Below are 546,818 nucleotides of genomic sequence, written 5' to 3' on the forward strand. Positions count from 1 at the left end.
CATGGTAAATCGATTTGTGTGGTCTCAGGGGAAGACAAGAAGAGCCCTGAAATATATGTCATTGCCGCGGGACAGGGGGGGATGGGCACTACCAGATCTTAAAATGTACTATTGGGCGGCAGCAATACAACAAATGACTGGTTTGCTGGGAGGAGCTGAGAGGGAAACTGAATACCGTACAGGGTCGTCAGAGGTGTACGGGATAATTCTCGGTGACGAGACAAATAATGCCCTACTTAGATTTTCGGAGCCAAGTTATTTCAAACGAACCAGGTTTAAGACACTAGAAGCGGCAGACAAAATATGGAAATCGTTTAAGAAAAGTTTTGGCTTAGGAAGGTTTCATGCATATACTAGAATAATAGAGGATCCTACGCTGCCACCTGAAATATTCGCCGATACTATATTTAGGGAATGGGCTCAGACAGGAATTAAAAATCTGGGGGACTAAATAGGTGAATCAGGGATACGGCAATTTACAGAAATCCAGCAGGAGTTTGGGGTCAGCAGTAGGAGTTTTTAAAAATATTTGCAAATAAGAAGCTTCCTAGGTAATAAACGGGGGGGAACGATGGGCTTTAAAGGAAATTCGATTCTGCAGATGATTGAGAGGGCAGAATTTTGTACAATTAAAAGATTATATGCAGAACTTATAGAGCATCGAGGGGATGACCTGGAGAGATATGAGACTAAATGGAGGGAAGCTCTAGGAGTATCAGAGGGAGTATTCTTAAAATCATTAAAGTTAGGAAGAGAAACTCTCTGCTCAGCGGCGCTGCAGGTACAACATTACAAGACGATATACAAGTTGTATTACACCCCAGCCAGAATCGCCCAGTGGGGAGGCACACAGGGGATTAGATGCCCAAGATGCGACAGCACGGAGGCAGATGTACTGCACATGTTTGCGGGATGTCCAAACCTTTCTTCACTGATAGAAAGTATTGAGTCATTCTTCGATAAATCATTGGCATATAAACTGAAGCTGACACCAGAAATATTACTATTAGGAGTAGAAGGGAGTAATTCGCAATATCTAAATGAGGGCTTTATATTTATAGCTATGGCAGTTTTACGCCTATGTATAGCGACTGCTTGGAAGGATAAGACACCTCCACCGTTTCAGCACTGGCTGGCTAGGTTATTGTGCATCCATAACCTAGAGAGAGCTATCTACGCCAGAAGGGGGAAAAAGGGTAGAGTACTTGGTTTAAAGCTGTGAAAGCCTATCGCAGAGTGGAAAAGTAGGATGGCAAATGTCTAGGGGGGTGAACAACTAGAGGGGCCAATTTGTACTCACGATTGTACTCATGTTTCCAGTTTTTTGCCTTTTCGGTGTTTTTTTTTTCTCTGCCTTCCCGTTCTTGATGATTTCTGTTCTCGTTCCTTGTTGCCCTTTAGTTTTCTGATTACAGTGCCCTTAACCTCTTTTCTTTATTAATTGTGTTTTATTGATTCTATTATATTGAATTTCATCTTATGCTGGGTATTTTTTGGTTGTTTTTTCCCTAAATATATTTTGTTGTAAAATGTATAAATATACCTATTGTTAAAGGATATTCTCTGGTGCGGGGGGGGGGGGGGTAAAATGTGATGTGAAAATTGTTAATAAAAATATAAAAAAAAAAAAAAAGGAAGATCATAGATTCCTTTAAGTCCTTCTACGAGGACCTCTACAAGGATAAGACACCCTTTAACCCAGCGGCTTGCACTGACTACCTAAGGTCCTTGACTTCATACAAATTATCTGAAGAGGAGAATGCTGCTTTAGGTTCCTCCATTAAAGACACTGAAATCCTGTCCTCTATCAAATCACTTAAGAGCAACAAAGCCCCGGGTCCGGATGGCTTTTCCGCGAACAGGCCTTCGACAACTCCCTTACCCCCATGCTCCAAAAACTCTTCAATTCGATAGCCCCCTCGGGCAGTGTTTCGAAATCCATGAGCGAAGCCACCATAATTGTTATCCCAAGGAAGGTAAAGACCCCCTCCTACCTAAAAATTATCGCCCCATCTCCCTTATAAATTTGGATGTAAGATCTATGCAAAAATTTTGGCGGACAGATTAAACGCCATCCTTCCTAAATTAATAGGTGACTCCCAAGTAGGGTTTTTAAAACACAGAATGTCCAACGACAACACACTACTCCTTTGTAAGCATGGGCGTAAAATCTGTTCCGCTCGCAGAATTTGCGGATTTTCGGCAAATTCGCAATCCGCGAATTCTCGCGAATTTGCCGAAAAATCACAAATTCGCACGCAGCGGATTTTTTTGCTTGGTCGCGCTTGACAAATACAATATTGCGGCGCGCGGCGTTCACTTACCGTCATTCAGCTTTTGAAGAGTTGTTTTTCTCCATGTTTGCGGGTGCTGCGCCATTTTGGATCTTGCTGCGTAATCCCGCGGGAGTTTGTCGACCGCGATTACGTCATCGCGGCCCGCCACCTTGCACAGCGAGAGTTTGTCAACGCGAGTACGTCATAAAGGCCCGTGATCACGCATCGCAGGAGCAAACAATTGCGAACACGTAGATGCGGCGGGCAGCAACAATCTCTCGCTCGCGAAATTGCAAAATTTGCAATTCTGCACAAGAAATCCACCAGCAGGCAGCATAAACCTTCTGAAAATGATGATTTTTATCAGAATAACTCCTCAGGTTGACATTTGCCTGCACTTTTTTTTGTAAGGAGTCCATTTTGGGGGGGTGGGAGGAAGGAAGTGCCCCACAGTCTCCAACTTCCTGTTCCTGTCCAGCAGCCTCCTCCCAGTGCTTTGTTCATGTCCTGGTCACTTTGATTTGGATCTTGACCTGGAAGGATTACTTTTTGTGGATGCTGCTGGATATTTGGATTTGAGGCCTTTTTGACTTTCTTTGGATCACTTTTGGATTAGAAATTTCACAAGTAAGTTTGTTTGGGGCATTACAGTTGCTTCAACTACAATTTTGGAACTTTTTCAGAACATTAAATAAAATATATTGTGGGTAGCCACAGTATCCAGTAGGACCAGGGTTAGTTATGGGTGCATGATACAACTGTTTTGTTGAATTTCAACATCATTTTGGGCATGGATGGCATTGGATTGTGGTGATTTTTGTGTGTTTTTTGATTTTTTGGCTGTTATTGGGGCCTTTTGCCCAGGGGTACTCAGTGGTGCATGGACTGAGTCTTTCTGTGGGGTCTCCTTAATGTAAACATCATGGAGGGCATGGATGGCATTGGATTGTGGTGATTTTTGTATGTTTTTCGACTTTTTGGGGTGGGGTGGGGGCCATTTTGAGGCCTGGTCCAGGCAGGGCCTGGCCATGTGGGTGGGTGTCTAGGGGCCATTTTGAAGCCAGGCAGTGTGCTTTGTTGTGCCATAGCCCTGCACCCAGTCTGCCATGCTTTCATCCATTATACCCAGGGGTACTCGTAGTGCATGGACCGAGTATTTCTGTGGGGTGTCTTGAATTTCAACATGATTGAGGGCATGGATGGCATTGGATTGTGGCGATTTTTGTGTGTTTATCGATTTTTTGGCTGTTGTTGGGGTCTTTTGCCCAGCGGTACTCAGTGGTGCATGGACTGAGTCTTTCTGTGGGGTCTCTTTAATGTAAACATCATGGAGGGCATGGATGGCATTGGATTGTGGTGATTTTTGTGTGTTTTTTGACTTTTTGGGGTGGGTGGGGGCCTTTTGCCCAGGGGTACTCAGTGGTGCATGGACTGAGTCTTTCTGTGGGGTCTCTTTAATGTAAACATCATGGAGGGCATGGATGGCATTGGATTGTGGTGATTTCTGTGTGTTTTTCGACTTTTTGGGGTGGGGTGGGGGCCTTTTGCCCAGGGGTACTCAGTGGTGCATGGACTGAGTCTTTCTGTGGGGTCTCTTTAATGTAAACATCATGGAGGGCATGGATGGCATTGGATTGTGGTGATTTTTGTGTGTTTATTTACTTTTTGGGGTGGGGTGGGGGCCTGTCCATGTGGGTGGGGGCCATTTTGAGGCCTGGTCCAGGCAGGGCCTGGCCATGTGGGTGGGGGTCTAGGGGCCATTTTGAAGCCAGGCAGTGTGCTTTGTTGTGCCATAGGCCTGCACCCAGTCTGCCATGCTTTCATCCATTATGCCCAGGGGTACTCAGTGGTGCATGGACCGAGTCTTACTGTGGGGTGTCTTGAATTCCAACATGATTGAGGGCATGGATGGCATTGGATTGTGGTGATTTGTGTGTGTTTTTCGATTTTTTGGCTGTTGTTGGGGCCTTTTGCCCAGGGGTACTCAGCGGTGCATGGACCGAGTCTTTCTGTGGGGTCCCTTGAATGTAAACATCATGGAGGGCATGGATGGCATTGGATTGTGGTGATTTGTGTGTGTTTTTCGACTTTTTGGGTTGGGGTGGGGGCCTGTCCATGTGGGTGGGGGCCATTTTGAAGCCTGGTCCAGGCAGGGCCTGGCCATGTGGGTGGGGGTCTAGGGGCCATTTTGAAGCCAGGCAGTGTGCTTTGTTGTGCCATAGGCCTGCACCCAGTCTGCCATGCTTTCATCCATTATGCCCAGGGGTACTCAGTGGTGCATGGACCGAGTTTTTCTGTGGGGTGTCTTGAATTTCAACATGATTGAGGGCATGGATGGCATTGGATTGTGGTGATTTTTGTGTGTTTTTTGATTTTTTGGCTGTTGTTGGGGCCTTTTGCCCAGGGGTACTCAGTGGTGCATGGACTGAGTCTTTCTGTGGGGTCTCTTTAATGTAAACATCATGGAGGGCATGGATGGCATTGGATTGTGGTGATTTTTGTGTGTTTTTCAATTTTTTGGCTGTTGTTGGGGCCTTTTGCCCAGGGGTACTCAGTGGTGCATGGACTGAGTCTTTCTGTGGGGTCTCTTTAATGTAAACATCATGGAGGGCATGCATGGCATTGAATTGTGGTGATTTTTGTGTGTTTTTCGATTTTTTGGCTGTTGTTGGGGCCTTTTGCCCAGGGGTACTCAGTGGTGCATGGACTGAGTCTTTCTGTGGGGTCTCTTGAATGTAAACATCATGGAGGGCATGGATGGCATTGGATTGTGGTGATTTTTGTGTGGTGTTTTATTTTTTGGCTGTTGTTGAGGCCTTTTGCCCAGGGCTACTCAGTGGTGCATGGACTGAGTCTTTCTGTGGGGTCTCTTGAATATAATTGTAAACATCATGGAGGGCATGGATGGCATTGGCTTGTGGTGATTTGTGTGTGTTTTTTGACTTTTTGGGGTGGGGTGGGGCCTTTTGCCCAGGGGTACTCAGTGGTGCATGGACTGAGTCTTTCCGTGGGGTCTCTTTAATGTAAACATCATGGAGGGCATGGATGGCATTGGATTGTGGTGATTTTTGTGTGTTTTTCGTTTTTTTCGCTGTTGTTGGGGCCTTTCGCCCAGAGGTACTCAGTGGTGCATGGACTGAGTCTTTCTGTGGGGTCTCTTTAATGTAAACATCATGGAGGGCATGGATGGCATTGGATTGTGGTGATTATTGTGTGTTTTTTGATTTTTGTGGCTGTTGTTGGGGCCTTTTGCCCAGGGGTACTCAGTGGTGCATGGACTGAGTCTTTCTGTGGGGTCTCTTCAATGTAAACATCATGGAGGGCATGGATGGCATTGGATTGTGGTGATTTTTGTGTGTTTTTCGACTTTTTGGGGTGGGGTGGGGGCCTGTCCATGTGGGTGGGGGCCATTTTGAGGCCTGGTCCAGGCAGGGCCTGGCCATGTGGGTGGGGGTCTAGGGGCCATTTTGAAGCCAGGCAGTGTGCTTTGTTGTGCCATAGGCCTGCACCCAGTCTGCCATGCTTTCATCCATTATGCCCAGGGGTACTCAGCGAGTGGTGCATTTCATTGGTCTTTCCATTTGGGGGGGTGGGTATAATAAAAATGCTTACTTGCAAACTATTAATTGAAGCGCTACATATGCAACATTTATTTAACTGATGTTCCTCTGGCTTCGTTTGCTTTTAGGTGCAGAAAGACGAATCATCAGCCTCATCGTTCCTCATCAGTGCCAGGAAGAAGTCCTGCTGTGGTGTGTGCAGCACAACGTCACGTATGGCCACAGACAACTCTGCAACTTGTGCAACTGCGGCCTGCTGTTCTGACATCTGAAGAAGATGACCCCAAAAAAAGTTCCCCGTAGCTCCTCTAGCAAGAAAGTTGCCAGTAAGGAGCAGGAGAAGCAAGTGGCGCCACTTACCAAGGAGACTGGTGTGCCGACCGCCACATTTTTTAGGAAAAAAAAAAGTACGCCTGCAGCAGCAGCGGGGTCTGCTGGGGACCAAGCTGGGAGCAGCAGCTCCGCTCCATTGGGCTCAGTGCCACCACCACCATGCCAACTTAGGTCCAAGCCCTTGAGTGCTGCAGAGGCAGCCAGTATAGTTGTTCAATCACCATCGACCAGTGATGTTGGCTCATCGCAAGAAAGTAGCAGCATCCATCAATCAACACAGGTTGTTGTAACTCATCTGACGAGTGTTCAACAACCACAGCCGCAACAACAACCACATGTGCAAGTACAAGTCCAAGTACATGTGGAAGTAGAGGCGGCGCAAGGAGCGGTGCAAGCAGAGGTGCATGGAGCGGCACAAGTGCCCACAATAGTTGTTCCTCCTAAAGTAGGGGCACATCAGGAAATCGACATTGAAGCCGAGGTTTCATCTGAGGAAGCCACTCCTCCTGATGATTCATTGTCTTCCAGATCCCCAGCAAGGAAAAGATCAAGCATGGTGTCTACATCTTCTTCAAGCCCCCTTCCTTCTGATGATATGGATCAAAATTGGGAACCACCAGTGCTGTCTGAGAGTGAGGCACACCATGATCTGACAAAGGTAGCTAAGCGTAAAAGGAAGGTCCCCAAAAGTCTCATAGTTATGGAGTGTGATGATGACGCTGAACAAGAAGCGGCGTATACTCCTGCTGATGAAGACTCTCACCACGACGACACAGTCATCATAGACGTCACTCCAGCCTCAGCAGGCATGCAGCAAACAGAAATTTTTACCCTATCCCGAAATGCTGCTGACCGTGATGTTGGCGACGTGTTAATGGGACCACCACCAATGCAGTTAACTAGTACACCACCACCTACAGTTTCCATATTTTCTCGCCAGAAGGGACCTCCATCCACCTCGACCTCCATTTCCTCAATTAGTGGTGCTGTAAGTGCACAACGTAGTAAATTTTGGCAACACACATCCTCCACTTCATCTGGCATTAGCATTCCCAGTATCGCCTCCTCGGCCCCCCACAGACATTTGAAGTCCACAGTTTGGGACTTCTTTAGTGTTAGCCCAACAAGGGAAAACATAGCCATTTGTACCATTTGTAAGGTTCGAGTTAGTCGTCGTAAGCTTGGTACCAACTATGGTACCGGAGGCCAGAGAGGTCATCTTGAAAGACAGCACACTGTCAAATGGCATGCGCACCTAAGGGAGATCAAGGCAGCCCGAATTGCAAGTCAACAAATTGTATCCGTTGATGTTTCATCTGATGATGACGAGGAGGAAGAAGCGTCAAACATTTCTTCAGTTACACCCAGTACCCCCTGCAAGATATATGAGCCACACTAAGAGTGTGGGAGAGAGTGAGACACCAATGCGAAAAAGTTCATCATCATCACTGAGCGTAACTGGGTCGAAAAAGTCATCATCATCCCGTAAAATGGTCCAGCCCACCATTAGAAGCATGTTGTTTTCAGATGCGCCATTTGAACGCAACCACCCAACGGCGCGTCTGTATAACACTAAGCTGGCTAAAATGCTAGCGCTGGGTTTTCTTGAAATGGTGGCAACGCTCTGCCCTAAATGGAAGGTTCCTAGCCGGTTCTATTTTGCCAGAGTTGTGGTTCTAGCACTACTTGAAGATGTGCTGGAGGTGATTGGGGCAGCTTTGCAGAAGAGTGCTGTTCACACTATACATCTGACAACAGACATGTGGACCAGTTGCCAAGCCCTTGATTACATGTGCATCACTGCACACTGGGTCTCTTTTTCAGGGGTTAAAGCAAAGCTAAACGCAGGTGTTGACACGGACAAAGTTTATAAAGCTGCTCGGAAACATGCAACAGTAGCCATGTTTGCCATGGAGAAAACTCATACAGCAGAAAACATTGTGCATGAGTTTAACACAAAGGTCTTTCAATGGCTGTCCCCAAGAAAACGCGTGATTGGTTATGTTTCCACGGATAATGGCGCCAATGTAGTTGTTAAAAAATTCTTGCATGAAGAAAGTCCAGTCTACGAGTTACTGACCACCTGCCGAAGAGTGTGCACACATTTCAACCATTCTTTTAAGGCCCAGAAGCAGCTGAGGTGCCTGCAACATGAACGTAAAGTGCCAATGAAAGCACTCATCCAGGACGTGGTAACACGTTGTAACTCAACCTTCTACATGCTTGAGCGTCTGTATGAGCAGTATGCGGTAGTCGATCAGTATTGCTTTAAACTGGGTACACCTATGATAGACCTGAGGATACAGGTGGAGCAATGGGAGCTAGTTAAAAGCCTGACAGACATGCTTCGTCCTTTTGAGGTCTTCACACGTGCAGTCAGCAGGGAGGACTGCAATTTGGGAAAAGCTATCCCATTGTTGCGCATGCTAGAGAACAAACTGAAGGCGGTGTCTTCTACGTTTCAAAAAGATGGAAAGCAAGAAGCATTTGAGTTGGCTGAGAAGTTATTACAGCGCCTACTTCGCGATGAACGTCTTCAAAAGATCCACACAGAACAGCATTACATTTCTGCTACTATTCTTGATCTAGGGTACAAAAAGGCAGTGGCAGGCAGAGTATTCTGTCCTTTTGATGACACAGATGTTACAAAGTACAAACAATGTCTAACTGTGTCAGCCACTCGGTTTGAAAGAGAACTGCAGGAAATTGAAGGAAAAGGCAGTACATCAGCATCAGCAGGCCATCCGGAGTCAAAAAAATCCACTTCTGCATCTGTGGCTGTGGCAGAAGTGAGTGATTTTCCCTCTCAGCCGTTAACGACACCAGCAACCGTATCATCTGCACCAGACACAACAGTAATATTGTGTGAAGAAGAGGATTCGCTAACTCAGCTTGGGTTTGCTTCTCAAAAGGTCCCAGAAAAAAGTAAGCAAAGTGGAGGAACACTGGAGAACCTTGAGTCGATGGTGCAGGCCTATCTGAATGACTCAACAGAGGTCTATGTTCATCATGACCCATTGGCGTATTGGCATGGGAAAAGAGATGTGTGGCCAGAGATCACCAACCTGGCTATAAATTACTTGTCTTGCCCACTCGCAAGCGTGTCTTCTGAACGTGTTTTCAGTGCTGCTGGTGGCATTGTAACTTCCAAAAGGACCCGCCTCTCGCCCAAAAATGTGGAGAGGTTAACAATGATCAAGATGAATCAGAACTTCATACCACCAGATTACAAAATACGAGAATGCACGCAGGAAGAAGACGAGGAGGACATCAACTTAGATGAGGGAAGTTCTTCTCTGTTAACTGACCTACTCCCGTCTGAATTCGCAGAGTTTGAGGACGAGCTCTTCTTCCCTGACACCGAGCCCTGAAAATGAGTCAATGAATCACTAACTTTCTTTTTGGTTCTTATTCACTTTTATTCCTGTGTGTCTGTCTTTCTTTGTTTTGCAAAATCTATATAAAAAAAACTTTAATCACCTAATCATAAAAACAAGCCCATCAGCAGAACTGTCTTCACTTATTTGCTTATTGATTTGAAGGTGCCGCAGTCTGCATTCCTCAGGTTCACAAGTTCACAAGAACATGCTCCTCTATCCTCCTCCTCCAGACTCCTATTTCCCTCAAAGCAGATGGCTGGATTACGCCCAATGAAGAAAGACTCTGCACTTGTGGGGGTGTTCTACTTCTTTGCGGGTGAGTTGACGGGTCTGGGGCATTGCTGTGAAGGTCTAATACCGGATAAAAGTGGTTTGGAGAAAATCGGAGGTGAAAAAGTATATTGCGTTTTTGCTCACTTGCCTGTCTTTGGGGTGCTGTTTGGGGGGCTTCCAGGTTTTTGGGGGTGGATTTTGGGGTCTGGGAGCACTGCTGCCACAGTCTAATGTTGATTGCATTTGTTTTTCAGAAAATCCGTAGTGGAAAAGGAGAGTTAGGGCCTAGCTGCAGAGCTCATTTGGACTGCATTCCAGGTAGGCCCAAAGTTTCCTAAGTGTGGCTTTTCCCGGTTTTGCTTTTCGGCTTTTTGGGGGGGTGAAACTTGTTTTTGCCCGGGTCCACGGGTCTGAGCGCTTTGCTTGGAAGGTGTAATACCGGCTAAAAGTGGTTTGGAGAAAATCGGAGCAGAAAAAGTTTTTGCGCTTTTGATCACTTGCCTGTCTTTGGGGTGCTGTTTGGGGGGCTTTTAGGTTGTTGGGGTGGGTTTTGGGGTCTGTGAGCACTGCTGGCACATTCTAACGTTGATTGCATTTGTTTTACAGGAAATCCATGGTGGAAAAGGGGAGTTGGGGCCTAGCTGCAGAGCGCATTTGGACTGAATTCCAGGTAGGCCCAAAGTTTCCTAAGTGTGCCTTTTCCCGGTTTTGCTTTTCGGCTTTTTGGGGGGGTGAAACTTGTTTTTGCCCGGGTTCACGGGTCTGGGGGCCTTGCTTGGAAGGTGTAATACTGGCTAAAAGTGGTTTGGAGAAAATCGGAGCAGAAAGAGTTTTTGCGCTTTTGATCACTTGCCTGTCTTTGGGGTGCTGTTTGGGGGGCTTTTAGGTTGTTGGGGGTGTGTTTTGGGGTCTGTGAGCACTGCTGGCACATTCTAATGTTGATTGCATTTGTTTTACAGGAAATCCATGGTGGAAAAGGGGAGTTGGGGCCTAGCTGCAGAGCGCATTTGGACTGAATTCCAGGTAGGCCCAAAGTTTTCTAAGTGTGGCTTTTCCCGGGTTTTGCCTTTTGGCTTGTTGGGGGTGTTAAACTTGTTTTCGCCCGGGTTGACAGTTCTGAGGCCATTGCTGGGAAGGTCTAATACCCGAAAGAAAGTGTTTTGGAGACAATCCCTGGGGAAAAAGTTTTTGCATTTTCTGAGATTTCGCTCACTCTACCGTTTTCAGGGGGCTGTTTGTGGGGGTTCCTGGTGTTTGTGGGGGGGGGGGGGGTTGCGAGTCTTGGAGCAATGCTGGGTATGGATACTTTTGCTTGCTTGCAAGTGGTTTGAATACAATCCATGGTGGGTAAGGGGGGATTTGGGCCTACTTTACTTTTTGTCACCATTTTCTACTAGGCCTCTGACAGGTAGCAGTATCGCACGTTTTTTGAGATCTGATTGGGGGTCTTCTACATTTTTGCGACTGGGTTTAGTAAGGGTCTGGGAGCACTGCTGGGAAGGTCTAATTTTGTTCTAAAACACAGTTTACAGTACACCTAGCTTGAGGGGAAAAATCCGCTCAATTAATTCGCCCATACTTATTTATCCTTCAAAAGGAGACTCAGACAGAGTACGCACTTTCAAAAATATTGTACTGTCTATTAGGAAACTCAAAGTGTGACTTTTTGCACTACACAGCATACATACCTTATATTTATTTGTCAGTGGTGTTCTAATATCACTTCCTGTTTTTCCATCAATAATTACAGGCCGGGTTTCAGCCTGTGCAATGGGAAAAAAAGGATGAAGTCAGGCTTCACATTAGCGAGCCGCAATTTAGCATCCGCCAGGCAGGCAGTGGACAGGGTGTCTTCTGGTCACCAACATTGATGGACAGAGCGTCAGATGGAATGGAGGAGTCCCGCTAATGAGAGGAATGGTTGGATGCATGCAACTTCCCAAATTCAACAGGACAACTACAACAACATACAGATACAGTATCCGTTCTTTTCTAATTATCTTTTAAGTAATGTTATTGCTGTGAACTTCTATGAGTGTGACTCTGCATTTCTTTGATCTCTGCTTCTAAATTCATCCCTACAGCCATTGTATAGGTTTTACTTCTGCTATTTTTCAAACCTAATTTAATGTACGACGTGTTTCTCTGAGTGCAGAGATAGGCAAGTGAAAATGCATAATTACTGCAGCCCTGTACTGTCGCATTCTTTCATTCACGGTTGTTGAAAGTACTACTTACTTTTCAGTAACCATGCATGCAGTAGTGCATGCACTTCCTTTATGTCACTTAAAAGATTTATGGACAGCTTTGTACCCAAAGATTTGTTTATCTTCAATTATTGTTTGTCCATGCTGTGCTTTTTTTTTCTTCTCTCAACAAAACTTTCCCAAAAAACCCCATTCCCATCCATTTTCCAAACCCTAACCCTCTTCCCCCAGGCTGTGTGGTTTTGATTGATGTGTGACTAAATGACAGCAATAATTCCACACACTTGCTGGGGAGGATAAGGTCATAGCAACAGGCTGGTGAAGGAATCCGAGGATATATTCTTACTCAGCTTGACACAGACGCATGATTATTGGCAAATGAAAGCAGATTTTCATGTGCGCCATCAACTTGATTGATCATCAAGAACATCCACCTCCTACACGTGGCAAATGATTATGCTGCTGTGTCCTTCAACTTCAGTACTATTTCTTGTAGTAGTAGCCAATGTCAAAGAAATTCAACGCAAGTAGTAGTTATACTTTCAATACTTTACCATTTGTTAGGCTACATTGTGGCACTGTTCTAGTGTACTGTCACCTGCTATATTCTCTATCGTACCGTTCTAATGCTACGGTAAGGACAAACAAGGTTTCATTTTCTTTTTTTTATATGCTGCAACTGCCACTGTGTAACACCACTAGTACCACCGCAATGATGACATTTCATCAGCCCAGGATTGCCAACCTTAATCGCCATTTCCCGTGCAGCCAGCCCTGTGCCTAGCCCTATTTCCAAACACAAATTACAGGTAAGATAAGCATTTGGGGGAAGGTAGTATAATGGAGTATTAGGAGAGACGAGAGACTGACGGTAGTACTAGTAAAGTCCTAGGACTATTGAATTCACTTACTCTGTGAGAGGCACTTAGTTTTGAAAACATTTGGTCAATTACTTACACAACTTGAATCAAGATGCCACTTAAGTCTCAGGAAAACAAACTTACTGTTAAACCCCCACCAACCAGCCTCAAAAGCAGTAAAAAACACGTATGCTAAGATAAAGTTTAAAGTATATTTATATCCCTAACATAAATAATCTCCCGCAAGACCCAACCCACCCCCCTCCCAAACCCCAACGAATGTCCATGAAAAGTCCAAAAAACCCAACTCCCAATTCCCACCCCCCAGAAGTCTTTAAAAAAGGGGCAAGGGACAGTCTCCTCCTACTGCTGGCTGCTGTTCACTTTTCGGGCCAGGTCGGCATGCTCCTTGCAGAGGGTCTCGAGCAGGGTTTTGGTGTTCAACAGCTCCTGCTCGAGGTAGGACACCCTGAGTGAAAGGCGGTGCAACCTTTTTTTGGTACTGCTGTGGGGGGCAGCTGATTTTTTTGCTGTTCGGCGGTGGCGGGTGGCTGCGGTACCCCGGCTCTGTACCGCTGGAGACCTGCTGCGCTGACTGGCTGACCCAGGGAGCGCGGAGGAGGATGCAGCTGTCCCGGTCGATGTTGTGGTCGACTGCGTGTCCCCCTCCTCCTGGGCCACCAGCCGCCGATATTCGGCTACAGTTGCCTCCAGCCTTCGTTGCCGGGCCCTTTTAGCCAGCTCCTTCCGTGTTGGTTTGGAAGGAGCATCTATATGAAGAAAGAAAGACATACAGCCTGATTCATGTACGGGCCGTTTTGCGTGTCCCTAATAGCGATTAATAGCGACTCGCTATTGAGGAAACGCAAAACGGCATTCATGTACTTTTCGGGGAAAAAATAGCGACTCGCACGCGGGCGCTAAAGCCGTTAGCGACCGACAAAAAACGCAGAAAAATCGCTATTTCCGGCTACCTGCGATCGGGATAGCGACTCGCAATCCCGATCGCACGGGATAGCGACTCGCATTCCCGATCGCACGGGATAGCGACTCGCAATCCCGTGGGATCGGGAATGCGAGTCGCTATCTCGCGGGATCTGGAAAACGGGAAGACGCATTACGAGCACCGTGATGACATCACAACCAGGAAGCAGCCAAATCCCACCCCCAAACAACACAGTGACGCTATCAGTCGAGTGTTGAAGACCGAAAGCTGCCGCTAAACCGCCGTTAGCGACTCACAACCCCGCCGAAATAGCGACCGCCATGTCGGAGGAACCCCAGCCAGGCCCCAGCAACAGCGCTGGCCGCAAGCGCAAACTGAAATTCTCCGAACAGGAGCTGGAGAACCTCATCGAAGGGGTGGTGGCCAACCACGACCAGCTGTTTGGTGCCAACTCCCGGAGGGTCCCAGAGCAGGAGAAGAGGAGGATCTGGGTTGGGATTGCCTCCAGTGTGAACTCTGTGGGCGTTGCGGACAGGTCTCTGGAGGAACTCAAAAAGCGGTGGTACGACCTCCGAGGCCGTGCCAAGGAGAGGGTTGCGGAGCGCCTTGGTGAGGCATCAGGCACCGGAGGTGGTGGACCGACTGTCCCACCCAACACCCCCCTGGAGGACCAGGTAGAGGACACGTTGGAGAGGGAGGCGTGTGTTGGCGTGACCCCTCTGGACTCCTCCCGCCCCACCCAAGACACCCAAGGTAAGTGGCATGCGACTGCGACCCTGTCCCCTATGACCGCCCCTGACCAAATAGGCTCACTCATTGGCCCTTAGTCATGCCTATGTTGTGCATCAGGAAATGCCCTGAAGCATTGTGGGAGACGTAGTATGTCCACAATGTAGTAGTACCACAATGTGGCCAGAAAGGTTCCAAAGTGCGCAAATACACAGCCACCCAGGGAATGACACCCAGCATGCATGTAACATCTGCACGTCTGACAGTCACATGCACCTAATGAGTATCCACTTACCCTCACAGGTGCGGGAGACAGCAGTGACAGTGAGAGGCTGCTGATCGATGAGGAGGCCCAGGAGGAGGAATCCCTACCTGATACACAGCCACCAGCCCCTGCAGCAGCGCCAACACGTTATGTTATGTTATGTTATGTTAACCGGATTTATTACGCGCACAGATGCCCCAGCAAAGGGGCGTCCTGGCGCGAGAACACAACCAAAAACCGGACAGAGACTAAGAACACAACACAGCAGATAAAACTAGGGGACCAGGGGAAAGAGGAAGGTTTTTACTGCCTTCCTAAAAGCAAAAAGCCCCTCAATGGCACGGATATGCACAGGCAAAGAGTTCCACAACTTGGCGGCAAGAACTTGGAAGGAACGTCCGCCTGTCCTGGATCTCTTAAAGCGAGGAACAACAGCGAGATGAAGAGCAGAGGACCTCAGAGTACGAGTTGGCACATAGGGAGAGATTAAGTGCTGAAGGATCGGAGGGGAAGAAAGTTTAAGAATTTTGAAAATTAGGATCAAAGATTTAAACTTTATTCTCTGTGCCACCGGGAGCCAATGAAGATTATAGATGGTTTTCCTGGCTGAACAGAATTTGGGCAAGCCAACCAGAGCCCTGGCGGCGGCGTTCTGAATACGTTGAAGGCGAGAAAGCTCAGCCTGGTTGACTCCAAGAAAAAGAGAGCTAACATAATCCAGTTTGGACAGGATCATGGCTTGCACGATAAGCTGACGAGTGGGAGCGTCGAAAAATTTGAAGGTGGACCGAAGCTGACGCAAAATCCCAAAGCAGGAAGCAGCGGTCTTTTTAGTGTGGGTGGTGAAACTCAAATGGGAGTCAAACCACACCCCAAGATTCTTTACTTCAGCAACAGGGATAGGAATAGGTCCGAGCTCTTGAGGCCACCAGCTATCATCCCACAGATGAATTTGCTTTCCCACAATGAGCACCTCGGTTTTTTTTGCGTTCAATTGTAGGAAATTGTCATTCATCCAATGTGCCACAGAGATAAGTCCCTCACGGAACTTGGCAGCCTCGAGATCGGAAGCCCCACTAATCGCAACCGCCAGCTGAGTGTCGTCTGCGTAGGACACGATGGAGAGGTTCCCACGCATGGCGACATCAGCTAGCGGCTGGACATAAAGATTGAATAGCGTGGGGCTTAGAGCCGATCCCTGTGGTACTCCCTGGGCAATCGCATGTGGTTTAGATTCGAAGGGGGGAATGCTGACCCTGAAGGAGCGATCAGATAAAAAAGATCTGAACCAATCAAGGGCCACCTTATCTACCCCAGCCTCAACCAGACGTTGGAGTAAAATGTCATGGGAGACAGTGTCAAAGGCGGCACTTAGATCGAGAAGCACAAGTGCCGCCGTATGACCCGAATCAACCAACATGCGAAGGTGTTCAGCCATGTACAGGAGCGCAGTCTCGGTACTGTGACCGGGCCTAAAGCCATTCTGCGTAGGATCTAAAATATTCGCAGAATGGAGATGGTTTGCAAGAATGGCATTTACGTGAGCCTCAGTCAGTTTGGCAGCCCACGGGAGGAGAGAAATGGGACGATAGCTTTCAGCTTTACCAGGATCTAAAGTAGATTTCTTCAAAATAGGAATTACCTGCGCCTGCTTCCAGGCGCAAGGTACGGAACCCGAGGATAGAGACAGATTGATAAGCTCACAAAGCGGGGGAAGACAAAGAGAGGAAGATTCCCTAAATTGTGAGGGCCGCAAAGGATCTTTGGGCGAGCCTGATTTCACTCTAATAGCGAGCTTATCAACTTCTTCCATAGAAAGCTCTGGAAAATAGGATAGTGCCATGGAGGTTTTAACCGTAGCCGTACTATACTGCCGAGAGCCAGTAGAGCTGGGAAAAGTGCGATAAATCCCTTCCACTTTATTGATGAAAAAGGTGGCCAAATCCTCGCAATGAGAGGGGGAACTGATCGCCCTATTGGAAGCTCTACAAGTGGCAAGGTCTTTCAGTGCTTTAAAAATAAGTTTGCTAGGATTGCTACTCGCACTGAACTCACGAGAAAAATACGAAGCCCGGGCCCTACAAATGGCTCTATGGTAATTTTTGGTGGTAGTGCGGTACACAGCTTTACTGACCGGGTCGTAAGACTTACGCCACAGTCTTTCGGCTAGTTTACAAGATTTTTTTAGTAGCCGAAGAGCGCCATCATACCATGGACTGGAGTGGTTGCGCTGTTGTTTGGTCAGAGTAAAGGGAATAAGTTTATCCAGCGCATTGGTAAGCCAGCTACAATAAGAATTGTAGCCGGACTCCACATCTGTAAAAGGGGCCAAAGGGACCTCGCCTAACAACTGGTGAAAATCTTGGAGTTTTAACTTTTTCCATGAGCGCCTAAGAATGGCAGGAGTAGAAACAGCTATAGGAGGATCACTCAGTAGAAGATGACATTCAATTAGGTGGTGGTCTGTCCAAGGCATCGGTCTGGGAGGTAATACCTTGGCCGATGTTATAGAGGTGAAGAAAGGATCAAGGATATGACCACCAATATGTGTACCATGTTGGACTAGTTGAACGAGTTGGAGAGCCTCCAGGTCAGCACAGGTACTGCTGGCTCCCGAAGGGCAAGGAGAGTCAAAATGCAAATTAAAATCCCCAATAATATTAAAATTAGCAGTTTTCAAGGCCAGAGAGCTAACTGCCTCAGGAAGGGCGGCTCTAAAAGCTGCATCTGGGCCGGGCGGCCGATAAATAAGTAGACCCGAGAAGGTAAAGTGCGGGTTGACAGATACCGAGAAATAGGCACTTTCACATCCCGCGATATCCATGGCCTTCCAAGAACATGGATATCTAGTTTTAATCGCGGCAGCGATACCGCCTCCTCTAGAATCGCGATTGAGAGCATATATAGTATAATCTGGGGGGAGTGCCAAATTGATAGCTACTGACGCGTCATTATGTAGCCAGGTCTCTGACATAAAAAAAATGTCAGGGGCCTCGTCAAGTAAATCATAGACGTCGAGATGGTGTTTGACCAAAGATCTAACATTAAGATGAAAGATCTTGAAGGTTGTCGGCTCTAAAGACGCAACAGAAGCAGGACAAGGAATAGAAATAGGGGTCGGAGCAGGAAGCACAAAGGAACAATCAGGACAGGTGGAAGGGCCAAGCAAAGGATACAGGGAATGGTTAGCACAGGAGCCGGAGATGGGGCGAAGAGATAACAACTCGGATCTGGAATACATGGCTAATAAAATACACAATGAAAAACAGGCACAACTACGTACCAGCAGAGAGCTGAGCCCTGCCCTAGCGCCTCCTTAGCGCTGACGAGCGCAGACGGGCAGGACTCTGGCTGGACTCAGGCGCCGAGAAGGCGCGACCCGCTGCGCGTCACCGCTGCGCGCAGGAGCAATGCTTAAGTAGGGCTGGCGTAGGAGGGCCGCAAGGCTAGAGCGCTCGGTCCTGCGACTCTAGGACGGCACGTCCTCACCCAAAATGGCGCCTATACAGAAGTCGGCGAGCTAAGAAGCCCACGGAGCCCAGACCCGCTAAGTAGCGGTGCGGGGTACAATTATGTGCGAGTGGGGGCCAGGAGTCCCTATTGTGATCAGGGTAAGATTTAAAAAGATTGCACACAATAACACAAAAAACAAAAGATTAAAATGCGCGAAGCGCTAAGCAAAGAATAGTTGCAGCGTCAAGGTCTCAGCCACGCTGTTAGTCCAGGAGGGTTCTGGCAGGCCAGGTAAGAGTCAGCCTTAAGTAGGGCTGGCGTAGGAGGGCCGCAAGGCTAGAGCGCTCGGTCCTGCGACTCTAGGACGGCACGTCCTCACCCAAAATGGCGCCTATACAGAAGTCGGCGAGCTAAGAAGCCCACGGAGCCCAGACCCGCTAAGTAGCGGTGCGGGGTACAATTATGTGCGAGTGGGGGCCAGGAGTCCCTATTGTGATCAGGGTAAGATTTAAAAAGATTGCACACAATAACACAAAAAACAAAAGATTAAAATGCGCGAAGCGCTAAGCAAAGAATAGTTGCAGCGTCAAGGTCTCAGCCACGCTGTTAGTCCAGGAGGGTTCTCCAGCAGCCAGGCCCCCCGCCTCTGCTGCTACAACACCTGCAGGCCCACCGTCTGCCAAGGCCAGGCCCCCCGCCTCTGCTGCCTCAACACCTGCAGGCCCACCGTCTGCCAAGGCCAGGCCCCCCGCCTCTGCTGCTTCAACACCTGCAGGCCCACCGTCTGCCAAGGCCAGGCCCCCCGCCTCTGCTGCTTCAACACCTGCAGGCCCACCGTCTGCCAGAGCCAGGCACCCCACCAATGTGCCTCCAGTGGCTGCGGCACCTGCAACACCAGCTGCAACAACACCTGCAGCACGGCCAATAAGATCTGGGCCAGCCACATCCGCTACACAGCGGCCCAACAGCAGGCGGGGCAATGGGCATCTCCATGCCTGCATGAGCGTGGAGCGGCGCATGCTCCGCATACACCAGCGGCAGTCCCAGCAGCAAGGAGCAATCCAGCTCCAGCTTCATAAGATAGGCCGCAATGTGGCTGGAGTCGGGGAGAGGATGGACCGCATGACGGCGGCCATGGACCGCATGACGGCGGCTATGGAAGACAACACTGCAGCGCTGGTGAAGCACCGCAGTGTTGCAAGCAGGCGCCACCACCAGTTGCTGAGCCGGCTGTCCACCTATAGCCGCTCCAATTATGTCTCGGCAAATGCCACCACCCTGCTTGCGCGGCGCTCCTTGACCCAGCAGCACCAACTGGTCCAGTGCTGCGAAGATATTACCCGGGTGCTGGAGCATTTGACCACCGCCGTCACCGCACTGCACGCACCTGTGCTACCGGCAATTGTGGGGGGTGATGATGCTAGTGAGGGTGCCTCCAGTGTCAGCAGCCACTCTGCCACGCAGGCCCCCCCACCTAGGCGCAGCACAAGGGCTACGCCTGCTCCAGCTGCCCAGGAGGAGGAAGAGCCTCCCAGGCGCCTGCAAATTGTGCGCCGGAGGCGCCAATGACATTGTGTCAGGGACACAGGCCCAGGCTGAACTTAAGCCTGCCATGGACCGTCTCATGCAGTATGCATGAATACTGCATTTTGTAAATAGTTGTTTCCAAGACCCATTATTTTTTTGTGATTATAACAAATACATTTATTTTGGTGCACACATACGCCTTGTGTAATCATTACAATTTGCATGCAATTGTGATATGTGGGGTGGGGGAAGGGGGTGGGCTAGAAATTGTTAGCTGTGATGTGGTTGCGACGTCTGTGGCCTTCAGCTGGGTTCTCCCCGCGTGCATGGTGCGCATGTGCTGGTGGCCGGTCGTCCCCCTCAGAATCACTGCCTGAGATGTCAACTGGTATCCGGCGCTTGGTTGCAATGTTATGAAGCATTGCACAGACAGCCACAATGCGGCAGCACGCTGCAGGACTGTAATACATGGCCCCACCTGTCTTGTGCAGTATACGGAACCTGCTCTTGAGCAGGCCAAATGTCCTTTCAATACAGTTCCTTGTCCGGATGTGCGCAACATTGTAGCGGCGTTGCTGAGGTGTGGCAGGGTTGAGGTAAGGGGTCAGGAGGTATTCCCGTAGGGCGTAGCCATTGTCACCTGTATGAGAGGAGCAGATGTTGATTGCCTGTGCAGCGCAGTTACTTCATAGCAATGTGACATTGTCGACAAAGTGTACTTACCAAGTAGGTGTCCTTCCCCAAACTCTCCCCTGATCAGTCGTGTGTGGAGTCCGCTGTGCCTGAAGATGAAGGAGTCATGGGTACTCCCTGGGTACTGGGCCACAATGTCAGTGATGATGGTCTTGGCATTGCAGACCATCTGTATGTTGAGGGAGTGGTACGACTTCCTGTTGCGGTACATATACTCCGTGCCAGCTGGTGGGCAGATGGCGACGTGGGTACAGTCTATGCAGCCAAGGACATGGGGAAAATGGGCAACATTATAAAATTGTAGTTTTGTGAGGTCCAAATCCTGTTGGCTCGTGGGAAATGTGATGTGCCGGTGGAGCTGGGTGAGCATGGCGTCAACAAAAGTGTGGAGGCAGCGTGACATGGTGGGCTGGGATATCCCCCCAGCAGCGGCTACTATGCCCTGGAAACTGCCGGATGCCAGGAGGTGCAGGCTGCACAATACCTGCACATGTGTGGGCACAGAATTGTTTCGCCTTGTTGGGTGCTGCATGATGGGGTCGAGTTCTTGTATCAGCCAGGTGATCATTTCCCCATTCAGCCTGTATTTAGCATAAATCTGTTCTCTGGTTTGCCCCAGCAAGGTGACCCGCTGCCGGTAAATCCTTGCCTGCCTCATGCGTCTCCTCCGTGCTGCTCGCTGTAGCCTTCGCCGCCTCACCACCATGTACATCCCAGGCATTGTGGAACGCCTATTGCTGCTGCTGAATGTCCTTATGTGTGATTGGTCAGGCCTGGACCTGTTGGTGATTGGCTAACAGTTTTTCAAATTTTGGTTAATCATGGCTTTTATGGTTACCACCTGCTTTGAGTTGTCCTTAAATTGCGCCGCGCAAATGTGCGATTTAGCGCTTTTTCGCTAATGTATTTCTTTCATGAATGCCGATTGAGACAATATTGCGTTTCGCTATTCAATTCGCAGATTCCGTGGTTGGTCGCTATTTCATTATCGCTAATGCTCGACTTCCCGGAGTCTGCGACTTTTACAGCGTAATCGCTATTCCGCTCGCTATTATTTTTTAGCGATTTCGCTATTTCGTACTTGAATGCCGATTCCGTGTTTTGCACCCGCAATTGCGTTTTCGCAGCCATTGCGGGCGCTATTTCGCTTCATGAATCAGGCTGATAGTCTGTAACCAATGCTCTTTAAGATTAACACAAAATGATTCAGCAGAAAGTTGTGTCACAGTAGAACTAGCAACTTGCAAACGCAGTACATAACTATTGTGGCCAGTATCTATCTAACCTCCCACTTCTTCATCCTTGCTCTAACATTAGTGGGAGTTTAAGGAATCAATTCTACGAGCACTATGGACTCACTCCATTAGAGTCGACTATGACAGTACACCAGTCTTATTCTTCTTCTTCTCTCTTTGTTTAGCAAAATTGGTACGTTAACTTCTGCAAGCCGGCATAATGCCAGCGCAGTCAACTTGCACCCGAGAAAAACAGACGCCCGCCATGATGAGTGAGACAGACTTGCGTTACTGTACCGGTCCAGTACATGCAGGTGGTGATGCTCTTACTTTTCTATTACGTGTGGCACTGAGAATACTCTGTTACAAGGGCTACTGCTTAATTAATTTAACTTTTACCCTACAGTGCCAATGAATACTAGAAAAGGAAAATGAAGAAGATAAATAATCTGATTATCTATCACTGCACATGGTACGTATTTGTTTACATATGGGATGACTTTAGGTGCTTTGCTTTTTATTGAGTGAACAATGATACATCCACACATGAATGACCGAGTTGTACTAAACTTATTAACAGAGGTAGTGAGTGGCCATCGTAATAGCCGGATATATGCTGTGCTTGCAATACAAACTACTGCTATTATTCATGGTAGTATTCAGACAAAATTAAAACTTCTTTTCCTTGCCTTTCCTACACTGGAAATGACGTGCGGGTGCGGTGTTACATGCTCTTCAAAGTAACACTTCGTTCATCCAGTGACCGTCTACTCTCTCTAGATACACATATGCTATCTAAGAGTCAGATAGTAGTACCATGATCCAGGCATCCATCCATTGAAACTATATGTCAATCATTCTTCTTCATGTCTCTCATCTGGACAAACCTTACTTTTTCTCACGGGAAAACAACCTTTTAATTTTATTTGGGAAACCGCAAGCCATACATCCGTGCTTGACTTGCATTTGAATTTCAACCAAAGGATATATTGCGCACACATACAGTTTCTGTTTCACCCACCCAGGCTGTTCTCCTTCCACCCATCCTTGCTTCATCCTTCACCCAGCCATGCATCATATTCCTTCCCAGCCACCTCGGGCACCAATCAAACACGTATCATTCTTCTTTGTCAGTCATCATTACTTTTAACTTGCTCATCCTTCAACACTTACTTACACTCTTCTTTCGCTTTTTGTTCATCCCATCCATCAAGTTCATCTCAGATCTGATTTGGATTCTCGGAAAAAAATTCAAAGTAAATTTAGAGGAGGCTACTACCTGGTTGATAAAAACTGAACTTTAGAACTTTGTTCTAAATTTGAAAGTCTTCTTAACAGTATAGTAACTTAACTGTACAACATATATACTACAGCCGTGCAGAGAGCACACTCTGCAGTCTGCAATCTCAATAAGTAAGGAATATAAGAGCTTACCACTGCCCGCCACTACCGTGGCAACCCTCACAGCAGTTTCCTCCGGCACTTGCATCGCCTCCTCCCCAGAAGTGTCCTCCTCCACCTCTGCGCTGGCCCCGGCACCAGATGTTCCACCTACAAAGTACATTTAAGAATGTTAGATGTCAAAGACATACACCACTCACTAGTATTTTGTCTAGGAATGAAGAAATGTGAATACAGAAACCAATCTAATAATTTGTGACTGTCTACTCTAAAGTAAAAATGTCCCTGTTTCCAGGGAAGGGTGTTGTCCTGCTGCACTTTTTGGCACAACTGATGAATGCTTGCTTTTTAACACGCACCATTTTTCTCATAACAGACAGAAGCTTCACTTCTAAGAACAAGAGCAAGATCAGATCATCATCACTAGGACAGAGTGACCAACGATTCAGCACCAAAAAGAAAAATTAAAGTTCAAACCAGGTGAGGGCTTGGCTCGCCCACAATAAATGTGTGCAATAAATTACTAAGCACTTTTCCATTTTTAATCAACCGTTTATGTTTTATGACAAACTTGATTTTAATGAATGTTTTTACTTTTAATAAAGCTTTAAAACTTAAATAGACTCTGTGGTTTTTGGTCAAGAGTGACTTAGCAAAAGGTTTTGCAATTTGCAAGCATGAGTCCGTGCCTCTGACACTTCTGGACTCTGACTCCGTACTCTTGCCTTGCATTGGATAATCATCATTGGGGATCAATCATCGATGAATTCGGGAGCTAAATGACTCTGCCACACTATCTAGTCAGTAAGGAGATTGGGGGTTCTTCAAAGTCTGTTATCACTGAGGTATGTGGAAAGTCTACCTGCGCCTATTATAATTGATAAACAATGCACTATTTAGTGTCCATAGTTCTGTTTGTGCAGATTTGTCCCTGCAACAGTAGTAGTATGGATTGTCCTCCTATCCAAACCAAAAGTAAAGTAGTATCTTATTCTTTCTTGGTGGTCATTCACATTTTATTGTTGGGAATTGTAAAAGCATAAACATTTAGAAGACTTGAAAAGACATTATGGACAATCCCAGAGGACTGTACTCAGTACATAGAGCTATTGCTGACTAGAATGGGAGTGTCGTTTAACACCTTTTGCCTATGGTGAACAGCCTTTACAACGAAACTTTTACAACGCATTATCTTTACAACGCAACTTTTACAACGCAAACTATTTCAACGCATTGCTCTGGGGGGCGCTCTAGGATAGGGAATAGGTTAATTTACTTTCCAATAACCTTCCCTAGTGTCCACGGGGACTGGAGTTGGAATAGTAAATTAAACTATTCACTATCCAGCACCCCAAAGCACTATGCGTTGTAATGGACTGTGTTGTAATACTTACGTTGTAAAGGCATGCGATGTAAATGCATGCGTTGTAATGTCATACATCCTTTGCCTACTGTGCAATCTTAGTTAGCTACACAGACAGACTAATAAGAATAATCTAGTAATACCACAGGGAGTCATAGTAGAGGCAGGATAAGAATTTAGATACAGTCTACAAGTAGATCAAAGACAATTTAAAAAAAATCGAATGAGGAACGCTCGGAAAAAATAGGTACTCTATATTAAAATGAAAACTTACCGGGGCCAGCAAAGGAGCCCTCGCCAGACTGATCCTGGCCTTCTACAGCAGCAGCCGATACCACCTCCTCTGTCCTCTTGCCCCTTGGGGAGCTGATGTACAACATGAAAGAAAGAAAGACCCGAAAACATGGATGATTGTTGTCAACCAAATCAAACATTTCAAAAGAACAATAACAAAATATTTTGGCGAAATAGCAAATAGACAACTATTCCACGGGATATATTGACCTATCTCATGTGGTCTACTACGATATTAGTATTGCTTGATTTGCGGACCGTCGACTTGGAAAGTTATGTAACTCATTAAACAAACTACTAAAAAGGTGCGCCTAGGACTGGCAGGCAGTAGTCCGCAGCACGCGAAGTGACAGACAAACTCCATCGTGATTGCAGATCAGTGACAACACTAAAAAGTTTCCTACTACATTAACCAGTCATTAAAATACTCAAACTATCAATCCACCACCACTATTTCTTCTTATTGCCAGGTGTACAAAGGAAGGACTGGACTTGAGTCTGTAGGGGCAGATTTACAAGCCCCTTGCGGCGCTTTTGCTCCGTTGTTGCGTGACTTTTGTGACGCAGCGGCAGAACAAAAGAGGCGCCATGATGCGGCGTATATTAACAACGTGACGCATATGGGAGATGCATCACGTTGTAAAGCCCTGCGCCATCAGGGGGCGTTCCGGCGCAAAGGAGGGCGTTCCTGCTCAGGAACGCATCCTAAAAGTGGCTGAGGGAAATCTACAAGATTTCAATCAGTCACTTTTAGGGCAATGATGCGTCACTCAAACCCTGCGCCTGCTTGAAGCAGACGTACGGCTTGACGCAGCATTGGGGAGATAGGGCACCCCAGTGCATTGCTGGAGCTGCGCCATCGTTGTGACGCAACTCCCGCAATGTGCCGCCTTTACGGCAGAGATGCGTAACGCTTCGGTGACGTTTTGGGCCCATGGTGCGCCACATTGTAAATACGGCACACCATGGGTGGTGGTGGCGTGGCGCACAATTACTGGCGCATCCCTGCTACTTTGCAGGGATGCGCCGGTAATGGCAAATCTGCCCCTTAGTGTCTAGCATTACGCAGTTCTGTAAACTACACTCATACATAATTTCTCAGGCCAATGAAATGAACACAAAATCGAAAACAAATAAGCATAGTAGCAACGCTACTGAGAAGCAGAGCAGTGCACCTGAAATGCACAGAATATTTTGAAATATAATTTACCTACAATGTAATCGGCAGCATTATTGCTCTTGGTAAAAAACAAAAATTTGCAATATAATAACACACAGAGCAGGAGAAAACAGAGTAGTGATGAAATAACTACTACTACTCACCAAGCCCGGAGATCTCGACGCCGAGCAGGTCGAGCAGGTCGCGTTCCTGGTCCAGGAGATCTGTCCAACGGTGGGTGGCCTGGTTGTAGGTGCGCCGGACCCGAGAGTGTTCATACATGGCCCGGCACACCTCTCCCACCGCTTCCGGCGCTCCCGGAGCCCGTAGCCGCTTGCGATCCTGCCGCCTGCCGCGATGGTCCTGGGGAGGCGGCGCTGTACATAGTACACCAGTGCGGCCACCTCCTCATCGCTAAAGATCTCCCGTGGCATCACTAGCGCCCCCCTCAAACGCCCGCACGGGAGCCGGGCACGGGGTGCGGGACCCTTCCCCTTCTCGGGCTGCTTCCCGGCTCCCTTTACTATGGTCTAGGCAGAAAGGAAGGTAAATAATAAATAAGAAATAGAATAGGGAAGCAGAAAAGAAAAGAGTTTAAAAAAGTAGTTTAAAATTAACCAAAAATAGCAGAAAACACAAAAATATAGAGCTAGAAAAATAGAGGGATAGATAATAAGTAAAATAGATTAAAAAAAACTTCAAACAAGCAAAGGATGGCAGCGATTGAGAGAGGATACAGAAAGGATGCCCAGAACCATAGCAATGAATGAAAAACAAGATGGCCGCGCCCGTTCACGACCGCGTGGGTGAGTTCGCGCGGGATTTACCCGCGATCACACGCGAACTTGTACTAGCGAGCCGCACACTTTGCGAGATTACACATAGCGCCCGGAAACAGAAATACGTCACGCAAACAAGATGGCCGCGCCCATGTACGACCGCTAGGGTAACTTCGCTTTGTTGCGCTAAAAGCGGCTCGCGAAAACGCAAAAAACTACGGGAACTAACACGCCGCAAAAAAAAAAATTGCATATTCGCGGCTTCCGAATTCGATCTCTGGAAATTTGCGAATCGCGCGAAATTGCAGAAAAACGATTTTTGCAAAACTGAAAACACTCAGCAGGTGCAAAAGTTCAAGCTCATCATTAGTAACCATTCCCTGTAGTGCTTCCTGAGGGGTCCCTCCAGAGTTCAGTTGCCTACTTGCAACTATTCTATGACCCTGCTCTGACCCTCACAGCAGGCTCAGAGAATAGCTACAAGTATGCCACAAAGTTCTTGTTAAAAAAAATTACACTGCAACAGAAAGCAATTACAGATAAGGAAGCAGGTGCCAGACTGGAAGTTCAAATTCAGTGACACATTAATCAGCCCCTAATTCATTCATGTCAGTTGAGGCAGGGCAGGTGTTCTAACGAATTTTGCAAAACTGAAAGCACTTAGCAGGTGCAAAAGTTCAAGCTCATCATTAATCAGGAAGCACTTACAGCTAAGGAAGCAGGTGCCAGCTCAAATTCAGTGACACATTAATCAGCCCCAAATTAATTCATGTCAGTTGAGGCAGGGCAGGTGTGCTTTTCCCCCCATAATCTACAGTGATGAACCAGAGGGTGGCAGTGATGAACCAGAGGTGGCATGGGTGAACCAGAGGATGGCAGTGGTAAAACCGAGGGTGGCAGTGGTGAAACAGAGGGTGCTGTGATGAACCAGACGTAGAAACAACATGTTCGCGACCGTTGCGACCCGACAAGTAAGTTTGCGTTTGCGAACTGGTAAAAAAAACCTCGCAAACTGGCAGAAACCCTTGCGAACACAAAAAAAATCCACACATTTGCGAAAGTTGGTGAATTTTGCGGATTGCGAATTCGCAAATACGCAAATTCGCGAATTGCAAATTTGCAAAATTCGCCCATGCTTACTCCTTTGCCATATTTTAGAGAAAGCAAAATTAACACACGCCCCATTGGTAGCCATAACCCTTGACGCTGAAAAATCGTTTGATAGGGTTTCTTGGCCTTTCTTACACCAGTGCATGACAAATTTTAACCTAGGGACCTCCTACATTAACATGGTTATGGCCCTCTACTCCTCGCCGTCTGCCAGGAATGCCATCAATGGCACCCTTTCAGACTCATTCTGCCCACATCAAGGCACCAGACAAGGATGCCCTCTCTCTCCAGCCCTATTTTTGTTAGCTCTCGAACCGCTGTTGATAGACATAAAACAGAATAAGGATATAGCCGGAGTCCCATTCGTTGGTACTCAGGTGAAGTTAGCAGCTTATGCTGACGACATCCTAATTACCACAGAAAAACCTGAGACCTCCATAGAAGCCCTAACGGATACCATTGACAGGTACTCCCTCCACTCGGGGTACAAGTTAAACCGCGGCAAGTCTGTAGTAAAGCCATTAAACATCCATGGCACCAAAGACATGCTGGGCTCCTCCGGACTTACTTGGCAAACTGGATTCATTAAATATCTGGCAATCGAATTTGGCAGCTCCCTGCTGGAAACGCTTCACCATAACGAAACCCTCATTCTAACCAAAATTAAAACACAACTGGATGGCTGGTCTCCCCACTTTATAACTTGGTGGGGTAGGGCCGAAACAATTAAAATGATGATCGCCCCCTAGTCAATTACCTCATCATGATGCTCCCTCTTACCCTAACCCAAGACTTTCATCATAAACTTGATAAGCTTGTCTATAATTTCCTGTGGAGAGGGAAGAAAGCCAGAATCAGCCTAAAGAAATTGCACCTAGACAAATCCATGGGTGGGATCAATCTAGCATACTTCAAACTATATCAGACGGCCTTCCTAGCAAAACATGGCTCCTATTGGTTAGTGCCACCAGCCGATTACACTCCGGTATGGCTCATTATTGAGAAAGCCCTTATTAAAAATCTCGCCCCAGCTTCCCTCCTCACGGCCAAAACAAATATACCGTGCTGCTCAATGCCCATTTTTAAAAACACGAGACTTGCCCTGCTCAGAATTGACAAACTACTACCGAAAAGGATTCGGGGCTCAGAATGGGAATCGTTATGGCACAACCTCTCCATAAAATATAAGGTACCCCTCCAGAAAGAGACTTGGATTAACAAAGGGATATTCTTTCCCTATCAACTGTTCTGTAACAACTACCCACTATCATTCAGAGATCTCCAAAATATGGGCCCGATTATGATGGAGGATTTTCCGCATCCTCCGGGCCGGCGGAAGCCACCGCCGGCCCGGAGGATGCGGAAAATCCTCTGCGGACCCACCAAAGACCCACCGCCACATTAGGATGGCTGGTGGGTCCTGGTTTCCGTCCGCAGCTTTTCCGCCGTGGTTGGCTTACAACCGCGGCGGAAAAGCACTAATATGGTGACGTTGTCTCTCAGACACCGTCAGCCAAATTAGGATGCCCGAAAAGAAATGCTTTTCCACGGCGGGTTTTCCGCCGTGGAAAAGCATACGGAGCTTCACTGCGGGGGCCCGTTGCGGGCCCCCTGGGTGAAGGGGGGGTGGGGGTGCACATGGGGGGTACCTATGGTACCCCCCTGCATTTGTATGCAGTAATCGGCAGGCACCGCGCGGTGCCTGTCGCTTGCTGCATACAAATGCAATGTATGCATTTTTAACATTGCGGCGGGTGCAGCTTGAAGCTGCACCCGCCGCAATGTTAAAGATTGAGGATGCGACCGCCACCCTGGCAGTCACATCCTAATCTGCACGGAGGGACCGCCGCAGCCCATGCGGACGGTCCCTCCTACTCTATGGTGGCAGATGAACTCAGGTCCGTCCGCCATCATAATCGGCCCCTTAGTACGGTCTAGACCCTGCTGAATTCTATAACTTTCTAAATATTAAAACGGCAGTCACCAAAGCTAAATTATCCAGATATCCTCCTTCCCTTCCGCAATACTTAATTTCCCTCAATAAACTGGGCCACCAGGTCTCCAGACTTTATAAATTACTTCTCCCACAACACTTCAACCTCACTACAGATCTCCAACAGTACTGAGCAGCCCGCTCATCAACACCAATCTCAGAAGGGGACTGGGCCAAAATCTGGGAATCTGCCATAAGAAATAAGATAAGCACTACATTTTCCCAGACAACATTTTGGCTACTCCACAAAGCCTTCTGGACGCCGGCACGTCTCTTTACACACAAAATCAGGGACAGTGCCTTGTGCTGGAATTGTCATGAGAAGGACGGAGACCTAGAACACCTTCTTCTAGGCTGTAAGTGTGTTACAACTTTCTGGGACCAACTCTTTGCTTTCGTAACTAAGGTTTTCTCCTACTCCCCTCCTAGAGAGTTCTCCACCCTAGTATCTGGATTCACTAAAGCTTCCACACTATCGGAGGATGATAAGGCCCTACTTGACCTCATGTTCACGGCCAGCGTAAAAATCATCCTGAATAATTGGAAGGACACCAGCAAGGCCTCCTTTAAATGCTGGCTAAACTGGCTCACATACTTGAGAGGTGCAGATAATATCTCCCTTCAGAGCACCCCGTGGAGACCCCCCACCGACGACTGTGGACGTCTCTAGACAATTACTTCAGCCTGCACAAGCCCCCATGACTTCTCGATCTGTAACCCCTGCCCACCGACCCTACAACCCCTGAGATAGGATGGTGTGTGCTTCGCACCTAACACCTCTAGGAAGTGGCCTAATAGGTATTTAGGGCCCGTTATTGTATCACCTTCGCTTGTATTGTATATGCTCTGTTATTGCTATATATTTTTCCCCAATGTTTGTATAATTTCTTCCCCCTCCCTTTTATTGTATTATATGATACGAGGTTGCTATCTTCATTCTCACTGTATTTTCCCTACCAAACTCTCAATTTTTGTGTCGCCATGATTCTTTTTTCATTGTTCCTTTGATTAACGATATGTTTTGGAAACTAACAATAATAATAAAAAAAATTGTGAAATCAGAAATTAGGAAGATTAAAGGCAAAAATGTAGGGGAAAAACCACATCAAGGATGCCAGGTCTCACACGCTCTCCTTAACAATTTATTGAAACAATTGCACCTGAAAAAACATGTTCTATTTGTTTCTGTTTTCCATTCTTGTACTGCCATACAGTGATTAGCAACTGTGAATACCTCAGCTAAACCTTTCGTTTGCCACTCAGTGCAGACAGTACACAGTTGCTCCTGAACCTTTGATAATAATCCCTGCTCAAAAACATCAACTACAGCTTCCTGTGCTTGCTCTATATGTTGGTCAGTGGCAGAAAATGTTTCAAATACATCCTTTAGTATGCCTAAGTAACCTGCAGACAATGCTATTTTTAGCTGCTGCTAAGGCAGCATCATCAGCAGGTGCATGTCGTGGCAAATTTTTTTCTCAACTAATTGATCTCTCACTTCACTCAGCACAACCAATCTCAACAAGTGATTCATATTCACCAAATTGAGTTTCCAAAAATCAAATGCAGTCTGCAGTCCTTCACGAATTCTCATAGGTTTTTCACAAATATTGGTGAACTGTTTCTTGATAATAACCAAATATGCCAGGGACATTGGATGTATATCCTCATGCTCCTACCCGACATAGGTATTGTCTTACTTGCAGAGGACTTCTTGGGTTTCAACTCTGGTATTGTCTTCATCAGTGTCACCAGAATATGGTTTGTATGGTCGCTCATGGACATTCCATATCGAAGCTCTAGCTAGTCTGCTTGTGGTGCGTCTGAGACAGTTACTTTTAATAGTCAAACGGCAAACTCTCTTTGTTTAGGGTCTAGCTAGGACTGATCATACATGAACTGGAAAAGTTCAGCACCTAAATGAGAAAGCAGCTGAGAAATGTAAGTTATGAGTTATAAGTATACCTTTATCTAGACAATGGTATTACTTAAACTTAAAAACATACATAACACGTTTAAGTAAAACAATTTTTTTCTATTTTTAAACAAAATACAAATCTTTCATTGTCTCTCAAAATGTTAAACTCCTTTCACATACCTTGGCTATACCTACTGTAAAGACCACACTAATAAAGGACATAGCCACCGGAAAATTACAAAAGAGTACTCTGTTGGTTTCAACAACAACAAATAAAGAAATTAAAAGTGTAACTGAGCACAATCACCCACAAAATTTGGCAGAAATTGAAGTACGCAGAGGCCTGAAAGATGCCTCAAACATTTCCCTGCTTCAAGTTAAGCAAACTTGCAAGATTATGCCAATAGAATTCCAATTTATATAATATCCCAATTACCCTATGCTCCTAATTTGAAAAGGATAATATCTACGTAAAGAAGAGCAGAAATATTTATTAACCCTAGAAAAAAAACATTTTCTGTGATAGACAGCCCTCCCAACCACCCAAAACGGTTATCCCCACCCATGTCAAAAAAGGTTTCATAATGAAAAAAGGTGTTTTTATTTTTGCAACTGCCCAATAGCTAGTAGCTCTTACCCAATCACCGATCTGGCTCGTGGATGCTACATTTGAAGCCGTCCCCTGCCCTTATATTGAATATACAACCTTGTTGACAATAACGAAATAACAACATGACCCTCATGTGAGCTCACTACTGAATAACATAAGAAATGCTTACAATGAACTACTACTCACAATTAAAAAGAAAGCAAACAGTTACTCACCCACTAAAATAGTAGTAGACATTGAATATACAATGAAACATACCTTAGAACAGGTATATCCAAATAGAGAAATACACATGTTACTTTCACTTCAATCACATCATCAGCCAAAAGTCAAGGAAATCAACACAAAATACAGAGTACTCAACCAACAATTTAAAAAACTCTTTGTTTTATACTGTGTACCCTCACCTAAATAGGCTCTACGATTTGCTAATAGACTGCATTTACGATTTGCTAATAGACTGCATTCTACTAAAAGGCCATTAATATTAACTGACATAATTTTTTACTAATTTAAGGACATCTGGATTGGAAGTCTTCACATCTGGATGCATGCTTCAACCCAGGTTCTATACAGAGTGTAGAAATATATGCCATAGCTTGCTGAATAAAGATAAAAAACGAATAAGGCGACTGAAAGGGGGCGCAACTTGTTCCAAGCCACTTATGGAAGACTCCGCTCTACACTCTGCCAGTTTACTCAAATCCACCAAGAGGAGAATCGCTGTCAAGATTACAGAATAAACTAATCTGTAGCTCAGACCGTGAAACCCAAACTCTCAAAAATACAGTATGTGCAGGATATACTCAGTAACAAAGTACAACTTACCAAAAAAACTTCAAGGGCTAGGCTATCTAGACTTTATAGCCTACAGCTTACGTAAGATACTTGTTACCTACAAAAACACTATCAAAATATAGTGAAACAAAACATTCTTTTTTCAAAACAAAATTATAAACTTGGAATTAATTAACTTAATCGAAATCCCATTTGTGATAAAAAAATATAACTTGCCAAAACTACAAAAAACTACTAATAAACACCACAAAAAACCCCAAAGCAAAACATCAAACAATGTTCAGCATAATCCTTTAAATAAGCTATACATGCACTATTTCTGTAAGAACATAATTAAAATATATACTTATCCTGTTAAAATGTCCACATACATACAAATCACAAATCTAGATAATAGCATTACAAATACAACAAACATTATATAAGATCCAAAATTAGCAAAAAATACATATTACATTAAATATAACATACAATACATATTACATTTGACAAACCATTACATTCTACCCTAATATATTTCTAAATTAGAATATACTTTCAATTTTGATGCATGTGACATCTTCTAAAATCTTATTCTGCTGCAAAAAATCCAAAGACAAAGTTTAAAAAAAATGCAAAAACAGAATTCTTCCCTAAACAAAATCCATAGTCAATCCCCAAAGTCAAATCCATAAGCAAACTCAAAATATCCCATAAGTATCAAAAAAATATAATTTCAAAAAGTCTGAAAACTGAAAAAATAAAAGAAATGGCACATAACCCCATAAAACAATAGTAGGCATCCGAGGAGGGAATCATCCTTGACGGAAGTTTTCTTTCCTCTCACAAATAAAAAGACAATACAGCACCCAAACCAAAATATTTATGGAAAACCCTCAAAAGAAATAAAACCAATTTAAATATGACATTAAGAAAACATTTACATAAGTTCATATACTACCAAAATAACTACCTACCACAAGCTAACACACTGGAAAATATTAACTAATACTAAACCCCAAGTCATAAAAAATAATTTAGTATTAGGAAATAAGTTTAAAAAAACAACCATAATCCTTCTTCCATTCACCTTTTATTAGTAAAATAAAATGATTGTTTAGTTGAAAGAAAACAAGACTTTCGATACATGTTCTGAAATATCAATTTTAAAACAATTTGTATGAAAGGTACAAAACTTGAAAGAATGTTTTGTTATATGTGATGTGGAGGAAGGCTGGACGAAGATAAGGATGTGGAGGCTGTGTAGGTTTCTGAATTTTGATATTGATAAGTAGTACAAATGAAGAATAGGGTTTTATGGGCCTTTGAAGGGTGTTGATGCTGTCGTCCTTTGGTGGGGTACGACTGATGTCGGGTGTCTTTCCTTCTTTTTAGGTGTCCTCCCTCAGGATGGAGATGCCAGGAGTCCCAGGAAAGAAAGAGTGGTAAACACCATACCCAATTAGTGACTAAAAGGGTGGAGGGGAGAAATCAAGTTTGGCAGAGTCTTATTTCAGGCAGAACAATCACCTGTGATTACTTTGTGAAGGTGCTCATCACTGAAGCCAGTGGTTCCCAAACTTTTTTGACCCGTGGCTCCCATGACCTAATTGGCAGTTGGCCGTGGCTCCCCACCATTTTTTTGTACCAGTGGGCGGGTGGGGGGTATCACCGGGGCACGGTGCACACTTTGGGAACCACTGGTCTATATCAACCCATATATACAAAGGCAACTGCTCTAATGATGGACTGAAGGCTACATCCTGGCAATCAACTGGCATGCCACTATGTTTATAATGCTTTGCGGTAAAAGCAAACAGATGTTCTAATTGAAGCTTTTTTAAGGGGCAGGTCCTGTCTGATACCGACTACCGGCAATTCTTTGCTTTAGAAGGGAGATTTCTGGCACTTCTGAGCACCTTTGCAACAATAGCATTTCATGATTTCCATGCACTGGTAAATATGAGAAAGTCAGGAAATCATTTCTGCACATTTTGTACAAGAATAAGTGACTATTTGTTTTTATGTTTTAGCACTTCCGTGCTTCTGTGACTCGTTTTACTTTCCAAAATATGTTAGCTTTCGGAACTTTAAATACATCTGGACACCATGCCTGAGCTTCTCTGATATTAAAATATAGAACTTACCTAAGCAGGTTCTCCGGGGGCCTTCCTGTGTTCCCCTCGCTATTTCTACCATAATTCATCTGCTTTATCTGCCGTTTTGCCTCGCATTCATCTTGTACTATGGCCTAATCAAGACACTCGGGGTGCACCGTACGCCACACTTCTCAGGGGAAGGGATGGAACATTTCTCAGCCTGCAGTTTCTACGACCCATATCCTGTGCCACGCCCCTTGCATCTCATCACGGCACACCGGGGTGCCGCGGCGCACACTTTGGGAACCACTGACTTAACCCTATACTTCCAGGCACCCCGGGAGTCCATTCCCTATTTTCCTCAGATGTGAAGCTCTACATTGGATATTCTAGTGCTCAGGAGATTTAGGCTGTTCTTCTCATGCAACCTGTCCCTCTGGGTTCTGAGTGCACCTTCAGTGAACCGATTTGTTCCAACCAGAACCGGATCAAGCGAATGGTCCCTTTAAATTGGAAATTTCACGCAATGCTCAATACACTTGTGTCATGCAGCAGCTGTCGGCTAAAGGACCCCTTTCGTAAGTAAGTGACTCAGGTTTCACCAGGTTTGATAAAGAAAAAATAGATGCAATGTGCAGTACATCTGCAGAGTGCAGATTACCTTCACCATGAACAATGCTCCATCCACAGACACGCCATAGAACTCTGGAACCTCCTCGACACCACAGCCCCTGACGTCGCCTTCCTCACAGAGACCTGGATGAACGCCTCCTCAGCGCCCGACATCGCCATCGCCATCCCAGAGGGCTACAAGATCACCCGGAGGGACCGCACCGCCAACCAGACGGGAGGAGGCATCGCCGTCATCCACAGAGACACCATCCGCATCACGACCAACACCGACGACACCCTAACCACCGCCGAACACCTACACTTCCAGATCCACACCGACCCGAAGACCACCCTCAGAGGCACCCTGATCTACCGACCCCCGGGTCCACGCACACGATTCAGTGAGGACATCGCCGACTTCATCAGCCCGCATGCCCTCCCCTCCGCCGACTACATCCTCCTGGGGGACCTCAACTTCCACCTGGAGAACAACAGCGACCGCAACACCATCACCCTGCTCGACAACCTCGCCAACCTCGGACTCAAGCAACTGGTGACCACCCCCACCCACCTCGCCGGACACACACTCGACGCCGTCTTCTCATCCAGCAAAGACGTCACCTTCAGCCACGCAACAGGACTCCACTGGACGGACCACAGCTGCGTCCACTTCACCTTCAAAAGAACGACGATCCACCAACACCAGCAACAGGTTGCCCGAAGAAGCTGGAACAAGATCACAGCCGACCAGCTCACCGCCTCCCTGAGCCAGCACCCTCCTGCCGGCTCAGCGAACCCCAGCCAGGCCGCCGACAACCTCACGAAGTGGATCAGCAACTGCGCGGACGAACTCGCCCCTCTGAGAACCCCGCCCAGCAGACCCGGCAGCAGAAAAACCCCATGGTTCACCGACGAACTCAAGAGCTCCAAGAAGAACTGCCGAGCCCTCGAGAAAGTATGGAGAAGGGAACCAACTACGGACAACATGACCACCCTCAAGCTCGCCACCCGGAAACACCACCAACTGATCCGCGCCACCAAGAAAAATACATACAAGGACCGGCTGGACAACAACGCACACAACTGCAAGGAACTCTTCAACATCGTGAAAGAGCTCTCCAACCCCAACGCCGGAAACAACAACATCACCCCGTCGCAAGACCTCTGCAACTCCCTCGCATCCTACTTCCACAACAAGATCGCGGACATACACAACAGCTTCAGCATCCAACCAACGCACGCCACAACCGCAGCAATGCCACCCGACACCACCCTCCGCACCTGGACTCCGATCAGCACCGAAGACACCATCCGCACAATGAACTCCGTCCACTCCGGATCTCCGACTGACCCCTGCCCTCACCACATCTTCAACAAGGCCGACGCTGTCATCGCACCCCACCTGCGGGACATTATCAACGCCTCCTTCGACACCGCCACCTTCCCGGAGAGCTGGAAGCACGCAGAACTCAGCGCTCTTCTCAAGAAACCTACAGCAGACCCCACCGAACTCAAGAATTACCGTCCCATCTCGCTCCTCCCGTTCCCGACCAAAGTCATCGAGAAGACCGTCAACAAACAGCTGGCCGCCTTCCTCGAGACGAATGGATCCCTCGACCCCTCACAGTCTGGCTTCCGAGACAACCACAGCACCGAGACCGCCCTCATCGCTGCCACCGATGACATCCGAGCCCTGATGGACAACGGAGAAACAGCGGCCCTCATCCTCTTGGACCTCTCCGCGGCTTTCGACACTGTCTGCCACCGCACCCTAGTGCAGCGCCTCGGCAACATCGGAATCCAGGAGAAGGCACTGGAATGGATCACCTCCTTCCTCAACGGAAGAACACAGAGAGTCCGCCTACCACCGTACAAGTCAGAGGCCACCGAAGTCATCTGCGGCGTCCCTCAAGGATCCTCGCTGAGCCCCACCCTCTTCAACGTCTACATGAGCCCCCTCGCGGCCATCGCACGCCAACACAACCTCAACATAATCTCCTACGCCGACGACACCTAGCTGATCCTCTCCCTGACCAACGACCCCGCCGCCGCCAGAGCCAACCTGCACGAAGGGATGAGAGATGTAGCCGAATGGATGACGACCAGCCGCCTGAAACTGAACTCAGACAAGACGGAGGTCCTCATCCTGGGCTCCTCGCCCTCCGCCTGGGATGACTCCTGGTGGCCCCCCGCCCTGGGCACCGCACCCAAACCGACGGACCACGCACGCAACCTGGGCTTCATCCTGGACTCCTCCCTCTCCATGACCAGACAAGTCAACGCCGTCTCCTCGTCATGCTTCAACATCCTACGCATGCTACGGAAGATCTTCTGGTGGATCCCCACCGAGACCAGGAAGACTGTCACCCAGGCCCTCGTCACTAGCCGACTGGACTACGGCAACGCCCTCTACGCCGGAACCACCGCCAAGCTCCAGAAGAGACTCCAGCGGATCCAGAACGCCTCAGCCAGACTCATCCTCGACATCCCACGAAACAGCCACATCTCCGGACATCTGAGAGACCTGCACTGGCTCCCCGTCAACAAAAGAATCACCTTCCGTCTCCTCACCCACGCGCACAAAGCCCTACACGACCAAGGCCCGAGCTACCTCAACAACCGAATCAACTTCTACACTCCCAAGCGCCACCTCAGATCAACCAGCCACGCCCTCGCCGCCGTCCCCCGCATCCGAAGAGCGACAACAGGAGGAAGGTCCTTCTCCTACCTGGCCGCCAAGACCTGGAACTCACTCCCGACCGAGCTGCGCCTGACCCAAGACCACCTCTCCTTCAGGAAGAAGCTCAAGACCTGGCTGTTCGAGCAGTAACGGCACCCCCCCCCCACCTAGCGCCTTGAGACCCAGGTGAGTAGTGCGCTCTATAAATGACTTGATTGATTGATGAACCAAAAAGTCCCACACCCTCCCCCTTGTCAATCAACCGTTACGCCGCAACTCTTCGGTTAATTAGCAGCTCCGGCGACGTCCACCACTCCTTGCTCCCGGTCTCCTGAGTCCTTTCGAGACTGGTGGCATCTGCTTCTTCTGGCTCTGCTGCATCTGGTGGCTCTCCTTCTCGTCTAATGCTGATTCCTTCTTCCTCAAACTTCGATGCTTTCCTAATGGTCTCGTCTCAATGTTCTCTGGCATCCTTTTCCCCTACTTCCTGGGCCATTGATTGGTTCCTGCACATTGTGGCCCCACCCACTTGTCCAAACAGACAGCAATCCATCGTTGTTTGATTGTTTCCGCCCAGTTTAACCTTTGTTCCTTTTTCCTCCCACCGATGTTCCAGTCTCAACAGCGGCCATCTGTGTGGATCAGGGGGCTTCCTTCTGGTAAGTATGGGGGCTCCAGGGACTCGTCCTTACATTATGTTAATCTATGTTAAATATTATTTCATTTTTTAAATTATGTTATCATTTAAAATACAGATCAACACTCCTTTCTCACAAACCCTCCGTGGCCTCGTGGCAATTGTTTACATTTTGGGTGAGAGACAATGTAGACAATGTAAGGCCTACAAGAATATTTCCAATGAGGGCAGGTGTTATCCACCTCTATTGAAAAAGAGTTATTACCAAAGACCTTATGTGCAACTCAGATTTTGTGGTATACATTTTGGTGTGCCCCTGCCAGAAGTTGTATGTGGGTAGAACCATCCAGGCTATCAAAAACAGGTTCCTGTTGCACCGCATTTTGAGATAATATATTCCATTTAGGTACCCTATATAGGCGCAGGTAACATTGCAACCTTTCACCGATATTCTTCCCTACATTACATACTTAACGGTTCTTAGGGACTGACATTTTACCTAGATATGACACTGCATTTAGAACGCAGGTTTTTCCCTAGTTCGAATCTCATACGTAATGCACGAGGTATCTTGGAAGCACAGAGGGATTACCATATCCTGTATATAATCTCTGTATAAAGTTCAGGCCCAACGTCATCCTGTAGGCCGCCACAGTAACACAGCAAGTTGGGACCCCTGGGGAGACCTATGGGTATATATACATCATGTCTTGGTTACGAAGACAGAGGAGACTGTGACTTCCCGGCTGGCACACTGACCACAGATGCTGAGGTTCCTGCATGCAGACACTACAGCTCGCAGTGATCTAACATCCCTTGCTGGGTGTCCAAAACAAGACCAGGAAGGGGTCCCATATGCTCTCATTCTCAGGTAATGGGGTTGACTAGATCCTAGAAGAATTATTGGCATAACATCTACATAGATTCTAGGTTCATTTAGGTACATCTAGTTAGGGAACCATCGTAAGAGTATGCACTTGTTCTCATGCATTTCATGTACTTGTATATATTCATGATTACTGGACAATGGTAGAACTGTACCATCCCTTTACTTTTGTAGCTCTGCTAATCATATATCTCTGCTACTGTCTAATTATTGCGACAGCTCATCTATTCTACACTAGAATAACAATTGCTCAATAAATTCTTCTTGAAAAAATGCCCAGTATGTTTATTATGTGTATCTCTGAGACCAACTAAGTGAGCACAAGTGACTGAGCGAAAGGTAGTATATTGTTTCCACCATTCTGAGGGATCAGGGTTGTCATGTTCTGAGGTTGCCAGAATCTATTCTCTCCTTGGTAAGAGGAGATTATAGTGCCACTGTGAGCTAGCTGATCAAGACAGGTTAACATACCCTGTGGGGGTGCACGGAACCAGTCTGCCACCAATCCCGCAGTTTATGTTATCCAAAAGCGCAGATCCTGTTTCGGTTAGTTACGAACTACACGACAGAGAAATGTCATGGATGCAATTGCAATCTGTTCAGTTTCTTTGCTATTGGCAGAATCCTACCTGATGGGGGTGGTAGCAGGATATTATCAGTGAGAAATCTTGAATCGAGATATATAGTGGAACTGGAAATGAAGACCCCACATGGCCAGAGTAGAAACAAAGAAGTGTGTGTTCATTTGGATTCCTGTGTTTATTTTCATGATGTACTGTTTCAATCTTGTATCCCAGGGATAAATTGTGCTTTAAATATTTGTGTTTTATCTTCTTTTTAGGCTCTAACTGCTCATTACCCCCATTTATTTCTCACACAGAATGTAAGAGTGAACAGTGTGTTTAGATGGCTGGAGGCAGTGAAGCTAAGGATCTTATCAATTATTTGTCCACTTGGGCACTGGAGTATCCAAATACAGATCAATATATAGTAGGTTTTTTTAATGAAACACATGCGGATTATACAATTATAATTATGTGCAAAGCAGGAGGTTAATGAGGTATATGTATTAATTATTATTTTGTTACCTTGATGAATACATGAAGAATCTGGTATATACTTTTTGTATTCTTTAATATATCATTCATGTATCAGAGATATTGATTGATATTTGTTGGACTTGGGCCTTAGGGCAGGTTCACCCCTAATCTTTTTGCTTTTATTTGTGACCCTGTGTAGTGATTTCTGGGTCTTGGCGCACTTTTTCCCTGTGTCCCAGAGTAAAGTGCGTGCGTGTAGTATGGCTGGCCTGCCCTCCCATAGGAATGCATGGGGAATGTGAGTGTCCATGTTAGTTCCTGATGTGTGGGGAGTGCAGGCTCGAGTTTGGTATGTGTGAACTCGTGAGAATGAATGCTGCGCAATGGTATGTGCGGCTTGTATGTGTCTAGAAGGGAAGTGCTACTTCTGGACATTGATGTATGTGTGCAGTGAGGATACTGGAGCGTGATTGGCTGGAGCTGGCTGGCATGCCAGGCTCCAGGAAGTCTGGATGGGTCTGCCCGGTGGTGAGTGTGAGATCAGCATGAGTGATGTGTGGGAGGAGTGCACCTGGGTCCTGGATGGGCTGGGTTTTCCCCACACAATGCTGGCTCCGCCCCCCTGTGGTTTGTCTAACGACCCAAGCCTCCCCAGTGAATGAAAGGGGTGGTTGGGCCATCAAGGGTACTCCCAAGCCAGCTGCAACTGGTTTCCCCCCACCCTGCACCCTGGAAACAAAGGATTTAGCAGTATAAAAATGGGGCTGTGTCCCCACAGAAATTGTTCTACTTTTGGATCCTTGCCAGAGGGGCTGTTGCTGCTGCTGGGGCCAGGAGGACCGCCACTTGGCTTGTCTCCCTGCCTGGAGACCCAGTGTGCTGGCTCTGGCCCTGCCTTGCCCCTCTGCCTGCCTCCAGACCCTGCTGGAGCTTTGCTGTGCCTGGAAGCGCTTTTATTTGATTTATAGCGCTAGGCGCGCTTTATTTTCCTTTTTAGCGCTGAGCGCGCTTCTCTTGGTGCTTGAGAGCGCTTTCCTTTATCCCTGAGCGCTGGGGAGCGCTCGTTGTGCAGCCGGTGCCCACCCGGCATCTGCCCGCTTGGATTGCCGATTTGCGGCAGAGCGAGTGCCCACCTCGCCTTGTCTTTAATTAGAGGCCGGTGCCCACCTGGCATTGCCCCCGAGGAATTGTGCGTATCGAAATCACCGCCGCAGCCCAGGACAAAGAACTACCGGGAGACGCTGCCCAGGAGAGCCGCGCCGTCATTGCTTGACTGCGGGAGGCTCGTCCCGGTGAGCCGCGCTCCTATTGGTCAGGAGCTGCCGTGTCAGGAGGGGCGCGCCTGGCGGTGCTGCGCTGTGATTGGAGGAGAGCCCTGGCGTCTCGGAGGAGCCGGGAGACTGCAGCGGAGTCCCGCCCGCCTCCAACGAAGTCCGGAGCAAGTTAGCCGGTGAGTGAGGCGGGCCCTGTTGGTTCTCCCGGGCGGCCCCATTGCTTCTTAGAGCCCCGAGAGGCTCACAGGGCGCCTAGTAGTTTCGAGCCCAGAGAGGCTCGTGGGGCATTGGCCATTCCTCTTTTTTGGTTCCCGAGCGGCCCCAGTTGGCAGAGGGCCGCTCCAACGATCCTGGGGCATTTCTGTTGCGAGCCTTGCAAGGCTCAGGCGGCCTGTTGATTTACGAGCCAGAGAGGCTCCGGGCATTCCCGTTTTCGAGCCCCGAGGCTCCCCACGCCCGCAGTTGTTCGTCGAGCCCTGAGAGGGGCTCTTGAGGGACAGTGGGTTGTTTTAAGCCACAGAGGCTCATCAAGGCGCCATTATTCTTTGAGCCCCCGAGGCTCCTGCCCTATTTGATTTAGGGCCCAGAGAGGCTGTGGGGCCATTTGCATTGTTGAGAGCGCTGAAGGTCTTAATCCCAGCATATTTGTTTTGCGAGCCAGAGAGGCTCTTGGGACACGAGTGTGGTCAGTAGCCCCGAGGCTCCCACACAGTGTCTCCTCCCCACCAGTGTTCTTGAGCCCACGTGGCTCCAACGTTTGCCTACCTGTTATTTACAACTGTCCAGCACTTAGTGGACAGTTGCTACGTTTAGGCTTTTGTTCTGTGCTGCCTGCGCAGCCTTCCCTGACTTTGAGACTCAGGGCATTTCAGCCCCTTTCGAGGCCATTTGGCCTGGGGGACATTTCTAGTGTTGTGCCATGTGCACCCGGCGCAATTTATGATTTACTGCTCATGTGATTTCTACGCAAATGTTCTACCTGCACCTCTGAATGTGTTTTAATGTTTCATGTGCAATTGTCTATGTTATTACCTTTGCTAAAAGTGACCTGCTTAGGTAATTGTTTATGTTTTATCCCCTTTGCTAAAAGTGACCTGCTTAAAGGATTGTTTGTGTCATTACCTTTGCTAAAAGTGACCTGCTTAGGTAATGCCTTGTGCTTTTATTTCCCTTTGCTAAAAGTGACCTGCTTAGAGGAATGTTGATGTTTTATTGCCTTTGCTAAATGTTACTTGCCTAGGTGATTATTTTAGGTTTCCTTCCCTTTGCTAAATGTGACTTGCTTAGGTGATAGGTTTTCCTTCCATAGGTCCTGATGATAAGGTCCTAGTTCCCTGCGTGATTTCCCTACAGTGTTTAGGGTGGCGTAGGAGGTATTTTCCCTTTACCAGTAGTTACTGGTTGTATGCTACATTAACTATTTTCTGTGTTACAGTCATTATATGTTTATGTGCCAAGTGTTATTTCTAAAAAGTGCATACCCCTGACAGTGGTCCAGGTGGCCCTGTCCTGTACATAATCCCTTGTAAATCTTGCCCGTGCCTGTTGGCACATTGTAAAGTGTGTGTGTTATCTAATGTGTTTTTATTATTATAATACAAAGGCTATTTTTGATATAACCTTGTGTGGAGTTTCCTTTGTGGTGGGCCTTTGGTTGTTGTCGCTGGGGTGCGCGCGCAAACGCTTTACACATCGCCTCTGAGATTAGCCTTGCTGCTCGCGTCACGTTACCTAGAGGGTGAGCGGGGGTTATCTTGGTGTGTGACTCCCTTGCCCTGACCTTGGAAATGGTGATCCCTGACTGACCTTGGCGCGAGCCTTGGCCAGCCAGAGGTCCCGTTTCTAACATTGGTGGCTAGCGGTGCGGATTGGACTTGCGTTTGCGCTGTACCACAGTGGCGACAGGCCACACTTCAAAACTCTGCAATTTTAGATAACCGCATTTTGGGGATTATTGTTTTTTAGGGAAGTTCAGTTTTGCTTCTCCTGAAAGGTGTCATTTTGTAATTTCTGTCCAGTACATTTGTTCCCCGCCCTGCTTCGAGAGTTTGGTACCTGTGTCACTTGTGGTCAGGTTGAGAAAATCAGGGGTGGTAGAAACTGCCTTACCAGTCCGAGGGGAGGGTGTGTGTGAATGAGTGGTGTGTTACACTGGACAGTGGAGTGCAAGTTCTCTGAAATAGGAATCTTGCTGAATTGTGTTAATTGTATACTCCTGTTTAGCTCAGACCCCCAGGTTCCCTGTGTCAAACTCTTCTTGAGAACGTCCGCCAAAATGGAGCCTGTTTTTGATCTCTGTTGTCTTTTTAGGTACAGTAGGTCAGAGCTGGTCAGATTCTGTGAAGAGGGAGGCATGGAGGTGAGTGAGTCGGATACTCAGTCCCAGCTTAGGGACAGCCTGATCCAATGGCAAAAGGGTCAGTGGGATCTTGAGTACAGTGAGAGAGAGAGGGCCCGGGCCGCACGTCATGAGGATGGTGAGTCTGTGGAGAGCCCTGAAGGATGTGAGTTGTATGATGATGACAGTGGATGGGTATCAGCAGATAGTGAGGACCCCATAGATAGGGAGTCCCTTGCTGGGTCCAGTGTCAGCGCCCCATCCCTTTCCCTGTCCCCAGAGGAGTGGTTGGATAGGAAGGAAGAGAGGGCCTTGTTCAGGGAGAGTAGGTTATCCCCTGAGTGTAATTGTAATTGTCTGGATTCCCCAGGGAGGGTGGAGTCCAGTGGTGGCAGCTTTTTAAATATTTGTGTAGACAGTCCCACTCCCAGTTCACCGAGTATGTTGCCTGCTTCCCCCGCAGAAGAGTTTGGGTTGAAGTTCAGGAGACTTAGGAAACAGCCTCATCAGTCTTGGGAAGACTTTGAGGACGAATGTTGTGGAGCACTGTTTGATTGGAGAGAGGCTCACGTGAATGACAAGTCTGGCAGTTTATTTAGCATGGTTGTCACAGAGCACCTGCTCAGTTATTGTTCACCAGGGTTGCGCCAGCACCTGTTGAAGTTTGGATCGTTTACTGCATGTGAGCTTGCAGCGGAAGCAGATCGCTGGGACAGTGCGAGAGGTTCTTTAGAGTCACTAGTGAGTGATTCCAACAATAGTGGGTCAGGTGTCTTCCAGCCCAGGGTGGTGGAGGAGGGTGAGAGTAGCCCAGCTAGGTCCTTGGTTAGTGAGAAGGGTGTAGGGGCTGACTGCCTGTCTCAGTGGAGCGGGAGTGAGTGTGTGACCGAGAGTCCCCAGACGCCCGAAGCCCTGTCACAGAGCCTGGATGGTTTCTTTAGGGAACACCAGGAAGGGAACCTAGACTTGCCTGTTAGTTCACTTGAGGGAAATCTCCTAGTGGGTAGAGGACCTGGAGCATCTGTAAGCGGAGCTTCTATGGTTCTAGAGTCTGGCAGTACCGCTCCAGTAGGGAGGGTACAGGAGTCCAGTACAAGGAGTGATTGGGGGATAGGATGTACGTCCCCAGAAGTCCTGGAGTGCCAGGCATTGGTTCCACCAAAGGTTGTAGACCGGAGGTTGGAAGGCCAGGTTCAGGATCCGCCTGACCTGAAGGGTGGGACTACTGTAATTAGTGTCCTGACCAGTTCTTTTTCCAGAGGTTCCGCCCCGGTTGGGAGGGAGCAGGACTCTGGAAGGGGGTGCAGAAGATGGGAGAGCCCACCTCTGACCCCGGTGCAACCTAAGGGGTTAAACCCTAGGTTGGGAGGATTGTGTTTAGAGGGTACCCCTCGCAGGAGGAGGAGGAACCCTAGGAGAAGAGGTAAGGGGAGGAGAGCCTTCCCTGAGACTCCTGGTCCGCCTAAGGTTATAGACCCTAGGCTGGAGAACCAGTGGCAGTCTAGTCCTGTCTTGCAGACAGGAAGAGTGGAGCATGGCTATTATGTGCCAGGGGTTACTACCCCCCACTTTGTGAGTAGGCAGGATCCAGTGGTACCTGGGTGGCCTAGGGCCTGGTCCTGGCCGAGGGCAGCTGGAGAGTACCAGTGGGGTACCCCAGTTAGTCCCTACAGTAGTTTTAGAAAGAACCCCAGGGGTTCACCGTGGCGTAAAACAGGAGGGTGTCCCTGCAGTTGTGGGCCCGCGTGCTTGTTTTATCGCCCAAGCAGGGAAGTCCATCACGGTGGTGATTGGTCTGCCCTGCGTTTTGGCTGGAAGGGGGTCGTGTTGGATTCGGGCCTTAGGGCAGGTTCACCCCTAATCTTTTTGCTTTTATTTGTGACCCTGTGTAGTGATTTCTGGGTCTTGGCGCACTTTTTCCCTGTGTCCCAGAGTAAAGTGCGTGCGTGTAGTATGGCTGGCCTGCCCTCCCATAGGAATGCATGGGGAATGTGAGTGTCCATGTTAGTTCCTGATGTGTGGGGAGTGCAGGCTCGAGTTTGGTATGTGTGAACTCGTGAGAATGAATGCTGCGCAATGGTATGTGCGGCTTGTATGTGTCTAGAAGGGAAGTGCTACTTCTGGACATTGATGTATGTGTGCAGTGAGGATACTGGAGCGTGATTGGCTGGAGCTGGCTGGCATGCCAGGCTCCAGGAAGTCTGGATGGGTCTGCCCGGTGGTGAGTGTGAGATCAGCATGAGTGATGTGTGGGAGGAGTGCACCTGGGTCCTGGATGGGCTGGGTTTTCCCCACACAATGCTGGCTCCGCCCCCCTGTGGTTTGTCTAACGACCCAAGCCTCCCCAGTGAATGAAAGGGGTGGTTGGGCCATCAAGGGTACTCCCAAGCCAGCTGCAACTGGTTTCCCCCCACCCTGCACCCTGGAAACAAAGGATTTAGCAGTATAAAAATGGGGCTGTGTCCCCACAGAAATTGTTCTACTTTTGGATCCTTGCCAGAGGGGCTGTTGCTGCTGCTGGGGCCAGGAGGACCGCCACTTGGCTTGTCTCCCTGCCTGGAGACCCAGTGTGCTGGCTCTGGCCCTGCCTTGCCCCTCTGCCTGCCTCCAGACCCTGCTGGAGCTTTGCTGTGCCTGGAAGCGCTTTTATTTGATTTATAGCGCTAGGCGCGCTTTATTTTCCTTTTTAGCGCTGAGCGCGCTTCTCTTGGCGCTTGAGAGCGCTTTCCTTTATCCCTGAGCGCTGGGGAGCGCTCGTTGTGCAGCCGGTGCCCACCCGGCATCTGCCCGCTTGGATTGCCGATTTGCGGCAGAGCGAGTGCCCACCTCGCCTTGTCTTTAATTAGAGGCCGGTGCCCACCCGGCATTGCCCCCGAGGAATTGTGCATATCGAAATCACCGCCGCAGCCCAGGACAAAGAACTACCGGGAGACGCTGCCCAGGAGAGCCGCGCCGTCATTGCTTGACTGCGGGAGGCTCGTCCCGGTGAGCCGCGCTCCTATTGGTCAGGAGCTTCCGTGTCAGGAGGGGCGCGCCTGGCGGTGCCGCGCTGTGATTGGAGGAGAGCCCTGGCGTCTCGGAGGAGCCGGGAGACTGCAGCGGAGTCCCGCCCGCCTCCAACGAAGTCCGGAGCAAGTTAGCCGGTGAGTGAGGCGGGCCCTGTTGGTTCTCCCGGGCGGCCCCATTGCTTCTTAGAGCCCCGAGAGGCTCACAGGGCGCCTAGTAGTTTCGAGCCCAGAGAGGCTCGTGGGGCATTGGCCATTCCTCTTTTTTGGTTCCCGAGCGGCCCCAGTTGGCAGAGGGCCGCTCCAACGATCCTGGGGCATTTCTGTTGCGAGCCTTGCAAGGCTCAGGCGGCCTGTTGATTTACGAGCCAGAGAGGCTCCGGGCATTCCCGTTTTCGAGCCCCGAGGCTCCCCACGCCCGCAGTTGTTCGTCGAGCCCTGAGAGGGGCTCTTGAGGGACAGTGGGTTGTTTTAAGCCACAGAGGCTCATCAAGGCGCCATTATTCTTTGAGCCCCCGAGGCTCCTGCCCTATTTGATTTAGGGCCCAGAGAGGCTGTGGGGCCATTTGCATTGTTGAGAGCGCTGAAGCTCTTAATCCCAGCATATTTGTTTTGCGAGCCAGAGAGGCTCTTGGGACACGAGTGTGGTCAGTAGCCCCGAGGCTCCCACACAGTGTCTCCTCCCCACCAGTGTTCTTGAGCCCACGTGGCTCCAACGTTTGCCTACCTGTTATTTACAACTGTCCAGCACTTAGTGGACAGTTGCTACGTTTAGGCTTTTGTTCTGTGCTGCCTGCGCAGCCTTCCCTGACTTTGAGACTCAGGGCATTTCAGCCCCTTTCGAGGCCATTTGGCCTGGGGGACATTTCTAGTGTTGTGCCATGTGCACCCGGCGCAATTTATGATTTACTGCTCATGTGATTTCTGCGCAAATGTTCTACTTGCACCTCTGAATGTGTTTTAATGTTTCATGTGCAATTGTCTATGTTATTACCTTTGCTAAAAGTGACCTGCTTAGGTAATTGTTTATGTTTTATCCCCTTTGCTAAAAGTGACCTGCTTAGAGGATTGTTTGTGTCATTACCTTTGCTAAAAGTGACCTGCTTAGGTAATGCCTTGTGCTTTTATTTCCCTTTGCTAAAAGTGACCTGCTTAGAGGAATGTTGATGTTTTATTGCCTTTGCTAAATGTTACTTGCCTAGGTGATTATTTTAGGTTTCCTTCCCTTTGCTAAATGTGACTTGCTTAGGTGATAGGTTTTCCTTCCATAGGTCCTGATGATAAGGTCCTAGTTCCCTGCGTGATTTCCCTACAGTGTTTAGGGTGGCGTAGGAGGTATTTTCCCTTTACCAGTAGTTACTGGTTGTATGCTACATTAACTATTTTCTGTGTTACAGTCATTATATGTTTATGTGCTAAGTGTTATTTCTAAAAAGTGCATACCCCTGACAGTGGTCCAGGTGGCCCTGTCCTGTACATAATCCCTTGTAAATCTTGCCCGTGCCTGTTGGCACATTGTAAAGTGTGTGTGTTATCTAATGTGTTTTTATTATTATAATACAAAGGCTATTTTTGATATAACCTTGTGTGGAGTTTCCTTTGTGGTGGGCCTTTGGTTGTTGTCGCTGGGGTGCGCGCGCAAACGCTTTACACATCGCCTCTGAGATTAGCCTTGCTGCTCGCGTCACGTTACCTAGAGGGTGAGCGGGGGTTATCTTGGTGTGTGACTCCCTTGCCCTGACCTTGGAAATGGTGATCCCTGACTGACCTTGGCGCGAGCCTTGGCCAGCCAGAGGTCCCGTTTCTAACAATATTTATCTGCGTTGATGGAAACCTAATTTCTCAAATGTTTTATTCAGTTAGAGCATTTGTTCTTTTCAAGAAATGTCACTGCAGTGCCAGTCCCATCACAATTGGAATATGTTTTGACTATAATTTTCCTAATTGTATGATTCTAAAATGATATCTAGGGCCATGTGTAGATGAGTAAAATTACGATAAATGTGTCCGAATGCTGAATGCAAACTCAAATTGTTGTTTGACTATTATGTATTGTTTTGGTTTATTATTCGCCATGGGTACATCACTTATTATTTGCTTTGTTTAAATATTGAATTTAGGAGCACATTTTATCCTTTAATTAATTTTCTGCAGAAATTTCAGAGTAAAATCTACAGAGATGGGGTAAATGTGTAAACATTATGTATATGACTAGTAGAATACAATACTATTATCCATTATCCATTTCAAAATTGCTGTCACTGTTCATTTACTGGTATGTTGACTTGTTCCTTTTGTTATATTGTTGACACTGGGGGTATGGTTTATGTAAAAAGGGTATCTTTCACATGCAAAATGACCCGTGATCAATCAATTTTTTCTGATGCTGAAATGCTTTGAATGTTTTTTGGTGCCTCAGTTGATGGATGTAACAACCACGATGGAATAAGCTGTTTTTGCCTTTACCTCTGGTGTGCATCATCTTCGATCACCAGAAGCTTGGCACAAGCAAAATCATTTAAAATGTGTAACCAAATAAAAATGTAAGTGTTGTTTTTCACATGTGAAAAATCGTAGATCATTTTAAATAATGTTTTTGTATTATATTACAACTGGAAGATGTACAGTCTATGTTATAAGTTTATACAGTTTGTTTATTTTATCAACATATACTAAAACAGAATTTCATGATTTAACTGCCATAAAAGATAACAACTGCTACTTTTTACACATAACATACATTACTTTTATTTTAATATTCAGTAAATGATTAAGTAAATGGAAAAGCACATAAAAAAGTTTCATATATGTTAAGTTAATTTTAAACATTTACTTTTTTTTCAACATTCACAAAAATCTTGAAAAAATAACATTACTATATTTTCTTTTTAACATTAGTAATACTGTATATTTATTGTTAGAATTGCATTTAAAGATATGATTTTTGTGGAGTATACAAAGACTATTCTGAATTCAAATCTAGTAACACAAGCAAAATGCATACTTCTTTTGGAGTGTCATATTTACTAACTTATCTCAGAAGCTGGAAACGGTAAAGTGCAAATTGTGAGGAGGAGGTGTATTTACTATTTTAACTTCAAGCCCTACATAAATTGGGAAACAATTGTGTAAAGGCATAGGTTTGTGTTAGGCACATTTACATTTGTGTTAGGCACATTTACTATTCTAACCCCTAGAATGGCACTAGGATGAAACCCTATTTTGTGACTGCATATATTTTGTGGGGCGGCATAGTTCCTAATTTGTATTGCATTTAAATATTTGATTATATTTACTTATCAAGACAAATTCCTATGTGGTGTTGATATACAAAAAAACAACCATCAAAATACTTTTTTGTATTTTCAAAACTGCCTTAAAAACAGTAGTATGTCAATATGGTACTGTGTTAAGCAAGTAAATTGCCATATTTAGAGTTGTACTGTTCTATTTCTGAAAATGGGACATTAAATAGATTTATGCAGGGATCTAACTATAAAGAGATGCATTATTTCATATTTTACATACAAGATCTTAAATTATTTGTTTGAATTGTCTTCATTATGCCTTGTGTCAGGTTTCGCTGTTCGGTCCCCAGGATTGTATTGCTGCTCAATGGGGGCCCACCTCTAGATCAACCCTAGTCTGGCTAATGTTCACAGACTTTAAAGGAGATCAAGCGGGGGAAAATATGATGTCCGGAGGGGAACAGCTGGGCTGATGAAACCGGAGACCTGCAAGACATACAAAGCACGAAATAAGTGGTATATCCCCTGTGGTACCACTTCCCTATATTGAGAATACTAAGAGCAACACCTCACCTGTAAATCAACAGGATAAACCGTAACAAGAGTGAATCAGAACAGGCTTCTTCCCATTCCCTAGGTATGCCCTAAAACAGGACTGAGGATGACCATGAAGCCCACAGAAGTAGAACAGACCTCCAATTCACTCTTCTCCGAAGTAAACAAACGCAAGTCATAAGATGAACCTACAGGTTCAATCACCAATAGATCTTGGTATCCCCTCCTAGGTGTGGTTCAATCAATGTGTGATTCAGGAGTCCAAAGTAAGGCATACAAATGTCACGCACACCCTTCACGGCTCATCCACACCATGTACTTCAACAAAATAGTATGCTCCAATGTTAGAGCACAAAACCAGCCCAGAAAAATGCAAAAGAAAAGCAATGGCCGTTGCAGATCCGTCTCTGCAAAAGCAACACAAAAGTAAATACTGTTTTTTCAACTGTGAAATGCGAAGACCCCTCTGAGTCCTGAACCAACTGAAATAACAACCCCCACAACGAGACCTGAACCATGGGAACCGGTTACCAGTTTCGGGCGTTTCCTAAGCCCCACCACGTAATCCAAAGAGGTTCACAGGTTGCGGGGATAGTCAGACAGCGGGCGCCTTCCAGCTCGCATCAAGATGAAAGGGCGCGAGGCGAGCGCTCTGCACGCCGTTTTCGGGCATTTCCTAAGCCCCGCCAAAGTATCCAAGAGATCGCAGACAAAAGCCAAAGACCATGAATCCACTCCGACAAGCCAAGAACACAAAATAATCGGCGCCGCTTCCTCTGTTGCTGCCGTATTTGTCAGTTTCCTGTCGCCTGGCGTCATACTGCCGCGCCTACTCAGGCATCATGGGAATTGTAGTCTTTGACCCCGCAGTGCCGTGTCTACCGCAGGCAGTGATCTACCAGCGGCCGGGGAATCCTGACACCTTGAATCTTCCCAGCAGGAAGCACCCCTGTTCTTAATTACAAAAATTTCTCAACGCATATCTCTATCAGGAAGACTATTCAACCAGAAGAAAATGTCCCTAATATATAACTTATGTCCATGATTATGAATGCGCTATGAATATTAACCAGAAGTCGAAACAAATGTTTTTAACTCTTCATCAGTGTAAGAACAACCTTTACCTGGGATTTCCAATGAATGTGACAATTTCTTTCTTTGTGTAGTTTCCTTTAACACTAACAAGTTAGATCATTTTCATAAGTCCACCAACATAAGCAGGCTAGTTGTTCACATATTAGGCACTATTTAACAAGTGTACAGATTTCAAAGTACTTGCTAACAAGTTTCAAGCCGTTGTCTTTAGTTCCAGTCTCAAGGTTTGTATTATTGAGTTGGAGGGGAGTTGGAATAACATTTTCAAACAGGTCTCTTCTTGTCTAAATCAGGTTTATCTTTCATCTTGTACTAATAATACAGCACCATAGAGAGGCTGCAGGATAATTCTACCAGCAATAGTTTAAAGAAAATTGGTAGGTAAAAAGACTCTATATTCCTTATCAAAATGCATAACAACACTATTGTTGCTGCTAAATTCATTGTTCCCACCGTAATAAAATGGGTTTCCCATAACGAGTTTGCAGAAAACATCGAGCTTGAACATTTGTAGGTTATCACCTGCTGGAGTTTTTTATTTGGTTGCCACCATGTATAATTAAGGTCTTTGATTTTCAAGTATTGAGTATTAATTCATCACTACAATATTAGACTTTTCCTGTTTAAGCCTAGTGGACAGTAGTTTATAGTGACTATGCTGGCACCAAACAAAGGCACACTATGTGCCTCTAACCTATTTTAGATGGTACAAGACAAGAAGTGTGGGCACTAGGATGAAACCCTATTTTAATCTATTCTGAACCAATATATGGGCATCATCACATCTGGTCTATTACATTCCACTTACACCCAGTTTCCAGCATGCAGTTGCTGAAGGAGTGCATGTAGAATATTACAATCTTTTAGTTTTGCCCACACATGTCTGACACAAAAGTCTGTGATCAATAAGATCGTACAAACACCAAATGTTCAGAAAGCAGCTGCTCAACAATCCAGCAACCTCTATGGAATTTTGTGCAGCTACACATAGTACAGAACAATGATCTAAGGTTGAGTGGCTGCCTCTTAATCCTCCTGGTTCATGAGGGAACATTGGTCTCTTTTATGCATTCATACAAAATTGCTCATTGATATTTGCTATTGTGTCTAAAAAAGAAATCAATCTATCATGAACTGGATCATCTCTGCTTCACTTTATGTATATAGCATTCCGATCCGAAGCCACCAAAATCACCTGCGGAGTACCCCAAGGATCATCCCTCAGCCCGACCCTTTTCAACGTCTACATGACACCACTCACCAACATCGTCACAATCTTAACATCGTCTCATACGCCGATGACACCCAGCTAATCCTCTCCCTCACCAAGGAGCCCGCCACCACCAAGACCAACTTCCATGAATGAATAAAGGCCTTCGCCGAATGGATGAAGAACATCCGTCTAAAGCTGAACTCAGACAAGACAGATGTCCTCACGCTTGGCTCCACCCCCTCCGCCTGTGATGACTCCTGGTGGCCGACCACGTTAGGAGCGGCACCGACACCCACCGACCACGCCCGCAACCTGGTGTTCATCCTGGAATCATCACTGTCAATGACCCAGCAAGTCAACGCCGTCTCCTCCTCCTTCTTCAACACCCTCTGCATGCTTCACAAGATCTACAGATGGGTCCCCACTGAAACCAGTAGGACGGTCACCCAGGCCCTCTTAACCAGCAGGCTAGACTACGGCAATGCCCTCTACGCGGGAATCACAGACAAACTCCAGAAAAGACTCCAACACATACAAAATGCCACTGCACACCTCGTCCTCAACATCCCCCACCACAGCCACATCACTGCCCACCTGAGAGACCTGCACTGGCTCCCCATCAACAAGAGGATTACATTCAAACTCCTCTCCGACACTCACAAAGCACTCCACGACCCCAGACCAACATACCTCATCAAACGACTCACCTTCTACACTCCCAACTACCAGCTTTGCTCCGCTGACCTCTCCCTTGCCACCGTCCCACGAATCCACCGAACTACCACCGGTGACAGGTCTTTCTCCCATCTCGCCGCCAAGACATGTAACACCCTCTACATCCACCTACGACAGACCCAGGACCTACTGACCTTCAGGAGACTTCTCAAGACCTGGCTGTTCGAGCAGTAGCAGCTTCCTCCCCCACCCTTTGGCGCCTTGAGACCCTCATTGGTGAGTAGTGCACTCTACAAATGTGCTGATTGATTGATTAATTGATTGATTATAGTTTTTATAATTGCACCATGCAAAAATCAAGCAGACTGCCTGTCTCCGTGATCCATGGAAAGAAAGAACATAAAATATTTGCACATCATAAGCAGTTCTAACAGTTTATTGCTGCAGGTATATTATCAAAGCCATTTGCCCATGATTTTATTAGGTTTTGCTATGATTTCACTCACTACCTCTGTTTGAATCAATTTCATTAATTCTAAATCTAAATCAGCATTATAAACCAATAGCTCTTCAACATTGGTAGTTTCATTCTTGTTTCTGTTCAGAGTAAAAATAAAGTCAGATCAAGACTCTTCAGATACAAAATGTTCACATGATTTAGGAATTGCTTTTTTCTTCTCCTTAACTAGTAGCCATCATTCTCCTGGGTTAGCCTTTTGAATGCTTCTCTAAAAAAAAGACTAGTTTGGCAAGGATACCCCTTTTTTGTGGACGCATGTTGCTGGATTTTTAACGATGTTGTCTTGGGCACTGCTGTCTAGTCCACAGTGCATGTACTCTAACCCCTAAAACATGATAACATTGGCTAATCTCCAATTGGCACATTTGTCTTTCCAATAAGGCCATAGTATATGGTGCAGAAAATGCATCAAGGGCTTTTAATTTAAATGTTGCATGTGGACTCCAGCACATATGGCACCATCCACTGGACTTGTACAGGAGAACAGGGATTCAGGAATACTTGTGTACCCTGACGGCAGCTTTTAGATCTGCAAGCGGACCAGTCAAGATAACCCTTTTTTGACAGCAATAAACCCTACTTTTAAACATTAAGTAAGTCCTTCCTAAATAGACATATATCACGATTAACACACCCACTAATCTTGCAAACAAGCTTACTATCTCTGGTGGAGCTCTGCACACCTATCAGCCAGGACACCACAGACTGCAGACTAAGAAGTATAAAAAAGTAAAAATAAGACAACAGGTATGTTTCCTCTATGCACCCAGAATCGTCCTGGTGGAGGGTTTCGAGCTCTAAAAAAGTGACTAAGTTCAAATGTAGATATCTTGCCTAGTTGAAGGCGGGAAAAGTATCCAGCTAATGAGACAACTTCACTGTGTAACAAATTTCAATCTTCCCACTCTAGGTTTTTCCCACCAGAATCAACAGCTTCAGTCGGCCAACCATTAAGCAACTTTGAGTAGATATGGTATTTAATCTGGTATCTTGGAGGATTTCAACTTCTGGAAATAAGTCAGAAGGTAACTTTCTTGACCAGGCCCTTGTTACAAGGCTTAGCCAGCTTCGAATTCATTGCGGTGAGCTTAAACTTGTGCCTAAGTCCTGGTCTCCGGGAGCAGTAAATACTATGCTGTTTCTTAGTGTTTGATAATCTTAAAACTCATATTTCAGTTTCTTTTCATTGGCTCTCAATAATTTGTGTGACTTTTTTCATATTAAATTTATATTAAACTGTTCTTAACTTTTAGAAATTGGTTATGGGACATTTATTGTGTTGTTTTTCGACTTTGTAATTGTTTTGGTACAGCCAAATAATTAACACACTTTTGTTAAGTTAAGTCTGTGTGTTCTGTGACATAGCTACCAGGGGTTTGACTTCGTGTCGTCTTTTGTCTTTTTTATTATTTTGTTACTGCTAAATATATTACACGCTTTGCTAAGGTAGCACTGCTCTGTGCCATAACTAACAAAGACTGAACCCATGTATAAATTATTGAAACTCTGTGCTTAACAGGTTTGTGGAATTATTACTTGCGATGAACTCATTTCAGCCCAACTAATAACCAATTTTCTAACATCTGCCATAATTTTTTGCCAATGAAAGATAGTACATTTGTTTGTCTTTACAAGCAGCTATTATAGGTACTCCTTATTCATTTCAATTCTTGAAACCCCATTTCAATATAATAATCCTCATAATGGCTATGGGCTCTTTGAAATAATATTTTGAACTAAGCATTCTTTTTTTACTCATGGTCTATATTCTTATCAAATTCTCTACCAGTGTGATTAACTGATTGAGAGGCAGTGTCAGAACTACAAGTTACTACCACATTATTAAGACACAACAATCTGCTTTCTTCAGTTCTAGGTGCAAGAACTGAAGAAAGCAGATTGTTGTGGTTTAATAATGTGGTAGTAACTTTCGAGTTTAAATTGGATATTAGAGCGCCTGCTCAGAGCATTTCTAGACAAATGCGTTCTTAGGGGTCGATTAGGATCGCGGACGGAAACGTGTACCGTCCGCCGTGGAAGGTGGCAAGATACTCCGGACCTGTCCGCGGAAAATCCGCTACAGCAATTAGGATAAAATATGCTAAAAACGCCGATCGCGGCGTACGGAGCACACCAATCCCCGTCCGCGGCGGTCGGAGTACACCTGAGTCCGCGGCAGGCGGACGGAACAGAAAGAACACCGACCGCCGCGTACGCACATGACCGCGAATACATCCACTTCCCCCGCGATACCTGCGCAGTGTCCGTGTCCGCAATTAGGATAACTCCGCAAGTACCCCGGTAGTCACCGCCATCCACGTCCGCAGCGGTACCAATGCACCGAGAATCCGTGCTCCACAGCGGAACGCCAACACAAACAACATCCCTACTGTCAAACCAATGCCATACATTGCGACGGAAGTTATCACCAAACACACGAAAATGAACGACCACCCACCGAAAACATCCAAACCAATCACAACACACAATGATCCACTGCCAAGCACCACACAATGCACACCTGGCAACACACCCACCTAGCACCTGACTGCCAATAACCATTAAGACACGGCCAAGACACACACCATAAAATAACTCCCACCCACTCCACAAATCCTCTGCATCACTGCATAGCTGCTAGCAGGATACACGACTTAACTGACAGCAAAGACATATATCATTCACATAACCCACACCCAAACACACCCACCACACAAAGACTCACCACACCATTCCTACACACCACACACCTGCACCTCCCCATTCACGCAAACCCACACCCCGAGCACCACACACCATGGCACCAAAAAAAACCCCAAAATTCACTGACACCGAGTTAAAGGTTATGGTAGATGAGATAATCCGTGTCGAACCCCACTTATTCGGGGCCCTAGTGCAGCAGACCAGCATAGCCAGGAAAAACAGCATGTGGGACCGGATAGTCACCAGGGTGAATGCCTCCGGGAGCGTCCCGAGGACGAAGCAGGATATACAGAGGCGGTGGCATGATCTCAAGACCCGAGTGAAATCCATTCGAGCCAAGAACTATCTCTGGGCAAATCACACAGGCGGTGGAACCCCCCCAGAGCCCTTACCCTACACCGAGTGGGAGGACAAGGTGATGACCATCATCCACCCTGAGGCCCTTGATGGACTTGCTGAGGGAGAAGAGGCCGGTAAGTACAAACCAAGCACCACGAGCACAACTACATGGTGTGCCTCACACAACTGTGAAGACACATCTCCTAGACCCCAACCCATGCATGCAGTCCACATACTCACCAGCGTCGAAATCACTCCAACAGGCCCCCATGTCCATAGGGATGGCGGTGGTGATGGTGGTGGTGGGTGGTGGGTGTGAGGGGACGGAACTACAACTCCCAACAGGCCCCCATGTCCATAGGGATGGCGGTGGTGGTGGTGGGTGGTGGGTGTGAGGGGACGGAACTACAACTCCCAACAGGCCCCCATGTCCATAGGGATGGCGGTGGTGGTGGTGGGTGGTGGGTGTGAGGGGACGGAACTACAACTCCCAACAGGCCCCCATGTCCATAGGGATGGCGGTGGTGGTGGTGGGTGGTGGGTGTGAGGGGACGGAACTACAACTCCCAACAGGCCCCCATGTCCATAGGGATGGCGGTGGCGGTGGTGGGTGGTGGGTGTGAGGGGACGGAACTACAACTCCCAACAGGCCCCCATGTCCATAGGGATGGCGGTGGCGGTGGTGGTGGTGGGTGGGGTGAGTACCAGTGCAGACAGAATCGGCAACAAAATGATAACAACCTGTCAAGTCCACATTACTCATCCTCACATTATCGTTTTGCAGGTCATCCTAATCTGACAGCTGGAACCAACACCCGCCCTCCAGACTCGCCACACACAGAAGTCTCAGGGGACGATTGGGCAGCCACCTCCGGGGCAGAGGATGATCCCGGCACAAGCAGGCAGCCAGGGCTATCTGGCTCCCAGGTCCCACCTGCACCAACGACTACGGCCTCTGCCATTGTCACAACACCGGCCACTGTGACCTGCACAGCCACCACCAGCACCACCTCCACCACCACCACTACTACCACCACTCCTGCCCCTGCCACCCTGCCCAACCCACCGGCCAACGCCGTGCCTGCGCCATCCCAGCCACGCAGGGAGAGTGTGAGGCAAGGCAGAGATGCAAGGCCAGATCCGGCAGGCAGGAGCATAGGCCAAAGACGACATGAGGATACCAACACACACAATGCTGTGCAACAGTCATTGGAAGCACTGGCCAGGGTGGAGGAAGGCTATCAAAGTGGTCAGGCACAGGCAGACCGGGCCCACCAGGACTTTGTTGACAACACTGCTATGTTGGGGGCCATTGAGAGGCGGCTTGGCCAACTAGTGGACATTTTTACCATGACAACCAACATGCGGATGCCATGTACATCCGCCAACACCACCCTCCCCACAACCCCACAAACAACGCCACCGCCACCGCCACCGCCACCTGCGGCGGATGTGGTACCTGATGCGCCAGCGCACCCAGCTGACTCCGTACCGTCACAAAGACGGAGGGGCCGTCCGAGGCTGGAAGTGGGCGAGAGCAGTGTGGAAGCAGCTGGCACACGCTCCAAGAGGAACCGAAAATGACTATAACAGTACCTGAGCATGCCATTCACCCTGCCAACTATCCGGTCCCACCTGCCACAGGCCTGCTGCACTAGGCAGACACCACCCTATGTGGTGTCAGCACGGACATTTCATCTGCCATAACCTTCTACTCTCACTCCCCCACCCCTTCACTCATTTGTAAACATGCACCTACACCCATGCACAATTTGTAAATAAATGCCACTTACTCACTCAATCATGTGTTGCCTCCATGTTTATTCACATGAATGCATCAGAAACAGATGTTACTAGGTACAGGTATCCAACTGGTACAGAATCATGGCGCTGCGGGAGTGACCTAGGGAAAATAGAAACCGCAAAGACACGTCAGGAAACATGATCACACTCATCAGAACACACTGCAGTGCAACATTGAACAACCCACACGCATCACAACAGTAATGGATGAGACGACACACATCATGGAGACGTGCATTGACCAAAAATTAACACACACATGCATGCATCACATTGCAGAACACAGAGATGAAGCACACCACAATGCCACAACACCAGCACACATTCACAGGGCATACCCAAGCAGCACAAGAGGAGCACACTCACAATCAAGGGAAGTAGCGATCAATGATCTGGCGCCTCTAGTCCACACCTTCCTCCTCACCACTATCCTCATCAGTTGACATGGGTGGGTCGGGAGGGCGAGGAACTTGCAGTTCATCAGGGTCCAAGAGCAGTTCAATGTTATTGCGCACAGCCAGGTTGTGGAGCATGCAGCACGCTATCACGATCTTGCATACTTTGCCTGGTGAGTAAGGCAGGGCCCCTCCAGTCTTATCCAGGCACCGAAACCTAGACTTGAGCAGGCCAAATGTTCGTTCTACCACTCAACGTGTCCTACCATGGGCATCATTGTATCTAATTTCTCCAGCTGTAGTGGGATTGCGTATGGGACTGAGCAGCCAAGGCCTGTTTGGGTAAGCCGAGTCGCCTGTGTTGGTGGAAGAGAGAGAGAGAGAAACATCACAACCTGCATTGTGGGGCACACCATGCCACACAGATATCACTCCTGTCACCACAGCATACTCACCAACAAGCCACGCTTGTGCCGGACGCAGATTAGCCATCAGTTGGGGGACAATGCTGCTCCGCATGATGTGGGCGTCATGTGCAGAGCCAGGGAATCTTGCACACCCATGTGAGATGATGTTGTCGGCCTGGCACACCACCTGCACGTTGAGGGAATGGAAGTGTTTCCGATTCCTATACACCTGCTCACGTGCCCGTGGTGCAATGATAGCGATATGCGTGCCATCAATGGAACCCACAACGTGTGGTATACGACCCAGTGCATAGAAGTCAGCTTTGACCGCTGCCAACTCCGCCGCCTGAGGGAAATGTATATAGTCATGCTTGTACAGCATCATGGCTGTCAGTACATCCCGGAGTACCGTGCTGAACATGGCCTGTGACATTCCCCCGGCATGTCCAACTGTGTACTGGAATGTGCCTGTTGCAAAGAAATGGAGTGCCGACATCACCTTTTGCGTGGGTGTCATGGAACCTGGATAGGTTCTTCGCGGCAGCAGGTGAGGAGACAATAGGGTCACAAGGTCCAACAATCGACGGCGATCCAGCCTGAATTTCCGGATCACCTCCTCGTCCACCATATCCTCCAGCACAGTGTATGGGCGATGGACATTTGGAGTCCTCCTGTGTGGGAGTAGATGGAATGGAAGTCAATTCACATACAACGCATGTGTGTGCAACTCACTCACATGTCAACGCCCTCAACCAACATGTAGTATCCAGTGTATGATTGTCATATGTGTGACTTCTCTGATTGTCAGGACAACATGGATTGACGTAGCAACAATGTGCATCCACTAGCAACATGATGTTTAGCAACATGTGCAATGCATAGTGTCTCACCTCAACATTACTGCCAACCACACATGTCACATGACCCACATGTGTAGGCCCAACATCACATGCACACATGCAAGTACATGCACACATACTAAAATAAACGCCCCCCCCATTTCATGATGCACCAATGGCAACACCAATAATGGTGGCCATACGGACATCACATGCATGGGGACACAATAGGCAACACACATGTACAGTACACAAAGGAACCCCCACCATAGTCATCATCTGACACATACCACTCACTGACAACTGATTCACAGGTGCCCATACATACGGGATCTACTGTGTAGATGTGAGGTACGACAAACTTGTGTAGGGTACTACCCGATGTGGACATGCAGACGTGATGGACACTTGTGGCTCACCGATGGCCATGGTATGGACACACATGGGATAGAGCATGACATGTGTAGCCACGCAATCACGCACACAACCGTCAGCAGGCAGCTGCAGACAATGGTACAAGGTGCATCATCAGCGAAGATTCAAACATTGACCCCGCCATGGCGGTGCACTGCTTCCGCTGTTTACGTCTGGGCATACGCGGCCCGCCTTGGACATTCACATTGTCTGCACGTGCACAGACCGTCACGCTCACACACCGGCAAGTGCATGTGCAAGGTTCCGGGACGGATGGTGGATTTGCAACAATGTTGTATCACTGGCGCCAACATGGCGGGGCACGTGTTCGGCGGGGGACGTGCAGGCCAACACATCCATTAGCTGATGTCAATGCACATGGCAGGTCATGCCCCCCCTTACAGTGACATTGCATCATCCAGCCTTCACCGGCCGGCCGGCCGGCCCTGCCCTGCCCAGGACCGCCGTGCCGGCCATGCCAACCACCGCCGTTGCACGGCCCTTCCACTACCGGCGTTCCCTGGCGGGCCGTGCAACGGCGGTGGTTGGCATGGCCGGCACGGCGGTCCTGGGCAGGGCCTGGCACGGCGGTAGTGGAAGGGCCGTGCAACGGCGGTGGTTGGCATGGCCGGCACGGCAGTCCTGGGCAGGGCCTGGCACGGCGGTAGTGGAAGGGCCGTGCAACGGCGGTGGTTGGCATGGCCGGCACGGCGGTCTTGGGCAGGGCAGGGCCGGCCGGTGAAGGCTGGATGATGCAATGTCACTGTAAGGGGGGGCATGACCTGCCATGTGCATTGACATCAGCTAATGGATGTGTTGGCCTGCACGTCCCCCGCCGAACACGTGCCCCGCCATGTTGGCGCCAGTGATACAACATTGTTGCAAATCCACCATCCGTCCCGGAACCTTGCACATGCACTTGCCGGTGTGTGAGCGTGACGGTCTGTGCACGTGCAGAAATGGGAGGTGCGAACAAGGGCGGCGTGTGCCCAATAGAATGTACCGTATGCTGTGCAGCGCAACACCAGGGCCAGTCATTGGCCCATTTCCAAACACGCTTCTAGGGCTGACCAATGGCTGTCGCCGTATGCTACTGACATGGCCACAGGGCCCTATAAATATGTCATGTGCAAAACCACACATTCCACGATGACCACCGACTGCTGCCTGTGACCATCACCTCCAACTGCTGCTGCGGAGCTGACCACCGACTGCTGCCTGTGACCATCACCTCCAGCTGCTGCTGCGGAGCTGACCACCGACTGCCGCTCTAGTGCCCTACTCCGTGACCTTGCCATGTCGAGAGTCAAAGAGATCCGGTCTCGTCCCTTCACCGCCGCGGAGCTGGATGTCCTCGTGGACGGTGTGCTCCGCAACTACGGACGCCTGTACGGCGCACCCGGCCAGGTGGTAAGTGCAGTGGGGGACAAGTTGGTGTGCATGAGGTGTACCATGACACCTGGGCTCTGGGATCTTGGCGGTGTGATGTGGGACCAACACATGATTCGCAATGTGCATGGCTGCTGAGAGTAACGTGTTGCCCCAATCTGTGTGACTGGCCAACTGTCCACTAACTTGCACCCTTTTGTCTCCCATCATGGTAGGTCAAGCTGCACCTTCGCAAGGACGTGTGGAGGAGCATTGCACGTGATGTACGAGCAGTGGGGGTGTCCAATAGACGACATACACACTGCCACAAACGCTGGGATGACATTTCCAGGCTGAGCAGGAAGGTAGCGGAAGTGACACTAGGGATGATTCCAAGAACGGCACGACTGGCCAGACGCTCAATGACCCCTCTCATGCACCGTATCATAGCTGTGACGCATCCTGCCCTGTCCGAGCGGTTGCGTGTGGATGACCAGCAACGTGGCGGTAAGCATACTGTCAGTGAATGTTGCTTGTGAGTGCAATGCATGTTATGTTGGATAGACACATTAGTGACTTCCGTGAATCGTGCTTCTTGTTGCAATGCCATGTTGGTGACATTGGCGCAGTTAAAAGTCACTTTCCGGTGCGGCATGTTGAGACGGCACTCGCTAAGCAGTTGAGTGTTGATGCACATGCTGTAGTGCTCCGTCACCCCATGGCAAGACTGGTGTGCAGATGTAGTTGCTCATGCCCTGTCCGCATGCTGTACATGTCGCACGGACAACGCCACTTATTTCGTGTGAGGATGACTGGTAGGGGTGGCCCGTGTGCAGGTTGGGGGATCGAAGTACATCGTCAGCAATGGCAATAGGGATCCCGTACCAGTACTGTACGTGAGTGTGGCCGTGACTTACACCTCTTTTCTGTGAATTTCAGCTTTGGCAGAGGACACTCAGCCACAGACCGAGGAGATGTTTGAAGCCAATGCATCCGGATCAGACGTCGGGCACACGCAGACTGACACAGAAGGGGGCAGCGCCGGAGAGGGGGACAGGACCGTCCCGGAGGACTCGCATGTGGAGACAACATCGTCAACATCTTCCGACAGTGTTGGTGAGTCAGCACTGTTGTCACAGACTGGGAGTGGGCAATCAACACCTTTGGTCGGGACACAGCACACAGGGCCCACCCTGCCGCCAACTGCACCATGTACTGTTCGTGCACGCAGGAGTAGGGGGAGCAGAGTAGCGTTCGGTGGCGGAACCGCTGCCCCGGCCTCCGTGAGCCAAAATGCTCTTTGTGCTGAGGCTGTTGATCTGCTGCGACAGCTGTGTGTGGGGCAGACCAATATGATTAATGCTTTCCAAGACCACGATAGGAAGTTGGGGCAGGTGGTAGCTTTCATGGAAGGTATGCATGGCGATCTGGCTGCTCTACACAGGACAGTGCAGTCATTGGGGAACAGTGTGTCGTCTGCCATTGTACAGTCGCAGGGACTGGGTGCAACTTCTGTTCCACCATCTACAACACTGGATGTATCAGGGGGGAGTCAATTGTCTGACCAAGACTCGAACACAGGTCATTGCACTAGAAGCAGCGTCAGCCAGCACGTCAAGTCTCGGAGGGCTCAGACACCATCCCCTAGGTCAGCTAAATCTGTTCACAGAGACACCGTCAGAGACAGTGGAGTACAGACACGTGATCCAATAGAGGGTTTGGGTTCAATGGCTACACATGCTGCACAGGCATCCCACACACAAGGTACTCCCAAGGCAAACCTTACTCCCAGTTCCATTGACACTACCTTGGACATGGACAGTGAGAAGAGGAAGGCACCTCATGAGAGCAGGGACACTCCCAGGGGCAGGGAGACTAGGAAGGAAGGAGCCACTCCCAAGGGCAGGGAGACTGGGAAGGAAGGAGCCACTCCCAAGGGCAGGGAGACTGGGAAGGAAGGAGCCACTCCCAGGGGCAGGGAGACTAGGAAGGAAGGAGCCACTCCCAAGGGCAGGGAGACTAGGAAGGAAGGAGCCACTCCCAAGGGCAGGGAGACTAGGAAGGAAGGAGCCACTCCCAAGGGCAGAGAGACTGGGAAGGAAGGAGACACTCCCAAGGGCAGGGAGACTAGGAAGGAAGGAGACACTCCCAAGGGCAGGGAGACTAGGAAGGAAGGAGCCACTCCCAGGGGCAGGGAGACTAGGAAGGAAGGAGCCACTCCCAAGGGCAGGGAGACTAGGAAGGAAGGAGCCACTCCCAAGGGCAGGGAGACTATGAAGGAAGGAGACACTCCCAAGGGCAGGGAGACTAGGAAGGAAGGAGGCACTCCCAAGGGCAGGGAGACTAGGAAGGAAGGAGCCACTCCCAAGGGCAGGGAGACTAGGAAGGAAGGAGACACTCCCAAGGGCAGGGAGACTGGGAAGGAAGGAGACACTCCCAAGGGCAGAGACAAGGACAGTCACAAGACATACGCACCTAAGAAGAGCACGGACACTCCCAGGGGCAGGGACACACACAGGGAGAAGGTGTGTCCTGGGGATGTGTACACCAAAGACAAGTCTGCTGCCTGGGACAGGGCACCATCCAGGGAACAGGGAAGATCCACAGACATCATTCCTCCTACGGAAATAGGACATCCAAGGGCAAAGGCATCTCCCATGGACAGTGGTGCTGTCAAGGACAGGCATACATCACCCCTTGATGCACTGCGGTTGCTGTTTTCTGGGAAACGGAATACAGATGTCTCCGCAGTGGAGTCACCCGTTACCTCCACTCCCATCAAGGCCCGTCAGGAGCGGATGGAGGTTGACTCTGTAGTAGCATCCCCCATGCCACATGTTGCAGAGGCCAGAAGGCAGCCACACAGCAAACGACAAGCTGGCTCAAGCAGTCCCCAGAGAGCATTCCCCCGCCAGCAGATGCACCTCCCATGGTGGGTGATATTTCTACCCAGTCAGGCCCACTTGCCAGTCCTGTCCTGTCCAGGGTGCAGTCACATGTCACCAAGAAACGGAAACACACACCATTGACACATGCCCAACCCGATGTCGGCCAATTGCAACTATCCCCCGCTCCCAGAGCCACCCTGCCGCCTGGCCCATACAGCCCTGTGGCTCATCATTTCAGTGGTCCCAGTGGCGCCGCTGCAGTTGACTCGCATGTGTCAGGTAGTGGCACTGTGTCTGTTGTTTGCTGTCATGCATCATGTAGTGGCACTGTATCAGTTGTGCCTCATCCTGTATCAGGTGCTGGCAGTGTGTCTGGGTGTGTGGCGCATGTGTCGGTCACTCGGGCTGTGGCTGTGTCTCACACTCCTGTTTCAGGTGCTGGCAGTCTGTCTGGGTCTGTGGCCCATGTGTCGGTCACTCGGGCTGTGGCTGTGTCTCACACTCCTGTTTCAGGTGCTGGCAGTCTGTCTGGGTCTGTGGCCCATGTGTCGGTCACTCGGGCTGTGGCTGTGTCTCACACTCCTGTTTCAGGTGCTGGCAGTCTGTCTGGGTCTGTGGCCCATGTGTCGGTCACTCGGGCTGTGGCTGTGTCTCACACTCCTGTTTCAGGTGCTGGCAGTCTGTCTGGGTCTGTGGCCCATGTGTCGGTCACTCGGGCTGTGGCTGTGTCTCACACTCCTGTTTCAGGTGCTGGCAGTCTGTCTGGGTCTGTGGCCCATGTGTCGGTCACTCGGGCTGTGGCTGTGTCTCACACTCCTGTTTCAGGTGCTGGCAGTCTGTCTGGGTCTGTGGCCCATGTGTCAGTCACTACATCTGTGGCTGTGTGTCACACTACGGTTTCTGGTGCTGCCAGTCTGTCCGATGCGGGAACTTCACGCAATCCACCTGATAGTGTGATGTAAGGTGCTGTTGTCTTCACTCACATGTAATTGGACATGGTGTGTGAATTGTCCATTGTACACAGTCTTCCACTGCTGTGGACCTTGTTACGGGTTGTTGGTGATTCGTACTTGTGGTGCCTCAGATACTGCTGTATGCCCTGTGATGTACTGCCTCTGATGTACCTGCTCTGGTGTCCACACTGCCCTGTTGCTGTTCTCATGCTGCTGTATGCCCTGTGATGTACTGCCTCTGATGTACCTGCTCTGGTGTCCACACTGCCCTGTTGCTGTTCTCATGCTGCTGTATGCCCTGTGATGTACTGCCTCTGATGTACCTGCTCTGGTGTCCACACTGCCCTGTTGCTGTTCTCATGCTGCTGTATGCCCTGTGATGTACTGCCTCTGATGTACCTGCTCTGGTGTCCACACTGCCCTGTTGCTGTTCTCATGCTGCTGTATGCCCTGTGATGTACTGCCTCTGATGTACCTGCTCTGGTGTCCACACTGCCCTGTTGCTGTTCTCATGCTGCTCTATGCCCTGTGATGTACTGCCTCTGATGTACATGCTCTGGTGTCCACACTGCCCTGTTGCTGTTCTCATGCTGCTCTATGCCCTGTGATGTACTGCCTCTGATAGACCTGTGCCTTGCCAAGGACTATTGGTGCACTTAGCCCCTCTCATGTGCTGCCTCTGATGGACCTGTGCCTTGCCAAGGACTGTTGGTGCACTTAGCCCCTCTCATGTGCTGCCTCTGATGGACCTGTGCCTCGCCAAGGACTGTTGGTGCACTTAGCCCCTCTCATGTGCTGCCTCTGATGGACCTGTGCCTCGCCAAGGACTGTTGGTGCACTTAGCCCCTCTCATGTGCTGCCTCTGATGGACCTGTGCCTTGCCAAGGACTGTTGGTGCACTTAGCCCCTCTCATGTACTGCCTCTGATGGACCTGTGCCTTGCCAAGGACTGTTGGTGCACTTAGCCCCTCTCATGTACTGCCTCTGATGGACCTGTGCCTTGTCAAGGACTGTTGGTGCACTTAGCCCCTCTCATGTGCTGCCTCTGATGGACCTGTGCCTTGCCAAGGACTGTTGGTGCACTTAGCCCCTCTCATGTACTGCCTCTGATGGACCTGCTCTGGTGTCCACACTGCCCTGTTGCTGTTCTCATGCTTCTGTATGCCCTGTGATGTACTGCCTCTGATGTACCTGCTCTGGTGTCCACACTGCCCTGTTGCTGTTCTCATACTGCTGTATGCCCTGTGATGTACTGCCTCTGATGTACCTGCTCTGGTGTCCACACTGCCCTGTTGCTGTTCTCATGCTGCTGTATGCCCTGTGATGTACTGCCTCTGATGTACCTGCTCTGGTGTCCACACTGCCCTGTTGCTGTTCTCATGCTGCTGTATGCCCTGTGATGTACTGCCTCTGATGTACCTGCTCTGGTGTCCACACTGCCCTGTTGCTGTTCTCATGCTGCTGTATGCCCTGTGATATACTGCCTCTGATGTACCTGCTCTGGTGTCCACACTGCCCTGTTGCTGTTCTCATGCTGCTCTATGCCCTGTGATGTACTGCCTCTGATGTACATGCTCTGGTGTCCACACTGCCCATGCTCGAGCCTACACTGTGATGTTACCCCGATTATGTGTAAATAAAGTTGTCATTCATGTGTCGTGGGTTGTCGGAGTCATTCTTGCGTGTGTGATGCTGGTGTGTATTTGTTTTTCCTTCAAGGCAGTGTGTTCGGATAAATGTCTCTCCCCCTACCTAGGTCACGACTCTTGCAGGTGCTGCCGTCCACACGACTCAGTGGTTTCCGGTACATGTGACTCCCCCCTACCTGGGTGACGACCCTTGCAGGTGGTGCCCTCCACAAGAATCAGTCGTTTCCGCTACATGCCACTCCCCCCTACCTGGGTGACGACCCTTGCAGGTGGTGCCCTCCACAAGAATCAGTCGTTTCCGCTACATGCCACTCCGCCCTACCTGGGTGACGACCCTTGCAGGTGGTGCCCTCCACAAGAATCAGTCGTTTCCGCTACATGCCACTCCCCCCTACATGGGTGACGACCCTTGCAGGTGGTGCCCTCCACAAGAATCAGTCGTTTCCGCTACATGCCACTCCCCCCTACCTGGGTGACGACCCTTGCAGGTGGTGCCCTCCACACGTATCAGTCGTTTCCGCTACATGTCACTCCCCCCTCTCTACGTCACGTCCCTTGCAGGTACTCCTAACCAGGCAGAGAAATGTTTGTAGCCTACCTGCGGCGTCCTCGATGGTGGGCCAAGACTAGGACGTGGTGGATCGCGTAGAGTATCGGGTATGCGTGTAGTGCAGGGTCCATGTCGGCGAGCGGCTCGTGGTGGGTATGGTCGCTGTGGTGAATCCGCTGTGTTCAGGCAGGTTGTTTTTCCGCGGCGCTTTTATGTGTATTTTCCGCTATCTTGATTTGGTGGACGGGCGTGGACGTCAGTCCGTACGGCGGCGTATCTGGATTGGTTACGTCCGCTGCGTGGTTGGGTGAGGTTGTGCGGCGGACCGTCATCTACCGCAGCGGACGGATTTTGACCTCTATTTGCTATCCTGATCTGGCGGACGGAGTGTCCGCGACGGGCGGACGGAGAATAGGCTTGTTCCGCATACTCCGGTGCTGCGGAGGCACTTCCGTCCGCCATCCTAATGACCCCCTTAATGTCTGAGAATACTTTAGCTTCAAGGATGTAAACTTCGAAACCTGCATAGCCGAGGTGATTTTACACATTGTTTTCAAATGTCTGTATTCACTACTGCCCTTTTCTTCAATCTCAAACACTGAGAAAAGTGGAAATTGCTTAACCAATACAAAGATATGATCGTGATCGATAGAGATCTTTCCTTATGCATTACAACAAGAAGTACCTGTGGGGCAATCAGTGTAAAATTGGCGTTTTAGATCGATATGATTAGACTCTACTAATAAGAGTCTATTTTTTTGGCCAGGATTCTTGATTTTTAGACCAATTGAAAGCCCCTGCCATCACTTAATGCCGATGCCGGTAAACAAATAGGAAATTGCCACCAGATGTAGGAATAGGGGGAGGAACAGGGACGGGAGTTAAAGAGAAATGCTGGACTTGCGTCCACACTTCTTCAAGGTTTGTCTGTTTCAAAGAGCACCGGATGGAAGACATAGGGGAAATGGTAAGTAAGCAGTTGAGCCAGTATCCAAAACAATAAAGTAATAATGAAATTATGTTTACCAGTTGTAGCAGCAGGTACTGCTGTTATAGACCCTAAAGCTTAACAGGACATGAGCAGAAGGCTACAGGATACTGCAACAACACACCAGTAGGACTCTAAAGAAAAATGGGGTAAAACACCACAAAACAAGACAAGGCAAAAAAGAAATGCAACAACAGGTGCAAACTAGTGCAAGAGCGAAAAGCCAATCCAACTACATGCACAAAGTCTAACAGTCTATGGGGGATATTCACAAGGACTTATCTCTGATTTATCCCCACCTTAACGCATCAAAAGTAGAGATAGATTTAACACCCCATTTTCAAGCTGGTGCAAACTGCAGACATCTCCTGTATTCCCGCGATAAGTGCCCCAAAATGTATCTCCATGGTTGACACCACCAACTAACCCTAATGAGATGCAGAGTAGGCGTTTCAGTGCAAAACCACACAAAAAATCACAACACCACTTTCACAATGAACTGCTAGATCTGCGAAGGGCAAGAAAAAGATGAGATAAGCAGCGATAGCACCAGGGATTTAACAACTGTCTTTTGCTGGTGCTGAGCTGGATGACTACCCACAGCATGAAAGGGAGCCCAGCCAAGAGCCAAACCTGAAGACCCACAGATGCCATGGGGACAATGATCATGCAGGTCCGATACCCATGAGGGCCACAACATCCCCCGCCACCAACCCCGCCCCCCGGTACATACACATACCGTGCACGACACAAGAGCCACAAAAATCGCATAATGATGCACATTGAAAAAATAAATACACACATGTGTGGCCAGAAGAACGAAAAACAGTCACACAGCACTGAAGTAACAACCAAAAACTTTATTGAAACACAACACAAAACACCAATGCGGAAGACTCCTGTCGGGTCCATCAGGGACAATCTCGACGTCACAGCCTGTAAAATAAAGTACAAAATCAGGACGTGTGTCATGCTCACATCAAAGGAGCGAGACACAGAGAAACAGAGAAGGAAAGTGAGCCAGAGAGAGAAAGAGAGGGAAGGAAAGGAAGGGAGAGAGAGAGAGAGAGAGAAGGGAGAGAGAGTGAGAGAGAGAAGGAAAGGAAGGACGAGAGAGAGAGAGAGGGAAGGGAGAGAGAGAAGGAAAGGAAGGCAGAGAGAGAGAGAGACACCGCCGCCCGTGCACACACAGGCCCCACTGTTCACCTGCTGCCACTGATGTGTCCATCAGTAGGCACACCACATGCCCGTGCAAGCGCCAGGCCCCAGTCAGGCCACCTTGGCATGGTTCACATCATGCGGGCCCGCATCAGGTCTCACACATGACGCTGAGTCCTGAGTCATCAATGACGGAGACCACATCAGTGCACATGTCATCATCGCAGGCTGCACACCCGCTCAGCTAATTTGGGTGCCACTAACCCAGTGCAAAGCCAGTCAGCGCCACGTGGTGGTAGGCCCATGACGGCCGCAAGGCTTCGGGTGCCACTAACCCTGTGCAACGCCAGTCAGCGCCACGTGGTGGTAGGCCTGTGACGGCCGCAAGGCTTTGGGTGCCACTAACCCTTTGCAATGCCAATCAGAGCCACGTGAGGGTAGGCCCGTAACGGCCGCAAGGCTTCAGGTGCCATTAACCCTGTGCAACACCAGTCAGAGCCATGTGGTGGTATGCTCGTGACGGCCGCAAGGCTTTGGGTGCCACTAACCCTGTGCGCAACAAATCATGGGCCCTTTATGATTGAGCACCATGGAGCGTCTGTCATCCAGTCACCACTGGCAGAAGGGAATGTGACGTTGTCAGCCCCTTATATTTGCGGGGTCACATGTCCTGTGACGCCTGTGCCGGATGGGCGTGGTGTGTGTGCAAACCTGCCCTCAGGGAGTAGCCGTGACATGCTGACAACTAGACCAGTGACATGCACACCACCAGTGAGTACGCCTTGGACAGGTAGCTATGTGGGCCACCCCTCAGAGCGTCTGGCGTGGTATATGTCCGACCAGCGCAGGGCTTGCAGCAATGACTCAGGGGCTCTGGGTGTGGTTCAGTCCATGTCCGGACAAGGAGGTGACTAATATGTGTGTCCCTGTTGTAGTCCCCACGGCACCCGGAACACAATAGGTAATGTAGCACACGGTGACTGGCATCCCACTAGATGAGCATCATGGATGTAAAGGAAATCACTGTCCCTACATTCATCCACACATTCATATATGATGAAAGACATGACACAGCAGTGCGTTACTGGATGTTTATTGCACATCCAGTGGGATTATGCAGCTGGAGCGGTCCAGGGCCATGGCAAGCACACCACACAATATGGACCCGTGGAGGGCCAGCCAGAGTCCTGTGGAAGAGGAAGGGTACAGTGTGGTCGCCGTGTCATTGGTCATCAAACAGGATATGGCATTCCATGTCGCGGTCCAAGGTGAGTACAATGGAGTGTATCAGAGTTCAGTGGAAGGTCATGAGGGCATGTGCGGCACCAAGCAGAAACAGGTCAGGTAGCGGAAAGGAATGCTAGTGCCTCCTTCTGACAACAATCCCATCCACGTCCTCGATCTCGGATATGTGCTCTGCCCCGCCCGTGGGTGTTGCAGTACCGGCTGCAGCACTGTGTGCCACTGACACATCAGAAGCTGGAAGAGGATTGTCAGCCGCACTGTGTAGCAGTGGCACATCAGGTGCCGGAGTGGATACGCCTGCCCCACTGTGAGGCACTGACATACCAGGGGGCGGAATTGTGGATGGTGTGGGGACAGCAGCATTCATCGGTGCCACTCCTTGTGGCAGCAATGCCATGATGAGGATCTGCATCGCATGGTAGATCCCAGCTACATATCGCTGATGTGCAGAGGTGGCTGCCATCCTTTCTGCCTCCATCCACACCATGTCCTCCATGAGCCTCCGCATGTGTGTCAGCTCACGGCTGGGATCGCTGGAGCCAGTCTGAGCGGACAGTTGTTCTTCTCTCTGCATCATGACTCCAGCGATGTCAGTCAGGGCTCGTTGGAAATGATGGAGCGGGCCGTGGGTGTCCGTTAAGGACTGGATCTGGGCCCTGATGGGACCTAGACACGCATGGATGGTGTCCAGTTTGGTAGCCATGAGGCCGAACCCCACCCGCACCTGCTCAGCCATCTCCCTCTGGCCCTCCAGCACACGGCGTTGGAAATCCATAGTTTGTTCCTGGGGGACTTGGGAGACTGCCGGGGCTGTGGATGCCTCCTGCTGGGTGGTTTGGGTAGTGGGTGGGGTCTCCTCGATGCATCTGGGCTGCCCTGATCCTGGAGGTGAGTTGTGGATGATGTCCATGATGAGTTGGAGGGCTTGGGTGTCGATGCTGGGGGTTTCCTCCTCGTCTTCAGTGAAGAGTGGCTTGGACTGCTGTGCAGGAGGTGTTGACGGTGCCTCTGCAGTGTGGAAGGGAGATGGTGTATTACAATGTGTCCACATGTATGTAGCCGCATGGTACATGTTGACATACAGACAGCATGGCATTGTACATTGTGACAGTGTGTAGATCAGGGCCATGACCCAGAGTCATTGTGGGTGTGCACTGTGCTCTGCTTGATTGTGCATGTGTGCCATTGTGGCCCTCTTCAACCGTCCCCCCAGTACCTGGTGGTCACTCACCCTGTTGTGGTTGTGTTGTGTCCTGGAGAGCAATGTCCATTCCCCCGACTCCGGCCACAGTCTCCACGTTGATGACTGTCGACACCAGCTCCTCCATGTCATCCAGCATGAGCTGTGGTGCTGGGCTCCCACCTCCAGTCTGCATTGCTGCCTTCTGGTTGGCTGTGAGTTTCTCCTTGGTCTTTCGCTTGATGTCAATCCATCGCATCTTGGCCTCGTCCATTGACCTCTTGTGCTCTCCGACGGCATTCACCTTGTCCACGATGTCCCGCCATATCCCATTTTTAGTGCCCAATGACACACTGAAGGTGACGAACAGTTGTTGATGGTGTTCCATCACCTCCATTATCAGGATCCTGTTTTCCCGCGGACTGAACTTCGTCTTCCTCTTCTTCTTGTCCTTGCCTTTCCCTGTCCCTGAGGTCCCGGGCTGGTCGTCTGCGGTGCTTGTGGGGTTGCGCTCGTCCTCTGCACCTGCTCCGAGTGCCTCCATGGTGCTTGGGTGTTGGTCAGTTTGTGTTTGGGTGTTTTTTCTACTTTTATAGGGATTGCAGGCCTGGCGCTGATTATCGCTGATTTCCTCCGCACTTTGGCCCATCAAATGTTTTTTCACGTTGAGGTTTGTGTTTTTATTACCGTCGAGGTGGTTGTATCACAGACATTGGCCGCGGTTTCGGCAGATTATCGCATGGTACCGCCTTGTTGTGAATTCCACGTTAACACAGGGTTATTTTCCGACGATAGGCTGCGATGTGTAAAGGTGCGTTAGCATTTTTTGGTGATGTTTAGCACACGTTCTTGTGAATATACCCCTATGTCTTTCTAAATAGTGCTCTAGCTCTCTTCTGCAGGAAGTAACCCTAACCCAGTAAGTGAATGACTATTGCTCCACTATTGTTAGCAGTCTAGTGTCCCAGCCCATTGTAACTTCCTTTGGCCCATTCTCAAGTCTCTTTAGCCTCTTGCACCTACTGTTTCATTTGAATCCTCACATACTACCTCAAGGACATTGTAGGCCCTGTGCTTGTCCAGCAATATAATATCAGTTTTGAAAGGATTTAGTTTTAAAATTAAAATCACCAGCTAGTATTACAGGAGCATTTGGATACAGCTATTTTACCATTTCCAAATCTTTCTGCAAGGCAGCCAGACTGTGCTCTTTGCACCTGTAATCCCACGGTAGGTTTTCTACATAGCTAAGATCATACCTGAGACTAACCCATCTCTCTCTGTCCTACCTCTAGATCAAAAGGACCATAAGGCTTAACGTCCTCCTTCCCATATTACCGCCCCAATTGTGGTGCAGCCCTCTCTAATCGTCAGGACGCATCCTTTTGCATGGACAACCACATTCACAATTCTGCTCTTCCTTCTGTGATCAACCAAAAGGTGTTTGGTTAGATCAAACGTGAAGATAGATGGCCCTTTGGGGGCCCAAGATCCAAGACCATGGAGTGCTCTGTCAAACCGAACCGGAGGGCAGATCCAAACCACCTGTGCTCTAGAAAGGGAAGGTAAACCGAAGTATTCCAGCTCATCTTTAACGAAATCTATTTCGCTGGGGGTTCCCATGAAGAATATTGGACAGATTATACTACCGCCGATTGACCTCTCACTCCCCCTTCTTTTCTTCTTATGCACGCTAAAGTAACCGAGAGGCCAACCCAGTGCTCTTCAAACCCCGTCAAGCAATCAATATATAAATACACAAACCATTAAATATTAAAATAATGTCAGACTCTTAAAGAACATGCCAGCCTGTGGTGGTTTTTCTGCAGATACCAATAGGCATATTACTTTTACTGTCGGGGGATAAAAGCGGGCATTTGATTTTTGTTCAATGGGTGCCTTTGGTAAAGTTTTGGGACATTTCTATAGTACATTATAGCTCTTACAAATATTGTTAATCGTGTCTCTAATGGCATTGTAATATGGAATGCAAATATTATCAATGAACACAGCCAGCGGACATTTCCGTGCTGTGCATCGACGTGTGGCCCTGCAACTGAAGACAAACGTCCGGGCCCAATCATTTGCCTATACCTTGGTGGAGTCACCTTGTTGCTGTGTATAGCAGGTGACAGCAGCTGTACTTTTAAAACAAGTATGCCACGTCACTTACTGAGATTGCAACACTGTAGCCTGAAATATGGCCGGAGGCAGCTTTCTGAGCTCCAAACAGAGCCGCACTCTTCACATTTTCCGAACACTTGACTCAAGCTACATGCATGTGGAGCTTCATCATTGGCACTTAACATAATAATGTGTTGAAACCGCTCTCGGGTTGTCTGTTCTCCTCCTGGTGAGAGGGCCTGTTAGTTTGGGCTCAGGTGGTCCTATTGGAGCAGGACCAATTGTGTTTCCATATGGATGGTTCCTGTCTGAGGTGGCATGCGGGGTAAAAACATCAATGTCCTGGTTTGGGGCTTGAGTAATTACCAGTGCCTGAGATTCATTGAAGCACCCCATCTATGTTTTGCTTTGCCCCAGTGCGTTGATCTAATATGACTGCTACGTCCAGTTGTGGATCCCATGCTCACCTAGTCAAAGGATTTAAATGCACACTGCTGAGGAGGCACAAATAGATAAAAACTGGTCTGGAGTTCCTTGTGTTTCCTTTCAGATAGTACCAGGCTTGGCAGTTGGGTTGGACTGGTCTGCTTGGAGACAGACTAAGGCTGATTTGCCTGGGGCTGCTTCCTATCTGAGTTGGGATAGTGGGTTAAAAAAACAAAAACCACCGAAATGCGGCCCAAGTAATTAACACTGATTAAGTCTCGCATTCCGCCTGTCACATTTTTGTTTTGCCAAGGAAAGAGTTAGGCACTCGATTTTTCTATAGGTTGAAGAAAATCTAAACAGCTTCTGACTCCTTACTGAAGCACAGTTCCATCCTATCCTAATTCGTATGTTGAACAGAGAAGCACTGGAAAATTAAGGGCCTATCAGAAACTCAAGTGGAGGATCTAGAAATAATCCTGGTCCCTACCTTCCCATTCTCCACTTCCTGGTTATTTTTTCTGTTGGTGGGATGATTGGGGTGGTGGGCGGAATAATCTAAAGGAGGTGGACTGCTTTTCCCACTGTTGGGTCTGACATCCTTGGTGTGGTTTTCCTGACGTTTTGCCTTCTGACCTCCTTTTTTGCTGACTTCATTTTTGCTGGCTTTAGGATTCTGGGCACTTTACCACTGCTAACAGTGCTAAAGTGCAAATGCTTTGTACTCTAAACATGGTAAAATTAGCTTATCCACAATTGGCATATTTAATTTATCTATAAGTCCCTGGTAAAGTGCAGTATATGTGCCCAGAGTCTGTACATTTAATGCTACTGGTGGGCCTGTAGCACTAATTGTTCCACCCACTCAGTAGCCCTTTAAACATGGCTCAGGCCTGACACTGCAGAGCCTGTATATGCAGTTTTATTGACCTGGCAAGTTAAACTACTTGCCACAGCCAAACCTTGCTTTTTATTATATGTAAGTCACCCCTAAGGTAGGCCCAAGGTAGCCCCCTGGGCAGGGAGCAATGCATTTTAAAAGTAGGACATGTATTTCTAGGTTTTACATGTCATGGCAGTGAAATACTTGTACATTTGTTCTTCACTACTGCAAGGCCTATCTCTCCCATAGGTTAACTTTGGGATTGCCTTAAACACATTTGTGTGTAATTTCCAATTGGGAGCAGATGGAAATTTGAAGTTTGCTGTCTCTGGACTCACAATTCGAAATCATAACTCATGGTGAAGTCAGATTTTAAATTGTAAGTCTCAAAAGGCCACTTTTCGAAAGTTTTTTTTTTTACGTTAACCAGTCTATGCCCCTATCGGGCTCTGAATGCATGTCTGGTTTGGCTGACAGCTGGGTTTTGTGCATTCCCACCAGACAGCCACACAAAGGGAGCTGTGGTGTGACATTTGCAACCAGATGGTCCATCACCAGGCTGAAGGGCCTTCCTGATGAAGATTGGGATGGAGGGGCTGACACTTGCACCTGAATAGGCATGTGCCTGTCCCCACACAAAGAGATGCATACCCCTCTGAAGTGTGTCTGGAGCCAGGGCATAAAAGACAAGGACCTTTGTGATCCTCAAAGACCTCTTTGATGTCTCCCCACTTCTAAGACGCATTTGGGTATATATGTACTAGACCTCTGTCACCACCAAATGAGAACTCTACTGGAACCAAGGACATTCTGCCTGGAAAAAAAGCTGCTGTGCTAAAAGAGGGGCTGCCTCTTTGCTAACTGTACTGCTGTGTTGGCCTGCTGCCTGCTGATTGCTGTGCGTTGAGAGACTGCCACTTTGCCACCTGCTCTGCTGTGTTGGCCTGCTGCTTGCTGCTTCTTGCCTGTGAGTGAGAGGGACTGTGCCTGCTCTCTACATCCTTTTTTTTTTTTTAAACCTTTATTGTACAATGAAGCTCACAAATACGGGCCTACAACCCACCAGGGCTGGCCACCACATGGTAGAAAACATAATAACCGAAAATAAGTTCTTTACAGGATACGATATCAGGAGCATAGGTAAAACAATAAAAGACATCGAGCAATCAGAAAGAACAGGATAATAAAAGGTTAATTTTCTAATACGGGGCGGGGTACAGAAGAACAACGGGCCGTGTAGGAAACAACCAGGGAGGAGGGGCCGCGGCAAGCCGCCATCTTAGGAACACAGAATGAAAAGGAAGCCATACAAACATCGCTATCCAAAATAGAAACAAATTCGGAATAGAAGGAAACGAGAATGGCAATAATCAAACCGCGCCCATCCATCACCGCCCCCACCCAAAGTGAGGAGGCATGATCAAAGGGCCCGCAGTGTAAAAACAATACGAAACGCACCCCGACAGAAATAAAAGGACCCTCATAAAGGAGGAAAAAGGGGAGAGAGAAAAAGGGATAAAAGAAAGGACTCCCACCAAACCATGCACCCCCAGGAGATAAAACAGGATAATAGAATCCGGTCAGCAACGTATCAAAATTCGATACCGAATAACCCAGCGAGCCACAATCAGACACCCACCGGATTACAAGAGTCACAGAAACTCCCCAGGGGGACACAGGAGGAAACGGAGTCCCGAAAAAGTAAACACACAAGAGCCATAGAACAAAAAAAGGGAAAATAAGGGAGGAAAAAGACCCCCCAATGCAGACAGACCCCCCCAACCCACCCCGAAAGCCCACCCTGCACCCCTGCAGAAGGCTACGGCCTACCCCCCGGCAGCGTGCCTGTCGCCCTAAATAGAACCCGAAATATAGCGGAGCAAAGTGAAGTCGGAATCAAAAGACAAAAATGGGAAGGGAGGGAAGGGAACGGGGGATGGGAGACACACACACACACATATACGGGGGAGGGCCGGGAGACAGAAGTAAACGTACCCCATCACCCGCCTGAATGAAGAACCAGGTACCCGGGAAGCCAAAAATCATCGGGTAAAGTCCAGGAGCACAAGCCAGTCATACATAACCATACCGGGACATGTTGACCCTCCAAATCAGTGCAAGACTACCGCACACAGACTCCAGCATACATCAGCCCTGTCCTTGTTTGTCCAAAGTGGAAACTTCCCGATCCAGCGAGGACCAGGCCACGAAGAACAGGAGACAGACAGCAGGAAGATCCGACGGCAGTCCAGAAAAGGAACGGGAAATGAGACACGGAAGATCCAGGAAAGTCACTAAATGGAGCAAACGATGCAGGCACAAGTCCAAGGATATGTCCAGAGAAACCGACCCATCTGGGCCAGAACAGGAGACATCGCCGGGCAGCGGCGGCCGAAAGGAAGCGGGAGAGTCATGAAGGTCCGGCCAAACAAAATCCAGCTCCCGGGCTCGAGAAAAAGGAGAGAGCGCAGGAGGAGGAGGCGCCATTAAGTCCCACACATCCGCAGACGCGGTCGTGACCGGAGCCAATCCCGCCAGGATAATTCCAGCCGCACCCCGCGGCGGCGAAGTTTCAGTCAGCCGTGGGGGCCCCAGAGGCCCGTCGTGAGGAACCACCTCCGAAGCCATAACAGGCGCGGTTGTACAGAGTCGCCAGGAGAGCAAGGCGTCCAGGATCTCATTAAGTGTAGAAATAGCTTTACAGTGTCCGGCACCCGGGTCATGCGGCGGGCCCCCAGCGCTCGCCCAGGCCCGGCCAGGACACCCGGGGCCGGCCGCCATTTTGAGAGTCCAACAAGGCCGCTCGGTCGATAAACTCCGCCGGGGCGGCAGCAAGGCAAGTGAAGTCCCGCCGATCGGCAACAGAGCACCCCAGGCAGGAAGGAGGGCCACCAGAAGAAAGGGGTGCGCCGGCCGCCCAATGCCGCCGGTCCCGTTCTCCGAGCCCGGGCGGCAAAATCAAAATGGCCGGACCGGAGAACAAAGGGAGAGCAAGCCGGACACACAAGGAGCTCCGACAACGGAAGGCAGCGCCTCCAACATAGGTCTCCCTCCAACGGGATGCGGCCAGGAAGGACCTCCGGCCCACACGAACAACGGCCTTCCGACCACCTCCACAGCGCCCCGAAGGGGAGATCCGCAGGCTCCGTCCGGCCCGGGAGCCGGGAAGAAGATCCAGGCCAGTCCGCCCTCCACTCCCCAAGACAATCGGGGAGGCACTGCACCGGAACCACAGCAGCTAGGACAACCGGAGCAAGAGGTAAGTGCCTGCAGAGCGTTGTAGCACCAGCACACAGCAAAAGGGGCTTCCCGGGGCAGGATAACAACAGGATAAATGTGAAAACACAGGTGGGCGAACGGAGCCGAGCTAAAGCGCGGCCATCACGGTCGCGAGCTAGGCTCCTCCCCGCTCTCTACATCCTTAAACCCAAGATCCTCAAGGGCTTGTTGTCTTATCTACTGTTTTCTGAAGTCTTAGGGACTCAAAAGACTTCTTGCAACTCTGCTGGTGAAAAAGACCAATGCATTCTGATCTCGACGTCAATGCTTTGTTCCATGCAAGGTACTTTTTAGCGGACCCTGCATGGGTTTTGTAACCAGCCCACCCTCCAATGTGGCTGTCTGAAGTTTGGATTTGTACCTATCGCTCGCAACCTCAAATGAACTTTTGACCGCTAGTGACTTCTAAGCCCTGTTTTTGCATTTAATCTTTAAACATTCATATCTTTACTTCTACTTTTGCATTTTTTTTCTTTACTCAGATAAATGTTCTCTATTATTCTAAACTGGTGTGAAGTCTTTTTGTGATGTTTTCACTGTTTTACTGTAATTTAAGTGTTTTTTTGTACACATTTTTTTAATCCTCATTTATGAAGCTATGGTGTCAAGAAGGATCTTAAAAGACTGTGGCCAGGAGTGTCCAGTCTTTCTGCCTGGGAGGGATGTAAACATCCCGGAAGGTAAAAGACATCCTGCCTAGTCCCAGGGAGGGCAATAGCTGTATACAGGAACCCAAGTACCTCACAACCTGTATAGCATGTTGCTTAATCATTGGATCAGTAAGATATACATCAGGAGAAAAAAGAAAACAAGTGTAAAAAGACAGAAAGAACAGGGAGAAAAGAGAGGCACAGTGGAGGAGAAATCTAAGGGATCATGTCAGTAACTTGATGTTTACACCGAATATCCCAAATTTCCCAAAGCTTTGTTCTCTTCGAGTGTAATGTACCCCGGTCAAGTTTAGATATTCCTTGTACTGATTGTAAACACTCTATCTCCATGGGAGGGGAAGGGGAGAATCGACTTAATACATAGATCTCCTTGTGCCAGGAGTATTAGAACAAAAATAAGTAATTTACATGCCTGGAACAAGCATTTTTTTATCATCCCCAGTCACTTCCACCCCGAAAATTACCAAAGCCAGGCTCACCTTTATCTCTTGGCCCACAATCGCCAAAAGCGTCTTAACCACTTTATACCAAAAGATCTGGATTGATTGGCACTGCCAGAACATCTGGTCATCATTGGTGTTTTCTTCTCCACACTTAGGGGACTTCTTCACCTCCTGAGTGCCCAGCTTTGAGAGTTTCTGTGGCGTCTGGTAGGCCTTATGGACAGTAAAAAGATGGTTCTTTCTGAGAGGTGCAGACTTCACAGATGACCACAAGTAAGACATAGATACTTGCCAGAGTGCTTTGAGGTCTTGGTCAGGCAGTTCCCTCCTCCAGATCTCTTTGAGCAAGGCTTTTGCTTCTTTTCCGGGCTGGAAATAGCATCCAGTGCCACTCTGAGACTTCCTTCTGCAAGGACGGCCGTAGCCGTATCCTGTCCTCCCAGTACTGATTCCTCTTGCCTTTCCTAGGGCTTTTGTCCAGCTAAATAATTAATAGTATTTAAATTTGGAAACAAAGCTCAGAGAAATCTCAGAGAAATGCTGCCAAGATATTAGCTGATTATCCTCTATTAGTTGCCCCCATCTGTGGATACCACACTCATGTAGGGGAACTGCAAGAGTGTCTAGGAGGCAGGCAGTAGTTCCACATTGAGGGGGAGTTACTATAATAAGGTATTTGCAAGAAACGTCTTTCTTGGTGCCACAGCTTGCATGCACCCACTAGCATCTTCAGTCTACCTTTTTTTTTTTATTTTGGACGTCTAAATTTAAGAAGACGGAAATCTCCATGTCTTCAAAACCCAGCAGTAAGAGCTCTACGAATCGGGGACAAGGAGGAGATGCCCAATAGCAACTGTTGAAAGTTCTTTAAGTGAAAAGCTCGATAGTATTAATAGCGATCTGGGCTTGCGATCCCACCATGTTCCTTCTTTCTACGCAGCTTCCTCCAGGAAATTCTAATCCTTTTATCCCTCCAAATAACGCTACTAAATTCTCATTGTGCCTTCTTAAACCACTTTTTCTTAAATTCTAAAGGGATTGCGTTAAACAAAAAAGTAAATTTGAGGAGAATAGACATTTTCAGTAAATCTACCTATAAATGACAATGGAAGAGCGCCCCACACTTTAAGTAGTTTTCTAGCTCCTGAAACTGCCTTGTTGAAATTATTTACAACAAGGGGTGGTGATGTCCCTCACCACCCCTTGTTGTAAATATTTTTGTCCACCCTAAGCGTGGAAGGGTATACTCAGACATGAGTCCCTTGCTCATTGCACCATCAGGATTCAAGCAAGCCGGGCCGAAGACGGCTGTAATGCCAGAAACCGGTCCCCGGAAGCTTGTTTCCTTCCCAGTGTAAGAATTGGCTTTTGTAGTTTGGTTTGCCCTGTTCCCATCATGCACTGGGACAGGAACAGACTAATTTGCATACAGCCAGGTTCTGAAACTGGGATGGTGCAATGAGCTAAAAAACGGTGTTGGATCTAGCCCTGATCTTTTGACTGGGTGAGAGTATTCTGCTTAATTCAGAGACTCTGTCCCTCACCACCCCTTGTTGTAAATATTGTTGAAATTAAGCGGGGCTATTCTATCAAGATTATGAACTACTTGAACTGCCAAGTACCTTATTTCTTGCCTTATCAGTTCACTCATGTGATGCGTGTTCCATTGCATTATCTCAGTTTTTAGCTGATTAACAGAATATACAGACACCCTTCCATATCTTTCCAAAATCTCCCAAATTTTGGGGAGGGACTTAGGCAAGTCTCCTGTGTACATCACCAAATCATCGGCATATAGACCAACTTTTTTCTCCCATCCATTACAGGCAAAGGGCGAGATATTCCTGCATGATCTCAATGTGCATGCCAATGGCTCGACGTAAAGATTAAGAAGTGGTGGGAAAGGGCACCCTTGCCTAGTTCCCCTTCCAATATTTATTAATTTGTTGAGATTCACATTAACTCAAATCCTGGCTGAAGGGTTTTTATACAACGAGTTAACTGCTGCTAAAAAGGCCTCTGCTAAGCTAAACTGCTGAATCATCCTGTACAGAAAGGGCCAACTGACCCAATTGAAGGCCTTTGCAGCGTCGAAAGTCAATACAGTCAAGGGCTTATTGTATTTCCCAGCCAGGTATATTGCTCCTTGTTAGACCTGGCATCGTTGGCGTGGTTTACCCTGTCTTTTTGGCCTATTTCTCCTGTATTTCTGATGCTGTGCTGGATTTAGTTTTTGCTGGTTTAGATGCTTTGGACACTCTGCCACTGCTGATCAGTGTCAGAGTGTAAGTGCTCCCTGTGTAAATTGCTATGATGATTGGATATACATGATTGGCACATTTGTATCACCAAGAAGTCCCTAGTAAAGTGCACTGAGTGTGCCCGGGCTGGTGATGACAAATGCTACCAGTGGGCCTGCAGCACTGATTGTGCCACCCACATGAGTAGCCCCAAAATGGTGTCTCAGGCCTGCCACCGTAGTGCCTGTGTGCCTGCCATCCACAATGCTGGCTCCACCTCCTGCTGGGCGGCTGAAGACCCTGCCCCTCACTCTGAAAGGAAAGGAGAAGCCAGGAAAACAAAGTGCTCAAGGAACACCCAGAACTGGTTCAGACCGGGCTCAGGGCCCGCTTGCACCAAGAGAACAAAGACTTTTAGGGGTATTAGTACAGGACCCCTGACAACAGAAAATTAGATCATCCTGGAATCAAGAAGGAACCTCTGCCAAGGAGAAAGCTGAAACTGAAGAAGGAAGATTGTCCAACTGTTGCTCTGCTGGATTGCCCTGCTGTTGCTTTGCTGCTAAGGAGAGGGGAAGGACTTTGCTTTGTGCTGCGTCCCCTTGCTTGAAGGAATCTCCAAGAGCCTGAGAAGAGCTGGCTCCCTGTTTTGAAGTCCCAGGAACAAAAGGACTTCACCCCCAGCTTCCCCTGAGCTCTACTGAGAGAGTTCTGTCCTTCCTGGAGTGCGTGGCCCATGTGTGGTGCCTCTGGAATTTGTAACTGTGCTGGGAAGCTGGAAACTAAGCTTGAAAGACTTTGCTACAGAAAAGTTATCGCATCGCTCGCTGCGGAGCGCATTCCCGACAGTGCGAGGAAATTCCCGCCAATACGAAGGCCGAGATCGTCGCAGCGCCTGTTGCCGCTGTCAGAGCCGTAGCATCCTTCGTTTGCGGGATGCACCAGACCGGTGCGGGAAGACTAACACCGCTGCAAGTGTCGTCGCAGAGCCTGTCGTCGCTGGGTGAGATCGCCGCACCGCTTGCTTGCGGACCACATCATGTCACTGCGAACATCATCGCAGAGCCATCGCATCGAGGAGCTGTGAGAGAGAGATCGCCGCTGGATCGCGCATCGTCGCCCCGGAGATCGTCGCAGCCCCTACGAGATCAACACATTGTGCCTTTACGAGAACAAACTTCCTACGGAAGCTACTCACCGGAATCCATACAAATGGCCTTCCTCCCCATACAGACCGGATTCGTCGCAACATGCCCGCTGCTGCAACGGGGCTGTCGCAAACGCCTCCCCAAGGTCTCAGGAGCAACGCATCGCTTGTTTTCCACCGCACCAGCTTCTGCTTTTGGAAATTTGTCGCATTTAAAGGTACTGTTGGCTAAACGTGATGCAACTGTGAACTTTTCACGCAACTGTGGATTATTTTTAACGCAACCGTAAGAACTCTTTTGCAACCATATTCTTGAACTGTGTATGTTGGATTTTTGTTGTTTTGGTCTTGTGTAGTTTAGATTAAATACCTTTATTTTTCTAAACTGTTGTGGAGTCAGTTTGTGGTGTTTTCACTGTGTTACTGTGAGTGTTGGTACAAATACTTTGCACATTGCCTTCTGATTAGCCTTGACTGTTCGTGCCAAGCTACCTAGAGGGTGAGCAGGGATTATCTCAGAGGGCTTCCTCCTTGCCCTGACTAGAAGCAAGGGTCCCTATTTGGACAGTGGTACCTACCTCTGCCAACTAGAGACCCCCAGTTCTAACACTCCTAATAAGTTGTGAGTTAAGTCGTAAAGTTGTCTACTTTTCATAAAGCCTTTCTAATCATTATGAATCAGAGTACCCACCACTTTATCGAGGAGCTAGGTTAAAATCTGGGTGCAAATTTTATAATCGCAGTTAAGGAGAGAAATGGGTCTATAAGACTCACATACCCTGGGGTTTTTGTTTGTTTAAGAATAATATTTCTAGTAGCTACATCCCAGGAAGGTAGAAGATCCTGTCTGTCTAAAAAGGTAGAATTAAAAAGTTGTAGCAGGGGAGGAGCTTCGTGCGCAACCGAGATGGCCGCATGAGCACAGGGCTCCTGAGACCCTCGCCACCTCCCACATCTATCCTGAATTTTATCCTGATCACGACGACGGGTTATTGAAGACGCAACTCAGCTGATATAATAGCTGCTTTCAGAAATTGATTTGGACTCCGGGAACTGCAACTACGATACTTTGAACTTTTGAGGCCTGCTCCACGGAACTACCCAGGGCTCGAGTCATTATGGTGCCCGGGCAGTAGTTGAACAACAACGACTTATGGGGTCCTGATTACAACCTTGGAGTTAACTTTCGGTTTCGTTTTTGGTTCCTCATTCTCCTCCTATCTCAAGACCGCTCTGGCAGCCCGGGATGCAGCCTGACCCTGCAACTTCACCGTGTGCCAGCTGCTGAGTGTTTCTGGTCGTGAGATATCCTGCTGGAATTCGCTTTCGGAGACCCCGGTGGGTGAATCGTGAGGAGTCATTTTTACCAGGTCTCAAAGGCCCCTCTGGGGCGCAACACCCAATATGGCGGGCAAACCCGAAAGCGAGAAACGAAAGACCAAGACCATTCACCGGGGGGGTGCCATTCAATCGAATGTCATGGATCGCTATACTCATCCTAAGGGGTCCCCTGGTGGTGCGAGTAGGTCTCTAGAGGAGGCGGGTGACGACTCAGCCGTGGCGGATGATTTGACCCTGCACAATGTCATGGGCGCCATTGCTAGTATGAAGACCTCCATTGGCCAACAATATGAGTCTCTGGCCCTAAAGCTTGACACTGTGGCAATCGATGTCAATTTGATCAGGGCGGACTTATCAAAGACTAATGAAAAGGTCAAATCCTTAGATTTGAAGACCTCCAGCCTTACGACTGATGTGTCCGATTTACAGACGGAGGTTCGCAACCTACGATCCTCCAATGATCTCTTTGCTCGCCGGCTGGAGGATTTTGAAAGTTGGGCCAGACGCAATAACGTACGTATTATTGGGGTCCCTGAAAAATCGGAAGAAGCAGCCGCAGATCTTCTTGTGGAGGACCTCATCCTAAATCATCTCGCCCCCAAAGGCCTGAGTAACTTCTTTGCGGTGGAACGTGCACACAGAGTGCCGGGTGGGAAGCCGAAACTGGGCGCCCCTCCGCGGCCGATCATTGCCAGAATTTTTAACTTCAGAGATAGAGACGCTATTCTGCAGGCCTCGCGGGTGGGCGGCTCCACGAAGTTTGAAAACACTACGGTGAGCTTCTACCCAGATTTCACCCAGTTCGTTCAGAAACAAAGGATGGGGTTTCAGGGGGTGAAGCGACGACTGCGTGTTGAATATGAGGATCGGACGTTTTTCTTTGACCGCCCTGAGACAGTGAGTGACTGGCTTGATACATTGCCTATGCAGCGTGATCGCTCGGAACATTCTGGAAGAGCTGAAGGTGGCCCGTTGGAACAAGAATAAGAAGTGGTTTCTGGTCTCCGGACATTGTACATAACTGGCAGCTGTGGTTCGATGACTTTTACACTTGCGTTAATCATGGTGGGATACCAAGAGGTGGCGGGGGAGTGGGACTCTTTCCTCCTCCGGGTTTCTTTCTGTAGACTAGTTTAATGTTAGGGCGACAGGCACACTGCAAGTTGGGGTGGCTTTTGAGTCTAACCCAGGGGTGCAGGGTGGGGGGGTGTTTCGGGTGTTTGTTGGGGGTGGGGGGGGTTGGGTGTGTTTCATCTTGTTTCAAGGCAACGCATTGTTTTACTTCTGGATCTGGGTGCTGTGTTCGCTATGGGGTGGATTCCGGGTTGGGGGGGTAGGGGGTTGAAGTTACTGTGCTGGAATGTTAATGGGTTGGGGGATAGGATAAAACGTGGGGTAGTGTTGCAGCTACTGAGACGCCTCTCCCCTAATGTAGTGTTATTGCAAGAGACACATCTGATCGGAAATACATGCCATGCTATGAACCGACGAGGATATCATCTTGTTGCATACTCCGGATTCACTACTGGTTCTAGGGGGGTGGGTATCCTAGTTAGGAGCTCCCTCCACCTGGAGGTAGACGACATAATCCTTGACGACAGGGGGCGCTATGCTGCTCTCACTGGTAGATGGGAGGGGAAGACTGTCTCACTGCTCTCAGTATATGTCCCACCGGGTCTGCAGACTACGACTTTTGCTGATTTGGGGAGAGTAGTTCTGAGGCTTCCGGAAGGCATTCTGGTGATGGGTGGAGATTTCAATTCTGTCGTCTGTGGTAAGGAGGACCGCTACCCCCCCAGGGACCTCACGAGCTCACAGTCTTGGTTGGGTGGCTTTCTGGAAACGCTGGGACTGGTAGATTGTTGGAGGCTACTGCATCCGGGACAGGCGCAATACACCTTCCACTCTGGTGCTCACTGTAGTCTCTCTAGACTTGACTATGTCTTGATGGCAGCAGCGCAGGCCTCTTCGGTTAGGGAAATTAGACACCTGGCCAGGGGTATTTCAGATCACTCCCCACTGTGGCTTTTGATGGACACGAAGATGGGGGCTGAGGGTCGAGTGGCCCCGATCAATCCTTGGTATCTCCATAACCCCAAAACCCGGGTAGAGTTGGTTAAGTCTCTGGATCGCTATTTTGCCGAGAATGTGGGGTCTGTGTCTTCTTCTGTTTTGCTCTGGGAGGCTTTCAAGTTGGTTATCTGTGGACAGGCGATATCGTTAATCGCTGGCGCCAAGAAAAACAAAAATGAGGCGGTGGTCCGCCTCGAGACCGAAATAGCTGAGCTGGAAGGGGATTTGGAGTTGGGTATTACTCATGATAAGGTTCATGTCCTCAATCTCAAACCACCTTGACTATAGGGCGTTGGTAACGGACGCTGCTAGAGTGATGAGTAGAGAGCAGCAGGGACGGCTATATGATGTGGGAGACCAGGCTGGGAAACTGATTGCTTGGTTAGACAGAAAGGAGACGGCGAGTCGTGTGGTTTCTGTGGTTGAGAGAGCTGATGGAGTGCGAGTGACTGATCCTGTTCAGATTGTGGAGTGTTTTGCTGAACATTTTCGAAATGTCTATTCCCCAGTTTCCGATAGACCGGAGGAAGACTCACATCTGATGTTACGAGACATTGCGTTGCCTTGCCTATCGGATTCAGATAGGGATCTGATGGACGCAGCACTCTCGGTTGACGAGGTGGCAATTGCAATTCGTTCCGTCCGTTCGGGAAAAGCTGTGGGCACTAATGGTCTCCCCATCGAGCTTTATAAGCTGTGTCCTGACAAAATGGCGCCGTATCTTCGTGATATGTTCCTGGAATCGCAAGACATCGGCTCCCTTCCCCGTGATCAGCGACTTGCTACCATTGTGGTGATTCATAAGGAGAGGAAGCCGCGGGATCGCTGCGCATCCTACGGGCCTATTTCGCTCCTAAATGCGGAGCCCAAGATCCTCGCAAAATTGCTGGCAAACCGCTAGATAAAGGTGATCGGTGACCTGATCCATCTGGAACAATTTGGGTTCATTCCACATCGAAATACAGCATTGAACTTGAGGCGCCTACATGGCGTCCTTGCGAGAGCAGCGTCATTGCGTGAACCGGCCATCTTGGCTTCCTTGGATGCTACGATGGCCTTTGATACAGTGGAATGGTCATATCTCTGGGCTGCTCTTGCAAAGTTCTGTTTTGGTCCTGGTTTCATCGGCTGGGTAAAACTTTTATATGAGGAACCTTTGGCCCAGATTGTGGTGAATGGTCGGGTTTCTAAATCCTTTGTTCTGGGGAGGGGCACGCGGCAGGGGTGTCCGTTGTCCCCACTTCTTTTCACCTTCGCCTTGGAACCCCTGGCTGCTTGGCTGTGGTGGGAGCCATCGATGAGGGGTATCCAGTGGACCCCAGACTTTGAGGATCGAATATCGCTCTATGCAGATGACATCTTGTTGTATCTCACGTCACCTCGAAAGTCGTTGATTGTATTGTTTGATGTGCTGAACTCGTTTGGGAGGAACTCCGGCCTTGTGATTAATTGGACCAAGTCCTGTGTTTACGTACTCTCGGGTGACACTCCCTCTTTGCTGCGCGGTTGCCCCATACAGGTGACGCAGATGGGATTTAAGTATCTGGGGGTCTAACATCTGACGTTGTGACCTGGCGCAGACTGCCATTGCCCCCCTCGGGCGGGCAGCTCTTTTCAAAATGATGTCTTTGGTTTTTATACGCGCTTCAGAACACATTTGATGTCATTCCGGCGAGCTATTTCCGGTAGGTGGAAAGTTTGCAGAGACGGTTGATATGGGGTGGGCGTCCGCGTATTGCCCTCGCCAAGCTAACGCTTCCCTGGTATGACGGCAGTATCGCACTTCCGGATATTAGGCGATACTTTTGGGCCTCCCAGCTGGGAGCGATTAATCATGGAATGTACGGTCCTGCGTTAAACCCTGCGTTTGAGATGGATAGGTGGCAGCTACCGGGTGGAGATTACAACAGGGCGCTTTATTCCAAATCTGCTGGAGGGAAACTTTCGGGACCCACCAAGATAGCGGTGCGAGTGTGGCAGTGTGCGAATGCGGCGATGGGATGGACGGATCGAATAACCCGGGCGACTCCGCTCTATGCGTCTGAAAGACTGGGCAGCCTGTGGAGGACGAAAGGCTTCGAGAAGTGGGATATGATCGGTATTTGTAGGGTGAGTGATCTTTGGGCCAAGGATAGGATTAAGACCTTTGAGGAGTTGAAGGTAGAGTTTGAGCTGAGTGACAAGGAGTTCTTCCGTTATGTACAGATCCGCCACGCGTTGAGGTCGGTTTTTCCTGCCGGTGTTGCTATCCCGGAATCATCCCCACTCGAAGATCGAGTGCTTGACGGATATGTTCCAGACAGCACTATTTCTTTGATATATAAGAAATTGATTAACGATCGTGTTGACCTGTTGGTACACCTCAGGGAGGTCTGGACCAGTGACGATCTAGAGTTGGATGATGAGGACTGGCAATCGGCGATATCCTCACCCAAAGAGGTCGTGATTCCGGCCCGTCTCCGACTCGTGCAGCTTAAGATCCTGCATCGGATCTATATGACTGGCCCTCGCCTGATTCGTATGGGCTATTCTGTGGATGGGTTGTGTAAGCATGGATGCGGTTCAACTGGTACTTTCCTCCACATAATTTGGGAGTGTCCGGAAGTGGTAGTGTTTTGGAGTCGAGTGCATGCAGTGATGGAGGAGGTCATGGGTGTTATGTTGCTGCCCAAAGCCAGGCGTTGTTTGCTGAATGTTTGGGAACCGACTGATTATGATGTGGCGCAGACTCAGTGTGCGAATCTTGGGAATATGATCGCCAAGAGAGACATTGCACAGTTGTGGGGTTCCCAGAGACCGCCCACTGTTTTGGCATGGCAGGAGAACATGGATTGGTGTATGTTTAGAGAGAAAACGGTGTATGTGGCACGGGCAGACCTAGGAAGTGGGGTAAAATCTGGGGCCAATGGAACTCATACCGGGGTGATATATGTACACCTCCCCTCGCCGATATTCCAGATGTTCCTCTTTCCCCCTGACCCGACATTCCTGGTGTTGTTCAAGCCCCAATGTATTGTGACTCTGCTTTCCCCCCGGCCCCCCCCTTCGCACTGAAGATTTGTACTAAACTGTAATGCACTTTCCTCCCTCCTCGAAAACGAATCCAGATGTACTACCTTTCATTGCCTTGTTTGTTTATGTTTTATCATCAATAAAAAGAGTTACAGAAAAAAAAGTTGTAGCAGAATAGGCACCAGCTCTTCTTTCAAAATCATATATATCTTATTAGGAAGGGAGTCAGGGCCAGCTGCTTTTCCTTTTTTAAGGTTACTGATAACTTTGAGGATTTCTTCAGAGCAAATTGGGCCATTCAGGCCATCCCTAGAGGCCTCCTGAAAAGATGGAAATTCCAGGTTCGGAAGGAAGCTCTCAATTTGGTCTCCCCCCCACCTGCAAGTCTTCTGTATAGAGGTCTTGAAAGAAATGTGCAAATGTGTTTTCAATTCCAGCATCATCGGAGAGTATTTTACCTGTATTTTGACATCTGGCTTCCTTAATCGTGATCCTTGACTGATTGGACTTAACCTTCCAAGCTAACAATTTGCCACATCCCTCCCTTTATTCATGAAGGGGCAGATTATTGGCTTCCCATTTCCTCCTAACTATTACCTCCAAGTAATCTGTAAATTCTGACCTTTCTAATTGTAATGTCTGTTTAGTTTGATTCAGAATATGAGCATTAGGAGCTGAATCGAAATCTAATGGAAGGTTACGTACTAAGGTTTCCAGTTTGCAAATTTCCTCCCATACCATCCTATTTTGGGCAATCGTTAAACTAGTTAGAATACCTCTTAAGAAGGCCTTGTAAGTATCCCATACAATGTACCAAGGGGCAGAGTCCATATTAGAGAAAAAAAATAATTTGTGGCTACCTTCAGTTTTTCAACAACCTGTAAATCTAAGAGTAAGGAACTATATAAAGTCTATTTCCGGGAAGGAGACCCTTACATGAGAGTGATCTCTAGTCTAACTGCCGAATGATCTGACAAATGCTCTAGTACATGGCTAACACTAATGGTGTTCTTACTGATAACAGAGTCTACCAGGAAGGAGTCTAGCCTGGATTGATGACCATAAAAAGTGAACCTCCCCCCTGCATTCTCCTCTTTACTACCCATTAGTCTCCAGATGTCAATGAGTCCAATGTCTGCCATCAGTTGTTTCAGGGCACTTCTCATATTAGGTGCGGCATCAGTTACTCTCCTATGCGATGTATCTTGACCAGGGTCAATAACTACATTAAAATCGCCTCCTCTGGAGGTTAATGTCAACAAGATGTAGAAATAAAGCCCATAGGGGGACAGGGCCATCTAAGTTAGGCCCATAGTATCCTACAAATGTCAGCCAGGAGCCAGCAATGTTGGCCTTAGAATATTGTTGCCCATCTACCTAAGGGGTCAACAACACACTCTCCCAGGGTGGCTTGAATAGATTTCTTAAAAAGAAGCGCCACCCCCTTCACATGCCTGAGTGGTACAGATACAGTGATCTATCCAATTCTGTCCTTTGAGTATCCCCTCCCATTCCTCCTTTTGTAGATGAGACTCCTGCAAAAAAAGACCTCACTGTCTGAAAGCCTACGATACTCCAGGATTCTCTTTCTTCTAGGGGCAACTCTAAGACCATTAACATTCCAGGATAGAATTTTCAGGTGTTTAAGTGTTTCTGTTATCCGGCAAGTCCTCGGGATCAGCGTGATGCAAAAGATAAGCCACCTCCTGATCTATCCAAACCCTGAATGGTATGATAGCCAAAGGTTAAGGAAGGATCAGATGAGGGCAATAAAGCCCGCAGGGAAGGGAGGGAACGGCAGGGAGGGAGACCTGAAACGACAAAGAAAAGGAAGGTGAGTAATCCCTTCTCCCGTTCCTCTCTAACCCTACACCAAGTGTAATACCCCAGAGTACTGTTTCCCTCTGGCCCTGTATCTACCTGGAAATATTAAATAACGAATGGTAACAGTGGAAGATAACTCTCTTCACCCTCATCCACGTCTGGGATGACTGAGAACCATGCTATCCACACCTGTAATACAAAACACACCTCCTTACACACAATCCTGATAAAGAGTTTGATCATGCAAAATATATATATATATCTATATAGTATGAACCATGCACGTACCCCCTTATGAAACAGACTGTACCTCTAAAGGAGCATCACGAATAAATAGCGTATATAGAGGTAAACTCAGAAAAATCAAAATAATCCTGCGTGGGTTGCATCACCCAGTATGTTCACAAGTAATCACAGTACCTCGTTATTCCTTGATGAACCGGTACGAAGAACAGGAACTAACCGATATCCACCAACTTGGAGTTCGCAAACTGAAGCAGAATAAACCAAGGATAATACCCCAACCTGGGTAGCAAGACACTATGATCCTGTCTTGAAAACGAACAATTACCAAGCCTGGTAATGCCTGTGGCGCTATGTAGCGTTTTCGTCCTCCGCACGAGCCGTGGGAAAAGGCTCACCAACGGAGGGCAAACGTTGCAACAACAAAACGGAACAAAGGAAAACACAGCTCAATCGTCCCCCGCAAGAGCCAAGCTAGCTCGTCCAACGGAGGGCAAAGGCGGGTCGGGTAACCCTTTTAGCAGCACAGGAACTTTCGTCCTCCGCATGAGTCAACTAGACTCGCCAACGGAGGGCAAACTAGAGAGTCAACAATCAGACAGCCGTCCGATCGTAGGGCCAGGTACAGAACAGGAAAAGCTTGGCAAGAGGCAGAGAACAGCCAAGGCACGTCTCATCCAAGGTCCGTTGGTACGAAGAATATCCGACGCCATAAACAGGAAGTGCGTCCCTTATGTAAACTTCCTGTGCATCCCCGCAAAGGACTCTGGGAGACGTAGTTCTCCGGGGATATATGCGCCATCACCTGTTCGCTGCAGCGGCGCTCTACGGGAACATGACAGTTTCTACACTCGCCATTCATTAGGTAGGCAAATGTATAATGACCAGGAGTTTCTGAGAGTAAGAATGTTAACCAGGTGAATCTACCAGTCCTACTTGATCCACTTTGATTATTGAGGACTTATTTTTTCACAAATACTCTCCCACACAGGTAAAAGGAAACAAACTAAGGTTATTTGTAATTTTTTCCTGGAGTCTCCCCCCCCACACCTCCCCCTGGGGACCCCTCCAAACTAACTTAAGTTATTGATAGAGATTACCTCTTTGAGCTCTCCCCCTATATCACGGCCATAAGGTCACTTCTGTTGTGCTTTTATTCTGTTCAATTAAAGAACTAACTTTGTTGGGGTCTCTAATAGTATGCATTTTGTTATTCCACGTCACTTTTAGGGCGGCGGGAAAGCAAATGTTAGCAGTAGCACCCAGCCCTCTCAGATCTTGTATGAACTTCCCTAACTCACATTGCCTGTCTTGCGTAACACGCCAGATATGCAATCTGATGCAGAAAGACCAACCCCCCATCTTGTAAGATTCTATTTTAGAGCCACTGCAAGAATTTTATCCTTAAGAGAGTACGACTTGAAATTAACCAGGATTTTTCTGGGTGTCTTCTTTACTGGGCTTCTCAGAAAAGGATCACAGTGACCTCTTTAGATACATTCATCAATATCCGGATCAAATTATTTTAGGAGGCTGATCATAAAGGCCCTAATGTTTTCTCCATCAAGACTTTCTGGAATATTCATAATTCTGATAATATTCCTTCCTGTGCTATTTTCAAGGGCTTCTATCGTGTCGCAGAGTTCTTTGTCCCCATTCTTCAACTTTTGAATCTCGTCTTCATAAGAATCAACGTTTTTAGAAAGGTCTTCTAATAACAGCTCTATTACTGCAACTCCTTCCATCAGATTAATGATTCTTCCTTCCAGGCCTTTGCATGTCCCGTGGATCTTTTGTTGGTTTAATTCAGAGACTGCAATTTTTTCCCAAACTTCTGTTAAGAAAGTAGAAAGAAGTTTCTTCATGGTGGCTTGTTCATCCTGTTTTCCCCCCTCTGAGTGTGACCATTCAGAGTCATGAGACTGAATGGGAGCGGTCAAAGTAATGTGGCTTGCTAGTTCATGCTCTGCATTGTCCATGTTATCTTCTACTGCTAGGGGGCTAAACCTATTATCTAGGCAGATGGGGTCATTAGTTCTTTTATTGACAGCAGAGCCCTCCATTACTTTGGAACAACTGCTGGGTTCAGAGACAAATAAAAGGGCACAAGGGGTCATTGATGGGGGAGATAACTTGCTCTGCCTTAGACTTGGACTAAACATTGAAGTAGGAGTGGAGCAAGGGAGGTATCTTTACTCGATCAGCTTTTTCAGAGACGTTCTTCCTGCTGCTTTTAATAAACATTTATCCACCAATGATTTTATTGGTGTAACGGGTGGGGCAAGAGAGGATTTACTACCTTTGTTCAGGGATGGTTTTCCCCGTGTAGTCTGAGGGGGATTCTTTTTTAAGGTGGCTGAAGATGATTCTAAAGTGTAATTTTCCCAAATGTTTCTACTTCTTAATGTGTATCTGTTTGGAGGGCAAGCTATTTCTCCACATATCTCCTCTGAGGCAGCTAGTTCAGGTTGATTAGCAGCCCCCCATAATATAATGGTCTCCCAATCCCCTTTCCCCTTCCTCACCGGGGTCTTGGGTGGCCTATAGACAGCAACCTCCTCCTCACCACCATGCAGGATAGTCGATTGACCAGGGGAAAAAGCACCATCTCCTTAGCAGGTTGTTGTTCTGCCACAGCAGCTGTCCCAGAAATAAATCCTGGTGGCGGCTCGCCGGCCCCAGCCGACCCATGCTGCAGCCTCCGCCCAGATGATCTTTTGCGGTGGAACCACCATCCTCTGCAAACAACTGACCTTGCAGGTCCGAACTCCTATCCAGCCCGCCAACCCCAACAAAACCTCCTTGTAGCAACTCCTGAAGAAGGAGAAGGAAAACTATCAATTGTCTATCCGTAGGTAAGCATTGCTCAGAAAAATGCAGTGTAAGAGTGAGAGCTCTCGACCGGCACTATCTGTCGGCCGCCATGTTCCCCCTGTAATGTAAGTGTTTTACAAATACTTTACACATTGCCTCTTAAATTAAGCCTGATTGTTCTGTGGCAAGCTACCAGAGGGTGAGCACAGGTTGCTTTAGGTTGTTTTATCTGACTTACCCTGTCTAGGATTGTGGTCCCCACTTGGATAGAGCAATAATGCCTGCCCTTGGCCTTCCTATAGCTCCGCCCACCAGCTTGACCCCTGGATGAACCTGGGAGGGCCAGGGAATCCCTGCCTGGCCCATCCAATATGTGGATGATGCTAGTTGTTCTGTGATTTGCAAATTAGTGAGGCACCTTGGAATTGAGCACCGGACTGCCTCATTAAGAAGTTTGCTGGTGCCTTTAAAGAATTGAGCACTGGGAATCTCCATCCTCCCACACTCAGGCTGTAAAGTATTATCCCCCATTGGAGCAAAAAAAAGAAAATTTAAAAAATGGATATCATGGGCAGGTGTGTTATTTCCTCAGTTGACATACATATATGTCCTGAGGACACAGTTTCATGACCTATTAATACATCAATTTTGTACACCACACGGATTGTCACTAGTAGGTGCAATGGATGTGAGACCAGTTTCACATTTTAGTGGGATTAATTTGCTCTCTGCCAAATCTCCCTCATCAAACAGCACCAGAGATATTAGTAAATTTAATTTTTATTTCCCTCATTTATCTGCGATGTGAGATGGGGCGATGTACCATGCGCTTCACTAGCCGGCCCTCAGTCACAGCAGTGGTGTCGATGACGGTGTGAAGCATCAACATCAGTGAGGCCGGGCCTTTTGTCGCAGTTGATGCATCCTGCAGTGCAGTGACAATTACTTTGGCAGAGGCAGCTGTGTTGATGATGTGATCTGGTTGCTTTTCTTGGAGTTACAGCCAATGTTCCCTCTTATTTTTTTCCTATGTGTGCGGCAGTGTAGGGTCTCTGTGCGCTGCAGCCATGGCTATGTGCGCCAGGAACTAAACCACACGCGTGTGCAGCGCCAAATGTCACTCCAAACGTTTGCTTAAAAAACTGAAAAGACGGTGCATTTCCACCTGCAGTTTATGCATTTAAATCCTAATATAGAACAGTGAGCTATTAACTATCAAAGAGCTGCATGCAAACTGTAAGGTATAGATTAGAACATTATGAATCCGCCCCCCGTCTTTCATTATCCTAATGTTGTAAAAAGGTTTTATTTGGGTACAAATCAATTCTTATCAGTAAAGCTATGGTGTTACGTTTTAAATTATCAGTGTATGCTTCTTCAGGCCAAGAACTTTAAACTATACTGTCTACTAGTATGGATGACTTGTGCCTCCTACATATTGTATTCCTCTGTCTGATGTAACATTTCCTATACATTGATTCACACAGTATGAGTCTTTGTGTAATGTGTATGCGTTGTAAAGTGCTTGATGCCTTACACTGGTATGAGTGCCGCTATTAAACAAAATAAATATGAAAGAGAGAGGGGTTATGGACTTGAGGGGTAGGGTTTATTGTTGGTAATGAGAGTATCCCTAGAGGAGGTGGTCATTGGGGCGCCAACAAACATTGTCCCACCAGGAGCCACCAGCACTGTGGGACCCTGTTCAAATGGCACTAATAATTACAGTGAAATTAGTGAAAACAGCCAACATTGCATTTTGAAACCTTGGCAGCTATGTTGCTGCATTTCTTTTTGTAATAGGGATGGGCTACAGGGTGATTGTGTGCATTTGTTAAGGTTTTCGTGTTAAATGCAGCTCATGATGGGTGCTGTGATTAACATCAAAACTTGCAAAATGCACAGGGACATCTAAAGGATTTTGAGGGCCCTAGGCCAAATTTATTTCTGGGGCCCCTGATCAGAACAGCTTTGGATTTATGATCCGATTTCTACTTTTTCATGTCCTTTTTGGCCAGGTCACCAACACTACAGAGGCACACTGGTCGAAATTCTAAATGTACTTCCATCTAATATTCGGGGATAGCGGTATGTGTTTTCAATGTTGTAACATAGCAGCCAAGATGAAAAGGAGAGGAGACTAGGACGAAATAGGATTCAGTGGTGGAGAAAGGAGGAGAGTGGAACAAGGGAGAAAAAAAAGTAAGGGCGCAAAGACAAGAAATTGAGAAGGGAGTGATAGAGAAATTGGTAAGAGCAGGACGGAAAGAGTAAAGCAGCCACAGGGTTTGGAAAACTGGAAGGGAGAACGGAGAATTGAAAACCGGTAAGAGAAAAAGCAAAGAACAGGCAGCGAGAGTGAAATGGAGACAAGAATGGAATGGGGACAAGGGGAAAGTGGGTAAACGTGCAGCGAGACAGATATGAGGAAGAGGAAAAAGAAGAGAAGGAGACAGGCAGAGAAGTGGAAGAAAAAAAGACAAAAGATATGTCAGAGAAGACAGCGAGTGTGGTATGACAATGCTTCAGAAGTAGCATCTCAGCATATTGATGTTGGGGTTCTATAAGGATCCTTTTTCGCCATCTTGTCATTCCTAAACGCTCGCCCTATGTAAACTTGCTCACCTGAACAAAGTAAGAAGGGTGGAAGGCTGGTTAGACCTTGCCAAGATTTTAATCTTGCCAAGATGCAGTTCTGAGCATATGGCAGCTGCAAGTGTGTAAATGACTCATCCATCTGTTGGGAGTATTCTCTTCACTAACACTTGCTTCCCTTCTCTTTTTGAAATTCAGGGGTAGCAACATTGTTGTGGTGTCATCAGAGCTTTAAGTATAAGCTTTTTCAATTTTATATACAAGCCATAGTTGCTGCTTATTTATCGTATGCAACTAGCAACCATCTACAAAGCCAATAGTCCGCCTTGTTGCATGTTACTTGTATCATACATCTGGATGCCACAACAGAAACAGGAAAATACATGTTGGTGGCACACTCTGCCAAGCACAGAAAAGTTTCAAAAGTTTCAATCACCTCGCAGCTGCACTCTATTAAAAAGAGAAATCCAGCAAGTCTACAAACACGGCATGTGCCTTACTCGCCATGTTTATAGTGTTGTTGCATTTCTTTTCTTAATAAAGCGCAGCTGCGGGGTGATTATGGGTCTTTGTTAAAGTTTTCAGGTTCATTACAGCTCCCGTCTGGAGCTACAATTAACAAGAAAACTTTAACATGGATGCCACAACAGAAACACGAAAATACATGTCGGTGGCACACTCTGCCAAGCACAGAAAAGTTTCAAAAGTTTCAATCACCTCGCAGCTGCACTCTATTAAAAAGAGAAATTCAGCAAGTCTACAAACACGGCATGTGCCTTACACGCCATGTTTATAGTGTTGCTGCATTTCTTTTCTTAATAAAGCGCAGCTGCGGGGTGATTATGGGTCTTTGTTAAAGTTTTCAGGTTTATCACAGCTCCCGTCTGGAGCTACAATTAACAAGAAAACTTTAACAAAGGCACACAATCACCCCGCAGCCCAGCTCTGCTAAGAAGAGAAATTCAGCAAGACTACAAACACTGCGTGAGCTTTACACGCTGTGTTTTTTTACACTTGCTTAATTTAGTATAGCGCGGCAGTGGGCAGATTGTGTGCTTTTGTTTAAAGTATTCATGTTAATCGCAGCTCGTGACTGCGCTGCAATTAACATGAATACTTAAACAAAAGCACACAATATGCCCCGCAGCCGGGCTCTATATTCAAAAGAAGAAAGCAAGTGCCCACAGGCTGCTGCAAGATGTACCTGCCACTCCCTCGTCTTCTGTTGAAGTTGGTATATTCCGTCGCTCTCTGCAACCAGGAAACACCAGTTTTTCGCTCTGCTGCTATTAAAAAGTGGGCGGCGCGAAAAATAGGTGTTTCCTGGGATGTGCTGTGTGTGTGCGCGCAAGCCGCACACTGCACTGCGCCCTCCAGGTAACAGAGGTGCCCGCGCGTGCATGCGCACAACTTATTGGGAGCAATGGTTACAGCACACCCACTCAGTTCCAAGGGCCCAGGACTGGTTTCAGAACCACTTGGCAATGCAGGACTCACAGAAGAAGATTCCCAGTGCTATCAATAAGATGTGGAGGAAGTCTTTGATCTCTCTGTGACTTCCAAGAGGAGGCAAGCACACACAAGCCCATGGAGAACCTTAGCAAGCAGGATGATGAAAACAAAGTCCAGTCCTTTAATGAAAACAAAGTCCAGTCCTTTGACTCTCCAAGACAGAAGCAGCAAGCAGCAGACTAGCACAACACAGCAACAGCCAGAGTGGCAGTTCCCCACTTACAGCTTCTCCAGCTCTTGTTCTTGGCAGAATCTCCTCTTAGTCCAGAATTGTTCTAAAAAGGTGGGGTTACATCTCTAATATTTATACCAGTTTCTGCCTTCGAAGTAGGCAAACTTCAAAGGATAGTATTTGCAGTTCACAAGACCCTGCCTTTCTCTGACCTGGCTTCAGACATACTACAGGGGGGTGGAGAGAGCTTTTTGTGAGGACAGACACAGTCTTATTGAGGTGACAATCACAGCTCCTCCCTTCACTCTAGCTCAGGAAGACCCATAAGCCTTTTGATGGGCCATCGGGATATGCAGGGCACACCTCAGCTCCCTTTGTGGCTGTTCTAGAGTGTATGTACAAGCAGCCCAACTGTCAGTCAAAACCAGACGTGGATTCCACATCTAGGCAGAGGTACAGAATGGAAAATGCAAGAAAATGCCCACTTTCTAAACATTTTGTAAAAGACTAAGGAGTTAGGCCCATAATGACATGGGGTAGGCTGGACCCTTTTATAACAAGAAAAAACACACTGTGCCTACACCACCCTTCTTTATAAACAATCTTACTTATAAAGGTCAACAAAAGCTTTTCTAGTTTGACCAGGTATTTTATTTATACCATTCATTTTTATATTTTCTTTAAAGACTTTTTTTTAAAGCTCATTAGTGCAAAAAAGTGAAACAACTGTACATTCATATATTTACATTAATATACACTGCAATTTACAAACATACATGGAACAATACATACATACATTAAATCATATGAATTTTTAAACATCATCCATCCCAAAAAAAACCTTAAAACAAAACAAGACATTATGTATTCATGTATACTTGATTTCAAAAGATGAAAGACAAAGTCAAAAAGCAAGGAGTTGCGTCAATAAATAAAGACGATCGACAATCTTTAGACCAACTATTGCTCGTTTTTACTGTAGGTGAACATTTACTCCTTTGAATTTGCCGACGCGTTTCGAGACCAGGAAACCAGTTCCTGGAATCTCATCAGGGCTTTGTCATTTATCAGGTTGTTACAGGAAGAGGGGGGCTGCAGGAAATGATTCCTTTATTGCAAAAAGCGATGATTCATGAATTTGTATTTGCTCCACGTACGTCAATGTACTTTTCAGGTCATGCACTGGCTCTCCAGTTTGTATCCCACTCACAAATCTTCCGCTCAGTACTGGTAGTAAATGCGAGTCCTTTTTTGTTTGTACTTGGCAATTTTCTACTTCACCCAACGTTCTGCATCGTGTTACTGTGTCGTTTCGCAGTTTTCTTCGACCTTGTGTCCTTCGAGATCAGAAAAAGAGCCCTTTCGGTCGAGTGCCTCCAACAGCCTGGATCCTGATTGAATCAAGATGGATGACCTGAAAAGTACATTGAGGTACAAACCAGAGTTTCCTACCAGCAGCTGCATTGATCTGAAAAGACAGATCAATGCAGTCTCGTCCACCTCCTTCCTCACCCTTTGCATGCGCCTTAAGATCTTCAGGTAGCTCCCATCAACACCAGATGGACTGGACTACGGCAATGTGCTCTATGTAGGAATCATCTTGCATCTCCTCAAGGGACTTCAGATCATACGGAACTCAGCAACAACACTCATCCTAGACCTCTCTAAGCGGTCCCATATAACCCTCCACCTCAAGAGGCTCCATTGGCAACCCATTCAGAAGAGATGTCAGTTCAAGATGCTGAGCCACATCTTCAAAGCCCTCCACACCCAAGGACCAGCTTACATTAAATACCGCCTGAACTTCTACCTTCCCTCCAGACATCTGAGCTCCGCATCCCACTTGCTCCTCGCTCACACCCTTTGCATACGCCGCAGCAACAGTAGAGGACGATTTTTCTCCTACCTCGCTGCTAAGTCCTGGAACGACCTCCCGTTTCACCTCCAAATCAGCCCTCTTTAGACTACGAGAGCTACGCATAGCTACGCAAACTGCGTAGTGCACTGTGCAAAATGCTGTTCGCACTGATTGCACAGTGCCTGATGCTTGTCTGCACTGTGCAATCAGTGCAAACCGTATCTTGCACAGTGCAAGCGGTCGTTTTCTGCCGCTCGAGTAGATTTCTACTCGAGTGGCAGCTTTCTCAATGCGGACTGGTAGTTTCTCATCACGAGCATACGCGACCACTCGCAATGAGAAACCTAACCTCCCTGTGTTGAGAATCTCGCCAGGAGGTTTATTTTCCTTGTTCGGGATCGGCAACTTGATGTTGCTGATTGTGACCGGGGAAAAAGTCTCGCCGGGATGTCATTTTGCTCGCTCGCGGTCGCCAACTTGCCGTTGAGGACAGCGAGCAAGCAAAAAATGACCACTGCACTATGCTGTGCTACGCTATGTGTGTTTGCACTGTGCTACGTGCAATTCGCGTAGTGCGAAGTAGCGCAAACTTCGCAAACTACGCGAGCGTAGCGTAGTACTGCGCCCAGGGTTACTCAAGACCTGGCTATTCAACTGCAGTAGTATTCTCACCGCCTGGAGACCCTCAAGAGTAATTAACCGAACTTTATAAATCCGGCTTGATTGATCTTTATTTATTTAGAGTTTTACAAACAAGACCCTTACAGGTGACAGAGCGCTTTACAGGACAAGCAAAAGCAGTCAAATAATAACAATATTGTATTGCCTGATATAGCATACATAACATGACATATATCATGGAGAATGGTATTTCCATGTACAGATGGGTAGAAGAGAGATAAGAAGACATAGTCTAACGAAATTCCCATTCTGAACATAGTCTGAGGGGTAGAGGAACATAGTGTAAATGAAAGAGCGATGTGGGAGAGAGAACAATACAAGACTCCAGAACAGGTGGGGAGAGCCGATCAAGAAGAGAAGGTGTAAGTCTTCAATGGGTGGTGAATTTTTTTAATAATAGAACGTTTACTTCTTCCTTGAAGGGGAATGCGGAAGAGTTGCATCTGATCTGGAGAGGGAAAGAGTTTAAGATTCTAGGAGCAGTTCTAGAGAAGGATCGGTTGTATGTTTTCATTTTTTTGAATTTTTGCGGCTTGGGTAGTAGAGAGCTTGTACTTCTGGAAGATCTGTTTCCACCCAAGAGGGCCAGTTTCTAGGCCAAGTTGGAAAGGGAATTGTGGTGTAACACTTTATGAGTCATAAATGCAATTTTGAGTTGGACCCTAGCCTCGTAGGGTTGCCATTTCAGTGATTGGAGGTCCGGGTGATGTGATCTCTTTTTTTATCCGGTGATGAGCCTAGCTGCTGCATTCAGTGTGGCCTTCAGCAGTGCAAGTAATATTTTTGGGAGGCCCGCAAAGGAAGAGTTGCAGTAGTCTAGTTTCAGTAGTACAAGAGCTTGAACTGCTGTTTTGAGGTCTGCCTAGGGGGTAAGAAAGGTTTAAGTTTCCTAAGAAGATGCATCTAATGGTTAGCACCCCTGGTGGTAGCACTGATATGTTTTTGCATGCGTACGGCTTTGCCAAGGTTATACCTAGGGATTTAGAAAAGCCAACGATGTGTGGGGTACAGTTAAAGACAGTAACATGTGTAAGCCTGCCTTTAATATTAAGGACGAAGGAGGGTGCAAGAACAATAAGAATTCCGTTTTTAGAGCATTGAGTATGAGGTGATTTCGAGCCAGCCAGTGTTGTGTTTTTGCCAAGGTAAGATTAAGGATATAGATGTCATCAGGCGAAGTGATTTCCACAGAGAGTTCAGTATTGTCCACATACATATAGTAGGAAATGTGGGTGAGTTTGAGGATTTCCATTAGGGGCTCCAAGTATAGGTTAACCATTGTTGGGGAGAGAGTAGAGCCTTTGGGTACACCCAGTGACACTGGTGACTGGTTGGAAAGAACATGGTTGAGTAGGATGCACTGAGTACTGTAGTGTAGGAAAGGGGAGAACCATTTGAGAACAGTGCCAGAGAGATCTATCCTGTTTTCAAAAAGGTTTAAGAGAGTATCATGATTGATAGTGTCAAACGTCCCTGACAGGCCAAGTAGAATTAGGAGGCACAATTCATTCTGGCCGAGTGATCGTATGGCATTTTCAACAATGTGGACCATAGTGGTTTTGGTGCTATGGCCTGGTTGAAAACGTGATTGCCATTGGTCTAGGAGTTGGAATTGCATGATGTAGTTTTGAAGCTGTAAGTGTACACATTTTTCTAAGGGTTTGGTCAAAGTTGGGATGTTGGAGATAGGGCGATAGTAGTTGGGATCAGACTTTTTTGAGTTGGTTTTTTTTAGGATAGGAGTAACCTGGCTGCTTTTTAGGAAGTCTGGTATGTAACCTTGAGTGAGTGAGGCATTGATTACCATGGTCCATAAAGGGAGAAGGAGGTGAGTAGACTTGTTGAGGAATTTGGAAGGGAGGAGGTCGATGAAGTGGTTGGAGTATTTCAGAGAGTTCAAAAGATTGAATATGTAATTTTCCTCGAAGCTGGTAAATCTAGAACAGACTGCTTTATTTTTAGGTGTGAGAGTGTTTCTCAGCCATACTTCCTGAACGTGAGAGGTTTGAATAAAGGGGGGTTGAGGGGAGGAGCCTAGCTCGCGACCGAGATGGCCGCGTTTTAGCTCGGCTCCGTTCAACCACCTGTTTTCTTCGATTATCCTGTATTTCTCCTGCCCCGGGAAGCCCTCCCTGCGGTGTTTCGGTACCGCGGGCACTTTGCGGACACTTACCCGTTGCTCCGGTGATCCTGGGTGCTGTCGATCCTGTGCGGTGGTCCCGCTCGGTGCCTTCGGGGCGGACTGGCCTGGACCTCCTGGCAGCGACGGGACGTGACGGAGCGCGATGGTCGGCCCTTGCTGGCGCTGTGGATCTGGTTGCGGAGGCTGATTTGCGAATAGGCCGGCTGTGCCCGTTGGTGGACTCGACTGGCCTGGGCCTAGGGGTGCGGACGCTGCCTCCTGCGGGGGAGCCTCCTCATTTATCCGGCTTGGTCCCCCCCTTTGTTCCCCGGCCCGGCCATTTTGAATTTTCCGCCCGGGCTCGGAGAACGGGGCCGGCGGCACGAGGGGGCCGCCGAACATCCTTCTTCTGGTGGGTCTCCTTCCTGCCTTGGGGCGCCCCGCCGCAGTTCGGCTGACCTCCTTTTGCTTTGGTGTTGCTCCGGCCGGGGCCCCCGTCGACCGAGGGCTTGCTGGGCTCCTAAGATGGCGGCCGACCCTGAGAGTCTCTGCCGGGCCTGGGCGAGCACTGGGGGCCCGCCACACGGCCCGGATGTCGGATCTTGTGAAGGGTTTCCTGCACTTCAAGTTGTCCTGGATGCACTATACTCCTGGCGGACTTCCGTGGCTGCGCCTGTTTCCCCTGTGGAGGCGGACCCACTTTTTGATTTAGGCGGGCCCCCATCGTTGGATTTTGCTTCCTTGTTGCAGGGTACGGCTGGTGTGCTCCTGGTCTCTGTGCCTCCGGCGGAGACCGCATCCTTGAATTGGAGACTCTCCGACGCCCTTCGTCGTCCTGCTTTGTTGCCTCGGCCGCTGGTCTGCGGTCCGTTTGCATCCTGTCCAGGCCTCGATGATCCTTTCTGTTTCTCATCGCGTCGGCTCCCCGGCCGGGGCGCCTGTGCCGACCCAGCTGGGCTTGCCTCGTTGGACTTGTCCATAGAACTGTGCCTGCGGTGCGAAGATTGTACCGTAACTTTTTTATATTCTCCGTATTTTCTTTCACGTTTCTCCTCAGGACTGCCGCTGGATTTCCTCCTGAACCCTGTGTCCCTCGTCGTTTGGACTTTGTTTGTTTGGATGATTACAACCTTGGACAAAAGCGGACAGGGCTGAAATGACTTATTATATGCGGTAGTCTTGTTTTTGATCTATGACCGACATGTGCTGTTGTGATGTTGCGTAACTTCGTGGGACTCCTGAAACTTATCCTGATGTCGTTTAACTTCCCGTGGGCTCTGCCTCTCCCCTTTTCACAGGTGGTGGGATGGTTGCAGATTATCCTGTTTTTTGCCCTCTCCCGTGTGTAATGTTCCTTCCTTTCCCTGGCCCTTCTTTTTGCCTTTGTTTCTACCTTGTTTCTTTCTCCTATATTTCGGGTTCTATTTTAGGGCGACAGGCACGCTGCTGGGGGGTTGGCCGTAGCCTTCTGCAGGGGTGTAGGGTGGGCTTGAGGGGTGGGTGGGGGGGTCTTTTGCTGTTTTTGGGGGATCTTTTTCCTCCTTTCTTCTCCCTTTTTGGTTCTATGGCCCTTGTGTATCCCTTCTTTCGGGGCTCTGTCTCGTCGTCTGTCCCCCTGGTGTCTTTCTGGGGTGTTTTTCCGGTATCACGATGATTCTGATTTGCTGGGTGTGTTTTCTGTATTTTCAATGTCTATTTTGTACCGGGTTATGGTTTTCCTGTTTCGTCGCCCGGGGGCGGGTGTTTGGATAAGAGTCCCTTCCTTTCCTTCTTCCCCCTTCCTTTCCCCCTCACCCCCCTTATGCGGGGTTCCTTTCTTTTATTGGGGGTCCGTTTCGTATTGTTCTTGTATTTGGGTCTTTTTCTGTGCTGTTTGGTGGGACGGGTGGTAGCTGCGGTGGGCGGGCATTGAACGGTGTGTGCGATGGCCTTTCCTCATGTCTGTTGTTTTGACCGGTGCTTATTGGTATGCCTATTTCGTGTTTGTTTCTCCTGTGTTTTTACGATCATTGTATTGCTGCCCGCCGCGGCCCCGCCCCTTTGGATTGTCTCTTGGCCCGCCGCACTCCTGTACTCCCTTACCCGTCCTTTAAAAATAAGAAAACTACCTTTCTAATTCTTATCTCCTGTGATCGCTCTAAGATGCTTGTTATTTCTCCTGTTTCTTTGCCTTTGTATACTGTGATACTCTGTGCATTGCTCCTGACATTCGGCTCTGTGGTGGCCAGCCCGGTGGGTTGTAGGCCCGTATTTGTGAGCTCTTTTTGTACAATAAAGGTTTTAAAAAAAAAAAAAAAAGAATAAAGGGGGGTTCATGTGTTAAGAGCTTCAAATAATTTTGGATATTAGTGTGCTTTTCGCTGCAAAAAAGGAGGCAACAGTTTCACAGCTGGGTGGTGTTTTGTTGTCTGAGGACATGGACTTGCTCTTTCTGATCAACTGGATTTTTATGACCTCAAACAGTTTTTTGGGTCAGTTTTGTTGCCGTGTCTAGCTGATTTTGGAAGAAAGTTGGTTTGGATATCCTAATGTGCCTATTGTAGTAGCTACGTCTTTGTCGTAGAAGTTTGAGGTTGGGATAGAGGGGGCATGTCTCCATGCTCTTTCTTTGAGTTTGAGGTGTTGACATTCTTCATTAAGGTTACAATTGAACATCTTTTTGATAGTATTCTCTTAAGTTGCTTGGAGGCAAGTATGTCCATGATATTAGACATGGAATTGATGAAGTGATCAGTGAGGTCCTGAGCATCTTGGATGAGGGGGTATGGGAACAGAGTATTGTTAGTAAGAGCTGACAAGGAGAGCGAGTTGTCACAGACCCAGTGTTTGGCTTTCACAGGTTGGCCCTAAGATATAGGTTTTTTTCTGAGAGAAGGAAGGTGATGAGACGATGGTCAGTTCAGTTGCAGGGTACAATGGATTTGATTTGTACTTTATTCTATTTGGCAATGACTAAGTCTAGAGTGGCCTCTTTGTTGTGGGTCGGGCTGTTGCAAAGTTGGATAAGGTTGAGGTCTGGAAGAAAGGATTTAAAACTGTTCATGAGGCGGTCTTAGGGATTGTTCCATTAGATGTTGAAGTCACCAAGAAAGATCTTGTTCTTAAGGCCTTCATTGTTGGAAGAGATATTCCATGATTTGTATGATGAACATGTGTTTATCTCCAGGCAAGTGGTAGAACGTGTGAAGGGAGCAACTTGAATTATCATTGGTGGTGATGTTGATCCTTAGCTATTCGCAGGAGGGGAGTCACAGAGTGTGTGATTGTTTTATCAAGATTTGGGTGAGGACCTACATATGCAGGCTAGGCTGCCTCCAAAATGACCTGAGCGGTCATATCTCATGATGTCATGACTGCGGGGAATTAATAAGTCATTGGTGTGACTGAAGATTCGTTCATACAGGTTTCCATGAGAATGAGGATGTCCAGGTCATGGGTAAGTATCAGAGGGGATATGTCGGATGCCTGTTTAACAGCTGAGGGGTAGTTAAGCAGCGCGCATTTCAGGGACGTATTGGAGGAGGTTGTATGTGTATGTGAGATGGGAACTTGTTTGAGGTTTGTTTTATTAAGATGCCTAGTGGTAGGGAGTGACATTCTGAAAGGGTGAGTAATCATAGACTTGATTTTTGTAGCCACTGTGGTGTGATCAGTTGAGTTATGATTATAGGTGTCAGGGCTGAAAGTATTTAATTGTTTGATAATTATCTGGTTAGCCTGTTGTGTCGGGAGTAGTGGGTATGGTTAGGTGTGGATCCAGTCAAGGATATGCGGCCCATGTGTAGGCAGGGATAGATGCAGAGGGGGATAAGGACATTGATGTGTTGTTAGTCTGGGATTGTTACAAATGTGAGGGCCGCTTGTGTTCAAGGTTGGAGTTGAACTAGTTTGAGGATGTCCACCCTAATCAATTGCAATTTAGATTGTATACTGTCTAGGGTTGAGTCACTGAAGGGACTCTTAGGAGGATCCAGGTTGGGAGAGCACTGAGGTGTAGGGAATTGGCTGAGAGAGGGCAAATGGCAGTGCCAATGTTGATAGTGTTCATAATCAGAGTCCTGGTAATGACTGGTTTAGAGGAGGCAGTGGATGAATTAGTCCTATAGGTGGGATTATGGGTGTAGTGGGCTATAGAAGAGTGGGAAGGAATGTTGTTGTAGTGGTGTTGACATGAGGGAATGCTAATGTTGTGACTTGGAGGTCAGTGATTGAGGTCAGTGGTGCTCATGGAATGGGTGGGTGACCGCCCAGGTAGTGAGGTTGTGAGAGGAAAAAGTGTGGGGGCGGGGGGGTGGAAGAGGCATGTGAATAATGAGGGGATAAGTTATGTAATGTTACAAGATTTGTAAAGTGCATGGCTGCCCCAGCAACCGGGCCTTCCCAGCGCTGATCCCAGAGACCAACAGAGATAACAGAAGGCAGCAGGGTTAGGAAGAGTAATTGCCCTCTGGAAGGACCCATGATCCTGGATGCTTCTGATGTTACCAGGAAGGGCATTCCAGATTGTGGGAGTGAGGGCATGGAAAGAGCCACGTCCGTCCCGCGCTCTTTTGACACAAGGGACACACTCTAGGTGTTGGTCAGAGGAGCGCAGTAGGTAGTTCTGTACATAGGGAGTAGGAAGATTGGCTATGATGGAAAGAGCTAGAGTGTTCAGAATTCTGTGTGCACAGTACCTTGAAATTGATTCTTTTCTCCACCAGAAGTCAATGGAGCCTTCGTAGGAGGCTGGAAGTTGTGCAAGGTTTGGGAAGGCCGAAGAGCATCTGAAAGGAGGCGTGTTGTGCCCTTTGTAGGTGATGGATCCCTGATTTGTTGGCGCCCAAATACAGAGAACTGGAATTGTCCAGTCTCGAAAGTATGGTAGACTGAATGATGACCTGGTGGGTGTGGGCGTCAAAGAACCCAAGCAAAGGCTTGAGTTCACGTAGAAGGCCGAAACAGACACTGGCGACTGATTTTGTCTGTACCTGATACGTCAGGGCAGAGTCAACCCAGACACCCAAAAATGTTTACGGTCTGCTTGGGCAGGGCAGGAGCCCCTAAAGCGGCAGGCCAACAGCGCTCGCTCCATAGGTGGGTGTTTCTACCTAAGAGCAAAATCTCTGATTTATTAGCATTCAGCTGTAGGTAGTCATCCAATCTGTGATGGCCCTCAGATCATCTTGAAACTTGTCTACTTCTTGATCGGAGTCATTGGATAGCGAGTTACTAGGGAGTTGTGAGAGGGCAGGCGGGGTAGTGGCTGTGTGAAGTTTGTTCTTGAGGTGAGTGAAGAGATCAATGAAGAGTTCTAGCTTTCAGGTCTGGGCATTGTATGAGCACAGTGCCCTTGTTACAGATGGAGATGGTGGCATTAGCATTGTAGAGTTTATAGGGCGCAATAGTACATTTATGGCCGTGAGGAATTTTCTTGGTGATGGTGAAGCTCCCTGAATGTTTTTAGTGTATAATGGTGCCCCTTCCTACGTGGACCACATTCACCTCAATGGCCACAGTCTCCATTGTGGTTTTCCCTGCTGCCCCCAGATGCCGCCTCTTCATCTCTTCTCCTTTTGGGTGACTGTTTATGTGTTGCTAGCAATGGGGGGCAATTGTAGGATGAGCACAACGTTTCTCATATCTAACAGTTTGCTCCCTCCCACGAAAGCATCCCATCTTCCTTAAAGGCATGGGGCCTCTGGATGCAACTTTAACCAGCATTGACAAGGACTGACAAATCTAGGGACATGCACATGCTTTTTGGCAGCCAGGGACTAGTCTTCTTGCCTTTACCTTTGTCAATCTACCATCAACTGCACACTCTTATCTTGACTTCTGGCATAAGTGATTTGATGGACCTAATATTCTTCATGTTGTTCCACTTGTATCAGATGTTGCTTGTCAAGAATGCATGGAAAGCACTTGGATCCAAAGAAAGGCTTCAGAAGAGGCGCATGAAGTGCCAGATGGCATTTGAGGTGTGAAGCTAAGACTAAGATTGATTAGTCAATCCATATTTGAAATGTATTAAATCACTCGTGTATGAAACAAGAGAAGCCAATGGCCATGATAGATGATATGCATAAGAGCAAAAGAAGGGTGATTTTCCAACTGCTGAATGATGATGTTCAGATAATCATTATTAATATTATTATTATTATTATTATTATTATTATTGTTATTATTATTACTATAAATGAGCTCGGCCAGTGCTTGTAGATCACCACAATACATGTCTAGTTGTGTACAAAATCAATGGTAACATTGCTCTACAGTCTGATTTTTTTCTAATTAGCTATCACGCCTCCGCTCCTTTCCCCATTCCTGAGATCTTTATGTAGCAGTGGCTTGTATGCCTGCCATCATAAAAGGTGCATGGCTACAACTTATCAGGTTCCATTCTTTGACAGCATTCCCGCCCTCATTTTGGTACCATATGAATTATATGTCTCTGATCACCCCCTTTGTTCGGTGCACATGTACATTGCACTATGTGGACCCTCTGTCAGGGATGATGCCAGCGTTTTAGCTCCCTTGCTTCAAGGATTTAAGTGGGCCAGGTCCCCATCAGGCTCTATATGTATTTCCTTGACTTTACAGGCCTTAAATTGATTGATGTCTCAATTACTGTAAAAACAATTCAGTTAACTTTTGGCAAAGATGAAGTCCTGTTTACATTTCACATTTCACTTCATCTTACATTCCTTAAGCGTGTGTGCTTTTGACAAGATGTTGTGTTTCTGTGGTTATTTCATGCAGCATAGGACTCTTGTGTAGTGCATACTGTAAACCGGGATGCCTCCAGGTACCTGGGTGAGTTTAGGTTATGGGTGAGTGTTTATTACAGAGAGCGATTTTGCAAGTTCCTTACGGTGTCTTTCGGTTGGTCATGAAGGCAGGCATATTAGATGCGCATCCAATTGTTAACCTCTCCGCAGTGCACACAGAAAGTTGCCTACATATTTGCCAATTGTGAGAAAGTGTGTGAAGGAGATACACAGTTTTTGAAATATGAACAGCACAAAAAAAGAAAGACAATTATCAGCCCAGCAGGCACAGCATGTGGTGCATCTCCTCCAATCCTGGGCCTAGGGCACAGCGGGGAAGTCTCTGTCGCTGCTTCTGAGTTCACACCCCACTGGCAAAGGGAAGTGCTGGGGTCTATGCAAGGAGTTCTTATTTGATCACTTGATGCATCTTTTTTATGCGACCCATCTCAAATACAGAAATACATGGTAAAGCAAGCCTGTTCCTTACCTGTTTATTGCAGATTTGCCACTTAATGGAAGTGCATTGAAAATAGATGCCTTGAGCAATGTGTTTGCTGTGCCTTAGGGCTACTGCAGTCAACTTTTCAATTATTGCAAAAAGAGGCCACAAAAATGCATTTCGAGTTCATCAAACAGATCAAATGTTTGATCTTGTACTCCTTTTTGGGGTGAAAAATGCTTTCAGACCAAACAAGTAAAACTGAAAGCGTTGATGGCCTCCAGTATAATAGTTAAGAAATCACTCTGATTTAAGGGCTTTCTGCTGTGGAGTGTTGGCAGGGTTTGACTGCTCTGTAGGACAATCTGGCAGTGCGCAGTGCCAGAAGGGCTGGTTTAATAGGTCAGTGTTTGGCTGTTTTTTTGGTTGTTTATGGGCCAGTTTTATGGGCTAGTGGCCTAGTTTTTACTGTTGATTTCCCTGATATTACCACAAACATTGCTTGTAGCAATCAATCAATTAATCAGGGAATTGTAAGCATGCTACTCACCCATGAGGGTCTCAAGGTGGTTTGGGGTGGAACGCTGATCTGTTTAGCCGAAGAGCCAGGTCTTGAGGGTCTTCGTGAAGGTGTTCAGGGAGGGGCGCATCTGATGTCTGCCGTTAGCTCATTCCAGCTCTTGGCTGCGTTGTGAGAGAAGGATCTTCCGCCTGCTCTGGCTCCGTGGATACGAGGAGTTTCAGCCAGTGCGAGGTTGAAGGATCAGAGGTTTCTTTTGGGTATGTGGAAGTTGATTTTGCCATTGAGGTATTTGGGTCTGTTGTTGTGTGGGCATTTTCGTGAGTGAGGATTTTGAAGGTGACTCTTTTCTCCACATGAAGCCAGTGGAGTCTTCGTAGGTGTTGGCTGATGTGTTCATGTCAGGGGATGCATAGACGAGTCTTGCTGCAGAGTTATATAGTGTCTGGAGTTTGCAGAGTAGGGACTTGTTGATACCTGCATAGAATGCGTTTCCGTAGTCTAGTCTGCTGGTGATGAGTGCGTGGGTGACTGTCTTCCGTGACTCGAGGGGGATCCATTTGAAGGTCTTGCGGAGGATGCAGAGGATGTTGGAGCAGCTGGATGTGACGGCGTTGACCTGTACGTTCATGGTGAATGTTAAGTCGAGTACGATGCCGAGGTTTTTGGCATGGTCTGAGGGGGTTGGTGGGCTTCCGAGGGTGGTCGGCCACCAGGTGTTGCCCCATGCTGTAGGGGTGGTTCCTAGGATGAGGACTTCTGTCTATTCAGCGTTGAGCTTCAGACAGCTGTTGGTCATCCAGACTGTAACATCTTGCAGTCCTTTCTGGAAGTTGAGTTTGGCGGTGGTGGGGTCTTTGGGGAGGGAGAGGATGAGCAGGGTGTCGTCGGCGTAGGATACGATGCTGAGGCCGCGTTGTCAGACGATGGCTGCGAGGGGGGTCATGTAGATGTTGAAGAAGGTCGGGCTCAGTGGTGATCCCTGTGGGACTCCACAGGTGATATTTGTGGGATCGGAGATGAGGGGTGGTAGTCTGATCCTTTGGCTTCTTCCGGTGAGGAATGATTGGATGCAGTCCAGGGCTGTTCCTTGTATGCCAGCGTCATGCAGTCTGACGACTAGTGTGCGGTGGGAGACAGTGTCGAAAGCCGCTGATAGGTCTAGTAGGATGAGGGCTGTGGAGTGGCCTTGGTCCAGGAGGTTTCGGATGTCATCTGTGGCAGCGAGTAGGGCAGTCTCGGTGCTGTGATTGCTTTGGAATCCGGACTGGGATGGGTCGAGGACTGCGTTTTCTTCAATGAAGCGAGTCAGTTTCCTGTAGACTGTTTTCTCTGCAACTTTGGCTGCAAAGGGGAGGATCGAGATGGGCCGGTAGTTCTTTAGGTCGGAGGGGTCAGCTGTGGATTTCTTCAGCAGGAGCCTGAATTCTGTGCACTTCCATTCATCTAGGAAGGTGGCGTTGATGGCGCGCTGTATTTCGGGGCAATGACCGACGCGGCTCTGTGGTAGATGTGCGGAGGGCAGGGGTCGATGGGGGCCCCCGAGTGGATGCCTTTCATGATCGGGCTGTGTCTTCGGTCGTGATCAGTTTCCAGTTGGAGATTGTGGGTTGGCTGGTGTCTCTGGGGGGTGGCGGGAAGGCTGTGGCCTGTGATGGATGGTCGACAAAGTTGTCGTAGAGGTTTTTGATCGTGAGGTGGAAGTAGGTTCAAAGCTTGTCACAAAGGTCTTGGGATGGGGTGATGTCTGTGGCTGCACTGCGTGGGTTGGTGAATTCCTGAATGACACTGAAGACTTCCTTGGGGTTGGTGGAGTTGGCGAGGATTTTATTGTGGATGAAGAACCTCTTGGTTGTTCTGCTTTGGTTGTGGTAGTCCGTCATGGCGTTCTTTTAGGTGTAGATGCATGCGATCTGCTGTACCCAAGGCCACCTGAATAATGTGATTATGCAGCCGCAGCATTTTTCAAATAATTATGCATTTGCCACATTTGCCACATAATCAATTATCTGCTGCATAACCTGCATATTTTAATGGGAAAAAAGTGCATGTAGCTCAAACAGTTCAAAAGTTACTAAAAATGCAGCGACACGGGGCAGGGCCATACAAGATGGCCGGTGGGACAAGTTTCTAAGACACTCTTTGAGGTCCTGGCATTATTCTTCTAAATCCTGCTGTATCCTGGTCCTTAAGGAGCCTAGCTGAGATGGGGTTGGGTCTGAGCGCAGCCTGCACCCTGTCATGGCCGCTTTGGGGAAAGAAGTGGCTGGTGAGACAAGTTGGTGCCAGACGACTGTGGCGGCATATGAGGACTGAGGAGGGCACACTGGGGACTGGCCTTGTATTCGCGGTCAATCCCCTGGTGCTCTCACAGCTTACTAAGAGCGGTGCCCAGGCCGGACCTAATGTCGGGCAGGAGTAGGGCAACCTAAGCTCGGAGAGGTGCTGTGTAGGAGGAGGTGCCTTGGACTGCTGTGGGCCTGTCAAACATGCTGCAGCCCGGAATGGCGGTGGCCTTGATGCCCGTGGCCTCTGTGTAACTCCTGCGGTAGTGTTGGGGAGCCTGACTGCTGTGCATATCTGCAGAGCGTGGGGGTCAGCTGAGGAGGCAGGTTCGGCTGGTGTGCTGGCCTGGCCTCCCAACCTTGATTCATGGGACTGTCGGCCCTCCCCGCACAGAGCTCCTGAGACACGCTGGTGTGCTGCCTGCATTTGGCCATCCATGAATTTGTGTGGGATCCAAGCCTGATCTGGTGTGATTTGGATGCCATCTGAGTCCTCCTGAGGCCCAGCTCAGGGGCTGACTGGAAGAGGGTGCCCCATGGCCCTGTGTGGTGTCTCAGTAACAGTGGGGGTGACCATCTCTGGAGGCATTGGTTCCCCTGGACTGACCACAGTGGCTGACTCAACATGCTGGTCAGAGGGAGGATTCCATTCCAGGTTCACCTGTCGATGAGCGCTACCGTACGGAGTTGATCACTGCCATACAGGGATCCAGAGTAGCCCATGAGCAAAAAAAGAATAGGTGGCACTTGAAGTCAATGTCTTCTGTGCTGACCTTAGGAGAGTGTCAGACAGGGTCCAGGTGGCGTAGGGCTCCACCTCTGAGCTGCAGTCCGAAGTAGCCACACTGAAGAACCAAATGGGGGTGGTCATTTTTAAGTTCAGGATCCTCGAGGCACGAGTAGAGGATGCTGAGGGCAGGCAACACTGCAATAATGTTTGTCTTCTTAGATTCCCGGAGCGAGCCGAGGGCAGTGGCACAGAGGCATTTATGGAACATTGGATCTGGGATATACTCAAACCTGCCAACTATCTACGATGTTTACAGTTGAAAGAGCTCGTCGGACGCTGGTGGCTCCCCCTCGAATTGGGTAGTTGCCCTGTGCCACAATAGTGCAGATACTGAATTCCAGGGACCGGGATTGCATACTCAGGGCCCCACAGGAAACAGACACTGCCCCATTTGAGAATCACAGAATATTCATTTATCCGGATTACACCAACAAGGCACGAGTAGAGGATGCTGAGGGCAGGCAACACACGCAATAATGTTTGTCTTCTTAGATTCCTGGAGCGGGCTGAGGGCAGTGACACAAAGGCATTTATGGAACATTGGATCTGGGATATACTCAGACCTGCCGACTATCTACGATGTTTACAGTTGAAAGAGCTTGTCGGACGCTGGTGGGTCCCCCTCGGCTTGGGTACTTGCCATGTGCCACAATAGTGCAGATACTGAATTACAGGGACCGGGATTGCATACTCAGGGCCGCCCAGGAAACAGACACTGCCTAATTTGAGAATCACAGAATATTCATTTATCCGGATTACACCATTAAGGTCCAGGGTTCTAGGAAGGGCTTCCTGGAAGTGAAGGCCAAGTTGTGCTTCGTATGTATCCGTTAACTGCTTCTGAATCCGGCTCAACTGAAGGTCCTCTCTGGAGGCAAGTCCCACTTCTTTGACAGCCCAGAGGATGTATGACAAGGGCTAGAAGTGTGGGACAAAGTACCCAAGAGGGGGTCTGATCATGGCTGGTAATGCTCTTGGAGTGATCAGGCAGCAGTCCCAACTGAAGGTTATGTGGGGGATCCGGGGATGAATGACCCCATTCAATCTGGAGGCGAGGACTCCTCTAGGATTGAAATTCAGATAGATGGCACCATGGTGTTGGTGCCTCAAGATGATGTGCTCATTGCAGAGGAGTCTGTAGAGAACTTTGTCGCAGTGATCAGAAGTGTATTGTGCAGGTAGGAGCGGTGGGGCAGGTTGGGGGCAGATTCGACAGACAACTCCTAAATTTACATAAATAATTCACTTTTCCTCATCGTTGTCTGTCGAATACCCCCCACCTCGCCCAACCGCTCTTACCTGCACGGGCCACACCTGCTGGTGATGGAGTTAGGAGATGCTACTCGCTAACCTCTTATCCCTTTGCAGTGTCTTATTATTTCTACAGAGCAATGAAGGAGGGTACAGAGATTCTGATTCTGGATGTTAATTCCTATAGTGCTGGAGGAACTTTGCTCAAGGCTCTGGACCTTTCCAGCCTCGTAATAACAAGTGAGAATAGGGGTGTAAGCATATGTTCCTCTTTTCCAAACAATCTATTTTATCCAATAGGGTGATTCCTTTTCATGAAACAGAACAATAGTCCAAATTGGTTTAAGTGAAAGTAGTTAATTTATTTGCATTCACCCCTTTATAGATCCATTGTGCATGATTACACTCTTTTTTAACTCGTTTTTCTGGAACGTTTTAAAAAAAATGGAAACAGCCGACACGTGTTTCGCAATATGTGGCAAGTAAAGCCAGGGCTTTCTCAAGGCTAATCATTATGTTCAGAAGTTATAGAGTCTGAAGATATTTAAGTACATTCCAGTTTGCTTCAAGGTAACGAATAATAACATCCAAAGTACGAGGTATCCAAATTCTGTCTATGCACTTGAAGGAAGGTCCCGGGATAAGTCAGTGAGCGTGGCACACCGCAGAAGCGCCACGCTCACGGACTTATCCCGGGACCTTCCTTCGAGTGCATCCACAGACAGAATTTGGATACCTCATACTTTGGATGTTATTATTCGTTACCTTGAAGCAAACTGGAAAGTACATACATTCCTTCAGACTCTATAACTTCTGAACATAATGATTAGTCTTGAGAAAACCCTGGCCTAACTTGCCACATAGGGCGAAACATGTGTTGGCTGTTTCCATTAAAAAAATATATTGTAATCATGCACAATGGATCTATAAAACAGTGAATGCAAATAAAATACCTACTTTCACTTAAACCAATTTGGACTATTGGTCTGTGTCATAAAAAGGAATCACCATAATGGCTAAAATAGATCCTTTGGAAGGGAGGAACATATGCTTACACCCCTATTCTCTCTTATTATTTCTACGTCCACCTTTCTCTACTTGTTTCTCTACTCCTCTCCTTTTTGGAGGGTTGCAGGGTGGGTGAGCATATCCTATTTCTAAAATTGTGCATGTCGATTGTGTTCAACATGTCTTGCCTAGCTCTATCTTTTTTGTTTGCAGTGTTCTAGTGAGGGTTTCCATAGTTTGATCAGCTGTGTATTTAATGATTAAGGCTCCTGGTTTTCCATTTAAATGGATTTTTACATATAAATACAGACAGAAAACTTTTTGTATTTTGTCTGTATTTATATGTAGAAACGGGAAAATACTGGCAAAACAAATGCTCCTGCTGCCTCTGCTCCGCTATAAAATCTGTGTCAGAGGGGCACAGGGGCTGTGAAAGAAATCTGAAACTACTGCCGCTCTGGGGAGGGGTGAACAAGTACATCTGGGAGCGCCGTGTCTGCAGAGACCCTCTAGCACCCTTCACAGTGTTACTCATGCAAGGTAAATTGTTGGAGCAGTGCAAGCAGCTGATGTCCATTAAAAGGTGTAGAAACACCCCCGGACATCAGCTGCAGCCCCAGCAACCTTTTGTTGTATGAGATGGGGAAGGAGTTTGGTGACAGCAGTATAATAGCATGTGTAGCGCTTCTTTACTGACCTAGGCAAGAGGCAGGCTGTGTAGGCATGTGGGTTGTGGGCTGCTTTGGCCCTCTGTGTTGTTAAGATGCCAGTGAAATGGGACAGTCTCCCTTCCAGGTCTGTTTTTTGGTGAGCTTGCTGTCTTTATTCATCTTTGTAACAAGTAAATGAGGAAAGAGGACCATGGTAAAATGTGCCTGATGCGTGAGCAGTTCTGTTGCCCTGGTAGACAAATTAAGCCTTCACACAGTGCTAGATTACCCTGTTGTAGAAAAAGATGGATATACCACGCATAAAAGTAAACAAATTATGATCTCTGTACACACAAAAAACCCCGGAGTGACCACGCGTCTTAAATGCTTTACATTTGTTATGGAAGAAATGTTTCCTAAAGACATTATTCTTGCTTTGTCATTATTAGCAAGCAGCAGTTCTGTGAAGGTTCGACGCTGTGGTATTTACCATCCAAGCCAACATCTCCTGTATCTTATCCTTCACCCCGGTTTCCGACGGAGATATTACTATTAAGTGTCTCGACTGGGAAGGGAAGACACCTGGTATTGTCAACTATATTCCAGGTTTGAACATATCCTTCACAAAACTGAGAGTTTGCCAGGCTGCTTATTCTTTCTCACTATGGACTCAGCCGACAAAGTATGCATGTTAATTTAAATAAATGCAGCGTCTACTTTAGCTTGCAACAAAAATATGTGGATACACACAGATAAAATGACCAAGAAATAAATATGGATAAATACAGAAGGAAATGTTAAAAAAAATACCATAAAACAGGGAGCACTATTTATGATGGATATGGTATTGTATTATTGCTGGGCAGGGTTTGCTCCCTTAACAATTGTGGGGGGCTACAGTTTGGGGTTTAGGCAGTGGGTCCCAACAGCAACGATAACGATGGATGTGCAGTATGCATTGTTATGTTTGTTATACTGTCTGTCCCGGGTGGGGAATGTTTAAGGAGTTCCATTGTTTTGTATTCCCACAGGTTGTGGAGTGACTGCACTACACCAAAACCATTGTCTGGGTATTTATTGCCACTTGGAGTGACACATGATAGTGATGACTTTAGATGGGGATCAGGTGGGACCCCTAACGGGTGAGCACCCTGTATGATATAGCTGACTGTACAAATATTGTAACATGGAGTGTGAGGGGTCTGAAAGATTATGCCAAGGGATATAGGGTCCACTCCTTCCTACGACGTCACAAAGTGCAGATAGCCTGTTTCCAGGAGACCCATTTCACGGGGGAGGAAGCACAAGGGCTGGGCAGGAAGTGGAGGGGTCAATTCTTCTAAGCCACTTACTCCACCTATGCGAGAGGGGGGTCCATTTGGATTGCGCCCGGGGTTCCATTTAGGCACATGTATAGTTAAGCTGACATAGAAAGTCGATATCTACTTTTAATGGGTACACTACATGGGAGGGCCCTCACACTCCTCAACACTTACGTGCCCAACATTGATGATAAATACTTCTTTGACCGTATCCAGGATCTGCAGGAGGATAGTGTGGGGAGCCCAGTGATATTAACAGGAGATTATAATTGGATACAGGACAGTGATAACAGTTAAAACGAGCGCACAGCAAGTCCAGGTCAAAGTTCAATGATAATCCGTATGGTGGTGCTGAGGAAAACGGGGATGGTTATCACACCTCCAATAATAAACCACTTGGTAGTTTAATAAACTTAACAATTGTCTTCCGAGCACTCAAAAAGTCGACAATCAGTCTTGGATATATGATTCTTCCAATATTTAATGTCCACAAAATAAATGCACTCCAATCCGAGTCCGTAATACAATTCAATGGAGCCAACACGTGTTTCGTCCAGTCAAATCAGACATGTGACTTCTTCAGGGCTGCAACCCAAATAACAAAATAAATAACATTCTCATCTTAATAATTACAAAGATATCTCCACATCATTCCCTCACATAATGGGAACTCAGGATTAAAAAAGAGAAGGGGACACTGACAAATCTGTGCCCGAGTCACCACAAAGGACCTATAGAGTAATCAAGAGTGTGTATAAGTACCAAACGTCCCAACTATAAAGTAAATAAGAAGAATTATATTACAATTCGTATTGATGCATCAATCAATACTAGTAAAAGTTTCAGGATGTGGTTCTAGGCGACACCTCAACACCCACTACATCACATAAACCAATTACGGGGTTCTATTATATATTATTAGTAGTCACTCACCAGGTAAGATTGTCCAAAAGTTCCACACTTAGCTTTCTTCCTCGTCTACCCTAATATACAGAGAGAGTACCGTCCCACTGTTATCCTAAACAAATTTGTTTACATCAAGATTGTTCTATTACGTTACTCGTGTTAGGTTAGAGCCCTCACCTTAGCCAGGCTCCGTGGTTAGAGTCCGATAATCTTCTCTGATGTCAGTCAGTCACCGGTAAAGTTTGAGACGGGTAACGTCCTACAGGGAAAAGTAAATATGTTGGGTCTCACCAGTACCTTACTGCTAGTATTTTCATGTTTACACTAGATCCTACATAATTTTACACGTTAGTTATAAAGACCAATTTCTTTAAAACTGATCTGAATAGAAGCTACTCGCAATATCGTTATCTCATTATGGTTTCAGAAATGGGGGGTGGGTGAGGGAAAGTAATCATTAGTTATAACGACCAATTTCATTTAAAGTGATCTAAAGAGAAACGACTCGCAATATCGTATTCTCATTGTAGTTTCAGTAATACCTGTCTCTGAATCTGATATTTGAATCCTGTTCCTCCACTCGAAAACCTCCAATACAAAAATATATCTGAAGTATCCCTCACCTTTCACGTGCGTCTGTAAGGGATCGTCCCGTCTCTTCAAGTCACCAAATATATTATTTCCTCCGCACGAGTACGAGTTCTAAAATCTGAAGTTACATAGCCGTGTAAGAATAAACGTACATCTTAACAACTAAGATTTTCTTACAAAATCCCATCCTGCCTCCCGCTTACCTTACTGATGTATCAATGCCGTGTAAATGGATGGCGTTCATCACCGTCGCCATCTTGGAATGGCAATTTATACCATTTTTTGTCCGCGCCATATTGTAGTGGGTTCCCCTCTTACCGAACCCACATTCTTAGTGTTTGTGATATGTAAAGGGAAATAATAGTTTCACTCATGGAGGTAAATAACTGTATATTCCAAGGGTCCGAACAATCTGTGATCCAAGTAGTATTTACGGGCGCCATCATAGATCGGTAACCACGTATCTCTGTATTCATTACTGTCAAGTGCCCTTACTAACATACACTTCGAATTCGTATATTAATATTACCAATATTGGACGCATCAGTTAATACCAGTAAATAAAAGTAAATATAAATAGTAAACAATATAGTTACTGTAAGCGTCAGGCAAGTGATGTCGATCAAATTCATAAGTGTATTAATATACAACCTGTCGGCGCCTCGATGTCGCCTACAAACCACACCTGAGAGAAAATCTTAGATTAGGAAAAGAACAAAGGAAAAGGGAGGTGTCGGTCACGATATTCAGGAATATTATATACTCTCAATATTTCTTAAATAGGTCTCATATTTAGAGTCATCCTAAGGTATAGCCACACATCCTATTCATGGGTATCATTTACATCAACAGTTCTATTGAAATTATTTTGAAATTCACAAGGTTCTCATATTTCATAGTAATTGAGTAAATGAAGCCACTTCACTATTTTAGACACTAACAGATCTAATAGATTTAGGCTGTAGGTATATATACGTTGATAGCCACAATAATCATCATTCCTTACCCAGAAAACAATATTTTATATTCATGTACATTGTTCAGTCTAAGGTTCTCAAATTCTGTGGTAGTTGGATGGATAATACATCTTCACTGATTAAACTGATAACGGATACAGTATGTATAGACTATAAGTATATATACATTGATCACCATTTTACTCATTATTCTTCACCCAGAAAAAATTCATATTCGTGATCAATGTTTAGTCCACATTCCACAGCTCGTAATTTAATCAGCCATAGTACTTCTCTCCTCCTCAGGGTAAAGAGTCTATTCCCCCCTCTGGGGTCCAGTCTAATGTGATCTATCCCATGATAGGAGAAATGGTGTTGCTCTCTCCTATCAAAATTCTGTACCATATGGGATGCAATGGGATACCGAGTATCTCCAGTTTTGAGGGCTCTGTAGTGCTTTACCATTCTTTCCCTCAGTCTCCTCACTGTGCTCCCAACATAACTTTTGCCACAATAGCATACGATCACATATACCACATGCGTGGTGTCACAATTTATAAACATATTGATAGTATTCTCACCTGAATTGTTATAGTTAAATTGTTGTACTTTGGGTTTGGCCCATCTGCAAGAGCTACACCTCCCACACTTGTAGACTCCCTTGAATTTAGACAGCCAATCCGTTTTGTCTGGTTTCTTAGGGTAGCTCGGGCTAACCATATTACCCAAAGTCAAACCCTTCCTAAAAGTTAGGCTAGGTTTGTCCATGAGATGAGGTTTCAGATCTTGATCCATGAGGAGCAGATGCCAGTGTTTCTTCAGGATATTAAAAAGTTTAGAACTGTCCATGCCAAAGTTAGTAATCAGTCTGATCTTGTCCTCTTTATCTCTCTTTATCTCTCTCTTATTATGTCTCGTCAGGGTATTTTCTCGTTTAATTTTCCTGGCTCTTGATGCTGCTGACATTACTACATCTGAACGGTATCCACGATTCCGGAACCTGCTTGACATATCTATTAGGTTCTCCTCGAAATCGGAATCCTTGGCACAATTGCGTCGCGCCCTCAACATCTCTCCATAGGGTATTGAATTAATCTGACTGCTGGGGTGGCAACTTCCAGCATGCAAGATTGCATTGCAGCTTGTGGGTTTCCTGTACATTCTACTCAACACTTTGTCTCCCTCCACAAACAGTTCAATATCCAGGAATGTGATGCATTTGCTATCATAATGTGTAGTAAACTTGAGATTCAGGTCATTGTCATTAAGATAATCAAAGAAACCCTTCAATTCTTCCACTGTTCCAGTCCAAATGAGCAGGCAGTCGTCAATGTATCGACCCCAGTAGTGTATGTGTTGCACCCAGTCCCTGCCCTCAGGTCCCCAGATTCGCTCCGCCTCGAACCACCCCATGAAGAGGTTCGCAAAAGACGGAGCGAATCTGGAACCCATCGCAGTTCCGAGACGCTGCCTGAACCACTGCCCATCAAATAAGAACACATTGTTTTTAAGGACCAACTCGGTCATCTGGAGAATCATCTGAGTGTGGTCATACAATTCTGCTGTTCTCCGACTCAGAAAATAATCTAGTGCTTGAATACCAAGGTCATGATCTATAACTGTATACAGAGATACAACGTCTAGTCTAACAAGTGTCATTCCATCTTCCCAAACTATGTCATTTAAGAGATTAAGTACATGTTTCGTATCCTCTATAAAAGAGGGTAAGTTGTACACATACTGCCTGAGAAAAAAATCAATAAATTGAGATAGGTGTTCCGTCGGTCCACCTATTCCGGAAACAATTGGCCTGCCTGGCGGCTTGTTCCGGCATTTGTGGACCTTAGGTAATGTGTACAAGCAAGGAGCCCTGGGTGACACCAGTAAAAGAAATAGATATTCAACATGATCTAGTAGTGATTGGTCATACCATTCTTTGACTTTACAGTTGATAAGGGAGGTTAATTCTTTCATTGGGTGGGTAGGCAATCTCTCATAATACAGTATGTTGTTGAGTTGCGAAAAAACCTCATCCTTATAGTCACAAGTATCTAAGACCGCTATATTGCCCCCCTTATCTGCATTACGAATAGTAATAGTATTGTTATCAGTCAGTTCTTTGAGGGCTTTCCTTTCACCAGTGGTTAGATTATCCTCTCTCATATTCAGATACCTTCCACGAAAACTGTAAATTTCCTTATCAATCTCAAGATTAACAGCTTTAAAAAATACATCAATGGTATTGCCAATCGCAAGCTGTGGTGTCCACTTGGATTTAACTCTAAATCCACTTGCTTCACTGTGAAATCTTTCAACCTCTAGTTCTACAAGTAATTTGCAAATAGTAACAGGGTCATCCTCCTTCTCAGTCAGTGACATTAGTAACTGTGTGTCTTTTAATCCCTGAATAGTAAGGTTGCTCAGTGTTTTATTTTAAGATTGTTTCACTTTTACAGGTACATTCGCAAAAAACTTTTTTAACTTAAGTTTTCTAACAAACTTAAACAGGTCTATTTTAGTCATACACCAATCTTGTTTCATTGTTGGACAAAATCCTAAACCTTTCTTCAATACATTTGTCATATCTTCAGATAATTCACACTTAGACAGATTAATCACTTCAATGTTACATAAGTCTGAATCCCCACTATCTCTCATTGTTTCCATGACCTCAAACTCCTTATTCTTGCTCCTGGATCTCCTGCCTCCTCTACTCCCTTTCCTGGTCTTTTTGCATACAATTCTCGATTCCTCTTCTCCGTGTCCCGATTCCCTCTCCTCAGTCTCTGAACCTCCTCTAAAAAATTATTCTCAGGTTTCAGGACCGCTGTTAACTCTGGTGTCTCCTCATTTTCACTGCTGGAAATGTTAGAGGATACTTCAGTATCACTGTTATGAGGGGTGCTGCTACTCTATTTAGGTCCTGAAATTTTCTTTACTAAGTAATCAAATCTTTTTGCAAAAGAATAAACGCGACCAGCGCGATAGTCATTCTCGTCTCTCTTAAGTTTACGGGCCTTTCGCCTCTTAATATCCATTTGTAACTCATTAAGTATGTCATCAAGTATAGTATAATTCTTAATGGTTGCCTCAGGTAAATTAAGCTCCTTAATTTCATCTTCAATCTTATTTATTTCTACAAGTAGTTTAGCGATCTTTCTTTCAGCATTCTCAATAAGGATCTGTATGAGATTACGTGAGCTGGTATTCAGTTCTTTCTCCCAAGTATTATATAGATCTGATTCAAGGTCCTCATAGGTCGGGATGATTTGCGACCTAAGCCCGCGTGGTATTCTATTCAAAGTTATATATTGCTTGAGAGTAGCAGCATCCCACCATTTATTAAGTTCTTGTCTTTTGAGTGACTCAAGTTTAACAAATTTGGCTCTGAGCCCTTCCTTCTTATTAGATTTGGGAGGACCAACAGCTGTTCCTATGGTACCTCCAGCTACCAAGTTACAGAATAATAATTCTGCTTCTTTGTCTCTATTCATGTTTAGACCCTGCGGCTGCTCAGTTAACCAAAATGCTTACAAGTATGCACCAGCAGGCCATAAAAACATCAGCCACCTGTTTTGTCGTCTTGAAGTGGCTAAAGAAAATATGCTGGATGCTACCAGCTCACACTAAAAGAACTGTCATCAACGCCCTTATAACATCTCGATTGGATTATGCCAATGTATTATATTTAGGGGCCAACAAAGCCACAGTCCGTAAACTACAGACTGTGCAGAATGCTGCTGCAAGACTGCTAGGTAAAATCCCTATTCATGCACCCACCACCAAACTCATACGAGAATTACACTGGTTAAAAATTGAGAGCAGAATTAAGTTCAAATCATTATGCTTCATGCATAAAATCTCAGCAAACAAAGCTCCTAAATATCTGCTAAATCTGGTGCAACGTTACCATCCACCCAGAACGCTGAGATCTGCAACAGCGAATAAATTTGCTGTGCCTAAAATAAGATTGTCACGCATGGGAGGCAGATCCTTCGCCTATCTTGGCCCCTCCCTGTGGAATTCCATGCCACAAGTTCTGCGCTCAGAGGCCAACTACACCAGTTTTAGGAAAGCCATAAAAACCTGGCTGTTTAACATCTAAGTCAGCTGTCCAAACTCACTTTACTGAATCACAAGCGCCGGGAAACCCTTTGTTGGGTAGCTGTTTGCGCTATACAAACTAAAAATAAATAAATAACAGTTAAAATGAGCGCACAGCAAGTCCAGGTCAAAGTTCAATGATAATCCGTATGGTGGTGCTCAGGAAAACGGGGATGGTTATCACACCTCCAATAATAAACCACTTGGTAGTTTAATAAACTTAACAATTGTCTTCCGAGCACTCAAAAAGTCGATAATCAGTCTTGGATATATGATTCTTCCAATTTTTAATGTCCACAAAATACATGCACTCCAATCCGAGTCCGTAATACAATTCAATGCAGCCAACACGTGTTTCGTCCAGTCAAATCAGACATGTGACTTCTTCAGGGCTGCAACCCAAATAACAAAATAAATAACATTCTCATCTTAATAATTACAAAGATATCTCCACATCATTCCCTCACATAATGGGAACTCAGGATTAAAAAAGAGAAGGGGACACTGACAAATCTGTGCCCGAGTCACCACAAAGGACCTATAGAGTAATCAAGAGTGTGTATAAGTACCAAACGTCCCAACTATAAAGTAAATAAGAAGAATTATATTACAATTCGTATTGATGCATCAATCAATACTAGTAAAAGTTTCAGGATGTGGTTCTAGGCGATACCTCTACACCCACTACATCACATAAACCAATTACGGGGTTCTATTAGATATTATTAGTACTGAAGTACTGGGTTTTTCAGAACCCAGCTGTGCCAGGGACACACCCTAAGACTTCGGGTCCTTCCTGTTTCAGACTACAGAAACTCAGAGTCTTCTAGGTGAAGTCAAAGATCGAGTTTATTGGCTTCAACCAAGTAACAGGCGTCCTAGAAGTACAACACGGTGTATATTCTCAGGAGACTGCTCAATCTTACAAAGCCAGCCTTCTCTTTTTATACAAAATATTATGCTTCAGGCAAACATTCCTTATTTTACAGTTGACCATTCACATATTTTCACTACAAAGAAAAAGCAGAGTCATGATGAGAATCCCACATTTCAGTTTGTTCAGCCCAAAATAAATCACCCGGCAAGGCCCAACATTTTCATCAGATATCGACGGACCCCCAATAAATTCGGGCACCTCCTCCTCGTAAAGCAGGTCATAAAGTAGGAAACAGGGACAGGTGTGTGTAAGATTAGGCGTGGTTTGTGTATGATCAAAGGTTTATGGCAGTTTGTGCCTTGATACTATCTCAATCGGCCACTGGGAGAGGAACTGACCGAACAGGTTTGGCCTTGGGCAGTGGAGTCAGCTTGCCCAGGTTGTGCAGGAGTCAGCAAAGGTGTACGTGTCCTTCAGATTCGTTTTTGGCCTTAGTCACCGGCCTATGTGAGGGCAATCACAAAATGGCTGCCGTTCACAAAATGGAACCCGAGGGTTCAGGACGAATCTCTGTTTTCAGGGTGATCTGTTGACTCGAATACGACGAAAATACTCGTGCATAGTATACTCGTCATTCTCGGTCTGCTGATATCAAAATCGTCATGATACGACGATGGTTATAACACGGGTCCAGAATTTTCAGTACCACAGACCCTCCTTTTGCCCTTACATAGGCAATAACCTATACTCACGCTAGTCTGAGTCCAGGTGTATATTCGTAAAGTCATTGAGATGTTGCTGTAGCATCATCCTATTACTTAGCTCGTCCCTCGATACAGGTTTCCTTACACACGATGTAGCACAGAGGCCACATATAGCAGGAGCACACTGTACGCACAGACAGAACAGGAAAAGAATGGCTAAGATCATCCCAATGACCATCAGAATTTTCCATCCCCAGGCGGATAACAGTTCCCAGAACCCCCCCATCAACGACCAATCTCCTTTATGAATAGATTCAGAGATCTTATGTAGTTTGGAGATGGCCTGGTACACTGTTGGAGCGTTATCTGGAATGAAAACACAGCAACTCGATTGGATCAATTTACATACCCCACCTCGGTCTGCAAGTATGACGTCTAACGCGACCCTGTTCTGAAGGGTCATAAGACGATCCGACTGGAGCTCAGCAGTCAAGTTACTAAGGGCACCGGCAGTTTCAACTACAGTGGACTCAAGCACTCTTGTCATTTGCCTTATGTTTCTGCTGTTAACCATGGGTCCCCAAAACGGCAGAAACCCCTTCACAAAGTCTCCAAATTCTTGTCCTGCAGTGTCTTCTATGCTGAGGACACCTCTAACTATCCTTGTCTTATGGTAATCTGCCGCAGCTGTGTAGGTGGGAGGCAACAGGAACGAAACAAAACATGTGCCCGAGAAGTCAGGGGGCAACCATGTATAGGCTCTATCATGACAGATGAAATAGGTACCCTTAGCTGCTAAGAACGAAGGGGAAGTCTGAGACGCAAAGACATAAGTCTCATTGCAGATACTCTTCCCTAGCTGAGCTCTGGGATTCTTGCCATTACCTTGCAGACATAGGTGACCCTGATGGGGTACAATCCAAATCGGGGAGGATATCTTTGTTTGCTGTTTCTCACTCAGAGTAACTCCATATCCGGTCACGTTCCATCCAATGTATGCTAGTGTCTCATCTCTCGGGATAGTTTCATAGGAAGTATCTTCCCTAATCATGTCTACTATACCCTTGACTAGAGCACTATTCTTAGGATTATCTTTCACAGAACGTAGGGGGTAGACTTCATGTGCGTAAATGAACATTGTCCTGTATGCCCACACAGAACCATTATGGCTAAAAGGCAGGACCAGATAAGGGATACCTTTGTCAGTTGTGTGAGGCATAAGACTACACACCCAACAGTTAGTCGTGTTCATTACTAGTTGGTGTTGGTGTAAAAGCTGAACAAAGGAGTTATTAATAAACTCTAATCTTCTAACGGACTCATGTTCAGAAAAAGGGTGGAAAGAATGCGAGGAAACAGTAGGAGGAGGTATGGGCTGTGTAGTGGGTGCAAATGTCACTCGAAAAGAGTATAAAACATATCCTATTAAAGCATAATTACACTGAACAACATAAAAATGCATAATATCAAAAAACGTTTCTTGGTCATCATTCTGCAAATTGTAGTCTTAAAGTTCATCAGTTTGGCAGGTCCCTCCATCTCGAGAAACTCCATCCTCTCTAATTGCTGCTCACGGTGGTAGGGTGTTCTATGCTAAGGAATGCTTCTGTCAGTCCAGGGCAACTCCCTTAGACCAACCAGAACCGTCGACCTAACGTCTTCGGCTGCACCCCAAAGACTTGGGCAACCGCGACCCTACAGCTGAACCCGGATGGTGGTTCGAAAAACAAAAATAAAAAAGTTTCTCAGATGGGAGAGCTGCACTTTCAAAAATAAAGAAAAGGAATTTTTTTATTAGTCCATATTTCTCGGCCTCAGGTTATAGCGTCTTTTCCCAGGTAATGTCTGATCTCGGAACAGGAGTTCAGGCTCTGTGGTGTCCAATCGGATTGACGGTGGCACAGCTTCCTGCAAAAGATTGTCACTTTCTCGTTCAGAAATTGTTCCTTTTACACGTGCATCGCTGAATGGCAGAAAACGAGGCACAGTCTCAGTCTCAGAGTCAGCAACACCCTCCTGGACCCACCGTTCGTACGGCAGAGGCAAAGGGACCCTCTTGCAGTGTACGCCGTGGATCCAGTTCTTTTCCCTTCCACTCGAACGGCTGATCTCGTTGAGAGAAGGACTAGGTGGGGGCCGGTCCAGCGGGGCTGGTCATTCTTTGTCCGCTGGAAATTCTTGCACAGCACCCAGGATCCAGGTTCGATCGGATGTCCTGGAGCTTCAGAGACCTGAGGCAGAGTATCGTGAACCTGTTGGTGTAAAACACGCAATTTAGCCGTCAATTCGTACAAATAATCAAGCAGTACAGGGTGTTCGATCTCACTGAATTTTGTCGGCCTTGGCACTTCCCATATGTTGGCCGGACGGCCGAACACGATTTCATACGGACTAAGTCCCACTCGCGAGTGCACAGTCATTCTTGTTGATAGGAGTGCTAAAGGCAGAGCGTCAGGCCATTTAAGACCAGAGCTTGCTTGAATTTTGGCCAATTTTAGTTTTAACGTGCCATTGTAGCATTCTACTAGTCCAGCTGATTGGGGGTGATTTGCAGCGTGAAATTTTTGTTGGATGCCTAGCCCTTCACATACTCTCTTCATCACTCGACCCACAAATTTACTTCCATTGTCACTCCAGACCATTCTCGGCATTCCAAACCTAGGGAAAAATTCTTTGACAAGGGCTTTAGCTGTGGATAAGGCAGTGTTGTCCTTCAGGGGGTATGCTTCTACCCATCTCGAAAAGGCACAAACAACAACGAGTACGTATTTTAAATTGTTGCACCTTTCCATGTGGATGAAATCTAGCTGCAAATCCTCGAACGGATACGTTGGAGGCGCAAAATGACCAGATGGAGTTGGGGTTCCCCTACCAGGATTGTATTTCAGACACACCATGCAATTCTTAACCACATTTTCCGCACACTTAGGAATTCCAGCATTTTGCCATACTGGAGCCAGCAACTTACAAATCCCTTTCACACTGATGTGAGCCATTCCATGGGCCATTGTAACCACTGCAAGCACATACGCATCGGGTAACAACCATCTCTGATGCTCTGACAATTCAACCCAACAACCATTTGCATCCAATTTACCCTTACTCTCTCTCCACACACTCAACTCTTTCTCTGTAGCTTCAGCTTGAATAGACTTCACACTCTCTATCGTGTCTTCACACATTCTAATGTCACCAACCCATCTCACAGGGCCTGCAACATACATTCGACTCATCACATCCCTTGCTGTTTCTTTTGCGACTTCATCAGCAAATGCATTTCCACGACCAACATCATCAGTCACCTTCTTGTGTGCACTGCATTTCACAATCGCAACTTGCAATGGCAAGGTAAGTGACACCAGAAGCTCATTCACCAACTGACCGTGCTGTATCTTAGCTCCATGTGAAGTTAGAAATCCCGTTCTTTCCACAATCGTCCAAAACTATGGGCCACACCGAATGCATACTGGCTGTCAGTATATATGGTCACTTTCATTCCTTTTGATAACACACATGCTCTTGTAAGTGCAATCAACTCTGCTGCTTGAGCCGAATTATGTGGGATACGTGCAGCTTCAACAATCGTATGCAAAGTCGTAACAGCATATGCAGCAGTCGTATCACCATTCGGAAGCTTAAAACATGAACCATCCACCCATAAGGTACCATCACACTTCACAAGAGGATTGTCCTGAAGGTCTATTCTCCCTTTCGTTTCTTCCTCTGTCCTGAGAAAACAATCATGCTGTTCAGAAGTACCTGTCTCTGCTACAATCGGCAACAACGTAGCTGGATTCAACGTGTTGCATCTTTTTATGTGTACATGACTTGCTAACAGTGTTAACTCGTAACCTGACAATCGAGTATTAGTTAAGTGCTGTGTTTTGGTCCTGTTCAACAACGTGTCCACTGCATGTGGAACCATCACAATCAATGTATTATTCATCACTAAACCAGCAGACTGTCGAATGGAAACAGCTGCTGCCGCTGTGGCTCTTAAGCAACTCGGCAACGCTTTAGCTACTGGGTCCAAAGTCGACGAAAAATACGCGCATGGACGCTGCTTGTTTCCGAACAACTGTGTCAACACTGATAATGCACAACCTTCTTTCTCATGGACATACAATGTAAAGGGCTTACTGTAGTCTGGGGTACCCAACACAGGAGCCGAACATAATGCATTGCGCAATTCGGAAAAACTTTTCTGACACTCTTCAGACCATGGAATGGGATTCGGTGTATCTTTACAAGTTAATGCCACCAAAGGTTTGGCCAACAAAGAAAAATTCGGTATCCATTGTCTGCAATATGATGTAATACCCAAGAAAGCACGCACTTCTCCCTGTGTCTTTGGCACACTCATTTTCGCAATTGCCTGAATTCTTTCTGGGGTCAGTTTCCTTCCCTCCTTCAATAAGAGATGACCTAAGTAGGTCACTTCTTGTCGACAATATTGCAACTTTGAAAGAGACACTTTGTGATGTAAATCAGACAAATGACGCAACAACGACAACCTGGCTTCTTTACAAATTTCCTCAGTATCTGCAGCAATTAGCAAATCGTCGACGTACTGAATAAGGGTAGCGCCATCAGGTAAAACAATCGTATCAAGTTGTGTTTTCAGAGCTTGACTATATATTGATGGGCTTTCACAGTAGCCCTGGGGAGCGCGTTTGAAGCGGAAGCTTCGACCTCCTAAACTGAAGCCGAAAATATCCCTACTCTCTTCGGCAATCGGGATGCTGAAGAAAGCATTCTTCAAGTCAATCACCGAGAATCAGGTCGCGGAAGCTGGAATCATAGTCAATAGGGCAGTGATATCAGGAACAACTGGGAATTGTGGCACAACAATCTTGTTCACCTCTCTAAGATCAATCACAAATCTGTAAACAGGTGGTTGAGAAGGGTCAGTACGTTTCAAAACAGGCAGAACAGGACTATTGCAAACATTACCTCTTGTCTCTTCAATCACATCTTTTTCAATCAGATCGTAAATGATTGCTAGAAACGCTTTTTCACCTTCGCTAGAAATTTTATATTGGGGAATGCGTGGCATTTTAACATTGGCTTTCAAGGTCACAACATATGGCGGTATTTCCAAGAGACCCACATCATTAGGACCAGTAGCCCAAAGAATATCAGGAAGAGAAGTTAATTCTGTCGGAAGTTTATCCTTCGATAAATACATTGGAGAGACCACTTTCTTACCCAGTGTAAGTTGTACTCCCGAAGGAGTACAATACAAAGTCGCATACAATCTTTTCAACAGATCCAATCCCAACAAGTTTTCACCACAACCTGTTGTCAGAATAAGGGGTGCTTCGAATTCAAAAGGTCCAACAGAAAGGGACATAGGACTAGAAATCGGGTTCCTAACCGGGGCGCCAGAAAAACCTACCGAAACATTCATTTCGCCAGACAAAGGTGCGCCAGGGAGTTTAGAGTGCATAATAGAACTATTTGTAGCACCAGTATCCAACAGAAAAGGCTCTGACACACCTGATGTAATCACCTCAACATAAGGTCCACTCTGATCTACTGGAACTGAAACAACTCCCTCTCTTTGTCTATGGCTGTCCTAGCAATCATTACCTTCCATATTCTCATCTTCTGCATAGTAGTCGTCAGCATAGTACTGAGCTGTCCTACCAGAAGCGTTATGCTGCTGATCAAAACTATTCATTGAGTTCTGTGGCGGAAAGGAACGCGCGTTTTGTGGGAAATTTCCACGTCCTCTACCTCTAGGAGCTTGTTGAACACCTCGACCTCTAGCACCGGAGGCACCATTCATACGTTGTAACAAAATAGGGCAACTATACTTGAAATGACCCTCTTCCTTACAATATGAACACTGATTAGGACCTACAGGAACACACTGTTGAGGATACTCGAACTTTTGCGAGTTCTTCTGAAATTGCTCTGGTTGCTGATAGTTACTCTGACCACCACGAGGCGGGTACGCCTGCTGTAAAAGCACCTTCGTTTTTAACTCTTTAGTTTTCTTGTCTGCTCTATCCTTCTCATCTTTATCTCGATTTTCGTAGTACTGGGCAGTAGCCAATATCTGTGCTGAAGAGGAAACGGCCCAAGAACTCTCTGAATCTTTTAACTTTTTACATAACTCAGGAAGCAAATTATGCACAAACTTGTCAACGAACAACCGTTGACCACCTTCTCTACTCATATCTTGACCACTGTGGTCGACAAACGTTTCTTCGAACCTGGTGAAGAAATCAGACACTGTCTCCTCTTTCTTCTGCTTACATGCAGACAACTTGTCCCAATTCACACGCATTGCAGGCATTAAAGTCTTCATGTAATTTATAATCCTACCAGGAAGGTCTGCTACTAATGGCTCGGGTTTAGCACCACCAACTTGTCGGACATCTGCAGCACTAATATTAGCCCATGTGTCACCTAACTCCTGATCATGATCTGTATGACGAATCTACCCTGCAGGAATTTTACGGGGATCAGGCAATGTCTGTTTAAGAGCCAAGACTTCAGCTCGCTTCCATGGAACATGTACCCAAACACGCTGAAAATGAGCTGGTACGGCATCAATGTTATGTGCGGCATCAGCCTGAGCTGCTTCCTTCCATACAGGAGGAACCTCTCTCATTGGGTATTGTCGCGCTTTTCTTCTAACAGAGGAATCAGGCTCGAACAACTGCTGGGAAATAGCTTCACTCCTAAACGATAACAATGTCGCAACCGCTTTCTCAACATCAGAACCCACAATCGTACCCTTCGCAAACTCGAACCGTACACGGCACAACTCAGGCGGATTGGATTCCAAATCATTGTCCTCCAATTCTTCACAAAGAAAAACACACATTTTCTCAAAAACAAAATCTCTGCTTCGGTGCTTCCCATTGTCGGAAGACATCCATAACAGATTCTAACTCATATCTTGTTGGATCGGTAACCCATTTACGCGCCATACGGTCAAACATTTCTCTTTCTCGAGAATCAGGCAGTTGACTACGCAACTGTTTACGTTCCGAATCAGGGGTCACGCCAGATGACCCAAAGAGAGGAAATATAAGACTAGCAACGGTGTCAGTCATTCTCTGTCGAACAGAAGGAGAAGTCGACGAAAGAACAGGAGTAAAAGCAGAGTGAGGCAAAGCAGATGTAGATGCAGACGCAGAGGCAGTAACAGGAGGAACATCAGGAGAGGCAGTCGAAGCAGTAGGTAAAGTCGTAAGAAGTGCAGGTAGAGCAGGTAGCAAAGTCGGCGGCCCTTGAGGAGGCTGCGCCGTAGCAGTAGGAGCCAGCTGAAGAGGAGCTGGCGGTTGTGGAAGAATCTGAGGCACAACAACCGGAGGTTGCACAACTAAAGGTTGCGGAGGTGCTGTAGCACTCTGCGCATAAGGGGGTGGCGAACTCAATAAATGAGCCATTAAAGGATCTTTTTCGAGTTCCTTCGCTGCATCTTGCTGGAGAAGTGGCAAAACAGGGTAACATTTATCGACTACCATTTTACGTTGCCTGTGCAACTGCTCACTCATCTGTTCTTCTTCGTCATCTTTATACTGCATAGCAGCTTGCATTATCTAAATACCCTTTTCTCTTTTATTCTTTTTAGCTAATTTAATTTCTTTCTGTTTGGCTTCCTTGCGCCATAGGCGGAAAGAGTCAAACATCGCCGGCCGGGCTTTCTTCTTAAAAAGTCTAACCTCTAGATTATCTAAAATTTCCGTGTCAAAGCTACCGTATTGGGGCCATTTTAGAACACCATCTCTTCTGGTGTATCGGATCCATACTTCAATATATGTGATTGAGCCTACGCCATGCTTCACATACAGTTCATACGTTGGAGTTCCAATCGGAGGAACCGGACACGCGTCCTCCAATCGGGAATCCCTATTACAACCAAGACAAAACAAGTTTCCAAGTCTGCTAAGACCAGGCATCTTCGCTCACTAGTCTAGCTTCAAACTTCAAAGGATTATCGAATACGATAGCCTCGTGAATACACGAGTCCCTCGGCTTTGGTACTTGCAAGTTCCAAATCAAAGATCCCAAGGGGATACCCAAACTAAGAACCAACTAAGGACTGGGAGACGCTCCACTTATACTTAACTGAGGTATCGATGACGTCACCAGAAGACTCGTCTATCGTTTCGCTCTACCAACATCAAGGGTCCAAAACAGGGCGATAGTCAGGGCAGCAGTCCTTCGTAGCCGTCGGGAAGCGGGGAACCTCGCAGCAAAGACTTTCGGACCACGTCGACATGCAGGGGTCGATGAAGTGGCGGCCTTCCTCCAGAATTTTCACACTAAGCTCCTCACGAACCTCTGGCTTGGACAGGTACCGCTGAAATCGCCCCACGTTGGGCGCCAACTGAAGTACTGGGTTTTTCAGAACCCAGCGGTGCCAGGGACACACCCTAAGACTTCGGGTCCTTCCTGTTTCAGACTACAGAAACTCAGAGTCTTCTAGGTGAAGTCAAAGATCGAGTTTATTGACTTCAACCAAGTAACAGGCGTCCTAGAAGTACAACACGGTGTATATTCTTAGGAGACTGCTCAATCTTACAAAGCCAGGCTTCTCTTTTTATACAAAATATTATGCTTCAGGCAAACATTCCTTATTTTACAGTTGAACATTCACATATTTTCACTACAAAGAAAAAGCAGAGTCATGATGAGAATCCCACATTTCAGTTTGTTCAGCCCAAAATAAATCACCCGGCAATGCCCAACATTTTCATCAGATATCGACGGACCCCCAATAAATTCGGGCACCTCCTCCTCGTAAAGCAGGTCATAAAGTAGGAAACAGGGACAGGTGTGTGTAAGATTAGGCGTGGTTTGTGTGTGATCAAAGGTTTATGGCAGTTTGTGCCTTGATACTATCTCAATCGGCCACTGGGAGAGGAACTGACCGAACAGGTTTGGCCTTGGGCAGTGGAGTCAGCTTGCCCAGGTCGTGCAGGAGTCAGCAAAGGTGTACGTGTCCTTCAGATTCGTTTTTGGCCTTAGTCACCGGCCTATGTGAGGGCAATCACAAAATGACTGCCGTTCACAAAATGGAACCCGAGGGTTCAGGACGGAATCTCTGTTTTCAGGGTGATCTCGTGACTCGAATACGACGAAAATACTCGTGCATAGTATACTCGTCATTCTCGGTCTGCTGATATCAAAATCGTCATGATACGACGATGGTTATAACACGGGTCCAGAATTTTCAGTACCACAGTAGTCACTCACCAGGTAAGATTGTCCGAAAGTTCCACACTTAGCTTTCTTCCTCGTCTACCCTAATATACAGCGAGAGTACCGTCCCACTGTTATCCTAAACAAATTTGTTTACATCAAGATTGTTCTATTACGTTACTCGTGTTAGGTTAGAGCCCTCACCTTAGCGAGGCTCCGTGGTTAGAGTCCGATAATCTTCTCTGATGTCAGTCAGTCACCGGTAAAGTTTGAGACGGGTAACGTCCTACAGGGAAAAGTAAATATGTTGGGTCTCACCAGTACCTTACTGCTAGTATTTTCATGTTTACACTAGATCCTACATAATTTTACACGTTATAAAGACCAATTTCTTTAAAACTGATCTGAATAGAAGCTACTCGCAATATCGTTATCTCATTATGGTTTCAGAAATGGGGGGTGGGTGAGGGAAAGTAATCATTAGTTATAACGACCAATTTCATTAAAACTGATCTAAAGAGAAACTACTCGCAATATCGTATTCTCATTGTAGTTTCAGTAATATCTGTCTCTGAATCTGATATTTGAATCCTGTTCCTCCACTCGAAAAACCTCCAATACAAAAATATATCTGAAGTATCCCTCACCTTTCGCGTGCATCTGTAAGGGATCGTCCCGTCTCTTCAAGTCACCAAATATATTATTTCCTCTGCACGAGTACGAGTTCTAAAATCTGAAGTTACATAGCCGTATAAGAATAAACGTACATCTTAACAACTAAGATTTTCTTACAAAATCCCATCCTGCCTCCCGCTTACCTTACTGATGTATCAATGCTGTGTGAATGGATGGCGTTCATCACCGTCGCCATCTTGGAATGGCAATTTATACCATTTTTTCTCCGCGCCATATTGTAGTGGGTTCCCCTCTTACCGAACCCACATTCTTAGTGTTTGTGATATGTAAATATGTAAGATGTACGGATCTTAAGGGGACCCACTCAGAGAGTTCCCTGCATGTTGTCTCCCTAGTTGCGATGACGCGTTCATATATGTTCACACCCCGGTATGATCTGTGCTGATTTTGGTGGGCTTAATCACTACCTTTGTGCCGGTGTCTGGGCTCAGGGTCAATGTCTGTAAGTCACTATTATTTCCGCTTGGGAGCCTGGTTGGAACGCTACCAGCCCGATGGAGCTGGGCCTTCGATGGGAAACTTATGGGTTCCGAAACTTGGGCATAAACGTCTCTCATACTGAGGATGTTTTCCAGCACCTGAATGTGGACAACATGCTGGAGCGATTGGAGTCCTCTGTGGCATTCTGGATCAAACTCCTCTTATCAGTGATGAGTAGTGCAGCAGTGGTAAAGATGGTCTTCCTTCCTCTGTGTGTCTATTTAGTCCAGGTTGCGTTGTTCCCACATAGGCTTCTTTCATAAATTGGACAGCCTACTTACCCAACTAGTTAGGGTGGGGCGACGCAGCAGAGTGGCATTTTCGGTCTTTAAACGTGACTTGGAGGATGGGGTACTAGCCCTCCCAGACTGACGTACTTATTATTATGATGCTACATTGCAGGATGTGGCAAGATGGTTGACCAACTCAGACAATTGGAAAATAAATTTTACGCAGGTATCTTGAAAGGGGATACCTGGAGTGTCTATTAATGAGAGGGGTATGCTCTGAACACCCAGTTCCTTATTCCATATGACAGACAGCAAACGTCTGGGAAGCTTTGGTCGTGAAGGTGCTATTCAGGGCCCCCTTTGATAGGGAACTTAGTTTGTGGGACATGGCTCTTTTTAGGGAGATTGATAAAGATATGTGTATGGAACAATGGAGGCTGGGTGTCTTCACAGTGGTGGGTAATTTGTGTCCAGGAGAGGTTTTCCTTTCATTCCAGGTGGCTCAGGAGATGTTTGGGATGGGACCGAGTCACACTCTTCGCTATGCTAAATGGAGGATACTGCCAGAGAGGTATGGGCTGGGTTTCCAGCTGCTCCTCAGTCCTCCTAGGTGCTGAGTGGCCTGCTTTAATGGGGAGATGTGAGACACCTTATCACTGTTTTATGGTCCAGTACAGGTGGATATAGAGAGTGCCTCCTGTGGAGAGCAAGGGGCCTGGACGGGGTATTTAGGGGCGCCAATCATGGATGCGGACTGGTCCTGCGCAAGTGAGTTTGTGAGACGGGTATCCTGTAACCACAGATTTAAATTACTGCATTTTAATTTCTTGCACTGCACCTATGTGACACCAAGGCAGTTGAACAGGATAGATCCACTGAAAGGAGCTAGCTGTGCGCATTGTGGAGATCTGGGAGCCTCTTTTTTTACATCTGGCCTGGACCTGAGCTGGTATATGGGGGTTCTGGAGGGCGGTGGTGCCAACCATAGTGAGGGCTACTGGCATTGAAGTCCCCTCACCCCACAGGCGTGCCTCCTGGCGGTGGTAACAAAAACAATGGTCGCAAGATTCCCTACAATCTCGCCCAGCTTGCATTGTTATTGGTAAAATGGAGAATAGCCATTGGTTAGATGGGTGACAAGCAGCGCCGATGAATTTGTGGCTTAGGGACCGGTGCAAATGGGGTGCATCGAGGAGTCTCATATGCGCCTCTCCCAAACTGATGAGAAGGCCCAGGATGAGATTATGACCTGGGGGCCAGTTCTTAATAGCTTCAACGAGAATGGTAAGACTAGCTCGGGTGATGGCTCGGGAAATGAGGTGTGAGAATCTTGCTTTTACTTTATTCCCTCGTAATGGATGTGACTACCAGGTGTGTTATCATATGTACATGTCTATTGGTTCATGTCTTAGACAGATCTTAGTAAATACAAGTGGTCCATTGAGAGAAACAGGATGACGAGTCTAACATTGTAATACCCAGTCGTGAGAGGTATTGTCTGGATATAAGGAAGTGGTAGTACCATTGACTTGTAATCCATATTTTGCACTGTTTGTTTTTGTTATGTTTACGTGAAAAATTCAAACAACTTTTTTTTAAAACACAGTGACATGTGTAGCCCCGCAGTGGAAGGCCCTTTGCAAACATTGACTGGTCACCTTTCTGTTGCATATTGCTGTACTGTATTTGGATCTTAAACAGGTATTGATGACGTGCAATCAATGCCCAGACAGTGTTAAAAAGTGTAAAATTGACAAAATAATGAATTAATACTATTACAAAATGTACTGCATTATGCTGCATAGTTAGCTTTTTCTTGACGCATAATTTACTGAACTCTGCTATATAATTGTGCCCTTCTCTGCCACATAATTCCAGTGGCCCTGGCCATACCTTGCAAAACACCTATGCAGTGTTTCTTAACATGTGCAGTGCTGCCCTGATTTGCAAATGTTGGCTGCTTTTTTAGCTACCTAATTCGCTACTGGGGACACTTATTTTGGAGCCCGGGTCTGTTTTCTGTCACAGTCTGACTCTGCCTCCACTACTTATTACTATCTTGTGGGTCATGTGAATGTCAAATAGAAATATTCCACTACACCAAGAGACAGGGTTCAAAATGTGATTCAATTATCAAAAATGAATTCTCTTGGAGAGCACCATGCATTCATATATTCTCCTCCAGCAGCTCCTATAAGGTCATACAATCCTCAATATCAGTCTTTAAAGAGACCCACACAACATTTATTAATCGTCGCATTTATCAAAATGTAATATTAGTCATATCAAATAAATCATACAGATGATTAAAAAACATCAATTAAAATCAGTAAAAAACAAGTAAAGCTTTTTTTGTGTTTAAGAATTTTATTGAGTTTTCAGAATTTTAAGAAAAACGAAAAAATAACATCGATATCAGAATAATAAAATAAAGTACAAATATTATATAAGCAAATAACATAGAAATACACTAGTGTTAAATATTGCTAGAAAGAGAGGGGAGAGATAAAAGAAAAGAAGAAGGAAAGAACATAAAAGAGAAATAAGTAGGGGGTAGAAATGTATATGATAAAATAGAATAGTAAGAAAAACAAAAGAGAAAAGGTAAAAAAGTAGTTAAGCATGTGAAGCAAGATAAGTTGTGAAAGGTAACCAAAGAAGGTCAGATTTAATTTTCTGGATTAAAGTGGAAGAAGAGACAGTAACAATTCTATGTTCATCACAAATGCAATTCCACCAAGTCAATGCAGATAATTTGGAATTATCCTTCCAACATGACACAATAACCTAATGCTATAAATAGGTCGAACAATAAAGATATAGAAGAACACTCAGCAAAGTCAGGTGAAGATGAACCAAGAAAAACATTTTACAATAAGGTTATATTACATTTGAAAATGTTCATACATGTAGACCAAATAGAACGCCAAAAATTGAAAACATTAGCCCAATCATAAATTTGATGTTTTAAAGTCCCAGTAAAATTAGAACATGACCAACATAAGGGAGAGGAGGCATGGGAGAACTTGGAAATACAAACAGGAGTTATCACTGCTCTATTATAAATAAATTAAAGCGATTGAGTAATGCGTTCAGCAGCAGAAATTTTAAATAACTTAGACCATAATTTATCTCAATTAGAGGTAGATAATGGAAAAGATAAGTCAGTTTCCCAGGCTAACTCTGTAGGAGATTTAGGTCGTTCAATAACATGTAATGATAACAATTTATAAATTTGAGCTGCTTTAGGTTTATGATCTGGAGAAATGTTATAAAGCGGTGTAGATGGAATTAGTGAGGTGGGGACATTGGAAATATCAAAGGTAGTTAAGTGAAATTTCAAAGCTGTTGATATTAAAATATATTCATCAAGGAATGCATCTGGTAAATGATATTGCATTTGTAATATAGAAAAGGGAATGATAGAGTTCTGATGAATGAGTTGATGGACAAAAATAATTCCCTTCTCCTTCCAATGTTTGTAATAGAATGATTTACTTTTGTATTTAATGTATTTGTTGTACCAAATAGTAGAGGATAAAAAACGTTGAAGAGGGTCAAGGCCGTCAAAACAAAAATGTTATATAATAGATTTGGGGAGTACTTTAAAATAGGATTATTAGCTATGAATGTACAGTTAGACATGTAAATTATATTGCGAAAGGAAAAATCTTTTAATAAGGATCTTTCAAATAAAATCCATCTACGTATAGGAGTGTCACCAAATTCATGGGAAAGGGCAAAAAATTGTCTGATTAAAAATGCAGAATGATAAGCTTTGAAATCTGGAAATCGCACACCACCTTCAGATTTGGTGCATTTAAGCTTGGCAAGGGAAATACGTTGGTGCTTATTATTCCAAAGGAATTTAATACAAATGGAATTAATTTTTGAAAAGTATAGTAAAGAGATACGAAAAGGTAACATTGATAATGTATATAGGATATGAGGGACAATCATAATTTTAATGGTATCAAGTCTACCCCACCAAGACAAATAAAGGGGTGTCCAGGAAAGTAAAAGAGATTGAATAATATTAATTAGTACATTAAACGTATGTATGCTGTTGGGCGGGTCCGCATCCTCGCGTAATTGGAAACTTTGAGCGCCATTTTGGAAGTACTTTGTGCCGCTTTTCGGCGCTAGCAGGTTGGCTGGACGCTCTAGTCGTCAGAAGGACGCTAGGCGTGTACTTAAATCAGTCATGCTGACGCGCAGCGGTTACGCGCTGCGGGGACGCCAGATTGACGCCGGAGTTAGGCCAGAGTTCAGCCCGTCTGCGCCCGTCCGCGCTGAGGACGCGCTGCTGGACAGGCTGGACCCTGGGACTCCCGGCGTCCATGTGCCCCCCATCCGGGAGGATTTGTTTGGTACCCTTCTGTCCCTGAGACCCCCTGCGCTTTGCTGCCATCATCGGTTCAGACCCAAGGTATTGCTTCGTGCCCGTTCGTGTCCTTCTTGCAATATTTTGTTTGCTTGCCCTACTCAGGCCCGTACCCATTCAACTCCCTCCGTGCCTGCTAGCCATATCTCCCAATCCAAACAGGGATTCTTGATCAATGCACGTTCTCTGATCAAACATGGGATCGAATTTTCCGATTTTGTTAGTTCGAGGAATCCCGACTGGGTTTTCGTTACAGAAACGTGGGCTTCTGAGTCTTCTGGCCATGATCTGCTCTTGGCCATACCTGAGGGATACACCTGCTTAAGGTTAGACAGAGAACGCCGTAGAGGTGGTGGAATAGCCATTCTTTTTAAATCGACTCTCTCCTGTACCATAAAACCCTTATCGGTCTCTACTGATCCCTTTGAGGCACTATACTTTTGTATTGTGCACACCCCGGTAAGTTCCTTTTCTGGTATCTTGCTTTATAGGCCTCCTGGGTCCAGAACCAACTTTTGCCCAGAACTTTTTAGAATTTTGGAACCTTATTTTGGCAGACCTCATCTCACCATTCTGGGTGACATTAATTTTCATTTAGAGGACTTAGCTTCGAAAGATACCCTCTCTCTGCTTAACTCTCTGGAGGCATGTGATTTTGTCCAACGAGTTCTCTACCCGACTCACAAGGCAGGGCATATCCTTGACGGGATTTTTTCTAACGATTCTAGACTAGATGTTGGTATACCGGTACCTATTACCTGGTCTGACCATCTAGCAGTCCCGCTGTCCTTAGACATCCCCTGCCTTGATGTTACTGTGGGCATTGGCAAAAAACTATCTAAAAGGAGCTTCATGAACTTTACTAATGAGGCTCTAGCCCCTTTTATTTTTAACATCAATATTTCAACTGAGCGGAAGGTGGATGAGTCGGCTCAAGAACTCACTGATGCTATTACCAGAGCCGCGGATGAACTAGCCCCTTCTTCCTTGAAATCTGCAGCTCGACGGAAGCCAACCGCCCCCTGGTTCTCCGCCGATCTGAGGCTTCTCAGACAAAAATGCAGACAGAAGGAACGTGGGTGGCGTAAATCCTGGGATCCCAAAGATAGAGAAGGCTATAAGATCCTATTACGAGAGTACAAAAATAGAGTCATTAAGGAAAAACAGGACTATTTTTCCAACTTAACCTGTGCCTTAACATCCTCTAAAGAGCTTTTTAATATAGTTGACTCTTTGTGCTCTCTCCAGGTTCTTGACCCGGTAGTTGCTTCCCAGGAGCTATGTAACGATATATCAGACTTTTTTTACAAAAAGATAGATGATATATACATCGCTCTAAAGTCGCAGAGGAACTCTCTTAGTTTTGAGGATTTCTCTCAAATTAAACGACTGGAAGCTTGGAATAAGGATTCCCCTCAGTCCCTTGAACATTTTCCTGCTCTTTCTCTAGAGGATCTTAACAGTCTGTTGGACAAAACAAAATCTTCCTCCCCACTTGATCCAGTTCCTCTGAAACAACTTAAGAACTGCAGAGAGATCATTCTTCCTCCGATGTTGGAAGTAATGAATGGAGCCTTGGAACAGGGCATTTTCCCGTCACTTTGGAAGAAAGCCATTGTAAAGCCGCTGCTGAAAAAGACCACCTTAGACCCTGGAGAACTGAAGAACTTTAGACCCATCTCTCTGCTGCCGGCCCCTGCTAAGATGTTGGAGACCCATTTGAATTTCCATCTTTCAAACTTCCTTGATACCTCGGGCTTCTTGGACGGGTCCCAACATGGCTTTAGAAAGCTACATAGCACAGAGTCTGCCTTGACGAAAGTCATGGATAACATCCGCAGAAAAGTGGATTCGGGTCAAACCACCGTACTGGTGCTGCTAGATCTTTCAGCAGCTTTCGATACCCTGTCTCCCCTTACTTTAACATCCAGGTTAAGGGAGGCAGGGGTAGAAGGACCGGCTCTTAGTCTCCTGAGCTCCTTTTTACATCAACGAGAGCAGCGTGTCATGCTAGGTGAGTACCTCTCCCCTGCTAAGTCCTTGCAATGTGGGGTGCCACAGGGGTCGGCATTGAGTCCGACCCTGTTCAACATCTACGTGGCCCCACTTGCAAGACTAGTAAGATCTCAGGGGATGGAGGTAGTGTCGTATGCCGACGACACGCAGATTATGGTATCCCTGACCCACTCTGTGAATGAAACCGCATCGAACTTTAGGGCCTGCATGCAACTTGTTGCAGAATGGATGATTTCCAACTCCCTAAAGTTGAACGGGGATAAGACAGAGGTCCTGGTCTTTGGCAAAGACCAGGGCATGTGGTCAGGTGATTGGTGGCCTCCTTCTCTAGGTGACTGCCCTATACCTACACAATCTGCCAGGAACCTTGGCGTCATCTTTGACACTAAGCTCTCCATGGAGCTTCAGGTCAACAGAACGGTGGCTACCTGTTGGGGTGTCATCAAGACCCTGAAAAGGATCGTCCACTATTTATCCCCACAGGCTCGGAAACAGGTGGTGATCGCCCTTGTTGGCTCAAGGCTAGATTATTGCAACTCACTGTACGCCGGGGCCAATAAGGGCCTGCTCCAGCGTTTGCAGGTTATACAAAACGCGGCTGCTCGGTTTGCTCTCGCTCTGCCTTGGTTGGCATCTATGACCTTAGCGAGGAAGAACCTCCATTGGCTCCCCATTCCTTCAAGGATCACTTTTAAACTTCTCTGCCTAACATATAAGGCTCTAACCGCAGGCTCGGCTGATGCTCTTGGGTCGTTACTCATTAGATATGTTCCGAGCAGATGCCTACGTTCCAGTGAGCTTAATCAACTGGTAATTCCCAGAGCCAAGAAGGCTAGATGGGGGAGCAAAGCTTTTTCCATACTGGCACCTCAGATGTGGAATTCACTCCCCCTGGAAATCAAACTACTGCCTTCCCTCGACCTCTTTAGGAAGTCACTGAAAACTTGGCTTTTTATTAATGCATATCAGTAGGTCCTACTTCTGTCTGCTAACAGCCTGTTATTTGACTTAGGCGCCTTGACGCCCACTGGGCATAGTTGCGCATTACAAATGATATTTAAATTAAATTAAATTAATTGTGGTAGGTAGGGTAGCGGAAAACCAAATACCAAGGTATTTAATTTTGGTAGGACACCTAGTAATATTAGTATCATTAAACATATATTGATAACGTAAGGAGTTCAACGGTAGTGCCTCCATTTTCGAGAAGTTCAACCCATATCCCGAGGTACTGGAATATAATTTAACCTCTTCTAAAAAGGGCAGGGAAGTAGTAGGATTAGACATATAAATTAATATATCATCCGCGTACGCTGACATTTTGGTTTCTAGACAATTATGTATAAGGCCACAAATATGTGAGTTAACACGGATACGTTCCAGGAAGGGTTCAAGACATAGTACAAATAACAAGGGAGAAAGGGGACAACCTTGACGTGCGCCTCTAGATAGGGAAGAAAAAAATTGAGAAACGGTTATTTACTAAAATACTAGCACGAGGGTGAGAATATAACAATTTCATATAAGAGATAAAAGTTGGGCCGAATCCAAACCATTGAAGTGTTTTAAACATGAATTGCCAATTAATTCGGTCAAAAGCCTTCTCGGCATCCAGGGACAACGCTGCTAGTGGGGATTTAATTTTCTTACTAGGGGAAATGACATTGGCAAACATTCGAGCATTATCAGCAGCCAATCTGCCTTTAATAAAGAATGCTTGATCAATTTTGACCAGTAATGGGATAAAGTTGTCAAGACGGCTGGAGAGAATTTTTGCGACTATCTTACAATCATAATTGATTAATGAAATAGGGCAGTAATTTGTACAAAGGGAATGATCTTTGTCAGCTTTAGGGATAATAACAATCAAAGCTTCCATAAAAGAACCAGAGGCTTTGGATTCAGCAATAAAGGAATTAAAAAGTGCCAAAAGTTTGGGAATGAAAATAGAGGAAAAAGCTGAATAAAATTCCACAGAAAGGCCATCAGGTCCAGGTGCTTTTGACTTCTTCAAAGATTTAATAGCGTCAGTTACTTCTTGTAATGTAACATCTCTCTCTCGCAAATTAAATTCATCAGGTAGGGAAGGGGGAGAAGATAGGCCAGAAAAAAAGGTATCTAAATTTTGAGGAGAGGTATTCGTGTCATCGGAGTATAGTGATTGGTAGTATTCATGAAATGAATTAGCAATTTCCTCATCTGATGAAGCACGGGTATTAGCAGATTCATTTAAGATGGGTCCAATATGTTTACGTTCAGATTTAATTTTTAAATAGTTGGCCAACATCTTGCCAGCTTTATTTTGACCCCCATGATATTTAGATTTAATTTTAAGAAGGATATTACAAGCATCTACGGTAGCCAACTTATTAAGCTCAGATTTGGCCTTAATCAATTCATGAAGCGTGGAGGGGGATTTGGAAGTAAAATATGTGTGCTCCAAAACTTTCAGTTGATGTAATAACATTGCATATTTATTTTGAGTGATTTTCTTTTTCCTACCAACATAAGAGAAAGCTCGAAAAGAAGCCTTGAAAGCATCCCAATTGTTGTAAGTGGAGGTTTCAGAAGGGTTATTAAGTGTAAAAAATTCATTGATAAATTTAGTAGCTTCTGTAATGAAAGAGGTATCAGACAATTAAAAATTATTTAACTTCCATCTGCTAAATTTGGGTGAACTTAAGGAAAGGTCCAAAACAGAAAGGACAGGAGCATGGTCAGAAATGAAAATGGATCCAATGTCTGATGACAAGAGCGATGGGAGAAGGGACTTACTAATCAAAATGTAATCAATCCTAGAACGAGTTTGATGAACACTCCAAAAAAAAGTAAATTCAAGGGAATCAGTGTTACAAGTTTTCCAAGTATCAAATAATGGACGAGAGGCAATGGCAGTATGAAATGCTTTTTGGGATTAATCCGGTTTGAATTTACATTGGGATTGTCTGTCAGAAAAGGGGTCTAACCATTGATTTAAATCACCAGGAACTACAATATTCGGACAATCAATAGTAGTAAGTAAAATCTTGATAGAGTTCCAGGATCCAGGGTCAGGTTTAACAGGGCCATAAATGTTCAAAAGAACGAATTCTTTATTTTGTATAACAACTTTAGCCATTATCCATCGTCCATCAGTATCATTGTGAGTAGACAAAATGTGCACATGTAAAGATTTATGAAACAATATTGCAACACCCCCCCCTATTACCAACAGAAGGAGAAAACACAACTTGACCCACCCATTGTCACTTTAATTTGAGCGATTCAGTGCGTTTCTTGAATAAAGGAAACCTGAGCATATAATTTAGATAAATGAGAGAGTACCTTTTGCTTTTGATGGGATGACCAAGACCGCAAACATTCCACGTGACAAAGTTACTCATAATGGAGGGTAGAGAGGGTGGTACATGGAAGGAGATGACACATTAGAAGGGAACAGCTGTAAGGAGAGAAACACCAAATGTAAGCAAGGAAGAAAAAATACATCATAAGACAATAAACAGTATTGATGAACACATGCAATATATAAAATGTAATTAAAAGGGAGAAACAACCACGAGAAGAATGAAAAGAATAAAAAAAGAATAAAAAAGAAGGGAGAATAGAAAAAAGAGAAGATAGATCAAGGAAAGAGATCCAGAGCTAAGAGAAAACATCAGAGAAAGATGCATGGGGCGCAACTGCACAGACGGAAGATGAAACGACGGAGATGAAGATAGAAAGAATAGAATCATGAACAGCCATCATAGAAAAAAGAAGGAACAGATTCAAGAGATTCAGTGATGAGGAGAAGAGCCAGTAGCTGAATGTTGAGACAGAGTAAGAAGAAAAGCTCTCAGTTTAGAAGGATCATCAAAAGTATGAGAGAAACCCTCATGAGTAATTTTACAAAGGCATGGATGAAGAATGCCATAACAAATATTTAACTGTCTCATTTGAGGACGGAGAGCCAAAAATTCCTTTCTTCATGCATTAGTCGCGTTGGAAAGATCCTGTGATAAATAGATAGTATGACCTGACCAGATGAGACAACGCTTCGTTTTAGCTGCCCAGAGGACACGCATGAGATCAGTAAATTCCCAAAATAGCATAATAATTCCTCTAGGTCTGGTGGCATTTGGTTGAAGACGACCTAGCCTATGAGCACGCTGAATATTTAGGGAAGGCATTGAAGGGAGTTCTAGTAGCTCTGATAGGAATTTCTAGAGGAAAAAAAGCCTGTCCTTGGCTTCAATATTCTCTGGCAAGCCATACAGGCATAGGTATTGCGTCTATTTCGATTTTCCAGGTCCTCAGTGTGGAGTTTAAGACAGTGGATTTCCTGTTCCAAGATTGGAATCTTAATAGAGACATCATGAAGATCACTAATGCATTGTTCCATGTCCATAACCTTTGCTTCCATACTAATCCATCTGTTTTCTATCTGTTGAAGTTTGTCATTTGTTGTAGACATAAAAGATTTCAACCCCCTCACCTCATCTAAAATGGTGTCCAGAATGGGATTTTTAGAAGATAGGATGGGCGAAGGAGGGTCATTTTTAGCTCTTTTCGGTTTAGTGCCTGTAGACATAGCTTTAGCAGAAAGTGGAGCCTCATTAGCCATTCAGGAATGTCGAGAAGAAAAGGATTTGACTCTTAATAACGATTTTAGTCTTCCCATATGCTCAGGAGGAGCACATTTGACTGAAAGAGGCAGAAAAAGCAAAAACAGAGAGGTATGACACACCGCATTTGCATAATAGCACAAGCTACCATGGTGGGCATTTAGTAAATCAAATGCCCATAAACTGTTAGGTACTGGAGGGAATCGCAAAAAGTAACCATAACCTGTATGCCAGGAAAGAAAAAAACATGTATGTCAGCAGGCAAAAATATCATAGTCATGAGAAAGCTCCACATAATATAGTGCAGAGTCTAAAGTTTTATTCATAAACCGATATCCAAGCTTGGCAGAAAGAGAGTTTTCATGAGGTAAAAAATGTGCTGAGGAGAACTTTCCTTGAAAAACAAAGAGTTAATGAAGTTCTGAAGCAAGGGCACACATTAAATAAATTCAGCCGGGAATCACATTGCCAAGCGTTAAAAAAGACTGAAGAGCTCCATTTACCTGAGGCAAGGCACGAAGGGATTCTAGTGAGCGGCGCTAGAATCCCTCACCTCAGCTAAATTTGAAGTTTGCAGGGCATTCTGGGTAGGAAAATATTGGGGGATCCACGTAAGCCATACCTCGCTGGACTCCACCTGGTGTATAGTTTTCAGAAATGTGTGGGTTTTGTAGTTTCCCAAGATGGCCACCGAGCCCGGGGCCAAAAAAACAGGTGACCCCCCCTTGCAAAACCAGGTTGTTTTGTGATAGGTAATTTTGATGTCTCCTCTTTACGTTTTGGGCCCTTGCCTGTAGTGGGTATTTGACCCACCTACGCAAGTGAGGTATCATTTTTATCGAGAAACCTGGGGGAACACTGGGTGGTAGGAAATTTGTGGATACACATAGATTCCAGAACTTTCCCACACAGAAATTTGAGAAAAAAACGTGATTTTTTCAGCTAAATTTGAGCTTTGCAGAGCATTCTGGGTAGGAAAACGTTGGGGATCCACACAAGCCATACCTCTCTGGACGTCCCCGGGTGTCTAGTTTTCAGAAATGTGTGGGTTCTGTAGTTTCCCAAGATGGCCACCGAGCCCGGGGCCAAAAAACCAGGTGACCCCCCTTGCAAAACCAGGTTGTTTTGTGATAGGTCATTTTGATGTCTCCTCTTTACGTTTTGGGCCCTTGCCTGTAGTGGGTAGTTGACCCACCCACGCAAGTGAGGTATCATTTTTATCAGGAGACCTGGGGAAGCGCTAAGTTGTAGGAAATGTGTGGATCCACGTAGATTCCAGAACTTTCCCACACAGAAATTTGAGAAAAAAGTGTTTTTTTCAGCTAAGTTTGAGGTATGCATGGGATTCTGGGTAGGAAAACATTGGGGAACCCACGCAAGCCATACCTCGCTGGACTCCCCTGGGTGTCTAGTTTTTAGAAATGTGTGTGTTTTTTAGGTTTCCCAAGATGGCCGCCGGGCCAGGGGAAAAAACTCAGGTGATCCCCCCTTGCAAAACTAGGCTATTTTGTGATAGGTCATTTTGATGTCTACTCAATATGTTTTGGGCACTTGCCTGTAGCGGGTACTTGACCCACCCATGTGAGTGAGGTATCATTTTTATCGGGGAACACTGGGTGGTAGGAAATTTGTGGATACACATAGATTCCAGAACTTTCCCACACAGAAATTTGATTAAAAAAGTGATTTTTTCAGCTAAATTTGAGCTTTGCAGAGCATTCTGGGTAGGAAAACATTGGGGATCCACACAAGCCATGCCTCTCTGGACTTCCCCGGGTGTCTAGTTTTCAGAAATGTGTGGGTTTTTTAGTTTCCCAAGATGGCCACCGAGCCCGGGGCCAAAAAACCAGGTGACCCCTCCTTGCAAAACCAGGTTGTTTTGTGATAGGTCATTTTGATGTCTCCTCTTTACGTTTTGGGCCCTTGCCTGTAGCGGGTACTTGACCCACCCATGCAAGTGAGGTATCATTTTTATCATGAGACCTGGGGAAGCGCTAGGTGGTAGGAAATGTGTGGATCCACATAGATTCCAGAACTTTTCCACACAGAAATTTGAGAAAAAAGTGTTTTTTCCAGCTAAGTTTGAGGTATGCATGGGATTCTGGGTAGGAAAACATTGGGAAACCCACGCAAGCCATACCTCGCTGGACTCCCCTGGGTGTCTAGTTTTTAGAAATGTGTGGGTTTTTTAGGTTTCCCAAGATGGCCGCCGGGCCAGGGGAAAAAACTCAGGTGACCCCCCCTTGCAAAACTAGGCTGTTTTGTGATAGGTCATTTTGATGACTACTCAATATGTTTTGGGCCCTTGCCTGTAGCGGGTACTTGACCAACCCATGTGAGTGACGTATCATTATTATCGGGAGACCTGGGGGAATGCTGGGTGGTAGGAAATTTGTGGATCCACCTGGATTCCAAGACTTTCCCACACAGAAATTTGAGAAAAAAGTGTTTTTTTAGCTAAGTTTGAGGTTTGCAGGGGATTCTGGGTAGGAAAACTTTGGAGGACCCACACAAGCCATACCTCGCTGGACTTCCATGGGTGTCTAGTTTTCAGAAATGTGTGGGTTTATTAGGTTTCCCAAGATGGCCGCCGATCCAGGGGAAAAAACTCAGGTGACCCCCCTATCAAAACTAGGCTGTTTTGTGATAGGTCATTTTGATGTCTACTCAATATGTTTTGGGCCCTTGCCTGTAGCGGGTACTTGACCCACCCACGCAAGTGAGGTATCATTTTTATCGGGAGACCTGGGGAAGCGCTAGGTGGTAGGAAATGTGTGGATCCACGTAGATTCCACAACTTTCCCACACTGAAATTTGAGAAAAAAGTGTTTTTTTCAGCTAAATTTGAGGTATGCATGGGATTCTGGGTAGAAAAACATTGGGGAACCCACACAAGCCATACCTCGCTGGACTCCCCTAGGTGTCTAGTTTTTAGAAATGTGTGGGTTTTTTAGGTTTCCCAAGATGGCCGTCGGGCCAGGGGAAAAAACTCAGGTGACCCCCCTTGCAAAACTAGGCTGTTTTGTGATAGGTAATTTTGATGTCTACTCAATATGTTTTTGGGGCCCTTGCCTGTAGCATGTACTTGACCCACCCATGTGAGTGAGGTATCATTTTTATTGGGAGACCTGGGGGAACGCTGGGTGGTAGGAAATTTGTGGATCCACCTAGATTCTAAGACTTTCCCACACAGAAATTTGAGAAAAAAGTGGGGGGTTTTAGCTAAGTTTGAGGTTTGCAGGGGATTCTGGGTAGGAAAGCGTTGGGGGACCCACACAAGCCATACCTCTCTGGACTTCCCCGGGTCTCTAGTTTTCAGAAATGTGTGGTTTTGGTAGGTCTTCCAGGATGGACGCTGAGCCCGGGGCAAAAAACCCAGGTGACTCTCCTTACAAAACCAGGCTGCTTTGTGTTAGGTCATTTTGATGTCTACTCAATACGTTTTGGGCCCTTGCCTGTAGAATGTTGGGGGTCCCATGCAAGCCATACCTCGCTGGACTCCCCCGGGTGTCTAGTTTCCAGAAATGTGTGGGTTTGGTAGGTTTCCATATATGGCTGCCGAGCCCCGGGCCAAAAACTCTTGGTACCCCCCTTGCAAAATCAGGTTGGTTTGTGATAGGTAATTTTGATGTGGCCTCAATAGGCTTTGGGCCCTTGCCTGTCGCGGGTCCTTGACCCACCCACGTGAGTGAGGTACCATTTTTATCAGGACACCTGGGGGAACGATGGGTAGGAGTAAATATATGGATTCACGCAGATTCCAGAACTTTCCCACACAGAAATTTGAGAAAAAAGAGATTTTTTCAGTGAAATGTGCTGTTTGCAGGGGATTCTGGGTAAGAGAATGTTGGGAAACCCATGCAAGCCATACCTCACTGGACTTCCCTGGGTGTCTAGTTTCTAGAAATGTGTGGGTTTGGTAGGTTTCCCTAGATGGCCGCCAAGCCCCAGGCCAAAAACTCATGGGACACCCCCTTGCAAAACCAGGTTGGTTTGTGATAGGTAATTTTGATGTCGCCTCAATAGGTTTTGGGCTCTTGCCTGTCGCAGGTCCTTGACCCACCCATGCGAGTGAGGTACCATTTTTAACGGAAGACCTGTAGAACGCTGGGTGGGTGGAAATTTGTGGATCCACGTAGATTCCAAAACTGTCCACCACAGAAATATGAGGAAATTGTGTTTTTTTAGACAATTTTTTAGGTTTGCAAAGGATTCTGGGTAACAGAGCCAGTCAAGTCATCCCACCCTGGATTCCCCTGGGTGTCTAGTTTTCAAAATGTTATAGGTTTGCTACGTTTCCCTAGGTGCCGGCAGAGCTAGGGTTGAAGAACTACAGCTAGGCACTTTGCCAAAAAAGGGTAATTTTTCACTGTGAAATTGAGGTGTGTCCACATTGCATTTTGCGCCTTTCCTGTCACGGGCACTAGGCCTACCCACACAAGTGAGGTATCACTTTTCTCGGAAGACTTTGTGGAACACGGGGTGGGTGGAAATTTGTGGATCCACGCAGATTCCAGAACTTTCCACCACAGAAATGTGAGGAAAATGTGGTGCTTTTGAAAAATGTTTAGGTTTGCAACTGATTCTGGGTAACAGAACCTGGTGAGAGCCAGTCATGTCACCCCATCATAGATTCCTCTGGGTGTCAAGTTTTCAAAAATGTATAGGTTTGCTAGGTTTCCCTAGGTGTTCAAAAACTACAGCTAGGCACTTTGCAAACAAAGGGTAATTTTTCATTATGAAAATGTGGTGTGTTCACGTTGAGTTTTGAGCCGTTTCCGGTCGTGGGCACTATGCCTACACACACAAGTGAGTAACCATTTTTATCGGGAGACTTAGGGTAATTTAGATTTGTAAAGCAACTGTTATTACCTATTGACTTTTGATGCATTTCTGCCTTCCAAATGAAAGACAATGTGTAAAAAAGAGGTCATTTTGAAAAATGACCGATAATTCTCATGCTAGTATGAGTATTCCCAATTTCGGAAATGTGCAAATATCTACTGTTTCTAAACTCTATATTTTTTTCCCATCTCAGAAATACATAGGTGTCTTTCATACCGATTTTTCCATGTATACATTTTCCCACAATAATTGCTATATACCTGGTACATAATAAAAAAACATTGCAAATTGCGGCTCAGTTTTTGGCTCTGGGTTTATTGGGTTCTTGGTGAACCTACAAGTCCTATATATCCCCACAACCAGTAAGGTCCAGCGGATGTAATGGTATATTGCTTTCAAACAGCTGTCATAATTAAAAGAAGTTACAGGTGAAAACGCTAACACAAAAGGCTGTTTTTTTTCAACTCATTTTTTATTTTTCCTATATTTAACTGTTAGTTTCTATAAAAACCTTGATGGATCTACACAAATGACCCCTTGCTGAATTCAGAATGTTGTCTTTTTTTCTAAAATGTATAGCTTTCCAGGATCCATTATTGCTTTTATACCCATTTCTACCATTAACTGGAAGGAGATTGAAAGCACAAAAAATAGCAAAAATAGGCCATGTCCCTGAAAAATGCAAAAAAAATTGTAAAAAAATGTTGGTTTTCTGACAAAGGTCTGTCATTCCCTAAAATCTGGGAAAATTGTGATTTCAGCCTTACAAACCCTTTTTGATACATTTGCAGGGAAAACCCCAGAAGCTTTCATTTGCAGCACTTTTTCCCATTTTTCCCCCAAAAAACAAATTGTTGCTGTATTTTGGCTAATTTCTGGGTCTTCTCCAGGGGAATCCACAAACCCTGGGTACCTTTAGAATCCCCATGATGTTGGAAGAAAAGGATGCAAATTTGGCATGGATACCTTATGTGGTCAGAAAGTTACAGGGGCCTAAGCATGAGCTACCCCAAATTGCCAAAAAAGGCTTAGCACAGTGATGGGGGTAGGGGGTGGGGAGGGGGTAGGCCTAGCAGCAAATGGGTCAATTACCTCTGCCTGTGGGAAAAAAAAGATAGAGAAAAGAGAAGATATATCTGTTTCAAGGCTCCCAGGTCCAGGTAAAGCTCGGACACATTTTTTGAGAGGTCTCTCTACCTTTGTTGTGTCTCTGCTTTGAGCCATTTAGTACGTTTTGTTCAGTATCCAACAAGTCTTTTCAACCACTTCAGAGCACTTTGGCACAATACATTTGGAATATCAGCCTACAGTCAGGCAAGTTACATGTATTCTTCTGGCATAAATCCAGTTAGGCAAGCTACTTGCTTCTCAAAATACATTTGTTGTATTTTATCTCAGAGAGAGTATGTGGTATTATGGCCAGAAATGCCGCCTTTGGAACTGGGGTACCAGGTTCACGTCATGATATCGGCTAAACAGCCTGTGAATCTTGGCAAATCACTTAACCTTCCTGTGCCCCCCCCAAAAAAGGAATGCGATCTTGTGTCATGTAACAGGTGCTGATGTGTAGCTCTCAATTTCCTTTGGGTCCAGTTCCCGCTAATTAAATCTGCAACAACAACAAAAAAGTCCTGTCCCTGCTTATGAATCGCGTACAGTCATGTTCTCACAGCCTAATAGAACAGAAAATTACAGGAGTTAATATTATACAAATCCAGTAGCGCTCATGTATGAACCTTCGAAGGATGAAAAGCAGATCCTGCAGAGATTCAAACTATGACCTCCAGGTTGCCTTTGGCAGCAGACGTCTTGGCTCCCTGAGCTACCGTACATTAGGCTGTGTTTGATAAAACCACACCTGAACGTTGTATAAAAATAGCTTCTTTTAGTATCACTATTTCACTTCAAAACTCTGTGATTGTACAGGTTTACCGGCGCCAGAGGCATGCAGACCACAGGCGATTCGCGCAATAAAGTCCATGTCCACAACTTCTTAGTCAGCAAGAAAGGCCACTTTATTAAGACAGGTTATAGACAAAACATCAAACCACTTCTTTATTTATTTATTTAATTATTAATTCAAATTGCTCTCAGCCTAACAGGTCATTCCTACCCACTGATAAACCCCCCACCAAGTTAAACCTAACCAAACCAGAAGCCCCTAACTCTTATGTATACCCCTTCCTTTCCTACAACTGTCTATTGAGCATGGACCAACCCGCTGCAGGCTGCCCACCCCCCACTAAAATCCGCCTACAAAAGAAAACAACCTGTCTTAGAGTGGCAAAATAAAAAACAACTAACCAGCACGGAAAGCACGGGAAAAAACAAAAAAGGCCTAAAGAAAAAAGGGGGAGGGTGGGTGGGACAGAAACGAACCTCTCCGCCCGCCTCCCTAGTGCGCAGTGAACCCTTGCCTCGCGCCTAGCCTAATTGCCCCACCTGTCCCTCACTAATGAGGACCCCACCTGTCGTGGCCATTTCCTAGCGCGAACCTACCCGGGGAGAGACCGGCTCGCGCACGGCTCTCCCCGGGTCCCCCCTTGTCGTGGGTCCTCGAGGCTAACCCTGACCCCCCCCCCCAAGAAATGTAGTGTCTCCTACGCCCCTGCTGCCTCTAGAAAAGGTAAAAGCACCTCTTTGGTTACCCATGCACAGAGCCAAAAAACTTCCAACAAAGGCTCACAGCCTATACAACACTTTGACAATGATGAACACCCACATGGTATAATATGCTACCTAGGAGTCGATGAACCACGGGAAGCCTGAGCCAGATGATTGGCTCTGGCTCCGATTGAGGTCATCTGGAGCCTAAAAATAAAGAGATGTAATGTGGCTTCTACATACCATCCACACTCTAACTCCATGAACCAACAATGTAAAGCAAAGTATTATTAACCTTTGATGTAAAAACGAGAGAGAAAGAGATACCCATATAGTAACTGAATGTAACAATCTGAAACCAGAAACTGTCAGGCCAGGGGTCCGCCGCACAAGCATTGTGCTGGTGGGAGCCCCCTGGAGCTCCCTGCAGGGACTATTGTATACCGCTGCTCTCAGCGTTCCCACTTCACCAAACCATGTGATGAATATATGATTATACCACGATTTCAATTACCACGCATGGCTTTACCACGCGAATTTTACATCGCAAGTGGCTTTACCACGCTGGTATTTACAACGTAGGATTTTACTACGCCTAGAAACGTCTTACCTGCACGTCTTTCTCTACGAGCCCTTACTTCCATCCTCCATTGAAACAAGCGTCAAAACACGTATACCAAAATAAAAAAAGGACTGCTTTTTTGACGTACACGGCACGTCTTTGGGGGAGGCTCTTTCCTTTTTCTTTTAAATTTATGTTCGTTTTTTTTTAAAGTAAACTGCTTGTTATTTTTGGGGGGGGAGACCCCCCCCAGCCCCCCTCCGAGCCCCCCCCCCTTTGCCCCCCAAGCCCACGCAGAACGACTTGAAGGAATACCACGTCTCCCCCCCAGCCCGTGGTAAAGACGTCGTGGAAGGCACCCTGCGTGGAAGGCACCCTGCGTGGTAAGTGTCACGTGGTAAACGTTAGTAGTGGTAATGCCTTCGTGGTAAATGATGTTTCCCGAGAACCAAAGCAAATATTTTATTTCACTGAGCCTCATTTTTCTTCATTATGAAATAAGAGAGCGCCTTCAAATATGTGAGGTTAATGGGTGTACTGTAAGAAAATCTTGCGTTAGATTTAATAGTATATAATGTTGCTCCATGGATTAAAAATAATCTAGACTATATGTACGCATTTTGTTTGCAGTTTTATATAGCGCAACATTACAGCTTCACAAATAGCACTGTCATCAGTGCGGTGTTGAGGGTACTTTTAGGAAATATCTCAAAATGCAATTATATATTAGTTTTATGTACTAAATTGAAAGGCTCCGCACGTAAAAGAAGTACTTTTTTAATTTTAAAAATAATTAATCATATTTTTAAATGGTGTTTTGATGTCTGTTGGATGATTTATTTGTCAAATATTTTCATTATTCGACTTGTGAACGAGTTAGTCCAACAGGCTCAGCTCTCCCATCTGACTTGAATGCTATTCGGCTTTCCGAAAATGCTTTACTTCTGGCCTCGAGCGATATGGCATCCATCGTTTAAAGGACGCTGCTGTTTATGCGCAACTGGCTCCAGACAAAGTACTAAGAGATTGTGTACAGGTTGTCAAGCTATTTTACTACACCCATGGGCACAGGGAGTGCCCTGGCGCGCGGACTCTGCCCATGGCAACAAAAGCCAGAGTAATTAAGAGTGGCAGCTTCTGCCAAGAGTCCCGTTGTCTGACGTCATCAGGTACCACCAATACGCTAGTAAGAGTCCTCTTGGCTGCAAGTTGCCAGGCAACGGCGTCGCGGAGCAGTGACGTTCAGCCGGCAGCAGCGGCTGTGGCTGAGCTCAGCGATCTCCGCTTGGACATTTCCTGGTCAGAGCTTTACCATCAGCTGCAGCAGCATGTCTCACCAGACCGGCATCCAAGGTAACCAACCGCCCCTGGCCCACGGGAGGGACCCCTGTCCTCGCACTAGAACCCATGAGCGTTTGTAATACGAGGGGCTCCAATAGCGCAGCATTTACTTTCTCTCACAGACACCCCTTCAGTGCCGCAAAGAGTAGAATACAACTGCTGGGACTCTTTGTGTGGCTGCGGCAGCCACGCCTCTCGATTCTTGGGCTAGACGGGGAGGTGCTGTCTTGTGCTGACTTATTTTGAGGGAGTAAAAAGAAAAGAAGTTCCTACGGGAGTAGAACAGGGTGTTGATAGGATATACAGCCCTGTGAAGTGGTGCTGAAACCATTGTCAAAGCTGGGATTCGCGTGATTTTAAATGGCAAAGGGTAATCAAGCGCTGCGAGGAGAATTATTACACTTAGCTCGAGTTTGTTTCCTAAATCTCCTTCTCGACGCATAGCAAGTGATGGCAATTATGTGCTGCGAATTTGCACTTCCATTACTTTTGTGCTTGGGAAAGTATTGCGTCCGCGCATCTTTCTATTGCATACGGACGCAGGTACACTGTGAGATGAAGGGATTAACGCTGAAACGGAGCTGCCTGGGACCGGAAAGAACAAAAGGTTTAGCTCCTGTACCTGCTGCTTATGCCCCATTGTCCTGTTTAAGAGTGCGATCCTCCCCCTCAGCCTACTGAGCTCTCGCCAAGAAGTTCTTTCATTCTCTCGGGCACAAAGGTCCACTGTTCAAGTATTGACTCACTGAGCCAACCCTTGAAATGGAAAACCTCTAGTTCAGAACTCTGAACTTTCCCAAGCCCATTTGTAAATAGTTCTTCTTATGTTAATTTCTAAAGTCATAATAATAAACAGGCCTCAAAAGGTTAAATTGCAGCGTGTACTGTTGAGTTATTCAAGCATGAATCTGGAAAAATTCAGCGCTCTGAGTGACTCGGTTTTACGGTGCCTACCCCCTTTTAAATAAGTTATTTGATAATCCCGGGGCAAATATTCACTGCTCTTAAGCACTGCTTAAGAACTGCTGTTGAAATATTCTTAGTCATTATGGCTCGGCTAAAAAAATGCCAGTAATCTGCTTTTAAAAGCGAATTAATTATTTAGAGCATGACTGTTTTATTTACGTCCTGCAGTTAGCATAATATGCGCATGAGTGGAGCAGGATTTGGTTACATTTGTTTTCAGCAAAAAATCTGCCCTTGCTGTTTGCATATCGTTTTGAATTCTAAGCTGATTTTCCTACACGGCCGGTGTTGGGCTCTTGGGTGTCGAGCTCATTTACTGTGAATGCTTGTTGTTGTAGGTGCGCCTAAGGGACACTGAAAACCCAGCCGCTTCCCTCTTTAACATTAACTGGAAGAGTCAATACAATATTTAATGAAATAGTTTACACGTGATGTTTTGGTGTTGACACAAGGAAAACAAATGTGCTTTCGGTTGTAAGTATTGTGGAATGTGTGTGGATTTGCTGATTTGGCAGACCAGGAAGTCGTTTGTGGTTGCGACAAGGACAGCTTCATAACCTGCCATTGGTTTGTGGCTTTGAAAATAAGAGTGTATGTCCCTTTAACCCGCGTCTGGTTCTGTTGGTGCATATGTGTGTGCTGTACCCTTTTTTCTACCCCTCGCAGCTAATGTTTTAATCGTAATTTGGACCTCACATTAAGCTTTTAAACATCACCAAATGATAGTGGCTCAGAGCTGTGTCAATATGCTTTATTGAAACGACATTTTTTTTATTTGTCTTGTCTAATGTGTGTTCAGTTTATGTGTTAGATATTCTTGCAGTGACGTGTTACTCACGTTTGTTTGAAGGTACGAACTGGAACGAAATACGGCACTTTGTGATAAATGAAATGGGCTGCGTGTTTTGGGCTTTTCTTCAACATCAATTGATTTGTGCTTCTGCGCTGCTCTTGATGAAGAAATGTAATTTGCCGGGGCTTGCATAGGGAATTGCAATTTCTTACCGATTAGTCGTTTGAATTGTTTATCACTTGCTGAGTGCAACACATTTATGAGTGTGTATTACTTACATTTTAAAATAACTTGGTGTTGCTTGGGTATAATAACTCGTGGACTAATGCACTTGTTCTTGAGAAATGCATATAATCGGGTTATACTTTACTGACAAGTTGTATTCGTCTGCAGTGACTGATGTAGGACTACCACAGATTTTGGTGACAGGAGAACGTTATTATTGGCAGAGTGTGAGGAAGGGGTGTGTCTTAACCTCCACCCTTTTCTCACCCTTCGTAAACGATGATATAGAGTCCCTACTCAAAGGCAACATAGATGTCCTAACTAAATTAGACGGGGTTTGTGTACCAGCTCTCTTATTTACATTCAACACCTTGCTAATCTCTCAAACTCCCCTGGGTATGTAACAATTATTAAAGAACATTCATGCTTTCTGTTCATTCAAGGGGCTAGAGATTACTATATTAACAACTAAATATGTGGCAGTTAGACCCCAACAGTCCTTTAGAGGAGACATATATTTGGACAAGGAGAAACTGGAACGTGTCTCCAACTTTGAATATTTGTGAATCATGCTGGATAGCAAAGCTTCATGGGCACCACATATCCAAAAGCAGAGGGCCGTCCGCCAGCACCAAGCAGTGGCTATTCACAGAGATATCAGGCATTATTCACAAGAGCTACACTCCTTGCTATGGAAGTATATAAACTTAAGGCATAACCTGAGGCACTTTATGGTGCCAAGATTTGGGGCCATGCCAACTGTGAGATCCTGACCTTAAGTGAGAATAGGTTTGTTTGGTCTCTTTTGCACCACCCTTGGAATACCCGCTGATCCCCATGTTCTTTGATTTGGCCCTTAAAAGAGTGGGTTGCATTGCCAGGTTAAGACCTCTGCTATATTGTGTGAGGCGCTGGTCATTTGAAGAACTTGCAACTTATAGGAACGCTTTGAAGTCACTTTTAATTGTAGACAAAAATACCACTTTTCCATGGTTTCAGGCACATACAACAATGGTTCTTGAGGCTGGGTCTCGAGAGGTTCAGGACTAACCCAGAAGATTTGACTATGCCTTCCAAAAAGCAACTAAAAAACATCTACTGGGAGCATGTCATAGCAAAGTACCATTGTAATAGCTTGTTGGGGAGATTAACAGAAGAGTTTTTATCTGTCGAGGTAATTCCATGTTATGAGCCATTTTTAGGTCTCGCTGATCCAGCGCACATGCGCTGTCAGCGAGACATTTAGTAACTGGCTTTTGGAAGTGCTTCCAAAGTGGCGACCAGCTTACTCTCACGCGCACAAGCACGCACAATCTCTTTCACTTTTGCGCGCTCACAACTCTCGTTCGCATTAGTGTCTTAAAAGCGTCCTGCCACGGTGATAAGACGCTACATTATTTCACCCTTTTCATCACAATTTCACCCGAGAACGCCATCGTTTTCGAGGAGCCATGCTTTATTCCGCTTATTTTACGTGATGGATTGTAGATTCATTTAGACAAGCGGTAAGCATTTGTGAAAGCTTTAATAATTCTGCTGTCATTAAAGGGAGCTCGCAGATGCTCATTTTTCATTTACCGCACCTCTTTTCCGAGTGAGTAATTATAATAATAAACTTAATTTCAGCAGAGATCTTTATATTTCAGGAACGAGTAGCTTTGCATAGTAATTCGGTTCTAGAATTAGCATGTAAAATATTAAACATTCACGTTCTTCTGTGCAGAGTGTATTTACAGTGTGCTCTTTCCAAAAAGCAGGAGAACGATCTTGTTTCATTACAGGAAATGATGTGCAGGCACATGGGAAGTAAAATACACTGGCAACTTTTCAGACTAAGAAAGTAACGGTGCACAGTAAATAGTATAGCAGTCAGGGCACGTGCATCGCAGATCTCCCATTCATTTTTAGAACTTACTAGGCTGAGTAGATCTTTGAACTTGCCATTTATTCAATGCTCAGTTAAATGTATTGTATTTATATAGCGCACTTCTACCCGGAGGCCTCGTAGCGCTGTATTCATACCGCATTGGAACCCATCCTGGCTTTCCTGTGAAATGGGGATTGTAAAAAACAAGGACCCCCTGAATAGTAACGTCAAAGAGACTCCTAGGACAGAGATAACAATGTATGTGAAGAAAATTCCTAGGCAGTGGCACATAAGAAATCATGTGACATAAGATGACAGCAAGAAAAAACCATAAAACATCAAAATAGATAGTAACATCAGTTTAATAGACACATTAAAAATCATATAACATATGACAAATATAAACTGTCTATAGACAGGACATTAAAAACATAGATCAATATAATTCAATACAAACAATAATCATCTGTGTATAAAAAAGACAACAATTTTAATCAAAATATCCAAGCAAGGTGGCAATTATCATCGACGCGCGTTTCGGCGTAAAGAACGCCTTCTTCAGGAGCCACATGGAGCAAGATTTGTTTAAAAATTTTTGTTAAAAATTCTTTAGGTAGGAGAATGCCCTCCGTTTGATTCCTCGAGTGAAAACAGGAAATTATATGGTCCTGATTCTTAGAGTTACGGTAGGGACAGAAACATTCAATTCCTCTTCGTCAGCGCCAACCAAGTGAGGGCAATGTAACTCCTTAAAGATTTCTGTAGTCAGGTATCCCTCTTGGTGGTTGAAAAGGATTATTTTTTCATGGGGCACTTAACAGCGAATACACGGTGCTGTACAGAATATTGTACCAGTTCCTGAAAATCATAGATTTTCTATCATTCTTGACAACGCGATATAACCATTATACATACTGATGCAACCAACACGGAGAATGTACACGATTTCATGCAGATGTTCAGGAATCGTCTAGAAATAAAATGCGTTGATTACGGGCGGCCTCATGATTACCGGCGCCGTCTCAATTCCGTGGTAATGGCGGATAAACGTCCACTCCTGGGCACCCCCAAGGTGAAGCCAGGCATCCATGTGCTGCTGGGGCCGTTGTGGTGATTAAGCACGCTATTGCCCAGAGTTACAGAGTGGGACCCATGATAAAACTAGGCACCGAGGCGAGAATTATCAGGTCCGGGGAAATTGAGTCCAAGAGCCTGCCGAGGCGGGAATTGAACCCTGGTCCTGGGCCAGGCCTCTGCATCAGGGTCTGCCGCTCTAACCATTGAGCCACGCTTCTCCACTCAAGTAGCAAATGGTCAGCTCACTGAGCTACCCCTCGGAATTGGTAGATGTCTTTGAAAAATAGCAAATTATGTCGTTTTCGGACAATAGATAAACATATCTGAACACTGCGAATCATGAGGGAAAGATGTTAGCTGTCCTGTTAGGGAAATGATGGTACATATAAGAATACATGATGCTTGTTATAAAGATGGGAGCATCACTAATGAGAGAGAGAGAGAATTTTGGATGTGGTTTACAAATGTTATCAGGGTCATTCAAAGGATAATGTTGGGACAAGAAATGAGAGCCAATATTTGCTACAGGGCTTTCCTGCCCCTCGCCATTTGGAAGACGAAAATAAGAGGATTCATAAACTGATAAGATTTGCAGACCTGCTGCAAGCAATACAAGGGCTGGTTAATAATGAGCCTTCTTGAGAGGGTGGACTACCTATAGAGTATTATAACTTTGTATGGGGTGAGTTAACCCCTATATTAATCAAGGTAGTAGCCGTAAACTCCAAACTCTTGGTGCAGAATATATTTGGCGGTCTTTCTTACAAAGAAACCCCCCCCTCACTGTGTGGCACCAAATGTCGCATTTAAACACTGATGTGAAGATATTCCAAAAATCTTGGCTCACATACCTCCCCCTAACATGAATAAGTTAATATCGAACCATCAACAAGGGTGTATTCGAGAAATGGACAGGGTGAGCTGAGTCAGAGCTAAGTCAAGCGTCCGGCTTGGTTCTTGGAGCCCATGCACAAGAGGAACTAAACATGTTTCCAATGTACATCGTAGAACAAACCACATAAAATTGATAAAGTCTCTTCAAAATTCCATCCAAAAGCACTGGAAATATGTTAGACATTAAACAATATGAGAAAGACTGACACAAAATGCACAGGAAGATTTTGGTTTAAGATTTTTTTTTAAAAAGTGCTTCCAAACTATAGATCTGAGTAATATGTATGTAGACTGTACCTAGTGCAAACATTGTTTCTAACTGTCCCTCAAAAGCATCCCACAGCTCATCAGATCACCTCATAATACTTTTAACAAGCATTGGCATAGCCAATAGGTCTCGACTTTGGGACCGTATAAGTGTTTAGCCATGCAGCAGTCGATGTTGTTGCACCAGGGATATTGTGCTTCATAACTAAATGCTTATAAGGTCCCAAAGGCGAGACCTATTGGCTATGCCAATGCTGGTTGGATATACTACAACAACAGAAGGCAAAAAGTTTATACCTGAACTTTTGCTATGATATATTAGAAATAAGCTCTTTCACATCTAGGTTGGCTGCAGGAAGTCAAGGAGAATTGATTGAGATATGTGTGTTCCTTACCTTGTAATGTGAATATTGGTCATGTGCTCTTCTTCAAGCCCTATGTAACTCCAAGAGCAAAGTCGATCTGACCTTTATGGACTAGGCTTGGCTTTAGACGTCATAACAATGCTTTAAGGGCCCTTAAAGAGTGACAAATCAATTGAGTTTGTGTCCTCTGTGAGCAGGTCCTTGTTTTTGGTGGGGATATTGAGAGAAAACAAGGACCTGAAGTTTTAGGCCATAGTGCACTAGGTATCCATCTTCTAACTAGTCTTTATTTGCTTTTGAAGCTGTATATTGGTTGTTATTGACCTATAGTTCTTATCCTTCTTTGATAAATAAGCCAATAGAGGGCACACATTTGTACTTTACTAGGCCCACTATTAGAATGTTCGTAACAACATACCTTTTACATTTGTCTGAAAAATCTTTTCTCTTTAGAGGGCTAAAGCACTTTATTATCATTTTAACAGATTTATATCTAGTATCAATGGGCCTTGTAAACCACTTGATGGTACTAAAGTCTCCACTTTCTATAGCTTTAGTATTTGTGGAGCTGCAGGTCATATGACCCTCTGTTTTTATGGCAAAAGTGAGTTTTATTTTAATGACCGTATTTATCTATGAAGGTCTTAACTATTGTGATATTGGATTATTGTCGCTTTTATGCATTGTTTTATAGATGAAATTCAGAATAAACTTTTGACTGTCAAGTGTCAAATTAGTTTATAGTATGTGCCATACAATGACAATGTTCTTAGTCCACAATATGCATGACAGAGAAAGTGTCTAGCCGAGGTTTGTCCTACAATGGAAATAGTGAAAGGAACAGTCAAAGCTGCTGAGATACGTACCCATTTCTTAGGGTTGTTTAAAGGACTTCCTTCTGTCTTTTCCGTCTGGAGATGGCTTACAGCTTTAGCAGCGCAGGACACTGTCAGTTGCTGTAGTTCTAGCTTCAAGTAACAACATTTAGAAGTCTTTTTTTTATTTTTTTTTTTACTACAAATGGGATATCCTCTTTCAAAGCATACTTTTTTTGTTGGAATAACTGTGCTCCCCTCAGCCACAAAATTACCTTGTATTGACATTTTCCAGTATAACTACATTATGTTAGATATATAAAGAAAATGCTTGCTATTTTATATGAACTGGTCATTTGTCCAGTGGACCTGGGTCCCCATATTGAGAGTGATGGGATCCCACAAGAATGTATATGGCTCTGCTCGAATTTTCTCTGGAGTGTTATTCACTCAAGCCTTTATTTTTCAAAAGCATGCTGAAGTGCATTGTGTTACACTCTTTGAATTGTAGCAGATGTGCATTGCTTTCCTTCCCCTTGTGAGGTTGTAGAGCACTTTCTGCATGGTCGAGTATGATGCTACTCAAGTTGTTGTGCTTTGGTGGAAGAGTGTTTGCTGAGATGTGACCTATGAGTGGTGTGTTTTGGTGTCGGTCATCTGGCATAGAGGCATGCTGCAAATGTTTTGTGGCTTGATCTAGCGGCATCGTATCCGTGATGTTGTGACAGTGTAATAATGTGAATAACCCAAATTAATTCTGAATGGTAAGGCCATGATGCTGGGGTCTGACCTTTTGATATGAGATATGTTCAAGTGTGCAGTCACTCACTTTTCGGTAGGAATAGCCATTCTATTGGGCAGTGTCAGCAGACCTGAAAGTGATTTTTCCCCAGTTCGGTCTATTGCTTAGCTCTATTATTTTTTAAACGCTTTGCAAATAATGCACAATCTCTTGGTGCTAAAAAGAGTCAACATAACAGTTAAAAGGAAAAAAGAGACAGACTGCAGTTTAAATAGCCAGGTTTTGATAATTTACTTACCCACATCTAGTTCAGGAAATCTAATAAGGGGAGCCAGGGGTCTTGCTGGGCTTTAGTAGCCCTCACTGGCTTGTAAATCATAATGTAAAAAACATGATACTCTTCAATATTTTAAAAGTGTATTCCCTTAACAGTTTGCTTGCTTTTTAAATAGAGCAAACCTGGGCTGAGGCCAATGAAGTGCATTGCAGCGGAACAGGACTACAGTACATAACCTTCTTCTTTTTTATTTATTTATTTTTTGTAAAGGCTCTAGGAGATTGGGTGTCCAGAAGCCTGGATTAAAGGTTTGCTCCCCAGTTCTGTGGTTGGAAGCTCTATCTCCTAAGCCATATTTCCTCCACATTTTAGTATATTATATTATATCACTGCATTGAGTATCATTTATCAGAAGTGATAGTTTATAAACAAGAACTTGGAAACATTTATAACCCTGCTTCCCACATTGATGACATGCCATTACTGAACCAAAATGCTAGTCAGTTGTCAAATGTACCCAACATTACACTTGGTATATTTCCACCCGTCAAACTTCCCCTGCCCCTTGGCTTTGTTTCTCTCTCCCTCAAATGTTTCTCCTCCCACCCCAAGTGCTGCATTTCCCCTCCTATCTTCATTTTCAATTTAATACATAGCAACTTTGAAGTCCCTTAAACATGTAAGAGGAGATTTTGTAGAGTGGTCATCCTAAACGGATGTAATTTAAGGTGCTCTTTAATGTTTTGAAAAAGTAAGCACAGTGCACCAAATTAATTGCTTTGGATCAAACATTATAGTCCTTTGGGGAAACCGGCATTGATTCCAGGTTTCCTGGCTTCACATTGTACAATTCATGCACTAGATGAAGGGGAGTGGGGCTTGCTGATCGCGATAAGAGGTGGGGTGGCAGAAGCCACATGAAAGCTAAGCTTGGTTTTGGTTCTGAGAAAACCTCGAGATGAGGCAGAGCCAGGCATCTGGCATCTGATTCAAACTTGGCTTGAGCCTTCGGTGGCTTGCCCACCTCCATCCTGAACTTAGTAAAGAGGTTTTGGAATAAATAGGGGTGGAAAATGTTCCACAGTGTAACCGCCAAAGTAGAAAAGGCTCTAAACGTAACTTTACTGGTATGAGCAGCTGCTAGTAAAAACTGATTAGCCCAGCTCATTGTTTTATTGGTGTTGGTATAGATAGAACCTAGGTGGTGAAAGAAATCGAGGGGTGTGGTGGTGCACAATTTTATGGACAATAGTAAGTGCTTAGTAGTTTGTCTTGAGTGGATAAGGAGCCAGAGTATGGAAATGCTGCCACATCTTGAGATACCCATAAGAAGCCAGTCTACAGCATTTTTGACCAAGAGTAATATCTAAAGTGAAAACAGTTCTAGCAGGAGAGGGAGAGGGCTGCATAACCCTAGGTCCGGCTATGTTAAGGAGGGATAGAGGAGTATTTGGGGTGAGCAGGACCTCCTTTTTTGAGGGATTGAGCTTTAAAACTGTGTGGATATCCACAAATGTGTTAGAATTAAGGGAGATCAGGAACGTAGCATTCCATTCCATTCAGTGTTTGTTCTTAATGTTCAACAGACCTGATATAATTTGGTTGTCATCAGCGTACTTCTAGACCTAGTCTCCTAGCTGTAAGAAAATGGTGAATAACTGTTGCATATACAGATTATACAAAAGTGGGGCAGGACAAAACTCTGCAGGGTGGCACAGCTCAGATTATTTTGAGTTGGATGAGAACCGAGGCAAATAAGTAATCTACTAACAGTCAGTGAGTAAAGAGTTGAGCTAACTAATAACAATGCCTCCCAGACTAGCTCTAGTTAAGATTTTTATTAAGATGGGGTGTTTGTGATGCCAAAAACTGAGAGAGCTCCAATACAAGGGCCACAATATCCCTAGTGTCTTTCAAGAGGCACAAATAGTCTGACACTGATGGAACCACTATCTCTGTACGGAGACCTGGCCTGAAGCCTGCCTGGAAAGGATCTGATGGCATGTTTCCTACTACAAATTGCTTGAGTTGTTTGAAGATTAGCTTTCCATCACATTTCGTGGGAAATTGGTCTAAAGTTGTTGAGATCATGTGTATCTAGAGAAACCTTCTTCAAAAGTGATTTCACTATCACAGTTTTCCAGTGCACAATAACAATGGCATTTTTCAGTGACCACTTAAACACTTCCAACAGTTGGGCCGTGATATAGACATTTCATGAATTTGGACAGAAATTATTGGAGTGGGAATACAGTGGGTTGGCAGTTAATCATGTTGGAATAAAGAGTTTTTGAATATGTAAAAGCAGTCAAAGTAAACCTAACTTTAGTCAAATGAGATTCTGGAAACAGATTGTCAGGCGGGGAATGATTTTTGTCTGAATATTTTCACTGATTGTGTTAATTTTATTGTGAAAAAAGACACCAAGATTATCACAATATCGTTCAGCGTGCTGAAACGCACTTAATGATGATATTAAAGATAGCAGTTCAAATACTACGTGGAATAGTTCTTTGTCAATATTTGGGGCTTGAGAGACACTGGTACTATAGTGACTTTTCTTGGCCTCTCTGAATTTGACTTTATAGGTAGTCTTTAATGCGAGATAGTTGGATGTCTCTGTGCTTTGTTAATATCTAATATTGGTTTTAGATTTTTGGTGGGTAGGGTTTGCTCAAGTGCAGATGTAATTGAGTTACTTTATCTAGGAGCTGATCTGGCCTCGCTCCAAGAGGCCCACTTATATCTAAACTGTGGAAGACTCAATCTCTGAATTAAGCTCCTGTTCACAAGAGTATTGATTATGCTCAGCTAAGATCTTGCTTCCTGGAAGTGACGAAAAGGCTATCGGAATTAAACATACTTAATTACTTCCAACAATGGTCTGGTTTAGCTTGCTGTTTCTCCCAACGTATCCTGTCATGTTTGCTGTGATTCCAACACCTCTAGAGCTATAACACAGCTCTGCTATCATTTAGCTATAGTTGGCTATTTCCAAATATGCATATAAAGTACTTCAAGTTTGTCAACTGAAAATTGGAGTATTCAATATGCATATGTTCATCCGAATCTATGTGGAAGAGAAAATACAGAAAACTACTGTGCACTAATGATGAACTGAAGAATTTCAATGACATTTTTCAATTGACGATTGGTTTGCCCAATTCAATACCTACCCATTTCAACTATTGGCAATTACCTATTTATTTTAAAACATACAACACCGTCTTTTTTTGCCATGGTTTTTTTTCTTTACTTTCCTAATTTTCAAGTTTTTTCATTTCTTACTTGACCTTAATGTATTTCTTCAATATGGTTTCTTTATTTTCACATAATATTGTTTTTGTGGGAATTTCAAATCTTTTGTTTATACTGGCTACAGTTGAAGGTTACCCTTGGTGTTTTCTTCAAGGAGGTTCTAAGAATAGAGCTATACTGTTTGTTTGTATTCTCTTATCTGTGCTTTAGGTCACTCTCAGATCTCGGGCTGTGTTTGCATTAATTCTAACAAATATTAACAACTGCAATCCAACAAAATATAGATCAGGACCTAAGCCCTAGAAGTGTGTGCGCATGTATGTTTAAATATGTATGTATATATGTGTGTGTGTGTGTGTGTGTGTATGTATGTATGTATATGTGTATATATATATATATATATATATTCACTGAAAAAACCATAGGTTATAGACCATATATAGTTAGGAATTAGCATTTAAAAAACCTTATTTTACTCACACAAAACCATTGAAATTCCATATATAGTTAGTTGCACTAACTATATATTGCGCACCCGCAATCCACTGCTGATCATGTCACATATTACATCATTCATGACATGGTCAGTGACATCACTGATGACATCACTGATGACATCTCAAATGACATCACTGATGACATCACTGATGACATCATCCAGTGACTGTGTGTTTCTGTAAAGTTTAAATATGTTTTAGATATTGAAGAATGAGTAGATGTATAACTGTCTGGACGAAGGATTTAGTAGGTGCATGACTGAATGTATGAGTGAGTGATTAAATGTGTCTCACTGAGTGCATGGGTTAGTGACTAAACTGTCTTAATTTGTGCATCATTATGTCTGTTGTTCTGTAAACTACTGCATGTGTTGATCAGTAGCTATATGATTAACTATATGGGTTATTGATTGATTGTCCAAGTATTTGTATGGGAGACTGAGTGTGTGTGTGGCTGGCTGGGAGGTGTGTGACTCTGTGCAGATCAATGTGTACTTGTATCAATGATTGTATAAGAAAGTAAGTATGTGTTACTATATGTTTGAAAATGTAAGGTGCTCTATGTTTAACTGTATAGACAAGAAAATGGAAGTGTGATTGATTCTTTACAGGACTGACTAGGTGTGTGAGTAACTCCATGGATGAGTGGCAGAGTGTGAGTGTCTGTATAGGTGTATGAGTGCATATGATAGTGTTGTAAAGATGAGTGATTGTATGTATGAATGATTGTATGGGTGAATGAGTGAATGTGTGTGTAGACGTAGGAATCAGTGAGTACGTATGTAGTAACTAGTATTGGTGTGTCAATGGTTTCAAAAATTATACTCTGTATTTAACACTGGGTGAAACAGAGGTTATATTAAAATGTGAGGAGATGCATTGTATTGTCACATGAATGATATCATCAGTGATGTGGTCATTGATGTCAAATGAGATGTCATCAGTGATGTCATCAGTGATGTCATTTGAGATGTCATCAGTGATGTCATCAGTGATGTCACTGACCATGTCATGAATGATGTAATATGTGACATGATCAGCAGTGGATTGCGGGTGCGCAATATATAGTTAGTGCAACTAACTATATATGGAATTTCAATGGTTTTGTGTGAGTAAAATAAGGTTTTTTAAATGCTAATTCCTAACTATATATGGTCTATAACCTATGGTTTTTTCAGTGAATTTTCAAGGTTTTGTAAATGCTAATTCCTAACTATATATGGTCTATAACCTATGGTTTTTTCAGTGAATTTCAATGGTTTTTTAATAGCAAATATCATAAGCTGTCGAATGTCAAGTACGTGGTAAGTGAAAACATTTTCGTGTTTATGCACACTGATCTGCTTTGAATGGTGCCCCCCCCCCCCTCATTTCTATTAGGAGTACTCTCTCTTTGCAGATAGTGAAAGGTAGTTAACGCAGGCCTTTGCCCCCGTTGTAATCCGTCGTGCCTGCTTCTCTCTCCATTTGATTGATTGTTATCCAAGTATTTACTGTTTTAGAATTAGTTCTCTTTGGTTCATTCTCTATTTACAAACAAACACAGAGTCGCAATACTCTGTTTAGTCTTTGCAGATAACGAAAAATCGTGTAAAAAAAAAGAAAAGGAATCGAGCAAAATCAGTAGGCCACTAATGGGATCTCTTTTTGACCTCGCTAAAATAGAAACATTAGGAACAACCCCTCATGACAAATACAAAACTAGTGAGATGAACTGAACTCCACACAATGATGGCTGCAAAACAGCTCGGCTCCGCCACCCACCCCGCCCAAAATAACGATAAAGAGCGGCTGCCATGATTGGTTGCGGAATGGCCACAACGGAGCTACGAAATGGTGCTGCTCTCATGCTAACCCCAGCTTCGGTCTGAAACATCCAGAAACACTGTAGACTACCAATTCGATCAGTTCCGGTAGCGCCCCAATGTAACCCGGTAGAGAAGAACTAGCCCTCCCCTCTTTGACTGATGGTTCTTGTTGCCTGTCCCTTCTGTTGTCATTTAACAGAACTATTTAGCCTGCTGAAAGGGGTTGTGTTTCGACCGCTGGTTGGTGGAGACATTTTGACTATATTCTGGACCTGCGTTGTCGCGTAATGCGTCATATGACGCGCCGCGTTAGCGCATCCGGAAGTCATCCGGGGCGCGCAGCGCGTAACCTAAGCATAACAAGTCATGTGACTTGTTAATAAAACTTTTCATTGGTTCATTTTACTTTTCTTATTCTAATGATGAAAGCCTTGGTCATATCACCTAAAAATTACGCTTTTAATTACTTCCGAACATTATTTTCTCTTAAATATATGTTATAATGTTCCAGGCTAATGTACTTTCCCGGAAATTTTACAACTGTCCTGCAAGTAAAATATATTCTTTTTTCGAGAAAAAGAGCGTTTCTTCGTCCCATGACGGAGCCGTTGAGCAAAAGAGGGTCGACCTGCTGTCTTAGTCGCCGATACGCCTGAATATGAGATTCTTATCGATCACTTTATGTTGCAGGAATAGAAAACACAACAGCCCTTGACCATTTATCTTTACTGCGTTCCTTCGTATTATACCTTTTACCCTTCATGTAATTGGTCTGCTTTATTTCACTTGCCTTTTAATGATTCTAAAACAGTGACTATTATTAAAAACTTTACCAATGTATACACTACTACCATGTTTTCTTTTAAAAACCTTTATTGTGAAAATTTCATTATACAAATACGAGCCTATAACCACGTGGGCCTGCCACGGAGCAAACTGTAATCGTATATGATGAATAGACATTTACACTGTAGAGGAACGTAACGGGCGGGCCATTAGGTTGCAAAAACTAAGGTGTCTAACAGTTACGGAATCGGTGGACGTACATTTTATAATTAAAATACGACAGGGCCAGTTACAATAAAATTATCTAGATATACATTTGCGGGCAAGTACCATGGGTGACGTTAATTCGAATTTTCAACAGTACAGTAATCAATAACACATCAGAACTTAATATCAATAGGGATGTCGAAATATTCAATCAATTCTCGTCCCCGCCCGCCATGTGCTTCAAAACTGCATACGTATCTCGTGATTTCAAGGTTCTGCAACCAGTACACAACAAGGAGTTACGAGTCCCATTTATTCCGGCGCCATTTTGGGCGAGGACGGGCAGGTCCAGGATATAGTCAAAATGTCTCTACCAACCATCGACTATGATGATGTTCATATGCTGTATTTATTAGAGTAACACTCATCTGCCCACATGAAATTAATTTACCACAATCTAAACATGTCATTTTAATCTTTCCAAAGTTCTTCTAAATATTTGGGACCGTTTCCCTTGCCTCTGAAGCTCTCAGTGCCACTTCTTTGATGAATGTACTAGCAGGTCAGGGGTTCTCCTCCAAATCTCTCTTTTATGCAGCACTATAATTAATTGGTGCCACCTCTCCATATGACGATGCATGGTATAGTTACCACAACTATATATTTTTTCGGTTCCTCTGGAGAGTTCATCGTGGCAGATGAAGCGTGTAACATACCGGGCATTTACCTTTTTTTGCATGTACAGGAAAGGAAAAAAAAACCGAGCGTTCGAGTTCTTAGGTGTCCCAGGGCCATTTTAGTGGACCAGGCCCAAATCCAAAGAACAGCTATCTCACAGGCTAATGGGGCGACCCACGCCGAGTTTCAGCATTGTAGGATGACCACACAAGTACAGCAACTTGCTAGACATCACCTCGGTGCCATCCGGATCTCGGCGCCCCACTGCAGATGAAGTGCCTCTCAACTATGAAACCACCACGGTGACATCCGGATCTTGGCGCGTTGTGCTGCCTTCGGCCTATTCGCACATCGGTCCGCTACTGACGCCATCTCACAGGCTAATGGGGTGACCCACGCCGAGTTTCAGCATTGTAGGATGACCACACCAACTTGCTAGACATCACCTCGGTGCCATCCGAATCTTGGCATCTCAACGCCTAGTGGTATCTTCCATACAGAAAATATTGTTACGCTGCCTTTGGCCCCATTCGCACATCAGTCCGCAACTTAGACATCACCTCGATGCCATCCGGATCTTGGCATCTCAGCGCCTTGTGGTGTCAGTCAGAAAATATTGTTGCGCTGCCTTTGGCCCCATTCGCACATCAGTCCGCTACTGACACCATCTCACAGGCCAATAGGGCGCCCCACGCCGACTTTTACCATTGTACGATGGCCACACCAGTGGCACAACTTGCTAGACATCACCTCGGTGCCATCCGAATCTTGGCATCTCAACGCCTAGTGGTATCTTCCATACAGAAAATCTTGTTACGCTACCTTTGGCCCCATTCGCACATCGGTCCGCAACTTAGACATCACCTCGGTGCCATCCGGATCTTGGCATCTCAGCGCCTTGTGGTGTATTCTCTTCAGAAAATATTGTTGAGCTGCCTTTGGCCCCATTCGCACATCGGTCCGCAACTTACACATCACCTCGGTGCCATCCGGATCTTGGCATCTCAGCGCCTTGTGGTGTCTTCTACTCCGAAAATATAGTAGAAAATATTGTTGCGCTGCCTTTGGCCCCATTCACACATCAGTCCGCTACTGACACCATCTCACAGGCCAACAGGGCGCCCCACGCCGACTTTTACCATTGTACGATGGCCACACCAGTGCCACAACTTGCTAGACACCACCTCGGTGCCATCCGGATCTTGGCATCTCAGCGCCTTGTGGTGTCTTCAAATCAGAAAATATTGTTGCGCTGCCTTTGGCCCCATTCGCACATCGGTCCGCTACTGACGCCATCTCACAGGCCAACGGGGCGCCCCACGCCGACTTTCAGCATTGTAGGATGGCCACACCAGTGCGGCAACTTACTAGACACCACCTCGGTGCCATCCGGATCTTGGCGCGTTGTGCTGCCTTCGGCCTATTCGCACATCGGTCCGCTACTGACGCAAACTCACAGGCCAACGGGGCGCCCCACGCCGACTTTCAGCATTGTTGGATAGCCACACCAGTGCGGCAACTTACTAGACACCACCTCGGTGCCATCCGGATCTTGGCGCGTTGTGCTGCCTTCGGCCTATTCGCACATCGGTCCGCTACTGACGCAAACTCACAGGCCAACGGGGCGCCCCACGCCGACTTTCAGCATTGTAGGATGGCCACACCAGTGCTGCAACTTGCTGGACACCACCTCGGTGCCATCCGGATCTTGGCGCGTTGTGTTGCCTTCGGCCTATTCGCACATCGGTCCGCTACTGACGCCGCCTCACGTGCCAACGTATTTTCTCCGCATTTTATACCCTATGCCGCATAACAGGTCATGTGACTTGTTTATAAAACTTTTCATTGGTTCATTTTACTTTTGGTTTCCTAATGATGGAAGGCATGATCATGTGACCTAAAAACAACACTTTTCATAGGATGAAAACTTTTTTTTTTTCCCAAACGATGAAAGCCCCACCTTGTTTCTGGATGTTTCAGACTGAAGCTGGCGTCAGCATGAAAGCACCACCATCTCGTAGCTCAGTCGTGGTCATTCCGCGAGCAATCATGGCAGCCGCTCCCCACCAGAAGCCTGCAGGAGTCGGAGCCCCCAAAACTTTTGATGAATTCTCAAGGCGGAGGGGACGCTTTCGAGAATGGGGTCCAAGACCTAGCAGACAAGCGTCCGATTTCCAAGGTGTCCCAGGGCCATTTCAGTGGACCAGGCCCAAAAAGGAAACAGCCTGCCGCCATTTTGAGAGTCCTGTGACAGCCGCCTATCGCTGCACCGCAAGAGTGGGCGCAACTCAGCTGAATTGCGGCTTTTGACACAGTGGACCAAAAACGGACGGAATGGCAACTGAAACGGTAAAGGGGCGCCCCACTACAACAGATGACACTCCACCTGGAGAGGCCCGTTCACGCCGCCTCCCCCGGGGCGCTCCACGCCGTTATTCGGAGCAGCATTGTAGGATACCAAAACCAGTGCGGCAACTTACTGGACATCACCTTGGTGCCATCGTTCTGCTGCCTTGGAACTATTCGCGCAACAGTTTGCTACTGATGACCCACCCCCCGCGACGCCCCATGCCGTTATTTGCTGGGTGGCAACTTACTAGACATCACTTTCGTGTCATCTAGATTTCGGCGCGTTCTGCTGCCTTGGAACTATTCGCACAACAGTTTGCTACTGATGACCCACCCCCCGCGACGCCCCACGCCGGAAATCTGGACGTTGTGCTGCGTTGGGACTATTCGCACAGCCGACCGCTACTTCGTTGTTTTTCCCTAAAAATGTTTATATGTTATTACTATTTTTGTTTTCTTGTATATATTTATAAATTATTAAAGTTTTATAATCTTACTACTTTGTCGGAGTGCTATATATTTTTAATGTGACACATAATTGTAAAAACTTTGATGTACAAACAGTCATCCCTGGAATCTTCCGCTTCAGGCTCGGTCCCCTCCCCAATCACAATACAGGATGGTTTTCAGATAATAGCAACGCTTCTGCTGTGACGGATCTCATCGAGTGTGGGCCTTGATCTACTATAACTCCTTTTGAAGAGGGGTGATTCTTTACAGCTGTGGCCATAAACTACATCTGCAGGGCTAGCTGATACCCTAGGACCAGCCTGGACAATCGGACACAGAGGAAAAGGAGTGTCAGAGGGTGCGGTAGTGAATAGGGCGAAAGGGAGGTGTCGGGCGGGCACAGGGTGTGATTCTCAGGGAACAGCAGCGCAGATGGGGGAGGTTTATTACCCATGCATAAGACAGAGAGCGGGGGTGACCACTGCCTGGGGGAGATGCTTGCGAGGGTGGGGAGCCATGCTAAGGATCGACAGCGTGCACAGAGTGGGTCTGGTCAAGGCATCTAAAATGGCTGCCGTGCACGACAAAAGTGTGGCATTTGAAAAAAGACAAGATGGCGCAGACAATGTTTTTCAACACTTCCTGATTTCCTTCGAATCGAACGTTAACAGACGTTGGGGCATATTACCAAAGTTAAGCGATATTTATCCCTAACGATGCTTAGCAACGATTTTTTTACCGTCAGAAATTATCGCAGATAAACCTTGCTATTATCAAGGTTTATCGGAAATACGATAAAAAACGACCGCAATGCATTAATATCGCTGAAAACTCAGCGATATTCATGCATTACCGAGCTAATGCTCTTAGCCATGTTATCCACCTCCCATTGGATAACATGGCTAAGAACTGCTCAGGGCAGGTGGTAGCTTTTGGAGATATTCGCCCTTATCTCGAATATTTCCAAAAGTTGATAATAGGAGATAGCGATGTTAGCGACTGTTTCCAGTCGCTAACATCTTGGCATGCCCACTTTGCATGTCATTAGTGATAAATATCACTCACATGCAAAGTGGGGCCCAAGATGGTCGCTATCTTCTACTAGCCGTCGCTAACTGGTGTTAGCAACAGCTAGGTAATACACATATAATTTTATCTCCGCGAAGCGGAGCGCTGTTACAGATATATATCTTGTTTCTGAACGTTAATTTCTCAAAATGCACTGAAGCACATATATTGAGACCTAGCAAAGGCACATCGGGCTACCAGTCCCTACAATTTTGCCAAGTTTCGTGCAAATCCATTCAGCTGTTCGATCCTACCGAGAGACAAGATGGCGGCCGCTACGGACTGTTTGGAATGTTTACAGACACCGGAGAGCCAATCAGCTTCGCTTCGCAAAGCTCCGTAACGCGAAAAGTACGCGAAGCGGTGCGCTGTTACAGATATATACCTTTTTTTGAACATTAATTTCTCAAAATCCACTGAAGCACATATATTGAGATCTAGCAAAGGCACATCGGGCTACCAGTCCCTACAATTTTGCCAAGTTTCGTGCAAATCCATTCAGCTGTTCGATTATTATTATGTTTATTTTTTTTTGCCCCGCGGGGCCCTTTTAAAACCTCCACATCAAACCTAGGGGGTGAGCGACAATGTACTATGCCCCCTTATGGTCATTTGCCCCTTCGCTTTGGCCTCCTCTTGTCTCTCGATCCTACCGAGAGACAAGATGGCGGCCGCTACGGACTGTTTGGAATGTTGACAGACGCCGGAGAACCAATCAGCTTCGCTTCACAAAGCTCCGTTGCGCGAAAAGTACGCGTAGCGGAGCGCTGCCCAGTCCGCTGCTACAGATATATATCTTTTTTTGAACATTAATTTCTCAAAATCCACTGAAGCACATATATTGAGACCTACAAAAGGCACATCGGGCTACCAGTCCCTACAATTTTGCCAAGTTTCGTGCAAATCCATTCAGCCGTTCGGGCTAAAAGTGAGGCCAACCGCCCTATGGAAATTAACATGGGAAAAACGCGTTTTGGGACCCCCCTTTTTTCTCGGCCCCCCCTTGACAAACCCCCCCAAAATTTTCAGGGGCTGCTCAGAAACAAAATGTGCCATTTGCCTGAAAATTTCAGCCAATTCCGTCCACAAACGCCAAAGTTATTAGACATAGAATTTTCAAAAAACCCATAGAGAAAAAATCCTAACTATATATACCTACTGGCGACCGCCAGTAGGTAATATATATATATATATATATATATGTCACGCTCAATTCCCTCGGTGATTCTTTTCGAAAATCAGCACTCGTAGACAGAAGGGTAATGCCTTTCCTGGGTTTTATTTTTACAGTGTCAACAGACGCGTTTCAGCTACAAGCCTTCGTCAGTGTTGTCTACGCGCGCCTGGCAACCAAAACATTTAAAGGGATGTCATGTGATCAGATTCACATTTAGAAGAAGGACTGATGTGCTAGGGGTCGCGCCATATTGGAGTGTGCAAATGCTGTAATAGCATATGTACAATTCCATGCTCTACAAAGCATAAAGCCGTGTATCGGCCAGTCATCCTAATGTCGGGGTTTACATATTGATCATTGCCTATGTTATTTTACATCCATATTATTCTATATTAAATTGACATTTAACGATGAAAACATTCGTTGGTCTCAGTGTTGCCGTGTATCGGCAGGTCACCCCATAATGGGGATTCTTATGGATGACTGGCAAGCCCCTGTACCTAGGATGAGAAAGAAGGGCACAGCTCCCCTTGGCCTCAGTCTCAAAATATTTCACTTTCTACCGCGCTTAAGCACATAAAGTTATGCAATCCAAAGTAACTAACTACTGTTATTATTCTGATGCATTACCCACAATTCTACACAAAGGTCTAGATGAAAAGTGATTAGACTAAATTCGAAGTCATATAGATCATCATCAAGGTGGAAAAAGAGTTCATGCATGCTCTTCTTTGCTTCCAGCCATATCTCGAGATCTCCAGCAAGATTACATTTCAGTCATAGATCATATTTAGAGATATTCATCATCCTCTGTCACTCAGTTGTCAATTAGATCCCTGGTATGTTGCTAGTATCCATCTAGCACAATTCAGTTCATCCAGTCAATGACGTTACTTGCCCAGGTGTACTGCGAGCTCTTCCCCTCTGTTCAGCCCCAGCGGTGTCTTGGTCATCATGTCAATTATGTACCTCGATTCAAGGCGTCTGAGCTGTTTCAGCCTATCTCCTCCCCTGATGTTTGCTGGAATGTAGTCAAGGCCAAAATATTGGAGTTTATTTCTGTCCTTGTTGTGTTTTTCACAAAAGTGTCTTGCAACCGGATAGGCTGGGTCAACTCTCTCAATGGCCCGCTGGTGCTCAAGTATCCTGATCTTTAAGGGATGAATCGTGCTGCCCACATATCGAAGGCCGCATGGACAGACAAGGCAGTATACCGCAAAAGGTGTGCTACATGTGAGAAATTTCTTGATGGGTCTACTAATCTCAGCTCCTGCCACCCAGTATGATAGAATCCTTCTACTCCCTGCGCAGGCTTTACATTTGCCGCATGGAAAGAAGCCCTTCATTTCCGCCAATCCGCCGGCCTTAGGTTTCTTTTTTTCATAGTGGCTTTTCACCAAGTTGTCTTTAAGGGACCTTGCTTTGCGGAAAGTTATTAAGGGTTTCGGAGGAATATCCTCTTTGATTACTGGATCCGTCAGGAGCACGTGCCAGTTCTTTGAAAAAATTCTTCTCAGGTTCTGTGACTCAGTACAGTAAGGTGTGATCATCCTGAATTTTCCACCTGTATCTGTCTCCTTGTTCGGTTTAGGCTGTAGCAGGCTTGCTCTTGGCATTTTTCTTACTCTTGTTAGGGTTTTGGTGAGTACCTGAGTGTCATACCCTCTTGCAGTGAATCTTTCGATACAGTTTTTTGCTGCCTCTTCAAAGTCCTCATTCCTGCTACTATTTCTTTTCAGTCTCAGTAGCTCCCCATAAGGGATACTTTGGATGAGTTTCATTGGATGGTTGCTATTCGACATCAGCGTGGAGTTTCCGGCCGTAGGCTTACGGTATAGTGAGGTGTGCAATTTGCCTTCACTCACAAACACTCTAAGGTCGAGATAGTCCGCTGCCACCGGACTTACTGTCCCAGAGAAGTGTAAGTTACAGGTGTTATTGTTCAGGACCTCGGTATATTGATGAGCCGTCTCCACCGTCCCTTGCCACACGATGAAGAGGTCATCAATATACCGGTACCACCTCACTACTCTACCTGCCACCTGTTCATCCTTCTCAAGTGCCATGGGCACCCGCTCCTCCCACCAGCCAACGAATAAATTCGCCTAGCTGGGAGCAAAGCAAGTGCCCATCGCAGTCCCAGACACTTGAGTGTACAGTTGGTCATCGAACAGGAAGATGTTCTTGGCGAGGCAGAATTCCAAAAACTCCAATAGCATACAATTATGCAGTGCATATCTTGCCGGTCTCTTGTTCAGAAAGTGTTCAATCGCGGTTAACCCCAGTTCGTGCTTGATGTTGGTGTACAAACTGGTAATATCCAATACCATTATTAGATATGTTGGGTCCCACACAAGATCCTCTATTTTGACTAGAAAATCCTTTGTGTCTTTCACATGAGACTTCAGTTGTGTCACCAGGGGATAGAGGTAACTATCGATAAATTTCGACATGTTTTCTGTTAGGCCATTGATTGAAGATACGATTGGCCTCCCTGGTGGTTCAGTGGCATTCTTATGCAACTTTGGTAAGTGATAAAAGGTGGGTATTGTTGGGTTATTGCTCCGTAGAAAGATGTTTTCTTCACTCCCCAACATTGTTCTCTTGTACCATTTATTCACTAGTTCTTCGTATTGCAAAATGCTCTCCTTGTATCTCTCCATCTCAATTTTGTGGTAGTAGTTTGTATCTGAAAGTTGTCTGACTGCTTCCTTATGATAGTATTCTCGTGTTAATAGCACAACGTTACCTCCCTTGTCTGAGGGCTTTATAATTATATCCTCCTCTTCCTGCAAGGATTTAAGTGCATTTCTTTCTTGTGTTGTTAGATTGTCCTTCCAATTCGATTTGCGGGTTCTTTGATTCCCCCTCATATCCACCAGATCTTTCAGTACTGTTTCCGAGAATGCATCAATTGCGTCCCACGGCATTACTGGACAGAAGGTTGAGGCAGTTTTGAAGATGCTCTCCTCCCTTTCTTGTTCGATGTTATGTTGTCTAGCTTTATCAATTATAGTTTCATTCTGTGTAAGTTGCTCAAGTCTCAGATTCTCCAGAGTGTCAATGCCCTTTATATCATCACATGATAATATATCCGTGGCCGTCATTCTTTTTGTTGTTAGTATAGGACCTTTGGTTGCTGCTCTGAGTTTGTGATACTTATGCAACTTCAGTTTTCTGATGAAACTGTATAAATCGATCCTGGTTTGGGTGTACTCGCTCTTATTACTGGGGCAGAAGCTCAGACCCAAACTTAGAAGTTGTTCTTCCGATTTTGTTAAGTGTCTTGGAGTGAGGTTTACTACCGTGAGGCAGTCTTTTAAACCTAGCGTTTGTGGGTCTTTTTCTTGCCTTTCCACGTTTGCCCTTTTCCTCTTCCGGCCGCCTCCGGCCCTGCGGGTCCTTCGTTTAACTTGTCTGGTGGTTTCACCTTGCCTCCACGTAGCCAAGCCTGGCGTATCACATCGCATTCGCGGTGAAAAAGGGGAGGCGAGGGGGGTTGGCCGCCTTTTGCCTTTCCTGATGCTGGTCTTCTTAGATGACTCTCCACAGTTTCGTTGTCTGTTACATCCGATTCTGATGTAACTTCTGGTGAGACTGTTCCCAAGGCCTGTTTCCGTATTACCTCCTTTCTGGGTGCATCATATTTCCTTGCAAAGGTTAGCACTCTCCCCTGCAGGTAGTCGCTCTCATCTCTGGCATATTTCTCTTGCTTTCTGGTTTTGATCTTTTCCTCGTACTTAGTCAGTCTACTTTTCATCTGTTCCCTCAATGCCGCTATTGTATCTGCATCTCCTTCTTTCTGGATTTCATCCTCTGTTAGTGCGATCTCCGCTAGTGCTTTTTGTCGATCGCTCCAAGCATACTTAACCAATATATGCAGTGTACCTTCGCAGTAATTGGCAGTGTGTTCCGCCCAGTCGGTTAGTAGTTGGGGGTCAGGGTTTTCGTATGACGGGATGGTATAAACCCTTAATCCTCTGGGAACCCGCTTGTCGTCAATATAGCTTTGTAGGCTCGTTGCCTCCCACCATTTGCGCACTTCGCGCTCGTATAGTCTTTCTAACTTCGTGAGGAGTTCATCCAGTTTGGTTCTTGCCTTTGGTAGTGGCGGATGCGTGCTGGTGTTTGCGGTTACAGTGTCTTGCTTTTTGAAGATCCCCTTCGCTGCATCTCTGCGCGCGTCTTCACAGTACATATCCTGTGATAGCTGTGATTTTTTCAGACACTGTGCTCCAGGCAGGCATTTACCCAAACCTTGTCTACTGTCACTCTGCCGCTTATGTCCCGCTAATGTGAAAGTTCAAATGCGCTCACCTGCGGGCCATTGAGAGAGTTGACCCAGCCTATCCGGTTGCAAGACACTTTTGTGAAAAACACAACAAGGACAGAAATAAACTCCAATATTTTGGCCTTGACTACATTCCAGCAAACATCAGGGGAGGAGATAGGCTGAAACAGCTCAGACGCCTTGAATCGAGGTACATAATTGACATGATGACCAAGACACCGCTGGGGCTGAACAGCGGGGAAGAGCTCGCAGTACACCTGGGCAAGTAACGTCATTGACTGGATGAACTGAATTGTGCTAGATGGATACTAGCAACATACCAGGGATCTAATTGACAACTGAGTGACAGAGGATGATGAATATCTCTAAATATGATCTATGACTGAAATGTAATCTTGCTGGAGATCTCGAGATATGGCTGGAAGCAAAGAAGAGCATGCATGAACTCTTTTTCCACCTTGATGATGATCTATATGACTTCGAATTTAGTCTAATCACTTTTCATCTAGACCTTTGTGTAGAATTGTGGGTAATGCATCAGAATAATAACAGTAGTTAGTTACTTTGGATTGCATAACTTTATGTGCTTAAGCGCGGTAGAAAGTGAAATATTTTGAGACTGAGGCCAAGGGGAGCTGTGCCCTTCTTTCTCATCCTAGGTACAGGGGCTTGCCAGTCATCCATAAGAATCCCCATTATGGGGTGACCTGCCGATACACGGCAACACTGAGACCAACTAATGTTTTCATCGTTAAATGTCAATTTAATATAGAATAATATGGATGTAAAATAACATAGGCAATGATCAATATGTAAACCCCGACATTAGGATGACTGGCCGATACACGGCTTTATGCTTTGTAGAGCATGGAATTGTACATATGCTATTACAGCATTTGCACACTCCAATATGGCGCGACCCCTAGCACATCAGTCCTTCTTCTAAATGTGAATCTGATCACATGACATCCCTTTAAATGTTTTGGTTGCCAGGCGCGCGTAGACAACACTGACGAAGGCTTGTAGCTGAAACGCGTCTGTTGACACTGTAAAAATAAAACCCAGGAAAGGCATTACCCTTCTGTCTACGAGTGCTGATTTTCGAAAAGAATCACCGAGGGAATTGAGCGTGATGTGAGCGCGGGGCCCCGCCGCCGCAGACTGCACCCACTCGCGAGTGACCCGTCTCTTCGGCAGGGAACAGAGCTTTGAATATATATATATATATATATATATATATATATATATATATATATATATATTACCTACTGGCGATAGCCAGTAGGTATATATAGTTAGGATTTTTTTCCTATGGGATTTTTGAAAATTCTATGTCGAATAACTTTGGCGTTTGAGGATAGAATTGGCTGAAATTTTCAGGAAAATTGAACATTTTGTTTCTGAGCAGCCCCTGAAAATTTGGGGGGGTTTCGTCAAGGGGGGGCCGAGAAAAAAGGGGGGTCCCAAAACGTGTTTTTCCCATGCAATTTTCCATAGGGCGGTTGGCCTCACTTTTAGCCTGAACGGCTGAATGGATCTACACCAAACTTGGCAAAATTGTAGGGACTGGTAGCCCGATGTGCCTTTGCTATGTCTCAAGATATAGGCTCCAGTGGTTTTTACGAAAATTAACTTTGAAAAATATATATTGGGCTACATTGGGCTATATATATGTTGGAGCCCAAATGTAGCCCAATGTAGCCCAATGTAGCCCAAAGATGGCCACCAGAGACAAAAAAAACAAATGTAGCCCAAATATCAGCCAGATGTAGCCCAACTATAGCCCAATGACAGAATGTCCCAGAGTGTTCTAAAGAACAACTAGAGTGCTAACAGTCCTACTTATTACAAAGGTATGGCACACCTGAAGCCATCTTGATTGGAATAAAGTGGTAACTCTTAAAACATTTAATTTAAAAAGGAACAAAATGAGGGGGTTAATTTTACCATAGAAAGTATGATTAGCGAATATATGACGAAATCCCGCATACCATCAGTCCACAAAAAAAATCCCGCATGTACTATTAGGCCGCAAATTAAAATAACGAAAACTTTTAGAACGAATATGCCTTTAGCATACACTAAACAACTAAACTACCCTAAACCCTAAAACACTACCCCCAGCATGACCCTACACTACACAAACAGTACAACACTACCCTAAACCCTAAAACACTACCCCCAGCATGACCCTACACTACACAAACACTACAACACTACCCTAAACCCTAAAACACTACCCCCAGCATGACCCTACACTACGCAAACACTACACCACTACCCAAAACCCTAAAACACTACACCCCAGCATGACGCTACACTACGCAAACACTACAACACTACCCTAAACCCTAAAACACTACCCCCAGCATGACCCTACACTACACAAACACTACAACACAACCCTAAACCCTAAAACACTACCCCCAGCATGACCCTACACTACGCAAACACTACAACACAACCCTAAACCCTAAAACACTACCCCCAGCATGACCCTACACTACGCAAACACTACAACACTACCCTAAACCCTAAAACACTACCCCCAGCATGACCCTACACTACGCAAACACTACAACACTACCCAAAACCCTAAAACACTACACCCCAGCATGACCCTACACTACGCAAACACTACAACACTACCCTAAACCCTAAAACACTACCCCCAGCATGACCCTACACTACGCAAACACTACAACACTACCCAAAACCCTAAAACACTACACCCCAGCATGACCCTACACTACGCAAACACTACAACACTACCCTAAACCCTAAAACACTACCCCCAGCATGACCCTACACTACGCAAACACTACAACACTACCCAAAACCCTAAAACACTACACCCCAGCATGACCCTACACTACGCAAACACTACAACACTACCCTAAACCCTAAAACACTACCCCCAGCATGACCCTACACTACGCAAACACTACAACACTACCCTAAACCCTAAAACACTACCCCCAGCATGACCCTACACTACGCAAACACTACAACACTACCCTAAACCCTAAACACTACCCCCAGCATGACCCCACACTACGCAAACACTACAACACTACCCTAAACCCTAAAACACTACCCCCAGCATGACCCTACACTACGCAAACACTACAACACTACCCTAAACCCTAAAACACTACCCCCAGCATGACCCTACACTACGCAAACACTACAACACTACCCAAAACCCTAAAACACTACCCCCAGCATGACCCTTCACTACGCAAACACTACAACACTACCCTAAACCCTAAAACACTACCCCCAGCATGACCCTACACTACGCAAACACTACAACACTACCCAAAACCCTAAAACACTACACCCCAGCATGACCCTACACTACGCAAACACTACAACACTACCCTAAACCCTAAAACACTACCCCCAGCATGACCCTCCACTACGCAAACACTACAACACTACCCTAAACCCTAAAACACTACCCCCAGCATGACCCTACACTACGCAAACACTACAACACTACCCTAAACCCTAAAACACTACCCCCAGCATGACCCCACACTACGCAAACACTACAACACTACCCTAAACCCTAAAACACTACCCCCAGCATGACCCTACACTACGCAAACACTACAACACTACCCTAAACCCTAAAACACTACCCCCAGCATGACCCTACACTACGCAAACACTACAACACTACCCAAAACCCTAAAACACTACCCCCAGCATGACCCTACACTACGCAAACACTACAACACTACCCAAAACCCTAAAACACTACCCCCAGCATGACCCTACACTACGCAAACACTACAACACTACCCAAAACCCTAAAACACTACCCCCAGCATGACCCTACACTACGCAAACACTACAACACTACCCAAAACCCTAAAACACTACCCCCAGCATGACCCTACACTACGCTAAACACTACAACACTACCCAAAACCCTAAAACACTAAACCCCAGCATGACCCTACACTACGCAAACACTACAACACTACCCAAAACCCTAAAACACTACACCCCAGCATGACCCTACACTACGCAAACACTACAACACTACCCAAAACCCTAAAACACTACCCCCAGCATGACCCTACACTACAACACTACCCAAAACCCTAAAACACTACCCCCAGCATGACCCTACACTACGCAAACACTACAACACTACCCTAAACCCTAAAATACTACACCCCAGCATGACCCTACACTACGCAAACACTACAACACTACCCAAAACCCTAAAACACTACCCCCAGCATGACCCTACACTACGCAAACACTACAACACTATCCTAAACCCTAAAACACTACGCCCAGCATGACCCTACACTACGCAAACACTACAACACTACCCTAAACCCTAAAACACTAGCCCCAGCATGACCCTACACTACGCAAACACTACAACACAACCCTAAACCCTAAAACACTACCCCCAGCATGACCCTACACTACGCAAACACTACAACACTACCCTAAACCCTAAAACACTACCCCCAGCATGACCCTACACTACGCAAACACTACAACACAACCCTAAACCCTAAAACACTACCCCCAGCATGACCCTACACTAAACAACCACCACAACTGTCAGGACTCCACAATTACAAGTAGGGGCGACTGGGCAAGAAAGACCTAACCATGGCCAGAAACGCAGCATGCAATTACGTTGGTCTGATCTGACTCGAAGATGGCGCCTGAACAGGCCGCCCGAGTCAGGTCGAGGTTAGCGCTCTAGTTCTGTTGCCTCCCTACTGCATTCTAGGAGAGGCGCGCGCAGCTGACAAGCCGCGCACTTCACCAAGAATTCGACCGATGCGGTAATGGTTTTCAGCGTTCCTGAATCCTAGTCAGAGAACACAGTTAGGGTAATAGAAGTTTTAGTCAAAGGAAGAAACGTAAAGAATCAGTGTAGTCAGGTATCTGGAATCCCGTTCGTGACAGACAAGACGAAGCGGCATCCTAGAAAAGTCTCGAGGTCCGTGTGAGGACAAGTCGGCTGACAGTCTTTAGAGGAGGAGTTCAGCGGAACGACAAGCTAAGTGATAATTCCAGTATAACGAAAGTTCATGAAAAGTTAAATGCGAGTTTAAGGTCTCGTTGTGCATAACAGTCATTAAGAAAGCGGAATGTAATGTCCTCTCAGTCAGAGTCAGTCAGAAATCATACGCTACGTCAGAGAAGGCAACAGAGTGGAATCCTTCACAGAAAGTGGTTATAAAATCGTAAAGTATTCCAGTCAGGTTCCGCATGTGTAGCGCTTACATCGTTTAAAAGAAGATAACAGTTCCTGGAACTTATTAGTAAAAGTCAAGTCTAGTCCAGAGTAAAACTAATGAGCAAGGAATTAAACTTACCGAGTTGAGGTTTCTCTTCAGCTAGACATCCTGAGTAGAATCCTCTAGTCGACCTACAGGAAAAAGACAAGGACACAGCAAGAAATAAACAGAGAACACCAATTAAAAATGTTCGCAAGAACAAGAGAGAGTAAGTGAAATAAATAGGGAAAGGTTTCAGGGAAAGAACCAAATAAATAGCTTGATTAACTAAACAATATTTTAACCTTACAGATAGACATCTCAACCTAGAACCTACACCACATAAGATGACTAAAAAGAAAAATCGTTAAGAAAAAGAATAGAAGAGAGGCAGAGTTCTGAAGGCTTAGGGTAAGCGAAGGTACAGAGTAACTATAGAAATAGGTAGTGTAGTGTAGTAAGGAACTCATGAATTTCTAACTCATTTTCCCCACAGGTTATCTCGAGTCTAATAGAAGTCTGCTGGACGGACTGACGAGGAACCCATCAGGACAGCCTCTTCTCTCTTTTTCTCTTTGTTATTTTGTCCAATATCCCCCTTCCCTTAGAATAGCCTCACTAGAGACTTGTGACCTCAAGCTCTGGGTTGCTGTTTTGAGTGGAGTTGGGAATTAGCATCTCTGTTCCTGTGTAACCGGAAAGATACAGATTCTGACAACAACTCTACACTACATTAACACAACACTACACTACACAACACTACACTACACTACACAATCACTAACCCACGAAAAAATTAACACAAACCCACTTACCTCTCTCGTCATCGTGGTTTTCACAACGCAAATGCATTTACCATACCTGCCTTTAAAACGTAATTCTTTGTAAAGGCATGCGCGATAAATGCACATGCGTTTTGAAAAAATGCGGGATAATGGTATGCGAGGTCAATGACCTTGCGGGATAATGGTATGCGGACTGAAAGTCTGCGGGATAAAAAATGCGGGAAAATGGCTGCAAACCATGATTAGCAGCAGACTTCCCTGGTGAGCACTAGCTTTACTACAGTGATCTAATGAGCAACTAGAGTGCTAACATTCAGAATTTATGGCAAATGTGTGACACATCTGAATGCCTTCTTGATAGAACCAAAGTAAACAAGCATTGAAAATGCAATAGATCTCGCCCTCTTTTAAGTTAAAGCCATTCTGTTTGTAATGAGGTGGCTTTTTAGCTTTGCTTTTATTAGTGTTTTTAAAACTTTCATGTAAATAACATGCATATGTATGCATATATGTATGCATGCATTTATATTTATATAGATATGTAGATTATATATGTATATTACCTACTGGCGATAGCCAGTGGGTATATATAGTTAGGATTTTTTCTCTATGGGATTTCTGAAAATTCTATGTCTAATACCTTTGGCGTTTGTGGACGGAATTGGCTGAAATTTTCAGGACAATGGCACATTCTGTTTCTGAGCAGCCCCTGAAAATTTGGGGGGGTTTCGTCAAGGGGGGGCCGAGAAAAAAGGGGGGTCCCAAAACGCGTTTTTCCCATTCATTTTTCCATAGGGCGGTTGGACTCACTTTTAGCTCGAACGGCTGAATAGATTTACATGAAACTTGGCAAAATTGTAGATATGGTTTGCCCGACGTGCCTTTGCTATGTCTCAATATATGTGCTCCAGTGGATTTTGAGAAATTAACGTTTAAAAAAATATATATATCTGTGACAGCGCTCCGGTTAGCGCCCCAGTTCGCGTACCTGACGCGTAACGGAACTTCGCGAAGCTGATTGGCTCTCCGGTGTCTGTCAACATTCTAAACAGTCCGGAGCGGCCGCCATCTTGTCTCTCGGTACGATCGAGAGACAAGATGTGGTGAAAAACGAAGGGGGAAATGAAGGAAAGGGGGCAAGGTAGACCACTCCTGACCCCCTAGGATTGATGAGGGGGATATTAAAGTGCCCCGCGGGGTGATTTTACGCCGTAGAGGCGCGTCCCGGTACGCGAACCGGGCAGCTCACCGGGCAGCTAACCGGGCAGCTAACCGGCAGCGTAGCTGTCAACATTGTAAAAAGTCCGGAGCGGCCGCCATCTTGTCTGTCGGTAGGTTCGAGAGACAAGATGTGGTGAAAAAAGAAGGGGGAAATGAAGGAAAGGGGGCAAGGTAAACCCCTCCTGACCCCCTAGGATTGATGAGGGGGATATTAAAGTCCCCCGCGATTTTTCGCGGTAGAGGCGCTTCCCGGTACGCGAACCGGGCAGCTAACCGGCAGCGTAACGGGAGTCCGCCATCTTGTGTTTTTGGAGCGTCCGGTTCGCGTACCGGGTAGCGTCCCGGTAAGCGTAACAAGGGGAAAACCAAGAGAAACAGTAAAAAAAAAATTAAGGGAATAGATTTCCAGCAAAATTGGCAAAATTGTAGGGACTGTTTGTTTGATGTGCCTTTGCAAGGCCTCAAGATATGTGCACGTGTGGATTTTGTCTAATTAAGGTTAAAAAAAATATTTATATCTGTAAGCGTGCTCCGGCACGCTTACGTTACGGGTTTTGTTTGCGCTGCAGAGCCGATACGTCACGGTTATGCGATTATGAGGCGTCTCACGTGGCTACGTGATACGTCACGTAATAAAGAATATATTTTACAGCTATAGATATTAGCTTTTAAAAAACCAATGAAATTCACTGAAAAAACCATAGGTTATAGACCATATATAGTTAGGAATTTGCATTTACAAAACCTTGAAAATTCACTGAAAAAACCATAGGTTAGAGACCATATATAGTTAGCTGGACATTTTATTGACATAAAACCAATGAAATTCCATGTATAGTTAGTTGCACTAACTATATATCGCGCACCCGCAATCCACTGCTGATGATGTCACATATTACATCATTCATGACATGAACCACCGCAATGGAGCGCACACCGCTAGCCCCTCCTCCGGATCGCCCCTCGGGATTCTGGTACTTGTAGTTCAGTAGTGGATCACCCAGGTGGGTGCAAGTCGGTACTTGTTGGACTGATGAATCTCTAGACCCGATACATGTCCCGGGATTTTGGGTATCGCCCGAGACATGGCTCGGGTTTCGGGATAACTTCCCTCATCAGTAGAGAAAATGGTTTAGGGGTGGAGGAGAAGGCCGCCAAACAACAGTCAATGGCCTCGATGCCCGAACCGGCACGCAGGGCAGCATCCAGGAGCCCGTCGGCTCAAAGCTCAAGGGAGCCAATTAGTAAAAACCACTGCAATGGAGCGCACACCGCTAGCCCCTCCTCCGGATCGCCCCTCGGGATTCTGGTACTTGTAGTTCAAGTCGGTACTTGTTGGACTGATGAATCTCTAGACCCGATACATGTCCCGGGATTTTGGGTATCGCCCGAGACATGGCTCGGGTTTCGGGATAACTTCCACTATTGAACTACAAGTACCAGAATCCCGAGGGGCGATCCGGAGGAGTGGCTAGCGGTGTGCGCTCCATTGCGGTAGTTTCTATTAATTGGCTCCCTTGAGCTTTGAGCCGACGGGCTCCTGGATGCTGCCCTGCGTGCCGGTTCGGGCATCGAGGCCATTGACGGTTGTTTGGCGGCCTTCTCCTCCACCCCTAACCATTTCTCTACTGATGAGGGAAGTTATCCCGAAACCCGAGCCATGTCCCGTGCGATACCCAAAAACCCGGGACATGTATCGGGTCTAGAGATTCATCAGTCCAACAAGTACCGACTTGCACCCACCTGGGTGATCCACTATTGAACTACAAGTACCAGAATCCCGAGGGGCGATCCGGAGGAGTGGCTAGCGGTGTGCGCTCCATTGCGGTAGTTTCTATCATTCATGACATGGTCAGTGACATCACTGATGACATCACTGATGACATCTCAAATGACATCACTGATGACATCTCAAATGACATCACTGATGACATCATGACACACCAATACCAGTTACTACATACGCACTCACTGATTCCTACGTCTACACACACATTCACTCATTCACCCATACAATCACTCATACATACAGTCACTCATTATTACAACACTATCATATGCACTCATACACCTATGCAGACACTCACACACTGCCACTCATCCATGGAGTTACTCACACACCTAGTCAGTCCTGTAAAGAATCAATCACACTTCCATTTCCTCATCTATACAGTTAAACACAGAACACCATACTTCAGTGACATCACTGATGACATCACTGATGACATCTCAAATGACATCACTGATGACATCTCAAATGACATCACTGATGACATCATGACACACCAATACCAGTTACTACATACACACTCACTGATTCCTACGTCTACACACACATTCACTCATTCACCCATACAATCACTCATACATACAGTCACTCATTATTACAACACTATCATATGCACTCATACACCTAGTCAGTCCTGTGAAGAATCAATCACACTTCGATTTCCTCATCTATACAGTTAAACACAGAACACCATACTTTTCACACATATACTAACACATACTTACTCTCTTATACAATCACTGATACAAGTACACATTGATATGCACAGAGTCACACACCTCCCAGCCAGCCACACACACACTCAGTCTTCCATACATCCACTCATTCTTCAATATGTAAAACATATTTAAACTTTACAAAAACACACAGACACTAGATGATGTCATCAGTGATGTCATTTGAGATGTCATCAGTGATGTCATCAGTGATGTCATTTGAGATGTCATCAGTGATGTCATCAGTGATGTCACTGACCATGTCATGAATGATGTAATATGTGACATCATCAGCAGTGGATTGCGGGTGCGCGATATATAGTTAGTGCAACTAACTATATATGGAATTTCATTGGTTTTATGTCAATAAAATGTCCAGCTAACTATATATGGTCTCTAACCTATGGTTTTTTCAGTGAATATATATTACCTACTGGCGGTCGCCAGTAGGTATATATAGTTAGGATTTTTTCTCTATGGGATTTTTGAAAATTCTATGTCTAATAACTTTGGCGTTTGTGGACGGAATTGGCTGAAATTTTCAGGAAAATGGCACATTTTGTTTCTGAGCAGCCCCTGAAAATTGGGGGGGGGGTTCGTCCAGGGGGGGTCGAGAAAAAAGGGGGGTCCCAAAACGTGTTTTTAACATTGAGTTTTCCATAGGGCGGTTGGCCTCACTTTTAGCCCGAACGGCTGAATGGATTTGCACGAAACTTGGCAAAATTGTAGGGACTGGTAGCCCGATGTGCCTTTTGTAGGTCTCAATATATGTGCTACAGTGGATTTTGAGAAATTAACGTTTAAAAAAAGATATATATCTGTAACAGCGGACCGGGCAGCGCTCCAGTACGCGTACTTTTCGCGCAACGGAGCTTTGTGAAGCGAAGCTGATTGGCTCTCCGGTGTCTGTAAACATTCCAAACAGTCCGTAGCGGCCGCCATCTTGTCTCTCGGTAGGATCGAGAGACAAGAGGAGGCCAAAGCGAAGGGGCAAATGACCATAAGGGGGCATAGTAGATCCTCCCTGACCTCTTAGGTTTGATGTACCATTTTGCCAAGTTTGGTGTAATTCCGTTCAGCCATTCAGGCTGTAGACGTATCTAAATGTCAATAATCGAACGGCTGAATGGATTTGCACGAAACTTGGCAAAATATTAGGGACTGGTAGCCCGATGTGCCTTTGCTAGGTCTCAATATATGTGCTCCAGTGGATTTTGAGAAATTAACGTTCAAAAAAAGATATATATCTGTAACAGCGCTCCGCTTCGCGTACTTTTCGCGTTACGGAGCTTTGCGAAGCTGATTGGTTCTCCGGCGTCTGTCAACATTACAAACAGTCCGTAGCGGCCGCCATCTTGTCTCTCGGTAGGATCGAGAGACAAGAGGAGGCCAAAGCGAAGGGGCAAATGACCATAAGGGGGCATAGTAGATCCTTCCTGACCTCTTAGGTTTGATGTACCATTTTGCCAAGTTTGGTGTAATTCCGTTCAGCCATTCAGGCTGTAGACGTATGTAAATGTCCTATGGAAAATTGCATGGGGAAAACACATTTGAAAGTGTTGAAATTTAGAACCAATTAAAATGTTACTTTGGTTTTGTATTTGTGTGTGATGAAAGTTAATTGGTTATGTATATATCTCAAATGAGAGGAAACCACAGCCATTTTGTGATACTACTGTCTGAGGTACATTTGTGAGGAATTTTTGGTGGTGAATTTCTGGTGTTTGATTTACACAGTACTAACACTTCTCCTACTTTTAAAAAGGTGAGTTGTTAATTTGTAAGGGGAACTATGTTGTACACTTGAAGATAATTTGAAAAATGTTTTCTGTTATTTATTTGCAGTCCTTCTGTTATACTAAATACTTGATAAAGTTAGTTTTATATTATGTATTACTAAAAACGATAAATGAAAGTGATTATTTTTTTCTGCAATTTACAGCAAGCAATTTCAAAATAAAATGGCTCACAATGAAGAGACCGTGGCAATTTCTTTTGCATTGTCCACTACATTGATTGAAATTGAGAGCACCAATAATGAAATATTGTCACAAGGAGGAGATGACTTGTATGATTTCATTAGATTGATTGAAATTGACAGCACCAATAATGAAATATTGTCACAAGGAGGAGATGACTTGAATGATTCCACTACATTGATTGAAATTGAGAGCACCAATAATGAAATATTGTCACGAGGAGATGACTTGAATGATTCCACTACATTGATTGAAATTGACAGCACCAATAATGAAATATTGTCACAAGGAAGAGATGACTTGAATGATTCCACTACATTGATTGAAATTGACAGCACCAATAATGAAATATTGTCACAAGGAGGAGATGACTTGAATGATTTTTTTGATCAATCTGTTGATGGCGAATTTATCGAATGTTTGGAGACCATAGAGTTACAAGAATCATCATTGCAGACTTTTAATGAGGAGATTCCAGATGAGATGATTGAAGAGGAAATTGCTGATGAGGACATGTTACTAGTTCTTTCAAATTTAGAAAATTCTGAAGAATAAATTTATATTTAGAAATCAAAAATTGTTTGAGACATTATTCATTTTTATTTTTAATTTATGAGGTTGTAGCGAAGTGATTGTAGTATAAAATGAGACTTATAGTATAGAGTGCAACATTTTTATGTTACATGGTAAGTTTACTCATATTTACTTCCCTTCTCCCACTATATTATCTCCAATGTGTATTTGACATCTCTTCTTCATCTCCGGCCTCCTTTCTCTCACTGTGTGTCTCTGATGCATCTTATCGCTGCTATTTTGTGTAATTACAGAAGAGAGTAAAATAAAATAGTTCGGAACGTGAAAAGGGGGCAAAGTAGAGTACCCCTCACCCCCTAGGCCTTCTCAGGCGGTCCCAAAAGGATCAGTTTCTGCTTTCCTGAGAGATTATGGTATGAGTTCCATATACCATAATAATTTGCATTACAACATGCAAGATATAGATCTCCTATTACCAACTTTTGGAGATATTCGCGCTAAGCGCGAATATCTCCAAAAAGTAACACCTGCCCTGAGCAGTTCTTAGCCATGTTATCCAATGGGAGGTGGATAACATGGCTAAGAGCATTAGCTCGGTAATGCATGAATATCGTTGACTTTTTAGCGATATTCATGCATTGCGGCCGTTTTTTATCGCATTTGCGATAAACCTTGATAATAGCAAGGTTTATGTTCGATAATTTCTGACGATGCTTAGCGGTAAAAAATTCGTTGATAAGCATCGTTAGCGATAAATATCGCTTAACTTTGGTAACATGCACCAACGTCTGTTAACGTTCGATTCGAAGGAAATGAGGAAGTGTTGAAAAACATGGTTTGCGCCATCTTGCCTTTTTTGAAATGCCACACTTTTGTCGTGCACGGCAGCCATTTTAGATGCCTTGACCAGACCCACTCTCTGCACGCTGTCGATTCGTAGCATGGCTCCCCACCCTCGCAAGCATCTTCCCCAGGCACTGGTCACCCCCGCTCTCTGTGTTATTCATTGGCAATAAACCTCCCCCCATCTGCGCTGCTCTTCCCTGAGAATCACACTCTGTGCCCGCCCGACACCGCCCTTTCGCCCTATTCACTACCGCACCCTCTGACACTCCTCTTCCTCTGTGTCCGATTGTCCAGGCTATCAGCTAGCCCTGCAGATGTAGTTTATGGCTCCAGCTGTAAAGAATCATCCCTCTTTAAAGGAGTTATAGTAGATCAAGGCCCACACCCGATGAGATCCGTCACACCACACGTGTTCCTACTATCTGAAAACCATCCTGTATTGTGATTGGGGAGGGGACCGAGCCTGAAGCGGAAGATTCTAGGAATGACTCTTTGTACATCAAAGTTTTTACAATTATGTGTCACATTAAAAATATATAGCACTCCAACAAAGTAGTAGGAATATAAAACTTTAATAACATATAAATATATACAACAAAACAAAAACAGTAAAAACATTTAAACAACGAAGAGACCGTGGCAATTTCTTTTGAATTCCTGATGAGGACATGTTACTAGTTCTTTCAAATTATGAAAATTCAGAAGATGTTGCCTGGGGGTGGGTCGTCAGTAGCAGTCTGTTGTGCGAATAGTTCCAAGGCAGCAGAACGCGCTGAAATCTAGATGACACGAAAGTGATGTCTAGTAAGTTGCCGCCCAGCAAATAACGGCGTGGGGCGCCGCGGGGGTGAGTGAGTCCAGTAGGCACCACAGCTATTCTTACCGGCATTGCAGAATTACTGCTGGGGACAATGCCTGTGCTGTAGCAGGGTCACAGCAGAAACAAAAAGGATTCTGTTGAAGATGTTGTTGGTTTTCAATTTGAAAACAGTTCTGGTGTCAACTGCTATGGTAATGTAGTGGTTAATGTTTTGTTTTCTCTAGAAAATGTAAAAGAGGGGGAGGCAGTCCAAAGTTCCGTTAAAAGGGCAAAGGAAAGGATCGGTGGTTTGAACTATCACTTCAAAAGGGGAGGGGGTGCAACAATTTTTCCTACCGGGTCACACTGTGCTTTCACCGGAACTGAGGTCTGCAGGATTCTAGTAATTCAAAGTGAGGCTGGCGCCAGCATGGGAGCGCCGACGTCCCGCGGATACAGTTTCGTCACTCCACGGGCGATCATGGCAGTCATTCCCCATCGGGGGTCGGAGACTCTCGCGGCTCCTGTAGAATCTTCAAGGTCGTGGAGGACTACGGTGGTGGAGTCAACCAGTGACCGGGCCATTTCTTCATGCTGGGCCCGCTCTTGCCAGGTCGATCGCCATTTTGAGAGTTCGGCAGCTACCGGCGATCGCGGGGTCACATGAGCGGACGGGCTCCACCCTGCCGGGCGAGACGTTGCAGCATCGCCACAGTGGACGAACCCTTTTCGGGGCGCCTGGAGCGCTGAGGGTGCAGCTGGGAAGCCTTCACCTGAGGAGGCGGGAGAGGCCTGTTCGCACCGTCTCTCCCTCCCAGTGCACCCCACGGCGCCCCGCTTGACATTTGTTATGGCCAGTGGCGATGAGGACGGGGGGGGGGGGTCGGATGCATGTGCAAGACATCCCCCCCAGTGTTGTCAAAGCCATTTTTGAAGAAAGAAGTGGTGCCTGGCGTGTTGCCGCTGCTATTACGAAGGAGAAAAGAAAAAATGTCCCGTCCGTCTTTGGGCCGGGCTTCCGGTGGATGTCGGCCGGACGCCCCTGGCTCTGGCCCCATGAACGGGTTCCTTGGTTTATCGGCTGCAGCCGGATCCCTTCGGCCTCGGCCCCCCGACCGTTGGTGGCCGGACCGGAAGAGCATGTGGCGGGACTACCTGAAACTCTCAAGGGCCACCGTGGCCGGACTGGGAGAGAGAGGGGAGGGTCGAGGAGACATTCCCCCCCCTGCAACTCTTCAGCGTTGTAAAGGCAATCCCCTGGCCGGGTCCCGCTGGCCTCGGCCTCTCCTCCGGCTACACCCTACGTTAGGATCTCCTGGCCGAGGCGTGGCAGCAGGACCCGCCTTATATGGGCTGCTCCCGGCTGGGCGTAGCCGCAACCCTGCCCCACTTTGGAAGTTTCCAGAGTGGGGGCGGATGTTCTACTGACTTGCATTTTCCCTAGTCTATCGATTTTTTGGGCGTGGCAGGCGGTGGGACAGCGAGGGGTGATTTGGTTTCTCTTACTGTTTTTCTGGTCTCTCACCACTGGCATATTTCTAACGTTTTCTTGTTTCTAGGACATTAATAGGTTTTATCATTACGTTATGTTATCGTTTCTTTGTTCGTTGTTTAATAAAAGTTCATGTTCATCAGTGGCCTACTGATTTTCGTTTTCCTATTCTTTTTTTTCCAGGTTGTTTCATGCTAAAGTTTCTGTTAACAGGACACAGTGATCACTTCGTTATTATTGCATATGTCCTTTTCACTAGGGGTGCTCTCTGGTCGGGCCAGATGACGTATCTCTAGTAAATGGTCCGGGTGAAACAGGTGCATCAATCAGTGGGGAGTAGATAGGCATGACAGATTACAACGGGGGAGAAAGGTCCGCATTACGTACCCTTTCACTATTTGCAAAGATTTTCCTACGTATATTTGCAAACAGGGAATACCTCCAAAAAGAACCAATTCCCAAACAGTCAATGTTTGGGGAAACAATCAATCAATGAGGAACGAAATAGGCACGACGTGTTAAAGGTTTGCGTTACCTACCCTTCACTATCTGCAAAGGGAGAGAGAATATTCCTATTCTTCCTCGTTTGCAGGCAGAGAAGATTCTTAAGAGAACCAACTTCGAACAATTCAATGGTCGATTCAAACAATCAACAAGGGGTACTGTGAACACAAATGAACGCCGCTTATGTACATACACATTGGTATTATCAACAGGTTGTTCCTAATGTTTCTATTTTAGGGAGGTCAAAAAGAGATCCCATTAGTGGCCTACTGATTTTGCTCGATTCCTTTTGTTTTTTTACACGATTTTTCGCTATCTGCAAAGACTAAACAGAGTATTGCGACTCTGTGCTTGTTTGTAAATAGAGAATGAACCAAAGAGAACAATCAATCAAATGGAGAGAGAAGCAGGCACGACGGATTACAACGGGGGCAAAGGCCTGCGTTAACTACCCTTCACTATCTGCAAAGAGAGAGTACTCCTAATAGAAATGAGGGGAGGGGGGCAGCATTCAAAGCAGATCAGTGTGCATAAACACGAAAATGTTTTTACTTACCACGTACTTGACATTCGACAGCTTATGATATTTGCTATTAAAAAACCATTGAAATTCACTGAAAAAACCATAGGTTATAGACCATATATAGTTAGGAATTAGCATTTACAAAACCTTGAAAATTCACTGAAAAAACCATAGGTTATAGACCATATATAGTTAGGAATTAGCATTTAAAAAACCTTATTTTACTCACACAAAACCATTGAAATTCCATATATAGTTAGTTGCACTAACTATATATCGCGCACCCGCAATCCACTGCTGATCATGTCACATATTACATCATTCATGACATGGTCAGTGACATCACTGATGACATCTCAAATGACATCACTGATGACATCACTGATGACGTCTCATTTGACATCATTCTTGTGCTAATACGATAAACCTCTTCAGACTCTAATATAACCTTAGATACACTCAGTGTATACAGACACTCACACACTGCCACTCATCCATGGAGTTACTCACACACCCAGTCAGTCATGCAAAGAAACAATCTCACCTCCATTTCTTCAACTATACAGTTATACACACCTTACTTATTGAAACATATACTAACACATATTTACTCTCTTATACAATCCCTGATACAAGTTCACAATGATCGATACAACCACTCACTCATTCAGTGGCTCTCATGCACAGTTATTTATATATGCCAACTCTCACATGTACTGTGTTTTACATATGTACTTACTATGACATGTAGCATTGAGATATCCATTCACTCATCAATACACTCATGCACACAGTCAACTGCCCATGTAGCTGTTTCCACATGCACTCTTGAACTCATACACCTAGTGAATAAACTGCTCACACATCTATGCACAGAGTCACACACCTTCCAGCCACCCCCACACAAACTCAATCTCCCATAGAAATACTTGGGCAACCAATTAATAACACATATAGCCTCTCGTATAGCTAATGATCAACACATGCAGCAGTTTACATCACAACAGACATAATGATGCACAAATTAAGACAGTTTAGTCACTAACCCATGCATTCAGTGAGACACATTTAATCACTCACTCATACAGTCAGTCACGCACCTACTAAATCCTTCATCCAGACACTTATACATCCACTCATTCTTCAATATGTAAGACATATTTTAACTTTACAGAAACATACAGTCACTGGATGTTGTCATCAGTGATGTCATCAGTGATGTCATTTGAGATGTCATCAGTGATGTCATCATTGATGTCACTGACCATGTCATGAATGATATAATATGTGACATGATCAGCAGTGGATTGCGGGTGCGCGATATATAGTTAGTGCAACTAACTATATATGGAATTTCAATGGTTTTGTGTGAGTAAAATAAGGTTTTTTAAATGCTAATTCCTAACTATATATGGTCTATAACCTATGGTTTTTTCAGTGAATTTTCAAGGTTTTGTAAATGCTAATTCCTAACTATATATGGTCTATAACCTATGGTTTTTTCAGTGAATATATATATATATATAATCTGTATGTATTACAGAGAGGCGGTAGTCACCCTGTAGTTATAGTTAGGGGGACCGGATAGTTTTTATTTTTATTTTTCTTCCTTAATAACTTTACACCCGTTTGACGAATGTCTGCGAAACTTTGCAGATGGACTGCCCCCGTTTCATTCTTTAAATCCTAATAGTTTTGCAGCATTTCGTGAAGAGGGTGCAGAGAAAAAAAGGCAGGGCCGAAACAGGTGTAAAATCGAATGCATTTTACATAGACTTTTGTATTTCGTGTAGTGTGAAAACAGTCTGTCGGATTTTTACGAAATTTGGAAGGATTCAATATTATGGTGTGCAGATGATTCTTTGGGGTACTGCAGGTAAGGAGGGTAAGTATTTTATACAATTAAGTATTTTTAATACACAGTACTCCCAAGGTATCTAGCAATGACAAGTCATTAGTTGATTGGGTAATGACTGCATTTACAAAAGTTAAAGGCAGACATGTTGGCAGCATGTTGTTTTCAGAACCAGTTTCCCTGTGTTCTGCATTACACCATTCAGTAGTACTGCAATAATGAAATATTGTTTGAAGAAAAAAATTGCAAATGCACTATAATACATGGTATTTAATAAACATATGCTAAAGTATATATTTCTTTTTTGCATATTTAAATAGGTACAAAAAAATGTACAGAGTATCACACTAATTTCAAAAAATTACAGACCTACTTTACAAAAAAACTCAGTTCAGAGTACACTGCTGCAAAAATTTGTAGAAATTAAAAAAGAACATTGTTAACCTTGCAAAAAATTGTGGGGTACCATAGTAATATTACACTGTCCAAATTTGTAAAACAATATATAGAATGTTATAAATATTTTGATCTACCTATTACCACTTTACTAAACTGGTAATATTTAGGGCAAAAATACCACACTTAATATCAAGATCAACCTCTCTCTCAGCACAAACCCCCCCCTCTCTTAGGGAGACCAAGACACCATCATTGACTGACAGCACCCTATTGAACCCACCCACTCACTGGTCCGTCTTCACGCCTATTCAGGAAGCAGAGATAGTCACTCTGATCGCCAACGCCAAACCGTCATCCCACTCCCTGGATCAGCTTCCTATAAATCTGGCCAAAGACCTGAAACACACACTAGCCCCAATTTGGTGCAAGATCATCAACAGCTCGCTGAGCTCGTGAAATATCCCGGATTGCCTCAAGGTCGGCCAAGTCACGCCGCTACTAAAAAAAACCCAGGGCTAGACACGGAAGATATGAACAACTTCAGACCTGTGTCAAACCTACCTCTCTTATCCAAAATACTGGATAAATGTGTTCTGCCACAGTTAACCCAACACTTGGAGAACTTCAAGCTCCTCGACCCACACCAATTGGGATTCAGAAACGGATGCAGCACTGAAACTGCAATCCTAAACGTCATAGACGATCTACACAAATCACTTGACTCAGACCAATGCTGCCTTCTCATTCTCCTTGACTTATCGGCCGCGTTTGATACAGTTGATCACACATTGCTCCTCAAAGTCCTTCAAGAAAGAGCAGGTATGGAAATGACGGTACTAAACTGGTTCTCCTCCTTTCTACACAATCGCTCGCAAAGTTTAAAAATTAAAAACTTTGAATCCGACCCCCTACCCGTCATCAGAGGAGTCCCACAAGGGTCAGTACTCTCCCCCCAACTCTTCAATATCTACATGGAACCCTTCACCACACTACTCAGGAATTCCAACATCCCCTTCCACCTCTACACTGATGAGACGCAGCTTTATCTGGAAACCACCTCCATGAATGCCATGCTCAAACTTAATGTCACGCTCAAAGACGTTCAACAATGGCTCTCACAGAACCACCTGAAGCTTAATCAAGAAAAAACTGAAGTTCTACTCATCTCCAACAGAGACTAAGACCCCCAAATTGAAGAATGGCTCAAAGCCATGGACGCCCTCAATGGCACCCTCAAGCCGAAGGACTCGGTTAAGTCCCTAGATATCACCCTAGACCCCAAACTAGATATGAAAAAACACATCGCGGGCTCCGCCAAAAGCGCTTTCCTCAATCTGAAACTTCTCTACAACATAATACCCTTCCTTCCTCCAAAAGACCTTCAACAGGCCACTCAAGCACTGGTGCTTTCCAGAATTGACTATGGAATCGCAGCCCTGACCGGATCAGCTAAATCGCACCTAGGCCCCTTGAAAACCACCCTCAATGCCACAGCTAGAATGGTCACAGGAACCAAGAAATTTGATCACATTTCTCCCGCTCTCAAGGATCTCAAATGGCTCCCTATTGAACAACGAGCCAACTTTCGAACAGCATGTCTTACACACAAAGCCCTTCACACAGGCAAACCAGAATACCTGGCCGCGACACTCAAAAGGGCCGGCCAGTCCAGGAATCTCAGGAGCTCCAACACGCTCCTTCTCATTCCATTGAAATCTCGGAAACGCAAAACTACTAGTAAATCCTTTGTGGGTAATGCACCCAAGATCTGTAACGCCACCCCCCCACATTAGAATGACCTCCTATTTCCCGAAATTCAAAACTTTACTCAAAGCCCTCTTCCTTGAGTACACCTGAACTGAAGGGGAAGATCATAGAACCCCCCTGTAGACCTAATGATCTGTTTGATAATGTTATTTGCAATGCTCATAAGTTGTCCAGATGTGGATTCTGCCTTCGCCGCCAAGGCACATTGTTGTACCTGATGTGAAGCGCTCTGATACCCTTGGGTCCAGCTAGCGCTATACAAAACTTATAATAAATAAATAAAATGTACCTACATCAGAAGGCGTAACGCAGAACACGGGCAAACTGTACCCAAAAACAACATAGCTGCATTTAACTTTTCTAAAGCCAATGATTAAAGAATTGGCAAATGACTTGTAATCACTATGCACTGTGGTACAATTACGAAATACCCCCATATTTTGCACTACAACAGATATCACGAACTTCAAAACCTTAAAACTTATAAATTAGTGACACTACTTAACTAAACCAGACAAAATAATCATGTGTGCACTATAATATGGAATTCTGCCTCATTGTAGCATGAGGCGACTGACAGTTTTTGCAGAATAGAAAATGCAAAAATGTATATGAAATACGTTGCAATTAAGCATGTTTTGTGACCCCCCCCCCCTTTTTTTTAATCTACTTGACACTTTCTCCTTCCACAATTAATCGAGTGGGACAAGTATGCTAGATTTTGCAGAGATTCAGCAAACGTGTCTAAAATTATTAAAGGAGAAAATATTTTAAAAATCCATCGATAATATCTATCCATTTATAAACCTATTACCACTGAAATAAAGTGTTAATAGGTTGTTAATAACAATTAAACCTAATAATTAAGTATAGATAAGACCCTAAGCCATATGTCAGCAAAACGCTGACAGAGCAATAATGGAAATATGTGATCAACTATATGGCTGATTTTAACCTTTGTAAACACATCTATGAACCAATCACATACCCAGCTGTGAGCCCCATGTACCCCTGGCATACTGTGAACGTAGCATGGTACACTATAGCACAATGTATAGGTGCGTTTTGTATAATGTATACGTTTAACATTACTTACACTATTTACACATACAACCAGAAGATTTACATATTATAATAAATATTTTGCAGGTAATTGTAATTTTTTTCATTCAATTTAACCCTATGTTTCCTTTAATTTACATACTCCAATTTTACGCAATCTCCTATATAGCAATTTACTTGACTGCCCTCCATTGTACGCTATTTAAAGTGTGCCACTCCACCTTCGGACACTCCCATATATGCCACTATATTGTACCTTAATCTACTGTACGTTTGTCCACTCTACTCCACTGAATGCCACTCCACAACACTATACTCTAAGCTATTATACTGTTCACCACTGTATTCCATTACACAAGTTTATGTATGACAGTTTCTGGATACCCCTACACTACACTGCGCGCAACTGTTTGCTATTCACTGTAGCAACTCTAGTTTATGCTATTTTACTATATGCTAAACGAGTATGCCTCACTGCATAGTACATTACTGAAGTGTACGCTATTCCAGTGTATGCTACTCCATTCAAAGGCACTCTATTGTACTGAAATGCAGTATACTCCACTGTACTGCATTACAATCCACTGTATGCTAGTCAATTTTACAAGTCTACATTCTGCACCACTGCACTAAACAACACTTCACTGTATATTACTAGACTCTTCGCTTCGATACTTAGCCCTATTGAAGTCTACAACATTCTACTGTACGGTACTCCAGTATATGCCACCCCAATGTATGTTTGAAGGTTTAACGCTACTAAACTGAATGTTATTACACTGAAGTCTACTCATTTCAACACTACTCCACTGTATGGCACTACACCTAATGCTACTCCAGTATACTTCATAGCACTTTACCCAGTTGCACTGTACTTCACTGTAGTGTACGCTATTCTGCTCTGCACCACTGCACTGTAGGGCACTCAAATATATTCCACTGCACTTTACAAAATTTTAATCTACAACACTACAGTGTATCACACTCAACTTTACGTAAACTCACTTTACACCACTAACCTGTATGCCACTCCATTGTATGGTACTTCACTGTACTCCACTCCAATGTACGCTATTCCACTGTACCAAAGTCCACTATATGCCACTCCACTATATGATATTTCAGTATACGATATTCCAATACATGCTCCTACACTGTACAACACTCCAGTCTATAGCACTTCACTGTCTGCCAGTAGAGTGGATGCTAATTCACTCTACAGTAGTTAGAAAATTTTCCAACCTTGATTCCTCCAGCAATTATCAAAGAATCGTTCGAGCCCACATTTTCTTTTGCAGCGTGATGATTTATTTAAGACATGCAAGTAAATAACATGCCCGATGCGTTTCGGTGCCAAGCACCTTGGTCACGGGTCAAGAACTGTTTGAAAATTCACTTTACATATAGTTTTTTTGGAGTTTTAAAGAGGGTCGCGACCTCGTCGCGCTATCAAGAGGCAAAGAGACCCGCAAATGTTCTAATACATGCTCCTACACTGTACAACACTCCAGTCTATAGCACTTCACTGTCTGCCAGTAGAGTGGACACTAATTCACTCTACAGTAGTTAGAAAATGAAACTCTACTTTACCACACTCCATTCTATGCTATCCCACTGTAGTATACCCCTCTACCGGCTATATCACTTTCAAATTAATATGTCGTAATTATAACGCACATTTATACTTGCGCACTACTTTAAAATTCATACAACTAATGCATCTACGTACACAGTCTACTCGTCTCACTTGCCATACAACATTAACTATAACTCACCACTGCTCTGTGCACTATTTATACCCTTGCACCTGTGTCATTTTATAGGCACGGGCATGTGTGACTACGCATGCATTTGCATGACAGTATGAGGAGACTGCAGACAGCAGCTATGTTATTACACGTTTGTTTTCTCCCCTTCCAATGATGGTTGGCAGCATCTACAAAAAAGATTGTGATTTTACTGATACTGTTCAGCACCGCCAAAAAGCCAATTGTGCCAAAGGTGCAATCTGTTGAAGTTGCCAATGCTTGTTGTAGGAGCTGTTGACAATGATACCGTAATAGACTGAAGGTGTCACCCACACCGCAACTTTAAGGATAGCAACATAAATGTTAGTGGCAAAAAATGGAGCATCTCATATTTGCAGCGGTTGCTGCTGTGCTTCCCATATGTGTCTTACGGGCCCAGCTACCTTTTGTGCAGCAGGTGCTGTGGCTTTGAGCCCAAAGTCATACGGGACCCATTGAAATCTGTTAATTGCTGTATTTTACTACACCACCAGCAGTCAAAGGGGCCTTTTTCTTTAACTACACCAGGGACCATGACATCCTTGTAGCGTTACTGATGTGTGTCTGGTACTGCTCTTGCACATTAACAATCAGAGGTTAAGGTGGGCAGGATCAAAGGGGCATGATGTGCCCATTCTCTTTCAGTTTATGAAAAACCGTTGCCCCTACTTTTTTTGAAAAGACAACTGTCCCGGGACAGTTATTTCCGATAGTTTAAATGCTTCCGCTGAAGTGTCATTCAGGGAGTCTCCAGTGCTGTGAGACTGACACCTGGCAGGCAGCTAAACAATAAACAAGTCATCAGAAGACAGCCTGACATTTGACCTCTGTCTTTGAATGCAGAGAAAATGTGACAAGATACAAAAGGCGCACTCCTGAAAGAATATAAGGAGCGGTAGTGTGAAAAGGCTTAGTCCCTTTGGGTTGGAGAAACAGAACCTGGACAGCCTCAAACAAATAAAGCCAGCAAATAGAAAGCCAGAAAAAGTGAGTTACAAACCACTGAGTCAGCGGTAAGCAACAGGCGAATGCATTCCCAGGGAAGCTTTGTGAATGTCCCCAAATGTCTTTAGCAAATCCGACAGCTATGCTGTCAGGTAGGCTTCGACCTAAAAACGAGAGTGAGGTGGGAGCTAAACAATGGAATGTAAATGTAAGTGCTGGGCATGCTTTAAGCCCCTTTTTAAGATTTTTTATTTTTCTTTAAGATCAGTACCTTTCGCTGACGGCATATGCACGCTGTAGGCGAAACCTAAAACGCTCACATTTTAAAATAGGGACAGTTCTAAACTTGTAAAGACATTTTGTATAGATATTTTACAAGGTATGGAAGTCTGCATGCTTTTGTGTTTGCTGCAGGCAATATTTGTGGTAATTTTTTTTTCAAAACATAATTTATTAATTTTTGTGCACAAACCATACTTGATTAATACAATACACACATTACTCCCGTCCCATAGTGACGTATCACTGAATACTATAGTACTGACAATCCGCATCCCATTAAACAAGGTTTCGAATGCTTTTCTTCAACATGCTTCTATCTAAATTTTACCCTCCTCCCCAAACCCGTCACCGACGCCTTCAGATGTGTCCTGTCTCCTGTGTAGGTGCGTGCAGGAAAATACATGAGTTCTCACACTTGATGCCCTCTCATGGTCTAGGGTCCTACCTCAAATAGTGAGCTATTCCACATCATCATGTTGCATTTCGTGGTCCCGCAAAGCCTGAACCAGTGCTTCCCATGCAGTCGCTGCGTCTAGCATCTTATCATTCTTATGCCTGCGCGCCTGCTGATACTTTAGTGTGCTTTCGCTGCTGGCCCACTTAAGCAATTCGTTCTTCCACCTGTGTCTGCTGGGGCCCACTGTTGCTTTCCAGTGCTTTGTAATCTCGCGCTTTGCCAGTATGAGTCCCATGTCCACAAATTTGCTAGTGTTCTTATTCTTTGGTGTGTGAGGGAACCAGTGTAGAATACTGCAATATTTGTGGTAATATTAGGATAATCAGTAGTAAAAGCTGTCGCTTCAGACCACAAACCAGGCCCTTAAACTGCCAAAAGAATGGCACTCACTGATCTGTCAACCAGACCTTCTGGCACTGCCAGATTGCCCTGTCGGCTAGTGTGATCCTGGCGACACCTGACTCGTGCTTACATCGCTGTACACGATGTGCACTCTGTTTTTCAGGACAGAAGCAGCTGACTGGGGCTGTTTGGTAGGGTGACCTGACCTGGTGTCCCGGATTTCCCACCCATCACGGACTTTTTCCTTTCTTTTCTATCGCCTGCCCCAGCAAAACTCACTAAATATAGCACATGTCCTGTGTTTTCGCACAATGTTGTCTGAATGCAGAGGGAGGCAAGTTTTCACGTGTTTACAGCAGTAAAAGTTAGCACCATGTCGCAGAAAGCATTTAGTTAACAAAAACGATTTTGTGTTTAATAGTCGCAGTTACAATAGTCGGTGTTGTTAAGTGCTGCCAGTTAAGTTAAGCCATTCCATGCCACTAACTTAATACAAAACTGTAGTCCTATGTCTATGTTTGAGGAAACTCCCGGTTTGGGGTTTTAAAAATCTGGTCACCCTGCTATTTGGTGGACTGTGAGGTTATTCAGGAATTGAAATCCGCCATATATTATAGTGCCTGTACATATTGATTCATATCCTACTGTAAGCAATCACTATGTTTTGTTTTTCTGCTTATGATGTTTTAATAGCAAAAGGTACTTTTCTTAGGTGACTTTACCAATTCATGCCATAGGCAGACTGGTTCGAATGGGAACATGAACCAGGGTGTTATAAAGTAGCGGCCGTCTTTAAATGTCAGCAGCTTGCATCCACCAAGGCCGAGCAAAATAACAGGAATAAACGAGGTAAAGAAAGAAACAAAGTTTCTTGGGAGCGATTTATGAAAAACCCCAAAATCTTTCACAACAAATTACGTAATGAAACACATTTCTTTTCTATCATCCTGCTGCAAACATAAGATACAAGTGATAAGTTGTTTTACGTTAAACTACAAATGTAAGAAAACAGTGAATTTTTCATAACGTATGCTTGTTTTTTATGACTTCAGTTAGCGTTGCGCATCCGTGTCCAGATCGGCTGCAGGTTAGTCCGAAGTTACTGTGAGGCTTTAATACGTATAGGCGTGTCCTGTTTTGGGCGGTGCGATAAGTACTTGTTTCAAAGTATTAATAAGGAGAAAACTTGCCACCATCTTGTACTAAGGCCATTTAAACTGCCTCATTAGGGTTGCTTATAATTAAAACTCTATCAGTAAATGTCACCGTGTGTCAGCCTTCCTGGGTAGACAAAGCACGCACCTGCTTCACATCGAGTTTCCCTTCCTGCGAGATTAGTTGTGTGTGATCGCTGCCTTTGGCACACATCCTGCTAGCATTGTCCTGCTGTTTCACTCAGATAAAGTAAGGTCTATTGGCTTTACTAATCTTTGGGTTAAATTGGATGTGTCTGCTTGCGCCTTTTCGGCTCCAGGATCATTCGGAAGTACACACGTTGGTTGTGCACAGCTAAGTGAACTTGTCAGCTGAGCTGGGCTGCAAAGTGGAAGTAATTAGGCAGCCACAGGGAATCTGCTCCTCTTGCCACTTACAATACTTATCATTGTGTAAAACCCTTTAGAGTGCTTGGAGGTGCGGTGACCCACATGTGTGTTTTCAAGGCCCCCGCTGAGCACTTCCCTTACAAACGGGTGGCGTATTAGTGCAAAGAATCCCAACCTGGTTTAGAGTGCAATCGAACTAGCCTGGGATTTATTTGTAGAAGCTGGTTATCATTTTTTAGATTATGGTAAAAAAAATATAATTGCAATATATTGGGGGTAGAAAATGTTCCTCATCAAGTGCAGGAAAATAGGGGAATCCCGTGGGAACCCGTTTCCAGCAGCTATTTCTGAGCCAGGTCTGTCAGAACCAATGAAATGTGTTGTAATTTTCCATCACTGGGCCTCAATTCACCAGTACCTGCACATTATCTTCTTTCTGTTCAGAGCAGCAATCTGCAGACATCGAGGGGGCTTTCTTATTTCTCTTCTAGCAGGGTCTAAAACAAACGCCTGATTTAAAGTGCCTTCAGACCCTTTTGTTCATGTTAAAGTCTGGCTGGGAGCCATCTTGAGCCGAACACCTAGACAAGAAAACAAAGGCACACAGCATTTCACTTCACAAGTACTTCAAAGAATGTTTGACTTAGAGTCATTTTTGTGACTTTATGCAAACGTTCTCTCCCCCTCGTGTAAGTGGTGTGCATGTAATGCAAGACTGTAAGTCGTATCTGTGTATATAAGTAAATACACAAGTAACGATTTAAAAGGCACTTCTAATTTATTGTATATTTTTTTTATATCACTACTCATCACAGTGTAGGGTGCCAAGGTGTTTGCATCACACATAGAGTCACTGAATCATACAAGTGTGAAAGTCAATGTACAGGAAATGTTACATAAGACAATGCGGGTTACAATGTCTTGGAACACATATCGTCATACTTCTAGACATTATGTTCTAACACTGCATTGTCAGGAGAAATGCATAGTCAGGATTTAAAATATAATACAGTGATTGGTATTGTCTGTACTAACTAGACTTTATAACTACCCAAAGGAAACCTCCTTTGCAAATTTAGAATGACAACAGATTGAGAAAAAAACACAATAGGGATCCAAACCCATGACTTGCAGTTTGCAGGCAGCTCCTGTCGGTTAATTGCTCACTGTACTATATTAGGGGGATTGCAATTTATGAACTGGAAATAAAAGGATCGCTGTGTCAAAAGCAGTAACCCACTTATCCATCTACATACAGTATAAATCTGTGATCAACCTATGTTGGAACTGGCTAGTTCTGGTTGGCTGAGGCGAGGGCCTAGCCTGGTAGAACCTACCTCTACAGTGCAGAGAAACAAAAAAAGGACATTCTTCACCCCACACCTTTGGAGGCCATCTTGGAGTGGAGTTGCTCACTCTGCAACATATATCCTCTTAGAGTTTAAAACTAAAACGTGTTGTTTCCCATGAGTTACCTTTGTATTACTTCCCATACTTCTCCACTCTAAATGGCCTCCTCGACTATGTGAGTCTAAATTGCAGCTTGAAATTCTAATCTGCACTCGTGACTGTCCTAGCCATCGCACTTCTCCTTGTTTTTATGACATTCCTGTTGTCCATGATACCTACACAGTAACTTTGGGACTAACTTTTGTACCATCCCATATAGGGCCCCAAATTTATCTATCCCCACTTTTACATTCTATCTTAATTGTTAAGGCTTTGTCCGCCAGCTGATTGACTATCTGTTTCTTACTCTGAACAGACATTGACGTTTGCAATCTAAGGTGCTATGCGCACCCAACTTACCCTGCTGCTAAACAATCTGTATTTTTATTCGGAAAAGGTCCATGATGTTTTCAACTTAACGTGCTTTGTGCTCCTCAAACTATCTACCTCATTCTGATGCTTTTACATTTTAAATGTCGTCCTTACCTGCTGCTTGACAATCTGTAATTTTTTTCCTCTGAATTGCCTCAAGTTGTTTTAACCTAATGTGCTGCGTGCTTCAACATGTTTTAACCTAATGCCCTACGTGCTTCCAAATTGATCAACCTAATTTCAACACTTTTTACATTTTAATTATTTTTCCTTACCTGCGGCTTGACAAACTGTAATTTTTCTTCCGAATTGTCACTAGTTACTTTAACCTAATGTGTTATGCGCTTCCAAATGTTTTAACCTAATGCGCTATGTGCTTCCAAACTGATGTACCTCACTTTGATGCTTTTATTTCTAATGGTTTCGCTGCCTACTGCTAAGCCAGTGGTATTTTTAACTGATGTGCTGCATGCACCCAAATTGTTTCTTCCTCATTTGGATGCTTTGTATCTCAAATGTTTCTCAACCGGTTATTGGTTAATCTGTAGTTTATTCGGAACTGCAACTTGATGTTTTAGCCCAATGCGCTGCATGCTCCCAAACTGATCTACCTCGGCTTGATCTTTTAATGGCCTTCAATGTTGCTGTCCTGCCTACTTATTGTGGAGAAGTGTGGCTCACTGGTTAGTTCCGTTCTGGGAAGGACATGGCTTTTGTAGTTCGGACTGGACTGTTCCCATGGGGCACAGGGTCAGTGCTGATTTGCATATCGCCATTGTCTAACCCAGGGTGGTGTGGAGTGGAAAAACGATGGATTTGGGCCCAGATCTTTGGACTGGGGTGAATGTGTGACATTGATCCACATTCTGTCCATCACTGTTGTATTTGCAATCACTGGTTAGAGGAGGCAGACCTGGAAGCAGAGGTCAGCCCGGGACCAGGGTTCAATTCCCGGCTCGGCGGGGTCTTGAGTCCTAAAAAATGTCCATGGACTCGACAATTCTCGCTCCGGTGCCTACTCGATTCACGGGTTCACACTCTGCGACTCTGGGCAATAGCTTGCTTAATCTCCGCAACGGCCCCTCGCGGCGGGATGCCTGGCTTTCACCTTGCGGATACCCTGCCGGGGTTATCTCACAGGGGAATACCAGGACGGGTTCCCTAAGCAAGCGCTTAGAAACCGCTTGGTGATTTGCACTATATAAATTCCTGTACATTTACATTTACTTATTCAGCCATACAATAGCATATTGCACTTTGCCTCTTAGTATTAATATGATCTGTTTTTCTATTATTGTTTCCCTTCCTCCTACTTTTCTCTTCATCCTCCCATTTAGCTCTATTGTTTGGTCTCCCCAACTGATTGACCACCACTTCATTCTTTCCTACCTCATTGTGCAATCTTACAGAACGGTCTCAACTTCTGGATTTCCCCGCTGTTTCCCATCTACCTCCTTCCCAACCCCTCTCCATCTCTAGCTACCGCTCAACAAGGCCCGCACTCTTGTTTTGGGCTAATTTCCATTTCACAGACATTTCTCCTGACCCCGTCTCGAGCCACCTCATAACAAGACCCTCTTCTTTGTTTTGGGATGCCCCTTCCACAGATTTCTCTCTCACCCCCGCTCCCACTTCCTTCCCCGCCTTCCTGTGCCACCTTCCTATCTCCCTCCCTCAGAACTTGCTCACTCACCTGGATCATCCTAACTGACTTACCATGCCTCCCCTCAATCATACCCTTGCAGCACCGGACTCACTTACCACTAGACATGGACCCAATTCTTAGACTATCCTTTACACACCCAATCTGTCTAAGAATGCTAAGAAGAACTTTAAGCACAAACGACTAATACATAACCCAGAAACCTTATTTGTTGATAACTACCTTAGCTTCGCCTCCATTATTAAAACCAACTACATCTTTTACTCCAAATGTCCCTCTAAATGGAAAGATAGCTTCCTGCACCACCTCCCCATTACTAAATCTTGCTAAATCCCATATGGTTTGAAACTGTCCACCACCCCTTCTCCCACTTTTCTTGGCGAAATCGATATCTCATTTTCAAATCTGGTAATCTCCTCATACAAACCTCTGAAACCCATCTCACCATCTATGAGCACCACTTCAGCACCTTATCCCACCTACCTGCTACACCTACCCATAACATGCCAGCCTCTCAATCACAGGGAGACATTTCGGCCTCTCTCCTTATGTCACCAACCCCCCAGCTCCCTGATCCTACAACTACCTGGGAAGTCGCCCAAACCCAGAATTTCTTTCTACTCGCCCCCTCAGCACCCTCTCCGTCATTTGACTTTCCCACATCATCCTCAGCTACCCTAACCCTCTCTCCCATAGCCTCGTCTGCTCCTTCTCCTTCCTCCGATATTCCTACAACCTACTCTGTCACCCAAACCCTCTCTCCTCCTCTGGACTTTTCCCTACTCAACCCTAATCACTCTCTTCTTCCCTCTCATTCCCCCAGCCCCCTGACACTGATCCACCGAGCCCCCTCACACTAATCCCCCAACTGCTCCACTGATGACTCAAATCTCTTGTTTTCTAAATTACCCTACCCACATAGACAAGATGGCACCCCCTCCTCACTCTTCCTATCCCCCTTCATCGTCTCATAGCACCCATCAGGTCCCTGGGGTTGCCAGCTTTCAGCCTACTTTGCACCCTCATCCTAGCAACCGGAATACCTCTCACTACCCCCCACCGGGGTTCCCTTCATGTTCTTCGTCTAGTCCTTTCTCCCCATCTAACTTTGAACTGGCCCCTTCCCCCCCAAACCTCCTTGCCTCCTTATCCTCCTCTCTCTTATCCCAGTCGCTTCTCAACATAGAACACCACCTCTCAATCCTGACGTAGGAACTTTCATTTCCAGGAAAGACTTTAATGCCCTCTCCTCTAATAATCTCGCCAATCATACCCATACCATGGTCTCTCTACAAAATAACAATACTTTCCCTAAACAAGGGGGTACTACCCCTAGTGGTATCGCTTCAGTTGGATCACCTCCCGGTAACGCTTCTCTTAGACCACCCCAAGCTTCGAGCCATCTCTCCTCTCCTGACCGCCTGGGCCTAAATATCTCCTTCCCCCCTAACTGCTCGACTGTAGTTCCTCCTTCACCTCACTCTACCATTCCTTTGATCCTGGGGAGAAGCCGTATCCCCACCTCCCCCGGCTCGCCCAGACCCCCGCCGCAACTCACTGCTATCCTTCCTTGCCCCCCCTCCAAATCAATCCTAAACCCCTCAACTGCATGCCGATCATGCAACAGATATCTCGGAAACCATCCTTAGTGAAGACATTGACATTGCATTTCTTACAGAAACCTGGCTCAATGCCCACTCCTTATCCATTTTGGACCTGCTCTCTCCCCCGTGTTACTCCACCCTCAGAAAAGACAGGATTGACAAAATTGGAGGGGGCATTGCCATAATCTATAAAGATGAACTCTAACTCTCCCTTGTTCAGAACTCCACCATACTTCTTTTGAACACATTGGAGCGGAACTTAGAGCTCCTGGTTCCCCTCCTATTCGGATACATAATATCTAACATTCCCCCCGGCGATCCTTTGCCCTCTGTTGAGGAACTCTCCAACCTTCTTTCTCAGTCCTTGATTTCCAACTCCAAAAACCTCTTCCTCAGAGACTTTAGTATCCACTGGAATAAAAAGGATGATCCCTCAGTTATCCTAAACGATCTACTCGACATTAATGACTTGAAACAACTTTGCCATTCGCCAACACATTCCAAAGGGGCTACTCTTGACGCGATCATTACAAGCAAAGATCTGGCTTCCCTTTCCCACATTGTCCCCATTGACTGGTCTGACCACCGCCTCATCCTCTTCACGATTACTACCGCTGTGCCTCCCCCTTCCCCTAAAATCATAGGAAATTAACTAGAAATTTTCACCTTATCCCTCCGGGCGAACTGGAGACTAGGATCAAAGCACAACTACTACTTTCACATCCCTCCCAAAATACAAATGACCTGGCCGAACACTACAACAATTCCATCTTGGAGGTCCTTGACCAAACTGCCCCAGCCAAATTAAAACTGCAAAAAAGACAACCCCGCCAAATCCTGGTTCAATGTTGATCTCAATAATGAGAGACGCTCTCTTAGACTGACCGAGCGCACGTGGAGACAACAATCTTCCCCCTCAAATCTTGCTCTCCTCAGAGTTGCAAGGGCGAATTACAAAAAAACACATACTCAATGAAAAGGTCTCCTACTTCCGCGTACAACTCGACCGGGCTAAAAATACCCCCAGGGAACTTTTTAGCATTGTCAAGAAATACAGCTTCTGCCCCCCCCCCAAATTGATGACCTCTGTCGAGAGATGTGAAGAAATTGCGAACTTCTTTTCTGAAAAAAACGCCAAGATTGATCAATCCTTTGCCTTAACCTCCCCTCCACATTGCACATCTTCCCTCATGACTTTCCCTCCAAGTCCCCTTTCACACCTTCACCCCCGCCTGACTCTGCTCATCTCCCTCTCGCTGTCACCCCGCCGGAACTCTACTTCACCAACCCCCAGCAAAAAAAACAATGCATTGTGGCTAAACTTCAGCCCAGTTGCAGAGCTGGAAGTCCTTAACATCATCGCCAAGCTAAAACCTTCCTGCTAACCTTGTGCAAGATTTAAAACATATCATTGCACCATTATCAACTCTTCCTTGGCCTTGGGTTGTGTCCCTGTTTCCCTCCAGCTGAGCCAAATCACTCCCACACTCAAGAACGCAACAGCCGAACCCAATGATCTTAACAATCTCCGACCTATCTCTAATCTTCCTCTTCTATCCAAGGACCTCGAAAAATGTGCCCAGCTCCAATTAGACAAGCACATTGACGCTTTCACCCTTTTGAACACATTTCAATCAGGCTTTAGAAAGGGCTGCAGTACTGAAACAGCCATGCTCAACATCCATTACTCCCTAAACAAGGGGGAGGCCTCTCTTCTCATTCTCCTTGACCTCTCTGCTGCTTTTGATACTGTTAACCACTCCACCTTACTCAACACCCTCAAAGACCATTTCGGCTTCAATGGTCCTGTCCTCAAATGGTTCTCCTCCTTCTTCCAACACAGAATCCAACAAATTAAAATCAACAACTCCCTCTCTAAGCCTACGCCTGTCTCTTTGTGTGTCCCCCAGGGTTCCATTCTCTCTCATGCTCTATTCAACCCCTTCATGGAACCCCCTCACCCTCTTTCTTAAGCAAACCGTAATCAACTACCACCTCTATGCTGATGATACCCAACTCTACTATAAGATCAAATCCCACGCCAACATTCTGCTCCTCAATGATGCCCTGACCAAGATTCAACACTGGCTCCACCACAATCACCTTAAACTCAACCCTAAAAAAAACGGAAATCATTCGCTTCGCTCTTAAAGGCAACTGACTCCCCATTCAACACTGGATCTTTGACCTTAAAGCTCTCAACTGCGCTCTTTCCACTTCTAATATAGTTAACTCCTTCGGCATAAGCATCTACCAGAGCCTTAGTCTTACCCCCCACATAAAAAATGCAGACAAATGAGCTCTCTTCACTCTCAATCACCTTAAGAAAATCAAACCCTTCATCCCCACGGATGACTTTCAATCAGTTGTTCAATCACTGGTGCTGTCCAGATTGGACTATGGGAATGCCATTCTCTTGGGAACCCCGAAAGTCCACTTAACCCCAATCAAGTGAGTCTTCAACCTTGCAGCCAGGCTCTTCTCTGATTGTAAGCAGTACGACCACATCTCCCTTGCCCTCAAAAGCCTCAAATGGCTTCCCATCGAAGGCAGATCCACCTATAAGACTGCTTGCATTACGCATAAAGCCCTTCATCAACACACCCCAGTGTATCTTGGAGATAAACTCCACAAAGGAGGTTGCTCGAGAGAAATGAGGAGCTCTAATACTCTCATGCTAGTCCCTCCCCTGTTAAAAAAGAAATCTACACAAACGCGTTCTTTCACTGGAAATGCACCTACTATCTGGAATTCACTCCCTAAAGACCTACGTTGCAACCCCTCCTACCTCAGCTTCAAAAAAGACCTTAAGCTGCACCTTCTCAACAAATACTGGGGTCCTTAATCATTACCACCTTTTCACAGTTCCACATCCCGCCCCGAAGGTACTAGGTTCCTGCTACATTATATCTGACTCACTCCCCCCCTTACCACTCCTTCATTTACTTCTACCATTCCCCCCCTCTAGTTCTCTTGTATCGACCGCCTACTCCCGCATGCTATCCCCATCCACTCTAATCTTACTATTCTATACTACCTAGGGTCCAATTGTTATTCCTTCTCTATAGTCCCATGTTATTACTGAACTTTGTATATTGCTCTAATTGTCCTGCTTTTTCACAAATGTTATATTGCAATTTTTTGTCATCACCTAACCATTTTAAAGCGCTCTAATACCCTTGGGTTTAGTCAGCGCTGTATAAAACCTTTTAAATAAATAAATCAAATAAATACAATTAGGGGTGGGTGATTACCCTCCCTGTATAACATGCACTCAACCTTGGGTAGCTTGGCACTGAGCAGTCAGGCTTATCACAGATGCAATATGTACAGCATTGGCCCAGCACTCTCACACAATAAGTACACTGAGCGTCACAAAAAAGCCTTCACATGTGGTGTTTGTAAAGAAAGTTTGTTGTAGTAGCAGGGCAATTAGGCAGCAGTCTACAAATGGAAGGTTGTCCACTACTCAGGAAGTACTCCCATGGTATGCGGAGCAGAAGCGGGCCGAGGGTGATATTGTTCAATCCAAGGAATCCACACAGTGCCTTCTGGCACCAGCCCAGTTCTGCGAAGCACGGGGATGGTGTCTCTTGACCTGCATCCAGTTGCTCTTGTAAGAGTTCCTTAGCCCAGTCACTTACTCTCACCACCCAGGCATGGCCCAGGCAATGCTACCTGGCAACACAAAGCCGTCTGGTCCAGGTGAAGAGAGGGCAGTTCGTCCGCCGCACTGAGGGCACATAAGGAACCATCAATGAATGGGGGTTAAAACAGGCGAGCCTCACGTCGCACACACGTCGATCAAAGTAGCACCCAAGCAATCTGGGCATCACAGAACACAAATTCGGTCCTCCACAGCTCCCTGGAACTGAGGCACAACATCTGGTGCGCTTTGATATGAGTCACACCAGACTGATCCGGTCACTCACAATGAAGAGTCGCAAACTCAGTATCTCCTTTGCAAATGAGGTCCAACATCTTGTGCATTTTGAAACGGGTCACCCCAGACAAATCCGGTCACACCCTACGAAGAGTTGCAAATTCCTTACCTCCCTGGAAATGAGGCACAACATCTGGTGCGCGTTGATATGGGTTGCACCAGACAATTCGGGTCACATACCCAGTTGCAAATATAGCAGTGCAACATGAGGTAGAATGAGGTAGAATAAGGCACTACTACAGGTATGCCCTCACCTCTGAGGGTCTCAACCTGTGAATCGAACAGCGCATGCAATGAGAATGTTGTTGACGTTTCGCACAAGAGAGATGGGACATGATCGATAAAGCTGGCCACTCAGGGTCCGCAACTGGTGAATCCACTCACCACCAACAAGACTTGCTTTATGCATGTTGAGGTCTCACGATGCAGGGGCCACACTCCTTAGACATGGGCAGTACTTTTGGGGCTCCACACAATGCAATCCATTCTCCAGGCACAATATTCAGTTCCACGCTTATGTCGTGCCACCAGTTGGGGTCCAGCAGACGATGTGGACACTTCAGAGGGCACCGCTCTCCAGGTGTCATGAGTAGACGGAGTGAGTCCCTCGCGGAAGTTCTTTGATGTCCCAAGAGAATAGATGGCAATCCAACAAACCCTTGGAGAGCATACCTCAGGGTGCCACTCAGCAGCAGGTAATCAGCCCAGCCTGGCCACTATTCAGGAAGGGTGAAACTAAAAGGTGCAGTAAGAGTTTTAGAGCAGAGAAATGCCCACTTTCTAGAAGCTTAATTACTAAGCTATTAATGATAAATTCCTCTTTACCACATGAGAGGGTTTGTTATTGTGTTATTGTGAATCCAGTGATAGGAAACATTTTGAGGCTGCTCTATTGTGAGTCACTATTGCAGCTCGAAGTAATTTCAACCATTCCCCCATGTTAACCTATTGGAAGAGCAAATCTCATAGGTAGTGAAAACACACATGGATATTTTTCACTACCTGGGTAGGGAACACATGTGTACCTGCCCTGCCTTTCACCTACCACTTTCTTTACCCATTAAGGCTGACCTCAGGGGTGCCCTAGTGATAGTGAAAGGTCCCCTCAGGATTGGCCAGTAGGTGAGAAAGGCCTCCCTGAGCATAAGTGCAATTTCACACATACAGGTCTGCAATGGCAGGCTTGACACATGTTCAAAAACATCAGGTAAGCACCACTACCTAACGTGTGTAAGAAGGGCATGCGCACTTCCACACTGCATTACAGTGGGAAAGTGCCCAGAGTCCTAAGGCCACTAAAAGCAAAAAAAGCAACAAGTTTAGAGAAACACTACCAAAAGTGTGACAGGTCTAACTGCCTGTTACATGATGTACTTGACAGTATGGGCATTAACTCTTTATCCATAGTTATGAGTCACAGAACTCTCCTGCAGCTACATTAACCAATAGAGTTATAACATAACATGTGCACTTGTACAGTGCATGTTCACCAATAAGGGTAACTTGGCTCTGCATAACAGATGTTTATTAAAAGAATGAGTGCCCGTGCCCAAGCTCTGATCTAGCGGCAGTGCCATTAAATGTCCCTGTGCCGAATACCAACGCTCAGATTCTTAACTTCATCTCAGTCCTCTTTATTACACTACCAGATACTGCTCTTCCTTTATCTCACTCTTGCTGGCCCCTGCATTCTCCCTTTGTGTAGCTTTTTTCTTCTTTCTCTACCTCTGTCATTCTCCTTCGTGTGTTTTTCTCTCTTGCTCTCCGCCAGTATCTGATGAGTTCAAATAAGTGCTGGTCCCAGAAACAGAATTCTGGTTGGTCCCATGGTAACCATCAACTAAAATTAAGCACTGATCTTACCGTTATATGAAGTCCTTGAAAATTGCTGGGCACTGAAAGGTAGCTGCAGAAGTTGTCTTTACCCTGTAAGTAATTTTTAAAACGCAGCCTAGCTAGAAGCCATTTACTGTCACGTTTGTCCTAGTCACCAATTACTTTGCAGCAGATTTCTTAAAAATTAATGAATACGTTGTCTGCCAGCGTTCCCTTTTCCTGACTCCGCTCCTTGTTACTCGACCTTTGCACCAATCTACACCTTGTCTCTAATTTATGGGTCCTGGAGTCAATGTTATCCATTTGCAGCCCTGACCTCGTCTACTACTGTGTGAAGAATGAAGGCGCAGCTGGCACATGTTTCTTTGCGTCATCTATAACTTCTTGTCTGAGCCTTCTTTACAGTATTCCCCTTCTCTCAAGTTCATTTCAGAATGGTGTAGGATGTTTGCTCGCCTTTCCCACTGTGCTGTAATTTCATCCTTCTCCCATGGTGTCACGGCTACTGCCCTGCCCTTTCAAAACTCTTATAGAGGCATAAGGTCGCCAGGTTCCCTTTGAGACCTGCTAACGCTGCATTGTGCCTCCAAAATATACTAGTCACCCAGTGCTTCCAGGGTCCGTTCTTTGTCTCGTTGACACGCTGGCTCCTAGATTGTGGTCCATCGACATCACAAGGTGCAGTTTGTTTTCCATGATCCTTTCTTAAACCTTTTTAAGCTTCTAGGTGACTTGTCAGGAGCCCTTATCTTGGTTAACTACTCAGGAACAAATTAGACCTGCGGTATAAGTTTTGTAACCGTGTTACCCTCAAGTGACTTCTGCACTCCAGTCCAGATTTTTCGCAATGCAAATCAAGTTTCTTGCTTTTAGTTGAGTCTTGCTTTCTATCCTTTGGCTTAATTTTGTGAGTTTTATTTGTGTTTTTGGCGTATGTGGTAGAAGAGTCATTCACCATAGTTTCTTCTTTAATCTTGACTCCTGCTCTGTATGGGACGAAATTAACACCCCCTGCATCCCATAAACCCCCTCCCCCCAAGCCATTTGCTGAATGTGGATCTCATCTTTGAAGAGGCCATAATTTAGTGTGTTCCTTCACTGCTAAATTAAACCTGCAGTGTTGAGAGCTGTTCTAAATCTCAGTCTCTTGTGTGCACAGTTGGTGTCATAGACTGGATTTCGAAGAGTATTATGAGCTCAGTTGAAACTGCTTAGTCGTATCTACACTCCTTTGCTACTGTATGGCATAGGTATTCCAGAATGCTTCAGAGTCTCTGCGCCAACCATTCCTGAGTTTGAATGTTGAGGGGAACGTACGGTTTGTTGTTAAAACAGTAGCAATGACCCTGGAGTGCCTTTTGGTCCTTCCATTGTATTGTGTATTTCCAGATATTCATTAGTAAAATACGACTGGAACAACACTATTTAAAGTTTTTAAAAATCTTTTTATTGAACTTTTGCTTAATACACCGTTACAAATGGACACATGAATAGAGGTGCAATACATCAGCATTAACAGGGGAGATTTGGTATAGTAGCAGGGTACAAGTCCTGAACAATAGCATTCACCATCATCATACCTTTGCAGTTCATGATCCCCCTCTCCGACCCCCTGTCCCTCCCCTCCAAAGTGCTCTACCCCAGTCCTCAAGCTCTTTTCCATTGGTTCCTGTATTCCGCCCATGGGCTCCAAATCTTTTCCCATTTCCTCGGGCATCCCCATCTCTAGGAGACTACCTTCTCAGCTTGCTGTCACCAGTCCATATTGTTCTTCCAGTCTCTCCCCCTGGTGGGACCTACTGTGCCCAATGCCTGCGCAATGTTTCTCTTCGCTATCCCTGAGGCCATCATTAGCCAGATTTTTAGGTATTTAGGCATTGCTTCCTCCCCATCACTCTCAATAAATGCCATCTCACCTCCGCCGGAATATAGAGGTTTGTAGCGCTGGCCATGGCCCGGGTTACCCCCTCCCAATTGCACTGAATTTTGGGGCAAGCCCAGATGATATGAAAGGAGCCCACAGCCCCTGGTGCACTGATTTGATTTGCAACGCCCCAGTCAATGTTGGAGAGCTCTAGTGAAGTAGGACCTGTGTAAGATCCGAAGTTGGATCAATCTAAAAGGTGCTCGATAGCTAGCTCCCGGGGGCACTGGAGGGCCTCTACCAAATCATCGTCCTCCAGTATTCCCAAATCCGTTTCCCATGACTTCCTCAAGGGGCCCAGGGGATCAGGGGAATTGTTTATGAGCTTACGATTTGTGAGAGAGATGGCTTTATCTGATATTGGGTCAAGGAGTAGCTGGTCTTCCAGTGGTGAGTAGTCGGGCAGCTGTTTCCCCTGAGGTACATGGCGCCACAGCGCGTGCCTCAACTGCAGATACCGAAACCGGGCACCATCTGCCATTTGATATTCCATCTGTAAGTCCTTGAATTTGATCATCGCCCCATCCCGCCAAACGTCTCCCAGGCAGTCAATACTGATAAGGCCCCATTTTTAAACCCCTGCAGACGTCCCGCAACAAGTCACAGTCCCAGAGCGGGGTCTGTGCCATTAACCTGTTCTACCAACCCAATAGTATTGTGGCCTACCACCACGCCTGGATCACCGTCTCTGTTTGGGCAGGGAACTGCTTCTCTTGTTGTTTTCAGTATAACACAGCTGCGTAGCCCCTAATGCACATGGCAGTCAATCCGATAGGCGTGTTTAGCTCTGCAAACACCCATTTATTTATGTTTATTGGGTGGGACGCCAGCTAGTAGTTCCTAATGTCTGGAACCACCAGTCCTCCCTCAAAGAGCCCTTTTTGAAGCTTATGTAGTGCGATACGTGAGCTGCCCCCATCCTGCGTAGTTTGCCATCTATTTTGCGGAAAAAAACTTCTGCGGTAATTTGTAGAGGGGAGTTCTGCAGCACATACAGCAAGCGTGGGAGGGCCATCATCTTAAAGAGGACAGCCAAACCCATCAAGGACACTGGCAGTCGCTGCCAGTGGGCCACATGACCTCGCAGTCTATCCAGCTGTGGGAGCAGGTTTAGAATGAATGAATGGAAACATTTATAGAGCGCAACTATCGCTCCGGGGAGCATCATGGCACTAAGGCAGCAACGAGAAACAGATAGGAGAGCAGCAGAAAGTTCTTCCAAATCAGAGGAGTGAAAACACTAGGTTGTCCAGGGCTACAAAGTTCCAGGTTTTCAGGAGTTTCTTAAAAATGGATTCTGTTTGAGATGGGTGGGTAGACAATTCCATGCTTTGGTTCCTAGGACTGCCACCGATTTTCCCTCTTTGGATGCCAGATAGAACCTGGGTGGCACAAGCAGGTTTTCTGATGATGATCTTAGTAGGTGCTGAGTCACATACGGTTTGATTCTGGCTCTGCGGTACTTAGGTCCTGATGACCTGAAAGCTCTGTAAGTGATTACCAAGAACTTAAAGAGGATTCTTTTATGTATGGGCAGCCAGTGTAGAGATTTCAAGGCTGCTGACGCTGAAGACCCTCGAGGTCATTTTAGTACCAGGCGAGCTGCTGCGTGTTGTACTATCTGTAGTTTTTTCAAGACCGCCTTATTGGAGCCTGCGTACAAGCTGTTGCAGTAGTCTGGATGGGACATGATCAGGGCCACTGCAACTGTCTTTCTAGCTGGTCTTGGTATCAAATCGAAAAACTTTTTAAGAGACTTTATCAGGTGAAAACATGTGCCGGCTACAGAGAACTTTCTGATGGAAGGATAGTGCGGTATCAAATTTTATTCCCAAATTCCTTACTACATCCACTGTATTTGGCGGAGGTGGAGTGTCATTCGACCAACACTGTTTAGGCAAAAATGTATTAGATTTGCCAAGCACATGATCTCGTTTTTTTGGCTGTTGGATTTCAGGTGATTGGATTGCATCCAATGGATGACAGTTGAGAGGCAGCATTGGAAGTTCTCCTCTGCAACAGTGCAGTCTTTATCTAAGGTTAGAATTGAACTGAGTATCATCTGCATAGGAAATAGTTTTGATGTTCAATGATGATATCAGGTTGAGCAGAGGGGCCATTTAGATATTAAAGAGTGTGTAGCTATAGAAATGGATTAATAGAAATAACCCAGATTGATGAGTAGAAGAAAATTGCATGGTTAAAACACATTGAACTTTGGTGCACCAGGCTAGGGCTATCCCACTATTGGGACGAACCCCATAATATGACCTCTGTGTGTAAAAAGATTTTAAAAACTACCTATTGGTCCTATGTAAATGAAGAGCCATTTCACTGTCCATCTATTGGTACATTGTCACAGAAATTTTTAACTATAAAAGACATTGCGGCATTCGAACCGTTTATGGACGAGATAAATCCACCACTAGCAAAAACTCTATATTTGCTATATAGATATGGGGTATTAATGCCCACACATGTAAATGGGGAGACAGCAAAGAGGATGGTATCTGTACCCTTTGCCCACTAAAGGCTAAGGAGGACGATGTTCATCTATTGTTTATCTGTCCTGGTTATGCACTTCCTAGACAGCGCTGGATAAAACCTATGTGTAAGCGTATTATAAAATCTAATACCTCACAACCGGTGGTTTTCTGTATAAGCAGATTCTTATTCAATGTGTTTCTTATTAGAAAACGACTTGGGTATAAACTATAAACTATAACCAAACAACGTGGAATGCACTTAGTTCACTTTCTGTACATATCATGTGGTTTTAAAGTTTTTAACCAATGATTTTAGTCTGGCTTTTATACATTTAACAACCGTTTTATGGTTTTAAATGGAATTTTAAAAATAGGCATAACCAATTGTATAGAATCAATTGTTACTTTGCCCCAGCATATATCAATTGTAATGTACTCTCCGATAAACTGTCATAAATTGTATTTTTTTCCATTTTTAACTAGACCATGTTTGTAGATATTTTATTTTGTGTGTACCTCCTGCTTTTATGGCTAAAAGCCGAAATAAAGTTGAACTGAACTGAATTAAAGAGTGTTGGACTAAGGGCAGAGCCCTGTGGAACGCCAGAGCGCAAGGGTTTCTCCGCTGATTGTTAGTGGCCGAGGGTAACTATTTGTTTCCTATTCTCTAGAAATGATTTCAGCCAGGCCACGGCCCTATGAGAAATGCCAAATGACTTGAGTCGGTCTTCCAGAATGCCATGGGAGATAGATCAAACAGGATCATCACTGCATTTTTCCCTTAATCCATGGCAACTTTCAGCATTTCTGTGGTGTGTAGCAGTGCTGACTCTGTTGAATGTATAGGCCTGAAACCTGATTGACTTGGATGTAGAATGTTAGCTTCTTCCAGGAAGGCTGGCAGTTGGGTATTTACTCGTTTTTCTGTTATTTTGGTTATGCAGGGTAAAAGAGAGATGGACCGGAGGTTCGAGAGAATCATAGGATCAGGTAGTTGCTTTTTTTGGAGAGGTTTGACTGCTGCAATTTTCCAATTAGATGGTACTTCTGCTTGCGTGAATGAAAGAGTTTATTATTTTGTTGATGATAGGATTGATGATATCAATGATAGCATGCAGTACCTTTGGAGGGCACAGGTTAAAAGGGGAGCCTATTTGCATGAAAGGATAGCTTGACCTGACTGTTCTAGACTGACCTCCTTAAAGAATTTAAGAACATCTCTGTCTTCCTTGTCATATCTCTCAGAGTTCATGACAGGTGTAGACTTGAAGTCTCTTTCTAAGTCTTGGACTTTCTATTCAAAGAAGTCTGCAATATGATCACAAAGAGTTTGTGTTGGTGGAATCTTGTGTTCGAGAATTTAAGGGTGTGTAAAGGATTTGACAATTTTAAAAATCTTTTCTGATCTGATACTGCCTGTCTAATTAAATTTGTGTCGTGGGATTTCTTTTCTATTTTGATTTGCTGATGGTAGTTTTTGAGTGCAGATTTAAAAAGTGTAAGCTCTTCTGGTTTATAACTTTTCCTCCATCTGCGTTCCAACTTTCTACTGTGCCCTTGTAATTCTTTTAGCTGTGGAGTAAATCAGGGGGCAGTGGCCTTATTGAATGTCTTTATATGCAGTGCTATGAAGTCCTGCCGTGACCTTGTAACTTGGATACCTAAATATTTAAACTCCTGCTTCATGGTCAGGGCGGAACAGGCGGACATCAGGGGAGGAATTACCCTGGCCAGGGGGAAAACTAGGGACTTATCCCAGTTCATCTGATAGCCCGAATGAGCTACCAAACAGCTGGAATATGTGTAGAAGTCTGTGTACCATTTGGGGCGGCTTTTGTGCATACAATAAAATATCGTCGGCATAGGGGTAAATGCACTCCTCCCAGCCGCCCTCACTCAATGCCTTGCACTAGTGGATCTTGGCGTACCCATGCTGCGAGCGGCTCGATTGCCAGTACAAAAATCATTGGGGATAGGGGGCATGCATGACACGTACCCCTATGCAAAGTAAAAGATCTGGACACCGTCCCATTTACCCGAATCCTCGCCATTGGATTGCAGTATAAGAGTGTGTCCCATTCGCAAAATATAGCCCCAAATCCCATTCATTACAAGACCGTCACCAAGTACGGCCACTCAGTGCTGTTAAACGCCATACATTTGTCAATCGACAGCAGGACAGTAGCCTTGTCTTGCCGGCCACGGTCATAATTCCATATAAGCTTCGGAGGTTCAATCATTTGTTCCTGTGGGGCATAACTCCCTATTGGTCGGTGTGAATCACCCTAGAGACAACTGTGCCAAACATGTTCACCAGGGCCTGTGCCAGGACCTTAGCCTCCAAATTCAGTAGTGTGATTGACCTGTATGAGCTGCATAGCTCAGGGGGTCTACCCTACTTTGGGATGACCACAATAGTGGCCGGTCTCATATCTTTAGGCATATGCCCCTCTTTCCTCACAGTTTGAAACATATTTAACATAGACTGCGCCACTATGTCTGCCACACACTTGTATAGCTCCATAGGCAAGCCATTCGCGCCTGCTGCCTTGCCAGACTGTATGTCATGAATGGCACCCTCTACCGTCCGGTCACCCTCTAGGTACTCCCTATCCTCCGCTGAGAGTCTAGGAGGGAAATATCCCTGAGAAGCCAGCGCTATCGTCCCCCGTCCTGGTGGAGAAGGACTCGTACTGTGTCTCATAATAGGCTGTGAAAGCTTCAGCTATGTCCTTTGACTGCCTTACGTGGAGCCTGGCCAGGTATTCGTAGCTCAAGGACCCAGTTTCATTCTCTGCCCTTCCTCTCCAACCATGCTATCAATTTATTTGCCTTATTTGCCAGATAGTACAATTATCCCTGCGTTGCTATGGCATGCATGCTTGCTTTATCTTCTAGGTCCCTTAGTTCCCGTTGTTTGAGGCGTAGTTGGTGTCTCAGGGATGAGTCAAACCACTCGGGCCTCAAGCGAAGTAATCTCCTACTCCAGGGCCTCACACTGAGAGCGCTATTGCTTCCTCTCCCCCCCATCACTGTCCGAGTATAGCCCCTTAGAACTGTTTTGTAAGCCTCCCATAGGGTACTGTCTGAGTCAGCTGACCCAGAGTTTTAAAGAAAATATTGATCCGTTCGGTCCCTCTGTCCCTAAGGTACCAAGGATCTATTCGAGGAGGCAGAGTATGGTCTCTAACACGGCCCTAAAATAGTACCTCCACCATGGAATGATTGGATATGTCTCTCTTCCTCTGTTGCGTCCCACGGAAGTGTCCTGCGTGTATGTGATGTGTGAAGATGTAGTCTAAGCGTAGCCTGTTGCCATGTGCCCCAGAGAGGTGCGTGTATTGCCTAATTGTAGGGTTCTGTTCACGCCACAGGTCTACCAGCCCCATCTCCTCCGCAAAAGCTTGCTCTTAGCCATCACCTTGAAGGAAGACCAAGACCCTATCAAGCTCCATGGTCATTGTGGCATTCATGTCTCCACCGATTATCAAAACGCCTGGGGGCTTACAAGTAGGAAAGTACTAAACTCCGGGAGAGTATCAGTATGTAACCGGGGCGATATGTATGTTGAACACAGATTGAGTGCAACACGCCCAAACCCCTGTAAGTGCCACATATCTACCCAGAGGGTTCTGCCAGATGTGACCAAGCAGGAAAAGTATTGGAGTTTTGGCAAGGATAGCCACAACCCTAGAGCCAGATGTGAACCCAGCGTGTACCAGGAGAGTTTACCCTAACCTATTCAATGGCAAGTAATGATTAACCTGCAGGTGGGTCTCCTGCAGAAGGACCAGATCAGGGGCCTGTCTACGTAGGTACTGCATGACTGTGGTGCGCTTGATTTTGCCCCCTAGGGCATTGATGTTCCACGTCATGCCCTTTAGATCACTCGTAGATTGAGAAACCATTAAGTGGCTAGAATAAATTGTACCCTTCCCTCCTGCCAGACCTCCCCAAACCTCTACACCCCCTCTGTGTTTGAGTGTACTGTAGTACGAAGTCATGTGTCACTAAGGCGGAAACAAGTGTCTTGGTGCCATGCTGGAGAAAATAAAAATAAAATAACTAACAGCATGTTCACTGTACATTTAAAAGACAGATTTCAACATACAAATTAAAAAATACTATTTAATGTTTATTGTTACATTAGCACAAAGGGCCTGATGCTGCTTTGCAAAGCTGTACCAAAGGGGATGGAGGACGGAGCGCGTGAGCAAATCAAACACTCTCCCCCAGTCAACTGATCTGGGTTTAATCCATCATCATTCTTTAGCTCACTCCACCACCCCAGTTCAGACATGGCCATGTGCATATCAGTCTGACCCTGTGCCTCATGGGAACAGTCCAGCCCGAACTGCCAAACCATGTCTTTCCTGGACCGAAAACAAGCATCCTGAGGCCGGTTTCTGGCTATTCAGCTGTCATCAGCCAGGCTAGCTTGAATCCAGTGGCAAAGTGAGCAAGGGACCCACGCCTGGGCATACCCTGCGCATACTGAAAAACTGAGAAGTGCACGATTGTCTCAACCTTATATAAACCTATTTTGACTTGCATTTATTTTGGTTGTCTATTTACTTACTTATATATTATTGTGCTACCTCCTCTGATATGTCTGTAAAACTTATATTTTGTCCCAAATATTTTGACCTTCTGCCTGAATTTTTGTCCTGAATTTTGATCCTCTGTCCTGAATTTTTACACTGACCGTCCTGAATTTGCACCCATGCCAGTTGGTCACCCTAGTTACTGTGAGTCAAGCCCCTTGGAAGCGGGACGCTTGCGAGATTGCATCCCGATCACAGTAATTGAGGATTCTAGCAATGTTTATCCTGGGAGGGGCAACAGTTCTCGGTGGCAGTACTGGCGCTCCAGGTGCCCTTTCTACAGACAAAAAGTTAGAGAGACGATTGGGCTTCAGTCTACTGATAAGATCCTCTAGGAAGAGGTCCGCACTGGGCTCCTCCGCCACTACGGGAACACGATCACTCTAATATTGTTCATTCTGGTCCTGCCCACCTGGTCCTCCAATGTTGCAGCAATCATCCTGCCTTGGTGGCTCAGGTGCTGCATTGTTCCAGTTTGTGAGTGTTGGATTGAAGTTCGCTAATATTGGTGTCTTCCATAATGACCTTCTCCGATATCTTATTAACATCAGCCCGGAAGAGATTAATTTAAAATGTCATCATGTCCGTTTTAGGGTCAAGGGTATTTTTCTGGTAGTGGATGGCCGCCATAATCGCCCCAAGGGTTCCTCTGCCACCTCCAGGTCCTCTGCTGCGGCACGCCCTCAGCCATGGCATCTCCCTGAGCACTGCATATTTGTCCATTTTGTTAGTCAGGGGCTGAGGTTCCTCCTTAGGCCTCATCGTCACCTAATGGGGAGCAAATGCCTATTCTGCCTACTCCACCTCCTGGGCCACACTCAACATGGGGCGCACTCTGATCGAGCAGAAATTCAGGCGTGGGCAACCTCCCCCTTGCCGAAAGAGGGCCAAGTACAGCTGAGGGGGGACTGCATCCTGTGAAGTGTCCAAGTCCATAGCAGAGTGGCACGCATCCCACATCACCAATAGGTTATAGCAACAACCCCCAACAGGTTACTGAAAGTGCCCCGATGGTAAATCCCTACAGGCTTCCACTCTCTATTTTCCGGCGGTCGCCATGTGCTCTTCCTGAAAAGTCACAATGCTCAAGGTGGGGTCCCCTACCACCCGGTGCCCCAAACTCAGTAGCCCAGTTCCAGGCTGGAGGGGGGCCCTCTGCTTAAGTCCTGCTCAATCTGCATGGGGAAGGAACCATCCACCCCCCCAACCGCCCAGGCCCTTGGGACCCTCAATCGCCACCACCACTCACAGCAAGGGATGCGACCCCATCTGAGGCCCGACTTGTCTACTTGTCATCAGCTCCTCCAGGGTGTCCAAGCACTTGATGGCTCCCCCAGCCTGACACCCGTCCTCCCTGTAGGCCTGACTCATGCAGCAGTGCTGGGCGGCACACCACTGCTTCTCCCAGGGGCACTCCTTGTCAACCCAGAAGGCCGCCAGCGTCACCGGACCCCCTAGGTCGAGAGCCCATGCTGCACCGCCGACCTCCACCAGGAACACCTCGGATCTTGAGGAGGAGCCTCATGCAGCCAGCCCTCCCCAGACAGATCGCCGGCGGGCCTCCTCTGTGCCGCCGGATCTTCGGCGATCAGTTGCTTGACACAGCCGCAAATCCTTAGCCGCACCATGTGCACCGGAGCTGCAGAGTTGCTTGGTGGACACCCCGGTATGCTCCAATACGGAGTCTGGCGAATTATGAACAGATTTAAGGGGGGCTATTTAGCAGCCGCCACGGAGTTCACAGATAATGCAGCCGTCTTGGCCGGTGTCAAGCCACAACCCCCGAAACAATATTTTTAATCCTACATCTTTGCTTGCAGGGCGCATTAGTGTGCTTCCTATAATAAGTCCTAGTTTTAACCATCATTTTAATCGTGTTACCAAATGTGAGTGGTTATTTACAGATATTTATGTGTATGGCAAAAATCGTACCCCATCATAAAAATGGGGAGCCATTCTGACCTGACAAATTATAGGCTAATATCGCTGTTGAATGGAGCAGACAAAAATATATGGAAATGTGTTTTTAACACCATATATAGGGATGGGTAGATAATAACATCATTATAAAGTAACCTTCAGACTGGATTTAGTCAAGGGTTAGGAACTTGACCAAAATTAAATAAATCAAATTGATTATTATCAAATATATGTTTTTAGCTTCAAAATGTCCCAAACCTTCACAGACCTAAAGTTGGTATTCTATTCTGTAAGCCGTAATCGGCTCTGTGCTGACACTATTGGCTTAAAGCAGACCAAATTTGTGATGGTTGCTTTGCAGTAAGAAATAGCAGCCAAATGCAGATATAGAAAGTCTAAAGAATGTACTGAAGAATTTCCTATCAGATATGGGGTGGTCCCTTATTTGCGGACGATGCATTATTATTCTGCTGAGTGTGTTATTTATGCACTGCTAATTAGAAAAATATTGGTTATTAATGTTACTACAGCAAAATTCATGTGTATAAAAGCAAGATAAGAGCAGTCACATACATTTATGACTAATGATTTATCTTTTGTGCAAGGTTCCGACTGCGATTATTAGGGTGTAAGGGTTGATCTAAAGCTAACTTGAAGGCAGAAAAGACAAAAATAAGTGTCTGTTCTGAGACAAAATAAGAATACCACTTTGAGGTCCAAGAGAAAAATTGGCTGTGAGTCTTTAAGTGTAATCCGCCAGTTATATAAAATGAAGGCAGTCACAGCAACAAAGTAGAGTGGAGTTGTGCAGGGTTTATAAATGTCACTGACGTCCAAAGTGTTCAGAATTGTTTTCCAAGTTTGTTCTTACACCTGTGGCCATGCACTCCGTGGGCCTCACTAGTGCTTGAACTGGATATTAATTGTATTGCTAATATAATTGCTTTACATCTTATTCTGCTTTGGGCAGAACTGACTGCATACAAAACAAGCATTTGCAATGCAATAGGTCTCGCATTTACACGAGTTTAAGCTATTGACATTGTAAATGACAATGCCTTTTATTTATGTTTGCAAAACAAAAACAAAAATAAAAGGCATTGTCATTTGCAATGTAAATAGCTCAAACTCGCGTAAATGCGAGACCTATTGCATTGCAAATGCTTGTATAGCGGAGGATGCGCCCTTGTGGTGAAAATGTACATGAGAACACATTTCATGCTAAAATTTAGTCCTAAATGCCGGTTTTACACTTCGCTTAGTTATGTGCAATTGTAGGTACTTTTCGCAAAATGTCCCCTAATTATGAGAATTTCGCAGCCCTACTAGCAGCCTTGCATGGAATGTACATGTTTGCTAGCCAACAAACTACTGTAAATTATTGTTTTGTGGCGGCACCATCACTGAATACACTAAAGAATTCTGGTACTGCAACTGCGGAGTGGCTAGGGGTTGGCTGATGTGTACTTGGGTGTTACCCGAGCCTCTAACACAGCAGGCTTTAAAGACAGAGACCTTGCGTCATTGCAGAACAAATACAAGTGAACCCTCTCAGAATGAGGTATATGTTGTGGCACTGAAAATAAAGGTGCTGACATATATGTTCTTACTGATATCACACGCACACAACTTTGATGCCTACAAGTGATTTAATCACATAACCTGAATGATCCCAACGTTCATAATTATAGCTGTGAACCACTTGATTAAGAAAAGGGGAGTGATATTAGACATTTGAGAGGAGGAGACCATTTAGGTAAATGAAGAATGAACACGTTTTTTGGATTGTGACGTAGGTTTGAAAAGCAAGCGACCACATTAAACTCAGCGGAGACTTTTTTGTTCGTCAGGCCAGTGAAAGCAATTAAAAGGAGAGAGACACTTGTAAACTAAGGATAAATTAGCAAGGATGATTAAGTACTATTTACACTACTTTAAAATGACACGCCCTGACGCACTATAAGGAATAATTTGGAAGCTTAAGAACAGCCGTGGGAATGCACCCTGGCCATTTATGGCCCTTCACCTGGCTGGCTCATATTTTTATGTCCCTAAACAGTTTAAGCCAGTATTTTATACCATATGAAATCTATACCCAAAACAGTGTGAAGAAATCAATTAAAAGTGTTTGCTAAAGTTGTCTAAATAATATCTAGATGATTATTAAAACAAATAGAAAGATGATTGCTATGGTGCAAAAGAATATTTTGAGTTTTATAGAATTTGTTTTCACATTCCAAGAGTTGGCACTTCTACTGCAGCAAATGGCAGCTGTTTTTCACAGAAAGGTGACAACTTCGGTGTGAATAAAGTGTAGCTGTTTAGCTTTGCGTCTCAGATTTGGAGCATTACAGATATAGCCCTCGAGGTTCACTGTCACAATGCAGAGACACATATTCGGCACTGAGCCTAAGGAGAGCAGGAGGCAGTGCTGACCCGACTTGAACTTGTGAAAGCAAAGAAAAACAAGCGCACGCGCAGACAGACACGCACACACATACCGTCAAACTTAAAAGCACACACACACACACACACACAAACAGTCACACAAATACACCCTGACACACACACAAATACATTCAAATACATTCAAAATTAAGTACTCAAACACACACTGGCGCACACACACAAAGACACAATACAGACACGAAGACAGCGAAAGAACTAGCATCTTCCGAGGACCCCCGCCTGAACTGCTATTTATCTGTCTTTTAACCCCCACAACCCTGCTCCCTGCAGAAAGTGCTGGCGGTGTTTAATGGGAAGCCAAGTGTCTGGCTGGCCCCAATTAACACCCCTTGATTAGCTGGCATTCCTCTGCAGCGTGTCAGACACCGAAAAGAGAATACATTGCATTTAATTAATGCTTCTCGGTGACTTCGATGGCTGGGCTGCCATGATGGGATTGGGGGGGGGGGGAGCTTTAATGTTTGTTTCATTCACCACCACAGAAGTTTGTTTCATTCACCACCACAGAATTTAATTTCAAGTGAGCCGTCCTGTGCCGCAATTAAACAATAATAGTGTGGCTTAGGTAACGAATGTGTGTACCTGAACTGGTTTAATTTGAAGCTGTATACAGCTCCGCTTATCCCCGATGAGCGCATCCAGGCGCTGTACATGGGCACGAGAAGGTTAAGTGAATTTCTCAGACTCTCAGGACGTTACGAGTTTCGAACCGGGACCCCTGGGTCCCGAGTCGGCTGGTCTGGCCGCTGCGCCACACCGTCTTTCAGCTGTACCACCTGAAATATATATCTATTTTTAACGTTGAGAAAAGTGCCCGATCGTAAATGGTGCGTGCGTCGTACCAGGGTTTGGGAAAGCCACTGAGCAAAAAATGCATTCGAAAGCAGGGTCAGCCTGTTAAACTGTAAATTAGTCCTCTTTAAGGCACTACGAATAAGTGTTCACAATGGAAGACCCCCTAAACTCGCCCCCTCCCTCGTATCTAAAATATCTGAATTGGGGGAGTAATTGCGCTGATATCATCGCCAAATCGGTGTGCTAGTGGAGTTTGATTTTGTAGGCAGATTTATTCCTTGTTCAGGTTCCATGATGGACCCCTTGCCGGGGTTCTGGGGTGCAGCAAATACGTTCTCTACGTCACCTCCCCAGCGCCTACATCCTAAGTATTTAAAAGCACTGCAGTGAGTATACGTCGAGGGGGGAGACCAAGTAACACAGCCACAGCACCCCCCATGTAACCCTCCCTGCTGTTTGGAAATGGCCAGCCCCGCCCCCGAAATCAAGCACTACTCTTGCTGAAATCACAGCGGCGTACACTCTAAAATGTGCTAATTACTGGAAGAATTCTGGGGGCAGGGGGTGGAATATCACTTTTTATTGCATCACATGTCAGCAGTGTACAATAAGCGCGGGCTTTGTGGAAATTAATTGATGGCGGTGTCTCTGGGCGATCTGAGTTCGCTCTGTCATTTTATTTGAAGCCGAAGCAGAAGTGGGAATAGCAGCTGCAGTTCCTTTTCTGCCCCATTCTCACAGTGCTCAAAGGGGATCTGAAATTGAAAGCACACAATACAAACAAGTTTCAGCGAAAATAGTGCCCACGCATGTGAAGCCCAGTTTCCAAGGCCACGCTTCTCACAGGGGCCGCAAGATCGCCACACAACACGGGCGATTCCTGTTGTCTGCCCTCATTAAAAAAAACATTTAATCACAAGCTAGCAACAAACAAGCAAACAAATCCCCCCCCCGGCCCTCACTTACCTACCTCCGGCCGCTGGAACACGCTGTGACGCACACCGCAAGTCGGCCTGGAGCGCGCCTCGGCAGAGACGCGGGAGGACAGGAGCGTGATGCGCGTGAACGTGCACATTGACGTTCCCGCGCATTCACGGACCTGAGTCGGCTCGTTCACAGGTCTAGAGCTGCTCGTTCACAGCTCACACTCCCTTGGCAGGGAGGAAGGTGACTATAGAACTCGCTGGCGGGAGCGCTTCGCGCTCCAACGCCAGGCGAGCCCTAAAAAGAGGGTTCCCGATATAGATATAGGCAGGATGGCCGGGAATAATACAGAGCAGAGCAGACCACCCAAAGGGGGAAAGACATGCCCCTTGCCTTTACTATTATAGATGCAGAAATATCTCGCTACAGTATACAAAAATATAAGAAAGTCCAGCGTGGATCGAGAATTCAAATAGTAGCCTTAACCATATTGTTAAACCTTTTACAATTTATTGGATCAATCAATTATCATATCAAAGAATATATAATATACAATAAATAGTTAATATAAACAGTGAATGTGCCACAGACATACAGCCCCTGTCCCTGCCATGTGACCCAGGAATCGACTGCAGGCACAAAATAGCTCACCAGGAAAATGATGCTTTCTAACAGGGCCATTTTCAACATTGTAATTTATAATCCCACGTTACCATTAAGGAGGGTGTTTTATTGCAATTCTCAGACACCAAACATGAAATATTTACCTGTTCCCAATCAAAAGTTAGCACATATCAAATGTAATATGGCAACCCAATGTTCTCGTATGGGTGAGGTAGGTCTCACAGTAGTGAAAAACGAATTTGTGACTTTTTCGCTACCAGGACATGTAAAAAAGATAAATACAGGTCCAACCTTACAATACATCCTGCCATATGAGCTGCCTAGGGCTGACCTTAGCAGTGACATATATGCAATAAAAGTTGAATTGGCAATTTAAAACTGCAGTCAGGCTACAATTGCAGACCTCGGACATGTTTTAAAGTGGGTGGCACAATACGTTCTGCAGGCCCATTAGTAGCGTTTAATTTACAGGCCCTGTGTGTGTGGCATAGCACTAACTAGGGACCTATACATAAATTAAATATGCCAATCGGGTGTAAGTCATTGTTACCATGTTCTAGGGAGTTAGCACAAGCACATTGATTATCAGTGATAAAGTGCACTGATTCCTAAAGCCCAAAAGAAATAAAAATAATATATATGGGTGAGGGCAAAAGTATGGGGTGACCCTGCAGAGAGGGGCAAGTCCAGCAGTGACCAAGAAAAACTACTGGCACTGTAAAAAGGAGATGTTAAACCAAAGTACAGAAAGAAGGTCGGGGGCTTTCCTGTCTGTGTGAGTAACCAAGAAGATGAAAGTCGGATTTAAATCCTACCCAGATTAGATTTTTCCTGAAATGCCTTCTATAATGTATGTTAAAATTCAATTCAATACCGTTCCTGTGCGTGCCAGTGCTTTAAAATGGAATACCTTAGACGACTATGCTTGTTAATATTGTGAGATGGGTGGCAGATGTACTATCATGAATTTAATGTTTTTTGCACTAAAATGAGTTGTTTATGTAGAAGGGCAGTGCCTTTGTTTGACCTTATGTTGGAATAATTATTAGGATGTGTTTGTTATGTTATGATCTAACAACGATATATGTTCTGGTAGCATCATCGATTTGGTCTGGATAGATAACTAGCCCTAAACTGTGAAAGGGATTTGACTTTGCCTGATGTGATTCTGGGGATTCTGGGGACTTTATTTGTTCTAATTTAAAATTGGCAGGGTATGAAATTAGCTGCTTTTAATATTTGTAGTAGATTTTGCCTGTATGCTTTTAATCGGGCAAATTATGTTTCATCTATGAATTGTTACTCACGCCTCCAAAGCCCTCCATGACCAAGGACCCACCTACATGAACCACCGCCTGAATTTCCACCTAACTCTCAAGAGCCTCTGCTTACCTCTCCCTCACACAGATATCACGCATCCGCTGCTGCTGCACCGGAGAATGCTCCTTCTCCCTCCACGCCACCAAGTCCTGAAACGCACTACCACTTTCCCTCCACCTCCATACCTCACCCTCGCGACTCACTCCGGGAAGGGACTCAAGTCCTGGCTCTTTGACTGACTCCGCAGCACAGAGCCTGGATACCCTTACGGGTGATATGCAGCACTTTATAAGTACCGTGTGAAATGTTATGGATATTTATCAGACAAAAAAAAGATTGACTTGACGTGAATATTAGACCGTTGCAAGTATGCAGTTCTTCCTGGATGACCAGGAACTACAATGAAATGGCATTTTACTTTAGTAAAGCCTTCATAATCTCTCAGCCAAATTCCTGTCATTCCTTTAGAAAATTCTCTCCACGGGTATGCTCCGTTCCATAGCATGATCCTTTTAACCTGGAGTTATCCATGATTTTTCTACTACCGTTAGGTCTTCATCAGCTCATGCTGTCAATGTTTGTCAGATGCTTCTTCATTTCCTTAGTCTTATCAGTCGGATGGTGCTCTCACAGCGGGTGCATGTCGCCATCTTTCAACCCTAGCTGTAAATTAGTATTCCCTGTTCCCTGATGAATACTGATGCCTTTTAACCTCGGGTTTGTGGTTGTCGGGTCCAACTGCCTTTGTGTATTCAGGTAGCTTTACCTGTTCTGTATTCATAGCTTTGTACATAATGTACTACCTCTCCTTTGTGTATTCCTTTACCTCTTCTGTATTCATATCTTTGGACATAATGTAACACCCTGATAATTTTTCTAATTTCCCAGATGCTACTGTGAGTGTTTGGGTACCTTTGGGAAGGAAGGTAATCATTGTTCTCCCTTTGTTCCATCAGATCCCATCGGCTGAGCCAGCAATTTGTTTATTTCAGTGGAGACCAGGTTCTGCCTTAAAATAATGCTTTCTAGCGGAAAATAAACACAAAAGATACAAAAGACACCCTCCTTGACCTTCTCCTTACGCAAACACCTTGTACTTTTATTATTATATGTTGTGTGCACAGCAATTGAGGCACTTTTGAAATAATGCCATTTGCTAATTAGGTTTACATGAGGAGTAATCCTATTTCTTAATCAGAACTATAAAATGGAATTAAAGAGCGTTCCGAGGAGGCAACTTTGAACAATACAGATAAATATAACGTGTTTTTGTAAAGCGCACGTTCACTCGTAGGCTTCTTGGCGCTAAATAACAGCTGTTTATTGTTACCCAAATCAAAGGTACTCATTTTATCCACCTCAGATGGTTGAAAGGCTGAGTGGACCCACCCGGATTTGAACCTGTGACCATGAGGTCGATCACCGTCTCTACAGTGGACATAGTCCACTGAGCCACCAGACGCAGCCAAGTAATCATTCTCTAGTTGCTCTAGCCCAGCCTTAGCAACTATGAAGAAATATAATTAGTGTCTCAGAGATTCCCTACTATTGCTTCCATTTTAAAAGCACCAGGTATAGGAACAAGAATGTGGCACATCAAAGCCTGGGCGGCTCGTTGGCCAGAACTGACCAATCTACTCCTGTTTCCGGCACATGCTTCCAATTATATATAGAATGACAGTCGCCATCGTCCCCAGCCCTTTTGCACTAAATATGTACATAGCTAGCTTACTTAGCATCTGGCTGCAGATGTCCGAAACAATCTATCAGTTGTGCCTACATCAGAATGGTCAATTTTCCTCTTCAGATTCCGATTTTTTCACAGTCCTTTTAATACCTTCTTAAAAGGACCTAAGTCACCTAAACCATTTCACCTCAGCGAAATTCTAACTCTGAAGTTCTTTGTAGCTGTACCTGGTGTTCATCGTGGGTACTCGACTGGATTACACGAAGTCACAGGTTTCGGAGAGACAGCAAAGGGAAGCTAAGCAAATAAACAAAGCACGTATCTTCATGCACACAGAATGCAGTGTGTGCAAAACACCGAAGGGCACAGTCTGAAACACTTAATTTGTTTGGCAAGATCAGAAATCCGAGTTGCTAAAAGGAGGTCAAACTGCTATTCCGGTCTACGGCAAAAGCAACATATGGCAATTGGCCTCATCCGTTGAAAGGCTGTGTGAATGATGCATTGTAAGTATCTGTGCCAGCCCGTTCTTCAAAACGGCCCTTTCTGTCTTGCACGAGGGTGTTGTGTGATCTGGAGGGACCGGCATACGGTATGCTCAACTGGCTTTTAGCAGCTCGGCGCAACTCCTGATTGTGGCCAAACTGCACCTGCTTCATCCAGTAGTTTCTGGGACCAATGAGCAAAACCTAGCTTAGCTGACACCTTGAGGGCTCCGCCTCCAATTGGGTCTTCCTGCACAGATGAGTGTGACAACAAGTTACTAGATATAATGCAGGTCTGAATAAGCAATAGGCAGCTCTTGCTGCCAAACACCAGGGGAACATGGGGACCAAAGGATAAGGGTACTATTGTGGGAGAAAGCGGCTCCTTTTTAGCACTTTTATCACCTGTTTCTAAACACTTTTCAGCCCATGCTTTCCTGCTAAATGTAGAGATTCCGTCTTCCTGGTACTCTCCACTGATTATTTTTTTTGTTTTCCTCTAATTTTGTTTAATTTTATTCATTGCCCTCTACATTCCATGTTTTTGTACACAAAGGCCAACAAGGTCCTAACCTTAATATATTATATTAAGAAAGCTTTTCCGGCAAGTATGGTAGAAAAAAGAAACTAGTCTTCCTGTGACTTTTGTAGATGTGTGGTACATGATTGGTGTGTGTAGTCTTTTAAAGACCACTCCAATCAATTGGAATTATAGTGTCGCTGTATCAAACACATATCTGATTAAACGGCAGGTCTTTCTCTGGCACGTCTCAATTCCAGATTGAATTAAGGCCTTTAAATCCTGGAATGAAACAAACGATAGGAAATTACACAGTTGCAAACGAAACGCTAGAAACGACACACAATTACTGCACATAACCTACTCTTGGCCCAGGTGAACAGTGAACAGAGCACACAGACCCTTCTCTAGACAGTTCATACAAGCCGCTCTTCGATCAGATACCTCTGCCAGCCTTTTGCGTACAGATGCATGGCCCGTGTGCTATTGTGTGAAACCCCATTGACTTTTAGTATATGTTTGGATTACATGTTGATCCTACGTTAGTTAAAACTCATGGAGCTGTTGTCTCTGGTTTATAGTTAGCCTAAGTACTAATACGAGAAATTGCCTTATTGTTCACTGATTGTACCTTTACAAAGATATGTACTCCTCGCTATGCACAAACATAATTGTATGAGAAACACGCATTATTGTACTGTTGACTTAAAGTAAAACAGTATAAAGAACTGCATTGTGAACACTGTATACACAAAAGGTGGGTGTTAGCCAATAAAAAACAATTGCTGCACTCCACACTTTCTACTTACATTAAACCGAGTAAAGTGATAAGTAGTTTTGATGTGTATTGAGTGTCTGTTGTACTTTAAAGTGCAAGTAAGAGAATATTTTATCTACTACAGCTATTGCATTTGTTAGAAATGTGTGATTTGATTTTAATTATTGTCATTGACATCAATGTTATTGTGTATCCAAATCAGAAATGTATAGATCATTTTGCTGTGCTTACTAATCATTTTCATCTTTTTATTTCAGCAAGCGGAGACATAAAAGATATCTTTGCCAAAGCGAGAAATGGAAAATACAGGGTTTTAAAAATAAACATAGAAAATGGTTAGTCATATTTATTTAGCAAATTATCAAACCTAATTATTTATTTTTAATTAAGGTGTTTATACATTCATTTTGTACGCCTATGTTTTGAAAATGTTAAAACAGCTGTCAACATATTAACGGTTACAAAGTTGAGCTATTAGGTGAAATTACTACTATTCAAGGCAAAAGTTTGCAAAAACATATCCATCTAAATTAGAATTGTCCCATAAACGTGAACCTAATAACTGTTTCAGCACACTATTAACTACTTTGCTCGCTTTAAAATGTTTCTTTTACCTTTTGTACTCTTAGCCAGTGCGATGCTTGAAAACAATGACAGGTGAAACTGTTGCATTGCTGTTAACAAGAGATAGGGTCATTAGGCAGTGGAATCTTCACAGTATTTGTGTTGCCAAATTTGCATGCGTGTCACAGTGCATATGGATGTTAGCTTGGCGCAGAGATCTTGCTTGCTGCAAATTAAGGCTTGCAAAGAAATTAAACATTTTGCTCTGACATCCGTTTACCATAAGTAAACTCAAGGAAAATAAGCCACCGTAGTTGTCGATTATTCTCCATGAAACAAATGAAAGCACAATGGCAGCTCTACGTGTGATTGTAAAATAGGGATTTTGTACAACCTAATAGGCATACAATCTCTAGGTTGTGCATAATCTTATCACATGCTAAGATTATATACAAGACCTTTTGTTGCCCCACTCACAGCATCAACAAAAGAGAGAATTTAGAATATTCTAAGAACCATTAAAATCGAAGAGCAAGGTCCCACCTTCCTTTTTAAAAAGTGCTTCGAACAAAGATAAACATTAGGCTCAAATGACTTATCCCCATTGTCCAAACTCCAAAGGTAGGCCTTTCCTCCTCCAAGTATAATCCATCTGAATTCATTCATATGATATCATCCCCCACCTTCAAGAACAACACTCCTGGTAACATCTACCTGTAAAAACAATTCAAATGGAGATCCAGGAGCAGAAACCCCAGGGTGGAATAATCTGTTTAAAAAATAAAATCCAGTTTGTCTGCCCACTAGGCTGCGCAAAATATCCATTTTATTGCAAGGCATGGAGGCTAACATTATGCAGTTTCAAAGCCTTAAAATTACATTAGTAAGCACAGTCAACAGGCATGAAATAACAAGTGCTGAATATTGACTCACTTGCTCAATCTGCCGAGCAAAGAATATCCTGCATACCTCCCCAAGAATGAAAGCTTTCGAGACTGAAGCATCCAACACTTGATGCACCTCAAAACAATTCACATCAACTCCAACTTCTTTCATAATCTCTTTCTCCCACCTAGCTAATGTAGATGCTGAACCCAGCCTATGTGGATATCTAAATGAAATCAGCAATTACAACACACCAGGTCACCTCAAACTCTCTGCACACTTCTCATACTCTTTTGAACACTGACCCACAAAACGTCCACTTTTATCATGGTATTGGGGATTAAAAAAAAGATTTTGAATAAGTTTTAGTCCTTCTCTCGAAATAAGACTCACCCTGGGGCTGATAAGCTCTGCTGTAAACATCCAGTGCCCTCTCATCAGAAGGCCTTCTGTATGAAACTGAACATAGCCACACAGTCAGCCTGAAAGACAACACCCATAGAGTTACAGACGCATTATCAACCCAACTCTCCATCACAAGCAACACAACATTCACATCTCAAACAAAAGTATATATTGCAAAAAGTGGTTTTAATACCCATACTCACTGCATCAATCTCCTCACTAAAACATACTGACCTAAAACACGAATTACCAAAACATGCTTCGCATCCACTGCCGACCTGTATATATCAATTTACTGTTCTGTAAAATAAACCTTTCTCAAAAAGCTCAATTAAGAAATTAATCGTGCACTTTTCAGCTCAAATGGGATCAAAATCTCATTGCACACGCAACATATCCATTTGTTCCAAAACAATGTATATGGTTTTGTGGTACCTCGAGCCCATGACTACAAAATCACTCTAAAAGCTTCTGACAAAACGACTGACATTTCCCATAGTCTTCTGAAATCCTCCACGCCATCAGCACTAAATGACCTTGCTACACCTACTTATGCATCTTCTCCTGATGGCATGGGAACAATGCAGGAAATGCCGGAAGTAACAATGGGCAATCCACCGACATTTCCATTGCAACCAGAAACCATGTCCTCCACAGAGGAGTCACCATCAGTACAGTTTTCTGACAATGACAAACTTGGACCTGCAGGCTCGCCATCTTTTATAGAAGAAACACATGAGACTAAATCTTTTTTTTTTAAATTCTCTTTTATTAATATAAAAGGTGGCGCACTCAGTGAGAACAATACATATACTCGGCATAGTCAGGTTTACGGAACAGTAAAACAAAATCATCTTCAGTAACATTTTGTTATGACACAATCACAATTCGTCCGCTTAAAGCCTATACTTGTAAGTCCATACATCAATTAGGTATTACTACTGAGCTTTACCAGTAAAGTAGCAGTGCTATGGTGCCCAACCTACGAAACAGTTGTGGAACATTTTAAGAAACATTTCCCCCCCATACCCCAACTTGGTGTCATCACTCCTAAGTAGTGTGCGTACTTCTCCTCACCCAACCACGCTCCCTCGCCCCTGTGACTGGACACATCGCTACGAAATCCCCTTTTCATCACAATCAATATCGCAAGGCATAATTCTTCATCTTAGCCATCACTCCTCCTCCCCATCAGAATCTAGGTCATCATCCTCCGGCAAGGGCTCACAGATGTCCCCCCTATAAACATTCCAGTTGGTCCACACTTTATTCCATTTTTTCGGGGCTGCCCGAAGGACATACACCGCTCGTTCCGTGACTATCAGGCAGTCCATGTTTGCAGCCCATCTGTGCACAGTGGGCACCTCCGGAGCCCCCCATTTTTGCGCAAGATCACGTTTTGCTACTGTCATGGCAAGTGTGGCCCATATGACACCATATCTGTTCAGGTCATTGGGGTCCCAAATGTTCAGAAGGCATTTACGCGGTTCTGGCACAATGGAAATCCCAAGTGCCTGGGATATGGTGCGCATAACCTGTGTCCAGTATCCCTGTATCCCGGGGCAATCCCAGAGTGTGTGGAACAGTGTCCCCTCCTCCCCGCAACCCCGCAAGCAAAAGGGAGTGGGCGCTCTATGTATTTTATGGAGCAGTGTCCTGGTGTAGTAAATGCGATGTAAGATTTTTAGTTGCACCAGTCTAAATTTGGCTGAAATGCCTATTTCTTTCGGTGAAGCCAAGGCCTCATTCCACTCTGAGTCATCCATCATACCTATCTCCCCCTCCCATCTTTCCTTAAGTTTCGCCGTGGGGTCTTTTAAGTTGTTGATTAACTTTTTGTAAGTGAGGGATGTGGCGCTCTGGTGCATATACTCCGTTAACAGTCTGTCTTCAAGCGGTGAGGATTCCGGCAGAACAGTGTCCTGCGGTATCGCTTGGAGCAGCGCGTGTCTAATTTGGACATAGCGAAACATTTCAGTGGGTCTGAGGTCATAGTGTTGTTGAAGTTGTGAGAACGGTATCACTGTGTCCCCCTCCCAAAGGTCCCCCACCGTGGAGATACCTATTCGGTCCCATTGCGTGAAGCCCTTGCAAGTTCTAAGGTTGCCCAGTGATTTCGTGTCCCACAGAGGTGTCATTTTGGTTATCTTGCCCGTCCAGCCCAGTCGTGCTTGTGCTGTATGCCAAAGGGTAGCAGTATGCCGCGTCGGGCCGCTTAGACGTTTAATTTGCGGTTTACTATACAGTACCGACAGCATGGAGTCTGACCCCAATTGTGCCCAATCTGCCCTGTACGCCGGATCATGTCTCGGGGCGTGGATCCACTGGTTAATTATTTTAAGTTGAGCCGCCCAGTAATACATCTGAATGTTGGGAAGTGCTATTCCCCCCTCATACCAACTTTTAACCAATTTATCGTAAGCTATTCGTGTTGTACCGTTGCTCCATAGGAGAGCGGAGACCAACGCCGCTATCTGTGTAAAGTAACGTGGAGGGACAAGATGCGGGGTGTTTTCCAGCACATACAAAAATCTGGGGAGTGCCATCATCTTGAATAAGGCTGCGCGCCCCAAGATGGTGAGGGGCAGGGTCGCCCAGTGTCGAACATCAGCTCGCAGTCGGTCTAGTGGTGGTTTTAGGTTGCTAGTGAAGAAATCTGTTTCAGAGGGCACAATGTTAATGCCCAAGTACCTGAAGGAGGTCACCGGCTCCGCCAGAGGGCAGTCGGTCGGTAGGTTTGGCGCCGGGCCCTTTAGTATGTAGATTATGGATTTGGACCAGTTAAGGGTTTAGCCCGAAGTTTCCCCATGTGTGTTGCAAATGTCTAGGAGGGCTGGCCAGTATTTTGGCTTCTACATTTAACAATGAAATCGGGCGATATGAGGTGCAGACATCCGGGGGTTTACCCGGCTTAGGTATAGCTACTATCGTGGCTGTACGTTGATCCAACGGTAGTTCAGCCCGGTCCCTACTGTCCAGGTACATGTCCCGCAGGGGACCACTGAGGTCAGATGCCATTGATTTGTACCATTCCACCGGAAGGCCGTTAGGTCCCAGGGCTTTGCCCGACTGCAGTGAATGTATTGCCAACTGGATTTCCTCTTCCGAGGGATCCGCTTCTAACTCTTGCGTAGCCTCCGGCTGTATGCCGGGGAGGACAATGTCCTCCAGCGACGCCGCCGCCAATTGGGCAGTGACTGTGTGTTCCGGCGTGTAGATTGCGTGGAAATGACGCGCTAACGCGTGCACTATGTCTTCTGGGTGTGATATGAAGCTGCCATCCGTACTAACGAGTTTCTTAATTCCCTTCGCGCCTCCCTCTCTCCTATCCAGCCATGCCAGCATTTTCCCGGCCTTGTCGCCTACTTCGTAAATCCTATGCTCGGTGTTTGCCATGTATCCCTTCTCGGTCGTTCTCAGGTGCGCCTGGTATTGCTGCTGTCGTAATTTGAGTGTGTGCGTCTTGGCCGGGGAAGGGTCCGTCATGTGCGCCGTGTTGGCATCGTGGAGGGCTAACTCTAGTTCCGTGAGTTCCTTCCGGGAGTCACGCTTGTGACCCGTAATAGCTGTGATCGCCACCCCACGCAGGACGGTCTTGTAGGCCTCCCACAGAATCGACGGGGAGGATACTGAGCCACCATTCTCCGCAAAGTATTGCGTCGTTGCTAGTTTCAATTTCCGTCTTAATTTAGGAATTCGTAAATAATTCGGATAGATGGGGTAGATCCTTGCGCATTTGTGTTCCCCAGTAGTAAGGGTGAGAGTGACTGGTGAGTGGTCAGATATACCCCTGGGTAGAATGTCGATCGTGTCAACCCTGCCCAATCCTCCCCCCAGGAACAAAAAGTAATCAATGCGAGACAGGCTATTGTGTACCGCAGAGTAAAAGGTGAACTGGGTGGCTGTGGGGCGGAGATGCCGCCATATATCTACAATGCCTAACGCTTCCAAAAAGTCAGGAAGCGGTGAAGAACCCCTTGAGCGGGCCCTAGTGGGAAAGGCGTCCAACGCCGAGTCCATGATGGCATTCAGGTCCCCCCCTATAATCGTGTCACCCTCAGGAAGGTCTAGCAGGAATCTACCCAATGCAGGTAACGTCACAGAGTGTAATGCCGGGGGAATGTATACTGATACCACATTAAGCGGTGTACCTTCCCACTGGCCATGGATCGCTGCGAAGCACCCCTGGTCGTCTGTAGTGTGGTGCGTGAATATAAAGGGTGACAACTTCTTCAGAAGTATCCCCGTCCCCCTGGACCCTGATGTAAAATCTGCATGTGTCACCATCTTGTAACCGCGCCTATCAAGCGCCCTGCAGGTGGTGCCCGTAAGGTGCGTTTCCTGTAGTAGAACCAAATCTGGGCCCTGTCGTTTAATAGCCTGCAGTACTAGGCCCCTCTTTATTTTGTCACCCAACCCCCTGACGTTCCATGTGAGCATGCGCAGAGGGGGCACCCCCACCGTTACCGCGGTGTTTCTGGCGGGCAGTGTCTGAGGGAAATCAGCCATGGGATCGTGTCGGGGGTAACCCCAGCAATGCGCTGGTGACCAGCGCGGAGACAACGAGGAGTAAGCTATGGCCCAGGGTGGCTGCAGAGCGCGTGTAGTGTGTGACGTTGTCAAGGAGCGAGCCGCCATCTAGGATGGATGCATGATATGTGAAGTGAGCGATGACTAGAACCAAAAACGTGTACAGAAAGAACAAAAACAAGAACAACCGAAGCCCTCTTCCCTCCCACCTCCCTGCTCCCCTGCACCACGGACAATTCCCCGCCCGCATCCCCAACTTGGCAGAGTGCTTAAACCCGTCCCCAACTATCTTACTTGCACGTGGGGTCGGTGAGTCCCCTACAGGCACCGGCCAATGCCTACCCTACTCAGCTCCGCCAACTCCAGAGTTCAATATGTTCCAAAGGCGCAAATGAGTCGGCAACGCTATACTCAAATGGCAGCCGGCTGTCCCGAATCAAATGGGTCTCTTTCCAGATCCGATCCCAGTTCTGCTTCACCATCTCCGTGCGGAGAGTCCACGGGTCTCTGCTCCACCGGGTCGCCGCCGCGGCGATCTTGTCGGTCCCTTCGTGGGCGCCGGGGAAGCCCCACCTGTCGCCATCCGTCGAGCCAGTCTCATGCCACCTCTGGGTTGTCGAAGAACCAAGTCTTCCCCTCGGCCACAATCCGCAGCTTGGCGGGGAACAGCATCGAGTACTGCAGTCCTTTATCGCGCAAGGCCTTTTTGATTTCAGTGAAGGATTTCCGACGCCTGGCCACCTCCGCCGTGTAGTCCGGGAAGAAGGCCAAAGTCGAGTTCTGGATCTTTACAGGCGGTGAATTCCTGGCCGTCTGTAGGATTGCGTCTCTGTCTCTAAAATTAAAAAGCCTGGCCAGTACAGGTCTCGGTGCAGCCCCAGGTTTGGGTGTTCCGTCAGGTACTCGGTGCGCCCTTTCGACCGAGAAGAAGTTAGATAGGCCCTTCGGTTGCAGTACATTTTTGATGAGGTCCTCGACGTACAAGTCCATCGCACCCTTCCCCTCTGATTCTGGCAGGCCAAGGATGCGTACGTTGTTCCTCCTGGAGCGTCCTTCTTGGTCGTCGAGCTTTTCCTGAAGTTGTTTATTGACTTTTTCCATGCGCTCCATTGCCGTTTGCAAGTCTGAAGTGTCGTCCACCAGCGCTTTCGTTACCACCTCAACCTGGGACACCCTTTCCGCCATTTTCTGGAGGTCCGCCCGCAACAGGGTGACTTCTGAGGAGATAGACCCCACCGTCGTCTGCACCGCCGTTAGGGTTCTCATTACATCTTCCAGAGTCACTTTTCTGGCCCCGTCCGCGTCTGGAGGGGAGCCCGCAGAATGTCGCCCACTCGTCTGGGGGTGTCCGTGCTGTGAGTAGGCGAATTTATCTAGTTTAGCCTGCGTCGAGTTGCTCCTGGTCCCCTTGCCCGCCATGGCGTGGGACGTCTGGATTATGTGGGGGGCCTGGTACAGTGGTCCCTGCGGCACCACACTTCAATTAGCCGCGGGGCTGATTCCGTAGGTCCGGGGTGGGGTATATAATCAGGTCCTTCTGAGCCGGTGTCAAGACCCCAGACCGCTCCGCACAGCGTCCCTAGCTATAGACCGGACTGTGGCTACAGTGTTCAGTAGAGTGGCCTACACCCGGCCAACCACCGCCTGGCCAGAGAGTGTCCCGTCGGCGTGGCACAGCGGTCTGCCCCCTCACTCGCTGACAGAATGTAGGTTTCAATTGAACATATCGTGCAGGGCAAAGCGACCCCCAAGGTGCAATGATGTCTGAGAGGTGGCAAACTCCTCACCTCAGAGCCGGTTGATGTGCCTCAGTGTCTATGGTGTGGCGTCCTCAGCCTGGGGGGGGTGTCGCGCGTCTTCCAGGCGCTAGTCCCTCCCTGCCGGTTTTACCGCGGGCAGACGTGCCAGGGGTCAGGGGCTTAGGGCAGCGTCCCTCTCTCCTCAATCCTCGGCGTGGTGTCAATTACAGGCGCTCACTCTCAGAGACCTCACCTCCCTCAGTTCCAGCCGTCTGGTTTCAGGAGATATGAGCCGGCCGTGTATCCAAGATGGCGGCCACCGGCGTCGCAGGGCCGGGGACCGCGTAGTCCGCTGGTCTCTCTCTCAGACCGCCCGGCCCAGCAGTGCAGGGCGGCGCCGATACCCAGGGGCCGCCAGGTGTAACTTATAGGGCTGGAGAGACCCACGCCGATTAGCCTCAAGGGGGGGGGGGGGGGGGGAGAAGGGCGGGGGGCCGTCCACTCCGCCGAACCCGGACAGGGTGCACTTCCGCCGGGATCCCCTCCGCACTCAAGGCCGGTGCAGCCAGTCAGGCACAGGCCGCAGGATGGGAGTGGCGAACGGGGCAGTTCCCGGTCTCCAATCTGCTCCGGGATCAGACCGGAGCGTGCCGCACCAGTTCAGGAGTCAGCGTTGCTACTTCGGGCAGGCGCAGGGTCGGATAAGTGAAGGATATTGCCGAAGGGCCGTTATGCTGCGGGGAGCTCCCGGATCAGGCTGCCACCATGCTCGGCAGTTGGCCACGCCCCCGAGACTAAATCTTTTTAGTCTTCTAAAAACACATCTTTTCCTGATCCAGCCTTCAATTGAAGAACAGTTTGCAAAAAGATGGACTGAAGGTTTCCAGCTTCCTTTCATTCTCCTGAAAGACTCCTCTTTCCAACCTCCAATTGCTCAAACTGTAATCTGGGAAAAACAATCCACCACAACATTTGTCAAACAAGTACTGTATTCAGCCACAAATGTAATATATCTCCTCAAACAATACTCCTAAAATTCCTTTGCTGCATCTGCTGAATCTTCCACTGTCATCTTCCTATCTTTTATTCATATTTTACTGCTGTGACTTTGTTCATCCTCAACATAATACAGCACTACATACTGCTCTCCAGGAACCCATGCACTGCAGAGAAACCTGCCAATTACTTTAAATAATTGATCTGCATTCTGCTTTCCAAAGCCATTCAGCAACCTTTTGTGGACTCCTGTCCACATCTCGCTTCCCAGCCTTACAAGCTTGCATCTGACTCTGAAAATATCGTTGCCTCTCCAGGCTTAAATATTTGTTATCCACCGAAACTACTGTCTTGCCTCCTGAGACAACCTGATCTTTTATAAACACCTCATCTTTTTCTTTAGATGAACAATCTTTAATGTATGAAGGGCCTGGTAAGGCAGGGGCCCACTGAAAAACATCTTAATAATTGATTATAATAAACTGATAATTCTCACCAATATTCTCAAAAAAGCCCTTTCCACACTCAAAATCCTGAAACTTTCTCTCCATATTTTCTTAAACATTTCCCCCAACAGGCTTACCTCTGCCAATCCTGTATGCACCAGCAATCCTAGAAACGGAGTCACCTGAATCGGGACCCATCAGGAGCTGCCTGTATTGACAATAAAGCATATACTCTCACATAGGTTCATCACTAGACTTGTCTGTTGCGTCAAAACTTCCCTGCTTTGAGCCATAATCTGAATGTTGTCCAGATATACATTACACGTCTTGCATGCAATCAAGCAACTAGTGGACAAAGAACCTTCATAAAATATCAGGTGGAAGATGAAAGCCGGAGTGAGAGGCACACAAACCTCCACTACTTCTGTCCCCATCAAAATTGCAGAAAATTCTGATGCGATTCCCAAATCGAAACCAACTGGTAGATATCCTTCAGCCCTAGCCTTGTTAACCAATAGTCCCTCAAAAGCTGGACCACTTTCATCTTGAAATGTTGGTAGAGAAGCCAATTGTTCATCTCAAAGATTTATCAATGGGCGCATCTCTTTGTCTTTCTTGTCTACCAAAAAGATAATGCTTATGAAATCCTCCTAATTCCATTGGTATCTCTCCATCTTGGCTGATCATTACATTTTACTCTGAGCCCTTTGACAGGCTCCAGCTCCCAAGGGTCCTGATTTATCGCTTGCCGTTTGCCATAATGAGGGGCTACTGTGCTATCCAACTTTAAGGGGATAGGTAAATGATCTTGACTGGTACTCGCCCAAAGCTCCTCTCTGATGTCTTTCTCCTCTTTCCACTGTTCCATGAACCTTCTGTCTGTGTTGACAGAAACCTGTCATTGGGAAAAGCTATCCAGCTTGTATCTGAAAGAGAGTCAAGATCCATGGGCAAAATAAATCCTGTCCACGCTGGGAAAGTGACCTCTTGTTCTCCCAGCCCTAACAGAAACTTGGCATCAAATACTCATTTTATATTTTTATGAAACTAAAATCTCCCATAAAGTTAGACATTTTAGTAATAAAATCTTTCCCAAGAAATCAACCTTGCACAGAAGTACCCCCTTCCTTATTCGCTAACTTAGCTGGAGAGCAATCTTGAGTAGAATGCTTTTGTTCCTTTCCATTGAAATTGCTGTGTTTGTATTCCCACTCAAGCATACTGCAATCTGCATCCACTGGTGCAGCAACTCTGCATTCACATTCTTACCATTTTGATCTGCAAAATCAAAAAAGTTTGATTAATGAACTTTTTATGCCAGTATTCAATCCTGGCATGACCTCAGGCCCTAAAGAGAGTCTCTTCTTCCACTGTCAGTGCCAGCACCAGCTCAGCCCACCAGTAATGCTCACTTCGACTGGCCGCTTAAATCTGCTGTTCACATTACCTACCAGTGCCTTCTCTTTTTAGTGTTCACCAGCTCCTCGCTGTGCATATTTGTGAGTTTCTCCTATTGCCATTGAGGCCAGGTTGACGGTGCATGCCAACAGTACTGCTCATCGGTGCCTACTCTTCCCTACCCACGAGTGACTAGCTTCTCCCTGTCTACTAGTACTTTCTTATCTCTCTATTAACTGGTGTAAACTTGTCACACTTATTCTGGTGTTAACATTTATTGCTGACCTCCAGTGGGTGGTTAATTATTGTTTGCTTGTTTCTCACATCACCCATCAGTATGTGCTGCTCAAACTCTTGACCAATGTTCGCTTCAAACACTGCCTGTCACTGCTCGCTCTTTGTCCTGCCTGCTGCTGTTAGTTCCTCACACTACCCATCACTGCGAGTTCCAAACACAGACTAGTACTTTTGGTTCTTCTCTCTGCCTGCTGGTGTTAGTTTTGCCTTCTGTGTCCTAGTTCTGGTTCCACACTGCTTTCAAGTGCTGTTTCCTCCTGCTCCCTGTCATGACTAGTTCCTCCAGCTGCCTGCCTGCACTGGCTCCCCCCACTGACTGTCATTGGTGACTTCTTAAAAGTGCATGTCTGTCCCGGCTCCTGACACTTTTTACTCTGCCTATTTGTGAGAAAATGGGTTATTAGTTGGGGTGGATGGTAGTCCCCCGCCCCCAGAATTAATAATGGCACTATTCTTGTTAGGTCAGTTAAGGTTTTAGTAATTTAAACCCGAGCTCAAACCCTGGTAGCTATGGCACAGACCAGACAGGCTTAACTTAAGAAAATGTGTAAAGCATTTATAAGTACCAAAACAGTTAAAGTCGAAAACACAACTCAATCAAAATCTTACTCCAATTAATGAAAATAGAGACTATTTTAATAAACAAAATGACACCAAAACGACACTAATCCATTAAAGTGAACCTGGGATATGAATTTTGAATGTTTTTATAAAAAATACCTCCAAAATCACAAAGCGTCAACCGCGAGCAGTGGTCGCACTAGACCGGGGAGAGTAAGGTTTAAGACAGACCATGATGGATCGCAGGTCAGATTCACAAGTCAGATTGTTCCTGTCAGAGAGTAGTTACCTTAGAGCATTTTCAAGCAGATGGAGTCCTCAATGAGGTAAGACCAATGGCTGGCTCCAAAGACTGTATCATTCTCAATAAAGGGGAAAGAGGGAGGGCTCCTTCTTCGACCTCCACTACTAACCACACAACACAACTAAGAAGTACGAGTATGAAAAATCACGCTATGGGTTTTAGTGGCAAACATTGTTTGAAAAACTGCCCTCACCCACAATTTTGTGACATGCTTCATCTAGGGCTTGCTAAGCAACACCCCTGCGCAGACCAACGACTGGGGTGGAGCAAATGGGAGGTGGAAGACAATACAAACATATAATTATGAGGATCAAAAGAAAAAAAGTTTGCCACTTAAACCTATAACGTGATTTTTCGTACTCGTACTACTTCTTTGTTGTGTTGTGTGGCTCAGAATACTGTCTCATTGATGATGGTTTTGACAAAGGACAAAGTCTTGGTGAAGCCTAAGTTGGGAAAAGCTCTGAACTGTAAAAGTCTGGAGTTTGCGCCCAGGTAGTCATTGACGTTGATCAGATGCTGCTCAGAGCCATGTCCAAAGAAGCTTTCTGCTTTCAGATATAGACTGTTTTTTGGAAGTTGGATTTCCTCAGCAGGGCAAGGCTGCAGGCTGTAGCTGAAGACGGTTCGACATCTTTGGATGCAGGTTGGCATCCGGTCTGCTTAATCAGATTTGCTGCTGAGGAGAAGAATGAAACTAGATCTATGGCAAAGTCGGGCCCACTGGTGATGCAACTTTGGCCTATAGGCTGGCAGGTTGCTCCTGGTCCAACAATAGCTCTCCAGGAAAAACGTTAGCATTAAGTTTCTAATTTCCATAGATTTGGGTTCACGCAGAAGGAGTCCACTTTGAAAAGTCCAGGGCAGGTCCATTAGAAACTGGTCAGTTGGGCTGTTCCAGGAAAGTGGATTTCTTGCAGTATTTGTGTCTCTGTAGCTTAACAGGAGGTCAGCCGCCAACTGACCTTGGAGTTCACTTTTTTTGTCCTGGGTAGAGCCCTTAGGGTTCTCCTCTCGGGTCTGAACATTCCTCTTCTGGCTTTCACAGGTCCAGTAGTGTTCTGAAGAGTGTACTCAGTGTTGCCTCATGTCTGCCTATCACTAACCTGTGGGTGGGTATGAATCCTAGCCCCCCATAACCAATGGGGCAAATGTTTTCAGGGGTAACCCTACCATCTTTTGCAGCGGTTCTGATTGCCCTACTGCAAACAATCCCAGAGTGTCCCTTTCTATTTAAATTCTACATGGCAAAACATTTATTCCGTCTGCAGAGCGCTTGTGCCCGCTTTAAAGATGTGGCTGGGAAATGAAATACCCTTACTCTTTGGTCACTCCAACCCAGTTCAGCGGGCAGTTCCTCTCCCCCTGGGACTGGACCCTGGCTGGTTAGGAGGACAAAGGAGAGGCAGACCCAGGTGTGAACTACATCTGCCACTGACAGGGTAGACGTCCTTTGAAGATATGCAGGAGGCTGGGCACAGTCGGCAGGCCACCCTGTCAAGGGAATGTCGACCTTACCCCATACCCAAGCCCTTTGTCTCTGGGAGCCTATTCACACCTCCTCCTAAAAAATGTGAGAATGTGTGATTCAACTCCTGGTTGACAGTTGGAAGCTCAGGCAATTGGGCTCCTAGCGGCTTAAGGCAGGTTAAAGATGAATTTTAAAAAGTAAACTTTGGTAAAATATTTGGTAGAGATTCGCCTCTGAGAATCAATTGGATTTGTAATAAATATATATTTTTTAAGTCCAATAATGAGCTTTCTGGCTGGTTCCTGGGTGGAAATAACATTATTTAATTTTAATATTAACTCCTAATGCCTTCCTATGGAGCAGCTAACCCTGGCAGATTTTAGGGCCTTGTCATTGTAAGGATATGTACAAGTTTAATATAAAACATGTTCTACTTTTAAATACCAGGCACCCAGCCTTACCCGGCATTAAGGCTTACTTGGGGATTGCTTATTAATATTTAAAATGAGTATTTAGTCATGTCAAATGGAGTTATTTTAACAGGTTGAATTGGCAGTTTGAACCTGCATAGCCAGGTTACTGGTGGCAGCCTCCAGTCATATTTTGCTTTGTCACTTTAGTGCCACAATATGTGCTGCAGCCCACTTTTAACATTTAACTTGCAGGCCCTGTTACACATTGTACCATCTATGAGGGACTTATAGGTGAATTAAATGTGCCAATTTGGAATATAGACAATTTTAACATGTTTTAGGAGTTAGAGCACGTGCATTGGGGTCTGATTTGCAGAGTCCTAGTGCACAGAATCCTAGCACAAGAAGCATCAGTCCAAAAAAATGGGGGTGATCGTGCAAAAGAGGCATTTTCTTACACTACTGATTCAGAGTACCAACAAGTGATAGCTCCACACACTGTTCACCAGAGTTAACTCCTCACATTCCTTGCACGGAACCTCTCCTCATACTACTAACCACAACATACTTTTCACAGTGCCAGTCCTTGCCAGTTCTTTGGGTAACTTATGAGTGCCTGTTTTTGACACAGCTCTGTATTACTATCTCTTCACTCTCCCCTGCAGTCCATGCTACTCACTGCCCGCAGTTGCTCACTCTGCAGATTGCTAGAGAGTCCTAGCTCTGTGCATGGATCACCAATATAAACTAGACCCAATCTGCTAGCGCAGGCCCCTCACATTGTCCATCAGTCACATATCTTCACATTGCTCACTAGTACCAGCTCCTTACAGCCCAGAGCCTTCTTCTTACACTGGCATTGCTGACTCCACACATCTGTGTTCTCACAGTGTCTGTCCTTCCTGGTTCTTTGCACTACTCCGCAATGCTGGTTCCTCATGCTGCCCATCTCTGTTTCCTTACGCTATGCCCAAAGGTGGATTCTCACATCCGACCATTGCTGGTTCCTCATGCTCTTTGTTGGTCCTGGTGCCTGCTTATGCCTGCAAATGCTATTTCCGCCTGTGGCCTGTCACTGTTGGCTTTTTACACTGCATCCCAGTGCCTGCCACTCAGTGCTGCTTTTCTCAACCAACGAGTACATACTTCTAACACCTCAAACCAAAGCAGCTCTTTGTGTTGTTCTGAATGCCTGTTTATAGGTCTTGCCTTAGACAGCGCATGTGCTGTCTCTTCGAGACATTTAGTAAGTGGCTTTTATAAGTGCCACCAGAGGCTTTTGCTTGCCTACAGCTTGCGTTTACGAGCTTGTGCACGTGCACAGCTGCCTTCTGTGTTTTTATTGCTGTAATCAGGCTCCTCTGCTTGCACGACCCCCTCCCTTTTCCCCCTCCCTCCTGGTCAGCTTCATTTGTGTCTTCTAGCTGTGAATCATGCTCCTCTGCTCGCACTCCCCCTCCTTTCATCCCCTCCACTTCGTCAGTTTAATTTGTGTCTTCTATCACTGTGAATGCTCCTGCTTCCACCAGGCACACACATCATCAGTCGTCATTGCACGCTTTCACCAGGCACACACACCACCAGCCGTCAGTGCACGCTTCCACCAGGCACACACACCACCAGCCATCAGTGCATGCTTCCACACCACCAGCCATCAGTGCACGATTCCACCAGTCTCACAGACCACCAGCCGTCAGTGCACGCTTCCACCAGGCACACACACCACCAGCCGTCAGTGCACAATTACACCAGGCACACACACCACCAGCCGTTAGTGCACGCTTCCACCAGGCACACACACCACCAGCCGTCAGTGCACGCTTCCACCAGGCACACACACCACCAGCTGTCAGTGCACGCTTCTACCAGGCACACACACCACCAGCCATCAGTGCACGCTTCCACACCACCAGCCATCAGTGCAAGATTCCACCAGGCACACACACCACCAGCCATCAGTGCATGCTTCCACACCACCAGCCATCAGTGCACGATTCCACCAGTCTCACAGACCACCAGCCGTCAGTGCACGCTTCCACCAGGCACACACACCACCAGCCGTCAGTGCACGATTACACCAGGCACACACACCACCAGCCGTTAGTGCACGCTTCCACCAGGCACACACACCACCAGCCGTCCGTGCACGCTTCCACCAGGCACACACACCACCAGCTGTCAGTGCACGCTTCTACCAGGCACACACACCACCAGCCATCAGTGCACGCTTCCACACCACCAGCCATCAGTGCACGATTCCACCAGGCTCACACACCACCAGCCGTCAGTGCACGCTTCCACCAGGCACACACACCACCAGCCGTCAGTGCACGCTTCTACCAGGCACACACACCACCAGCCGTCAGTGCACGATTACACCAGGCACACACACCACCAGCCGTTAGTGCACGCTTCCACCAGGCACACACACCACCAGCCGTCAGTGCACGCTTCCACCAGGCACACACACCACCAGCTGTCAGTGCACGCTTCTACCAGGCACACACACCACCAGCCATCAGTGCACGCTTCCACACCACCAGCCATCAGTGCACGATTCCACCAGGCACACGCACCACCAGCCGTCAGTGCACGCTTCCACCAGGCACACACACCACCAGCCGTCAGTGCACGATTACGCCAGGCACACACACCACCAGCTGTTAGTGCACTCTTCCACCAGGCACACACACCACCAGCTGTCAGTGCATGCTTCCACCATGCACACACACCACCAGCCGTCAGTGCACGCTTCCACCAGGCACACACACCACCAGCTGTTAGTGCACGCTTCCACCAGGCACACACACCACCAGCCGTCAGTGCATGCTTCCACCAGGCACACACACCACCAGCCGTCAGTGCACGCTTCCACCAGGCACACACACCACCAGCCATCAGTGCACGCTTCCACCAGGCACACACACCACCAGCCATCAGTTCATGCTTCCACCAGGCACACACACCGCCAGCGCTCAGTGCACGCTTCCACCAGGTACATACACTACCAGCCATCGGTGCACGCTTTCACTGGGCACACACACCACCAGCCATCAGTGCACTTTTTCACCAGGCACACACCACCAGCAGTCAGTGCACGCTTCCACCAGGCACACACACCACCAGCTGTCAGTGCACGCTTCCACCAGGCACACACACCACCAGCCATCAGTGCACCCTTCCACCAGGCACACGCGCCACCAGCCGTCAGTGCACGCTTCCACTGGGTACACAAACCACCAGCCGTCAGTGCACGCTTTCACCGGGCACACACACCACCAGCCGTCAGTGCACGCTTTCACCAGCACACACACCACCAGCTGTCAGTGCACGCGTTCACCAGGCACACACACCACCAACCATCAGTGCAGCAGGCAGGCTCTTCTCAGAGTTTCTTGGTAAATATGTGTTCGATGCCTGGGAGGGAGTGGGTTGAGTTTCCTTAAACCATGCTGAGTATGCAGGTGCAGTGCATGAACTCCTGTGTGAGTGAGTCATGCTGCCTGGGGCTCACTCACTCCACACTTGTAAATTGCGCCTGCACCAGGCTTTTTCTCATTTGCAAAGTTTGGCGCATGCTCACAGCTAGGCAGCCCCCTCCTCCCCGGAAATGACTGCTTCCTACAACCAGAATGGAAACAACATTCAGAGCAATGTAAACAAGTTCATTTGATGCAAAGAACTGTTAACAAAAACCATTTCCAGCTATTGTAGATCTGGCAACTTAAACAAAACAGCAACAAAAAGCAAACAAGCATTGGCATAGCCAATAGGTCTCGCCTTTTGGACCCTATAAGTATTTAGTTATGCAGCAGAATATCCTTGGTGCAACATCACCAACTGTTGCATGGCTAAACACTTATAAGGTCCCAAATGCGAGACCTATTGCCCATGCCAATGCTTGTTCAATGTGTCATCAGTGTCAGCGCTTCACACTGCCCAGCAGGTTGTGTTTCTTGTGCTGCCTGCTTGTCAGCAAGTGCTGGATCACTGCTTGTTCTATGCATTGCACACCATGACAATCTTCTCTGTACGCATGTACGGATCCCTCAAACTGCTCAACAGTTCTTATTCACCACAGTGACCCTCGGTGTCAGACCCTCTCATTCCCCAAGTTCCAGGTCCTCACATGCCTGCCAGTGCTGGTTTCCTCACACCTCCTGTCAGTGCTGGTTTCCTCACGCCTCCTGTCAGTGCTGGTTTCCTCACGCCTCCTGTCAGTGCTGGTTTCCTCACGCCTCCTGTCAGTGCTGGTTTCCTCACGCCTCCTGTCAGTGCTGGTTTCTCACGCCTCCTGTCAGTGCTGGTTTCTCACGCCTCCTGTCAGTGCTGGTTACCTCACGCCTCCTGTCAGTGCTGGTTACCTCACGCCTCCTGTCAGTGCTGGTTTCCTCACGCCTCCTGTCAGTGCTGGTTTCCTCACGCCTCCTGTCAGTGCTGGTTTCCTCACGCCTCCTATCAGTGCTGGTTTCCTCATGCCTCCTGTCAGTGCTGGTTCCTCACGCCTCCTGTCAGTGCTAGTTCCTCACGCCCCCTGTCAGTGCTGGTTCCTCACGCCTCCTGTCAGCGCTGGTTCCTCATCCACACTGCCAGGCCTGGTTCCTCTAGCTGCATGCCAGTTCGGGCTCCTCACCCATACAGTGCTGCCTTCTCACAATGACCATCACTGGTGGTTTCTTTCTCTGCCAACTAATGTTGGCTTCTTACACTGCTTAGTATTGTCTGCTACTCATAGTGCTGCCTAGTTCTAGATACTCCCACTCAATACCAATGCAAACTCCTCTTGCAGCCAACTTCAGTGCTGCTCATACTGTCAACAAGTACTGTCCTCTTTGCATTGTCCTGCAGTGCTTGGTTTGCACACGGCTCCAAGTGGCAGCTCTTCACACTTCTATCTGACCTGTTTCTTGCAGTTCGTGCTTGCCCAGAAATATTGGCTTACTACCAGTTACTTGTGTGGCCTACCAGTGCAAACTCCAAACACAGCTATCAAATGCAAACCCTTCACAGTACCCACCAGTTATGCTTTGCTCATTGACAATTAGTGGCAGACTCTCCTTGTTTACATTGGTGCTAAATCATCACATTGCCACCAATACCATTTCCATAGTACCTAGTAGCAAAGTGATGGAAGGAATGCTTGAATTAATATCTGCCTCTAGCTAGCATTTGGGCTGCATTCCAGTCATTAATTGTTTGCCCACGGTGACTGGCTAGACAGAGACCAGCAATATGCAAATCAGTCTTGGTCGTGCTCGAACTGCCAGACCAGGTCCCCTCCAGACTGGAATGAATGCAACCTCCTACCAGTGTCTGCCTATTAAGGCAACATCAGTGCAATTGCCACTAACGTTCCACAAAGAAAGAATTAAACACATAATCAATCTCCCCAGTTAGAGTGTCAGTTTTCAGATCCATGAGTAAATCGTAGCAGTGAAATCCGAATCCAACTTGAGAAGACTAATCATTGCATGAAACATAAACTCAGATGGGATCTGGTGAGCTCAAGGGGGAATATTTTGTTAACAAGTATACTATACTCGAGGTTTAGGAAAAAGAGCTCCAATCCCAAACATGTACTAGGATACATTGACTATGAATGTTTCTCAAGAGACCCTAGAGAAGCAATAATCAATAGTGGTAATATAACTAACCCACAAACCAGAACCAGATGTGGCCTTGACCAAAGATTTCAAAACTTTCTTAGGAGAAAAGCAATCCAGGAATGGTCATCTGAGAAAGGTTTTAGACGTGTAGCCAGAGGGTATTGGGCCGTGATCCAGTCTTTATGCCTCAATAACCTGATAACTTAAATTGTCACTGCTCAGAATACTACTAGAGAGCATGGTCTGCATAGGCTGAGTGGCATAATTTCAATGAAGCTGTTCGCATGAAATAACATTGGGAAACAGCGACATCGACTGTAAGGAATCAGAAAGAAACTGGGATGAACTTTGCTGATCACAAAACAATGTTGTGCTACTTCTCAGGGCAGACTAAGAGAATTGACAGAATAATTACCGGATTTCATGAACCCCTAAGTAAGACAGAGAGAGCTATAATCTGCCATATAGAGAAGTCATGTCCTATTGTGTGCACATCATCCTCCCCATGACTACTCGGCAGTGGCTGATAAATTGACCAGTGTGAAGGTTTCAGTAGCTCGACTGGTGGTCAAGCAGGGGTCTTCGGCAATGGCAGATGGTTGATGTGATGGCATACCAAAACCAGAGGCTGCCCAGCTGAAGCACTGTATGCAGTCTCAAGAAAGGTTTTGACAGAGTAATTATCTGCCTTTCCAACCAACTGATTATTGCAAACTCTGTCCTTCCTCTATTGGCTGCCTTACAGGAACACATGTAGAGCTCTCCTAATCCCACGTTGTGTTGCTCCTTCTTTGTCAAGTAGATTTTTTACTGTTGTGATGCACCCGATTTTTGCATGCACTGTATCAAGGCACAAGTTAGGAGTTTTCAGGCTTTGCTAAATACATGGAGTTATTCAAGAAAAGACCTGTAAACCCTGGACCGTAGGCATTCTGCACCGAGAGCTGAGTTTGCTATGTATAAATGTCATTAAAATGCTTCTTTGATGAAGATGAAGCCTTAAGGCGATGCAGTAGTGACTGCCTGAATCCAAGCTCCTAACCCTCTATGCCTCCCTTTAAATCAAACCCATATTTTACACATTACCTCAACGAACCTCAATATGAAGGAGGGGTCTATAAAGGAGAAGGAATTAGCTGATGGCAGCTGGAAAAGATCACCCTATGATTACATGAAAAAAGCATTGCCATTTGAGGGTATGCTCTGCTCAAAGCATATTCTTGTCTCGATTGACTATTTCCATTACTGGCATCCTGGACTTCTGGAATGCCCCTTAAACCAGTAAGAAAGTAGGTAATACCACAAACTAATATCACAATTTGTTGTGACCTAAAAATAAAGGGAAGAGCTTGTACAGATTATTGAATATTGACAATAATGCTTATTTACTGTGCCAGGGAGTTCGAGTGGTCTTTATAATGCTTCCTTATTTATTTTTTATGGTTCTTTTTTATAGATCATAAATGTATAACTGTGCAGACGAAAAGAAGCCCCCGTTCTTTCTTCCTTTTTCTGTGTTTTAAGATTTCCTTAACCTGTCTTCATGACTGATAGTAATTCCAGTCTGTTTTGCTGTGAAGGTTTCTACTGTTTTATGATGGTATTAAAGAAGGGCATGCTCTAACATGTCATCTTGCTGGTCATTTGCAGAGCAGTTTACAGTTGGATCCCATAAGAAGCCATCCTGTGCATGGGAAAAAGACTATGATCCATTTGTTCTACCTCTGTTAGAAGACAAACAGCCATGTTACATATTGTATAGACTTGATTCACAAAATGCACAAGGATATGAGTGGATCTTCATTGCCTGGTCACCAGATCACTCCCCTGTAAGTAATCGTCAAATTTGATTTAATGTCTTTTTATTTGTTCATTGTTGTCCTTTAACATAGATCATTTCATTGTATGTGAAACATAGCTTGAGTGACAGTACTCATACCAAGCAGCTCTTAGAGGTTTACATTTTTCTAACAGAAAATAAAATGTTCGAAGCACAGTTCATGTAGAAAATTGGGTTAGTGGTTGAGTGGAGTGTAAGCCATGGCCAAGCAGCCACCACAGAGTAAGGTCCAAGCAAACCTTACTTAACATGTGCTCAACCCTCTGGTAGCTAGGCATAGAGCAGTCGGGCTTAACTGAAAGGCAACGTGTAAAGTATTTGTGCAACACTTCAAACAGTAAAACAGTGAAAACACCCACGAAGAGGATCCCACACCAAGTTAGAAACATAGAGCACAATTTAATAAATAAAAGAAGACCAAAACGTAAAAAAAAATCCAATTAATAGAACCGGAGATATGCAAATTGAAAGATTCCAATGAAAATAGCGCGTAAAAGCACAAAGCGGCAACTGTGGTTATCTGGTCGCGATGAACCGGGACAAAGTCAAAAATTCAGGCCGACCATCATAGAGCGTGGGCCAGCTCCTGGGACCCACTTGGGTCCGGTGAACACAGTACCTTAAATCCTGGTGTGCAGTCTGCGCAGTGTTGCTTTACCCGACTTCGGTTCCAAGAAACTGTGAGATGAGGCTTTGCAGGGCTTGGCAGCGCTTTGAGTCAATCTCAGGGAGCTGTGCGGCGAGGCTTTGCAGGGCTTGGCGTCGCTTTGTTTTGGTTCCAGTGAGCTGTGCAGGGAGGTTTTGCGGGGCATCTCATTGGTTCTGATGAGGATCACAGCAGGGCTTGACAGAAGCACCTTCAAGCCCCAAGGTTCCAGGACTGCGGTGGCATCACTTGGGAGGGTAGGACGTACAGATAGAGTCCAGGTGCTGGGTTCTAGGCTGTTGGAAGACTCTTATGTCCCTGAGGCTTCTGATCAGGAGGCCAGACAACTAGCCCTTGGAGTCAGAGGAGAGAGCAGAAGCACTTTTGCACTGGTTAGCAGTGGTAAAGTATATAGAGTCCTAAGGCCAGCAAAAACGAATTCAGCAAAAAAATAAGAGGTATGCAAAAAGTGAGTACCTTATGGTAAGGATGAGTTGCGGTACTAGAGTTTTGAAGGAGGTATGCTACTAAATGGCATGGCCTGAGAGGTACAAGTTCTGAACTGGTAATGATCTAATCAACAGTTAGTGGTGTGCTGATAATATATAGGTGCTCAAAGATAGCAGCCCTTTGCAGGCCATCTAATAATAATATAATATTCATGGTTTTTACATGTGTGTTGGGATGTACATAGAGTGTTTCGTATGCTCCCTTGCAACTCGGAGTGGGAATCTCCACAGTGACCTCTCCAATCATATTGAAATCGAAATTTGAGCATAGGGAAGCCATAGAAAGGATTCTGGGTGCGACCATCTGCCAAAACTCTCAAGAGTGCTTCAAACGAGAGAAAGAAGCCTTCACCCCTGGCATTTGTAACTAATCTTGAAAAACAACACAATTCCTCATATAAAAACAGAGATATTCTAATAATAATCCTAAATGCAAGAAACGCCAAAATAATGCAGGCACACTTCATGCTTCGGGTAGCCCTACCTATATAACACAATTTGTGTGATGCCAACATTGTAAGCAGTATCACCCGAACCGTTTGATACTTACAGGCCGAAATACAGTTTGAGGAACAGGTGCAGGGACATAAATGTCTCGGGAATTCTATGCAGGCTGCATCCCGAAAAGTGGACCTAGTAAAAAGTATCTCTAATTATAACCTCTTGTTCCATTGTATTTGGCAAAATATAAATGCATTTGGCCAACTTCCCAGTAAGAGGTGTATGAAACACATATTTAGCATGAAAGTGTATTGAAACATTGGCATATTGGCTAAAAAGTTGGAATAACAATGGGTGTTCATAAGAAAACACAAATTACCACCAAATTCAGGATTTCAAAATCATTGGCTCTCCCAGTGGTTTGTTTGAGGAAATGCCCGTAAGTAATCATGGGTGGGAGAGCAGAATGGACAATGAAGCTTTCAAATGATGGTGGAAAACCTGTACAGTATAGAGGTCACTGGCTTGATTTGAGTTGTGACTCAATGCCACAAAATTAAACGTGTTTGATTGCGAGTTACGAATAATCTTTTTACCGTGGTCTACCAGAATGTTTAGATTTTTTATGGACATACATTTCTGGTATTGTTGGACCTCTGGTCAAGGACAGCATGCTAGACCTGTTTTATTGCACATGCTCCCCGCCCCCCTTTCAAATCACGACATATAACTTTCAAACACCAGTTGGCATATATGTTTTTTCCATGAGTCTACAGTAAAAATACACAAATCCCACACAGGTAGCGTAAATGTTGAATTGTCAATGTGGGTTGTAGTGTGGCTTTAACCCAACCCTATGTGTGATTTTAACAACATAGTACAAGGGCTATCAAGCTGCCCTAATCCCAAAAATGTGAGTTGTATAAACATTGAGAACAGGAAGAAGTCCCGAAAGTCAGTTATAGTGTAAAACAAAGCTAAATGGTTTGTTTTTGTGTGAACTAACTGGCATGATCTCCCAATACTTTGTTACACTATTCCAGACAGCGAACTTGTGTTTCGTCAATATAGACTTTATCGAGGTGAATATATATCTCTGGTATCATGTGTGAGAAGGTTTAGAAACCTCACATAAGGAAGTTTAACATAAGAGCACTGAAGCTTGGCTGTTTGATATTACACGCCAATGTAACAGACAGTGACTACAATATAGGACATTCCAGAACATTTTTATTGCTTTGTCCCCGGCTGATAGTTCACATGACTAATCTTTGCATTTGCCATCTACGCAATTTTCTTCACCTTTGTAGGGATGACTTTCAGTATTATTCCAGTTTGACTTTTTATCAGAACCAGGGGGTTACCAAGCAGTTTACCACATTGTAGGGCCCAGACTTTACAAAATCTTTTTGGCTGAGACACCGAAAACAATAACTGTGATGATGGGAATGATTATGTTCTCCAATATGAGGAAGACAGCTGATATAAAGAGCTTCAGGGTGTCAGTGGGCTTGATACTCCCCTGGGTATCAAGGGATCCCCTGATACTAGCCTAGTGTCTCCCTCAGGTACTGCAAGAGAGGAAAGTGCCTCCTTCACTGTAGCGATGCGAAGGACAGCTGAGGTGTTATATTTGCTATTACCAACCATGGAAATGAAATCTAACATATTAAAAATGTTCTACAGCTTGAGCAGGCTCCAATTGAGCCACTGTTGCCATTTAACAAGGCACTTAATGTCAGCCTTCTAGGCACCGGGGTTAAGCCCTATTCAGAGCCAACTGTTAATAGACAGGTTCCCTGTCGCTATCGTTTTGCACCTAGTGACCCTGTCTTCCTAATACAATATCCCACTCCAGAGAGCCTTGTGGTACAGGCATCCACCAGCTGGGTTGACCCCATTGCCTTCCTTACCATGGCCACGGTGTGGCAACATTTGTGAAACACTCAGGACTGAACGTCTCTGATTGTCTGGGATGTGCCAAGGATGCTAGTGTGGCTTTCTAGAACCTTACCTGAATGAGGTCCACAGGCTTCTTCAGGGGCATCCAGACACCATTTTATAGATATGTCTTTTAATGGATCTCACCATTTAGGTGATAAAGCACACTCTGGCTTGGAGCGCTTTAAGTACTGCAGTCACCGCATGTTTATTGTGTTTTTTAACTCGCACAAGACTATTCCACCAATGATTTCAATCTCTCTGTGGTTACGATAGGCATTTTCCCATTCATCAACGGCTGATCCCTCCTCTGGCACAACTGAATTTTTAGTCCTTTCGTGGTCCGGAGACAATAAGGACAGCAGGGTCGATGGACGAGTGGCTCAGTCCCCTGGCCCCCTATCCGCTGCAACCACAAAACTCCTTTTGTGTACCCTTGCTGGCACACAGCCACCCTTTCAAAGGCAGTATCTGATATCTCCTCCTAGGATGGCAGGCTATTGCGACAGACATGTGGGTCCTATAAATTGTAGGTTGGGCTATGTCCTTCCGTTCCTTTCTACCGCACCATACCTTCCACCGCTCTTGGAGTGGCTTATGTAAAACAATCTGTCGGTCTTTTGGCTAAAGGGCCCATAGACGGGGTTCTAGCCTCGGACATAGGAACTGAGTGTTAGTCCTGCTACTTCCTTGTGCTGAAGAAGGACTTCAGTATTTGACCTATTTTAGATTTTCATCCACTACATGCCTTCCTTCAGAAAAACAAATTGAAGATGCTCAAGTTAGCCCATGTCCTGTCCACCCTAGACCTTGGAGACTGGGTTTTGTTATTGGAATGGCAGGACGCTTATTTTCATGCACCCTCTGAAGCCCAACAGACACGACCTGCAGCTCACAGTGGGCCAGGAGCATTTTCACTGTGCAGTGCTCCTATTTGGCCTCACCAGTTCCCATCGGGGTGTTCGCAAAAGTGATGGCTGGGGTTGCGACACTTCTATGGAGGTTGGTGGTACCAGTTTTCCCTACCTCTATTGGCTGTTAATGGCGGGCTTGCACCAAGCAGCTATCAATCTCCTCCAAATAACGGCAAACCTCCTAACATCTTTGGGGTTTGCTATCAACGAGCCGAAGTCAGATCTCACTCCTTACCAGACGCTCTCCTTCATCGGAGCCATTCTCGATACTGTAAGGTTTTGTACCTTTCCTCCAGAACAGAGAGTCCACAACATTCAGGCAATTTTTCTGATGTTTCAGCATTGTCCTGGATCTTACTGCGGATAACTCTGAGGCTGCAGGCATTGTTGGCCTCCTGCATCGTGTTTGTGACAAATGCCAGGTTGCACATGCAGGCTTTGCAGTGGGATCTGAAATCTTAGTGGGCAGGGAAATCTGTTTGATTGTATCCAGATTTTAAATGAGATTGCAAAAGATCTGCAGTGCTGGCATTCTGGACTTTGACTGGGTCTCTGGCTGGCCCCTCACTTGACCACATGCAGAGCTGATGTTGGTCACAGGTGCATCACTGCTGGGTTGGGGAGGGCATCTGGGCAAAGTGGAGATCAGAGGCTTCTGGTTTGCGATGGACATTTGACCCCACATCAGTCTGTTGGAGTTGAGGCCTATTCACTTGGCATTTTAAGCCTTCCTGTCCACCTTCAAAGGAAGACTAGTGTACATGCTCACAGGTAACACCACCTGCCATGTGGTACTGCAACAAGCAGGGCGGTGTGGGGTCCTGGCTCCTGTGCCAAGCAGCCTTGTGCTCCTGGAAGTGGCTGGACTTCCAAGGGATTTCTATGGTGGTGAACCACTTGGTGGGATTTTTAAACATCGGTGCGACAAACTCAGCGGCAGGCTCTGAGCAGATCACTCAGAGCAGTTGCACTTGGAGGTGGACACTCAGATTTCCAGCAATTGGAAGAGCCCTGGCTCAATCTTTTCACCACCCCAATAACACACAATGTGAGTACTTCAGTGCACTGGAGTTTCTAAAGCAGCTCTTATTCGCAGATGTCTTCTTTCTAGAGTGGAGCTATGGATTCCACTATTACTTCCATCACTGCCTCTCCTGCTCCAATTGTTGAAGGAGATCAAGAACGACTGGGCCCAATTCATCTTGATGGCTCCGAAATGGGCCAGGAAAGTATGATACCCCGGAATTCCTAGGCGTGAGCATCTGTTCCTCCGATCAAGCTGCCACTTTGGGAGGATCTTCTGTCTCAGCAGCACGGCAGGGAGTTGCACTCAGATTGCACACTTTGCATTTCTATGCTTCGATATTGAGCACCGAAGGTTAACCCAAAGTTGTCTAAAGTTTTAGTGTTTGTTTTGCCCCTAGCCCGGCAAAGACTTGCCTTAGGTACTGTCAAGTACAACTATCTGCTCTTTCGGCCATCTTGCGGTTGCCGGATCATCCTTTGTTATTCGAATAACCTGATGTGATGAGGTTTTTGAAGGGCTTGAAACATTTATATCAACTTAAATCCATTATGATGCACTAATGGGACTTGAACGTAGTCCTCACATTTTTGATGTGCACCCCTTTTGAGCCATTGCACATTTGTCTCTTGAGACTTCTGATTCTAAGGACAGTCTTTTTCATCACCATAAAATCGGTTAGAAGTGTGAGCCAACTTCAGTCTCTGTGTAAATCTACCTTGTACCACCTTCTTCCCTGATAAGTTGATTTTTAGACCCTGAGCTTCATTTCTACTGGAAGTGGTTACTTCTTTTCGTGTTGGCCAGACTATCACTACCTTGCTCTGCCTTACCTCCCAAATGAAGAAGAGACACTCCATCTGTTGGACCCTAGATGAGCATTTAATTTCTTTTTTTTTTTTTTCATTATCTTTTATTCGGTTACCACTTATTTGCAACCATAAAAAGTACAGATAAAAACAGTAAAAAAATGTATTTGTTTACATACTTGTGTGTAAAAATAAAAAATATAAAAGAAGAAAATAATTAAAAAGGAAAGACATAGGAAAGCTCATAGTCTCAATTCAAGAGCTTCTCGTAATTTGATGGTGGCTTTTAAGAAAATAGCTATAGATTTAGCGGAGTGAGGTGAGTCCAATGATTGTAGGGACAGATAGGCTGGATAGCAAGACCTGTGGCCAATCAATCGAAGAAGTGGAAGAATCCAAGTTTTTCGTGGTATTTTATAATATGAGCAGAAAAACATAATATGTAGTGTGGATTGGGTCGTTACTCCGTCGCATGGACAGTTCATAATGTCTCTCGACCAGTTCTGTATCCGAGGAAAGGTAACTAGCCGGAAAAAGGTATTGAAACGAAATCTTGTCAAAAGGTATTTTTCGTAGTTAGTTAAGTAATACGATTAGTAGGGTTGAATACCTTTGACAAGTTGAATAGCTTGTATTTGAGAATTAAGTGGTTTTACAATCTCAGTTGAGCTGCGAAGTTCTCTCAAGTGGTCCATGCTTATTTTCTTTAGTTCCTTTCTCGATATATCCTCCACACTCGGTGGGTCGTCAAAGTATGAGCCACGGCCTAGGTCCTTAAAAAAGTTCTCCACATATGCCAGCCAGGGAATCCTACGCCAATTCGTTAGGGCCATACAATCGTTTATCAACGAGCGTGTTAGGTGGCATTCTGGTTTTGACCATATTCGTTGCCATAAGAGAATTGGTTGGAAACGTATGCAGTCTGTAATGTAATCCATACCAAGCTCATTATGGGAGGCGTAGATCGGAGCGCTTTGTGGAAGGGCCAACAGGTATTTAACAAACCCATTCTCCACTATTTGGATAGGATCTATCGGGCCATAGCCCCAAACTCCTGCGCCATAGGTAGTCACACTATGGCATTTTGCGTAGTAAATTTTTAGGAGTTCTGGGGGAGCAGGTTTACCAAGTTTCCTAGAGAAAGAGACCAGGGCCGTTGCTCGCTGAAAGAGGAGTTTTCTGCTGGCCGTGGCCTGCCGCCAGCTTAGGGAGTCGTCCACCAATATCCCTAAATATGGATAGGCAGAGGTTTTTTCTAATTTTGACTTTTCGACAAAGATTGGTCTAGGTTTCTTGATCTTAGGGCCGATATGCATAGTGAATGTCTTTTTTATATTAATTTTGAGACCCAAAGAGCCCATGAAAGAGCAGTACTTATCAAGCTGCTTTTGTAGTTGGTTGAGTGTTCTCGCGATGATTAGAGTCATCTGCATAAAGCAGCGTCGGTATGGGGCGATGATTGATCTGGGGTAAGTCCTGGCTCCCTTCTAGCATTGCCAGCTCAAGTCCGTTGGTGTAAAGGTTGAACAGGAAGGGAGCCAGTACACATCCCTGTCTTACCCCTTTTTGGATAGAAAAAGACGGGGACAGCTCGCCATTGACTCCAAATCTAACAGACGCCGTTGCGTCCGTGTAAAGTTCTCGAAGAAACACTATGAGAGCTGGATCCACTTTAAGATCACTAAGTATAGCCCAGAGTTTAGAGTGCTGGACGCAGTCGAAGGCTGCACTTAAGTCAACGTATACTAGAAAGATGTTTCCTCCTTTGGCTGCAGCATACTTCCCAATCAAAAGGGCCAGATTCAGTGCCTGCTCCACGGTTCCAAGACCCTTCTGGAAACCATATTGCAGGTCGGTCATGATGTTATTTGTCTGGGCCCAGGATTGTAAACGGTCCAGTACCACCCGGCCTGCAACTTTACCTATGGTGTCCAGAAGGGAGATCGGCCGGTAGCAGGCAGGATCGTTGCGATCACCCTTTTTGAAGATTGGCAGCAGGATGGACGTTGACCAAGACTTAGGCAGGCCTATAGATGTTGCAGCAGAGAGAACATGGGTAAGAAAAGGTGACCAGAGTTCGAAGTTATGCAGAAAAAAGTCTAAGGGCACCCCATCGGGCCCAGGTGCCTTACCAAGTTTGGACGCTTTTAGAGCTTTCGCAACCTCAGAGTGGGTAAAGGTTACGTTGATCGGATAGCTATTTTTAACTGGTATGTTACCATTTAACTGTTCAACTTCCGAAGAGGCCGGTTGAAAGAACCCAAAGATTTTCGAAAAATGGGAGACCCATTCGTCTGCTGTAACTGCAACATCCAGATGTTTGTCTTTCGAAAGGTCGGTCAGAAAAGGGGCTCTAATGACTTGCCAAAAGAGGGCGCTGTCTTTATTGCGGCAGCTAAAATGTAGCTGTGCCCAGAGATTGTTCTTAATTTCTTTCCTACGTCCCGCTCTGGCCGTGTTATAGAGTTTTCGTAGGTTAGAGATTTCCAGCGTATCCCTCACAGGACGGCGGAGGGCAGCCTTTAGGTCTGAAAGAGCCTTGCGACACTCTGCATTAAACCATCTCACAGAGTTTGATTTTTTATTGCTAAGTTTACGAGTAAACTCCTCTCCGATGGCATTTAAAACTTGCTGAAAGCTGGCCATGATTGTTCCAGGCGAGGCGTCAGTGGATAGACAGTCAAGAATCCAAGGCCTGGCTCTGTCGAGGACCCGTTCCGTGATTTTATGTGGGTCGACCTTGGCCCATTTAACTGTGTATCCATTCACCTTGTTCATGGTTAAGGAGCTTTGTGTTAAGTGGCTGGTAATGGTAGAATGTAAGGTGACATTTTTCGGTAGCACTGTTACGCTGATGGGATAGTGATCACTGCTCACATCTGTCCCTGTATAAAAATTAGCCAATTGCCCCTTCAGGCTCAGTGAGGTCAGAATATAATCTATTGTAGTTAAAGACCCCCTGCCATGGAACGTTGGGGAGAAATCTATTGGGGGATCTACTAGGTTATTTGCGAACTCAAGTTGTTGGGAGAAAAGGGACTCATTTAATTTGTTCCCGCAGATGGAATGTGCAAAATGGGTTGTCGTGTTCGTCTAACAGGCCGCAGTTCCCGTTTTTATGGTTTGGGCATAATGCAGTATTGAAATCACCACCCCAAATCACATAAACAGTGGTTGGGTGTAAATCATTTTGCAAAGTTTCTAAAAAGGTGGTAATCTCCGTAAGTATTTTTATACAATCCGTTAGTTCGGAGTTGTTGTAATAGTTAACAAAAATAAAGGTGGAATTTTTATTAAGGTTTATTTGCAACATTTGATAGCTAGGATCTTCTTTTAGCATACGTATAAATAGCGAAGACAGAGTGTTGGCAACGTAAACTGCCAAGCCACCTTTTGGTCTGCCCATGGGTCCTTGAATTGCTGGAATATAGAATGTTTTATAACCTAGTAAATGGTATGGGGTTAGTGACCAGGTTTCCTGAAGACAGACTACCTGGTGTGCATTAACTGTTTCCTGCCAAGGTTGAAGCACTAACTTGGCTCGCAAACCTGCAACATTCCAATAGATAATTGGAATGCTCAGATCAGCGCTGCGATGATGGTCATTTGACTGTGATAACGGAATTTTAAATATTGAGGAAACTGCAGATCGGGAGTGCAAGCGCTCTGACGAATTTGCGTCTGGCTTATTCCTATCGATATTTTGGGGTTGAGGATGGTTTATAACGGTTGCTCCGTTGGGAGCCTCCGTGAAAACATTTTGCGTTATGCTAGTGTTAATAGGAGAAGAATCTACCAGAGATACAATCGCATCAGTTATTAGAGTGGGCGGTATCAATTGCGTAAAGGGTTGATGATTGGGCTGGCTTATTTCCTGGCCAGGACAAGTGTAGGCTACAGAAATTGTCGGGGCATGGGTCAGATTTGCTGTGATTACTATTGGTCAATCTACCATGTCCAGACATTCGTAGCGATTTCTGGTTGGAAAACTCTGCCAACCTTCCATAGGGATCGGTGGCCTTCTAGGGAACCAAGGTTGTGAATGCCAATCCTGGGTATGCCAGTCTCTATTGCTGTTTCTTTTTGTATAGGCCACCTGGTTCCAGTGCCCTTCAAAGGGTTGTTGCCAGTTTACAGTTGGGAAATATTTATGGGTGTTCTCCGGGGGGTAAAAAAAGGAAAGATGGTGAGCATCAATTCCCCCCTTTTTTTCCAATGATGGCCATGAACATATATGGTTGACTGTATTGGGATCAGCACAGTTCACTATAATACAGTCCCCCTGAATTGATTTTTGTTCCTCCCCTATCCAGGTTGCTCTTCGTACTGTTGTTATTCTGCTATTATGATAGTGCTGTAATGGTCTGTTTAGACTTAGCCACTGCAGGACTTTATTTTTAAGGGACCAAAATGATTCATTGATGCCTTCTGAAAGCTCAGGGACACCCGTGAGAATAACCGTGTAAGGGGAAGCCTCAGGAGGAAGGTGCACTGGGCGCCTTGGACGGGGTCCCCTTTTTGGTAACTCTGAAGATTTGGTTTCCAATATTTTGGGATATAGAGATGTCTGTTTTTTACCAGTAGGTTGATTTGTGCTAATGGCTGAGCCTTGTGAGGCCAGGGTCGGACCGTTACTCGGTCTCGCCGAGGGCCCGCCCCCGTGAGAGTTGGTCGGATAGAGTGGTGATGGAACTGGGTGTTTAGGTAGTATAGAAGATAGATTAGAGACTACTGGTTGACCACTACCAAGGTCTGGTTGGGACGCTTGTGGGGTTTTAGCTGGAAGGTTGGGTTTCCCCCTTCTCCTGGTTTTTATTGGCTACACTTGGCTGGATTGATGTTTTAGTGGATAATAATGTCAGCTGTTTTTCAAGATACCTCAGGCTGGATTGCAGAGGTTTTAGGTGCTCTATAAGGAGTTCCCTTATGGTGGATAGCAGAAAGGGCGTAGTATTGCATACTGTACAAAGTTTCTCAGTCTGGGCGGACCTAGTAGGATCAGAAATAAGGATCTCAGTGGTTGTATTGTTCTTTTGGGAGTTGATTTCATTTGATGTGTTAGTGCTAGCTTGGGCAGCCTGAAAGATCTGGCCCCCCTCAGAGTCCTGTGGAGCTACAGTTCTATTGGATTTACATTGTTGTTTACCATTACCCCTTTTTGGGACAGCACCCTCCCTAGCCCCACGAAGGTGGTTATCTATAACCCTGGGCGAAGCACTACGCTCCGCTCGCGGAGTTTGCGAAGTTTTTGCAACTTCGCACTACGCGAGCGGCACGTAGCACAGTGCGAACATGCGTAGTGCAGCGTAGCGTAGTGCAGCGCTCATTTTTTGCTTGTTCGCGGTCCTGAACGTCATGTTCGCGACCGCGAGCAAGCAAAATGACATCCCGGCGAGATTCTCAACGCGAGGAGGTCAGGTTTCTCATTGTGAGTGGTTGCGCATGCTCGCGACCTCTCTCAATGAGAAACTACCTGTTCGCGTTGAGAAAGCTGCCGCTCGAGTAATAATCTCCTCGAGCAGCAGAAAACTACAGCTCGCACTGTGCAAGATGCCGTTTTCAATGCTTGCACAGTGCCGGATGCTTGTTCGCACTGTGCAATCATTGAAAACGCATCTTGCACAGTGCGAACATGCTACTACGCAGCTCGCGTAGTGCTACGTGAAGTTCGCGTAGTGCGAAGTGCACTTCGCGTAGCTTCGCGTAGCGCTACTCCGCGAACTACGCCCAGGGTTAGTTATCTAGTGATGTTTCCAGCGTTTGACAAAGCTCTAAATTAGGGGTGGTCTCCAAATCCACCAGCGAAAGTGAGTCAGATAAGGAGTGTGTTGCGGAGAGATCCACAGTACAGGGAAGAGTATGGATATCAACATCAGTGGTAATTGATGGTATTGGTAAAGACCATATAGGTGTGAGGATGCCTTGTTGATTAGGGGAGACTGCAGCAGCAAAATGGCCCATGGAAGAGCGCTTAGCGTTCGCAAGATCCAATGAAACTCTGTACTCCAGCACCAAAATACTCTGGTCGATGACCTCGTTGGTACGAGAGATGAATTGGTCTATCGGCCCAGTCAGATGGGTCAAGTTTTGAACGGGCTTTGTATTTTTCCTGGTTCCTCGAGTCATTTTGAACTGATTAATAGATCAATTAAATAATGCTCAAATGTAGGACAATGAACTTAGTCAAGAAAGGTAAAAAACAAGGGGGGTAGCCCGGTCCGGTCCTTACCGGTCAGTAACGGGCAACAACGGGCCCGCCCTTGGCCCGGGCTTCGCCCGGCGTCCCGCGAGAGGGAACAGTGAATACCTTTATGCGCCTCCTGGCGCGGAGTTGTGACGGTGACGGTGACGGTGGGGCTGGAGACCTCGAGGGCTGCCGGGAGTTGTAGGCAGCCCCTCGCCTCACTCCACTCGGCGGCCCCGCTGTCAGATGGCAGAGAACAGCAGGGCGGCGGGAGGCTGGCGGAAATGGGTCTCGACAGCCCGGGGAAGATGTCTGAAGGTTCTCCACGGGGCGCAGGACAAGTAAAAGGTGAGGCAGGACGGGCAAAACAGCGAAGCACCGCTCGCTGCAGCAGTGAATACCTTTATGCGCCTCCTAGCGCGGAGTTGTGACGGTGACGGTGGGGCTGGAGACCTCGAGGGATGCCGGGAGTTGTAGGCAGCTCTCGCCTCACTCCACTCGGCGGCCCCGCTGTCAGATGGCAGAGAACAGCAGGGCGGCGGGAGGCTGGCGGAAATGGGTCTCGACAGCCCGGGGAAGATGTCTGAAGGTTCTCCACGGGGCGCAGGACAAGTAAAAGGTGAGGCAGGACGGGCAAAACAGCGAAGCGCCGCTCGCTGCAGCAGTGAATACCTTTATGCGCCTCCTGGAGCGGAGTTGAGACAGTGACGGTGGGGCTGGAGACCTCGAGGGCTGCCGGGAGTTGTAGGCAGCCCCTCGCCTCACTCCACTCGGCGGCCCCGCTGTCAGATGGCAGAGAACAGCAGGGCGGCGGGAGGCTGGCGGAAATGGGTCTCGACAGCCCGGGGAAGATGTCTGAAGGTTCTCCACGGGGCACAGGACAAGTAAAAGGTGAGGCAGGACGGGCAAAACAGCGAAGCACCGCTCGCTGCAGCAGTGAATACCTTTATGCGCCTCCTGGCGGGGAGTTGTGACGGTGACGGTGGGGCTGGAGACCTCGAGGGCTGCCGGGAGTTGTAGGCAGCCCCTCGCCTCACTCCACTCGGCGGCCCCGCTGTCAGATGGCAGAGAACAGCAGGGCGGCGGGAGGCTGGCGGAAATGGGTCTCGACAGCCCGGGGAAGATGTCTGAAGGTTCTCCACGGGGCGCAGGACAAGTAAAAGGTGAGGCAGGACGGGCAAAACAGCGAAGCACCATTTCTATATCGATCGTGTCAAAGACTAGTGAGTGAACGATCAGCTCTTTCAAGGGTTGGATCAAAGAAGTGCAAACATGGACTATCTCCTAATGAATGGTTCTCTGCATAAAGATCTGCTAATCACTGGCAAAAAACAGCCCCCAGGAGGCTTATGGGCTCATTCCACCAGGGCCAAAGCAGTTACCACTGCAATAGCAAGCAGAGTGCATGAGCTGATCTGTGTCATGCAGCCTGGGGGGGGGGGGGGGGGGGGGCTTAAGTGCACGATTCACAAAGCACTACTGCCTTGATAGTCAGGTCTGTCAAGTTGGGGGTTTTCCTACTCTGTGCTACGGGACATTTTGTTTTGAGACAGTTCACAGACCCACCATCATAGGAGGTATTACATTGGTATCTATTCATAAGGTGAGGAATCTGCACTTAGAAGTATCCATCAGGAGAACAAGTTACCTACCTTCGGTAGGATATTTCTGGTGTATACTCTATCTAGCCGTAGATTAATCACTGACCCTCCCACCTCCTCTGTAAGATATTTGGTTATTAATTGTGAAAGGTATGTAACCATCTCAAGTAATACTCACAGGCCTTGTCATGGTGACCCCTCAAAGTCATTAAATGAATCTGAGAACAAACCTCTGGTGCCTGTGGCACAAAGCATACAGGCTTATCTTAGGGCAATGTGAAAAGTATTTATGCAGTACCAAAACTTAATAAAGTCAAAATGCAAAACAATAAAAATCCCAAAGCGAATTAGAAAATTGAAGTAAGATGTAATAAACTATAAGGCACAAGAATCCAATAAGGGGAACCAGAGATATGAATTTTTTAAATTTTAAGTAGAAATAGGGACAGGAAGCACAAAGAGCCAATGATAGTCAATGGTCATAGTAGAGCAGGACCTTTGTGCAATTTAACACTGATCTTGATGGAGGGTGGGTCGGATGCACTGACCAGGTTCGTCCTAGTCAAAGATTTTACCTTCTGACTTTAGTTCTTTATGTCCTAATCAAACACAGGTGTACACTTCTAAAGCGTCCTTGGACCACAGGGGAGGCACTTAGAGATTCACAGGGTGAGGCCAACAGGAGAGTCCAGTCCAGGTCCAGTTCCCACTGAGCTGCAGGAAGGGCCTCTTGTAGCTTGTTGAATCCGTGTAGCTTTAACAGAAGGTCAGACTTATGACCCTTGGAGTCTTAAGTCTTTGTCCTGGAGATCTGGGGAAGAGCAGGTCCACACTTCAGGACTCTTGTCGTGTCATGGGAAGCAGGTGCAGTCCTCTATTGTTCTTCCACTAGATTCCACATACATGCCTGGCAATAGATAGTAGGTGGGAATGACCCCTGGGGATGCCCTAACCAATGAGGTAAAGGTTTCCTGGGATAGCCTTACACATCTTGGGCATTTTTGAGATAGACAGAGTCTTCAGCCACACTGAACCTGGACTCTGAGGTCTGTGTGTGTGTGTGTGTTGGGGGGTGGGGGGTATACTGTGGTAATCATAGCTATCTCCTACATCAAACACTAAAATCCAGTTTGAGGTAGTCCGTGTACTCACAATACCTTCAGAAACAGAAGTCTAATATAACAGCCCTGAGTTTACAGCATCCAGACAATGGATACACACACATTGATTAGGCATCCTGTCTTCCTCCCTTGAAGTGCATCCCAAATGTTAAACAGGCTTTGATACTGTAATGTCAAAACAAGGCCCGCTGTGATAGGGGCCTGTCCAGCGGGGTGCTAAAGAAGGGCCCACAATCACCTCCATCCATTCAGGTCAGTCTATTATTTTGTCTTGGTAGGCACTTCACACCCATTCACGCACATTTAAATTCCAATTACTAGCTGGCAGATTTGGGAGAACAAAATACAGTTTTCACTTCCAAGAATTTCTAGGCAGGGCAAAGATAACTTTCTAAAAGCAATCTTTACAAACATTTACAAATCTGACTTGACCAGTAAATTGGTTTTGTAATAAATGTTTCAAAAGTCCAAAAATTAAATCTGTACCTGTTTCCTATCCAGAGATAATATTTCTTAAGCCTTAATATGTTATCTCAGTGCTTTACTATGGAACAGATGTTTTCACTGAAAGGACATACATTGCCTTACTTTTAAATACTGTGCACCTTGCTTTATGATCAATACGGCCTACTGAGGGGTGACTTATTAATATTTAAAAGATGGTTTAGGCCTTTCAAAAGAGGTTATTTCCATTAGTTAAATTTGTAGTTTCAAAACTGTACAACCTCGCTTAGGCCTGGAGACATAGTTTACAGTGTCACTGCAGTGGATGGCACAATGAGTTCTGCAGTTCACTAGTAGCATTTAATGTACATTCTCTGGGTACACTTGGTACCATATGCTAAGGTCCTGTTGGCAAATTTAATAAGCCAATGGGGTGTATACCAATGTTACCATGTTAAAGAAAGGAGCACAAGCACTTTACCCCTAGCAAGGGTAAAGTGCACAGAGTTCTACTGCCAGCATAAGTAGGGTTCAGCAAAAAAGCGGGGGAAAAATTCTGCGCAACCCTGCAGAAAGGCCACATTTTCAACATCCTCAGTCTATGAACTGGACTGTTTTCTATTGAAAAAGATCCCAATCTAGAGATCTGCACACTGGCTGGATCAATTTGGTGATGGGGTGTGCATCTAAATGGCTTGAAAGCCTAGGAAGCAACTCATTTCAGTGTGCATGGGTGGTGTTTATATATAGTAATGCTCGTCACTTTCTGACCGTAATGATGTTGGCAGAACACAGGAGAACTGTTCTGAAAGTCTCTGGATCCAGTCTTTTGTCTGGGGATTTTTCACAAGGTTGTGAGTTTGTGGTTAGATAGAGTATACACCAGAAAGATGTTGCTTAAGGTAAGTAACCTGTTTGTTTCTTTTGTGCATGACCTCACATTATGGCAAATTTTCATACATTTCTCAATGACAAAGTGCACTTTAACACTACTCTCTTTCATAAAATGTAAAGCATAGAACTCAGGCTTGTTTTAATGAGTAGAATGAAATGCCAGTTCACTTAACCAATGTTTCAACAATGCATTTCTATTCTAGATTTAATAATAATCTCAGACTGTTTTGTTTGTTAGGTCCGTCAGAAAATGCTTTACGCAGCAACCAGAGCAACTGTGAAGAAAGAATTTGGAGGTGGCCACATTAAACATGAAGTGTTTGGGACCGTGAAGGTATAGTCCCTTTGAAAACATTTCCTTGTACATTCTGGGTTTCATTAAAAAGGCAAACTGTGACTGTGTTTATACTTTTGCGCTGGAAAAGTGAATCATATGTAATAGAGTATGTGAATTGTTCATAATGACAATATATATATTTGATGTTGAAGCAGTTCCCTTTGAGTGCACGTATTTATTCATAAGGGTTTGCCTTCTATGTAACTTGAGTACTATGGTAGGGTTCGTAGGGCAAGGTTAATATGCCCGATGACAGGTGACTAATTCCTCTCTCTAGTACTGTTTGGAAAAGGATCATGTGACATCATTTGTCAGCTTCAGCAATTTGAACAGCTCACGTTTTGTTAAATATGTGTATTACGACTATGTGGATTAGAACCAAAAGGATTAAACAGGTTCTGTATCCCTTAATAACATGGTCATATTCACAGGTTAACAAGGAAAAGAGAAAGGTTTCAACTAAAAGAAAAGGCCTCACCACGAAAAACATTGTATCATAGTGACAGATCATATAAAGTAGTCTGTGAACCGTAAAAGGACCCCATTAGTGTTAACAGGTTGAGAAGGGACGGATCATATCATCTTGAACGGCAGTGTATGACTGTTGAAAGAGATTCTAGGGTTTCAGTGAGTTTACAGTGACAAACTGTGGGAAAAGTATCCCCTTCGGCACATGGTATGTGCAGGGTCCACTCTTTGAAGGGAAGGAGATGTTTTCATCTTCCCTTCTTAGAATGGGAATTGCTTTATTATTTATAGACACATACACATCTTTCTATGTGCGAGGTTCTTAAACACTTCTTATGAAGCAAAATATCGCTTTACAAAATAAAAAAAAATATATATAATTGGAACTAAAATTACCTGAAATGCAAATGGACTGCTCCTGTCGTATTTTAATTCGATCTTTCATTAATTTTTAACCCTTTGAAATGGAAAAAAAATTACATTGAAGCCCCATATTAAAAAAAAAAAACACCCCGTTATCGCAGTTTCATCTCCATGGTTATGACATTCAGGGGGTTGGTAGGTTCATTTCTTTGAGAGGAAGATCACCTAGTCTCACATCAGCCTAGAAGCTGTCATCCAAGGTTTGGGTGTAAAAGGAGGTCCTGCTCCAGAAAGAAGAGTGGAATGGATTAAGGATCCATATTCCAGAAAACCTAGAGGCTTTCCAAACCAACAAGTCCAGAACAATCACTTAGAAAAAACTTCATAGGTCCAATTCTAAGTTTTCGTTCCTACTTAGCCAAGATGAATTGCATCACTGTGGTACACATGCAGACAACCATCATTTTATAAACTATCTTGCTTCCCACATGGTCTCAATTTCTCATTACATTGGTGCCATGGCGTCCAGAGGCCTTCTAGATCTAGGATAGGATTCTTAACATTAGCTTCCACAAAAAGCATAGAAGCCAATTTGGGGTCAAAATTCTTGATGAATCTGAAAAATTATCCACCCCAGCACTGTCGTAGTCTCTGCAGTTTGCAAAAAGTAACATTCCTTCTTATGATCTACTGTCCATCCCGAGAGAGTAAGCAGACCCTTGAATGCAGCATGCCGACAGGTGTGCGGCACTTCCATCACTTATTTTAGAGCAGCAAATGCTACAGCCTCATTGGGCAGGTGCAGTAGATTGCTTGTGAATCCCTCAAAAATCACAAAATGCATTACATTCTTGAGGCTTCGCCACACAGGAATGAGTCTGTATTTCAGTCTTTGCCCACCTGAGTGACACATCTGTTGAATCACCTTTGTAATCGTCACAGAGAAAACGGATCCTACTCCCTAAACCTCCATCCCACCATTTCTATGAGTTGGCAAATCGTAAAAACTGTAACAAATAAATAAATGTGACTGATATTTACTAAATCCTACTGGCCTTTTCGTCAGTCCTGTCGGTACTTCAGTGGTAATGTGGCATTTGATTCCCTGTTCTATACCTGCCTGTCTTTCAAAGATGGTCCTTAGCTCTGTAATGCTAGGGAGATGCCACATGTCATATGTGACACCTTGAGTCCTTCTCTGCTTTTTAGCCATAAGGCCTTTCCGTTATAGGTGTGAGCTCTACAGTCTCGGCATGTCAAGCACTATTGACTAAAATGTCAGGACTGGCTGTGAGGTCATATCTGAAATGAGGCTTCTTAGCAGTTGTCACTCATTGTTCCCAGCTCTTACAGCCTTTTACAGGTGGAGTAGGGAGAGTTCTTCTAACCTGCAGTACTATTCAAAGTATACTCTCCTTGTATATTGAGTCCTTAAGTTTTCATACTGAACCCCCTGGATTTTCAAAAAATGGTAGTCTGAGCCATGTAATTTCTTACTACTCTTCTATGTAAAATGAACCTTGACTTTCCAATCAATTATTTTAAAGCCTTTGTACGTGTATTTGTTCAGGTGCTGGTGGATTATGTCACTTCCATAAGTTACTTACAATTACATAGGGGTTCATGGGGAGGGGGAAAGGGTTAATTTTGTTGTGGTATAAAAGTGTCACAATATATGTTATGGATAATAAAATGATATCAATATATTCATTGATAATTACAACATGTACAAACATGTAAGTGGAGTGGTGTGGCTCACTGGTTAGAGGCGGCAGACCCATAAGCAGAGAACGGCCCAGGACCAGGGTTCAATTCCCGATGTGGCAGGGTCGTGGACCTGGGTCAAAAACTGCTCGATAATTCTCGCCTCGGTGCCTACTCTAACCAGGGAACACACTCGGCAACTCTGGGCATTAAGCTTGCCTCATCTCTACAACGGCCCCCCGCAGACGCCGGGGATGCCTGGTTTCACCTTGGAGATACCCAGAAAGGGACCATCTCGCAGGGAAAACCAGGACGGGTTCCCCAGCGGTCTTCAGCGCCAGGATACTCCTTGGAGTCGCAGTGCGCTTTACAAGTACACCCACATTTACATTTACATGTATGTAATTGATTATACATTCATAGAAAGTGATCATTTTTTTCTTGTTCATGGGGGCGCACCAAAAATAGAAGTCCAGAGAAGAATACGTAGAAAATGTTCTTTATTTATCTTTATCCAGTAAAATACACATCATCAATAAAATATACCACGAATTCAGCCAACGCGTTTCACTCCCTACCAAGGAGTTTCTTCAGGGCACTGCAATTCTTTTTGATGTCTTATGTTCAGCAGTTTCCACAATTATCACGTTAATGTTGTCTTTTTTCTATACCATTCCTTTTGTTCACTCCGACATAATTCTTAAAAATCTGTGGTTTTTATCTCCCCTTATCTTGTCACGTTTTCTAGGACTTGTTATCTCCTGCCCATAGATCAATTCGGGTATTCCACTTGTCGTATTGGCTCAAGGTTGATTGAGGTACTGTGTCGGAAAGCTGTTCGATTACGGCGTTACAGCATGGCTGGTTCCAACTTGGAATTATGTCGGAGTGAACAAAAGGAATGGTATAGAAAAAAGACAACATTAACGTGATAATTGTGGAAACTGCTGAACATAAGACATCAAAAAGAATTGCAGTGCCCTGAAGAAACTCCTTGGTAGGGAGTGAAACGCGTTGGCTGAATTCGTGGTATATTTTATTGATGATGTGTATTTTACTGGATAAAGATAAATAAAGAACATTTTCTACGTATTCTTCTCTGGACTTCTATTTTTGGTGCGCCCCCATGAACAAGAAAAAAATGGTCTAACTGATCTGGAGAACACAGCGACGCCAAACAGCAGCTGGTGTCGGGGTTGGCAGCACAGAGAAAAAAGATATATTGAAATATTGATTTATTGGAACTGGAGTTTAGGTGCGGCACTCTAAGGTCCGCTGCTGCTTTTTTGTATAAACATTCATAGAAAGTGGTGTATTTGTAGAATACGACACTCAGAAAATTAATAAAAAGATGTTTTTTTTTTTTTTTTTAAATAAGTCATCCTTGATGCCTCTTTACTCAGTAGAGAACACTGCATTCAGCTTGGTAACCAGAGCTTTGAGTGATTGCCACAAACTTGTACTGTGGAACTGGGCTGATTTCCTTTGGAACCTGGATCCTGTTCAAAGCATTATGCCATCCCAAGATATCCCAAAGCATTATGCCATCCCAAGATACCTTGCTACAAAATCCAAACTTCTCATAATTGCAGGTTGTGGGATATTCTTGTGGGTGCTCTCTCTTAGCATAGGGCTTCTAAAGCTCATAATTAAGCTTCAGATTTGTGCGATATCGGTTTACCTTTTTTTGCTAAAAAGGATATAAGTACCCACCAACTTGATCCTTTCATGATGCAGTATGAAAAGCTTGAAATCGAAAGAGTGGTGTGTTTGTGCCTTATAAGGGTCTAGGGGAATAATACTCCTGTCCGTGCGCACCTTTTCAGAAGACTCACATTTACAGCTACAGAATTTGAAATAACCTCCTCCTTGTTATCCACCTATGTTCAAGGGCTAGCCCTCCGAAGCCTTTAGATATTGGTCTAAACACCCCCAGAATTCCTGCCAGTCTTGCCCCGAAAAGCTGACAATTCTAGGATCCATTTCCGGTTGCACAGACTTTTTGTCAACAATGGCAACAATTACTTTAACTTTAGTGTTTTGGGCACCTAAAGCTGCTGGGCTGAGTTTATGCGTATGCCTCCTCGTTGGAGCCGTTTACTCCTAATCACAGTGTGCATAGTTTTCTTGTTGTGCCTTGTTTAATGATTTGTAGGTAAACCATGGCCTCCAAGCTGTATGACTCTGGCTTTAGTTACATTTAATTAGAATATCAGGTGTTAACACCAGTTTTATCGCAATTTTCAGCTGGTACTTCACCAGCAACAGCTCCATGGAGAGGGCATAACTGTGAGTTGTTCCTACATCTGCAAATCGGCAAAACCCAATTGTGTATTCCCATGAAATATGCTTTTGTCTTGACGATAGGCATGACCAAAGGTGTTGACTAATCAGGGCATCATAAGATGGACCCGAAAAATGACTACATTTGAGGTGGTCTGGAACTAATCCAATAATGGTTTTATGGATTATGATTAGTGTTTTAAATTTGAGTTGATCGTTTTTTTCATCAGTCAGGCTCTATGATCCCATGTTTGCCTCTAGTACCAATCTATTGCTTGCTTTTGGATCTTCTGAAGCCCTATGATGTGTTTCTTTGGTAGACTAATAGGTGTAGACACTCCGTTACTTGTACTAATAGCCCTTTCAGCAATGGCCCTATACCCAGCCATAAGATTTTCTTAGTGAGCCTTGAAAAAAGGAGATGCGGTATCCTAATCAGCATCTTACATTATTGCACACTTCAGATATATCATACTTTTTGGAAAGTTTCAAATTTACATTCACATGTTTCATTGTTATGCTTTTTTCTTCTGTTTAAAAAATATATATATCTTCCATTCCAGTCCACAGTCTAATCAATGTCACCTCCATTTTCGACGCTACTTACTTACTGTGCACATTTCTTTGTAGAGCAACAAGATTCTGTAAACCCCTTGGTTCCACTATCCAAATCTTTCACTGTCACTCAGTTGTTTGCTGTGTATTGCAAACAAACCCTGTAATTATGCTTACATAATGGGCTATTTGCTGATGAAACCAGTTAGCTTACTTATTATGTCATTAGCTTTGGGTAAATGTGCTTTCATTTTTTGCGTACATAAATAAATGATTGTGAAGTTACTTAGTTTGATTCATGTTCAATAATGCTTTAGGCTCTGTATTCTAGGGCCTGTATTACTGAAATGGCGGGCTTTCTCTGTTTTTGCCACAGCGCACCTTTAAATAGGTGCGCCGGGTGCAAGCGGAGAAAGTGAGCCCTATTATGTAGAATGCTCTGCCCTGAGGGCAGCCGTGAACTATGGCAGCGCATTTAAGAGAACTACAAAGCAGCTGTTTAAAAGCTGCTCCGTGATTCTCTGTGTGGGTGGCAAACCGCCAGTGCTTTCAAAAGGTCTTATAGATCTACTTGCAGGGGGATGCAGTGAGTGACAGCACCCTCTTGCATGTGGATGTCTAGGGGGTTCCATGGGACCCCCTTTCATCCCTTGAGAGGGCTTCCCTCAGGGAACGCACTGACAGTGTGCCACCTTTTTGTGGTGCACTTTCAGTGTGCCTCCTAAGGGCATGTCTGCCTCTGCACCCACATCGGTATTACAGCATGGGTACACAGGCAAAGTATTTTCCTCATTTGCATGGGGCCACAATAAGTGAAAAAGACATAAGGGGCCAGGGGTGGGAGAGATGGAGAGTTGCCATCGCAGGAATGTTAGCAAGAAAGTCATAGCTGCTGTCACTCGATGGGAGCTTTAAAAAGGCTCTTGCTGGTTAGAACCAGACTTCTGTTTCCCTGTCTGCGCTCCTACAGGCGGGAAACACATATTACTTATGCTTGGTGGGAGCATAGAGAAACAGCTGTATGCAGGAACCGGCTGGAGCTGATGGGCCTGAATCTCCATCAAAAACAGTATGCTTTGTTTTCTCCTCTCCAGAATCTCTGCAAAAACATAGCTCAAACTGTTGAACCTTCATCCTGTTCTCCGCTGCACCTCCTTGACAATTTTACTTTTTTCTTTTGCCTTTCTGCTTTTTTGCAATTTGTTTTCATTCGGAGTTGGTGTGACATTTCTCTGCCTGTATTTTAAGGGATTGCTTCGGGGAAAACTGGAGGAACTTCAAAATGTTGTACAGTTTTAACAGATTGTTACAGGTTGGTTGTTATTGTCTTTCGTGCTCGAATGGCAGTCACTTTCTGTTCCCTGTGTCCTAATGTCAGTTGGTTTGGGGTTTGAAGTTGTTGCAGAGGTTTTCGTAGAATTCAACCTTGTCCTCGAAATAGAGTGCTTTGTTACTCTTTGTAATTAGACAATTCCTTGTGATTGTGGGCCAAAGTAGAGTGCTGCTTCCCAATATCCCAATCATTTCTCTCTTCCGCCCCAACCAGTGTTTTATTTCAGATTTGAAAAACATTTTTTACTGTACTTCTGCATATAAAATCAGGGTGTCAGACAAAATTCTACAACGCAGCACAACCGAGAACAGTATGTTACCCACTGATTAATCAAAAATGGAATGATACAAATGAAATGAACACCCAGCATTCACTGCATTACTGCCCTAAGAGTGTAGGGACTCTAGTAACTTTAGGTACACGTATGTGTTCTGTCTTATCCAGTGCTTGCCAGGACCTTTAAAACTATAGCTCCCTTTGGCAGTCTTATTCTGCAAGCTGGCCCTAGGTTTCTGCAAAAAGAGGGCCTAAGGCGGGGATATGAGTGGACACAAAACATTCTAACCCTTGGTCAACAAAGAGATTCAGCCCCCAGGTGTACAGGCAAGTCCTACCCCATGCGCCAGGAATCTAAGCCTACATCTGGCTAGAAAGGTGCCCATCTTGCCATGTGAGCTCAATTGAGCTCCCATTGCAAAGCATGCTTGCTGAAACTCATCATGCTGAAGTGCACGATTATCGCCTTCCGATTTGACAAGGACTACCCTAGCTCAGCTTCAGCTACCCACACCTCTCACCGAAAACTGTCTGTCAATGCTTAACCATTCCTAGACCACATCCAAATTCAGCTAATTGGCTCTTTAACATCCAGTCATTTGACTTCTGGGAGATCAACTGCTTAGATGTGTTAAAACCATTCCTCAGAAAAAATCCTTTAACAGCTACATGCCCTCCAGAGAGTGGCTCTGATGATAAGCTTACGTAATGACTCTTTCCTTGTTATTGGGCTATGTTTTGCAGGCTATGCTTTTCTTTGAAAAATTATTGTTTTTAGGTTTTTTAGTTCCATTGATTAACTTGAACTGAACCAAGAATAACATTTCCAGAAGGGCTGATTTGTTAACAAAAAACAAAGGACTGGAAACAATGTCTCCCATTCACCAGGCGTCATTTGGTAACCAACTTTGTTAGGTCCCTCTACTTCCTGGTCTTCAGCATTTGTTGTATGTTTGTATCATCTCACCAGTTCTAATGGAGCCAGTGGTTTCCGTTGGGGTCACTGGCGCTTATTTATCCACAAGGGTCTTTGATTCAGAGAAAGAGAGGGAAACACACAAAGGGGAAAGAAGGTTAAAGGGAATGACGGCAAAAACGTCAAAAGGAAGAAAGCAGAAACCTGCAAGAGTGAGATAAAAGGGCAAGGAGTGACTGGTAGTCAATGAAAGAGGCATGAGGTGGATTCTAGACTACGCATCATTGTTATATTGTGTAGGCCGCAGCCTTCTGAGCAGGGCTTCTGAGCAGTGCTTTAGGCACCGGCATTTATCCTTCTACAAATTAAGCACTGCACCTCGCACTCCTGATGTAACGGATATTTAGGCTTCTTTCTGTATTGTATGTGTCATGTAAAGCGTCTTTAGATGAAATGACCAGAATAAGTCAATACTAAGAAATATAAATGTAAAATCTAAGTGTAATCATTTTCCATTTTAGTTCTCTTTTGTGTAGCTTTGGCACCATTGCTGAAGTGTTTAAAACAGTGATGTTTACTTACAGGATGATGTTTCCCTGAGTGGATACAAAAAATACTTGGCTTCGGAATCATCCCCAGCCCCACTCACAGCAGCAGAAGAGGAACTAAGGCAAATTAAGATTAACGAGGTACTGTACAATAATGTATGCAACCCTAGAATGTGTTCTTCCTTCCCGCCCTCGACTAATCTTGACCTCTCCTCAATCATGTCTAAGGATACTTCTTTTTTTAACAGCAACATTGCTTCAATAAACAGACTAGTAAATGCTTCTGTATGAAGTCGCGTTCATATTTAATCTTGGCTAATCTGTTGTAACTGGGCAGCGTTGTAACAATAGAAAGACTCGTAGTCTCAACAAAGGAAAAGAATCTTTAAACGTATGTGCATATAGACAATACAATTTCTAGGTCTATAAGAGTTAGCCTGGCTGGTTCACTCACTGCTCTGTAATTTTGAAATTGCAATGTACTATGTATCAATTTACCTTAAAGTTATCATCAAGTTCAATCAAGGTATGCAGAAGACAAAGTGATATTATACTTTGAAAAAGATGAAAGTTTAAGAATGCCGTAGCAGTGGTGACCAAGATAGTGGCGTGTATGGACACATCTCCCTGAGTCTCCCATCCACCATGATAATGCTAACATATTTCACCCCCTTACGGCAACATCCGAGTGTCCCATGTTTAGCACCAACCAACATACCTGTAACAACACAGGAGCCCTATCCAGGAACGATGTTGCCAGATTCCATGGACATTGCATAAACTGAGATGATGGGCAACAAGATGGCAGCAGTTCCTTGCTCAAGCAGCTGTGGGTTGGTTGGCGAGACGCCACTGCAACAATGGCGCCTGACTTGTAAGTACCTTGGCCCACAGAAGGCGATTACCGAAGGGTAGCCTGAATATTTACCTACCAGAACTGTAGTGAGAGAAATACAAGTGAGGTGTGTCCTCCGGAATAGCTGACATTCAGTACCTTCACCCTATGATGCTCCACGAAATCCCCCTGCATACTGATGCTGACTGACCTTTAGTACATGCTAAGGCTAAATTCTGGCACATAGATGGGCATCATTAGGTGGTGTGGAGCACCACAAAGAAAAAGGGCACCTTAAGAAATGAACCCTAGGCGATCACACATGATAGACACCACCCTCTTTTTACTGTGCTCTACAATGCTTTGAAGGCCGCATAGGGTCGCACCCTGATACCAATGTAAGTCAAAGTCACTCTACAGCATGAGTACTCACAAACTTTCTCTCGGGGGCCAGATTTACAGTTTGGTTTGTGTCCGAGGGCCGCATTGGTGGGGGGGCGGGGTCAGTGGAGGAGGGGGAGGGGCTAGAGCAGCAACATAAAACTGACCATGAGGTTGAACACAGGTCCCTGCAGCGGACGCCTTCGTCCACTGAGCCGTCCCGGCATACACACATCTCTCTCTCTCTCTTTCTCTCTCGGTCTCCCTCCCTCTCTCTAGCTCTCTCTCCCTCTCTCTAGCTCTCTCTAGCTCTCTCTCCCTCTCTCTAGCTCTCTCTCCCTCTCACTCTCCCTTTCTCCTGTCTTCCTCTGTCTCACTCTGACTGTCTCACTCCCTCTCTCTCTCTCTCTCACTCCCTCTCTCTCTCCCTCCCTCTCCGTCTCCCTCCCTATCAGTCTCCCTCCCTTTCCCTCCCTCTCACTCACTCTCCGTCTCACCCCCTTTCACTCCCTTTCCATCCCTCTCCCTCCATTTCCCTCCCTTTCCCTCCCTCTCTCGCTCCCTCTCCGTCTCCCTCCCTTTCCCTCCCTCTCACTCCCTCTCCGTCTCCCTCCCTTTCACTCTCTCTCCGTCTCCCTCCCTTTCCCTCCCTCTCACTCCCTCTTCGTCTCCCTCCCTTTCCCTCCCTCTCCCTCCCTTTCCCTCCATCTCACTCCCCATCAGTCTCCCTCCCTTTCCTTCCATCTCACTCCCCATCAGTCTCCCTCCCTTTCCCTCCATCTCACTCCCCATCAGTCTCCCTCCCTTTCCCTCCATCTCACTCCCCATCAGTCTCCCTCCCTTTCCCTCATTGTCGTTCCCCATCATTAGCCCTCCCTTTCCCTCCATCTCACTCCCTATCAGTCTCCCTCCCTTTCCCTCCCTCTCCTTCCCTTTCCCTCCCTATCCCTCCCTTTCCCTCCCTCTCCGTCTCACTCACTCCCTCTCCCACTCACTCCCACTCACTCATTCACTCTCACTCTCTCCCTCTCACTCCCTCTCTCCCTCTCACTCCCTCTCCCTCTCTCCCTCTCACTCATTATCACTCACTCACTCCCTCACTCACTCCCTCTCACTCACTCACTCCCACTCACTCCCTCTCTCACTCCCTCTCTCACTCCCTCCCTCTCTCACTCCCTCTCTCACTCCCTCTCTCACTCCCTCCCTCTCACTCCCTCTCACTCACTCCCTCTCACTCCCTCCCTCTCACTCCCTCCCTCCCACTCACTCACTCCCTCTCACTCACTCCCTCCCTCCCCCTCACTCCATCCCTCTCACTCACTCCATCCCTCTCACTCACTCCATCCCTCTCACTCACTCCCTCCCTCTCACTCACTCACTCCCTCCCACTCACTCACTCACTCCCTCCCACTCACTCACTCAAACTCATTTACTCACTCCCTCTCACTCACTCCCTCCCTCTCACCCCCTCTCACTCACTCACTCCCTCTCCCTCACTCACTCCCTCGCTCACTCCCTCTCTCCCCCTCTCACTCTCACTCACTCCCTCTCACTCTCACTCACTCCCTCTCACTCCCTCCCTCTCACTCACTCACTCCCACTCATTTACTCACTCACTCTCTCTCACTCACTCCCTCTCACTCACTCCCTCTCCCTCACTCACTCCCTCTCCCTCACTCCCTCACTCTCACTCACTCCCTCTCCCTCACTCACTCTCCCTCACTCACTCCCTCTCCCTCACTCACTCACTCCCACTCATTTACTCACTCACTCCCTCTCACTCACTCCATCCCTCTCACTCACTCTCACTCACTCTCACTCACTCCCACTCACTCCCTGTCACTCACTCCCTCCCTCCCTCTTCCTCTCACTCTCACTCACTCCCTCCCTCTCACTCACTCCCTCTCACTCACTCCCTCTCACTCACTCCCTCTCACTCACTCCCTCCCACTCCCTCCCTCCCTCTCCCTCCCTCCCTCCCACTCACTCCCTCTCACTCCCTCACTCTCACTCACTCCCTCTCCCTCTCCCTCACTCACTCCCCCTCCCTCCCTCACTCCCCCTCCCTCACTCACTCCCCCTCCCTCACTCACTCCCTCTCCCTCACTCCCTCTCACTCCCTCACTCACTCACTCCCTCCCTCCCTCTCACTCTCTCACTCTCCCTCCCTCACTCACTCCCTCTCACTCACTCTCACTAACTCTCACTCACTCCCTCTCACTCACTCCCTCCCACTCCCTCTCCCGTCCTCCCACCCCCTCCCTCTCACTCCCTCCCTCTCACTCACTGCCTCTCACTCACTCCCTCTCACTCACTCCCTCTCACTCCCTCCCTCCCACCCCCTCCCTCTCACTCCCTCCCTCCCACCCCCTCCCTCTCACTCCCTCCCTCTCACTCCCTCCCTCCCACCCCCTCCCTCTCACTCACTCCCACTCCCTCCCTCTCCTTCCCCTTCCCTCCTTCCCCCTCCCTCCCTCCCTCTCACTCCCTCCCTCTCACTCCCTCCCTCCCACTCACTCCCTCCCACTCACTCCCTCTCACTCACTCCCTCTCACTCACTCCCTCTCACTCCCTCCCACTCCCTCCCTCCCTCTCACTCCCTACCTCCCACTCACTCCCTCTCACTCCCTCTCCCTCACTCACTCCCTCTCCCTCACTCACTCCCTCTCCCTCACTCACTCCCTCTCACTCTCACTCACTCAGTCACTCTCACTCACTCCCTCCCTCCCTCTCACTCTCACTCCCTCCCTCCCTCCCTCCCACTCACTCCCTCACTCTCTCCCTCCCTCCCTCTCACTCACTCACTCTCACTCCCTACCTCTCACTCCTTCCCTCCCTCCCACTCACTCACTCCCTCTCACTCACTCACTCCCTCTCACTCCCTCTCACTCCCTCTCACTCTCTCTCACTCCCTCTCCGTCCCCCTCCCCCTCCCTTTCCCTCCCACTGTCACCCTCTGTCACCCTCTGTCATCTTACCCTGCCTGCGTGCCAGCCGGGGCACACACTCACACACACACACACACACACACTCACAGCTGCACCGAGCACTTCACAGGTCATTAAAAGACCATATGCATGTTAATGAGGCCTTTGTATTTCACCTCTTCTTAGGCCCCTGCAGCTTTACTCTGGCCATTCCTAGGATCGCCCGGTCGGCAGCCCCCACAGAGCAGCAGAGTCTCTCGCGCTGCTGCAGACTCTTAAAAAAAAAAAAACTCGGAAAACACAGGTATGATGTCTCTCACTCACTCTCACTCAGTCACTCTCACTCACTCACTCCCTCCCTCCCTCTCACTCTCACTCCCTCCCTCTCACTCACTCCCTTCCTCCCTCCTTCCCTCCCACTCACTCCCTCACTCTCTCCCTCCGTCCCTCTCACTCACTCACTCCCTACCTCTCACTCCCTACCTCTCACTCCTTCCCTCCCTCCCACTCCTTCCCTCCCTCCCACTCACTCACTCCCTCTCACTCACTCACTCCCTCTCACTCCCTCTCACTCCCTCTTACTCCCTCTCACTCTCTCTCACTCCCTCTCCGTCCCCCTCCCCCTCCCTTTCCCTCCCACTGTCACCCTCTGTCACCCTCTGTCATCTTACCCTGCCTGCGTGCCAGCCGGGGCACACACACACACACACACACACTCACAGCTGCACCGAGCACTTCACAGGTTATTAAAAGACCATTTGCATGTTAATGAGGCCTTTGTATTTCACCTCTTCTTAGGCCCCTGCAGCTTTACTCTGGCCATTCCTAGGATCGCCCGGCCGGCAGCCCCCACAGAGCAGCAGAGTCTCTCGCGCTGCTGCAGACACTTAAAAAAAAAAACTCGGAAAACACAGGTATGATGTCTCGAGGGGTCCGCGGGCCGCCAGGGAAGGCTTGCCGGGCCGCCCCTGGCCCGCGGGCCGTACTATGAGTACCCCTGCTCTACAGCTTCACTGCTTGATGAACAATAAGACAGTACATTGTGTGCAATACATGAAGGTGGCCCTCCCTTTCAGAAGCTGTGCATACCCAGAACAAGCTGTCCTTCTGATTCTAAAAATCTGGCCCACTGTGACCTGGTGGCGGGTAATGCCACTGTTCCCTTGGCCTGAGAATGGCTGCTACAACTTAGGCAATTAAAGGTTGCCAAATAAACAGTCATATAAGGGCTTAATCCCCTATCTTGTGAGCAGCAAATGGCATTCTCCAGCTGTCTAGACGGATATTGTTAACAAGCACTGGCATAGCCAATAGGTCTCGCCTTTGGGAATTTATAAGTGTTTAGCCATGCAACAGTTAATGTTGTTGCACCAAGGATATTGTGCTGGATAACTAATCACTTAAAAGGTCCCAAAGGCGAGACCTATTGGCTATGCCAATGCTTGTTTTCATAGCACCAACTTAGGTAGAGGGCTTTAGAGCACTTTCCAATAGGACTGGAGTACGTATCTTTTTCTCCCTTGTAGGCACGGGGAGATTGAGTGGTGTGCCCTAAATCTCAGGAAGTTGGATGTTCCAAGGCGGGCAGCTCTAGGTTGCTAGACCACCACCCCCTCAAGATAGGAAGGAAATGAAAAAGGAGAAAATAGAAGAGATAAAGAGACTGCCGAGGGAGTGATGAAATCAATGACAAGCACTCAGTAATTTAGATAGCGAAAAAGAGTGAAAGTGATAGAGACAGCCAGATAGATGTTTCAACAGACACAGCGCTAGGCTGTGAAAGACGCTAAGAGGAAACTAGAGCAGAGTGCGGGTAGAGACAGCGATTGATGTTTGGAGATGAAAAAAATGAACTATGTCAAGAGAGCAAGGAAAGCTCTGACATAAAAAGGCTGACGTAAATCAGGACGTGTGCATAAAGTAACAAATGCTGCCGTGAAGCGGGGATTCGCTTATATTAATTCAGCCAGAGTGACTTGGAGCGAACAACATTCGTTAGTATGTGGGAAAATCTAGTGCATTCCAGGGGAGGAGAGGAGGTGGCTTCATGGGTACATCGGTTGCGTGGCAGGAGCTGTGAGTCTCAGCAATTAAAAAAAAAAAGCTGACGGGAAGGGCGGGGTCCAAAGGAGGAGGTAATGCAAGCAGTTACGAGAAGGGCAGGGGGAGTGACGAAAGTGACAAAAACAGAGAGGGAGAAGGGAGGGAGGGGGAGTGCAAGCAAACCAGCATGAGTCGCAGCAATCTGCATTGGAGAGGCGGGGCGAGGCGCGCACGCTTGTGCGCGTAATCGCAAGCTGGTGGCCAAGCCTTTGCTAGCAGCACTTTTAAATCCGTTTACAAAATGTCTTGTAGATCAGCGCATGCGCTGACTCAGTGAGACCTAAAAATGGGGCTCCTGGAACTCGTATAAGATATAAATTTGCTCTTCTGGGCCTTGTACTGGCTAAGCGTTGCATCGACATACACTGGGCCCACTGTATGCCTCCCCGGCTGGATAAGTGGAGGGCAGACTTGCACGAATGTGGTGTGGCTGAGGAGTGCCGACTGCAAACTATACGCACTGATGAAAATGCCGAGCGTCATTTGGAAATGTGGGGAGATGTGTTGGAGAGCATGCAGACGGCTGAGGGCTGTGGCGAGGGGCTGAGGTTTCCAAGCTGACGCTGACCATGCCACCCCTGTGTCAACCATGGAGGATGACCCCATGTTGGACTGATTGAGCGATTGTACAGTCTGTATGTGTGTGGGATGGGTGAATTGGAGTGCTGGTGTTTGAGTTAGTGACAGGGTGGGCTAGCTATTTGGAACATGGGTTCAGGAAGTCAAAAGAGAGCCAGCTTCTCACGCAAACTCCTAATAGGGGTCTTGACACAATAGCTGTCGTATACCGTTCCCTCTACAGACTGTACTACTATGGACTGCTGCCGTGGGTGCATTTTCTGCCGACCCCCCCACTCAGATGCACTGCTGTAGCCCTCCCCCGGGAAATGAGAGGCTTTGCAGCCTGTCCATGCCAGTTCCTCTGCCTGCTGCTTGATAATCCTTTTTGTGTCTATTTCTCTCCTCTCTCGGACAAATGCCCACCACTAGTCACTGCCAAGGTTCACGTTTTCTCTTTTTTGTTTCTTTCATTTCAGTTATATTATTAATACTGCACATAAATTCTTTCTCTAAGGGATTCGTTCTGTATGCCACACAGATACTGTGCACCCAGTAATTACACTGCAGAGCGGAGCACATGGGGATTCATGTAGACCGCAGAAACATCCTGCACTGTTAATCTGGAGTGTATGTCAACTGGTGGGTTTTTTCTTCATCCTTCCTTGATGCGCTGAGGCCTGATGGGTCAGCATGTAATGTGATATCTGTGAAGTACTGAAATAAAAACATGCTAAAAATAAAATGGGGCTTCTGGTTGGCTAGGGTATATACCCAAGTCAGGCAGAAGCCACCACTCTATTCAGGGTAAGCTAGATACACACCTAGGATAACTTGTGCTAACCCTCTGGTAACTTGGCGCAGAGCAGACAGGATTATCATAAGAGTCAATGTGTAAAGTATTTGTGCAAAATACACACATGCTCACACACAGTAACATAATAAATACACCGTAAAAAGACTCCACTCAGGTTTGGAAACATGGGTAATATCTGTATAAATAGATCAAGAGATATCATGTTTAAATGAATTAAGGCAAAGCAATGCTTTGTAGTTTACAAGCATTTTCACAGTATGCGTGGTTTTGCAGTCCTAGAAGACCCAGTGCGCTTCTATCAGAATATTTCGGGTCTCACTTGGTGTTCGATATTAGGTAAACTAAAAGTCTGTGCAGGGTCTGTGAAATGCACAGCACAGTAATACAGGGGCCACTCAGGTCCGATCCCAGTTACCCAAATAAAGCACTTTTTCACATGGCCAAGGGGCTGGGGCAAGGCACTAGGGGTCAGGGCCCGCCCATGTCAGGTGTGCACGCATGGTACCTTGTCCGTTTAGGGCATTGGCTCTGCTCCCTGTGCTGGCGCTGGAGTATGAGTGTGGTTGCAGGGGTGTCAGCGGCCCTTAGATGCGGAGCCCGAATTGCCGTGCGCTGTCAGCCTCTTTAGGCGAGTTGGGTCAGTGCGATTGTCACAGTCAGGCCCTACGGACTCCGGCTCATGATTGTTGCAGGTTCCTCTGGCTTCACTTGGCAACCACACATTGCTGGAAGAAGGCCGCACTAAGGGAATTCCTTGGTGCGTCGTTGATGTCAGCACACCTGCTCAGCTGAAGGTGGCCGTGCTGGGGAGTTGCAAATGCAACTAATGCAGAAGAAGCCGAAGAAGGTGCAACATCAGGACCAGCAAGGTCCAGGGGACTCACCACAAGCAGGTGAGTCAGGGCAAAGATAAACTCAATGCACACAATTCTTTGCAAAGAAACGCAGTAAAGAGCACAGAATACATAGTGAACTCCGGGGGGGGGAAGGGGGGAACTATAAACTAAGAAAGTGGTATAAGAACCACAACTCGGGTCAAGACAAGGCCGAGAGGATGTAGAAGTGCTGGTGGGTACCCAAGGAACCACCCAAGGTTAGTAGATGGGGATCCCAAGGAGTCCAGGAGCCATGTACGAGCAGTCCCACGTCAGATGTCGGATGCTGAGGGGTCGATGTCTGGTGGAAGCACCAACATGCTTTGGCAAATGCAACCAATGCAGAAGAAACCGAAGAAGGTGCAACATCAGGACCAGCAAGGTCCAGGGGACTCACCACAAGCAGGTGAGTCAGGGCAGATCCCGAGCGATCAGGGGAGCCCAAGAGAAACAAAGATGACCCTCAAACGGACCCACAGGCCTGAGGCACTGGAGTCGCGAGAGGACCTTAAGCAGATCACTAAAAGATGCGGGTCACGATGCGAAGTGGCCGAAGATTCTAGTCACTTGAGGTGCTCGAGGTTGGGGCTACTTGAAGCCCTAAGATCTTCTTGGCAGGAAGCCAACAAACCTTTGCAACTGCAAGTTGACGTGGTGCACAGGGGTTCAGTTATTGCAACCCCCAAGAGGGATACAGGCCTCAAACTTGGTGATAGGGCAGGGCCGGCCTCAGGAGCTGTGAGAACCACCAGCTGTGTTACAGAACCTTACAGAGTCTGGTGGAGCTCAGGATCAGCAGACCGGTGGACTTAGTTGTCGTGCTTGCGAATGCAGGGTAGGGACTGCTTCACTCCAAGGGAGATTCCTTCCAGTGTCACTTATGCCCAAAGGCCTTGGAAGGTTCCTATATGGTGCACAAGGCTCAGACGATGCAGCAGAATGGAAGGAAGACAAAGTCAAGCCCAAACAAAGTCCAGCGAAGTCAAGAGTGCCCTGACGGTAGAAAAAGAAGTGGTGTATGACGAATCTAGGGACCCACCCACAGTTAAGCCCTTAGGTACCATAAGGAAAGAGTCTGGACAGGGGGGAGGTTACTCCCATATCCTTTGTCCAGTTTCGTGCCAGAGCGGGAGCCAACAGCTCTGAGAGCTGGTTTGAACACGAAATGTGCCCCTCATGCAGACTGAGTGGTGCTGACAAGCACACCCACCCTGCCCCAGCACACTAAATCCTGTCTGAGATGTGGTCACACCTTCCTGTGACAGGATACCTATTGTTTTGCTCTACCCTGCTCGAGCTTGGCTCAGCAGCAGGAGGGCAGAATCGTGTCTCTGGTCAGCAGCAACAATTTTGTGTTGTCCAGGTCAAGAAGGCTGGTACCGGGAACACCGAGAGCATAACGGAGGGCTCTTCCAGTGCTTGGAATCATACCTTCCACAACGCTTACTGTGTGGGGGTATGATTCCAACCGGTTTGATACCAAACATGATAGGATTTGTTGCAGCCAGTTTCGAGATAGTCATAGCGTAATTATGCTGTGCTATATAATATATGGCTGCTTCACTGATAACCCAGGAGAATGTACTCCGTAGGCGGTAGGGGTGTCCTGCTCACTTAGAATCAAGCACCCTGCCTTCAGGATTGCAAAGGCCTGCTATAGAGGTGACTTATAGGTTTTAAGTACAGTGACCCTAGATATAGGAAACCTATATCTTTAGCTGTCACCCAGCCCAGACATGTATTGGAAGCAGGCTGCAGGCACACAGAGTAAATTTAACAGCAGAGATATGTCCAGCTTACCCAGCCTGCAATGTCAGGCCAGTAGTTACATTTTGAATGGTCTCCCATGGGTGGCATAAGGCATGCTTCAGCCCATGGGGGACCTCTGGGATACCTATATCCTGGGTACCTTAGTACCGTATACTAGGGACTTATATGGGTACCCCAGTATCCAATCTGGGATGTACCTAAGTACTGAGCATACCAATTTAGGGAGAAAGCAAATAGACTGGGGTCCTGATTAGCAGGATTGTAGTCTGATTAGTCAGTAACAGCTTAGCACCAGGTAAAAAGTGGGGGTAACCATAAAAGCAGATCCTACTTCCTAGAGGGGGTGACTTCAAAAGAATCTTCTGAAGTGCATAAGGATCCATGCTAGGCAAGCCCTGGTTTCAGGCTACCAGCAGGGGAAGTAAATCAGCACTTTGTGTGGGGGAAAGATAACTCTATTCAGATGTAAGTGTGAACCACCTCTCCTTCTCTCTGCCCAGGAAGACTATCAGTATGCAGATAAATGCAGAGGTATCATCTGTCACACCTAGCCCTTCCTATGTTATGGCTGTATAGAGAGTAAACGTAAAGTGTAGCTGTCACCCAGCCCAGACATGTATTGGATGCAGGCTGCAGGCACACAGAGTAAATTTAAGAGCAGAGATATGTCCAGTGTCTAAAAGCGGCATTTCTAAAATGGTAATCTCAAATCCAACTTTACCACTAAAGATGATTTATCATCACCTTTCCAAAGAATTTAAGCATGAAGGAGCTACTCCTTTCCAATCAGGAATTACAGCTTAAAATGTATTTTAAGAAATCTCCAATGCTAGCTTATGGGAGGAGTAGGCCTCCCAGGTGTGGAAAACGAATTTAGCTGTTTGTTACTGCCAGGACTTGTACATCTTAACAGTGCATGTCCTGCCTTTTAATTACACAGCACCCTGCCCTTAGGGTCTAAGGGTCTGCTTTAGGGGTGACCTATGTGTAATGAAAGGGCAGTTTTAATTCTTGATAAGGTTTTACACACCAAATGTAAGTGGCAGTAAACTGCGTGCACAGGCCCTGCAATGGCAAGCCTGAGACAGGTTTGAAAGGCTACTTATGTGGGTGATACAACAAGTGCTATAGGCCCACTAGTAGCATTTAGTGTACAGTCCCTGGGTACACACGGTCCCAATTTACAAGGGACTTACAGGTAAAATAAATATGCCAATCAGGTATACACCAATGTCCCCATGTTTCAGCGAGAGGCACATGCACTTTAGCACTTGTAAAGTGCTTAGAGTCCTAAGGCCAAAAAAGTTAGAGTAGAAAGTGTGAGGCAAAAGGCAAAAAGTTGGGAGAAGACCACTCTAACAGATATGCTAAAAGTCTTAACCTGCAGCCTGTGCCTCCATGGCCACAACAAAAGATGATCTGCTGAGCAGCCGCCAAACCTTTTCCACAGGAGCTGGGAGATCACATCGATAACAGCTTCTAAGAGCTAAAAATGTCTCTTAGTTTCAAAATTGACTATTTGCACTACGATGTTGATGCAGTGGGTTCCAGAGTCTTGAGGGTTGAAGATAAAATATAAGCTCTTGTAAAGTTCACAATAAACTCTGAATAACGACATGAAATGATAGAAGTGCACCTATTAATGGTGCTTCTAAAAGTTGAAGAGTTGGACTCCAGGAGAGAGAGAGAATCTTTGTGTTGGATTCCTGGAAGTAATGGCTGAGTTGTGAGGAAACAAAATGAGATCTCTGTTAAAAACTACCGTATGATTGTCAAAGATGTACAATAAGCCAAACTACAGTAATGCACCAAATCTAGACTTATCACCAAGAAACTCAGATGATAAAACTTATGCTACTGATAATCACACCTGCTCAAGATCACTTTCTACTATGCAGTTATCATATATTGTACGTCTAATACAGCTGAAATAGCAAAAATATTGGAAGTCGACCAGAAGTAGACTGGCATCTTGATACCGCCTCATATGAGCCTGAGAGGACAATGGCAGAGATGCAAATCGAGAGGATGTAGAGGGAAACTCATCACTGGTCTAATTACACCAAAAGCTTTTTGTTGCATGTGAAGGGGACGAGAGTTTGCTAGGAGAGTACTGAAAAGCCTAGGTGTGGTTACAGCTGCAGACCTGATCATAGGAGGTGACTGAATCTGCTGGGTCAGTCAGTGAGACATGGTAGTCAAAGCCCTCATAGAGGGTTGGACAGATCACATCAAGACACTGTCTTAACGGAAGGACGTCTCAGTCTAAAGCCTGTTTTGTTGACTGTTTTTTCATTAAGTTGGCTTGGGGTGGTGGAAAACAGTCGAAGAGGGTTAGGGAACAGCCCCTTAAGGTTACAGTATCTTTATTCCTTTCATAGAAATGATCTTTGACTCGATGTACGTATAGTATTGACTCTGAGTTTCAACAGGACAATAGTGAAGCACTGATTCTCTAATTTGTGACAAGTGTGCTCCATAGTGGCAAAAATACTCTCCTGTAATGTTATCGGTTTAAATGCCCCAGTGAAAATATACTTTGTCTCCAGTAGGCAGTGCATAATAAGGGAGACCAGAAGAAGATGATGCACAGGGCCTTCTGGTTGAGCATTACTCTTCCACCACATCAAAACAAAAAGAGATAGCTATTTTTCCACAGACTAAGATGGCAGATTCTTGAGGCTACAAGTGCTGCACACTGTGGCCTCGGTGTGTGCCCCCAAACTCGGTACAGGAGGCATTCCTGTTGATTAACCCTTGATTAACCCTTAGCTGAATTTGCAGCGGGCGATGTTATCCTATGGATGACCTCTGTTTGGCATTTGATGGGCAGACAAACAAATCCGAACTGGGAAGGGAGGGGTAACAGGAATATTCCCTAGGAAACCTAAATGCTCACTATGTAATCTTAGTTTATAAGACTTGTAGCAAGAGTTACATTTAAACACTATAGATTACACTTTGTATTTGCATATTCTTTGCTCATACTCTCGAACTGATGTCGTCTTAGTAAACAGTGTCCTAGCACCCCTGATTAAAGACTGCTAATGGCTTGATAGCAGTCTCAGGCCATGCCCTTGTGACATTTGATCTCAACCAGGGCTTAAAATTGTGACATGTGCCACTTTGGTGCATGCACCAATCTAGCTCTACAGATCCAGCCTTTAGAGAGGAAATAGCAAAACAGATTGTGAGGAATACTTGTCGCTGCAGGCTTCTCTATCACTCCTCCCCCGCCTTCTTTAACTTTCTGTTCAGTGTTCTCTCATTATCTTACCCTCCCTGTCCTTCCCCCTTTTGACTCCATTCCTGCCTTTCACAGCAAAGCTTCTTTTAGTGTCTCTCATCCATTAGCTTATTTCGCCTGGTCCATGTGGGCTCCCCTGTCCTAGATGCCACCGAAGTCACATTACTGACCCCAAGTCAGCCTTCACTCCCTGAATTGTGGTAACCGACCACAGGGTTCTGTCATATGAATTGGGTTATCTGCTAAATCAGTATAGTATTTTCATAACCCAAAGTTACAATGTAATATTTTCCGGGTTAATACTATTAAGACCTCTGTCGACGAAGGAGGGCTATTCTTTCAAATTCAAGAAACTTCATGGACCCAACAGTGACTAACATTGTAAATGGCGCTCAAATTCCTAACGCACTAGAGGGCTATATAAATGATAAACGTTTGGTTTACAAATGATAAGTTAACACAATGTTACTTTGGGGTAACCTGTCACAGACTGAACGTGTGTGCATTTCGCAATGTCCAGGAAGGGTATACCTCTGGAGTTTGTCCTTTGTCGATTGATTATGCTTGCCTGCCTTTTTAATGTATATTTCAAAACGCGGTTTCCTATTTCTTTTCAGAAACAGTGTAAGCATGCTTTGAAACAGCGATGTTTGTATTCAAAGCCTTGTTTCCATTCACTGTGATCTTCATTCACCATTACTATTGTTTCATAGAAAAGACATGACCCTTTGTGACCTCATACACGCACACCTGTGTTTCAGACATGCATGATGTGTTTGTGGTGACAGGTATTCATTTATTCTTTGTAAAAAGCCTGGAAGCGTCAGTTTGTGTTTAGTTTATTTGGGAAATGGTGCATGAGAATTTTGTTAATAATTCAAAGTTACCAAGTGGCTATTGGAACATTTAACATGCCTCCATTTTGCAGTGTATAGTGTGTCTTTCTCGAAATCCTTACCTATTGCAATGTAAATTTTGTGCCAGATGTACAAACAGATCAAGTAAATTTTCCCCTTCGGCACTGACGAACAAAAGTTAAGTCGGACCATTAAAATGATAATTTAAATGGAAGGTTTTCCTCCTACCTGAAGTAATTTCATTATACAACTTTGAGATGTAATAAATAGTACAAAGTTGCATTGTTATAGGTTATATGGTACTCTGACCAAAATTTGTAGTCTGACCTTTGAGACGGCTTTCGCTGACTCACGAGACAATCGTTTTCCCAAAAATCATAAATAATGTACGTACACAGTGGCTAAGGCGGAGGAGCATCGCCCCCCTAAGCAAAAGGAAAAATAACATGATAATGACTATTGTTGTAATCATGTTATGTTTCCTATAACTGTCAGTGACTCTCGGGCAGAGCGGGGATGGCCAGAGCATTGGAGGAGTGGTGTGCACTTCCAAAGTGCGCATGAACTGCGCACTACTGTACGTATTTGGGGGGTGGCTTTTATTCAGCAGGCTTCGTCCATTGGTCTGTTGAATTGTCATTCACATTTTGCTTCCATTTAGCACAGCATACAGCTTGGGGCAAGGAGTCACCCCACTTTAGCAATTAGCTCCCTTCACTTTGAATGACTGCAGAAAGTGTGTGCATATTTCTCATTCGGGCAAAAAAAAATAGTTACTCATTGTTTGCAGACAATGCTCTTTCAAACTGTGCTTTATAATGTTATTTTTGTATATTAAAAAATACATATTTATTTTGTCTGCACTTCCAGTGCCCAGTTAGATGGTGGTTTATTTCCTATTTCTATATTGAAGTGTTAGAGTGACATTCTGATTGCCTGATCTTGAATACTTGGTAGGTGATGAGGCCTTGTTGCCTTCACAGAAAATAATAGTAAAATGCATGGCATAACCAGAAGGTTTGTGTTAAAAAAATAAAATAAATAAGCATAATTAAAACAGCAATGAGTGGCAACTTGTTTCTTTGTCTTATTTTTGTGGCACATGCTTGCAATAAACACATTAAAAGATCATAGCCACTGCACAAGCATATCAGAATCAGACCTTTTGGCTTTTACAGTGCTTGTGTACATGGTAGTGCTATTTATATGACTCCCTTTGACATAGTCTTGGCATTTTCTTCTTATGTACCCCAATTACATTTCATATATTTATTTATTTTGAGTGCACATTCTCATTTATAAACCTACACTGCGCTGACAGTTGCTTGTACATGTCTAATTTATACAGTTTGCTTTTGTATAGCTTGACAGTGTATAAGTTGCTCACAAATATTTTTTCAAATAATATGTAACGTTTTGTAGAAATAAGTGAAGATAAAACAAGATTAATAATAATAATAGTAATACAGCATTTTGTAAAGCGCGAACAGCTACCTCGCTAGGAGGTGTCCCGGCGCTAGGAGAACACAGTTGACCTGGGGGGGAAGAAGTGAGAGAGTTTAGCGAGGTTGAGTGAAGAGCCACGTCTTTAGTAGCTTCTTGAAGCATTGTTCGGAGGGGGCTTGCTGGATTGCTAGGGGTAGGGCGTTCCATAATGTTGTAACATTTGCCGAAAAAGTTCGGCCTCCTAATCGAGCCCTTCTAGTACGTGGGACAGCCAATTGAACGCGGCAGTTGGAGCGCAGCGCGCGAGCTTGGGAGTATCTCGGGAGCCGGCATTTCAGGTACTCCGGGCAGGTGCCAAACAGAGATCTGAAAGCCAGCGTGAGGGCCTTAAATTTGATTCTGCTGGCAACTGGAAGCCAGTGCAGTGATCGCAGATGCGGAGAGACTGACTGCTTGAACAGGATTCGCAGCAGCAGTCTCGCAGCCGCATTTTGGACCCCCTGAAGTATATGGGTCAGGTATTTTGGTAGGCCCAGATAGAGTCCGTTGGCGTAATCCAGCCTAGATGTAACAGTGGCATGGATTACAGTTTTCCGGCAACTCTCCGGGAGGAGTCTTAGGATCTTACGGAGGTTCCTCAGCTTACTCAAGCAACAGCCGGCGACTTGTTGAATATGCAAGGTAAAGGACAGGCTATCGTCCCACCTCACTCCAAGATTTTTAGCCGTACGGCTGGGTAAGGGGGCTTGGCCCATCTCCGTAGGCCACCATAGTTCTGAGGGAGGTGGGGGGCCTTTTCCAAAGAAGATCACTTCAGTCTTATTGGTATTTAGTTTTAATTTGTTCGTATTCATCCAGCAGGCTATATCTTGGAGACAGCCCTTGAAGTTCGAGAAGGACTCCTGCGACACCTCTGAATACGGAAATACCAACTGGGTGTCATCTGCATAAGAGATTGCCTTGACACCCCAGTTGGCAATCAATGTAAAGAGAGGAGCGAGGTAGATGTTGAACAAGAGGGGGCTGAGTGCCGACCCTTGCGGGACTCCACAACTGAGGACTTTGGGTACTGAAGAGACCGTCCCTAGTGCCACCTTCTGTGTTCTCTGGGACAGATACGATTGTATCCACCCCAGTGCTTTGTCACGGATACCTGTCTCGGCCAGTCGCATCAGTAGTCTGGTGTGGTCAACCGTGTCGAAGGCGGCCGACAGATCCAGGAGTACCAGCATCGCTGAGTCTCCTGCATCCATCAACCACCTAACTGACTCTGCTACCTCAATTAGCGCTGTCTCCGTACTAAAGCCGGGACGAAAGCCTGATTGTGTCTCATGAAGTATCTTATTTACTTCGATGAATTTACTCAGCTGGCGCTGTATTACTTTCTCAAACATTTTTCCGGGGGCAGCTAGTAGCGAAATCGGGCGCAGATTAGTGAGGTCTTCTGGATACCCATTAGGTTTTTTTTTCAGCGGGAGGAGAATAGCATGTTTCCAGACGTTCGGGAATACTCCCGAAGCGGTGGATGAGTTCCAGATTTGTTGTATTGTAGGGGCTACAAAATCAGCTATGGAGCCCCATAGTTTGGCTGGACATGGGTCGTCCGGAGAGCCGGATTTGCATCGGGCAAGTTCTTGTCTCACCGCACTCAGAGGTATAGTCTAGAATTGAGTAAGGGTTTCACCCATCGCAACTTTATTCGCTAGGTCCGATTTCACCGTTTTTGTTTCAGGCCTAAAGGATTCGTAAACTTTTTTGATTTTTTGGTCGAAGAACTCAGAGATGTTTTCGCATAGAGTAGGTGACGAGGGGACCTCCCTCTCGATGCATTTGGGTTTAAAAAAGGACTGTACCACCTTAAAGATCTGTTTGCTTGACTGTGCTGCCTGTTGAATAGAGTCCGCATAGTATTGTTTTTTGGATGCTTCCTTATATTTGGCTTTCTCTGCCAGCCCGTAGTTTGCTCTCCATAGTCTTTCCAGCTTTTTACAGGCTGCTTTCTCTTTTCTAAGATCCTGCGAGAACCAGGGGGCGGAGGGAGAGTCTCTTTTCGATAGCGCTCGTGAGGCCGGTGCAATGGAAGAAACCATATTCCCTACCCACTCATTAAGAAGCTGTGCGTCTGTGTTCGCGTTGGCAGTGAGAGATGGGGTGTTCTGTACCAGAACAGGGCCCATAATATCGGGAATCAGTTTTTTCCATTGTCTCTTCAGGAAAGAGCATTTGTTTGAAGCCGGACTGTCATATGCAATGTTCAGTTTAAATGGGACCAATGAGTGGTCTGACCATGTCAGTGGTAGTGGTGCCTCTGGCTGCACATCCTTAATATTAGAAAAGATGAGATCGAGCATGTGGCCCGCTGTATGCGTAGGGCCATCATTAATCAGCCTAAGCTTGGCCGTATTTAATGTAGATCTGAGCAGCTCTGCAACAGCACAGTCTGTTTTGTCCATGTGGATGTTAAAATCTCCTACCACGATGAATTGAGGGTGGAGGAGGGAGCTCTGAACAATCGTATCCAGCAGAGCGAGTAGATTAGGATCCGCACCGCCTGGCGGGCGATAAATCACTAATCCTGCTAATGATACCCGAGGGCTCACCTGAAAACAGAAGTGAAGGCCCTCAATTCCCTGAATTATGGTAGGGGCCGAGGATGTTCGTGTTAGCTGCTCTTTAAAAATAACAGCTACACCTCCACCTCTTTTGGCGCCTGAGCGGTTGGCGAGACATATTTTAAATCCCAGAGGGACTGCTAGTGCAATGGCGGTCATATTATCCTTGATCCAAGTTTCTGTTAAAAACAGAATGTCCCACTCCTGCTCTTCTAGTAGTAGCCAGACATCGTCTGTGTGTTTAACTAGGGATCTGCAGTTCAATAGGCCTGCTCTGAGGCCTTTGTGAACTACAGGTTTGGGTTTGGGGAGCCTCACAGTGTCGCTAGGACCAAGAGATACCCCACAGGCCCCACAGATACGGGGGGGGCGAAGGTCTGAGGGGCTAAGGGTTATTTAGTATGTGCTTCCGGTCGAAGCACATACTAAATAAGAGGCGGAGGAAGGGGCGTGGCCTGACAGGTGGTGGGCGTGGCCTGCATGTCCCGGGGGGGGCGTCGACACCAGGAAGTGTCCCGCAGCAGCGTTCCTGCAGCTGCGCGGGAGAGCCCAGGGGGAGAGAGGTAGGTTTGTAGTCAATCACAAATTACACTCAAAGAAATAAAACCTGTATTTAAAAACACAGAAATTGCACATTAATAGGTAACGTTTTGTATTTGACATCATTCAATGTGATGGCTGCCCTTTGCAAAATAATTAGAAGAGTGTATTTATATTGTGTACAGACAAGTACAAGGTAAAGAGGAATCTTTGACTTCTTGTGAGACTGATATCAAACAAGCTGTAAACATCCTTTGTGAAGGACATAAGCAGCCCTTTGGGTCCAGCCTGGACTTTCCACTTGCTGAAGACTCCATAGCTATTGTGCACAGAGATGAACAATGACCTTCTTCTTACTTATGTTGTTCCACTAAGTTATGCGGGTGAGAGGACACATTAGAAACTCGTAGTGGGACTATTGGTACTAAGACATCTTACTTACTTCGAGGCAAGAAGAGAGCGTTTAAAGAACAGGAATTGGTTCCATGGTTTCCATGCGTTGAAATTCCTAAACACTATTACAATGTGGCAATCCTTTTTAATATTTTGTTTATTAACCATTTTTATTGCCACTGTTTTCTTCATTTTTATTGTTACAACTATTCACATTATATGCATTCCGATAAGACTTTGATTTTCATAAAATCATAAAACATATTCCTGGTGTAGATTCTTGAGTGTGTGTATTCACATATTCCTGGTGTAGAATCTTGAGTATATGTATTTATGGTGATAAAGGTTTGAAACACACGAACAACAAATAATCCTGTGAGTCTCACAGGACTCATCATTGCCTGGAACACACCATCCTCATGTGATGTTTACGTGGTTCTTGGAGTACACTCCATCATGATTTGTCTCTGTAGTTGGTTAGTTGCCATCGAACCTGCACTTTCATCAGAGGGTCTAGAAAACCCAATCTCTGGCCAAAGTTTGTATGAAAACTATAAAAAACGTATCACCTTTTGATAGAGCTGTCCCTGTCACAGGCAGTTGAAGGACAACAACACTAAAATACTGTTCCGCTTTCTTGGAAGGTTACTACTAGCCCTTATTGTTTCCATGCAAAATGGAGTGAATTTGAACTCCACAGAGGAAACCTTTTTTATCATATTAAAGACAACACTCTTAGATGGATGGCATCTTTCCTCACAGACAAAATAAACAAAGTCCCTATGGTCTAACATCAATTTAGACCATAAGGACTTTGTTTCTTTTGTCTGTTTATGTATACCCCGTCCCTCTGCCTAGCTTTGGGGTAACTCCCTTGTTTTTGTCATCTTTCCTCACAGGGCACACCCAAAGAATCCTACTCTCTCCCTTCACCTCACAGCAAGCGCACCATCTGTGGCGTCCCTCAAGATTAACCACTCAGTCAAACCCTCTTCAACAACTACATGATTCTGCTAGCAGACATCGTCAGAGCCCACTACATCAACATCATTGCCTACGCGGACGACACCCAGCTCGCCCTCTTGATCTCAGCGGACCCAAACACAACAAAGACTATTTTCCGCAACTGTATGAAGAGCGTCTCAGCCTGGATGAAGGACAACTGCCTGAGGCTTAACATGGACAAAACCGAAGTACTGATTTTCGGTAGACACACCTCCCTCTGGAACGACTCCTGGTGGCCAATGGAACTCGGACCCACCCCCGAAAGACTGCGCCTGCAACTACTGCACCATCCTGGACAGCGAACTTTCCATGAAATGACAGGTCAGTGCTGTCTCCATATCCTGCTTCCACACACTCTGCGTGCTCTGCAGAATTTTCGAAATGTCTCCACATCAGCAACAGGATTGCTGTGACGCAGGCCCTCATCACAAGCGGCCTGGACTACATCAGCACACTCTAAACAGGCACCACCAGCGAACTCATGAGAAGACACCAGACGATCCAGAACGCAGCAGCCAGACTGATTCTCAACCTGCCCAAAAGGACTCAGCACCTGATAAACCTCCAATGGCTCCCCATCCAGAAAAGATGCCAATTCAAGTTCTGTCCCACACCTACAAAACCCTCCATCACCAATAACAAACATATTTGAACCACCACCTGAACTTCCACCAACCACCCAGAAACCTCTGCTCACCTCACCCTCGCACAGACACCACACATCCGCTGCTGCCTCACCGGAGGACGCTCCTTCTCCCACCTCACCGCCAAGACCTGGAATGCTCTCCCACCCCCTACCTACAAACTTCACCCATGTTGACGGACTTCAGCAAGGGATTCAAGACCTGGCTCTTCAACTGAATCCGCAGCACAGTGCCTGGATACACTCACTGGTGATAAGCCGCACCATACAAGAACCGCATGATTGATTGATTACCATGTTATACCCTTACAGGTTTTGCTACACTTTTGCTGGCCATCTTATTGTCATAATTAGGTACTCATTCATTCTTCTGCCACTTTTGTGTCACTGTTTACCTTGAATTCTGCATGGTCACAACCCCCTTAGCTATACTTCTGCCCCTTTCAAGGCTGGACTTCTTCTCACCTTTTTATGGTAATGACAACTTGTGCACTTTTCCCTAAACAGATTTGAACGACCTCACCAGTCTTACAGCAGTACATTCTTTTCTTGCAGATGGCTGGATCGATATCTCTTTTTTCAGTTGTGAGTGTTCATTTTTCTCGGGCACCGATAAGTGATATTCCTCTTTCACTATAGAATTCGGGATCTGTCTACCTTGTTTAATATCATTGTTACATTTCAGCCTTTACAAAGTTCTCTGTACAAAACACATGTTGGCTGTTTCTGAAGTTATTATGTGTCCAAGCCGCTTGTTGATGCCAAGTTGATTAAACACATCACTGCAAATCTATAATCCATGTCATGGACTTTGACCTACTTACTGTTATATAGTGCTGTTACTGTGGTCTCCCATAGCTTGATATTTGCTTCTGGGTCATAGTCATTCCCCTTTTTCTGGGCCCTTTATTTAGAACTCTCTGCATTTTACTCCTGCTATACAGTAGTAAAGTGCCTGCGTTGCGTCTTTAAACATGGTTAAATTGGCCTACTCCTAATTGACTTATTTAACTTGCCTATAAGTACCTAGTATATGGAATAGAAAATGTACCCCAGGCCTGGAAGTTAATTGCCGCCTTTGTACTGTAGCACATATTGTGCCATCCATAGTTTAGTGTGAAGAAGGAAACACCTTTCCCCATAAGGCCAATACAAGCAGGCTCAAAGTTCAAGTTCAAGTTCAAAAGACCTTTATTCGAATTTCATAAAATTCATAAAAGTACCACATAAAAACAATTCATTTGCATAACACATTATTAAAAGATTATCAAGTTTAAAAAATATATATAATACAGTACGATACCATTCTAGTGAGGCTAATTTCAAGGATTTTCCATAATTTTACGCACTCGCGTTATCAGTCTCAGTAAAGTGCTAGTGCGAAAAATTAATTCATCTGAGTCCAGGGAAACCAACATCAAATAAGACTTTTCCAGCGAGAGGGGTCGATGTTTCCTAAAATATGGAGTTAAAAAACATTTAATATATCTTAAATAAAATTTACAGAAGAATAGGAAGTGCAAATCATTCTGTGTGCTGACACCATCACACAGGCATGGGTTGAAGTCAGTGCTATGTCGATAGCCCAGAGGGAAAGACAACAAAGATCTCACTGAACCCGCTCTTAAACGAAACAAAAGTGATCTCTCCCAGTTGTTCATGGGTAGAGTGAGATAGGGCGGGAGTGGATATCTGCACAATTCATTTCCCATATATTTTGCAACAGTTGATTTTATTGATTCTCTTCCCATCCTTTCAGATTCAAAAAGTGCATACAGTGCATGTTTAACCTCTGAATTATTCCTCCAGACCTTAACCCAAAATAATGCTGGTCTAGCTCTAATAAAATCACATACATAGGGGAGGTTTAGTTCATTATGACAAACAAAAACAGAAGATGAGATTGGGGCGCCCAGTATTTTTCTGCAAAAGCGGCTTTCTTCCCGCTGAATGCATGCGCTGTCTCCCAACAAGCAGGCTGTACAAACCCAGTGGGAGGGAAGCTACCCCAGAACTGGTTTGTAGTGGACACAGTGGCAGGGACTGCTCATTTCCGTGGCCATGCATTTGGGTGGACACAAGTGCTCTGCACAATGGAGGAAGGCTTCCGGAATCTTGGACTTTAGGGTGAGGGTCACTGTGGCTTTGTTTGCTTTAGGGCAAACAGGAATTGCTGAAAACGTGTGTATGGTTGTCCCTGGGAACTTTGTTCCAATTGCTCAGGAAGTGTTCAGGAGTCTCCCCACCCATTGACTAATGCCACCATAAATGTGCACTCAATGGAACCCTCTTCAGAAAATTTTCTGGACCTGCAGAAGATCAGGCCTGCTGACCAGGTCCGTCCTGTGCGACAATATTTGTTGGCGGCCCCACCCCCCCCCCCCAACGACCACCTCTGCCACGGATTCCCTCACTTGCACCCTTTAACAGTGCCCCTCAAGTTTCCATAACCACCGTCTATCAGATTAATTTAGCTCTATAGCACCACTCATACCAGTGTAATGTGTCGGAGCACTATACATCATACACACATTGCACAGAGACAACCATATGTGTGTAAATCAGTGTATAGGAAATGTTACATCAGACAGGACTACAAGGTGTAGTGTAGGAGTGATATGTCCACAATACTGGTAGGCACTATAGTTAGAGTCCTTATACTGGAAAATCCCAATTTAGGATGTAAAACAGAACACTATTGTCAGAGGTTCTTTCTTCAATAATAATAATAATTATTTTCTACCCTAATTAACCCCTTTGGCGAGATTAGACTAGCGAAAGACTGTGAAAAAAACATGTAGCTCTAACAGATGCAGTGTGCATGCAGCTCTTTGATGACGGTTAATAAATAGCTCAATGTTCTATATAAGGATTTGGACTTATAAACTGTAGTAACAAAAGGCTCTGTTGCAAAAGCAGCAACTCACTGACCTATTTACATTATGTGCCCTTTGTGATCTGCATGGTACACGTTCCTGGCAGCAGGGATTTTAACCCTGTGTGCTACCTTAAAATGAGTCAATGTTTTTTGTTGTTGATCACTTTAGGCCAGTCAACAGCTGCTCTGGCAAGCCAGATGTAGAAAGAGGGACTGGTTCAATCACACAATGCTTCATAGAAATCGGGGTTGTGGAAGTGGTGCTAGTTCAAAGAAAGCCTCCCCTAGCTGTGTGGGGCACTTACAACCCCTATTGCCACCCCTGTAAACAAGTGACCGCCGCGATACCAAGGCTGGTGTCCCTTAGCGCCCTGGAAGTGATGTCACCAGCCCACCTCGAACTAATCAACCTTCCATGCAACACAGATCAGGCAAATACAGATGAGGGACCATTCCATCCACCCCACTATGCCACCTACTGTGTGATGTTTCCAATGTGAGGAGCGAGCCTTCCCATTCACAATCACGTATTTAAAGACTTTTTCAGAATCTCCTCTTTTTAGAACGAAGCATTTGCAATTCTGATTAGTCCCAATATCACTAGATATCCATTAATCTGATGTCGAACAAAAACAATGCACTTTCAAAGCTAATTGGTCAGCATTAAGTGCATGGGCTCACTGTGTAATATGGGTGGATGAAAACACATATAAAAGCATCTAAATGCTTGTTATGCACCATGCCGTGCCTAGCTCAGTATTCTGCTAATATGTTTTAAGCCACACACTTCATTACACGTCAATTTGCTTGTCAAGACTTCTTACTTACTCCTATCAGCCACACCCCCGTTGGAGACAATCTACCTTTTTCATCCCACTTGCGGTAAACCAAGATGCGCAGGGCTGAAGCAAAACCAAAACAGTAAATTATCGATTGCACTTAAAAGACTAAAGCAAACAAACACATTCCCAATAATAATAAACGATACAAAAGGGGATGATGGACGGAGCGTTTGAGAAAATCAAACACTCACCCCCAGTCAACTGATCTGGGTTTAATCCATCACCATTCTTTAGCTCACTCAGCCACCCCAGTTCAGACATGGCCATATGCAAATCAGTCTGACCATGTGCCTCATGGGAACAGTCCAGCCCGAACTGCCAAGCCATGTCTTCCCTGGACCGGAAACCAGCATCCTGGGACCGGTTTCGGATTCATAATAATAAACAACAACGTGTTTCAACATAGCGCTCCATACCGCACACGTGCCGTTTCTAAGCGCTGTAAAATCTGTTATTATTATCCAATGTATAGCACTTAAGCCTGCCTAAACATAAATTCTTACTGTGGAGAAATGGCCGTCTTCTTGATTCTTTCTCGTGAAGAATGTGCACATCCGCGACAATAGAGTAAAAAATATAACAAATAATAACGCGCTTTTTCAAAACTTCCACTAGACAAAACTCCGGTCTCTTTCAAGAAAGATGATTAATCAGCTGAGTTATCTTGACATTTTAATTGATGCCAGGAATGCAGCAGCAGCTTTTATAAAAATAATATACTCGCAAAAAGTGACACCCCCACCCCAAGTCAGCGCCCGGTGCTCTGGCACCGATCGCACCGCCCTGGAGCCAGCCCTGCTGCTGACTATCCTGGTCTACCCAGGACAAAGAAGTGGACAGTTGGTTGACCTCCTATCTGGCTACAGGGACACAACAAACTGCAAGAGGCCTTTTTCCTAAAGTGATCAGTGGATCGGTGTCAACAAGACCTGGACTTCACCTTGCTAGTTGCCTTTCCTGGAATGAGTCTTGGTCCATAAGTATTGTCTCAGGTCTTGGCAGCATTGAAAGTGACACAGCTGCTTCCGAAAGTGGGAATTTAAAAACATTGTTGCACTTCACAAGACCGCAGGAGCTGTCAGGGGGACCTCAGGGCAAAAGTGCACCTTCCTTATGTACAGCTTAATGCTTGCCCCTCTGTAGGATTTAGAGCGCCATAAAAAAGACTGTCAGAAGGTAAAATCTTTGACCTGGGCAACTTCACTTGGTGTAATCGACACATGCTCCATCGCATTTGGCCTGAAATTTCACCCAGGTCCCGGTCAACCGCTTCCATAGACTACCGTTGGTGCTTAGTTCTTTTTTGAGCTATTTTTAATTGAAACATTAAAATGCTTATTTACTATTTCCTTTATTGTTTTTTTGTGGTTTTAGTGTCATTTTGTTAATTACAAAGTACTATTTTTTTCTAATTTGGGATGTGGGTTGTTTGGTGGTTAGACTTTGTTACTGTTTTGGTACTGTGTAAATCATTTTCACAGTGCTCTAAATTAAGCCTGTCTGCCGTTGCTGCCAGGGGGTTGAACTCAAGTTCGTTCAGTAATTTTGGGATTCACCCTGACAGGATAGTGTCATTATTCCTTGCAGTGGGCAACTGCGCACCCCAAATAATAATACACTTTCTTACACAGGCCAAGTTGAAGTTTGAAAACCACTGCCTGAATTAATACATTTGTTACACTGTTGTACTTTTCTGGTTCTAATATTTCTGATTTTGCTGTTTTGCAATGCGAACTTTGAATTATTTCATGAACTCAGTAGTTAGTCTGTTTTATTCTTTTCGAACAGGCTCCAGAGAAGAAACGTATGGTATGCGACAGGCAAACATAATTTATTTGACTCAGTATTTGGCGACTGTTTGTGTTGTTACCGTTATGTGTTTTATTATATGTATTTCAGCATGAAACGTATGTGCAGTAAGTATCAGCCCTAAGAACATTCTTCCCACACCGTTTTAATAAATTATCAATGTTTGCTGAAAATTGCTTGCTTTCAATCTCGATGTTTGGCCTTAACCTACATTTTTCTTATTGAATTGAATTATGTGTATTTCATTACAAATGAAAATACAATCGAACTCCGGAATTACTGTTTTGTTAATAACTTAATACTTGCTGCACTTATGTGTCTTATACTGAAATTAATTACTCTGCTGCATTAATACACTATTGCAGTGTCCAAGATTGGAACTGTGGCATCCAATTTGGAGGAACCTGTAAAGAATAATAATAACATTCTCAAAGTATATGAACTTTGAAAAGACTCTCTGTTGTTTTTTATTTATGCACTTGTTTATTTTTGTGGCTGTATAAATGGTTGGGTAAGAGGTTGGTGCATGAAATGTAGGATTAGCAAACCTTATCTCCATGATATAAGGTGGCATCATGGTACTGAGGAGTTCCATTGCAGTACATGGGGTGACGTCGTAGGCGGAGTGATACCATAGCACACAGAGGTACCTAGATTTCACCTCCTCATATGATAAGGTTCTGCTTGTCCTTTGTGATACAAGAAATACAGTAATGCATGCAGTTCTGGTTTCAAAAGAAGCATGCTTTTTCATACTTGAAGGTACATGATAAAGAGTGTGTGGAGGGTTTGCATGGAACCCCTTCCTTCAAGTCCCGCCACCCCCCTCTACTAAATTCTGGGTTCCTGTTCTTATGTCAAGTGAAAGGGTTGTTATTCAACAGTATTTGCATGAGTGTTATTTAACGTAATACAGTATTTCAGGGGAAAGGCAAAGGAAGTTATGGTCTAACGGCATTGAAGATACTGTGACTACAGCGCAACAGTGGTATTATCCTAACTCTACTCTACCGTGAGCATGTCCTGGGGTTGGTAATTACCACCTGAACAAATAAGACAAAAAGACCGTCGCTGTGTTTAAAAAATATATATATATATTGTTATAATTTCCTAGCATAGTACACTCAAACACACCACCACTCTCAGGTTTTTCTTTAATGTACTCCCACTCTTAGATGTCCAGTTGTCCATATAGGTGCTGCAGTATTTATTTCATGCTATACACATAGGCACTTTATATTGGAACTGGATTTCACTAGATTGCCGCTATACAGTTGTGTACATGTAATCTAAACGCCTACATAGCAGCATGAAATACATAAGGAATTCATTTTGGAATATTAATATGTTAATTTAACTGTTTTAGACACAAACGGATGGCGTAGACTCCAAACATCAGACTCTACAAGGAATAGCCTTCCCGGTTACCAAACAAGCCTTGCAGGCTTTGGAAAAATTAAAAAATAAAGAACTCAACTATGTACAGCTGGTAAGTAAGAATAATAGTTATTTGTTATACTAAATATGCAATATAAATTGTATTTTATTATAGACCATCATATTTACTTTTATATTCATCATAAAGAAAAAAAGTGTAATGCGAATTAGTGAAGCCTTTATAACTTGGGTGCCATAAAACACATTGAAAAGGATAATACATGTCTCTAGTAAATACAAATATCCACCGAAAACCACATAATAAGGCAAAGTTATTGTGACATTATGAGCAATCGCAGACACAGAATAAGTCGATGAAGATCTAATAAAAAGGATCATCCATGAACCTAAAATGTTCTCGTATATACTGGGACACTATGTTGTTGTGTAAATCGTGGCCTCCATCATCATGCTCCAATCTCAGGTGCTCCCTGTGCTCACAACTACTTTTGTAGAAAGTGGCAGCCACATGTTTTAAACAGCCTGCTGAATCCCAAGTGTACAAGAACCTCCAGCAAACCCAGAAATGCAGTTTTCAGGGTGAGAGGAAGCTGCAATCAATTCATTTCGGAGATGACCCTGAATACCTTGTCCCAGAACCTTTCTACCATAGTACAGTATGCATTTAGTCTTTTTGCTAAGTCAGATAGCACTGTCACAGAGGCATGCTGTCTCAACTGCATTTTCCAGATTGACACAGTTGCATCCTTGTGTAATACATCCGCATAGATAATTGAACCATGTCAGATGGTAAATCAGCAGAAATCAGCTCTTTCTTCAGTGTATATGGGGCGTCTCTCCAGTTCTCATCCGACAGTGTGCCCACATCCACCAGCCGTGCCTCCCACAGCTGACCCAAAACAATCAGGGAGTTGGGTCACTAATGTTCTGTAAATCGGGATGATCATCTTGCAATCATGTTTGCAGGTTGGTAGCCTGAAGTTAAGTGGATTAAACTCTGGGATAATATATGTGATATGGGGTATGCTGTAGTTATATTTAATTTAATTTGTGATCTGTGATTCACAGATACTTGTATGTGCAGGTTTAGCTTAGAGTCAGCATCCTTTTTACTAGTATAAACAACGTTTTCAATTAATAAAAGTTGTTTTTCGTTTGTGAAAGGACCTATATAAATATTGTCAGGTGATTAAATCTACTTCCTATGATGTGATTGCTTCAAGTTTCTAGTTGTGCCCTTGGAAGCTTTTGTGAATTGGAAAACCTGGAATTCTAATCTTAAGTGAGGTCAGTTTGACACCTTATTCAGTGAGCCAAATCCCTGAAGATAAATTCAGGTATCTCTAATAGATTCAATTTTGTGGTTTCAGAGTAGAGAAATTCACCCTTAGCTATATTTTTCTACACTACAAAAGTAGACACTTCACCCGCAACCAGTTTTCATGTTCCAGGACATTCATTTCTCATTGTGCCTCCATCCCACGAACATTTAGCAGCTGTCCAAATTATTAGCCTCAGTTTCTCAATTTTATAAAATAATTCTAGGTTTTTTTCATAAAAAAATATTCCTTCAAGCTATTCACCTCGAAGTCTCATTCCCAAATAACTTTTCTCTAGGGGGAGGAGCGGCACTTTCTCAGACATATCATTTTATTTACTATTCTCATAGCAAATTTTCACATACAGATATTTTGCCTGGCAATGTGACAGAGTAACTTCAATAATACAAAAATGCAAGCCATTATGTTTATAAAGCTTATGCTGCCTTCTCACCCAGACAATGGCCTAACGTAGAAAGAACCCTCAATACCTTTTTTTGTGATCGTCTATGTCTTTGTCTATGCATGGAAATGAGCGAGCACTTGGGCATTCATGTGCCCCCGCCAACCCTCAAAATGCCCACACAGCTTCCAAAATCAAGACATAGCTCTTATGGGCTCACAGCAGTGCTGTCAGGCCCTGTCCCTATTGAGTTTTTTGCTGGGTTTAGGGCCCATTTCTGAGTGACATATTAAGCATCCGCTTTATCCTACAAGCAATTTCTATTGTCCATTACCTTCAGTTCTTACAGAATTGTGTATAGCTCCTATGCTCACTGGATTATTGAGTCACACACAGATTTGGGGGCATCCGAGATCAATATGCTGGCTTCTGGTGGGGAGATGTATAGTCTTTAGAAGAGTTTATATCTGCTTTAAAGCTTTGCATGGTTCGGCCTGACTTTTATCAGTAAATATTTTCCTAGTAATATCCCACCGGAAACCCTTGATCTTCATCAGCTTATCTGTGTCAAATCCACCCAAAAAAGACAATTCATCAATGATGCAGATCCTTTGTAGAAAGCATTTGGAATGCTCTTCCCTTAAACTTAAGGTGTCAAACCAATCTGTCTTTAAGAAACTCCTCATGACATAGCTGTTCACTCCATATGTGAGTAGATATTCCCAGCGCCACAACATATTTGGTAATCATGCTCTTTAGAAACAGTTAAATAAAATAAATATGCTGCCTCCTGCATCCCTCTCTTCCCTCTGTGCCTGGGGCGTAGGAAGGTGGGTGCAGGCCATTTTGTCACCCCCCTCAGTGATGACACTTGTCACCCCTGCTTTACAAAATGGAAACACATATTTTTGCCATTGTGCCACTGTGCCTGGAGTGATAAATGGCTTTTGTCATTTAACAGATCGGCATGGATAGCACTGTGCTATTCCTATGCTTAAAGACTTTGCTGTAGAAATGGCAAAATACTTTGTCCCTTTCTATCTCAGCGTGCCTAGCATTGTGCTAATCCTATGCTTAAAAACGGATAGAAAAGCAGACATTTGAGGTGAGCAAATCTAGAGTGTTGCTGGTGTTGAGGGTGCTCTATACAGAAGCTGCCTTCCACCTAAATGTGGGAACTACCCAGAGTTCTCTTCTTCTTTTTTGTGTGTGTGTGTGTGTGTGTGTGTGTGTATATATATATATATATATATATATATATATATATATATATATATATATATATATATATATATTACCTACTGGCGATAGCCAGTAGGTATATATAGTTAGGACCTAGCTACCATAGGAAATCCGCAACATTCTATTGGGAATAACTTTGGCGCCGGTTGAGGAATTTGCGTGTAATTTTCCAAAATTTTGGCCAGCTCCGCTGCGCTCCTTCCCTGAAAGTTTCGGGGGAATTCGTGAAGGGGGGGCTGAGAAAAAAGGGGGGTCCCAAAACGTGTTTCCCCCATGTTAATTTCCATAGGACGTTCTGACAAGTCTACAGCCCGAACTGCTGAACGGAATTACACCAAACTTGGCACAATTGTAGGGACTGGTACGCAGAAGTGCCTTTGCTATATTTGGTGAACATTGCTCCAGTGGTTTTAATGAAAATTCACTTCAAAAACACATATATATCTGGGCGGAGCCTAACCACACATCCCATCGTGAGATCTGATTGGCTGTCAGCACTTCATCCAAGAAGTGTTGGCAGCCATCTTAGGACCAATATACATGAGAGCACCTCATTAAAAAACATTGTAGTTAATAGAGGGTTTTAGGACTTTAGTTACATTATAAATCATTTGTTGATGGCACCATACTTATTTTAGGAATTGTGGTGTGTTCTAAGGTGATTTTACCATGTGAAAAAGCCTTCTGCTGGGATATCATGAATCATGTTTGAAAGAAAACTATTATCTCATGCTTTTCCCACAGTGGTTTGGAAGGGGATCTATAAGCTAAACTGAAAGCATATTTTCTGTAACTTCACATTATCTTTCTCAGTCATGTGAGAATGAAGTCTGACATTCTCAGTAAAACATGTACATCCAACAAGGACAGGGACTGTCAGTTGATTCCTTTGTGTTCTACTGCAGCCTCCTAGAGTGTTCTAAAGAACAAATAGAGCGCTAACAGTCCTACTTATTACAAAGGTATGGCACACCTGAAGCCATCTTGATTGGAATAAAGTGGTAACTCTTAAAACATTTAATTTAAAAAGGAACAAAATTAGGGGGTATATTTTGCCATAGAAAGTATGATTAGTGCTGCAGAAAGAAAAATTAGGGCACATTTTGAGTGACTTCTCAAATCCTCTTCAATTTCATTAAAAAAATTCTGACATGCAGTCTCCCAAGATGGCCACCAGAGACAAAAGAGCCCAAATGTAGCCCAAATATCACCAGATGTAGCCCAAGTATAGCCCAATGACCGAATGTCCCAGAGTGTTCTAAAGAACAACTAGAGCGCTAACAGTCTTACTTATGACAAAAGTATGGCACACCAGAAGCCATCTTGATTGGAATGAAGTGGTAAGTCTGAAAACATTTAATTTAAAAAGGAACAAAATGAGGGGGTTCATTTTGCCATAGAAAGTATGATTAGTGCTTCAGAAAGAAAATTTAGGGCACATTTTGAGTGACTTCTCAAATCCTCTTCTATTTCATTAAATAATTCTGACATGCTGTCTCCCAAGATGGCCACCAGCGACAAAAGAACCCAAATGTAGCCCAAATATCACCCAGATGTAGCCCAAGGATGGCCAAATGACAGAATGTCCTAGAGTGTTCTAAAGAACAACTAGAGCGCTAACAGTCCTACTTATTACAAAGGTATGGCACACCTGAAGCCATCTTGATTGGAATAAAGTGGTAACTCTTAAAACATTTAATTTAAAAAGGAACAAAATGAGGGGGTTCATTTTGCCATAAAAAGTATGATTAGTGCTTCAAAAAGAAAATTAGGGCACATTTTGAGTGACTTCTCAAATCCTCTTCCATTTCATTAAAAAAAGTCTGACATGCAGACTGAAACATGCACTTTGAATACCAGCAGCAGACTTCCCTGGTGAGCAGTAGCTTTACTACAGTGATCTAATGATCAACTAGAGTGCTAACGTTCAGAATTTATGGCAAATGTGTGACACATCTGAATGCCTTCTTGATGGAACCAAAGTAAACAAGCATTGAAAATGCAATAGATCTCGCCCTCGTTTAAGTTAAAGCCATTCTGCTTGTAATGAGGTGGCTTTTTAGCTTTGCTTTTATTAGTGTTTTTAAAACTTTCATGTAAATAACATGCATATGTATGCATATATGTATATGTATGCATGCATTTATATTTGTATTTATATAGATATGCAGATTATATAAAGTGAATGAGATGGACATACTCAGCTCCAAAGATCTACCAGCTATTGAGGCACTCGAGGACCTACGCTTGGACCAAGAGTCCGAGCATGAACTTGAAAACCTGACCATTGCCCAACGAGCTGTTCTACAAGGGGTAGAACAAGAAAGAGAGGAAAGCTTGTTCAAACCTGCATCGACTTTTGTACCACAAGCATCATGGGACGCAGTCGTTGTTTTTACAGAGGCAATGAAAAGAGACCTGACAAACTATAGGAAATCGCAACCGATAAATCCAGTGAATAACATCACAGAATGCCAACGCCAAGCATTAAGGACTCTGATGAATGATAAACTCTTGGTGATTAAGCCCTCGGATAAAGGGGGCAATGTGGTCCTAATGAGCAGAGACCAATATAGAACTGAAGCACTGAGGCAACTTGCTGACAAAAATTTCTACAAGGAGTGCACGAATACAGTGTATCAAACAAGTATTACCAACTATGATGCACTAGTACAAAAATGGTATACTCTTAACATGCTCGGGAAAGATGAAAACCTTTTCCTAAGGAACCACACCCCCATGTTACCTACTTTTTACCATCTCCCCAAGTTACACAAGAACATGGAAAATCCCCCTGGCCGTCCAATAATATCATCTATTGGCAGCTTGACGGAGAATTTGTCCCGTTTTGTTGACAACGTTTTATTTCCTTTGGTGGTTAAGTTAAAATCGTATATAAGGGACACCAAAGACTTCTTGACGAAGATCCAGGAACTAAGATGGGATTCTGGGTACCTGTTAATGGTTATAGACATTACAAGTCTTTACACCTGTATAGACGACAGGCAGGGTCTCGAAGCCATTGAACATGCTCTGAAGCGACGCCAAATGAAATATGCACGTCACAATGAAATGATTCTAGAATTCATTGAATTCTGTCTGTCTAATAACATTTTCCTCTTCGAGGACCAGCTGTACATACAAACTTCAGGGACGGCGATGGGTACCTGCTTCGCTCCCAGCTACGCGAACCTGTTCGTTGGCTGGTGGGAGGAGCAGGTGCCCAGGAGCTGCACAGTTGGTACAGACACAGGGCAGGTAAAATGCTGGTATCGTTATATTGACGATTTGTTTATCGTCTGGGATGGAGGGATGGACACGGCAGAAGAATTTATTAAAATTCTTAACACCAATGACCTCAATTTACACTTTTCGGGTTCGGTGAGTCCGGTGGCAGCGGAGTATCTGGACCTGAGGGTGTATATTGAAGGTAATCATCTGCATACCACCTTGTACAGAAAAGAAACTGCTGGCAACTCCACACTTTTCGCCAGCAGCAGCCATCCCACCCAATTGAAAAACAGCATTCCCTATGGAGAACTACTTAGAATCCGCAGGAACTGCTCTAAGGAATCTGATTTCGAGGCGGCTGCCTCGGAATGCTTAGTGAGATTTTCAATGAGGGGCTATGGTAACACCTTACTGAAAAATACTCTGAATAAGGTAAGAAAGATACAGAGAGCTACTTTGCTGGCGACAGATGATCCGACCGTGACGAGAAACAGAAAATCCAACAAAGAGAGTGGAAAATTCAGATTAATCACCCCGTATTCCAGGGGAGCTAAAGATCTGAAAGCTATGCTTAATAAGAACTGGCACATACTGAAGACTGACAGTATATTGAAGGATGACCTACCCACACATCCTTTAATTACGTTCAGTAGGGCTAGGTCATTAAGTGACATGTTGGTTTCGAGCCATTTAGACAAACTACCTCCGAAAACCAATTCTTTAAAGCATATGGCGGGTTTCTTTCCCTGCGGCCACTGCAAGGCATGCAGTGGCAGCAGACGTGTACTATCATATGATATACCAGACACCGGAAAGAAAGTGCAAATCAAGCACTTTATTACATGCAGCACCCAGTTTGTAGTTTACTGTTTAGTCTGCCCATGCGGCCTGTGCTACATAGGCAGTACTATTAAGGAACTCAAACTGAGGATCCTTGAACATCAGCGAGCAATCGAGAAAGTAGACATCTCATACCCGGTTGCCCGGCATTTTGCTGAGGAACACAATAAAGACCGCACAAAATTCCGATTCTTTGGATTGGACATTGTTCCACCCAATGTAAGAGGAGGTGACCGTTTAAGGAGACTCCGCAGACTCGAGTCAAGATATATTGTAGACCTTTCCGCCAAACACCCGGGAGGAATGAATAGCGGAGAGGAACTATCATGTCACCTGGGTAAATAAGACCATAGGGACAAGGGACTCCTATGGGCAGCTCTGCTTGCATACTGTCAGTCTAAGGACCATCTGTATATTTTGTATATTTTGGGGATAGTGTCAATACTGTATTCTAACAACACTGAGATTCCCAAAATATTGACTCTTGAAGTTGGAATGAAATGTATAATGTAACTGCGTTGATGACTATTTTTCCTTACCCCTTTTGCTTAAACTGTGAGTTCAAAGCTAGGACGTAATTATGTAGATATGTATATATTGAATATGTGAATATGTGTATATACTGAAGTTGAATTGGCCAATATGGAATCTCGACTGGAAACAAATCATGCTTTACGATTGGTGTTCCTTATTGTGGGCTTCGCAGAATTCAAATGCAATGGAATTTATAGCAGCCCAAGGATAAATCGTGGTAGACCTGTGCATTTTCTAGGCAACTTAGTCGAGAGTCTTAGAGGTTCTTCTTGGCCCTTCAATTGCGCCTTTATCTTTGAACGTTTTCTTTATATGTTTACTGTTTTCTGCACTGTTTACCTGTAAATAAGACACTGTACATTCTATCATAGGACACTAGCCGATCCACGGCTTTATTTCACCGAGAGTATTAACGGATGAATTGAAACAGACCCCTATATGGATAGAACACCTTTCCAATATGGCGCCCATAGAGGCTCAAAGGGGTACAGTCCTATGTCTATGTCAATGTCTACAGATTTCTATATTTTAAGGGATGTTTGTAACTGACGAGTGACACACTGACGAAGGCTAACGCCGGAACGCGTCTGTGCTTTTCTGTTCCCTGAAGATTAAAAAACTGGACACCTCTTGGTTTGTGAGTGCTGCCTCTTTCTATGTACTTGAGAAGAGTTTTGAGCGCAACAGTATATATATATATATATATATATATATATATATATATATATATATATATATATATATATATATACACATACATATATATAAATGTATATGCATATATATGCATATATATATGTGTATATGTGTGCGTGTAGAGAGAGGTAGGGAGGTAGAGGTGTAGAGGTAGAGAGGTAGAGGTAGAGAGGTAGAGACTAGTAGAGAGAGAAGTAGAGAGAGGTAGAGAGTAGAGAGTGAGTAGTAGAGAGTATTAGCGAGCAGTAGAGAGAGTAGCAGAGAGTGAGTAGTAGAGAGTAGTAGAGTGAATAGTAGAGTGAGTAGTAGAGAGTAGTAGAGAGTGAGTAGTAGAGTAGTAGAGAGTACGTAGTAGAGTGAGTAGTAGAGAGCAGTAGAGAGTGAGTATTAGAGAGTAGTAAAGAGTGAGTATTAGAGAGTAGTAGAGAGTGAGTAGTAGAGAGTGAGTAGCAGAGAGAGAGAGAATAGTAGAGAGTAGTAGAGAGTGAGCAGTAGTGAGTAGTAGAGAGTGAGTAGTAGAGTGAGTAGTAGAGAAAGTAGTAGAGAGAGTAGTAGAGAGTCAGTAGTAGAGTAGTAGAGAGTGAGAAGTAGAGAGTGAGTAGTAGAGAGTAGTAGAGAGTGAGTAGTAAAGGTTGAGTAGTAGAGAGAGAGTAGTTGAGAGTGAGTAGTAGAGAGTAGAGAGTAGTAGAGAGTGAGTAGTAGAGAGTAGTAGAGTAGTAGAGAGTGAGTAGTAGAGAGAGAGTAGTAGAGAGTAGTATAGTAGTAGAGAATGAGTAGTAGAGAGTGAGTATTAGAGAGTAGTGGAGTAGTAGAGAGTAAGTAGTAGAGATTAGTGGAGAATATTCCAAAGTTTGGCACAGCACCACTTGCACAATAAGTCCAATCAAATCATATCACTTAGAGTCCTTATTGAAGCGCTGAATCTTGGTCTGTATTCAAATGCTTTTATTTTCCTTAAGTTTATGTACCACAGCCAGCCGACACGTTTCGTTCTGTACAACAGAACTTCATCAGGGCGTTCTTATTTCCTTCAAGTTATGTCAGTATCCTGTTGTCATATAACTAGATATTTCTTCCAAATGTTAGACAAGACGTAAGTACATTCTTATTCAAAGTGACTAGGTAGCAATTTTACCCACACAATTCGGGCAGACTTGAGTAATTTATAGCATCCTCAAAGTCAGTCTTTCAAAACTTCCAAAGAATAGGACATGATAATCCAAATCCAAATCATTTTCAATCGTTCGGAATATCGGCGTTTGGGCAGATATGACCCAGGGACCCCCAGTATGCAAGGGGAATTAGTCCCCCCTCTGCAAACGCCCCAGTGGCCTGCGTTCCAGAGAGGTGTAAAAAGGGGCATAGCCTCATTACACCTCTGTGCAATGCAGCCCCATGGCGCATACTGGAGGTTCCAGGTGGGCTAGTTGGCCCCCAGGGACCCCTAATATGCAAGGGGAATTAGTTCCCCCTCTTCAAACTTGCACGGGGGCTGCGTTGCACAGAGGTGTAAAAAAGGGTGTGGCCTCATTACACCTCTCTGCAATGCAGCCCCCTGGCGCATACTGGAGGCTCCTGGTGGGCTAGTTTGGCCCCAGGGACCCCCAGTATGCAAGGAAAATGAGTTCCCCCTCTGCAAACGCGGCAGGGGGCTGCGTTGCAGAGAGGTGTAACAAGGGGCATAGCCTCATTACACCTCTGCAATGCAGCCCCCTGGCGCATACTGGAGGTTACGCATACTTATAGTTTTTTGAGGGAATTTTAAAGGTTTTTTAAATGCTAATTCCTAACTATATAAGGCCTGAAACCTATGGTTTTTTCAGTGAATTTTAAAGGTTTTTTAAATGCTAATTCCTAACTATATAAGGCCTGAAACCTATGTTTTTTTCAGTGAATTTCAAAGTTTTTTTTAATGCTAATTCCTAACTATATAAGACCTGAAAGCCCACCAGGAATCTTCAGTATGCGCCAGGGGACTGCATTGCAGAGAGGTGTAATGAAGCCACGCCCCTTTTTACACCTCTCTGCAACGCAGCCCCCGTGTATGTTTGAAGAGGGGGAACTAATGCCCCCTGCATACTGGGGGCCCCTGGGGCCAACTAGCCCACCTTGAACCTCCAGTATGCGCCAGGGGGCTGCATTGCAGAGGTGTAATGAGGCTATGCCCCTTGTTACACCTCTCTGCAACGCAGCCCCCTGCCGCGTTTGCAGAGGGGGAACTCATTCTCCTTGCATACTGGGGGTCCCCGGGGCCAAACTAGCCCACCAGGAGCCTCCAGTATGTGTGTGTGTGTGTGTGTATATGTATATATATATATATATATATATATATATATATATATATATATATATATATATATTCACTGAAAAAACCATAGGTTATAGACCATATATAGTTAGGAATTAGCATTTAGAAAACCTTATTTTACTCACACAAAACCATTGAAATTCCATATATAGTTAGTTGCACTAACTATATATCGCGCACCCGCAATCCACTGCTGATGATGTCACATATTACATCATTCATGACATGGTCAGTGACATCACTGATAACAACATCCAGTGATTTTTTGTTTCTATAAAGTTTAAATATGTCTTACATATTGAAGAATGAGTGGATGTGTAAGTGTCTGGACGAAGGATTTAGTAGGTGCATGACTGACTGTATGAGTGAGTGATTAAATGTGTCTCACTGACTGCATGGGTTAGTGACTAAACTGTCTTAATTTGTGCATCATTATGTCTGTTGTTCTGTAAACTGCTGCATGTGTTGATCAGTAGCTATATGAGTAACTATATGGGTTATTGATTGATTGCCCAAGTATTTGTATGGGAGACTGAGTGTGTGTGTGTGGCTAGCTGGGAGGTGTGTGACTCTGTGCAGATCAATCTGTACTTGTATCAATGATTGTATAAGAAGGTAAGTATGTGTTAGTATATGTTTGAAAATGTAAGGTGCTCTATGTTTAACTGTATAGACAAGAAAATGGAAGTGACATTGATTCTTTACAGGACTGACTAGGTGTGTGAGTAACTCCATGGATGAGTGGCAGACTGTGAGTGTCTGTATAGGTGTATGAGTGCATATGATAGTGTTGTAAAGATGAGTGATTGTATGTATGAATGATTGTATGGGCGAATGAGTGAAGGTGTGTGTAGACGTAGGAATCAGTGAGTACGTATGTAGTAACTAGTATTGGTGTGTCAATGGTTTCAAAAATTATACTCTGTATTTAACACTGGGTGAAACAGAGGTTATATTAAAATGTGAGGAGATGCATTGTATTGTCACATGAGTGATATCATCAGTGATGTGGTCATTGATGTCAAATGAGATGTCATCAGTGATGTCATCAGTGATGTCATTTGAGATGTCATCAGTGATGTCATCAGTGATGTCACTGACCATGTCATGAATGATGTAATATGTGACATCATCAGCAGTGGATTGCGGGTGCGCGATATATAGTTAGTGCAACTAACTATATATGGAATTTCAATGGTTTTGTGTGAGTAAAATAAGGTTTTCTAAATGCTAATTCCTAACTATATATGGTCTATAACCTATGGTTTTTTCAGTGAATTTTTAAGGTTTTGTAAATGCTAATTCCTAACTATATATGGTCTATAACCTATGGTTTTTTCTGTGAATTTCATTGGTTTTTTAACAGCTAATATCTGTAGCTGTAAAATGTATTCTTCTTTAAATCCAAAAATCTATTTTATATGTTTATGAATAATTTTTTTTTTAAATATTTTTTTTTCTTCGTTCCCGCTTCGCGAATCGGGAAGCTTCCCGTTAGCTGACCTTGATGCCGCGAAATAGACCGCGAGCCGGTAAACGTTTCTTTACCGCAAGTGCCGCGTTAGAAAACAACATCGTGACGCCTCCCGTCCGCATGACGTTTCACGTTGTCGCGTGATACGTCATATGACGTGCTACGTTAGCGAACTGGTACGCGAAGCGAGTCGCAAAGCGCAGGTTTCTGGAAGCAAACCGGGAGGCCCTGCAAAGCGCTTAACGTAAACACAGCAAGTCATGTGACTTGGTAATAACACTTTTCATTGGTTCATTTCACTTTTGGTTTCCTAATGATGTAAGACTAGGTCATATAATCTAAAATGAACACTTTTGATTGGTTGAGAACTCTTGTTTTTCCCAAATGATGAAAATCCCTCCTTCTTTCCTCACTCTGACTTTCATCATTGTGAGAGAAAGACCCTTTGTGATCACTGAGCAATGGCTTCTTTAGTAGCTTCAGCTGGTGCTTCCCCACCACCTCCACCACATCCAAGGAAGAGTGGACCACCTGCTCAAGTTATAATTCAACAAGAAGAAGAAGAAGAGGAACAGGACGACGAGCACGAAGAGAGGCAGTTTTTGCCTGAGCAGCCCAGGACGTCTCACCGGAAAGAAAACTTCATTTGGCAATTTTTTTAAATTCCCAAAGGTCAGAAAAAAGTAAATGCAAGATACGTAACTTGCCTTATATGTCAAGATAGACTGTCCAGAGGAACCGAGAAAAAATACAGTTTCGGAAACTACACAATGCATCGCCATATGACTAGGTGGCATCCTAACAACTACAGTGCTGCACAGTTTCGGAACGACCTAGATAATCTCCCTATTATGGCCAGAAGATCTGTTGTACCGGAAGTAACGGGACCAGAGGGCAGGGAGATGGTGCCAAATATACAAATGAAATTTGGTGAAGTAAAACACACCTGCGTATTTTGCGATGGATTCATTTCCTACGGAGAAAAAAGCATCACTCTGATCAACAGAGCTATTGACTATCATATGCAAGTTTGTACGAAACGCCCAAAATAATAAATACTTCTTTTTTTGTTTTGTTGCTCCTGTTGAGCCCTTTACAATGAATCGTTTTCATTGCCCCCTCCAAGAAAAACCCCAAGAAATATAAAACTTCAGAAAAATTCAAAAAAAGTAAAACAATGTTCCGAAAAATAATAAAAAAAATATAAAACAACAAAAACAATAAAAAAAAAGTTCTTTTCAGAACTACCTCCCCGTTATTAAAAAATTGGTACAATATTTGGAACTGTGCCAACCTCTATTTCTCTTAGTTCGCTTCCCAGTTCGCTCGCCGGTACGCGAACTAGAAGCGAACCAAAAACAGTAAGTATAAGGGAAGGAAACAGACACTTATGTTAAAAGAAAGACAGCTATAGGGGAGTAAACTAGAGATACTATTACCCGTAATCCACTGCTGATGATGTCACATATTACATCATTCATGACATGCTCAGTGACATCATCAGCAGAGGATTGCGGGTTTTTTGGCAACGTGCCTTATCCACGGTTTAATAACGCTGCCTTTTGCTTTATATAAGTTTTCAAATTGTATGAAATATATACCAATAGGTCGTTATGAACCTTTAGGTAGTGCTTTTCTTCATGAGGTCTGGTCGCTTCCATACACATACAGATGTTTCAAAGATGATCAAGAAGTTTATCTGAATGGAGAGGAATGCACTGAGACGCCAGATCATTCACTAATGTGTAGGCACATACAGTTACACGGTTCATGCAACAAACACCGACCAAATATGGCTTGCGTGTTGCAAGGCACGCCAGTTCCTGCTATCATCCCCACGTTCAAGTTGTTGGAAAATGGTAGTTATTTGATGCTCAATAATGAAGATTGTTCTGAGTTAATTAAAAAGGGTCTGCACCTCTGTACGGGTGTTCGCTATGTGAAGCACGAAAGTTTCATGGGCCGAACTCAAGGCCACCTCTCTCTGAGACAAAAGAGCTCTTATTCTTGCCATGCCTTTGAAATCTGTCCCAAGGTTGGTATTTGTGGCCAGATTGAAAACTCCCTATGTTCATGTGTGGGAGGAAATAGAACATTTCTGCAGCAAATAACCCGTTCACTTACTGTTACGATAAAAGGAATACTTTTAATTCAGATTTTCCTTTCAATTTCAGCAAGATGGTTCCGACTATCTTTAACGCATCCTCCACAAAGACCCTGGCGCACTTTTTTAAAGTTGTTACCAGTGGTCTCGTGACTTCATTTGAGAAAATCTTTGGAGTCATCCCTGCTTCCTTTCATTCTATTTTCTCCACTCTGGTTCGTGGATTGGCATTTTTACTTGCATTACCAGCGGACGCTCTTGTGCTTTTTTACATTTTTAAATATGGATGTCCCTCCTATGCAACCTCCCACCCTGCAGCTGCTGACACTGTTCCGCAATCGCATGCTAGAATATTATGGCACAATGCCGTTGGCGATATTAAGCACGGCATATGGATTATCTTTTCGATTCTCCTACTTCACCTGTGTCCAGCCTGTATTTCACTGCCTGACCTGTGATTTCGATTGGGCCATTGATTTGTGTCTCTGCGGACCGGTTTCTCCTGACGTCGACTTTAATCAGCTGATGACTCCTATCATTACTCACGAGTTGGTTTGTCCTGGCGAAAGGATTATGGCTGTGGCATTGATGCATGGACTACTTGGTCCCTGGAATTTACTGGCGGCAGCACAGTCTTTCTTGGAACAGAGCTTTCTTGAAAACCCACCGAGCTGTCCTCTGATGGTGATAGAGGATCCGGTGCTGGGAGAGCATGTATGTTCTTTTCCGCTTTTAAATTGGATGGCTGAACTGTTTTCGGATGAAGACGGTGACTTCCTATTGGAGGCTGTTGCAGCTTATTTTGCATACACAGTTATGTCATAGACCTTTTTCATGTTTGATATGCTGAGTACTAGCATTTCATTGACAATTCATTGACTTATTTGTCAAGTTTTTATTATTTACCTTGCCTATTGGCTTAAGACTCGATAAAGTACTTGGCTGTTTTATTTTTCTTTAGCATTACATTTTCCTAGTTTTTAATGCTTTACCTTGCGGACCGTCCACATATAAACTTGCAATCTGCTCTCATGAGATGGCACTTCTATTATCTTATTCAGTTCGTTTCCGGATCATGGGGAGGTGTCATCTAGGTCCTGGATATCTTTACACCGTGTTAAGTTAGCATGGGCTCATTACCGGTTTAAACGCCATTTTTCCTTTTTTGCAACTTCTGCACACGACACTTAGTTGTTGCTTTAGCTTTCCACCTAGTAGTTCATCGTGGTTTACATGAGAATAATATGTTATTGCTCTACTATCTGCTTTGCTTGTTAAACTATATCTGTACAGCGAGTGCTAAAGTTTCAAGAACAACACGATACAGAATTGTTATGAGGTCTGATCTCCACGACTTCATACTCATAACATAAGTGCAACTTCTGCCAATTCTGGGCATGAGGCGGGTTTTATATTGCTTTGCCGAACACACATACACAACAGTTGATGCGGTTCACATGAAGAGAGAGCTGGTGTATGCTGATGTGATTCCTTCAAATCTAAGACACTAAAGTATGGGCACGCCCTAAACCAACACAAAGAGACCTTCTTAGCAAATAATATAATATGTGTATTAGGGAGGGTGAGATATAAGCAGCCGCGGGCCGTGGAGGGAGTTACGGTGAGGCAGGGAGGCGGGGAGGGGGAGAAGCAGGGTGGAGCCCTCTCTACCTTGCCCCTCCCCTCCCCGCCTCCCTGCCCCACCGTAACTCCCTCCACGGCCCGCGGCTGCTTATAAGTGTTGCTAACTCTTATTCATTTACAGCATGTTAACATACTGTCACCATTCGCTTTTTATGTACTAGTAACTATGCTGGTAATTTTGCTACTGATAATATGTGTACTTGTATTCTCCACCCTGCTTCTACCCCTCCCCGCCTCCCTGCCTCACCGTAACTCCCTCCACGGCCCGCGGCTGCTTATAAGTGTTGCTAACTCTTATTCATTTACAGCATGTTAACATACTATCACCATTCGCTTTTTATGTACTAGTAACTATGCTGGTAATTTTGCTACTGATAATATGTGTACTTCTATTATCTAAGATACTACGCCTGAGAAGACGGCATTAGTAAATAAACATTTCAAATACACATGTGTTCTTCTTAACTCCATGTTCTGGTTTCTAAGAAATATATAACGACCGACTGTTCATGAGTTCCACGTATCCTGAGGTACTATAAGTTCATATTCTGGATTGTCTAAACATTGAGAGTTTGTTATATCCAATGTGACACTGTACCTAGCTTGCTAAGGAGTTTTTGATTACTAACGTGAGTTTTGGGACACCCTAATTCGCCGAGGTTCCAATCCTCTGTCCACAGTTCTGTGTGAGAACAGAAACCCTGCGACAGGGGCACCCCCGACCCTTGCTGGAGCTTAATTACACTTGTGATACAACTCCAGCAATGCGCCACCTTTACGGCACAGATACATCACGCATCTGTGCTGTTTTTGCCCCATGATGCGCCGCATTGTAAATGCAGCACACCATAGGTGACGGAACAGCGGCACAGAATGACTAACACATCCCTGGTGATGCGCCAGTCATCATAAATGTATCCCTATGCTTCTTATCTTGTTAGAGATGAACCGCCATATGTATCATCAAAGTTTTTTGCATTTCCTAAATAGCGAACTTTAAGGAATAAATAGCGATTCTTTACCATTCCTAGTTTGCGATGAGCTATTTGCTAATTACAAATTACCCATTCATTTCCTTCATTTCCATAGGGCGGTTGGACTCACTTTTAGCTCGAACGGCTGAATGGATTTCCACGAAACTTGGCAAAATTGTAGGGACTGGTAGCCCGATGTGCCTTTGCTATGTCTCAAGATATATGCTCCAGTGGTTTTTACGAAAATTAACTTTGAAAAATATATATTGGGCTACATTGGCCTATATATATGTTGGAGCCCAAATGTAGCCCAATGAAACCCAATGTAGCCCAATGTAGCCCAAAGATGGCCGCCAGACACACAAAAAAACAAATGTAGCCCAAATATCAGCCAGATGTAGCCCAACTATAGCCCAGTGACAGAATGACCAATCAGCTTCGCAAACCTCCGTTACGCGAAGCGGAGCGCTGTTACAGATATATATCTTTTTTTTAACGTTAATTTCTCAAAATCCACTGGAGCACATATATTGAGACCTAGCAAAGGCACATCGGGCTACCAGTCCCTAATATTTTGCCAAGTTTCGTGCAAATCCATTCAGCCGTTCGATTATTATTATTATTATTATTTTTTTTTTTTGCCCCGCGGGGCCCTTTTAAAACCTCCACATCAAACCTAGGGGGTCAGCGAGGATCTACTATGCCCCCTTATAGTTATTTCCCCCTTTGTTTTGACCTCCTCTTGTCTCTCGATCCTACCGAGAGACAAGATGGCGGCCGCTACGGACTTTTTGGAATGTTGACAGACGCCGGAGAACCAATCAGCTTCGCTTCACAAAGCTCCGTTGCGCGTAAAGTACGCGTCCTGGGACGCTGCCAGGTCCGCTGTTACAGATATATATCTTTTTTTAAACGTTAATTTCTCAAAATCCACTGGAGCACATATATTGAGACCTACAAAAGGCACATCGGGCTACCAGTCCCTACAATTTTGCCAAGTTTCGTGCAAATCCATTCAGCCGTTCGGGCTAAAAGTGAGGCCAACCGCCCTATGGAAAACTCAATGTTAAAAACACGTTTTGGGACCCCCCTTTTTTCTCGGCCCCCCCTTGACGAACCCCCCCCCCAAATTTGCAAGGGCTGCTCAGAAACAAAATGTGCCATTTTCCTGAAAATTTCAGCCAATTCCGTCCTCAAACGCCAAAGTTATTAGACATAGAATTTTCAAAAATCCCATAGAGAAAAAATCCTAACTATATATACCTACTGGCGACCGCCAGTAGGTAATATATATATTTATATATATATATATATATATATATATATCTCCATGGAGAGACCCAGCAAACGGGCCCTTCCACTCATTCAATGAGGTGTGCTTTTGAGGCTTCGAAAGGTTAGCCTCCACTTTGTGTCTAATGTGGAAAGTAACACTTCAGTGGTAGAGGAGGGAAGCAGATTGGACAGACTGATCAATGTGTATTGTGACACCTTTGCCCTTCAAACAGCCAAAATCGTCAAGCAGGCCTATAAGCTCCGGCAGGAGAGCAACTAGATCATTCTTATGCACACTATTGGCAAAATGTATAAACTCCAATTGCTCAGCTGTTTGACAGTTTAAGAGAGTTCCTTCAAGATCTTGAGTGACATGTTAATTAACAAACCCTTTCAAAGTGATTGATCTTCGACATGGTTTACCTTTGATCCCACTTGTCGTTGGTTTGGCACTCACTGTGACTTTTTAGCTGATTGACAGATTCTTCTTTGATGGACTTCATGAGCATCATTCCCATGTGCGAGGCTTGGTGCTGTAGAGCTCCACTGAACGACCCAGCAACAGGATGTCCGACATCGACTTGCCTAACTCCCCTAGTATTTGCAGTCTTGGCTTCACAGAGAAACATTCCTGAGTGAACTGTGCATGGTACTTATTCGCTTGATGTAGTAAAGTGCCCTTGCTGGGCACGTTTTTTGATACAAGTGTGGAACTAATCAATGGATTATTCAGGTCTTTGTTCCGCTTGCCTCAGCACAAATCGTTCATAGTTCAGGTTTGCAGGTGGGTAAAATGTACATTGAAAGCAGCCATTAGAGTGGCAAACATCAAAGGTGGGCCATCCTCCCCAATGGTGCAGGAGAGTTCTTTGATACTTTACCCGGCTAGATGGAGCAGCTGTCTCCGGGGACTGCAGTCGCTGCAGTATATGGCTCAAGTCAGTTCACAAAATACATCTATTTGGAAGCTTATGAGCAGGCCAAGCCACAGTATTCAAAGGAAGTAACAGATGGACTATGCAGCATACTTCTATTCATTCAAGCAGAGGGTTTTATGGATCCATTACTTTTCATGTTTGAAGGGTTGCCCTTCTCCTTGGAGATGAGTACAAGTGTGGCACTGATTGTTTCTTATTTTTTTTAGGGCTGTGGTGAAAGAAATAATGAATTGACTTGTCTAGGTGCCTTTAAGGCCGGTCCGGTACTCATTCGTATTTGCTGCAGATGAGGTATTTTGGGCCGCTTTGATGATGGTACACTCTCCCCTGTCTTCCGCTGCATGGTACTGCAGGCCTAAGTCTTGCTGTAGCAGTGGAAAGTCTCCTCTGGTCACACATATGTAGGTTGATCCATTGTCGCTCGTTGTCAGAGTGAGAGTGCCATGAACATCTAACCACTATTGTCTGTGGCTTGGTAGATATGTGGGTTCTTGGTAGGGTGTCTCTCTCAAGAGGTCACACTGAAACATATGTGCCCGCAGACTGCAGATGGGTCGTGTAGCAGTGCAGGCAAACCCCCGTACTAGGAGCATGTGGTGTAACGGCCAGAGCTGCTGCCTTCGTAGCTGGGGAACCAGGTTTGAGTCTCGCCGTTGGCTCAACATCCTGTGATTCTGGCCAAATCAATTAATCGCCCTGTGCCTACCGAAAATTAATGTGTCCTTATGTAATTTAACTGGTGCTTCTATAAAGCGCTCCAATACCTTCGGGTCGAGTTCGCGTTATATAAATATGCACGAAAAAGACGTTGGTGTGGATGTTGGACTTCTTCACAGTATGGTGAAGTGGTGAAGAAGTGCAAACGCACACCAAGTTGTATAGGAAATAGCTCACCAAGAATTCCAGAAATGAGGACACGGGCTGACCTTTTCATTGAAGGTAAACACGTCATCAGACAAGCCTATTTAAAATAATGCTGAATGGTGAAACACTATGGCCTAACCCATCAGTATCACACATGTGTGATGCTACAGAAGGCAAAGACAAGTTCCGAGTATATTGAGCAACAAATTAGCATGGTATTACCACGGAACATATTGCCTTTGTTCTCCTAACTCAGTTACTGCCACCTTAATGCCTAGGTACACTAGCATTCATTCAAGCTTATATTCACCCATAGATACCAGGGATTAGAGTCCCAGCCATTAGCAAGATATATATTGTTTTTCCTTCTCTTTGATCAGAGAGAAATTGCAAATTCTGAGCAGGGCAGTTTCCTTTTGCAAACTTTTATTTCATGCAACGGGCAGTGGTGGGTGCATATACTGTAAACTCGCCATATACTTCTCCCCCGGGTGCGCTCCTCTCTCCCCGATCAGCTTCCACAAGCAGGAAAGGGCAGGACTTCCTTCCTGCTCAGTGGACACCAATACAACCAATCCTGGAGCTGCTCTCATGCTGAGAGCAGTTTCAGGATTGGTGGGAGCAGGGTAACCCAGTGCTCATTGTGAGGCTGGGGTCTGTGCCAGCAATCCCCTGGCTGTTTCACAGCCAGGGGATTGCAGGGTGTGCACTGTGCATGTCGGGCTGGCCATAGCAATAGAGCCTCCCAACCCGACATGCGCAATGCAGGGGTACCTGCAGGATTCAGCCCCGCCCCATGCCCTTGCACTGCGGCGTTTAAGTAAAATTGCATTGACATGCCATTTTACTTATTTTTGTGAGCCTACTGCGCTCGCAGCAGGCCGGGCGACGCTCCTCCTCTCAAATGGGGACCAGTGGTGACCAGTAAGTGGTAGCTTGTCTCAAGAGAACATCTTCAGTGTTAGAATTAGGTGGAGCATGGCTGCTCTAAAAGCAGAATGTGGAATTGGAGAACCAGCATCTGTTTTGGAGAAGATGGATTAAGGTGTTATTATTGTCCTTTGTTCAGCTATTGCTGTTGTTTGACTGCCGTTAATATGTGCTCTCATCATAGGTTGAGGTTCATAATAGGCAAAGAGACAACACTTAATGAATAAAAACTAAGGAGGTAGAGTAAACTCGGCAATAAAAACTAACAAACAAAAAAAGGCCAGGAAACATTTTCCAACGTGTATTTAGTTATATTCTACATGACCAGAAATGAGTTGAGGGAATACTACTTTTAGGAATTGTTATGAGAATAGCAGCTCACAAAACAACTTTGTACAAGCACTCAGGGCCAGCTGGGTGACTGCGGTAACATCACATACCAATGGGTTGACTGTAACCATGACAATAGACAGGAAACAATTCAATAAGATTTCGTGCTAGGGCTAATTTTGACCGACACACATCCATTGGCTGAAGCTGGTGATACTTTGTATGCTAAAAATGGACTAATTAAATCATTGAACCAGTTGAGAGCTTTCTTTTGATCTTTGCATGTGCTCACTGGCCAGATGCGAAACAAGTTGCAGCTCCTACATGTACGTTGCCTATGAGAGAGAATAATGTGGCTCGTCTGAACACCAAAATGCATAGGTCTCGACCAATCATTCTGCCGTCCTAGTACCTTGATGGTAAACGTCAGGATTGGGGGATGCTTTCAGAGCAGGATGGGCGGCAATGACCCAAGCATGTCCTTTGAGCCCCATTTTAGATGCAGCCTCCTGAAGCATGGAGCTTGTTTGAACATTTTGCTACGATAGATTTAGGTTTCCAGTACAAACCTGGAAACCGTGATTGTCGAGGATAAGGACGTAATGCGACCAACAAATGTAGAGTTCGTTTAAGAACGCAAAGACGTGAAATGAAAGCAGCTGATTTCCCAAGAACTCCAATCCTTCACTCATAAAAAACTATGTTAGACTGGGCTTTTTGAGCTACTCGAGGAATTCTAAGCCAGTACATTATATGTTTGTAAAACGCTGCATGAACAATTTAAATGAGGTGCGCTCCTGAAACTGTATGGCCACCACAACAGTGTGGCACTGTATAAACAATAGTATGAAAGAGTGACAGTTACTAAATCTGCTCACTTAAAAGTGAGCTCGGTTTGATTTGCATACACTAAATTAACCGCTTCACAGGGCTGCAAACTCTGCTGCCCTGAAACCGAACCCAATTTAATCTAGGTGAGGGTGGTTAGTTTCCTGAAACACTGGCTCACTCTGTGGCTCCCTCCGCTGACCTGGATCTGAACTCAGTTTGATTTTGATTACAAAAGAGTGTTTCAAGTAGGGCTGGTGCTTCCTTACCTGGGACCATAGTTCAAATGCACTGTATATTTCTGCACTTTCGTTAAAAGTTGTCGGGTTTCCTCAGTATTTTCAAGCAGTTGCTTTCTTTTCTTTTTTTTAACATAGCTTATTTGTTCCTATTTTTTCTTCTAGCAACGCCAAATTTATTTATGTTGGAACTGTGTTTTTTTTTCTTACTTTTGGAAAATGTACTTTTTTGATTATGACAAGATCTACTTCACTCAGCAGTTTGTAAATTGGACAAACCTTTTTTTACTTTAATACTTCTGATGATGACTAAATAAATTATGAGCAAGCACACTTTTTGTTGAATGAGTTATTTTTTATCCAAGTTTCTTGTCAGAATGCTGCTTGTTTTTTTGCGGTGTACCACCGGGAGAATTTATCAATCCATATTTTTTCTGTGTCTTTGCAGTTGCGATTGACAATAAGGCTTAAAGTGCTCCATATCAAGATTTATTCTCTGGAGTGACTCTGACCGATGTTTTCTCTTCAACAGGGCTACGGGCTCTTGCCCACATATTTAAGTTCTGGGGAGCAGAAAATGTTCCCACAGTTGAAGTAGAAGGAAACCTGCCTCCTTCACCCCAGGCCCCACTGAACCACCATAGGACCAAGAAAAAAAGCCTCTGCAGCATTTACTACCAGCCTTATCCAGGTGCTTATTGTTTATGGACTTGGGCCTTATTTCCCACCGAAGGCGGAAAAACCTTAAGAGTTGGACCCAGTGTTTCTAGATTTGCATGTTTTTGCCCATTCCGGGAGAAATAACTCGTAATCCTGTTATCTGACATGAAGTTAAGTCGGAATGGTGAATTGCACCCACAGTATCCCCCCAGGCAGTTAATGGGGAACTCATAATGAAGGCTTTAGTTATTTATCTACCCTAAAAAACAGAAACCTAGGCTTATTTTATACCTTGCCCATATCAACAAGAGCGGAAAAGTGGCTTATTTTTTACTCCTTTAAAAGTAGGAGGTATGTTAAGTCCATTAAAATGCACTGCATTAGCAAGTGGTAATCAAAGAATAGCAATATGTGAAAAACATCTTTACAAACATATAACCAAGTAATGAAAGATGTACATGCACATTTGCTTTTTTTATACTCCGACAATGCGACGGTTTTATATTACCTCATCACGTTTTAAGTGCTTGACACAGGAATTCAAAGAGGAGCATCTTGCAGCACATTTGAATATTCCAGCAGGCGTCAGACTGGTTCCAAAAAATCTTAAGCAGCACGCCTGTGCCTCTGTGCAGTTGTTGTTCTTCACTGGAAGTCATGTGCACATTTCTAAATAGGTGCCACCCAGCTGACATCAGTTCCTTTCTTACCTCTCCAACTGATGCAGAGCTGGAGCTACCTCTAGTCCCTTTCAGACTGTGCTTTTTAAAGTTTTTGGTAATTTTTTCCAAAACCTTTTTCCAGGGTGTTAGAGCTATATTCCCTCCAAAGTCTACAGGGTTTAAGCCTTGTGGACAACTTCGCAAGCAAAAGACTGTGACTGATCCCACTTGATTTGCTTTGGTGTCTGAGGCAGGACCACACCTCCAAGACCTGCAGCAACTGCACCTTGCCCCACCCGAAGGCTAGTGAGCAGTGCGCGGAGAAGCTCTTTGTCACAAGCATCAAAAGACCCCGCTTCATCGAAGTAACAGGGAAGATCTCGGTCCAACTCCCAAAGCCGTTCCCATGACAGGTTGTTGTTGAGGTACAGATCTTTGGGTATATCCAAGAAGAAGTGAAAGAAGTCCAAGCTGAACTCTGCCCTGTATCGCCACTCACAGACTCCTGAGAGGGCATGAAGACGTCATTGTGCCTCTCAGATCCACTTGTGAAATCTTTCAGTGGAACTGTTTCTGAATCCCTTCATGCATCGTCCCACACCCCCTAGGCCCGGGGCCACTCCTCAACAAATCTAGGAGTTGTAGAATGCTTTGTTACGCATTTTCTGCACAACACAGGCTCTCTTTGGCATACCTATGGGACCCAGGGAGCCAAGAGGATTCCGGCAGTGGCAAACTCAGTCAGCCCAGTTGTGCCCTCCGGATCTACTCCCGGATCCGTACCAAATCCTTGTCTGGTGCCATGTCCCACTCCGGAGCATGAGCCATGGACACCAACATCCTCAACCAGCTTATAGTGTTGTCAGACTTTGAGATGGAGCCATGCTGACCATCAACCAAGGCCTCGCTCGACGCTGCTTATGCCTCCACACAATCCTTCTGACATTGCCACATTGCTTTTGCCTCAAGTGACATCACTCATGCATGATCTTTTTTAGACCAATTCATATAATGGTAAGTATGATACTGGAGATGAATTTGCTCATGACTACCATGAGGACAATTGGTATAAGGATCTCCAAGATTCCAGTGGACAAGACACATCTCCAGACACTGGCTTGCTTTTGCCTCTGGGCTCTGCTACTGAGGAGAGTGCTTTATTTGCTAGGGCTGCTGAAGTTTTGGATCTAGAGCACCCACCCAAGAAGTGAAAATTTATGTTTTGACTGAGGTGGTTAAATCGAATCAGAATAGTTCTGAGCCCTTATTCCTTCCCTTTAATGAGGCACTTACCAACTCTCTTTTGGGAGCCTGAGCTAAGCTCTGCTCCTGTTTGGGCCCACCGTCAACTTCCAGAAGGCCTGTCATCATCGTCCTGCACCTGGAGAATCTGCCTTTCTGAACAAGCATCCCTCACCTGAGACAATGGTAGTGCAGGCCTTAGCCAGTAAGGGGTACCCTAATGTGTCCCTCCACCTATACCCGCTGATTGCGAATCCAAATACGTTGAGTCCATTGGGAAGCAAGTTTTCTCGTCTATGGGTGTCGCAATTGTTGCAATAAGGTTTGTGAATACCAGTTTCCTTTTAGAGCGGTATGCTGACATATTAATGGGACTAAGTTACTTTTGTTAACCGAGTTGTCTCAGAGGAGGCTTGTTCCATCCTTTCTTAGGCCATACAGGACGGGTGTGAGTTATCAAAGTTCACAGTCGGTTGTGTTTTTTTTACACTACTGGCTCTGTAGCCAAAGCTATTGGCACCAGTGTGGCCCTCCATATACATGCTTGGATGTGGTTCATTGGATTTTCAGGGACATCCAGGCTAACTTGATGGACATGCTGTTTTACAATTCCCGTCTGTTTGAGGATAAGGCAGACTCCGCTCTGGAGCACTTTTAAGAGAGCAGGGCCACAGTGTGTGGACTTGGCTTGTCTGCCATGGCGTGCCAACCAAACCCTCAGTTTTAACCCCCTCTGACTTTGGTAGGTTCTTTCAGTGTCGTCACCACCAGCTGCCATGACTTAGCATTATCTCCAGCCCTTTCATGGCCAATGCCACGGTACCCCTCCAGTTGCAGCACCTTCTAATCCTCTTTAGTGTGCTACCCTATCGGAGGTAAGCTCTGACACTCTCTGCCATGTTGGCAAACCATTACTTTAGATAAGTGGGTGTTGTTGATTGTCTGGCAGGGCATTAGTACTTCTCAATAGCCTGCTATCCTCAGAATGGCTGATGGAGGACCACCAGTCCCTTTTACAGCAAGAAGTGTAGGCTCCTTTGGCCAAAGGAGCCATAGAGAGGGTGCCAACTCCAGACATAGGTCATAGTTACTATTCCTACTACTTTTTGGTGCCAAACATCTTATTGCGTGTGCTTCAAGATGTTTGATAGGCACCTGTCATTTTTTGGGCATCAAATAAATTCAGGAAGTTTGTTTGGGGGACCACTTTCAAAGTTAGGTCTGATCACAAGCCGTTAAAGGAAATCTTTGAAAAGAAGGGTTTGGATTCTATTTAATCAAGAATAAGAAGATGGGTTATCTCAGTGCAGGAATTTGATTTTACTCTGGAATACATTCTGGTGTAATGAATGTTACAGCATATTATCTTTCACGTCTGGTTGATCTCGTGGACTCTCAGGTACCTAAGAATGATATGGATGATCTGTGTTAGCAAGAGGTGAAAGTGTGTGAGATCACTATGGGCATGATTAAGGAAGAAGAGTGGATGGAGGAATTACAGAAAGATCCAGATTTACTGAAAGTGATCAAATTAATTTTATTGGACACTGTAGATAAGTTAGAAAAACCTTGGTCTGTGTTGAGAGGCGAGCTATCTGTCAGTGATGGTATGTTGATAAGGGGTACAAGATTAATCCCGCCTATGGGTTTAAGGAACAACATCATCCAAATGGCTCATGAAGGTCACATGGGCATCTCAAAGACAAAAGAACGCATTAGGCAAGATTTTTGGTGGCCAGGTTTATATCTGATGTTAGAACGTGTTGTGTGTGATTGCATACCATGTTCAATGAGTGACAAGGTACGTAAGACAAGACAATTGCCAATGGTATGCAAACAATTACCTATGTGTCCTTGGGATGAAGTGGCTATAGATATAGTTGATCCACTTCATGGTGAACATCAGACACCATATTTGATTGTACTTTTAGATTTGTATTCTAGGTGAGTGGAAGTGAGTTGTGTACGAGACATCTCTTCTCGAAGTGTGACCAAATTCTTGGTTGAAGTGTTCAAACAAGAAAGTTTACCATGCTATCTGTTGTTGGATAAAGGTCCACAATTTTGTTCATAGGAGATGGAGCAAGCAAGTGTCTTAGACCTCCACCTACTCGATGCCTTCCTTTGGAGGGAAAAATTCAAGATACTCACCATAGCCCAGGTGTTGTCTCCCCTCAGCCCTGGAGATTGGATGGTAGTGCTGGACCTACAGGAAGCTTATTGTCACATCCCCGTCTTCCGGGCCAGAGGTGTTATCTGTGATTCACTGTGGGCCAGGACCATTTCCAATTCACCGTGCTCCCCTTTGCCCTCTGCAGCGCCCCTTAGGTGTTCATTAAAGTGATAGTAGTGGTTGGAGTTTAGCTTCGAAGGTTGGGAGTTCCAGTCTTCCCCTACCTCGGCGACTGGCTGCTGAAGTCGGGCTCACCTCAGGCAGTCGTCTACCACCTATGGACTTCAGTGAACCTCCTAACATAATTGGGGTTCACAATTAACATGCCGAAGTCACACCTAACTCCTTCACAAATTCACAGATGCTATCTTTCATAAGTGTCATTTTGGACGTGGTGCAGTTTCAACCCTACCCCCCCACAGTAGAGATTCCAGGACCTTTGGGCTATGATCCTTATGTTTTAGACTCAGTCCTGGATTTCAGTGAGGATGACTGAGGATTCTGAGACTGATGGCCTCTTCACACTGCTAGTCAAACATGGCAGGTGGCATATCCAAGCTCTGCAATGGAATCTGAAGTCCCAGTGGGGAGTTTCCCTGATCAAGTTCGTTTTTTTTATAAGACTGGGAAAGATATGCAGCGGTGGCTGCTGGATGGCGATTTGGTCCGTGACAGACCCCACCCTCAAAATGGTAACCGACACCTCAAGTCTGGGTTGGGGCAGTCTCTTACGAGAGATGGAGATTAGAGACCTCTGGTCTCCTGTGGAGGTTCGGCTCCATATCAACATGTTGTAGCTGAGAGCTATTTGCTTGGCGTTAAAAGCCTTCCTGCCATCCATCAAATGGAGGTTGGTTCAGGTGTTCACAGACAACACCAACCTCATGTGGTACTGCAACAAGCATGACATGGTGTGAAAAAGGTTTACTTTGCAAGGTCGAAATGGCAGTTTAAATATGGACACACTGGCTCTGCAATGGCAGGCCTGAGACATATTTAAAGTGCTACTTAAGTGGGTGGAACAATCATCATTACTGGCTCACTAGTAGCATTTAATCTACAGGCCCAGGCCCTGGGCACAAGTAATGCCAATTTATTAGGGACTTACAAGTGAATTAAATATGCCAATTGGGTTTAAGCCAGTTCAACATGTTTTAAGGAGAGAGCACAAGCACTTTAGCAGTGGTGAGCAGTGGTTAAGTGCCCAAAGTCCTAAGACTAGCAAAAACAAAGTCAGCAAAAACAAAGTCAGCAAAAACAGGAGGTCTGACGGCAAAAGGTTAGGGGGAAACTAAAACCAGGATGCCAGGTCTAACACTTGTGAACTTAAATCATGTCACTTCATGTAATGTTTGTAAATATAGTTTCTGTTTTATCAGCACCTCCCACATAGGTCTATGTGCTTTGCAGGAATCTGACTCAACAAAGAATGAGTTTATTGCTGCTGAGGATGGTTTTTAAATTTTTTTAAATTTGTTTATTAAGTAGCTTGCAGGAATAGTACACAAAGCCCCAGAACTGGGACAGACAATACCATCATAGCATGTAATGTTACAAGCAATTGTTTGTTTCCTATCGTTACATCCTATAAACAATACAGAACAAAGAACAAGCCCACATAGAAAAAAAACCCTCCCCCACCCCACCCGGCAATTTAGGTGATATTACTTTATGCTGCTGAGGCTTGTTTTTAATGTCAATTTGTATTAACACATGTGAAAGGGAAACCGCCTTTACAAATAAGTCTTTCCTACAAAATGCCTTTCCCAAGCAGCCTTTACGATGCAGGTAAGTACCAAGCAGTATTTGTACATTTACCATGCTTGCCTTTACCATGCAGGTAAATATTGTTTCTTAAATAACATATCTGAAAGAGACCATTAGCTATAGATTCCTTACCTTAGAATTACCCCCAGGCGTCAGATTGGATCCGGAGGATATTTCTGTAGCAGTACCCCTGCGCGTCTGTAGGTGGTGTCTGTCGACTCCGTGTCCGTCGTCGGCATCATGGTCACCGGGTTCACCTTGCGGTCTCTACTTAGACACCGCCCCTGTACGCTGACGTCAGTTCTTTCTTTTTTCGCGCTAGCCAGCGCAAATCCGGAAAGAGCTTGCCCCTTAGTAATTTTTTTATGAAACTTTTTTTGACTTTTGCAACGTCTTTTTTGAGTCTTCAACTCCTGGTAGCACGAGGGATGTCCCATCATCGGACCGGCTTCACGCCTTGTGACTCCTGTCACAAATTGATGTCCGTCAAGGATCCGCACCTCGCATGCCTCTTGTGCCTGGAGTGCGACCACGACACAAAGTCGTGCTCCGAGTGCAGGGCTCCGCGTCGTTCAAGGTCCCGGTCGAGAGGAAGGTCTCTGGACTGGTCGCAGAGCCACCACCACTCCTCATCGAAGTCTTCGCACTCCTCGGGTAAGTCAAACCACAAGAAGAAGGCGAAGAAGCATCGTCGCTTTTCGCCTTCTCCTCTTCCGTCGGCCTACGCAACGCCGGACCCAGAGCATCATCGTTCTGCAGCTCTGTCTTCGGAGCCGGCATCTGGGACTGCTCCGCTCTTCCCTCCCTTTCCCGGAGCCGGAGCGTCCCCTGCTCAGCTTCAATCTTTCTACGAAGCGCTTCATAGCATCTTTGGGCAGCCTGACTCAGCCGACGCGCTTTTGGGACCAGCGGACTCGGCTGGTGGCCCAGGGCCTACGATGCTGGCGGCTCCGGTGCCAGAGGTCCCCGAAGATCCAGGCCTGGTTCCAGATCACCGCTGGTCGACCTCACAGTACCTTCCTTAGCGCTGATTCTGTGGCGACGCCCCCAATGTCGGTTGTACCCCCAAACGACATCGAACCCATCCTCACCCCCGACTTGGACACGGCACCGGACCAACGTCGCTCAACGTCGGTACCGGTGTTGAAGGGTACTTTCGTACCACTGTTCATCCCTGCCGTTCCCTACTGCCCTAAGTGGCACCCAGAGGAGGGTGAGGAGTACTGGGAGGGGTATGTAGACCCTTTAGCTGACCAGCTTGAAGAGACAGACTGGCGATAGGAACTAGGTGATGCCAGTGGTTTGGACACCTCCCCAGACCTTGGCATGCTCTCCCCTCCTACCGTGGCTACAGAGGAGGGAGCTTTGTACGCAGTGATGTTGCGTAGGGCGGCTGAGACCTTGGGCCTAGAGCTTTCTACGGTGGCAGTCAGGGCTAACCTTCTGACAGAGGTACTTCATCCTCTTCGGAGCCCCTGCTGCCTTTTAATGAAGCCCTCACCGATGTCAATTGGTCCAAGCCCAGCACAGGGGCTCCTGTGGACAGGATGATTACCTGACGCCATCGCCCGGGCACCTTTCCTCTCCCAACACCCTACCCCAGAGGATTTAGTGGCCCATGCCACATCTTCCAAGGTTGCATTCCCTACTGCTCCCCAAGATAGGGAATCCAAGAAGCTGGACCATCTAGCGAAGAAGATGTTTTCTTCCGCCAGCTTAGCGCTGCAGTCGGTTAACACTGCATGCCTCTTGGGCCATTATACCCATACAGTAAGGGATACGGTTGCCCAAGTGCTGCCACACTGCCCGGAGGAGGTATGGGCCGTTCTCCCCCAAGCAGTGGTAGAGGGTTGAGACACAGCTAACTTCACCATTCAGTGTGGGCTGGATACCACGACTCTCTGGGTAGAACGGTTTCCACGTCCGTAGCCTTGAGGCGATATGCCTGGTTGAGGATGTCTGGTTTCTCTGGGGATTTCCAATGCACCCATTTGGACATGCCCTTTGATGGTCGTTGCCTGTTCTTTGACAAGGCAGACTTCACGCTTGAGTGCTTCAAGAATTCTAGGGCTACGGCCAGGTCCTTGGGCCTCGCTGCAACCTCTCGCCCCATGCAGTCCGCCTTTTACCCCTTTTGTGGCTACGGAAGGGGTGCCCCACCACGTTCCTCCCAATCTGGCCACGTAAACTACCCAGCCTCTGCATGGCCGTGGAAGTGGGACCCAGCGACCTGGGTCTGGGGGCCGGCGAGCAGGCCAGTCCTAGCATACCCCCCCACAGCAGCCTCCAAACCCTCCTAGTCTGACCTTTCAAGGCCACCAGAAGCCAGTGGGTGTAAGGATTCGCCATCACCTCCCCCACTGGCAGAACATCATGTTGGACAGGTGAATTTTGCAGATTGTCCAAAGGGGCTACTCCCTCCCCTTCGAGACTGCCCCCTCCATGCCAAAAGCACTCCATCGCATGTTGGAGGATTACTTGGCCCTTCTCCGCCAGGAAGTTGCATCTGTCTTGGCCAAGGGAGCTATCAAAAAGGTCCCTGTGCCAGAAGTAGGTTGGGGTTGTTACTCCCACTATTTTCTGGTACCCAAGAAGGACAAAGGCCTGCATCCTATCTTAGACCTTAGGGCCCTCAATTGCTTCCTCCGGAAGGAGAAGCTCAAAATGCTCACATTGGCTCAGGTCCTCTTTGCCCTCGATCCCGGAGACTGGATGGTAGCGTTGGACTTGCTGGACTCCTATTTCCACATCCCCGTCCTGCCAGCCCACAGGCGTTACCTACGGTTCACGGTTGACAACAAGCATTTTCAGTTCACGGTATTCCCCTTTGGCCTTATCATTGCCCCTCGGGTGTTCACAAAAGGGATGGCGGTGGTCGCAGCTCATCTGCGCAGATCAGGGGTTCCAGTCTTCCCCTATCTCGATGACTGGCTGTTCAAGGCAAGATTGCCCCAGGCTGTCGTCTCCCATCTCCAGACTATGGCGGACCTCCTGCACTCGCTGGGGTTCACTATCAACATGCCAAAGTCACACCTGATTCCCTATCAGAAGCTCCTTTTAATTGGAGCAGGTCTGGATACAGCGCGGTTTCGGGCTTATCCTCCCGAGCAGCGAGTCCGGGATATTCGGGCTATGATACCGATGTTTCAGCCTCTATCCTGGATTTCGGTGAGAATGACCCTGAGGCTGCTGGGTCTCATGGCCTCCTTCATCTTGCTAGTGGATAATGCCAGATGGCATATGCGGGCTCTGCAGTGGGACCTCAAGTGCCAGTGGGCACAGCATCAGGGAAATCTTTCCGATGTCATCCAGATCTTGGAGGGGACTGCACCTCAATTGCAGTGGTGGGTCTCAAGCCAGGATTGGGTCAGCGGCAGATCCTTCTCCCTTCCCCAGATAGAATTCACAGTAGTGACCGATGCGTCACTCCTGGGATAGGGCGGCCACCTGGGAATCGTGGAGATCAGGGTTCTCTGGTCTCCGGCGGAGTCTGGTCTCCACATCAACCTTTTGGAACTCTGGGCGATTCGTCTTGCACTGAAGGCATTCCTTCCTCTGTCAAAGGGATAGTAGTGCAGGTGTTCACAGACAACACCACCATGCCATGTGGTACTGCAACAAACAGGGTGGGGTGGGGTCATGGACCCTATGTCAAGATGCTCTTTGCCTTTGGACATGGCTGGAACATCAGGGCATATACCTGGTGGTTCAACGCCTGGCAGGTTTCCTGAACGCCAGGGCGGACGCACTCAGCTGCCGCTGCAAGATGGATCACAAATGGCGTCTTCACTCGGAGGTGGTGCAAGGTCTCTTTCGGCAGTGGGGAGAGCTTTGGTTAGATCTGTTCACTACCGAAGAGAACGTGCAATGTCAGCAGTTCTGCGCGTTGGAGTTTCCAAGGCGGCACTCGCTCGTCACAAGTAGAATTGCGGCTTCCTGTACGCCTTTCCCCCTGTACCACTTCTGCCCAAAGTGCTAAAGAAGATCAAGTGCGACTGGACCCAAGTCATTCTTGTAGCTCCGGACTAGGCACGAAGAGTCTTTTACCCCGAGCTCTTGAGCTTGGCCATCGATCCTCTGATCAAACTGTCTCTTCGGGAGGATCTGCTGTCTCAGCAGCAGGGGACGGTTCTCCACCTGAACCTGTCCAGCCTCCACCTCCTTGCGTGGAGATTGAGCGATGACAGTTGACAGCTTTCGACCTTCCTCCTGAAGTCTGTAATGTCATCTTGGCAGCCAGGCATCCCTCCACTAAAACGGTATACACCTGTAGGTGGAACAAATTTGTGGCATGGTGCACAGCAAAGGCTCCCCTTTCTGCCCTTCTTTCGGAAGTTCTCCTCTTCATACTCTCTTTGGCCCAGCAGGGCTCTTCTCCGGGCCCTCTGAAAGGCTGCCTTTCGGGCATCTCTGCCTTTCTGCGCCTTCCTGATTAGCCTTCTCTTTTCAAGTCTCCAATTGTAAATAGATTTCTAAAGGGCATTACTCATCTATTTCCTCCTTCTCCTTTCGTAATGCCCCAGTGGGACTTGAATCTTGTTCTTACTTACCTTTTGTGTGCTCCCTTCAAGCCTCTACATACTTGTCCTCTTCGGCTTCTTACCTTGAAGACCACTTTCCTGCTTGCCATTTGGGCATCCCTGCACACGTTCACACACATTACTGCCTGGATAGCCAAGTCCGGCGAGACAGCTTTTTTGGCCGTTCCGTTCTCCAGGACTTTAAGTGTGAACTTAGTTCACAGACCCACCTCTGGGGTTGGCATTGTTGGGGTGTCTATGGTGTCTATTCTAAGGTAAGGAATCTATAACTAATGGTCTCTTTCAGATGAACAAGTTACTTACCTTCGGTAATGATGTATCTATAAGAGAGTTATAGATTCCTTACTGGACCACCCATTCTCCCCATTCTGCGAACTGACTTTTAGGGATAGGGACTCCCTTCCCGGGCCCTAGTTTTGTGCACCATTGGTCAGTGTCTTGCATGGCTCTGTGCTTCTGGTGTGGAAAGACGGGTCAGAACTGCCGTCAGCACGCAGGGGTGGCGTCTAAGTAGACACCGCAACATCATCCCAGCGACTACAATGCCGACGACGGGCGCGGAGTCTACCGACGCCACCGACCAACGTGCAGGGGTACTGCTACAGAAAAATTCTCCGGATCCAGTCTGATGCCTGGGGGTAATTCTAAGGTAAGGAATCTATAACTAATGTATGTCTCTTACAGATACATCGTTACCGAAGGTGTGTAACTTGTTCATTTATGTTACTTTTTTTTTTTTAAAGGTTTAGATGCGCATAGCGATAAAGGATGTTAAAGGTAATTTTAGGCTTCAGGTATAGGTAGTGGTAAAGGGAGGTAAAGGTAATTTTAGGGTTTAGGTGTGGGGAGTGGTGAAGGGAGGTAAAGGCTGATTTTAGGGTTTAGGGGTGGGTAGTGGTTGAGGGAGATAAAGGTAATATCTGATAGAGAGTTCTAGCTGCAGATTCTTTACCTTAGAATTATTCCCAGGCATCAGACTGGATCTGGAAATTTTTTGTAGCCAGTACCCCTTCATGCCAGTAGGTGCCATCATTCTGCTCTGCGTGGCATCGTCCACGCCGGGAAGTGACATGCGTGGAGCCTATATAGGCACCACCCTAGTGCACTTACGTTAGTTCTTTTCGTTTCGCACCAGTCAGGGCAGATCTGGAAAGAGCTACACACAGTCACTTTTTAACTGTGCTTTTTGAGTTTTTGTCGAATTGTTTTGAGATTTCTCCCCATTTGTGGCAGTGATGGAAACAATGAATGCTGTATCCAAGCCCTGCAGAGCCTGTACCTGCACCTGCGCCTCATCTGCCTCTGGTGCTTTGAGCACGACCACCTCACCAAGACCTACTTCAGTTGTCACACTATGCACCCCAAGGCCTTGAGGAAGTGATCCCTCAAGCTCGTTGCCGCTCAGTGTGCAACGCAGCAATGATCCCCGGTTGAGAGGAAGGTCCTGGAATCTTTTGTGGACCCATCGATCTTCATAACAGTCACAGTCGTCCTAGTCGAAAAGTTCTTTGACTTTGCCAAAGTCATCCAACGATATAAGGGAAAGTTGACACTCGAGGCCTGGCTCCGGGGCTAAGCTTGCGCCTGTGGCCGCCTCCGTGCCTTTTTGAAGTTCTAGGAGCCTGAGCGACCCCTGCCCAACATGGCAAATGTTATGAGGACATGCACCTCATATTTGTGCGGTGGCACCTTTCTACTGGAGTACCTTAGCTCCCCGCGGGCTTGGGAGAGTCCCCTACTGTTCTTCACTGGCGGGTTCACCCTTGGCCCAAGTCGGCCCCTTTGATACACAGATGTATCTGTTGTCGACGCAGTCAGCACTCTCTGCCAGCGCCGGCCCCATTCTTATCTCTGACTCCAAAAAGGTGTCGACTGAAGTCATCTCATCCAGGCCAGAGTCTATGCCCTGCTACTATGGGCTTGGACTTGGAGAGGAATGGAAGGGGCTGCCGGACTCTGAAGACTCAGCCTCTAGATCTCACCGAGGTCACCTGGTGTGAAAATTTGGCAGATGCCGGTGGACTGAACACCTCCTCAGGAGGAGGGAGCCTCATTTTCTATGGTGGCGAGGCGAACAGCTGAGGTCCTGGACCTCCAGCTGCCCTCTGTGGTTGTCAAGACAAACGATTTGACAGAGGTGCTTCAACCAGGAGTCACCCCACCTGAACTGCTTCCTTCAGCTGCCCTCTGCGGTTGTCAAGACAAACAATTTGATGGAGGTGCTTCAACTGGGAGTCACCCAAACTGCTTCTCCCGTTTAATGAAGCCCTTATGGACATTCAACTCAGGGCAGGGTCTTGTGAGCAGGACAGTTGCCCGCTGCCATCACCCTACCGATATGACCCTAATTTGTTCACACAGCACCCCACCCCAGAGAACTTGGTTGTCCAAGCCTCCACTTCCCAAATAAACCCTGACAATTTCATATTTCATAACATCCCATCAGATAGAGAATCCAAAATGCAAGACACTTTGGACAAGAAGATGTTTTCTTCTGCCAGCCTGTCAATGCGGTTGATGAACACCATGTGCCTTTTGGGCCACTATTCCCATTCACTCTGAGATTGGGTTGTGGAGGTGCTGCCTGTGGCACTGGAGGAGGGACGGCCAATACTCTCTCAAGCTACTGTTGACAGGAGAGACTAAGCTAAGCTAGTCACCGCCGTTACTTCGTCGGTGGCCTTACTGTGCCACGCCTAGCGGACAATGACTAGCTTTTCAGGGGACATCCAAGCTTTGCTTATGGACATGCCCTTTGATGGCTCCCGTCTCTTCATAGATGAGGTGAACTCGGCGGTGGAGCGCTTCAAGGATAGCAGTGCTACAGCCAGGTCCATGGGACTTTCCAATGCTCCTCACCAACCCCAATCTGCCTTGCACTCTTTTCGTGGCCACAAAAGGGGCTTCCAGCTGCATCTCTACCCAGCCAGTCACCACGGCATGCAAGCTTTCCGGCCCTTGCATTGTCAAGGATGCAGCTCCCATAGACCTCGTGAGCCAGGCAACCAGAGGTAGGCCCAGTTCACCATTCCTCCGGCCGCCCCAGCCTCTAAGCCTCTAAGCCTCTGTAGTTTGCCCTTGTACCATCATGTGCAACAAGTGAGGGGGGTAGGATACATGATCACCTGCAACTCTGGAGGTGGATAACATCCGACCGCTGGGTTCTCCATATTTTCCGAAGGGGCTACTCCCTCCCCTTCATGACCACCTCTCCACCCACTTGCGACAGACTGTCGGGTGAGCAGATTTCCTTGCTCCCCCAGGAAGTGGCCTTTCTCTTGGCCAAGGGAGCCGTAGAGAGGATATTGTTGGCAGAAGTAGGTCATGGTTGTTACTCATGCTACTTTCTGGTGCCCAAGAAGGACGGACGTCTTCGTCCTATCCTAGACCTGTGCCCCCTCAATTTCTTCTTCAAAAAGGACGAATTCAAACTTCTCGCTCCAGTTCTGTCTGTCCTAGACCCGGGAGACTGGATAGTAGTATTGGACTTGCAGGATGCATATTTCCATTTTCTCATCCCTCCTGCCCACAGATGTTACCTGCCGATGAGGTGCAGGTCCGTCAGAGACATTTGTTGGTGGCAGGCCCCACAGGGCTTGAATCCAGCCTTCCTCGTTGCCATCACTTTCAAACCAGGAGACAAGTTTAAAAAAACTTTGACAAAAAAGTTAAAAAAATAAGGACAGTCAAAAAGACACTAAGGGTAGCTCTCTCTGGATCTGCGATGACTGGCGTGGAAAGAAAAGAACTGTTGTCAGCGTGCTGGGGTGGCTCCTATGCAGGCACCTCGCACATCACTTCTGGCATGGACACGCAGAGCTGAGCGATGCTACCTACCGGCGTGCAGGGGTACTGCTCACGAAAAATGTCTGGATCCAGTCTGACCTTTGCGGATAAATCTAAGGTAAGGAATCTGTGGCTAGATTTATCCATCAGATTTTACCTTTACCTCTTTTAACCACTTCCCACCCCAAATTCCTAAAATCACCCTTACCTCCCTTTACCACTGCCCACCCCTAAAGCCTAAAATTACCCTTACCTTCATGGTAGGTCACAAGCACTTACAGTTCACTGTGCTCCCCTTTGGCCTTACCAGTGCCCCTCGGGTGTTCACCAAGGTGATAGGGGTGTTTGCAGGTCATCTGCTGAGATCATCCCCTATCATGACGACTGGCTGCTAAAGGCAGAATTATCCCAGGCAGTCATCTCCCAACTCCATACTACAGCGGACCTCTTGCACTCACTGGGGTTTACTATAAATTTGCCGAAGTTACACCTTACCCCTTCTCAGATGCTCCTTTTCATTGCAGCTGTTCTGGACACAGTGCAGTTTCTGGTTTATCCTCTCGATCGGCGAGCCCAGGATATTCATGCTATGATACTGATGTTTCAGCCTATATCCTGGGTTTTGGTGAGACTGACTCCGAAGCTGCTGGGCCTCATGGCCTCCTGCTTGTGACGCATGCCCGCTGGCATAAGGGACCTTAAATTCCAGTGGGCGCAGCATTATGGGAATCTCTCCGACATTGTTCAGATCTCGGAGGGTACTACAAAAGAACGGCAGTGGTGTTACTGAACCGCGATTGAGTCCGTGGCAGACCTCTTTCCCTTCTGCAGCCAGATCTGACAGTAGTAACACATGCGTTAGTCCTGGGATGGGGCGGACTTCTGGGAGCGGTGAAGATCAGTGGCCTCCGGTGTCTGGTGGAATCTGGACTCCACATCAATCTATTGGATCTCCAAGCTATCCAGCTGGCATTGAAAGCTTTTCTACCCTCCATCAATGGAAGGCTAGTGCAGGTGTTCACAGGCAATACCACCGTCACGTGGTACTGCAGCAAACAGGGCAGAGTGAGGTTGTGGACCCTCTGTCAATAGGCCCTGTGACTCTGGACCTGGTTGGAATGTCAAGGCATTTACCTGGTGGTTTATCAACTGGTGAGCTCTCTGAGCCAGGGCAGACAAACTCAGCCGAAGATGCCTACCGGATCACAAATGGCGTCTCCATCCGGTCTTTTTCTGCAGTGGGGAAAGCATTGGTTAGATCTGTTCACCACAGCTGAGAACACACAATGTCAGCAGTTTTGCACGATGGAGTTTCCAAGGCAGCTCCTGATCAGAGACACTTTTTGTCTCAACTGGATCTCAGGCCTCCTGTACGCCTGTTCGCCCATACCCCTCCTGCCCAGAGTTCTCAAGAAGAGCAGTAACAACCGGGCCCAAGTTATCCTTGTAACTCTGGACTGGGCTCGGAGAGTTTAGTATCCTGCACTGTTGAGCATGGCTGTCGGCCCTCCGATCAGGCTGCTCCTTCAGGAGGATCTTCTGTTGCAGCAACAGGAGAGGGTTCTCCACCTGAACCTGTCAACCCTCTGCCTTCATGTGGAGATCAGAGTGGCAACAGTTCACAGGTTTTGATCTTCCACCCAAGGTCTGTTATGTTATCTTGGCAGCTCGGCGTCCCTCCGCCAACACATTATAGGCAAGCCGTTAGAATACATTTGTGGCATGGTGTGCTGAGAAATAGGTTGGTCCTTTATCTGGTCACCTTTCCAAGGTTAATCTGTTTATCCTAACCCTGGTCCAGCAAGGCTCTGCATTGGTCACACTGAAAGGGTATTTATAAGCCTTCTCTCCAAGTCCTCTACTTGGTTTTTACTTTCTTAATGTGCACTCCTTTTGATTCGCTTCATTCTTGTCCTCTAAGGCTCCTCACCATCGAGGCGTCTTTCCTGTTGGCAATTACATCTGCCCAGAGGGTCAGTAAGCTACAGGCATTGTACTCTCAGCCTCCCCACATTTCAATTTTCCTCGACAATCTAGTCCTTCAGTCTCAAGCATCCTTCTTGCCGAACATAGTCACCCCGTTCTACGAAGGCCAGTCCATCACTTTGCCTACCTTTTACGCTCAGTCTCATCCCTCTAAGCAAGAGGAGAGACTCCATCAGCTGGACCCAAAAAGAGGGTTGTCATTCTACCTTGACTGCATAAAACCTTTACACGTAGACAATCAAGTCTTTGTAAGGTATGTCGGACCAAGAAAGGGCAGGCTGTGCAAAAACTGACCATCTCCAGATAGATAGTATTCTCCATTAAACGCATTGGCCAAGAAGCAACCCACAGAGAGTTTGCATGCTCATTCCACCAGAGCAAAGGCTGCGAGCACTGCGTTAGCATGTGAAGTTTTGGTCCTGGACTTCAACCAGGCAGCAACTTGGGCCTTACTGACACATTCACTAAACACTACTGCCTGGACAGTCAGGTCTGTCAGGATGGGGACTTTGCACATTCAGTCCTGCAGGACTTTCTGGTTGAAATCATGTACACAGACCAACCTCCTGGAAGGTATTGCTTGGGTACCTGTTATAAAGTATGGAATCTGTGAACAATTGACTAGACTCTACTTGGCGCAGCTAGAAGCCAGCAGACAGCTCCTGACAAAAGCTAGACAAGACTGGCAAAGGGAGTTAGGCGGAATCATTGATGACAAAAGCTGGAAATATTGTTGTGAAATGATGAAAGCTGTGTCACAAAATGGCAGACACAGGCTAATACAATTCAAATTCATTGAGAGGATCTACTACACCCCAGAGCGGTTACATAGGAACAGGATTCTGACTACAGCAGAGTGCCATAGGTGTGCAGACCCACTAGCTAATTTTATACATATTGCCTGGCAGTGCCCCGAAGTGGCAGCCTTTTGGGAGGCCATTTTTAGAGAATTAGAGCAGATAACGGTGACTACACTAGAGGCGGATCCGTTTGTGGCCCTACTAGGATACACCAAGGATATTGGCAAAACAAATTGCAAACTGATAGCGGTGGGGCTGCTATTGGCTAAGCGTTGCATAGCGATGCATCGGGCCAAGGTCCTGGTCCCCACAATTGTAATGTGGCATAGAGACATGACCTATTGCAGCACACAATCGAGGCATATAACGACCTACTCCCACTACGCAATCGACCTAAAAACATATGGAACAGTAGTACTCATACTTAACACAGAGAGGAACGCTAGAGCAGGTGGGAGCTAACGCGCAAGAAACACAGCACGTGGAGATATTAGTACAAAACCAATAAAAGCTTTCAGAACACTCATAATAAGGCAGAGTTCGAGATTATGACAGACTGCATTTGAGCATCGTGGCCCGGGGCACTGGGGTTTCACTCAGCAATTAAAATTGCTAAGATTGCGTTGTATAAACGGGCGCTATTAACGTGCATGCAGTACAACAAGATTAAAGAGTGAGCATGCATTAAGTGTTCGCGATGCTTTTTTCCTGTTTGCAATCGCTGTTTGCATGCTCGTGGGAAATATCTCGCGAACACACATGTTGAGAACGCGAAAAAGCAAAAAATTCCGCAAAGACGCGGAACGCAGAATTTTGGGCAACTCTGCGTTCTCCGCGGAATGCGAAATTACCCAAATTCCGCAAATTCCACGAGCGGAACGGAATTTACCGCCCAGGCCTACTTTTAGGCCTGAGCTGCATGGTTCAGGGCCTCTGCAGAGTGGTATACGTCTATAGTGGTGGTGTATATTTTGAGAAAGTCCTCATGTTTTTCTGCCAACCAGTAAAGTTCAATCAGTTAATCAACCAATCAGTTATCTTGTAGAGCCTTAGAAGCTAATACAAAATAGCTAAATATAGAAACAAGTAAATAATAATGAAATATCGAAACTAGTACATAATAAATGAATATTCCTTTTGTGCACCTGATACCAGATGGGAAAATGTGCCTACTTATTTCTAGAATTAATTTGTAATCTTGCATGCGTATTGAACAATGGGAATAGTTTGGAGAACCTCAGGGTCTACAGTCTGTTTTTCCATATGCATGCCATTAGTGCATATTTCAGACGTCACGAATTTCAGGGGTCCATCTACCTGATCGGCCCTTTAGAATTAGAAGGACAATGCTATCTGAAGGTCCCCACCACTAAAATGGCAAAAGGTATTTCTGCATAGAGTTTCACCTGATTAGGGAACCCATTCTCTATCAACAATAGCAGGTGCAACTTTGTCTTTTATTTTATTTTATAAATTTTTTCGACAATCCCTTTTATAACTTCTTTTGTTCTTTCTCCATCCTGTGAAGTTCAGAAGATTGATTGGCAATTGATAAAGAGCGAACAAATGCCCAAGAGCATCAAGGCGTTAGTGAGACTAGTCTACTGCGTAAGATGAAGAATTACATGGTCCTAGCCTGAAGGAAACATTATAAAGAAAAGAGCTAGGTCTTCAAAGCCTTACGATAAGGAAAGTGGGCTTGCAGACAAGAAATGCAATAAGAGCTTTCCAGAGCCACAGAAAAGCAGAAAAATAGCACTGAATGACTTTTTACTTCAACCTTTACTGATATGTATTACAGATGATCTCATATATTCACTCTTAAAGGTGTTTTCCTTTTTTTGAAATTTTATTTAAATGTAACATTATCCTTTGCTACCCTAACAGCACATGTTCATTTGTCTGGTTACATTTATCAACACATTCATTGCTATCGATGGAACTGTTTTTAAAACATTTGCTTTCTTATGTCAATTTCTCTTGTTAATAGGAAATAGATATAAAGAAAGAAACTATTGGACTGGCCAGCATAGAGAAAACTGAAGTAAAGGATTTACCAAAGAGGATTCCAAAGGATGCAGCACGCTACCATTTCTTCCTGTATAAACATCCTCATGAAGGCGACTATTTGGAGTCCATAGGTATTTCACTTATTTAATCCCTGTATTGGTATTTACTCAAAAGTCCGGCATAAAAAAACAGTACGATGCTTACAAAACAGCTGCAGAATTTTACAGTGATAGCTCAGTTTCTCAGAGTTAAATGGCTAACATTCACAATTTGATACTGAAGTGGGTCAAATCATTGCATAATTTCGGGGGGTAACCACTGCCTGGTAAATATGTTTCTCAAGCGTAGCACATGTATCCATTCTCTGGAGTCATACTGAAAGGGAGTTGCTGAGGTAGAAATCCAGTGCCTGGCAATATTCAGCTTGGCCAAAAATAATTCACCACTATAAGTGTACAAGAAAACCTGCCTCTTCCAAAATTTCCAGGAACTACATTTTTGGGGATAAGTCAGCAGGGAGTTGGAGGACATTAGTTCAAGTCTGAGAAAGAGAAGCCCTATATGCCTGGATCACATCTGCACCCCCAGGTCACTTGAAAGGTCACTGGCATCTGAAGCATTGCGTGGAGGAGACCACCCATTTTGAAAAGGCTGTCTGATGTAAAATACACCTTCTGCATATAGATCAGTAGTTTCTTAGCCATTGTTGGCTCTCTCATTCGAGTGGCTCTGGCCTACCTCGCAGGCAAGCTTCACCTAGAGTAACCTTGCTGTGTCACATGCCATGGTTAAGTATACCTGTGAGGCTTTCTTCCACCGTAGATGGCTCGTATCTATGGTTTTATTTTAAAGTATTGTTTGTTCTAGTTTATGTACATGGCAACAACATTTTTACGTTGAAGGTTAATTTGATACAGGTTTGCTTGGGAGAGTGGAAGGCGTTTCAGGCAGTCAACAACCGTTGGGGAGAGTAAAGAATAGCCACATTCATCTTTTGGTAGTTATTTAGTAGTTACTTTAATCCATCCATATTCAGTTTCCCCTAATGATGGGATCACAGTTAAATTAATGAGAGACGGGGAATGGTTCATGCACAGTTATAATCCAAACATTGAGGGGGCCTTACCTGATGATTCCCATCACTGTATGCTGTGGATCTAGTAGGAGTCAAATACTAGCAAGATCAGCATATTTTCTGTAGCTTTTTGAGGAGTAAGTGGGTTGGCTACCTTCTGAAACCTGATTTAAAGCTGTCTCTGAGCCAGGACCTTTGGAAGTATGTTTAAATGCATTGATATGGCATGCTTTAGGGTGAGAGAGAGAGAGAAAACTTTGTTTATTTAGACCATAGTCTAAACACAATTAGGATCCAGATTGTGGTGACAATATGAATTCTATGACAAATATATAAATAAATTACCTTGCATAAAAAAAACTCCCTCAAACAATCATAATTCATTGAACACAATGTACAAAGACATCTAAATCCATAAAATTCTCATTAATGGGGGAACACTAAAAACATTTAAAATCAATGCCCCTCCTTTAGTTTCTCCCTTATCAAGTCTTTTGTTGCTTTCCGAAATTTTCCCAATGCAATTGCAATATCTAGAGATGGCATATCCGTAAAAAGACAAACTGCTTGGGCACGTGAGCTTAACTTGTTTTTTTTAAATATTGGACGTAAAAACAGTTTCCGTATGGCTAAAGCCAATGTGCAAACAAGTAATATATGAAAAATGTCATTTCTTATTCATAGCCCACATTTACAAATACCATCTGTTTGAATCAATGCTGCCTTTATTTTTTCTTCCGTCTTCCAGGGATTAATACCAAAACGGATGCTTAGAATTTCATGTCTTAACCCTTTATTGTGAAATCGTGCTCTCAATTGGAAATTAGGAGCATCCCCTGGCGCTCCACTCTATGATAAATTCAAGTTGATTCAAAGAAAAGTTCATACAATGTTTTGATTAGACGGAATCATATTTTATATGCATAGATTCAAGTTGTCAAGTATTTCATTCAAATTGTAAAGTTCATTGGGTAATGTTCAAATTCAAAAACAACACATTTTCAAGTCCGATGCATTTCGGGCTACTTGCCCTTCATCCGGGACAACAGCTAGAAGCAAGCCAAAAAATACTATTCAAATCACTGTAAATATCATCTGTTCTACAAAACATATGCATTTCATGCCGTGTGTATAACTAAAACTGTAAAAAGTGCCCGTGAACGTAGTGCTCTCCCCTAATGTGCGAGCATGCAAATCTTAAACGGAACCATAATAGACTCACGTGTTGTTCATTACGATCTCACTCGAACTTTGCAAATGGTGCTAGGGGTTAAGTAAAGATACAGATAAATATACAGTTTGAGCTAACGGTTGTGCCAAAAGACTTGACTGCCCTGGTTTAGTTAACTTACTTTATGTACGCATAGCGTCTCTTGTGTGTATCAAGCGAATTCTGAATCGCGTCTGGCGCGAGGCAGTTCAAAAGGTTGCAACCATTTGTGGCAAGTATAAGATACCTGTGAGCTCGCTATTTTCAAGTAAGACACAGCGTGATTGGGTGAAGTGCCGATCATGTGATCGGGAGTCCACCAATCGGTGGTAAGCATTGTGAAATATTAACAAAAAGATGTGTAAAGGTAAATACACATTAAAGTAAACACATGATCAATGAAATGTACTTGGCTATACAGATCAGCCACCAATAAATTCCAACCAAAGAAAAAAGGTCATAAAGAGTTATAGTCATTATTATAGATAACATGCTAATTCGATGCGGCCATTGAGACCGTTCGGCTTGCTGGAATTTAGTAAATAAATCCAATGGGTCTCTCTTTGAAGGAGAAAGTGGTTATTGTCTCTACCTTCCAACTTCTCAATAGTTTCAAGAACCACGTACTGAAGTTGAGAAATGTTGTGATTGGCTTCAGAAAAATTAGTCGCTACTGTAGATTTCATGTTTTTGGTTCTTATGTTCGACTTGTGCTCATTGAGTCTGATTTTTATTTTGCGTTCGGTCTTGCCGACATATACTTTGCCACAAGGGCATTTCAACATGTATATCAAGTTAGATGTGTCACAGGTCGCGTTCACTTTCAATTTGATTTTGTGACCCGTCATTGGATGAACTATTTGGTTTCCTCTCATTATGTTGTTGCAGTTGCCACATTGCAGACAGGGGCGGGTTCCACGATATTATTTGGAATCAACTGTAGTAGATTTCAACATTTCCCCAAAATTTCTATTTCTGGTGAAAGCAAAAATAGGCGGATTATCAAAGGCCTGTGTTAAGTCAGGCTCTGCTTTGAGGATATTCCAGTGGTTCTTAATGATTTTTTTGAAGTTGAAACTCGCAGTGGAGTATTTAGACACTACTGTCATTCTATCTGACTGAGGTTTGTGTTTGATAGTCAGTAGCTCACTTCTTCGTAGATCTTCTACTTTCTGTTCGGCTTCATTGATTAAGGTCTCTGGATACCCTCTTGTACGAAATCTTTCGCCCATCTCTCTGATGGTTATTTTTGCTTTTTCTGAGTTTGAAGTAATGCGTTTTACCCGCATCATTTGAGATAGCGGTAGGTGTCTTTTCAAAGATTCTTGATGGAAACTGCAGTAATGAAGGGTATTATTCCTGTCAGTGTCTTTCCGGAACATTTCAGTTTCGATTTTATTTTCAAGTGGATTCACTCGTACGTCTAAGAAAGTGATGGACTCTGTAGAGATCTCCCAAGTGAATTGTATCCTTTCCTCTTTCTTGTTTAGTTCCATTAATGCCTGTTCTAATGAGTCAGTCGAGTTCTTCCATAGGATGAAGAAGTCATCGATGTAACGTACAAACATATTGAGATTTTCTGTCCAGCGTGGGTGTTGGACCTGCGATGGGCAAGCCCAGCACAAAGGGGGTAGCTTGGCTCAAGTGACAAGGCAAGTGAAGGCTGTAGTGTTAAGCCGGCTCTGACCCAATAATAACTCCTTGTACATCCACACCAAAAAGAAGGACACCACACCACTGCTGTAGAAAAATACGATTCCTTTATATAAAAGTTCTTTGTTGTAAATAGGGTTGACTGGGAAAGCACATATACATTTCTTTTGGTCATACAGTTCTGGTAATAAATAGTATTAATAAATAGAATAACTTCAGGAATGAGTATCAGAATAAATATCAGAATAAATATCAGAATAAATATCAGAATAAATATTGGTTCATTTAAATAAACAACCACATGTTTCTTCTGGAATCGCTGCCACCAATTAAATACTTTAGAATCATTACATGTGCAATACGTTTCAAGTGGGAAAGATAACTCTTACAGTTTATGCTGTTTTCAATGACCGGGTATACGGCTTCTCTGAGCACAAAATAAGGTTTGGGACTCTTTAATAATCATTCAGGACGTATGCGCGTATATCTAAAAGGCAAGGAAACACAGTAAATACATAATTTGCACTCGGCGGTCACCAGGATAGGAGCTCTGCTTTTGCCGGTGAAGTCTATGCGCGCCTACGGGCTTTAGCACCACTAGAGCACAGGCGGCACCAGTTCAAAGTCTTTAGACTGACGAACGGGCTGCTGGAGAGGTCACACAACCTTCGCGCACAGTCAAATGAATGCCGGTTCACAGTTCCTTCACAACGCTGCATTCACTATGAAGAAACGGGCCCACCTCACATCGGCTGCAATCAAAATACGATTCAGTCGGGCACAGCACTTCTCTCGTCAGCGACGGGGCTCTCAGGGGCTCCACGGACCTCCCTCCGACTTCCGCATACAGGGTGGTTCCCGCCCACAGCTACAGCTCCCGGGTCACTGGGGAGTGGCAGAGACGCTAGTCCCGCCCAACGAAGGCCGGCCTTTCCCCGCCCCGGCGCACCACCTCACCTTCAATCTGCGCAGGCAGCACTCTACGCTGGTGGGCCTCAGAGACGTCCGAGCTCCCCTCTAGAGGCACCTGTCGCGAAGGGGGCACAGCTGACGATCGCGGTCGCGGCGAACTTGCTCTCGCGTCGCGACTCGATAAATCGATCACAGTTCACCACCGGGGGGGGGCGGGGAGGCACACTAATCTGGCCACAGTCTTTGGGGGCAATGAGGTACTCGCTGGGCAGGCGCTGTAGGCGCTAGATCACTTCTCACGTAGCTGACTGGAACGCCAGTCAGACACAACGCCAGAAACCCTTTGCTGCTCTACTGCCTGCGCTACCAGCCACCTCAGGGGTCAACAGGGCAGGTGTCAATCTGGTGTCAAGTCTGGAATCTCTTCTCATAATCATCTCATCTTCAATCATCATCTCCATCTAAAATGGCCGCCAGGGACTGGGCCTTATATAGCCAGTGCCCTGGGGTACTGGCACGAGCCAGAAGGTTCTAGAACCTTCTGTGGCTGTGACAATGACATGGCACTCTTGAGGGGTATTTAGGACACTCACAGCCACCGTACTGGGGTTCTAGAGCAGCCATTTTGTGTACCTGAGGAAAATAAAGGAATTCCTGTCAGAAATGCGCGCCAAACAAAGGGCGCCAAAACCTCAAAAGGCCAGGGTTCATGAAGGCTCCAATGGGAGTCACTTCACATGAGGAAAAAGGGGTGTCCACCATTTTAGGTCCATTTATACTGGTTGACAACCCCAGTTTGTAATGCCACAGGTTTGGGCCAGGCGCCTTGTAAATAGGTGCCACAAACCTTGTGAGCAACTGGGCGTCAAGGAACATCTAACCTCATGAGACAACACATAAAAAGTCCTGGTAGACAAATAAAAAGCGACAAATTTTGGGAGGTACAGGGGAACAAAAGAAATCATAGTGGTGAGGGGACTCTCAGAAGCAGACGGGTCGAACACGCGTCCCCCCCAGCTGAAAGTGGGGAGAGCTACCCAACCCCTTGGGAGTCCTCAGCACTAAGGCGGAAATACCTGGAGAGACCGTCGGCATTGGCGTGGTCAACTCCGGGCCGGTGTTCCACCCGAAAGTCCATTCCCTGTAGGGAGATAGACCACCTCAACAGTTTGGGATTTTCCCCGTTCATTTGCATGAGCCAACGAAGGGGTCGGTGGTCTGTCTGAACAAGGAAGAGTGAACCAAACAAATATGGTCGCAGCTTCTTCAGTGCCCAGACCACCGCAAAGGCTTCCCGCTCGATGGTACTCCACCTCTGTTCCCGGGGAAGCAGTCTCCGTGACAGAAAGACCACGGGTTGATCCAGACCCTCTTCATTGAGTTGCGATAGCACCGCCCCAATGCCAATGTCGGATGCATCTGTCTGGACAATGAACTCTTTTTAAAAATCTGAAGCCTTCAGGACTGGAGCTTTACACAATGCTTGTTTCAGAGTGTCGAAGGCTCGCTGGCAAGCCTCCGTCCAAATGACTCTCCTGGGTTGCTTTTTGGCCGTGAGTTCTGTAAGGGGTGCCACGATAGTGCCATACCCCTTCACGAATCGTCTGTAGTAACCTGTGAGGCCCAGGAAGGCTCGGACCTCAGTCTGGGTCTTGGGGGGTTTCCAGGCCATGATTGCCTCAATCTTCGCCTGAAGGGGCTGCACCGTTCCCCGGCCCACCAAGTGTCCTAAGTACACTACCGACCCCTGCCCAATCTGACATTTGCTGGCCTTGATCGTCAAGCCAGCCCGTTCCAGGGCCTGGAGAACGGCTTGCAAGTGCTGCAAGTGATCCTCCCAGCTGCTACTGAAGACAGCTATGTCATCCAAGTAAGCAGCAGAGAATGACTCCATCCCGGTGAGGATTGTGTTCACCAGCCGCTGAAAAGTGGCAGGAGCGTTCTTGAGCCCAAAGGGCATGACGCAAAACTGGTAGTGTCCATCAGGTGTGGAGAAGACTGACCTTTCCATGGCTCCATTAGACATGGGAATCTGCCAGTACCCTGCAGTGAGGTCAATGGTACTGAGATATTGGGCAGCTCCCAACCGGTCAATCAATTCATCCGCCCGAGGGATCGGATGAGCATCCGTTTTGGTTACCGAATTTAGTCCTCGGTAGTCCACACAGAATCTCAATTCTGGTGTTGTGCCAGGTGGGGCAGCTTTAGGAACTAACACCACCGGGCTAGACCAAGGGCTACTTGAAGGTTCGATGACTCCTAGCTCCAGCATCTTAGCTACTTCGCTTTGGATACTGGCCTTCACCTTGTCAGACAGCCGGTAAGACTTTGACTTCACAGGTGGGCTGTCCCCTGTGTCCACGTCATGGGTACACAGGTGGGTCTTACCCGGGACAAGGGAGAACAGAGGAGCGAATGACCCCAAGACCTGGCGACATTCCTCCTGCTGCTCAGAAGTCAGGGTTGGCGAGAGTTTCACTCCCTCCACTGACCCATCCTTTTCTTGAGACGCAAAAAGGTCGGGGAGAGGCTCTGTGTCCTCTTCCTCCGATCCGTCAGTCACCATAACCAACATGACTTCGGGCCTCTTGTAGTGGGGCTTGAGGCGATTGGCATGTAACACCCGATGCGGATGCCGAGGGGTCTTTACGTCCACCAGATAGGTAGACTTGCCCTCCTTCTCCAATACCTCATAGGGGCCTGTCCAACGGTCCTGGAGGGCACTCAGCTCTCCAGGCTCCATCACCCACACCTTCTGGCCAGGCTCCAACTACACTGGGTGAGCGTTGTGGTCATACCACGCTTTCATAACTGCCTGACTGCCTTCCAAGTTGTCAGAAGCTTGCTTCCACAACTTAGCCATTTGGCTTCGGAAGGCCAGCATGTAGCTCACCACATCCTGGGGAACTTTCCGGGGAGACTTTTCCCAGGAGTCCCTCACCAGGCTGAGAGGTCCACGTACAGGGTGCCCGTACAAAAGCTCAAAGGGGCTGAAGCCCACTCCCTTTTGCGGCACTTCCCTGTAGGAAAAGAGCAAACAGGGTAGGAGGACGTCCCATTTCCTCCGCAGGCTTTCGGGTAGACTTCTGATCATACCCTTCAAGGTTTGGTTGAACCTTTCCACAAGACCATTGGTCTGTGGGTGATAAGGAGTGGTGAACCTGTAAGTCACTCCACACTCCTTCCACATGGCCCGCATATATGCTGACAGGAAGTTGGTCCCCCTGTCAGACACAACTTCCTTGGGGAATCCCACTCGGGTAAAGATCCCCATCAGGGCCTTGGCCACTACTGGTGCAGTAATGGTTCTCAGAGGAATTGCCTCTGGATACCTTGTGGCGTGATCCACCAGGACCAGGATAAACCTGTGACCGGATGATGTAGGTGGATCTAGGGGCCCAGCAATGTCGATGCCCACCCTTTCAAAGGGGGTGCCAACGACGGGAAGTGGTTCCAGGGGAGCCTTCAGCTTCGTCCCTGTTTTCTCACTGGCTTGGCATGACACGCACGACCAACAGTATGTGTCGGACGCCACCCTCATTCGAGGCCAATAAAAGTGGGGGACAAGCCGGGCAAAGGTCTTGTCCTGACCCAAGTGTCCTGCCAAGGGAATCTCATGAGCCAACTCTAATAGGAAGGCTCGGTAACACTGTGGGACTACCAGGGCCCGTGACAATCCGTGCACTGGCGCCCTGGGTTTACTGTAGAGGAGACCATCCTCCCAGTAAACACGATAGTTCCCAGACTCGTTACCTGCTGCCTGGGCTTCAGCCTGTTGCCTCAGACCCTCGAGGGTGGGACATTCCCTTTGTCCCTTGCTCAGTTCCTCCCTGGATGGTCCTCCTTCCACTCGCCACTCAGCGGGGATAGGCAAGTCCTCCAACGGAACCATGTCCTCCTCCGCGGACTCCGGGTCCACCTCCACAGGTGGCCTATCCGTCTCACGGGGCATGGACATCGAGGCAGGCTCCTCCTGTCCTCGAAATGTTCCCTCATCAGCAGCTGGGTGGGCCATTGTTCCAGGCTCCAACCCACGCGACTTCTCCTCCCGAGCAGCCGCAGACCTGGTACTCACACAGGCCCAATCAGGTGTACCCAGCATCTCAGTATGAGTCCGTTATTCCACCTCCTTCCAAGCATTGTGCTCCATATCATTGCCCAGCAGACAATCGACTGGCACGGCGGGGCTTACGGCAACTCGAAGTGAACCTGCAACCCCTCCCCACTCAAAGGGAACCTCGGCCACAGGATAGTGGCCCATTCTGCCGTCGGCCATCGCGGCTGGATGAAGTACGCCTGGAATCACCTGCTCTGAAGACACCAGATGACTCCTTACCATAGTCATACTGGCTCCTGTATCTCTCAGAGCTTCCCCTCTATGGCCATTGATGGTGACCATTGCCCATACTTGGTAGTATTTGAGGGCACCTGGATCTTTGGAACCACCTCCCGATCACCCAGGGACACTAAGGTGACACCCGCCCACTCCCCCCCCTTAACTAAGGGCATCTCCTCCCCGAGCGCTACACTAGCGACTCCCGGGGCCTTTCCTCCAGTGGGAGGGGGTGGTCTCTTTGGGCATTTCACGTCTCCCTTATAATGTCCAATACCACCGCACTCATAGCAATGGATAACCCTTGGCTGCTGACTCTGGCCAGGATTAGGGTTCTTCTGCGGGTTAGCCTTAGAAGTGGAGAAGAAACTTTTTCCCTTAAAGGTATTTTGGGGGCCTTTGGAGAACTCCTGCTTCTTGTTATCTCCCCCCTCTTTCTTCGGGGGAGCGCCCTGTCCGGACTTCTGAGAATCTCCTCCCGTCCCCTTCGTGGACACTCGGGTACTTGCCCAAATGTCCGCCTCCTCAGCAAGCTTACGGGGCAAGTAAGTTTGCTGTCTACCAGGTGTTGCCTCAGCTCGGGAAGACATTTCTCGAGTAGATGTTCCTTGAGTATCAGGTCGTACAACCCTCGATAGTCCTCCACCTCATTACCTTGGACCCACCCATCCAGGGCTTTCTTAGCAAAATCCAGGAAGTCAACCCAATTCTGTGAGCTCAGCTTGTGGCTGCCCCTAAACCTTTGCCGGTTTTTCTCGGGGGTCAACCCAAACTTCCTGATGAGCGCCACCTTCATGGCGGGGTAATTAACCTGTTCCTTCCGGTCTAGGGCCAATAGGGCATTCCTACCTGTCGGAGGCATGTACCGGTATAATCCACCACCCCAATGCTTCTCATGGATCCCATGGGCTCTTAAGGAGACCTCATAGGCTGCCAGCCACTTGGCTATGTCGTCTCCAGCGGTATAACTGGCGACTACGTCCTTGGGTAAATGGGGCCTGGGCTCCCTGGCAAATTCCTTTGACTCGACACCCTTCGTAGTGATGTTAGGGGCCTGGAATTCGAGTTCTCGTAGCTTGAACTCGTGTTCCATCCTTTTCCTTTCCATCTCCAGCTTGGACTCATGTTCCAACCTCCTCCCCTCCCTCCTTTCTTCCAACTCCATTTTTGCTATTTCCCACCTTAACAGTCTTTCCTCTCTCCTGTCAGCTAACTCGGTTTCTGACAACCCTCTCGATGACGCACTGCTGCCCTCCCGTGAGGTTGCCTTGGGGCTGATTGACATCTCACCCACCCCCGGGGGACATTCCGCAGTCCTATCAATGACAGTACCTCTGTCCGATTCCTCCTCCTCCACCGTTCCCTCAGTGTGTGCTTCCACCCATGCTCGCAGACTAGTACGGAGCTCCTCTCTTTTGGCCCCTCGCCTGACAAACACTCCCCTCTCCTGACAGAAATCCTTGAGCTGTGCCACAGTATAGGTCTCCAGCTCTGACATTTCGAATTCCATCTTGTCAGTGAAAAGTGTGGATAACCACCCCGAAGTAGGTGACCAGGATAAGAACTTTGAGGGTCACTTCCACCCACCTCCAGGAAAGAATTTGGAAAAAGCAAAACGTTGAATTTGAGGGCCGCTAGGAGAAAACTCCGGGTGTGTACCTGTGGTGCACACTGAATTATTATGGGGTACAAAACAAGCACGGCTCGCAATCCCACCCGCTGAGCACCAATTTTATGTTGGACCTGCGATGGGCAAGCCCAGCACAAAGGGGGTAGCTTGGCTCAAGTGACAAGGCAAGTGAAGGCTCTAGTGTTAAGCCGGCTCTGACCCAATAATAACTCCTTGTACATCCACACCAAAAAGAAGGACACCACACCACTGCTGTAGAAAAATACGATTCCTTTATATAAAAGTTCTTTGTTGTAAATAGGGTTGACTGGGAAAGCACATATACATTTCTTTTGGTCATACAGTTCTGGTAATAAATAGTATTAATAAATAGAATAACTTCAGGAATGAGTATCACAATAAATATCAGAATAAATATCAGAATAATTATCAGAATAAATATTGGTTCATTTAAATAAACAACCACATGTTTCTTCTGGTATCGCTGCCACCAATTAAATACTTTAGAATCATTACATCTGCAATACGTTTCAAATGGGAAAGATAACTCTTACAGTTTATGCTGTTTTCAATGACCGGGTATACGGCTTCTCTGAGCACAAAATAAGGTTTGGGACTCTTTAATAATCATTCAGGGCGTATGCGCGTATATCTAAAAGGCAAGGAAACACAGTAAATACATCATTTGCACTCGGCGGTCACCAGGATAGGATCTCTGCTTTTGCCGGTGAAGTCTATGCGCGCCTACGGGCTTTAGCACCACTAGAGCACAGGCGGCACCAGTTCAAAGTCTTTAGACTGACGAACGGGCTGCCGGAGAGGTCACACAACCTTCGCGCACTCTCGACAGCGACGGGGCTCTCAGGGGCTCCACGGACCTCCCTCCGACTTCCGCATACAGGGTGGTTCCCGCCCACAGCTACAGCTCCCGGGTCACTGGGGAGTGTCAGAGACGCTAGTCCCACCCACCGAAGGCCGGCCTTTCCCCGCCCCGGCGCACCACCTCACCTTCAATCTGCGCAGGCAGCGCTCTACGCTGGTGGGGCTCGGAGACGTCCGAGCTCCCCTCTAGAGGCACCTGTCGCGAAGGGGGCACAGCTGACGATCGCGGTCGCGGCGAACTTGCTCTCGCCTCGCGACTCGATAAATCGATCACAGTTCACCACCGGGGGGGGCGGGGAGGCACACAAATCTGGCCACAGTCTTTGGGGGCAATGAGGTACTCGCTGGGCAGGCGCTCTAGGCGCTAGATCACTTCTCACGTAGCTGACTGGAACGCCAGTCAGACACAACGCCAGCAACCCTTTGCTGCTCTACTTCCTGCGCTACCAGCCACCTCAGGGGTCAACAGGGCAGGTGTCAATCTGGTGTCAAGTCTGGAATCTCTTCTCATAATCATCTCATCTTCAATCATCATCTCCATCTAAAATGGCCGCCAGGGACTGGGCCTTATATAGCCAGTGCCCTGGGGTACTGGCACGAGCCAGAAGGTTCTAGAACCTTCTCTGGCTGTGACAATGACATGGCACTCTTGAGGGGCATTTAGGACACTCACAGCCACCGTACTGGGGTTCTAGAGCAGCCATTTTGTGTACCTGAGGAAAATAAAGGAATTCCTGTCAGAAATGCGCGCCAAACAAAGGGCGCCAAAACCTCAAAAGGCCAGGGTTCATGAAGGCTCCAATGGGAGTCACTTCACATGAGGAAAAAGGGTGTCCACCATTTTAGGTCCATTTATACAGGTTGACAACCCCAGTTTGTAATGCCACAGGTTTGGGCCAGGCGCCTTGTAAATAGGTGCCACAAACCTTGTGAGCAACTGGGCGTCAAGGAACATCTAACCCCATAAGACAACACATAAAAAGTCCTGGTAGACAAACAAAAAGCGACACATTTTGGGAGGTACAGGGGAACAAAAGAAATCATAGTGGTGAGGGGACTCTCAGAAGCAGACGGGTCTAACAGTGGGTCATTTAAAATGTATTGCGTTTCGTATGATTTCATGAAAAGGTTTGCATATACCGGTGCTGCGCTATTGCCCATGCTTGTTCCAATCAGTTGTTTATACCAGGTGTTGTCGTACTTGAAGTAACTATGGTATAGCGTGAAGATAGTCAATTTCATGAGGAAGGCTTGTAGTTTTGGATCATAGTCAGTGGTGAGTATAGCCTCTTCCATGGCTTCTATGCCCAATCCATGAGGGATCGACGTGTAAAGTGACTTGACATCTGCGGTGCAGAGTACCAATTGTTCTTGATCGTTCAATTCCAGAGCGTTTAACTTGGATAAAAAATCCGTGGTGTCTCGGATATATGTAACCATATTTTGTACCGTTGGTTGCATTAACCGATCAATGAACTGACCGATTGGTTCATGCAAACTATTTCTTGTTGATACAATTGGACGTCCAATTGTATCAACAAGAACTGTAACCACTGACTATGATCCAAAACTACAAGCCTTCCTCATGGAATTGACTATCTTCACGCTATACCATAGTTACTTCAAGTACGACAACACCTTGTATCAACAACTGATTGGAACAAGCATGGGCAATAGCGCAGCACCGGTATATGCGAACGTTTTCATGAAATCATACGAAACGCAATACATTTTAAATGACCCACGCTGGACAGAAAATCTCAAGATGTTTGTACGTTACATCGATGACGTCTTCATCCTATGGAAGAACTCGACTGACTCATTAGAACAGGCATTAATGGAACTAAACCAGAAAGAGGAAAGGATACAATTCACTTGGGAGATCTCTACAGAGTCCATCACTTTCTTAGACGTACGAGTGAACCTACTTGAAAATAAACATAAGAACCAAAAACTTGAAATCTACAGTAGCGACTCATTTTTCTGAAGCCAATCACAACATTTCTCAACTGAAGTACGTGGTTCTTGAAACTATTGAGAAGTTAGAAGGTAGTGACAATAACCACTTTCTCCTTCAAAGAGAGAACCATTGGATTTATTTACTAAATTCCAGCAAGCCGAACGGTCTCAATGACCGCATCGAATTTGCATGTTATCTATAATAATGACTATAACTCTTTATGACCTTTTTTCTTTGGTTGGAATTTATTGGTGGCTGATCTGTATATCCAAGTACATTTCATTGATCATGTGTTTACTTTAATGTGTATTTACCTTTACACGTCTTTTTGTTAATATTTCACAATGCTTACCACCGATTGGTGGACTCCTGATCACATGATCGGCACTTCACCCAATCACGTTGTGTCTTACTTGAAAATAGCAAGCTCACAGGTATCTTATACTTGCCCCGAATGGTTGCAACCTTTTGAACTGCCTCGCGCCAGACACGATTCAGAAATCGCTTGATACACACAAGAGACGCTATGCGTACATAAAGTAAGTTAACTAAACCAGGGCAGTCAAGTCTTTTGGCACAACCGTTAGCTCAAACTGTATATTTATCTGTATCTTTACTTAACCCCTAGCACCATTTGCAAAGTTCGAGTGAGATCGTAATGAACAACACGTGAGTCTATTATGGTTCCGTTTAAGATTTGCATGCTCGCACATTAGGGGAGAGCACTACGTTCACGGGCACTTTTTACAGTTTAAGTTATACACACGGCATGAAATGCATATGTTTTGTAGAACAGATGATATTTACAGTGATTTGAATAGTATTTTTTGGCTTGCTTCTAGCTGTTGTCCCGGATGGAGGGCAAGTAGCCCGAAATGCATCGGACTTGAAAATGTGTTGTTTTTGAATTTGAACATTACCCAATGAACTTTACAATTTCAATGAAATACTTGACAACTTGAATCTATGCATATAAAATATGATTCCGTCTAATCAAAACATTGTATGAACTTTTCTTTGAATCAACTTGAATTTATCATAGAGTGGAGCGCCAGGGGATGCTCCTAATTTCCAATTGGGAGCACGATTTCATAGTTTTACTGGACGTCCCAGACAAGAGACGCCTCCCGGGCAGCATACCTCAAGAAACTATAAAACAGTGAATCCACATATACTAATCTTCGTATTGAACACAGCTGTGCGACTTTCCACATTTTCATTGTTTAACCCTTTATTGGGCAGAATATCCAAATACGGGAACTAAGCTTCATTTGCCTATGAGCTTTTTAGCCACTGGACCGATTTGTTTCGCTCACGTATAGTCTAGGTTCTGCGATCTTGACTATGACTGCCCTTGAGCATTCTCTTTGTAAAATCTACTTCCAGGGATGGCTGCGAAAGTCTCAACTTAAGGCCCCCTGCTATTTTCTGGAGGTTTCTTACCTCCTTTGCCCAACTAAGGCTACTTGTTTGGATCTCCTCTCTGCACCATTGTTAGACCTTCTGCACACAACCTGGGTCCTCGCATTTAAAGAATCTTGCCAAGGACATTTGGGTCTGTATGCTCCATGCTGTTAACCCTAGCTCCATTCTGATTGCTTGGATCATTGTGCTGCTTGGCAATGACAATAGCATTTTTAAAACCTTTCCTTCTTCACGATTCCACTCGCATTTATCACTCAGGTAGAGAACTTTTGCCCCGTACAGTACTTGCGGGGGGATCATTGCTTCAAATGCCTTTAACATAGGTCTGTGTGACATACCACCATATTATTTATTACATTTTTTCAGCCCACAGACTGAAGAGAAAGCTTTCGCTTTTTGGGCCTCCAGGTGAGTGCTCCATTTTAGCGCACTGTCATACCAGAGGCCTAAGTATCTGTATTCTTTGACTATCTCCAGCTTGCCTTGACCTAAGAGCCAATTAAAATTATTACCTCTCTTCCCAAAGCACCAAACCTTTGTTTTTTCCAAATTTACAGTTAAAAGCTTTCTATTGCAGTAGTTTTTAAAAGCATGTAATTTCCTTTGGAGTCCTATTTCTGTTTGATCAAGGATCACAAGATCATCTGCATAAAGAAGGCAGGGCACTTTGTTTCCACTCATTCTAGGGCTTGCGCTTCTTTCTACTTCTAATGCTACAGGGAGATCTGCTAAAAAGATTGCAAATAACAAGGGTGCCAAAACGCACCCCTGTCTGAGGCTGTTCCCTACAGATATCTTATGAGTTAATGACCCCTGCGTGTCTCTAATGACCTGGGCCCAATTCCTTATATGTAGCTCTTTAAAATCATCAATATGCCATCCGGTATTCCGTATTTTATCATATCTTCCCAGAGACAATTACGGTCCACAGAGTCAAAAGCTGACCGAAAGTTGACAAAGCAACAATACAACTTCCCATTTTGCTCTATCGAATTCCGGGCCAATGCCCACAGGGCGAAGCAATGGTCTATAGTGGAGTGTCCTTCTTTAAATCCCCCTGTTCGACTTAAACAATAGATCCCTGTTTAACTTACCTAATATTATTTTAGCAAAGATCTTTTCACCAATATCAAGTAAGTTAATTAATCTGTAATTCTTTGGGGCATGAACATCCCCTTTCTTATGAATCGGCCTAATTATCTCTCCCTTCCAATTTATTGGGATCGTCCCCGATTCTAAGATCACTAAAAACTTAAGCGAGAAGAATTCTGCCCACCAGGAGGACTTTGATTTTATTGTCAGCGCTGGTAGGTTATCAAGGCCTGCAGCTCTTGTTAGATTCAAGGTCTTTATCGTGTTAAGCACATTTGCTACTGAAAAATCTGGTTTTAGGTCCTCTACCAGGCCTCCCCAGTCCCCTGATACCTCCTCTTCAGTTTCTCTCCCCGGGAATATAGTTCCAGCAAATAATCCTCCCAAGCACCCTCTTCCACCACACAATTCATTGATGCAACCGAAAGGTCTGTTGCTGATTGTACCAGCTTCCAGAACTGTTGTATGATCTTAGATTCGATTGCCTCAAAAAAATTTCCCCAACAGGCTTCCTTATGGGCTCTTTTAGTACTATGAAGTAGCATGGTGTATTCTCTCTTTAGCTTGACGAGGTTTTCGACCCTGCACTGATCGAATTTTTTGCGCAGGCTACGCTCTTCTCTCCTTAGTTATCTTTTCTTGTTTAGGCAGTCTGTGTTGAACCATTTTCCTTGTCTAACCAGAGTGTTTTGTTTACTCTTATTGGCTTTTGCATCAGTTCTGAGTTCTACACGGATGCTTTGTATCACTTGATTTATTTTCTCAACATACCATGCCAAGTTTAGGTCACTCACACATCCTAGGTCAATATTTTGTTGCAACCTGGTTAACCTTTCTATATATTCTTCTGTTAACCGTGTTGTTATGCGCTTTGGGTAATCCATCTGTTGTATAATTACTTTATCACAGGCAATCTGATGAAAGTTTGCAAGCTCTAGTTCTATTATATTGTGGTCACTGCCTTCCATGTGGCTGATCCTGAAGTCCTTTACTAATACACAATTCCATGCTGACATAAAAACATAATCTATGGGGGAATTTTATGTCCCCTGTTTAAAAGTGTTCTTTGCCGGGCGGTCTTTATTTTTTATTTTTTATTTTATTTAAAAGGTTTTATATAGCGCTACTGGACCCAAGAGTATCAGAGCGCTTTACAAGGCAGGTAAGCATATTATGACAGAATAAACAATGTGCAGTTTGCTAACATAGGGTAAGAAATAGCAATCAAATGCGAGATGGTGGCAAGGGGCAGACAGATAAGATAAGGGGGCGAGGGATATTGAGATTGGAGCGATAGAAGAGGGTGTAGAGAGGGGGAGGGAGAGAAAGTACCGAGGGAGTGGGGGTGGGTAGAGGAGAGAACTACAGGAAAAGAGTGAGCAGAGTCAAATTCAGTGATATTAATTACCCCAGTATTTGTTGAGAAGAAGAACTTTGAGTCTTTTTTTGAAGAGAGGGTAGGAGGGGTTGCAGCGAAGATCTTTGGGGAGAGAGTTCCAAATCGTGGGAGCATTACCAGAGAATGCACGAGCTTGTGTCTTTTTACATTTAAGTCTAGGAGGGATTATGACAAGGGAGTTAGTACTCCTCAGGGATCTGGCGCATCCTGCTTTTTGTAGTTTGTCCGAAAGGTAAGAGGGGGTATTTTGGTGAAGAGCTTTGTGAGTGATACATGCAATCTTGTAAGTAGATCTTCCTTCTATTGGGAGCCAATTGAGACTTTTGAGGACAGGAGAAATGTGGTCAAATCTTTTACAGTCCGAAATAAGTCTAGCAGCTAGGTTGAGAACCGATTTGATCGGTGCAAGGTGGACTTTAGGGGTGCCGGCAAGTGTGGCGTTACCGTAGTCAATTCTGGAAAGGACAAGCGATTGGACAACGATCATCAGCTGGAATAAAAGGTTTAATTTTTTTGAGGTGGTGAAGGGTGAAGAGAGCACCTTTAGCTGCATTTTTAATGTGGGGGTTAAGATTCAGATTAAGATCGACGCTGATGCCTAGGGATTTGACAGAATTAGAGATGGAGAGGGAGCAATTAAGTGCTTTGATGTCAGAGATCCAGAGTTGGATAGGAAGGGAGTTGTTTTTAGGAGTGAAAAGGATGATTTCCGTTTTTTTAGGGTTCAATTTGAGATGATTAAGATGGAACCAGGTTTGGACTTTATTCAGGGTATCATTGAGGTGAAGAATGTCATTGTGGGATTTGATCCTGTAATAGAGTTGGGTATCGTCGGCATATAGGTGTAACTGATTTTAGCATGTTTGAGAATGAGGGTGAGTGGCTCCATGAATAGATTGAATAAGGTTGGGGAAAGGATAGAACCTTGAGGGACCCCAAGAGAGACTGCTTGAGGTTTGGAGAGGCAGTGATTGAGCTTAATTTGTTGGGAACGATTTTGAAGGAAAGAGGAGAACCATTTGAATACAGTGCCCTTAAAACCAAAGCGATCTTTGAGAATATTAAGGAGGGTGGGATGGTGGACAGTATCAAATGCAGCCGAGAGGTCGAGGAGGATAAGTAGTGAGGATTCACCTTTGTCTAATGAGCGATGAATGTCATCTGTGATACTGAGCATAGCAGTTTCAGTACTGCATCCCTTTCTAAAACCAGATTGAAAAGCATCAAGGAGATTGAAGGAGACAATATGGTTATCTAATTGAGACAGGACACATTTTTCGAGTGCTTTAGAGAGGAATGAAAGGTTTGAGATAGGTCGTAGATTGTTACGGTCATTAGGGTCAGCAGAGGTGTTTTTGAGAATGGGAGAGATTTGGCCTAACTGAAGGAAAGCAGGAACACAGCCAGTGGAAAAAGAGGAGTTGATGATATTGGTCCATATTGGGGCGATGATGAATTTGAGTTCTTGAACCAAATGGGAGGGTAGAGGATCTTTGGTATGAGAGGATGGCTTGAGTTTAGAAATTATGTTGATGATAGTGGTTTCTGAAACCAGACAGAATTCACTCCAGGAAGCATTGTTTTTAGCATGGTGGTCAATGTGAGTAGAGTCAGGTTGGCGGGGAGTAAGGAGGGGTTGAGAGAGATTGTGATAAGTGGGAAAGGAGGATAAAAGTGAAGGAATGTTCAGGGGGGGGAATTGGCCGAGGGGGTATTGGAGTGAGAGAGGGGGGAAGAGAAGGATAATTCGATCGTGCTGACTTTATTTGAAAAGAAGCTGGCGATTTCTTCGCATCTTTCCACAGTGGCTAATAATTTCGGAGGGTCAGAGGAAGTTTGTTTTTTAACGATATTAAAGAGTTCTCTGGGTCGGTTTCTAGCCTGGTCAAGTTGTGAACGGAGGAAGGAGGCTTTTTCATTGAAAATATGTTTTTTGTATTTAGCTCGGGCAATTCTAAGGAGAATCAGATTATCAGCGGTGGGCTGATTCCTCCAGGCACATTCTGATTGCCTGAGGGCCCGTCTTTCATTGTTAAGGTCGGAGTTGAGCCACGTTTTAGGGGGGATGTTTTTTTGTTGTTTGAGTTTGATTGGGGCAATTAGGTCGAGGGCATCAAGAATGGAGTTATTGTAATGTTCAGTTAGGTCATTGGTGCTGTGAGAGAGAGGGGGGAGAAGTAAGCATGTTTTAATTGAGGATTCTAATTCCCCAGGTGGAATGAGGTGTAGATTATGAGTAGGTTTCATAGGTAAACTGCCGATGGGGGAGGGGCGGGTAATGGAGCTACTCAAGGAGAAGAGGATAAGGTGGTGATCCGACCAGTCTACGGGGAGGATCTTAGAGAGAGAGGCCAGATTCTTGTTAGTCAAAATAGCATCAAGGGTGTGAGTCGGGGATTGGCAGAGTTGGGTCAGGTCAGTGGGTGATCATTTTTATTGCAATGGATGTTGTAATCACCTAGAAAGATATTCTTGGAGTGGGAGAGCGATGCTTGGATAATAAGATCAGACATCTCCTCAGTAAAAGAGATACAATTTCCAGGGGGGGTGGTAAATGGTGGGTAACCGAATGGTGGGTGAGCCAGGAATATTGAGATCAGCGCAAAGGTACTCGAAGGAGGAAGGGTCTTGTAGATGGACTAGCGAGAGAGTAAGTTCATCTTTAAAAATTAGGGCAAGGCCACCTCCTATTTGATCGATTCTATCTTTCTTAATGATGGAATAACCTGGGGGAATGAGCAAGTCGAGGATAGGAGTTGAGTGGGGTTTGAGCCAAGTTTCGGTTAAGAATGCAATGTCAATATTTTCACTGAGAATGGTTTCAGCAATCTCGATTGCGTGGCAGGAGGCGGATCTGCAGTTGATCAGCATGCAACAGAGGGGAGTGGGGTCTGGCAATTCGGTGGGGGGACAACGGGGAATAGGTCTAAGTTGTTGAGGGGGTCTAGGTGATGCCGGAAGACGGGGAGTCTGCTTGTTCCTAAGAGAATTGGGATAGCAGCTTGCTGGTTAGGTGGAGAGGTGGATGTGGATGACGAGGGAGAAACAAGGGAGTTCGTAGAAAAGTTAACTCCCAAGGACATAGGGCAAGGGTCAAGTAGTGGCGGGGAGGATACGTTGTCAGTATATGGTGGGACAACGTTGGTAAGTTCACTGGGTTTGGATGGGGTTGTGTAGTTAGGAGGGAGATGTGAACAAGGTGAAGTGTAGTTGTGGGAAACTACGCTAGACGAGCTGCTTGTAGGAGAAGTGAGAGGAGTGTTGATGTGCGATGATAAGATGTGTTGTGAGGGGACCAATGTAGGGGCGTGAGCGGAAGAGAGGGTTTTTGTAAGTAGTGAGACATCAGTTCTGAGGAAGGCGAGTTCAGAAACAAGGGACGAAAGGAGAAGTTCAACGTTCAGGAGTGTTTGTGTGAGAAGTGAGGAGGGAAGTGGATCATTAATTATTAGGAAGTTAGAGGAGTTAGAGTTATCTAGGAGAGTGGGATAGTGGGGAGGGAGGGAGGGGTGGAAATCCTGGGGGGGAGGAGGGGGGAATTATAATGTGGGGGATAGTCATTTTTGGGGAGAGGGGGGACATCAGAGGTAGACGTAGTAAAGGTATTCATTTTAGGCAGGCATTTCGGTGATTGTGGAGGAGAGATAGTAATGGGTGGCGATTCTAGTATATTATTGGTTGCAAGAGGGAAGACGGGGTGTGAAAAAGAGGAGTTGGTGGCGTGGATGTGGGGGCTGTTGAGGGGGTATGGGGGCGGTTACTGGAGGAAGGAGAGGATAAAGTGCATCGGAGGGTGAATAGAAATGGAAGTCAAGGGGAGAGAGATGAGTAGAATAAGGTGTGTTAGTGGTATGGGGGGACATAAGGGGGTGAGTGGGAGGGACTAGAGGAGTAGTTGAAGGGCTGTATGAGGTGGAAGAAGAGGGTGGATTGTTCAAGTGGTGAACAAAAGGAGAGGAACGTACATCGGAGCACAAAGAGTTCAGGGCTAAAGAGGAAGCAAGAGTAGAAGTGTGGATAACATGGGTATTAGACAGTTTAGAAGAATCACAAGAGGGGGTGGGGTCGTCATTGGTAGAGAAGGAGGGGAGGGAGGCATGAACAATAGGAGATTGGTATAAACTGTTGTCGTAATAAGTTGTAAAGTTGGGGGTTGAGGTTGTAAGTAGAGAAAGAGAGTAGTCATCATGATTGGAAGAGGAGGAGGGGGAAACAGTGTGAGGGGATAATGGGGGAAGTAAGTCGGTACTAGTAATAGAGATGCAGGCCGTGGAGGTCAATTGAGAGGGAATGAGCATTAGTGTTAGGTGGAAGCGGGGAAGATTCAGTGTGGGTGGAAGAGGGAGCAAGGGGGGTAGGGTGTCACTGATAGTAACGGAATTGAGGGTTTGAGTAGTCAATGGCGATTGGGTGTAGACGTCAAACATGGGAGATGGGGAAGGTGAATCAGGGAAAGGAGGTAGGGGGGTAGGAGATAAGAGGGGTGATGGTGGAGTTAGGTGTTGGGTAACAACAGAAGGACGGGAAAGGGGGGCTGGGGACGAGAGGGGTAGTGGAGGGTCAAGGGGTTGAGGGGGTGAGAGGGGAGGAATCATTGATTCAACAAGGGATTGGGATAGAACTCTAAAGTGGTGTTCAAAGATGTGGAGGTGATTCTCAGATGCTTGGATTAGAATGTTTCCCGATTTGAAGATGGAAATGTCTATTTCGCCCGGAAAGGAGGCAGAGGGAGTGGTGGAGAGTTTCAGACCGTATGGGATATTGCGGGAATTCGTGATGGGGAGGTGTCGAAGAAACAGGCTTTTCCATTTAGATGGACGTTTGTAGTAGACGATATAGTTGGTGAGAATGGAGGAGTGAAGGCTATTATGGTGATCCGCAAATAAGGTTTCAGGGTGGAGACAGAGAAGTTTTTGTGTGAAGATTTTCTTACCGTGTTTGGAGAGATGGGGGGGAGGAGGATAGACCAAGAGTTAGGGCCATATTTCGAGATGGGTGATGTTGAAATATAGGGGGGCGAGTGATGGGAGGCATGTTGAGAAGACTAGGAAGGGAGAGAAGAAGCACAGAGATTAAACCACACTAATCCTCAGGACCAGAATATAGAAAGCAGGGTCGCTAGGTAAATTCCCAGCTTTGCATCATGGGTTGAAAAAAGGCTTTCAGGAAACTTTGCATGATTTATATCATAAGACTCCAAGATTTCAATATACCAAAGATCTACCTGCTTTGGGTTTAGTTTATGATTAAAATCTCCCACCAACAAAATTACATCCGAACCATACTTTTGACACAATGAATCCATATCATTCTTGAAATGTCCCATTTCAGCACCATATTCCTCCTGGGAACCCCATTGCATATATACATTTAAAATCAAAATATTTTCATACTTTTTGTCGGCGATCATTAGGGTTATCCTGCAACCAAGCAACCATTTACATGTTACAGTAAGCTGAAGTACATTCTTCACTAGTTTTGTGGTTAATAATGTCAATAGACCACCTGCTGGACGACCAGACCTTGGTTTTATTGCCGGATGATAGAGTTGGCGAAACCCATCAACTACAGGGGTATCACCTCATAGCCAGGTCTCTTGGATACAAATGATCATGTTGTTTTTGCCAATTCTTTTACAAGTTCTTGCTTTATTGGATTTCCTAGTCCATTTATATTCCAAGAGACCAGTTTTATGCCATGTGGCAACCCCATTACCTATTCCAGGTCACTAAGGAGCCCATTTACATCGGTTTCCTCCAAATATCGCTATGAAGGCCCTGCGGAGCTTGTACTATAGCACCAATTCTTCCAGGATTCCTCCAAATGTGAATTATTTATTACTATATTGAGGTTTCCCAAGCCCAATCCTACTTCTCTTTTTAATAATCTCACTTGCCTCTTATCTAGTCATGCATGATGCGTTAGGAAGGCTATCTCTTGCCGAACATTGTATTCTGTCCCTACTTCTTCTTTGGGTACTAGCCGAATCCCTTCTTTTAATATCTCTCTCTCTGCCTTCTCTATGGCAATTATTACCATGTCAGAATAAACTTCTATCCTGTGAGTTCATTTCCATCATTAGTTGATTGAAAACCCACCTGTTGGAGGTCTTTTGATCCTATACCTTTCAAATTGAGACAATGGGCAAATTCTTCTTCTTTTTTTTACCTCCCCTTCCCATTTTCACTTGTTCAAAATACAGCCACCTATTCCCTTTATCCTCCATTCCTACCAATCTGGGCCCCCTAAGTGGCTGTTGGGTCTTATTTCTAACCCCTTCCTCCATTGTATTACCCAAGTTTGGCCTCTCTTTAAGGGACGTAGTAATATCAGGTATTCTAGCTATGTTCGAGGATATGTGTTTTGTGTACTTTATTGACTTTTCCTGGTAATTTTGTTTACTACTACAGATCCCCTTTTTTGCTGGTTTCTCAGAACTTTTTATTCGTATTCTTCTCGCTCTTTCTCTCACTGTTTAAAGGGTTTTAGTTTTAGCTCTTGTTTGGTTAATCCTGTTAATTCCTCCATCTCCCTCCTTTTTTCACAACTTTAACATTACCCTTTCTTAGATCACCACTTCCTACCTGTCTCCCCCATTTTATTAATCCATGTCTAGTATAATCACCCCTTCTTTTTACCAACATCGGCCATCTCGAAATATAAACTTTGTGGTTGGCAATTGGGGGTTCTGCATTCCTTACCTCCTTCCCCACCACCACCGGGGCAAGAGGCTCGGAGTCTGGGACCGGTCTTAACATTGATGGCATTTAACCCCTGATACCTTGTAGCTCCCCCTCAATCTTAGAGAGGTGCTATTTCTGTATTTTTAATGGTTTAACATTGTAACTTCCAGGAGCCCCTGGAGCGATTTTGCAGCATTATCATCGGTTCCAACATTGAAGAGGTTGGTGTTACTGAGGATTCTAAATTAAGCTCTATGGATTGATTACAGCCATTACTGCCCATGGACGCTGGATTCTGGTCACCATGTAGTTCTTGACTTTCTATTCCCTTTGGTCTTACATCCATGGTTGGGACTGCTTCCTCGTCTTGCCTTAAGACCCTGCTATTTGTTTCCTGGGTCCCCTGGGAAACGCACTGTGGCGACAACCGCGGAGATGAGGATAGTCAAGGTGACATTATTAGTCCCTTATAACCTGTTAAGGACTGTAGGAATTGGTTGGTCAGATACGGGAATCCACCGTATGTTCGTCAAAAATTAGGGAGGAACCCCCCTTCCATGATTCCTCCCCTACTACTTCTGCTTCGGCAGCTGGGGACTTAGCTGGTGAAAAGACCCTTTTCAAATGTTCCCCACAAAGTCTTTCAGGGAGTTTGATGCTGTACCCCCCCTTTCGTCCCACTTGCGATGACCCCTTAGAAATGTTCTCTTTTTACTTCTGTACTCGTTTAGGTTTTGGTTTTGTCCCTGGGCACACTAGGCTCTCTCCTGAAGCTTTTTGAACTGTAGGGAGGTATTTTTGCTCCTGTGCATGTCCCAGTGTGCTTTTATTCTTCCTGGGAGCCACCTTTGGGCTCTTCGAGTTATATATCAACCTCACTGTGCCCCACCTGGCACTATCCCCTGTTTCCAGACTCAGTCCTCAGGACAGGTCTGGCCAATAGTACTATTAAAAGAAAGAAAACCACTTTTTTCACTTACCTCTTGTGCTTTGTGCGTATACTTGCGCCCGTGACCTTCCCCACTTGTACTTGGGGGACCCTTCTTGAAGGCAAAATTCCTCTTACTGCAAAACTCACTTTGTTGCTGTGGCAATATCATCAGATGACTTGTATTCCTTAGGTATTGGGGGAATTCACGACGGTTCCACACTGTTTTATTTTACACGCCGCACTTTGCACTTTGAAGAGAGGAAGGACATCCACCACCCTCACCACACCCCCGGCAACCCCCACACCTCACTTCACTGGGAGCCGAAAGCCGGGAGCCAGATGAGACCGGGTAGGTGGAGTTGGTTTTTACCCACTGCCGAATACTGCCACTGAACCAATAAAAAGAAGGTGAGAAACAGGCAGCTGGCACTAGAGGTGTTAAGTTTCTCTGTAGCCTTCCTATTAACACCTTGCAAATGCACGGGCCCCTCCTACTGTGCTAACAGGCTGTGCCAGGCTCCCTCCCCACTGCCATTTGTCTTGTGGGACTAGACCCACCACACCCCTGCAGCCCCTTGACGCCTCTGCTCTGCCACAGCCTCCTCTCCCCTGTGATGCATGTGGCTGAAATACCCGTCTCCATTCGCAGGACACGTCTGTTCCATCTTTCCCTCCATGCCCCTCCACACCACCAAGTCACCTGTACACCCCAAACTCCCTCTCCTACATTCACCCCTGCCACACTGAGCCCCTTTGGATTGGAGGTTATCAGATGCCATTGAGAGCTGAGTTTTAAAATGTATATCTGCACTGTATGGCATCAGTCACCTTCCTGTTCTGAAGCGCAGTGCTGCTGGAAATCTGCCTGTTCACACACGGTGGTTTGGAAAAGTCTCCAGCAGTGACAGACTGAGGACTGAGCAATATTTTTGTGACAGGCAAATGTTTTGCCTGCTGTAAACATACCACACAATTTGGGGTTTGGGAACACAATTTTTAGTTTTTTTGCCATAAACCTTGCCATTTCAAGCTTCAGAATTCTGGAGGGTCTATTTAGTGCCATGGATAGTAAGTTTAGATTAATAGTGCCACCATGTGGCAGAGTATCATATAAGCCAGTGTTGGCAATTAAGTGCTTGTGCTGAGCACCGGAAACAACTGACTCAAACTAAGCACTTCTCGAAGGAAAGGAGAAAGGGATAAAAAACAGAATTCAGACAAAATGAAGAATAAGGTGCTTGATTTAGGACTCCCTAACAACCATTTTTCCATACTAGATCCTTATTTAGAGTGTGGTATATTTTGTGAGGGTGATGCAGTATTTTACTGTGTCTCCCTGATGGAGTAACCGTACTCCAAATTTAGAGATGTCCACTGCCCCAGCAGACATTTCTTACATTGGCAGGACATGCTGTCACTGCGGTTCCTGTCGATGCATTGAAAGTGTACTATGTGGCTCTGCTGGACAGCACAATTTGAAATTCCTCATTTAGTTTCAAAAACAGAATCCCAAAGTGGGATTTTTGAAAGTGACAAAAAAATGACCCCTTAGCCATGAGAGGTTTTTCTTATGACGTAGGGATCATTGAAATATTTTAACTTTTCAGTTAATACCATGTTTTGGATGGCTGGCAGCGAGGTAAAAACTTGCTATGTGTTCCTCCACTGTAAATGGTGTGCATGAATACATGACAAAACCTTTGACAGCCCTTACTCTGTTGGAGGTGTATGCCAGCTGTGGAGACGTAGTAGTCTCCGCTGCTGACATACTGAAGGGTTGCCCGCCGCTGTTGAGATGGAGTACACTTTCTCCACACTCCAATTCAGCCCCTTAAAGTTTCACCTGTTATTTTGTGGGTTTGCGTATGAATGTTCTGGATATGTATCTCAATGTTGTGGGACTGTGAGTATGAATGTTTGAGATGGGTGTGTTTTTTAATATGTGCATCGATGTGTATTGTAGATCACTGTGTATATGGATAAAAGTGCATTGTTGTTCCGTGCCTGTTTGCAGTGACGTTTCAGGTCGGTGTATGGATGTGATCAATGTGACACACCATCAGTGGGGAGTAGGCACAGGCTTAGATCAATACTACTCCAAAGGTTCTGCCAAACCTGGCTGACTAAGTCCATTAGAAAGAGGGAACAGTGTCCCAAGTCTCTGTACTCCCTAGCAGCAGAAAGAGGCCAATACTTCTTTTCTTATAACATTGACTTCGATTACCTTAAAACGGAAACCGTCTGCATAGCAGTGTTGAACTTAAAGTTATATTTATTGCATTTTACTTAGCACTATAAACGGATAATTTCCAGCTCTTTAATAAATCAGTTTTGAAGGAATGTATACCAAAATTAGCACTAGTTGTAAACACATGGTGTAAAGCTTGAAAACAAGCAGTGGGTGTAGTTTGTTCATAAATAAACATGTGGAATTTCTTCTGTGAACCTGCCCTGTTTTAAAAATATTGGTTATAACTCCCAAATATTGTATTCCTGTGTATCCTAACCCTTTCAGTGCTAGGCCTTTCCCCCACCCGTGCTAAGCCTTTTTTTTGGCTATTTGGGATAGTTCATGTTTAGGCCTCCATTACTTTTTGTCCACATAAGCTATAAACACCAGATTTGCATCTTTTTTCCCTACATCCTGGGATTTCCCAGGGTTTGTAGATTTTCCTGGAGGGGGCCAAGAAAATAGCCAAAATAGTTCTACAATGGGCACCCGATATGGGGCCACATGCACTAACATTTCCGTTTGTGATTGCCTAATAACGAATTTTTGCAATTCGCTATTAGGAAAATCACAATCAGCTATGTAGAATAGTGTGTTTTACACTGTTTGTGATTCCCAGTGGTTCGCAATTGACCTTCCTCATTAATATTCATGAGGTAGGTCACAATATGCGACCCATTGGGAATCACTAAAGTCGCAGGGATGGTGGCCTGCTGGGAACAGCAGCCCATCATGTCTGTGTTCACTTTGAAATAAAGAAAAGCTTTTTTGTTTTATTTGGAAATGCATCCCGTTTTCCTTAAAGGAAAACAGGATGCATTTCAAAAATAAAAATTATAATTTTTATCTTCATGTTTTAACACTAGGCAGTGGTCTGTGGGACCACCGCTTGCTCTTAAACGTTTCTGATGCATTCAAAAGGGAAAGGCCCCTTCCCGTTTTTAAATAGGTTATCACCAAATAGAATTTTGTGGTAAAAAGCGAATGTTTTGCAACCACATTTCGTTCGTAAGACATTCATACATACCACTGCGAGTCGCTATTAGAAAGAGATGCCCTTAACACGACCCTTACTAATATTGAATCTCTAACCTATTTTGCAATTCGGTAATAGGTTACCAAATCACAAAATAGGGTTTAGTACATAGAAAAAGGCTTTTAACCGTCGCAAACGGCCTGATTTCTGATTATGAAAACGCTACGAACATGTGGCCCTTAGAACTTAGGATCAGTGGTTATTTGTACATCTCTGAATTTGTGGGTACATTTACGAGCATAAGATTTTGAGGGTATTTTTCATTTTCTCTTGTTGCTTATATTCTGGGTTTAATTTGGAAGGCACAAATGCAACGAATTCCAATTGGTAATATTAAATATCCTACTATTCGATGCTCCCTCCTGTCTTTTGCTTAGAATTGTACCTCACTTGTGCGGGTAGGCCTTGTTCCCGCAACACAAATCAGCTCATTTTACTCTCACTTTCTGTGTAATGAAATTGCCTGCCGATTGTCATTACACAGAAAAAACAGCATTGGGCCCTGGTGAAGCTTTTCCCCAGTTCCCAAGGCTTAAAATAGAAAAAGGAAATCCCTCTGGAGCTCGCATCAGAGGGATTTGCTGCCTCAGTGCGAGGAAGGCCTGAAGCAGTCTTCAGCACATGAGGTCTGGAGACATTCTCCACTCCGAAGAGGTTAAGTTCCAGGGACTATTACACATTGATTAGGTTTATAGGTATGTTTTGATGTTCCAAAAAACAGAAAAAGCACTCTTTAGAAATCCGAAGTGTGCGCATATTCATTCTAAGAAGCAAATCAAGAATCCATCATTTACTTTGCTACTAGACATTGGAACAGAACTTAGTTTGTATTTTGTAAAGGACTAGGCAATACTGCCAAAAAAACAAGAATTGGCAAAGCCAAAGCTCTTGCCTTTGACATGGTGAGCTACTTAGTGGCTTTTCTTATGCTTATCTTCAGTGACCTTTGGCCGCCGGTGCATGACTCTGCATATGGATGTATGAGTAGCCATTTTGTTATTGATTTTCCAATGAAGAAATGTCATTCAAACACAGCCGTTCATGTTTATGCATGCGTTATTACAAATGGTTGTGAATGCATCTTGACGCACGGCTTCCATTCTGGCATTTTTAAGTTAGTTTCATCATGGCCGATAGTAAGTGTAAAAACATATGTAGTGCATGGGAGTGGAAAACAGACAAGTGAGTCACCTGGAAAGCTCCAACCGGTGTATACAGCTACCAGGCATTCACAGTATATTTTTCCCCCCCAAAAAACTGTGCTGAGAGAAAACGTGGGCAAGGTACAGGGACACATATATCTTTTATGCTTATTGATTTAGCCAAATAAACAGATTCTAAGTAAATAAATGTATCTTGCGATGTGGTGTTGTAACAGTATGCATCTCCCCAAGGTAATCACCAAAACCTCTAACCAATGTGTGTCTCCCTATTTCTTTCATTTGAATACTTCTCTGTTAACCTTTACCAACTCTCATTAATGTGGGAGTAGAACTAAACTACTCCTAACACCTGCACACCTTTTTTGCAGAGGTTTATGAGACCAGGGGGAGTCTGCCAGCACCTCAAAAAGTGCCATGGGTAACATTCCCCATGAACTAGTCCATGCAGCTGTCTTAAAGTAGTCTGTGTTTCTCCATCTTCGAGGCTCCTCTCCAATGCAGTCATAAAATGTTGTTCCTGTCCACTCCTCCAAGCAGTTCAACATCCCCCTCTCTCTAAGTGGCGCTCACACAGGATAATATCTAGATTCACAAAAACAGTAGCTCATTATAGGTGTAACCTTTGCATAGCATACATTCGATGTGACATGTTCTCACAGACCACTCCTCTCTTCTGAAAAATTCAGTGAGATCGATTTACCCCTAATTATACAAGTCTCCAGATGTAGATACAATATGCTTCTGCTTTTCAATCACAAATGTCTGGGCATTATTAAATAGGAGTGTTAACAACCAATTTCCTTCATAACCTCATTTCAGTGACCTCTGCAGTCTAGGCCAATGCATTGTCCTCGTTCATTCGCCTAAAGTGTATCCAGTTGCTGCTGACCTGACGTGTGGATCAGGTTGTTATTCTAGAGCCAGAGACTCATCTTGTTGAACCACTACCCTTGCTTCTTCTGTATGTGGTTGGTTGCAATGTGTGGCTGTAGCTCGCTGTGAGTCTGTTAATCCGCTCCAGGCCGATCTTTATCCTGCTCCATTGGTGACATAGAGCCATTCCCACATCTCTTCTTGGCTGATAAAAAAGTGAGATCATCCCTTGTGGATTTTTTTCAGATTTCGAGGGAACAAGAGCACATATTTTAAGTTAATAGCTTTCAGCTTATGTTTTACTGCAATAAAGGACTTCCTTATTCTTTGCACCTTTTTAATGTAGTCACAGAATATTATAATGACCTAGCTACTTAGGTGCTCCTTTTGGTCTGACCCACTGTATGATAACGTTTCTATTTCGCTTGTTGAGGTGCTTGGCTATGAAGACTCTTAAGGATATCCCCAGAGGTAGTGGGAAGCCAGGGCTCTTTTTTTACTCTCTCGATAACGAACAGTGCGTATTACTGATCATTTATTACAGGAACCGCTCTGGGAAGCCCCCTTTAATCAGCTCTCAAAACCCCATGAATTTGAAATTGTTCTGGCTGGATCTGCCCTCTGCATCTTCCGTCTATTATCTAAGATTTTTATTTGCTTTGATAAGGAGCGAACATTTTTCTTCAAAACTCCTATCTGCTCACTGTACATCTGGAACCAAGCTACACCCGACTGAAGAGCTCTTGTCAGGGCCAAATTGGTCTTGGTTTGCCTCGGTTCGAGTTCATGGAGGGCCTGGCGTGGCAGTTCAGGCTGTACTATTCCTATAAGAGCAGGGTCAAAACAGATTTGCATATGACTGGTTCCAAACTCAGGTCCCAGGGTGGGCAGTGGAACAATGGTTTGTAATGCTACCCCAAGTGATTACCAGTGGTTAACTTATATCACACATTCTTTCCATCTCCTCTTGTGCGTCTGGGGAAGAATGATTTAAACACTATTATTAATATTTATGAAAAATCCAATCTAATGTTAGATTTTTAATAAATATTTAGGAAAGTAACTTTTAGAAAGTTCATGTTTTTCTGCCTGAATTCCTGGATACTCATTTTCCTTACCCTGTCTGCTCTTGCCCAGCCAGTACATGATCTTAATGAGTAAAAAGTGCTGTGCTCCCAGAGCAGAAACAATGGCTTTGGTCTGGTGAGGTGTCTTTTGTCCCTTTGCAGGAAGAACTGTTAGGTTGGAAACCAGAACTTCATTAACTTGTAAATGGCCTGTCCTTTTACAAGTAAATGTAAGATGAAACCTAGTTAAACAAACCTTTGTTCACCCAACTACACTGGCTCCAAACCCAGTGGGAGAGAAGCTACCCTCAGTTTTTAGCGACTGCAAAGGAGGGAACTACTAATTCCCTGGGCATACCTCAGGGAGGGCACAAAGACTTTTCACAAGGAAGAAATATTTTCCCCATATTGGATTTTAGGATTAAGATACATTGTGGGACTGTTTACAGTAGGTACAACAGGAACTGCTAAAATTGGTGGGTAGGCTTGCCCCTTGAAACTTTTACTCCATTGGTTAGAGCGAAGCCAGGAGTCACCCCATCCTCTATCTATTGTCAACCATATATCTCCTCAGAACACTTTCTGGATCTGTGGTGTAGTGTAGTTCCTATATTCCCAATAGGCTCTGCGCATTGAAATAATATACACTATAGATTTGACATAAGACGGAGGTCAGTATGTCTCTATCGAGTATACTAAACTTAATTGTGTGTGTGCCAGCTAACTCAGAGGTCACTAGAAACTTTCTCGAATAAACAAGAAGGAAATCGTCTCTAACAACTGCATAAACATGACAACTTTGTTTCCCCTAAAACTGAAACAATATCTTCAGAGTTGTCGAAACAATAGATAACTAGTTTACTCAGTCAATCATGCATGCTTCGTTTCTACAGAGTTGCATAGAAATAGAGAGACAGGCATTTCAATAAAAGGGGTTTATTGAACAGTCTTATTTCTCATGCAAGAGATATGAACTGCTACAATCGTTCGACAGAATGCAATGTATAATGCGTACAACGAGTAATATAAAATAATACTGTAATAGCATTGTCTTTTGCTCTGACATGTAAAAATATATACATAAATAACACAGGCTAAAATACTTATCCCAACGTACCTAACCTAGATCTAGTACCAGGGAAGAAGTAGGTGTTTGTCTTTTAGCATAGGTTTAGTTTTGCCAAGAATTGCAAACGGTTTCTCTAGGTTCTAATAAGCTCCATACCTTAGAATGCGCGAGGTTGGTATTTCTTTCACAGGACTTGATTTCCCAACACCCCGCAAGGGGAGTCAGAAACACTGGAACTGGATTCTCGGCAGGAGGATGGCAGCTTATGGTCAGTGCGTCAGCTGGAGAATTGGCTTCCTTCGGCACTTGCTGTAGCGAGCTGCGTCGTGCAAGTATGGAGTCGAACTACACCAAACCACAAGTGAAGGTATATTTATACCTTGAAGGTGTTTAGGAATGCCCGTAATGACGTAAAAGTCAGGCATATGAACGTCATGGATGAACCCCTAAAGAATAGATGTTCATGCATAATAATGAGTTTCTTGGAGAAATCAATATCCAGGCTAGGGGAAGTCCCTTCTGCTTAAGAGTCTGGTTTTCCAAGAAATCCTTGTGACGTAGATGAACGTATGGAAGTAGCCATGCCTGTATTTGGGTAGCATGGGCTATGCCTAAATAAGGACTGGTTTTCTATGCCTATATAAGGGCAATGTGAATTGTACCTATATAAAGGCATGAATCGGGAAATTCATTCGGAATCTAAATCGCTATACAACAGTAGAGGAACAGAAAAAAAGACCACATCTGCTTTATGAGACCTATGAGGAGACCTCAAGAGTTGGACTGCTTGCACAAAGAAGTTGACTCCAAGGGTCAGTTATTAGATATCCTTTGTGGCTACAGGGACACAATGAGCTACAAGAAGCCTTTTTCCTGACTTGCCCACCTGACCTCTCTGGTGGCCTCTGCTGCAGTGCGTCCAGATCCCTTTGTGCTGTCCCTGAGTCCTGGGACACTTGGCTGTGTCTAACTAGACTTTTCTTACAATCTCTGTAAAGCTGTGGGACCGAGAAAGTGTCTGCCTCTCAGCTGCTGGAGGACCGGTTCCAAACATCCAAGCCTATCTAACCAGTGTGTGACTTTGCTGGGCTGAAGAAATAGATTTCTGCTGCATGAAGCTTCACAGTCATAGCAATTCCATTTCAGGGGGTACTAGGTAAAAAGGTGTCCTGCACATGTAGCTGTGTACCACTGGAGGATTCCGAGCTCCCAAAAAGAGACTTAGTCGAGATGTATTAACTTGACTGGGCAAAAATTCGAAAAAGGCATCCAGACTTCCCTGAACTATTCCCTTTCAGAGGTTTTCTCACCAAAACCAACAGCTTTCTGACTTCAAGAGGTCTTTCTCGGTTAAATCCTTAAAACATGTCCTGCTGGAGGATGTTGATAATGTGTTGCATTTTCAACTTTTCAACTGTTTTGTTACTTCTAAATGCCTTACACACTTTTGCTAACTTAAGCCTGTCTGCTTTGTGCTATAACTACCACTGGTTGAACCCAGGGTTCAATTACTGAACCCTTTGCTGGACCAAACTGGTTTGTGACTTTATTACTTAGAGTGGACTACTATCCACCCCAACTAATAATTTACTTTCTTACTTTTTATTTTGTGAAACTATCCAAGCGTACAAAATCAACCTATGAACTGATCTGATTTTATAGAAAATAAATTATACAGTTAAACCCCTATTAGGTCACCTTACCAAAATGCAGTGGCCTGAGATTAAAAGTTAAAAACATTGTGTGACAAATCAAAGCCCTCAAAACTAGTACTGTATTTTAAATGAAATCCAAACATTTATCGGAAGCCTAATTGATGATACCCTGTTCGAACTTATAAATGACATCTGTATATCTGTACCTACAGATAGGAAGCATGTATTTCTGAATTTGAATGTCATCTTCTGCAGCACACTTTTCTGTCATATTATACTTATCAGAGTAAGAATTACATTAATAAAAATGTTGATGAAACCACCAATTTTATATTGGTATTGAGCGGTAAAAATGTAAAAGCATATAGTCAATACAGAGTTACTCCCCTCTGCACATAGGAAACAATGAATTGCAACTTAGCAGTAATTTCTCTCTTCCTTTTTCAGTTTTTATTTACTCTATGCCCGGATACTCGTGCAGTATACGAGAACGGATGTTGTACTCAAGCTGCAAGAGCCCTTTGTTAGAAATGCTTGAAAGACAGCTGCTCTTGGACATTATAAAAAAGGTATGTTTTCATTACTGATGTACATGAGGTAGCTCTTAACTAGAATACCATTTGAAAAGTACATAAAGTTTGCCGACATGATTTCTCCTATTGCCGACGCCTCTCTTTGTCTTCAAATAACCCATTCACCCTCTTTAAATAGTTATCTAGAAACACAGGATGATTGTCCTGCCGTAACTCGTACACTAGAGCTGTGATTCCCAAACATTTTGGAGCCACACCCCACTTTTTAGACTGAAAAACTTTTGTGACCCACCTAGCTTTAATGGACATGAAGCAGGGGATTTTTTTCATTTAACTAAGGTATCATATGGTAGCACACTGTCATTTACAGACCGCATATTTTTCATTGAAATGGTCACAAAATTTGCACAGACAGATGGATTTACTGATAAAATTGTATTGCAACTAAATTGTGTGGAAATCGGGTTTCAGGGAATGTTTATCATTTGTGCATCACCAAGTAAAATGTCTTGCTTTCCTAACTGATGAATGTGTACACTTCATTTACTGATATTTACATTTTGTTGTGTTAAAAAAATGACATCATACAGCCTATCCTTTCACATTCCCCGTAGCCTTGCAAGATTGTCACATCATTCACCTTACCTTTCTGTCTCTGACTGCAAAGTTAGAGGAGTTTGTAAGCACCAATGCCCATGTTAAACAAAATATGCAACAATTTGCCCAAAGGCGTAGCCTGACATTTGAAGTTTGTCTTTGTAATGCAGCAAATGTAACAAGATAATTGCTAAATTTATAGCCTTATTTATAAATTGCTTGAACTTACACAAACCATCAAAAATCAGTTTATGACCAACAGTTTGGGAAACACAGCACTAGAGAAACTAGCATGGATACCAAAGAGGACAACCAAAAGATACTTTGGGGCAACAAAGCAAATGAGAAAGTAGAAGCATAAAAAGATGTGGCCTGCAATACTGCCTGGGGTACAGAGAGGCCAGGTTCCACATGTGCGAGTCCTTAAATATTTGCAACATTTTTAGCATTAAATGTTTTATTCAGAGCAACAAGAAAAAAATTTCGACCCATGTATGCAACATTTTTAGACAACACTTTCATATATTGAAATTGTCTATAGGTTGTTGAAAATGAAACTTCAAGTCTGACAATTCAATGTACTGTTGGCTAAAAAGTCGGGAATGGCTTAATGTGATAGAGCTGGCACTATTGGTCATTAGATTGGATTGAATTTGGGTTTTTGATGCCATTAAGGTATGAACGCTCATGCGAAAGCAATTGTGCATATATTTTTTCATAGTATCAACAGAACAATTTTGAAGTTGTGGCATTTGCTCTGGTTTCTACATTTAATAAATGGTAACAAGAAATGTAAGGCTACATTTTATTTATCGTTTTACCTTTTATTGAAGTAAGGGATATAATTTGTGTGCCATACTGCACTCCATCCCCTACATTCAAAATAAAAAGCACTCTGATATGCTGTCCGTAAAAACATTGTTCTCCAGAGATTTACATTTTTTATTTGTGTTTTTGGGTCATTAGAAAAGTAATTTAGCTTGGGTAGACATTGCTGATCTGGGCCAAATTTTTCTGGATGCCATTTTTAAAACTGGTGTATGTGTGGCAGTGATTATGTAATATTTCTGGAACCATCAGACCTATATACTTCTTTTTGGTGTCAAAACATAGGTTTTGGCAGTCAAGTAGTCTTAAAGAAACAGAAAATAAGTCCTCAGAGCAACCCGTCCGCCATTTTCTATAGTGGCGGCTATAATAGAGTAAGAAACATATATAGAAATTAAACAAATAATAATGGTATTTAATCCTTGTAATTATACACTAAACAATGTTTATGATCTGAATATGAAAAAAGAATTATGTTTATCACTCCTGTTTAGACACATTTTCATAGTTCACTTTATTTATTTGTTTCGGTAATCACTTGTGGTACATTTGCATAATGTTGGACATTTGCGAAGAGCATATCAACAGGGACATATTTTTGTAGCACAGGTTTTGCAAGTACATGTAAGTTCTGTGGGTTGAGGCTTTAGAAATTTTGTAGTTTTAGCACCTCATCAGTATCTTCCCAACCAAATTCACACAGATCTTTCTCTACTTATGCATGATCCAAAACATTTACTCGTCTGATCAAGTAGAACACTTTTTTAATGTGTCCACGCATAGAATATGAAATCGGTGGAAGTTCATTTAGCGGGACTGATCTCTTGAACTCACTGTACCGGAGATCGTCAAATGTATGACGGAACTCATTTTCCACAAACGCACACGTTATTTTTCTTTGTCTTTAAAGTCACATTCTTCTTCTGTCTCAGCAAACCCTTTTAGATACTTCACCAGGTTCTGCAGTTAAAGCTCCAAGCTTTGTTCCAATTTTGCTCATAGCGTCATCACCCATAAGAATATGTGCCTTGATAAGAACAGGGCAAAAACAACAGTTGATGGACAGAATGCAGAACAATGTCATACATTGACCCCAGTACAGAGATCTGGGCCTAAATCCATTGTTTTTTTGCTCACCATGCCATTCCAGTTTGAACCCAGCCATATGCAAATTAGTCTTGACCCTGTGCCCCATGGGAACAGTCCAGCCCGAAGTGCCAAGCCAGGTCCTCCCTGGACTGGAAACAAGCATCCTAGGACCGGTTTCGGGCTTTCAGCCCTCATCAGCCAGGATAGCTTGATTTCAGTGGCATGGAGAACACGGGACTCACGTCTGAGCATACCTGTCCCACTCGGGGTGACAAATGCAAAAACAACAGTTGATGGACAGAATGCAGAACAATGTCATACATTCACCCCAGTACAGAAATCTGGGCCTAAATCCATAGTTTTTTTGCTCACCATGCCATTCCAGTTTGACCCCAGCCATATGCAAATCAGTCTTGACCCTGTGCCCCATGGAAACAGTCCAGCCCGAACTGCCAAGCCAGGTCCTCCCTGAACTGGAAACAAGCATCCCAGGATCGGTTTCGGGCTTTCACCCCTCATCAGCCAGGATAGCTTGATTCCAGTGGCATGGAGGGCACCGGACTCACGTCTGAGCATACCCGTCCCACTCGGGGTGACAAATGCAAAAACAACAGTTGATGGACATTGTTCTGCATTCTGTTCATCAACTGTTTTTGCATTTTATAAGAGTATGAAATGGGATTATGTGTCTTTTCTCGCCTGTTCCATAACATATCTATAACTCTGACAATCCTGAACTTATGAACATTGTAACAAATCTAAGTAGCACAGCAATAACATCTATGTCATTTGACAGTACAATGACTCGGTTGGAACCATTTCGAACAGCCTGCTCAACATATGACACAATACGAAGGTCATCTTCCTCCAGTGTGCAGTTAAGTTCTTGAACCATATGGCCCATACCCTTTGACTATAACTCCTCATTGACAATCATTCGACTTGCAATAATTGGAAAATTCAGCGTTCACTGAAGCATTAGTAATGTTTTGGTGAGTTAACATCTCCAAGTTCATCTTGTTCGATGTTGATGACCAGAATTTATGAAGCTGTATAGGCGTCAACTTTTTGATGCAGGCAAGGTCAATTGTTCCACTTTTATTCATTCATCTGATTCTCTCCCATTCTCTGACAGATAGTTCAAGGTAACTGTTAAAGATAATGTGCAGTACTTGCAAGGTGTACACTGACTTTTATATCTGTATAATTTATTTAATTTATTTAGCGCTGACCAGACCCGTGGGTATCGGAGCACTTTACAGCATTGTTTCAAGGTAGTTATGCATATTAGAATAATCATCAGCAAAAAGAAACGAACATTCGGTAGTCCAAGCGTGCTGAGGCTTCTGGAGGCCGTGGACGAGTTCAGAGGTAGCCATGTTGAATGCTAAATTTCGGTAGACCAAAGAATTTCGGCAGACCAGGAGTCCCGAGTCTTCTAGGGGAAGTGGTAGAGTCCTGAGGTAGCCATGTTGAATGCTGAGTTGAGATAGACCGAGGCTGCTTAATCATGTGCAAGGTTAGTCGTGAGGCGGGCTGAGGAGGATGTGAGCAGAGTATAGTCGGAGAAAACCAGCCTCAGGGATAGCGTGGCTATCCATTTGGGAGGGCGCGGTTCAGCAGGAGGATTTTAAGGTGTTTTTTGAATTTTGTGAAGGAAGGGATAGCTCTCATGTCTGCTGGGATGGAGTTCGAAATTTGGGGTGCAGTTCTGGCAAATGATCTTGCAGCTGTTTTGTGTTTGCGTGTTTTCAAGGGGATGAGAAGGAGGGAGTTTGAGCTCCTGAGGTTTCTCGTCTGCCCGGTCCTCTGAAGTTTGGCGGCTAAATAGTCCGGTTTTTCAGTGTGGAAGGCTTTGTACGTGAGGCATGCCGTTCTGAAATTGGCTCGCTGTTCAACTGGGAGCCATTTTAGTTCGAGCCTGGATAGCACCAGCGATTGTGTGGCTTGTTTGAGGTCTTTAGCAGAAATGAATGGTTTGATTTTGTATAGAAGCTTTAGGTTGAGGAAGGCAGTCTTTGCAGAGTTTTTGATGTAGTTGGTCATGTCCAGTTTGGGGTCTAGGGTGATTCCTAAGGATTTTACGGATTTGGCCAAGGTGAGATTACCGTTTAGAGCGTCCAAAGCTTTAAGCCACTCTGCAATTTGTGGGTTCTCTTCTTTGTTGGCGATGAGGAGGATCTCCGTTTTTCTTGGTTGAGTTTAAGGTGATTTTGGGATAGCCAGCGTTGAATTTCTTTTAGAGTGTTTTTGAGTCTGAGGATGTCGTTTGGGGAGGAGGTTTCTAGATAGATCTGGGTGTCATCGGGGTATAGGTGGAAGGGGATCTTTGCCTTTTTAAAAATGGTGGTGAGGGGTTCCATGTATATGTTGAACAGTTGTGGTGAGAGCACTGAGCCTTGTGGTACACCTCTGCTGACAGATTGGAGGTCAGAGGTAAAGTTCTTGATTTTTATCTTTTGCGAGCGGTTCTGGAGGAAAGAGGCTAACCATCGGAGGACCTTATCGGCACCAGCCCTTTCTTGTATGGCCTTGATGAGAAGTTGGTGGTCTACTGTGTCAAAGGCTGCCGATAAGTCAAGGAAAATGAGAAGGCAGCATTGGCCGGAGTCTAGTGACTTGTGGATGTCGTCTGTGATGTTGAGGATCACCGTCTCACTGCTAAAACCTTTTCCGAACACCGATTGGTGAGGGTCAAGAATGTTGATGTTGTCCGTGTTCTGGCGGCTGATTTATGGAACTCCCTCCCTGTACACATCCGTGCCCTGGATAGCCTTACTCTTTTCAGACGCGCCATTAAAACTCACCTGTTCGCTTCTGTTAATTGATCTTTCTTCTTTTCAGCTCTGACCTGTTGTGTTGTGGTATCTGATCAGGCGCCAGGACGCCCCTTCGCTGGGGCAGCTGTGCGCCGAATAAAAGTTATTAACATAACATAACATAACATGTGTTGAGTTAGCTGTGAGAGGACGCATTTCTCCAGGATTTTGGATGGAGGGGGAGATTGGAGACTGGTCTGAAGTTGTTCAGGTCCGTGCAATAAAGGCCTGTTTTTTTTAGTAGTGGCGTGACTGTGCCAACTTTGAGGCAATCAGGTATAGTGCCAGATTGTAGGGAGCTGTTGATGATTCTGCACCAGAAGGGAGCTATGGAGAGTTTGAGATTTTTGGTCAGTTGAGTAGGTATAGGGTCTAGCAGGTGAGAGGCGGATTTGGAGGTTGAGATTAGCTTGATAATCTCGGCTTCCATGATGGGAGCGAAGGCCTTCCATGTAGTTGCGTTGTGAAGACATGTGCTTTCTATAGTATCTAGGGGCAGGATTTCGCTGTCTAGATCGTTGCTGGTGTCTAGCAAATGTTCAATCTTGGTGATTTTTTCTTCGGAGAAGATGGCGACATTTTTGCAGAGTTCCGTGGAAGGCCTGTATGAAAGTTGTCGTGGGCTTAGTGGTTTGTAGCTTGATGATTTTAAATAGTTCATTAGGCCTGTTTTTTGCATTGTCTGTGGATCAGCTAGCTCACAGTGCCACTATGAGCCTCTCTTACCAGGGAGCGAATAGTTTCTGGCCACTAGCGAACATGTCAACCCTGACCCCTCATGGATCATGTAAACAGTACAGTACTTTTCGCTTAGTCACACTTGCTCTCAGAGATATATACAGAATAAACGACGGGGACTATTTCAATAAGCATTTATCACACCAGCGTCATTCTAGTATAAAATATGTCAGCTGCAACAACCATTAGACCAACAATTCCCTTGGAGCTTTTCTGTGATCACTGGATCGTCTGTTCCAGTTTCAAGTCTGAAGTCACAGCATTGAACCTTTCCTCTCTGTCTTTCACCACAAAAAGTCTTTGGATGAATATTGTATAGAGGTATGGTTTTTCCTTTTTTAGCTTCTTCATTCTTTCCAATTACCAGGACCCATATCTCGGGTAGTTTATGCAATCAAACTTGTGAAACACAATAATCAGTGAATCAACAGTCTTCACGTGTAACTCCTAATCACCTTCCTGATTAACATGTACCAAGTTTTTCACTAGAGCTCTCATGTGTAAAACATTTCCCCAGTACATGCAAAGTTCAGATTTTTCGTTGCATTCTTTGACAAACTCTGCGAACTTGGTTTTCGGATTTTGAACTGAGTGTATTGAACATTGCTTGGCTTTGCATTGTCTTTTGAATGAAGTGCACCCTGTGCCTTGTTCACTTTTGAGATAAGATATGCAAAACCTAATTTGTCATTCTTGTTCCAGAAATCATTCCAATGCAGTGTTTCTATAGCCTCATATATTATGAGCATGCATTGTAACAAACAAACATAATGAGTTTTGCTCAATACTAATTGGACAGGTTTGCTTCCAAGATGTCAGCCTCAGTAAGTGCATTGTCCCATCCACTGAGATAACTTCCTGCACACCGCAACACAACTTTTGTCATGTGGAAAATGCCCATCATTGGATAAAGACCATCAAATTCTACTGGATTGCTCATAAAAATGTCAGCTACTATATGGAAAACACTTTCATCACAGAAAATTGGCAGGATACGCTATTCTTCTGGCTGAGCACGCACATTTTGGACAATTTTTAGAGTTGTGTATACTGTTGCCTAGTTTGTGACTGGAGATGGTATTACTGGGAAAAACCTAACCGTCTTCAGTGGGACAGTATTCTTTTAGATCAGAGCATGACTTCCAGCCCACAGAGGAACTGGCTTTTCTTCATTCTTCAGTCAGCACCGAATAAGCGGTATGATAAAATCAGTTAAATCAGCTTGGCGGACTGCAGCATCAGGTAGAAGAGGATTCATGTCCTCAGCCTCTTTGAAACTGTCTGGTAGACTGGGATGTGTTGCTGGCTTGTAGTGATTTTGCAGGTGTTGGCAAGGCAGCTGGTTTATAAGTTTGCAACTTTGTTTGTTTATGCCTACAGCTTACACAGCTTGTTTTCCTGCAGCTACTTCATTGGTACAGTCTTGATAAAGCACCATGGCAGTATCATGTGTGCTGGTTGTTCCAGCGAAGAAGAGCTGTCTTCAAAATCAAAATTATCAAGAGCAGCAATTGTAAATCCTTTCTTGGTAAAGTGACTTGGAAGTGGCGTTTTGTCAGATTCACAAGATTTTACAGTATGAGCTGCTAACTGTTTCCTGCTCTGTACTATGTCTTTATAACTTGTTGATACTCCAATCCGATTCACTGAAACTATTAGCTCTCTACTTTTGCACTTGTCATAGATTGCGAGGGCAGTTATAATGCGTAACTGAGTTTTCTTTTTGCCGTGATATAATTCATAAAACATGATTTGGGAAAGACAATATATTTGCACAGCATAAGTCTGTCGGTTCATGCGATTGTCTTCCACTTCTTCACTTATATCTTCAAAGCTATCATCAATGTTGTCTGCTTCTGTTCTGAACTCAAGAACTTAAGTTTGTTACAGTTTTGATTTGCTGATATTAAACAATGATGTAAAAAAATTTAAGACAAAATCAGGCATTCTTGTTGACTCCCATGATTTGTGGAGCTCATGGACATCACTAAATTTGTTATTAAGTCCAAAATATAACTTTTTCAGGACGTTTCCTAAAATGGTTCATGCTGATTTCACTGCATCCTCTGACCTTATTTTGGCAGCAAGAACTTGAGGAGTCAAATCGGTGAGAACACCATGAGTGGCTCATTCTTTTTGTTAGACTGACAAAAATGAATTCTGTCATTGTACATTCTCACCATAAAAATCTACATTTCATTATTACATTATACAGTCTCATCAATGTTGACCATTATTTCTCTTATCTCACTGAGTGTGAACCCATAGCCAGCACTCAAGAGTGGCTTTCAATCTTCATTTTCTGTTTCAAAGAGTGCAAACTTAACTGAAGGCTGGTGGTTACGTTGCTGCTTGGCGCTCATTGTACATTCATATTTTTGAATTAATGCACTCATGCAGTTCAGGTGGGCATACAAATCCACTGCAAATACATTCACCTTGCTGTTTAGATCGGCTACTCGGCTGAAAACTTCATCATTTAAGAAACAAGCTGCAAATAAAAATGTATTAGCCCTTTGAGACTCACATAATCTGTACTTTCTTCTTTCGTCAATTCATTTGACCCTTGTTATGGCCTTTCTGATCTGTTGTTGGAGGTGGACGAGGGGTAGCCATCAATCTTCTAAGAGCATTGGGTTTGGTCGTCGTCGCTTTCTCAGAAGACTTGGATTCTTGTTGTGATTCACTGTGATTCACTGTTTTTTGCAATTTTTGGTTCCAGGCTCTTTTCCCTTTGTAAATGACTAGTAGCACTTGTTGTTACAAAGATAAAATATTTGATCCTCTTCGCCCATCAGTATAAATCTTTTGTGAACTTTGTCTTGCCGTATTTCTGCAGCATCTCAAACTCTCTTCTGTCCAGCCGCAATTGATGTTAGTTTGCTTTTCTTTTGGATTAGTTTGGCATATGACACATTTTTCTTTGTTCAAGGAGTCCTCAGATTTTGTAATTAGCATCCCTCTGACAGTAGGAAAGGATCCTCTGCTACAACCTGCTTCACTCATGTTTCCAAATTTGAATCAACGGAAAACCTGAAACAAAAACAATATTAAAATAAATTACCAATATGATGGCAGAAACACATAATTATAGAGTCGCCATTTTTAGAAAATTGCGGAAGAGTTGCTCTGATGAGTTATTTTCTCTCATTAGAAGACTACTTGACACCCAATACGTATGTTTTGCCACCAAAATGAAATATATAGATCTCATGGTTCCTGAAATATTACATCATCACTGCAACACATCCGCCATTCTTAAAAATGTTGTCCATAAAAATTTGGCCCGGATTATTAAGGTCTACGCATGGTAAATTACTTCTCTAATGATATAAAAACACAAATCAAAAATTAAAATCTCTGGACAACAATTTTTTTACTGAGGTATATCAAGGGGCTGGGACTATTACAGGTATTCAAGAACTTTGTAGCATTCTCGAATGGCTATATAAAGAGAGAAAACTAATGAATGCACTGGGTGTTAGTGTGCCTCTTATTAAGCACTATGATTCCCTGATAGAGAGGCAGAGAAAATAACTGCACCCCCAAGTTAAATAGGGGACACGAAAAAGGCTTCAGTGTTAATTTGACCAGAACACTCTATAATTGTAGCCGCCTTGTTACAAAAACAATTTAAGGTTCACTTCAAAATATGCCCTACCAGTGGCTGCATTTGTCATGTCATTCATACAAATTAAATATTTTATCACTTAAATAGTGGATTGTGTTCCCATTGCCTCTGTCAAACACCTGTTCAAACATTTACATTGTCCACTGGTACTCTCATTGCCGTTTGTTGGCATGCCCTCTCGTCGCATAGTAACACCAAGTAACTATGAAGAAAGGACTGTGATGCAGTGGTCACTGAATACCGCAACCAAACAAAGCAGCCATCTTTGACTTACCATTTTTCTTGCATTTTAAAATAAATGGCAGCAATCTTGCCAGACCAATATGCTACCACTCTATTGTTTTAAAAGTTCTGTTTTGATTTTTTTTTTAAACTGTCAGTCACAAGATAATTGTTAATACAAATATTTTCCAAAATGTATGCTGTGTAACAAACCAAAATCATGGCAGATTTATTTTGGGGATTGTTGGATTTAACTATCTGTTTTGGTGAAGCCTATTCACATGTTAAAATCCAACAACAGTACCTGTGACCATACTTACTGAGACTCAGGCCAACGTTTACCAGCCCTTTGTGCCTGGGTTGTGCCACTTTTATAAAACAAACCCAGCACAAATTGTTGGGTGGGATTTCCTATCCAACACAAATCAGGATTTGCATTGGATAGTATACCAAAGTAACACAAAGTTGCTGCTTGTACTACTTTGCATTCCTTTGCATCAAAGGTAATTCCATGGGTGGTGCATGGGCATTCCCAAGCAAACACCCATCGATTTTGAAGCATCTTCCTATCTACCAACATTGATAGACAGGAATTTGCCCCGGAATCTTACACCTCCTTGATGCAGGTGTGATGAGGATAAATGTAATCATTTCTCTTTGTTTTTCCAACGTTGTATGTGCGCTGCATTGTGCAGCACATATACGAAGTGAGAATAACCTTAAGTTAAAGTTTTTGTACTGCAAGGTAATCCTTCCAGTACAAAACCTATGCTTCAGGGATCGCACACACTATTGCACCAGTGTGTGTGTTTTGGCACATGTTTGCCAGATGTATGCCAGAGCATAGGTAGAGTAAAAATACACCATATCTTTGTAGATATGGCACATTTGTTATGTCTCCCTTCAAAGCAAGGCAATGTAGTGCTGCCTTGCGTAAAAAATACTAAATGTATTTATTTATAACATTTTATATAGCGCGAACCCGACCCAAGAGGGTATCAGATCGCTTTACATTTAGGATTGTTGCGTTACAAGTTAAATCAGATACAAGAGCATAGTAAGGTACAGTACACATAAACAATGTTTCAGTAATTCGTAGGAGGGAGGGAAGGAAGGAGCAATAGCGGGGAGACGAGGAGGAACTATGCCCAATGTCCGGCTGGGTAGGTGACGGTTAAGAAGGAAACCAGGGCCAATCTCCTCATTAGCTGTCAAGCAGCTCCACCGGTCATCAGCCATGTTGCTCAGGTCTCAGCATTCAGGAAAAAACTGTTTTTAGTTTATTTGATTTGCGACAGTTATATAGCGCTATCTAGACCCGGTGGTATTAGAGTGCTAAACCAGGGGAACGTTGCATTAGAAGGTACATCAAAAGGATTATAAAGCGCTGGCTAGACCCGTAGGTATCAGAGCGCTATAACAGAGGAACATTGCATTACAAATTACATCAGTTACAATAACGTAGTAAGGTACAGTAAACAAACAACGAGGTTGAGAGAATTTATAAGAAAGGAGGGAAGGAAGGAGCCATAGCAGGGAGACGAGGAAGAACTCGGTTCAATGTCCGGCTGGGTAGGTGACGGTCAAGGGGAAACCAGGGCCAATCTCCTCATTAGTTGTCTAGCAACTCCATCTGGTATCAGCCATGTTGCTCAGGTCTCAGCGTTCGGGAAAAACAGTATAGAATAGGTATACAGGCTAAGAGGATAGAAGTAAAAGAAGAAGGTGGGGGAGGGCGTAAAAACAAGTCAGAGAGGGAGCTGAGACACAGCGGGGAGACAAGGTAAACTATGCCCAATGTTCGGCTGGGTAGGTGATGGTCAAGGGGGTGAACCGGGGCCAATCTCCTCTGCAGCTATTTAACAACTCCACCGGGCATCAGCCATGTTGCTCAGGACTCAGCGGTCAGGAAAAACAAGAATAATCAATTTTGAGTAGGTATATTAGCTACAGTTGCATAGTCAAACATAGAAATACCAAGCCCCCAATAGAAGATAGAGGAGAGGCCACCCTGCTGGGACTCCACGCTCAGGGAAACATCCCCGCTGGACGATGTTGCTGCTGAAATCCACGTGTAGGCAGAGATGGCGATGCTTGGTGTAGTCCAGCTCGGTATCGGAGAAGGAACTGGGGTCTGTCATAGTGGCTGCCGGAGAAACAAAGGCAGCGGAGGCCGCCATTTTAAAGTCACGCACGTAAGGACTGGGCCTATGTAGATCCCTGTGTAGGCGTAGATGAGGTGGATAGGTCTCCACCACGATGAGGCCCTGCTTGTGAGAGACCACAGACGGCCCGGATGCCAAGCTGGTGTCGAGAAGCGTGAGATAGAGGTAATGGGACTCAATCTTTCTCAGGAGGACAAGGACAAAATCACAGAGAGCTGCAGGAAGGTGAACAGTAACTCCCCTGTGCCCTCCACCGAGTAGTTCTTGCCAAGAGTAGAGAAAGTTAAGCTGTATTGTGCATGAGGGAGCCCCCCTGGGTGCACCGCTGAACCTCCTGCTGCTGCCTCTCAGCAGGCGCCATTTTGAAGTCAGACGTCTATACCAGTGTTCACTGAGCTCATTGCTAAATAGAGAAAGCACTAGTGAATTACGTCTGTATTGTGCTGAATTACGTCTGTATTGTGCACGGGGGAGCCCTCAGGGTGTACTGCTGAGCCTCCTGATGCCGCTCACAGCGGGCGCCATTTTGAAGTCAGGCATCTATACCAGTGCTCACCTATAGCATTGCGAAATGGAGAAGGTACTACTGAATTACATCCAAAGGGAGGGGGAACAGGACACCGGAGCCCCCCACTGCCCATACCGGTCATCAGGGGTCCCAGGATCATCAGAAGTGCCCTCACTCACCGTCTGTTATCCCTCGGTGAGTGAAGGCTACGGCGGTCACCACGTGCAGTCAGCGCCGCGTCCTCACTTTAAGGAGCGCATCTGCAGCAGGCAGGTCGGTGTTTCAAGAGGCGGACCAAGAGGTAGGGGGGGTACTGACCTCTTGAAGAAAAACTGAGGCTTTCATACAGCTCTGAGCGAGTTCTCATAGTTCCCTGGGCGCCATCTTCTCGGAATCAGAGGCAGGAACTTTGCGGTTCGATAACTCTGCGGAACCAAGTCTGAGAAGGGCGTTAAAAGGCTTCAGGTGATCCGTCGGAATTCCTGTAGCGGAATCTTTGATTGAGGTGGGATAACAGTGCGGCGGAACACCGCTCAAGAAATTGGAAAAAGGGCTCGCCACGGAGCCTCCGCTCCGAACAGCCATGTCAGATGCAGGCTCCTCATTTGGGCCTCAATCTCACTTACTACCTGTCAGAGGATCTCTCTCAATTTCAGTTTCACACTTGCTTACACATACACACACTCTCTTTTACATAAACTTACTCTCACTCACAAGCACGCACACAACATACATTTGAACCTATTTTTTCTTACTGCAACTGCTACCAGAGGTCCCATTCCAGCTAAGTGTACTCCATTTTTTATAATACAATAATAGTGAATAATATGACTATTCACAGTTTTAATATAATGAAAAACAGGCAGCAAATAAGAAATGAGGATCAGTCTCTGTTTTCTTGGCACTACCGTTAAGGCCAGCAGTCACAAAGGCAGTGGAAGGGGTTTCAAAAGGCAAGCTAGGGGACGCACCTCCTACCCATGGTGGTCCCTAAATGACGTCTGTGGATAAAATGTTACTTTTATCGCCATTAATTTTTAACATCCTTAGACTCTAGGTCATTTTTGATACCAGCCTCCCCTCAGCATCTTGAAAACCAACTAGCACTAAAAACTAGGCCTGGGGGAAATTTGTGTAATTTTGTTTGCAGAAATTACGCAAAATGTCCAAATAATTATGTGTTGTTACATGAAATGCTCACATTTACATTTTGCGCAGTTTTTTAGCTTCCTTATCTCCATTTTTGTTGCAACAACTAATTTGCAGCTACAGAAAATTGTGCATAACGCAAACAGCAGCTGTTCGCATTTGTTATATATTCACCTTCTCCCTGTGGTCCCGCAATAGAAATTTCATCTGCAGGAAGTCTCAGTTACAGGACGTGGAGTAAGGGCAGAATCTCAGGCATTTTGCATAAAAGTTGTAATGTGAAATGTTGGAAAGAACACAAGATAATGCTGGGATAAATACAATTTTGCCCGAGTCTACCTAAAGCGATCTACTGTCCACTACGTGCTTGAGCATTTGTAACTGTATGTGTAATGTATGAATTTGCTAGGATTAAAATACACATTCTAACTCGTGGTCTGGACGAACAGCATAAGAAAACCTGCACCATTTCCAGTGTCTCCCTATTGAATTGATGAATTGCTTGTACCATTTTCCTTCCCTCAAAATGTATGTACGTATAGTACTTTTTCGTACTACAGCGAATTGCTTCGTTGAACTTTAAAACAATAATCCTGGGTATTTTTCCAGTGAATAGCTTCTCTCTTGATTTAGGATATTCGTGCATTGTCCAGCTAATGCTTTTTCCATACCCACAGATTGAAATAGACAACGGAGAGGAGATAACCGCCGATTTTCTCTATGAAGAAGTTCACCCAAAGCAGCACGCGCACAAACAGACTTTCGCTAAACCAAAAGGACCAACTGGTAAAAGAGGAATTCGAAGGCTGATCCGGGGCCAGGAAGACAATGACACGGGGGACGACTGAGCGTTGTCTGTTACAGAAGCACTGCGAAATGTACGACTCCAACTTTGGTACTCAAGAACTGAATCATTCCAAATATTTTTCTAATTAGAACGGACCGCTTCCATGTCTTTTCGTCTTTTCAACTTAAATGTCTTTATAAAGCTCTGGGGAGTAAGATGATTTCATATGTTAAGTAGCACTCCATCATGCAGCAGTGTGTTTGGAATTGAGCGGTGGTCACCAGGAAGCAGCTGCCTAGATTTAAACCCAACCATTCACGAGTAAACATTGTGTCAGGCCAGGGGGGACCGTGGTCTCCCTTTCCTCTCCTTCTTCTATCCCAATCAGCCCACTCCTGCTTTTAACCCATTTGTAGGAGGAAGATTAACGAGGGAAGCAAGCCTCATTAATGCCCTCCCTGAGGAAGGCTGGTAAAAGTGGAGGTGGAGATACTGAGGTCGAAGTGACCAGTACCCGATGAACCCTCCACACTAGTTACTGGCCATCAACAGATACTGGGCAGGACTCCGGGAAAGCATGCTTGCCCCAGAGATACCCGGCCACTCCATATGGTTACGGCCATTCCTGCATATGGTTTCATGATTCTGAGCTCTTTACCGCACACATTCTCCACCTGCTCTCAGCACAGTAAAGCTTTGGGTTTTCCCGGGTGTGTCCCCACATATTTTATGACTTGTAACTGCTTCGTGGTATCTCCTCCTAGGAGATCACTCTTCACGACTCTGAATGAAGGCTTCGCTGTGTCAGTCTGCTCGTATTTTTAACACTAAATAGTGGCTTTTCTACCGCATTCGCTTCCATGTTTTAGCTGTCATTTTTAAGGCACTTATGGGCAAATTTAATTTGCAAAAAACATTCACTCCTGTAGGTTTATGTTTAGAGACTTACAAAGTATCAGGAATACTCACTATTCCTGAAGCACTCCTAGGCTGCTGTGAGTTGAGTACTCACACTCTTAAGCATTAACACGTTCATATATGTATGTATTTAATACTTACCAACTGACTTGTTTGTTTTTGCCAACTGTTCACGACATTCCAGTCATAGAATACTCATTCCCTGCCTCTTGAACCAATTTATTCACACGTAATATTACCCCCATGCGAGTGTAATATTAAGGAGGGAGTCAAATGATTCTACCTGAGTAAATTACAATTCTGCAGATTTAAAAAATGTATTTACATATGTGTAAAATGGCATGTGCGCACTTCAGTTGAATTTATGTGCACGCATGTTTTTGTGAATTAGGGTATTAATAAGAAGTTTTAATCACACTTTCAATCTGATTCTCTAAACTAGATGGCATTGTGTTAAAGGCGGCTTGAAAGTAAAACATTCCTAAAGGCTATTTCTATTTTAGAATAGCAAATGCCTGAAATACTACTGGTAAGGCAAGCGTTACATTATAATGTGTACACAGTGGTTAGATGTTTCTCACAGCCTTTCTGTTGTAGGATAATTTCTCGTGGCTCCTCCTTAGGTGTATAATTACTTGGCTAGGCTACACTGACTAGAAACTGGGGAAATGCGATTTTTAAAAATTAAGTTATGCTGTTAGACTTGATTGGATCCATGATTTTACCTAACTAAAGTAGCCGTGTCAAGAATCGTAAGGAATTATGAGAGGGTGCCTGTCCTAAAATATTCACAGAACCCCATTTTTCCAATTGTGCCTACATTGCCGGGGTTGATCCATGAAGCAAAGCTACAGGACTAACGTGTGCCGTGTAGGTGGAAGAAGACTATGGATGTTTTCCTTAAGTTTGATAAATAGACGATTGGATGTTCTATACTTTACCGGTCACCAATGTGCTATGGGTGATCTAAAGATCTGAGCAGCATGAATGCTTGGGAGTACAACCACAGAAAGGGATGCGTTTTATCACGTCTCTGTACCTGTGTCTGGATATGTATATGTGAGCTGAAAGAATTTAATCCCAGTGATTACTCGTTTTATGCAATGACTGTAGGTAAAAAAAACACTTTTTCTGAACTTGCTGCTTACTTAATTTTTAGATTTGTCAAACTGTAATTAATTTGAAATCAATTGTAGAAAGCAATGAGTTTACATTTATTAATGCAGTTTACCAGTGTGCAAATCAATTATGCAACCGTTTAAGCAAAGTACTATGTGTGTATGTTTAGTTCATTTTTTGAAGCCAGTAATGTCTTCAGTCTGAAACCATGTTGTTTAAATCTGCTCTATTAGATCGGCTGCTAAAATGAAGGTTCTTGACATATGTATAAGACTATGAATTAGTACTTTAAGGTGTTCCAAATTCATAAATCAGTTCAATAAATAATTTTCTTGTGCAGATTTACTTACTCAGTCTTTTATTTCTCATCATATAAGTATTTTTGCCATGCGTTCATGTAGTATAAAACGGCCATCAACAGATCAAATAAAATAATGGCTGCACTTCTGCTTATGTCCGCTACTCTTCAGAGTTTGAAAACTTCATAACATTGTTCCGAGGCATAGTATTAGGTTTGCCAGTGGTACAACCAGTGCTTCATTTTTTAAAAGAATAAGTGCTGATGCTCACAGTGCTGCTCAAAGCTGCAAAATGTCAGAGAAGCCGAACACCAAGGCTGCGTAGCCTTAATGCCACCTCATGCCTCTTTAATACACCACCAGACGACCCCTTCCACTTGATCTCACTCTTGCAGCTCCTCTTGTACCATTGCTATCTTTGTTTGTCACTGTTTTTTCCGTCCTCTTCCTCTTCTGTTTTTTCCCTCTTGCTTTGTGTCAACGTTTTACAATACCGGGATTGTCCTATCCCAATCCACAGACAGGAACCTGGAACTAATAGACAATTTGTTCCCCACTTTCAAAGAGCACCTCTCCAATTCACGGACCAACACTCATATCACCTCCAGTCGCACCAACCATGACCTCACAGCTACATACTCCTCAATCAGGGACACACCTACCACCCCTGACCTCGCATCTCCCACCCACAACCCCTCTATCCCAGTTCAGCACCAGACAGATGTAACACACGACTCAAACACAGACACAGATCGCTCCCCCTCATACACCACTCACACTCCCACCCCTTCTACCAACCCTCGGACCTCCACACATACCATCAACACCCCTCTCACACCTACAGCGGGCATTAACACTCCGCTCACCGCTGACAGCACAGCTCCCACCCACAACACACCTAACCTAGTCCAGCACTAGAACATCACGCACTTCGACAAATCACCCCCTTTATCCCCCCCCATTCTCAGTCCCCATTTCCCTCTAACCAACTACGCAGAACTCACCTCCCCTCTTAATTTAACCCCCCCTCCCCACAACAGGACCCTCATGGGCCCTCCTACTCTCAGCCCTCATTACCCTTCCCGCACCCTCACCACGACTAACATTCTCCCAGCCTACACTTTGTCCTCCCCGCCTACCATCAATGCCCTCACTCATACCACCAACCTCCTTCCTACTTCAGCCACACCCCTCCCGCCCAAAACCTCTCACCTCCCTAACACCATCCCGTACACCAACACAACGCAGACCTGCTCGACCACCAGCCCACTCTCCCACTTGCACACAAATTCCCTGGTCAGCCATTCACCTCTGTCCGCCACCCCCACCTCCAACACCTACCCCACGATGGACAACATCATGGCCACCCTCACTCAGATCAAAGAAGACATACACATCATCAAAGAACTACTCTCCACACACCCCCTACACCCCTCACCCACCCCCACCTCCCCTCCCAACTTGTCCCCTACCCCTCCGGCTGACTCCGTCACTCAACAAGCCCTACAACGGGCGTCAATCCCTGGTCATAGGCGCAGTATCTGCCCTCGTCCCCCTCATCGCCCCTGCAACCCCTCACACAAATACACCTCCCCGCACAACTTGTCCCCCACCCTCCCGATTAACTCTCTCACTCAACTCTCCCCCAACCTGACCTCAATCCCAGCTCGCAATTGCAACAGTCGCCCTCGTCGCACCCACAACTCAACTTCTGACCTCGACACACTCACCCTTCTCCGCTCCTATGACCCTGCCCCCCAAAATCACACAGCCCCCCAAAATCACACAACAACCCCACACCTCAACATTCCCACGATACACCCAAACCCCCTTAGACCCCCCCACACTAAACAGCAGATTCTCCATCCCCAATAATCTTAGAAAAGTCCCTCTCTCCCTAGAACCATCTACCACCCTCAATACACCCCGTCTCAAATGCACTCTCCTCAACTGCAGATCGGCCACGAAACACTCCGCCGCCATTGCTGATCTCCTCTTATCGCTGGACCTTGACCTAATCATCCTGACTGAAACGTGGCTAACTGAATCTTCGACACCTATAATGGACATTCTAGTTCCCCCCAACTACCACATTATCAGGCTCGACAGAGTAGGCAAAATAGGAGGTGGAATTGCGTGCATCTACAGGAACAACATCTCTGTTCAGAGAGTCAATTCCTGTGTAAAGAAGAAGGGGTATCCCCGACTAGAGTTCCTAATTCGGGATAGGTATACTATTTGAAAGAAAAGTAATTAGGAACTGGTTTTAAATAGAAGGTAAAGGAGGACAAATGACAGCAAGAACTATTGCAGAACAAAGTGTGTGATACAAAAATATGGCTTTTATTTTATTTTATTCAAATATTATTCTATACACAATATCGTTATTTTGTTACAGGTGATTATCGTGTGCATGCCTCCACTATACATGTGACTATCAGTCTACATATACATATACTTATTATTACATCCTATACACATTTCAAGGTAGTTAATTTAGACTTGAAGGTTGTGTGGAAGATTGTTTCAGCACACTATACATAAAAACATGGCTAAATATGACATCTACGCGCGTTTCGGCTGGGGGCCTTCATCAGGGAGCCATGTGAGTATCCAAATGGACCTGGGTAAATAAATGATGCTGGTTCTCACAGAAGGATAGAGAGATCTTGACCTGTGGGGAGTATATCTTTGAGACGTGGGCGCTGTATTGTAGGTTATTTTGTGTGTTTTATTTCTCTTTCAGTCGGTGTCCTGCTATCTAACGGCAGACTTCGAATTTGGAACTGCTGTAGATTTAATTCATAGGTGCTCTAGGGTAGATCTCTGAGCGTTTCTTGTAGCGCTGACTATCTTTAGCTTCCGTCTACTGCGTTTACGTTGGGGGTCTATAGGTTTCTAGGGTTTAGCCGATGGATGCCGTCATGTTGGTGACGGTGCGAGGACAATCTGATGGTTGTCTTTTCTTAGCTTTCCGATTGGGGGGTCTGGCGGCGTCTAACCATATAGAGCCAGGGATCGAAACGGCTAAATGGAGCCGGCTGTATGTAAACCCTTGCGGTCAATTTCAAAAGTGGGCACGTCTTTAGCTTCCGTCCACTGTATTTACACTGGGGGTCTATAGGTTTCTGCGGTTTAGTCGACGGATGCCGTCATGTTAGTGGCGGTGCGAAGGCAATCTGATGGTTGTCTCTTCTTCGCTTTCCGATTGGGGGGTCTGCCGGCGTCTAAACACGTAGAGCCAGGGATCGAAACCCTAGAAACCTATAGACCCCTCCCCACAGGTCAAGATCTCTCTATCCTTCTGTGAGAACCAGCATCATTTATTTACCCAGGTCCATTTGGATACTCACATGGCTCCCTGATGAAGGCCCCCAGCCGAAACGCGCGTAGATGTCATATTTAGCCATGTTTTTATGTATAGTGTGCTGAAACAATCTTCCACACAACCTTCAAGTCTAAATTAACTACCTTGAAATGTGTATAGGATGTAATAATAAGTATATGTATATGTAGACTGATAGTCACATGTATAGTGGAGGCATGCACACGATAATCACCTGTAACAAAATAACGATATTGTGTATAGAATAATATTTGAATAAAATAAAATAAAAGCCATATTTTTGTATCACACACTTTGTTCTGCAATAGTTCTTGCTGTCATTTGTCCTCCTTTACCTTCTATTTAAAACCAGTTCCTAATTACTTTTCTTTCAAACAGAGAGTCAATTCCACCTCCCTACCATCCTCAACATCCTGGGAATACATCTGCCTTGACATTATTAGTGAGGGCAAACCGATATGCTCGCTTCACAGCATTTACCACCCACCCAAGGACAACTTCACCTTTTCCCAACAAATCATGGATATGATCTCAACCAATTCCGGAAGGCAGCTCACCCAAATATATCTTGGTGACTTCAACCTCCACTGGAACGATCGCAATGACGCGGTGGTAAATAGTCTTAAAAACTTCCTCGATGCCCTTAACCTCACCCAAATATGCAACAGCCCGACCCACGAGAAAGGTTCTATCCTCGACCTGATCATCTCCAAAGAGGACTCTATCCAACTCGAGTCCATCCAACCCTGTGACTGGTCAGACCATCATACTGTCACATTCTTTATCAATGAAAAAGTTAAAGTTAACCCGGCTCAACTCTCCAAGCCCAAAGTCTGGAAAAGAGACTTGAAAAAACTCAAAGCAGGAAGTTTGCCCCCTAATAGTTGCAACCTCCTACTCCCACCGACAGGCGCTACGGACGTTCAAACCCTGACTGACCATTATCTCAACGCTATGACCTCAATAATTAATGAGGCTGCACCTATGCAGCTAAAAAAAGCTTCTACTAAAATCTCCAATCCATGGTACGACGGGAGTCTCAATGAGGATAGACGAGACATGCGACTGGCAGAGCGTACCTGGAGATCAGCTCCCTCTGCAATGCACCTAAAAGATCTGAAGAAAAAGAGAAACGCCTACTTCAGGAAAATAAAACGCTCAAAATCAGACTTCTTCAGCCTCCAGCTCGACCAAGCAAAAAACCGCCCGAGAAAATTGTTTGAGCTAATTAGAACACAATCCAAGGATCAACCCCAACCACTCAACACTGGGCGTGAGGCACCCTCCTGTGAAGACTTCGCTGCTTTCTTTATCCAGAAAACTGACAACATAAAGCGAGATCTCCTCATTGATGCAAGCCTCTACTCCAAACCCCAGTGCCTAGCACCCACTGAACCAAAAAACAATGCTACTTGGTCAACCTTTGGCACATACTCGGAAGAAGAAATTGGCAAACTGCTCAGCACCCTGAAACCATCCAATCACCTTACGGACCCCCTTCCTGCTAACGCAGTAAAAGACTTTACCCCTTTGCTGCTCCCTCTCTGGACTACAATTATCAACAGTTCTCTCCAACAAGGAAGCATACCTGATTCCCTCAAAGTTGGCCAGGTCACACCTCTTCTAAAGAAACCTACAGCCGACCCCTCTGATCTCAACAATTACCGTCCCATTACCAATATTCCCACTCTCGCCAAACTGCTGGAAAAATGTGCGCAACTACAATTGACTAAACACATTGAACAATTTGATCTCCTTAACCCTCACCAGTCAGGCTTCCGAGCAGGACACAGTACAGAAACTGCTATGACCCACATAATTGACGACGCACTTCAAATGCTAGACCAAAACGAGACCTGCCTCCTCATCCTCCTTGATCTCTCTTCAGCATTCGACACCGTTAAACATGAGAACTTACTAGAACTACTAAACGCTAGAATGGGTCTATCTGGAACTGTTCTAAAGTGGTTCACTTCCTTTCTTCACAACAGGTCGCAGAAATTCAAGAGCAACAACCTGATGTCCTCGCCAATACCCGTAACGCTAGGCGTCCCCCAAGGATCCTCTCTATCCCCAACTCTGTTCAACCTAGTCATGGAACCGCTCACCACCTTGCTACAAGCATCCAATGTACACTTTCACATGTACGCCGATGACACCCAACTTTATCTCAAATTACAGTCCCCCAAAGACATCTTGCTCCTGAACTCAACGATCAGATGCACCCAATCCTGGCTTGCCGATAATCATCTCAAACTCAATGCCCTGAAAACAGAGTTCCTTCTGATTTCACCTCCAGCGAAGATCTCCACCACTCAAACTTGGCTTAAACACCTAACCGCACTCAATGTCCAACCGACCATCGTGGACTCAGCAAAATCTTTAGGCATAACACTCGACACCAATCTCAACATGCAGCAACATATCAGCAAGGCAACAAAGGGAGCGAACTTCCAGATCAATACTCTGACGAAACTTAAACCCTTCCTCCCAGCCTAAGACTTCCAAACCGCAGTACAAGCGCTAGTCATCCCTCGAATTGAATACGGCAGCATCGCCCTCTGCGGACTCCCACTAACTACAACCGCACCCCTGAGAGCTTCTCTAAACGCTGCAGCGAGACTCATCACTGGGTCAAAAAAGCACTCCCATATTACCCCTGACTTGAAATCCCTGAACTGGCTGCCTTTTGAAGCCAGAATACACCTGAAAATCGCCTGCATGACACACAAGGCGGTACACCTAAACTCACCCGGATACCTCGCTCAGAAACTGACAATCTCTGGCGGAGTTAGAAACACTAGAGGCACAAACAATCTTCTGCTGAAACCTCGAAGATTCCGGAAGGAAAAAACATATAAGCGCTCCTTCTCAGGAATGGCGCCTAGGATCTGGAACTCACTCCCGCCCGAAATCAGGCTTATCTCTTCCACTACACTCTTTAAAAATGAAGTAAAAGCTATCCTCATGGCAAAATACACTTGAGCTTTTATCTCAGACACTGTTAATACTCTGCATCGATTTGTACTACATGTGTCACCCCTTTGATTATTTATATTAGCTGTTTTATTACTCACATGACTGGCTTTGTAGCCACCCAGTTTTACTGTTTTGACCTATTGATTTATCTGTCTGACTATACTCCCTCATGTACTACTCTTTGTAATTGTAAAGCGCTCTGATATCTGCGAAGATCTTGTCCGCTCTATATGAAACTTTCAAACTAAAATAAAATAAACGTGTGAGGAGTTAAAACAAGTGCTGGTCCCCAAAAACGAATTAAGTACTGGCACATTACCCCTTTAGGCTATGCATATCATAAATAAATTCTGAGGGCCGAGACTCCCCAGCCTATGGATTCCCAGAGTGTTCTTTCATCAATGTCCATCAAACACCACAGAGAGAATGGGGGTGAAAGGGAGGAAACGAGAGAGAGGGAGATCAGAAGACCGGGATATGGCTGACAAGAACCCTGCACCGTGTGCCGAGGCATCCCTTCTAAAGCCTACACATATTTCGCCCTTAGTACAGCAGTGATGGTGCAATAAAGGTAGCAGAAACATATCTGTGCTTTATTGTGCGTTAAAAAACTCCAGTAACATTGGAATGTTGACTGTGGTGTTACGGTTGAGAAACAATTTTATCTTGTGGCGCAGATGTCTAGCAAAGCCCCTTGCGATTGGCATCTTGAATAGTCCTGCACAGACAGGTTCACATCTGCTGCTGAATAATTTGTGCTCTCACATAACATGACCATGTCCTGCTTTTCAGAAGAACTTCAGACTGGTAAACTAGGACTGCACCAGAATACTGCAGACAGAGTCCGTGCACAAGTCTAGCTGAGCAGCACGTTGCATTCTGGAACTTGTAGTGATTTGCCATTAGAGATGCAGGCCTACACATATCGTGATGCAAAGTGCTGTTGGCTACAAAGCCTGTTCTATTTGAAGCTGCTGCACACGACATGGGCCCTGGGGCTGCTGTGCAGACACACTGTGTAACATTCTGCAGGACAAGGGACACCTTGCTGATTTTTTAAATTGCACAAAAAAAACGCATATTTGTTTCTGTTAATTTGAGACACCTTCCATCATTTCCACGCCATTCAGCATCCATTTACTCTGATCAGTGAAACATATTCTCCCTTGCACCACTGACTGTATCTAGGATTTGTTACCGAAAAATCAACCTCAATCAAGCCTCTAGCGTGAAAGCATAACTTACAACTCTTGCTATTAAATTTGGGGGTCTGTGAGCGGGATGGATGAAGGCAAGGACGCAGGTTCTTTGTGTTCAGGTGTTTTATTTAAACTTAACAAAAGTTTCCGTCGTCTCGAACTGGGGCGTTAATACGGTAGAGAGGATTCTGGTTCGTCGTCTGGTAGCGGACAGCTATTTGGGCTTCGACGTCGTCTCTCCAGGTTGGCTCCTCCCAAGGCCAGGCCCCAAAAGAAAAACGAAAGGTACAGTCAGGAAATGCACTCTTTCCTAACTCAATAAAGGGAAGGGAGTGAGGCACACGGTGCGATATATACAGATGCACACAGTGAGGGCAGTGTACGGGAGGGAACGCTGTGTGCTCAAGAGAGGGAGTATGGTGAGGGGATCGCTTCACACTCTTCTCCCCGCCCAGCCTGCTATACGTGCTCGTACCTGGGTAAGCCACTCTTCTCCTGAAGAGGGGCTGGGCGGTGCGTGTATCCGTTGGCCACCTGGCTCCTCTCGTCTCCCGCTCAGGATCGCTGTACTCGGACTCTGCTGGGGTTCTTGCTCCGCGCCGGTCGACTCCGCAAACGCCGTCTCCTCCTCCGCTTCAACTTCGCTTCCTCCTAGTGGCTCGCACACTCCTCCAATGGGCGTCCAGGCTTTCAAGTCGTCTTCTCCAGTGACGTCAGCGAATGGGGCCGGAATCCCCGCCAACTCCGCCCAGTTAAAGTAACAGGGCTCCGAGTCTGGTGCCGGTCTAATGCATGGAGGTTGAATGGGCGGGGAACACTGTGGAAAAATAGACGGGGAAGGCGTGAGACCGGGTTTACAAGGCTGTAATATCTGTCTCAGTCCTACTGACCCCCCTTCCCCGTCACAGGGTTCTCTAGTTCGCAGATGTAGGTACCTTTGACAAAAAGGGACCCTTGCATCTAGTCAGGGTAAGGGGTACACTCCTACAATTAACCCTGCTCCGCCCACTTGGTAGCTTGGCACGAGCAGACCGGCCTATCCCAGAGGCAGTGTGTAAAGCATTTGTGAATACATAGAGAAGTCAAGTGACAACACTACAGATGGACACCACACAAGTTCTATATTAAAAATAAGTATCTTTTATATAGATTTAACAAAAGACCATAAACAACAAAAATCCCCAATACTGTGCTTAAAATGGTAGAATTAGCTTAGTGGTCTTTAGATCTTAAAATGCGACACTTTGAGTCAATGTACCTTAAGATGCGACACGCAGGGCAACGAAAGTGTTGCAGGAACGATGATGCGGTAGTCCCTTACACTCAAGGACGGTGATGCGTTGGAGATCTGGTGCAAAGAAACAAAGACGGCACTTTCTCCTTGATGCGACGTTCTTCCCGGTGATGCGGCGGCATCTGCGACATCGATCCTCTTCTCCAGCGATGCGAGATGCTTTACACGATGCGAGCTGCGACAGGCCCTGCGACACGCTTCCCAGTGATGCGGCGGCGTCTGCTGCGATGTCGATCATTCTCCTGGCAATGCGAGTTGCTTCCACAACGATGCAAGCCGCGACAGGCCCTGCGATGCTCTTCCCGGTGATGCGGCGGCGTCTGCCGCAACGTCGATCCTCTTCTCCAGCGATAAGCCGCGACAGGCCCTGTGTCAAGCTTCTTGGAGCACTTCAGCTGCTTGGGGGATCTCCTCCGTTTCTTCTGGTTCCTCTCCTCAGGAAAGGGTTCTTCTTGTTGTCCAAAAGTGATCTAATTCTCTGAGGTTTGGGTCCCCTCTTTTATACAGTTTCTCTTTGTTGAGAGGCCTTTGCCTAGTCTAAACCGGTTCTGGCCAGTCCTGGAGCACTCTGTTTACATGATTCCTTCTTTCCTTTCACAGTGCAGGGCAGAGACATCAGACGCACCACAGGAGGTGGAGCCAGCATAGTGGAGGGAAGGCACAGTCCTATTCAGGTCCCAGGTGCAACTCCTCCCTTCCATCTAGATGTAGATCCCACCACAGGGCTGACTCATCCTGTCTCCTGGAATCCCCCAGCCCCTGTCACTCAAACTCCAGACAAGGAATACAGAACCTAGCAGAGGCAGGCTTGGATAGTTGGACAAGAAGATACCTACTTTCTAAAAGTGGTATTTTCAAACACAGAATGTGAAAACCAACTTCACTAAAAGATGTATTTTATCATTCTGAGTTCAGGCATACTAAACTCAAATTTTTACCTAGTTCCCTGAGTCAGTTAGGATTATAAAATGTAATAATCTAACTGTCCCTTCTGGCCTATGGGGAATAGGTAGCCTTGCAATAGGGAAAAACGAAAATGTCTGTAATTCACTGTTAGGACATGCCACACACATCAGGGCTTGTTCTACCTTATACTTACAATGCACCCTGCCCTTGGGCCTTCCATAGGGGTGTCTGATATGAAGAAAAGGGAAAGTTTAGGGACTGGCAAGTGGGTGCACGTGCCCAGTCAATATGGCAGTACCAGACTGCACACAGGCTCTGCAGTGGCAGACCTGAGACACACTTTTACAGGCTGCTTCTGTGGGTGGCACAACCAGTGCTGCAAGCCCACTAGCAGCATTTGGTTTACAAGCCCTGGGCACACTCAGTGTACTGTACTATGATCAGACAGTAAACCAAATCAGCCAATCATAGAATCACTAATCCATACATCAATTTATAATAGAGAGCGCATATGCACTTTAGCACTGATCAGCAGTGGTAAAGTGCTCAGAGTCATAAAACCAACAAAAACAGGTCAGACTGAATACAGGAGGAAGGCAAAAAGTTCAGGGATGACCCTGCAAAAAGGGCCAGGTCCAACACAACCCACTTCCAGCCAAAACGTCGGGTAGACAAATCACTACCTTGGTGGGCTTCCCTGCTTTGGGTGATAGAAACTGGACCTGGCCCGCAACTGCAGAGGCATATTCCAGTTCTACGCCAATCTAAACCCATTTAAATTCCTCTGTCCATACTCTCAGGACCCACAAAGCTATTCCATGGGGAACCCTTCTCCTCACCTGTGGACAACACATGTGCAGCACCTAACCTTAGCTTGCTTACAGGTGTGTCCCAACAGACAGACAGCAAGCCACAGTGGCCATTGACCGTAGTCAGTGATGAGGCCCAGGCCTTATGCCTCTCAGGGCTCTCAAACCTCTGAGGCGTCGGAGAGCGGGGGGGGCAGTAGCCCCAGGTGCTAGGCACCCTTTGTCTACTGTCTCTCCTGTCAGGTCAGGTATGACATCCTGACACTGACCCACCAGCCCCAGGCCTGTACCCGGCGGCTGGACCAGAGACTGGGGTGGTTTCTAATACACTCGGTCCTCCTCCTTGGGGCTCTGTACCCTCCCACCTGGAGCGGTACCCCCTTCCAAAATTGTCAGGGTGCCTGTAGCAGGTGTCCTTCACAATTCACTCACCAGTTATGGGGTTCTATCCTCAACTGGGCTACCAGGTCAGGGAGGACACCCTGTACTTGGCCCTCCAACCTAAGGTCTGAACCCTCTAGTTGAACTGGGGTCAGAGGCGAGGGCTCCCTCCCTCTGCACCCCCTACCAGAGTGCTGTACCCTCCCACCTGAAGTGGTACCCCTAGAAGCTACATCGGTCAAGCCACTGATTACATTTGTCCCACCCTCCAGTTCAGACAACACCTGAACCTGGCTCTCCAACCCAGGGACCAACCCCTGCGGTTGAACACTTGCCCGGCACACCAGGACTTCTTTGGGAGAACGCATGCATGCCCCCCTGAGGGTAACCCATAACTCCTGTGTTGTGTGATAGTCTGCCTGGCGCAGATTTCTCGACCCCTGTCCATCTGACAGTGCGCGAAGATCTCCCAGGACAGAAGTGGTGTCACCATGGTCATTCACTGGTGACTCAGCCCTTCTGGCTGGCCCCTGACCCACTGGTTCTTCCACTAGGGGACTCCTTCCCCCTCTCACCCCTCAGTATAGACGTTTGCACCCTCCACTTAGAAGCGGCACTGCCAGACACCAGAACAGATGGAGGCCTGCCTACAGACACTCCCAGTTCACCAGACACTAGGGGGATCCCCCTCAACGGGCGGCCCATCAGGACAGCCTAGGCTCCCCACCTGGTGTTCCCTTAAAGAACCATCCAGGCTCTGAGACTGGGTTTCGGGCACCTTGGGACATGCAGTCCCACACTCACTCATTCTACACAGGACCTAGCTGGGCTACTTTGAACCACTTCCACCACTCTGGGTTGGAAGATACCTGAACCACTCCCCTCAGGGTCACTCCCCAATGCCTCGCCAGACCTTCTGGAACCCACCAAAAGGTCTGCCTCCCACGTGAGCTTCCTGGGGTCAGAGAACTCACTCTCCAACGTTGGCATAGCTCTGGAAAACAGGGACTTACAATATGCTCTCCCACAATTGGATCACACCGCCACCCACAGGGGTTAACCAAACTATCCTTCACCTCACCATCCAGTGCCTCGCACACGTATTCCACACCACTCTCCTGAGATTGGCAAGACAGTATCTGACTGTTTCTATCACTCAACCCACACTCTTCTGGGCGGTCTTCATACTCACATACCAGGACTTCAACTTTGGGGGAACCCCTCTCTCTGCACCTCTCATCTAGAGTCAGTAGAGCATCCCTCCCACCACTAGGACCATGAACCCCTGCCCCCGTTACCCAATTCTCCTCAGGGACACTGCGCACTACTGGAGCTACCTCATGTCCTTGAACCTCCTGGTGTATGTTAACCCCCTCCAAGTCAGGCGCCACATCTCTGGGTGTGTGTACTACTCCCTCAGCACTAGAAAATTCAATTTTGCTGCCACCATCTGACCTGGATTCCACCTCCAAGTCAGCAGAGCTTACTTCCTGAGCTAACCAAATGTCTTGTTGCTGGACTGAGACACTCATGGCCGCAAGCCTCTTGAGCTCCAAATCAAGCTCCCTCATTCTCAACTTATGCTCACACTGCAGTTTCTTTTCTTCCAGGGCTAATTTCCTAGTTTGCAACTCGAATTCTAACTGCCCATTTAAGCTTGAGCTTGGTCAGCTCAATTTCATGCATCCTACTCTCTTTCCTGTCCTCCAACTTTTCTGGAGACAGTCCTCTGGCAGAAACACTGCTACCTGCTGGGGAGACTACTTTCCTCCCTCCTGGACCCAATAGCCCTTCCAGCTTCCCATCTGCATTCTCATCCCCTTACTCATTCTCAGGGGTATTCCTAGCTTCGATCCAGGCCCTTCGTGCCTTTTGGAAATCCTTTTTTCTGGTTATACCAACCTTACAAACTATGAACCTCCTGCAGAAACGCTTGAGCTGGTTTACAGTATAGCATTCCAATTTCTCCTCTTCCTAATCATTATCAACTGATGCTATGGATGCTGCTTTATCAATGGTAGTTAAACTTGACAAAAATAGAAAGTCCCAGAAACTCACCAAAAGTATGTGGTCGCGTTTTGGTCTGCCCTCACTAGTAGTGTTCGTACATGAGTCACAAATGCAATTCCAGAATCACACCCCTGACCACCAATGTTAGATTTGGGGGTCTCTAGTTGGCAGAGGTAGGTACCTTTGACAAATAGGGACCCTTGCGTCTTGTCAGGGTAAGGGGTTACACTCCTACAATTACCCCTGCTCACCCCCTTGTTAGCTTGGCACGAGCAGACAGGCTTATCTCAGAGGCAGTGTGAAAAGCATTTGTGAATACATACAGTAATCAAGTGACAACACTACAGATGGACACCACACAAGTTGTATATTAAAAATAAGTATCTTTTATATAGATTCAACAAAAGACCATAAACGACAAAAATCCACAATACTGTGCTTAAAATGGAAGAATTAGCTTAGTTCTCTTTAGATCTTAAAATACGACACTTTGAGTCAATGTACCTTAAGATGCGACACGCAGGGCAGCGAAAGTGTTGCAGGAACGATGATGCGGTAGTCCCTTACATGCAAGGACGGCGATGCGTTGGAGATATGGTGCAAAGAAACAAAGATGGAGCTTTCTCCTTGATGCAACACGCTTCCCAGTGATGCGGCTGCATCTTCAGTGACGTCGATCCTCTTCTCCGGCGATGCGAGATGCTTCCACAACAACGCGAGCCGCGACAGGCCCTGCAACACTCTACCCGGTGATGCAGCGGCGTCTGCTGCAAGATCGATCCTCTTCTCCGGCGATGAGCTGCGACAAGCCCTGCGACATGCTTCTCGCAGATGCGGCAGCGTCTGATGCGACGTCGATCATCTTCTCCGGCGATGCGAGTCGCTTCATGTTGTGAAGCGGCAGCGGCAGTTCGGCGTCACGCTTCCTGTTCTTGAGTCGCGCTTCCAGCTCCTTGCAACAAGCAAGTCCTCAAAAAGTCCAGCACAACTGCAGGCACTTCCAGAAACTCTTGGGGAGCTAGTGGGTGAAGTCTGTTGTCCCTGAAACTTCAGCAGGAGGCAAGCTCTGTTCCAAGCCCTTGGAGATCCTTCACAAGTTGAATAAAGTGCACACAAAGTCCTTTCTCCTTTCTTTGGCAGTCAGGCAACCACTGCAGGCCAATCCCCCAAGCAGCACTTCAGCTTAGGGGTAGTCTCTCCTCAGTTTCTTCTGATTCCTCTCCTCAGCAAAGGTTTCTTCTTGTTGTCCAAAAGTGATCTAATTCTCTCGGGTTTGGGTCCCCTCTCTCATACACAGTTTTTCTTTGTTCTCTGAAGGCAGAGAGGCCCTTGCCTAGTCCAAACCAGTTCTGGTCAGTCCTGGAGCACTCTGTTTACATGATTCCTTCTTTCCTTTCACAGTGCAGGGCAGAAACATCAGACGCACCACATGAGGTGGAGCCAGCATTGTGGAGGGAAGGCACAGTCCTATTCAGGTCCCAGGTGCAACTCCTCCCTCCCATCTAGATGCAGATCTCTCTATTCACCACTGGGCTGACTCACCCTGTCTCCTGGAATCCCCCAGCCCCTGTCACTCAAACTCCAGACAAGGTATACACAACCTAGCAGAGGCAGGCTTGGATAGTTGGACAAGCAAATACCTACGTTCTAAAAGTGGTATTTTCAAACACAGAATTTTAAATCCAACTTCACTAAAGATGTATTTTATCATTCTGAGTTCAGGCATACTAAACTCAAATTTCTTCCTAGTTCCCTGAGTCAGTTAGGATTATAAAATGTAATAATCTAACTGCCCATTCTGGCCTATGGGGAATAGGTAGCCTTGCTATAGTGAAAAACGAAAATGGCTGTGATTCACTATTAGGACATGCCACACACATCAGGGCTTGTCCTACCTTATACTTACAATGCACCCTGCCCTTGGGCCTACCATAGGGGTGTCTGATATGTAGAAAAGGGAAGGTTTAGGGACTGACAAGTGGGTGCACAGGCCCAGTCAGCATGACAGTACCGGACTGCACACAGGCTCTTGCAATGGCAGGCCTTAGACACATTTTTACTGACTGCTTCTGTGGGTGGCACAACCAGTGCTGCACGCCTACTAGCAGCATTTGGTTTACAAGCCCTGGGCACACTCAGTGCAATGTACTAAGGTCTGACCAGTAAACCAAATCAACCAATCATGGAATCACTAATCCATACATCAATTTATAATAGGGGAGAAAATATGTACTTTAACACTGATCAGCAGTGGTAAAGTGCCCAGAGTCATAAAACCAACAAAAACAGGTCAGACAGAATACAGGAGGAAGGCAAAATGTTCAGGGATGACCTTGCAAAAAGGGCCAGGTCCAACACTTGCCAATTACATCTATGCGCCTTCTTATATTACACCTGTTTTAGGCATTTTCTAAACTTCCCTTACCTTACACAGCCGGTAGGCACAGTACTGGAGCTGGCAGTTTTTATACAGTGCTGCCAGTGCAAAGCAGCATGTGCACTGCACACCGTAACCGATATAAGCCTGCATTTGGTAGTATGCCCCGGCCACAAATAAATTATGTGTGACTTGTTTCACCTGGTTTCATTTTCAGGTCAGTGCAAGCAACCTGTTAAAGTATGCTATGCACTTTCAGTTTCTCTGGCCTCAACAGACTTTCCCAGCCTGCCCCGGCCCCAACTCACCCATCAGCCTGCCCTCAACCACATAAATAATCCAATTGGAATAATGACGTTCCTTAGTGAATGGCATGCGTGCAATGCTTACATCACTAACGTGATGTAGTCATCATGCCCGGACCTGGGAAGGCCATCGTCTGCACTGCCGCTGATATCTGAATGACCTAGATTAGACTCACATCCTAGAGAAAGAAGTAGAGACATATACCCCTGAGCAGTTATAATGCGCAGATAGTTTTTCAGTTGCATTAAGAGAGAACACACCGGTGGAAGGGGTTAGGGAGGGCAGAGGGGAGGGAATGGTAAATTATTTAGGGAGCACGCAGCTTGATTGAACTTAAAAGTTGCAGTGTAATTTTTTTAACAGGACCTTTGTTGTATACTTGTAGCTATTCTCTGAGCCTGCTGTGAGGGTCAGAGCAGGGCAGGGTCATAGAATAGTTGCAGGTAGGCAACTGAACTCTGAAGGGGCCCCTCAGGAAGCACTACAGGGACTGGTTACTAATGATAAGATTGAACTTTTGCACCTGCTGAGTGCTTTCAGTTTTGCAAAAATCCAAATATCCAGCAGCATCCACAAAAAGTAATCCTTCCAGGCACTACAGGGAATGGTTACTAATGATAAGATTGAACTTTTGCACCTGCTGAGTGCTTTCAGTTTTGCAAAAATCCAAATATCCAGCAGCATCCACAAAAAGTTATCCTTCCAGGTCAAGATCCAAATCAAAGTGACCAGCACATGAAGAAAGCACTGAGAGGAGCCTGCTGGACAGGAACAGGAAGTTGGAGACTGTGGGGCGCTTCCTTCCTCCCACCACCCCCAAAATGGACTCCTTGCAAAAAAAAAGTGCAGGCAAATGTCAACCTGAGGAGTTATTCTGATAAAAATCATAATTTTCAAGGTTTATGCTGCCTGCTGGTGGATTTCTTATGCGAAATTGCAAATTTTGCAATCTCACAATTGCGAGATTGTCGCTGCCCGCTGCATCTACGTGTTTGCAAGTGTTTACTCCCGCGAAATTGTATAGTATTCTAGTTGGCAAGTGCGACCAAGCAAAAAATCAGCTTCGCACGGATTTACGAATTTTCGGCAAGTTCGCGAGAGTTCGCGGATTGCGAATTTGCCGAAAATCCGCGAGCGGAACGGATTTTACGCCCATGCTTAGGTATTACGTGCTGGAAGTTCACAATAAGGTGATGGAGCAATGTATATTGAGCTATGCAATGTGGTTACAAGACGGAAATGTAAGTATATATTTGTTTCAAGGCATGTGCTCCATTGCAAAGATGTATGATACAAAGTAATTGTTGTGTTTGAGGTGGAAAATCAATAAAATATATTTCAATACATAAATTAGTGTGGGTAGAGTGAGATGGTGAAGTAAGGTGAATTCAAACTACTTTAAGGGTACTGAAAGATATTTTTAATGAAGGTTCCCCTTGGTAGGGCTAAAAAGTGTGTGGACTGTCAACTATGGTTATGAAGAGTGATATTCTCTCAATGTGTTCAAGAAGGTTGACATGTTTCACGCCTTACAGATTCAGGAGGGATCCGTGGCTTTTCCTCAGGACCAAATACAGGTATCCCTATCCTTAGTCAGGGCTGGGTGTATATATCTAGTAATAACAATAGATTCCAAAAAAGACTAATAGGGATACACATCCAAAAGTACCTACAATGAATAAACCTATTAAGGGCTCCCAAACCAACTTAAATGATAAAGGAAAACATGATGGTATCATATGGATGGATAACACAGACAACTAAGAGAGGCCCTGATATTGAATAGCTGGTAAATAAATGTTTCCTATACAATTAAAAGTCATATGTATGCCAAAAGGAAACATTTTAATGATTTTTTACAAATATATGAGCTAGTGTTCATACTATGAGGGCAAAGAAAGAGCTGGAAACTAGGTACAGTGTGCTCATCAAGTGGTAGTTATATGGACAGACCGTGAGAGACTCTGGTGAGTCACAGTAGGTATCTGTGAATGATGGCACTATATACTAATGCCCCTGCTTCAGAAGTATTTGACCTAATGGTCAAACATTCAAATCTCAGCGGGCTAACTCATGTTTTTCTCCTTCTGAAGTCGATACATGAGTGCTCCGCAGTTGTGTAATAATAATAAGTGTTCATCAGCCCTGAGGGGTGAACGCGCTCTTTACAGGTGTCATGTCAGGCATATGCTGTAGGACAGACCAGCCCATCCATCTTGGTCCTCTGTCCACCTGCACGTGCTCCAAGCCAGCCCAATGTGTGTGTTTAACAAGACCAACATAAGAAGGTGTAGGAAGCACAGCCATGTGGGACACAGGGCATAGGCCCCGTGCCTGATCTGCCAATCTGACCACACACTACCACATGTGTGCCAGGGGGTAGGTATCACTCATGTGAGCAGCCTGTATACCAATCAATGCCAGACCAATTGGCTATCGAGATCAGAGTTTGTGCCAGCAACTCTTCGATTTGCCACAGAGACACTCCCCATGCTCCCCGCACACAGACCTGGGGGAAGAGGGATGCATCTGTCAGGACACACACAAACTACTAAGCAAACAGTGGGCGTCCAAGCGCTTAAAGGAACAAGAGACAGATTAGAGTCAGTTAGGCCAGCAGACTGAGGGAAACATCTCTCCTTTGCCGCCCATACACCATACATCGCTGTTTACCAAGAACGAGAGGGAGATTATTTATCTTGTCAAGCAGGTAAAAAAACAGAGCAGCTATTAGGTGAGATCACATGATCGTCAGAGGTCCAAAAGCAGGTCTGACAATGGAAGTCGGATTACTTTTGGTGAGACCAGGTACAGAGAAATAAAAAGAAGGGAGGTGCAAGATGATTGCCTCTACACTGTATTATTATTCACTCTTTTTACTTGACTGTTGACTACCTCAATGCTGTATTGTATTATTTTTATTTTGGTCTTCGCATAACCTGTAAAGCACCCTGATGCCTTTGGGGCTAGCCAGCGCTATATAAAACTCAAAATAATAATATACATGTTAAGGACTGTAAGTTTTCTTGAGGCACATAGGTAGTACATAATGACATGGGTGTATCAATAAAAAAAACATGGCATGCTTGAAGCGCAATGCAAATCTCCTATCTGTACATCGTAGTGCCCCAAATCTCACATTTTAGGTGAGTGAAACTTAGGTTATTGCTTTTACAGTATGTAAAAAATGAGGTACAAACAAACAAATACACACATATAGTGACCCAGTATAAGGATTCATTCTTACCCTAAAGCCAAGGAGATGACACAACTTTGGTCAGAAACAGAGGCCCACGTAAAGGCTGCATTGGAAATTCTGGAATATAAATTCGAGAAAAGAAATTAAAAAATGAGGCAAGCGTACCTGTGAGTCTGGAGTGCTCCGCCTCAGTGAGAGTGCACATACATAATTCAATGTGGGCACCATCTTCCAATAAGGAAGATTCCTTTGCTCCCACTTTTTTCCAACCAGCCACACGTATCTTAGGAACAGTTACCCTCCTTGTGTATTTGGACCTCTTCTTGGGAACAAGGGTGCTGGAGCTTTTAATAGCTCCCTGTACCCTTTTCTTATATGATTGATATTACAGTACGACGGCGCAGCCATGGGACATTCTGTCTCTTTTTTCCTTTTCTTCTAGAATCACATGATTTCTCCTTAAACATTGATTACAGCTAGTTTTTGGTAGTACAGACATCCTATACACACATAACAAACCCCATTGTCTCATCATGACAGATAACATATAGTTAGGTTTTGATGATGATATAGTGGCAGAAATATTAAGGACACGATCTCTCCTGGGAGCAGATGGTTTAGGTTACACCCCCTCGAGTAGTCATACAGAGGATTGGAACTCGATAGCAGCACTCAAGAAACAGCAGATGAAAATAACTTTTCATGGCTCAATCATGACTGAATATTTAAGAGCTAACATTTCCCCGAATGGCCTTTTAGTGACCATTAAGCCACCGATTTTTTTGTATGACGTCACATTCAGGCAGGAGTGGTCAAAAGTAGCATGCAAATGCACTCCAGATTGGTTTGTCCTGATTATAAATACAGCTAAGCAGCTTTCAAACGCACTACTGATCAGGATACCTATTGCTGATAATGCGCTAAAAGCTGCCATTAGCATAATAGCATTGAGAACCCAACTTGCTGAGAATACCGGTGAAATGAACAAACAAAAGGATTACCTCACACAGCAGAAAATCACCAAATTACAAATGGATGTTAGGAGATTAGATAATGAGATGATGTATCCCCAAACCAGGGAAGATTTCCAGGCACCAATGGGAGAAACCTCATTTGAGGAAGGCTCTTCCACTTCTCATAAGAAGAACAGCTCCTTCTGTAGTTCATCGAGATATGACAGCTGGGGAAGTCATGACAACTGATGAGGCAATCAGCCCCCTTATCTTCTTGATTACCCCATGTCTTCTTTTCCTGGGAATCAATATAGGGGCCCCTATTCAGGACATCCTCCGATATGGCAGCCAATGTACCAGATAGCTCCGCAACCACAATTTCAAATGTTCCAACACCATTTCCTCAGCCTCTTTTTTTCAAAAGAGGGTGGGCAGAGGAAGAGGCCAATGAAGAGGAAGCAACAGGGGAGTACAGTGGCAAGAACCCGAACCGCAGATAAGCAACACAACAACAAAAAACTCTTAGTGAATTTATCCTCTCGTATCCTTACCAAAGAAGAGGAAACCGTGCTAGAAAAAAGTCTAGGCTTTGTCCCAACCCCAAAAGAAGACATCTTAAGGTTAAACAGTGAATTGCAACAATTCTTTAACAGAATCGGCATATGGACGTTCTTTCAAGACAGATCCACTCGGGACCCAGAAGATACTGGCCAACAAAACCCTTCTAGATTTACACAGCTATGACACTGAATGAAGTCACTACTTTTGAAAGGCCGTACTGTCCAACAGGGAGAGGAACATCATTCAAAATATCACCCAGGATTCAACTGTTATAATAAAACCAGCAAGCAAAGGAGGAGCCATTGTGCTCCTGGATAGCGTGACCGATGATAAAGAATGCCTACGGCAACTCTCTAATGATCGATACTACCGCCTCATTCCCATCGACCCGCCAGGTTACCAACCAAGATTAAACATCTGGTGAGTGTAGCAGAGACAAAAGGCTGGATAGCTAAGAACAAACCAGTCTTCCTGGTTAACCTCAGACCCAGGGCCCCATATTTTTGTACTTGCCGAAGATACATAAGGAGGGGTCCTCCACCACCTGGACATCCAGTTGTATCAGGAATCAACTCCCTTCTTGAGCCATTGAGCACATTTTGTAATCACTTCTTGAGACAGGTTGTGGTGAGAACACCAACATACTTGAAAGACAATAAAGATGTAATAAATCTACTAAGGAACCCCACCTCTCTGGAAGAAATTGACCTATTAGTCACCCTCGATGTGTAAGCCCTCTATCCCACAAGTTGCCACCATCCAGATGATGGAAACCACCCTTATGGCAGAGACACTATGGGATTTAGTCACACCTATAAGTTTCATTGTGGACTGTGCATCTTTAGCCCTGAAAGAAAACCTTTGCTAATATAAAGATCAACTCTATCATCAAATACAGGGCATATCGATGGGCAGCACTTTTGTGCCAAGACTAGTCTGTGGCATTTGAAGAAGAATACATCTTGATGTATGACAATCCATACAAGACCAATATTAGAACATGGCAAAGATTCATTGACGACATCCTGTGGCATGGAGTTATGACATTATGTGCAGACTTCTGCACTTGGATTAATACTCTAAATCCATCCTTAAAGTTTACCCGTATCATGTCTGAACACGCAGTTCCATTCCTAGATCTCTTGATCTCCAGAGAAGCAGGCAAACTGTCCACCAAACTGTCCACCACCAACTTCAAAACCCAATTGATCACAACAGTCTCTATGGTAGTTACCGTCCAAAAACACTACGCGATAACCTTCCAGTGGGCCAACGGCGGCACTGCTCAAGACTCAAGAAATATGACCTACAGGCTAAAGAATTGAGCACAAAATTGACCGCACTCCATAGCCCATAAAAAATGATCACCCAAGCAAATAAGAGGGCAAGAAACAACCACTGTGATGCCCTTTTAGAGAAACAAAAAAAAGAACCTGAAGACACACTTACCTGTGTCACAGCCTTTACACCCTCCTCTAACTAGATTCAAAAGATAATCAAGAAACACTGGTCAATTCTCAAGAGAGGTACCCTGGACATTTTCTATCCCAAGATTTGCGTACAAACGCACAAGTAATCTGAGAGACCTCCTTGTCTACACACAACCTCAATATACCCCTAGGCAGTCTCAACAGACCTTGTGGAGGCTTCTACCATTAATGGTACATTACCCATGTGGGGCATACGCAGCATACCCTCTTACTCAAACAATGAGAGAGATCGATCTGGGGGGAGACGCCCATGGATACAGAGAGGTCATACCAATTGTAATACCGAGAACAGGATTTACCTGATTACCTGCCCCTGCACTCTCCGCTATGTTGGGTGACCAGGATCACAGAACTTCGTAGCAACATCCATTGCAAAAGAGCAACCACAAAAATGTCAGCCTATTTCCTTGCAGAAAACGACACCGCTGAAACAATAAAGTGGACTGTCCTAGAGGCTAATAACAGATGGCACTCCAGATTATTATTCAACAGAGAACAACAATGGGTCTTTTGCCTTAGGACCCATATCCAAGGGCTAAATGATGATATACCCTCGACCGAGTGCATTAGTTAAACGACATTTTGAGGGCACACACACATTTGTAGCCCGGATATGCATAGCATACATTGAAACCCCATTCTGCTATATTTTTTACTTTGAATGGCACTTTTTCTGATACATTCCTAAACTGACCTTGTATATTCATTGTATTGATTACCTTGAGTGACCCCCAGACTGTATGAGCCTCAACTGGCCCATGTGGCCTCACTATGTTGAGTACCTTGCCACAGGCTTATATCTACATTCACTAGCACTGTCTATGCGGTGCACCTTCTTCAAGATGGCTGCCACACGTTGGCGTCCGTCTGGTAGGCTGTACAAGACCCCACACACTGCGAACTAGCCATATGGTCTCATGTCAAAGGTTTCAGTAACATCAGCCCACCACTGCTGTTCCAACCACGAGAACCACCTTGGGGGTGTCTGACCCCTGACTGTATTACATTCCCAGCAGGCTAAACCGGCTGAGATGGCCAACACTTTTTTTCAATTTCAAGGCTGCCTTCTCTTCCGCACCCGTTCAAGTGACTTTCATGATGTGACTGCCGTCAGGGAACCAAGTGACTATATTCATTTCAACTGGATTCTTCCCAGTGTATTTAACCGCCCTGCACCTGTGCACCAGTTATCTCCAGGCAGGCAGAGTGCAGAGTAGGTGACACGCTCTTCACTGTAGTGAATTATGTAAGTACACTCTCATCGGGGCAGAGCACTCAGGACTCACAGGTCTTCTCTTATCCTAGGTCACCATATCCGCATGTGGTGTGTTTGTCTGTACTTCGTTTTTTTTACATATTGTAAAAGCAATAACCTAAGTGTCACTCACCTGAAATGTGGGATTTGTGGCACTATGATATACACGTAGGAGCTTTGCATTGCGCTCCAAGCATGGCATGTTTTTTTTATTGATACACGTGTCATTATGTGCTTCCTATGAACCTCAAGGAAACTTACAATCCTTAATGTGTATATGCCATCATGTTTTCCTTTATCTTTTAAGTTGGATTGGGAGACCTGAATAGGTTTATTCATTGCAGGCACTTTTTGACTTGTATCCCTAGTAGTCTTTTTTGGAATCTATTGATATTCCTAGATCTATCCACCCAGCCCTGACTAAGGGTAGGGGTACCGGTTTTGGTCCTGAAGAAATGCTACGGATCCCTCCTTGACCTCTAAGGCGTGAAACATGTCGACCTTCCTGAACATATTTTGAGAGATTGTCAGTCTTCATAACTATAGTTGACAGTCCACACAATTTTTAACCCTACTAAGGGGACCCCTCATTAAAAATATCCTACGGTACCCATTAGGTAGTTTTAATTCATTTTGTTTCACCATCTCACTCTAAACTCATCATCACAGCTTCTTGGGAGCAAGGGTGATGGACCTTTTAATAGCTCCCTGTCCCCTTTTCTTATGTGATTGATGTTATAAAACTTGAAAAATAATTTCGCTGGGCTTGGTTTGACGAGGCTTTCAATGAAAAGTGATGTAGTAGGCTTTATCGACTTCAAATCTTTCTGGAAACTTAAGGTTGTGCAGCTTAGGTAAAGTAGATTCTTAGAGAGTCAACAGCTCTTGGCCTCAATATTTTCTAGAACATTGAAGATCTGTAAATTGTCAGGTCAAGTAACATTGTTTGATTGAGAGAAATCTGATGCACAAGCGGAATTATAGCTGAAATGGCTTTAGTATTAGCACATATTTTGATATCATTGGCTGCTACCTTCATAGAAAGGGATGCAATGTCTTGTTGAATGTGCTTAATGTCCGAGGAGATGGAATTTGTATTCATATGAATAGCCTGTATGTCCGCCAAAATCTTATTTAATGGGACTTCCTTTGAATCAACAACGTTGGATGTAGTGGGCAGAGGTGAGGCAGCTTATTTCATTTGTTTATGTGGGCTGATGTTGATTTTATATCCATTATAATTGTAGTGAGAAAACCAGCAAAATAGAAACTGAGCCACAAACAGATAAAAAAAAAGATGTAATCTGTAGAATTGCCTCTGATAAAAAAGAAGACGAAAATCAGCACTAACAGTGTTGACTGAGTTCCATAAGCAGGGCAGCTGCAGTAGTTCCTGTCAGAAATGAACAACCCCTTTAATATGTTTGGAATGAAAGGGTCCCCAAGCAGTAACGGGTTGAAAATCCCTTTAAGAGGCAGGTGTATAAATTGGGAGGAGGAAGCCGGGTACCACTGAGAAGCCCACCTCCTCAGGCTACATGTGAGGCATTAATGAGGAGAAACTGTAGAGGAAAATCCGCAGCTCCTATTTTATCAAAACCTCACTATAAAGTCATTTGCATGTAGACTAGATTCGTGGGTGCCAAGGGATCTCCTAAAGATTTATCAGGCTAAATGCATATCCCAACTCCGGTATGGTAGTGAGGTTTCAGGTTATGTAAACTTGGACAAGATTCAAGCTGCAGAGAACACATTTTTACACCAGATAGTTCAGGTCTCACATTCTACTCCAGTATTCTCAGTGCAGGCGGACCTAGCTAGGCCTTGGTCAAGTGACGGACTTGGCGTACCTAACTCCTCTATTGTGCTGGATCAAGGTTTTGATCAGTGAAGAATTAAAGTTAAATTGGTTGATCCTTGGGGACTGTCTAGCCCTTGATCAAGCACACAAAATACAGTGGATAGCCTATGTGAAGGCAGCTTTTGCCTCCTTCGGTAGGTCTGACATTTTTGATGATCCTACTTCTCTGTCCATGTGAGAGCTGGGGTGTGTTAAAAAGCTGTTCGCGGATCAAAACCATATGGTGAGAGAGCAGCATGAGCTGCATAAACCATCAGTGCGGGGTCATATGCTGCTGAAAACTGTGCAGGGCATGGAGCTTTATCTAGCCAAGGTCTGCCTGCAGCAAGATAGGTTTTTACTGGCTAGGTTCAGGTATAATTTACTTCAGCATCTTTTGGCATCGCAATGTGTTTGGGCTTTGTCTGATATTTTGTAATGTTTTTGCTACTATTTTAGATGGCCCAGGAAGTGTTTTTTAATTTGCTGTTGAAGTTTTTGAATGTCACCTAAGTAAGGCCAGCCATGATTAATCTCCAGATGCTCTCTAACGAATGTTATTTTTACTGTTTTATCATTTTTGCGAGCTGCTCTGGTGTCTAGGAGATTGAGACTTGATTATTTGATGAACTGTTTTGGCCGAGAGGGTTATTTATTTTTGTTTTATGGATTATTACATCACATAATTTTCTTTTGCGATGATTTTATAATGATGTTTTCTGTATTTTTTTATGGCTGTTTTATCAACCGAATAACAATTTTATGATCATGAAGTCCTAAGATTATGGCAACCCATCGGTGACAATGAAAATCCAATTTGTTGCCCTCACATCAGTGGAAATTCAAATTGTTCAGTAAGTATGCATGACGGTTAAAGCACAGTGGCCATCTTGCATCGCACATGCTACCGTCTCCCCTTTCTCGCATGTTCTTTTTGAAACTCACATGCATACATACATACACACCAGTTCTCTCTTCCTCACCTTTCTCTAACTATCCTCATACAATCCTCTCAAAGATCTTCTAAGCTCACAGTCCCCCCTTGTCCATAAAATCTTCTTTACTATAACATCTACTTCCACCCCTTCCTCTCACACACACTCTCCTCTCACATCCCCTGTCACCAGAAAGCCAAGTATTAGTGTCCCACATACAGGAGAGAGATCCGTATAGTTTAAAACCTATTAGGTTTATGTCTTTTAACGTGTCCCAGCCTCCTTCTATGCTGCTCTGCTAAATTCAGGTGCACAACGCCCAGGGTCTCTAAAAAGGTTATAAATATGGATGAGTCATTTGTATTTACAGATTCTACTTTGAAAAAAGCAAGGACAGTAGCACTTGCCTTCATAAATGCCTGGCTACAAGACCATGGGCTTAGTATACTGCATGTGCTTTGCAACTCGCAGACCACGCTCTGATACGTACCTTTAGCCAGTACGTCTGCTGTTACTTGCTTTTATTATTGCAGTGTATGGTCTCTGCAATGTGTACTGTAGTGGGGCTGAGCCTTGCATTTCTACAGTGTTAAGTTAGCATGAGCTTATTAGAAGTGTAAACGCCATTTTACCTTTTTGCTTTCTTTTGCACACGACACACACGTTAGTTATTGTTTCATGCTAGGCTGAGAGTTTTGCTTCACATGAGAATAACTTATTTTTCCACATTGCTAGACTTGCCTCGTAAGCATAGTCTGAACAGTGAGTGCCGAGGCCTTCAAGGTTATCAACACTGTTGCTTTTGTTCAAACTGATCAGCGCACGTTCTAGACATAACATATATGCAGCTGTGGACAGCTCAGATACTGGCGCCTTTAATAATACACTGTGTAGGCATGATTGAACACACTTGGAGAACTTTCGTATACTGAGAGCTTGTGCAGAACTCGATGTGATTCACTCCTGCTAAACTCTGAGGTATGGGGTCGTCTATGCAAGCTTAAGAGACCTTCTGTAGTTATAAAATAACCTACTAGCAAGGGAGGGTGAAATATAGGTATATATTTAACCTGTTTCCATTTAGCATTATAACATGCTGTCTCCCATTGTATTTTATGGGATAGTAACTATGCTGACAATCTTATTTCTTATCATATGTCTGCTTGTATTAGCTAAGATGCTGCACCTGAGATCACGGCGTTGAAATAAATATTTTAAACTTGCTCGTGTCTCTATTTACTCCCTGTTCTGGACTGGTATGAGAGTTTAACGAAAGAGTGCTCATGTTTCCCACCTTACCTGAGGTATTGCATGTTATGGGTTGTCTAAACATTGGTGACTTTGCTATAGGATGAAGAGCTAATGTAACACTGATGCTAGTGTGGTAGAGGATTTTGGGTACTAAGGTGAGTTTTGGCACACCCTAATTCACTGAGGTCCTGAGTCTCTGTGCACAGTTCCGTGACTGAGCAGAATCCCTGCAACAGTACCCCATTGCTCAGAGCATTACTGGCAATGATGCTGTTGCAACACTGTACACATTCCATCTCACCCCTCAATACAGACACCGTTTTGGTTTCTTGCAGCCTCCAGTTACCACTGCACAGCACTAGTTGTTTATGCCTATGGAATACTATGTCCCTGCATCTCGCAATCTTGATAAGCTTGGAGGAAAGAGGGAACAACCTAGGGCTATGTTTTGTTCTGAGGATTTATGCCATTACTTCAAATTGTAATTGAATTCATATAATGCTTACCACCCCTGAGGAGGCCTTGTAGCTCTTTATGGTTAGTAGCACGCTACTCCGGAGCCCAATTCTAATGGTTATTCTTGCGGTTATTGCAGTAAATCATGTGCTCCCATTAAATAATTGCAAGCATTTATTCCAGTGACTTAGCGATAGATTATGTAATACCAGTTAGGTGTGAAAATTAGTGTACGGTGAGTGGTTTCAGGTTAATGGTTGGTGAGATGGATAGGCTGGAGGAGATTAGGTAATGCTAGATGATAGGGTTTTAAAAAGAAAAGGTTGTGATAAATACTAAATAAAATAAAAATCGAAAAGAGCAGTGTAAAGAGATGTCATATAAAGAGCCCACATTTGGCACTGTGATGCATATGTCTCTGCAAAACTAACTACAGCCCTGTGTTAGTGGAATGCGCACAATGTTTATTCCACTACCCATAGAGCCACAAACCAACATCCTGCTATGAACTCTAAGTTAACAAAAGGAGGTGGGAGTTTACAGGGGTGAGGAACAGTTACACATATGATAGGTCTGCTGCATAAATGCCCATGACCAGGAAGCTATACAAACACAACATGCAAACTTGGAGGTATAAATGAGGTAACTACCAAACCTGGAAGAGTTAATGGACCCCAACAAATCTAAGTTTTCTTTATCAAGAAAACTCTAGGAAGAACATCTAGCAAATGGAGCATACCTGTAATAAAATAGGAAAACACAGCATGGCATTAAATGAATTGGTACGACTATATGTTCTGTCATCAAGATAGATAAGGTGGCATGCAAGACCTGTCTTCAATATGTGGCAATTTCTCTGGATCTTCAGACAGTCAATAATTACTCGACAGTATCCTTGCTGAGCATTGTCATTTACAGTTGGCAGCCTAGGATCTCAGGCACTTTTTATCCATTTATTTAAATAACCGAAAAATACAATTTGTAATACATAGAAATGAAATCAATAGTTCAAAAGATAACAAGCAGTTTAAATAGTAGACAGATTACATCTTGTAGGTCAGATGTGCGGCAAGTGGAAGATGTGGACAATATTGAGTTAGATGGACTGGTGATACTGCTGGACATATTCACTGAAAAAAGCCCCCAATGCAGGTACAGTTTTGGTTACCAATTTAAACATCCGTCTCCTCCTTGAAATTGCCCCATTATGGTTAATTTTACAGTTCATTAATTGCACACCAGCCGTGGAAACCATAACTTGCATACCAAATGCAATGTCCATGACTTTCCACCTGAAGTTACAGATCATTTCACCAATGACATAAACGCTCTCACTAGTGACATAAGCTATTCACTTATCTTTAAACCTTTCACTGCTTGGGTTTTAAGCACCTTTGTTGCCAGAGCTTTTTCACACAAAAAAATCTGAGTTGGGTTGTTTAATCACATGTACTGGTTCGGTATCTTTGTGCATTAGTATAAAGTATCTCATATGCAATCCTAGTCCATGACCTTCTTATCCCCTCCTGCTTGTTTATTTTGTCTTGAGTTCATACACATGGCAAAGGAGGAACTAAGGCAGTGCTTAGTCTCTCCCGTAGGCTTCAGCTCAATCCTTGTATGAACCTGAGAAGGGTTAGGGCAATGCTCCCAGTCCATCCAGCACATCTGTGATGTCACTAGTGATATTTTATGCATCATAAAATATCACTGGTGACATCACAGATGTGCTGAATGGACTGGGAGCATTTCCTATTAAGGTGTTTGCCAATGCCCACAACGTTTCGGGCACCAGCAAACTCCTTCTCCCCACCCCCAAGCCAAGCAGGTGTTTGTCCTCAATTGTGGGACTTAAAAATAAGATATGGTCGCCAGGGGCACTGGAGCTATTGGCTGCCCATTGGCGTAAAAAACTTCATAAGGGCTCATAAGGGCATCCTATGGCCATCTTTTCATACCGTTCATGTGTGCATATTACCTACTGGCAGTTGCCAGGAGGTAGTTAGAGGTAGGACCATAGGAAAAGTGTTTTTTGCTTTACCGATAACTTTGGCACTGCACGAAACTTTCAAAAAGTGCCCCCTTTTTGTTTTAGCTACTGTGTTGAAGGTTTTGGAGTGATCCATCAAGTGGAAGCTGAGAAAAAAGAGGAGTCCCAACACGTGTTTTCCCCCTGTTGTCTATCAGGATTTTTCATTTTTTGAACACGACTACTGCCTGAATGGCTGAACAGCATTACACCAAGTTTGGCAGGAAGCTAAATGGTGGTCCAGTAAGCAGGCTTTTTATGATTTGGTGTAAATCCATTTAGTAGTTTCAGACATCTTTATGTTAAAAAAAATATAGATATCTGTTAGCCCACAACCCTACTGAAATGCTACTGAAATTTGATTTGCTGCCAACACATAACATAACATAACATAACACTTCAACCAGGAAGTGTTGGCAGCCATCTTGGGACTGATAATACATGATAGCTCCCCATTGAAATGCATTGTAGTGAATGGCAGGTTTTGAGGCTCACAAAAGATAGAACGTATAACTGGTGCTAACAGATTTTAGGGCCTGATTACCATGCCGGTTGGACTTTCGTCCGACCAGCACTGTGGTGGAAGCAGGACCGACCGACCGACTAGAAGTCGGTGGTCCTGCTGCCCACATTACAATGCAACCTCCTTCACGGTGGTTGTAATGTGTATACTTTACATTGTGGCTTGTGCTGCAGGCTGCAGTACACACCCCTGTACAAAATATACACATTTTAAACATTCCTGCACCCTGTGGCAGGCACAATGCGGTGCCTGCTACATGGTGCAAGGATGTTTAAGGGGGCAACATAGGTGTCCCCCCAGGGCCCACAGCGGAGGGCCTGGGGGTAATGGGACCTTGCTGGAGGCCCCTAAAGTCACTGTCTGCCTGCCTTTTCATGGCGGGTTAACCGCCATGAAAGGGCAGGCAGACAGGGACATTCTAATCCCTATGGCGTTGCCTGAGGGAATAGGAGTCCGACTGCTGCACTGACCCGGCAGTCTTGCCCCCTGCCGGTCAAGATTCACCCGCCTGCATCCTACGGCGGTCGGATCCAATATGCTGGATGGCAGTGGGAACGCCACTGACGGTCTGATGGCGGCGGTCCCATCGCCACCGTAATCAGGCCCTTTGTTACAAAATATGTAATTTGTTGATGTTACCATACTCATTTTAAGAATACTGATGTGTTCTAAGCTGATTTTACTTTTTGAAAAAGACTTCTGCTGGGATTTCATGAATCATCTTTGCGAGAAAACAGTTTTTTCATGATTTTCCCATAGAGGTTATGGAAGGTGCTCCAGAAGCTAAAATGGAAAGCGTATTTTCTGTATATTCACACTATGTTTCTCAGCCACATGAAATGAGGTCGGACATTCTCAGTAAATCATGTACTTCCAACAGGAGCAGCCTGTCAGTTGATTTCCTTGTGTTCTACTGCAGCCTCCCAGGGTGTTCTAAAGAACGAATAGCATGCTAACAGTGTTACTTATAACAAAATTTTGGCACACATGAATCCATGTTGCTTGAATCAAACTGGTAGAACTTAAAACTGTTAATTTAGTAAAGAACAAAAAGAGGGGGTTCAACTTGTCATAGAAATTATGGTTAGTGCTGTAGGAAGAAAAATTGAGACACATTTTAAGTGAGTTCTCAAAGATCTTCCTCTTCTATGGCATGCAGGCTGAAACATGCACTTTCAACACCTGCAGCAGACTACCAGTTAACTCTTGGGGGATCAGAAGCTTTATTACATTTTTATAATGAGCAACTAGAGTGCATTTTCTACTGAGGCAACTGCAGTAAATCGGGAAATTAGGGAGTTTCACAACAATTAAGTCTCCCAAGATGGCCATCAGAAAAAAAGAGCCCCAATATAGCACAAATACCACCCAAAGTATAGCCAAATGTCAGAAGTGTGCACATTTTGTTATGTTTTTTGCAGTTTTATATGGCGCAGACTTGATCCGGAGGTGTTGGAGTGCATTACACGAGCATCATTACTGAAGGGCACAATCATTTTTTTTTGGCCATGGTTAGATTCAGTGATTTGTCCAGAATCACAAGATGTCGAGTTGATGCCAAAAATATGAACCTGGTTCACCAGATGTAAAGTCTGCAGCTGTTGTCGCAGGGTTTCCGTTCTCCCACAGAACTGTGCATAGAGATTTGGAACCTCATTGAATTAGGGTGACCCAAAACTCACCTCAGTACGAAAAACCCCTTACCAGGCTAGCTACAGTGTCTCATTGGTCATAACAAACTCCCAATGTTTAGACAAACCAGAACATGAACTTACAATACCTCAGGTTACGTGGAACACATGAGCACTCTTTCGTTATACAATCATTTCAAACCAGAACGTGGAGTAAATGAGGACACGTGCACTTTTGAAATATTTATTTACTAATGCCGTTTTCTCAAACGCAGTATCTTAGATAATACAAGGAAACATATTATCAGAAGCAAAGTTATCAGCATAGTTACTAGTCCATAGAAAGCAAAAGGTGACAGCATGTTAACATGCTGTAATGAATAAGGGTTAACAACACCTATTTCTCACCCTCCCTTACTCGCATATTATATTAATAGCTAAGAAGGTCTCTTTGGGTTTTAGCAGGGCGGGCCCATACCTCAAGATCCTAGTATGAAGAGATCACATCTGGTTCCACCAGCTCTCTCTGCATGCGAACCGCATCAAGTGTATATGTGTGCTCTAAGCAAAGCAATATAAAACCCGCCTAAAGCCAGAATTTGGCAGGAGCTGCACTTATGTTATGTCTATGAAGGTGTGGAGATCAGACTTCACAACAATTCTGTGTCGAGTTATCCTTGAAGCTTCAGCACTCACTGTACAGACATAGTTTACTAAGCAAAGCTGATATCAGAGCAATAACATATTATTCTCATGTAAACCACAACGCTCTTGTAGGTTGAATGCTAAATCAACAATTAAGTGTCGTGCGCAGAAGCAGCAAAAGGAAAAATGGCGTTTAAACATTTAATAAGCCTATGCTAACTTAACACATTATAAAGATAAACAGTAGCTATATGACACCCCGCCCCATGATCCGAGCACGGACAAGATAAGGAAAGATAAGGGCAACTTCATGAAAGCAGAGTTCAAGAACGATGAACAATGTTATAATCTTACTAAGCGATGTAAAAAACTACATGAACCAAATCAAAATTCAAAATGTCAATACTGTGTTCAACAGCACTCAAGTCAATAGGTCTGGGAGGTGAAAAAAAAGCAATGAAAAAGGTGGCATCATCATAAACCAAGAAAGTTTTTAAGGCAAGACCGAATATGCAAAATATGCAGCAACAGCCTCCAACATGAAATCACCGTCTTCATCCGAAAACAGTTCAGCCATCCAATTCAAAAGTGGGAAAGAACATACGTGCTCTTCTAGTACCGGAGCCTCTATCACCATCAGAGAACAACTCGGTGGGTTTTCAAGAAAGCTCAGTGCCAAAAAATCTTGCGCTGCTGCGAGAATGTTCCAAGGACCCATTAGTCCATGCATCGCTGCTAAGGCCATAATCCTTTCGCCAGTACAAACCAACTCGTGAGTAACGACGGGACCCATCAGCTGATTAAAGTCGACGTCAGGAGAAACCGGTCCGCAGAGTCACAAATCAATGGCCCAGTCAAAATCGCAGCTTAGGCAATGAAACACAGGCTGGACACAGGTGAAGTAGGAAAATCGAAACGATAATCCATACGCTGTGCTTAAAATCGCAAGCGGCAGCGTGCAATAGTACTCAAGCATCCGGGTGCGAAACAGCGCCAGAAGGTGCTGGGCGGCTCCTTCCACATGTGGGGCATCCATATTTAATGAAGCAAACAACCACTAGAACACCTGCCGCTAGTGCCAGTAAAACCGGGAATCCACCAAATAAACTCGAAAAAACGGAATGGAAGAAAGCAGGGATGACTCCAAATATTTTTTCAAATGAAGTTACAAGGCCGCTGCTAACTGTTTTAAAAAAATGCGCCAGCCCAGTTGTGGAGGACGCGTTAAAGATAGAATGAACCATCTCGCTGAAATGCAACGGTAAATCAGTATTTAAAAGAGCCTGAACCTCAGTCCGGGTTATAGCTATGTGAAGCACGAAAGTTTCCCGAGCCGTACTCAAGGCCACTTCTTTCTGGGACAATAGAGCTCTTATTCTGCTCATGCCGTTGAACTCTGCTGTCAAGGTTGGGATGCGTGGCCAGATGGAAACATCCCTATTTTCATGTGTGGGTGGGTACAGGACATTTCTGCAGCAAACTACACGCTCAGTTACGGTTACCACATAAGCAACACCTTTAATTAACCCGCAACAATCTTCATTATTTAAAAGTAAATAACTTCAGTTCCCCAGTAAGGTAAAAGTCGGGATGATTGCTGGAACTGGAGCCCCTTTTAAAACACAGGCTAAATTTGGTCGGTCCTGGTTGCAAGAACCGTGTAATTGTATGTGCCTACACATTAAGGAATGATCCGGTGTGTCTGTGCACTCCTCCCCATTCAGATAAACCTCTTGTCCATCTTTCAAACATCTGTAAGTGAAAGGAAGGGACCACACTTCATGAAGGAAACCACTACCCAAGGGTTCATATCGCCCAATGGCAACATATCGCATACAATTCGTAAACTTATACAAAGCAAAAGGCAACGTTATTAACCCGTGGATAAGCCACGTTGCAGTAGTGGCCTCTGCCACAGAAAAAGGCAAGGACTCTAATCTCTCAATATGTAACATTGAAAAGGAAGCATCACGCATGGAAAGCAAGCGCTGTTTGTCAGTTAAATTAAAGGGGGCAAAAAGAGAGGAGACATTCATGTAGGTCCATGGCACCTTGCCAGATTTCAACGTTTGCAGGGTCCACGCAAATTGCATGATAGAACGCAATTGATTTTGACCATGGTACAATACAGATACTTCATCCTGCACAATATCCACTACAGAAGACACAATATTATCTAACGTGTAAATGCGGGAAGAAAGCATGTTAATACTATTGTCTACTACTGCAAGCACTTTTTCTAGATTAGCTTGATCTATAGCTCTAAGGCGTGTCGCCGCCTCAATCTGTGATGTCTTCCAGATTTCATTATAAACAGCATATATCCATCTTTTTGATCTACCACTAGCCGGGCCTTTTATGAAATCATTTACATCTACATCATCATTTAGCTTCGCAAGATGTAATTTAACTGCAGACAATTTAGAATGTTTCAGCCAATTTTGACATAATTTGCCCACTGAGTAAGTCGTGACAGAATGTTCACTTTCAAAACGTGGATCAGGTCTGACCTGTTTAAAACCATCAGAAAAACCTAGAAAACGGTGCTGGCATTAATCAGCACTTCTGTGCCACATCAGCCAACCTTTCGGATCCATACTGGATATGTTAAAGGAAGCATTCAGTAATAGGGTTTGCAAGTCCCTAATTGAAAACTGAGTATAATTACTCCAGCCAGAATATTCTTCTAACTCAGGGATGGTTGGAGTATTCAATTTTTTAGAAGTAGCCAATCCAAAGCACGTTGTCTGTGAAATAGAGGAATTCAAAAACAACATTTGATTCGGGATGAGACAAGCACGGTGCAAAGCCTCAGTGCCTTGTACCTGCCAGCTTTTAGAACCCCAAACTGATTTTAGGTCAATAGTTTCCTTCCACAATTCATAGCCGCCAACAGCCAGCTGATCAAGAAAGGACTTCGAGTACAATAATTTGGTATCGGTAAGTCTAACCTTGGACATAGGCTTCTGTGTCATTTTGAAATAAAAGGACTCGGGATTAGACTGATTGAAGCCAGTAAAATAAGTGTACTTTTTCAAAAAAAGTACTTGAACTGCCTTGTTTAGGAGCGGGGCAATGCTCCCATTGTGTATAATTAACAGTATTCCTTCTAGAAGTAGTTTTATGTAAGAAGTGATTGCCAAAATGTTGAAAGCAAAACAAATCACCATAATTAGCAGATTCTAAGTACAAATCTTCCGCATCAAAGGCAGCATAGTATTTCAAATCAGAAAACAAAGACTCTACGGCCTGAACATCCCAATCATCAGAACGTATGTTTTGTTTCACTACATCCCCCATGTTAACTCTAAGCACATTAGGGACATTAACAACCTCAGTAGGGCCATGAATTTGAAATCTAACGGCATCCCACACTATCCCATCAAGGACAGGCCAAGCAGTGATATTAACAATGTCAAGTCTCTTTTCAGCCTGTGTGCAGAATGCGACGAGGAAAGGGGGGCCAAAGTTCCATTGAGATGTCGAATGCGTGTTCTTTCCTCGACATAGTGTCCATTTACAATCCGGAAAAAATAAAACACAAACCCAATTGACATAAAAAGGTAAATTGAAAAAAGCACCAGCCAAATATATGTCCAAGGGGGAACCAAAAAATGTTTTTTAAATAAGCTGGCATAAACTGCAAATGAGGGTTTCTTCGAGGCATTGGAAACAGTGTCAAATGAAAATCTGGATTCTGTGGCCAAACGAGCCTGCAGGTCAGGCATGGATAAGTCAGTGGGGTAAGTGTAGTCTATTTCATCATGGTCAGTACCAGGTAAAGTACTTAATAAAGGACTGGAAATTGCAGGTAATTCGATGGCCACCTCAGTTTCAGGATTAGAAGCAGTGGCCAAAACTGAATTTCTCACAACGGAAGGACAGGAGACTGCCGGTGTCATACTAAGGAGAATCGGCCACTCTGTGTATCTTGACATTGTCAATTGAGATAAACCTGTTTTCCTTTCTTTCTTGTTATCGATCTTCTCTCGAACCAGTTCTCCAACTTGGGGTAGCCAGCCGACTACCGGGATCTGCAACGCAACATCCGATGTGGAGGGCAAATGTTCCTTTGCAAGACTTTCTCTGGTCTTTTGTAGATCCTGTAAAACATTGCAATGTTCATCTACGTCAAAGGTTGTGGCGCGAGCCACGCAGTCTAGACCGTCAAGGTCAGGGACGTACATCTTGATGCCAAAGAGCATTTCGTATGGGGTCCGCCCACCCAGAGACCTTCTAGGGAGATTATTAAGAGCACGCTGCACGCCATTGAGGTGGGCCAGCCAGTTTCTGCCAGTGCCTATAACTCGAGCTGTCAAAGATTGCTTTAAATCACGGTTCATTCTCTCCACTACACTATTACCCTCAGGTCTGTAGGGAGACGAAAACTTGACTTGGACCCCCATCGAAGTCATAGCATCCTTATACGCCTTAGAGGCGCAAGCCGGACCCTGATCCGAATGGAAGGTACCACAGGCAAAAATCCCTACAAAGACACGCAAATCTCTAATAACAGTTCGTGAATCAGCGCTGCGATGGGGCCATACCCACACAAAGCGTGTGGATGAATCAACTGCTACTAAGATGTACTTATACGCAGTATCAGAGGAAAAAGGACCGCAGTGATCCAAATAAACACAACCTAGCGGTTTATTAGAAATGTACAACTGTGTCTGTGGCGGACGCGCAGCAGTCGAAGGTTTAATCTGCTGGCAAATGTCACAAAGAAGGACATAATCACGCGTCTGTTTGTACAGTCCCCGCCACCAGAAACGTTGTTGTAATTGAGTTACAGTGGCCGAGACGCTCGCATGCGCAGACGCCATACCTTCATGTGCCGCTGTAATCAAGTCAGCCCTGCGATCCGCGTTGGGAATTAAACGTTCACCAACATCAGGAATTTTCACAAAAGGAACCTTTTCGGGACTTAAGTGGTATGTGTACTTCGAAGGGAACCCCGTAGGATGTTTACCTCCCTTCTCAGTGGCAGCAACAGCCGCCAAGATGTCACTATCAATCTTACTTTTGGACCGAGTAACTGCTGCAACTAAGTATGTAGACACCGCTGATTTCGCTGCTTCATCAGCAAGCGAGTTACCGACAGCGTGGACTCCAACACGCTGATGGCCGAGAGTATGAATTACAAAAACAAGTGGCAACGTAGCCTTAAGCTCCGCCACTCGAACCCAGATCATCTTGTGTTTTATTGTGCTACCCTTGGAATCAAGAAAATCATTCTGAATCCAAAAGAACAAGTTTTCATTGTAAGACTGTACACAGTAGTAAGAATCACTCACAATAAGAGTAGTCACACAAGGATCAGCGTACTCCAACGCTAGTAAGAGAGCACGAAGCTCTGCCAATTGTGCGGTGCAGTCCCCTAGAGGCTGCGTGTGTACTGCCGTGGACTGGAACTCATCGTTCACCATGGCACCGACCACAATGGCGCATGCGGAAACGTAGGCGTGTTTAGAGCCATGCGCAACCTGCGCCGAACCATCAGTGTAAATGATGCAATGGAAGTCCTCCAAAGGTCGCATAGCTAGAGGAGCAGGATGAACGAACTCATACTGCAAGTACTCTTGCGACCGTAATGAGGCGTCAAAAATAAACGTGACGTCAAGGACGCAGCCCATTGAATCCACCGAGGGTGCAAAGCTTTTGAATTTGGTACACTGGCTTTCGTGACTGCCTCAAAATGAGGACAGGGTGTAACAACCAACATGCGTTTCCCCTGTGACAGAGCTCGTTCCTTAAGAATCGCCATCTGCACAGCTGTTAAAACCTTTTCCACAGTGGGAAACCGCATTTCAGCCGAAGTGTACAAGTGTGCCTTGTAAGCAATAGGTACTGTGTCTCCTTCATTAAAAGTGAGGTACGTGAAACCCACTGTCCCAGGAATTATTCTTATCACCAGGTTGGTATGGTTATCACGAGTCAGTAAGAATTTAGAAGCGAGCAGATCAGCCTGCAAGGATTGCAAGATGGCTGAGTGCTCAGGCAGCCAGCATGATTTGGAAAAAGTTGGTTGTATCAAAGCATACAAAGGCTTGATACGCTGGGCATATTCCGGAATGTATGTTCTCCCGAAATTTAAAAAGCCCAGTAAAGACTGTAATTTTTTCAGTGTTGTAGGAGCGCGCAACTGTGCGCATTTCTCCAAGAAGTGAGGAGCCAAACCTCTACCTTCATTGTTGAGCTCATAGCCCAGGAACAACACTGTGTACTTAGCAATGTGCGATTTTGCAAAGTTACGTTTGTAACCCATGTCCGCAAAGGTACAAATAATCGAATGTAATCGACACAGATGCTCCCAAATTGCGTCGTCCGTGAGATATATGTCATCCACATACGAGCAAGCATCTGGGTCGATCCTCTCCAAAAGAGAGACTATGCGGGCGGTAAATATACCAGGACTATTCTTATAGCCCATTGGGAGATGCCGGAATTATTTTTGGACCCCAGCGCACGTAAAACTGGTCCATTGGGAGCTTAAGCTATCCAATCTGTGGGCATAAAAACCGTTGGAAATGTCAAGCATGGTTTTAAAACGCTTTCGCACTAGACTATCCACCAGGGCAGAGCCGTGTGTATTCTGTACTGCACAGTTACGGCAATGCGAGTTCAAATGCCGGTAATCCAATACCAAACGATACGATCCGTCAGGCTTGGTCACAGTAAAAAGAGGGTTATTCATCGGTGACACACATGTTTCAATAACTCCTTGATATTCCAATTGTTCAAGGATCGTCGCAACGGAAGCCTTGGCTTCACGTCTAATGGGATATTGAGGTTGAGGCTGCGGCTGAGACCGCAAAGGAATTTGTGGCTCGGGGACAATTTATCCCAACCACATTGGTTACGGTACAGAGCCGGTGCGAGAGCCCGAGCCCACTCTTCTGCAAAATGCTGCGCATGCTCTTTCGAGACAGTGTTCGCGAAACTGGGGAGGATCACCTCCTCCCCTCGCGGCGCCGCGAGCACAAAAGGTGGGGGCCAGTCAGCCTCCGAAAGCAAAATGTCATACGTAGAAGAAAGATTTTCCCAAAACACCCCTCTGACGGTACATTGTATGTCACCTTCTATTAACAGGACAATTTCATAAAGTCTATCAGGGGGAGCAAGTCTTGTATCAGCTGTTTCTATTACAACGTAGACATCAGTCGCCGTCACCCTCAGTAGTGGACGCAGGGCCTCTCTCACTATGGTAATCTCCGCCGCGCTGTCCAGCAAGGTCAGAGCCCACGTTAGATTCCGAAGCCGCGTTCTCACTATCTGTGGCATATCGATGCGCTGTTAATGCTGCGACTTTCTTTTTCGCAAACTGCGGTCTCTTTGGCGTAGAATCCTCCTGCTTCCCTGCGCCGTCTGTCTGGCGGGGTTGGCCGCGTCCTTGCTGACCACCCCTGCCCCTTCCGCCTCCTCCACCACCGGTCTTCAGAGCCGATGAGTCCTGAAAGGAACGAGGAGAGCGTTGATCAGAAACCTGAAATCGATCAGGTGATTTAATCGTCGCGCGATCGCGCAAGTCATAAACTCTCTCAGTCGGCACAGGCACTTGAGCCGCAGGATATGATTCTTGAGTCTGCTGTTTCTGCTTCCCCTGATTCTGTTTCTTAGGCCAATTTTGTTTTTTGGTCTGGGCTGGGCATATGCCTCAGCAGACTGCCCTTGTGTTTGTTTTTTCTCCTTAACTGCAAAATACTTCAGACCCTTACTTGTGCGACCAATAGTTTTATATGCGGCCACAACTATCTTCGCCAACTGTCGGGGTCTTTCGGCATCGGGTAGAGCCGCCAAAGCATTCGACACCTGAAAGTTCACTGCATCCCCCTAATATTAGAGAGTATGAGATCGCTAACAATGTCAAAAGAACCACATAGGCGCATACCCAATTCAACCGCTGCTTCCGGTCCGTGATCATCTTGAACACGTTTAACGATCGTAGGCAGTACAGACATAGATAGGGTGCCGAAACACCTCGCATAAACAGCCGCAAAAGTTTTCCCCGAACTTTCGCAGTCAACGAGTTCGGGAGTCAAATCCTTAGGTAAAGTAATCGTCAACATTCTATGTTTATCAGCTGGAGTAGAATTCAGAAACACAGCTTCCAGCTGGTCAAATTTCTCGGCAAGCCAGAAAGGAAACATCTTTATCAGCGGGGCGTTTACCAAAAACTGCATTGACCATGACTGGATTGAGTTTCAAACCGCCATGATCCGTTTGAACAGCCGGACCCCCCGGGGGACCACCCGGGAGATGACGACCTATGTATTGCACTAGCGCACGAATCACGACAATCGAAACAACATGTAATCTACGAATATCCGCTAGGGGACATGCGCCGTGATTCGGGTGAGTGGTAAATCCAGCCAAAGCAGGCCAATTTGTACCTGGAATGGACAAAGGACCTAACCTCGCAGCGGATAAAGAATGGGGTAGGGCGCCACCAAACCAAACGCGATGCTGCCAATGATCAATAGGTATTTCCAGTTCTCTGTACGGAGTATATTCAGCCGGTACAGGCGAGGGGGTGTAGGTGTGGAACACACCAGAATTTGCGTCCACTGCCGGAAACGTTACCCACGAATAAAACAGTTCGTAAGGGTACGCCGGATCTGCACACACCACTAAAATCACAGCTAAGCCATCCACTGGGACTTGGAAAGTCTGTAAATGGTTGCGCACCGCAATGCGACTATGCTGCGGGATGTCCACAGCCTGTGCCATGATCACACCGGAACTACAGAAAAACAAAGTAAACTTTGTAGCACAACTGGGTAGTAATTCAAAGAAACCGTTTTAGATAGATTCAAGCTTGAAAAGACCTATTACAAAAATAGGTAGGTTTTTCCGACACCACCGTTTTCCGGAAACGATAGTGAAGGGGTTAAGGATTGAATAATATACTACTCAAGTGTCATGATATAAGACCACCAACGTATGGGCGCCATGTCGCAGGGTTTCCGTTCTCCCACAGAACTGTGCATAGAGATTTGGAACCTCAGTGAATTAGGGTGACCCAAAACTCACCTCAGTACCCAAAACCCCTTACCAGGCTAGCTACAGTGTCTCATTGGTCATAACAAACTCCCAATGTTTAGACAAACCAGAACATGAACTTACAATACCTCAGGTTACGTGGAACACATGAGCACTCTTTCGTTATACAATCATTTCAAACCAGAACGTGGAGTAAATGAGGACACGTGCACTTTTGAAATATTTATTTACTAATGCCGTTTACTCAAACGCAGTATCTTAGATAATACAAGGAAACATATTATCAGAAGCAAAGTTATCAGCATAGTTACTAGTCCATAGAAAGCAAAAGGTGACAGCATGTTAACATGCTGTAATGAATAAGGGTTAACAACACCTATTTCTCACCCTCCCTTACTCGCATATTATATTAATAGCTAAGAAGGTCTCTTTGGGTTTTAGCAGGGCGGGCCCATACCTCAAGATCCTAGTATGAAGAGATCACATCTGCTTCCACCAGCTCTCTCTGCATGCGAACCGCATCAAGTGTGTATGTGTGCTCTAAGCAAAGCAATATAAAACCCGCCTAAAGCCAGAATTTGGCAGGAGCTGCACTTATGTTATGTCTATGAAGGTGCGGAGATCAGACTTCACAACAATTCTGTGTCGAGTTATCCTTGAAGCTTCAGCACTCATTGTACAGACATAGTTTACTAAGCAAAGCTGATATCAGAGCAATAACATATTATTCTCATGTAAACCACAACGCTCTTGTAGGTTGAATGCTAAATCAACAACTAAGTATCGTGCGCAGAAGCAGCAAAAGGAAAAATGGCGTTTAAACATTGAATAAGCCTATGCTAACTTAACACATTATAAAGATAAACAGTAGCTATATGACACTGTGGCCATAATGCCATATCCTCTCCCTTAAGTGTAAAAAATAATCAAGTGATCAACTGGATAAAAAAGCATAAAGATAGCAAATTATTTAAAAGTGCTTTGTCGCTATTTGAGAACTCAGGAAATATGTCCTCATTTTAGTTGTTTATAGCACTAACAATATGTTCTCTGGGAACAACACTATCTCATGGAGGAGGGTGCTGAGGCAATAAGTTGACTATGGTGGGCAGGTGGGAGGGGCAGTACCAGTGCAACGGACCATGCTGGGCAGAAAAAGGGGGCAAGAGCAGCAAACCATTCATGCAGTACAGGCAAAAGAGACTGTGGTAACATGAAAGACCATTGAGGGCACAAGCAAGAGACAGTAGCAGTACAACCATACATGCCAACAGACCCGATTCAGGCAGGAGACTCCCGATGCTTTTAAGCCCAAAAGGGCTTTATTTTAACCCGTTGCATGCTAATGACGGAACCGCTCCCGCATCAGCACAGCTCAACCGCAGCTGGTGACGGAGCGGTTCCATCACCAGCATGCGGCCGCCGCGCGGCCGCCCCGCCCCCTTAGTGAAGGGGTTAAAAGTCTCCTGTCTAAAAACTCCTCTTTTTCAATGTAAGTCAATAGGGAAAATCAATTCCCCAGGTTTTCTTTTTCAAGATCTCCCTTTTACCAAGGTTAAAATGTTGGCAAATAAACTACATTGATCACGGAGGTCAGGAGGTATAGGGTTGGGACTTGGACTTGGATAAGAGCGGACAGGAGGAATATGGGGCAGCTAATTGACCTTACAGAGCAGGTATCAGGGTGTGTAGCAGCACAATACACTACACAGGGCAAGTGGGATGACAGTAAAGCACTATGGACCTTGGAAAGCAATAGGGAAGGGACAGGACCATGCACATTGACAACAAAGAGCAAAGGTGAAAGAGGCAAGGGCAGCAACCTGACCATACCAGACAGACAGGATGGACAGTTGCAGCATAACCGGCCAAGAAGGGCAGGAGGGAGGGGTCAGGGGCATGGCAAAGGACCAGACAAGGCAGGAGGGAGGGGATAGGGGTCTGCACATTAAAATTGGAGGTCAGGGAAAGGGAGCAGAGCAGGAGCAGCACGCCTACCACGGAGGGCAGGAGGGATGGGCACTGGAAGCACAACACACCATGGAGGGTAACAGTGAGACTATAGTGGCATACACACAGACATTGGAGGAAAGGTGGGAGGGGATCAGAGGCAGCAAGCTGGCTACACAGGACAGGTGGGAGGGGATGAGGCAGCACAGAAGACCATCCATGGCAAGCAGCCGGGTTAGTGGCACACAGCGGCCAACTGGGCAAGAGGGAGGGGCCAGGGGTATGCACAAAGGACCATGGAGGACAATAGGGAGAGGTAGAGGAGGACACCGACAAAAGAGGGAAGGGGCATCACAACAGACCATGCAGGGCAGGCAGGAGGAGCAGTTGTAGCAAAACAGAGCATGGAGGGCAGAAGGGACTGGCAGCAAAAGTGACCATGGAGGACAGGAGAGAGGGGATTAGGCATGTTATGTTATGTTAACTTTTGACTTTTATAGCGCACGGCTACTCCATGGAGTGTCCCGGTGCTTTTAATACAACCATCACAGAGTAACACAAGACATTGAAGCAAGGAGAGACAAGAACAAAAGCAGACTACTGGGCAAAAAGCCAGGTTTTAAGGCCTTTCCTAAAAATCAGTAGATTAGAGGTGCTGCGAAGTGACAAAGGGAGCGTGTTCCACATCTGTGATGCCAACAGCCCAACGGAGTGGCCCCCTATGCGAGCCTTTTTTACTCGAGGGACCACCGCCAGAAACAGAGATTCAGACCTCAAAGAACGGCGGGTCGGATGGTAAAAAAACAACCTCTTCTGGAGATATTTTGTCCCCGAAGCATGGAGAGCCTTGTGGGCCAGGGTCAAAGCCTTGAACACAATCCGTTTTCGGACAGGCAGCCAATGGAGCGACTGCAGGAGTCCCGAAACTCTGGCGCGCCTGTAAAGGCCAAAAATGGCCCGCGCAGCCGAGTTCTGGACCACCTGGAGCCGCTGCAAAAGGTAGTCCGGTAGGCCAAGATACAGGACGTTGGAATAGTCCAATCTTGAGCCAATTAAGGCCTGCACCGTTAACTTCCTGTGATCTACTGAGAGTAAAGGGAAAAACTTACGCAGCATCCTAAGCAGGCCAAAACAAGTTCCCGAGAGACCAAGAATCTGAGACCTTAGCCCCAGGCCATTATCCATCTTAATTCCCAGATTCTTAGCCAGCTGGGACGATTGTGCTGGAGGAAACATGTTAACCGGCCACCATTCCTGCCAGTCCGATCGTGAGGACAGCCGAAGAAGAGTACCTCAGATTTATCGGAGTTGCATTTGAGGCTGTTCAGCTGGAACCATTCGAAAACAGCCCCAAGGCACTCACGGATACTCTCTCCATCAAACTCTTCTCCTTTCCTGCACGTAAAAAGGAGCTGAGTATCGTCAACATAGGATACGATCTGGGCCCCATAAGACTCCGCCAGTGCCGCGAGAGGGGTCATAAAGATGTTGAAAAGCGTCGGGCTCAACACAGAACCCTGTGGAACTCCGACTCCCAAAGGCGGCATCATGGCAGAGCTAGGTGGGGCCCAGACCGTTTGTCGGCGATCGGCCAAAAATGATCTAAACCAGCTGAACACCGTCCCCCTCAGACCGATCTCATGGAGTCTGATGAGGAGACCCTTGTGGGGGAAGGTATCAAAGGCCGCCGACAGGTCCAGCATAACAAGCATGGCTTTGCCTCCCGAATCCCGCACCTCTTTAATAGCCTCAGACACCTCCAAGAGCGCCGTCTCAGTGCTTAGATTGGGGCGGAAGCCAGATTGAGTGGGGTGCAGGAGACTGTAAGATTCCAGGAAATTGGAAAGCACCGTATGAACATGCTTCTCGAGAATCTTCGCCAGCGCCGGGAGAAGAGAGATTGGCCTATAATTGGCCAAAGCCTCCGGGTCAAGACCAGGCTTCTTGAGAAGGGGAATGACCATCGCCTGTTTCCAAGCCTGCGGAACCACCCCTCGACTCAAGGAGAGATTCAGGAGCGGGTTCGCCAGTGGGTTTATAACATCGGCCATTTTTGCAAGGAATTTGGCCGGACATGGGTCAAGAGGCGACCCCGACTTAAGGTTAGCCATAAATGCCAACGATGAAGAGATCAAAAGAGGTGGAAAAGCCGCCAAGACTGGGCCCACAAAAGGCCGCGAACCTGACCCATCTTCAGAGCTCCAAGGAACTTCAAAGACCCTCAGGGGAAAAGAGTCCTGGATCAGTGTGATCTTGGTGGTAAAAAAATCCGCGAGAGCCGAGACCCAAGAGTCCAGTGGGGCGGCCTGAGAAGAATTAGTTTGTGCGGTTGTGAATTCCCTAACAATTGTAAAAATCTCCTTGCAGGAGTTAGAGGCCGTCTCTATCCTTCTTGCATAGTAGCCCTTTTTCTCCAGTAGGATGTCACGATGATGGGCCTTAACCGCGATCCTATAAGCAAGCCTGGCCGCTGGATCATACTGGGAACGCCAGGCTCTTTCCGCCACCTTACACTGCCTACGAGAGGCCAACAGTGCTTCGGTGAACCAGGGAACAGAGACCCGTTTTGATGTTGCTCGGGGGGCCATCACGGGAGCCAGATCGTTCAGCCTCTCCGTTAGCCACACCTGCAAGGCCTCTACATCCCTCTCCAGGTCACCCGAACAAGGGCAGGGATGATCACAGGATGCCTGAGCCAGCATTGCTGGAGTCACACGATGAAGGGCCCTGGAGACTCGCCCCCGCTGTCTAGGAGCGGTACTAGATGGCTTACTGGTACCTAGTACTAAAAATTTCGCCAGGCTATGGTCCGACCAGAGCACCGGCAGAAGTGACATGACCTCGATGGGGGACGTGGAGAAAACCTGATCTAACGTATGACCCCTTACATGCGTTGGCCCAAAAAGATAAGGAGCAAGGCCAAGGGGGGCCGTAATCTCCATCAACTTGATCACATCCGGGTCCAGGCCCTCATCCATTTGGAAGTTAAAATCTCCCGCCAAGATGCAATGCTCCGCTCTTAGAGCCAGCACAGAGATGGCCGACTGAAGCTCATCAAAAAAAGAGCCTGCCAATCCAGGGGGCCTATACACTAGGAGCCCCTTAAGGGATTGATGCGGCGACAGCGCTATAGAAAAAGCGAGGGCTTCAGATCCTGAGATGGTATCCATAGGAATGATAGTGCAAGTGGCGGACTTCTTCACCACAAGTGCAACACCCCCGCCCCTCCCCTCCAGTCTGTCTTGTCTATAGATATTATAATCGGGGGGAATTGCTATGGCTAAGTCAGGATTAGACGAGTCCTCAAACCAGGTCTCAGTCAGCATCAGGCACAGCGGCTTTTCAGCGGCCAGCAGATCGTGAATATCCTGCGCATGCCTGCGTGCAGATCTAGTGTTAAGAAGCAGACAAAGATGCCTCACACTGTCCGCCTCCCTGCTCGGCAGAGTGACCGGGGCATAGTCTGCTACCCAGTCGCTACCAGGGCAGCGTCTCTTACCCTTATATCGGCCCGGGAAGACTGTATGGCAACCGCATCGAGAGTTTCGCAGAGCCCATAACTCAGATGACGTATAGGTAGTCCTACTGACAGTAGGATGGGACAGTCCAGGTGAGAGGGCCCCGCCCGCTGCTCCGCTCGCCTCCGGGACGCTGACGGGCGCAGACGGGCTGGACTCTGGCGTGACTCCGGCGGTGATCCGGCGTTCCCGCAGCGCGTGACCGTTGCGCGTCAGCATGACTTCCTTAAGAGGAGGTCGAGCTTCCTTAGGCGCTAGAGCGTGTACTGCACGCCCGGCGTCCTTCCCCTCACCCAATATGGCCGCCGAACTTCCCAACTGCAGAGGGGCAGCAACTAAATGACCCAGGACCCGCAAAACGCGGTGGTTTTACAATTAGGATGCAGGTATGAGGAGCAGCAATTAAAAACAAGGGAAAACGAAATTAAAAATAAAAATAAATACAAAAACGAAGGATTGTTAAAAGTGCTTGAAAATCAAGCTAGATGCCCCAGAGAGCGAGCAATGCGGTATGACCGCTCTGCTTAGGTCGGATGTTCCACAAAACAGCAAGACCGAGGCATGGAACTTGGACATGAAGGTTGGAGATGGTAGGGACAGGCAGCAGCCATCTTATCATGCTAGGCAGGTGGGAGGGGCTGTGGCAACTCTACTAAACACCCACAGTAGATAGCGGAGTGGCAGGTCCATGGAATATGGAGGGAAGAAAGGAGGGCGCAAGGGCATGCACACTGACATCGGAGGGCAAGTTGAAAGACAGTAGGGACACCATGTTAGACACAGAAGCTAAGCAGGAGGGCAATGATGGGGCAGGAGGAGTGGGCAGAGGCATCAAGCTGTATAGAGGACAGTGGCAGCACATCAGACAAAGCTGGGAAGGAGGGAGGGGGCTTATGCATGGACTCAGACAACAGTGGGTACAGAGGAGGTAGATCGGGCAGCAAGCTAACTCCTCAGGGCAGGCAAGAAGGGCACTGGCAGAACAACGCCCACAAATATCTGAAATGAGGACGCAAGGTCATCGACTTGGACAATGGATGGCAAGGAGGAGCAACAAGCCTGGTTGGGGGCAATACAATACCAGGCCCTTTATGCACCCCCCACTCGGGTGCCTTGCGATGGCCAACTTACTTAACATTAAAAAATACCTGAGAAAAACAAAGGTTACACTGACGTTATAGTTAGGAAATAGAATTTAAGAAACCTTAGAAATTTACTGAAAAAAACAAACGTTACAGGAACACTATAGTTAGGCTCAGATTTCACTTGTAGAAAACCAGTGAAATTAAGCAGTTATACCTGAGCTAACTATAATATATGCCCCTACAATGCACTGCTTATGACCTCATATATTGGATCACTCATGACATGGTCAGTGACATTACTCATGGCATCACAGGTGACATCTCAAATGACATTACTGATGACATTATCAAGTGATTGTTAGTGTTTTCTAAAAGTTTTAGACAGATATACTAAAGTAATACAAAAGTGCCACATACGCCCAGATATACAAATTTGGTTTCCTATAATATCTTAAAAACTACTGTATGGATTTACACCAAATAAGAGAACGTGTTATCTATGGAACATAAGCTACCTTTCTGCCAAATTTTGTCCAGCGGTTCAGGCTGCCGGAGTGTCTAAAGACTCTAGGTAATTAACAAGGGAGACAGACTTCTGTGACCTCCGCCTTTTTCTATGCCCCTGAAACTTTCCATGCACAACTAGAATTACCTGCACACTTTTTGGGGGATTTTTTTTAGTAAAGATTCTTTAACCGTCGCAAAAGATATAGGGAAGTTAAAACAATGCTAAAAATTCCTTTGCCATCCAATAATCCATACTCACCCTAACCCCTAAAAATGCTCTTGCCAATCAAAACACCACCACACCATAAACCCTACAAATTCTCTTGCCACCCTGAACCCTAACAAATCCCTTGCGACCCAAAGATCCATACCCACGCTAAACCCTAAAAGTTCCCTTGCCACCCAAAAACCCATACCCACCCTAAAAAATCATTTGCCACCCTAACCCCAAAGAAATCCCTTACCAACCAAAAATCCATACACACCCTAACCTCAAAAACACCGTTGCCACCCAAAAATCTGTCATGGTTCATTAGTTCACCCCTTTCCACTTACCTGTTTGCCTGCGTGTGTTTGCATATGCTCGAGTGGGACGCAGTCTCCTCACTTCCGGCATCGGCATGTTAGCAGTTTCCCCCGGGTACGGCGCTTCGTATTTACGCTAGCCCGCTGCCTGTTTCCTGCCTCTTTCAAGACGTTCCCGAGTGAATTGCCCGCCGCGCAGGAGTGCTAAAAGCAAACTTCAGGGACCGCGCTGGAGGGCGAACTGGGTAATCAGCAGGGACAGTGCTGGAGCGCTAGTTCGTATGTGGCTCAGCCGCGCTGAAGCGCCTTCAAGGGTTTATGCTCTGCCGCGCCTGGAGCGCTTTGTAATGTGCCTGTGACAGTGTCATATCCGCGCTGGAGGGCTAGACTTTCTTGGTTCTGCCTCACCTGAGCGCTGTTTCCTTTTTCTTTTTAGACTTAGTTTGCCACGCTACTGCTCTAGTTTCTTTTCCGCCTCTCAGCACTGTGCATCATTGTAGAGGCTGGTAACCTGGTTGTTTCTCCGCAATAAACCTTGCCATAACTAGGTGTATAGTGCAGGAGCGCTTCTTGATTCCTTTGATTTAGCGCAGGAGCGTTTCTTGATTTCCTTTGGTGTATAGCGCAGGAGCGCTTCTTGATTCCTTTGATTTAGCGCAGGAGCGCTTCTTGATTTCCTTTGGTGTTTAGCGCAGGAGCGCTACCTTTCCTTTGACATAACGCAGGAGCGCTCTTTGACTACCCCATAGCGCAGGTGCGCTAGTATCTTGACAAGACTTTCAGTTCCTTTATTTTAGATGGTAGCAGATCTTCTGATGGCTTCATAGGAGGTAAATGCTGTCTCTCCCACATGAGTATATGTTTGTGAGTGGTTGCAAGGTTAGTGTGTTATTGGTAACTGGTATTCCCTTGTCTTCCTGTCCAGCTGGTGCCCCAGGTTCATCCGAACAGAGGGACGTCCACTACACCTACCTAACACCAACCTGATCCTTTTTGGGTACCATCCTCACTCCCATCTTCACCCTAGTTTGTTGTCATATCTAGAGTAGGGTAAGGTGGGCGTGGGAGCGATAGCTCGTGTAGTCTCTGTGACATCTCTCCACGAGAAACAGATACTTGTGGGGAACCGGACAGAATACGAAGCCCAAGTTGCACATCTCGCCCAGACGACATGAGCGATCCCGAGATAACACTGAGAGACATAGCAGCTATGCTTGCAAACATACAGGCAGAAAACCTCAGTCTGTGCCAAGATATGACGGCCTTACAGGGTCAGGTAGCGGCTGGGGTTGCTAGACCCTGGGGACCCACTCCTTCTTCCAGGGTTAGGCAGGAAGGACTTCTACGACCTCCCATATTCACCTATGAGGGCGCCTCCTCCACCACACCACCAGATAACGCTATACCCGTTATAGCTCCCCATCCCGTACAACTAGCCGAACCTGAACGCTTTTATGGCGATAGCACCAAGTACAGCGTCTTCCTCCATCAGTGCCATCTACACTTCACGACGAGAGCAACTGCCTTTCCTGATGACGCTTCCAAGATAGCGTTCATCCTCTCCTACATGGGTGGCGACGCTGCACAATGGTCCATCTCCCTGGTGGACAACGACGACCCCATGCTGTATAACCTGCTGATGTTCAAGGAAGCCCTACGGCGCATGTTTGCCCGTCACACCTTTGTACAAGCCGCAGACAACGAACTGCTTAATCTGAGACAAGGCTACCCCGACCTGCTTCATTATATCACAACATTTAACAAGCTTGTCATCGAAGCCCGCTGGCCCGAGACCCAAAAGGTATCCGTGTTCTACAGGGGATTACGTGACGATCTAAAGGACCTAATTTCCCAGATGTCTGATCCACCAGATGAGATAGGACGTTTTATCGATCTGGTGGTCAAGGTAAACTACAGATTACAGGAGCGAAGGAACGAGAGAACCAAAGGAGGCGACAACCAGTTCTTGTCAGTAAAGGAGAAGAATAAAGAGGAGCCTACCACTTCTAGAGATGTGCCTGAACCTATGCAGATAGGCGGTATAATAGGACCTCTCACCAATAAGGAACGAGAGAAAAGAAGAAGACAGAATCAGTGCCTATATTGCGGTAAAAATGGGCATTTCGTCAGAGAATGCCCAGTAAAGCCCACTCGAGCTAGAGGAAGAAGGCCATTTGCGATACCTATCTCCAAGCTGGACAAGCCAGGAAACGGAGAAACCCAGTAGGTAGCGGGGTCCAGCTACTGGGTTCTTCATTCAGCAAAACGACCCCCCTGCCTTTTTCAGTGGCAGCCACCACCTCGGCGTGGAGGTGGTCCTAAGAGCCGTGACAGGGCAGGCATGGCAGGTAACTGCCCTTTTTGATTCAGGTGCCACTGGCAATTTCATTGATACCCAGTATTTGAAGAAGCTGGGTATAGCCACAGTGAATAAAACCAAACCTGAGACCGTAAAAGCCGTGGATGGTACTGACCTCACCTCAGGTCTTATTCAGCACCTAACCGTGTTCACGAACAACCACGCTGAAACCATTGCCTTTGACGTCATCGATGCCCCCCAGTTCTGAGTTATATTGGGCCTGCCATGGCTGGTGCGCCACAACCCACGTATAAACTGGGCATCCGGAATCCTAGTCTTGGATTCAACCTACTGCAAAACCTCCTGTTACATGTCTCCCGACTCCTCTTACGTGCGCACCGTTCATGCTCACACCCTATCCTTGACAGGAACGTGCATGACCACACAGGATGATGTTCCATTAGCATACCTTGACCTGGCGGCGGTGTTCAACAAGAAAGGAGCCAACACCCTTCCTGCACACCGTCCATTTGACTGCAGGATAGATCTGATCCCTGGTTCCATGCTTCCTTGCAGCCGGATATACTCCCTCACTGAAAAGGAGAATGAGCATCTCCGCTCCTACCTGGAAGAGTACCTAAAGAACGGGTTCATACGCCATTCCAGGTCCCCTGTGTCCTCTGCTCTATTCTTCGTGACTAAGAAGGAAGGGGATCTTAGAATGTGTATTGACTTTAGGGCTATAAACGCCTACTGGACCAGGTGAAAGACGCCTCCATCTTCACCAAACTTGATCTTAGGGGAGCATACCATCTTGTCAGAGTCCGGAAGGGTGACGAATGGAAAACAGCACTCCGGACCAAATTCGGCCTCTACGAATACCAGGTCATGCCTTTCGGACTTTGCAATGCCCCCGAGGTGTTCCAGTTCTTCATCGACGAAGTATTAAGGGACTTCATCGATATATTCTGCATAGTATATATCGACGATATATTGATCTATTCCAAGACCATGACTGACCATGTCCAACATGTATGCGTTGTCCTTCAACAGCTGGAACAGAACGGGTTGTAAGTTAAATTGGAAAAAAGCATCTTTCATACAGAATCCTTTGAGTTCCTGGGTCATGTTATCACTCCTGCTGGTATCCAAATGGATAACAAGAAGGTTGAAGCCATCTTGCGCTGGCCATCTCCCACCACGGTGAAGCACATACAGAGGTTTTTGGGATTTGCCAATTACTACCACCGCTTTATCACAGGCTTCTCTAGGATAGTCACCCCCTTAACTCGCTTACTACGCAAAGGGGTTCCTTTCTGCTGGGATGCTAAGGTCGAGCACGCCTTTCAGGAACTAAAACGGAAATTCACTACGGCCACCGTTCTGAAGCATCCCGACTCCGAGCAACCATTTACTGTGGAGGCTGATGCCTCACAAGACGCTCTGGGAGGTGTGTTGTCACAAAGAGATGCTGAGACAGGTCTTCTGCAACCAGTGGCATTCTATTCCAGGAAGCTCCTGCCTGCCGAACGCAACTACACCATCTCTGACCGAGAACTATTGGCTATAAAGACAGCATTCAAAGAGTGGCACCAATACCTAAAAGACACCAAACATACCGTGGTGATATACACGGACCACCGGAACCTTCAGTTTCTTCGTTCAGCCCGTGCCCTCACATCCAGGCAATTGCGATGGGCTTTATTCTTTAATGAGTACGACTTCCGCATTACGTACCGATCAGGAAAAGAGAACACCAAGGCTGATGCACTATCTCGCCTGGCGGACACCGATGATTCGTTGTGTGCCTCTGAACCCTTGCCTATCATTCCCGATCAATGCTTCCAGGTTGTTGTGCTGACTTCTGACTTCCTCTCCCCTCTCCATGATGACCTCACACAGTTTGATCCGTCCACCGTGTCAGCAAACCACACGGGTGTAACTGCACAGAACGGGTTCTTGTATAAAGGTGACAAATACTATCTTCCTCTGGTAGCTCACCAACAGCAGACCGTGTACATGTGTCATGACCATGTTCTGTCCAACCATCCGGGTTATCACAAGATGGTGGACCTTTTATAGAGACACTTCTGGTGGCCCACATTGGAGGAAGACACCAGGGTCCATATAGCGTGTTGTGCGACGTGTGCCCAGGGCAAGAACCTGACCGGACCATCCGTTGGGCTGTTACATCCAATACCTGTTCCTCCTTATCCTTGGCACACCATCTCCATGGATTTTGTAGAGGAATTGCCAACCACCACATCAGGATATACTACTATCCTCACTATAGTGGATCACCTCACGAAAATGGCTCATTTTGTCCCGCTGAAAAAACTGCCCTCGGCTGCCGAACTAGCAGTGGTTTTCCTACAAAACGTGGTTAGGTTGCATGGCATACCATCGGTGGTGATAACAGACCAGGGTACGCAGTTCGTGTCTCGTTTCTGGAATGAGGTGTGTGCTGCCATGGACTTGGACGTTCGTTTTTCATCAGCATATCAGCCGCAGACCGACGGCCAAGCAGAGAGAACTAACCATACCATGGAGCAATATCTACGTTGCTTACTTCTGTCAGCAGAAAAAAAATGGGCAGACGTACTATGGATGGTGGAGTTCGCCTATAACAACAACAAGCATTCTGCCATGCCATGGAAGGAGCCACAGACCAGTCCTCTGTCAACAGGCCCGGTTTGAGCTAGCAACAGGAAACCGGAACTGGACTATAAGAAAGGGGACAAGGTGTGGCTCTCAATTTGGAATCTCAATGTGCATGGCCCCAAGAAGCTGTTGCCCCGCTTCGTGGGTCCTTATGTTATTGAGCAGGTGGTCAACCGTGTGTCCATGAGACTCTTGCTCCCTCCTCCGATGAAAATACACCCCGTCTTCCATGTCTCCCTCCTGCGTCCCATCCACCCTGGGTGTGATGTGTCCTCCCCTCCTGCTCCTGTCCTTAGGGATGATCACATTGAGTACGAGGTCAGGGCTATTCTTGGTTCCCGTCGTACCCGGGGGAGGCTCTTTTACCTGGTTGACTGGAAGTGTTATGGTCCGGAGGAGAGGTCCTTGGAGCCCCTATCCCTTGTTCATCACGAGTCCCATTTGGTACACGCTTTCCATGTCCGTCACCCTCTCAGTCCTCGCCCTGCCACCCCTGTGTGAGTCTAACGTTGCGGGCGGGGGTTTAGTTTTGGGTGGGGGTGCTGTCATGGTTCATTAGTTCACCCCTTTCCGCTTACCTGTTTGCCTGCGTGTGTTTGCATATGCTCGAGTGGGACGCAGCCTCCTCACTTCCGGCATCGGCATGTTAGCAGTTCAGCCTTCTGACGGAAGTAACATGGCATCATCAGAGCTTACGGGGAAGTCTGCTTATCAGATGTGGTTTCCCCCGGGTACGGCGATTCGTATTCACGCCAGCCCACTGCTTGTTTCCTGCCTCTTTCAAGATGTTCCCGAATGAATTGCCCACCGCACAGGAGCGCTAAAAGCAAACTTCAGGGACTGCGCTGGAGCCCGAACTGGGTAATCAGCAGGGACCGCGCTGGAGCGCTAGTTCGTATGTCACTCAGCCACGCTGGAGCGCCTTCAAGGGTTTATGCTCTGCCGCGCCTGGAGCGCTGTGTAATGTGCCCGTGACAGTGTCATATCCATGCTGGAGGGCTAGACTTTCATGGTTCTGCCTCGCCTGAGCGCTGTTTCCTTTTTTTTGTGACTTAGTTTGCTGCGCTACTGCGCTAGTTCCTTTTCCGCCTCTCAGCACTGTGCATCATTGTAGAGGCTGGTAACCTGGTTGTTTCTCCGCAATAAACCTTGCCATAACTAGGTGTATAGCACAGGAGCGCTTCTTGATTCCTTTGATTTAGCGCAGGAGCGCTTCTTGATTTCCTTTGGTGTATAGCGCAGGAGCGCTTCTTGATTCCTTTGATTTAGCGCAGGAGCTCTTTTTTTTCCTTTGGTGTTTAGCGCAGGAGCGCTAACTTTACTTTGACATAGCGCAGGAGCGCTATTTGATTACCCCATAGCGCAGGTGCGCTAGTATCTTGACAAGACTTTCAGTTCCCTTCTTTTTGATGGTAGCAGATCTTCTGATGGCTTCATAGGAGGTAAATGCTGTCTCCCACATGAGTGTATGTTTGTGAGTGGTTGCAAGGCTCGTGTGTTATTGGTAACTGGTATTCCCTTGTCTTCCTGTCCAGCTGGTGCCCCAGGTTCATCCGAACAGAGGGACGTCCACTACTACCAACCTGACACCATCCTGATCCTTTTTGGCTACCATCCTCGCTCCCATCTTCACCCTAGTTTGTTGTCATATCTATAGTAGGGTAAGGTGGGCGTGGGGGCGATAGCTTGTGTCGTCTCTGCTAGATCTCTCCATGAGAAACAGGTACTTGTGGGAAACCGGACAAAATCCATACACATCCTAGTGCCCCAAAAATCCCTTACCACTCAAAATCCCATACTCACCCTAAAAACGAACTTGCCACCCATAAAACCACACCAACCCTAAGCCCTAAAAATTCCCTTGCCACCCAACAACCCATACCCACCCTAAACCCAAAGAAAATCCCTTACCATCGAAAAACCCGCATCCACCCTAAATGCTAAAAGATCCCTTGCCACTCATAAAACCCATACCCACTGTAAACCCTAAAAAATTCCTTACCACTCAAAAGCCTACACCCCAACTAAAGCCTAAAAATGTGCTTGACAGCCAAAAATCCATACCCACCTTAAACCATAAAAACCCCCTTGCAATCCAAAAACCCATATCCACCCTAAACCTTAAAAAATCCCTTGCCACCAAAATACCCATACCCACACTAAAAAATCCCTTACCACCCAAAAATCCATACACCCTAAACCCTATAACTTCCCTTGCCACCCAAAAGCCCATACCCACCCTAAATGCTAAATACTCCCTTGCCACCCATAAAACCCATACCCACCCTAAACCTTAAAAAATTCCTTACCACTCCAAAACCTACATCCACCCTAAACCTTAAAAATGTCCTTGCCACCCAAAAATCCATACCCACCCAAAACCCTAGAAACTCCCTTGCCACCCAAAAACCCTTACCCACCCTACACCCTAAAACATACCATACCACCAAAAAACCTATACCCACCCTGAACCCCAAAAACATCCTTGCCACTCAAAAACCCATACTCACACTAAACCCTAAAAAATGTATTACCAGTGGGACTTAATTGGGATCTCCCGGCTGGGGGATCTCTGGAAAGAGAGAAAGGTCGTCACCTTTGCCTACCTGCAGGAACACTATGAAATGGCTCATGGTGAAAAGTTTTGATATATGCAGATTAAACATGCACTAGATGCAGCCATTCCAGTAGCGGAGGCACTACCTGAATCGTCCCCCTTAGAGGACCGACTGTTAACAGGTTACTTAGATAAGAAAGCAATTTCTCTTACCTACCCAAAAGTTGTCACTAATCAAACGGACCCCCTGGTATGACTCCGGGCAGTCTGGCAGGCAGAGGTTGGGGACTTAGATGACACCAACTGGCAGAACACGATTGCATCGCCTAGAGGGGTAGCGATCTCCTCTAGACTGTGTTTGGTACAGCTAAAAATACTGGATAGGACCTATTACAGACGGGTGTCAATGCATAAGATAGGTAAAGCCACGACCCGCGCTGTGTGCCCCAATGTGACGAATTTGGCACATTTTATCACACTTTGTGGGAGTGCCGCTGATTACACTATATTGAATGGCAGTGATGGATACTATCACAGAGGTTGGCGAGACCCCAGTCCCACTTGATCCGAGATGTTGCATATTGAACATACGGGAACCAACGGACCGTATCCACGCATGTCGACAGTGGGATACAATGGGGATGATGATCGCTAAGTGGAATATAGCTCAGAAATGGGGGGCGGCGCAAACCCCAACCCTGATAGAGTGGTGCGGGGATATGGATATGGTGGCTGAAAAAGCTACGTATATTCACAGAGGGAGCCCAAAGAAATGGGGGAGAACGCGGGACAAATGGAATGCCTATGGAGGCCATGTATGTACCCCTCCTGTTGTAGATCGAGACTCGAATGATGAGGTATAATAATTGTGACTGCAGAATTAATGTATCACTATGTATGCTGTTGATTGATGTAACTTTGTCAAAGTATTATCCCCTTCGAAATAAATGTAATTGCAGATCTTGTTTGCTATATAATAAAACGTTAAAAAAATAATTATTACCACTCAATAACCCATGCCCACCCTAAGCACTAAAAAATGCCTTGCCAGCCAAAAACCCATTCCCACACTAAACCCTAAAAAACTCATGTCAACAAAAAACCAACACCTACCCAAACCCTAAAAACACCCTTAACCTGACATATAAATTTTATATATCTATATCCATCTATACATTACCTACTGGCGGTCGCTAGTAGGTAGTTATAGTTAGAACCTAGTTTCCATAGGAAAAGTATTTTTTGATTTGCTAATAACTTTGGCGTCGAATGAGGAATCTTCGCAAAATTCTCCCCCAAAAAAGTCTACACGCGGTCAAGCCGAGCTCACAATTCAGACTGGGTCTTGATTGCCATCGCTCCAAGTCCACGAAGCTCCTGTCACTCAGCTATTCCTCCCGGTGCAGCCGAGTCAAGCGCTGACGCCGGGGTCACAGGGCTCATCCGCCATCTTGGGGGGAGGCAGGGTAGCGCTCCAGCTCGTGGGCGCCTCCCGCCCTCCCTGATTATTTAAGGCGACTTTTTTTTCACTTAGTGCAGATTACTTGCTCTTTCCCCTGAGGCGGAAGCCGGGGGCGTTCTCTCTTCTTTCTAAAATTGCCTGACATTTGTGAGCAGCGCGTTTTTAAAATTGTAATATATTTTAACCGGTGCATTTTATCTGTGTTACTCACCTACCTGGTCTCCTATCTTGGACGAGATTTACATCGCTCCAAGTCCACGAAGCTCCTGTCACTCAGCTATTCTTCCCGGCGCAGCCGAGTCAAGCGCTGACGCCGGGGTCACAGGGCTCATCCGCCATCTTGGGGGGAGGCAGGGTAGCGCTCCAGCTCGTGGGCGCCTCCCACCCTCCTCCATCATGGATATCAAGAAAGTGACTTCCCGACCGCCCAGCGGGCGCGCCTAAGGCAAGCCCGTCTGCGCCCGTCCACGCCTGGCCCGCGCCCAGTGCCGGTCCCCCTGCTATTTTTTCTACTAACATCTGCTGGTCGAGCTCCCAGCTCCATCAGATTAGAAAAGGCATCTGCTCCCCAGGTTCTGGTTGCTGCCCATCTGACTTAGAGCGGCTGCCTTTTAAGTGCAGTTGCTGCGAGTTCAGTCTCGCTCCCTTATCTATTCTCCCCCCTCAATCTCTAAAATTATTTAAAACCCAGAGTGGCCCTCCGATACTTAAAGCTGCTCTACTCAACTGTCGCTCCTTACCTCGCCATTCTAGCGAGATATGGTTGGCACTTGATACCTATGCCTGGGATTTTTTATTCCTCACAGAAACCTGGATCAAAGACACGTCAAAACCAGATATACATCTGGCCATTCCCTCCGGGTATCGAAAATGCGGTGGTGGATTAGCTATCATTTTAAAATCACACCTTAATGTAACTATTAAGAAACTCACTAATTTAAGACTGATTGAAGCCCTATATTTTACGATCTCGGACTCAGCCACCACTCTCTTGGCTGGTATTTTGGTATATAACCCCCCTAGTGCTTCAACCGCCTCTATGGCCGCACTGTTGCACATGATCGCTGATTTCTCTCTCAGACATGCTTCTTTCATTGTGCTAGGAGATTTCAATTTACATGTGGACAACCCTGCTTGTTCTCGAGCTTCGCATCTAATCGAGACCTTACAAGGATTAACCCTTCCTTTGTTAACCCAGGGCCCGACCCATGTAGCAGGGCATACTCTTGATCTGATATTTTCCAATCATCCCGGGATTACTTCCCTCCCCTCTCTCCCCCTTACTTGGTCGGATCATTTCCTTCTCCCATTCAATCTTACCGTCCCTCAACTCCCCCTCTTTCCCTTTCAGAACGGAATGACTGGTCGCAAATGGCACAAAATCACTTGTGACTCCGTGGCCCCTCATTTTACTTATCCATTTGATCCCTCTGCTGAAGATCTTAATGAAGAAGTGTCGAAATATAATTCCTCTCTTCTATATGCGATAGACGCCATTTCCCCTCTAAACACTATCACTTCCACTAGATCTAGACCTTCCGCCCCTTGGTTTTCCCCTGCACTGAAAGAGGAAAAGAGCCGCTGTAAACACCTTGAACGTAAATGGCGGCAGAAATATGACCTTGAAACTAAAAATATCTATAAGACTGCCCTGAATAAATTTCAAAAACTGAAACGCTCCACAATGAGAGACTTTTTTTCTCAGCAAATTAAGAGAGCCGAGCACTCCTCCAAAACCCTTTTTAAGATAGTAAAGGACTTCGTTAACCCCCCCGCCTTGACATCGCAGATTCCCCCCAGCCAGACCTTATGTAATGGCCTATCTGATTTTTTCCAGGATAAAATTATCAAACTTTCCTCCTCATTTGAGCTTGCCCCTCCCTCCCCCTTGATGAAGGATATTGTTCCCCATAAAGGTGTCCTGACCTCGTTTAAAGAGCTCTCCCCAGAAATTGCTATAAAGCTATTCACCCAGGGTAAATCTGGATCTCCGCTTGATCCAGCTCCAGCCAAGGTGATGGGCAATCTGGCTCCTATTTTGCTTAGTCCCCTTCTATCCATTTGGAACTCTTCGCTCCGCTCGGGCCAATTCCCCATCGCTTGGAAACAGGCCATGTTGGTTCCTATTTTAAAAAAAACTGATGCTGACCCGTCACAATTCTGCAATTATCGTCCGATCTCCCTTTTACCTAAGCCTGCTAAAATCCTTGAGAAGGCGGCCCAGGCGCAGCTGGCTGATTATCTAGAAACCAACCAGTTGCTACACGACTCCCAGTCTGGGTTTCGGACTGGATATAGCACCGAGACGGCGCTCCTCGAGGTTTCTGAGACCATTCGTGAGTGTGTGGACAGGGGCGAGGAGGCCATGCTGGTCCTCCTCGACCTGTCCGCTGCTTTCGACACTGTGTCCCATGAAATTCTGCTGAGCCGGCTTGGACATCTGGGAATCGGAGGTTCTGTGCTTACCTGGATTCGATCTTTCCTCTCAGGACGCACTCAAAAGGTTTTTCTTCGGCCCTTTGAATCCGAGGTTAAGCCGCTTCTTTGCGGAGTGCCTCAGGGTTCGGCGCTTAGCCCTTTATTTTTTAATGCCTATTTGGGCCCATTGGCTACAGTGGTTGAATCTTGCGGGGTCAGAGTGATATCTTACGCTGACGATACTCAGCTGATCTTTTCTTTTAGAGATCATTCTGACCCCAACTTTACCAACTTTCGCCTCTGCCTCAGTAACATCGATTCCTGGATGGCCTCGAACCATCTAGCTCTGAATGCAGGAGGTTTTATTTTTTAACCAAAAAGATCCACTGCCGGCTATTCAGTGGTGGCCTCCGGAATTGAATCCCCCACCGATCCCTGTTCAAACTGCCCGCAACTTAGGCTTTCAATTTGACAACGCTCTGTCCTGTCAATCTCAGATTAATAAGGTTACTTCTGCCTGTTTTGGTAAAATGTGCATGATGAGGAAGATCTTCCCCTATCTCCCGCTTGACTCTCGCAAGACTATTGTGCATGCCCTTATAACGTCTCATCTAGACTATGCCAATAGTCTCTATGCTGGTGCTCCCCTTTACCAAATTAAACGTTTGCAAATTGTGCAAAATGCTGCTGCGCGGCTAATCGGAAATATTCACTTTCCGTCAATCTGTTGCCGCGTATCGTAAAAAACTTCACTGGCTTCCCATTGCCCGCCGCATTCAGTTCAAAGCTTTGACCTTAGCCTTTCGCGCCCTTAATGGGTCAGGTCCAGGATATTTGAGCAAGAGACTTTTACTATCTCATTCCGTTAGATCGCTGCGATCTAACAGCTTACGCCTTTTGGTGATTCCTAGATTCCGCCGCGCCAGGAGTGGGGGCAGAGCTTTCGGAGTAGTTACAGCTAGACTCTGGAACAGCCTCCCACTAGATCTCAGGTTCATTGACTCACAACCTATGTTCCGACGCAAACTTAAAACGTGGCTATTCACCATCCCTTAGTTACCTTTTCCACATGCTTGCCCGACGGGGGTAGCTGCGCGCTTTATAAGCTTCTTAAATAATAAATAATAATAATAATAATAATGGTGTATCATGGCCACGCATCATCGCAGGCTGCACACGCGCTCAACTCTGGTGGCACTAACTCAGTGGAACTGAAGTCATCACCACGTGGCGGGAGGTCTGTGTCAGGGTCGTCAATCTGTGAATCACAGCCTGCTAGACAAAAAGCAAGATAAGATTGTGTGTCATGCGTCAATCAAAGGAGAGAGAGAGAGAGAAAGAGTGAGAGAGAGAGAAAGAAAGAAAGAAAGAACGAAAGAAAGAAAGGAAGAAAGAAAGGAAGAAAGAAAGAGTGAGTGGAAGACAGAGAGAAAGAGTGTGAGACAGAGGAAGAGAGAGAAACAGTGAGAGAGAGGAAGATAGAGAGAGAAAGAGAGAAACAGTGTAAGAAAGGGGAAGAGAGAAACAGGAAGAGGAAGAGAGAGAGAGAGAAAGAGTGAGAGAGAGAGGAAGAGAGAGAGAGAGAAAGAGTGTGAGGGAGAGAAAGGAAGAGATGGAGAGAGACAGTGAGTGCCCACACTGTGGAGAAAACCCTCAAAGCTCACCTTTCCGCCACCGGTGTGTCTCCAACCACATGCCCGGGTCATAGTGGAGCTCTCAAGCTTACTCATCTGAAACGTAGTATGGAATCAGTAATGGCAGAGTACATACAACTGTGCATGCCTAAATCGCTGTCCCGCCTCTGTGTATCCAGGCTGCTGCACCCCATCCACTTCCACTGCCCAGTGGTGTCCACCCGCCACTGCGCACCCAGGCTGCTGCACCTCATCCACTCCCACTGCCCGGAGGTGACTGCCCGCCGCTGCGCAAACAAGCCTCTCTGCTCACCTTTTGCAACCTGCGTGTAGAAAAGAGGGCGTACCACATGAAGCTGCAAGCTCTCAGCCCAGGGCCCGCTGACAGGGCACCCTGCATATTATGCAGCCCGGCTCCGCAGGCCACCAGGTGTCACATTTGGTGCTGGGTCTTGATTTCGCAATGGCAGAGGACATACAAGTGCACCCGGCTTTTCATTGCAGGCTGCACACCCGCTCAGCCCTTGCGGTGCCACTAACTCTGTGACCAGCGAGGCGACGCCACGTGGCGGTAGGCCTCTGCTGTTTGAGGGCTCAGGCCTACACTGCAGTCGAGCAAGGCACACAAAACCTGAGCTGTCCAGACTGCCGGGACGGGGCATCACCGCAGGTTGCACACCCGCTCAGCTGTTACGGTACCCGTACCTCAGTGGACCGAAAGTCACCGTCCCGTGCCAGTGTGCCTGTGCCAGCCTAAGTGCATCCGGTGCGAGCAACTCTGACATGGCGTAGAGCACGTGCGCTCATTTTTTTTTATTGGCAGGGTCACATGTCCTGTGATGCCTGTGCTGGATGGGTGTGGTGTGGGTGTATATCAGCCATGAGGGAGTGGTGGTGGCATACTGACAACTAGGCTGTGACCAGCAGATCACTGTAATGAAAATCTGGCCATGTAGCGTTGTTGTCCTTCCCTGTAAGCGTAAGCGGAGTGGGCTGGCCTGGCGTATGCCAGTCCTGCGTGAGCCTGTGAAGAATGACTCCGGAGCTATGGGCGTGGCTCCGTCCTGGGCTGTATGAGGAATCAACTGATGCAGGTGTCCCTGTCGTAGTGCTTCCGTCACCTGGGTCGCAAGTGCCAATGTGTCACTCTGTGAGCCAAGTCCCACAACATGCCCAATATGGAAGGTACGGGGAATCACGGACCCTACATCCATCCATAGTTCCACACATGAAAGATGGTGGACATGACACATCTGTGTGGAGATGAATGTTTATTGCACATTCAGTGGAGTGTTGCAGCTGTAGCAATACAGGGCCATGCAAATTTCAAGTTTCAGGTTTTGGCACATGGAGGGCAGCCATTTAGAGCCAGCTCGGGGTCGGGGTTAGGATCCGCCAACATATGTACAAACAGTCCGCCAATCCCCAAGCACTTATAAATTCACTATACACTCTCCTTGCACTACTCTAATGATCCAGTCTCTACGTACGTACTTGTACAATGTCCGAGACAAAGTTACATAACCGAAGTTTTCCCCACTGCCAGAGGTAACATGGTTGCATACGCTGCCCACAGCACAATGTAATGTGGTAGGGCCCAGGGGCAGCATCTTGCCTACATAATAAACACACGGACACAGTTAGATAGATAGTGGAACTGGGTGGGCATTCCTCCTGGAATGGTTGGTGCTCGCAACAAGTACAACAGTAATCATTGGATCAGACACAGAGATTCAATCATAAAGGGTCAATGATTTGTGCTGAACTAAGGTAGGGGCAGCAGATGTGGAATTATACACATAAGATTCTACCGTAAAGGGTCCATGAGTTGTGCTGCACTGAGATAGCATTCAGCTTGTGGGCAGCCAGCGATGGTGTGGGGGAGCCGCACTGGGAGCAATGTCTGTTGCCTACTGGACTGCCTCATCTGCAATCGCGACTCAATGTGAATTGTGAGCCCTGCTATCCGCAGTGTAGAAAGAAGGCAGTAGTCAGCACAGACATCGAGGAATGATTTTAGTCAATTCCTCTTGTCAAAATTCGAGGACATAGAGTACAATTCTCTCTGCAATAAATAAATCATGTCACAATTTAAATTGTAAGCTCTGATGACCGCAGTGAAGGTGTATGGAACAAAAGATGAAACATTTATAGACATCAATTCAGCAAGCCAGTTCTTATAAGCTCAAAAATCCAGCGCCTCTCTGCTCAAAGGTGCCCCCAGTGCCTGGTCTTTTGCCCTGGTTGGACTGGAGTCCCAGGACACGACACAGTCATCGTTCCCGTCAGTACCATCATTAAAGGAGACTGCAGGTCCCAGGGGTCAGTGCGAGGCCGCAGCTTCTGCCAGTGAGGGGGAGACACTGCCACCGCACAAAGCACTGCCTCTCTCCCCGCAGCGCGGGACATCGTTTCAGCAAGCCAGTTCTCATAAGCTCAAAAATCCAGCGCCTCTCTGCTCAAAGGGGCCCCCAGTGCCTAATATTTTGCCCTGGTGGGACTGGAGTGCCAGGGCACGACGCGGTCATTGTTCCCGTCAGTACCATTATTAAAGGGGACTGCAGGTCCCAGGGGTCAGTGCCCTGCCCGCAGCTGCTGCCAGTGAGGGGGAGGTGTTGCCACCACGCTTAAAGCGCTGCCTCTCCCCCCGCAGCGCGGGACATCGTTTCAGCAAGACAGTTCTCATAAGCTTGAAAATCCAGCGCCTCTCTGCTCAAAGGGGCCCCAGTGCCTGATCTTTTGCCCTGGTGGGACTGGAAGCCCAGGGCACGACGCAGTCATCGTTCCCGTCAGCGCCATCATTAAAGGGGACTGCAGGTCCCAGGGGTCAGTGCGAGGCCCGCAGCTGCTACCAGTGAGGGAAGAGGCTGGGCAGGGCCAGAGCCCCTTCATCTTTTATTTTGGTACACTATTGCCATAAAAAACTCCTGAAGCCAGTTCAAGGTACTGTGTCAACTATAGGTGGTGCAACCCATTGTAATTGATTGCTATTTGCCTTACTTGGGGTGTTCTAAAATCGACCATGTTTTAAACCTCTTGAACATTTCTTGTCTCCAGAAGCCAGTTCAAACGTGCTTGTTGATATTATTATCCCACCCGTGTCTTTTGTTGGCGACTTAAGCTGTTGACTATTAGGGCAGGAATGGGTAAAAGGAAAACTATGGAGAGTACAGGGAGGACCTATGTGCCCTGTTAGCGGGGTGGGCAAGGGGAAAAAGGCAAGGAAAGCAGCAAAGAGTACAACTACTACTAATAACTGTGTAATGAACAGACTTGATAATCTGATTACGGAATGTGAAGGGCTTTTAGCAGTTGAGTTGCCAGTCCCTTCTGATTCAGATTACAAGGATTCTGTTCCTCCGCGCCCAACTACTGTCCCCCAGATGTTTCAAAAATCCTCAAAAAAAGGAGTAGGGATCGGCCACGAGTCCATAACACCGGGTCCTGAGGCAGACTCACTGTCCGATACTACCCCTCCATTGTCCTCACCTCCCACTTATAATGTTGTAGGTTATCTTGAGCCCTGAATTATCTGTACGAATCGTTGTGATGCCCTGGCTGGGGAGCCTGATACTTGTGGGGAAGCGCACACACCACAGCTGATCCCCACCAGTAATAAGAGCTCCATTGAGGTAATATCCACTTGTCCTATTTTAATACAGACGCTTACCCAGATGGTTACTTCACTAAAAGAGGAGGTTGGGTCATTGAAAGTGATGATTGAGGAACTTGTGGGCACCGTTAGAATGTTAGCTCATAATATTATACTACATACGCCAGCAGTTCATCTATCCTACAATCTCAAAAAGTCATCTAAAGCAGGAGATCCCACAACTAGTGGCCTGCCACACGCTCCTGCAATTCCATCTCGACGAGCCACTAAGGCTTCAACTCCCATGCAGTCAGACCTCCTTGAAGTTCATCTTCGCAACACCCCGCAAAAGCAGCTTTATTCTCAAGTTGCAAGAAATCATGATAGGCCTACAAATGCCTTAATAGATCCACTAATGGGTACCAATGTTCCAGCCCAACAGAATAAACAACCCATTCGCCCCCCCTATTCAGGCACAGACGGTCTTCCTGGTTAATGTCCCCAAGACAGCCCCTAGTAGCAGCTTTGAGAACGCTGAATCTTTGAAAAATAAATCTATCCATTGGCTACGTCATGTCAGGGGTTGCTGCTCGCTGATCAGGTAAGATATTATCAGGGCATGGAGAGGCACGTCCAAAAATAATCCTAGGGATTGCATCGATCTAACCCTGACCATCTCTGACCTGGCGGAAAATCTTTTGGCATTAGGTTATAGGTCCTGCCCCCGGACTCTTGATCTATCCATATCAGGCGTTTCCAAACAATCACTGCAGCAAGGGCCTATGACAACATGCTACCTTTGCCTGTACTTAGAGGGTCCTCACTCGAGGCGGTTGATTGACTATGTCATGATTTACACCCATGGCATGAATTAGAACCTACTCCAATCATTAATATTCTAAGCCCCCCTATCACCATTCAATCACGTTCTGTCTCTGAACAACATCAAATCAGGGCAACAGCCAATAGAAACAGTAGCCACTCTGTTTGTAGTGTGAGGGACCATGGGGTGGCAGAAATGTGTAATACTTCTGTTTCATCCTCTAGTCTACCCCCCTTGGTTCAAACAATCCCTTCGGGAAATGGAGTCTCAACTTCCCAGCTTAAGATCCTTTCCTGGAATGTGGTGGGGCTCCATAAAAAATGTCTTTACCTGACTGAAATAATTTGATTGAGGAACACCACATCTGCATATTCCCAACAAAATGGAGCCTAGTACCACTATAGAAGTCTAGCTATACACGCTGTTTCTGGCCGTACCTGAATTCCGCTGTTCAGAGCTGCATTGCGCCGATAGGGGAAGGCTCCCCCTCAACAAACGGATCTTCTGGCTGTAGAGACCCCCTACCGTCTCCCTCCCGCCGTCCTGCTGTTTCCCTACACCGACAGCGGGGCCGCCGAGTGGAGCGAGGCGAGGGGCTGCCTACAACTCCCGGCAGCCCTCGAGGTCTCCAGCCACACCACCAGCACGACGCGCCAGGAGGCGCATAAAGGGCGTCGCTGCTACATGGAGCAGTGACACGCTGTTTCTGGCCGTACCTGAATTCCGCTGTTCAGAGCTGCATTGCGCTGATAGGGGAAGGCTCCCCCTCAACAAACGCATCTTCTGGCTGTAGAGACCCCCTACCGTCTCCCTCCCGCCGTCCTGCTGTTTCCCTACACTGACAGCGGGGCCGCCGAGTGGAGCGAGGCGAGGGGCTGCCTACAACTCCCGGCATCCCTCGAGGTCTCCAGCCACACCCCCAGTACGACGCGCCAGGAGGCGCATAAAGGGCGTCACTGCTACATGGAGCAGTGACACGCTGTTTCTGGCCGTACCTGAATTCCGCTGTTCAGAGCTGCATTGCGCCGATGGGGGAAGGCTCCCCCTCAACAAACGCATCTTCTGGCTGTAGAGACCCCCTACCGTCTCCCTCCCGCCGTCCTGCTGTTTCCCTACACCGACAGCGGGGCAGCCGAGTGGAGCGAGGCGCTGCCTACAACTCCCGGCAGCCCTCGAGGTCTCCAGCCACACCCCCAGCACGACGCGCCAGGAGGCGCATAAAGGGCGTCACTGTTCCCTCTCGCGGGACGCTGGGCCAAGCCTGGGCCAAGGGTGGGCCCGTCCTAGCCCGTCATAGACCGGAAGAGACTGGGCTGGGCCCACCCCCTAACATCTGCGACCAGGTAATACAAATCTACAATCCACGCGAGCTTTTTGGGGAGGAACTGTTTTGTACTTATTTCTCTCCACTAAGAGTAATCCATTATCAACAACTCACCTGGTCAAACCAAATATAATGTCTACACGAGGTTCAAGGAGTAAAACATTGAAAAACATGACGACTTCTAAAGGTCCCATAGATCAATTTATCACCAAGGTGAATCAAACAATAGATCACACTGTCATGCTGATCGACAGACGTGTTTCATACGAACTTGAGCAGGCAAGACGCTCATCAATGGGCCAGCTTGCACAAGCACGAACACCAAGTGCGCAACCTCATAATAATATTACTACATTGGACTCACAAGCTGATAGCCAAGTAATTCCAAACACTGTCGATCTGTCGGTATCCTTACAATTGTCTGACTCACAACTGTCTCAGGGACTTGAACAAACCCCTGACATTTTTGCAAGTCCACAGTTATCTCAAAACGATCTCACACAGAGCGAAACCAGAGGGATAAGGGAAGGAGCAATCCCAAAACACCCTAAGTGCAATGAAACCCAACTAGGAACCCACGCAAAAATAGATGCTGTGATCTCAGAATCTAATTTACCATCCGATTTTTGCGTTACAAATAAATTCCAGAGTTCAAACAATATCAATACTACAGCAGTCACAATACATAACAGTAATACCAATACAGACGTACTTACAATAGAAGATCACAATAATGAAACTAAATCCAACCAAACTCATCATAAAAAATCAGTACTACCGCAAGTCAGAAATCTGAATCACGATAAGACTCTATCCTCTCTGACAAAAGAAATAGCGGAAATAGTAAAATACCAGCTACAACCCATCCAAAAAAGTTTAGAATTGATTGAAAAACAAGTAGCGATATTAATTGCTCTCTCAAAAAAACCCACAATTCCAAGATTTCTAGATCCATCAATATCGGCAGGGCGGCAAAAAAGCCCCAACTGGAAACACTAGTTCTGTAAATAACTCAAAACAATCAGCCAACAACTCAGTTACAGCAAACATTCCAAATACAAAAACGGGTCAACCAGAGAAAAATTCCAAAAATCCCACCTCTTCAATTAAAACTAAGCCTTTTCAAGAACCCCCTAAAACAGCATTAGACAGTCAAAACCAACCACCAGCAAGCGCTCCCTCAGCCAAAGCCCCCCCAGTAACCGCGTCTCCTAGACCATCCGCATCTTCAGTCCCTCCCCCCGACCGTACACAAAGGCACTATAATAATATCTGAACTACCAAAAAAGAGATGGACAAAGCCAGCAAACCTCCCACCGGAGGCTGCCCCCTTTGTAGTCATTCTAACAGGGGTCCCAGAACTGAACAATGACACAGACGAACCAACTTGGTCTCTGTTAAACAAAACCCGGTATTGGCTGAATATCAATAGACCTAATCATCCCAGCAATATTACCAGAATTACCACGGTTAGAAGGGTTTCATGGATAGGTCATCAACCAAAAACGATCCCTGGTGACTGCATTATAGTCAATCTTGAAAATCCCCGCGCTGTGGACTATATATGTTCCTGGGATTCATTGGAAGGTAGTGGCGGAATTAACACCAAACGCTTATCTTTCTTCTACCCTCGACAAGGTCATCATGCAGAGGACTCTAACTGGCAATCAAATTGGTCCTGGAATCAGTACGAGCAAAGTAACAGGAATCAAGGCGACTGGGGCTTTGGAAACAATCAAAGGACCAGATTTCAAGGAGAATGGGGGTATGACCAAAAAGATCGTGACGAATGGAACACCTACGGCAGGAGGGCTCACCAATTACCACAGAGGGAACCATGGGCCGGAATTCCAACCTTTAACACCTATAGCTGTCTAGAGATGGTCGACTGACCATCATCACAGTCTAATGATAAGACTTTCTTGGCGGAAAACAGTATCCCATCAAACAACGTAGTAAGTCTTCCCCCAAGTAATCTACCTAATAAAGAATGCCTCACAATAAAGACTAGGACAAACAAACTAACTAGGATGCTAAAGCCCCAAATCAAGGCAAACATGGCACATGATTTAAAATGTTTATCCAAGGTTTGCACGAGTTCCTCATCAACAACACAGGCACCTCAAAAGATGCAGGCAATTGTTTTAAATATGTCATCTGATCCCCAACCCATTCATTACGAAGAAACTACCGTTGAGAATTTGACATCTATTGCAACCCCGGAGAACTACGACAAGAGGGTGCTCTTTTGGAATGTCGCAGGACTAGCGACCAAATGTGCAGAAAAAAGCTTCCTTGATTTGATTAACTCGAACGATGTAATCTGTCTTCAGGAGACATGGCTTAACAACCCAATCCATTTACTGCGATATAAAACATTCTTCTCTCAAGCAACAAGATCAAATTCAGGGAGAAGCAAAGGAGGTCTAACAGTTTACGTTTCCAACCTCTGGCCACATCTTGAAATAACTCTCACAGTAACTCAGCAGAATTTCCAAATCATCAACCTTCAAGGAAACAATCGTGAGGTTTATACCATCATAAACTTTTACAATAATATGAATACGACGGAGCTGATTAATACCCTAAACGAAATTCTGAACCAGACCAACGATCTCAAAACAAAGCATGCCAAGGTATCTCACACAATAATCTGGGGAGGAGATTTTAACCTCCATATATGCAATGAAACCAACACCTTCATTTGCGGGACCCCAGACGAACAAGGGCACTGCCTTACCCATTTCACCCATACTACTGAAGGCAACAACATGCAGGCCATTATGGCCGAACTAGATATAGGGTTTGCCAATCTGCTAATAACTCCTACAATTCAATTCACTCCCACTTTTCATGGAAGAGGTCTCGAAACTTTAATTGACTATATCTTAATATCTACCAACAAAGCCACACGTATCAAGACCTTCGAAGTGCTTAATAATGTACTTAGTGACCATTTTCCAATAAGATTGACCTATCAAGAACTGATCCACCGTATGAAAAAAGATAAGGTCAATTTTGGTTTACTCAATCAGGAAGATCTAACATTGGATAGATTAAACGGATATACTCTCAAATGGAGTAAAATAGACCAGCAAGTTGTCAACACACGAATAATTAATACGTGTAAAAATCAAATAGACAAGTGCCTAGATCCCTTGACATCTTCATTTGAGATCTTGGCTAACTATGAAGAGATCGTACTGAACATAAGAAATGAACTAATTAAACCATATAAATCTAATAAGGTAATAAGAACGGGCTGGTTCGACACAGAATGCACCAAAGCCTACTCGGAACTAAAGAGGGCTCTAACAAAAAAAGACAGAAATAGACAAGAGGTAATAAATCTACGAAAAATGTATAAGCTAGCAATCAGGAAAAGAAAAAAGGACCTTAAAACAAATCTTTGGATACAACTACTGAAAAGTAGCTCCCTAAAAGATAGTTCAGCCTTTTGGGAGATAGTAAAAAACCCCTTCTTAAGAGACAACAATGATGATCCGTCCCTGGATGTAGCTATAAACGCACAGGAATGGGTACAACATTTCACAGGAGTATTTGGCGAGGATACATCTTCAGACCTAACCGTCCAGAAATTACTTCCACCCGTGAATTACCCAATAGCCATTCACTTCACATTGAATGAAACGATAAAAGCAATAAAGATGGCCAAAAAAGGAAAAGCACCAGGGCCTGATGCGGTCCCAATGGACTTCTATAAACTTCTACCTGACCTCTGGTCCCCTCTACTTACCAAAGTATTGAACGTGGCAAAGAACACTAATCTCCCCGACTCCTGGTCCACTTCAATACTCGTCCCTATTTTTAAGAAGGGCAATAGGGACAGTCCTTCATGCTATCGCCCAATTTCCCTCCTGGATTCTATAGGAAAAATGGCGGGGCGTATACTTCTTGATCGTCTCCAGGAGTGGTCGAAAGAACATGGCGTGCTCTCAGATCTGCAATATGGATTTAGGGCAGGACTGAGTACAGTGGATCAAGTGCTAAACTTAACACTATTGGTCGGAAAATACGTAAACGCAAAAAGATCTTCTCTACATATGGTTTACGTCGACCTAACTGCAGCATTTGACTGTGTGCAACATTCTAAACTTTGGACAATCATGCTGCAAATGGGGATTGAACCATCAATAGTAGACTTCCTCCGCAAACTATACACAGGAGCCACGGGAAAGGTTAGATTCGGGACAGGTGGACAATTGACAGACAGTTTTCCTATACAGAAGGGGGTCAGACAAGGGTGTGTACTGGCCCCCTTCTTATTTACGCTTTACACCAATGGCCTCGAGAGTGCAATGCTAAAGGATGTAAAGATCTCCCTGAAGCCGGTCGTCGCCAGATCCCTGCGTTATTATACGCCGACGACGCGGTAATCCTTGCCCAAACTCCTATCCAACTTCAACGGGCTCTAAATAACTATTGCTCCTTCATGAACAGCTTAAACTTGAAAATTAACATCAAAAAAACGTATGTGATGCATGTGGGTACAAAGGGGAAAAAAGTAAAAACTATCTATGTAGACAATCTACCCCTGGAAAGAACAAACACGTATCCCTATCTAGGCATCACCATGGACGAGGCTTTCAACTAGAAAGAAGCAGTCAATTCCCGAAAACTGTCCCTTATAAGAACAGTCGGTGCACTAAAAGCCTTCTCTCTTCGTCTCGGAAAAAGACCTCCGACCGAAATGATTAAAATCTATAACGCTAAATGTATAAGTATTGCAACTTTTGGAGCAGGGGTATGGGGAATGACTAACGTCGAACAAATCCAAAAAGTGGAAAATTCTTTTCTTAGATATTTACTGGCCATTCCGAGAAGTACAACCACACATGGTTGTCACCTCGAACTTGGGGTTGATTTTATCTCCGATATCATCAAAATTCAACCCATCATGTTATGGCGTAGAATATGGGCCACGGAAGAATGTCAGCTCACAAGAACAATAATTCAGGACTGTCTGAAACTAGACAACAAGAGAAAGATAAAATGGTTGGCCTATGTGGAATCCTTTTTTATAGACATTGGTTTCCTGAGGTTTTTTGACGACCCACCGTCAGTAACAGACATATCAAAAAAAGATTTCAAAATACTTTGCATGTCACACTTATCTCAACTTCGGTTGCTGACTGAAATAGGGAAGCCATCAGTTCAGCATTGCTTATTAATTCAGCTGGTCCCTACCATCCAACCTTATTTTCAGTATGATCTAACACAATTTGAAAAATTTCTTCTTACCCGTTTTAGGTTTAATTTATATCATTATTTGGTTCTGTTTCCTAAACAAAATGACTGGACACATAATACCTCAGTATGCCCTTGTGATTCAATATCATCACAGTCCACTATTCACGTTTTATTTTTTTGTAAATTTTATACCCCACTACGCAGACAATGGATATTACCAGTATTAAAAGTTCTAAAAATTCGTAGATGCCGCCCAGCCTATCTGGCACTACAATTTTTGGAAAACAACTTGATGGCTAAATCGGTTGCTCAGTATCTCAAACTCTGTATTAGGCATCGATTGAACTTATGATTTTTGATGGTGAACCCTGTTTTAATACTTGATATAAGACGGAAATCTAAAAATAAGTACCTATGTACAGTCTGATTTAAATTGAATGTAATTTTTAAAATTATTTATTGTGATTTTATGTACTTTTATGGTCTTCAAAAAAACGAAAAACGAATAAAGATGATTTGATTTGAAGTCTAGCTATATCTGCTTCTTTACCCCTGCTGTTCACACGGGTAGGGGGCGGCCCTCTGGAGGTCTTATTGTTTGGGCTAAGATCGATATGAGCTGTGAAATAAAGGATCACCAAAGTGCGAGCCTGGACATGATGTGGCTTTCGATCAAGGGTTCTAGTGGTGGTGAAATCCTTGAGCTGTTTAATGTCTACATAACGGGGACCCCAGGGGGAAAAGTATCAAATATTGTTATATCGTTGGAACAGGAGTTATCCAGCTGCCCGTCAAACTCGTATGTTATGATTGCTGGGGAATTTAACTGCACCTTGGAGCCTGTAAGCTCTGAAGATTTGCTGGGGGTAGATGAAGATGACGCCAAGTGGGGTGTCCCATTGTTAAATATACCCCCTATCAAGAAATGGTCCCAGGTAGCAATTCAGATCAGTGCTCTCACCTTCGAAGCTGGATTAAGGGCTTTGAACGGTAGAACCCCCTCTGATGTAGCAGGTGCTAACACATATAACAGAGTGTCTTGCCCCTCACAAATTGATTACATATTAATTGATGTTAGATTTTGGAGATCCATAATAGATATGGAAGTGGTTCCCTCTACTGATAGTGAACATAATACACTAAGTTTGATTATGGAATCGCCCTGGGCTCTTTCTATTTCCACAATCCAGGGCAAAGGACCACTCATGAGGACAAAAGAATTGGTCCCTTCAAACTGCAGTAGGTATCTTAAATGGCCAAGAGTTGCGGCTCAAGAATCCCATATGGCTGAGATTAGGCGCACACTCAGCAAAAGCACATCTAAATTGCGAGAGGCCTTGAGTGAAAAGGACGGTCTGTCAATGGTCCCAGAGTTATATGGAAGTATGATGACTCAGCTGGGGTCTCTATTTATTATAGAGAACCATGCTGGTAAAAGAGTCACATGCCGTAAAAACTGCTGGACTTGGTTCAATGCGAATTGTAGACAGAAGAAAAAGGCTTTGATTGTAGCGATAAAAAACAGACACTGTCCCTTAGTTAGGAAAACCAGAAAAGACTACAAAACTGCTGTCATCCAAGCAAAGCACGAGTGAGATGAGACACACTGGCAGAACTTAAAGGATGCAAGTAGAGCTAGGGATACGTAATCATGTGACCTTACATACAAATATGTTCCTAGTATTCACAGGTACTATACCGAATGAAATGTGCTATACTGAAAATGTAGACTTAAAAGAGTATATGATATGAGGTCTATAAATCCAGGCTGTTGGAAAATAATTAAGAAAATAATTAATTATGAAAGTCGTAACACGCCTTTGATATAAACTGAACATTTATTGATTATTGTCGCAATATATATGTCTTCTAAACAATGCATAAGTTGATGTAATCAAGTAATCAAATGCAGTTTACCGATGTTGATACCACTTACAAATGGCGGATCCATTCACATACGTAATCATGTGACCTTCACATACAAAACATGCCCTTGTCTATGTTGGTGGTGTCTTTTAAAAATGCTGTAAACATCGAAGCAATTCGTGTGAGCAAGACACAGCATTGTGTTGAAATGCGTAACGTAATTTGGGAATAAACACCCTTTTTTCTTCAGACTTCTGTCTCTGAGTGCGTAATTGCTGGACTTAGCAAACTTTGAAATTTTATATTTTGTTCTCTTTAATCCATCTATTTAGTTCCTTCAGTAAGGCGCTAGCATAGGCTTTTCCTTCAATGTTCAGGAGGGCAATTTGTCTATAATTGTTTGGGTCTGTATTGTCCCATGTCTTGAAGATTGGATAAAGGAAAGACCCTCGCCATGAGACTGGCACTTTTGCTTTTGACCTACATTCGATGAACAGTTTAGAGAGAATTTTACCCCAGTAAACTGGATCTTCTCTAAAGATGGCTCCTGGGAGGCCCTAAGGCCTTGGTGCCCCATCTCTTCTTATCCTTTGTATATATATATATACACACACACATATATACATATACACCAATAGGGAAGCCTAGGGGGTTAACATTAATAAATGACACAACTTTGGGTACGGTATTATCTCTTTGTATACATGTTGAAATTAAAAAAATAGGGTGTGAAGTCCTCATATTTTTTGTTAGAACTATTGAGAGGTCATAACCGTTAGAACTGGTGTATTGGTTATGATTTGCATAGCGCCTGTGTGAGCTATCAATTGTGGAGCTAACCATAATTGGTGGATTTCAGGGGTCTTTGGTTCTCATTCTTAACCATAACTCCAACCTTGTGGATTTCAGATGTTTTGTTAAACATATCTTAAGGTATTACGATCAAAGCTATCCATAACTTCACTTTGTGTTCAGTGAATTTCAATGGCTTTCTGTGGGTTGCATATTTTTGTTATGTTAGTCATGTAAGAATTTGTCAAATTCTTTTTCACACTTCACCCTAAGCACCTACTCACAGTTAAAGTACCAGACGAGTACTCTGTCTCATGATCAACTTCAGGTAAGAGAGTTTGCATGTAAATGCGACTTTATGCTCTCCCTGGGGGCATTAGGAAAAACTCCCAAACTTTGGAATTTTGTATGTTTCGTTCTTATTCTTTAGTCTCCTGTGCTCAGGTCTTCTTCCTCTTCTTGACCTGCAGAAGCACTTCAAGGCCCTGGAACCTCCTCTTCAGCTCTGTCTGCCATGACTCAGAAATAAAATACAGCGTGTGACACTCAGTAGCAGATGTTACAGCTTCCTCCCGATGGTGCTTTTGTTCCTCAGAAAAGGGCATTTATAGATGCAGTGAAGATAGGTAAACATTTACCCAATGAAAACATCAGAATTTTTTGTAAGTTGTAAGACAGTTGTCCTATCTAAAGAATCGGACCATAACTTGACAAAGTAACAGAAATCAAAACATGTAAATGTATTTATTTTACAGTTTTATATAGCGCGAACTTGAACCGAATCGGGTATCAGAGCGCTTTACATAGCACCAGTTGCATTACATGAGGACACATTAATTAAATGTCTGTGGAATGTTATGTTGTTTTGTGAAACAGCATCAAATGTTTTTTAAGTTTACCTTTATTGCCATTCTAAAGTGACATATCAAACACATCTGCAGTTATCCGCAATTACGGATCATATCAATAAAAGGAGGTAATAGGCAAAACAAAAAGTGTAAGATACCATATTTTTTGACATCTCTAAACAGTTTGTCTTTTTGGGGTAATTTCAAACTAGGTTACTGCAATACCATTACAGGATTCATGTACATGCCAGACGTTATGCGATGTCTGTGTATCTCAGGATAAAAGCAACTGCGTGTGATTGACTCCTTCATTGTATTTTAGTTGTTGCTGATCTGTAAACGATAAACTTTAAAACAATGTAGATCCTTGACTAAATATAGGATACATACATCAGTATTCAATACTCTTCACTGAAAGGGGGAAGGGAGGGCGAGAAAAACATAAGGCACTGAGCCTTGTCCTTTACAGATGAATAGCGCAGGAAGAGCATCGTATAAATGTAACCAACTTTCCACAACTGGATTTTCAACCTGAGATTCCAGGGCCGGACTGAACTTCATAGCAGCTTTCCGGATTTATGAAACATCGCTAAACAGTAATTTGTAAATTAATAGGTGGCACAGTTATTACTAAATTAACATTTATTAGACCCCCATTTTAACTGTTGCTCCATCTCCAGTTGATAGGTCTGCACGTATTTTAAAGTGCCAACAGTAATTTACGTGTGCCAAGTTTTGGACAAAGTCGTTAAACAGCTCTTAAAACACAGACCTATCCCAAATTTCGAATTGTTCACCTTTCAAAACCCACCACTTTTTATTGACGCTAAAATCACAAAACCTTTCACCAGCTTTACACCAACGCCAGCAATGTACAATCAAAGACGTGGTGACTAAGAGGAAATATGTGTGCCCGGGAAGGTTTGTAGAGGTTCCTGGTTTCAATGGCATAAAAGCTTCTTGTGGAAGGCCAACAAAAAGGCTATTGAATGAACCTACCATACTCAGGACGAGTGCAGACTGTAGTCCTTTACCATGTGCAAAGGGCTTTTGGAATGCATTTTAGAAACAAGTACTTTGTATTTGGCAGCGGATGTGGAAAAATGATTCAGAGCTCTTGTATGGGTTGAAAAATAGGACAAGATTTTATGAAGGCGTGGGCGTAAATCTGTCTGGGGTGGACTAAAATAGGAAATGAGATACTTATTTTTCAGACTTAGCTGAAACTTACACTTTTTCAGTTTTAGAGGAGCTAAACATAAGAGAACAGGAAGGCAACCAGTGCTAAAGAGCTACGAAGCAGTCAGACTTTAGATTGGAGATCAGACTTGTGAGAAAACATTTGCGTATCGTCAGCTTAGTGATGATAGGAAACGCTAAAAGATGAATGGCTAAATGTATCATTTATTATTATTGCAGTTTCTTAAAACCATTTGCAATACGTCTTACACACAATTTAAAAGAAAACTGAAGCAACAATTTATAAAAGAAAGACATTTGTGAGCAATACTATCAAAACATTATATATATATAAAAAAAAAAAATATATATATATATATATATATATATATATACATTAGTAAAACAGCAAGAAACTGCCAGTTCAACCTTTTTGTGAAGTTTCTTGTAGGATCTAAAATTTTTAATTGCTAGAATGACATCTTCACCGACTGGTTAGTAGAGGCACATTACTTATTAAGCCAAATTGTCTTTCATCTTGCATGACCCCTCTTCTTCCACATGCCTAATTCGAAGCTCGGCCATGTATTTCCCAAACCTGGCCAAGTCCGATGGAAGAGTGCAGGAAAAAGTACCGAAATGGCTTCTTTTACTGTTCGAACCCCGTTAACCAGCCAAATTTGTTTTAAAAGAATCTGACGAGGCAAAAGCATACCGGGACAGCAACAAATAAAGTGTAGCAGAGATTCGTATTTATAGTTGCAGAGTCTGCATCTGGTTTTATGTTCAAGGGATTTCCACCCAGGGTTTGATTCTTTGATTTGGAGGGGCACTAGTCTGGCCCATATAATATTTTTAAGTGCTTTCCTTCCAAGTGATTGATTAAGTTAGGGCTGGATTTTGTGTCCAGTATATGATGTTAGCAACCCAGGTGGCCCTCTTCCTGTTACATATTCCGCTAGGTCATTTGTGCACGACAATTGGAAACATGGTTTGTTAATTGCGTTTTTAATTGCCAGATAGTTTATCGATCCTTCCAGCCAGTTTTCGATTGCCAAACCCAGTGTTTCCACCGCTTTTTCCTTGTAACCTTGCCACGGGTTGGTGGTCTCCATAAATTAGCTTTAGCATACTTTTTAAGCTTCCGGCTGGGGCTGTTAGCACTTGATAGTAATACTTTGCATGCGTTCCCAGGCATTCCTTACTTTGTTGCCTTAGGCCAAACTCTAAGCGAATTAAGCTGTTGCGAGTATATTTGGGAAGTTTAAAAAGGCGTTTGTAGGCCAGGCATTGCACTTTGTCCAACATTGCGTCCATTTTGCCTGGAAATGCCTGCTGTGCATAACCTGCAGTTGCCCTAATTTTAGCTTGTATTACTTTTCTAATAGGGACTGACGTTGGACTGTGCATTAACTCATTTAATTTGCATAGCGAAAAGACTGTTGACTGTGCTCTGGCCTTCATTTTGTGCATATGTGGTGTTGCTTTACCTGTTTCACTTAGCCAGCACCCGAGATAGTTGTACGATCTTGTGGTATTAATGATTTCTTTACCCACATGCCATTTCAATAAAGCTTTTTTGGGGAAGTGGCCAAAAATGACTACTTTCGTTTTTTGAGCATTTATTGTAGGCTCATTGCTTTCATTGTACTTATTGAGGGTGTCTAGGCCTCTTTGTAGCCCGATTTGTGTGTGGTCCATTACCACTAAGTCATCTGCGTATTGTAACATTTGCAGTTTGTTGTTCCCGATTTTCGGTGATACGAGGCTGACGTTAAGAAGCTTCTTCCCCAGATCGGCGGTGTATAGATTAAACAGTGTGGGGGCAAGTACACATCACCGTTTTAATCCACGGTTTGTCAGGCACTTCTTTGTTATGGTGTTATCCGCTAGCTTCACTTTGATCCAGGTGTTACTGTATATTGAGATAATGGCATTGAGGAGACCTGCTGGAATATGCCAATTGCTCAATTTTTCCCAGAGCTTATGTCGAGGTACCCCATCAAAGGCAGATGAGTAGTCAACAAAGCATGCAAAAACTGGTTTATTCTTTTTGAAATTAGCTTGCTGGCTCAGATATGACATAGCCACGATGTTATCAATTGTAGAGCAGCCCTTACGGAATCCAGTCTGATAGTGGGGGAGGATTTTGTTCTCTTTAATCCATCTATTTAGTTCCTCCAGTAAGGTGCTAGCATAAGCTTTTCCTTCAATGTCAAGGAGGGCAATTAGTCTATAATTTTTTGGGTCTGTATTGTACCCTCTCTTGAAGATTGGATGCAGGAAAGACTCTCGCCACGAGACTGGCACTTTTGCTTTTAACCTACATTCGATGGACAGTTTAGAGAGAATCTTACCCCAGTAAACTGGATCTTCTCTAAAGATGGCTCCTGGGAGGCCATTGGTCCCGGGTGCCCCATCTGTTCTTATCCTTTTTATTACTTGTTTGACTGCGGTACTGTCTTGATCGTTGCCCAGGGATTCCACAGGGGCCTCCGTGTCTGTATCTTCACTATATACGGGACGGACCTCATGGTTTTCAGGGTCTATGGAAACTGCTTTCTCAGTATAGATTGAAGCGATGTGTCTCAGCCAAACATCTGCGTGTACCGAGTTGCGCCTGTCAACTTTACCTTTCTCCAAGTTTGCTATGTATTGCCAAAGCTGTCGTTGTTTGTGAGGTTTTGAGAGCTCGTGTATTGTTACCCAATCTTTCTCTAATTTTTCTTGTTTAAGCGACCATAACAAATGTCTCTGCATCTTAGATAAGTCTTTACACCTCTCCCTTGTTTCCTGGGTTTCTCCGATTTTATGTATCTTTTTGCCCTCTTTAATTTACGTGTTAATGTGGTTCGTTTTTTGTTGTTGAGTCTAAATCGTGGGTTTTGCGTTGTGATACCCGATGTGCTGACATTGAGGTCATTAACCAATATGGCTTTTAGAGTTCCAATCCACTTTGTCGAGTTTTCCATACTCGGTTGATTTCCCAGACTCTTCTCTTTGCACTTTGTTTTTTTTTCCAAACATTAAACCGCTTTACTTGGTGCTTATTCCATTTTAGCCTTTTAACTAGTGTGTGTTCTTCAGTCCCTGTTGACTGGGATACTGCGGCTGCTTGTTCCCTCTGTAAAAAGCCGAAGTTTAGATCCACCTGCAATAATTTGTGGTCACTAGTTTCATGTGCTTTCGCTTCAAAGTTAAAAAAATTCTGGGATAGCAGATTGCAAAGAAAGATGTAATCTAATGTGGAACAGTTCTTAAATGTGGCCATAACCGAAGACTTAGGAATCTGGATTTTTCCACGTATCACTTACAGATTTTAGGTAATAGTTTTTTAGGAAAGAGTTAAAAACCCTTTCAGAGCTGGTTAGACCCAGCCTGTCATGCTGATATGTCCCCAGGTTTTGCAGATTAAATTCTCCTACGATTACTTTAGCCAAAAGCACATTAGAGTATAAGATTTCCTTTATTAGAGTTATGATATTTTTAGTGGCGTCCAGTTTTTTCTGACCCTATGCATTTAGATATAGATTTATAACTAGGATTGGGGCACTATCTTTTCGGACCCTGAGTGCTGTAACGCATCAGTCTCTATTTTTACCCTCTTTACTGTCATCTGTTTTAGATGTTTTACATAGATCAAAATGCCCCCCGAGGGTCTACCAAACCGATTGTTTTTGGTTGCTAGTTTGTGAAAGCCGGAATAGCCTTCGAGGTTTACATAGTCTGTGGCCCAGGTCTCTTGTAGGCATACGATGTCTCCTTCCTGCAGTGTTTTTGCGGCAGTTTCAAGTTTGAGTACTTTGCGTATTCCTGCCACGTTCCACGAGATGATTTTGAGATTGGAGAGCGATTTGTAGTTGGTGTGGAATATACTGAACGTTTCTGGTGTTACGGGTTTTACAATTGGAGACCCGTGTTGATACCATAGGGTATCTAATGTGCCCACTTGGACATCAGGAATGTTGAGTGCTTCTTTATGGCTCTCGGCTTATCCGATTGAATTGATTGTTCATTTGCATTCTTGGTGACCCTTCATCTTTTACACTCCTACTTGTAGTCCTGTCCTCCTGTCTCCTAACTGATATGATTCATTTCTTGTAGTGTTTGTCTACATGTATTTTTGATGTGCCTCGAAGTATGCCTTGTGAGTACTCTTTCTTATTCATTGTTGTTGTGTTTGCCGGCTCCTGTAGAACTGATGGGTACATTTCTTGTTCTGGTGCACTCAACCCAATGCCCCAGTTTTTGAAGATGTCTTTTTCTCTAAGCACAGCTTACGCCGTGTGTTGGTTTAACCAGGTTACTATGGTGTCTTCTTTACTGGTATCATAATTTTTTTATTCAAATTGGACGCAAACTATGTCCTCACTTTTTGTGTGAGACAGTGCGGGTATATGTTGAAGGAGCCGTAGTAAGTTTCCCCTGTTCAATATGTCGTGTCTCCCCTTTGATTTCTACTGTGGCTGAAGAATTGTTTTAAAACAATTTCTGACATAGATGGGTGTTGGTATTGTTCTTGACGGAGATTTGGGGTATGTTGTATCTTTGTACTGTGTCTCCCCTGTTGCATTGTCCGAGTTGATAAGCCGATTCTTTGATTTTTAGTTCCTTCTCCCATTGTTCCCTTAAGCGACCCATAGTCAGATTTGTCTTTAACTGGCTCTTTTATTATTTGTACGATTTCCTTTGTTGTACTGCCATTTTCGGTGCGTGTTAAGACCTGCAACGTTGGTGAACTTGATGTAACCTTGTCTGTGTGGTCGTCTTCACTCAAGGATTTGTTTTGTTTTTGAGTTTTAGTAACTATCGGGTATAATTTGTTTGTTGTTCGCCTTTCCTGTGTTTGAGAGGAATTATTTATAACCTCTCCATGGGCTGACCCTTGCTCCTTGTAATTTGTATGCACTTTTGACGTTTTAATTGTTTTTTAAATTTTTTCTTCATATGTCATGAGAGCTTTGACTCAGTATTACTTGTTAAAATTTCCTGGTTCCTTTCCTCATCAGGGGTTCCGGTAGTTTCAATTGTTTGATTTGTGGTTTGTTGGGTCTGAATTTATGTTCGAAATTAAATTCGTACAGACTGTTTTTTAAATACTTTCTTGTTTTTTTTCCTTATCAGGGGTTCCGTTAGTTTCATTTATTTGGTTGGTAGTTGTTGGGTCCGAATGTATATTTGGAATTAAATATATACAAACTGTTTTTGCAGTCCTTTCTTGGGTGCGTTGTTTATTTATCCCCATTATTCTATTGTTTACTGTTTTAGCTGTTTGTAATTTGAAATCGTCAATAAGAGTGGTAAGCATTTTTGGGATGGATACTAGTTTATCAATTGTTGGCCCACAAGCACAATCTGTATTTAAGGAAATTGCATATTCTTGGGTTCGTGTTATCATCTTGTTTAAGTTAGCAAATTTTTGGTCAATCCCTGATATTGTTGTTGCCATAATGTTTATGTCACGGTGTCCGCCGCAGGATCAGGATGTAGCAAATATGGTCCACCTCCAAATCTCACAAACACTCTGATATCAAATAAACAGAGTATTCATATGATGAGGAAGGGAACAGCAGGGACAAAGGACCTGAAATGACAAGACACTGGTTAACATGTATGCAATAACATCAATCTACTCACATTAATTCTCGCTAGAAACTGAGATGTACCTGAAGCATACACCAAGTGACTTATAGTACACGTGTATTCTGTAAACTCCACTGGTAACAGGAACCTATATAGGAATAGATAACAGTTCACTACATGCACTCTGTAACATGAGAAATGCTGTGTCATATAAAGATGTTTCTGTTCCCTAAATACCTCAGGTTAAATCTAGATAGCCTCACTGTATCAATACCTCATAGTTTCTGAAATCAATCCTTGATAACTCCCCCTCCTTCTTTGAGCGATTTAAATGAAAGTCAGGCGACCAGGTTCAATTCACCCATGCCTTGAAAGAAACCCCTTCCAATCAAATGAGTCTTATGGTAATCTGATACAGTCCTCCAAATACGGTAAAACGTGGCCGTCACCACAGTTCTCCGCTTTGGCACTTATAATCCAAACAGCCCAAAAGAAATGAAATCAGCAAGATCCAATAGTTTCTTCTAGGCAACGGTAATGCGTAGCGATCGCCACTACATTCCGCTACTCAGGAGTATTTTCCCTTAAAATGTTCACAACAGAAATTCAACAAGGAAACCCTTGTGTTCCATTTATCCAGGATACTTGAAAGAAAGAATTTGATACAGACTTTCCTGGAAACACCCCAAGTTCTGCTTCCCCGACCACCGCCGTAGCAGAAGCCTCTGCTGACTTGGTGAGGAATTTCGAAAAATAAAGAAACAAAAAAGCAAACAAACGTAAGCCTCAGCGGGAACTTACTGCTTGTTTCCTGAATACCAGATGTCTCCTGAAACTCAGTTCGTGGTCATACAATCCGCTAAGATGTATCTGAGCCCAGATACGCTGCTACTAGCTCGGCACTCCCAACCCGGTAGCGCCAGCTGGAACCAAAAAAATTACGCACAACGTGATGCGCGTTACTCAGAGCTTTTAAGTCAGAATCACGTTTTGTGCCACATGGGAAATATAGTTTTTCAGGGTATTGTAGGCGCACCATGCTAGTTCCTGACAGTTTAACAAGTCCACTTGGACGTCCATCTTATTTGATTGATAATTCAATGCTTCTAGTGTGAGTTGAGATGTTTTAAAGAAAATGTCCCATATTGATCCTGCATCTGTAATTACATCTGAGTGTGTGGTCTCAATATTTTGGCCGTGGTTGACCCTTGCCCGGAGAGTTATTAAGAAAAGTTACACTTTCAGCTGTTAACTGAGTCGAGTGAGTTAGTAAATTATCTTTGCTGTTTGGAACTGTAGGTTTCGAGATCTGAATCAGCCTGCTATAGGCTTCAGCTCCCTCTCCATCATGATTTTTCTCTACTGGTCCCTCGTTTATTACAATGTTTTGTGTGCTCTGTGACAATGCTGTGTCAATAGTTCTTTGTGTTTTAGGGGACACTGGACTCAAGACATCATATTGTTCCACATGTTGTATGAAGTTTGAGGAGGGCTTGATAATTTTTACCTCTACCTCAATTGGTTGTTGGGCCCTATTGATGTAAAACTGCTCTTGAAGATTTTGTGGTGTTTCTTAGGCGGGGTTTTCAGGAGAGTGCTTGTCCCGTTGAAATGAGGAGTCATCATTTGTTACGAGGCACTGGTCCTTGATTGACCCCCAAGATTGATCCAATTGTTACATATGGTTGTGGACCCTCTGGGGCCCAATTACCATTATGGGCTCTAAGTTAGTTTGGTCTTTCTTCAAATTGTGAGCCCCTACGTGCGTAGAAGGAAAAATTGGGTCTGGTAAACGCTGCTCCCCTCCTTTCAGCTGTTCAAAGTCGGATAACATTACATCCGCTGGATCTTTTAAAAAGTTGAACCTAATTGGTATACTGGTTGATTTGGCAAACATTCTATACACTGGTGCGATTAGAGGCTGCACCCCACCTTCTTATTTTGCTTTGTTATTCTTTTTTACCGTTGATCCTTGAGTTTTCGTTTTCCTTTTTATTAGTGGAAGTGTCGCTTTCTCTCGTCCTGATCTCATAATATTGACGGAGAGCGCCTTAATGCTCTTTAGTTTGCCTTATGGTCGGTGTTCTACTGCCCCACGGCACAAGCCTGTTATTAGGACAGCTGCAGAAATTGTAGTAAAGATGCTTCCACCTGCCCCCTTGAATTGTCTTAATATTTCCTTGAGATTTTTTTTTGGGGGGAGGGGGTTTATGCCCTTTGTAGTTATTTTCTTGTTGTTCTTGTTGCTCTTTTACTACTTACTTGCGTAGTGCCCCAGGGGTTCCCCTTGAGTGTTGGTGACCTAAGAGCATGTACGTCCAAGCTGGCCAAGCTGAATGTGTGGCCTGTTTTAATTTTCTGTATCTGAGGCCAATTATTGCCTTCTAGTCTCCCAATATCCGACACAATACACGTGCTCCCCGAATTATGCAGTTGTGCTGCATTAGGCGTAAGGCACTAAAGTCTTAGGTTAGCCCCGGGCTGGAGTCTCCGGGCTCCAGGTTCCTCTTTATCTTCAATTTGAAAGGCAGCTACACTAATCCTATGAGGGACAGCAATAAGATGTACCCTCTTTTTTTATTTGTTAAATTTCTCCGCTGGTTTACACTCCACTCCTCGCAGTTAGCTGCCCCCCCCCCTTCCCGGTCTGCCAAATGTATCAACACCTTGCGCTTGTGCAGTCACCAAACCAACACAGAGTGTTGATTAGGGATTTACTTTTCAGCTGAACCATGTTGTTAGAAGGGAGGGTCTCTCGTTGACAATGGTTTGCACCTTTGTCCAAATATGGACCCTTCATCCTAGTCAGGGTAAAATAACCCCATCTCACACACTTGGTAGCTTGGCACGAGCAGAGAGGCTTATCTCAGAGGCAGTGTGTAAAGCATTTGGGTACACATACAGTAATACAGTAAAAAAAATACAAATGGGCAAAATTGAGCAAGAGCAAACCGACAAAATTCCACAATACAATAATCAGAATATGACTTTTAAAAGGTAGAAACAGTTCTGTCCATAGCAAACTATAGATGCAACACTTTCAACACAAAGTATCTTCGATGCGTCACAATCATAAAAAAAACAGCCACAGGGAAGGTGATGCGTCGGTTCCATACGCCCCAGGGAATGCGATGCGTTGGTTTCTTACTTGCACACAGGGGAAATGATGCGTCAGTTCTTCACTGAAGGGGAGGTGATGCGTCGGTTTCTTACTGTACAGGTAGGTGATGTGTCGGTTTCTTATTGCAGCCCCAGCGTTCTTGTAGACTTGGTGCCCCGGCGCGATGCATGAGGATCGGGGATGTGTTGGTTCTCCATGTGAGGGCAGCGCAGGTGCTGCACTGGTCTTTCCAACCACAGTCCCACGATGTGTTGGTTATTGCAACCGCACAGCAGGGCCTGCATCAGATTCAGTGCGGTGATATCGGACTTCGGAGATGGTTGCACGGGATTCGCATCCAGAAATTTCCCCATCTGCGGGCAGGCGCTGCATTAGTTTTTTCGCTGATGTGTCGAAAATAGGTGCGGATTCCTCACAATACTTGAAGTTGAGTCTCTTTTCCAGCTCCCAACAGCAGAAATAACCTCCAGAGGCCCAATATAGCAACAGGCATCTCTTGGCAGGTCAGAACTCCCAGCAAGGAAGTTCAGGGGAGCCGATGGTGAAGTCTTTGTATCCCTTAAACATCAAAACAGGAGGCAAGCTGTACCTCAAGCCCTTGGAGATCTTTCCCAAGCAGGAGACACAGCACACAGCAAAGGCTTTACCCTCTCCTTGACAGAAACAGCCACTGCCGTCCAACCCCAGACAGCACACAGCAATGGGGTAGTACTTCTCCTTAATTTTCCCAGCTCTTCTCCTTGGCAGAGATTACTCTTGAATTCCAGAAGTAATCTAAAGTTTAGGGGTCTGGGTCCCAATATTTATAGTCCATTTCTCTTTGTTCTCTGGTGTCAGAGAAGCTCTGTGCTCAGTCAAACCCAGTTCTGTCCTCTCTGATGCAGCATCCAGCAGGAAGTGGAGACAGCATTGTGTAGGCAGACCAGGCCCTTTTCGGGTGAAAGGAAATCTCCTCTCCTCTCCTGACAGGTGCATAGTTGCCAAGGTTTCAGATTGTCATATGTGACACTTCCATAATTTAAGTGTAATGAGGAGTGACGTTTCAACAACTATGACTGACATTTTCTCGCAAGTAAAATCAAGAAATAAAGGCAAGGGAAACATTTAAATATTAACAAGTTACCCACATTTGAGCAACGAGAAACAGTGTCACCTTAGACTAACTTGTAATGTGACACACACTGTGGCAGGGGGGCGAGCACCGGCACCCACTGACTGCAGGCAGCTGCTTGATTGCGTGCTGCCAAGGATTTTGACTTAGACACACACTCAGCCACAGGTGACTTAGTGCACTGCACACTGTCTCAATACATTAGAGAAATCTGCGAGCCATCTTTTTCTGTGCCTTGTGGCGTCTTTCTTCACTATTTTCAATTAGGCTGTCAGTGAGACACAAGGGGCAAGCATTGACTGATGGATTTGGCTGTGGACCCTTTGGAAAGAAGTGTCGAAGTTACTGCAAGAATGAGGTGGCCGGCAGCAGCCCCTCTCAAAGCACAACTGTTTCAGGTTCTGAGTGGCCTGATGGTGAATGGAGCTATGACTGTTGAAGTGGGCCTCCTCTCCCCGTCATTCGGCCAATTCACTGGTCAAGGAGAGGAAAACTGCTGCTCTGAAGAAACAAGGAGTTCCAATCAGGGGGGCTTCTTTATTAAGAAATAAAAAGACCACAGACAGTCACCTGGTTTCCAAAGGCTCCACAGAGAAAAGAGACACCTGAAACGCAGCGGAACAGCTGTACAAGGGGCTCAGCACCTCAACTCCGTGCACATTAATCTCTCTCTCCCACTGGCCACAAGGTGACATCAATACAAATGTCACTGACCTGACTCTCAGAACTCGTATGGGGGCAATTGCCCACTGGCCGCAAGCAGCAACTGTGCCAAGTACCGTCCTTGACTGTCTCCTGTGGCAATGATTCTGTGTAGCCATCCCTGATGGTGCTCGGGGTGTCAGGTCCGGTAGCAGAAGCCAGATACATGCACTCCCAAAAGAAAGCCAAATGTGTGTGCCCCAGCCAGCGTGGGGTCGAGTCCAACGGCGTGGGATTACATACCACACCACTGCGTGCGAGCTGCACTGCCTGCCATAAATAAAGCCATGATTGCCCAGCAGCCAAATTTGAACTGTGCGGCGGCACACCCGCTCCCAACAGAGGAAGCAGGAGCCAGACACCCCTAAAGTCAAATGTCCGTTAACTAACTCACACAGACACTCTGTATCAATTGGGCTGACACCCGTCGTCCTCGGACATCAGTGATATCGCCGCGGTGCTGTCGGGTGTCCTTGTAGCTTATTGTTACATTGTAGCACACCACTCTCTGTGCAGCTGAGCTGAGCTATAGCTGCTGAGCCAGAGAGCCTCAAGCCTGCAAGGAGCAGCGTGCACCACACGCTGCCACTGCAGCTAGTATGGTGCTTTATCATAGCAGCGCTCCTAGCTTGACAGCTGAGAGCGACCCTTGACCCTGTGAGCAGGCAGGTCGCTCCCTCTGCCACCGCGCAGACCCCATGTGTGCCACTGCTGCTGCCCGTGTCATCTGCTGCCTGACCGCTGACTGGTCAACTACGTGCTGACCGCGTCCCTGGTGACTGGTTTCTCCGTTTTTTTGCCTCCGTGTTTTGGCCTCCCAATCTTCTGTACTGTGCCCCTTGTTGTTTATTTTGACCCTTGGTTTCTTTTTCGGTGCTCGCTGTGCCTGTCTCCCCCCCCTGCCCACTCTTGCCTTCTGTACCACTGGTTTCCCGCCGCTCCCGTCCCTCGCGACCCATTGGCCGCCCCGCTCCTGCCTCCCAGCTGCTCCTCCCTCCCTCTCCCCCTCATATGGAGGCCGCTCAGCGGCCACGCAGCGGGTGCTGCTGTTGGCGCAGCAAAGGCAACCCGTCTGCACCCGTCCACGCCCAGTGCCAGAACCCCTGGACCCCGCGCCCCCCGCTACGCCAGACTACACTACGACTCCAACACCCTCCACGCACTCAATACCGGACGAGCCCACCCCTGCTACCGGGCCACCCCGAAACGCACCCAAGGACCCTTCACCTGCCGCAACTGCAGCTACACCAGCATCCAGCCCGCCAAAACACCTGCCAAAGAACCCAACAACCTCTGCTGCATTCTCCTCAACCCTCGCTCCGCCCGCAAGCACGCCATCGAACTCTGGGACCTCCTAGACTCCACCGCCCCCGACGTCGCCTTCCTGACAGAGACCTGGCTGAACGCCACCTCAGCACCAGACATCACACAGGGCTACAAGATCTCCCGCAAAGACCGCGACAACGGAGTAGGAGGGGGAATCGCTATCGTCCACAAAGACTCCATCAGAATCTCAACTAACACCGAAGACACCCACACCACCGCCGAGCACACGCACTTCCAGATTCACACCGACCCCAACACCACCCTCAGAGGAACACTCATCTACAGACCTCCCGGACCCCGACCACAGTTCAGCGACACCATCACCGACCTCATCAGCACCCACGCCCTCGCCTCCACGGATTACATTCTCCTCGGGGACCTGAACTTCCACCTCGTTAACAACAACGACGCCAACTCCACCGCTCTGATCGACAACCTCGCCAACCTCGGACTCAAACAACTCGTGACGACTCTCACCCATGCCGCCGGACACACACTGGACCCCATCTTCTCCGCAATCCCCCAAATCTCCTTCAACCACACCACCGAACCCCACTGGACCGACCACAGATGCGTCCACTTCACCTTCAGGAAACCCACCGCACCCAACAGCTGCCGCACCGCTGCTGGGGCAAGGTCCCTGAGGACCAACTGACGACCACCCTCGCCCGGAGACCACCCACCGACCCCACCGACCCAGACACCACCGCAACCAACCTCACACAGTGGATCAGCGACTGCGCCAACACCTCCACAACCAACCACACCAACAAGAAAGCCGCATGGTTCACCGAAGACCTCCGGACCTCCAAGCACACCTGCCGGAAGCTGGAGAAGAAATGGCTCCACGACCGAACACCAGACAGCCACACAGCCCTCAAGAGCGCCACTCGCAGACACACCAACTCATCAGGTCCGCCAAGAGGACCGCCTTCAAGGACCGACTCGACAACAACACACACAACACCAAAGAGCTCTTCAGCATCGTGAAAGAACTCTCCAACCCCAGCTCCAACACCAACGACATCCCACCATCGCAAGACCTGTGCGACTCCCATGCCACCTTTTTTCACCGCAAGATCACCGACATCCACGAAAGCTTCAACTCCGACCCCCCCGCACTCACCACCGAGCCCACCACCTGTGCGATTATCACCCGCACCAACCGCCTGACCACCTGGTCCAGCATCAGCGACGAAGACACCATCAAAACCATGAACTCCATCCACTCCGGATCCCCATCGGACCCCTGCCCTCACCACGTCTTCAACAAGGCCAGCGCTACCATCGCGCCCCACCTCTGGAAAACCATAAACTGCTCCTTCGAGACAGCCACCCGGAAATCTGGAAGCATGCCGAGATCAACGCCCTTCTGAAGAAACCCAAGGCGGACCCCAAGGACCTCAAGAACTTCCTGTCATGAGGCTCCAATTACTTCGCAGAGGCAGTACGATGCTTGACCCAATCACCCTCCCACCAGTGTCTTCGCCTCAAGGGCAAATCCACTAGCAGAAGGGAAAAGGGGAAGTGGACAGAGAAGAGACACCTTGAGAACTTCTGGCACCTTCACCGATATGGTAGCTCAGTCTTGACCTTGGCGTTGGTCACTGTGGGTGCCTAATACACAGAATGAGGGGAAAAAGAATAAACAACAACAACCACCTACCAATATTCTCACTCTATGAAATAATCAAATCTTATCCTACCAGTGGTTCCCAAAGGTATTGCTACTCTTCATGAGGGTGTGTAGTAACATTCAGGGAGCTTCATGCCTGTGAGATAGAAACTAACATTACTGTGGGACCTTGCCAATGATTTATGACCTACTTAACTAATACTCCCACTAATTACCTGTAAGCTCTCTGTACTAGCCCCAACTGGGGTTCTGTTAGAGTCTTGATGCAAACATGTGGCTCGTAGGATTCTCACTGCTGAGTTGTCTTCTGCGCGCAAAAGGGTACAAGGGAGGAGAGAAGGGGGAAAGGAGAAAACAGGAAAAGCGCAAGAAGGGAATAGTTACTCAGTATCTTGTTTGCTGGCAAGAGGGGGAGGGAAAAGCCGCTGGCTTACTGTTCCTCTCACAACTCTCCGCGAGAAGTCAATGGAGTCCGTGGAACCTTCCTCTGAGATATCCTGTCGAACTTCAGCGAAACGAAACTGGCTCCCACGACGACAGCGGATGAAGAGGACCGTAGACTCAGTCACTGCAGCCGACGGAAGATCCTTCCTTCAGGGACTAATAACAACTATTGACTACTAAACTTAAATGTGACTTTCAAGGATATTCCACTCTCTCAGCGAGTAGCCACATCGAGCGGACTCAAAGGGATTACTAAACTAACTCTGATAACTCCTGTCGTGAATGTAGACACGGAGCTTCGAACACTAGCTGCTACCTCAGAAACCCGAACAGTTGAAGTGCGCAGTTTGAAAGCAGTGCGAGGCGCATATCAACTAGCCCTCACGTACTAACTTCCAGGTTGCTTCTATGGCCACAGCGGCGGCCATCTAGGGAGGGACAGAACACTCACTATTACCTGAACCTATTTACATAGTACTGAAAGGAACCTATTTAGTAATACACGGGTACCAAACATTAACCCGACAGGGCTTCACTATTGTCCTCGCACAATTCCCAGATTTGGGAACATAGGTGGATGCGATTTGCAAAACCCTGACAGTACCCCCTCTCAAAGACCGATTCATCGGTCCAGGTTTGAGAGGTTTCCGTGCATGGAATCTCTTAATAAGTTGTGGAGCGTGAATTTGGGATACAGGCTCCCACGACCTTTCCTCAGGACCGTACCCCTTCCAATCCACCAGATAAAATAGTCTTCCTCTTTTGATTTTAGAGTCCAGAATGTCATGAACCTCGTACTCAGGGTGGCCAGAAATAACTAGGGGTTCTGGTGGTTTACCCAACCTCATGTGTGATTTAATCTTTTTTAATAAAGAGACATGAAAGACTGGATGGATCCCTAACGTAGCTGGTAACTTTAATCTCACTGTCACTGGACCCAAGACCTGCTCAACTGAATAGGGACCCACAAATCTTGGTTGGAATTTCCTATTCCCTTTTAAATGGAGGTTTTTTGTAGAGAGCCACACCTGATCTTCTACTTGATATTGCGGAGCGGGCTTTCTATGTCTGTCTGCACTCTTCTTGTAAGATTGCTTGGCTTTTATCAAATTTTCCTCTGCAGATTTATGTAATGCAGCCATATCGGTCAACATGGTCTTAACTGCTGGGACTTCTAAATCTTCCTGAGTGCAGAATGGATTGGGATGACGACCAGAATTCAAATAAAATGGCGAGTAACCCGTAGAAACACTCTTAGCGTTATTACTAGCAAATTTTGCCATCCACAATTGATCTGACCACTCACCACCCCGCTCAAGGAGAAACAAACGGAGATATTGTTCTAATTCTTGGTTAATTCTCTCCGTCTGTCCGTCCGATTCAGGATGATAACTGGTAGACAATTTACTCTCAATCCCCAAACCCTTGAGATAGGCTTGCCAGAAACGGGAAATAAACTGAGGACCTCGATCTGAGACCACTATTTTGGGGACCCCATGTAGTTTTACAATATTCTCGCTAAATGCTTGTGCTAGCTCAGGAGCAGTTGGGGTACCAGACATAGCAATAAAGTGACTCATCTTGGTGAAAGTATCCACAATCCCCAAAATAGTATCGAAGCCCTTACTAAGTGGTAAATCTACAATCAGATCCATGGATACTGTATGCCACGGATGAGTCGGAGTAGGGAGCGGTTGTAAAAACCCCTGTCGGGCCTGCCGACTAGGTTTACTCCTGGCACACAATTCACAGGACTGTACATATTGTTTGACATGAGAGGACAACCCAGGCCACCAAAAATAGCGCTGAACTAAATCCATGGTCTTAGAAACTCCTTTATGGCCTGCCAAAGGATGATCATGGCAATTTTTCAAGGCTCTTTGTTGAAGTGTGATTGTTGGAAGATACAAGGCTCCTTTAAAGTAAGGTAATTGCTGGTTTAACACTCTCTCCTCGCCCGATTGAACCCACTTCAGGATTTCTTCTTTAGATAAACTTTTCTGAACTTCTTCTTGAAAGCTGCTCAAAGAAAGAGCACAAATGATCTTAGTTTCGGGAATGATAGGTTGAGGTTCAACAGGATGTTCAAAATCTTCCGTATTGAAACGGGAAAGTGCATCCGCCTTTCCATTCTTTGTTCCAGGGCCAAATGTGAGCACAAAATCAAAATCTGCAAAGTACAGGGACCAGCGTAGCTGTCGAGGAGTTAGGGTCTTCGCAGATTTCAAGAATTGTAGATTCTTATGATCAGTAAACACGGTCAGAGTATGCTTAGCCCCCAGCAGATAATGCCTCCAATCCTCAAAGGCATCCTTTACCGCCAACAATTCTTTTTCTGCAATCGTGTAGTTCAGTTCAGCTGGATTTAATTTTCGGGATCGATACGCCACCGGATGCAGCTGACCAGTTTTCAAATGTCGTTGGGAGAGAACACCTCCGATTGCCTGATCCGACGCATCTGCTTCTACAAAGAAAGGTTCTTCTGGATTGGCATGCAAAAGAATTGGTGCGGACACAAATCTTTCTTTGAGATGAAAAAATGCCTGAGCACCCCTTTCTTTAGTAATCGAGTAATAGGGGCGATCAATTGTGAAAAACTCTGAATGAAGCGCCGATAGAAATTAGCGAATCCCAGAAATCGCTGTATCTCCTTGACATTATGTGGTTCGGGCCAATTTTTCACTGCTTGCACTTTTCCTTGATCCATAGTGATTCCATGTGGCGAGAGGACGAATCCTAGAAACTCCACTGCAGTGGCATGAAAAACACACTTTTCCAATTTTACATATAAATGATGTGTTCTTAAACGTTCCAACACCATTCTGACATGCTTGGGATGGTCCTGTGTATTCTGAGAGTAGATCAAGATATCATCCAAATAGACAATAGCCACTTTGTCAATCAAAGCACTCAAAATGTCATTAATGAAGTGTTGAAACACAGCAGGTGCGTTACACAACCCAAAGGGCATCACACAGTATTCGAAGAGGCCAAATTTGGTACGAAATGCGGTCTTCCACTTGTGCCCCTCTTTCATCCTCACCAAATGGTACGCCCCACGTAAATCAAGCTTGGTGAAAATCTGAGCTTCTTTAATTTGATCCAGAAGAACGGAAATTAAAGGCAGGGGGTATCGATTCTTGATTGTGACTAAGTTCAGAGCACGGTAATCGATACAAGTTCTCAGACTTCCCTCTTGCTTCTTTGGGATGAAAAAGAGCGGCGAGGATACAGGAGACTGCGAAGGTCTAATGAACCCATTGGCTAGATAACGGTCAAGATACTCCTTGAGGTGGTTGTTCTCAGCTTCGGTTAGGGCATATATCCGACTGCAAGGAAGTACAGCTCCTGGAACCAGATCAATAGTACAGTCGTAAGAACGATGTGGTGGTAACACCTCTGCTTCCTGTTCACTGAAAACCATTTTCAAATCCTGATATTCCGGGGGAATTTCTCCAGAATCAATTACACAAATTGACTGACCTCCAAAAGATAGTAAAGACGCGGGAGATGGCTCCACTGAATTTTCTTGGTGCCCATAACAATGTTCCAGACAGAAGCTTGACTGCATACTGACTGTTTGATTCTCCCAGTCAATTGTCGGATTGTGTGTAGCCAGCCAAGGTAACCCCAGGATCAATTGGAACTGGGGGGCGTCTATTAAATTGAATTGCAACACTTCTCTATGCCCATCCGCTTGAATCAGCTCCAAACTTTCAGTATGACTGACAATTGGCCCAGACGACAAATTTGTTCCATCTACGGCTCTGACAGGTTCTGGTCTTTCCTTCTTAATAGCTTGAATTCCCATGCTTCGGCATACTTAATGTCACAAAAATTTCCTGTGGCCCCAGAGTCCAACATAATAGCCACTCCTGAAATCTGCTGTTCACGGAATTTTAATGTCATGTGAAGGATTACATGCGGAATACACGACTGTAGGGTATTAAGGATTAGATGAGATTCCGGAGTCGTCTTTTTCTCCTGCACCACCAGAGCGAATCCGCCTACTGATGGCTCACCTCGTTTCCCTTAAAAGGTAATTTTGGGCGCTTTAGGCATTCCTTCACAAAGTGGCCAGATGCTCCACACTATAGACACAATTTCTTCAAACGCCTCTGTTCCTTCTCCTCTTTACTTAATGGACCTCGAACTGCTCCAATTTGCATGGGTTCTGTCTCATTACTCCCTCCGGTACCTTTCTCGGTCCGAGCCCGATCAAACCGGGGAAAGTTAACTCTCCAATCTTTCCTCTTCTCTCCCTTTCGCTCAGAGTTGCGAAAATCCAATTCCAAAACTAAATCCACCAACGCTGACAACTCAGTAGGCCGATTCGGAACTTGTGCCAATGTGTCCTTGATCTCATCTCTTAGGCCTCGATAAAATAAAGCTGCCCGTTTCTCCTCTGGCCAGTTGGTTTCCACTATTAACTTGTTAAATTGCATCAGGTATGAGATCAAATCTTTAGAGCCCTGCCGCAATTCCAGCAACTCATTATCAGTGGCCTGAGAAATCCTCCTCCTGTCAAAAATTCTGAGGAACTCAGATTTAAATTTAGCGAAATCACAAAGGATTGGGTCATCTTCACTCACCAAAGGCATCGCCCAATTGGCAGCATCCACAATGAGATAGGATAAAATAAATGCTACTCTAGATTGAGCATCGGGAAAAAGGGTTGAGCGGCACATAAAGTGTAGAGAACATTGAGTTAAAAAGAGTTGTGCCTTTTGTGGATCCCCAGAAAACCGCTCGGGAGCTGCTAGAGGAATTAAAGGAGAGACGGAGTGGATAACCTGAGCAACTGACTTAGGATCTGAACTTGCGGTACTGGTGTTAGACGTGGAAGGAACCTGAACTGGATTTCCCATAACTAATCCATCCATCTTCTGAGCCAAAACTCGATTTTCTTGTCGAGAAGCCTCTAGTTCTAATTTTAAACTTTTATTTTCCTCCCTTACAGCTCCTATCTCTCTCTGGATTCCCACTAAAATGTCTCCCAGATCCTTTAGGTTTAAGCCCTCAGCCATACTGCCCGGGCAAAGTGAATACTTGGGCACTTCAATCTGTCATGAGGCTCCAATTACTTCGCAGAGGCAGTACGATGCTTGACCCAATCACCCTCCCACCAGTGTCTTCGCCTCAAGGGCAAATCCACTAGCAGAAGGGAAAAGGGGAAGTGGACAGAGAAGAGACACCTTGAGAACTTCTGGCACCTTCACCGATATGGTAGCTCAGTCTTGACCTTGGCGTTGGTCACTGTGGGTGCCTAATACACAGAATGAGGGGAAAAAGAATAAACAACAACAACCACCTACCAATATTCTCACTCTATGAAATAATCAAATCTTATCCTACCAGTGGTTCCCAAAGGTATTGCTACTCTTAATGAGGGTGTGTAGTAACATTCAGGGAGCTTCATGCCTGTGAGATAGAAACTAACATTACTGTGGGACCTTGCCAATGATTTATGACCTACTTAACTAATACTCCCACTAATTACCTGTAAGCTCTCTGTACTAGCCCCAACTGGGGTTCTGTTAGAGTCTTGATGCAAACATGTGGCTCGTAGGATTCTCACTGCTGAGTTGTCTTCTGCGCGCAAAAGGGTACAAGGGAGGAGAGAAGGGGGAAAGGAGAAAACAGGAAAAGCGCAAGAAGGGAATAGTTACTCAGTATCTTGTTTGCTGGCAAGAGGGGGAGGGAGAAGCCGCTGGCTTACTGTTCCTCTCACAACTCTCCGCGAGAAGTCAATGGAGTCCGTGGAACCTTCCGCTGAGATATCCTGTCGAACTTCAGCGAAACGAAACTGGCTCCCACGACGACAGCGGATGAAGAGGACCGTAGACTCAGTCACTGCAGCCGACGGAAGATCCTTCCTTCAGGGACTAATAACAACAATTGACTACTAAACTTAAATGTGACTTTCAAGGATATTCCACTCTCTCGGCGAGTAGCCACATCGAGCGGACTCAAAGGGATTAATAAACTAACTCTGATAACTCCTGTCGTGAATGTAGACACGGAGCTTCGAACACTAGCTGCTACCTCAGAAACCCGAACAGTTGAAGTGCGCAGTTTGAAAGCAGCGCGAGGCGCATATCAACTAGCCCTCACGTACTAACTTCCAGGTTGCTTCTATGGCCACAGCGGCGGCCATCTTGGGAGGGACAGAACACTCACTATTACCTGAACCTATTTACATAGTACTGAAAGGAACCTATTTAGTAATACACGGGTACCAAACATTAACCCGACAGGGCTTCACTATTGTCCTCGCACAATTCCCAGATTTGGGAACATAGGTGGATGCGATTTGCAAAACCCTGACACTTCCGGTCCATCTCCCTGCTCCCGTTCCAGGCGAAAGTAACAGAGAAGATCGTCAACAAACAGCTAATCCCGCTACCTTGAAGACAACAGTATCCTGGACCCCTCCCAATCAGGCTTTCGCAGCAACCACAGCACTGAGACCGCCCTCATCGCCGCCACTGACGTCATCAGGACCCTGATGGACAAAGGAGAGACAGCCGTCCTCATCCTCCTGGACCTATCAGCAGCCTTTGACACAGTCTGCCACCGCACACTATCATCACGCCTCCAGGACGCCGGCATTCAAGAGAAGGCCCTGGCCTGGACCACATCCTTCCTCTCCGGAAGAACCCAGAGCGTCCGTCTCCCACCCTTCCGCTCAAAAACCACGAGATCATCTGCGGCGTTCCACAGGGATCCTCCCTCAGCCCGACACCCAGCTGATCATTTCCCTCACCGAAGACCCCCACATCGCTAAAGCTAACCTCCACAGAGGAATGAGGGCTGTAGCCGACTGGATGAAGGACAGCAGACTGAAGCTGAACTCAGACAAGACGGAGGTCCTCATCCTCGGATCCGCCCCATCGGCCTGGGACGACTCCTGGTGGCCCACCTCACTAGGCGCAGCCCCGGAACCCACGGACCACGCACGCAACCTGGGGGTCATCCTCGACTCCACTCTCTCCATGACCAGGCAAGTCAACGCCGTATCCGCGTCCTGCTTCAACACCCTCCGAATGCTCCGCAGAATCTTCATATGGATCCCTATCGACACGAGAAAGACTGTCACCAAGGCCCTCGTCACCAGCCGACACGACTACTGGAACGCCCTCTACTCAGGAACTACTAACAAGCTCCTGAAACGACTACAACGAGACCAGAACGCCTCAGCTTGTCTGATCCTCGACGTCCCCCGACGCAGCCACATCACACCCCACCTGAGAGGCCTGCACTGGCTCCCCGTCAACAAGAAGATCACCTTCAAGCTCCTCATCCACGCACACAAAGCACTCCACAACACCGGACCTACCTACCTCAACAGCCGAATCAGCTTCCACACCCCCTCCCGATGCCTCCGCTCAGCCAACCTCGCCCTCGCTACAGTCCCTCGCATCCGGAAAACCACAGCCGGCGGAAGATCCTTCTCCTACCTCGCCGCCAAGACCTGGAACACCCTCCCAACCACCCTACGACAGACTCAGGACCTACTGGCCTTTGGAAGACTCCTCAAGACTCTTCGGCTCTTCGATCAGTAGCAGCACCCCCCCATGCGCCTTGAGACCCTAACAGGTATGTAGCACGCTTTAGAAATGTAATGATTGATTGACAGCTAAGGTGCTATAATGTGTGACTTTGCATTTCAGTGTGGTGATGCGGATCACCACACTGAAATGCATTAGTCTAACGCCTGATATGTGGTATGTGGCAGGGCTACAAGAGCTGGCATCTTGCATGTGGACCAGCAGATTGGTCCTAAAGTGTATGATGTGACTGCGTGGCATGGCATAAGAGCAAGTGAGGAATGAGCTTCGGCTGAACCACAGAAATGGGCAAAGAAAGTGTGTGCTTTGTGGACGCAACAGGGAGGTGTCAGGCCCAGATACCGCACACAGTGAGAGTGCAATACCATGGAGTTCAGTGTGGAACGGTGTCTGGAGCAGGGGTGGACTGGGAACTTAAAGCAGCCCTGGCAAAGTTTGTCAGACCATTCCCCATATGTTGCATAGCGAGCAAGCCTAACCACTATCAGGGGGTTGGGTGGTTCTCCCCCACCCAAAAAACGTGGGGAACAAATGGCATTTTTTAAGAGTGCTTGTTCTGGGGAAGCACAAACTTAGGATTCAGAACGTAACACAGGGGTTAGGGTTGACTTTATTAATAATAATTTATTTCTACCTAAGCAAACCCTTTTAAGCAAAATTAGGATAATGAAAGACTGTGAAAAAGATAACTTTCTAGCCTAGGTTACGACGGTAACTTATGACTGCCACTAGACAAAACTCAGATCAGCAGGTACATTAATCACTAGAGATATCTTGTCACTTGTATTGTTGCCTGAAATCTGTTGGATATACAAGGAACTCTGCAGTGCTTTTAAAACTTCTGCACTGTTCCAAGACCGGCCCCCATTAACAAAGCACCCCCCACCCCCCATCCCATATCCTTCTATGCTGCTGTGGTAACGCCTGATGCCCGGGGCGGCTAGTCCGGCATTGGTCTGGAGTGTCACTGACATAGGAGTACGGGACACAGTGAGGCGGTGTACGGAAAGAGAACGCTAAACTACAAAACTCTGCCTTACTACCGGTCATGGAGGAATCTTGCAGTCCAGCAGAGACAGAGTGCAAGAATGTAAAAATACATTAAAGATCAGATCCCACCCTCCATGACGGCAAATGAAAGTCTGATCACAATAGGACGTTCTACTGCCTATATGGTTATGGGAAAAGAAAAGCAAGAAGTCACCAGACTGGGAAACAGCCATTACTACGTGGCCATAACTACGCATGGCCATTACCATGACTCTTTTACATGAACATGCTTTTACTACGCATGTCCATTGTCACTAATCTTTTACCACAAATATGCATTTAGCTTGCATGCTTTTACAACAAATTAAAAAGTTTAAGTGTGTGGTAAGTACAATATAATTACCTCGACTTGTTGACACAGGGCACATCACAGATCCATATAGGCAGTATAAGCAGCTTCTGTGGTGCCAACCATCGCGGAAAGCATCCCAGCTTTAATTACAACAGGCACTGTTGTTTCCTGTAACCCACTACGTCCCGCCACCTAGTGCACCCTGGCTCGAACTGTAACAGCAAGGTAACACCTGTTTGCAAGTGCTTAGGTCACCTGTTGAGCTTTTTAACAGACCATCTTGGGACCACAAAGAGGGCAGTAAGTGCCCGGAAAGAGTCCTGCAGTGAGACTAAGAGGGTGCCATATCTTGGTTGCTGCAATGTAAAAAACGATGTTGCGTTCATCAGTGCTCCGGGCTACCTTGTGGGTCGAAAAGCGGCTGCGTTTGTTCAGCTGTGAGTGATTGTGTGTGCTTCCTGCTGTGCATGTCATATTGTGGGTTGACGGGTGTTGTCTTGGTACATGTTTATATGCATGTAGATAGGTGTCTGTGGTTTGTTAGCGTAAGTAGGGATGGGTTTATACTTACCTATAAATATTTTACTATGCATATGTCTTTACTAACCATGCGATTGCAATGAAACTGTGTTGGTAAAAGCACGCGCATTGAAAATGTTTTCCTAGTGAATGCATGAGTGGTAATGCTGACGGTGTTGAAAAGGCATGGGTGGTAGTTGTATGTGTTGTTCCATCATACAACCCGCCAGAGTATTCTTGAACCACCTATCAAACAGTTTGAAAGTGCTCTCAAAGGAGACAGTGCTGGGGATGAAAAGAGGGGAGCTTACAAATGGTACACTAATGTCCTCAATAAAGCAGCTCTTCATAAAAAGTGGAGATGATGCCAACTGTGAAAAAACAGCCACGGCCACTAAGATGACGGTAGCTAAACAAGAGGTGGAGGAAATTGGGCAAAGTGCAGTGGTGTCTGACAAACATTGAACAGCAGAGAAGCGTGGAAAAGTTATCGGGATTCTTTTCAACAGTAAACACCAGGAACATAACTCCAACAGAGGAAAACTCGGAGTGATTGGAGAATATCCATGGTGGGCTTAATCTGCTCACATTGGTCCAATCGCTAAAAACATGAGTGAAAGGCATAAAAGGCTGAGGTGACGACTGTATGACACACCCCACAGATGAAACTAAAAAGGGTTTTCAGGCTATCGAAGAGGAATAGCAATGGAGATGCCAAGAAAGGGGAACGGTGCTAGACACTGTATGTGAAGAAGATGGAGAGAATATTTTAAAGGCAGCAGCGCAAATGAAGTTCAGACCAGGGAATAGACAAATCCTCTGCATTTGTAATCTGAGGCCAGGCCAGGAATGTTGGAAAGAAGTCCGACATTTCAAGTTATGCAGAGGAGCAGACTCCACAGTCGGTAAGGGCTAAAGTGCCATCCAGCAAACCATGCCATGCATTTACTCCAGCTTGTTTGTGGTAGGCCTTAACAGGAGTTAGCAGCGATCATAAGCGGGGATGCGGCATGTGATTTCATGCCGATGGTTGGTGTTATTAGTATTGCTAGGCTGCCGTGGTATGTGATCTTTAATATGATGTGTGGGCAGTTTTAGGAATACAATTATAGAGACTGAGGCAAACATGCATGTGACATTGAGAAGGTTGGGCTCAGAGAGAGGAGGTTTGCATAGAATAGAAATGAAGAAGGGCCATTTGTAAGAAAAAAGGAGAGGTGAGAATAAAAGTTTTAAATAAATGTCAGTTTTTCATGTCTGATTGGGAGATAAAAAGGATGCCTTTTGCAGTAGGATGTAATTTGAGGATGCAAGACTGGAAAGCAACAGCATAATTTGTATGCAAAGATAGTGATATCATAGGTGCTTTTGAAAGGTACTAGAATCAGGAGAACAGTCTGTACATGGCTTTGCTACCGATAGTCAACTGCATAAAGAAGGACACCTGCTCAGCTCAGAGGCTGAAAGCATAAAGTAATGGCTGGACACATACACAGGGAAGTATGGAAAGCTTTAAGCAGTAACCGTATGATCATAGCAAGGTGACAAAATATATGGGTAAATACGTAGGGCTTTCGGTTTTATGGTATTTATTTTTTTAACATTTCCAACTGTTTTTATTCATATACATTTCTTGGTCATCTTATTGGTATTTATCAATATTTAATGTGTGTTTTGAGAATAAATGGAGTAATAAAATGGTACATTTCCACATTTATTTAACTGATAAACAGTCGCTAATACTATGATGCCTGTCGCGTTTTAGCAAATTAGGCAGCCAAATATAGCAAAACACTACACCCAAAGGTAAATATCAGCATTATAACACAAATATCTGTTAACATATACCTGTATTTAGGGAAATCTCAACCTGTTTTTTAACTCCCCATGCTGTCTGTCTGCTAAGCTGAACTTCTGGATTCATGAAAGACAGCATGGAAGTCATAACCAAGAAGCACAATGTTCAGCATTTTTCCGCTTTTAAGGTTAAATACAGAGAGGAAACATATTGTTTTCTGTCGTATTTATTTGTGAAAATCTGTAAAAACGGAAAACTGGAAGCCTTATAAATAATGCAAACACTTAGAAGTAAATTCTGCAAATGCTGGGGTGGTTGTCTGGTGATGTTCATCCTCAAGAAGCTTGGCTCACATTATTAAAAAAACAAAAAAACAAAACAAAAAAAAGCAAAGAGGATCCTTTGTTGTGCGCCTGGTTGGCATGGCACAGGATGCAGGGTGAGGAGCTTCCCCGGACAGCAGAAATATATTTCTTTCATTCATGTGGCTGGAGGGTGGAGATCCGGACACTGAGGTGAGGAGATCGTTGACTAGGCTCCCTTGAGAAATTTATTGAAGACTTTGTTAGTAAGGTGCTGCTGACTAAACTTCCTGAAACATTGCCCTTTCTGTAGATGGTAGGAAAAGGGTTAGGACTGCAGCCTGTTTGTGCAATTGCAGAGCACCTTCAGGTTAGGCCCAGCCTTTTGTCTTTCTTTATAACAGCCAAATGCCCAGACCTCACATCTCTTTGTGTGTGATCTAGACAGCATACCACCTTGCAGCAATGGGAATCCTTACACACATACTGTATCTGGGGAGCAGCCAGGAAAAGACATTTACATTCTGTTACAGGTGGGAATGGGTGGGGGTTGAAGGGTCACTACAACAGCTCCTGAGCTGGAGCCCTCACTGGTGCATGTGAGTGCAACTTACCCGCGCTACAGCCAACATTTCCTGGCACAGGTATAGTTTATCTGGGTCAATCCACACGGAGTCACAGGGGGAAGCAAAGGGGAGAGGACGCCCCCCACTCACAACATTATAAACAACAGAGGCATCACCCCAATTACACTAGATCCTAACAGCGATGACAATCCAAGGGTTTTCAATACTCTTCTCAATTCCCTTGAGTGTGATTATTTACACTACTCTGATTTGTCACAGTGTATTGTGAACTACTTTCTTTAAAACAGCAAACACAACCATCCAGGCTAGGTTCCACCTTTCGCCAATAAAAAAGGTGAGAAGTACCTCACGGTAGAACCACCAGAGGGGTTGCTGACTGATACTCGCCAGTATACCCACTTCTCATCATTGGCAACTCTCTCTCTAGGTGTGAAAGAAAAAGAAGACAGTGTGATGGGAACCATTTTTAATTGGGAAGGCTTGCAGCTTGGACTAAAATTTGGTTGGCCAGCAAGCCCTACCAGTTTTTAACAGTGAGAATTATGTTTACTAATGCCTGCCTATGTGAATGCTGGCTCCGCCCCCCTGTGGTACACACTCAAGGGAATTGAGAAGAGTATTGGAAACCCTTGGATTGTCATCCCTGTTAGGATCTAGTGTAATTGGGGTGAGCCCTCTGTTGTTTATATAGTTTATCCGGGACCTTGAACACTTTTCACAGTACAAGAAACAACAGCTTTAGTTTCTCAGTAATAAGAAAAACAAATTCTTTCAGAGGGGCAAGCAGTACAACAGCTCACGAAAATGAGGGCTTTTGTTAGCCAAGAGGGCAATGTTTGTGTCCCTGAGCTAGAACCACAACAGCGACACAAGGTTCTGATTCAGAATGATTCTCTAACCTCTAAAAACTAGACGACAACTAGATTGCAATGAAACATGCCTCCTATTCCTGTTGCACAACAAAAGTGCTCCTGGACAATTACACAACAACCTGTGGACACAATGAAAACACAACTGCAGCACAGGACATTTGATAGGGAAAAAGCTGGTAGAGGATAAATCATCGAAAGTGCACGAGACGTCCAAGATGCATTGATTTCTGAGAAAAACGGGCCACCATGTTATGATGTGCAACACAGTTCTATTACAAATGATGAGGATGGATACAGGTCTCCCTTATTTACCTGCACTACTGTCAGCCCCATCCCTGTGCTAGTAATCGGGAAACAGTAGAAGCATCAGTAGAATAATAAATGGCAAAAGATATAAATGAAACACAAGTCAGAAGCATTCATGAGTAAAGAGCATGGTTTAAGTATATTCTAACCTGCCCATTGGCTATGATGATATTAATAACAATATTTCTTTAGCACTTTTCCCTAAACATTTTACATAGCACATGTTTAAATATACGTGTTAACCTATCAAAATAGGGACTCGATTTATGGAGTTCAGAAGGATGAAAGCCTGTATTGACCGTCTTGTGTTTGAAACCAACCACCTCAAGATAACACACAGATCTCAGCAGCGAGCACTGAAATCACTGCTAAAAATACAGATTTGTGTATTGATGTACAATAATACACACATGACATTTAACTACTATGACAAACAAAGTCTCAATCTAAAAATATAAAGATATTTTTATTTAAGAAGCACATCTAGTATATGGCACAGGTTACAAATATACATATCTTTAATAGAAAAAGTAAATATTGCAGGTCGTTTTCATTAAAATCATGATGTGTTCATAGATCCCATATTTTCCAGATCAAGCATGACCTACGGATTAAAAGACATGAGATGCATTGAGAGCTTTTCAAAAAATATGTAATTCACAGTTATGATCATCAAAGAAAGGCTACTATATTTGTGCTAGGAAACGATAATGAGGCTGTCCATACCTTTTTAATGTCCGGTCTTTTGTTTTTGAGTTGATTCAGACAGTTACTGGCTAAGGAATACATTTCCTGAGCTGTATTGGAATCACAGTCTTCCATTTTCTTATCAACATAGTCACTGATGGTCTTTTCCTCATCCTCAATTTCTTCTTTGATATCAAGCTGTAACACAAAGTACACTGCGATTCGTAAAGCAAATAGACTCAAAAAAGACTCAAAAAAGAGAAAGGACTAATTCGAGAAATACATTATTTAGGTGTCACTCACAAACCAGACTCTGAAAATATAAACAAGCAAACATTTAAAACCCTTTACTCAGTACACTGATATATTTTTGTGACAACTCTCTGAAGCTGGCAATTGTGGATATCATAGTATTTCGCAGTCTCAAGTGGATGTTCTGTGACGAGGAAAGTCCTAACGAACTGTAGGCAATTTAACACCCAGGAGAAATTGTGATACATGTATTTACAGACATGCCCAAATCCAACAGTAACTTACCGCCAGGACGGGAAAAGTGAAGATTTTTTCCCAGCCCAGTATCCAGAGCAAATCTTCACCATATTCTCCACAGTACAACAATTGATTTATCCCCGCCTAGAATATTAACGAAAACAATGACCTGGCATGGATGGAAATCGATCATGTAGCTAAAGCAGATCACCTATTTCCACCCTTCATTTGTTGAGGAAATTGCCTTTGAAAGCGTAAACTTGGCCTTTCTCTGGGAAACTCTAAAAAGATAGGCGCCTTGAATGTCAACTAAGCTCTCTGGCAGGCTTTCCCTGCAGAAAGGAACACCAAGCTTAGGTACCCTAAGTCCCCACTAGTCTTTGCTTTTTTTATGAAACTGATAGAAGAGGAGCTCAATGTCATTCCATTCACTACGGACAATGATTTCTTTAGAAAGGTGACATGAAATCCAGCTCAACCTATACTAGATTTTGAGCGAATTACAAAAGAGTTTGGGAAACAACCAGATTATAAACTTAAAGCTACCAAAATTCAGACCATAACAAAAATGTGTTCTTTCTACATTTCCCCAAGCATAAGCCCAACTGCTACTTAACTTGGGCTAAAATTGCACCAGATCTTGATCCCATTGATGATATTATTTAACCAAAGTCCTCAAAAACAGTGTAATTTACTGCTATCACACCCTAGAAATTCACTGAAAAAAACAAAGGTTAAAGTAAAGTTATAGTTATGTAAGAATTTCGTGACAAAGTAACATTTTAAACTCTACATACCACAGAAATTCACGAGTTATAGTTATCTCAAGTAACCATAGCTCATGTCCTAAGGTAACTATCACTCGCAACCTCGCCATGCTCTGCTAATTACCCCACATATTACATCACTCATGACATCTTCTACATCATTGATAATATCACTAACTATTGCAATGAAATTATTGATGAGAAAACTGTGCATGACGGAAGCGTGAGCTACAGTTGCCTTAGGGCATGAGTTATAGTTGTGGTATTTTTACTTTAAAACACGAGAAAGCCTGCACCTGCTGTCTTAGGAGGAGCTCTTCTGGCTGGGTGCAGCCGATCCTGCAGTCGGGCCTTCAGTACTGCTACGGAAGGCTTCAAGAGGCACTTACTCTCTGGCTTATTGAATTTACCGTACAATAAAAAGAGTAGATTATTAATGTTTTATAGGACTAACTGAAGAACTGTTTTTTGACCACTCACGTTTACCTATTTATATAATTGATGACGGCAGCCCAGATGAAGTCAGAGGTGTATATCCCTAATTGACGAAACACGTGTTGGCTACAGAAGTTACCCGAATGACTATGAAGTGTATTAAGGACAACAATTGAAATGTGAAGGAGAAAGAAAATAAATGAACAAGGAACTTAAGAAACGGTTGTACTCATATACTGTATTTTTCAAATATTGGATGGTCAGGGTTTGTATCTATTCATAATAATAAATTACATAACGGACTACATCCAATGCTTGTTTTGACAGACACCATTAGCTTTATTTACCGCTAATGCTGTGATTGCATACACCAGTTCTCTTGGCTTGTATGAGCGCCATTTATATTGTTCTTTTTCTTACTATGCTTGGAACTCAATACGTTTATGTTTTATAATATTTTTGTATGCTTCTTTGCTTCAACACTTCTATTTTGTGATAGCAAAATCCTCATCAGGCATGCTTTATACATTTTTACTATGAATTACAGTTATTGTATAATCAAGCCCTCGTTTAGAGTTTGATGGATGCAGGACATCAGCCAAAAAAGTGAAAGATGTCACACCCACCAAATTTGTGGTTCTCCTGCGCTATTCAGACTATAGTTCCCTATTCCGATTGCAGAGCCTCCAGCGATGAAACCTTCGGTCAACAGCCCATTCACTGCTCAGCTATCACTCAATGCACCACATAATGTAATCCCTAAGCCAGTTGTTCAGTCATACATTTTTAGCCATTGCAGATTGCCAGAGAAAGACTGGCAGCCCTAACGAGAAACAAACTTGTATTCAATAAACTCTCACTTTAGGAGTTGTTTTACAAAAACTTTGCAGAGCAAGTGCATTACACATGGAAACTGTTCAGCAAAGCTTTAGTGCTGTCAGTGGGGTTACCGTGGTGGCAGCTCAACTAACTAAAATCACAAAGATCTCCGCCTGCCTGGCCGGGATCTCCAAGTAAGGTGGGTGATCTTCTGCCAGGTCAGTGGAAGCCCTCAGTATCTGGTTCTGCATCTGAGGGGGCGCTTTAGGGGGGAGTGTGAACATGGAAAGTGAAAGGAGTGGATAAACTTTGCATGCAACAGCCTGAAGCTAATGTCACAATCATACATTCTGACAATGTGCCTTGGAACACAAAATAATTTCATTTGTTTTCTAGTACACAAATGTAAAAGCAGGTTAAAATAAAGTACCAGCAACATTGGGTCCCGGTTTTCATCCACAGGTGGCAGTCCAGTGATTATTTCTAAAAAAACCTGAAAACACAAGATTCATAAAGCATTATTTTTTTACTGCACATTTTACAAATTCAAAATTAATCATGAGTTAATTAAAACATGACGTGTAAGCCAGTTCAAAACTTAATGGTGGTAAGATAAGTCATTTTCTATCTAACATAAGGAAGGGATCAGAACAAAACCTATCCCTGATATTGTTACGTAAATTGTTGGGAAAAAAATAACTGCGTGGTGAGAAAATAAACGCGTATGCAACTGCAGCATCTCTACATCCAATCTACTAAAATGACAAAACGTATTCATTTTCAATATGTGGCCTTCAACACAAACTGTCCTTCTAGCACAGAGAGACCCTGTAGTGGAGGTTCACCCACCCAAAAGACAGAGGTCTTATCTGACCCATACCATAATACATTTACTGATTTGCTTTCACTTTGTGGCCAGAAATGGTGATTGCTTAAAATAAGCTACTTTTAAAAGTACCCTGTATCCAATGTTTTTCTTCCCCAAACTGTATGCTGCCTTCCAGGTCTGATGATCTAAAACGGCTGAACCCTCCTCAGAACTTTGGCCCGGCTCCTCCCCCTACCTCTACTCTGCTATTTTTTTTGTCACTCCCCAGTGCACCTTACCATTGTTGAGCCTTTCTACTAGGACAGCTACAAAGAGACAGAGAAAGAGCTCTTAGCCATACTGTCTCTAATCAGCGCACTACCCTGGGTTACTCCTTTTTTGGTCGTGGATGAACCCCCTCGAGCACGTATCCCGCAGTATGTAACTAGTGCAGGCAGCACGCTGCTTCTATGGTGTACCAGATGAACTGTATTGAGCATTTATTCACGTAGCCTGTAACCAATGCATGCATGGGCTGCTCCTCTATCGTTGCTGAGTGGACCCTAGAGAATGAATCACGTCTGTATGCAGGCAGTGAATGCCCATGCTTCTCTATCATTCCTTTACAGACCAGGCATTTCTCTCCTCTAGCTGCTTGTAATCAATCCATACTCATGGGCTGATCCTCTGTTGCTTCTGAGTGCACCATAGCAAGTCTAAAATCGGCCTGACAATGCTTATTCTCAAAGATAAAGGGCTGGATCTTATCTGGACAGTCCATGGACACCTTGATTTGCAATTTGCCTATCTTGATTTGTCTATACTCTTTGTTTGGGGGGCACAATGCCTGTACCTCTCACCTGCCTGTCTTTTGCACTCCTAATGATTCTGGGTAGGCTCGAAGGAACATTATTCATTGCTGCATTTCTTATGTGCATGCCCATAAAGTACTCTTCACCACTCCTTCACAGAATGATCAGGTCATTTACGAGTGGCCTCTTTGTGTCAGTCTTGGGTGGACCCTATAAGACAATTATGCGGAGTGCCAGTAACTAGTGAATTTTGGAGGCTGTTCTTCTGTTGCCCTAAAATGGATCTCTTTCGGCATTTATCCTAGCTGTCCTGGCTTCGGTTCCTGTGCAGTCATGAATACCGCGCCACACGTAGGACAAGAAAGCCCGCATGAGAAAAAATAGCACGTCAATGTGCATTTTGTGTCCTAAGAATAAAAAGAATGGAAACAGTTGAGGGACCATGTTAAACTCAAAAGGAGTACCTGTGTCATAAAAGCACTCAACAAACGCAGGGGCACCACAAGAACAAGAAGGTGTTGGAAGGCTACCCAGGAGCAGCAGTAGGCCCCATTATGCCAGAAGCGACTCCATCCATTTATAAATGTTTGCACCTCAAGTTTCTCGGCCACTACTTGAATTACCAAGCGTTTCTAGAGCTGGGCACTGCGCCAAGAGACTCTCTAGCTTTAGTCAACAGTGTTAATGTGGAAAGAACACATTGACATGTTCACTGTTTTAATGATTATCGCGAACAGCATGTGCACATAAACATTAAACGCAACACGTAATCTTGGGGCATCAAAAATGTTTCACATTGCTGAACCGAATTATGGTTGAAGAAATTACGTTATGCTATTGATTATTAGGGTAACATGTTGACAAAGTGTGGTGATATGTTGAATGACATCAGTCAGTGATGTCATCTAGAATGATGCTGGAGACGTGTTCTGTGAGAGTCAGTTACTGTTGGCTTTCCAGGGCTGTGCCAGCTGCGGCGGCTCTCTTCTATGGAATAAACTCCTATGAACATTTCCAGTGTCCATCTCATCTTTACACTGGCGACGGAGAATGCTTGGATCATCTTTCAACTTTAAACAGTCACTGAAATTCAGAGGTGTTATCTCTGTTTAAAGAAGCTCGCGTTTTACCCTCTAGTGACTTTGATATTAACTATGCTCGACACTCATGTGAGTACATTTATTTTATTCATGTGCCGATGCGCTGATTTGAAAGAGAGCCGCCACTTTCATTTACTTGTGCTGCCAGCCATTTAACGCTTTGGCTAGTATTTATCACACTCATCTGTACCGCATCCTTACTTACTCCTCTGAAGCGTTCCCTGCATTGTCAGAGCGTTATAGGATTTATACCTGCATTGTGAGAGGCGTTATGAGATTCCTTCTTCAACCTGTACTGCCTTGCTCAAATTGTCCTGCCTCGTTGTGCCCAACGCTTCCCTGCTGCTGTGCTGTTACGAGCACCTTTTACCTAGGCTTCCCAACACATCTGATGACGCAGTGGAATCTTACTTCTCACTCAGTGGAAACCAGCACGCATGTGTCATTCCGTTCTCCAAACGCTTCAGAGATTCTCGTCACGCTAATGCACACGCGCACTGGCCTACTCGTCGAGCAGGTTGTCATAACAAAACTGCGGATTTTATAAACATATTCGCCATGTTCTGCACAGTGTATTAGAAGTATTCAAAATTTACCGATCGCTTTCTCTAGCAGTTTGTTCATCACAATTGGCATTTTATCAGACATCACGCTGACACACACAGCATCTACAAGTGTTTGTAAAGCATTTATCAAACATCGCGCTGACACACACAGCAGCTACAAGTGTTTGTCTAGCATTACTTTATGATCTCTACATATATCGCACTGACATACACAGCAGTTACTTCATCACATTCTTTCATATTGTTTTTGTTTAGCATGCAATTTTCTGTTTAAAAAGCAGGTTTGTTTATCCTACAGTGCCATCTAGTGAATGAAGTTCATATTAAGCATAGGATTAAAAGATAACTATGTTCAAAGACTTACACTTATGTAAAACACGTTTGATTTATTAATTGACCTAAATTTTGGATGTTTTGGAGAAAAAGCTCTTCTATATTATTATTTTTTTTTCTTCTCTCTTTTTCCCTCACCTTCTCTTTTTCATTCTATTCTCAATTTTACATTTTATAACTTTCCATATTCTAGCTATATTTTTCAATATTTAAAAATTTGGAGTTTTTCAATCTTCAGGTGCTAATAGTGTTCAATTAAAATGCAGAGTGTCATACCTCCAGCACCTTTTCTACAAGAACCAGGTGATCCACCTCTGGAGTGGAAATTGTGGTTCAGATCCTTTAATGCATATTTAGGCGCTATTGACGGACTAAGATATAGAGCGGAAAGAAAACAGAACCTTATGTATTATCACTTAGGGGTGGAAGGACAAAATATTTTTGATCACCTACCTCCATATGTACCACCTGAAGGTCAGAATCCGGATGAGTTTGAGCAAGCTGTTGCGCAGTTAGATAAGTACTTTACTAAAACTAAGAACTTGGTAGTACATAGGTACAAGTTCTTTACAAGAATGCAAAAACCTAATGAGAATATTGACACTTTTATTACAGCTTTAAAAGTTCTGGCTTCGAAATGTGAGTTCGAAAATGTCACATCACAACTTATAAGGGATCAGCTCGTTGCACGGTGTTATTGTAAGAAGACACAACAAAGACTGCTTACATGCAAAGATCCTACACTAGATAAGGCTGTGGATATTGCGAAAAGTATTGAGACTTCAATGGATGATGTCAAACAACTTGAAACTGCATTATCTAATTCTACTGTTTCTGGCGCTGTCTCTTCTAAGCAACACGTTTCTAATACCAAGCTTCCTACTCCTTTAAATGAGAATACCACTCGAGGTTATGTCAGAAGACCGTATGGGTTTAGAGGTGGCAGAAATTTCGTGCAAAGTAGACAACAATTCAATTCAAGAATGTTTTGCTACAGGTGTGGTTCATCTCAACATGTTTCTTCTTTCGAAAACTGTCCGGCTTCTAATCAGCAATGTGGCCAATGTGGAAAAATGGGACATTTTGCAAAGATTTGTACGAGTGGTAGGAAAAATAATATAAGATGTGTTATCAATGAATGTGATGAGCTTAATGATGATGAACAAGATATCACTAATCAAGATTATGTTGTTGTAGTTAAACAACAATCTAACAAAGAAGAAACATCCCATGTTCCTGATCCTGAAGTTGATGTTTGTATTGGTAATAGTCATATTCAGCTCCTTGTTGACACTGGGGCACGCATTACTATTGTGTCTCAAGAAAAGTTTTTTAAACTTTGGAAAGACAAAAGTCTATTACCACCAGATGTTCTTACTGTAGCTTTCGAAGGAAGCAGAATTGAGTTGCTAGGTTATTTCTGGGATAGCATTACAGTATTTGGAGTAACTATCAAAGGGAAAGTATATGTAGCAAAAAAGGGTATAAATGTTCTGGGTCTTTTGCATCAAGCTGAGTTTTGTTTAACCATTAAACCTGGTCAGGCTAATCCAGTTATGATTGACCAGAAAAAAATGTCAATTTAATATCCAAATCACATATCTCTAGTGTTTGGGAGCACAAATTTAGCAACATTTTTGAGGATCGCCTGGGTAAAATAACCAATTTTCAACATTTTATTAAAGTAAAAAAAAAAATGTCTGCCCTGTTAAACATAAATTACGCAATGTTCCTTTAAGCATCAGGAATGATCTTTCGAAACATTTACAAATGTTGTGTGATCAGGGAATTATTGAAAAAGTGGAGTCCTCTCTCTGGCTTAGTCCCATTGTGTTAGCCTTAAAGAGATCAGGGGACTTGAGAATGTGTGTGGATTTGAGGAGCCTCAACAAAGCCATCTGGGTAGATGGTTTTCCTCTTCCTCGCATTGAAGAACTCATTGCTAAAGTCGGGTCATCTTCGTGGTTCACAAAATTAGATCTCAAAGCAGCCTATCATCAGGTTGAGCTGCATCCTCAGTCCAGACACCTGACTGCTTTTGTCACCCCTGATGGAGTTTTTCAGTTCTGCAGGCTTCCTTTTGGGCTTGCTTCGGCAGCCGCCGTTTTTCAGAGACTTATGACCGAAATGTTTAATGACAATCCCAATGTGATAGGCTTTCAAGACGATATCCTTATTTTTACAAAGACTGAAAGTGATCATGATATTGCAATCAGCCAAGTTTTTAACACTTTAGAAAATAGAGGAGTTACCTTACAGAAAAGTAAATGTATTTTTAAAGTAAAGGAGATTGAATATCTAGGTCACGTTATTTCTGAGGAAGGCATCAAACCAAGACCAGGTTTAATCAGAAGCATTGTAGAGGCGCCTGCCCCACAAAACAAAGAACAACTCATGTCCTTTCTGGGTCTCTGTGAGTTTTATGCGAAATTCATGAAAGATTTTGCAAAGACCACAGAATGCTTCAGGGAGTTACTAAAAAAGGGAAGTGCATACATATGGTCTGAGAAATGTGAGGAAGGTTTTCGGTCCATCAAAGAGCATATTGTCAAAGCTCCCGCTTTACAAGCTTTTGTGGAAGGTAAACAGACGGTGGTCACTGTCGACGATTGTGAATATGGATTAGGTGCTGTTTTATCACAGTATTCTGAAGGAAGAGAACTTACAATAGGTTTTGCATCCAGGACACTTCGTCCTGTTGAACGAAAATACTCGGTTATCGAGAAAGAGCTTCTAGCCTGTGTCTGGAGCATTGAAAAGTTTAAGTCTTATCTATGGGGCAGGTCATTTATTCTTAAGACTGATCATCGACCCCTAGTTGACATTCTGTCTGGAAAGAATGCGAAACACACTAAGGCTCGTTTAGCTAGAATATCTACAAAACTTTTAGAATATACATTCAGTGTAGAATACATTCCTGGTGGAAGAAATACTAGAGCTGACTGTTTATCTAGACTACCAGTTGAAGATGCAGAAGAGCAAGAATGGGAGAATGAAATTGAAGAATGTTTTGTAGCTCATATAAGTCAGGATAGTTTATCTTTTGCAGAGGATAGCTGGGTACTAGAGGTTGATAAAGATCCTATACTCAAAGAAGTTGTTTTTCTAATTAAAAAAGGATGGCCAATAGAAAAATGCCTTTCACCAGATCTACAAATGTTTTGGAAAGTGAATGATGAACTTTCAGTAGAAGGTGGAAAAGTTGTCAGGGGTAATAAACTTGTACTACCCTCATGTTATCGTGAAAGAATTGTGTTAGCTGCACATTCTGGTCATCTTGGTTCCACCATTACCAAGAGAAAAGTTAGAACTGACTTTTGGTGGCCTAAAATGGATTCACAGATAGATGATTTAGTGAAACAATGTTCACGATGTAATACAAGTGATAAGGTGCTGGTACTTGAAGGTGTGACTAGTTCTCCTGTTCCTCCTCCTGAAAGAGCTTGGCAGAAATTAGGTATGGATTTTTTGGGACCATTTCATGTTCTACCTTCAAACTCCAAGTATTTTCTAGCCCTGATAGATCATTTGTCTAGATGGGTTGAAGTAGAACATATTAACATTCCTAATTCTAAAAGTATTATTAACTGTTTGAACTCAATTTTTCTCAGGGAAGGTTATCCCGAAGAGATTCTTACTGACAACGGTGTGCAATTCGTTTCAGAAGAAATGAATTCTTTTCTACGTGCTTGCGGAATAAAGCACACTAGAACTCCTCTATAACACCCACAGAGCAATGGTAAAACAGAAAGGTTTAATAGAGTTGTGGTGGAATGTGTACAAGCAGCTTATAGGTCAGGATGCTGTGTATTTCAGGCTGTGAAAGATTTAATATGGTCGTATCACACTTCACCTCATGTCAGTACTAAGTTTAGTCCATTTGAACTTATGAGGGGAAGAAAAGCTCCATCACAAGTTTACCCTTTCTGGATGGTGAAATCATTCCATCAGGATTGTGATATGAAGTGTATGTGGGATTCTGCCAATATAAAGTCTACTGAAATGTGTTCGAAAAATTGTGAGTCCATTTCAAGGAAGATACCCCACAAACTTTGTATTGGTGACTGGGTTAAAATCAAGAATCCTGTTTCTGTTAGAAACGGGTTGTCAACATTTCTAGATTCTCAACAGATTGTGGACATTCGTAAAAATGCAGTCAAATTGTCAAATGGAAATTGGTGGAGCACTTCTCGTGTTGCTAGAGATCCAGGTCTTCCTTCTGAAATTGTTAAAAGTAATAACAAGGATGTGAAAAGTAGTAGTAACTGCATCTGCATCCCTCACAGTCAGGATTTAGAACGCACCACTCGACTGAATCGGCACTCCTCTTTTCCACTGAGCTATTAAGGAGTAGAGTAGATATGGGGAAGACAGCCGCGCTCCTTTTATTAGATCTGAGCGCGGCATTTCACACCGTCTCCCATCCCCTGCTGCTTTCTCGTCTTAATGAGGCTGGTATCGAGGTTCTGGCTCACGAGTGGAAGCGTTCATTCTTGGCGAATAGGCAATTCCAGGTCTACTGTCCTCCTTTTAAATCCGAGGTGCGTTCCCTCAGACACGGGGTGCCTCAGGGCTCAATTTTGAGCCCGACTTTGTTTAATCTTTATATGGCACCCCTGGCCAAGCTGGTTGCGGCGTACGGGGTTGAGATAGTGTCATATGCTGATGACACCCAGCTGGTAGTGACACTGTCTCAGCCCCCGGAAGAGGCCTCAGCCAATTTCACGGCATGTCTGAGCGGAGTAGCTGGATGGATGAATACTAATTGCTTACGCCTCAACGCTAATAAAACTGAACTTTTGGTGTTGGGGAAATCTCCATCCATTTGGTCATCGGCATGGTGGCCTAAAGAACTTGGCACCATCCCTAAACCATTAGAACAGGTTAAAAATGTAGGGGTCAGACTGGACGAGACTCTATCCTTCGAACACCACACTAGAGGGATAGCAGGGAAATGCTATGGGATTCTTAAGGTCCTACGCAAGAACCTGGATTCGCTCCCTGCGAATAGCAGGAAAACGTTAATCCATACTCTGGTGACGCCCCATCTCGACTATAGTAACGCCTTGTACTTAGGTCTGAGTAGGAAAGGATTGCATAGGCTCCAATGTGTCCAAAACGCGGCAGCGAGACTGGCTCTCAACCTCTCTAGAAGATCTTCAGGGAAACAAGCTTTAGTTCAACTCCACTGGCTCCCTATACAGGAGCGCATCATCTTTAAGAGCATGTGTATGACCCATCGCATTGCTTATGAGAGAGGTCCCGTCTATCTGCAAAAGCTACTTACCAAATACCACCCCAATCGTCTTTTACGATCTCAGGGCCGTATGCTCTTTCAGATGCCCAGAATTCAGAGGGCACGGATGGGTGGACGGTCATTCAGATATTTGGCTAGCAAACAGTGGAATGACCTCCCTATTGAGCTCCGGATGGAGCCATCTGAAGGAAGCTTTAGGCGCAAATTGAAAACTTACCTCTTTCCCAAATCTTGAGATTCTCCTGACCTTTCCTTCAGCGGCCTTCCTTTTTTTGGGGTTTAGTGCTGGTAATTAGTTTTAAAGCGCGGGGACACACTGTTCCTAGTGTAACCAGGCGCTATATAAAAGGTGTTATTATTATTATTATTATTATTAACACAAGAATGAGAACAAGAGTACATAACAGACCACGGTATTTAAGAGACTATGTTTAGTCAAATGTTTTGATTCTATGAAGATTTGATTGAAGTTTATGCAATGTTGTTTTCTCTTTTCTATTTTGTCATTCCTATTTTTTATTTATTTTTTATTTTATTTTAGTTATTGAGGGGGGAGGTGTGGTGATATGTTGAATGACATCAGTCAGTGATGTCATCTAGAATGTTGCTGGAGACGTGTTCTGTGAGAGTCAGTTACTGTTGGCTTTCCTGGGCTGTGCCAGCTGCGGCGGCTCTCTTCTATGGAATAAACTCCTATGAACATTTCCTGTGTCCATCTCATATTTACACAAAGCCAGTGGACCTGACTTTCTTTTTTATTGACAACCTCACGTTGTGTAGGGCGCATAGGCAGGTATTGTGTTTTTAGGGTTTGGGGCCTGCAGGTGGGCGGACCAATAAAGGTGTCTCAAACATAAGAAATTCAGGGCACTGAAGAGGTTTGCTTGATCTTTGTCACCTTTCTTTGTTGTGCAGCCCCTGTAGGATGTGAAATGGAAATGCCTTTGAGAGTTCCCAAAGGCATTTCCATTGCTCATTCTGTAAACAGGGAGCTCATTTTTGCATAGTATTTCGTTTTGTACGCAATGAAGTATTTGACGGACAGCTTTGTATTTCGTCAATGCTGAGTAATGAGTTACTAGCCCACAGCACATCCCCGGAGTAAGCCTTCGACTGCTTGCCTCGCTACTCTAGAAGTTATGTGCAACAGCAGGTACTTGGTTCCCAGTCGGGGATGGGGGTGAGGGGGGCCTCAAAATGCCCGAGGCAAAAGACCCAGTTTGCAAAACTGGGGGCCCTAGTTACTGCTAGCCCTTGTAACAGCCCTAGCAATATTGATTTATCACTAAATGTAATCACATAAGAAAATGCATTAAAAAAGAAATGTGAGGCTAATTAGAATATTTGAAAAGGCAAAGAAAAATATGTTTTTGCGAAAACTGTACTGTGGGTACATATGGAATGACAGATATTTCATAGTCATAACCAATGTGAAAAATGCAATTCTTTGTGGAACACAGGCAACAAATACACCCACATTAAAAACGTTATTACATTTAAAAATAAACAATGCTTCCTATGCTTTTAACCATGTGGAAATAATTATTATCGCATTATCTCTCTGGAGCCCCGCTCTGGGGCTCTTTTTACCAAAATTCCTTCCTCGGTGCAGCTGCCCGCAGCGGCGGCGCAGCTGGGCAGGACAACAATGGCACTCGCAGTGCGTCGGGAACACCCTCTACTGGGTCTCTCCTGGTGCCCTTCATGGAGTACCCACGATCCTCACATTCAGCCCCCACTCACAGGGGCAGGCTTGGACGCTCCGTCTCATTCCGCTTCTGGGACCGACAATGTGCGGCGGCTGATCCCCCACTCGCTTCTTCTTCGCCTACACCGTGGGGCTCTACCCAGCTCACAGGAGCCCCACACAGGCGTGCCCAGACTTCCGGACTAGACTGTGCTCTCTCCTACTCATCGGAGCCACACTGTCTTTCCGGGACGTACGGCCCGGCTGTTGATAGCCCCGCCCACAACAAGGCACGTCCAACTGGCTTCCGGGTCGCATCCCGGAGCTGCGGCTTCTTCTCTGCTTCTTTGCGGGGTAGGCTCCCGCCTTCAAACGAAGCTCAGATGCGGAGTGGGCACCCACTCTTCTGCATAAATGCGGGCGGGCACCCGCTCCCACTGGCACCCCTAAAACGTGTGGTGGGCACACACTGTTCTCAGCAGCGGCAGTGCGGGGTAGGCTCCCGCTTCCTCCAGCAGCTCGGGGGAATCCCCACGTCGGGATTCCCTCTACAATCACCGCAGCAGCACGCTGCACGGTGCCAGCTCCTCGCTTCTTGGCAAAGAAGGTAAAGCGCTCATGAGGCGCTAAAAGTCCCCAAAGTCCAAGGGGCGCAGCTGGGTCCAGGCAGGCCAGCACACAGGGAGGCAGTCCCTCGTGGCAGTTCCTTCTGGAGCCCAGCAGCAGCAAGGCCCCCAGTAAGCACAGGAACCACCTTTTCATGGGGTCACAGCCCCAGTACTTATACTAGCATTTTCTTTGTCTGCCCTGGCACAGGGCTTGGGGGAACCAGTCCTAACTGGTTCTGCGGAGTGTGGAGCACTTTGTGGACCATGCTCACACCCTCCTTTGTGAGATGGGGGCTCTGCCATCACACACACCACAGGGGGGGTGGAACCAGCATTCACATAGGCAGGCACAGGTCTATTCAGGATCAGGGGACTACTCCACCCACTACTCCAAATGCAGATGCTCTATTCTGCCTAGCACTGAATCGCCGGGCCCCTCCTGGAGCCACACACACCTCACCAGCCCCTGTGACTCCAAAGCCAGACATGCAATCCACAGGCAGGCAGACACATAGCACACAGAAGTGCCAACTTCTAGAAGTGGCATTTTTTAAATAGTGATAATAGAACTGCGCACACCATTGCGCGGCATTTATTATTACTATTCTAACCATACCAAACTTGACCACGCTGCTCCTCTCATATCAGGAATTACCACTGAAACACTTATCAGGGAATCCCCAATGCATTCCTAAGGGAGGGCAGCCTCACAGTAGTGAGAAACAAAAAGGGCTGTTTGCCACTACCAGGACATGTCGCACACTTACATTACCTACAATGCACCCTTCCCATAGAGTTAGCTAGGGCCTACCTTTGGGGTGACTGACATGCAGTAAAACGGGGGTCACAAACATGGCAAACACTTTAGGTGCCACGTCACAGCGGCAGTAACACAGCGCGCACAGGCCCTGCAATGGCAGAGGCCTGGGGTAGGTTTGAAAGGCTACTTTGGTGGGTGGCGCAAACAGCGCTGCAAGCCCACCAGTAGCATTTAATTTACCAGCCCGGGTATATGAGATACCTCTTTACAAGGGACTGACAGGTATATTAAATAGGCCAAACAGGTGTAGACCAATCTTACCATATTTATCACAGAGAGCACATGCACTTTACACTGGATATGCCCAGAGTCCTAAAACCACCAATACCATGTCAAAAAAAGGGCTAGGAGAAAGGCAAAAAGGTTTAGGGATGACCCTGCAAAAAGGGCCAATTCCAGCAGACATAATTCATGCAACCGATGATAATGCATGTGCAGAACCACACCATGGGATCTCCACCATAAAGCAATGTATATAATTGCCTGAACTGCAGAGCCACATTAACAGCTACGGGTGAGGCTAGATCTTGATCTAGCAAGTCTGATGGAAGAAAATGGTTGCTTAAAGGTCTCACAGCATACATCAATTCTTTGATGGTAATGCTATTATTCCTTTCCATGTACTGCAAAATGTGTATCACCTTTCCTCTTCGTCTCTTAATGAATATTCTATTATAACATCTGCCATTCAATCACACTTAACTTCTCTTTCGCTTCCTGATACCTTTCCCATTTCAACACCCTCTACTCAACTGTACCCGTTATTTTCAACTCAACAGCCCAAGGCTGCTCTTGTATATACCATTTTGTTGTCAAATGTTACGGAGCGCCTTAAATCAAAAGTAGAGACTGCTTGGGAACATGATATTGCCATCTCCCTTCCTGTCTCGTTGTGGGATCGTTTATGGTCCAAATTGTTTATAACCTCAATTTCTGCTCATATTACTCAATCTGTGTTCTTCATTTATAATAGAGTTGTTATTACTCCTGTTAGTAATAATAAGTTCTCCCCTACTTCCTCTCCGTTATGTTGTTCATGCTCTAAAGAGTTAGGTTCACTTAAACATCAGTTATATGAATGCCTCCCAGTTCTGTCATTTTGGAATGATGTTTGGAATATTTGCATGCCAATGTTTCGCTGTTCTGCCCCATTATCACTATTGAATGTTTTTCTAGGTTCATTATCAGATGATGTTGATATTGTATCTTCTTCTGCTAGACTGTTGGACCTGTTTATTGCTATCGCATTTAAAGTTATTTTGTTGTGTTGGAAGGATAACTCCAAATTATCTGTACATACATGGTGGAATTTCATTTGTGATGAACATAGGATCGCTATTGTTTCCTCCTCTTCTATTCCTCTAAAAATCAAATTTGATCTTCTCTGGCTCCCCTTTACTACGTATCTCTCTTACAAATCTCCTATATGATTGATCCACCTTTAATCCCACATTTGTTTTATTCCTCCGGCTTCTCACTTTTCCTTTTCTTCCCTCTTTTCTTCTTCCCTTTTTCTTTCTTCTTTTCCCCTTCTGTCTTTTCTCTTTCCTCTTTCTCCTTTTCCATATTTACCTCTCTATTATACATGTTTTAGACTCCATGTTCTTTTGTGTTTCATACCATTCGGTATGACATATGTATAATTTTCTCTTTAAAATTACCCAAAAAAATTCTTAAACAAAAAAAAAAAAGGTCTCACAGCACTACATAGGGATTGCTGATGGGGACTAGCAGGGCTGGAACTTACAGGACACAATACTGTTGGCTTACTTTCTTCCTTGAGTGAAATAAAATCCTTACTCATTAACATACACAAGGAGTCGATCATGCCGCGATATGGGGAAATATTTTTGTTCAAGATATTGTTGAAAAGACCACTAATGGTCTAGATCACGTCAAACATTTTATGTGTGCATAAGGGCTACTTCAGCTGTAAGAAATGTGCTAGGAAATGTAAGGACATTTTTACATTTATGAAAATATTTCCTACTCACCACACCCAGGCTAAAAATATCAGACTTGATGGTAATTTCTCCACGCAGGGCCTCAGGTGCCATATACGCCGTTGTTCCCACTATTCTCTCAGTCATGACTGTTCTTGCACATTTCTCAAATGCCCTTGTGAGGCCAAAATCAGAAAGTTTAGGCTCAAAGGAATCACCGAGTAGGATATTTGCACTGAAAAACAAAGAGCAATTGTTGTTCCAGTGGGGTTTCTACGACACCAAGGAAATGAAAATGAAAAAGTGGTACATTGTGGCATTGCAATGTTGATGTTCAGTAAACAAATGTCTTAAAAATATACAGCCCCCGATTAAAGGATGTAACAATTACTAAACTAAGCCAGTGTCAGGAAATGGGGGTATGTAAATTCTCACTGAGAGAAAATGCTAAATAACATGGAAGTCCCCCAGTGATACTTGCATCCCTGCAGCTTCCATTAGTGGCTTAAATTTAGAGATACCTTTCCTGATCACCTTATGATTTTTTTCTTATAAATGATTTTAAAAAGACATCTTTTGCAGGAAAGGATGGTTGAGTTAGACCTGACACTATAAATTCAACCTGGAATTTGTAGAAACCATAATTCAAATTAGGTGATGCAATTGCTTATATAAGGAATGGTGACCCTACTTTGCTTATGGTCCTACGTTAATCTGAACTAATTGCATGAGATGTTTATCAAGCTGGACAGCTAAACATTTTCTGATTGCAGACCCAACCATAGGAACAATTCAGAGAAAGCGAACATGATAGTTTGTATATGCTGGCTGCGCACTGTCAAATAGGTGCCGCGGAATGTTCAACTCATGTTGGGTTAGCATATTGCTATTAGTTCGAAGTGAATATTCACAAACAAAATTACATCTGCTCTCTGTAACAAAACTGATGACTGAAAGTGCATGAATCGATCAAAACCACTAACTATTCCTCTAGATGCCCTCCAAAACATAATAGAGAAAGGGATCAATCATGTGCAAATTAGCCTTCGTCTGTCTCTGGTGGGACAGTCCAACTCGAAATGTCAGATCATTTCTTCTGTAAAAAGGAACACAAGTAACACCAGAAGTGATGTGTCCCTATTTGGACCAATTGATAAGGTGCAGCTTGGATCCTGTGGCACTAAGTGCGATCAGATTAGACAGCACAAAGGTAATGGCTGGAAGGGGGTGTTTGTGTTCTCATTTAATGGGGCATGCCCTAGCTTTTTGCCCTAGACAGCGACTTTTGAGATGGAGTCATAAGTTATTTTGCCTATTTTTGGCCAATCTCTGTAAAGACCAGTCACAAACAATGGAATAGAATGAATGGGTTACTTACCAATGATCTTCATTACCCTTAAGATTGTCCCCCTCATTATAGCTATCTATGAGGCTGCCTCGCGACATGGAAACACTACCTAAGCGTGCCTCTATTTCTTATTAAAAAAGAATCCACCAATATTGTCAGAGGCACCTCCCTCTAACAAATCCACTTTAACTAAGTACCCAACATTTAATTGTGTCCCAGCAAGGGTGGGGGCAATATCTGCTATGACGAGGAGGACTATCTTCAGGGTAATGAAGATCACCGTTCAGTAATTCATTTGTTACCCCTATGTATGCCATCCTCGTCATAGTCATAACCTATGAGGATTTACCCGAGCAATGAACCACAGACACAATTATATGATGCTAACATAGAAATATTTATTCACAGAATGAATGCAAGGCTTACTTAAGCATGAAAACCCCAAATGATCAGTGTCTGAGGAAAAATGTCCAATTTATAGTAGGACAGAAAAGAATGTTGTGTAGCCCGGAAGCAGCTTGGCAAGTTTTCTGCAGGGAAACATCCCCTGCCTCAGCCCAGGAGGTTCTGACTGCTCTGGTAGACCTGGCCAAACTCTTTCAGTGTAACGGCAGATCAAGAGAGTCATAAGCCTTAGTAATGGCCTGATGGATCCACCGACAGATGGTAGGGGAAGTTAACTTCTTCCCCTTAGAAGCCAACCCATAACAGACAAAAAGGGATCGAGAGGTTCCTGAAGGCTTAGTCTTACCCAGATAAACAAGCATGGCCCACTTAACATCCAGAGAAAATGGAACATCCTGATCGGAAGTAGTAGTTCTTGGTCTGTGTGAAAACGTGACCGGATTTTTGACTTCAAAGCTGGATCTGGATGCAAAACAACAAGAACTTTAAGTAAGTATGATAAGGGCAGACAATTCACCCAACTTCCTAGCCGATGTAATAGCCAATAAAAAATCTACCTCAGCAGGCAACCAAGGCAAGTCAGCTTGTTCCAATGGCTCAAAAGGTTCCCTCTGTAACCACTCTAAAACCACTGAAAAATCCCATGAAAGCAGAGGAGGGGATTGGAAAGGCGTTTTCACTCAGAAACTTTTAAGAAGTTTCTGAACTATGGGGAGACTATCTACGAGTTAACCCCTAGACCCTCTACAAAATGTAATGGCCGTACAAGCTGACATGCGACCTTGGAGTTGAAACCATTGCCTGGCTGTAGCTGTTGTCTGCTGCAACAATGGACTGAGTCTGGACTAGAGTTACCATCTGGTTTTCTGGCAGGAAAACCCTGGTCATCTCTGAATTGAACAATGCCCTGATGAACTGTCACTGGTGTACAGGGAGTAGATTCGATTTCCCCTGGTTCAGAAGCAGTCCCAGAGATGAAAGCGATTGAATGGTCTGTTAAACATATTTTGAGTCTTGGGAAAAGAAGATGCCACATTTAACCAATCATCTAAATAAGAAAACAAATGAACCTCAAGCAAGTGCAAGTGATCGACCACTGGAGCAAGTACCTCAGTGAAGATCCTCTGGGAGGAGGACAGGTCGAAAGGCAGCACTCTGAACTGAAAATGATCGTTGGCCCCCATGAAATGAAGGTACTTCTGAGAACTCTTATGAACAGGAATGTGAAAATAAGTGTCTTGTAAGTCAATGCTGCCAATTCAATCCACTTGTGAGATAGCTGGGATGATCTGCTGCAGTATCACCATGATGATTGGAAGTACTGCAAAAAGGCGTCGAGGTTTTTCAAATCCAGGATGGGTCAGAAACTTTCGGCTGGTTTCGGCACCAAAAAAAAAGTGGAATAAATCCTTACCGATGTTGGTGGGGTGGGGAGAAGAAGGGCTGCAATAATTGCGTCCTGAAGCAGTATTTCTACCCCCAGAAGAATGGCCTGAAGCTTCACAGGATTCTTGGCAGTACTGTCTGAACAAAGAATGGTTCCTCAGGTAGAATGTGAAGTACAATTTGATAACATTCTGGACAATGTTGAGCACCCATCTGTCCAAAATTATGGCTTGCCAGTTTAGAAAAAAGCGGGATATTCTTGCTCCCACCATATCGGATTGATTGTCATTTGTTCGCTTGAAGCTGCTGTTGGGATCACAGCTGAAGTCGGGTTTTGCCCCCAGCCGCTGCTCCCCGAGCACAGCACGAAAGGGCAGCTTACTTCGAAACGTCTGATTGTATTTGTTATTGATAAAAGGTTTCTTCCTTTGGTAAGGACCAAAAGGCTGAAGAACCTTTTTCTTCTCAGAAGTCTTCTTTATCAAACCCTTCAGTTGAGGGGAAAACATCTTATCTCCTGTAAAAGATAGTTGCAGGATAAGCGATTTTAGGGATATAATTCCAGTCACAAATGGTGACAAGCAGCAATAGAAGCTCTAGCCGCAGCAGCAGAATGTCAAAAGTGTTGCTCTGCTCTTGAAGGGCATCAACCAAAATCTGGAAAACCTTTAGCAATGTTTGGGAGCAGTATGCTGCATAGGCAGCAGCCTTAATCGAAAAATAACAGTCAGCTTACAACCTTTTTAATGAGGATTCTACTTTCTTATCAACGACATCTGCAATAGACACTTCTTCAAAGGCCAAAGACAAAGAGTGAACCATACTAGCCAAAACTGAATTAACTTGAGGCTGCTGTTGAAATTTTCCTTGAATGACTGAAGCAAATATCTTTTTGGCAGAAAGAGTAAAAAACTGATCTTATCAATGTCCTTCCATTCTTTTAAAAAAACACCTTAAATTACTTCATGAATGGGTTAAGTCATCACTGGGTTCCTGTACTGTGAGAGGAATTTATCCTCCACCAGTTGCTTCTCTTGAAACCAACATTTCTCTCATATGTTTCAACGTCCTCAAATTAACAGCTCTGCACAGATATGCCTGAATCTTCCGGTTCCTCAGGAGACAGTTTTTGCTTTTTGGGCATTGACTAAGCCAAGGCTGTAGCGACCAATCATCAATAAAAGTCTGCAACTCAGAGCAAGAGACTGACAAGACTTCTTCCTTCACAGACTGCTGAGCAGAAGTACTGGGACTTGGCTCCATTATATGAGGAAAACACGCTACAGCAGTGTCTTCCTATTTAAACAGGTTGTCCATCAACAAAATCACAGCTCGCGAGACCGGATTCCCCAATAAATGCACTGGTGCAAGAGTGAGTACCTGATCAATGCGAGCACAGAGACCAGCGAGACAGAGTGCAAAACCATACTTCACTCATGCTCTACTACTAACAGGACACAAGATTACAAAAGGACCCCCACCCCAGCTCAAGCACCTGAGCGAGGAGCGCGAATCCTGGCAGCAGCACCAACGGTAAGAAGGACAGTAAACATACAGTAGAAAAGAAAATCAGAAAGAAAGCACGGCTTACCTAGCCAAAATCATAAGGTTTCTCCACCTCAAAAGAAGATGGGGACAGGAAGTGGTTAGGGAGAGGCGCCTTTCACACTACTGATGGATTCTTTTTTATTAGAAATAGGGGGGAGCTTATGAAGCATTTCTCTGTCGCAAGGTGGCCTCATAGGTTCTAGCTATGACGAGGAGGACATACGTAGGGTAATGTGTCCTGCAGTTGAGTTTCAGTGAAGAATTTCCACCCAACACTTCCTGCTCATTTGTCAAGACTGTCATGATGTCATTTTCCCATCTATCGTCTTCCTTCAATTCTCTTACATCACCTACTACTTTTCCATCCTCTTTGCCAGAAAAGTATGCCTTAACTTATTTAAACAACATTCTAAAAGATTATTAAATGCACTATAAAACACACGGGCCCGATGTAGGTAAATGGCATTTACCGATTCGTAAATACCGAATTTTACCGATTCGGTATTTACAAATCGGTAAATGCTATGTAGGTATTTTTAACGATTTTTTTACCGAATCTGTAACATTCGGTAATTACCGAATCGGTATTTACCGATTCGGTAATTGCCATTGGTTCCTATGGGCCTTGAGGCCCATAGGAACCAATGTCAATTACCGAATCGGTAAATAACGATTCGGTAAAATTACTGAATTTACAAGGGGGACAGGGTGTCACTTTGACACCCTGTTGCACCCCTGATTCAGGCTTATGTGCCACGTGACACACATACACTGTGCCATGTGTGCCACATGGCACAGGTGTACATGCACAGATGTGCATGTACACAGGAATTCGTTATTTACCATGCAATAGTATTACATGGTAAATAACAAATTCCTAGGGGCCTGTGGCACTGTTTCCAGTGCCACCTACATATAGATTTACCGATTCGGTAAATTTACCGATTCGGTATTTTACAGAATCGGTAAATTTACCGAATCGGTAAATTTACCGATTCTGTAAAATATAGGCCCCCTACATCTCAATCACCAAATACCGGTCGGTAACAGCCGAAATCGTCCGTTACCGACCGGTATTTGGTGACCTACATCTGGCCCACAATGACTTGCCAAAACTAAATTTATCAACTTTTTTTATGTAAACGTTTTCCTGTAGTAAACGAAGACTGATAGTGTCAGACCTATTTTTACATGCCCACAGACAACCTTTGTGCACGACCACTCAAATTAACCTCTAAAGAGCAGTTAGCAGCAGGGTAGGTTTTTTAGGACCCGGAATTTATTTATTTGGAAAGATCTAATGAACCCTGTTACTGTCTACTGCGAGCCCCAGATACCTGAACCACGCACCTGAAAAGCCATAATTTAAACAATTTTACTTCCGAAAACTAAATTTTTCATTCTGACTTACCTTTTAATATCTCTGTGTACGTGACGGTTTTCATGTAAATAATTTATGCCATTCACTGAACCACGAGCGATTCTAAATCGAACACTCCAGGAGAGCGGTGCCGTGCCATCCTTGAAAAGAAATAAGTAGATTAAAATGTATAATAACAGTAAAGTTATTCGACTTTTGAACAGTTGCTGCACCAATTAAAGCTATGCCCCTGCTTTTGAAAGGCCTCCACATACCAGCGCTATTCCATTTGCTAACTGCACCTAAGATGGCTGAGTGCACGAATGTATAGGGCCAAATAGTTATTCACACAAAAAAACACAAAGAGTAGATTTGCAGAAACCAAAGAATGAAAGTTTTTTTGTATTCATCATTTAGTGTATACAATATTCTTAATCATAAGGTAAACTTACTAAAATTTATCGGCTTTCCTCAGTGGTGAATGTTGTTCTCATTTTTGGGGTGGAGGGTGGGGGGGAGATTGTTGTTGAGTTTGTCAAATGTTGGCCAACAGACATAGCATACGGTTTCCCCCTTAATAACAGAAATCAAGGCTCTTTCGCAACAACCTTGATTATAGTGAATCTAGGAATCCTTTCAAGTAACTGCAAACCATTTTTAGGTCTTGTGTTAAAGACATATTGTATACAGTACAATATAATTAGTGGTCTTTGAGTCAGCCTACTGAGTCTCATTGGTTGACCTTGTTAATCATGTTTGCTTGCTACTATTTGGTTGCTTTCCTTCATCTTCTTGTGTTTGTACCCCCCCCCTCCCCTGCAGCATAACCACATTATCATCCTTTTTGAGTGAATGGTTTGGATCCTTTGATGAGTCACCTCAGAGAACAACTTTTTTCCTGTGGTTTCAGAGCACCATGGAAGTGCATGTGCTTTATTGGTCTCCCATTGTGTGCTGATTTCCCCTTCACATACCTGCTTACCCCCCACACTCCCTGAGTTGCTTTCCTCACACCTCCCACTCGCATTATTTAAAATTAATAAATCACTTCACATTGCTTCCCTGCTGATATTCATCAATGACGTTTCCTTGCTATCCACACCTAAATGAGAACAGATCCTGTGCACACGCACATTTGGTTGTTAATCCCAGTGTCGTGCCTGGGTTTCTTTGCTCAGAAAGGGTGAAATGTTTCGAAAAAAGGAAGCGAGAAATGTCAATGATTCATGTGAATAAAGCTTTTATAAGTCAAACAATGGACAGTACAGTAAGGAGGTAGCCAGCCGACACGTGTTTCGTCACACCGTGAAGGAGGTGTGTTGGAACTGGGGTCAACAGCTCCCCGAGGGTAGCATGGCACGAGCGGGTAGGCATCCGAAAGCTTATGTGTAAAGCGACCATACAGCACACGCAACCACTGAGACAGTAAAAATGGGCACGCAATGAGTGACGCCACTCCAGTTAGTTTGTATAAAAATTAGATAACTTTTATATAGAGCAGAGTCAGGGTAATCAAAAATTACAGTATCAATTACTTTTTAGTTTTCCTTCAGAATACATAAGTTTCAACACCTTGTAATAAATACTCAGAGGAATAAATATTAAATATCAGATAACTATTGAGTATTAGATAACATTAAGTGTGGACAACCACAGGCCTGACCGTAGCCTTGCTTCTTGTCAGCACCTGTAAGAAATACATTAAGGAGACAACCAAATGACATTGCATCTCATTGGTTCTGCAGGCATTTTTACCCAATTCTCACCAAGCAAGGGTGAGCGTTTTACAGCAGTAAACATGTAAATAAATAACTGTAGGCTTCCCGTAAATACAGCACTAAGTGGGAGAAAAACATTTCATTAAGAATAAACAACCCATTGTGCAGGATTAACCATCTCCTTAATCAGGAATAACCACAGTAGGAATTACTCCCAGTAGGAATAAGCATTTCCTAGATTAGGGCTACACATTTCCTTAGTTATAATACATTTCAGTAGGCCAGAAAGAACATTCTCCTTAAGCAGATGAAGAACTTCCTATGACGCCAACGTAGAACATTTCATTCAGAATCAGACCTGCTTTATGGAAAATAGTAACAGACCCCTATGTAGGGCTAAACATTTCAACAGATAAGCATGAGCATCCTGGGCTTGGCTTACGCCTTTAAAACCTTTCCTTATGTAAATAGAAACATCTCCTTTTACAGGAGCACGAACATCCCATTAGGCCAGAATAAAACATTCCACTGGGAATCAGGCAGGGATAATAAAATTCTCTTACTCAAGAGCCAACAGGGCATTAAGCTGACTGATTCAGCAGAGGCGGTCATTCCCTTGAACACATTAACCATTTACCCCAGGGGATATCCGTGGACTTTCATAAACAGGTCAGTAACTTGAATAAACATTTCCATTTTAGTTGTTAAACAACATTCTATCAGGTAAGTACCCCATAAAAAGGCACACCATTTCATGCAGTTAAGATAAGCAGTTCAACAACACATTTCCTTGGGGTAGAGTAAAGGGAGCAATTCCCCAATGCAACATATACATTAAAGGCATAGCCGTTCATTCCTTCCTAATAAGCATTTCAGTATAAGAACCCCAGCATTTCATTAACCCAGCATGGAACATCTCCTCATTTACTGGTGGGTAATTAACCATCATCTTCCTATAGAAGAATAACCATTAAACTATCCTCATTACCCAAGAGTAACCATTTCATTGGGCAGGGATACAACCTTTCCTATGCAATACCAGACCCCTAGCCATTAGCTGAGGACCCAAGATGGCTTCTGGGGGCCCTAGCCCAGTGCGGGGCCTTCCTTGGCTAGAGTAGGGCCAACGGGGCCCAGTCACCAATTCTCTGCCTTCTGCGGCAGTTAATGAGGGCCACCGGGCCTAACAACAGCTTTCCCCGTGGGGAGGGGCGGTTCCGGGGCCTCCTACTCGCTCCGGGGAGGCCCCGCATCTACCAGGATCTTCCGCCCTCCCCCGGGCTTTACCTGGACTCTTCGGGCCTCCTACGGGCCCTCCCGCGGTCTCCTCGCTGCTGGCCAGTCGGGCCCAGCAGCATCGCAGCGGCAGCAGGACGGGCCCGGGCTTCCCTCAGCCCTCCCAGGGCCCGCAGACCACTCCCAGCAGGCGGAGGGGAGGCGCGCCCGCAGCCGCCAATGACAGCGCGGCCGGCGAGGAAAGACAGCCTCTCCTCTAGTCACGGGCACTGATGGCGGGGGGCGCGGCCAGGGACACCGCGTCCCCGGTCACGTGTCAGAGGGGGAAAGGCTTAAGGCCCTGTCAGGCCTAGCGCGGCCTCACAGGAATTCCGGCGGCCCTCTCCTCCCACCGGGGGCCGCCACAGCAGGACATTCCACAGGGCAGGAGGCTCCCAAACGATCGCGGCGGCCTCCCCAAGGCTCTGGGGGACGCCGCAAGGACTGCACACGGTCAGGACGGTCACGGGCCCTCCACACCACAGCGGCGGCTCTCTCCTGGCACTGAGGGCCGCCTGGGGCAAATCATGACGCCGGTCAGGGCAGCCTGGGCTGCGGCAGTGAGTGGGGGGCAGATAGCGCTTCCAGGAGACAGCGCTCCTGGGCACACACATCGCTGGACAGGTTGCAGGATACAGCGCTTCACAAGCTCGACAGGGGTCTCTGGCGGCACAGCGCTTCAGCAGGCGGCAGGGGCAATTACCACAGCGCCTCGGATAGCAGTCTCAGGCAGAGTCAGCGCTGGGGCAGCTTCTTTAATAGCGCTTCAGGTCCACTATACTAGGGCACAAAGCAGAGCAGCAATTGGCAATCAGCAGGCTCAGTGCTTCTCACAGGGACACAGTAGATAAGCGCTTGAGGGGCAATATAGCGCTTAGCCAGCAGACAGTTTATTTAAGTTGGAAGCAGGTCAGCAGGACCACCAGGACAGGACACACAACCGTGTCAAACAAGCAAAAGGAGTCCCAGGTGGCGTCAGGAGTGCGGGGAGCGACACAGCGCCAATACCTGGTTGATTTTTCAATAGTCCTGTGGTTATTTGGTTTCTTCTCGGCGCTTTATGTTTCTTGCGCACTTGTAAATAGCAGTCTCTGGGTTCCTTGAAGAGGGGGGGTGTTGGAGTTGATGCCTGATATCCAATCTCCTCAGCCAGTTCCCTTCAAGTGGTCCCTGGGTTCCCCTCCCGCCGGGCCAGGTCAATGGGCTAGCTCAGGGTACCTAAACACTTGATAGGCAGCACCTAGGCCCTGTCACTCCCAGTGTCATAGGTCCCTGTCTAGGCCCCACTGCCTAAAACTCCTGCGTAGGTTCTCCCCAGGTCTGTGCTCCCTCAATCTGACAGGAAAGTTTCCCTCCCTTTCCTTTTATAGTGCCAGTTGACAGTTGGCAGTGGCAGTTGGTGCCACCTCACTTGATCCAGAAGGTTCCAGGAGGTTCTAGTAGGTTCCACCATTCTGGCTATGGGCAGGCTGGCAGGCTAGCAATGTTACATTGTTTGAGGGTTCCAGCCAGCTCCTGGCCACTCGAATGCGCCCACAAAGACCGCGCTGCAGTAGCAGGGGTCAGTGGCGGCCATGTTAGGGGAAGTGGGCACCTGCACCTTAACATTACTTTAACATTACGCAGGGCATCTCCACTACACAAGGCCTATACCCTTTTATTACAATGGGGGACATCCTAAACTAAGGAAGTAAAAAGCGAAAACTTTCTGGGAAAAGGGCCAAGTCCTACACGTCTCCCCCCCAGCCAAAAGCCAGGGTAGACCGATCATCATCTTGATGGGCTTCCCTGCTTGGGGCGGAAAAAGGTGGACGCAGGCCCGTTACTCCAATGGCATCCGCCAGTTCTTCACCAATCAAACCAGCCCACTGGTGTTCCCTAGTGGGATGCGGCCAGGACTGACCTCTAGGCAGTCCAAAGTCTCTGGTCCTTGCTCTCTCTCAGAGTGGGGGGCAGTGGCCCCAGGCCCGTGGTACCTTTGGACCACTCTCCTTCTCAACCTAGAGTCTAAACTCTTAGGTTGAACTGGTGACAGGGGCGAGTCCTCCCTCCCCCTGCACCCCCTCTCAGAGTTCTGCACCCTCCCAACTGGAGTAGTACCCCTGAGAGTCACAACCGGGGGGACTCTGATTACAGAGTTCCCTCCCGCCAGGTCAGGCAACCCCTGAACCTGGCCACCCAACCTGGGATCTGCACCCTGTGGCTGGTCCGGTGCCAGAGGAGTGTCCTTCCTCCCTCCGCAGCCCCTCCCAGGGTTCCACACCCTCCTACCCGGAGAGGTACCCCTGGAAGTCACACCGGTAGGGTGCTTAGTTACCGGTACCCTACCCTCCAGGTCAGGAAACTCCTGAACCTGAAACCCCAGTCCAGGTTCTACACCCTGTAACTGGTCTGAACCCCGAACCTCGGGTACGCTGCCACCAATAGGAGTACCTGGCGCACATGATTCCAAGGCTTCCAGCTCTAACTCTTTTAGATGAAGCCTGTGCGCCAGCTTCCTTTCTTCCATTGCAAGGCTCTCACTCTCCCTCTCATGCTCTAGCAGCTTCGACAACGCCCCCCCCCCCCCAGATACTCTAATCCCTGCCCCAGAACATCTTCCCGGTAGCACATTGTCAGACACAACAATGTCGAGTAGGCCTGGGTCTTCTGGTGGGCCCTCCTCCCTGGGTGTGACATGCCCCTCCTGTTCCCCATCCCCTCTCCCCTCTGGGTAGGCTCCTACCCATGCCCTCAAAGCGGTACAGCGTTCCTTCTTTCCGGTTCTCCGCCCAACAGGCACCCCCATCCCCTGACAAAACTCCATTATGCCAGGTGGGGACTCAGATAAATCTGGGAAAAGATACCAGGACGTATGTAACAGGATTAGGTCAAACAGGTCTTGATACAGGCTAGACAGTGGAGGGGTCAATTACTTAGGCTTGCACACACAATGGGTGTGTAGCCTAATTGCTGTGCACCCTGTCTCACTGGAGGGTGCTGCATGGTCACAGGTCCTGGATCCCACCACTCGACACCAATATGTTGGAACTGGGGTCACCAGCTCCCCGAGGGTAGAATGGCACGAGCGGGTAGGCATCCGAAAGCTTATGTGTAAAGCGACCATACAGCACACGCAACCACTGAGACAGTAAAAATGGGCACGCAATGAGTGGCGCCACTCCAGTTAGTTTGTATAAAAATTAGATAACTTTTATATAGAGCAGAGTCAGGGTAATCAAAAATGGCAGTATCAATTACTTTTTAGTTTTCCTTCAGAATACATATGTTTCAACACCTTGTAATAAATACTCAGAGGAATAAATATTAAATATCAGATAAATATTGAATATTAGATAACATTAAGTGTAGACAACCACAGGCCTGACCGTAGCCTTGCTTCTTGTCAGCACCTGTAAGAAATACATTAAGGAGACAACCAAATGACATTGCATCTCATTGGTTCTGCAGGCATTTTTACCCAATTCTCACCAAGCAAGGGTGAGCGTTTTATAGCAGTAAACATGTAAATAAATAACTGTAGGCTTCCCGTAAATACAGCACTAAATGGGAGAAAAACATTTCATTAAGAATAAACAACCCATTGTGCAGGATTAACCATCTCCTTTTGTAACTCTGGGGCTACACATTGGATGGAATCTTATGGATGAAATGCGGTGGAGAAACGACTTTGACCGCAAATGCACAGGCGGTGGAACCGCCAAGGAGAGGTAGCTCGGGTCGGCAAAAGTAACAGGGCCGGTGGCGTCCTGGGAACCGACTGAGCATGGAGGGGAGCGCACGCGATAAGTGCGAATGGCAGGGTGTGTCCTGGACTACACTGGGATTAACAACCAAACGTGCATGTGCACAGGATCTGTTCTCATTCCAGTTGGTCTTGGCCTGCCTAGATCATTTCAGGGGCCTTTTTCACGAAGGGTTTGTGTTCCCCTGTCCTGTCTTTGCACCGCGTGCCTACTGCACAACGATCTCAACTACAACATCATACTGCGCAGAGCGCCACTACTTCCTACTCCTTAACACCGATCCACACCAAAATCCCACCCCAGTTGCTGTCCAACCACTCCAAGTTCATTTTCTTTTTACTTACAAGAAGAGCGACAGCAGCAATTTGCTACTAGGCTGCTCTTGTCTGCAAATGCACTATCGCACATTTCTTTATGTTTTTGTTTTTAGTTTTAGTGTTAAGACTGGTGTCCAACACTTACAGCAGTAAATAATCACAGAGCGGTAAGACTCGTCGCCTTGGTCTAAACCTCTCCAATGGGGGGGGGGCCTTAACACTGAGAACTGCTCAATCAATCGCAATGGCGAACGGGGCCAACAGGGAAAAGATGGGTTCGAAGGGGCGGGGAGCATGATGGGAACACTGGATTATTTTATTACGAGAGCTTCGAATGTACTTGCCCAAGAGATAGCAGTCACGGAACGACGGCTATCACTCGATCCATTACCTGCCAAGCACTCGTCCTTGGGTGGGCTCACGTCGGTCCACTCTCCTGTCCATGGTCCTACCACCAGCGTTGACCATCCCTTTATGGTGGACACCCTAATGGCAACTGGGGATAGTACTACCGCCCTGGCTGATTCTGTGCTGGAGAACAGGGTACAGGATCAGCTTTCATGTGCTATAACCTGGTCGAAGTCCGCCCCTTCCGTGAGGAGAAAGGAACTTCCAAAGGATATGCAAGGTGCTAACAAAAAGAAGCGGGAGGGTGGTCACTCGAAGAAAAACTGTTCCAACAAACTTAAGCCGACAAGGATGGGAGAGGAAGGACGGAAAAACTTGGGTCCGAACGAGGAGACAGAGCCAGAGACACCTCTAGCGGCTCCGATCGTTCCCAACATACCAGAGGTTCCTGTGTCCATATTGAACAATGCCTTTTGGGAAAAAGTGGGGGCTATAATTGCTGACTGTTTATTACCACTTACAAATAGATTAACTGCCATTGAAGACAATGTATTATCTCTTACCAATGTTTCTGTTCGGAACTCTGTGGTCCTAGCCAGGCTAAGCTATGTTAGTAA

The 546,818-nt window shown here is 45.4% G+C and overlaps 2 protein-coding genes across 6 annotated transcripts in view; one reads left to right on the top strand and one right to left on the bottom strand.

Annotated features, from left to right (window-relative positions):
• Window positions 1-159,310: 159,310 nt before the first annotated feature.
• On the top strand, window positions 159,311-410,810 carry TWF1 (twinfilin actin binding protein 1). Of its 4 annotated transcripts, none has more exons than XM_078674278.1 (10): window positions 159,321-159,451; window positions 242,846-242,923; window positions 263,854-264,032; window positions 280,810-280,905; window positions 289,391-289,495; window positions 315,872-315,892; window positions 317,259-317,381; window positions 359,071-359,221; window positions 393,816-393,937; window positions 408,325-410,810. In XM_078674278.1, the coding sequence occupies exons 1-10, from the start codon at window positions 159,427-159,429 to the stop codon at window positions 408,493-408,495; spliced, it is 1,071 nt and encodes a 356-aa protein (XP_078530404.1). In that variant the 5' UTR covers window positions 159,321-159,426; the 3' UTR covers window positions 408,496-410,810. The 4 variants fall into 4 exon arrangements, with proteins under 4 accessions (XP_078530406.1, XP_078530404.1, XP_078530407.1 ...); XM_078674279.1 differs by lacking the exon at window positions 159,321-159,451 and adding an exon at window positions 159,785-159,809; XM_078674280.1 differs by lacking the exon at window positions 315,872-315,892 and having other exon boundaries at window positions 159,311-159,451.
• A 105,256-nt stretch (window positions 410,811-516,066) lies between these two features.
• Window positions 516,067-546,818, bottom strand: part of IRAK4 (interleukin 1 receptor associated kinase 4) — a 131,981-nt gene continuing 101,229 nt past the window's right edge. The window contains exons 8-12 of one of the 2 annotated variants that reach the window (XM_078655469.1): window positions 538,849-538,958; window positions 532,802-532,985; window positions 519,247-519,309; window positions 516,346-516,504; window positions 516,067-516,223 (exon numbers count right to left, since the gene is read on the bottom strand). In XM_078655469.1, the coding sequence (XP_078511595.1) occupies window positions 516,179-516,223; window positions 516,346-516,504; window positions 519,247-519,309; window positions 532,802-532,985; window positions 538,849-538,958 (561 nt within the window). In that variant the 3' untranslated portion in view covers window positions 516,067-516,178. Of the gene's footprint in view, window positions 516,224-516,345; window positions 516,505-519,246; window positions 519,310-532,799; window positions 532,986-538,848; window positions 538,959-546,818 lie in introns of those variants that run through there. The other variant, XM_078655477.1, reaches the window with a different exon arrangement.

Source organism: Lissotriton helveticus, chromosome 1_1 (genome assembly GCF_964261635.1).
Source record: "Lissotriton helveticus chromosome 1_1, aLisHel1.1, whole genome shotgun sequence".
Classification (NCBI taxonomy): Eukaryota; Metazoa; Chordata; class Amphibia; order Caudata; family Salamandridae; genus Lissotriton; species Lissotriton helveticus.

Excerpts from the sequence above, each read along its gene's own strand:
- TWF1 (XM_078674278.1), top strand. The coding sequence starts at position 159,427 with ATGTCTCACCAGACCGGCATCCAAG. Across the intron at positions 264,033-280,809 it reads GGTCACCAGATCACTCCCCT|GTCCGTCAGAAAATGCTTTA; the intron begins GTAAGTAATCGT and ends TTTGTTTGTTAG. Across the intron at positions 315,893-317,258 it reads CTCCAGAGAAGAAACGTATG|ACACAAACGGATGGCGTAGA; the intron begins GTATGCGACAGG and ends TAACTGTTTTAG.